We start from the raw sequence: 568930 nt of genomic DNA on the forward strand, positions 1-568930 counted from the left end.
CCCACAGCTGACAGCCCACCAAGACCCCCAACAGAACTGAGCATTCCGGTCTGCAAGCCCGGGTGCCACTGCTCCTGGGCCCATGATATAGATGGGTACACTGAGATGGGCCGAGAGGTGCGGCCGCCAGGCTGGACCACCCCCCAAGCACACACAAGCCCTCCCCGTCCGCCTCCCCAGGGCATCATGGTTAGCGTGGACCAAAAGGAGCATCCCATGCTGCTCATGGAGGCCCCAGTCAACCCCAAGGCCGAGAGGGAAAAAATGACCCAGGTCACGTATGTGACCATCCAAGCCTGTGCTGCTGCTCTATGACTCTGGCTGCACCAGTGCTCCCAGCCTCACCCCTATCCTGCTGTGACCCTGCATCCAGACCCCTCTGCCTTCTGGACCCTCAACTCTATACCCTGAGTTCCTCTCTCAGACACCAGACCCCTGACCTCTTCTCCATCCTGTAGCCCAGGACAAGTGAGTCCCCTGTCCTTTCTCATTGTTCTCGATACCCCATCTTTCAGCCAGGCCTGCACCGGACAAGCCCATCCCTGGGCCCCCACAGCCCTCCAGCCACTTTTCTTATCCCTCCTCACTCCCTGTATCCAATATTCAGGACACAGGCTGCTCTGGGAGTGAAGGCCACCTCCTCACCGCCCTCCCCCCGCCCCTGCCCAGTCCACTCCCCAGGCATCATCCTGGACTCCGGGTGTGGCGGCACTCACGATGTGCCCATCTATGAAAGCTATACTGTCCCTCACCATCCAGCGTGCGGACCTGGCCGGCTGGGACCTTGCTAGTTCATGAAGATCCTCACTGCATGAGTAGCACGGCTACTTTGTCACAACCGGTGGAAGGGGAGGAGGGGTGGATGAGGCCACCCCCCAGCCCTACTCCTTGCAACAATGTCCTCCTGTACGGGGGCAGGACCACACAGCGGTGCAGGGCCTGGGATGCCAGACCTTCTTCCATTACAGGGCCCCGGAGCTAACAGCCCGTCATGCAGCACAGCTGGAGCCAGTCCCCCAGGGCCACCACAGCCACCTCCAGTTTTGCTGACTCACCTTGGCTCATGGCTGTGTCCCTGCCCCAACCTTTTCTCCAAGATAAACAGCCCCACTCCTTCAGAAGCTCCAGGCTCTTCTCAGCCTGGTTGCTCTCCTTCAGGGCCTCATCCCTCTAACCTTGGTCTACACTAAGCACGGTGCAGTGTGGTCTGACCCCCGGCCCCAGCAGGGGCTTCCTCTGTTGGCCCACGGCAAACGTTCACCTTACTATAATTAAGATCCCACGGAAGGGACTCCCAAACCCAGGGTACAGGTTCACAGTCACCTTGTCCACTGACGCACGCGCAGCCTCCAGGAAACGTAAATCTGTGAGTGCACGTGCGTGCGGCGGGAGGGCTCGCAGAGGCCACTCTCCATCCCTGGACAGGCGACAGGAGGCAGGGGGCCCAGGTCAGAGGGGGCTGAGCGGGCCGCAGGTTCAAGGAGACCGCCTCTCCTTGAACCCATCACCCTCTCCTCCTCATCCAGTCCAGTGGGAGATCGCACAGGACATCAAGGAAAAGCTGAGGCAGGTAGGAGATGGCTGTGGCCACCTCCTCCTCCCTGGAGAAGAGCTAAAACCTGCCGAGTTGTCACTGCAGGCGACAAGCGCTTCTGCTGTCCCAACACCCTCTTGCAGGCCTCCTTTGTAGGTAAACCTCTGTCCCCGCAGGGTGGCCGGTCCTCCATCTTGGCCTTCTCAATTCCAGTCCCCATTTTTCCCAACAGCTCCCCTGCGTGGGACAGAGGTAGCCCTCAGGAGAGACTGCCCCTACAACAGGTTGGCGACAGGCCAGGCCAGCTCTTGCTTCTCTAGGTCAAGCCCTGAGAGGGAAGACACGGCCTTGAGACCAACTCCTGCCCAGGCCTGACCATGTACCTGGGCCCTGCAGCCTGGATGCAGAAAAGCACTGCCCTGGTCCCCAGCACCATGAAGACCAAGGTTGTTGAACTGACCACCTTCAAAGCCTGCCAGCAGAAATCACCTGGTGACCAAGCTGCTTGCACTGGCAAAACCTAGTCGTTTTCAAACGAGCTCAGGCTCCACCTGAAACAGAAGAGCTCTGCAGGCCTCTGCTCTTCTGCTCACCTGCAGCACTTCAGCAAGTGCCATTTGAGGGAAGAAGCTTCAGTTACAGCTGGAGGGAGGGGTGGGGACAGCTGTATGACGCAGCCGCTGGGGGACCAAACAGGGGCCCAGGCCACTCAGGAAGGTGGGAGAGGAGGTGGGCGCAGACCCCAGTCAGCGGTGACCAAGAAAGAGTCCCACACCCTTCCAACTCTGGCCATTTGCCCTGTGGTGAGGGGACAGTCATCCCAAGGAATTCCTGCCTGAAATTAAAACAGCCTGCAAGGAACAAAGAGCTTAGGGGGCAGAATTTTGTCACAGGAGAAATCCGTGGTACAATTAGCCCAGTGAAACGCTCTCCTTTTCCCAAGGATTGTGACGCCTTTCTTTGTGCCTCCCTGATACAACCAGGGCACAAACCATCCCCCAGGGGTGCCCCGCCCACAGGGCTGAGGCCACAACATAGTGACAGTCACCGAACACTATGACCTGCCTGCCCTGCCTTCCCCAGGTCACTGCCCTGCCAGCTCACAGGCGACTCCATGTGGCCTGGGGCCCCTCCTGGCCTCCTGCCACCTTCCAGCACATAGGATTCCCAGCCAGGAGCACAAGGCTGGCCCCTCCAGTGTCCACGGAAGTGTTTCTGAACACCAGCTCCTGGCCCACCTCCTACTTCTCTTCCCAGCTCACCCTGGGCCAGGGACTGAGTCCCACCTGGGAGAGAAACTGAGTAGCTCCATCTGTCACACGCCTGTCAACTCTCCTGTCCTGTCAGGCCTGACATGAGTTACCCTTCCTTTGTGCCTCTGTCTTTTATCAGCGAAGGGAAGAGGGGTTGAGCATCTTTTTAAGAGACAAAGAATATTCTGAATAACCCGATAAAGTAAAAGAGAGAAAACACACGCTCGGGGTGCCTGAGCGGCTCAGTTCATGATCTCACTCTTATTTCGGCTCAGGTCACGATCTCACGGTTCCTGAGCTCGAACCTCGAGTAGAGCCCCGCGCTAACAGTGCAGAGCCTGCTTGGGATTCTCGCTCTCCCTCTCTCTGCCCCTCCCCCGCACATTCGCGCACGTGCTCTCTCGCATGCTCTAAAACGAAATAAACGTTAAAAAAAAATAAAAAATAAGAAAAGACAATCTATTCAACTCCCACTCACGGCACCAGGGCACTATAATTTACATTTAGCCAAAGATGTCAGGTGTCAGACGTCACAAAGCGCCTGGCTCGGGACTCGGTCCCAGATACAAAGCAGGCATCCCTTGAAAGACCTCTTACCTCTAACCCGGGGCCAGTGGGAAGTGGCACGAACAGGCGGATTTGGTCTCAGTTCCCACCCCTGGCTATTGCCCCAGACACCGAGGTTTTCTCAGGCCGAGGTCTCCTTCACAGGAAGGGGTGTGCAGCCTCACACTACATGCCTGCCAGGGTTTAGGCCAACAGTGGGACACTGTGAAGGTCAGGGGTGTCCCCCGAGACCACGCTGCCCATGGCACCCCAGCATTAGGACACCATCCCAGCAGCTGAACAAAGTGTCTTTTATTTGTGACATACAAATACAACCAATGCAAAAAGAGATCACTTTTCCCTTTGATTCCAGTGATAACAAGTTGCTAAAGAAAAAAATATATATCAAGAAGGAGTTTATCTTCAGTTTCCTCTAAAAAACAAAACCAGAAAGGGTTAAAAAGAACCATAGGCATGTCATATACACATTTTTGACATCAACAAAAAGAATCTGAAATAGGGTGGATACAACTAAAAAAAAAAAAAAAAAAAAAAAGTCTTAAAAAATATTTTAACATGCCCCAAACAAACACACAAAAAAGCCGGGAACAAAAGGCCTGCCCTGTTTCTCAAAACCAAGACCCGGGGAAGTGAGAACTGAATGGGCTCAACACCAACAACAGAGAGTGGCCTACTGGCCTCAAGCAGTGCCTCTCCCGCCCCAGCCCTGACCCCCACCCCCACCCCCAGCAGCCCTGCAGGAAGTGACCGGCAGAGGCAGGAGGACCAGGGTGCGGCACCAGGCACCCCATCTGCCAGTGGGCTCAGTGACAGGTGTCCGATGAATGGAAAGAGACGACATACACTGAACTCACCTCATGAAGGATTTACAGTGGGGTTCCTTTTGATCCCCTTGAATGGGAGGTATCAGAAATCCATGATCTAAGACAATAAATATCTATCCATTCTGTGTCGAGAGATAAGGATCAGAGGAAAAAAATTCCTAAACATGCTTCTGTCATTCCATGATTCTTGGAGGGAGCCCACCAACGCCCTCCCAGCAATTCAATTCAAATTTCTCCCCCCCACCCCCGCCCATGTAAAATCCACCCCCCCTCCCCAAGCCAGAAGGCGGGGGCAGAGGGGGGCTCGTTCCAGTGTAAAGCTGCAAGGCCCTCTCCAACGGAGTGCCACGTCGGCTGCTGGCGGGGTCAAGAGCAACACGGAGCACTCAGGAGGGCCGGGTGGGTGAAGGAGGCCGTGCGACAGGCCCCTGCACAAGCAGGAAAGTAGGGGAGAGGCAAGAACAGCTCCAGGGAGACCCGCCAGCATAGACCACCTGAGTCAGGGCAGAGGGTGGGGTAGGGGCAGACGCTGAGGTCAGAACAGACCTCCGAAGAGCAACTTCACAAAGGCTAGAACCTTTAAGACACTCCCTAAAGCAGAGCTCAAGGATGTCCAAGGGGAGGCGGCAGGGGCTTTTTCCTGGATAAGAATTTGGTCATTACCTTCCCTGGGAGGGGAACAAGGCCCGGAGATCAGGGCAAGTAGAAGCTCTGACCCACAGCCTTTCTATCCCGCGGGAGAGGAGGAAGGCCTTCTCCCCCTGCTCCAGCCCGCTGCCGAAGGCGGACACTGGACAGAGAGAGGAGCAGCGGTTTGGGCCACCGAGAGGCATTCCTGCTGCAGCCGAAGCCGCCAGCCAGGGCAGTGGCGCCAGGGCCTCACTGAGGCAGCAAGGGGCAAGGCTGGGGAGCGCAGGCAGCGGGGCCTGCTGCTGGCTGGGGGCTCTCTGAAGCGGGAGGGGGGCCCCACCTTCAGAGAGCAATCAGCACCAAGATCTGAGAGGAGACAGTACTGAATACGCCAGGAACGGGGGATCCTTCTGGGGGAAGGGGAGGGGCTCCCTAACGTTATTCTCCCCTGTGAGAGTAAGAACAGGGCGAGGGGGTGAGCTGAGGGAGAACAAGTGGTGAAGGGCGACGGAGAGGCACCGGCAGGACCTCCGGCTTGTTTCTGTGAACGAAGAGCTCGAGTCACTAAGTCCAAAAGCCCAGAGACGCAACTGTCTTCTGGCCCCCCCCACCCCGCCCCCATCCACACCTTGTTCCTGGTCCTCAGAGAGAGGGATGGGGCCTTCCTTCCGACGGGCCGGTCGCCTGGAATGCCTCCCCGGCCGCCGTGAGCCCATAAAAGCACAGCTAGAAAGAGCCCCTTGCTTCCCAGCGTCGTGGCACAAAAGGCCTTCCCACGGTCTCCACCAGAGCATTCATCTATGAAATGTGAGTCTCTCTGAAGCCTATCTCTACGTCCCGATCTCATACGGAATCCATTCTTCATTGAGGGCCAGCCAGACCCTGACCCGGGGCTCCAGGACTTTTATAAAGGTGGGTATAAACACCTCATCTGTCCAAGTGTGTGTGTGGCAGGGGGGAGGGAGGGGGCTTGTCAGGAATCCATCTGCAGAGAAGGTGGGGAACCTCATGCTCAAGGGCACAAGGGCCAAGCGAGAAGGCAGCCACCATGAGAAGATACGCTTCGTGCCCGGCCTCCGCCAGCTCCTCCCTCAGCACCCTCTCCTCTCTGCTCCTTCTGGGCACTCTGCTCTTCCAGGAGAGAGGAGGAGGGGCAGCTTGGACCACTCCTCCCCAGGGTTCTGTGCTCTCAGGCTGCAGCCTGGCACGCGCAGGGCTGAGGAGGCCACAGCTCTGAGGGCACTTGGCCGGCAGCGTGAGCCCGGGGAGAAGACAGGCCTTGGAGAGAGCATTCTAGCTTGGGAGCTCAGTGGCAGCAGCCACCACAGTGCCCGCCCGCGTGGGAGTGCTGGCTGTCCCCAAACTTGGTCCTCCGGCTCAGGATCTCATAGGAGCAGTCCTCTCCACAGCACCCAGACATGCTGGGGGAAGAGTCATCGATTTCAAATCTGCAAGGCAGGCAAGAAGAAAGGTTGGACTGCAGGCAGCTGACTGCCTTCCTCCCCGGCCTGAGAACTTTTCCACCAGCCGCACTTGTGACACCCCTAGGAGTGAGGGCGCAGCCAGAGGGCATTGCCACACATCTCACTGATCCCCAGGCCACTCCCACGGACCACTGGACTGGGAGCTCAGGCTTCAGGATGAATGAGTGCGAGGGCGAGGGCCAGGACCCTGGGGCAGGCACCTCCTACTGCCCAGAGAGTCCCACACCGGGGCCCAGCTCCTTACTGCAGTGCTTCTCGGAAGAACTGGTAGGCGCCATGATTGTGTTTAAATACAGTTAACATAACTTTCTTCATCTGTGTGCTGAGAAGAAAGCAGAGAGAACACCTTCCAGATAGAGAAACAGACGTGAAATCACGCCTCCTCTTTCATGCCTCTGCCTGCTGTCTCCCATTTGCTCGTGAGGAGCGCTGCTCTGCGCCCTGACTCTACCTCCGCACTGGGCACCCACAGCGCTCAGTGCTCCCTCTGTTACGGGGCTGACGAGACCGCACGGCCGCCAGGCCCCCACCTGACCGGCTCCTTCTCCACTTCCTCTCTGCACCCCCACGACTGGGGCACAACAGGCTCTCCGAGGCAACGCTGCATCGAAACGCATGTACAAAATCTGGAGTCCCAGCAGGGCAGGGACTCTTACTGAGAGGGTTCTATCTACACGCCTTTCTTCCAAGACGTTCCTATGGGCCCTGTCCTCCACGGAGGCTCAAAGAACTGCGGATGGCTCAGAGGCAGATCCTTGCAACGGAGCGACACGCAGGGTGGCCCTTACCTATTGGCCATGAGCTGCAGGATCTGTATGAGGAACTTCCCCAGGCCTTTCCGCCGCACCTTGCTTTCCAACTGCACTTCATAGCTGGACGAAGAAAGCAGCAACGTGAGCACGGGGAGGCAGGGCCCGTCGGAGGAGCCTGGGGCCCTGGCAGTCTGCAGACCCTGACGGGGACAGTGGACTCTGCCACCCAGCTGGACGCCTGGAGCAGTGTCAGCACCTCCTCCCCACGCCCACCCCAAGCTGGGGCTCCTACCAGTACAGGACTTCGTCTCCGCACTCCACGTCAAACCGGAAGTGAGAAAAGGCAACAGGGACGGAACTGCTTTCCCAAGCAATGAGGTACCAGGCTCGGTCGTCTGTCATTTCCTCCCGTTTCTCTCGGTCCTTCCAGCCCCACTCGCTTTGCTCGTACCTGGGAAACGTGGGGGCAGTCAGGGCGGGAAACCCCAGCAGGGGAGGAGCAAGACCCGTCGGGGTGTGCTTACATGGTCTGCATGTTGGTTTTGGTCAGGTCGAAGGCCCAGGCCACGGTGGCTGGTTCCAGTCCGGACACTCGCTTACACTCAATGGAGACGTTTAATCTGCAAAGTGGAAACGGAGGCGCGTGGAGCCGGCTACAGGCCCGAGCGCTACCTGCCGCCCTGAGAGCCTGCCAGTGAAGCGGGCCTGGTCTGTTAATCTACAGAGAAAAGCCAAGTCTGTGCCCTGCCTTCCGGATTGTGACTACAGAAGATGCCTGTGAAGGATGAAGCCTTGCGGGCCGAGATTAACAACTGTCATCGCCGGCCCACCACCCTGACCACAGTCCCATTTCCTGCCCCCACGTGAGGCCCTTATCAGACTCAGCACCTTGTAAACTTCTGCCCCTCTCTGCTACCTCTTTGCTTTCTCAAGCAAAGCTTGAAATCCAGCTCTTCTGTATTTTGTTATAAACACTAGAGTCTTGACTCCTTTAGTTCCTGCCCTTAGGCATTTAATCTCTGGGCTCCCTTGGGGCCTTGAAAGTGGCTGGGTCACCTCAGACCCTTTGAGAAGTCCATGGCCCATAACCCCCGTGAGGAGTACTGCCTGCCATTTCCTTTGAGGACACAGCAGATGCTCTAGGTTGATCAAACGGGGTGGAATGGGGTCCAACTCCATGCTGTTTTCTTAAACTAACAAATATGGTGTAGATGTTAAGGTGTCTTAATCTGCGTGCTTCTAAATAAAACTTTAATAAATTACAGTTAAACTCTTTGGCCAAAGTATGAAATCCCAGTCTCTAGGTAGTGCCGGATTATGACAAGACTGAAGTCAGTGATGCTGAGTCCTTGCAGAGTTCCCATATCAGCATCTTCCAGCGGCCTTTGACACGACCCCTCAGAGGATGTCCCCGTTGGAATCGACTGTCACCTCTGCTGCCTGGCACGCCATATGACCTGCACATGTGCTCAGCCTTATAAATTCAGAACTTTTTGGCCCTGAAGAGTCTTCCTTTCCTTGAGTACTGACCGTGTAGTAGTCAGAAATGCCCAAACACAGCACTGCATCTGTTTTAGCTGTAGATTTTCCTAAGGCCAGTCTGCAGATATGAATCCTCCATTAATCTGAATTCTTGAAGTACATTCAGGCAAGATCACAGCCACACAGATCACACAAAATTCTAGGCACCAAAGGAGCCCAGAGTCAGCTGGCAGTGCCTGCTTCAGAGCTGTTCCATATTTCTGAAAGTCAGCAGGAATGCTGAATATGGAACACTAGAAGATATCGCAGTAAGGTATCCCTAAACTATGTCAAAGGACTTCCTGGATATTGAATGACAAGGCTACTGGAGGAACTGTAGCGCATCTGATCACAGACAGGAAGAACAAATGAATGTGACACTATCAAATTCAGACATAACTATGCAAAGCAGATACAGCGTCACCTACCAAGGCGTTTGCTTCCTAATTTTCCTACGTGCATTTGTCTTTCTTGTTGACTAAAATACTCAGACCAGCTGCTACTTACAGAACTGGATATAATTCTCTCGCCTCCTTAAAACAACCTTGCAAGGGGCGCCTGGGTGGTTTGGTCGGTTAAGCATCTGACTCTTGATTTCGGCTCAGGTCGTGATCTCACGGTTCATCACTTCGAGCCCCCAGTCTGGCTCTGCGCTGACAGCGTGGAGCCTGTCTAGGATTCTCCGTCTCCCTCCCTCTCTGTCCCTCCCCTGCTCATGCGCTCATGCTCTCATTCTCTCTCTCAAAACAAATAACAAACTAAAACAAAAAACAAACAAACAAAAACCTTGCAAGTTCAGCATTATCACTCCATTTAACAGATTAAGAAAAAAATGAGGCTTAAGTTGTGTGGTTTGTCTGAATATAGTTCTTAAGAGTTACAGTTTTGATTCAAACCCATAGCTATGATTCTCTAAAATCATAACCCCTGTTTTTCCCTAAGCCAACAGCGTCTCTGGTAAGACAGATTATGCTTCCTGTTTTATAAACCAAAAGGACAGAAAGGGGAAGGGGGCTTTAATCCAGATCCCACAGCAATAAATGGGATTAGCAACAATAACAGTAGGAGTAACAGTCAACACTGATCTAGCTTTTGGTAAGCTCTAGGCACTGGCACTTTACATCTAATACTTGTGACGAATCCATGAGGAAGGTACTATTATTAGACCCATTTCTGATTAGAAAATGGCATAGAGAGGTTAAGTCACTTGTTCAGGGTCACAGAGCCAGTAAGTGGCTTTAAAAAAAAATTTTTTTTTTTTCCCGCGTCAGGCTCTGCGTGGACAGGTCAGAGCCTGGAGCCTGCTTCGGATTCTGTGTCTCCTCTCTCTCAGCCCTTCCTCTCCTTGCTCTCTCTCAAAAACAAATAAACATATATATACATATATATATATATACACAATTAAAAAATTAAAAAAGTTTTTAAATTTTTATTTATTTTTGAGAGAGAGAGACAGACCAAGTGTGAGCAGGAAAGGCGCAGAGAGAGAGGGAGACACAGAATGTGAAGCAGGCTCCAGGCTCTGAGCTGTCAGCACAGAGCCCGACACAGGGCTCAAACTGATGAACCGTGAGATCATGACCTGAGCTGAAGTTGAACGCTTAACCCACTGAACCACCCAGGTGCGCCCTGAAAAATTTTTTTAACTTTTTGAGAGCATGCACCAGCGAGGGAGGGGCAGACAGACAGGGACAAAGAGAATGCCAAAGAAGCTCCCCGCTGTCAGTGCAGAGCCCAATGAGGGGCTCAATATCATGAACCGTGAGATTGTGACCTGAGCCAAAATCAAGAGTCACGCTTAACCAACTGAGCCACCCAGGTGCCCCTAGTAAGTGGCTTTTAACAATTATACCATACACTCCAGGAAAGAGCTTTAGATTGGGAACGAAAAGCCCCCTCAGCTGCCAGAGAGAAACTCTGTAGCTCAGAAATCTTATCCAGCTTCTCTGAGCCTCGGTTTCCCCCTGCGTAAAAGGAGGAAGTCAGCCTAGATTTTTCAAGTTTGTTTCAGCTCTATGATTCTTCAGCTCTATGATTCTTCACCCAGAGACAATTTCAAATCCTAAAGAAACCTCAGTCTAAGATTATGCAATCTTTGTTCATTGGGGACTCCTCTGTCACCCTGACCGGGGGATTCTATCCCCACAAGACATGAGCCATAGCTTCTTCTTTTTCATAACAAATGAGAAAATTCGGGTCTGAGGAAACATACTCTGGGAAGGTGAATCCCTTCAGACCCTCAAGGAGACAGCAGCTGGAGAGTGAAACACTTACCCATTTCGATCATATTTCTTGAACACTGGGAAAGCCTCTAAAGGGTCTCCAAGCTGTGGAGGGAAAGAAAAGAGGTGTAGCACAAACGCAGGTGTGGCCCAGTCGCAGGCTCTGCCCCGAGGTGTGACGGTGTGCAGCCCCACACTGGGAGGCTTAGCTCCGGCCCGGGAGCAGCCCTCATACAGACCCTTCACCTGCCTCAGCTCTGGAATCACAGGTAGGGAGGGTTCTAGTAAGAAGGCCCGAGACTGAAGTCAGCCTCATGTCACAAGCTAAGAAGAGACTCTACTCGCCTAACACTAATACTGGCCTCCAGGTCACCTGAGCCAAAAGAGAGAGGCCCCCTGATCCACCTACATACTTCGAAGAAGCCCCCAACCAGCCTCACCTGGTCAAAACGCAAACTGGAACAACCATGTCCCTGAACCACCTCCTTATATATGTGGACTGTTTAGTGGGTGGGCTAAAATGAGGGCAAAAATGGGATACGAAATGGGGGCAGGAAGGATGACCGCAATGTCTTCGGCTGTTTGAAAGCCAAGCCTGCTCCTGGGACCCCTGGGGTCAGGGTCAGGGTTAGCTCCACAGCTACTCCTCCCTTGCCCCCGGCCCCTGGAACCAGGCTGCTGCCCCCGGCCCCTGGTGCCGGCACAGCCTTTGGCACCTCACGCTCGGTCAATTAATGTTTGAAGGAACGAATGAGGAAACCGTATCACATTTTACCAGGGGGGTTTCCTCACCAAAATGCAAAATCCTAACAAAAACGTCTCCGGACCCTTCTTCCACTGGTACGGAAGGAGACCCACAGAGAGAGGCAGCCACTCCCATTTGAGTCCACATTTGCCCACGCGCCCTCGCCAATCTCGGGCCCCGTGGGCCGCGGCTTGGCTCATTCGGCTCATTTGCCTCGGCAGCAAGGAGGCCGCGGAGGTGTGGGCTGGAGAGTAACAGAATCCTGCCACAGGGTGGCGCCAAAAGAAGTCAAATTAAAAACCAAGTTGAAGTTCTAGGAGGAAGGGACTTGGGAAGGAGGGAGTCACCCTGTTGGCGGCGTCCACTTTGGCACAGACGGCATCCATAGCCGCTCGTTCCTCCAACCGCTTCTGCTTCTTCTCCTTTGCTTTGCTTGACTTCCTCTGCAACAGGGAAAAGCAAAGTTGGTCGGAAGGGCTGTGGCCAACCAAAGCTTCACTCTGCCTCTGAGCAACCGAGGCCTGGCCTCAGCGGCAGGACTTTCCAGTCCCGCCTGCTGCACACTTGGCGGGGTGGGAAAGACCCAAGCGTTTTCTAGTCACGAGAGCTCGGGAGCGTCACTAGACTTCTCGGCTTCCCTGTCAGAAAGACCGCTGACCCTCGGGACTGACGGGAGGCTGTGAGGACCCAGTGAGAGCACAGGACAATGGCTGCGGCGGCGGAGCCTGGGCCCCAGCAGGTGCCTAATAAATATGCACTCATCCTTTTCCCTCCTAAGGAGGCAACCACTAATTTTAGACACATTCAGGGCAGGCTTCAGGGAGGCATCTGAGGTAGCCGCTGAAAGCTGTTCCTAAGGAGAAGTTTATTCAAAGCCTTTTCAGTGTCTTCCAGCTCCAGAAGGCAAAGATTCGGTCTGGGGGAGCCCCTTTGGGAGCCAGGTCCCCTTTCTTAACCTGGGGCCAAGGCGCTCTGTTCCCCAGAAGCGCCGCGCACATTGCGCACCTAGTCTCGACAGGGGCAGAGCGAAGGGCTCACTTGGGGACAGAGGCCACGCTGACACATGTCAGCAAGGCCAGGCCGCAGGGCACCCAGGCAGCAGGGGAGGAGCAAAGAGAGACCGTCCTTGCACAGAGGCGCGAGTGGCAAACCACTCGTAACTGCGTGCAGAGCAAATCCTATTTTAAGGCTCACGCGGGGCTCTCTCAGGCCTCAATGGACCCTCTCACCCTCTTGTAAAAAGCTAATGACACAGGAAAAAGAGCCCATCTGGAGTCTGACAGGCTTTATCCAAGGTCTCTTCGGAGTGGTATTCGGAAAAGACCCAGCCCTCCTCTGCCTTTCCTTTCCTCATCCGACCAATGAGGCTCAGAAGGCGTCCTTGGAGGTGTAAGCCGGTGAGGATGAGTCTGGCCTGTTCTCAGTGAACGAGGCCCCTTGCTCTCACTCCCCGGGAAGCCCAGAGCAGCGTAGGCATCCCAAGCTGCCCACCCGCCCGGCCCAACTCCTGAAGGCACCAGAAGGCACCCAAAGGCACGGGCAGGACGGCTCTGCTTTTGCACCAACGCACTGCCTCTTCGGACCCCACCTCTCAGTGCCCCGAGCTCCCCAGAGAGAGGTTTTACTACCTCCAGCTGCACCTTAGCCCTGACACCGACTGGCCCCAGCAAAGGGTGAGTTGAAAAACCCAGCTGCTGGACAAGTTTCAGGATAAATTCTACCCTCGGCTCTCTAAGGAATGACACTGCTTAACTCTTTTTTTTTTTTTTTTTTTTTTTTTTAGCATTTATTTATTTTATTTATTTTTGAGAGACAGAGACAGAGCACAAGCCGGGGAGGGGCAGAAAGAGAGGGAGACACAGAATCCAAAGCAGGCTCCAGGCTCTGACCTGTCAGCACAGAGCCTGACGCGGGGCTCAAACCCACGAACTGCGAGATCATGACCTGAGCCGAAGTCGGAGGCTAAACGGACTGAGCCATCAGGCTCCCCAACACTGCTTAACTCTTATTTCGAGGGACCAGAAGGCAAGAGCTCGGATACAAGGAACTCACAGGAACTGCTCTTCTAGGTGTAAACTCGCCCAACGTCAGCTATTTACTATCCCCACACTGAGTACTGGGCTGGAAGCAAGGCTAGACCCCATTTCCCACCTCCCTAAAGGAAGGAACAAACAGGGGCGCCTGGGTGGCTCAGTTAAGTGTCTGACTCTTGACTTCGGCTCAGGTCATGATCTCTCAGCTTTGTGGGTTTGAGCCTCGCATCACTCGGCGCTGACAGCTCAGAGCCTGCTCGGGATTCTTTCTCGGTCCCTCTCTCTCTGCCCCTCCCCGACTTGCGCTGTCTCTCTCTCTCTCTCTCTCTCAAAACAAATAAACTTTTTTTTTTAAGTTAAAAATAAACAAATAAATAAAGGAACAAACAGAAGCAAGCAGACTGTCCTCATAATGCTAGGACTGACTGGGGACAGGACCAGCCCCTCTCTACTACACGCAGGTTTTAGAGCATCCACCTCTTCCTCTGGGAATTTGAATTTCAAAACAACATTGAGGGATACACTCAGCTCAGCTCGCAAAGTACTTTCACAAATAACTGCTTTGCTCCTCAGGGCAAAAGCCATCCTGTCCATTCACACATGAGGAAACTGAGGCTCAAGGGGATGGTGTGACTCATGTAGGGCTCCCCCAAGAGCAAGTGGCAGAGGATTCAACCGCAGGGTTTGAGCCCCAGATCCAGGGTTTGTTCCACCAGCCAGGCTGTCTCCCGACGGGAAGGCCAACATCAATGTCAAAAGACCGTCTCGGTCCTGCCAAGACAGAGGCGAGACCTCAGGTGCCCTTAAGGTAGCCACTCAGCAATTCATTCTCATCCCTTCTGGCTTGGAAATGGCTGCCCCGCTGCCACCGTGCCCACACGGTGCTGCCCCAGGCCCTACCTCTACACTGAGGTAGGGGTGAGGAACAGGCAAACCCGAGACAGCAGGTCTCCAAGAAAAGAACATGCGCTTTGGCATTGGCCAGGCCAGGCCAGTGCTCCTCCCGCCGCCCTTGCATGCCCTATGGAAGCAAGCCCATCCCCAGAAAAGTGGGGACATGAATGCTGGCCTCACAGAAGAGCTGGAAGGACAGGTCAGAAGTCAGCACGCCGTTACAGCGGAGACCAGCTCCCCTCCTCCACTCTGCATGCTAGTTCTCCCTTAACACAATACAGAGCGGAGAGATCAAAGGCGCAGGTGACTCCTGGGACCCAGAAAGCACTGAAACGTGGGTTCCCGCCACAGCATCTCATTTCTAAGCACATGAAGTAAGTAATTCCTAAGCACAAGCAGCAGGAGGGCCAACCCCAGGCCTCCGGGAGATTTATGGGCTCATTCATGCAAGGGAACAGGCAAGCCAGGCAACCCTGAGTGAGGCTTGGGGCTGCTGTGGCCCAAGACGGCAGATAATGAGAGAGACCCTTAAGTGCTTCAGTCCCTGCACACGGGGTATGCGGCAGGCTGCTGCAGCCGGGACAGGCAGGGGCTCTCCCTCAAACCTAGCACACACTAGGAAAAGTGGTCTCCTACGGTTCCAATTAGCTTTGCCCTGCCTTGTGGAGGTAAGGCTATCCTGCAGGGACACCGGAAAATTCTCCTAATTAAAATGGGAAATCGGCACAGTGAACAGTAAAGCTCATTGTGGCTAAGTGTCTTTCCCAGGGGAGCTTTATATAATAAAAAGAGTGTGGGATTTTGAGCCAAGAGACTTGGATTTGATACTCAGCTCTTCCTCTGAGTAGCTGTGTGACTTTGGGCCAGTTACTTAGTTTCTCTGAATCTCGATTTCCTCATCAGTAAAATGGGGCTAACAATGCCTATAGCTCACAGGACTGCTGCTAGGACAAAATGATACAATGTACCAGATGCCAAAGATAAGGACTTCTGTTTACAAGGATCCGCTAGTGCCACACACTGCTGACGCTTTAAGATGATTTAGCGGGGCGGGTGGGTGGCTGAGTCCGTTAAGCATCCGACTTCAGCTCAGGTCATGATCTCACTCACCGCTTGTGGGTTTGAGCCCCACATTGAGCTCTCTGCTGTCGGCACAAAGCCTGCTTGAGATCCTCTGTCTTCCTCTCTCTCTGCCCTCCTCTGCTCGCACGCTCCCTCTCTCTCTCTCTCTCTCTCTCTCAAAAATAAACAGAACAGGGACGCCTGTGTGGCTCAGTCAGTTAAGCGTCGGACGTCGGCTCAGGTCATGATCTCGCGGTTTGGGAGTTCGAGCCCCGCGTCGGGCTCTGTGCTGACAGCTCAGAGCCTGGGACCTGCTTCGGATTCTGTGTCTCCTCCTCTCTCTCTGTCCCTCCCATGCTCATGTTCTGTCTCTCAATAATAAATAAACGTTAAAAAAAAATTTTTTTAATAAATAAGTAAACAGAACATTAGAAAAAAATAAAGATGATTTATTTTGGTCTTTATAATAACTCCCCAAGTTATGTGTGCCCATTTCTGTGATGAGAAAACTGAGGCACAGAGGGGTAAGATCATTTTCAGGGTCACAGAGACAGTGAAAAGACTTCTCAAAGAGGTCTCCCTACCACCCCCTCCCCCCACTCACACCAGACTGTGCACTCCATGAGGTAGAGGCAGAGATAGAGGTCACATTGGTAAAATTAGTCAATGTATACCCAGTGCTCAGCAAACAGTAGGTACTAAGTCCATACCTGCCGAATGAATCATCCAAGATTCAAATCCAGGTCTGAACCCTAAAGTGGGAGCTTCTTCCACAACATCAACTACATTTATACAGCACTTGTTATCAAGTGTTACATATTACATAAGTGTTTTCACACGAAGCTGTGAAACTCCTCCCCTTGCTATATATATATATATATATACTTTTTTTTTTTTTTTTGAGAGAGAGAGAGAGAGAAAGAGCGTGTGAGTGAATGAAGGGCAGAGAGAAAGAGAGAGATGATCCCATGAGGGGCAGAGAGAGAATTCCGAAGGGGGGCTCGAACTCACGAACCTTGAGACCATGACCTGAGCCAAAGTTAGATGCTTAACTGACTGAGCCCCCCTCCCCTGCTATGCCTATCAAAGCAGTGTCTCCACAGGCAGTTCTAGGACTGCCAGGAGTCACATAGAGAAATTAAAAAACAAAAAGCACACAGATGGGGGCAGGAGGCACATCTCAGAAAAGAGATTTAGCACCTCTTAGCTTCACGGTGCCAATACCTTCACCCCTCAAAGTATCCAGTGTCTGGAAAAAACCCTGTTTTTTTTGGCAAAGGGAGCCAGAGCTCTAAATTCTAATTCCTAAAAGACCACACATTTGTGGCATCAAGGGTGAAAAGACCTTTGAAGCAGAGAAGGGTGCTCGGTCTGACGCCACTCTTAGCCTGAGGTCAGGCTGTCAAACGCAGCAGGACCCTCCAACAGAGGGTGATCGCTACAAACACTGGCCTTCCTGACACTGACGTGGGGAGTCCACAGTCCCCACCCATGAGGAATGAGCATAATGAGAGAGAGGGTTCCAGCTCTGTTTCAGGGAGGAAGATTCAAGTTTCTCTTCTGCAGTGAGCTTTAGGCCAGAAGAGACTAGGTAGGGGCTGTTCTGAGAAACACATCTGTGAAGTAAGAGTAATAATGTGGGGAGGCCCTACAGGAAGCAAGGGTCGCAGTATCTCTGAGTCCTGCTTTCAACGCAACCAATAAGGAAGTGTTGGCCAGAATGGCATGTTATGCCTTTCGTTTTCTGCTCAGTCTGTCGTGGCTGATGCTGGGTAGACACGTACAGAGTGGATACCAGGGGCACAGATTTTACCTCATTTCTTTCTTTTTCTTTTAATTTATTTTTGAGAGAGAGAAAGCATGAGTGGGGGCGGAGGGGTGGGGGCAGAGAGAGAGGGAAAGAGAATCCTAAGCAAGCTCTACAGTGTCAGTGCGGAGCCCCACGCGGGGCTCGAACCCACAAACCGTGAGATCACGACGTGAGCCGAAGTCGGGCACTTAACTGACTGAGCCACCCAGGCGCCCCAATTTTACCTCATTTCAGCAAGAGCTGGGGTCTGGCACCTTTCAGCAAAATCTAGGTTAAATATGCCTAAGGTTTCTAGGCTTGATTTTCTATATGGGAAGTACGCAGTACCCAAAATTCCTTGCTGAAACAAGATGAATGTGTTTTTTTGACATGGATTACATAAAGTGCTTCGACAGGGGTTAGACAACTATTTTTGTCTAACAAGTTGGTATGTTCGGTCAATAACTACTTAAACGAGAAAAATCTAGGTTAACAACAGGAGGGACAAACCCAATGGATTAAAAATAGCACAGATCTATTTTAGACAACTAAAGTAAAAGGTGAGAATACAAGCAAAAATAACAGCCACGAATCGAGAGGCACCCATGCGGCTATGGACATCCACTATCTCATTTAATCCTCTCATGGGGGGGGGGGGATATGGTATCATCATCCTCATTACATAGATGAGAAAATTCCAATTCAGGTTCAGGAAGGCCACGTCACTGGCACAGTATCGTGTTGCTGGCCAGTGATGAGAGAACTGAGGGATATCTGGCTCAAAGGCCGGGCTTGCTACAGGTGGGGAAAATTCCAGGTGAAACCTAGTACACAGGGTACCAGGCAGGGCCAGCTACAGGGGGATGACTGATGCTACTCTAAGTGGAACTTAGGAAGGTGAACTCACAGAAATATCTGAGTAACTTCTGCCCAACCCTCTCTGCCAGGGAAGGGCGCACCTCCAGGCTGCCTCAGGAAGAACAGGTGGTCACTATCCATCTGCGGCTGGAGCCATCAGTGGCCCCGCCATCGGTCCCCTGCTCACCCGCACAGCCGGCCCGTGCAAAGCCACCTGTAGTGCTTAGCCTACTAACGAGCCAAGAAATAATTAGAACCACTCCGTTGCCTCCAGGAGGCCTCGAGAACAGGCCTCTGTTGGAAGGGAAGGGGACGTTTTAGGAGCAGGAGGAAGCCGGTGGACAGGTTTGGAAAGAGTGGAGGGGCACCGACTTCCCCGAGAATCCGGGTAGCAGGAAGCGCAGCCAGTGGCGGAGGGCTGGGGAGGCCCGAGTCTGGGTCTGGCCCCTGCTCCCTGCCTGTGTGACCTTGGCTGGGTGCCTCTTCTCCGGGCCTCAGTTCCCTCCACGCCAGGGTCGGCCTGGGATGTGGGGAGCCGCGAAGCCGGTGACAGCCAGGTGATGGGTGACGCCTGGGAGCTGGGGGTACCCCAGGGACCGCGCAGAGGTCGGGGAGAGGCCAGGAAGATAACAGGTCAGCCGAGAAGGCGGGGCGGGCGCGACGCGAGGGGCGGGGGGCGGGGAGCGGGGGGGGGACACCCAAGGGGGTGGAGCCCGGAGAAGGGGGCTCCCCAAGGGATCCCCGGGCTGCGCCGAGTTGGGGGACACTTAGAATGGGGGAGCCGGGTCATGTGGGGGGTGGGGGGGTCACGTGAGGCCGGAGGTTGTCGGGGTCACGTGAGGGGGGGTTCAAGGAACAATGGGGGCGCAGGGGGCGAGGGGAGCGGGGAGCGCTCCCGGCCCTCGCGTCTCTTCTCCCTGCCTCACTCACCCCCATGGCGGCAACGGCGGCGGCGGCCCTCAGCTCCTCCTTCCCACACTTGCCGGCAGGGAGGCGGCAACGGCAGCGACGGCGGCGGCGACGACACCAGAGCGGCGGCGGGCCCCGCACCGCGCATGCGCCTCGCGGGCTCCCCTGCGCGCCCTGGCGGGCACCGCGCCGGCGCAGAGAGGGGGAGGGCGCGAGCTGGGGAAGCGCGCAGGTGGAGAGCCTGGGAGGCGGGTGGAGGGTCTCGCTCCCGAAAGAGGCGGGAGGCGCGGAGCAGCGTCGCGCTAGGAATGACGTAAGCCTGGGCCCGCCCCCCCTTCGCCAGGCTGTGTCTGTAGCTATGGCAACGGCCGCGCCTGGCCCTGAGCAGAGCGCTGCCAGGCCGCAGGGTGGGTGGCAGAGCTGCCCCAGCGCTCGGCCTCCCCGCGGCCGCTCCGGTCCGGCCCGGCCCGGGGCACCTTCGCAGAGGAGCAAACGCGTCATGACCTCGGAAACACCAGCTCCTCCTGCAACCTTCGGGCACAGGGAAACTCTTTGGAAACGTTCCCGCCTTCTAGATCTTGAACTCTTGAAGTTCCTTTTCTAACCGGAGTCCCGTTATTCATTCATCCGTCTAACTGTTCGTTCCTCATTCATTCGCTCTCTCAATAAGCATTCACCGCCACCTACGCGGTGCTGAACCCAGGGGACACAGAGACGAGCAGTCCAAAACGTCACTGTTTAGAGGGGAGACAGGCAAGCAACACTGTTTAATGGATGGTGCTGTGGAAATGAGACCTCAGGTGTCCTGAACGATAGGACTTTCAGTCCGTCCCAGCAGACCAGCGTGACCCCTTGCATCAGAATCACTTGGGAAGCTGAATGCACTGTATACACCCCTGGGTCCTACCGGGTGTCCTACCCCAGAACTCCAGGGGTGGAGTCAATCTTGCACGAGCTCCGCAGGTAGGGTCATACTCGCGAAAATTAGACGACCGCTGACCGAGACTTAAGTTTCATAGACTTGGTCAGGTTTTGCTCATTATCCCATCTTCCAGTGCTCAGTGCAGTGATGACCCCAACACAAGTGCTCAACAGTATCTATTGAGGGCCTACCATGGGCTCGGCACTGTTCCCGACAGCAAAGCAAACAGCCGTAACAGAAAAGGCCTGCCCTCACAGAACTTGTATTCTAAAAAAAAAAAAAAAAAAAAAATTTTTTTTTTTAAATTTTTTTTTAACGTTTATTTATTTTTTTGGGGGGACAGAGAGAGACAGAGCATGAACGGGGGAGGGGCAGAGAGAGAGGGAGACACAGAACCAGAAACAGGCTCCAGGCTCTGAGCCATCAGCCCAGAGCCCGACGCGGGGCTCGAACTCACGGACCGCGAGATCGTGACCTGGCTGAAGTCGGACGCTTAACCGACTGCGCCACCCAGGCGCCCCCCCAAAAAAAAAAAAAAAAATTTTAATGCTTATTTATTTTTTTGAAAGAGAGACAGAGTGTGAGCGGGCGAGGGGCAGAGAGAGAGAGAGAGAAGGAGACACAGAATCCACAGCAGGCTCCAGGCTCCAACTTGTCAGCACAGGGCCAGACTTCGAGATCATGACTGGAGCTGAAGTTGGACGTTTAACCAACTGAGCCACCCAGACGCCCCCAGCACTTGTGTTCTAAAAGGAGGCAGATAATAAACCAAATAAACTGGTAAAAATATATAATAAGGTAGATGATATCGATTCTATGGAGGAAAATAAAGCAGGGAAGGGGGATAAGGAGGGTCAGGATTTGGAGTTTTAGCTAGGATACTCAAGGAAGGTAAGCATGTGGTAACATTTGTGTCAAGATCCGAAGGAAGTAAGGAAGCATGGGTGTCCGACTTTGGCTCAGGTCATGATCTCGCTGTTCGTGGGTTCGAGCCCCGCATCGGGCTCAGAGCCTGGAGCCTGCTTTGGATTCTGTGTCTCCCTCTCTCTGCCCCTCCCCTGCTCATGCTCTGTCTCTCTCTGTGTGTCAAAAATAAATAAATGCTAAAGAAAATTGTTTTAAAAAACAAGTAGAGAGAGGATCATTCAGGGTTTGTACTCGTTGTTAAGTAAGCTTTACGCCCAACATGGGGCTTGAACTCATGACCCTGAGATCAAGAGTTACATGCTCTACCGACTGAGCCAGCCAGGTTCCCTAGGGCCTGTAGGTTTTAAAGGACTTTGGGATAGGGCGAGCTGGGACGTCACAGGAGAGTCTGCATGGAGGAGCCATGGAGTGTCTTATGTGCTCTTGGCCACGGAGTTGAGAAGACAGTGTAGGGGCAAGGTCACGGGAGGATCCATGCAGAGGCCATCGCTCCAATCAAAGGCAAGAACAATCAATGATGCTTGTACCAGCTGGACAGCAGTGGGGATGGGAATAGTAGTCGGGGTCTGTCTGGTGTGTCTTTGAGCTTGAGCTCCTGGGAAAGTGCAGCGGCTTCAACAGAGACCCGGGCAGCTTTGGAGGGAACACGACAAGGGTGGGGCTGGGGAAGATCAGGAATTCTGTTTTGACCATGTCAGGTTTGAGATGTCTCTTAGACATTCACATAGAAATGTGGGGTGATCAGAGTCTGGAACTCGGAGCAGGGGGGAGGTCCAGGCAGGAGACACAAATTGGAGCGCAGCCAGCGTGATGGTATTTCCAGCCTGAGGAGACGGTGAGAGGAATGTAGGTAGACTGGAATGAATGAATCTTCAACCTGAATCCTATTCCTCGGTCAGAAGGGGGGGCGCCTGACTGGCGCAGGCGGTGGAGACTGCGACTCTTTTTTTTTTCCCCGATGCTTATTTATTTTGAGGGCGGGGGTGGGGGGGACAAGTGGGGGAGGGCAGAGAGAGACAATCCCAAGTAGGCTCCGTACTGTCAGTGCAGAGCCGGATGCGGGGCTCGAACTTATGAACCGTGAGATCGCGACCTGAGCAGAAATCAAGAGCCGGACGCTTAATCGACTGAGCCACCCAGGTGCCCCGAGCCTGCAACTCTTGATCTCGGGGTCATGAGTTTGAGCCCCACAATGGGTGTAGAGAGTACCAAAAATAAATAAAGTTAAAAAAGAAAAGAAAAAAAGCAAAAAAAGAAAATTTGCTTGCAAGTACTCTGGGGACCAGAAGAGGGAGCTAAGGGTGGGAGGAGAGTGGCCAGGGTGGGAAGAGGGGCCCTGTGAACTTGCCCTTGAAGGAGGAGGAGGCAAGGAGATTCCAGGGGCGGGAACAGTATTTGCAGAGCCAGGGAAGCATGAAGGGGTGGGCAAGGGTGTTTACAGAGGGAGGAGGGGCAGGGTGGGAATCAGGCTCAACAGCCCCCCCCCCCCCCCCCCCCGCCACCCCGCAACCCTGAGCAGTCCCCACCCTGTTTTGGCTTTTCTTGTTTCCTTACCCACTTTGAATTTCAAGGTCAGCTGTTTGAGGGACCAGATATCTGCCTCCAAGATTACCTTATGTGCTGGCTCTTGTGACACTCCTCACTCTTGGGTCCACCTTCCCCCAGGCTGCTGGAATTTGCGGGATATCTGACAAAGCCCGGGAGGTGAGCCCAGCAGTCCCTTGGGGAGGTGACATCATCTGGGCCCCGTGAGAGGCCTGAGAAGGTCCAATGCCCTGTTCCTGCAGGATACATCAGTATCCTTCCACCCGATTGTGGACTCTTCTCTGCTCAGGGCTTCCTTGGCCTCGAGTGGTGGTGGAACAGAGTCTGCTTTGGAGTCAGACCAGCCTGGGCTTAAACTCCTTCTCTGCTACCTGGGAGCTTTGAGACTTTAGGCAAGGTGCCTCGAGACCCAGAAACTCGGTTTCCTTATTCCTACAGTGAGACTACCCGCAGAGACCGTTTTCTCACCGGCTTGATGTTCTCCAAGGCAGGTTGGGAGAATTAAATGAGATTAAAGGAGATAGGAATAAGGAAGGCACCGGGCATGGCCCAGGGCGACCAAGGAATTCCCTTCCAAGGTGCAAAAGTTCATCTCCCCACCCCTCCCCACCCCACCCACCGCTCCTTTCCTCCCCTCCCCGACAAGCCTCTGCCTCTTTCCACCAGGCTGTCTACACTGCCTCATGAGCCACACACACACACACACACACACACACACGCACGCGCGCCCCGGGGCATCTTGCTCTGCTCTCCTCTCACACCCCTCTGGATGGAGACACTCTGCCCCTCTCTCTCAGGCCCTGCACCCCTCCCACCCACTTTCTGGACCCTTCTTCCTCCAGCTCCAGCCACTCCCTCACCCTGCTTTGCTCTCCTCTTGCCCTACAGCCCTCAACTGCTCTCAACTAGTCATTCATTCATTTGTTTTGTGGAGGCCTGGAGATGGCCTGTGCTCTGTGTTATTTTCTGTACTGGGGGTGGGGGGGCACGGGCTGGGGAGACACCTCCCCAGTGGCACGCGTGTCACTGCACGGCTGGGGAGAGGCAGGCTTTAGACATTGCCCCCCCCCCCCCCCCCCCCCCCCCCCCCCCCCCCCCCCCCGTCACCTGGCAGAGGACAGTCCTGGGATGTCCCAAAAGGCATCTGAAAGTGCCCCCACCTTCTCCCTTCCGGTCCCCTGAGGAGCTGAGCCTCCTCCAGGGCCAGACCTCCCCCCGGGCTGGGCCTCATCCCCTCAGGGTCCCTCCCTTCACTCCTCCCTCCCTCCCCCGCCTTCCTCAACCCTGCTCTCTCCTGCTTTCAGGCCTCTCTCCCTCCGCAAAAAAAACTTTCGGAAAAAGTGGCCCACCCACCTTATCTCTACCTTCCTGACTCTCACGCCGCTCACCCTGCAGGTGGCTTCTATTCCTAGCACCCCGCGGAAGCCTCTGCCCGATGCTTCCGGCAGCTTCCCAATGGACGGGTCTCGGTCCCTGTCTTTCTGGACCTCCCTGCAACATCTGGCCTGCTATTCACTCCTTCCTCCTTGAAACACTCTTCTTTCTCTGGCATTTCAATGCCACACACATCCCCCTTTTTCTAAAGTGCACATCTGGTCGGGCCAGTTGAGCACTCTGAGGTCCCAGCCTCCATCAGGGGTTAGGGGCTGCATGTTTGGCCCCTTCCCACCTGGCCAGGGCCCCCTCTCCACGCCAAGACTTTGGCCCTGCTGTTTCCTTCACCAGAAACCCTCTCTTGTCTTTACCCCTGGGGTCCCGGCTTAGGTCTTCGGAGCCTTCTCTCCCTGACGGAGGCTGGGATGTCAGGGTTGCCAAATACAATACATGGGCCAAACTTAAACTCACTCTTTATCTGCAATTCAGATTACCTCGGGTGCCACTTATCTATCTATCTTTCTATCTATCTATCTATCTATTCAAAGTAGGCTCCACACTGGGCATGGTTGAACAGTCCTTAAGCTATCTGACTCTTGGGGCACCTGGGTGGCTCAGTCGGCTCAGCATCTGACTTGGGCTCAGGTCATGACCTCACGGTTTGTGGGTTCGAGCCCCACATCGGACTCTGTGCTGACAGCTCAGAGCCTGAAACCTGCTTCAGATTCTGTGTCTCTGGCTCGCTCTCTACCCCTCCCCCGCTCGCACTCTGTCTCTCTCAAAAATAAACATCAAAAAAAAAAAAAAATTAGGCGTCTGACTCTGGATCTCGGCTCAGGTGTTGATCTCAGAGTCACGAGTTCAAGCCCCGTGGCCTCCCACACCCTGCCCCATATTTTTGCACACTAAATTTGGCATCTCTCGCTGCTGTAGCCCTGGGGCCCAGCTCAGTGCCTGACGGCAAATGTTAGCTGAAGGAATAATGGTGGCAGTGATGGTGATGGACTAAGGTGCTATGGGGCACAAAGGAAAGGTAGCAAGCTCCCTAGAGGTGACAGCTGAGTCAAAGCAGGTGGAGACAGTAGGTCATGGCATCGACCATTCCCTCCCTCCACAGAGATGCTTCTTGAACAGTGTCCCCAAAAAGTGACGCTTTAAGTCCAACCCCTGGTACCTGTGCCTGTGAACTTATTTGGAAATAGGGTCTTTACAGATGTAATTAGGTTAGGGGCCTCAGAAGAAGGTCCTCCTGGATTTAGGGTTGGCTCTAAATTCAATGACTGGTGTCCTTATATGAGAAAGGGGAGAGAGGTTTGAGACACACACACACACACACACACACACACACACACACACGGAAGGTGGCCATAGGAAGACAGATGTCCGGGAGCCATCATGGAAAGGATTGTCTCTCAGAGCCTCTAAAAGGAATCAACCCCACCAATGCCTTGTTTGGGGACTTCTGGCCTCCAGAACTGTGAGAAAATGGCTATATTTTTTTTAATATTCACAAAAATTTTAACGTGTATTTATTTTTGAGAGAGAGAGCATGAGCGTGAGTGGGGGAGGAGCAGAGAAAAAAGGGAGACGGAGAATCCAAAGCAGGCTCCTTGCTTTCAGGGCAAAGCCCGACATGGGGCTCAAACCCACGAACCATGAGATCATGACCTGAGCTGAATGCTGCTCAACCAACTGAGACCCCCAGGCTTCCCTTTCCAAACTAAAAAAAAATGTTTATTTATTCGGGGCGCCTGGGGGGCTCAGTTGGTTAAGCATCTGACCTCAGCTCAGGTCATTGTCTCACGGTTCGTGGGTTCGAGCCCTGCGTGGGGCTCTGCGCTGACAACGTGGAGACTGCTTTGGATTTTCTGTCTCTCCCTCTCTCTCTGCCCTTCCATGACCTGTACTTTCTTCCCCCACCCCCTCAAAATAAATAAATAAATAAACTTAAAAAAAATAAAAAAATAAACTTAAAAAAAGTTTATTTTGAGACAGAGTGAGAGCAAGCGAGGGTGGGGCAGAGAGAGAGAGAGCGAGAGAGAGAGAGAGAGAGAGGGAGGGAGAGAGAGAATCAATCCCAAGTAGGCTCCATGCTGTCAGTACAAGAGCCCAACGTGGGGCTCGATCTCACAGACCATGAGATCGTGACCTGAGCCAAAGGGAGATGTTTAACTGACTGAGGCACCCAGGCGCCCCATAATTGCTATTGTTTTAAGCCATCCAGTTTGAGATATGTTGTTCGAACAGTCCTGGGAAACCCATACGCTCCATAGGCTCCATCTTTCCCAAGCCCCATCTATCAGACTCTTCATGAGTCTTGCTCCTAGAACCTTCTACAGTACCAGAGCTTTTGTCCAGCCTGTGGCAGCCAGCCAGCAAAATGGCCCCCGGAGCCCTTACCTCCTTGCATTCATGCCCTTATGCTGTCCCCTCCCGCATCCACTAGGGCTGACTTATGTGACAATAAAATACTGTGACGGCGTGCGATTCCCAAGACTAGGTTATGAAACTGGAGACCAAGCTTTTGCCTGAGTCTCTGGAATCGGTCTCTTGGGGAGGAAGCCAGCTGCCATGCTTCCCGGACGCACAAGCAGCACCATGAAGAAGTCCATACGGTGAGGAATTGAGGGCTTTCGCCAACAGCAGGCCACAACTTGCTAACCAAGTGAGTGAGCCACTTTGGAAGACGATTGTCCCACACGGGTCAAGACTTAAGATGACTGAAGCCCCAGCCAACATCTTGATGGCAACCCCATGGGAGATCCCAAGGCCGAATCGCTTAATGAAATCATTCCTGAGATTCTGACTCACAGAAGCTTTGGGGTTCTTCATGATCACATGGCATGCTCCTTATATGACTTTCTATGTCCAAATTTCCCCTTCTCCTGTTTTTTTTTAATAAAAATGTTTTAACGTTTTATTTATTCTTGAGAGACAGAGAGAGAGAGAGACAGACCATGAGCGAGGGAGGGGCAGAGCGAGAAAAGGACACAGAACCCGAAGCAGGCTCCGGGTTCTGAGCTGTCAGCACAGAGCCCAACCAAGGGCTCGAACTCACAAGCCATGAGATCATGACCTGAGCCGAAGTCGGACACTTAACTGACTGAGCCACCCAGGTGCTCCTCCCCTTCTTATAAGGACATCAGTCCTGTTGGAGGAGTCCTGTTGGACCCTAATGACCTCACTTTAATTTTATTGTGTCTGTAAAGACCCTATCTCCAAATGAGGTTGCATTCTGAGGTACTAGGGGTTAGGACCCGAACACAGGAATTTGGGGGGAAGGCACAATTCAGCCTCTAACACCTGACCCTGTCTTTGGGCTCAAGGTCTTTCTGCCCATAATTCACTCTGTTTCCTGGCCTCTTTCCTTCTCTTTGCCTCCCCCCCACCCATTTTGTGCTCACGGCAGACATTACTAATCCCTCTTGGCATCCTTTCTGCCGAAGCAAAGTGCAGACTCAGAATCCCCTCATCGGCAATCTCCACGCAGTCTGCCCATCTATACAGACTTCGTGGAGGAGGAGACAATGGCCAATAAACACTTGTTGAATCAATGGCTCCATACATCTAACCTACAACAAACAGTTCATGATCCACCACCTGTCTGGCTGTTCCAGGTTATCGGTCCCTGCAGACATTGGGCCCCGTGAGCCTGCTTTCCATCAGGAGCTGCAGCCTTCTTTGGTGGTCTCATCTTGAAAGGTGGGCACCTGGGGGCCATGACTTCAGGTCCAAAGTCCATGTCTGCCAAGAAGGAGACTCCCCCCACCTCCTACCCCTTCTTCTTTCTTTTGTTTGGAGTTCAGCCCAATGAGTATTTCTTTTCTTTTTTAATGTTTATCCATTTTTGAGAGAGAGAGAGAGAGAGAGAGAGAGAGACAGAGACAGAGACAGAGACAGAGACAGGTCAGGGGATGGGCCGAGAGAGGGGGTAGGGGCAGAAAGAGAGAGAAGGGGACAGAGGATCCGAACTGAGCTCTCTGCTGACAGCAGAGAGCCCGATGTGGGGCTTGAACTCACGAACCCTGAGATCATGACCTGAGCTGAACTGGGACACTCAACTGACGGAGCCACCCAGGCGCCCCAGGTAATGAGTATTTCTAAAGGCTGTAATAGAGAGGGTGCTGTATCAGGAGGGGTGGGGGGTGGAGAGTTCCTCTCCATTCAACAGCCATGCCTCCTTCTTCCTTGCTAACAGAGCCCCACCTCTGTTCAGTTGATGGGTGGAGACCCCTGGATGTCATGTCAGGTGTGTTGGGGCACAACCATGATGGCTCTGATCCAAGTATGGGAATCTTTTCCCCAAGGATTGGTTTAAGGAGCACGGGCCTGCTCAGGAATCCCTGGAAAACGTTTTTCTCCCTGATAAAGAAAGATGCCAAGGAGAAAACCCTGGCTCTGTGACCCTCCCCTCCCCACTCTGGAAATTGTCCTCCAAGGATGGGATGCTCGGAGTAAGTGTAGCCACTTAGTGATCATGAGGGGAAACCTTTTATTATTTTTTTTAAGTTCATTTATTTATTTATTTAGAGAGCAGGGGAGGGGCAGAGAGAGAGAGAGAGAGAGAGAGAGAGAGGGAGAGAGAATTCCAAGCAGGTTTCGTGCTGTCAGCTCAGAGCCTGAGCGGGGGCTCGATCCCATGAACTATGAGATCACGACCTGGGCTGAAATCAAGAGCCGGACGCTTGACTAGCCTGGCCACCCGGACACCCCCATGGGGGGGGGAACCCTTCTGATGCATGCAAGAGACAGAGCTGAGAGATGAGAGGCACCCGGGGTTGTGGCAACCCCTGAGCCCCGGCAGTGGTGACCACTGACCTCCACACCACCATCAAAAGGCTATTATTCCTCCTTATCAGGGGGAGCAGGCAAAGGCACCTTCACTGAAAGGATGTGGACACAGGGATGTGAAAACAGGCCTCTGGCATCAGCCGGCTTGAGGTCGGTCCCAGCTCTGCCACTTTCAAGCTGGTCATCTCGCGAAGCCTCAGGTCCTCACCCGTGAAATGAAGATCGTTAGGATACGTACCTCATAGGGTTACTGGGGTGTGTGGGGGGGTGTTAGGTGAGGCATTTTGCACACTGTGGGCTGGTACCCGCGAGCATTCATTTGTTTATTCATTTGCTAACATATTCAAGCCTGGTTGATTTCAGTTTTCTGTCACTTGCAACCACAGCCTCGGAAACCATACATCTCTCCACACAACCCCACTTGAACCCGATAACAATAGTTATCAAGCATCTACTAGGTGTTTGTATTGATCTAGGATCTGGGGACGCAGCTGGAAACAAATAACGGGCACTCAAATAAGTTGCTGGTATGTTATCATAAGAAGTTGGCTCTTCCTGGGCCACCTGGGGGGCTCAGGAGGTTAAGCGTGGGACTCCTCATTTCAGCTCAAGTCATGATCTCACGACTCAGGAGTTCGAGCCCCGCATCGGGCTCTGTGCTGATAGCACAGAGCTTGCTTGGGATTCTCTCTCTCTCTCTCTCTGTCCCTATTCCCCTCTGGCTTTCCCTCTCTCTTCCTCAAAATAAATAAGTAAATAAATAAATAAACAAACTTAAAAAACAGACCTTGGCCCTTCCTATCGGTTTGTTAAGTCTTTGCCTACAAGGAGCTCCCTACAGAAGAGTAAAATCAGGGGAGATTTGGCAGAAGCGATTTCCCAGGATCTGGCGGCGTAGGTACCTGTGGAGTAAGATGGGGAGGGGGCAGGTGTCTTGGCCCAGGTGATAGCTGAGCGTCGCTTGGCTCAAATGAGAATTGGTCCACCAAGAAAAGGAGCAGCAATCCAGGTACGAGGAATCACACATATAAAGACTCCAAAGGAATCGCGGGTTGTTGAGGAGAACGTGAGGAAAGCTCGGGTTCGAGTGGGGTTGTGTGGAGAGATGTATGGTTTCCGAGGCTGTGGTTGCAAGTGACAGAAAACTGAAATCAACCAGGCTCGAACAACCAAGGGAATGTCTTGGCTCATATGACAAAAAGTTCAGAGGTTCAGTGGCTTCAGCTGAGTCGGTCCAGCGGCTCAAAGGTGTCACTGAGAGGGGCGCCTGGGTGGCTCAGTCGGTTAAGCGTCCGACTCTTGGTTTCGGCTCAGCTCGTGATCTCCAGTTTCTCGAGTGCAGAGCCTGCTTGGGATTCTCTCTCTCTCTCTCTCTCTCTCTCTCTCTCTCTGCCCATCCCTCACTGGAGATGTATAAATGAATAAACTTCAAAAAAATGTTTTGAAAAAAAAAAGGACGTCACTGAGAAACGAGCTTTTTTCCCATCTCTTTGTGGTGCCCTCCACAGTGTTGGCTTTCCTTGGGGATCAAAGAGGCGGCCAACGGCCAACACTCCTGGCTCAGCTTCTTGGCCTTGGTCCCATATTTCTAACGTGCTGATTGCTCTGCTAGTCCCCTTTCTCAATCAGCCATGGTATTCAGGGTCTTGGGAAAGGCTGACATTGGGGATCGACCCCACAGCACCACGTGGACCCTTAAAAAAGAAAGGCAAAAGGGGCATGGGTGTCAGGAGGCCAGATTTTGAAGCAGAAACGTCATGCTCAGGAGCTTGAACTTAAGCCAAGGGTAACGGGAAGCAGAGACTGAGTTGATCGGACTGGATTTGAGAAAGATCACCTTGGCTGATGCATGAAGCATACAGGGGAGCAGGAGAGGAGGCTGGGAGGCCAGTTTGGAGGCTGGTTCAGTGATGGGGAGGCTGGCGTGGCCATGACGAAGGGCCATGAGGGACAGAAACTGGAGGCTAATGGATCTGGGAGTGAAGCAGAGAGGAGTTAGGGGCAACTCCCCTGTTCTCCTCCGGGTCCCCGTGTGGGAAGGGCAAGCAGGAACAGGGCAGGCAATGCAAATGTGTGGTCAGGAGGCTGAGATCTGTTTTGGGCGGGCTGAACGTGAGGTACCTAGAAGATATCTGAAGGCAGATGTCCAGAAGCCAGTTGGTGGGTTGGATATGGGGGTCCAGGGCCTGGGACGGGGGTAGATGGAGGTTGGAGAGTCCATAGCCCAGGAGTTAAGGATGTGGCCTGGGCCTGAAGCATCAGCAGGAGGCAAGCAGGAAGGGAGTCTGTGGGGAGCTCTCGTCCAGGAGGAGGATGTGCCCTCTCTGCCCAGTCCTGTGCAGAGGTGGCTGGAGACCAGGCCTGCCAAAGGTCCTTTGGGTTTCGAGATAAAAGCCGCTGGTGACCTCGGCAAGAACAGTCTGTGCCAGAATGGCAGAGGGTGAAACAGCACTGCGGTGGGTTGGGGAGTGAGTGGGAGGTGAAGACAAGGAGAAAGGGTGTGAACAACTCTTTTAAGACGCCCAGCTTTAAAAGAGAGAGAGAGAGAGAGAGAGAGAGAGAAAAGGCAGCAGTAGCTTAGCTGAAATGGTAGCTGAAGGTGAATGTGTGTGTGTGTGTTGGTGTCTGGGTGTGTGTGGGCGGGGTAGGAATGAGGGACTTAAGCAGGCTGATGTTCTGAGGGATAAGACGGTGATGAGGGAGGAGAGGTACATGAGGACCAAGGACTCAGGAGTGTGTGCGTGTGCATTAGTGGAGGGGGAGATGTGGGAGCCTGGGAGTGAGCTGGCCTTGAGGAGGGAAGGTGCAGGTACAATCGGAAGGGAGAGGCAAGGAACTGCATCTCTGGGCGTGAGGGCGGGCCTTGGCCGGGGTTCCTCCCAGATGGCCTCAATTCTTCTGGAAGTGGGAGGCAAGGTCAGGTGCTAAGGCAAGGTCTGCTGCAAGAGCAGGTGGGGTGGTGAGGGATGAGCGTGAGGGGGCAGGAAGGTGCTGGGCGGCTAGGCCAGGAGCCGTGGATGTGCCCTGTCTGGGCAGAGTTGCTTACAGGAGCCAGCTGTCTCCAGGGAGGGGCTGGGCATGGGGCATGCAAATAGGCGGGCTGGGCCAGTGTTTGCAGGGTGGTTGGGGCACCTGGGGCACCAGGTACGGCTCAGCAGATGGTGAGCAGACCTGCTTGGCTGGATCAGAAACAGGCGAGAAGGCCCTCGAGTCCTGGGCTGGGAGAGAAGTTCCAACTTTGCCTGGAAGGCAACTGGGAACCATGGAAGGTTATTGAGCAGGAGTGGGCCATGATCCAAGCAGTATTTAAGATTCTGTATCCAGAGGGACACCTGGCTGGCTCAGTGGGAAGAGCATGCGAGTCTTGACCTTGGAGTCGTGGGTTCCAGTCCCACACTGGGTGTAGAGATTACTTAAAAAAAAAAAAAAAAAAAAAAGGATCAGGGGTGCCTGGCTGGCTCAGTCGGTAGATCATATGACTCTTGATCTCAGGGTTGTAGGTTCAAGCCCCACGTTGGATGTAGACATTACTTAAAAATAAAAAAATCTTGGGGCGCCTGGGTGGCTCAGTCAATTAAGCACCTGACTTCGGCTCGGGTCATGATCTTGTGGTTCGTGAGTTCGACCCCTACATCAGGCTCTGCACTGAAAATGAAGAGCCTGCCTGGGATTCTCTGTTTCCCTCTCTCTCCGCTCCTCCCCCACTTGTGCGTGTGTGTCGTCTCTCAAAATAAATAAACCTTAAAAAAGTTTTTTTACTCTTGAAAAAAAAAAAAGAATCGGTATCCAGCTGTGTGTGTGTGATGAATTAGAGATCAGACTCAACTCAAGGCAGGAATCTGGAGTGGTTGCTGGGTAAGTCTGAAGGAGGATGTCCGGGGTCACACGCCACAGAGGAAGAGCTTTGAGCTCCAAGGTCAGACCCAGGAGCCCTGGGGGGCAATGGCCTTCAGGTGGTCCACGGAGCATGGGCTACCTCAGAGCAGAGAGGGGGTTTCCAGCCCTGCTGGGGGGTCCTCGAGAGGGAAACTAGCTTTAGAGGGAAACTGGCATTGATGGAGGCTCTAATTACAGTCCACGAGATGATGTCGGATCCTCCTAATAATCAGAGGTCAGCATTATTGTTCTCTTTGCGAGATGGATGGAGGCTCAAAGAGGCCAAATATCTCCCCTCAGGCCACACAGCAAGCGAGAAGCATGGAGCCAGCACTCACTCCCGAACTGAGCTCCCCTGAGCTCCCCGTAGCCTGCATATTGCTTCAGCACTTTCCCTGCTATTCTGGTCTCCTCTGCCATTTCTCTAGGGGTTTCTGTTCCACCTGACTTTGTTCTGGGAGGTTCTGGGTGGCTCTGGGCCAAGGAGGCTTGCTGGGGATCGGATCTAAAGCTCAGTAACTCCAAATGGCCCGGGGGGGGGGCGGATCTTGATCCCATACACTTACCCCGCCACCCCCCACCCCCCCATGGGCTCCTCTGGGTGCTAGGCTCAGCCTCCCTGGGAGGACATTGATGGCCCGGCTGAGGTGGGACCCCTTGGTCCATGCTGTCACCGCCAGAGGGCGCCGGCTGTCGCCCAGGTGAGGGCCAGGGGAGGCCCCCTTCCTGGCTTCCGGAGAAACAGAGCTGGCTGCAGGGTCTGGAAGCTGCCCCCTCAAGGATCCAGGGAGCTCCTGTCGCCTTCTCGTGTCTCTCTGAACTAAGGTCTTGCCGATTCTTCCTCCCCAGTTCCTGCTTTGCTCAGGGAGTCAGATTTCCTCGGCGTGGGTGTCAGGAAGCCTGGGGTCTCCTTGCTGACCTCCTGCCCGGTTCTGCTCTGCCCTCCCCCAGCACCACTCACAGATGCGCCTGCCTCACTCCCTATACCTCCCTCCTCGCGCGGCCACTGCGCTGAGGCAGTGACAAGCACCAGATTGTCACCTCTGTCACCTTCTCTCAGCTTCTTCACAACCCTGGGTGGGAGTGCGGACCAGTGCAGGGGATTACTAACTGGGCCCAGAGAGGGGGAGGGCAGCACCTGGGGCCACACAGCCTTCCAATGAGTCCCAGGGGGGCTTAGGGAGCCGAGGAGGAATCGAATTCCTGTCGGGGCAGGATTGAAGCGTGGGGGCCCTGGAGGGAGCTCCCCACCCTCCTTCTATGCCGTAGGCCATCTTTTCCATTTCTCCAGCTTTATCTGCCCCCAGGCCTCCAGTCCGGGGAAGCGCCTCCCCCGAGCTCCCCCAACTGTTCAGCCAGGTTTCGGCTTTGATTCTGCCAACCTCCCTCCCCCACCAGGGGGCCCCTCCCGCCTGCCTTCCTCCTTCCCCGAGCTTAGCCCCTTGGCTGTGGCCACTGAGGGCCTGGCCAGGGTCCCAGGCACCACACCACAGCGGCCAGCCTCGCAGGGCCAGAGCTCGGGACAGTCCCAGTCTGTCTGGCAGGGCTGCGGGTTCAGGATTGGCTGGAGCTGCCCCCGCCTTTGGGAGGAGGGAGATGGGAGGGGAGGCCCGGTGGCTCTCTCAAGGTCACCCTCCTTTTCTCTCCCAGCATCCCTGTTCGACCTTTGTCCCTTCTGCCTCACCTTGAGGTGGGAGGAGGCAAGATGCCCAACACGCAGAGGGCAGAGGAAGCCAGGGAAGAGGAAACTTTTTTTGGGGGGGCTCCTGGCGTTTCTTCATTCAGCAAATATTGAGTGCCTACTGGATGCCAGGTACTGAGAACACAGTGAATACAGCGGACACAATCCCTGCCTACAGCCCAGCAGGGAGACAGGAAATAAACAATCACACAAATCATGTAAACTTGTGGCCCTTAGCAGTGTGGCAAAAGCACCAAGCTGGGATTCAGTCTGGCTTCCCCAGGGATCTCAGGGGTGAGGAGTCCTCTCTGGCCTAGGAGAGGCTTAGGCAGGCTTCAGGCAGGGCTCATGGGTTTTTGGAGGCCGGTGGTGGCGGTGGCGGCGGCGGCGGCGGCGGTGGTGGGAGGGAGGGAGGGCGACGCTGAGCAAAGCCTCAGTTTCCTCAACTGGGAAATGCAGGATATAAATGTGCCCCCATCCCGGGGTTGCTGCAAGGCACTGGGCTGTGCCCTGGCCTGCAGCCCTCAAAACGAAGGTTCTGTCATCCTCCCTGAGGAAGGGTGAGTGGGAGCTCATCAGTGAAAATGGCGGGGACGTGATTCCCAGAGACCAGCGGTTCTCACAAAGCTCAGAGGTGGCCTCAGGGAGGTGAGGGACCCCAGTTCCAGTGCTGTGCTACCGAGCGTGGCCGGTCCCTCCGCCGCCTAAGGCTGGAGGAGAGGAGGGGCTGGTCCCCGGGCTGCCTCTCTGTGTCTCTCCCCTCCCACACCCCCATGTTCCTGGCCACGTGGCACCTCTGCGCCCTGGCCTAGAATGGGGTGGGGGGGGGGGAGGATGATTCCTGACCTGGAGGCTGGGGGAGCCGGGGAAAAAGTGGGTGGGATTTGGGGTTCCACTGAGATCAGGTCCTGTGGAGCCGTGGCTCCACCCCGCCCCACAGCCCCCGGGCGGCAGGGAGGGGGTGCTGTCTCTTTAAGAGCCTTCAGGCTGCTGGGAGCAGATGGCCAGGCCGGCCGGGGCCCCTTGTCCTTTGTGTGGCTTTGCACAAAAGAGGGGGCCAGCTGGGGAGGGGGCAGCGGCAGCAGGTGGGAGGGTGGGGCCTTGCCCCTCCCCCTCCTAACCCTGCACCATTGCCCCTTGGGGAGGGGGTTGCTCACTAGGAATATGCTTCCTCTCTGGATACTGTGGCCCCCACAGTTGCCCCCAAACTCCTCGGACACTCCTCCCTTGTCATGGCCCACATCCCAGACCGACGCTTCATCGCACCAGGGCCTAGAGACTGCCCCCCTGCCCCCAACTCCAAGGAATAAACCTCCCCTCCTTGCCCCTACCTCCAGAGCAGAATCCTTCTCTGGCCCCGAGCTCCAAGCTCTAGAGAGAAGTGAGAGCAGAAAGAGATTCTTACGGGAGGGGGGAGGGGAGGGGTGCCTGAGAAGGAGGGACCCCAGTGGCTGGGGGTACCTGGGGCAGCCCTAGAAGAAAGGGACCAAAATAAGCAGGATGCTGAGGCCTGGGGGTGAGGGTCTGGTCCCTCGACCGTAGGTATTAGTACAGAAAGAAGGCAAAGGTGGGGCAAAGGGGGCCTAACTGAGGCCCTGCCCAGTTGCCGGCCGGGTGTGGGCAAGATGGAAGGCTCCATCATAAGAGAGGGCTGTGCACAGGCACAGGGATTGGAGGTGCTGGGCACCGGGAGGTGGCACCTTGCCACTCAGGAGGGTCAGGCTGGGAGCCTCTTTTCATCTTGTAGCAGACCCCCTTAGGTCAGACCTGCCCTCGGTCCATTCATTCTATTCTCCTTTGTGCAGACCTCCCCACCCTGGGGCTCGGTGCCCAATCCATGATTTAAGAGGAGGAAAAAGGCTCCGTAGGTCTGGCCCGAGGTGTGGCGGGCAACGTGGCCGCCGGCTGGGTGGCCCCATGTGGCCCGACAGCGCCGCAGCCGGGCGGGGTCGTGCCTGACTTGGCCCGGCCGCCCGCAGGAGCCCCCAGGACCGGGCGGCCCCAGCCGGGTCGTGGCCCGACCGCAGGACCCCAGCCGCCTGGCCGCAGGCAGCGGGTGGGGGCGGGGATCCCCGGCCGGGCCCTGGGTTGCTTCTAAATTTAGGAATCTGATTACAGAGTGGCCGAGGAAGGGAAGGGAGAGGAGGGTGCTAGCGCAGGCTCGGCTCAGTCTGGGCACAGCGGGGTGTGCCCGGGTGGAGGTGTGTCTAGGAATCTGGGGCTCCGGATGGGAGGGGCGGCGGGCGGGGGCTTCGGCCTGTGTGCGCTGCAGCACGTGCCCTGGGCGGCAGGGACGCGCACGGGCGCAGCTCGCAGGCTCAGAGCCGCCGCCGGTGTGTGCGCTGGCTCTTTGTGTGCCTGGCAGGGTGGCTGGGTCTGGCTTTGAAAGTCTCTGCCCACCCCCTCCCCCATCTCCGTCTGTGCCGCTCTACCCGCTTCCCGGTCTGTCACTCTGCCCGCGCTTGTCCTGGGGGAGGGGGATGCTGCTCCCAGCTGGGGTGACAGTGAACCCAGTGGGGAGGAGACCCAGCTCCTCCCATTCCCTGCAGTCCAGACCTTCCCCAACACCTCCCACTCCCCAGCCCTCAGCCCCTCATGCCACTGTTTTGGGGTGCATACTGCAGCACTTAAAAGGGGATCGAGGTGACCCCTGGGGACCCACAGATGCACCAGAAGCCAGGCTTTGGCCCAGTAGCTCTAGGAGGAATTCGTTCCTCGCCTGTCCGGCCTCCCATCCGCTCTGGCCCCCAAGGGCGCAAGAGGGAGGGGGGTCCCCCTTGCGGAAGGGGGGGGCGGGGAGTTCCTTGGCAGGAAGGGAAATGGAAGGAAAAGCTGGGCTCCACCCGGGCGGGCGGGCAGGCGGCCTCAGGGCCCCCGGGGCAGGCGGCAGTAACCCGAGCCCACTGGTGTGCGGGGCCGGTGTGCGCGTGGGTGGAGCTGACCCCCGGCTACTCCTGGGGGGCAGCGGGGTCTCCCCCCCAGGGGCAAGTCAGGGAGCCCCGGGGGCCCGCAGAGGGAAGCGCTCTCCACCCTGGTCCTGACCCCACCCCCTGGAGGTCTAGCCCCGGCCCCCAGGCCCCGCCCCCCGGGCCCTCCCTCCCACCCCAGGGCCAGATGTTCAGCTGGCGGAGGCATCGGCTGGGGGAGGGGTGCTGAGGCCGCAGCCGGCACTACTTCCCTGCCAGCAGCTTCATTGTGTGCGCGAGGAGCGAGCGGCGGCGGAGAGCGGGCGAGCGAGCAGCAGCCCGAGCGCGGCGGGGAGAGCGAGCGCGCCGGGGAGGGTGCGAGGCGGCGCCCGCGGCTGCGCTCCGCCCGCCTCCCGGCAACTCTGCCCAGCGCGGCGCGCCGTGCGCGCCGTCCCGCCGCCGCCGCCGCCACCGCCACCGCCGGGGCCCCGCCGCCTGCCGTCGCGGGCAGGGGTCTGGTCGGGACGGGGGTCCCCGCCTGGGGACTGGGGCATCCCGGTGCAGCCGGGAGGCGTGCAGCCCGCGGGGGGCGCCACTTGCGCCGCAGCGCCCGCCCGCTCAACTGCGTGGGCGGGAGGGCGGTGGGGCTCGGAGGCGCCCCAGAAGCCGGGCGCCCCGACTTCTCCGAGGGAGCCCCAATCCCGTGGAGCGTACAGAGCGAGCGCGCCCCAGCCGCACCGGACCTTGCGCTCATCCCCCGCGTACCCCACTCCTGCACAAACTTTTCTGACGCCCTCGCCCGTGGGGGTCGCGGCGAGCGCTGAGCTGTCCGCAGGGCTCCCGCCCCGCCGGACCCTAGCCACGCTGACCTCCTGCCTCTCGTAGCCTCAGTGGCGACCTCTCCAGGCCGGGCCGGGCACGGCACTCGAGGCGAGCGCGGCAACCACCGCGGCTCTCCGAAGGCTCCCGCGCCCCCCGGGGGCAGCTGGGCGGGGTAATGCCCTCCGTGATGGAGAAGCCGAGCGCGGGCTCCGGGATCCTGTCCCGCAGCCGGGCCAAGACGGCGCCCAACGGCGGGCAGCCGCACTCGGAGGATGACAGCAGCGAGGAGGAGCACTCGCACGGTGAGCCCGGCGGCCTAGGGTTAAAGGTGCACCGGCACCGGGGACGCGAGTGGGGCGGGGGGAGTGTTGCTGACCACGGGCGTTTTAGACTGATGGCTCCTGCCTTCCAGGACTGGAGCCTCTGTCTTGCTTCTTCCCCCAGCCTGGGAGCTGCGGGCACTGGGAATCCGGAGGCTGGGCCCCTAGCTGCCAAGGAGGCGGTCCTGCCCACCCCCGCCCTGCCCTCAGTCTCTGAAGGACTCGGGCGGCCCTCCTCTCCACAGTTTGGGCTGCTCATACCTTGCTACCTTGTAGGGGACTGAGGTCTGGCTGGGGCAGGGGCTGGAAAGACACTTCCACACCGAGCTGTGAGGCTCATGGGGTGGGGAGGAGCTTTGGATTCCCTGCGGGGCTATGGTCCAGGTCTAGGGGCAGCACCCGCCTCCCCCCTCCCACCCCCCCAGCCAGAACAAAGGGCTCTGCTTGGCCTGAGCTCTAAACTGGCCCCTTGTCCTGGCCCCCCCCCCCATCTCTGCCGCCCCCGCCCCCCCTCCTCCCATGGGTTATGACTAGGCAGGGTCTCTCCGTCTTCCAGTTTCTTCTGTGGCTGAGGGCAACTGAGGGGGAAGATCAGGGAAAAGTGAGCCTTCTGGAAGGTGGGGGCCCTGAATGGTCAGGAAGGAGAACCCCAGGGCAGCCACCACCCCTGCCACATCCTCCTGTCCTCCCTCCCTGGAGTCCTGACTGTCTCCCCTGGCTCCGCAGACAGCATGATCCGCGTTGGAACCAATTACCAGGCCGTAATTCCGGAGTGCAAGCCTGGTGAGTGGCAGGACAGGCTGCAAAGGGAGGGGAGCGGAGGGCCCATGGCTTGGCCCTGAGCCTCACCTGGGGGAGCCCTTGGCTGGTGCCCGCTGGAAGGACAGGCCGGCGGGCGGGCGGGCGGGCGGGGGTGGGTGGCCCATGGCATGCTTGGTTTTCCTGCTCTGCCTTCCTGTCTGGGTCTCTGCCCCTCCTTCCCTTCTGGGCCTCACCTCACAGGCCCCCTTCCTCTGCCACCCTCTGGCGTGGGTCCAGGCCAGTGCCACCAGGCCGACCCTTCTTGCTCCCGTCTTTCAGAGAGCCCTGCACGCTACAGCAACAAGGAACTGAAGGGGATGCTGGTGTGGTCGCCCAACCACTGTGTGTCAGATGCCAAACGTGAGTGGGGCAGGATCCTGGTTCGTTTGCACCCCTGGGAGCCGGGGGCTTGGGTTCATGCCATTTGGTGGCCGGCTCTTCTCCCAAGTGGGCTGGAGGCTGAGGTGTGTGGGTTCAGCCCCTGCCCTGGGGCTCAGGCTCCGGGGCCTAGCCCCATCTGGGCGGGCTCGGGTCAGGAGGTGTAACCCTTTCTCCAATACCGGGCCCCTCCCACCCCCGCAGTTGACAAGTACATTGCGATGGCCAAGGAGAAGCACGGCTACAACATTGAGCAGGTGAGCCTCGGCCCCACAGGGACTTGGGCGGTGGGGACGGGACGGTGCCGGGCGCAGCTGAGCCCGAGTCGTTCCCTCCCCCGGGCCAGGCGCTGGGCATGCTCTTGTGGCATAAGCACGATGTAGAGAAGTCACTGGCCGACCTGGCCAACTTCACCCCGTTCCCTGACGAGTGGACTGTGGAGGACAAGGTGCTGTTTGAACAGGCCTTTGGCTTCCATGGCAAATGCTTCCAGCGGATCCAGCAGATGGTAAAAGCCCATTCCCCCTTGCCAGCGTTCCTCAGCCCCTCCGTTCTGACGAGCCCGCCCGGGGCCCAGGGTCCTGGGTGGGTCCCAGCCCCTGGCATTGCCCTTCCAGCTGCCTGACAAGCTGATCCCTAGTCTGGTAAAGTATTACTATTCGTGGAAGAAGACCCGCAGCCGGACCAGCGTGATGGACAGACAGGCTCGGCGGCTGGGGGGCCGAAAAGACAAAGAAGACAGGTGGGGGCCCTGGGGGCCCAGGGGCGGGGCAAGCTGAGCTCTGGGGGCCCTGGCCTCTGCCTCACTCCCTCCTTGGTCCCTGTGTCAACAGTGATGAGCTTGAAGAGGGACGAGGAGCCGTGAGTGAGGGGGAGCCAGATGCTGGAGACCCCAAGAGAGAGGTGAGCCCCCCCCCCCCCCCCCCGAGCTGGTCTGGCCCTGTCCATGCGCCCACCTCGTCCTTGGGCTCCTCATCACCCACCCCTCTCCTTTCCCTGGCAGCCTCTGCCCTCTCGGCCCCTGAATACCCGCCCAGGCCCTGGGAAGAAGGAGGCCCAGGGGTCTCAGTACCGCCACCACCCGCTGCGAACCCGGCGTCGCCCACCCAAGGGCATGTACCTGAGCCCCGAGGGCCTCACCGCTGTGTCAGGAAGCCCAGACCTTGCCAACCTCACGCTTCGAGGCCTCGACTCGCAGCTCATCTCCCTCAAGCGCCAGGTGAGGGCCTGAGGAAAGAAGGGGCCCCGCGGACCGGGCCGCGGGCAGCAGGGAAGTACGTTGCGGGGACGGCTGAGGCGGAAGGTGTGTGGTGTGCACGCGCCGAGCCTGCCTCTGCCCCACCTCTTAGACGTCTGAGTCACGGCGGCGTTCTCTTCTGGATCTTTTATAGAAACTGGTCTGCGAGCCGGGGAGAACCCGGGCGCCTCCCCTACTGAGCTGTTGTGAGGGAGGAGCGAGCTGGAAGGGGGGGGCGGCCACGAGCCATGTTGGGAAGCAGAGCCATGGTGAGGGTTGGTACCGGTGGCCTTTCTGGCAGGAGAGTTTGAGGTGTCGCCTCTTGACCTTTTCAGGTGCAAAGCATGAAGCAGACCAATAGCGGCCTCCGCCAGGCGCTGGAGGGTGGCATCGATCCACTGCGCCCCCCTGAGGTAAGGTGGCTTCGGGTGTGGGTGAGGGAGGGGCTTGCACCCCCCACCTCCCCCACCTTGCGGAGCAGAAAGGGAAGATCGCCTCGGAGGGCAGGGCCTCTGTTGCCATAATGTCCAGTCTAGAGGATATATTCCCTGCTCTCCAGGCCAACACCAAGTTCAACTCCCGCTGGACCACGGATGAGCAGCTCTTGGCCGTGCAAGGTGGGTTAGACCGGGGGGGGGAGCGCGGAGAGCGCCGGGAATCTCTCCCCATCTCCGAGGAGCCGGTGCAGCGGGGAAGGGTCAGGGAAGGAGCTCGTTCTAAGGGGCGCTCACACTCTGCTGCCCTTTTGACCCTCGCAGCCATCCGTAGGTACGGCAAAGACTTCGGGGCTATAGCCGAGGTGATCGGGAACAAGACTCTGACCCAGGTGAAGACGTTCTTCGTGAGCTACCGGCGCCGCTTCAATCTGGAGGAGGTGCTGCAGGAGTGGGAGGCCGAGCAGGACGGGGCGCCCGGAGCCCCAGTCCCCATGGAGGAGTCGAGGAGAGGGGCCCCCTTGCCAGCCCCAGCCCTAGAGGAAGACGACGAGGTGAGAGCGGGCGGAAGAAGCCCTTCCGGGAAGAGAGGAGAGGAGCCGGCTCCGTCTCTGGACGGGGACGAGGGCACGCTCGAGTCTGTTTCCCTTCTCTCCCCTCACAGGTGCAGATCACGTCTGTGTCGACATCCGTGCCCCGATCGCTACCCCCCGCGCCGCCCCCTCCTCCGCCTCCCACCTCGCTGTCCCAGCCGCCCCCGCTGCTGAGGCCACCTCTGCCTACGGCTCCCACTCTGCTCCGCCAGCCACCCCCGCTCCAGCAGGGCCGTTTCCTCCAGCCCCGGCTGGCCCCCAACCAGCCCCCACCACCTCTCATCCGCCCGGCTCTGGCTGCCTCCCGCCACAGTGCCCGCCCCGGCCCTCAGCCCCCACCCACCCTGATTGGAGCCCCGCTGGAGCCTCCAGCACCGTCACTCTGAGCCCTGCGGCCCTGCACCCGCCAGAGGCTCCAGAACCCCGTGGCTGGCCGTCCTTGGACACCTCTGGCTTCACTGAGGACAGAAGGGACTAGAGCTCTTGGCCAGGTCTTTCGAAGACCCGGAGCTGCCAGTGGGCACAGTCTGGACCTCTGGGTTCTGCACTTGTTTCTGGCAGCTGAGGCTCCACCCCCCCACCCGAGCCCGGGGGCGGGGACTCAGGGGCCTTCTGAACTGGCCTGAGGGTACTTTTCTCTTCCTGGCTGGGGCTGGAATGGCTGCCTCCTAGTCTGCTGGGGCTTGGCCTTTGGGCCTTGGCCTTCGTGTAGAGGGGGTAGTGACCTTAGCTTGGGGGATGGGGGAGTGGACAGTGTAGGGGCTGTTCTTCCTCTTTCCTTTCTTTTAGCAATAAGTCAGGGTGAGGTAGGGAGGGGGCTGTAGGGGGGAGGCGGGCAGAGGTTCCTTGGGGCCTCAGTGTGGCCGAACTGGATGGGCAGCTCTCCTGTCTTCCGGAGCCTGCTGGGAAGTGCCATGGAGCTCTGAAGGTGCCCGCTATACCCACTGCCCAAAAGCCTAGAGAAAGGAGGGCCGGGGACATATGCAGACATGGGTTTATTTTTCAATGTTTTTAAAAAATAAATAAAATCTTCCAAGTTCACTGAGTGCTCTCTCTTTTGCCCTTGAGGTCCCTGGGCTTTGCTTCCTGTCTGTGCCCCGAGGGTGGGAGGGAGCAGCCACCCAGCACTGGCCTCCCCCAGGCCTCAGACAGGAATCCATTCTGTCCTGCAAGGCTGGCGGGCTGGGCCACATCTTGCCCATGGGGACTGGGTCCCTGCCCGGGTGGGAGAAGAAACAAGGAGGCAGCTCAGATTCCAAACATTCTCTTTATTACGTGTTTGATCCAGAGGAGAAACTAAGTGCGGGTGGGGGTGGGGGGGCGGGTGGGGAGGGGCCACCTTGCCTGGGAGGCCCCCCCCACGGGCCACCACCCTCTCTGGGAGCCAAGCCATGCCCTCCAGGCCCCTCAGAAGAGCACCCGGGCTGTTCCACTGGGCAGGAGGGATGGGGAGGGAGGAAGAGAGGGAAGAAGGGAGAGAGGGGGAGCCCTTGGTCGGAGCCTGAGCCCGAGCCCACAGAGCCTGCAGTCAGGGCCTGGAGCAGGAGGGCTGAGGTTGGCTAGGCCCCTTCCTGGGACCCAAGGGCTCGCCTTGCCGCGGAGCCTGGGCTGGGAACAGGGGGGTGATGAGGAGGGGTGGAGTCATCATAAATCAAAAAAAGAAAAAAATAAAATAATAAAATAAAAAATAAAACCCATCACAAAAAAAAAAATGTACAACTCAGGTGAGGGTGGGGGCAGCCTCGGCAGGACCCCCTCCCCCAACTTCTCAGGAACAGAAACAGCAGAGAAATAAATTAAGGGATGCGGCGGCCGCCACCAGCCAAGCGCCCATGACCAGCCACTCCCACACTGGCCGAGGAGGTTAGCAAGCTGGGAGTCACTAGGCCTGTCTGTCCCCCCACCCCCTGGAGGGCAGATGCTCCCGGCCCTGCTGCCCTATCCAGCCTCCTGCCAGCGGGCCCGTGGAGGCCCTGGGCAGTGTCTCCTGAGAGGAGGGGCGACAGTGTCAGGAAGAAAAGGCAAGGCCGAGATGAGTGGTGAGGGGGGAGTCACTGCTATGGAACTAGCTGGTGCCCAGATTAATGCCAATGAAGGGGCAGGGGAGAGGAACGGCGAGGGGCTGTGCTTTCAGACAAAGGCTCTCCCCTGATGGAGAGTGCCCAGCATCCCTGTTCCGGAGACTAGCAGCCCAGGCGGCCCCCTGGGGGCCGAGGAGCCCATCTGCCCTGCAGTCCCCTCCCCTCTCCCGGCCCCGGGGTCAGCCCCGCCTTCTACCCAGGAGGGGTGGGAGAAGATGGCACAGACTTTTGAGGAGGGGAACAAAAGTCCCCACAGCAGCTTGTGGAAGGAAATGCCCGGCTCTGGGGAAGGAGGGGCAGAGGATACAGTGTGGAGGGGGCCGGGGACCCGGGCCGCGCCTGCCAGCCCGGAGCTGCCGCCGCCCCCCACCCCCCAACTTCAGGGCTGCGCAGCGCCCCGCCCCCAGCCCCCCGGTCCCCGGCCCGGCCGTCCGGGCCTCCAGCCCTGGGGCCCGAGGTCAGGGGAAGGCCACCTCTGGTGGTTTGCTTGGAGGGGAAGGAGGGAAGGAGAGGGGAGAAGCCCAAAGTGGGCCTGGCGGAGGGCCTGACGGGGAGCTCCACCACTCTTGCCTGAGAGTGTTCCAGCCCTGAGCCACCCTCCCGGGAAACCCCACAGATCCAGTCTCAACTGTCCCGATGGGGCGGGGAGGAAAGGTGGCCGCTGGGATTTTTTTTTTTTCTTTTTTCTTTTTGGTAATAAAAAATTTCTTGGTTTAGGCGAAATACTCTGTGCAACCGCAGTACCGAGGGGGAGCCCCGCCCCCCCACCCCTCCCCCCCCTTCCTTGGCCTCCTGTGGGGGAGAGGGGGGAGGGGGGGACTTTCTGGGCAGGGGCAAATGTTGGGGGGCAAGAACCGTCTCCCGTCCCCCCCCAAACATGGAAGAAGAAAAAAAAAACCAACCAAGGAGGGCGGGAGGGGAGAAGCGCCAGCAGGGGGAGACAGACCAATCCATCTCTGCAGTCTCGCCCAGGTGGGTCGGAGCCCGGCCCCAGCAGCTACGTCCAGCTGGCCCGCCTCCGTCGCCCCCCACTCCCGGCAGCCTGTTAAAGCTTGAGCTCGTTGGCTATTTTGGAGGCAATGTTTTTGAAGGCCATGGAGGTGCCCGATATCCGCTTAAATCGCACGCCGTTGAGAGACAGCCGCGGCAGTTTGCACACCTCCATCTCCCACTGCACGAAGTTCTCGTGGCCCGGCGTGCCGTGCATGCACAGCAGCATGTACTTCTCGTGCAGCTCGCTCTGGCAGCTGTTTGCGTCCAGCACCTTGCGGATCTCCCGCATCATCTCATTGGGCTCCATGGAGCTCGTGGTCTTCATACTCCAAGTGAAGCGTAGGGAGCGCGGCTTGGCCTCCCGAAACTCCTCCTTTTCTTTGTCAGTGCCTCCGCCGCCCACCACGTGAGGTCTGCGGAGAGGGCAGAGGCGGGGCGGGGGGGGGGGGGGGGGTGTCAGGCCCGGGCCGAGGCACCCCACCCACGGGAGAGCCACCCTGGCAGATGGGCCCGGAGACCAGACAGGAGAGCGGGAGGGTGGCCCGGAGGCGACAATGACAATGCTGGAAGAGGGAGCGGCAGACCTGGTGGGGGGGGGGGGAAGCAGAGGGAGGGTGAGAGGGGTGGGCGGTTTTGCCACCTGCATCTCTCTCTCTCAGGGAGGGCGGAGAAGGTGAGGAGAAGCCAGGCCCCGGCAGGGGACGGGAGGGCGCCAGTTCCATGCTTTTCTGGGAAGAGGGGAGGGTCAGGGGAAAAAAGGGGAGCACGTGCTCAACAGCCCTGAGCGGTTCGCAGACTGTGGACAGAGAGTAGCGGCTGGCCAGAAAGGTGAGCTGGGCGGTGGGGAGGAAATCTGTAGCCCCAGCCGCCCAGCCTAGGGCTCCTGCTTCCAGAATACATCAGCTGGGGTGTGGGGATTCTCTGAGGAAAGGGAGGTCCCAAGAGGGTGGGGACCGGGCAGAACCACTGGAGGAAGAGCCAGGTGGCAGAAGGAAGACAGGAGCAGGAGGCTCGTGGCAAGCCCGGTGGCCCGGGCAGGGCCGGTGCTGGCTCCGGCCCTCTCACCTGAGCGTCTCCACTCGGTCTTTGCTTTCAGGTTCATTCAGGTTCCTCAAAAAACAGAGCGAGGGAGAGTTTAGTGCTGGGACCTCTCGCTCCTTCCGCCGCCGCAGACCCAGGCGAGGGTGGGTCTGGTGAGGCGCCACTGGTGGGTGAGCGGGACCCGAGCCCGAAGGCCACTCGCCCGTCACCTGGCAGGCCAACACGGCTCTGCAGCACCTCACGCTGGCGGCTCGCCTGTCCCTTTCCGGCAGGGAGCCCGGCACATGGGGCCTGTCCCCCCCCACGCTCCCAGAGCTCTGTGCTGGGGAGAAGGAGCCTCTGCTCCAGGGAGGGAGGAAGGGGGGTGTGGATGTGCAGGCACACGCATGGAGCACAAGCCACAGCACGAGGCAGCTCCCCCACCAGCCCACAGCCAGGGCCTCACGCTGTGAACGGGTCTTCAACATCAGCATACCCAGGCCCCAGAGCCCTGGTCCTCTCCAAGGGAAGGGGCTGGGCTGGGCTGGGGGGAGGCGGGGAGGGAGGGCAGACAGAAGCCTCTCCCGGGAGGCTCAAAGGGCCCAGAGCTGGAACTGCCTGGGGATGGGTGCCTGGGGAAGAGGAGGGGGAGAAGGGCCCGAGGCAGGCCGTGGACAAGCCCGCCTCCCCCATTCTTTTATGACTCCCCTGCCTGCCAGGCTGCCAGGCCATCTGCTTGTACAGAACGGAGGAGAGAGGGCAGGGCAGGGCCAGCACCTCAGGAGGGTGGGTGGGGAAGAGGTCTGGCCCCGCTGAGCGGCTTCTCCAGCTCCTGGCGGGAACATGGGTGCCTGGAGCCGGGATACTGGGGACTGCAGAGGCGGGCAGGGATGTGAGGAGGATGAGAGAGAGCGGCAGCGGCACACGGAAAAGGAACACGAAGACACAACAGACACACGAATGCACACCAGCGCACTGCGAGCGGGGAGCCCGGGCTGTGCAGGGGAAGGAGCCTGCTGCTCTCCCCAGCCCCACCTGGTTCCTGCCCTGTGGGTGGAGGCGCCCTGTCACCGGGGCCTGTGAGTCAACAGCTAGCCATGCAGTGAAGAGCTGGGTGGGGAGCAGTGGGTGGAAAGGGGAAAGCCTAAAGACCCCGTCTTGGCATTAGTCAGTTGGGTCACCAACGTGCCTGCCGGTGTCCTAGCCCCAGCACGGGGCCTGGGCCGACAGCCTTGGGGAACCAGTGCTACCAACCCGGCCCTTGGGTCTTCAGTTGGGTATGTGGCCCACCCAGGCCTCCAGAGAGGATGAGGACAGGGCCAGAGGGTGGTGGCCCAGCCAGGATCCAGTCTAGGAAGGGAGATGTCTGAGGGAGGGGGCGGGATCTCCCACTGTTTTGCCAGGACTATGGGGTAGGTGGCTCCCGCCCCAGAACATCCCGGCCCCCGGCTCTCTGGAAGCCATTGTCCTCATGATTCGTCCAGATACGTCCTGCTGGAGGCAGGAGGTGTGCTGGGTGGTGGTGGGGTGGGGGGCTAGTTCTAACAGGAGCTGCCAGAAGGGGGTGCCGTGCCCACTCGTGAGGCAAAGGCTCCTTGGGCCTGGAAGCATCACGCTGGAGCCTTAGGACCCCGGCGTCCCTGTAGTACTTCCGAAGTCCTGCTATCCACAGGACAGGGGCAAGAGGTCACACAGCTCTGAAGTTCAGGGGACCAGAGAAGGCGAAAGACCAGGAGACCCAGAATGAGGTACCATCCCAGATGCACTTGCAACCGTCGTGGAGCTTCTTCACAGCGCATGCACAGACAAGGGGAAGGGCCAGGAAAGGAACCCAATGCTTGCGACCGAAACCCAAACCTGGGGTGGGGGTGAGGAGACAATCTTAAAGGGAGAATTCCCTGAGAAGATCCCCCTCGCCTGTGGACAGGCTCCTCATTTGCAAAGCCATCTGCCCCGAGCGGCCACCCAGTCAGAGGCGGTCTTCATCCCTTTAAGATGGCAGAGAGAGGGCCACACAGACGTGGTTAGCAGACGGAAGAGGGAGCAAGAGCCAGAAAAGGGGAGTTAATGACGGAGGCAGGACACGGGACGCAGACACACACGCACACACACACACACACACACACACACACAGCGGGCTGAACGCCTACCTTCTGGCAAACCTGAAAGACAGATTTCTAAAAAAACAAACAAAAAAAGACAAAATAAAAAAAGAAATAAAAAAAAAACCAACAAGACAGTATGTGGATAAGCAGGTGGGGAGTGGGCTTTACAGGTTCAACGGTCACCCCATTTGTGGAAGAGCCGCTCAGCGAGACGAGAGTCCTAGACACCGGGACCTGCCCCCGTCCCGCCCCGCCGCCCCACATTCCAGGGCTGGAAAGGGGCACGGTTTCTGGCTGCTCCAGCTGAGCTGACTGAAGTGCACCAGGAAGGGCAGCAAGCCTGCTCTCCCCGAGCCCGCTGCTGCTTCTGGAGCTACCCTGAGGCGGGAGGGCAAACAGAGGGATGGAGACAGATAGCGTCCTGCCGGGCAGGATTGCAGCTGTCTCTCCGGGGCAGCTGGGGACCTGGGGACCAGGTGAGAGACCTCATGGAGAGAACTACCCGCCCCCCCCCCCCCCCCCAACGCTTGCTGCTCAGGAAAGCCTCAGCACACTGGGCTGCGAGGGAGGAGGCCACCAGGCCCCCACCAGCTACTTCGCTTCTGGCCTTCTTCCTGGTGAGCCTGGGGCAGAAAGACGAGGCTGGGGCAGAGGGTGCAAACTTAACCAGCTGAGTGGGGGGAAAGGAGGTCAGAGGGGGTGAGATGAAGGACCCGGAAACACTCTCCTTGCCGGCCCAGCCTGGCTCAGGCCTCATGACTTTGCAGCTGCGTCACCAAATATAAGTTTCCATGGGAACCCAGGAGAGAAGAGGGGGGCTTTTATTTTAGCATCTGAGTTCACACTCTCCTAGAGAGGAGGCGGCATTGGCCATCTGCTCTTGGGGCCAGAGAACGAGGGGTGTGTACAGGAGTTGGGGAGAGCCTGAGAAGGATGGACGGGTCTGGGATCATGAGGTGCTGACAAAGACCCAACTTCTTAGGCTTTCTAAGGCCTCTTCTAACCCCAGGACACAAGCCTAGTGCTGAGTCCCCACCCCCACTCCCAGGCAGGTAGGAAGACCTGGCCTCATTCTCTCTGCCACCCTAAGCCCCCGACTCACCTGCGTACAAACTTGGAAGTGAATTTGCTAAAGATGCTCCCCGAGGCCCCCCGCCGGCCCTGGCTGTTGCCAGAGGGAGACGCTGGGGTCACACCGTAGGGCAAATTCTGCTGGTCCCGCACCTGCCGGAGCTGCCCAGCGTGGAAGGTGCTTCGACTGGACACGCCCCGGGGGAAATTAGTTCGGTCTGGGGCTCCACCACTGCTGCTGATGTTGTGGGCGGAGGGGGAGGCGACAGGGACACGCTGGGGGGCCGTGCTGTGGGAAGAGAGGTGGGGGTGGGGGAAATGCATCAGGGCACAAGAACGTCATCACCACCGAGCACTTGTGGCATCCTGGGGTGGGAACAGGGGTGGGGGACGCTGGGGCAGAGGCAGCCATCACGGAGGACACAGAAGGAAGGGGTGTGACCACTGAGGACACCAGAAAGGAGGACATCTGGGTGGAGGTGGGAGGAGATGGTTTGGGGGAGGGAGGGAGGCAAGGGAGGATACGTGTGTGGAGAGCAGAACAGGCCAGACAGAAGAGGCTCCTTGGGAGCTAGGCACACTGGAGCCTCAAGGGGACAATGTCGACCAACCCTCAAGGATTGAATCCCTTTGATGCTGACTGTCCCTGGGGTCCTAAGGAAGTCCAGGAAGGCTCAGAACAAAAAGGCTTCCTTCTGGAGCCTCGGGACGGCTTCTTGCATATCTGTTCTGAGAGGGAGAACTGGAGGAAAAGAGGGGCATTAAGCTATTTTTTTGTTCCCTCTACTTCCTGACTGCAGGGGACAGAGCCATTGCTTGTGGCTAAGATGCCAAGAACAGAGCAGGACCCCCGGGGAGCGGGGAGAACTTGTTGGGAGGGGTGGGGCGGGGAGGGGGGGCAGGCTGAGGGCACCAGGTGCGCCAGGTGCCCCAGCACACTTGCCTGGGCCGCGGCACCTCACAGTTACTGTCCGTGGGGGGCAGCCCAGTGGCCTTGTTGGGGTGCACGGAGGCCGACATGGATTTCTGGTGCTGGCGGGGCCGGGCCGCAGAGACTGCGGCGGAAGCAGAAGCCGTGGAGGCCCGGGACCCTGGCATGGTTAGGCTAGGAGACAAAAGCAGCGAAGAGGCCTGGGTTAGGGGTGGGTGGGGGCAGGAGGCTCAGGTTAGGAAGCAAGGGCAGGGCAGGAAGGGCCAGAGCCGGGGAGCCTCGGCAGGATGCAGGTCAGGTCTGGGGAGCAGCAATGGGACTCGAGTCAGAGACCAGGAAGGCGGGGCTGGGAAGCGGAGCACCGGGGGTGAGGAAAGCGAGGCCAAAACCCGGGGGGAGGAAACCAAAAGTGCAGAAAAGCCGACGGGATGGAACTGCCTCTGGGTTGCACTGGTCCCCTAGGAACTCTAAGAACAAGGATGTTTTGTCGACAGAAAGAGCAGGGTGTTGGGGAATTTTCATTAAGCTCGGAAGAGGAGGAGCCAAGAATGCAACACACCAAGAGATGCTGACAGTCAAGGCTAGGGGACCTCTGTTCTCACGGGCACAGCCGGGGTCACCCTCAACACATATGCCCCTCAGGTGGGACATCTCTCGGTTCTGCCCTGAGCTGGGGCCACCGAACCAAAGCCTCAGGCACTGGGGCCTAGAGGAGCGCCGTTGCTGTGCCCTGGCTGCAGTCAAGAAGCCCGAAGGTGGGGGTGCCTGGCTGGCTCAGTCGCAAGGGCGTGCACCTCTGGATCTCAGGGCCGTGAGTTCGAGCCCCACGCTGGGTGCCAACGTTGCTTAAATTAAATAAATAAATAAACAAACTAACTAAAAAAAAAAAAAGGAAAGAAAAAACCCCACCAAATCAGGCGAGAATGCAGCCAAGATGACCACGGAGTCTCACTCGGTGTGCCTGCTGCAAGGAGCAGTCACAGGAGCACAGGGGATGGGAGACTTGGGGCGGGGGGTGGAGAGCGGCAGGGAGGAGGGCTGGTGCGTGGACAAGCTGGACTGGACAGAGCCAGGACGGAACTCCAGGGAGCGGGGGGGGGGGGGGGGGTGCTGACAGACGTCACCGCCGTGAGATGGCTGTGGGGGGGCATGGTAGGCAGGGCCTGGGTCCACTCACCTGTCTTTGCCATTCTGGATGGAGGCCTGGCCAAGGCTGGCCCTCTCCAAAAGGGGGGAATTCCTGCTTCGGTTTGTGCTGGTGGAGAGGACGCTGTTCTGTGGGAAATAAAGGGCAGAGGTGTATCACAGACACCCAAGCGTTCTGTTCACAGGACTGGCTTCGGGAAAAGAAAGGATTCTGCTTTTCAAACTCTTGGGGGTAGGCTTCGTACAGCAAGCAAACATGGCCCCGGAGGCAAGGTCAGGGAGGCAGCTGGAGGGAGCTGCTTGGAGAGGGTGGGCCCCACTACAGGACGGACGCTCACCGTGGAAGGGGTGGGGGTGGTCTTCTTCCTCTCCAGGCCGGGCAAGGGGCTGGCGGGCACTTTGGCTGTGCTGCTGGCCTTCCGCCCCGACTCCCGGTCGTCCTCAGGCCGCTTATTTTCTGCATTATTACTCTGAGTCTTCTTAGAGTAGGAATTGGACGTGGGAATGGCAGGACCAGCTGCTGGGTCAGAGGGAATGGATAAGGGCGAGGGGCCAACTAAGTGCCACACACACACACACACACACACACACACACACACACACACACGGTGCTCTCCTGCAGGCCTGCCAGCAAGCTGGCAAACCCCATTTGAAGTTGAGCGAAGTTAAGTGACTTGCCCAAGGCCATGCTACTAAGACGTGGCTGAAGTGGGACTGAAACTCAGCAGTGTCATCCCAAGCCCCCGGAACCTGTGTCCTTTCAGGAGGGGGTGAGTCCGCCACCTGCAACTCCCCAAAGCACTCACCCTGGTCACTGAAGCGCCGCTGCTTGGGGTTGGCCGAGACGCTACGCTGTACCTTGTGGGAGGGGGAAGGGGCATTGCTATTGGTCAGATCAGCTGAAGGCCGGGGCTTCAAGGTGATGGTGTCACCCTCCAGCTGCAAGCAGAGAAAAAGGAGGTAGAAATCATGTGGAGATGCGCACAGGTGGACCCACTTACACACCACCTTGCCCGACACAAATCCTCCCCGGACTCCCATGGGACATACTCCTGCAGGAGCCAGGTGCATCTAAACACTCCTGGAGACACACAGGCCCGGACACAGCTCCTGACAAACAGAGCCAAAGACTCCCGGCCCCCAGCACACGGAAGACCCCCCACCCCTAGAGAGGGATACACGTGCCCATAAGAACACACATTCAGACTCCGAAACCACACCCTCCTGCTCCCAGCTAGATTGTTCCTGACCAGGCAAAGGTGAGAACCGAGAGAGGGAGTCCTACACTTCCAGGAGAAGAGCAGGGCGGGGAGGCCAGGAGTGCATGTGGGGACACGCAGATGGTGTGCAAGACCACTCTCCCACACACACCCAGGGACTCACACACAGACACGGTTACCCAGACGGGCACAAGAACAAACACGAAGCCTCCAGATGAACAGACGGGAGGACGGACATACATGCGCACAGATACAGACAGCCAGACACCAGCGACACAAAGACTCAAGACCCGTATAAGAAAGGCACAGAGACCCACACACCCAAACGCCTGGAGACAGACACTTCCAGATGCAGAGGGACACAAACACATGGAAACAGGCACGAAGATTTCTCAACAGACAAAGAACTGATCCAGCCAGACCGACCTAAACCCGGCCTAACCAACACAGACTGAGCCAGATCTACTCACCCGCCTGGAAACCCAACCCAGGCCCAGACCCCACCAGCCTTCCTATTCATTCACTGACAGAGACCAGTGAAAGCAAAGGCCAGAGAGCTTTACCCACCAGAGCTGAGGCTTAAAATTCGTCAGCAGAGAGCACACCTACTCAGAGAGGAGCTTCTGCCCTCAACGGGTGCTAGAAGCACGGGGTTGCCAGTGACAGCAAAGCTGGCCAGCAGGGAATAGAGCAGGGGGCACACACCTCAGAGCTCTTGTAGCCCAGGAGCAGATAGGTGGCCATCACCTCGTTGTACCTCTGGCCCACCAGTGAGTCCTGGATCTCTTCCCGTGTGTAACCCATGGACACCATCAATTCTGCACAGGGGGGACATACAGTTAAGGCTGGTCCTGAGTCCTAGGGAGTTCAACCTCACGGCTCAGCAGATCCTCACCTGTCCGCCGGGGGTCCTTGTAGTCAGGGAGTGGCTCCACATAAGGCTTTAATTCGTCATCTTCGTGACCCACATTCATCCATCGATCTTTCATGATTTGCTGGGGGAGCAAAGGGAAGCGTTAAGGGCAAGGAGGAAGGAGACTCAGCTTGGAGGTGTCCCAAGGAACCCAGAACTTTCCAGTCAGCTGGGCTCCTGGCTGCTCACCTCTAAAGTGCCTCTCTTGCTGGGATTGAGAATGAGAAATTTCTTAAGCAGGTTTTCACAGTCCGTGGACATGTAGAACGGAATGCGGTATTTTCCCCTCAGTACCCGCTCCCGTAGCTCCTATAGTAGGAGAGAATTTTATTATTACTATTTTTTAGTTTTTTTAATGTTTATTTATTTTTGAGAGACAGAGAGAGATAGAGATAAACAGAACACAAGCAGGGGAGGGGCAAAGAGAGATGGAGACACAGAATCCGAAGCAGGCTCCAGGCTCTGAGCTGCCAGCACAGAGCCCGACGTGGGGCTCCAACCCACCAACTGCGAGATCATGGTCTCAGCCAAAGTGGAGAGCTTAACCGACTGAGCCACAAAAGCACCCCGAGAAATTTATCATTATTATTATTATTTTTAAGTAAGCTCTATGTCCAACCTGGGGCCTAAACTCACGACCCTGAGATCAAGAGTACCCCTGGTCTACCGACGGAGCCGGCCAGGTGCCCCAGCAGGAGGGAAATTTAAATCACCCCAAGACCAAGGGAAGAAACCTAATATCCAGGCTTCTGAGAGCTTAAGACTTGACCAGGCAGATACGCATGAAACACGGTAGGAGACAGAGAGCCGGAGACAAGGCACCTCACCAGAGAGGCACTGAGGTCAAATACGCCGTGCCCGTTAGCTTGACCAGCCTGAGGCCTGCCATCCAAGTGCCTTGGAAGGGTGAATGGACACACAATCTATAATCTATCCCATCCCTAGAGGAAGGAACTGAGGCCATTCCACTGTGTGCAGAAGGCCCAGTGTCTCCTGCCATACCTTTACCCAGCCCTCCTCTGAAGCTCTGGCTTGGAAAAAGGGTAGAGGTGGCAAAGGTCAGAGGTCAGGGGTGAGACCAAAGGGGCTGAGAATGGAAAGGAGAAGCAATAAAAATGACCTAAGCCTGGGGCACGGGGCTGGCTCAGTTGGTGGAGCACGTGACTTGGTCTCGGGGTTGAGTTTGAGCCCCACGTTCAGTGTAGAGATTACTTAAAAATTAAATCTTTCTATCTATTTTTTCTTATTTTTTTATAATTTATTTATTTTTTATTTATTTAATTTAAGACCTAAGCCTGTGCTTCACTCCACCTTGAGGTTCTGTCCATCAAAAGGCAGGGACCCGCTGACCAGTGTATACAGGATAACTCCCAGGCTCCACACATCCACCTCGGGTCCGTCATACTTTTTGCCCTGGAAGAGCTCTGGGGCAGCATACGGGGGACTGCCGCAGAAGGTATCCAGCTTGTTCCCAAAGGTGAATTCGTTGCTGAAGCCGAAGTCTGCAATCTTGATGTTCATATCAGCATCCAAGAGCAGGTTTTCCGCCTGGGAGGGAAGACGGGAAGATGGAAAATGTTCGGACCGAGCGGACCACGGGAAGGCATCGAACAGGAAGGGGCTGTGGGGGACGGGAGCACAAACAGGAAGTCGTCCCCTGTCTCAGAACATTCTCCACCAACTCCAGGGCAGGCCTTCAGTCCGCGTGAAGAGGCTGGCCCGGAGGAGGGCAGCGCGGGCCACCCCTCACACGGGCGGCCACGGGAGCGCACGGGGGTCGGCGGGCTCGGAGACGCTGCGAGCTGCGCCGGGCTTCCACCACGTCGGGCTCAGGTTAATCGCGGTCACGTCTGCTAGGACTGGGGGGCCAGGCGCCTGCGAGGTAGTCCACACTCTACCGTCTCTGGGAGAGAGCGGAGTGGGTGCGCGCCTGCAAAGCAGCTGTGGGGCAGCTGCGGGACACTCAACGTCCCTCCCTCGGTCGGCGGCCGGAAGGGCCAGCACAGCCCGCGGCTCTCCTGACGCGCCCGGCAGCACTGGAAGGTGACGTGCCCAGTGAGGAGATGGCAGAGACCCTCCGTTCGTTGGCCGGCTGACCTCTAAGTCCGGTCGTAAGGCCTACAGCGGAAGCAGCCCCAAGGGCTTCCTCATCATCTCCAAAAAATTAAAGGCTAGAGTTTCCCTGAACTCTCAGGGCCTGATGGTTAGGTCACTGTTGACAGGGGGTGAACAACCCAAACCTGACTCAGGGACAGGGGACGAGGGCACGTCTTACCTTTAAGTCTCTATGAACAATAAACTTCTGGTGACAGTACTGCACAGCAGACACTATCTGGAAGGAAGGAAGAAGGGTTAGGCGAGGGGCACCCGAGGGCGGGATGGCGGACCTGCGATCCGGTGACCTAGTTCCAAGCTGCCACATAGATAAGCAAAGCCCGAAGGACCCTCCACAGCCCACTTAGAGACAGGCAGCTCCTCCTCGTATGCCAAATCCCAAAGGGCAGAGGTGGGGCCCACACTCCGCACAGGGAGCCACACCCACCTGGCGGAATTTGGCTCGAGCCTCTTTTTCTTTCATCCTGCCATGAGCCACCAGGTAATCAAACACCTCTCCTGCAAGACACAGGGGTGGGGTCTAGGTCGGAGCTTACCGGGGCCGGGGAACACGGGGGCCCGTGGGAAGAGGTGGTTCCACACCTACCTCCGCTAGCGTACTCCATGACAAGGTAGAGAGTTTTTTCAGTCTCGATCACTTCAAATAACTTAACTGCAACAGAAAGGGCCAAGCCGTGAGTCAGAGAAGTAGGAGGGGCCACACGGTGAGCCCTAACGTGAACAGGGGCATCCCGGGGATGAAAGGTCCCCCCACCCCGCCCCTGCCACAAGGGCAAGCTCCTCTCGTGGCAGCCACACTGCTAAGAAGAGCCCAGGGTGCCAGGGGCAGGGCTGGATCTTGAGCTGGGCATCCCCAGAGGCATCCTCAAAGACTCCCGACTCCAGAAAGCACTGCCTCGGGGAGGGACGCAGGCTGGGAAGTGGAGCCGTGCTGTGGAGGAGGAAGGAAGGAAGGAACGGCATCTGGTTCTCACCTATGTTGGGATGATTCAACACCTTCATTATTCTTACTTCGCGGAATAGCTGGAAAATAAAATACCAGGGGTCACGCTTGCTTCACTTGCTGCCCTCAGGTCCCCTCCACACGGAGCCACTGTTTGAATTCTTTTCCCAAGAGAGAAAACAGGCGGAGGAAAGAAATGGGGCAGCCGTCCAGGTCCCCCATGCCTGTCCCTGATGGCTGAGAAGTAGGTGAAGGGGAACGAGAGCAGAAGCGTCGGCAGGAGGAAAGCTGGGCTCTAGCGACTTGCACCCTGGGGTTCAGCATCTGGCTAAAGCGGCCAAGTGTCCTCTGTCGCAGTCTCCCCAAATCCAACCCCCAAAGAGCAGACGGGTTTGGCTGGGTGCCTCTGAAGGAGGGAGCGTGAGCCCGTGTACATGAATATTCAGAACCAGGGCTGCTGCTAAAGTTCAGTGACAAAACAGCCTCCAGCTTGGTCTGCGTGAAGGGGTGGGGGCTGGCAGGGGGGTCCCCACCGTCTTCTGGTTTATAGAAGTCAGAGGGCTCTGCACTGGTGGGCAGGCCCTTCTCTCCTGGGCCTCTGGGGTGGTGACAGAAGAAGCCGCTCCTATATATAGCTGATGCCAATTTTAATCAAGCCCACCTCCACACACTCACGCTCTCTTTGTGAAACAAAATCAGGGACTCCAAAGCATGTATTTCCATAAAGAAAGATGACAGAAACGAACTCCATCCCCTCTGCGGGGGCCAGAGAACTGGAGGTGGGATCTTGGTAACTTCCAGGCCTCACCGTTTGCACAAAGAGCAGACGTAGTTGTTTGCATTTTGTTGTTTTTTGGGGGGGTGGGGGGTGGGAAGGGGAGGAGAGGTCTCTCCAGGACCTCTGGAGATAATTCAGGATATAGGTCATGGAATAAAGTGAACACGGTTTTTTTGTTTTTTGTTTTCCCTTTAAGGAGGTCCGAGAGCTTTTGTGAGCTGAAAAGGAAGAGACGGGCTTTCCAATCTTCAGGAATCTGATTCTGAACTTGGCTCCCTTTTCATGTTAGAGCCCAGGTTTCTCTTGCTTTCTTCCCTGGTCCAGCAGTTGTCTTGGATGAGAGGCAAAAAGTCCTGGATGCCACCTCAGGGGTGGTAAGCAACACTGAAATGGGGCTGGAGGCAGCTGCCCGGGTTCTTCCCCTGAGGGCACCCACTTGGCCTGGAAGGGACATTCTCTGGGAGAACATGGAGTTTTCTGAGCTCAGCTGAGAACCCTGAGGGGGCTAGATTCTTCAGTGTTGTCCTTCCTACGGATCACTGCTGGGATCAGATTTAAACAGAGTGATTCGGCCAGAATCAGACTGGCCTTGGTAACAGAGTGTGTTGAAAGGCTTTTAAACTGGCTACGTTTGTCCGGGATTGGTGCCTTCCAGCCAGTCAGGAAGAGGCAAGGAGGAAAGAGAGGCAGGAAATAAGACGGCCAGGCTGACTCTGGCAGTTATCATATGGCAGGCTGGACCGCACCAAAGACCAAATGGCCCACACCAAGCTGGCTCTGACTCTGTAGGCTCTGAGCCAACATGTCAAGAGTAGCCCTCTTTCCCTTTCTTCGGGAAAGCCCCAGGCAGGAAAGCCCTGGTGATGACAGCAATGTTTCCTCTGAACCAAAGAACCTTGAGGGGATCCCGGGGCTTGAGTGAGCATCAACCAGGAAACACTTTGCTTTTGACTGCCAGCGTGTCAAGGCACCTCAACCTCCACACCGTAATTCTGTGAACGCCTCTCTCAATACCAGCCCCCAAGCCCTAGTCCTAAGCTTCTCGATCTCACCGTAGTTGACTGTTAGCATGAGGTTATGCCCTCTCTTAAACAACAGGGTGCTCCTGAAAAGAAAATTTCAGCTTACCTCGTGAGAGAACCAGGTGAAGCAAGATCAGAAAATCTGAGCCAGGGTCAGCTGGAGTATGGGGGCACAAGGAAATATGACTGACCTGAACAGGGGAGGCTTTTGGGGAGCCAGACGGGAGACTTCCTCTTTCCCCCAACTGCTGGAGCCCAGCATGGGAGGAGAGGGCAGAGAGTGTCCAGTTCTACGTCAACCCATCACTGGCAAGCTGTCTCATTCTGCAAATCAAAGCCTCCTTTTCGCGTTCCTACCAGCTCTTCATAGTTTCCCGACCGGGGCGGGTATGTGTTCCCACCTGGAGGACTCCCCTGATCAGCTAAGACTGACCTCAGTTTCCCACCGTAAATAAAGGAGGGAAGAAAAAGTTCAACCTCATCTAGCGAACACTACATGTGAATGACTCTGTGGCTTTTAGCCAAGAGAAGCCTAGGAGTGAGAAGGCAAACTGGGACTACCTGTCCTTTATCTGCACAAACTGTCAGGGGCTTGAAACTGGAGTCGAGCTTCTAAAAACCCAACCTTCTATACTCATCCCCTAAAAGGCTGCTGGCACAGAATCTGGTGGCAGGCTCCCTGCCCCCTCTTATCCCTGTACTTCCAGAGCCACTCCCCTGGATCGTTCTAGATCTTGGAATCACCAAACGCATGTTTCTAGAAATGGCCAGGAACGTTGTGTTTTTGCATAGGGCCACAGGCCAGCAGATGACACGATGCAGGAAGTAGGTCAGACAGGCCAAATGGCAGGGAAGGGCAGAAAGACTTCTAAAGAGCCAGTGCCCGTGGCCAGGAAGCCTACCCAGGGGGAGTCAATGCAGTGGATCCCATCAGAGCCCCACAGGTAGCAGAGCCACAGAGCACTGGGGACAGTGAAAAGACGAAGAGATTTAAAAAATGGGGATTCAAGGGGAGGCCCACACGGGATCGCTGACCCCTGATGAGAGGTTTAAAAACGAACAGAAGATGTTGTATGCTTACTTTCTGGAGGCTGGAGGAGTTCAGTTGAGTCTTGTCAATGATCTTCACAGCTACCTGCACATGAGACAAAAAGCCCAAGTTTCCCTCTCTGAACAGGAGAGACCCAGGACTCGACTCTCCCTCCTCCTCTAACCCCATCCCCGTCAACACATCTATCTGTCCAGATTTCATTTCCAGCTGACAAATAAGAGGTGGCTGTGGCAGCAGTCCCACCGCTACCTCCTGGGTGCCAACAGTTGGGGGATGCGGCCACGCCCCACGGCCCGTCCCCAGAGCTCACCTCCTTCCCGGTCAGGATGTGCCGGGCCAGCTTCACCTTGGCGAAGTTGCCCTTGCCGATGGTCTTAAGGAGCCGGTAGTTGCCGATATGGGGCTGCTCGTCAGCAGAGGCGGCTGAGTTGCGGCCCCGCAGCATGTTGGACTTACTGCTGGGCTTGGGGTCAAGGTGTCCCAAGGTGGGCTGTGGGGTGGAAACACGCACACCTTTCAGGACGCTGACTTCTCAGTTCCCCTTATCGTTGCCCTTAGCTCTCCGCAAAAAAACCTAAGAGGCTGGGGCGGAGGTGGGTGGGGAGGGGGGGACGGCAGGGGGCTGGCAGGCAGGCAGAGTCAGAAGGCAGTGGGGGGAGGAGGAGGAGATAAGGAGTGCCGGTCTTCAGTGCCAACATCCCGTGGGCGTGGGAGCCCGGGCCCCGCACCGCAGGGCGGTGCAATCGGCCCTTAACAACCCACCAGCCCTCCACGTCCTGCGGGAGAGCGCCTCCTACTGCTCGCCCAGCTGCCTCTTCACGCCGTGAGGCTGCGCAGCAGAACATCAGAATTCCTTCCCGGCACTCAGCGCCATGCCGCCCTTCACCTTCACCTTTAGCATTTGTCACTTTACACCGATTTGCCGTCCATCCCGTTGAGACAGGAGCGCATGAAGGCAAGCGTACGTCATTTACTCACTGATACATCCCAGCCCCTACACGATCTGAATTCTGGGAGATGCTCACTCAAACACCTGCGCAACGAACACGCCGAATGACAGGGTCTGAGCAAGGCAACCGTCTGCCCTCCCGGGACGGCCCGCAGCTCGGGCCAACGGTGTGAGGATGCAGAGATGACAGCAACGGCACTGAATAGCTCCGCATACGTGACACAAAAAGGGTGCAACCCAGACGAACGCACACGTGTCCACGAAGACTTGTGTGTTCCTCAGAGGGCTAAACCCGGAGTCACCGTGTGACCCGGCAGTGCCACTCCCAGGTGCAGCACATCACAGAAGTGGAAACAGACGTCCACACAAAAACTCATACACCAGTGCCTGCTGGGAACAGCCCACATTCACAACAGCCAAAAAGGGGAAACAACACAAACGTCTGTCAGTTGGCAAACGGACGGACACACTGCAGGATATCCACGTGGTGGAATATTCGTTGGCAATCGGAAGAAATGAAGCAGTGACACGCGCTACAACACGGACAGACCCTGAAAACCTTCCACTACGTGAATAAAGCTGGTCACAAAGGACCACGTATTGTATGAGCCCATGTATTTGAGATGTTGAGAACAGGCAAATCCAGAGAGACAGAAAGATCAGTCTAGGGCTGAGGAGGGTGGAGATTTAGGGGGGACAACTAAGGGGTACGAGGTTTCTTTCTGTGAGAACGAAAATCTCCTAATGAAATGTTGATTGTGGTGACGGATACACAACTCTGTGAATTTACTCAAAGCCAGTTACTTGTACACCTTCAATGGATAAATTGTGGGGCGCCTGGCTGGCTCAGTTGGTCGAGTGTCCGACTCTTGGTTTCGGCTCAGGTCACGATCCCTGGGTGGTGGGATCGGCCCCACGTTGGGCTCTGTGCTGAGCATGGAGTCCGCTTAAGGTTTTCGCTCTCGCCCCCTCTGCCCCTCTCCTTGTGCACACTCTCAAATAAAAGTAAAAGTAAAAAATAAAATAAATGGGTGGACTGTATGGCACGGGAACGGGTGAATACAAGTGCTGGGAGTCTGGTCTGATCTTGTTTGGAGCCCCACTTTTACTCTCAAAGACCACCAGATGCCCTCACTCCCACATACTGGGGCAAAATGCGGCCAGAGCCTCGTCCTAGAACCATCCAGAGCTACCTTGACAAGTCTGTGTGGAGACAGCGTGGAGGAGAGTGGGGTGACCAGAAGCGTGTGAGTCAAAGTTCTTCCTTTCATGGCCCCCTGGGGCTGTAATGAAGCCCTTCAAAACCACAGAGGAAAGAAATGACTTGCTACCACCCAAAGAACTGTCCAGGGTTTCTCGAAGAAGCTTGCTTCCCTAACCAGATGCTTTCGAGGCAGAAAAACAATAACACAAAGCAAATACCCTGCTACTGACGGTTCCCCCTTCTTCCTTGCCATCAAGGAAGGCCTTTTTTCTCTTTGCATGGTAGCTGCTGGCTGATTTGGGGTAAACTGTCTCACTCGGATCCTGAAAGCTCATGGATTTAGGCCTTCGAGGAGAAAAAAGACCCCGTGCATATGGCAGCTTTTGAAGGGAAAGGTTCCTGACATCTCAGCAGAGTCCCTTTTAACCTCTTTTGCCCTTTAGGGAGTGTTCTCTCTCCTGCAAGTCCTCACCAGTCAGGTCCTCAAAGCCTTTGCTGTCTGCCCACTCCAGCCCACCCAACTCTCTTGGCCTCTGTGCTTCAGACACCCGGTTGCTCACTTAAACCTGGTTGGTCCTCAGTGTTTGCTAGAACAGATTTTCTTTTTCTTTCTTTCTTTCTTTTTTTTTTTTTTTTTTAATGTTTATTTTTTTGAGAGAGAGTGCAAGCAGGGGAGGGGCAGAAAGAAGAGAGAGGGTGAGGGACAGAGGATCCCGAGCAGGCTCTGCGCTGACAGCAGAGAGCCCGATATGGGACTCGAACTCACAAGCCATGAGATCATGACCTGAGCCAAACTCGGGACACTCAACCGACTGAGCCACCCAGGCGCCCCTAAGACCAATAGGTTTTCAAACATCTGTTTTTTACCCTGCCAAAGCAACCGTAGGATTCACATCCCTTGGAGACAAGGACATTCCTCGGCCCTGCTGGTACTTGCCTTTGGCTCAGTCTACCAAAGGGTACCCTGAGCCCCGTCCATCAGGGTCCTGAAGGTCTGGCCTCCACGGCCTACCTCTTCTCAGTCCCATCCTCCCAGCAAGTGCTGCTAGACTGTCTGCTCTCTACCTGGCCTGCCTCAGAGGGGGTGTGACAGGAGAGACCTTCCCTCTGCCCTAGCTCTCACGAGAGGAAGATGGGTGGGAAAGTGTCCTCGGCAACCACCAATTCACCTCCTGACTTTGTCCCTCCCCTCTTTTCTGAGGATCCGAGGACTTGGCAGACTCAAAGTCCTCAAAATTTGTAACAGGAATTTAGCGTACACTTGAAGGTTTGGGCCCTCTGCCCCTCTGAAGCCAAATCTGGGAATCCCACTGTCCTTCTTGACTTCTGCTCTGCCCATCCCTCTTGGTGTCCCTGGCTCCAGGGGCTGGTCACTGCGGTACAACAGGATGGCTTTCCCCGCCAGGCTCAGCTGTGCACTGGGCCTCAAAACGTCAACTAAACACAAGAGGGGCCCTGCCATCCACCTCCCTCCTTTCAGGGGTCGAGAGGTGTGGTTATGAGTGCAAATGCCAGAGACAAATCCTAAATCTGCCAATTACTCAACACATGCTAACTTTATTATTATCAACACCACCCTTAAGAGTGAGATGAGAGTAAAAAGGTGAAGGAAACCATCCAAAAGATGACCAGTGCACGGTGATTCCACACATCTGGGTCAGGAGATGGTCTAGCGGGGGCCGAGGAGCTCTGCCCAGCAGAACTAGGTTCAAGTCCTGGCTCCCCTACTTACTGGTATTAGTTTTCTCATCTGTAAAGTGGTGATAAAATATTCCCAACTTCACTTGAGGTGAGAGAACACACATAAAATGCTTTATCCAGTACAGCATGAAGAGCGACCCGTATCGCAATTATTTTTAGTTCCCAAATACTATTGTCTTTGTCAACAAGACTTCCACCTCTTAGTGGAGCCCTCCTAGCCTGCACCAGCACCTCCAGCCTTCATGGGACGCAACTAGACAGGACAGCCGTGAAGGGCTGGTTCCAAGCCGGGCATCCGGAACAGAGGGAAGGTTCTGCTTGTCCAGGACCCAGAGAAGCAGAGAACAGGGGCTGTGCTCTTTGATCCCCTGCTCCCAAATTCACCCACTCGCCTTTCAGGACCGAATCACCCAACTCTCAGGACTCAAAAGAGCGTAGCCGTCCCTCCCTTTCGCCTCTTCTCTGAGACACAGCAGGGATGGGGGGGGGGGCAGGGTGAGGAGAGCCCAGGGGAGGAAGTGAAGAAAGGAGAAAGGGAGTGGAGAAAAGAGAAAGTCTCCAGTAGAAAACGTTTCTTGGACCGAGGCCCCACGTGAGGTGGCCGCCCTGAAGGCTAAAGTGGAGGTAAGGGCATGGAGACCGTCTGTCTCTTCCACGGTCCTGACTAGGCCCACTCAGCGCAGACCCAGATCTCACCACTGTGTGGGGGGCTGGGGACTGGCTGCCCTTCCGGGCCCCCCCATAGCCCCCAGGGTTTCGCTAAATCCACACTCTTCCCTCCACCTCTGTCCTCCTTGCTCACAGTAAGGTAGGAACACCAGACATCCCCAAAGCTCTGGCCCACAGCGTACCACAGGCAGACCCTACAAATCTGAGCACGTCTGTTGCAAGTTGACAGCATGGCTCTCAGGCAGCTTTTGGAAAGAACAGGGGGTTGCCCTGTGAGACAGTATCTGGGACCAAGGGCAGACCACACAGGTTACTCAAGCACGCTCGACTCAGAAGCAGGACTTGAACCGCTTCGGGGGCTCAACAGATGGTGGAATGTAGAACCCAGGGAGAAGAGAAAGGGCCTTCTATCCAGTGGGCCCTTCAACCTGGGATCTCCAAACTCAGCCTTAGGCGTGTTGCCAGGTTCGCCCGGAAGACAGCCTCCACCCCGGAGGCCCAGCGCTGACTCAGGTAGGCAGGGCCCCTTCCCTAATGCTGGGGGCTCCTACCAACAGTTCTCCCCGAGCACAGTGCTCCCCGAGAATGGCTCATGCTGTGGGGCTGGGCATTCAGGCCTGGCCTCAAGTGTCCTGAGACTTCCCCAGGACTCGGAAGGGTGACAAGCAGGCACTCCCTGGCCAGAGGCACAGTATGCCTGGGCCCCATGGGAGGAAGAAAAGGGTCCCCTGGGCACTGGCCCCGGGCGGCCGGCCGCCCCAGATCCCAGTCTCCCACCGGCGCACCCTCCCTGGTTCTCCTCTCACCCTGGGGGGCGCCTGCTGACTCAACCCGTGGAGACTCTTCTGGTATTTGCCCCCTCTTCCCTTCCCAGCCAGTGCCTCTTTCCATGAATTTTACTACCTGTGCTAGCGCCTGGCTCCACTTAGCAATTCTTTAAAGATCCTGTGTTTGGGTGGGAGGGAGGAGGGAGGATGGGGGCAATCCTACAGCAGAGAAGGGGAAAACATACCCGGCTGGAGAAAGGGACAAGGACTACCGGCAGCTTCCATTCAGCGGAGCCCACAGCAGAACCTGTCAGGCAGCGAGGGCAAAGTACAGAGGCCGGGAAGAGCCAGGCCCAGGGCGGGGGCTGCCGGCTCTGCCAGCCACCCTTACTCAGCCGAAGCAGGCGACACCTTCCACCACCTCCTCAGTGAAAAACAGTGAAGCAGCCGGGCCCGAGCAGCTCCTGCCTGGGAACCTGGACTGTGTCGCAACCGAAACCACCAGTAGCAGAGGGAGACCGGGCTTGGCAAGGAGAGCAACAGGGACGAAAAGCCCCACAGCTTCCCGCAGGCCAGGGCCCGGTGGCCAGAAAATGCACGCCGTCCCAGGACACTACACCGGGAGCAAGGTGGGAGGAAAGGGGCAGGAAGGGAAGGGGAAGGAAGGCAGACAGAGAGAGAGAAAGAGGCGGGTTTAGATCAACTTCCTTCTCCCTTCCCCTCCCCCTCCCCGGAAGCGGGCTGCCCCACCCTCCCCAAGGTGCTTTGCCGGGTAACAGCTGGGAGAGGGTGAGGAGCCTCACTCCAGCCAGGGCGGTCATAAAAGTCCTTATCTCACCCGCAGCAGGTGGGACCTGGGTAGGGGCTCCAATTGGCTGGGAGGCGTGTGCGTGAATCAGGCGTGCCGACCCAGAGAGCAGCAGCCTTGCTGCTGGACCGGCAAACTACCCGCGGAGAACAAGGCGGGGGTTAAGCAGAAACCAGCAATCCAACAGTGGCAGATGGACCTCCTGCTTCACAAAAAGCAGTGTTTAACTTAGAAAACGCATAATCCACTTAGACATAAAATATTCTGGACATCATTTCAGGGAGTTCTGGGACCCCGTGAAGAAGCCCCTTTAGAGGTCGATGGGTTCTAGACTAAAACCTTCGTCACTGATACAGAACGAGGCATTTAATCCTACAACTTGCCCAAAAGATGGAGAACCAACCAAATGTCCCTCTGAGTCCCTTCCAGCCCTGCTTCTGGGAGTCCATCCCTAGGCTCCTGCCTAACCTCCAGGTAGTCTCCATCACCGCCCCCCTCCCACCCCAACGATACTGTTTTAAGAACTTGGAGGGCTGGAGGCAGCAGGGATGCTGGAGCTCATGCCTTCCCCCTGCAAAGCCCTGCTGTCTGGGCACCTGCTTAACATGGGGCTCCTGGAGACCCCCCTTGTCTGAGTTCTGAGTCCTGGGCACACCTTTCTTCTGGCTTCCAGATCTACTTCGAATTCCTTCCATTTCTCAGGTTAGGATCTTTCCCACTAAGAAAACTCTTGAGAGATCTCATGCTGGTAGGCCATAAACCCCTCTATGGAAGGGCAAACGAAGGCTCCTCTGTGCAACCCCCCCGCCCCGCCCAGCACCTGAGCACAGATCCCAGGGAGACCACACTACTCAGTGTTCACCTAACACATGAGCCCTGGCCAACAGATTTGATGTTTCTGACACTACCTTCTGCTGCCACGTATTTCCTACGCTCCCCACCCTTATAGGTAGCATCCTCACGTGACATGTGAGAAACTGAAGCACAGAAGGTGTGAGACTTGCCCAAGGTCCCATGGCCTCCCAGCACAGAGCGGGACTGGAGCCCAGGGCTTCCGTGTCCACGCCACCACTTGCCTGTTCCTCACGGTCCCCTTTGTGGGCTTCTCATCAACCTTTCTTGATGCCTGATCTGTCTTATTTCCCCCCAAAGAAGGTAAGTCCCTGGCTCTGCCTCTCCATGCTAGGAGGAGGGGAGAGATGCCTAGGGCAGCAGGAAAGCCAGTGTCTGGCTCAGGCCATTGCCACAGGGCTATTGTGAGGGTGTCCCCAGGGGGGCCCGTAGCACGCCCTGCTCTCACCCCTCTGGACCCTCGGCTCGGGCTTGCCTGCGACCACTCAGAGGATCAGACAGGATCAAATGGCTTCATTTTTCTAGTCCCTAGGGTTTTGTAATGTGACAGAAGGACTGTTTCCTCAATCCTGTTTGTGGGAAGCAGTAAGGGGTTCTGTAAACTGAGGAAGTACCGAGCTAACACAGAGGCTGGGGAGAAATGGGTATGACTGAGCTGGCAAGTCACGTGGACGTGGTGAGTCGCTAGTTCTTTCACCCTTCCTCCCTCACTGCATCCAGGAGCCTTCCTTGCATCCTTTAGTCCTGAGCAACTGTCACCCTCAACTGCCAAGAGTCAATAAACCAGAGGAGCATTGTGGGTAGGAGGCATCGTATAAGGCTTCGGTAAGCACTGACCCGTAGAGAGGTGGGATGCGTCCTCCTCACCCCCAAATTACTCCCCCAGGGGGACCCCCCATGTTCCCTTAATGCCCTGGTGTGGAAGAGAGGTGGTGCCGTGTCGAAAGGTTGCTCCCTCTTTCCGGCCACGGCAGGTGCCTCCCCCCATAAAGGAGACCTGCGGGAGCCTACGGCGGAAGCACAAAGTCAAAAGCAAGGTGGTTCGCTGCCCTTTAGCTCTTTGAGCTGCAAGTCTCACCCCAAGGCAGGGAGACCAGCACTGCGGCCTGGGCCAGGAGGGGAGCGGCCTGGAGGCCTCAAAGCAGCCACGGCAGAGGTCAGCAGCATGTGCCTGCGAAGAGGTCAGCACCGACCCAGCACCTCCAGCTCGCTCCCCTTCACACACGAGAGCCACAATGCCATGAGCGTGCCTCAAATCTCCTGCCTTTGCAGCCACTTGAAATGCTGGGCTCTTCCCCAAACAGGTGGATTCTACTGAGCAACCAGAGCTTTGCAAGCGTCCAGTACCTCATCCCTGAGAATTTGCTCACTGGGGTCCTGGGCTCGATCTCAGTCCCCAGTTACCACTGCTGACTCAGCAAGCCTCTGTTGAGTGCCTACCTCTGGAGCCAGGGCCAGTTGCAAAGTTCAGAGAGAGCTGGTTCCTGCCTTCTAGGAGTTTAGAGGAGGGAACTGTCTAGTAGATTCACCACAGTATCTCTGCTTACTTAGCAAAGGAGGCGGGAGAGCACGGCAGAGCTCCAGGCGGGTCTGGGGCGGGAGCCCTGCCTTTGCTCCTTACTAGTTCACCGAGCACGACCAAGATTCCTTGACTTCTCTAGATCTCAGCTTCCTCGTTTGGGACATGTGGACACCAGCTGCACCCACTTCACAAGATCGGCATGAAGACAAAATGAAGAAACCCACGCCAGTGTGGACCACAGCACCCACTGTGCAGCGAGGTCTTGACAACGTTTCCTACAATCTCATTTTACTTTCGGGGAGGAGCCTGCTTCCCCTCTCAAGGAGTCCTCTGAGCCCTGAGAAGAGCTGTCATCTGTCATCGCTACAGACTTGACCACAAACACCACCGCAGTAAAGCAGGTATTGCTTCTGGAATAAGGAAAAGTCCAATTTCTACCACAGCTGGGTTGTCGGGCAAAAGGACCCTCTTTCCTAACATAAAACCACTCTTGCCAAGGGGAGCGGGTGAATGAGAAGGCAGCCACGCCTCCGGCCTCTAAGGAGCCCAGAAGACGAGGAAGGTGTGCCTGCTCTTCCCTTCCTCATGGGTTCCTTAACTCCTTCCTCCCAGAAAAGGTCCAAGAAACAGCCGACATACCAGTACCACATGGTGCCAAGGGCTGGGGGAAGCTCTCATTGCCAGCCTCACACTCCACTCGGCGCCGCCCGTACCAGTGGGTTCCCGTAACCATGGAGACCAACAAGTTCCTCCATATCACAGGAGAGTCAGCCTGCCAGCAGCCCAGGGCTCTGGGGGAGGCAGGAGACAGCCTGCAGCAGAAGGGTTTGGCTCACTTTACAGAGGATTGATGGAGACCAACCAGTGCAGCTGAGGTGTCCGGGCCTCCCTCTTCCTTCCTGTCCTTTGCCTAGTAGTTTCTGTTTCTGTGTGGCACGCTGTCCGGCTGGACGCGGCACGGTGGGAAGGGGAGTCACTCTGGAGTCACAGGTCCGCGGTGGGACCCCAGCCCCACCACTCTGGCTGCCGGCTGGGAACGGTTCGAACCGTGGTGTGTAAGCGCCACCCAGGCGCACGCACACCAAGGGCAAGGCTCCAGCTATCACGTAACGTCTTCTTTTGAAGGGATCCAGGGCAGTACACGCTCTCATCCCTAGGTTAGCCCAAATCCTTTTGTTCAAAGAATCAGCCCAACACCTTCCCAGCAGAGAGTGATCTCTCCCTTCTCTGGCTCTCACAGCGCCCTGTCGGTACCCATTCATCTCTTGTGACCGTGCGTCTCCACGCCTGAACCTCCCAGAGCTCTGAGAGGTCAGAGACGGCGTCTCGCTCGCTTTCGTACGCCCTCGGTGCCTAAGGGTGCCTGTGCCCGGCTGGCCCACGTTGAAATAGTTGAGGAATAAAAACGGTGCCAGTTTTTGATCCTTACAGCCACCCTCTTGGAAGCCAAGACAAAGGCAGAAGGAAGATCAGAACCTCTTGCCAAAGACCCTTTTCTCCTCTTTCAAGGCAGCTGCTGCCCTTTGAAGTTGCTGGCTACCGTCTGGCCTTCCCACCAGACAACGCTCTGAAGGGAGGGCCCTGGTGTGTTCACGGCCCACAACAATGCCTCTAGCACAGAGCAGGAGTATTCGATAGGTACTGAATGAATACGTGCGTATGAATGAATAAAGGAGGAGATGTGTGGGGGCATCTTCATGACGGTCTCTGGGACCCACACCAGTAACTCCCATCTGTGTCCTCTGCAGACAACATCCAAGCGGGCAGGAAGCCACAAGACCCCCTCTCCCAAGAATGGAGGACATCTATGGAGTGTTCTTTCCATTAACAGGCTTTCTCAGGCGGTGACGAGGCCCTCGGTGCTCCTTCCTCACCCAAAGCTGGAGGTAAAGGTGGTCACCAAGGTGAACTGGAGGCAGACTCGGAATACGGGCACAGCCAGGGATGGGACGGCCGACGCCCACACGCTCCCATCCCCGACCCCCTCAAACCAGCCCGAGCCTTCCTTTCACCACAGAGGGGGAGCCCTCTCCTCCAAACTTCGTGATGCCCAACAACCACTGGGCCCTCCCGCTTAAGACCCATTTCTCTGCCTCTTCACATTCAATCCCACCACCGCTTGGCCATCAAAACCACTGTGTCTTGCTGGGGCGGTGCGATGCAGCTCGAGCCATTCTAAGAGCTACCAATTTGGGGAGGTGACCGTGACTCGTAGGGGACACTTACTGTGTGCCACACTCAGACAGCTCTGCTTTAATATTTCCTCCTTGGACCAACGTCATGACTGTAGGGCCCTGTCAACCCCAGAATGCCAAAACGATTCACCCATACACACCTGCCTCCTGTCCTGCTGCACAAATCGGCATTCCCCCCTGCCCCCCCCCACCCCTCCCCAAGCTGCCTCCTGTTACAGAAAAGCAAAGGAACTAAAAACGGCAGCTGGGGAGCTCAGTTGACTCACCCGGCATAATCATCTCCTCCCAGAATCTCCCATCTTCTCCTGGGGTTTTTGCCAACACAAAGTAAAAAAGAAGCACGAGATCTTAAAAAAGAAAAACAAAACAAAACAAAAACAACAACAACAACAACAAGAAAAAACCTCTCTCCGCGTTTATGCAACAGCCTTTCTACCTGGGTGCAGATTTAACCCCTTGTCTCTGCCGTTTCCAACATGGTTTTCTTATAACTTTTTTTTTTTTTTTTTTTTGCTGAGGAGCAGATCCAGCCCCAGGCTGGGAAACAGGCCTTCTGGGTCCTGTCCAGTTCCAGCTCCACACTGGAAGGTGCTGAATAAGACATGTGCCTCCTTCCACTGCAGCTTCCCCTGGAAGTGGAAAAAAGACTGCCTTCCTACTCCTCCGGTTTCAAAGAGGGTGTTGGAGGAGGAGGAGGAGGAGGAGGAAGTATCAGAAAAAACACCGGGCTGACGCTTGCTGCCCCAGAAGTCACCACGGCCAGGGGTCAGAGCTCACGCAGGAGAAGAAGTAAGAGAAAGCACCTAAGGCTGTCACCGCCTCGAAACCGTTCCCACCTGGCCGGGCTGCCGTGTGGCTGTTCCACTTACAGGACCATCAAAAATCCAACCGGCCGCTCTCTGCACGAGCAAACCAAACCCCCGCCGGGCTGCGCCCGCTCACAGGCCGAGGCGTCATCTTCCTCCTCCAGCAGATTGTCAGGAACGCAAGCGGGTGAGGGCCGCCGAGCTGTTTCCGGCACCTCCTGACAATGAGTCCGATCAGCTAAAATTAAGAATTTGGACTCACTTGTCCCTTAGAGCAATCACGGGAGCGAGTGTGGCTCTCAGACCACCTTTCTGGGTGGGAAGTGGCGTCTGTGTTTTTGTCTTTGTCACTTGATATCCAGAAGGACAACTTACTTTTTCTAATAGACGGTGCGACAGCACTACAAACTGAGAGCGCTTCCACAAGGCACATGCAAACAAACCTGCTGCAGCACGTTAGCCAAGGGATCTCCAACTTACCAAAAGTTCCGTTCGTTCGGAGAAGGAACAAATGGTGGCTGTCTCAGCCGGCTTGTGAGGGCCCACCATTGTGTCTGAAGTAGTGGGTTATCCGTACGTAAGATGCGAACCATAGTCCGGAACAGGAAAATTAACTCAGTTCTACCTCGGGACCCAGGAACGTATCTTTGCTCCCCACAAGCAGCACGGGCGGCAGAAACCAAGGCTCGGTAACCTTCAAACCCTGGGTGAGGGCCTAAAACAAGAGGACCTGAGCTGGCGGAGGGGGCTTCAAAGCATCCGGCATGTTTGCGTAGGAGGGAGGGAATGCGAAATGAACCCAGGCAGAGGTGAGAAAAGAGGCTGGAGTTTCAAAAGGAATTTTGAGTGGGTACTGCCTTCTAGGAGAGAAGGGATAACTACGAAAGACCAGGTAGGAGAACTTCCAGTTCCAGTTGGAGAGAGAAGAAAAGGGAACCTGGGACCGTCCCTTGACACATCAGGGGCCAGTGTTCTTTAGAACAGTCTCTTTGTTTGGCACCTGAAGCTGGGGATGTACTTCCTGTAAAAGTCACTGGGCCCACTGCTGCCACTATGGCCTCAACCCTGGGACTGCTGGACCCTATTACTAAGTGGCCATGACCTGGGCAGGTGCCTTGGCTAGCTGGCCAGATGTTTGGAAGAGGACTCATTTGTCAGAAGTTAGGTGGACTGGGCACCAGGGTGGCTCGGTCGGTTGAGCGTCCGACGTGGGCTCAGGTCATGATCTCGAGGTGCGTGAGTTCAAGCCCCACATCGGGCTCGCTGCTGTCAGCCTGTCAGCGCAGAGCCCGCTCTGGATCCTCTGTCCCCCTCTCTCTGCCCCTCCACTGCTCGCACTCTCCCCAAAATAAAATATATATGTATATATATAAAGTTAGGTGGAGAAGGCTGGAAAGTTTCTCAGGGACGCTTGTGTACATGTCAGCTTGTAACTTTAGGCCCAGGTGTCCCCTAAAGCCAAACACTGCTCCTCCTCTGGCGGCAATGGCAGCTCTACTCAGGACATCCTACTTGGTGGGGCTGACCTAGGGAGCAGAGTGTATATATAGTAAATGAAATGACAGCCATTATCCATTACAAGTGCCTCCTTAAAAAGTACTTTTTTACACTTTAATTCATCTTTTCAAAGTCCGAGGAAAGAGTCTGAGCTTTCTGAGCTCTGACACGAACCTGGGAGGAGGGCTCTTTGGTACGGATTAGCTCAGTGCCGGTGGAAGCCCTCGGGAACTAGAACCACCCCCGATTAACAGGTGGTGCTGGAGAAGAAAGGGGTCACTGCCGGGCACAGACTGCAGACAAGAGAATGCTGGTTATTCTGAAGGAGGCAAGCAGTCAAGTCTTTAGCTCTTCACCTCCGAATTCACCTAGAGAGGGCAGGGAAGAAAGGGTGCCTACCAAGGCAAACAGACCCTCCCCAACAAATCCCGAAGGGCGGCCCTATTGCCAACAGGCACGGTGGCCTAAACAAAGATCTGAAGATTGGGAGGGAAATGCCACCCAGGATACCTCCGATCAGACGAAGCTAGCCGGGCAGCAAGAGGCCACTGCTGCTCATTCTGTTGTTCTATCTAGTCCATGCACCCACCACAGACAAAGACCCCAAAGGCATAAGGGGGTTCCTACCAAGAGAAAACAAAAGGTATGAGGTCAGAATTGTCGAAATATCAAACCCCATCCAAAATACTTAGAACAATGCCTGGCATGTAATACACGCTCACGAGATGCTAGCTATTATCACTATAATTCCACATGCTTTCTCAACTTACTCTGTAGGTTACCAGAAAAAAATATGAGTTTTGGCTTTAACTTCTTTACCCAATGTTCATCAAAAATGCTCTCTATCTCCAAAAAGAGATAGATCTTTCCAAACTGGCCCGGGAGAGCTCTTGAGATGAAGACCACGTTCTGGTCATCTGTTGGCACGGCCCGGACTTGGGTTTTTCTGGCAGAGCCAGCGAAGGCTCCAGCAGCTCAACTGTTTTATCCCTTCCATAAAAGGCCACTCTGCTCTCCCCTGGTAAGAAGCACATTCAACACACAGATCCCACCCTAGGAAGATCCAGAGTATATCCCACGATTCCCGAGGTATACGATGTCAGCAATGTTCCCAAAATTTTCCAGATACATGAACCTCTGCAAGTCAACAGTCACAAGGAGAAATGGGACAGATATTTAAGAAACAGACACAACTCACACACAGTGTGGCCAGAGTCCCTGCTATGCACTGAGTGCTGCCTCTTCAGTAGTGAGGCAAGGGAGACCTGCATGGGGTGGGTGGGGGGTGGGGGGCGGCCGCGGTGAAAATGCAGCTGCACCCCGGCTCCTGGGCGCCTCTGGCTCAGAGGCTCGGCGGCCTTCTGTGGCGGCCAGGCTCCCACCACCAGCTGTCCTTCGCACAACACAACAAAATCACTGTTTGGGAAGATGGGATTTTCGGTGCCGGGTTCTGTATCCATGAAGGAGCCTGCATCTGTCTCAGGGGCAGCTTCCTGAAACAGCTGCGTGTCCGGGGGCCCCCCGCAGCCAGGATTTGAGATACAGGAGAAAGATAAATGAGACACCAGAAGTAGGAATTCAGGAACAGTAAAAGCAAGAAGGAACGAAACTGCTTCTCACTCTTACCCCACGGGAGTGGACTCTTCCTACTGCTCCCCACTAAGGAATCACACCCCCAGCCCCACTGACAGCAGTCTCTGCTCATCCATGGGGGATATACTCCAGGACCCCCAGTAGATGCCTGGAGCCACAGACAGTACCAAACCCTACATACAGCTGAGCCTTGAACTGCGCGGGTCCATTTATACACGGATTTTTTTCCGACACAGTACAGTACTATGTATTTTTTCTTCTTTTGACTTATTTATCTTGAGAGAGACACAGTGTGTGTCCATGAAAGCACGCAGGTGCGCACCAGAGCACGCAGGTGCACACGTTGGGGGAGGGGGAGGGACAGAGGGAGAGGAAGAGAGAGAATTCCCAAGCAGGCTCCTCGCTGCAAGGAACTCCAAACTCACGAACCCACAAGATCATGACCTGAACCGAAATCAAGAGCTGGACGCTTAACCAACTGAGACATCCGGGTGCCCTTTTCTTATGACTTTCTTAGTGACATTTTCTTTTCTCCAGTTTATTGTTAAGAATACACTTGGGGCGCCTGGGTGGCTCAGTCGGTTAAGCGTCCGACTTCGGCTCAGGTCACGATCTCGCTGTCGCTGAGTTTGAGCCCCGCGTCGGGCTCTGTGCTGACAGCTCAGAGCCTGGAGCCTATTTCGGATTCTGTGTCTCCCTCTTTCTCTCTCCTCCCCCGCTCATGCTCTGTCTCTCTCTTCTCAAAAAAAAAAAATAAATAAATAAACGTTTAAAAAAAAAAAAGAATACACTATATTACATATAAAACATACAAAATATGGGTTAATCAACTGTTCATACGATCCGTAAGGTCAACAGTGGGCTGCAGGTAGTTAAGTTCTGGGAGAGTCAAAAAATTACATACAGATTTGACTCTGTGGGGGTCAGTACCCTTAACACCTACACTGTTGAAGGGTCAACCATATACTGTGAATTTTCCTATACATGCACACCTATGGTAAGTCTGATTTATAAACTAAGCACAGTAAGAGGCTGACAACAATAACTAATAATAAAAAGAAACAATTTAAACAGCATACTGTAATAGAAGTCATGTGAATGTGCTCTCTCAAAATACCTTCCTGTACTGTATTCCCCCTTCTTGTCAGGATGTGAGATGATACAATGCCTACGTGGTGAGACGAAATGAGGTGAAGGATGTAGACATTGTGACACAGGGTTAGGCTACTACTGACCTTCCAACGATAGGTCAGAAGATCATCTGCTTCTGGACCGAGGGTGACCAGGGGCTACTGAAACTGCAGAAAGCAAAACTGAGTAAGGGCGGGGGTGCGGGGGTGGGGGGGACCACCATACCTTCCCCGGCCAACCCAGGCGTCCTCCTGGCGTCTCCACCTCTTTACTGACAGCTCTGCTCCGCCACGTCAAGTGACCATGGTATCTAAAGCTGATGCTGGTTACCCCATGAGGAGATAACCAAGGTCATGTGAGCTGGCCCCACACACGTTCTGAAAACTGCACTTGTTTATAGGCAAGAGGATTAAAACGACCCGTCAGGGGAGGGAAGGGGGCAAACCCTGTACACAGGGCAAGCGAGCACTGGCAACACAGCATAGAGGCCTCCCGCCAAGAAATCTTTTGCTCAAATATAAAGCAGAAATCTCTCACCAAACGCCAAACCAGCTAACTATGCCAAATGCCACTTATGATCCAGTGACCTTGAGACAGTACTCAATTTTTCCAACGTTCTTTACATGAAAGGTTAATGTTATTGGGGGGGGGGGGCAGTGGGAGAGACTAGAGAGATGGACAACACGGGACCCCGGGAAGACCCCCATACTAAATTCATATCCAAGCAAAGCCTTTCTGGCCCGCCAAGAATTGTCTGAGGTATAGGGTTTGTGCACAGAGAGAGGTTTCGAAGGGAAATCTGGATTAAAAAAGCACTCAGTTTTCAGATGCCTAAAGCCCAATCAGAAGTCAAACCACCCAAACACAACTTCCTATGACCATTTCTTCCATTTCTTGCCCCACTCAAAGTCAGAATTTGAAGACAAATTAGGTACAGCTCCAGGGCAGAAGGGCTCAGGCAGCAGGGAGCCGGGGGACCATATTGGGATCATCCTCCGTAATCAGAGGGTCAACTTGACAATGATAGCACTGGCCGCAAGACACAGAAAGGAGGAGGGGAGAGCCGTCAGCACCTGAGCCTGTGGCTCCAGGCAGTCTAAACTCTGGACAGCTATGCTGCAGAGAAGCTCTGCGAAAGGAGATTCTCTCTCCCTTGCTCCTCTCCAAAGCCATTTGTCACAGCCCCTAAATAACCAATCCTCCCCTCTCAGCAAGCCTGGGCTACTCTGGTCTGGTCTCTGCCTCAGGCACTTGAGCCTTAGCAGCAAGAAGATGTTTCCATTTGGGAGAGCAGCTACCGTTCCTAACCTTCCGCTCACAATCGTGCCGAGGTCAGGGAAGATACACCCCTCCTACGAAAACTGAAGGTAGTTGTCCAGCTTAGGAACTAAGAAACCTGGCTCAGGGAAAAGAGGGATATTGTGCTGCAAGGGATTCCAAGAATATCCTCCCCGAACCATCCATCAAGCTCTTCTGGAGAGCTGGGGTGTTCAGAAGTGCTTTCCATTTCCCCATGTGTTAGATAAGGGGGTGGGCCTTGGGTAGACACACCCCTGGCTGGGTCACCATCTCCTCTTAAGGAGTCCTGGTCTCCCTAACCCCAGAGTGAGTCCACACCTGCCACAGAGAGCCGGCCGGAGATGGTGATGTGCTCCGGAGTTCACATACTCACACGTGCATTAATCTTTCTCCAGATAGCTGCCTTCATGTGGGGCGATGAGCCGGGCTCAGTCCCGCTTGGAGGCTGCTTGGAGCCTCTGAGGCGGTCACTCCAGTTTGGTTGGCAGTGTTGGGGGTGGGACAGGGGAGGGGGAGGAGGGGGAAGAGGAGGAAGAGGAGGGAGAGGAGGGAGAGTATGATCCTCTATTTTCAAGCCCCGCCCCTAAAACCAGGGAGGGAAGCAGCGGAGTTGCCCCCGTGGGCAGGCTCCAATCTATGGGTACTACAGAGCCAACCAGCTGCAGAAGGAACTTTGGGGAACGTGCACATCAAACACACTGGGAAAAGGAGGGGAAACCAACACGGGTAGAAGTGAATTGGTCTCCTGCCAAGAACTTTGAATGGTACTCCCATCAGAACTAGAACATAACAGGGGGTGGGCAGGTTCATGGTCCCTGGGGAAAGACAGGAAGGGAAACAGTAAAAGCCAGGTTGGCACTGGAACAAAACTCACTCCCTAGCAGGAGAGGGGACAGCCCAGCTGTCTGCAGGGCAGTGTCCATATGTGGTCAGAAGCAAAACGCTGTCCCATTACACCTTTGAGGCGGACAGCCCACCAAGCTCTAACCTTAGGTCAATTTTCACACGCTTCCCCGGCTGTGCCTTGAACCCTGCAGTCTGGAGCATGGCCATTTCTACCACTTTGTAAGTTAAGGTCTCCCACTCGAGCACTTGATGACAGGCAGAAAGGGAGTGGACTCTCTCTGGCTGTGTAGTACAAGCTAATCTGTGACCAAGGGTAGAGCAGAAGCCACAGATGACAGCCCCTCCCACAGGGAGGGAAGAGCTCCTCCTTCGCCGGAGCGGAGCACAAGGCTGCCACGGAGAGGTGCTGTTCAGCGACAGAAATATGAGGCAGGAGGGACGGCCACCAGGTACTTCCTCTTTCTCAACACTGGCCCACTGGCTGACGTAGACAGCCTCAGGAAAGCCTGCAGAACCTCGGGTGGCAGCGATGGCCCGTGAGTCATTCCCCCCAAAGAAAAGGGAAATCGGTCCTGACCCCAGGGCCTGAAGAAGCTCCAAGTGTCCTTGGCCAGGCTGCTCCGAAGTCAAAGCCAGAGTCATCCCACCAGGACTACAGCCTCAGCCTCCTCTCCACCCGCACCAGCACATAAAAACACCAGTCCAGTCTCTCCCTCTACAACATGGGGTGGGGGGAGCCAGCAGTAATCTCAGCAGGGCACCCAGCACTGGCAACAGGAAGTGACGGCTTCAATTTCAAATCGTATGTATACGTATGTATATACATACAACTGATTTTCAGACTAGACCCACACGGTTTCTGGATTTTTCCTTCGGCTGCATAATGAGCTGGCTGGCTCCCTTTCCTTACCTGCAGCTCCAGCCTGGCCCTCGTCCCTTCCTAGGGTCTCACTCTGGGCTCCAGCCAACTGTCTTCAAATGTAGAATGTTCTCTCAGACCTCCAGGCCTTTGCTACAGCCTCCCACCGCCTGGGACACTTTCCATCCATCATCCACTCCCATTCTTCTTCCTGGTCAGCCTCGGCTCACACATCACTTCCAGAGCTTTCCCTGCTCCATCCCTCTGACTTCACAAGGTCCTTGTCACAGAACTTCAAGCCTCTTGGTGCAAGGACTTCACTGCTTGGGGAAGGGCCTACTTCACAACTCTTGCCTTGTTCAGTTATGCAAGGCTGAGAGAGCGGCCTGAGGGGGAAATTCCAGGACTGGGGTCATTTCTGTGTCCTCGGTGCCTAGGCATACCCGGCACCTAACAGGCTCTCCGTAAATGCCTTCCTGATTCACGAGGAAAAGTCAGGGTCAGGGTCCTCTTGCTTTTTCCGGAGTCTCCCGACCTGATAGCTCTTAGCACACCTGGGCTCCAACCCGGGTCAGGACTATAATGCTGGTGCCCGTTGCTTTAAATCCGTTCCCTGCGGCCTTCTGGCACCTCTGTGGCCAAAGTCTCTGGCAGGATTTCAGAACTCATCTCCGCTGTGTGGAGCCGGGGCCTGCTGCCCTTCCACTTGTCCTTTCCCGGCCTCCCTTCCGCCAGGAGGTCTGCAGGTTAGCCCCTACACAGGCCTTCCATGGGAATGCCTCTGAAGCAGAAGCGACGCGGGTATACTGCCAAGGTCCCCGGGAGGGTGACCCTAGACGCGGCCCCCCGCAAACAAATGATATTACCCTGAGTGAGTCATTCATCCTCTTGGGATTTGTGTTCCCCCACTTATAAAAGGGAGGGTCTGCCCTGTGGAGGCCTGAGGGCTTTCGGTGCCTCTGTGCTCGCAGGCCTTCCAGCCCCATCCCTGAGACTGCAGCAGGAAGTGGGCATGGTCCGCACGTCCTGAAGACGACATCCTGACCTTGGCTTATATCGGCTCAAGCTACCTCAGTCTGGCTCCTTAAGTCAACCTCATCTAATATGCCTTGGACACCAGGCTCACACACTGGAGAATGTCTCCTGCCTAGGGCTGAAAACAAATTCAAGTTAACCCAGGTGACTCCCCCAGACTTAGAAACATAGTGTGCCCTAGGGAAGGACCCTCTCCCTCCCCCTAGACTTCATTTACCCACAATTTACAAGCTCCTCAACCCTCCCAGCCTCTTTGCCTACCAGGAGCGTGGCTACAAGGCACAGGGAAAGGCACCATGACACAGAGTCTATTTCCAGCAGGCCCCGGGTGTGAGCAGTGCCGAGGAGACACAATGATGGTAGGTGTGTGGCACCCCCCTCCCCCACCCTGCAGCCCGATCCCCCACTAGCCTGATTCCTCTGGGAGCTCCTGGGTGGGAGCTCCCCACCTGACTGCCAGGGCAGGCGCCCCATGAGGAGAAACTGGCTTGGCAAAGCCCCCAGGCAGCGGTTTCAGCCTCCCAGCTCAGAGTAAGGGGAGGGGGAGGGGGGCCAAGCAGACCGGTCGAGCAGGTCCAGATGCCACCACCCTGCGCGGCTAGGGCCTTGGGCAGGGGCTCCAAAACAGAAGATTCAGAAGTCAGGTGGAGATCTCACACTGAGTCACAAAGACCAGGGAATCAAGAAGAGAGGAGAAAACGGTCTTCCACCATCTCATCCTTGCCCTGCCCACATCGGTCCTGGAAAACACTGCCCGGATGTCATAGCTCTTGGTCAATTCAGAAAAGCAACTGATCTGCCCTGAGACGCTCGAAGACAAATCTGGGTTCTCATCATCACCGGGCGCTGAGGTGGTGTGAAATGAGTTCTTCCTGTGCCACGCTCCTGCGCTTTTCTCCCACTATAAATAACTCCAGCCTTCTGATACGGACCGCATGACCTGTCCAACTCTGGACAAGATCCCCAACACTCAGTGTACCTCTCTCTGTTCAACCATCCAAAAGAGGGGAGGATGAGGCCAACTGAACCAGAAGCCCCTATGTAGCCAGAGATGCTGTGTGTCAGAGGCAAGAACGGAGCTCCCCCAAAGCCAGGAGGGCCTGCTTCCTGGCTCTGGTCCCTGCTTCAGGAAGCCAGACAGGGTTTCCTCGGCAGCAGGTTCTCCCCATGCACTTTCCTCTCTGGGTTCCTAACACAACCCAGTAACAGAGTTAATTTTCTCCTCATCCCCTCGTCCTGAAAAAGCTGTTCTCTGTAGTCATTATTACACCTACTAAGACACAAATGAAGACTTGTGACTTCTGTGTCCAAAAACCAGACAGAGAGAGGTCGGATTTACAAATCAGTACGGACACACGCTCCCAAGGGTAGCTGTAAGTAAATAATGCCCATTTTATAATTTTTCTGACTTTTTATTTCACAATTGAGAGATGACCTTGCACGAAGCACTCCAAGACTCTGGGGGAAGAGGGTACACAGAAAAGGATAAAAACAGCTCAGACTTCAAAAGAGCTGATTATCTAGTAGGAGAGATAAAAAACACAAATCACAGTCCAAGGTGGGACCAAACCCAAGAACTAAAGTTAACAGTCCACCTAATCCCTCCAATTTACTAGAAGTCTGTGACTTTTTTGTTTTTTTCCTTCAGAAGAACCACGGGTGGAGAGATCTGAAGATCCCAGGTCTCACTTCTAGCGAGGCTCACGAGTTCTGCCAGTATCTATCTAAACCCTGGGGCTTCAACGAATGGGGATGCACCCCCATTGAGCCAACTGTGGGGAGTCATGCGATGCTGGCATTAAGAGGAAGCCAACCCAGCGAGACTCACTGAAAAATAAACCATTTAGCCTCCCTGGTCTCCTCCCCATCTGGAAACTAGGGGCAGGCCTAACAGACAAGCAAAGGTGATGTGGGAAGAGAACTTAAACATAAAGTCAAAAAAGCTGCTCAGGACTCAGGTCATGGAAATGAAGTGAGAATAAACCCCTAACAAAAGGACAAAAGAGGGTGCTCTTGGGGAAGACCTGGAAAGGATTCCTCAAACTCTGCATCTAGAACCCCCATGACAGTGCTGTGAACAGGGAGCACTTTAAATATTTTTCCTTTTATTTCTCAATTGTTGGTTGTCAAGCCTGATCTCCCCTCCCACTCAATCAGTGCTATAGCTCAATGCACGCTGATACTGTTTTCTTTTTAATGTTTATGTATTGATTTTGAGAGATAGAGAGCAAGTGAGCAGAGGATGGGGCGGGGGGGGGGGGGGGAGAGGGAGATAGGGAGACAGGGAGGATCTCCAGCAGGCTCTGCACTGTCAGCATAGAGCCTGACATGGGGCTCGATCCCATGAACCATGAGATCATGACCTGAACCAAAATCAGAAGTCAGATACTTAACCAACTGAGCCACCCAGGTGTCTGGATGCCAGTTTTCAAATTGTATTCTCGCCTATCAGGCTCCCAGAGGTTTCAGAGCTCTTTAGGAAGATAATAGGGAGGAACAAATACTCATTCCTGAAAGTACTTGTAAAGAAATGAAATTTCCTAAGTGATGAATCACTGAATTCTACTCCTGAAGCCAATACTGCATTGTATGTCAACTAATTAAAATTTAAATAAAAATTAAAAGGAAAAAAGAAAAGAAAGAAAATTCCCTAGACAGAGAAAATTCTTTGCCATCAAACAAACAAACCGACAAATAAACAAAAAACAGAAGTCAGTCATTTCAGGGCCTGGGGATAAAGATTAAGGCCCAAGTTCTCCTCCACTGAGGGGAAAAACAATTCTAAAGCCAGTTCTAACTTAAAAATGGGAAAAGCTGGTAAGAAGCTTGGTCCAAATCACCTCAAAAGAAAATCACTTCCTGAAATTAAAAAAAAAAAAAAAAAAAGTAGGTGAGGAGGAATGGGAATTGGTTTGTTTAAAACCTTTCCTGTATGAACATTAAAAGAATTTTTTTTTTTTAAAAAAGGGCACCTAGGGGCGCCTGGGTGGCGCAGTCGGTTAAGCGTCCGACTTCAGCCAGGTCACGATCTCGCGGTCCGTGAGTTCGAGCCCCGCGTCAGGCTCGCATCAGGTTCTGGGCTGATGGCTCGGAGCCTGGAGCCTGTTTCCGATTCTGTGTCTCCCTCTCTCTCTGCCCCTCCCCCGTTCATGCTCTGTCTCTCTCTGTCCCAAAAATAAATAAACGTTGAAAAATAAAATAAAATAAAATAAAAAATAAAAAAGGGCACCTGGGTGGCTCAGTCGGTTAAGTGTCCGACTTCGGCTCAGGTCATGATCTCAGTCCATGAGGTGGAGACCCGTGTGGGGCTCTGGGTTGACAGCTTGGAGCCCGGAGCCTGCTTCAGATTCTGTGCCTCCCTCTCTCTCTGCCCCTCCCCTGCTCATGCTCTCTGTCCCAAAAATAAATAAAAAACATTAAAAAAAATTTTTTTTAAACCTTTCCTGTATAGTAGACAGCAGATTAGCTACACAAGACTCTCCTGGAATGGTTCACCATGAAGAATATTATTATGTGGGCCTTCTGGATGTGAAACCGGGAGCTCAGCACCTACACATTTATTACTGAGCAAACCCTCACACCAGTCATGACTACGGTGCGCCCTCAGTGTCTGACATTTGTCATCAGGGTGGGTTAACAGTGCAGACTTGGCAGTTGGCCCTGTCGGCTGTTTCACAAGCAGTTTCTGTGGTTTCAAGGAAGGCAGGGTGTTTGCTTTTAGACGCTATCTTAAAAATATATTTCAGAATAGAGTTCAACCATTCCAAGACAGGAGGGAAGGACAAGCAAACCAAATAAAGGAATCTTGTTGTACCCAGCAGAAAGGAAGCACGCCGGAGACACAGGGGGAGGAAAAGACCTATTCCCCACGTGCCCCAAAATGGCAAGAAAAGCCAACTTAGTGCTTACTACCAGGTTAGACAATAGGGACATAGAAACGGCACTAAACACGCGAGATTCATAAAGGGAAATCCCTCCTCAGGACTTCATCTCTCCGAAATAAACTTACCTAGCTCAAATCTATTTGTTTATTTAAAAACAAAACGAAACCCAACCACCCTAACGGTTCCGCATCAACGCAAAGGACTGTCATCTAATCAATTAGCAGCCACACCTCTCTGCCAGTGTGATGTGGTAATTAAGGTAGAGATTTTTCTTCCTGGGAATACAAGTATAGAAAGGCCGAGCCCCTATGGACCTAACCCATTACGACAGCCTTTCTATTAGCAAGAAAACACTGCCATGCACTCTCTAAAGAATACCTACCTGTGTGTGAACAGCAGCTACCTCTGCTGAGAGATAAAAATGTGCTGGAGATGGGATGTGGGGAGGGGGAGACCACTCATAAGAAAGCTGACAGGCTTTGCTTCTTGAAGTCATTTACGTGGACCTTGGTTTTACCCCGTAACAGAAAGAAAGTAATTGAGAAATGGCACGCAACCGTGGTCTTGGAGAAGCGAATGAGGTCTGAACACAAATACACTCCTGGTCGGACTCCCTCTCTTTCTCTGCTAGGGCGGCAAGAAGGGCACAAGTGGGTAAGGACAGCGGCGGCCACTTTACTCACCCCACGCTGGCATCTTAAAATAGCCTTAAAATTTCAGCACTTTGCTAAGAAACCTCAAAACGTCTGACGGGCACTACCGTTAAAAGAAAAGGCACCGCTGTCCGGGGGAGACAGGCAAGTGAATCAAACCATAAACGCATAAACTCAAGTGAACTAAATTCCACAGAGGGGCACAGAGCAGTCGCTCTAAGAAACAGCAGAGGTCCCGGAGATCCAGAAGCAGAGCTGGGGAGAGGAGGGAGCCAGACGAAGACTGAACAAAAGCAAACAGGAAGTAGTGGCATATAAAACAAGCAGTGGGATAAAGAGGCACAGCAGGACTGCCAGAGCTCAGCTCCCAGGATTGCACTGGCACGTCCCAAATGCACACAGCAGCCTGGTACTACCAGCTACGGTGCTCAGTGCCCTTGGCAGTCAAGGCTAAAAGCAAGTGGCTCCGGGCCTCTGTGTAAGTGGCACGTAGACGGTTGTAAAGGGAGAACATTATTTTCGTGATAAAACGTACACAGTTAATACCCATGCACAACAGCTTTTTTCTTTCTGGGGGGAGCAGGGGTGTGGGAGCGCATACAAAGAGCATTCTAGGATCCCAGCATTTCACGGGTGCTACAGAGTAGGGCAGTCAAATCTAGGGATCAAAGCCGTCCCATGCTACGAGCTCAGTACTTACTTGTTAGTTACTCATTTTAGGTCTCAGAATTCTGGCTTTTCTAAAAACGGTTCTTGAAATTCCGGAAGATGAGAAGAGATAAAGAGGGCAATCAGAAGCGAGGGTTAAATAATAAAGTTTTTTAAAAAGTTTCCCATAGCTCTTGTAGGCCAGGGGAGGTGAGCCTGGCCAGCTGCGTCTGTACCCCTAGGGCCACGAAGGGCAGGAAGAAACAACTAACTCTTGAGCCGGCCCCATGCTGACTAGGAGCGAATCCTAAGGTATCTATCTGTCTCCTACTGCCCAGAACCAAAGGATTTGCCACAGTTAAGAAAGTCTTGCTCTGACACTGATGCCCTCTGGACCACTTGGGTTTGTAACAAACAAGCTATTCAACATTTCTGGGCCTCTATTTCCTCACCTCTATTTCCTCTATTTCCTCACTAAGACCCACCATCTCACACAGACTAAATGAGTTAATCAATGTAAAACAGCTAAACAAGCGTCTGGGACAAAGTAAGTGTTCAATACGTACAGGCTATTATTATGTCCACAGCTAACGACGCCAGCCTCAGAGCAGACCGTGCCCCGTGAGTGACAACGGGCAGGGGTGGTCGACCCTTCAAGTACTCAGTCCATTCCCTTTGAGAGTTCCCCAACCACTTGGAAGACTAATGTACTAGAGGGCCGTCCAAGAGGCACCGTTACTGAGTCGCTGCCTTAGCTAATAGAGTGAACAAATCTCCTTTGAAAGCAAAAGTCTATCTTCTATACAGACCAGCGGCCGAAGAGAGAGAGAAAAGCACATCAAGTTCAATTCTGGAATTGGAATGAAAGCCACATGTGAATCTGAAAAGAAATAAGCTTTGTGTAAAAAGCAGAGGATTATGGGACTGCTGAGTGATGGGGAATGGAGCTATAATCCCGCAAGTCTATCTGTAGACTCAAATTGATATAAGTTAAGCACCTGATTAAACAGTGTTTTTTAATGACCCGATGAGAAGTGATTCTGAACAAATGAGATGAATTTAAAAAGATTTGCTTAAAGCTGGTACAAGTAACTATGAGAGGAGGCCCAAAGGTCTACCACTAGCGGTCCCAAGGGAAGCCTTCCAAAGTCAGAGGTTCCATGGACATTGGAGGGTGAGTGCAAGCAAAAGAACAAGGCTGAGAATCGTAAGATACTTTAAAATTTAAAAAAAAAAAAATTTTTTTAACGTTTATTTTTGAGAGACCCAATGTGGGGATAGGGGTGGGGGAGGGGTAGAGAGAGAGAGAGAGAGGGAGACACAGAATCTGAAGCAGGCTCCAGGCTGAGCTGTCAGCACAGAGCCCGAGGTGGGGCTCAAACCCACGAACTGCAAGATCATGACCTAAGCCAACATCTGACGCTAACCGACTGAGCCACCCAGGCACCCTACAAAAAATATTTATTTATTTTGAGATAGTGTGTGCACATGTGCCGGTTGGGGGGGGGGGTGCGGAAAGGGCGTGGGGGGGAGGCGCAGAGAGGGAGGGAGAGAGAATCCCAGACTCTGCACTGACAGTGTGGAGCCTGACATGGGACTTGATCCCACAATCCCTGGGCCGAAATCAAGAGGCAGCCCATTAAGCATCTGAGCCATCCAGGCACCCCCATAGGATACCTTAGAAACTATGTATCCACTGCTATTTGACCTGTCCCTTAAAGACTCATCAAGCAAAGTTCACACTGTTACACACCAAATCTGGGGGGGGCGGGGGGGGGGTGGTGGAATTAAGCCTATCTCTGTTAAGTGTCAGATGTGGCAGCATGTTTAAGAAACAGGGCCAACAAGGAGTTAAGCACAGAAGAAACAGGAACAAAGTGTGTAGGCTCTGCAGCCACCCAGGGAACAGAATGTTGGGTGTTCTGGCCACAGTGGGTGACTGGAGCCTCCCAGCCTTCAGCTATTCCAGGCACCAAGGTTCTTCAAGGATAGAGGCTAAGCAAGCTTTGCAGTTTTCAAATTTGGAATTGACCAATAGCCAATGCATAAGCTTAAAAAAAAAATCCGTCATAATGAAATCCAAGTAAGCCAAATGATCTTTTTAATGGGGAAACAAAGGCCAATGTTCTATATTGGAAGGAGGAAAAAAGCCAACTTTGGTCAAAGTCCCTCAGGTCACTGAGAACCAGCTTCCTCAGCTAGAATGACTGCAAACCAAGGCAGCAAGTACCTTCCTGCAGCCCAGCCAGGACCCTGGGAATTGCAAAACAAAGGCTCAGTATGAGGTCATAGCAAGTAGCCAACCAATCAAGAACAGGGATGATCAAGCCCAATGCCGGTCTACAAAAGATATTCTCACACTTCTGTCTGGAAACCCTTTATACTCTGAACTACTAAGGACCTCAAATCGCTTTTCTTTATGTGGGTCTACACACTGTATTCTAACTAAAACTTAGAAAATGCTACATTGTCTATTAATTCATTTAAAATAATATCACTAAGCCAATTACAACATAATCTTAATAACTATATTTTCTAACATATCAACTCAATACATACCATCATAGGAAAACCCAAGTGAACTTTTAAAATGGAATTAAAGCTACAACGTGGATGAGCCTTGAAAACATTAAGTATAATGAGCCAGACACACAAAAAACAAATACTGTACGATTCAACTTACATGAGGTACCTAGAGTAGTCAAATCCATAGAGACAGAAAGTAAAATAAAGGTTAAAAGAGACTGGGAGAGCGGGAGATGGAGAGTTACTATTTAATTGATACAGAATTTGTTTGGGATGATGAAAAACTTCTAGAAATAGTAGATGGTTACATGACATTGTGAACGTACTTAATGCCACCCGACTTAGAAGATAAAAATGGGGGGTGGGCACCTGGGTGGCTCAGTCAGTTAAGCATCTGACTTCGGCTCAGGTCATGTTCCTGCGATTTTTTTTTAGTTCGAGCCCTGCATTGGGTTATCTGCTGTCAGCAGAGCCCGCTTCGGATCCTCTGTCCCCCTCTCTCTGTCTCAAAAATAAATATAAACTTGGGGCGCCTGGGTGGCTCAGTCGGTTGAGCGAGGTTGAGCGACCAACTTTGGCTCAGGTCATGATCTCACGGTTTGTGAGTTCGAGCCCCGCATCAGGCTCTGTGCTGACAGCTCGGGGCCTGGGGCCTGCTTCGGATTCTGTGTCTCCCTCTCTCTCTGCCCCTCCCCCACTCATGCTGTGTCTCTGTCTCAGAGACAAACATTAAAAAAAAATTAAAAATAAACTTAAATGAAAATAAAAAGAGAAGATTAAAACGCTAAATCTGATGCGTGTATTTTACCACAATGAAAACATGGGAGTTAAAGCACCAGGCCATGAGAAAATTTTAGGTTACCATAATTAGGGAACATTCTATAAACTAACCAGTACTCTTCAAAACTGTCAACGTCATAAAAGACCTGGGAAGATTAAGGAAATGGTCACAGACTTAAAAAAAAAAATTTTTTGTTTAATGTTTATTTTGAGAGACAGAGAGAGCCAGCATGAGCGGAGGAGGGGCAGAGAGAGAGAGGGAGACATAGAACATGAAGCAGGCTCCAGGCTCTGGGCTGCTAGCACAGAGCCTGACGTGGGGCTCGAACTCACGAGCCGTGAGATCATGACCTGAGCCAAAGTCGGACGCTTAACCGACTGAGCCACCCAGGTGCCCCGAAATGGTCACAGATTTGAGGAGACTACAGGACATGACAATTAAAGCCCGTACTGGGTCCTGGAAAAGAAAAAGCACATCAGTGGAAAAACTGATGAAATCTGAGCAAGTTCTGTACTGTGGTTGATAGTATTATACTGAGGTTAATTCTTAGTTCTGATACGTGTTCTGTGGTTATAGAAGATGTTAACGCAAGGGGAAGCTGAGTGAAGAACGTCCAAGCACTCTTTGGGTTAGCTGTGCAACTTTTCATTTAAAATTATCTCAAAATTTAAAAAAGATAACTGTTTAAAAAAACTTACAAGGTCAATGCTCTGTTTTTGAAGAGAAAAGGAGCCAACTTTGGTCACAGTTCCTCAGGTAGCTGAAAATCCCCTTCCTCAGCTAGAACAACAGAAAACCAAGGCAGCAAGTGCCTTTTTGAGGCACAGCCAGGACTAGGCAGGGGCTGGGAACTGCAAAATGGTTTCTTATGAAATTACCAATAAACTGGCCAACCAAAGCCAGGGAGAATTCATCCAAGTTTTGTCTACAACTAGGATTCTTCTGCTTTTTGGTTTCAGAAACTCCCTGCAACTATTAAAAATAATTGAGTCCCCAAAAAGCATTTGTTTATGTAGATTATATCTATTAATATTTACTGTATTAATAAGAGAAATAGAGAAAAGATAATAGAGAAAAGAAAATAAGAAAAAAGATTTAAAGATGTAGCCATTCATTTAAAAGAACATAATAAGGGCACCTGTGTGGCTCCGTGGCTTAAGCGTCTGACTTCAGCTCAGGTCAGAACTCACTGCTTGTGAGTTGGAGTCCCACATTAGGCTCTGTGCTGATCGCTGGGAGCCTGGGGCCTGCTTCAGAACCTGTGTCTCCCTCTCTCTCTCTGACCCTCCCCTGCTCATGCTCTATCTTTCTCTGTCTCCCGAAAATAAACATTAAAAAAAAATTAAAAATAAAAAATAAAAGAACATAATAAACCCATTACATGTAAACATGAGTTACTTATTTTTAATGAAAAAACTGTGTTTGCCAAACCACAATTTCACACATACCAAAGGAAGTCCGCCCCATGAACTGATCTCATAATCCAATCAAAACACAATGCCAGGCAAAACCCCAAAAACCCCCATGCTAAAAAACTAAAGAAAAAAATGACAAAAAGGGGGGGGGGCTTAAAAGAGAGGAATAAAGAGAAAGAAAAATGAGAGAAAGAAAAAAAATTAAGGAAAAAGGCAGAAAGGGAATAAAAGGAACCACTGATAAAACAACAACAAACCCCCATGGGGCCAATGCTATACGCATTAGAAGGAAATAAGGTAGCTTGGGTCAAAGTCTCTGAGGCCCAGACAGGGACGTATGGCAGCCTGAATGGTAAACAAGGATCCCTATGAAGTCACTGCAAGTACCCAACCCAAGACGGTCAATCGACTCAAGTTTTGTCTACAAACAAAAATTTTCTCACTTTTTGGTCTCAAGAACTCTTTACGCTCTTAAAAAAAAATTACTGAGGACCGCACAAATCTTTGGTTTACGTGGGTTATAGTTATCGACAGCTACCTTATTAGAAACTAAAATGGTGATTTAAAAAATATTTTTATTAATTCATTCAAAACAATAAACCCATTACATGTTTATACAAACAACCTATTTTTTTTTTTACAAAAAAAAAAAAAACCCCGTACTTTCAAAAACAAAATTAAATTCACGGCAAAAGCTGCACTGTTTTACACTGTTGTACATCTCTTTAATGTCTAGCTTAATGAAAGAGCACCAACTTCTTATATCTGCTTCCGCATCCGATGTGTTTCAATCTGCTGCTCCAGTTGTAAGATATGAAGAAAAATCTCACTTCATATAGACCTGTGGCTGGAAAATGGAGTGTAATAGCTTTTCAGAATTTTCTTCTTTGACACCAGACCCAAACTCAAAAGTAGTAGTTTTTAAAAGCTAGTTGCAATCTGCAATTTTATCAATGAATCTTTTCTTTTTAAGTTTACTTATTTTTTTACTTATTTGTTCTGGGGCCGGGGGGAGGGGCAGAGAGAGAGAGAGAGAGAGAGAGAGAGAGAGAGAGAAAATCCCAAGCAGGCTCCACGCTCTCAGCGCAGAGCCCAACATGGGGCTCAATCTCACGAACCGTGAGATCATGACCTGAGCCGAAATCAAGAGTCAGACACCCAACCGACTGAGCCCCCTAGGCGCTCCTATCAATGAATCTGCTGTGTACTTTTTATGTTAAAATACACCGGTCATCTTGCACTTTGAATGGCTCTTTTACCTACTGGCAATCTGGGAAATATGCCTTCATTGAATTATACAGAATTTCCAAATATTGACATTTCATACAATATCAAAAGATCACATTCCACTAATTTTACCACTGATCTCGTCAAAAACGTCTTCGACAAATCCAAGTTTTTGAAAATTCTCATTTTTGCTTGAAAGCTTGACTTTTATCCCTGGCAACGGTGACAGACTCACTTCGCTCACTTGCAAGAAAATGTCCACTAAATACTCAAGTGTGAATAACTGTAGTTGATCTTTCAAGTTAAGATGATGATCCATGCAACTGGCTCAGCTCCAACACACTAGTACGTTTTCTCAAGACCGTCACTGTACAATGGGATACGGCACCAGTGCCCCATAGATACTTGGCGTTTCATCACTCAAAATATTAAAGAGACTTTTATTAGAGGGTTGAGACTTAATAAAAATTAATAATTTTTAGGACACACTCAAGTGAAAATGCCCCTCCCCTCCTTAAACCACAAGTGTCTAGCAGGAGAGAAGTTCACGACTACGATCGCTAGCAGAGTTCGGTGCCACTGCCTCGATTTACGTTACGCCGCCAGCGATTTTCTCTGCCATTACTTCTGTGCAACAGTGCAAACGGAAACGAAGTTCTTCCAGGATGAACCATGAAAGTCAAGAGAGTTATTCAACCCGTTGCATATTTATCGCTACTCGCGTTCACTGCTGAGCGTTCACGTAAAGGAAAATTCTCTGAAGCGTAGTTGGTGCTGACACAAGTTGAGCCACGTCTGTAAATCTCGTTTGTAAGGCAAAAGTACAATTCTGTAAACAAGATGTGAACTCAGTCTTCACATTCGTACCTAAACCTTTGATTCGACGAGTCGTGGTACACACAAAGCGGCACTGCCCTGCATTTCACGGACTCTCCACCCAGCGGGCGTTCGGCAACGTCTGCCGTTCAAGACCTTCTTAGTCTCTCGGCTACCGAGTGGGCTTTTCCAGCCAAAGAACGTCCGAACTTGTCCTGTAAGAGTCAGTGACTTTTTTTTCACTTCTAGGTTGAAAAGCTGGAGCAAATTTTGGCTTTTAAAGAGCTCATGGTGTATACACCAAAAGTTCTCGATTCCTTTTTCTTTCAACTTTGAATGATCGGTCTTGACGTGATGATGCACCTGAACTGGCACTACAGCACTACCTGAACTGTGTTCGGTTGCGTAAGACGTAATAAAGTGCGTTATTAACATCTATAAAGCTGAGGAGAAGATAGCTCTCGCTACAGTGTCATCTCTTCTAATTTCTTATTTACGGTTTTGCCTAGACTCTTCAGACTCCTCCCATTCACTTGTTGATATGTCCATTTCAGTAAACAGAGGTTGCAAGTCTTCTAATCTCCCTTTTTAAAGTCAACAATCCATCCTTGAATATAAGAGAAATATGATAAATTTTCCTCTATGTTAGAATAAAGTGCTAAAGTAAGTTGTAAGTACAATTTTTAAAATTAGAAGCTTTCCCGAAAGTTTTTACGAGTACGTTTTACAAGCTGCACTTACTTCTTATTGTGTTTCCTCAAAGATGCCAGGAAAATGGTGGGATATCAAACTAATGATTTCCAGGACAATAACGAGGTTTACAGGGCTTAGAGCAGGCACAACTGAAGGAAGATAGTAAGAGTCCCGGAGAAGTACTGAAAACAAACTGAGCGCATCACTGAAAACATCTCTATTTATACCTTAAAGGACTACCTTAAAAATTCTAGAAAACACAAGAATACAAAAGCACACATTTCATTAGCCAAGAGTGATGATGTCAGCACACATCATTCAGCCTCTGGAAAACTCCACTGTATACGGACAGAGCCAGAATGGTAAAAAGCAGATACTGCGTTCATGTTCTGATGAAACTCACTTTGATTTCGTGTACCACTGAATGGACCTCAGGGAGCCCCAGGGTCCTCAAACCACACTTTGGGGACCACATTCAATATCGCACTGCCAAAATTCACAAGTGCCACCTCAGATCCCTCCCAAGACAGGATCCAGCGTTACAGCATTCCGGATAGGCCAGAGGAAACGGCCCAGAACTGGCTCAGACCCTATCACCAGGGAAACTAGGATGCCGACCCTAATAAGCTGTCAGATCGCCAGGCCTGGCTTTACTAAGGAAGGTGGCTCCAGAGACATAAAAAGAAAACGTGTGCTAAAGCTGCAAATCCCTAACTTTACAGAAATCAGAGGAACAGGAGAAAGGACTGGGTGGTACTGGGATTCTATACACGAAGGAGATCTCAGACTATCAGAACTCCTCTCCTGAGCCATGCCACAAAAGAGGCATAGAAACAGGTAAGGCAGAGGGGGACAGAGATGAAAACCCGAGATGGACAGCGGTAATGAAGGAACAGAGTTCAAAGAAACCAAACAGAAAAAAAAAAAAAAAAAAAAAAAAAGGAAGTGAGATAAGTCAGCAGAGAGGTCAAAAGAAAGAGGAAAACACAGTCAAAGAAACATTCCCTGATGAGCTGAGGCGACACTGTTACCTTTCTCCTGGGCTGCAGTTGCAGTGTGAAAAAACTAAGCAAGTTACTTGCTGTTCTGACCAGGCGCTCAGGCTCTAGGAGCCGCAAGAGAGACAAAGATAAACAAGGAACGAACCGAGACCAAAATCTCAGCCCAAGATTCAAAGTCCACAAACTCACAGGGGCAGCCGAGAAATGGCTGTGACCCTTCCAGGCCTCACAAAGGGGAGGCTTTCTTCTCACTGCAGAGAAGCCAACAGAGATAACAAGGGCTTGCCCCTGAAGGCCTCTTTGCTAGTGAAAAAGGAACCTAAAATCATTAGCTGCTAAGTTCCCATGTGGTCTTTAAGAGAAACAGGGAGCTTTCTTTCTCCTGTTGCCAAAGGGTAAATACTGCACCTGAAGAAAGGAACATGGAAAAAAATCCCATGCGATCGGCTGGATCCCAGCACTCAGAAAAAAACCCATGGTCTGCTGACTTTGGATCTGGATCCTCCCTTGATGAGGCCGCACACACACCACCACCACCACCATTACCATTCACGACACAGAAGTATGGGCAGGTAGAAGGTAGTGTTTTGGGTTGTTTCGTTTTGTTAATCAATAAAATCACCTGATATTGATATCTTGTAAATAAACGCACCCCCATTTTTTAAAATGATCTCAATAGCACATAAACCTTTCCAAAAGCATTCTATTCAGATAGCTGGCTAGCTTCAACAAATAAAGTAAAATAAACAACCACAAATTTTTTTTTAATGCTGGAAAAAGCATCTGAGGGACCCTAACGACTAAAAGAAACCAAGAATTCTTTCAATCAATTACAGAGAATTTCCAACGCATACTGACCTGGAGTTGTATGGTGTTCAGAGAAAACCCACCAAGTCGCTCAACTAAGAACGGTGATCATGAGGATTGTTACATCCTGCCAGGTGTTGTTTTAAAGTGTTTTATAATCGTTAACTTCTCTGATGCTCACAACAACTATACCTACAAGATAGGGACTATCATTACTCCTTTTTTTACAGGTGAGCTAACAGGCCTGGAACAATTAGGTAAGCCCAGGGTCACAGTAGAGGCTGACCAAGATTCCAGCACAGGGGAATCAAGCTGCAGAGCCTGCTCTAACCAGAACATACCACTTATTAGACGTCCCCAAGTGCTGGGATCTCCTTTCCACTCCGCCATAAGCTCAACTCAATTAGAATGCTATTGCTAGACCAAGCAGGCCTATGGGGCCCCACTTCCTGTGACTACAGAACCAGTCATTCAAACACTTGCGGGCCCAAACGAAGCAGCAAGTCACAAGCACATCCAACACCACATGCAAAGACACTCGGATGATGGCCATCTGGCGGGGGTGGGGGGGTGGGGGGGAGGGATAGGGGGTAAGGGAGGGCCAGCAGATCCTTGGGTCTAGAGAAGGTGCAGGAAAAGGAGCCCCCCTTTACACAGAGTATCAGTAACCAAAACCCTCAGTGAAATGGTGCTCAAGAGAAGCAATGAGTAGATCATTGTAGCAGTGACAGAAGCAACCTGCCCCCCAAGGGCAAGGGCAAGGACAAGGGCTGGAACTATGTTTGCAGGTGGTTTCACTCATTAATCACCAAACTTTCGGACACGGGAGTTTTCCGTTTACTGGGGGACTGGGAAAACAATCCTGCTGTATTAGTAGCTCTGATGGTCAGAGGAGCCTCAGAATCCTAGGTCTTTCCCCTGAGAAAGGCTTCCTGCTGCTGTTCAGGAAGTGCCAGCACGTGGTGACTGATGACTCCCACCTTTCCTACGGGTACCTGATCAGGAACACACTTAAACTGTTAACCTCCTGAGCTGCCAAAGACCAAAAACTATTCTCTCTCCTTTTTTCTTCCCCAGCAGGCCTGGACAGACAGTCCCACTGCATCAAGCCAAAAGGACTGGGGCCTCAGTGGATTTAGCAGCCAGATCACAAGAGCCAGGAGTCAGTTCCCGATCCATAAACCACAAACCCAATCGCTTTTCCCTGGCCAGGCTGGAGGGCCTTTGGCCAAGCTGTGACTTGCAAAGGGGGTCCAAGGAAAGGAGTTGTATCTTAGAGTTTCCAGTGACAGGTGCGGAGGACAAAGTTGCCTTGAACAGCACTGGGTGTAGAGAAAGCCCACTCGTGCTCAGAGGCCGGTTCAGTAATGAGGGAGAATGGGGGTGTTTACAGACCTCATCCAGACTCACACCTCAATGAGCAGAGCCCCAGAGGAGGCAGACCTTTGTATGGCCAACTTCCCAAAGAACACAGGGGAAAATAGGCCGAGGCTGCTCAAAACCAGCTTGACTGGTTCTACAGAGAAGCCTCTGGTCTGCTCCGCCTTCCTCATGTTAAAAAGAAAAAGGTGGCTGGGAGCCAGTCACTGAACACACCCCTCCCTTTCTCCTCTCTCCCCGCCCCCCTTCTTCCACCCTCCTATCTGTTGTCCCTCAGGATTCACCTAGCCATCAATATCAGTGTCCGGCTCGCCCTCGCCTACCAAACCTGAGGTTACATGGCTTTAGAAGTGGAAGGTTCACTATGTGATGAGCAAAAGGACACACATTTGTTTTTGCCCTTTTTGCCATTTTCTAATGAAAAACGTAGGGATAAATGCAAGTAGGGAGAGGGCACAGGGACTGAGAAACTTCAAACCCTCTAGCAAAGGGCAGACATACAGATGAAGGGATCTACTTCTACACCCTCAAGGAGGAGCAGGTCAAGGGGGCAAGAGAAGGAACTGGATTGCCTCCTTCTCCGAAAGACGACTGGACACCAAGACACCAGATCCTCTCGTGGTGTTCCAGAATCAGGCCATCACAGCCTAAAAGACAGCAATGACATTCAATGCCTACACCAAGAGGGCTGTAGCGGGGTGGTGGCATTCCGCTCCGATTGTGAGAGATTTCAGAGTTAACATCGGGATAGATGGCCTCTTCCCATGCCAGAAGTGGGAAACGGGTGTTTTCCTCCCCCACAAAGTTTGTAAAGGCTCCCTCTTCCCTTTGCTGAGACAGAAGGGGAAAAGGCAGAGATAACACTGCAGTGACTCACTCTCGTTTGATGAAGGCTGCGAGGAAGCCTGGAGAATCCAAGCTGTAAGTGCAAAAAGGTACGAATGCTGGAGTCTCCCATCAACAGGAGGAAACTCAGCCACCTATGTGGTTTGTCACCACTGAACTTCCGCTGAAGGAGGAAGGCCTAGGTTAAACTCCACCCACCCTTTCCACATCCTTCTCGGTTTCTGCTTTGATAGGAAAGTGCAAACCCGGCAGCACCGGAGGCTACAAGAGAATCAAGCCCTTTCTCTACCTCCTCTCATAGCAAAAGCCTAGCAGCCACAGTCCACAGCTTAACTAAGCAGACGGAGCTGGGGCTGGCCCCGGTGACTGCAGGAAAGCCTCACCAGGCAGTCTTGGGGAAGGAAGGACAACCACCCTCCTCGTCCTTCCCATCTGCGGAGGTTACTTCATCCCAATCCATTAATGGGCTTCAAAGTGCTGCTGTGGTGGGGGGGAGCCCATTTAGCAGAGCTATCATGGGGCCAAAGGTGGCGCCCAGCCCCCACCCCACTCGTCGATAATGGGCCACAGAGTCTGAGGCTTGGCTGCACTCTCGGCATAAAATATTCATTCCCGTCGACATAATACATATGTAGGAAAGTCACGGAAGCTCCTGGGAGGAGAGAAGTGCCAGCCAGGTGGCTAAGTGCGCAATGGGAAAGAGTTCATGAAGGCACGGGTTAGTCCTGGTCAAATGCCCACCGAGAGCTGGGCTGTTCTGTCCAAAGGGGAGACGGTCTGGTCTGAGAAGTTTTTGACTCCCATGAGACCTAACGATGCAAACCTCTCAGGCAAACAAATTCTCAATTTTTTCCTACCTCACAGGCATCAGTTAAGACATTGACCATGAAAAGAAATCTCAGGCCCAGTCTTTGGTCACCATCTGAAAGATGCAGTCATCCCTGTGTGAACTTGATTTTAATCTAAAGCAGACCGAGTTTCAACGACTGTCTTGAATCCATCTGTTTAGCTACTTCCCAAAGCCCACACATTAGAGAGAAATTATCACAATTTACTAAGTGGTTACCTTCACTGGGTTCAAAGATCACGGTATGGCGAGCGACTCTGTGATCTCTAGACGCCCACAGCCCTCGCTCTAACGAGGCCTCACTCTTAATTTCTAGGGCCACGCAGGAAGCGAGAATGTATGCTCTGACGTCCACCCACATCCCTGATCAGAAGGCAGCACCACTAAGGAGCCCTTGGCCAGAGTCAAAGGGCAGAAGTCAGAGTCCGTACGCAGAGCACAGCACCGCCCGGTTCACAGGCATGGAGTGAAATGAGAGCCACCCGAGCTCTCAACCAGAGGAGACACTAAAACCAAATTATTCAGCGTTGGCAACGTTCAGCCAGAATCAACCCTGGCATCCAAGGGAGATGTGTCTGGAGCGGCTCGGTTGTTCTTTACAGGATTCCGTAAGTCAGCTTTGCTCACTTCATCCAGACTTCCACACTCCTCTTCCTAGAACCACCCAAGAGAATAAACAATGCTACTCGCACCCGAGAAGAACGAGAGCAACCCCCCTCCCTTGCGCACTGCAGCAGAAGCGAGGCCGGTAGTGAAAGCCTCCGAAAGCCTCCTCTTTTCCCTCGGAAGCCCCGGAAGCCCTCTCGCTCGTGGTTCCTGGGGTGGCTCTGAAGTCACGCAGCCCCCTCCCAGGTGTTCCACGTGGTAGCGGCAGGTGAACTCTGGGAAGCTGGACCCCTCTCCGCACCTGCCTAGCCTATTGTTGCCGCCGCCGCTGGCTGGAGGACAGGCATCCTACATGCTGATTGCTGTCACCACAGCCAAGCCTCCAGGCCAGCAGAGCCATTCGGAGAACTGGGCAGAAAGCTCAGCTCACAGACTGAGAATCCCCAAAACTACCAGCCCCAGGTCACAACCCTCCTGCAAAAGAAAGAAGCATCTAGAGCTGGGAAAAAAGCACATTCGAAACCAGGTGTCACAAAAATCATCTTAAAGAGGGGGGCTTGACTTTCTTTTAGCTCCCACTTCCAGTGCTAGGAGCAGAATCGACAGCAAACAGGCAATCTTCCTGCAGTACAAGGTTTATTTTTATGCTTCAACATTTTCTGTGTGTGTGTGTGTGTGTTATGCGTGTTTAATTCAGATGTGATCAAAGAGCTCCTGGAAACAGCTTCTCATCAGCCACATGTTTTAAAGAAAGGGGGAGAGGAAGAGCTAAAAAAGAGATTGGAGCTTGAAGACAACCAGCAGAGTTTACCCATTTCCTGGGGAAACCAGCTTAAATAATTTAAACCTAAATACAGTGATAGAGAATCTTTGCGGGGAGGGGATCAGCCCAACCAAACCCCTTGCTTTTTATTTCATAACGTTAGGATTTACCGCAACGACTGAACTTCTGTGACTACTTCAACTAGAACAGCGACAGGACTGAGAGCGTCCTTGCTCTTACCTGGTGGCAACGAGCTATTCTAAAGGAGGCCAATGCTTCTGGCATCCCTGGGCTCGTGACGCGAGGGGCTGCTACGTGTCTTTTCTCTTGGTTTGAAAAATACGGGCATCTGCCGGTAGCTGGTATATCCAAGCTTTTTCAAAGGCTGCGCTGTCACCGGGACGAGACTTAATATCGAGCAAATAGTATGACTGGCTACCTTGAGGACGGGCAGCAGGAGCGATGAAGTGGCTCAGGGGAGCCTAAGTCCACAAAGAGTGCAAACAGGATGAGTAATTCATAATTTGGAACAGGACGACAAAGTATGCAGCCGTGGCTCTAGACGAAGTTAGCGAAGGGGCAGCTTCCGTTCCGACCGGCTCACCCGATCAGCTCTCACCGAATCAGCGGGTGTGCACCGACTTCCTACTATGCGCTCAGCAGTATTCGAGGCATGTAGGGAAGAGAGGAAATCAATGCACACATCACAAGAAAAAAAGAGACCACGGCGGGAATACATTTACATTTGGTAAACAGCACAAAGAAACCACATTGAGGCAGTCTGTTACTCTACTTTGCTGAACACAATGCCCCCCACAGCCTCGCGGAGAGAGTAGGCACTCCACAACCACTCCCCACATGCCTGAGGGTGCCAGTCAGTCACTTGGCCTCCTCCTACCAGCTCATAATCAACAGTCTGGGAAAGTTCTCTGGTGAGCAGGGTTTACCTGCTAACACAGAGGGTGCGACAGGAAAAGGAATGGAATGGGGAACCTCAAGAGAGCCTAGAAAAAGAGGTTCCCGGCAAGGAGAGAAAACAGCCGGCAAGTGAGGGCAAGACCCGGAGATACAGACCATGCTCTGGTTTCCAAAGACCTCAGTCCCATGCAGAGCCAGTTGCAAAACCCAGTGATGAAACAGAAATTCACCATCCCTCCCCCTCAACTCATTTCACCCCCAGAAGCAATCAATCCGTCAGTAACGAAAGGGTCAACCAGCACAGAGAAAAACTCGGGGCCACAGTTGCTCGTGGAGCTCCTGACTGCCCAGGTGACAGAGAGCAAGGTGGGGGGTGGGGGGAGGTGACACAAGAGAAAAACGTAGGACAATGAAACGAGGGAAGATTTTTCAGGGAAGGATGTGAACACGCGAGAGAACATAACGACGGTTCTATCGGGCTGCGGAGAAAGAAGGGCGCGACAGGAAAACATAAAGGGTGTAATAAGGGAAAAGGATGCAAAAAAAAAAAAAAAGCGCTGCAGCCCCAGGGGAGAAGAGCTCCTTTTTCAACTCGAGTTTTCCTGGCCTAGTAAACTTCTCCGCCAACGAGGGTGTGCCAGGCAGGGGACTCTCCACACAGCAGCCAGCAGCCAGCAGTCAGCAAGGGACGCCGGACATGGTGACAGAAAGGGGAGGGGTGGAAAGCGGACGCCTCTCAGCTCACAGGTAGGGTGACACAGAAAACGCTAAAGCTTGGGTGACAGATGATAGCAGTGATTGCCAGGACGAGGAGGGGGGAGGAGGTGGCGTATAGCTCAAGAAACTAGCATGCTGAATGCCCGGACGGCGAGTTACAAAGACTAGCCCATCGGGAGGGAAAGGACAGGGGCCTCGGTGGGGCAAACAGATACGATGTGAAGAAGGCAAGAGACTAATGAGGAGACGAAGGCAAGCCTCACAGAGGCAGGTAGAGTGAGGAAGACCGGGTGAGGGCAGAGAAACCGGAAGGTACCAAACAAGGAGGAAGAAACTATGAAAAGTGACAGAGCCAGGAGTGAAGACACAGGAAGGCATCATGGCTCGTGTTGCGGTGTGAAAAGACAGAAGGGCAAGGATGGTAATGCAGCGTGGCCGGGGAGAGGACTCAGCAACAGGTTGTCCCCATAAAGTGGGGCTGGAGGAATGTTCTCCCTCCAAAGGACAAGTCCAGGGAGCAGGCTGGTAAAGCACTCAGGGAGAAACAGGAGGCGGAGAGACTTCAGCCAAACCCCTGGGGGGTGGGAGGGGGGTGGGGGTGGGCAGAACGCGAGGGATCCAGACTCTGAAGGGAACCCTTCAGACTGGAACCCCAAAGACAACCTGTGGGAAAACTATGCGCATGACAGCAGTCTGGGAAACACGGAAGCAACAAATGCCAGCGCGAGGCACCAGGGAGCTCCTGGAGAAAAGAAGGGAAAGTGATGAGCAAAGAGTAGGCGAACCATTTGGAAAGGTGATGAGGGTGGAGCTGGTGGGTTGCAAGCATGAGGGAGAGCACAATTTGGAGAAGGAAGAGGGGGGAAAAAAAGCAAGGGGGGGGGGAAGCGGGGGAACTGGAAGAGGAGAGGGATCGAGAACACACTCCGGGGCAAGGACCCTGAGGGTGATAACCAGGGACTGGGAGAACCGGTGCGGGAGGAGCAGAAGCGAGGCTGGAGAGATGGGAGGAAGAGGGGGACAACGATCTGGGGCAAATCGCGGGGTGCTGTTCGAGGAGCAGGAGGGTGGCGGCTTTAAGCGTGGGTGGAGGAAGACCAGAAAAGGCCCCTGAGAGAAAAAGGGAAGAGAAGGGGAAGCTAGGGAGATAATACGGAAGAGCGCAGGAGGGCGGTGAGGGGAGACGGGGGTCAGCAAGTGTGCAGCTTGGAGTCGGGACGAGGTGGGTCCCAGGACGGGACTGAGAGGGGGATGTGCGAGGCCGAGAGCCAGATGACAGGGCAGCCGAGGCTTGCAGGGTGGCAGCAGGGGCACGAGGAGAGCAGAGGAGGGAGGAGGCTCTGCAAGGTGCAGGGGCCCAGCCAGAGAATTCGGGGAGCCCTCGGGGCTCCTTACCTGCTCCGTGTCCCTCTCGTTCAGCGTGGGTAGGGGGGTCCGGGCGCTGGACATGGCGCCGGTATCTCAGGGGAGGGAACCGAGAAGCTTGGAGAAAGGGAGGGAAGGGAAGGCGCGGAGCCCGGCCGGGCGGGGCTTCTCACAGCAGGGGCACCCGCCGCATGGGCTCCGGCCGGGGGTGCGGGGAGGCCGGGCAGCCGCTCACGCCAGCCCGGGGATGCGCCGCTCGGGCTAGGCCGCGCCGGCTCCGAGCGGCTCCGGACCGCACCCCCCCGACCCCCGGCTGGGCTGTGCCGCCTTTCCGCCGGGCCGCGCCGCTCCGCCTACTCTCTGCCGCCGCAGCCGGCCGCCTGCCTCGCTCCTCCCCTGCCCTCAGCGGCACTGCTCCGCGCCCGGCACACAGGCAGCCGCCGCCGGACCTGCTGCTCCCAACATGGCCGCCACCACCGCCGGCCCTCGGCTCTTTCCGCCGGCAGCAGCCGGAAACATCCGAAGCGGCGAGGTACGGGCGGGGGGCGCGCCTCCTCCTCCTGGCCTCGGACTACGGGTGAATTCCGGAAACACCCGAAGAAGATTACTCCTGGGGACGCGCGCGCCGCCTCGATTCCGAAGACGAAGCTTCGGCTCTGTTTACGGAAATCTACGAAGCCACTCGGGGAACTCCAGCCACGCCCATAGGCCTTTCCCCGCCCACTTCAAGCAGGCTCGCTGCGGTTTCCGGAAACACCCGAAGCCGCTCCGCGTGCAGTGAACCGGCCACGCCCCCGTCCCGCCCCGCAGCCGACCGCGGTCGTCGGCCATTTCCGGCAACACCCGAGACCCGGCGAGCCCCGAGTCGTTCCTGGGGTGGTACCCGGTCGGACTGTTCGTTTCTTTCCGTCAGTTTCCGGGTATTTTCAAACCTGAACGGGGAGCGTGGATCACCTGTGCATGTTTATTGTTTGACCAAATAGAAAATACGGCTGTTAGCCGTCCCAACGATTGGCATCCTTTGGTTCTAAAACAACTTCCCCGTTTGCGTGTCCGCTCATCAGTCCGCTCGTAAAATCCATCTCGTTTTTATCATCCAACCTATCAACATGTGTGTCACTTGTCAAAGGCAGCGTCTTTTACCTGTCTACTTAACATTCTTCACCTGCCATCGTCTGTCTTGGATTCTGTTTATCCATACACCCCCACATCTAATCCGCACTGTTTCTTAAGGTCCGGGGCAGGCACCCGGTCGGCCTCCTTGTCTCCCAGCTGTGGGAGGCTACAGGGGTTCCCCCTCCAGCCCTGTGTTCCAGCCGCAGCTCTGTGGAATGAAAATGCTATGTGATCTTGGAAAGATTACATAACATCTCTGAGTTTGGGCTCCTCGACGTCCTTATATTAAGAGAATTTATGCCTTTGTTTCAGTGATGACATTCTAAATAACATCTTCGAATTCCACTTACCTTTTTTTTTAATTGTTCAAAATAGCACAAAATGACATTGCACTATGGTGATACTGAGTCACGCCAGTTACCTTTTAAAATACCCCTGTAAAGCAAGGCAGGAGAGGCATTCTCCCCCCCTTTTTTAAATTTTTTTATTTTTTAATGTTTATTTATTTTTGAGAGAGAGCGCGCGTGAGCGGGGGGGGGGGGGGGGTGGGGGGGGGGCAGAGAGAGATTGGGAGACACAGAATCGGAAGCAGGCTCCAGGCTCTGAGCTGTCAGCACAGAGCCAGACTCGGGGCTCCAACTCACGGACCGCGAGATCATGACCTGAGCTGAAGTCGGATGCTTAACTGACTGAGCCGCCCAGCAGCCCCAAGAGACATTTTCGTCTTAATTCATTTTTCATTTATCCCTTCAAAGACAATAAAACTCACAGAAAAGAGAAATCCTGACAACGAGGATTCCTCAGGATGGCACAAAGAATGGGCACCTGGAGAAGGTCCCTTCTTTCCTGGACTTGAGTTTCATCAGTAAAGTGAGGTCTCTCTCATCTTTTAAGAGACTTCAACTCCAACAGGAAGCCCGCTTGCCAAACTGAGTCCACTCTTCACTTCCTCCTAGACTGTCTCACCAGGTAGAGGCTGTAGGCTAGTTTGATTTCTCTGGCTCCAAGCTGTCCCCTGGACGTGTTGGAACTTGCCCCACCTCCATCCCAGGGCTCAACAGCCCCTTAAGGTGGGCAGAAGCCAGAATCTCCTCCGGAGCCAGAGACCAGGCTCAAGCAGCAAGTCCCCAAAGGTACAGGAGCAGAGAGGTCCCAGGAATTGTGGGAAAAAGTGCTGGATGGACCTCTGACACTTGATGACTCCCACTTCCCATCTACCCCATCTTGAGCGGAGCCCATGGCCAGGTCACCCAGAGAAATAGACAGCTGGACAGACGCAATGGGAGGATGGGACGGACGGACTTCTTAAATGGCAACAGGTGCCACCTACAGTACTCCAGGACACCTCCCCGTGGCCCGCTCCAGCTCCAGTCAGGCACCCAGCCATCGAGGAAGAAGTTGATGAAGGAACACAGAAGGAGATGAGGAGGAAAGGTGAGGACAGAGGACGGTCCACTCCCCCCACCCCAAACTCATCCCGAAAATCCGCGAGAATGGTCTGCCCTCTGGTGGCCAAAGGGAGACACAAGGCTGATTTCTGTGCCCCGGAGCGTTCGGAGGCTGGGGGTGGCGGGAAGGAAGGAGTTGGAGGAGCAAAGGAAGGTGAGCTCGCAGGGGGTCTTTCCTGTCATGCTCTTGTCTAAGCAAACTCTACCGCCTCCCTGCTTCTCACTCTGGCTCTCACCCCCTGCCTTCCGCCCCTTAGCCCCCTACCTCCACCCCACCTGTCCCCTCCTCTTCCTCACAAGGCTGCCTAACTGGTCTCCCTGCCTAGACTCCCTCCAACCTATCCCACCAGATGTGCCAGAATAATCTGCCTACAGCCCAGCTCCAAATACACTTCTGCCCTGGTTGAGGGCTCTCGCCAGCTCCCTTGCGTGATAGGCAGAGCTGGCTTCCTGGGCCTGTGACCTGGGCAGTCACAAAAGGCCCTACTCTTAGAATGGCTTTGAACTTGATTTAATGCTCTGCTGTCACCCTCTTGACATGTTTGCCAAGGGGGACTTGCATTGCCATTTTGCATTGGGCCCCACAAGTTCTGCAGCCAGTCGTGGTGGTGGGAAAAGTGTTGGCGAATACAGACACCGAACATCACAGTAGGTCTTAAGTGCCATGGAAATAAAAGCCGTCAGCTAAGGGTGATCCGGATTACAGGAGTGAGTGGGCGGAATAGGAGTTGCAGTGCTAAGGTGGTCAGTGTAGGCCTCACTGAGAATGTGACCGTTGAGCAAAGACTTAAAGGAGGTGAGGGAGTCAGCTCTGTGGCTATCTGGGGGTGGAGCTTTCTGGCCAGTGCAAAGGCCCTGAGGCAGGAGAACAAGAAGGCCAATGGGACCGGAACAGAGGGAGAGGGAGCAGTAGGAGAAGGCCGAAAGGTGATGGGGAACCAGGCAGGGTGGACCACTGCTTTGGCTTTTCCTCGGAACGGGATGGGGAGCTGTGACACGAGTGGACCCGCTACTGAGTTGAGAATCGGGTAAAGGGGCAGAGCAGGAACAGAAGCCTGGAGACCAGGAAGGAGACTTTTAGGAGAATTCAAGGGAGAGGCTTGAGCCTCTCAGTGGCCCAGTGGCTTCGAGCGGGGCAGCAGCCGTGGAAGTAGCAACAGGTGGCTGGATTTGGGAGATACTGGGAAGGTAGGGCCGACAGGATTTCTCAGTGGATTGGCTTAGGGGGCGTGTGAGAGAAGAGTTAAGGGTAATTCCAGGGGCGCCTGGGTGACTCGGTCACTGACGTCGGCTCAGATCGTGATCTTGTGGTTTGTGAGTTCGAGCTCCACGTTGGGCTTTCTGCTGTCAGTGCGGAGCGTGCTTGGGATCCTTTGTCCCCCCCCCCGCACCTCCCCTGCTTGTGTGCTCTCTCTCTAAAATAAAATAAAATAAAATAAAATAAAATAAAATAAAATAGGTAATTCCAAGCTTTCTACCCTGAACAAGACAAAGCACACATAAAAAAGACATCTACCACAGGCCTCAGAGCAGGTAGAAACCAACCAAATGGACCAGCACTCCAGGGCAGTCCCAATACCCCCTAGAATGAGGGAAGGCAAGGATCGTGGGATTCCCAGCCCTGGCAGGCACAAAGGAGTTAAGGTAACTCTCTCCCCCCGTGGGTGGGCACAGAGGAAAGAAGTCAAGGGGAGGTAAGGTTGCTCAAATGGAAGGCATCCTTATTCTCTCACCTCTAAAACAATGCAACTCTTCATCTTTCTCCTTCCAAGCCATGCAGCCGGAGAGCATGCTCATCATTCAGTGCAGGCCCCTCTCCAGGGTGGGAGGCAGGGTCCAGAATTGCTCTCTGATCAAGAGTCGGATGTCTGGTGCGAAGCAAGCCGCACGTATGCCCCCTGACTGGCCACAGACCCTCCCGTCTTGCCCCGTTTTGTCCTGTGTTTCTTGATGCCTCTGAATTTCCATCGTGCGCTTTATCTCCATTGCCAGACATCATATTGAACTTAGGATATCTCCGAGATGTTGGTGCGTGAAAAATTGGCACCTTAGCACTGATGGTCTAGAACGTTTGTTATCCGTGTCGCTGCCCAACCCACCGTTCTTGTTCCCCTTTCTTGGTTTTGCTAACACGCACTGAGAGCTGGGTACTGTGCAGACATTGCCAGAGTCACAATGAGCAGAAGGCACTGTTGTTTCCCCGGCTTACTGATAAGGAAATCAAAGTGTAGAGGGGCTCAGCCCCTTGCTAGGGGAGTCGACCTCAGTCATCTTAGCCCATGAGAGGCAAATAGGGTAGTGAGTCAACACACACGCCTTGTTGCCAGGGTGCTCCTAGGGAGCTGTGTGGTCTCAGGCAAGCCTCTTAAACTTCCCTCTACCTTAATTTTCCCATCTTTTAAATGGGGATAATAAAAGCACCTGCTTCATAAGGTTGATTGGTGAGGATATGAGTTAATATACGAAACATGCTTAGACAGAGCCTGGTGGATGGCCAGCGCTTTGCGTAGGCTGCTCTTACGAGAAGGCATACGCTAGCCTCCTTTTAATTCTCTCTGCTATAACCTCTCCGCTTCCTTGGAGAACAACACTGGACCGGAAGTAAGAGAGCCCATTCTGGCAACAGCTCTGTCACTAATGGATCACATGAGCCATTAGGTAATTCCCTCCCCCCCCCACCCTCGGGTCTCAGGCTCCCTGTCCGTACAATGAGGGGAAGCCGGACTTGCCGCTCTCTACGGAGTCATCTGTAATGGTATCGTCTGAATGTCTGTGTCCCCCCAGGATTCGTATGTTGCAATCCTAACCCCCAAGGTGATGGTGATGGCCTTGGGAGGTGATTAGGTCAGGAGGGCCCTGCATGTGTAATGGGATTAATGCCTTCATAAAAGGGACCCCACAGAGCTCCCCAGTCCCTTCCATCACGTGAGGACATAGAGAGAAGCCTGCCTTCTCTGAACCAGGAAGCAGGCTCTGAATCTGCCAGGACCTTGATCTTGGACTTACAGCTTCCAGAACGGTAATAGATTTGCTGTTCATAAGCCACAAGTTGATGGTATTCTGTAATAGCAGCTCGAGGTCTAAGATGGTCTCCAAACCCAAGCCCAGCAACGATATCCCTCCCACCCTTCTTCAGTCATGGTCAGGTACCACCATGCTTGGGATGGAGGGGACAGTGTCCCTTCCGGCTTTGCTCACATGTCCTCATGGTGCAGCAGGATGACCACCCTGTTGGGGGTGGGGGGGGGCAGGGATGGGCGGGGAAGGGGCATCAGGCAGAGAAGCCACCTTTAGAGTCTGTTCTGGGAGGAGAGTCGCCTTTTGGACCACCCAACGCTCCCATAACTGCGTCACTGTCCACAGGCAGGGTTCTGTGGCCACTGACACTGAAAAGGCTGGGCATCCTGGATGCGGTGTCAGGCGGCCACATTGGCAGAGGCCCTGTGAGCAACCCAGGAGAAGCAGAAGTGGGCAGTTTTTCATGGGATTCAGAGGGAGATACCCTGAGTGGATGATCTGGGGCTTGTGGGAGCATGGGAACTGGACGGAGTAGCAAGGAAGGCGTCTTAGAGGAGGTGATGCTGAGTCTGATCCCAAGGAGAAGTAAGCGCTACGAGGAAGGACTGGCGGAAAGAAGCGAAGCCTGTGGTGGCATGAAGGAGACCGGTCCCCAAGGAGTTCCCATCTCACGAGGATGTCGGGTGGGCCAACATCCAACTTAGAGTTGGCAGAGGGGGTTGGTACCAGCTGGTGTCCTGGGCTCTCCCTGGCTTCCCGGAGGAGGTAGGGGCCAGGCCGGGCCAGGAGTCACCAGTGTGCCAAGGGGATGTCCCCGCATACCTCCCAGCTGTACAGCCACACCTAGAGCCGGCAGGCAGAATGTCTGTAGACGAAATTCCTGCTTTCCTCCCCTGCCTCCCTCCCCGGGAAGATCAGCGCTAACCCCAGGGAGAGCGGGGACACAGTGTGGTTCCTGGTAGTGTCCCTGGTGCCTCGTGCAGTGCCTGGGCTATAGCAGGCTGGCTGTGAGTCCCCGGGCAATGGGAGCCACAGAGCTTTGGCTCATCTTGTCCCCTCGGCCCGGAACTGCCTTTCCCCATTTAGCTGCAGGACTCTCTCTCTACTTAAATGTCTCCTCCCGAGGAAGCCCTCTGCAGCGCCCTCCCACCTCAAAATTGCATCCCTTCATGGGCGAACATGCCAACTGGCGTCACAGGGGTGCCATCCGCCAAATCCACAATGGAGGAAATTCCGTTTATAGAACAAGCCACCAGGTTCTTAAACAAGAAAAAAGAAAAGAAACGAGAAAAGAAGGAAAAAAAAAAAAAAGGAGAGAAAGGTTGCTGAAATGCAATGTGTGGACCTTATTTAGCTCCTGATTCAAACAAATCAGCTGTAAAAAGAGACTCATGGAGGGGTGCCTGGGTGGCCCAGTCGGTTGAGCGTCTGACTTCGGCTCAGGTCATGATCTCGCGGTTTGTGAGTTCAAGCCCCGCATCGGGCTCTGTGCTGACAGCTCAGAGCCTGGACCCTGCTTCAGATTCTGATCTCCCTCTCTCTCTGCCCCTCCTCTGCTTGTGCTCTCTCTCTCTCCCTCTCTCAAAAGTAAGTAAACATTAAAAAATAAAAAATAGGGGCGCCTGGGTGGCGCAGTCCGATCTCGCAGTCCGTGGCCAGGTCACGATCTCGCGGTCCGTGAGTTCGAGCCCCGCGTCAGGCTCTGGGCTGATGGCTCGGAGCCTGGAGCCTGTTTCCGATTCTGTGTCTCCCTCTCTCTCTGCCCCTCCCCCGTTCATGCTCTGTCTCTGTCTGTCCCATAAATAAATAAAAAAACGTTGAAAAAAAAATAAAAAATAAATAAATAAATAAAAAAGAGACTCATGGAGGGGGCCCCTGGGTGGCCCAGTCAGTTGAGCATCCGACTCTTGATTTTGGCTTAGGTCCTGATCCCAAGGTCATGGGACTGAGCCCTGGCTCTGTGCTGAGTGTGGACCTTACTTGGGATTCTCTCTTTCTCTCTCCCTCTGCCCCTCTCCCTGACTCTTCTCTCTCAAAAAAAAAAAAAAAAAAAAAAAAAAAGTGAAAAAGACTCACGGAAGAGTTCTAGAGATTGGTTGCACAACAATGTGAATGTGCTAACTACTACACTTAAACATGTGTAAAAGGGCAAATTTTATGGCATATGTATTTTGCCCACAATTAGAAAATTGAAAACAGGGGCGCCTGGGTGGCGCAGTCGGTTAAGCGTCCGACTTCAGCCAGGTCACGATCTCACAGTCCGTGAGTTCGAGCCCCGCGTCAGGCTCTGGGCTGATGGCTCAGAGCCTGGAGCCTGTTTCCGATTCTGTGTCTCCCTCTCTCTCTGCCCCTCCCCCGTTCATGCTCTGTCTCTCTCTGTCCCAAAAATAAACGTTGAAAAAAAAAGTTAAAAAAGAAAATTGAAAACAAAAAGACATTCATGGACCAATTGGGGAACATGAACACTGACTGGATATTAGATGCCATTAAAGGATTATTAAATTTTTTTAAGTAGGCTCCATGCCCAATGGTGGGACTTAAACTCATGACCCTAGATCAAGAGTCGCATGGTCTATCGACTGAGCCAGCCAGGTGTCCTAAGGGATTATTAATTTTTGAAGTGTGATATTGATGTATTTCACTGAAGACCATCTCTTAGAGATACGAACAAACCTATTTACAGATGAAATGACACCATGTCTGGGATTGGCTTTAAAATAAACCAGGAAGGGCCCGTGGGTGGCTCAGTTGATTGAATGTCTGATTTTGGCTCAGGTCATGATCTCACGGTTTGTGAGTTCAAGCCCCGCATTGGGATTTCTGCTGTCAGGGCAAAGCCTGCTTCAGATCCTCAGTCCCTCTCTCTTTCTCTCTGCCCCTCTCCTGCTTGCGCTCCCCAAAATAAATAAATCCTTCAAATAAAAGAAAATAAACCGGAAGGGAGGGAGATGTGGGGAGACAAAGATAAACCCAAACTGGGCGATATATATGTTGAAGCGGGGTCGTAGATACCTCAGGGTTCACTACTCCATTTCGTCTTTTCTTGGGCGTGTTTGAAAACATCTACCACCGAAAAAGAAATAAGACAAACAAGAAAAAATAGCGCTCCTCTATTATGCCCTGTTGTTCTTCCAGGCACTCATCCTGGCCAGACGTACGGAGAGCGTGCCGCTGTCTTGTCCCCAGCTGTGACTTCAGAAGGCTGTGGGTGAAAGTCTCAGAGGCAAACTGCTCACCCAGGAAGCTGTGGGTGCTATGGTGGCCCAGGAGGACTCGCTCCAGGTCAGGGAGGAGTGGGAGGGGAAAGGGCAGGTTCTGCGCACCGCCCCCCCCCCCCATGCGCTGCCCCCTAGAGCGGCCCAAGCTCACGTGGACATTGTACCAGTCACTGCTTCTGTAGCCACCAAATACCAAGCCCGGCCTGATTCAGCATCAGAGGTGGCCGAGTGAAGCCATGAAGCCGGGGGTGGGGGGGTGGGGGGGTGGGGGCAGCAGGCAGGGCCCACCCGGGGGGCCAGGAGGCATTTTCTGAAAAAGGAACAGGTGAGAAGCAGGACTCCCTCCACCCTCAAAGCGCTCAGCTTGGTTCCCAGACCTTGTCACCTGGGACGGGATAGCACCCTCCTGCATCTGCTGTGAGTCCCTTTAGTCGCCACTGCCAGGTACGGGGTAGGATCCCAGCAGGTGCCAGGGCCGGTGGGGGGGGACTCTGGAAACTGCCATGGAGAGGGCACTGGGCACCACCATCTAAGTGCTGGAACGAAGGAGGCGCTGAGCGCTTTCCATTGTGAATGACCTTCCCCGCTCCCACCTGACCCACCCCTGCCTCACACCCTGAACCTACCCCAGGTCCCCAGCCCTCAAGGGAAGATGCATCGGTCCCTCCCGAAGCAGAAACTGGCCACAGCGCGGGAGACAAGAGCGCTGGGGTCAGACAGCTCCAGGCTCAGCCCGGCTCTGCTCCTTCACCAGCTCTGGAATGGCAGGCTGGTCACCTCGTTCATCTCGCCGTGCCTGTCCCTCACCTGTGTAACGGGCACAACGTGGGGTGACCCACAATGGAGACGAGGCACGTGTCCTGGGTGCACTCGGCAGTTCCTAGCGTGGGACCTGCCCCTGGGGGGGGGGGGGGCTTCATTCACCTTTGTGGAGTCTGAGGCCAGCAGGACTGTCACCCTCAACCTCCTGCCTCTTTGCTGCTCCTGCTCCCTCAGGTCACCCGGATGTGGGGTCTGAGACCTGAGGCATTGACAGTGCTGTTGGGGAGACTAGAAGTCCGGCACTGCTTCCTCTGGCGGCCCAACAGCCCCGGTGGGGCGGCACAGAGAGACTGAGGTCCCATCAGAGATGCTCTCCCTCTCCAGCTCCCCATCCTTCTACACCTCGGGGGTGGTGGAAAGACTTTACAGTCTCACTTGAGCCACACAGCTACCCAGGCGTGCGGGGGAGGGCTGGGGGGGGGGGTGAGGAGCACATCTTACACGGGAACAGGAGGTTGGACCGCAGGAGCTGCGGAGGCTGGAAGCGACCAGCGATGCAGCCGGGGAGCCACACGGGGGCCCAGCCGGTGTCTTCTCTTCCCAAACACGCCCTTACACACGTCCGTGTCCCTCCGAAGAGGGAAGGGGCCGCTTCTTCCTTTGTCCGGGACCAGCTTTGACTCTATGGTTATTACTGGTATCCAGAAAGATCTCCCCTACGTGGACTCCACGAAGGTCAGGGGGAGCAGCAGGAGGTGGCCGGTTTCAGAGAGCAAGGGGGCCTAGAGGCACAGGTATATCCCCACTCCTTCACTTGATGTCGTGATTGGGCCTTGGCATCATGCCTGGAAAAAGTTGCCACCACCAGCCCCGGGCTGCTGACAGCGTGGGAGGGTTCCTTGGTGTTCTGGGCAAACATCTGCAGCAGCCCTGGGATGGCAGTTCTGGTCTGGGGTGGGGTGGGGGTGGGGGTGGGGACACACCCCAAGCACTGGGTCACTGATGTTCAGAAACTTCATGTCCTCGGCTCTGCCCTCCACCTCTCCCAGGAAGACCACAGGGTGCCCACAGGGAGCTCCCAGCCACAGACACTCATACAGTCTCTAGGGTCCCGGCCAAGGCCGGGCAGACCCCTGCCGACCAAGATGTGGGGGTAAAGTCACAAGACAACCATGCCACCCACAGTCACCATGGCCGCAACCGTGTGCAGGGAGCCATACTCCAGGGATCAGCTTGCAGTGGGAAAATGTCGCATAGGAAGACACACCAAGAGGGCACTTGACAAACATTTATTGAGCACCTACTATGTGCGAGGCCCCTAAGCAGGGCCTTGGGAAAACAAAGTCAATGCAACCTAGTCCCTGCCCGGAAGGAGCTCACAGTCTACTGGGCCGGCCATCAATCACATCAATAGCAGCAAAGGTGCATTTAACTTCAGGAGTTTACAGCGAGCTTTTATACGTTTTTTTCAGTTGTAAACACCCAGCAACACAGCCACGTGGACTTAAAAGCACACTGGCATAAATGTAAACACAGTCACGAGATTGGAAGGGTGGGAAATCACCTGCAATAATTCACATTGGTGTTTCAAAGCCCGATTTTCAACACTACCGTTACCCCCTGTGAAGTCCGACGGAAGTTTTACCGATTTGCAGAAACAGTGGTGGAGATGCAGCGCGGGATTCTGTGGCCCACCTGACCTCATGCATCGGGGAAGCCACCTGGGACACAAGACGTTCTGAACCTCTGCCCGCTGCCTTTTTTCTACAACGTGCCATGCCACACCTGTGCCTTCTAATCCCTCCCAACCGGGCATTCCTCTCCCAAACTTGTCAAAGAAAAGGACCGCATCCCAGGAAGCAGCCACGCTGTGAGATCGCTCACGCCTGGTCCACGCGTGGGGTGACACCAGCTCGGAGGAGCACACAGCATATACCCAGGTCCTTCCTGGCTGGTCTCAAAAGCTGGCTGGGTCAGTGTTATAGGGGAACAAGGCCTCTAGAGTCCTATCGATGCCCTACCTCTCCCCCAATGCACAGTATTTATCAGGAGCAGAAAAGTAGTCTCTGTACAGAGGATAGACTGTCCCGTTCCTCCATTTGCTTCTGGATTCTAAATGTGACAGTGGGGTTTGGGGTCTGAGACAGAGCTCCCCAAGCTCCTTTTCAGAGCCCATGTCACCCAAGGGGAGAAAAACACCCCACATGGATTTGGCCTGTGATGCTGGTTTAGGAGGATAAGGAATCTGGTGAAGAAGCCCCAAATGGACCATCTCTTGTCCAGGGAATGGGGAAACCAGGCAGAGGAGAGAGTTTAATTAAGTCAACGAGAGGGCAGTTTGGAGCATCATGGGGCAGGGGAGGGGAGGCATCTCTCTCCCCTGCAGGCACAACCATTTCACTTTAGAAAGGTCAGGTTATGTCTCAGCTCCTAAGGTGTAAGCGCCACTGAGCCCCTCTCCGCACCTCCATAGGCTCTCTTAGAGGCTTACCAAGTGAGTCAGAAGGTACAAAATGTTAAAGGTGTTTCTGACCCCATCTCAAGGGCGGGGGGGGGGGGGGGGAGAGGGGAGGGGCAAGGTGTCCCTCTGACTGGCACCAAGTCAGCCCCAGTCCTCCAGCCACCAAAGCCCTGGCCTGGCCCTGCTCTGCCCTCCCACCCAGGACCCTCTTTCAGCCCTCCTGCCCCTCAAGGTCGCTCCAGGAGGCTGAATACCCCCCTTCCCCCAATGACGGCCCAGACGGAACTCTCTTAATAAAAAAAAATAATTTATTGTCAACAAAGGAGATATATACAACAGGAAAACAGGTGAAAGAAGGGAGTGAACAAAAGCCCCCAGGTGGGCTGCTTGGGCCTCCTGCAGGGATGGAACGGGAAGAGGTAATGGAGGCCTCCTGGTTTAGGAGCCTGAACGGGTGGGGGAGGAGAGGCGTCCCCCGAGGTAGTGGGACTCAGTTCAAACCCCATCATGACCACCTCTTGTGTAAGGCACTGTGCCAAGGGAGAATGGTGGGGGCTGAGAGGAGGGACGGAGAGGTCTGGGTCAGCAAAAGGATTGGGGTAGGTGTTCTCCACAGGCCCAATGCCCTACCGCACGACTGCCCTCAGGCCAGCCTGCCCATCTCAGGGCCCGGCCCCATGCCTTGCCGGGAGCGTCTGCCAATGCCCCCGAGTGACAGTGGATGCTGCCCACCCCCCCCTTCCTGTCCTCCAGCCTGCCTTGGCACCCAGTTTTACTCTCTCCATCAGGTGGCCGAGCTGGGCAGCTCTGAGTGATAAGCCAAAGGGGGACCCTGCCTCTTCCCTCCCCCCCTCCCCAGGAAAGCAAGAACCTATACACCACTCCCTGCCTCTGGCTGCCCCCCGACAGCGGTGCTGGATTCCGACAGAACCGTAGGCCAGTTTGGGGTGTCACCTGCTCCCACACCCTTGGCGCCCTGGGGGTGCTTGGACCAGTCTTGCAGGAGGCTGACTGCCGGGGGCTCCTCCATCCGTACGCGGATAACCTGGAGATCCAGTGTCCCGCGAAGCCCCGGAGGGGGAGCTGGGCAGGGATGGGAGCAGAGAGCACACACAAGTCAGGGCCCTCCAGACCCCCACCACAAGGACGTCCCCTGAAGACCTCTGCAAACCGCACCTCCATTTCTGGGCCCTCATTTCCCCAGCCCAGAGCCTGGTATGAGGGGGACCCTGAGGACAGTGAGAAGCTCCACTCTTGGTTCACCCAGGGACCACGAGTGACCGGAAAACGAGGTCACGGCTCCTTTGGCATAAGCCAGTCATGCCCCGTCGTAGGCTTCCTCCCTCGTGTATCCTGGTGCCCAGAGGCGCAGTGCTGTAGGCCTCGCTCAGCTCTTACCTTCAGTCGACTATCTCATCTAAAACTTCACTGGGCACCCTAGCCTCAGTGCTTCTGCCCCGTGTGGGCAGAGGGGATGCGAGTGGGGACCCGCAAACAGAGTAAGACACAGCTCTGCCCGAGGGGCTCTTGAATGGGTACGCAGGGTAAGGGGAGAGTCCTGGATGCACAGGCCTGGCTCAGCACCCCAGCTCTGCTTTGCAACGTTCACCAGGTTCATCCCCTCCCGAGAGTCAGCACCTACCACACAGGGATCAGGAATCGGGGGATTAGCGCTGGGGAGCAACCTCATAATAAGCAAAACCAGGCCCTCACCCAGGGGAGGGCAGGCTCCCCAGAGCTTTCGAGCAGCCACACGGGCACGTGCAGAAGTTACTTTACACTGAAAAGCAAAACAGAACATGCGGACTGTTGCAACGTCTGTTTTGAGACGCATCGGTTTGTGGTGTTTTTCCTAGGCTGTTTTTAGAGACTGGATTTAAAATGTGGCCGAGAAAACAGGCACAGTTTTGCTGCACAGTTTGCGGAGGATCAAAACCGCTTAACGGCTGCCAGGCCAGCGTGTTACACAATTGAGCAAACTCCGCTCTGCATTTGCATGAGCTCCCCCGTGTCTCTGACGAACTAGAAGCTCCTTGAGAGCAGGCTCAATCCCATTCATTTGTTCCTGAATTTAACTGCAGGTTCTCGAGCACCTACGCTGTGCCCAGCACTGTTCCTGCTGCTAGAGCTCTGACAGTGCATGGAGCAGACCCAGTACCCTTCCTAGAATCGATGTTCCAGTGGCGGGGGCCAATAAATAAGATAAACAAGGGGCGCCTGGGTGGCGCAGTCGGTTAAGCGGCCGACTTCAGCCAGGTCACGATCTCGCGGTCCGTGAGTTTGAGCCCCGCGTCAGGCTCTGGGCTGATGGCTCAGAGCCTGGAGCCTGTTTCCGATTCTGTGTCTCCCTCTCTCTCTGCCCCTGCCCCGTTCATGCTCTGTCTCTCTCTGTCCCAAAAATAAATAAACGTTGAAAATAAGATAAACAAATACCAGATGCACTGTGTTATGTATGGAAAGAAACAAAGCAAAGAAAAAATACATATACATATGTATACCAGAGAAGGGGACAGGACAGCGTGGAGGGCCTTATACAGCGGGTGTTAGCAGAAACGTACAAAGAGTGAGGAGTCAGCTCTGTGGATAGCTGGGGAACGGCATTCCAGGCAGAAGGAAAAGTGAACGCAGGTGCCCTGCTGGCACATGCCTGCTGCTGTACAACAGCAGGCCAGTGCCTGTGCAGAGTGGGCCGGAGAGGGTAGGAGAGGGAAGATGCTCGCTGGGGCGAGCATCGCTGGTCACCATGAGGACCCTGACTTTTTATCTGGAGTGGGACAGGAACAGCAGCGACAACATCCAACGTGGTTTTCATTAGGGACCCTGGCTACTTGTAAGAGATCAGACCACAGCGGGCAAAGACCAGAAGCTGGGAGGCCAGTGAGGTGGCTGTCAAGGAGCCAGGCAAGAGATGGCTTGGACCACGGTAGCTGCAGTGGCGGGGGAGACAGGAAGGTGAATTCTGAACGGGTTTTGGAGGTGGGGCTGACGGGATTTGCTGACTGCTTGACGCGGAGCCTGGGAAATGGAAAAGGAGGACTCTTAAGGATTTATTTAGCCTGAGTAAAGTGCAGAATGGAGAAAGGGGAGAGAAGGCTAGGGGTGGGGGTAGAGGTGGGGCTTCAGTTCCGATATGCCAGTTTGACAGATCTTACAGACAACCATAGACATGTCACACGGGCCCCTGGATGAGAGGCTGGAACCTAGGGGGAGAGCTGGGTGGGAGCTGTGAGCACGTGAACTTAGGCCTGGATTGCTCTGGAAGTAAGGCCCTGCCCCGTGGTTCAGGCATCTAGCTCCTCACTCGCCAAACACGTAAATAGCACCTAGATCCCGTGCTGGAAAATGGGGAGATCATGGGAAATGAAACAGACACACTTCCTGACCTGAAGCAGCTCACATTCGACCAAGGGGAGGAAAGATAACCATGAGATCCATGTGCAGAAGAACAGGCAGGAGAAAGAGAACAGCGGGTGAGGCTGGAGGAAGACCCGGCCAGTTGCCCAGGACTCCAAGGGTGGAAGGCGGCTCTGGGAAGGAGTTATTAGGCAAGGTCACCATTACTGCCGCATCAGGAAAGGTAAGGACAGAGAACTGACTGCTGGATTTTTATCTTAGACAAGTCAACAGTGACCTTGCCAAGAGAGCAATTTCAGCATGAGATGGGAGAATGGAAATGGCTCCCGGAGAGACGAGAGCCAGTTAGTGTAGAAAATGCTCCCCAGCTTTGCTGAAATGGTTTGGGGACACATGGTGCAGGCGCTAGGGAGGAAAAAGAAGTCAGGAAGGGCAAAATCATAGCTTGGTATAGGCTGCTGGGTAAGATCTGGAGGAGAGGGAAAAACTGACGGTGGACAGGGAGGAGAGAGCAGCCAGCGGGGTGGGGGGGTGGGCGTAAGCAGTGGGTCCAGAGGGCTAGGCTGTTCCAGAAGCCGTTTAGTCCCAGCAGCAGAGTGAAGGCAGAGGATGCAGCTTGGATGCTGGAGGGGGATGGGCACAGGTGGAAACGCACACAGGCTGCCACTTACTAGGTGAGGGGCCCTGAGAGGGGCCTTACCTCCCCCCTGGCTGTTTCCTCTTCAAAACGGAAATCATAACACTGTACGTGGTGATTGTGGGAATTTAAAGAGATAACACACTAAGACGTTAACGAGTCTAGCACACAGTAAGAGCTCACTAACTTACGGACTTCTTAAAGCAACAGGATTAAGTACCAATTCTTTCTGGCAGCATGGAGGGCAGAGGTGAGGGTGGGTGGGGAGGGGAGCATCAGGAGAGGTGTGATGTCCTACCAGAAATCACGCATGATTCGGGCTCCAGGGCCAAGAAAGAGCAGGCCAGGAGGATTGATTTATTAGTCCCCAGGGCCAAGCCGAGTCCCTTTTGTACTCCAAGCCCAGAACTGGTCCCCTTCTCTCCTGGGAAGCCCAAACCTCTCTGCTTCCCCAGCCTTGTTCTCCCCTCCACTCCCCCCCGATTTGTGCACGTGTGCATACCTGCACACGCCTTCTCCAGAGGGTGGGCCCAAGTCCTTTTCTCTCCTTTCTCATTAAGGTTTGTTTCTGAGCAGCGACTCTGAAAAGGTCACTGCCAAATGACCAGTAAAGGCAGGCACCGTCCACTCTTCTTTTGATAAGTCTTTACTGAGGGCTTTCTTTACGCCAGGCGCGTTACTGGGTGCCGAGGATACAGCAGTGAACAAGGACCCTAACCCTTGCGAAGCTCACACACACACTTTCTCCTTGGCCCAGCCTGGAAACGTCCTGGGCCCGGCCAAGGAATCCTAAAAGCCAGGTCTCCAGGTCTTACTCACATCGAACACTAGCAAGACAAAGACGCTCTTTTTCCCACAACTTGTGAGTGGGGTCTTTAAGGCTCACCTTCTCTCTAGGCTTGCACACGTCCCCACCCTCATCCTGCAAGGCCCTTGGAAAGTTCTAGAAAGTCTTCCCTGGCTTCAGATTTGTATCTATGAGCTCAGCTGACCTCACTACAACACCCTTTCCCCAATTTCGGATCTCTGACTTGCAAACTTTTAAAAAGCGGTAGCATCTTTACTCGGAATCTTCCAAGAACTTCAATACGTAACGCAACTCAAAGTGAAGACATTCTGGCGGAGGCCTTGCAGGTTTTTGAGAAATCTGCCCAAGCTTTGGGATCCGGAAACAGTCACACCATTACTCCGGAGTCTGTGCTCTCTCTGCACAGAACTACGGAGGGCACCCCACCTTTCTTTACCTGCAGCGGCACTGCCTCCGACCTGTACCCCTGAAACAGAGAGTTAAGTTTCTTGGGTACAAAGGCTGCCTCACTCACATCATTTTTCCACAGTGCTTCCCTCAGGGCTGGGCCGCAGGAACACCTGCCGCCGCGCTGCACAGCGTCTGCTGCGGGTTCCGGCCCCCTCCAACCTCCCTAGATCTCACCACTGCCGAGAAAAACCCTCTCACAAATTACTGAGCCCCAAGGCCTCGGAGACTTTGCCCGCACACCCCATATGAACCTGAGATCTCAGGGACTCCCTTCTCAGCTACTCACCACTCCAGATGGGTGGAATTTGGGCCCAGGGTATCCCAGGACTCAAAATGAAGGCTCCCTTTCGAGAATGAAACCAGAAGACCCGTTAAACATTGGAAGCGGCCAGCCATTTAGAGCAGTGATCCACCGAAGAGAACGAGGAAGCTCGGGAAACGCTCAAGTCCAAGCAGAGCACACAGTCTCGGGGAGGCAGGACTGGAATGTGGCTCAAGCTGAAACTTGAGACAGTTAAAACCGTGATCTACGTGAAGGGGTGACGCCTGCCTCAAGATGAGAAAAAGCGGAACCCACTTTGGTAAAACATCACTAAGCGCAAGTGCACGTGTGCACGCACACGCGCGCACGCACGCGCACGCGCGCTAAGCTTTTTGTAAAAGGTCTCGAGGATACAAGCTGATTAACAGCGGTCCCCGCGGGTGAGCGAGGTGGAGCAGAAGGGACACATTTGCATTGTTTTCTTTATGCAAAAAGTACACCTCCTTTTTGAGAGCCCTGCTCTGGGGAGCCCCCGGCACCTCGTGTGCTATCGTCCCCTGAGCTCTAACTCCGAATGCACACTTCAGACAGGCTGGGACGAGGGACTGTGTACGCTGCTCAGTCACTCCTGTAAGAACCACTTCCTGAGCCTGAGATGTCTGGCTTGGAGAGACGAAGAGGAAGCAGGCTCGGCCTCTGCCCTCCTAGAATGCATTCCAGTCTAACCTGCATTCTGCCACCGCTCGGCTATGTGACCGCGGCAGGCAGAGGTTGCCCTAATCCCCAGGACCTGCGAATATGGTAAGTTATGTGGCGAGGGAGAATTAAGGCTGTAAGTGGAATAAATGTTGCTATCAGCTGACTTGCAAATAAAGGGATTGTCCTGGATGATCTGGGTGGGCTTGATGTCATCACAAGGGTCCCCATAGGGGAGAGGGAGGCAGAAGAGACAGACCAAAGATGGAATCTTCAGAAAGACTCTACTAGTTGCCACTGGCTTTGAAGATGGAAGGAGAGCATAAGCCAAGGAATGCACACAGCTTCCAAGAAGCTGGGCAGGAAAAGAAAATGGACCCCCTCCCTCCCCACAAGGAGCCTCCAGAAAGGAACATGACCCTGCCGACATCCAGATTTTAGCTCAGTGAGACCCATTCCGGGCTTCTGACCTCTGGGACTAAAGAACAGTAAATTGTGTTCTTGTAAAAGCCACGAACATCTGTGGTTAATGTGTTACAGCAGCCACAGGACACGAATACAAGGACCGAGGGAAGAAGGAACCGTCTCTCTGAGACTCAGCCTTTCTACACGAAACATACTTTTCCAAGGGCCAGATGAACCACATGCAAAACTTTCCGAAAATCGGTTGAACGTGACACAGACACGTGCGCTGATCATTAACATCGGGCAATTCGCTGACCTGCTGTCTCCACCGAGGTGCCTGCTGAGCTCACCACGGGTCCCTTCTCCTGTTCTAGTCCCACTCAGGCCCTCGCTCCACCAGGGCGAGGTGGGCACCTGAGGTTCCGGGTGGAATCAGCCTTAAGTGTGGTGATGGGTTTGGAAGCACTGGCCTAGCCCAACCTCACGACCAATTCCAGGATACTCCCCAGGAGCCAGCCGGGCAGCTCAGATTTCCGGCCAGTCTCTGTCATTCAAATCTGTCTGCCTTTGGCCCCGTCTCTCAGGAGACCTGAGTGCTAACCACCTCTTCCCTAGACTCTGCTGCAGAGCAGCCTTGACGAGGCCAGACCCCAGGGACGTGCCTGTCTGACCCTCCCTTGTGGTCCCCTCTCAGGAGCTCACCTGGAGAGGGGCTTTCCGGCTGGGGAAGGCCCCCTTCAGCAGCTCTCCCCTCTTTGGGTGAGTCCTTGCTGTCTGAGGCCCTGAGCTGGGTGTGGGAGAAGAGCTGGAGGACGAAGCCAGGGGGGAAGCTGCCGTCGGTGAAGTGCCGGACCTCAGCGGGAGCCGCAAAAGTCTCCGTGGGGGAGTCGGGTGATGGGGGGTCTGAAAGGAAGCACAAGACGGAACTGTGGGTCTGAGCGGCCTATCGCTACTAAAGCCAGAATCCAAAGACCTGGACCCCACCGCCCCCCTCACCAGCTTGGCTTTCCTCTCGGAGCACTGTGGCCACAGCCCATGCCCGCACCCGCACTGGGCCTCCCCGTCACCTGGGTCAGGGTCTGGGTCCAGGTCCAAGTTTTTGGTCAGGGGTCTGCCTCTTTTCTTTCTAACTGGCTCTTCCCCAGGAGGCTCCTTCCATCTCTGACCACGGGGCTTCTTGTTTCCTGGCTCCGAGACGGGGGCAGCTGTGGAACGAAAAGACCCCATACCTTTTAAAGGGGCTGCACTTCTCCCTCTGTTCCTTCCCTTGCCCCCCCACCAACCAAAATAAAAGAAAAGAAAAAAGAAAAGAAGGGGTCGCGCCTCTCCCTCTGTTCCTCCCCCCACCCCTGCAAAAAGAAAGAACAGAACAGAAAAGAACGGGCCGCGCCTGAGCCTCTCTCCACGCAGAACACAGGGCGCATGCTCCCCTCTCCCCAGCTCAGCCATAAGGGCTTTCCAAAGACTGACCAGGAAACTCGAGGGGGCGGAGTCCCCTGGGCCGGCTCCTTTTCGGGAGAGATGGGTTGTCCTCAGAGTCCAGGAGGACGACAATCTCTGCTGGCATTTTGGCAGGGTCTGGGTCAGAGTCTGGGTCAGCTTCGACATCCTGGCCCAAGTCTGCAGGTGGCAGGTGGCAAACACCCAGTGAGCTCCGAGTGCTCCCGGAGTCCCGACTTTTCCCTGTGTCCTCCACCCCTGACCCCCAGTTCCAACTACCTGAGGTGGGTGAAGAAGGCTGCTCAGCTCTGACGTCTTGCAAAAGGGCCACCCCCTCACTCCAGGCCTCCAGGATGTTGCTCTTCTCCGAAGGGCTCAGGTCCAGGGTGTGAGGGTGCTGCTCCAGAATGTGCATGCGCGCCGTGTCCGCGGAGGGGGACCGGATCTCGGCCCCACACACCATGCACAGTGCCCGCCCGCTGCCTCCTGGGCTGTTTCCCACCAGGAACTCCTGTTCCCAAGACACCTGCTGCCTGGGCTCCTCACAGCCGTCGCCGCCCGCCTCCAGCAGGTTGGGCCTAGGTGGTGGGGTCTTTTCCTGCTGGGCCACTGCAGGGGGAGAGGTGCCAGAGAGTGCTATCAGTAAAAGTGCCCATGGCCTGAAATACTCACAACATGACTCCCCAAACTTGGTGGAGCAGCGGGGGGTGGGGAGGGGAAGAACACTCCTCCCCAAAGTCTCTCTTTCTCCCTTCCCCTGCAGCCCGCGAGGCACTGACCGTATTAAACACAGCCCGTGTGCCTTGGCATTCTGCTATCTCACTCTGGATCTTCTCTCAATCTGGTCTCGGACCACAGATTTTTCCAACAGGCTGTGTTCCCGCATGTCCTCGGCCTTGGCACAACTGTCCAGACCATCCTGACCAGTCTGACAAATTCTTCTACTTCCTTCACGGCCCTGCTCGAAAAGCTACTCCTGGGACTGTCTCCCCACCTCCCACCCCTGGCAGCTGGTTGTATCCGACCTGACTTCCAGGCCGCTGTGCATCCTTTCTGGAGGACAAGATCAGTAAATGTCATCATCTTCTTGTCCCCACAGGGCCTGGCACAAAGGAGATGCTTGGTGAGCCTTCAGTCGGTGAAGGACAGGCATGCCCGTTTCTCTACCTGGTGAGGCACCTTCAAAAGGCCATCCTATCCCGTCACGATCCCTTTCCAGAGCACCTGCAGGTGTGATCTCATTGGTCTGCCTCCCATCCACTCTTCGTGCACATGGACCACGAGCTCTGGCAGGGCAGAAACCGTTTGCACCTCGACACACGTTAGCCTGGCAGCTCAGTGCTTCTGCGGAATCCTTGTGGTCTCTCCTGGCCGCACCTCTCTCTTACCTTCTCAGGTAAGATGGGATGGAACACAAACACAGGAAGCCCCAACACCTAGGGATGCATGTGAGCGGTGGCATTCGGTATGGGTCTGAGAACTGGCCAGGACTCAGAAGATCCAGGTCCTATGTCCCACATGACTGTGAATGGGAGCCTTGACCTCTTGGTTGCCATCGGGCTCTTTCCCACCATTCCTCCAAAACAGCCCTCATCAAGGTCATCAATGGTAAACCCAGCAGTTGGTTCTTAAGCTTCACCTTCGGACTCATCGCTTCTTCCATCTTGATTCTTGCCACTTGGCTTCCGGGCATCACCTTCTGTGGGTTCATCTCGTACTTCCCTGGGACTCTCTTCCAGTCACTTGTGCTGGTTCCTTCTCATCTTCTCAGGTGCCTGCTCGGCTCCTGCTTCTTTCAGGGCTCTGCTGAAGAACCTTCTTCTCATGAGGCCTTCTCTGCTCCCCGCAGGAAGCTGCCATCTGTCCGTCCCCCCCGCCTTCACTCCTCAGCCCCCCATCACCTGGCCTAACCCGTGTTTTACTTGTGCACTCTGTCTCCCCACTGGACTGTAGGCTCCAGAACGGCATGACTTCTGATGGGTCACACCCGTATCTCCAGCATCAAGAACAGTGCTTGGCATGCAGACTCTTGATTTCGGCTCAGATCATGATCTCACGGTTCACAGGAACGAGCCCTGGCTTGGGCTCTGTGCTGACAGCGCAGAGCCTGCTTGGGATTCTCTCCCTCTCTCGCTCTGCCCCTCCCCCGCTCTCTCTCAAAATAAATAAACGTTAAAAAACAAAAATGTGTGATGAGGGACTGACTCAGTCTCTAGCCTGGAACCACTGGAGAACTCCCCAATTTGGTTAGTTCTCGGACCCCTTCTGTCTCCCTCTTTCCCATTGCCTGCCTGCTGACGACTCTGGTATTTGTACCTCCAGAATCTAAACACACGTTTTTGATGTCTATCTGACCACACCACTCGTGTGGCATCTCTAACCGACCTCGTTGAAACTGTAACTCGCTAACTGCAGGCGCCTGCGTCCTAGCCTTCCCGTCGCGGTGCGTGGGAGGCCCTTCCTTTCAGCTGCTCTGGCCAAAAACCTTGAATCCATCCTTTCTCCCTCTTACCCCAACTCTTTCAAAAAGCTCCTGCGTTCGGATATTTACACTCAGGATTCCGTCTGCCTAAGATGCTTTCCCTCCAATTATCCGCAAGGTTCATTCCCTCTCTTCCTTTGGGCCTGTGCTCAAAATTCACTTTATTAGAGAAGCCTTTCCTGACCACTTGATATTCCAAATAAAACGCCCTCGCTCTCTTTTCTCCCCTCTTTGCTCTAGTGTTCTCTGAACCACTTATCTCCACCTGACACACGATGCATTTGTTTGTCTGTCCTTGGTCACTCATTTTATATATACGTTCCAGAAAAAACGTTTCCTCTTTCTTTGCGGCCATTTTAGCGCGCCCAGTCTAAAACCTGACTTACAGTAAGTGCCTGACAAAGACCTGTTGAATGAATTAACTTCTCCAGACTTCTTCCTCACCCCTAACAGTGGGGAATAGGGTGCTTCTTGCACGGTTGTCAGGACAACTGAGACACCCTGGCATCCAGCATTCAATAAATACTACCAAAAGCAAGGAAAGAACCTCTGTTCCATGCAAAGCTCTGAGAAGGGTAGTGATCTTTATTTCCCTGACTTGTTTTATAACTCTCCAGATTCCAAAAAGGAGAGACAGTGCAGGGAGACAGCACGCTCTGCTGAGGTTAAATGAATGGCCTTGCTCTCAATTCAATCTCTTTTGGGTACAGTCCCCGCTTTGGGAACAGGTATCTGAGGATGAAGCGATATTTGCATTTTCGTGAAAAAAAAATTTTTTTTTTTTTGCATTTTCACGAATATTAAGTTTTCCAGGAAGATGGCCCTTTGTTTTCTAATGGTTCGCAAGATTCTGCGGACTAAAGAAACTGGGAAAGGGGGAGGGGAAACCAAGTGTTCCGAGATTGTTCCTCAAAGCCCCTCCCAAGGCCATCTCCTTCCTGCGTGGCTGAGGGTACCCCTCGAAAGCACGTCTTTCCCTAAACGGAGTAGGCTGTACGCAATCTCATTCACCCCTCAAGCGCTAGAATCTGACACCTGTGGCTTACGCAAGTGGAAGGCCTGGGATGCAAGGGGGGTTGGGGGACCAGGAAAGCTTTCTGCGTAGACGGCCCTGAAAATCCTCCTCTTGGGGAGCGGCATCCTCGGGATCTCTCCGGACACCAGGCTGCCGCGCCCAGCCTCTGGCCCGGAGGCCTCGCTGCCCCTCGGCCTAGAACACAGCCTGGCCCCCGCGTCTGCCTCTCTCCCCGCGGGGCGGGAGACCGCGGCCGCCGGTGCTGGGCCCGGGCGAGGGGGCGCTCGGGCACCGGAAGATCCGGAGCGCGCCGGGTGTGGATCGAAGGCTCCAGACCCTGGACGGGGGCGGGGGAGAGGGAATTCGGGGAGGCCCCAGATTCCAACCCCTGGAGGGGGCGGAGCGAGAGCTCGCCCGGGCCCCAGGCCGGAGGGGGAGGGGGCGCCCGGGTCCCAGGCCGGAGGGGGAGGGGGCGGCGGAACCCCTGACTGAGGAGGGGGAGGGGGCGCCCGGCCCGGGCCCGGGCCGCGGAAGCGGGGTCCCCTTCCATCCTCACCTCTGAGCATCGGCTCGGGCCGCGGAATTACGGCCACCACCATGGCCTCCTCCTCGTCCTCCCCTTCCTCGCATTTGAGCGTCACCTCGAAGCAGTCGAGCGCGGCGCCCTCGGCCTTCAGGGCCATGGTGCGGCCGGGAGGGGGTGGGAATCGCGGTGACCGGACGCCGGAGGCCGGGCGCGCAGCCAGGGGCCGCCTCCCGCTCCGCGCAGCCCCCTCCCCGCCGCCCGCCGCTCACCGCCCGGCCTGCGACGGACGCGTCCGGGCCTCCCCGAGACCGAGCGCGTCGGGACCCCGGGCGGGGAGGGCTCAATCCGGGGCCCCAGGCCCCCGCCGCTCCCTTTTATGGAGGCTCATTGTCGGCGCCCGCCCGACCGGCCCGCCGCGGGTCCGCCCCCGACCCCGCGCGGCCAATCGCGCGTGGCCCCGCCCCGGGCACGCGGCTCCGCTAGCCTCCCGGGGACCCGCAGGGCTGCGGGGAGGGCCGCGGGCTCCCGGCCGCCCTCCAGCGCGGAGGCGGGGCTTGCCGGCGGGCGGGAGAGGCCCCCAGACCCCGCGGGCGGGGGGCGCCCTCCCTCGAGCTGCTGGTCGGGCACGCTTGCGGGCGTCCGGAGCGCTACCGGGTGCCCTGGGGTTGTGTTCGGGGTCGCTTTTGCCTTTCCTGGCACAAACCTTCCTCCGCCAGAAGATGCCCCGGGCGGGAAAAGAACCGGCGGGGCAGTGAGCGGGGCCTCGGCGTGGGAAGGAAAGAGGGCGGGGGTGGGGTGGGGTGGGGAGACTGAATTCCTTCGGATTTTTGCCAGCCTTGTGACCTTGGGCACCTTATCTGCTTTCTTAGACAATCTCATCCTTTCTCTCAGAGAACATTGTGGAACCTTCTGGACAAGGGGATGCAAAGAAGGAAAAGCCAAGTGGAGTGTGGGCACACGCAGACCACCCCGATGGTGTTGATTTCCATGACTTAAATGTGAGTCGAGAGATTTTGAGCCTCCCCAAGGTCACACAAATCTTTGAGAGCCCCAAGACCAGAGTCCGGTTGCCATGACACTGCAGCATCATAATCCTACTTTGGGGGAGCTTTTATGGGCATCTCCCTCTGCTGTGGGAGCTCTGGTGACATTTCAGCTGGGAAAATGCCACCGTATCAGACCAGACACTCCTCCATTTGTCCCTCCAGTTAAGGAGTGCTGGGGAGCTTCTTGTGTTTGCTAATCTCCGGGATGCCTCCCTGTCCCCTGTTGGACTTCCCAGTCCTTCCAACCCCCCTCCCCCACAGGTGTCACCAATACCCTGCATTAAGTTCCCCGAGTGATACACCCAATATTATACCAGGCACTTTGTCTTCACAAGTCTTAAGTGGTACAATGTATTGTTCCCATTTTACAGAGCAGGAAGTTGAGGCTTAAAGGGTTAAATTATTTGCCCAGGGTAATATAGCAAGAATCCTATTTCATCAAGTCTAAGGTGAGCATTTTCCCTACATTTTAACATCCTTGGAATGGGAATGCTTTCTATCATGGACATCATTGTGAAGTTTTCAGAATACGGAGAAAGTTTAAGATCGCCCTTCTGATAATCAGACTGTGATGTTACCAGCAGAATTAGAATGAGACATAAGTGAGGCCACTTTGTGACCACAAAGATGACTCAGTGATTGCTGCTGCTTTTTTTTTTTTTGGTAATATTTATTCATTTTTGAGAGAGAGAGAGAGAGAGAGCGCGCGCGTATGTGAGCTGGAGGAGGGACGGAGAGAGGGAGACACAGAATCTGAAGCAGGCTCCAGGCTCCGAGCTGTCACCACAGAGCCCGACGCGGGGCTTGAACCCGCTTGAATTGTGAGATCATGATCTGAGCTACAGTTGGGCGCCCAACCAATCTGAGCCACCGAGGCGCCCCGCTGCTTCTTTATCAGATCGGAGATAACACTAACCCTGCTTTACATCCTCCTGTTTCCTAGAGGATACTCAATCTCTAAAATGCCTCTGCTTTTTGACAGCATTCAATCCAGAACTGGTCCCCGCTTCCCTAAATCCTCCACAGAACCATGGAACACAAGCCCCAATGTAAAGAGACTCCTATGAAGACTTCCCCTAGGGTACGTTCTCCTTTACAGCAGCAAGTTAAGTAAACCTAACCTTTTTTTTTTTTTTTTTTTTTTTGATAACAGCTGTGTTCCTGGTGGTCTTTGGTCGGAGGGCCTTGCCAACCTTAGCCAATTTAATTTGCATACATTTTCATTTTTATGTATATGAAGACAAATATGATAAATGTCTCTGTCAAAGTAGCAGTAAGTCTGAAAGAGATCTTGAACTATAAGATACAATACAATATGAGAAATCGTGTCAGAATTTGGCAGAGTTTTTTTCTTTTCAATGCTTATTTATTTTGAGGGAAAGACGAGCAGGGGAGGGGCAGAGAGAGGGAGGGAGGGAGGGAGAGAGAATCCCAAGCAGGCTTTTTTTGCTGTCGGCGGCACCGAGCCTGATGGGGGACTTGAACTCCCCAACTGTGAGATCATGGCCTGACCCGACATCAAGAGTCGGATGCTTAACCGAGTGAGTCACCCAGGCGCCCCTGGCAGAATTTTTTTTTTTGTAAGGATACATAAAATAATGTCTTGTCCTGCTAGCACGATATCTTAGATTTAAGGAAACATGGTTTGTTGCAAAAGCAGGACTCAGCTCTGGCTCTGCCTGTCCTGTCCTTGCTCTTTCCATTACAGTTCTGTTCTGCTTCTCTGTGAACTTGAAGTACTGGGTTTTTGTTTTGTTTTGTTTTGTTTTAATGTTTATTTATTTTTGAGAAAGGGACAGAAGCAGAGACAAAGCGGGGGAGGGGCAGAGAGAGAGGGAGCCACAGGATCTGAAGCAGGCTCCAGGCTCCTAGCTGTCAGCACAGAGCCCGATGCGGGTCTCGAACCCATGAACCGTGAGATCATGACCCGAGCCAACGTCAGATGCTTCGCTGATTGAGCCACCCAAGCGCTCACTTATTAAATGAACAAAAGGGTAGATATTATTAGCTCCGATATATACATGAAGAAATCAAATCTGAGAGAACTCAGTCCTTTGAGGTCAAGCAGCTTGCCAGCCACAGAGCAATTCCGTCGCACTGCAAAACCAGGGCTCTTTCCCCCGTCACACCTGCTGCTGAGCCAGCCCTCTCTGCACCGAGCACTTGAGAGGGAGCTCCGGACCATCTTAGGTGGCATTCTTATCCACCGGCTGCATAGTCAGAGCCAAATGAGAGCTTGCGGAATCTCTATTGTGGAGATAGCACCACGCAGAGGAGAGCGGGTAGGCATTTCCTAGATCAGGACATCTGTAACTTGTCTTTGGACTTTGTGAATTTGGCTTTGGAATATGAGATTCCTAAAACAGGAAGGGCAGCCTGGAGATAGGAGAGTTGAGGACGAACTGCCTGTTTCCACCAATTCGCTGCTCCAGGCCACTCTCCATAATGTCTCCTGGGCCAGAGGCCCAAGCTGGGACGAAGCATTTCCTTTGGGTACAGCTTTTGCTATTGGTGGCATTTTAAGCCTCCGTGCTGAGTGGGGACAGTGAATGGGGTGCTGCAGGAAATAAAGGAGCTCTAAATGTGGAGAGGGCTGTTGACGACTAAGAAAGCGGGTGCATGTGTGGCTTTGCTCCTAACTTGGCATTTTGTAGTGGCCTTCAGCAAAAGCCGTAATAAATATCCGTCCATGCTCTTCGGCTCAGTAATCCCATTGCCAAGAGTTACCCTGAAGTCATCCAAAAGAAGAAAAATAATGACTCAAGGCAGATACAGCAGCGTTTGCCACTTGAACTACTCAATCCTTAAAACTTAGGACAGTCTTACTCCTGGGTGACATTTTACTCAGTTCTTGCAGGTAGTCAGATGTCCCCTTCCCTTGGCTCTGGACTCAGTTGGGACAGCTCTACTATGAAATGGGCATAAGGGCACAGCACACTGTGATGGTTTGTTTTCATGTCTCAGTCCCTTGTGGGCTGTGGGCTCCTGGAGGGCAGGTCCATTTTCTGTCCCTCTTTCTAGTTCCAGCATGGGCCCAGGGGCTGTGGTAGCACCAGCGTGGAGCCTGTATGTCAGGGCTCTTGTTGCAAAAATGTCAAGTCAAAGTAGCTCAAACAAAATGGATTTGTTGACTCTTGGATTTCAAGGAAGGGCTGAATACCCAATCATGGGAAGAGCAGGGACACGGGCAGGCTCTGGGGATAACTGGACCCAGGAAATGAACGCCACTAGGACATTCTTTTCACCTCTGGCCTCTGCCTCTTTCTGTGTATCAGCTTTATTTTCTCCTTATAGATAGGCTTTTCCCAAATAGCTAGGTGATATGGTCGCTATTTCCATAGACAAGCTTGTAACTCTATGTTTCAAACCTCCTTTCCCCTCCACTGGCCACATGTGCTTCTGTGCTGGCCTCTGTAGGACACACTCATATCACCAAATGACTTCTGGCCCTGTACTTTGGTGCCAGTAAATGAGCTCAATGAGCTTAGTGGGCAAGAGAATTTCTGGAAGCCATTCCTACTGAGGACAGCTATCAATAACTATACGGGGCAGTGGCTATGAACTATGTAAATCTATAGCAGTAAACCACCTCTCCCGAACTGCTGAAACATTACTGAACTCATCGGTTGGAAAATGCCAACAACTGGGCCATCTCTGCTTGATCTGAGGGGAAGAATGGGAGAAAAGAAGGCAAAAACAAAAAAACAAGCAAAACCCTCAGCCAATCAATGCAACAAGAATTTGGGGGATGAATGAATACAATAGTAAAATACTAGAAATAACCACAATGTCTAACAACAGGAACCGGCTAACAAATGATGGTGTGTTAGCACCAAAAAGAGTAGATAATCCAGATTGTAACAACCTGGAAAAGCATTTTTGAAATAACGTTAAGTGTGCAAACCAACAAACACGTGGGCTGTGATTATGTGGAAGCAAAAAATGGAATAACATCGATACAGATCAAAAGTAAACCTGAAGGGGGGTACCTGGGTGCCTCAGCTGGTTGAGCGTCCAATTCTTGATTTCAGCTCAGGTCATGATCAGGGTCGTGGGATCAAGCCCCGTGTCGGGCTCTGTACTGAGTGTGGAGCCTGCTTCAGATTCTCTCTGTCTCTCTTTGCCCCTCTTCCCCACTCGAGTTCTCTCTTTCTCACTCTAAAAAAAAATAAAATAAACATGAGAAACAGAAATAAATGTGTTGTGATAACAGAATGATTGATGAAAACGTTCATTAACACATGCAAAATGTTGTGAGTACTCTACAATTCACACAAACATTAGAATAATCTATTTTTTAGGGGCGCCTGGGTGACTCGGTTGAATGTCCGACTTTGGCTCAGGTCATGATCTCTTGGTCCGTGAGTTCGAGCCCCGCATCGGGCTCTGTGCTGACAGCTCAGAGCCTGGAGCCTGCTTCAGACTCTGTGTCTCCCTTTCTCTCTGCTCCTCCCCTGCTCTCTCTCTCTCAAAAATAAACGTTAAAAAATATTTTTCTAAGAAGAAATATGATCTATGTTTTAAAAATGTTTTATTTATTTTTGAGAGAGAGAGTGTGAGTGGGGGAGGGACAGAGAGAGAGGGAGACAGAAGATCCTAAGCAGTCTCAGTGCTAACAGCAGCGAGCCTGACGCGGGGCTCGAACTCGCGAACCGTGACACCGTGACCTGAGCTGAAGCTAGATGCTCAACCGGCTGAGCCCCCCCAGGCACCCCTGATCTATGTTTTTATATAGAAAGGTATTCATGAGATTTTAACTGGCAATAGAGATTACAAAACTATGTATATCGTGATCCTGATTATGTTAGAAAAAGCACCAGTGTGGTTACATATATGCGGGAATGAACAGGAAGCTATTAACGTTGGTTAACCCTGGATGGTGGGATTATGGCTCATTTTCACATCTTAAAGTTTGTTTTCCATCTGTAGTTTTTCGCATCTGTAGTTTTACTTGTAGAATCACGATTTTAAGGATAGTAATTCCTACTAAAGGAAAAAAGATCCCAATGCAGCAGACATTAGACAAATGTCTCATAAGGCAGGAATGACAAGTATTTGGCCCAGTAGCTGTGGTGAACTGGCTTGTTTTCAACTATTTCACTCCCCCTGTAATAAGATTACACGCCCAGCCTCATTACCTTGAGACTTTTCAGTGCCTCTTACTAGGCGGGGAATACCTTCCCATCCCACTGACTTTGGGCTTGGCAACATGACCTGCCCTGGCCAGGAGAGAGTGAGCTAGCGTGAAGGAAGCGATATCCTAGCCGAGGCTTTGTGGGTATTTGCGTGCTGTGGGTTGGCCCCTCCTGGCGTGTGCCGTCCACCATGACAAGAGCACGCTGCCCCTCCAGCCTGGGTCCTGGAATGGGAGACACCCAAGTGCGCCGGAGCCCAGCTGGCCTAGGAGAGGCGCCGTTGACCCACAGACCCGTGAGCAAGAAATAAACACTTGCTTTCGTAAATCACTGCGTTTCAGGGTTTGTTACGCAGCGTTGCCACAACAAGCTAATGCTTCCAGACCTTGTGTTCTCTCCCCAACGCCCTGGTTATTATTATTTTTTAAATGTTACAGGGCTGAGGGTGGCATGAGGGGGACAAGCCTTCTTGGTTTGCCCGGGTGACAGAGGGCTTTCCTGGCATGTGGGGCATTCAGGTTATTAAACATAGCTTTAGGAGATATAATTTACATTCCGTACAATTCACGCATCTAAAGCGTACAATTCCGTGTGCAATCTACATCACTACAGTATGATTTCAGAACATTTTCGCTCCTCTTAAAAGAAACCCCATACCCACTAGCAGTCCCTACCCATTGTCCATCGCTGCCCCCCCCACCCCCCATCTACTTACTGTCTCTATACATTTGCGTATTCTGGGCACTTCGTATAAAGGGAATCATTCAGTATTGGCCTTTTGTGATTGGCTTTTTTGTGTGTGATTGGCTTTTAATTAGCAAAATGTTTCCCAAGTTCATTCCTCTAACATGTATCAGTGCTTTTTTTTTAATGTTTATTTTATTATTTTTGAGAGAGAGCGAGAGAGAGACGGAGCGTGAGCAGGGGAGGGGCAGAGAGTGAGAGGGAGACATAGAATCTGAAACAGGCTCCAGGCTCTGAGCTGTCAGCCCAGAGCCCCCTGTGGGGCTCCAACTCGGGAACGGAGAGATCATGACCTGAGCCGAAGTCAGACGCTTCACCCACTGAGCCACCCAGGCGCCCAGTCCTTCATTTCTTTTTTTTGCTGGGCCATATTCAGTTGTAGATACATACCACATTTTGTTTGATGATAGACATTTGAGTCGTTTCGACCTTTTGGCTATGTTGCTACTGTGAACATACGTGCACAAGGTTTTATTTGGACATCTGTTTTCAGTTCTTTTGGGTATGGACCTGGGAGTGGAATTGCTGGGTCATATGCTAGTTCTACGTTGAACTTTTTGAGGAATTGCCAAAATGTGCTTCCACAGCGGCTGCGCCCCGCGTTCCCACCGGCAACGTAGGAGAGATCCGATTTCTCCACAGCCTTGCCCACACTTGTTATCGTCCTTCGCTTACAGTATAGCCATCCTGCCAGCTGTGTGGTATATCTCAGAGGTTTGATTTGCATTGTCCTAATGACTAATGATGTTAAACATTTTTTTTGTTGTTGTTAAATTTTTTTTCAACGTTTTTTTATTTATTTTTGGGACAGAGAGAGACAGAGCATGAATGGGGGAGGGGCAGAGAGAGAGGGAGACACAGAATCGGAAACAGGCTCCAGGCTTCGAGCCATCAGCCCAGAGCCCGACGCGGGGCTCGAACTCACGGACTGCGAGATCGTGACCTGGCTGAAGTCGGACGCTTAACCGACTGCGCCACCCAGGCGCCCCTGTTAAACATTTTTTAAAGGTAAATTCTACCCCCCCCCCCACATAGGACTCAAACTCATGACTCCAAGATCGAGAAGTGCAGGTTCTACTGACTGAGTCGGTCAGGCACCCCAACATCTTTGCATGATTGTATCTCTTCTTTGGGAAAATGTCTGTTCAGATCCTCGGCTCATTTTTAAATTGGGTTTATTCGTCTTTGTATTGTTGAGTTGTAAGAGTTCATTATATATTCTGGATGCTAGACCCTTATCTCTCATGTGATTCGTAAATATTTTCTATTCTGTGGCTTTTCCTTCTACTCTCTCTCTCTCTCTTTAATATTTCTTTTATTAGAAAGTGTTTATTTATTTATCTGGAGGGAGAGAGAGAGGGCGCATGCACACGTGGAAGCTGGGGAGGGGCAGAGAGAGAGAGAGAGAGAGAGAGAGAGAGAGAATCCCAAGCAGGCTCTGCTCTGGCAGCACAGAGCCCAATGTGGGGCTCCAGCTCACAAACCATGAGATCATGACCTGAGCCAAGATCAAGAGTCAGGTGCCCAACTGACTGACTCACCCAGCTGCTCCTTCTGTCTACTCTCTTAGAGGTATTGTTCGCAGCACAAATGTTTTTAATGTCGGTGTCAGCCAATTTCTCTCTTTTCCCCTTGGTCCGTTGTGCTTTTGGTGGTCTATCTACCTACCTCCTTGACCACAGTAGACGTCTCTAAGCAGTTTTGGTTTTCTTTCTCCCTGAACTTGGATGCCACCTACCCTGGACTTTCTTCCCTTGACATTGTTTTATAGGTTAAGTGGTAAAATCCCAAGCACTGGAGACAATCTGTGTGGGTTCAAATCCCCACTAGTGCGACCACTTACCGATGGTGGCCCTCAGTGACTTCAGTGTCACTTACTGAGTGGGCAGAATGCTGGGGGTAGGTGAAAGAAATCGAGAAGGGGATAAATGAGGAAGGTAATGGATGGATCTCATTCCCTGAATCCTCTTGTAGTAGACTGGACTGAATGGAGTGGGGCCGAGAATTCTGGAAGCAGACTTTCCAGGAACGGTCTTGTGCGTAACTTCAGATCTTTTCAGCCACACCTCATTTCCAAGCTACAACCAGTGCTTTAAAACAACAGCAACAACAACAACAACTTTTTTAACGTTTATTTATTTTTGAGAGACAGAGTGTGAGCAGGGGAGGGGCAGAGGGAGACACAGAATCCGAAGCAGGCTCCAGGCTCTGAGCTGTCAGCACAGAGCCCGACGCAAGGCTCGAACTCACGAACCGTGAGATCAGGCCTGAGGTGAAGTCAAATGCTCAACCGACTGAGCCACCCAGGCGCCCCCGGCTATAGCCCGTCCTAGGCAGGCTTTGTCAACTTCATGTAGGCACAACCTGATTGCCCCTTGCCCGCACCTTGTACCTTTCACTTTTTGCTCTGGGGTTCCTCTGACACCCCAGTGGGAGACATTGTGGGACCTTACTCAGCGCTAACACATGTGCATCCTAAAAGGGGGTGGCCTAGGGAACCATCAGTGACCAATAGGGATGGGAGCTGATGAACGAACAAACGTCTCTCGTTCTGTTTCCCCAAAGGGTACCAAAGACAGGGTGAAGGATACTGAGGGTGTAAGACAACAGCTGTCCACTTTTTTCTACAAAATCAGAACCTATAGAAGGATTCCAGGAAGCTACACTTGTAACAAGCCCTATGGGTGATTCCTACACATACAGAAAGTTTGCAAAACACCGAATTAGGCCATTTTCAGGAGGAATTTACATTCTAAAGGGAGCGAAGGTTACAATTCCGGCTCACGTGAACCTTCCCTTGTGTCCCACAGAGAAGTAGTATGTGACTCGAGACTTCTTCCCATCTTTGTCTTGATGGATGGTTCTCTTCTGACTGCTTTCCGGTGATCAGGTTCACCCTGCGTGTGCACATGAACTTCCTTCTCAGTCTCTGAGTAAGACAACTTCTTTCTTCCTAAGGAAGACTCCACCCCTTTCCACAGGGGGAGATTTTGCTTCTGTGTTCCTTCCTGCATCCTGTTGTCCAGAGTGGGTCCTGGGCTTCAGTGGGAAGGTCGCTGATGTTCACTTCCTGCCAGGCCGGCAAGCTCTGGGTGATGGCCTCTGGTACCCAGAGCAGAGACGAGTGTGGTGGGTTGCCCGCTGGTTCCCTTGTTAGGTTTCTTCTTAAGTAAGCACATCTTTCAACCCCCACTGTCAAAGTTTCTGGAGGCAGTAAGTATAAATCTGTATCTAAAAAGACATCCCCCTGCCCATTTGCATGGCTCTCAACTTACCTTTTCAGATGAAATTCCTTCCTGCGTCGCCTGGGTCCATTATCAATCCACGTTTGCACAGGTGGGGGTAGGGCAGAGAGAGAGGGAGAGAAAGAATCCTAAGTGGGTTCTGTGCTGTCAGCGTGGAGCCCGATGTGGGGCTCAATCTCACAAACCCCGAGTTTGTGATGCTTAACCCACTGAGCCACCCAACTGCCCCTAGCCATATCTACCTTTTTTTTTTTTTTTTATGTTTATTTTTGAGAGAGAGACAGAGTGCAAGCAGGGGAGGGACAGAGGATCGGAAGCAGGATCTGCGCTGACAGCAGCAAGCCTGATGTGGGGCCTGAACTCACGAACTGCGAGATCATGACCTGAGCCAGAGTCAGATGCTCAACCAACTGAGCCACTCAGGTGCCCCCATACCTACTTTTTTTTTTAGACTTTTTTTTTTTTAATGTTTATTTACTTTTGAGAGAGAGAGAGAGAGAGCACAAGTGGGGGGAGAGGCAGAGAGAGAGGGACACACAGAATCCAAAGCAGGCTCCTGGGCCGAAGTCTGCTGCTTAACCATCTGAGCCACCCAGGCACCCTGCCCCCATACCTACTTTTATTAGCTGCTTGGTTAATTGCCCAGGGAGTGGTACCAGCAGTCATTAAAGTCTTTCCATTTACAGTCTACCTCTGATAACGTTGACAGTGACGAGATTTGGGGATTCGAGGACCAATAGAACGTAGTGGATCTGGTTTTGGCCTCGGGCAGAAGAATGGACTCCACAATTTCTGTAAGAGGGACCATGCTTTTCCCCTGCTTGGTTCCCAGTTACTCCAGGATAAAGTCCAAACTTATTGCATACAAGTCTTTCCTGATCTGACCCCTGCTTGTTTCCTGCATCATTTAGAACTTTTCCATTGCAGACGATAGAAACCGAACGCAAACTGGGTCAAGCGAAAAAGAGAAAGCGCTGGCCCATGTATCAGAAAAACCCCGAGCTGACTTCAGGCATCGCTGGATTCAGGAGCACACGTGATATTTTCAGGAATGTCATATCTCTCCATCTCCGGGTTCGATCTTCTGCCTTGGGTTTGTTTTCAGGCAGAATCCACTATGTGGTGGCGAAGATGAACATCACAGCTGATGTGGAGAACAAAGGCAAAAGAAAAAGAAATCAAGCTTCCTTACAACTTACAGACAGGCAGAGTGACCTTCCTCAAGGAGCTCAGCTGCCTCAATGTCAATACATTGCTAGAGGCAAAAGGCAACCTTAGTTTGACATTAGCCTGACTTCCAGGATCTTGTAAAAACTCCCTTTGGAAACTTCCTTTCTGTCTCCCCCACAAAGATATATGTTAACAATCCTCCTGTAAACCTAGGGCCCTCGGATATACATCTGAGGGGTCTCACGACTGAGAGTTTACTGGGTTGTAGTAAATGACCTGTTCCTAACAACAGCTAGCCCCTCAAGATCCTGGAAACCTGGCTTCCAAATTCCTTAGAGGTTTACACTATCCCTAACCCCCTCCCAACTTGAAAGTATATAATCAGTCGCCGCTCACAATCTGGGTGCAACCCTTTCTGCCCATGGGTCCTGTCCCCGTGCTTTAATAAAACTGTCCTTTTTGTACCAAAGACATCTCAAGAATTCTCTCTTGACTGTTCACTCCCGGACCCCAACATTTCCCATCATTTCGGTGCCCAATGTGCAGCCTCAGTCTTCTCATCTGGACTCCGAGCCTTAAAACCCAACTGGGGACGATTTCCTAGGGAAGTCGGCCGTGAAGACCACGTGTGTTAGAACGTCGCTCAGACCATGATTCATTTCTGTCTTTACTGATTTCTGTCAATGTCCCCTACTAACTACTTAAATTACAAAACTGGGTAATTTTCCTTTGTAAAACTTTTCTAGTGTTCTCCATGGGTTGAAAACAGCAGGTTCTTCATGGCATGGCACAATACAGTATGTCGGTCCATTCACCAGCACCCATTTGCAGCCTAGGGTGCAACAGGGAAGTGGAGGGATGTTGGCAATCCCTCCTACCGGGCCTTTATGGCAGGCAGGATGGCGATCAGTAGTGATTTCGTTTGAGGGATGCCTTGGGTCACTTTGACACCAGGAACCTCTGACATATCCTGCACGTGGGATGCCACCCTGGAGTCAGGGGGAATTTTTTGGGTAATGGACCTTCTCTAGCCTTCTTCTTTGGTTCTCAAGGACTCTCCCTTGGGATGCCTTTTAACCTACTGGAAATAATTCATATTGTAAAAGTTAAAAAGTCTGATCTTCTGTAACACTGCATGACCTTAGTATGATTTATCAGTCAGATCTCTTCTGCAGGAAATGGGGCAAATGGACTGAGATACTCTATGTCCAGGACTTCATGGCCCTAAATCATGACCCCAATCTAAGGTCCCCTTGCAAACTGTGTTTGGCCACAAACCTCGCTGATAAACTCCCTTCTTACATACTGGATGATAATTAAATAGGCCTCCTCCTGATAGAATCCAGGTTGCTGGAGGAAACACAGGTTCTCATTTGGGGGCCAAAGGAAGGGGACGCTGACCTTCTTTCACTGTTCCTCCTCCTAATAGATGTAGCGGCTTCCTCATTAATTTCCCCGGTTAATGACTGTGATCATTGGAGCCAACTGTGGTTAGTCTACCGTGGGCCAGGGACTTTAAGGAATATTCCCAAGCAGCTGCTAAAACTCCCTTTGTTTGAGGGAAGTTCCCTGTGTTCTCTGGCCCAGCATGGATTGCCTAATTCCATTTGTTGAGGGAAAAGCAAGCAAACAAATATGGCATCTGCTCATCTGTCCGAGCTGACAAACTTTAGAACAAGGAATCCTCTTTCTCTGTCCTCTGGCACCACCTCGAATCTTCTGCCTCCTCCTCCCCCTCCTCCTGTTTCTGCACCTCTTGGGTGATACCTGCGTAACTGGCTCCTATATCATCCTTGGTGCCTCTGGCACTCTCAACTCCTGCTCCTCCTCCCCTCACTGTCAAGGAGCAAAGACCCTTGGACTTGCACCACCCACTTCAGATTTCCCCACTGGTGTCCCAGGTAAAATCTGACAATGGGGAACAAATTAATTGACTTTTAAGTGGACCTAGGTGGAACATAATTCGGTACTTAAACTAATTTAAGTTTGTTGGGTTAATTAATATGGACATGTCTTTAGAGTTACCAGCATTACATATGAAATTTTTATTCTACTCTGGCTTACTGAAGGTCAAATAAGCCCGTGTTCTCTCTGTTGCAGTTTGTCGGCAAAACGATGACTTAAGATGATGGTTGATTTTGTCTATATTAAAGTTTTCTTGGGTAACTGTTAAGACAGTTTGAAGCTTTGCTTGGATGATAAATTGGATTGAATTCATTGGACATCTAAGTCTTTCCAAAGGAGATAATATACTAAAGCATTGATTACTGAACATAAGATTTCTCTGCTTTTGACTTCTTATTGCAAAGAAACTAAGAATATCTGAATGTTGGAAAACATGCTTTGTGCTTAATTGATTCATAAATTTGCCATCCAAAGAATTCTGGTGTAACAGTTGACAGTTGGTTACTACTTAGTTTTCACTGGAGACTAAGGTTTCTAAGAGTTAAAATTCTGCTAAATGTAATTAAGACTGATGGAAACAAGGGAAGCAATTCTGTATGTAGGAAAGTAGAAAATGTGTAAGAAAGATGTAAGGAATGGGGATACATTTTTATCTGATTATTTTTTTAATTTAAATGTTAGTTAACATACAGTGCAATATTGGTTTCAGAAGTAGAATTCAGTGACTCATTACTTACATACAACACCCAGTGCTCATCACAACAGGTGCTCTCCTTAGTACCCATCATCCATCTAGCCCGTCTCCCACCCACCTCCTCTCCATCAACCCTCAGTTTGTTCTCTATTGTTAAGAGTCTCTTGCAATTTGTTTCCCTTCCTTCTTTCCCCCACCATATGTTCATCTCTTTTGTTTCTTAAATGCCACATATGAGTAAAATCATATGATATTTATCTTTCTCTGGTTGGCTTATTCCATTCAGCATGATACATTCTAGCTCCCTCCATGTCATTGCATATGGCAAGATTTCATTCTTTTTCATGGCTGACTTACACACACACCACATCTTCTTTATGTGTTCATCAGCCGATGGACACATTTGGGCTCTCTCCATAGTTTGACTATTGTTGATAATATGCTCTAAACACTGGAGTGCATGTATCCCTTCAAATCTGTATTTTTGTATCCTTTGGGTAAATACCTAACATTGCAATTGCTAGATCATAGGGTAGCTCTATTTTTAGTTTTTTTGAGGAAACTCCATACTGTTCTCCAGAGTGGCTGCACCAGTTTTCATTCCTACCAACAGTGCAAGAGGTTCCCCTTTTTCCTGTTGTTTCTTGTGTTAATTTTAGCCATTCTAACAGGTGTGAGGTGGTATCTCATCGTGGTTTTGATTTGTAGTTCTCTGATGATGAGTGATGTTGAGCATCTTTTCATGTGTTTGTTAGCCATCTGGATATCTTCTTTGGAAAAGTGTCTATTCATGTTTTCTGCCCATTTCTTAACTAGTTTGTTTTTTGGGTGTTAAGTTTGATAAGTTCTTATAGATTTTGGATACTAACCATTTATCAGATATGTCATTTGCAAATATCTTCTCCCATTCCATAGGCTGCCTTTTAGTTTAGTTGATTGTTTCCTTCTCTGTGCAGAAGTTTTTTTGTTTTGTTTTTTTAAGTTTATTTATTTATTTTGAGAGAGAGAGACAACATGAAGGGGCAGAGAGAAAGGCAGAGAAAGAATCCCAAACAGGTTCTATGCTGTCAACACAGAGCCCGATGCAGGGCTCTATCCCACAAACTGTGAGATCATGACCTGAGCCAAGATGAAGAGTCAGATGCTTAACCGACTGAGCTACCCAGGCATTCCCAGAAGCTTTTTGTCTTGATGAAGTCTCATTAGTTCATGTTTGCTTTTGTTTCCCTTGCATTCAGTGACATGTCTAGTAAGGAGTTGCTCCAGCCGAGGTCAAGGAGGTTGATGCCTGTGTTCTCCTCTAGGATTTTGATGGTTTCTTATCTCACATTTAGGTCTTTCATTCATTTTGAATTTATTTTTGTGTATGGTGTAAGAAAGTGGTCCACTTTCATTCTTCTGCATGTTGATGTCTAGGTTTCCCAACTCCATTTGTTGAAGAGACTGTCTTTTTTCCATTGGATATTCTTTTCTGCTTTGTCAAAGATTAGTTGACCATATAGTTGTGGGTCTACTTCTAGGTTTTCTATTGGGAATACATTTTTGTTGAAGGAAAAAGAAAGTAATTTTGTCCTAAAATGAGACTGGTTGTTTGGAGAGAAATGGCTTGGGGGAAAAATCTGAATGCAAAAGACAATTGTAGGAGTTTTGTGAATGGAAATCATTGGAAAGGAATTTTATGTATGGTCAGGATGAGCTAAGGTTGAAATAAATGGATTTTATTTATTTTATTTTATTGAGAGAGGGGGGAGAGAGAATGAGTGGGCAGGAGCAGAGAGAGAGGGTGAAAGAATCTTAAGCAAGCTCCACTCCCATCGTGGAGCCCGACTTGGGACTCCATCTCATGACCGTGAGATCATGACCTGAGCTGAAATCAAGAATGGAACGCTTAACCAACTGAGCCATCCAGGTGCTTCAAAATATATGGATTTAAAAAATACACTGGTTTAGGTGCACCTGGGTAGCTCAGTCGGTTGAACATCTGACTCTTGATTTTGGCTCGGGTCATGATCCCAGGGTTGTGGGATCAAGCCCTGTGTTGGGCTCTGCACTGAGCATGGAGGCTGCCTAAGATGCTCTCTCTCTCCCTCTGCCTTTCTCCCCCGCTGGTGCTCCCTGTCTCTCTCTCTCTCTCAAGATAAAAATAAAAATAAATGCACTAGTATAAGATTAAATTTCTGCTTTCTATCTATTAAAAAGACAATGTTTTCTTGGATTGTTTGTCTGCCCTTGATAAGAAAATGTAAATAAAGTTATTTTCTCTTTGCCCAGGAAAACCAGTTTCTATGTTTGTGTCACAGAAATAACTAAGTTTCCTTGTCATTTACATCATAATGAACTCTCATATCAGATTGTTAACAATGTCCATTTCCAAGGTTTTTTATTTTTATTTTTTGTCATTTATAGTTATTGTTCTGATGCTCTTGCAAAATAAGTTTCACTTTCAAGGAGAGTCATAAGAAGGGCTTTTGACAAATACAGGTTTTTTATATCTTTAAGATCATGAGACTAAAATAGGTAAGAATTTCCAGCACTAAAAAGCTGCATTCAAACTGAACAAGAATTAGTAACATGGGACTAAATAAATTGAGGAAGATGCTTATAATTTTGTGACTCTTGTTTGAAACATTGCTGGTTCTCTAATGTTTGCTCTTGCAGATTAAGGACATTTTCTCTTATCTATGACTTACATAAATATGATAAAATATTCATTTATGAATTAATTGAAGCTTTTTAACTTTCCTCTCTACCTGAACCCTCTAGTATTCAGAAAAGTCTCAGTGAGTTTTCTTTCTTCCATGGCAATCGTGGTTATTGGCATAAGTTCAATAAGAATTTGTTCTTGTTAAAGGACACCATTGGAAACATTGGTTATTTTACCAAGGCTTTGACTGGAATGTCATATTTGAGACACATGCATAGACCCAGATAGGACCAAACAGCTTTAAGGAATTAAGATTGGCCTTATGGAACCAATAAAGCCCCCTGGAATGTTGGCCTGATACCTTGCTTACAAGAGTTTGTGGCACCCTTACCGGGTGAATAAAGATTGTCACTTCCTGGCAGGTGCAGGAATCTCAGGATATTTTGGGGACCTCAAGAAGAGGAATTCACCCAAATCTGCAAATATTTGTAGGCATGTCTCATAGCAAGTACTTGGCTTAGCTTCTGGCCTAGAGGGGCTACTAAGAGTTCTACTTATGAAAAGTTCTAGCAAAGCATATTTTAACAACATCTATATGACCAGTTACTATTCTTGTTGAACTGATGTAAATAATTAGGCCAGGTTTGTTAAATTTGGACTTGTTTTGCAAATGAATTAGTCTTGATTTGGCTGTCTCTGGAAATGAGGGTGATTATAAAAAGAAAAATCTTTCTCTCTTTCTTCCTTCCTTCCTTCCTTCCTTCCTTCCTTCCTTCCTTCCTTCCTTCCTTCCTTCCCTTCCTTTCCTGCCTTCCTTCCTTCTTTATTTCTTTCTTTATTTCTTTTCTTTCTCTTCATGCCCAGTGCAGAGTCCAAGATGGGGCTTGAACTCACGAACCTGAGATCAAGATCTGAGCTGAAATAAAGAGTTGGATGCCTAACTGACTGAGCCATACAGGTGGCTGAAACAAAATTATGTTTCAATAACACACCTTTGCAAATGCTAAATTCTAGTTCTGATTGTCTTTGAATGTTTGTTGTTTGCCTAAACTAGACAACTTGAAGTCAACTTCAGAGAAATTGCCACAATGGCTCATGTATAAATAACCTTTGTGCTTGTTATTCTGTGGAATAACAGGACCCCATGGGCATATGATTATTTGAGCAGCTGGAAAATGGGATGAATTCCCCAACAACTGTAGAACTCAACTATCACCTTGACCAATTCTATGTGTCTGGGATGACAAAATCACTCCTTAAAAGCCAGAGTATAGCCCACACCATGGGGTTCCCAACTATGACTTGTGGTGATAACAGACAGCCCCACTTACCCTATAATTGGATTAGATGATACACTTAGGAATGTCCTCATCTCCTGAGACAAATCATCTCCCAACTGCCAGTGATTCCTTGTAATTAGGATATTGTTAAGGCTAAACCTCAAAGGGAGAGGGCTTCTTCTTTTTTTTTTCTTAAAGGCTTATTTATTTTTGAGAGAAAAAAAGAAAGAGAGAGAGAGAGGGAGGGTTAGAGGGGGGGCGGGTAGAAGATCTGAAGCAGCAAGCCTGATGCGGGGCTCAAACTCATGAACCACAAGATCATGACCTGAGCCGAAGTCGGCTGCTCAACTGACTGAGCCACTCATGCGCCCCAAAGAGAGAGGGCTTCTTGATGGTTTTATCCCTTAGCCATATTTGTCCTAGGAGCCATTTCTATTGATGTAAAATTGCAAATAGAGGCTTTAGCCAAGCATATAGCAGCCATCTTTATCCAGACCCAACTCATAGTCACCCACAAATTCAGAAGGTGGCCCTCCAAAACCACACGGCCCCTAATATCCTGACTGCAGCTCAAGGAGGCCCAGAATCAGATGGCTGGCTCCTAACAGGGCCCAATGGCTGTGTGACTCTAACCTGTGGCCATGACTCCCTCCAGGCTGGATAGGCCTCTCTACTCTGGGTTTTTCCTGGATGCATAGATGCATGATTAAAACCATTACCAACCCAGCCAAACTTCCAAATTTAAACAATGGTGGACACATTCTGTGTTTCATTCTATGACCACCTAACATTCCACCTTTATTTACTTTTGAGAACTGGAGGGTGTCATTTAGCACATGGAAGCTTTTAATAAGTACATGGTCAAAGCCCTAAATGACACTCAAAATAGCATTTACCTATTAAATGCTGAAGTAACACAAATGTGGAAAACAGTTTTACAAAATGGAACAGGACTAGATGTTTTAGCTGCTGCGCAAGGCAGAACTTGTGCTCTCATAAAAACAGAATGCTGTGTATACATTCCAGATTACCACAAAAGTATTTCTGGGTTTCTAACTGACATGAATACTTCAATTGGCACTTTAAATGATCCCTCTCTTTCCTTTAATGATTGGTTAAATTCCTGGACCGGAGAAGATTTTTGTTAACGATCAAAGGACTCTTATTTGAGCTTCTTTTTCTTTTTGTTATTCTAATCATGTTTTGCTGTTTACCCCCACATCTATCCACCTGATGCCAAGACTCCTTCACTGCCATAACTCCAAGTCAACAGATGATCCTTTCCACTCAGGAAGATCCATATTTCCTGCCTTTTGTAGAAGTCGCCAACTGACCAATGTTGACCCATAGGTAGGAACGTCTCTACACCCCTATTCAGCAGGAAGAAGTTACAGAAGATGAGACCTTCCACCCTCAGCAACTTAAAGATTTAAGTGTCAAAATTGTTCAGGGGGGAATGATGTGGAGAACAAAGGCAAAAGAAAAAGAAAAAGAAATTAAACTTCCTTACAACTTACAAGCCATTGCCAAGTACTTGAGACAGGCAGAGTGATCTTCCTCTGGGAGCTTAGCTGCCTCAATGTTCACCGTTTGTTAGAGGCAAAAGGCAACTCTAGCTTGACATTAGCCCAACCTCCAGGATCCTGTAAAAAATCCCTTTGGAAACTTCCTTTATCTCTACCCACCCCACTCCCCAAGATATATGTTATCGATCATCCCCCAAACATATGGCCCACTGATACACCTGAAGGGTCTCATGACTAAGAGTTTACTAGACAGTAGTAAATAACCCCTCAAGGTCTTAGAAACCTTTCTTCCAAATTCTTTAGAGACTTATACTATCCCTAACCCTCTCCCAGTCACTCCTCACGATCCCAGTGCAGCTCTTTCTGCCCACAACTTCTGTTCTCCATGCTTTAATAAAACCACCCTTTTTGCACTAAAGATGTCTCAAGAGTTCCTTCTTGACTGTTTGCTCCCAGACCCCAACATTTCACATCAATAGCCACCTCAGGTTTATAATCTGGTAGTTTAGCAAGCTCAACAGAGAGTAAATTCATCTTGTCCAGTAAATTCCAGAAAAGTGAAGAGGATGCCTCTTACTAGTGAGACGAGGCCATATGCCCATCCTTGAACCATCACTGTGACTCTTACATCCCATTTGAACTACATTTTTGAGAGTTATGTTTGGTAGTTTCCAAAGTATCTGTGGGATGATATTATCATGGAAGAAGGATATGGTATACACCACCACCTGTCTATCAAATAACTGTGTCCCTTTTTTCCCTTGCTAACAGAGTGCAAATTCTATTCAGCAGCAATGTGAAGGGAAGGACAGCCCTTTGCTCAGCCTCAGATGAACCGTAATTGGTCTAACCCAAACACCAGAATCCTATTTCTTTTGTAGTTTCTGGTTTATGGGTCTGCATGTGACGAGGCTCTAGCCAATGAGATTCTAAGGGACAGTCTGCTGGAAGGCTCTTGGGAGGGTTTTCCTCCCTAAGAAAATGGTATTGTCATGTGAGGGCGGGAAGTTCTAAAGCTATGGCAGCCATCTTGAAACAGATCCACAGAAAAACCAACCTGTCAATTTGTATTGAGAGGCTGAATTATCCTCCGATAGTGCTCCCTTTTGAGACTCCCTTTAAAAAAAAAAACAAAACACATTGTACTAAAGTGCACATAACATTAAATTCACCATTTAAACCATTTTATTATTTATTTATTTATTTATTTAAATTAAAAAAATTTCTTTACATTTATTTATTTTTGAGAAACAGAGTGAGACAAAGCGTGAGTGGGGGAGGAGCAGAGAGAGAAGGAGACATAGAATCTGAAGCAGGCTCCAGGCTCTGAGCAAGCGGTCAGCACAGAGCCCGATGCGGGGCTCAAACCCACAAACTGTGAGATCATGACCTGAGCCGAAGTCAGACGCTCAACCGACTGAGCCACCCAGGCGCCCCACCATTTAAACCATTTTAAAGCCCATAATTCAGTGGTATTTGGTACACTCACGGTGTATGAAACCATCCTTACAATCTAGTTCCAGAATATTTTCATCACCCCAAAAGGAAACCCTCGTACCTGTCGAGCATTCACTCACAATTCTGGCAATTCAGAGTTTGCCTTTGGCAACCACTGCTCTATTTTCTGTCTCTCTGCGTTTGCCTATTCTCAGTATTTCATATAAATGGAATCGTATAATATGTGGCCTTTTCTGTCTGGCTTCTTTCATTTAGCATAATGTTTTCAAGATTCATCCATGTTGTAACATATAGATTCTTCATTCTTTTTGAAGGCTGAACAATTTTTCATTGTACGGATATACCACATTTTATTTATCCGTTCATCAGAGACGGACTTTCAGGTTGTTTCCACCTTTTTGGCTATCATGAATAGGGCTTCTATGAACCATTCATATACACGCTTTTGTTTGAACGTGTTCACTTCTGAGGATATGCCTAGGAGTGGAATTTCCAGTGATATGGTACTACCATATTTAATTATTGAGGAATTGCCAAACTGGCTTCTACAGTGGCTGCACCATTTTATATTCCCACCAGCACCGTAGGAGGGTTCCAAGTTCTCCATATCCGCACCAACACTGGACTATTTTCTATTTTTATGATTACAGGCATCTTGGTGTGAAGAAGTATCTCATTATGGTTTTGATTTGTATTTACCTAAGGACATTGAGCATCATTTCATGTGTTGTTTGGCCATTTGTATATCTTCTTTGGAGAAATGTCTATTCGAGTCCTTTGTCCATTTTTTAATTGGGTATTTTCTTTTTTGCGGTTGAGTTATAAGAATTCTTTAAACATTATGAATACTAGATTCATCAGATACACGATTTGTAAATATTTTCTGCTATTCTATTGTCTGTTCGCCTTCTTGAAAATGTTTTTTTTATTTTTTAAAAAAATCGATGAAGTTTAATTTGTCTTTTCTTTTGTTGCTTGTGCCTTTGGTATCATACGTAAGAAACCATTGCCAAGTGCAAGGGCATGATGATTACCCTGTATGTTTTATTCCAAGAGTTTGATAGCTTTAGCTTTCATATTTAGGTCACCGATCCGTTTTGAGTTAATTTTTTGCATGTAATGTGAGGAAAGGTCCAAATTCATTATTTTGCATGTGGAAATCCAGTAGTCTCAGCACCATTTGTTGAAGAGACAATTCTCTCCCCACCGACTCTCCTTGGCACCCTTGTCGAAAATCCATTGACCTATAGTTATACAGGTTTCCTTCTGGACTCTCAATTTTATTTCATTGCTCTGTCTGTCTTTCCATATGCCAATACTATACTGCTTTGATTACTGTCATTTTTGTTAAGTTTTGAAATTGGAAAGTATGAATTCTATAACTCTGTTCTTGTTTTTCAGTATTGTATGGGCTCTTGGGGGGCCCCTTGAGATCCCACCTGAATTTTAGGATGGGTGTATGTATCTCTGCTTAAACCCCTGATGTTGAGGGTGACCCACTCCCCACCTTGTCTTCTGCAGGTCACAGACAGTAGGTATAACAACAGGTGTTCTAGGAGTGGTCTGCTTGTTGCAGGCCTCATCTAGAGTCAGAAGCAAACAGGAAAAGCAATAGGTCCAAGGAATTGTCCTGATAGCAACCATTTAGTGTGGAGAAATCTTGCTTAGCCAGCTGCTGTGGAATTCAGTTGATCCTATTAGAGACACAGTACTTTAAAAAAAAAAAAATTTTTTTTAAGTTTATTTATTTTTGGGACAGAGAGAGACAGAGCATGAATGGGGGAGGGTCACAGAGAGAAGGAGACACAGAATCTGAAACAGGCTCCAGGCTCCGAGCTGTCAGCACAGAACCTGACGCGGGGCTCGAACTCACGGACCGCGAGATCATGACCTGAGCTGAAGTCGGCAGCCCAACCGACTGAGCCACCCAGGCACCCCGAGACACAGTACTTTTTGCATCCAATGTTTTTTTACTCAACATTATGTGTGTAAAATTCTTCCATGTTATTGTGTAGAGCAGTATTTTGTTCTTGTTCGTTGCTTTGTAGTTTTAGAAGTAGAGCAGCAATTATTTATCCATCCCACTGTTGATGGCAATTAGCATGGTTTCTATTTTAGAACTATTCAAATAAAACTGCTATTTGCACTCACATGCACATCTCTTGGTGGACATATGCACTTATTTATTTTTATTAAAAATTTTTTTAATGTTTTTATTTATTTTCGAGACAGAGAGAGACAGAGCATGAGCTGGGGAGGGGCAGAGAGAGAGGGAGACGCAGAATCCGAAGCAGGCTCCAGGCTCTGAGCCATCAACACAGAGCCTGACGCGGGGCTCGAACTCACGGAGTGTGAGATCATGACCTGAGCCCAAACCAAGAATTGGTTGCTTAACGGACTGAGCCACCCAGGCACCCCTCCTTGTGCTTTTTTTTTTTTTTTTTCATTTCTCTGATGCAAAACCCATTTAAAAATATTTATTAGCCCACTTGAATATCTTTTTTTTTTTTTTTTCGGTGCGAAAAGGTGTTTTTATTGAAGCACAGGGACAGGACCTGTGAGCAAAAAAGAACTGCCTGAATATCTTTTTTTTTTTTTTTTAATTAACTTGTTCAAGTGTTTTGCCCATTTTTAGTGGGTTGTTGGTCTTCTCAGTGACTATTCACATGCAGCAAAGTATCTTCATGGTCAGTGTCGCTTCGTAGAGTCCATCCACCTATCTCTTCACTAGACTTCTGTGCTGCAAATTTTCCATTCATGTTTCTCTCAAGTCCTTGAAATCCATTATTAAATCTTCACAAATCAGTGTAGATCTGCACCTCTGGAGAGCTCCATTTTTGGAAGAAAATGAGCCACCAAGTGCACACTTCTCAAGGTTCTGTCTCCTGGGAGTTTTTCCTTCACCACTGTCTCTCAGGGTCAACCCTGAGTGGGGCTATAGTGCTGCAGGGTGCATATTCAGACAGTGCCAACATTATATTTTATTCTTAAAAATTTTATCTATCTATCTAACTATCTATCTATCTATCTATCTGGTGTGTGTGGGGGGGGGAGAGAGAAAGAGAGAGAGAGAGAGAGAGAGAATGCAAGCACAAGCAGGGGAGGGGCAGAGAGAGAGAGAGGGAGAGAGAGAATCCCAAGCAGGCTCTGCACTGTCAGCACAGAGCCCAACATGAGGCTTGATCTTGGGAACTGTGAGATCATGACCCGAGCCAAAATGGAGTCAGACACTTAACTAACGGAGCCACCCAGGTGGCCTGCCAACATTTTATGCCAAATAACTTGTAAACCAGGCCCAAAGATTTTCCTTCTCAGTTTGCTGCTCACAGGAATATCCTATGAGGCTGTAGGGACAATTTGAGAGAGAAGACCCAATATATGAGAGTAGGTGCTATGGGAATCTGGGAAGGCAGGCACATCCAGCTGCCAGACTTGGACCAGAAAAAATAGCCAGTACAGATATCTATGGAAGGCTACTGCCTCTGCATCTGGTGCTGGGCTGGGTGTTCCTGTTGGTCAAGAGGCCAGGGGTTGGAAAGAAGAGCTGGGCAAGCTGATCTCCACCAGCATCTTTAACCGAAACCCAGTGCCTGCTTTATCACTTCTGCCTTCCCTGATTCTCAAAATTGTCTCTTTAGGCCAACTCTAACCAGGACCACATAGGAAAGGGGATTTGGGGACGTGTCGTTCTATTTTAGCCAAACACACAGCACAAAGTTACTTACACCCATCCAATGAGTTCGTAATTTCAGAAATTATATATTTGTCTATTTGACTTTTTTTGGTAATAGATTCTGACTCTCTGGAAATTCGATTACATCTTTTCATCCATTTTCTCTTATTTTCCTGTACTTTCTTAAACATATTCATGATAAAGTCCATGTCTGCTTACTGGGATATTTGAATTATCCGTGAGTCTACTTCTCATTTCTTTTTGAATATTGGTCATATTTTCCTGCCTCCTTGCATGTCTAGTGAATGTTAACTATGTTTTGGACATTTGATATAAAAGAACAATTATCTTTTTTTAAAAATAGGCTTTACTTTTTGGAGCAATTTTAGGTTCACAGAGAAACTGAGAGGAAGTTACAGTGATTTCCCACATAATTATTGCCCCATTCCTCCGTTTCCCCATTATCAATATCACCCATCAGCGTGGCACATTTGTTACAACTGATTACCTACATTGACACATCATTATCACCCAAAGTCCATAATTTATATTAGAGTTCACTCTCGGTGTTGTACATGTTATGGGTTTAGGCAAATGTATAATAACATATATCCACCATTAAGGTATCATACTTAGTAAATACATTGGTCTAAAAATCCTCTGTCCTTGACCTATTCACTCCTCTCTCCCCTTTAACCCCTGGCAACCACTGATATTTTTATGGTCTCCAAAGCTTTTGACTTTTCCAGAATGTCATATGGTTGGAATCATACAGTATGTAACTTTTTTAGATTGCCTTCTTTCACTTAGCAATATGCATTTAAGGTTCCTCTATGTCTTTTCAAGGCTTGATGGCTCATTTCTTTTTAGGGATGAATAATATTGCATTTTCTGGATGCACCACCGTTTATTTATCTGTTCACCGACTGAAGGATATCTTGCTTGCTTCCAAGTTTTGGCAATTACGAATAAAGGTCCTATAAACATCGTTATGAAGGGTTTTTTTGTTTGTTTGAACATGCTTTCAATTCCTTTGGATAAAGACCAAGCACATAATTCCTGGATCATATGGCAAAAGTATGTTTAGATTTGCAAGAAACTGCCAAGCTATCTTCCAAAGTAGTCGTACCATTTTGCATTCCCACCAGCAATGAATGAGAGTTCCTGTTACTCCACATCCTTGTCAGCATTTGGTGTTGTCATTTTCCTGGATTTTTGCCATTTTAACAGGTGTGTGGTGGTGTCTTGTTGTTTTCATTTGCATTGCCCTGATAACACATGATGTGAAGCATCTTTTCATGTGTTTATTTGACAACTGTATATCTTCTTTGGTATCTATTAAAGTCTTTGACCCTACTATAGATTGGATGTTTGTATCCCCTCAAAATTCATATGTTGAAATCCTAATCCCCAATGTGATGGCATTAGGAGGTGGGACCTTTGGGATGTGATTAAGTCATAAGAACAGAGCCCTCATGAATGGAATTAGTGCCTTCATAAAAAGGACTCCAGATACTCCCCTCGCCCCTTCCACCACATAAGGCTACATTGAGAAGATGGCTATTGATGAACTAAGAATCAAGCCTTTACCAGAGGGGCTTGCCTGACTATGCTTACACCCTGATCTTAGCCTTCTAGCCTCCAGAACTGTTAAGAAATAAATTCTGTTGTTTATAAGTTACCCAGTCTGTTATAGCAGCCCAAATGGACTAAGATAGGCTCTTATTTTAATCAGGTTGTTTGTTTTCTTATTGTTGAGTTTTAAGAGTTCTTTGTATATGTTAGGTAACAATCCTTTGTTAAATATGTATTTTGCAAATACTTTTATTCTCAGTCTGTGGCTTGTCTTTTCATTCTCTTGACAGTTCTTTCACAGAGAAGAAATTTTTAATTAAATTTTTTTTTATTTTCTCTTTTTAAGTAATCTCTACACCCAATGAAAAAATTTAATGTTAATGATGTCCAGCTTTTTAATTCTTTCTTTCATGGATTGTGCCTTTGGTGTTAAATCTAAAAAGTCATTGCCAAAATGAAGGTCATCTAAATTTTCTCCTGTGTTATCTTTTAAGTGTTTTATAGTTTTGCATTTTACATTTAGGTCTGTGATCAATTTTGAGTTAATGTTTGTGAAGAGTGTAAAGTCTATGTCTGGATTTATTTTTTTGTATGTGAATTTCCAGTTGTTCCAGCACCGTTTATTGATAAGACTGTCTTCTATCCATTGTGTTGCCTTTGCCTCTTTGTCAAAGATGAATTGACTACATTTATGTGGTCTATCTCTGGGCTCTCTATTTTGTTCTATTGATCTAGTTGTCTACTCTTTCACCAGTACTACACTGTCTTGACTAGTGTAGCTGTCTAGTGAGTCTTGAAGTTGGATAGTGTCGATCCTCCAACTTTGTTTTCTTTCAATATTGTGTTGGCTATCATGGGTATATTGCTTCCCCATATAAATTTAGAATCAGTTTGTTGCTATGCATAAAATAACTTGCTGGGTTTTGATTGGGATTGTATTGAATCTATAGATCAAATTGGGAAAAATTTAACATCTTGATAATATTGATTCTTCATATCCATGAACATGGACTATCTCTCCATTTATTTAGTTCTTTGATGTCTTTCATCAGCTTTGTAGTTCTCCTCCTATAGATTTTTTTCCAATTATTTTATTGTGGTAAAACACAGATAACATAAAATTTATCATCTTAACTATTTTTTAAATGCTTGTTTATTTTTGGAAGAGAGAAAGAGGAGAAGGAGACAGAGAAAACACAAATGGGGTTGGGGTAGAGAGAGAGGTGGACAGAGGATCCAAAGCTGGTTCCACGCTGACAGCAGAGAGCCTGATGCAGGGCTCAACTCAGGAACTGTGAGATCATGAGCTGAACTGAAGTTAGACACTCAACTGACTGAATCACCCAGACGCCCATTATCTTAACTATTTTTAAGTATACAGTTCAGTGGTATTGAATCCATTAAATTCATAATGTTGTGCAATCATCAACACCATTCATGTCTATAACCATTTCACCTTGTAAAACTCAAACTCCATACCTATTAAGCAATTACTCCCTATTTTCCCACCCCCCTAGTCCCTGTCAACCACCATTCTACTTTCTGTCTCTATGAATTTAACTACCCTAAGTACCTAATATAAGTGGAATCATACAGTACTTGTATTTTTGTGATTGGCTTATTTTGTAGCATCTATCAGGATTTCCTTCCTTTAAACACTGAGTAGACGTTAATTAGACCTAGTGTGGTGATCATTTCTAATGCATACAAATATCAAATCATGTTGTACATATGAAATTAATATGTTATATGTTAATTATACCTCAATTAAAAACATTTTTAAATGTTTTATTTATTTTTGACAGAGAGAGAGAGAGAGAAAGTACAAGTGGGGAGGGACAGAGAGGGAAATAGAAGATCTGAAACGGGCTCTGTGCTGACAGCAACAAGCCCAATGTGGGGCTTGAACTCACAAACTGAGATCATGACCTGAGCCAAAGTTGGACGCTCAACTGACTGAGCCACCCAGACGCCCTTAAAAAACATTTTTAATAGAGTTCCTATTTTTAAAATTTTTTTTTAATGTTTATTTATTTTTGAGATAGAGCAAGAGAACACAAGCTGGGGAGGGGCAGAGAGAGAGAGTGAGAGAGAGAGAGAGAGAGAGAATCCTAAGCAGGCTCGTGCTGTTAGCAGAGAGCTCAGTGTGGGGCTTGAACTCATGTGAGATCATGACCTGAGCTGAAGTCAGACACTTAACCCACTGAGCCACCCAGGTGACCCGCCCCCCCCCCAATTTTTTTTTAATTTTTAAAAAATGTTTTTATTTATTTTTGAAGGAGAGAGAGAGACAGAGCATGAGTAGGGAAGGAACAGAGAGAGAGAAGGAGACACAGAATCTGAAGCAGGCTCCAGGCTCTAAGCTGTCAGCACAGAGCCCAATATGGGGCTCGAACCCACAAACTGTGAGATCATGACCTGAGCTGAAGTCGGATGCTTAACTGACTGCGCCACCCAGGTACCCCCAAAAAAAAACATTTTTAAAAAAGACCAAATAATATATCCCACTGTATGCATATACCACATTTTGCTTATTCATTCATCTGTCAGTGGACACTTGGATTGTTTCCACATTTTAGATATTGCAAATGATATGGCTATGAACATGGGTGTGCAAATATCTCATCAAGACCCTGCTTTCGATTCTTTTGGGTCTACACCCAGAAATGGAATTGCTGGATCATATAATAATTCTGTATTTAATTTTTTGAGGAAATGTCATACTATTTTCCACCACTGCTGCACCATTTTTATTCCCACCAACAGTTCCAATTTCTCCACATCCATGCCAACACTTGGATATGTGATAGAGTACCTTAATTTGATGTGATAGATTACATTGATTTTTGAATATTGAACCAGTCTTGCATATCTGGGATAAATCCTATTCAGTGGTGCTTTATAATTCTTTTTGCAAATTGTTCAATTTGATTTGCTAATATTTTGTTGAGAATTTTTGCATCTATATTCCCAAGAGATATTGGTCTGTAGTTTTCTTTTCCTGCAACATCTTTGGTTTTGGTATTAAAAAAATGCTGACTTCATAGAATGAGTTAGGAAATATTCCCTCTGCTTCTATCCTCTGAAAGAGATTGTAGAGAATTGGTATCATTTCTTCCTTTAGTTTGTTAGAAGTCACCAGTGAACCCATCTCAGCCTGCTACTTTCTGTTTTGGAAAGTTATTAGTTACTGATTCAATATCTTTAGTAGATAAGTCCTATTCAGATGATGTATTTCTTCTTGTGTGAGTTTTAGTGCATTGTGTCTTTCAAGGAATTGGTCCATTTCCTATAGGTTATCAAATTTGTGGCCATAGAGGTGATTATAGTTTTCCTTTATTATTCTTTTAATGTGCATGAGATCTGTAGTGATGTCTCCTCTTTCACATCTGATATTATAATTTCTGTCGTCTCTCTTTTTTTTTTTTTTTTTTTCTTAATCTGGCTGGAGGCTTATCAATTTCATTGATCTTTTTAAAGAATAAGTTTTTGGTTTCATTGGTTGATTCCTAATTTCTGTTTCCTAATTTAAATTTGGTTGATTTCTAATTTCAATTTCATTGATTTCTGCTCTAATTCTTATTGTTTATTTTCTTCTGCTTACTTTGGATTTAATTTGCCCTTGTTTACTAATTTCCTAAAACGGAAACTTAGAATACTGATTTTAGACCTTTCTTCTTTTCTAATATATGTATTCAACGTTCTAAATTTCCATCTAAGTACTATTTTTGCTGCATTCCACAAATTTTGATAAGTTGTGCTTTCATTTTCAGTTAGTTTAAAATATTTTTTAAAATTTCTGAGATATTTTCCTTGACCAATATGTTATTTAAAGTGTGTTAATTTCCATGTATTTTGCAATTGATTTTTTGTTATTAATTTCTAGTTTAATTTAATTGTGGTCTGAGACTAGACATATGATTTCTATTCTTTAAAAAAATTTTTTTAATGTTTATTTATTTTCGAGATAGAGAGAGAGATAGAGCATGAGAAGGGGAGGGGCAGAGAGAGAGAGAGAGGGAATGCAGAATCCAAAGCAGGCTCCAGGCTCTGAGCTGTCAGCACAGAATCTGACTTGGGCTTGAACCCACAGACCATGAGATCATGGTGTGAGCTGAAGTTGGACGCTCAACGGACTGAAAACCCAGGTGCCCAATTCTTTTTTTTTTTTTTTTAAGTTTATTTATTTATTTTGAGAGAGAGTGAGAGAGAGAGAAAGTTGGGGAGGGGCAGAGATAGAGGGAGAGAGAATCCCAAACAGGGTACATGCTGTCAGTGTATAGCCCTATGTGGGCTTGTAATCATGACCATGAGGTCATGACCTGAGCCTAAATCAAGAGTCGGTTGCTCAACTGACTGAGCCACCCAGGTGCCCCTGATTTCTGTTCTTTTAAATTTGTTAGGTGCATTTGATGGCTCAGAATATGGTCTATTCTGCTGAAAATTCCATGTGAGCTTGATAAGAATGTGTATTCTGCTTTTAGATGAAGTAGTCTATAGATGTCAATTATATCCAGTTGATTGATGGTGTTGTTTAGTTAATCTATGTCCTTACTGATCTTCTGCCTTCTGGATCTGTCCATTTTTTGAGAAAAATGTGTTGAAGTCTCCAGCTAAAACAGTGGATTTATCCATTTCTCTTTGCAGTTCAATTAGTTTTTGCCTTGTATATTTCGAAGCTCTGTTATTAGGTGCATACACATTAAGGACTGTTATGTCCTCTTGGAGAACTGACTCCTTTATCATTATGTAATGTCCCTCTTTATTTCTGATAAGTTTTCTTGTTTTGAAGTCTGCTCTGTCTAAAATTAATATAGCTACTACTACTTTCTTTTGATGATATATAGTATATACCATGGTATACCTTTCCTTTCCCCACCCATTCACTTCTTTTTCAACGTTTATTTATTTTTGGGACAGAGAGAGACAGAGCATGAACGGGGGAGGGGCAGAGAGAGAGGGAGACACAGAATCGGAAACAGGCTCCAGGCTCTGAGCCATCAGCCCAGAGCCTGACGCGGGGCTCGAACTCACGGACCGCGAGATCGTGACCTGGCTGAAGTCGGACGCTCAACCGACTGCGCCACCCAGGCGCCCCCCCATTCACTTCTTTTTTAAGTTTATTTATTTATTTTGAGTGAGAGAGTGAGCACAAGCAAGGGAGGGGCAGAGAGGGAGAGAGATAGAGCAGGGGCTTGAATCCTTTGTGTGTGTGTGTGTGTGTGTGTGTGTGTGTGTGTGTGTGTGTGTATTAATAGACTGTTACTATTATCATTTTGGACAAACTTATTAAGACTAAGAAAACTAGGCAGAATGCCTGGCAGTCCTGCAGATCTGTCTCTTGCTTTAACAGTGTTTTGATGGAACAGACCAAGGGATGTCCCTTCTACCAGCCTCCAACCACCCTCCAATCTTTTTTCCAGTCACAACCTTCAGAGCCATCTTCTTGGCCACCCTCTGCCTCCGGGACCAGCCAACACACTATTTTGAGCTTAGCTCCTTATTACCGATCAACCGTGAGCTCCCAGATTCATCAGAATTATTCCCCTGAGGTGGAAGCCACCTCAACTGCCTGGTCAACATGCACCTGAAGGCCTCCTGCACCTACCTCTCTCTGGGCTTCTTTGTTGACCATAACAGTGTGGCTCTGCAAGGAGTTGGTCACTTCTTCCGCAAGTTGGCTGAGGAGAAGCATGAGGGTGCTGAGCCTCTCTTGAAGATGCAAGGTGGCCATGCCCTCTTTTGAGACATGCAGAAACTGTCCCAAGATAAACCCTGGATGACATGGAAGCTGCCATGGTTCTGAGAAGAACCTGAATCAGGCCCTTTTATATCTACATGCCCTGGGTTCTTCCTGTGCAGACTCCCATCTCTGTGACTTCCTGGAGAAACACTTCCTAGATGAGGATGTGAAACTCATCAAGATGGTGACCATCTGACTCACATCTGCAGGCTGGCTGGTCCCCAGGCTGGGTTGGACCAGTATCTCTTCAAAAGGCTCACCCTAAATCATGACTAGGAGCCTCTGAAGCCCAGCATCCTTTGAGGGCCCTCTCTGGCATCCCCCTGGTGACAAGGCTTGTACCTGAGCCTCTCCCTGCAACCACTAGGCAGCTTTTTCACCACCCTGGCACCCTCTCCCAAGCCATGGACCACATGGAAACAATAAATCTTTTTGAAGAAAAGAAAGAAAGAAAGAAAGAAAGAAAGAAAGAAAGAAAGAAAGAGAAATTTTTTATTTTACTTTCACTTATTCTTTCTTTGATATTCTTCCTTGATGTAGATTCAAATGTTTGACCTATATTAGTTTCCTTCTTTCTGAAGAACTATTTTTTAACATTTCTTAAAAGAAATGGTAGGTTTGCTGGCAAAAAATTCTCTCAATTTTTGTTTGAGGAAGTTTTTATTTCTCCTTCACGTTTGAAGGATAATTTCACCGAGTGCAGAATTCTAGGTTGGTTATTTTTCTTCTGTCCATGCTTTATTTTTTTAATTTTCATTTTTATTTTTAAAAATGAAATTTATTGTCAGATTGGTTTCCATACAACACCCAGTACTCATCCCAACAGGTGCCCTCCTCAATGCCCATCACCCACCCTCCCCTCCTTCCCACCCCCCATCATCCCTCAGGTTATTCTCAGTTTGTTTGTTTTTTTTTTTTTTAATTTTTTTTTCAACGTTTATTTATTTTTGGGACAGAGAGAGACAGAGCATGAACGGGGGAGGGGCAGAGAGAGAGGGAGACACAGAATCGGAAACAGGCTCCAGGCTCTGAGCCATCAGCCCAGAGCCCGACGTGGGGCTTGAACTCCCGGACTGCGAGATAGTGACCTGGCTGAAGTCGGACGCCCAACTGACTGCGCCACCCAGGCGCCCCTATTCTCAGTTTTTAAGAATCTCTTATGGTTTGAGTCTCTCCCTCTCTAACTTTTTTTTTTCCTTCCCCTCCCCCATGGTCTTCTGTTATGTTTCTCAGGATCCACATAAGAGTGAAAACATATGGTATCTGTCTTTCTCTGTATGACTTATTTCACTTAGCATAATGCTCTCCAGTTGCATCCATGTGGCTACATCCTCAAAAAATTAAAAATAGATCTACCCTATGACCCAGCAATAGCACTGCTAGGAATTTACCCAAGGGATACAGGAGTGCTGATGCATAAGGGCACTTGTACCCCAATGTTTATAGCAGCACTTTCAACAATAGCCAAATTATGGAGAGAGCCTAAATGTCCATCAACTGATGAATGGATAAAGAAATTGTGGTTTATATACGCAATGGAATACTACTTGGCAATGAGAAAGAATGAAATATGTCCGTGCTTTAAATATCTCACTCTTCTCTCTTTTCTTGTTTGTAAGGTTTCCCAGGAGAGTTGGATGTAATTCTTATCTTTGTTCCTCTATAAATAAGGTGTTTTTCTTTCCCCTCTGGCTTATTTCAGAGTTTTTTCTTTATTTTTGATTTTCTGTAGTGTGAATGTGATATGCCTGGGTATAGGTTTTTGTTTTTGCATTTATCCTGCATAGTGTTCTCTGAACTTCATGGATTTGTGGCTTGGCATCTGTTATTAATTTGGGGGAAATTCTCAGTCATTGTTGTTTTATATATTTCTTATGTTCCTTTCTCTCTTTCTTCTCCTTCTGTTTTCCCATTATGTGTATGTTACACTTTTTATAGCTGTCCAACAGTCTTTGGATATTTTATTTTGTTATTTTCCATCTTTGTTCTCTTTGCTTTTCAGTTTTGGAGGTTTCTCTTGATGTGTCCTGAAGCCTGAGAGTCTTTCCTCAAGTGTGTCAAGTCTACTGATAAACCTACCAAAGGCATTCTTCATTTCTGTTACAGGGTTTTTGAGCTCTGGCATTTCTTTCAGTTCTTTTGTAGGATTTCCATCTATCCTTAGATTGCCCATCTGTTCTTTCATGCTGTCTGCTCTGTCCAGTAGTGGATATAATTATTGCATATTAATCACAGTTGTTTTAAATTCCTGGTCTGATAATTCCAACATCCTGATGCTTGCCTTGTCTTTTCAAACAGTGTTTTGTTTTGTTTTGCCTTTTAGTATGCCTTGTAATTTTTTCTTGATATACTGGGGATAAAGAATTGTTGTAGATCAGCCAGTAGTAATGTGGTGGTAATGTGGGGAGGAGGAAGCATGCCATATTCCCATGATTACGTCTCAGTCTTTTAGTGAGTCTTTACCTCTGGGCTATGAACTTCACATGTGTCTTCTCGGTTGTTGTGCGTGCGTGCGCGCAAGTGTGTGTTTTCTCTCCTCCCTTAGGTGGGACAGTGTGGCTACAACTATCTGGAGTTGGGTATTTTCCTTTCCCCAGGACAGTTAGGCTCTGATAAAACCCCAGCCGGTTAGGGTCTGGTTAAATAGGTTCTCTCGAAGGCAGATCTTGTTAAGAAGGACAGAATACTTGGCATATTTCAAAATGGTTACTCTTCCCCTTCCCTGGCCAGAAGCCTAAGGGAATTTTTCTCTGATGCTGTGAAAACCGGGTCGAGCTCCTGGAGATAAAACTGACAAAAGTGTCAGGGCCCCCTTATGACTGAGTCTCCCTAGAGATTTTAACTCTCAGATCTGTCCACACTGAGCCCCCAGCAATTGTCACCTACAGTTCAGGTTTCCCTACCCCAGTGCTGCTTCCCATGGAAGTTTTGGGTTGTGGGTTTCTGCTCTGGTAGGTTTGGATTCTCTGTATTCACGTGTCTGTTTCTCCAATTTGCGAGGTCACTTCTGGGGACTCACTGCACATGTCCCTGTCACTCTGAGACCCTCTATCACTTGCTGTGACCACCCTTCTCTCTTTTTTTAATTAAAAAAATTTTTAATGTTAATTTTTTAAGAGAGGGAGATAGAGACAGAGCGTGAGCAAGGGAGGGGCAAAGAGAGAGAGGCAGAGAGACACAGAATCTGAAGCAGGCTCCAGGCTCTGAACTGTGAGCACAGAGCCCAAGGTGGGGATCAAACCCACAAACCGCGAGATCATGACCTGAGCCGAAGTCGGACGCTTGATCACCTGAGCCACCCAGGCACCCTGTGACCTCCCTTCTCTTACAGACCTAAGAAGAATTGTTCATTTTTCAGGTAGTTCACCTGCTTACTGGTTATGATAGGTAACTTCCAAACTTCTTATGTACTGGGCCCAAAGTTGGGCCCATCTGACTTTTATGCAGATGATTTTTATCTCCCACCAGAGAATGTTCTATCTGTACTCTTTTAGGCTCATGCACTAAGAAACTGCTCACATCTGTCTAGTAGGGATGGAGCCAGACTGGGGATGAGACCCAGTTTTACCAAAACTCTACCTAACTTTGTTTCGTCTTCATTTCCCAGACATGTTCCTTCCTCAGTTCTGGAAGCCCTCTGTCTCAGCCTATGAGTAGTGGGAGATTTTCTGAATTTTGGAGGTTTTGAGCTTAACTCTCCTGCCTCCTACCCCACATACCTTCAAAATCTGGCAAATATCCTTTGTTCCAGGCAGGCCCTCTTTCTCGAATGGGACTCGGTTTTCTAAACATGATGAAGCTGTAGAAGATTTCACTCTGTCTTTTACTTAGGAGCTTCCAGGAGCCCGCAGCTCTTCATGGCCACCAGCAACTCCACTGGTTTCTCATTCTCCTGGTTGGGTCCCTTTGCCTGAGCTAAGCTTTTGTGGCCAGAATTGGCAATGGCCCCAAGGAAGACTATGTGAGCAGTGATCCTCAGCTCATTCAGGAAGGAGAGTCTTTTCTGTCTTTGAAATTTTTGTTCATTTCATTCATTCATAGCATTGCATTTATAGCCCTCTGCTCTCTTGAAAAAGATGGTTCTTGCAACTTCTCTGGGTTCCCCCCCCCCTTCTAATTCTTGCAGTGGGAGCAGTGACCTGCTGAAAACTCTGTATCTTGGTTGGGAGTGGAGCCTTTTGATCTTTTTAAAAATTCTAGTAAATTCATCTTTTTAAAAAAATGTCATCACTCTACGACCCAGAAATTGCACTACTAGGTATTTATCCAAGGGATATAGGTGTGTTGTTTTGAAGGGGCACACGTGGGGGTGCCCGGGTGGTTCAGTAGGTTAAGCGTCTGACTTCAGCTCAGGTCATGATCTCACGGTTTGGGGGTTCGAGTCCCGTGTCGGGCTCTGTGCTGCTAACTCAGAGCCTGGAGCCTGCTTCGGATTCTGTGTCTCCCTCTCTCTCTGCCCCTCCTCTGCTCGTGCTCTGTCTCTGTGTCTGTGTCTGTCTCTCTCTCAAAAATAAATAAAAACATCGTGCTCACTTTGGCAGCACATATACTAAAAATAAATGAAAACATTAAAAAAAAGAAGGGGCACATGCACCCCAATGTTTATAGCAGCACTATTGACAACAGCCAAAGTATGGAAAGAGCCCAGATGTCCATCGACGGATGAATGGATAAAGAAGATGTAATATATATATATATATATATATATATATATATATATATATAGTATGGAGTATTACTCGGCAATAGAGTATTACTCAGCAATAAAAAAAAATGAAATCTTGCCATTTGCAACTATGTGGATGGAACTAGAGGGTATTATGCTGAGCAAAGTTAGACAAAGAAAGACAAATATGAGATGACTTCATTCATATGTGGAATTTAAGATACAAAACAGACGAACATAAGGGAAGGGCCGCAAAAATAATATAAAAACAAGGAGCAAAACATAAGAGACTCTTAAATACAGAGAGCAAACTGAAGGTTCCTGGAGGGGTTATGGGTGGGGGGGATGGGCTAAAGGGGTGAGGGGCATTAAGGAAGACACTTGTTGGGATGAGCACTGGGTGTTATACATAGGGAATTAATCACTGGAATCTGCTGAAATCATTATTACACTATATGCTAACTAACTTGGATGTAAATAAATAAATAAATAAAATTTTAAATTAAAAAAAATGTCATCAAACATTTTCTCCAATCCATTTTTATGTTTCTCTTTTTGAAATGTTTGTGTCTGGATATTTTTACTTCTACTTCTATCCTCTGTATCTTATGTTTTTCTTTTTCTTTTTTTAAGTTTTATTTATTTAAGTAATCTCTATGCCCAGTGGAGCTCGGACTCATGACCCCGTGATCAAGAGTCACACGCTCTTTGGACCGAGCCAGCTAGGCGCCCCATGTATCTTATGTTTTTCTTTTATGTTTTCTATTTTTTTTGTTTTTTGCTTCTTCCTTCTGGAAAGTTACTCAATTTGATCACCCAGTTCACTAATGTTTTCTTTAGCTGTATTCATTCCATTTATCCCATCTACCTGGACTGGTCAGAATTTCTGGTTTTAAAGGGCTACTAACAAATAATCTGACTCTTACATTTGTTCATTCGTTCATTCATTTGTTCATTCACTCATTCATATGTTCGTTAAATCCCTACATTGTGTCATGTTGGGCTCTAGGCCTGAGGAATTTAATCACCATCTATAAAAGGGGAATTGTGATTTTAAACCTCCAGCTCAGACCCATGTGGGCAACAGCCTACTTAACATCAGAGGCATCTCAAGTTCAACATGTACAAAATTCAACCAGGGGTCTTCCCCTAATCAGGATTCTCTTGGAGGCGAGTGGTGTAAGTCTTTAAAACCCTGCATACTTGGGCCTACCTCACACCATACCTCATCCGTCTTTCTTTCTTTCTTTCTTTCTTTCTTTCTTTCTTTCTTTCTTTCTTCTTTCTTTCTTTCTTTCTTTCTTTCTTTCTTTCTTTCTTCTTGTTTTAAAGATTTTGGTTTTAAGTAATCTCTACACCCAGCGTGGTGCTCGAACTCATAAGCCCGAGATCAAGAGTCACACGCTTTTTACCAACTGAACCAACGAGGTGCCCCACCACTCCTTTGTTCTTTTTTTTTTTTTTAGTTTGTTTGTTTATTTATTTACTTAGAGAGTGCTTGCATGCACACTTGGGGGAGGGGGGAGGGGCAGAAAGAGAGGAAGAATGAGAGAATCCCAGGCAGGCTCCGCACTGTTAGTGCAAGGCTCGATGCAGGGCTCGAACCCACCAAGCATGAGATCATGACCTGAGCTGAAGTCAGATGCTTAACGAACTGAGCCACCCAGATGCCCCCTCCCCGCCCCAACTACTTCCTTCTTGAGTCTGTTCCCTTAGTACATGCTAGAATGCCAGGAGTGGTCTTCCCCAACCGCACTCACCTGATCCACGCCTGCCCTGCCTTCAGATCCCTCCAGTGCGCTGGCTTTCGCAGGTGAGCTTTTTTCTGACCACCTAGACCCACTGCTAGACTTTTTCAGAGCTTGACAAACTCCTCCTTGAGTTCAGTCCAGAGATCTTCCCATTGCTCTCAAGACCTTGGAGGTGTCCACAGGCAGCCCTTCCCTGCCTCCCTTGGAATCCTGCCAGGACTGCCTTCAACTCCTGAGATCCTTCCCTTCTGGAACAATCCCGCTACTCTGCTTCTATTAACCCAGGCTTCCAAACTCAGTGGCCTGCTGATTCTCCCACAGCAGTGAGGAAAAACAAACAAACAAAACAAACGTACACCCTCTGCCCCTGAAAAAATGTTTTATTTTTTTTATTTATTTATTTTTTTTTTTTTAAATTTTTTTTTTTTCAACGTTTATTTATTTTTGGGACAGAGAGAGACAGAGCATGAACGGGGGAGGGGCAGAGAAAGAGGAAGACACAGAATCGGAAACAGGCTCCAGGCTCTGAGCCATCAGCCCAGAGCCTGACGTGGGGCTCGAACTCACAGACCGCGAGATCGTGACCTGGCTGAAGTCGGACGCTTAACCGACTGCGCCAACCAGGCGCCCCTGAAAAAATGTTTTAAAAACCAGTTTGAGTTGGGTTTTCTGTCATTTACCACCAAAAGTCTTCCAACTCATACAAAGAGACCGGATTAATGAAACATTAAGCAACCACTGGAATGCTCCGTGTTGGATGACAGGTTACAGAAAAGGGACAGAGGAATCCCAAATGTCCAGCTTTGACACACTGGAAGAGTCTACAGCCATACACCCTGAACGCGCCCCATCTCGTCTGACACCCTGAAAGAAGGACAGGAATGCAGGCCTTGGTAGTCAATTACTCTCTGTTCCCCCTTTCTGCCTGTGGCCAAATCAAGGAGTTGGGCCATTGTGGGACTTGACCTTAGTAGGGTGGAGAAGTAGGGGGAAGCCTCACATCCTTACATGTTCATGTTCCAGATCAGGAAGAGTAGCACATTGGGACCATCTTGGAGACATCCCTACAACCAGAAGCTGGAGGCCCGGCCGCAGGCCAGCATCTGAGGCTGGTTCTGAGGACCTTCTATGCTTCTATCCCGGCAGTGCTGGGGTGGCAGGGACTCAGGTCACTTGTGCCGTGGCTCATAGAATTATCCTTCCTTTGGATAGGGGCAGGTATGTTGTCCTGTATTTCCTCATTGATCACATCGCCCTAATGAATCGTACAGCCTGGGCATTAAGAGTGCTTCATTGGACCAGGTCCTCCAGAAGCCGAACCAGAAATCCCAGGGTCTCGGCCAGGGTTTTTATCAGGGAGTCGACCTTGGTGGCAATATTTGGAACAGATAGTCAAGAAACAAGAGCGAATGAAAGAAAAACAGGAAAAAAAAAAAAAAAAAAAAGAATGTGTTTGAGAATAGACTGTGTGGCGTGGGGAGAGTGCAAGAAATTTGGAAAGTTCCAGAATTAACACCATAGAGCGATACCATTTATTTCAACCTTACGCCCGGGAAAGTCATTGATTTATGGTGTTTATGGACATAAGCAGTGAAAGTATCAGAAGCAGTTTGGGAATAAGCAGGCCATAGGAAGCGTTAGCTTGGGGAGGGTGTGAGGGGAAGGGAGGAGGAAGGCTTGTGGAGGAGATCAACCGTCTCTGATATTTTATTTCTGAGCAAACATGTCAAAATGTTTAGATTTGTAAAAGCTGAGAGGTGCGGGTATATATATGGATGAATATAATAGCTTCCCCCCGTATGTCTGAAATATTTTATAATAAAAAAAGTGTTTTAATTTTTATTTTAAATTTTGAAGAAGATTTTTTTAATTTAGTTTTGAGGGGGGGGGGGAGGGAGAGTCAGAGCATGAGTAAGGGAGGAGCAGAGACAGGGAGACACAGAATCCGAAACAGGCTCCAGGCTCCGAGCTGTCGGCACAGAGCCTGATGCCGGACTTGAACCCACAAACCATGAGATCATGACCTGAGCGGAAGTTGGATGCTTAACCGGCTGAGCCACCCAGGGGCCCCATTAAAAAAAGGGGTTTTAAGTGTCAGGGATTTAGGGACTGGCAGGTCGGGGGGTTAAGACTTCCTTACACCAATACCAGCTGTGTTTCTGGATGAGTTACTTCTTTCCCATCTGTGACTGTCCCTCTTGGGATGTCACATCCTACTCACCTGCACACTCGATTAAGTTAACACTGGGGAACAGCTTGCCGGTTTTCTCTTCTCTAAAAACAAACGGGAAAAAACCCACAAATGTTGGCTGCTTCATTTTCTTTTTTTTTTTTTTTTAAATTGCAACTTTATTTTATTAATTTTTTTTCAATGTTTATTTATTTTTGGGACAGAGAGAGACAGAGCATGAACGGGGGAGGGGCAGAGAGAGAGGGAGACACAGAATCAGAAACAGGCTCCAGGCTCTGAGCCATCCACCCAGAGCCTGACGCGGGGCTCGAACTCACGGACCGCGAGATCGTGACCTGGCTGAAGTCGGACGCTTAACCGACTGCGCCACCCAGGCGCCCCGGCTGCTTCATTTTCAAGTTGAAGTGCTGGGGTTGAACTTCCTCCCCTCCTTCCCCCCCCCCCCCCCAAAACACATACCTACAAAGTCGGAAGTTTTAGTTTATACCGGGAGATAATCTTTATGTTTATGTTTACAATTCCTTCGGGAATTTACAAGGGATGATTCATTTTTGATCTTTTTGTTGTTGTTGTTTGTTTATTTTTGAGGGGGGGGGGGAGACAGGAACTGAAGCGGGCTCTGCGCTGACAGCAGAGAGCCCAATGCAGGATTCAAACTCACTTGAACCCTTGAGATCATGGCCTGAGCTGAAGTGGGACGCTCAACCGCCTGAGCCACCCAGGCACCCCTATTTTTTTTTTTATCTTCTTTCTTTTTAAAGTTGATGTATTTAGTTATTTATTTATGAGAGAGAGAGCACGAGCAGGGGAGGGGCAGAGAGAGAGAAGGAGAGACAGAACCCCCAGCAGGCTCCACGCCCAGCACCAGCACGGAGCCCGATGAGGAGGCCGATCTCAGGAACCAAGGGATCATGACCTGAGCCTAAATCAAGAGTCAGATGCTTAACGTACTGAGCCACCCAGGCGCTCCTTATATATTTACTCATTTTTTTTTTTTCAACGTTTATTTATTTTTGGGACAGAGAGAGACAGAGCATGAACAGGGGAGGGGCAGAGAGAGAGGGAGACACAGAATCGGAAACAGGCTCCAGGCTCCGAGCCATCAGCCCAGAGCCCGACGCGGGGCTCGAACTCACAGACCGTGAGATCGTGACCTGGCTGAAGTCGGACTCTTAACCGACTGCGCCACCCAGGCGCCCCAACTCATTTTTTAAAGTAATCGCAACGCTCCACGTGGGGCTTGAACTCAGGAAACACCCTCCAGCCCCCAGCAAGTATCATTTGCCCTACAGCCAAGGCACCCCGGAGTGATTCAATTTACAAACTACATTTACACCCCTTTGACACCCACAGGCTCCTTGTTCTTTGAAAGAGTTCAGGTCTACCTTTCGGAGAATGTGGCCAGTCCAGTCCCTCCGTTCTGGTCAGCAGCCGGGCTCTTCCTTCCACGGGACCGCCCAAGGAACCACTGAGGCACGGGGGATGGAGGGCCCCCACGCGCCCTGGGTGGCCCTGGCCCTTGTAGGCTAGGACCAGCCACCCTATGGAGACACAACATGGTGGACCAAGGATCTGAGTCAGAGAACTGCAGGGGAGAGGCGAGGAGCAAACATGAGGTGTTCTGGGTTTGATACCGGCCCCAAAGTTTCCAGCTCGTCACCTGTTAATTAAGCAAGGAGGCCACTAAGCTGAGGTGGCTTTAACGGCGCAGGGCCTGCCTCAGCAAACCCAAACCCAAGCCTGTAAGTCCCTCAAAAAGCAAACCTGGGGGCGCCTGGGTGGCGCAGTTGGTTAAGCGTCCGACTTCAGCCAGGTCACGATCTCGCGGTCCGTGAGTTCGAGCCCCGCGTCGGGCTCTGGGCTGATGGCTGGAGCCTGTTTCCGATTCTGTGTCTCCCTCTCTCTCTGCCCCTCCCCCGTTCATGCTCTGTCTCACTCTGTCCCAAAAATAAATAAAAAACGTTGAAAAAAAAATTAAAAAAAAAAAAAAAAGCAAACCTGAAGGATGCCCAGTCACATTAGCCGACTAGGATTCAAGCTATAGCTAATCCGTAATCTCCCCACTTTGCTTCCTCCGTTGCCCCGTAAATCAAGTTTTTCCCAGCTCCCCTGATGGAGCGCTTCTGACCATTTGTAGCTGAGCGCTGCCCAATTCGAATGGATTTTTGCTCAAATAAATACCTAAAATTTGAATATGCCTCAGTTTGTCTTTTAAGGGTTCCGGCCAGCAGGGGGATCCGAAGGAGAACCCCAAAGGTGGGGGTGGGGGGTTTGCCCTGAAAAGAGCTCTCTGAATTTCTTTGAGCATTTTCTTTCTCCAGTCCAGGGCTGGGGTCAGCCAATGTAAAAGAAACTGGACTGAATCCAGGATCAGACTAGGTCCAACTTAGGAACTGGACTGGGTCCAAGGTCGGACTGAATCTGACTTAAGCTGGGCTGGGTCCAGTGTGAGACCTCGTGTAATAAGAGAAAAAGAAAAAAGAGAGAGAGAGAGAGAGAAATGGGTTTTTCTGAGTCTAAACAACCTGGGCTTCCTCCATCTGGAACCCCAACTAACTCTAGGAATAGAAATTAGAGGGACAGGGGGCGCCTGGGGGGCTCAGCCAGTTAAATGTCCAACTCTTGGTTTTGGCTCAGGTCATGATCTCGCGATTCATGTGTTTGAGCCCTGCATCCGGCTCTGTGCTGACGATGTGCAGCCTGCTTGGGATTCTCTGTCTCCCTCTCTCTCAGCCCCTTTCTCACTCACATGTGTGCGTGTGCTCTCCCTCCCTCTGTCTCTCAATATAAACAAATAAACTTTAAAAAAAAGGGAGGGCTCGGAACCTCTGTTCTTTGAACCAGTGGGCTAACCTTACTAAAGGTAATCTTGAAAATTCCAGTGGCCACGATAGGGAATCTCACCTAATCTTATCCATTTAGGAGATGCTCTAGAGAAAAAGGATCCCGAATTTCCCCAAACCAGTTCACTGGGGCACCTGGGTGGCTCAGTCCGTTAAGCATCTGACTTTGGCTCAGGTCATGATCTCACAGTCCGTGAGTTCAGGCCCCGCGTCGGGCTCTGTGCTGACAGCTCGGAGCCTGGAGCCTGCTTTGGATTCTGTGTCTCCTCCTCTCTTCTGCCCTCCCCCACTCATGCTCTCTCTCTCTCTCTCTCTCTCTCTCTCTCAAGAATAAACATTAAAAAAAATTTTTAAAGATTCTTTACAAAAGGCAAATGAAAAGCATATACAACAAGCCGATGCTGAATCTATAAAGAAATGCACACTGACTAACTTGTCTGAGTGCTTCTTCCCTTTACCTCCTCTCCTTAAATATTCTGAATCTACTAATCCCTTGACACTCAGAAGATGAGCCAGAATTTTATTTAATTTATTTTGCATGTAAATTCGACCCCCAACGTGGGGCTCCAACGCACAGCTCCAAGGTCAAGTGTCGCACGCTCTACCGACCGAGCCAGCCAGGTGCCCCAGGAATTTAGAATTCTTCTTCTTTTTTTAATTTTAGAGAGAGAGAGTGAGATTGCACAAGAGCGTGCAAGCGGGGGAGGGGCAGAGGGGGAGAGAGAATCTCAAGCAGGCTCCCTGCTCATCTCCGAGCCTGACGCGGGGCTTGATCTCATGACCTGGGACCACAACCTGAGCCAAAATCGAGAGTCAGAGGCTTCACTAACTGAGCCACCCAGGCGATCCCTGAAATTTAGAATTCTAATAGAGCTTACCATCCGGAGCTCCCAGACCTCTACCGATTTATTCACATGACATTAGGTCCTCGTGTCACCTGAAAATGGACAGCCAAGGTCAAATGGGAAGAGACTGAGAGAGATATTAAAGACTCACATACTACCCACTCTGCCAGAGATGGGCCAAAACGCACTAGAAACAAACGCCCAAGACCCGTTTGAGAGGATTGATGAACTATTTCCTCGAGAGACTGTCATTCAATCCTGCCAACAAAAGAAGGATGAACCAGTCTCAGACCACAAGACTGGAAACACTTTTTGTGACACACTCGAAGCTTTCTTTTACTACACGCAGGCACAGAAAGACGCCCTGACTTCCTTATTCATTATCAGGCTTGGGCCCAAACTAAGTTGCCTATTGAAGAGGCCCAAGCTGGGGCCCCTGGGTGGCTCAGTCCGTTAAGTGTCTGATTTCAGCTCAGGTCATGATCTCGCAGTTCGTGAGTTCGAGCCCCGCGTCGGGCTCTGTGCTGACAGCTCAGGGCCTGGAGCCTGCTTCGGATTCTGTGTCTCCCTCTTTCTCTGCTCCTCCCCCACTCATGCTCTGTCTCTCTCTCAAAAATAAATAAAGATTAAAAACAATCTTTTGAAGAGACCCAAGCTGGTCTGGGAACATGTTCCCCTGTTACCAAAATAATAATAAGCATTGATGGGACTCTGAGGGATCCTCATATAAATCGTTCCCAGTGATACCTCTCAACGAGCAAGGGGAACATTAATGGAGAGTCCCGTTTAACACTGGTGGATCCGAGAGCCTTATCTACCTGGAATGCTGCTTTCATAAAACAGAAACCCCTTTGGAGGAAAGAGAATATTTCTGGAGTGGGGGTTTCTAACCAAATTCTAAGGGTACCTGTATCGAAATCAGTCCCAATGACATGAGGGTCCTTTTCGGGGACCCACGCTTTCCTCCCGTGTGCCACTGGCCCAGCAGACCTGGTAGGACGAGATGTGCTTTCTAAATTCAGGAGTCTTGTAAAATTTAACTCAGAAGGAGAAATGACCTTAGAATTTCCTGAACCCTCCTGAACCCTCCTGAACCGGAACTGCTCTGTTCTCTGCCAATAGAAATTGGTGAAATTAAGACTCAAAGGTATGAAAAACAAACAAAGCAAAACAAAACAATAAAGTAAAATAGAATAAAATAAAATAAAATAAAAATAAAAATAAAGAGTCCCAATCTCTCAGAAGTGCCTGAATGCCTATGGGCTTCTTCTTCAACCGACAGAGGCAAAATTAATAGAACCAAACCCATAAAAATCCAAATAGATCATTCCTAATCCCCGCCTAAATTGGCTGAATTTCCACTAAAAGCAAAGGGCTCTCACCAATTGGGGAAGGCCAAACGAAGCGAGGACTGCTTCCTGCAACTCTTCTATCTAATCCATTAAAAAATCAAATAGATGGGGGGGGGGGGGCGCCTGGGTGGCTCAGTCAGTTGAGCGTCTGACTTCGGCTCAGGTCACGATCTCGCGGTCTGTGGGTTCGAGCCTCCGTGTCGGGCTCTGTGCTGATAACTCAGAGCCCGGAGCCTGCTTCGGATTCTGTGTCTCCCTCTCCCTCTGCCCCTCCCCTGCTCATGCTCTGTTTCTCTCTGTCTCAAAAATAAATAAAAGTTAAAAAAAAAATCAAATAGGGTGCCTGGGTAGCTCAGTCGGTTGAGCGTCCAACTTCGGCTCAGGTCGTGATCTCATGGATGGTGGGTTCAGGCCTCCCGCCGGGCTCTGTGCTGACAGCATAGAGTCTGCTTTGGATCCTCTGGCTCTCTCTCTCTTCCTGCCCCTGCCCCCCCCCCCCCGGCTCTCTCTCACTCTCTCTCAAAAATAAATAGACATTAAAAAAAAAATCAAATGGACGAGGTTGGTGTTTTGTCCAGGATCTCTGTGCCGTCAGCAAAATTGCGATACTGAGGTTCCCTGTGGTTCCAAATCTCCAACACCTTGTTGTTTAACGTCCCTGCTGACTCAGAACGGTTCACAGTGGTGATGGATCTCTGCTCCTCTGTCTTTAGTAGCCCAGTTGACAGGAAGAACCAATATTTGCCCACCTTCACTTGGAACAACCAACAATACACCTGGACTGCTGAGACACCATCCTTACTTTTCACAAAAAATAAGCAAACTTACAGTTCCCTAAGAACGCTGCAGTCACTCCATATGTAGATGACCCATTGGTATGTCCCCCTAGGAGGGAGGCCCAAGAAGTCAGATTTGATATCTCTTTTATAGCAATTAGCTTGCAAAGGCCATAAGATCTCCAAGGAAAAAGTCCAGTTCTCAAAAGACAAGGCCCACGACGTTGGGCATGGTGCGATTGCAAAAGGCAGTCTCTGTCTCACCTGAAAGAACAAAGACTCTCCCGCGTTTCCCCAGACCCACAACCAAGAGACCATTAAGGAGTCTCCTTCAGGACATTGTGGATCTTGGGTTCCCAATGCTTCTCTGATTGCAATGCCCCTGGAGGAGCTTACAAGGGCGGCAAAGCCAGAGTCTGCCCCCTGGGGAGATAAGTGCGAGCAAAGTTTTAGCCAACCAAAATTAGTCCTGCAACAAAGTCCAGCCCCAAGCCTCCTAAATGGTACTAAATCTTCCACCCTATTTGTGCAAAACACGGTAAGCAGGAATCTAGGAATTCTAACACGACCGCATGGAGGAAAACGTAGACCAGCTGTTCATAGCTATACCCAGCAGCCGAACCATATCCAAACTTCTGGAAAGCTGTAGCCACGGCAGTGCGATCGGTGGGAGCCTCAGCCCAACTGGTATTAGGTAGGACATGACTTACACTTAAAAGTACCCCATGCCATCGGGAGTCTGTTACGCTCCGATCAGACTCAACGTTTCTCAGCAGGCCGGCTCACATGAGAACCTTCTCCTTTCACCTTCTTCTTTTTTTTTTAATGTTTGTTTATTTGGGGGGGGGGGGAGGGGCAGAGAGAGAGAAGAAGAGAGAGACTCCCAAGCGGGTTCTGTGCTGTCAGCGCAGAGCCTGACGTGGGGCTTGATCCCACCCACTGTGAGATCATGACCTGAGCTGAACCCAAGAGGCAGACGCTGAACCGACTGAGCCGCGCAGGGACCCCTACTTTCACCTTCTAACCTCCATCGTCAGCGTTGCCACGTGCTCAGCCCTGCTACTCTGCTCCCCCTGCCTGACAAGGGTACAGAGCAGCATACCTGCGTGGGCGGGAGGTCTTGGCTCGCATTGACTCATGGGACACGGCGGAAAACCCAGATGCGATATTCTTCGTGGATGGGTCCCCGCGCTAAGAATTCAAAAGGGAAATATCAAGCAGGATATGCCGTAACAACTCAATATAAACTACTGGAAAGGGATATCTTCCCCAGCTGAAGTCCGAACCACGGAGCGGAACTCCATGCCCTCCCTTGGGCTTGTCAGCTCTCCAGAGGAAAATCAGTAAACATTTACACCATAGCAGATAGGCCTGTGGGATGGTCTATGACTTCGGCATGTTATGGAAACAGAGAGAGTTCCTCACTTCTAGTGGAACCCCAATTAAAAATGGGCCCCGAGTAGTAAACGAACAACTCCCTGCTACTCTATTGCCTAACCAAATTGCAACGATTAAAATTGAAGTTCATACCAGGAAAACAGAACCTGAGTGTCAGGGAAATACCCTAGCAGGCTTCTATGCTAAATCAGCCAGCACTGAAACTGTTCCAGTATGTAACTTGAATGACCGAGGATGCAAGTTTAATATTAAATGAGGACTCCCTGAGGGCCCAGGTGGGTGCTCGGTTCTTTTTCAGTCCTTAAGAATGCCATCACTAAAAGCCCTACGTTGTGCGACTCCTTGCGGCGCAGAGAAAATGACCCAAATTACGAAAGGTAACTGTTCCAATGTTGCCTGATTGGTTTACCAATTTTGGTTAACAAATTGGTTAGCCGGTTGGCTGATTTGTCACACCCATAACCCTGGAAAGACTATTAAGGTAATAAATGGAGCATTCCCACCACCTGCTGGGCCATTTGAAGACTTACAAATGGATTTCATTCAATGGCTCCCTGCAATGGGTTTATCAATACGTTCTTGTAATTGTTTGTATTGTATGTTCTTTTTTTTTTTTTTTAATTTTTTTTCAACATTTTTTATTTATTTTTGGGACAGAGAGAGACAGAGCATGAACAGGGCAGGGGCAGACACAGAATCGGAAACAGGCTCCAGGCTCCGAGCCATCAGCCCAGAGCCTGACGCGGGGCTCGAACTCATGGACCGCGAGATCGTGACCTGGCTGAAGTTGGACGCTTAACCGACTGCGCCACCCAGGCGCCCCTGTATTGTATGTTCTTTAGATGGATTGAAACCTTCCCATGCAGAACAGCTGATGCCACAACGGTGACTAAGGAACTTTTAGAAAATATATTTCCTGATGGGGTGTCCCAAGAGTGATCTCCAGGGATAGGGGAACCCACTTCCCTGGGTAGGTAAACAATGAAATAAGGCTCTGCTGACACAATGGCATTACCGCTGCCCTTACCATCCTCAGTCATCTGGTAAAGTTGAATGGACAAGTGGCAACTTAAAACCAAAGCTACCTAAATTAACAAAATCAACTGGATTGCCATGGCTAAAGGTTCTACCATTGGCTTGGATGGTGAGTAGATCAACACCTATGGGAAAGCATAAATTAATGCCTTAGAAAGGGAACAGTAACAAGTAGACCCATGACTTTGATGATAGAACCCCATGTATCTCCCATACTCATAAATTCTGATATGCCTCAGTACTGTAAAACTTTAATGGATTATGCCTGCGTGTATTTCCAGCAGGTAAAAGATGCTTCCTGTAATCCTCCTACAGGTGGCCAAACTTTCCACAACTTAGAAACTGGAGAGTGGGTCTTCTGGAAACAACCCCTAAGGAAGGTTGCCCTTGAACCTCGTTGGAAGGGATCATACCAGGTTCTCCTTACTACTCAGGTGGCGGCCAAATCTCAGGGACTTGCACCTTGGGGTCCACGTGTCCCAATTGAAAAGGGCTCCTCCGGACTCAGAACTGCATGCGAGCCAGAGACGTAAAGTTAACATAGACCGGGGAGCTTCCTCCCCCGAAGCCGTCAACATCTTGAGTTGGACAACTTTCCCAAGATCATGGGTCAAGATCTTAATCTCCAATATGAAATCGTTATTCCTTTTGTCTATTTGCTATTTGCTTTCCTCTCTATTAATGCCTGGGGAGACACCACTATAATTAGGATTTCGCAAATACTACCACTGCAGGAAACTTAGCGAATTGCTGGATATGCCACGCCATGCCAAAATCGGGATGTGCAGGGAGAGACGCCTTAGTTCACCCTATGAGTAATTTCACTGACATCCCACATGCCGTTGTATGCCTAAATTGTTCCACAGGCCCCTTTTATAAAGTTAAAATATTAAATCTTTGCCTTAAGTTAAAGATCCCTAAATCTGGGATTTGGAAATGAAGTCCATTGACTATATATATATATATATATATATATATATATACACTATATACTATATAGTATAGTATATAGTATATATATACTATATATGGTATATAGTATATAGTATAGTATATATAGTATATACAGTATATATATAGTATATAGTATATATGTAGTATATATATACTGTATATACTATAGTATATAGTATATATATAGTATATATAGTATATACTATAGTATATATATAGTATATATATAGTATATATAGTATATACTATAGTATATACAGTATATATATATAGTATATATAGTATATAGTATGTATAGTATATAGTGTATAGTATGTATATAGTATATAGTATATAGTATGTATGTATGTATATAGTATAGTATGTATATAGTATGTATATAGTATATAGTATGTATATAGTATATAGTATACTATATAGTATAGTATGTATATAGTATATAGTATATATATAGTATAGTATATAGTATATATAGTATATAATATATAGTATATTTTATATATACTATATACTATATATATATATATATGTATATAGTCCCTTCTTCCTTCACCTGGAATTATACAAACAAACATGATTAGCGACCATCGCTGAGTCTACTGCTAAGGCCATGGTAGGACGACAAAGTTCCCTAAACTCTCTTGCTAAGGCGGTTCTGGATAATAGGATTGCTTTAGATTACTTGCCGGCTGAGAAAGGAGGCGCCAGTGCCATAGCAAAAGCCGTCTGCTGCACCTGAACCAACACCTCTGGTTTTGTAAAAACTCAAATACAAGCGATGAACCCACAAGCTTCCTGGTAGCACAGGCTGATACCTCATCGGGTACATTCTTTGACTTACGTGGCACCGACTCTTTTGGTTCATGGGGAACCTGGCGAAGCGTACACTTCAGCCCCTTGGCACGATTATCCTACTCGTGTCAGCATTGTAACCCCTCCCGTGCTCTGAGGATCTTACATGGATATTTGCAGCCATCAGCACATCAGCGGGGAGAAACCAGAAACAGGATGTTTGACAAACAGCAAAAAGCAATTCTCCAGTGGACGTGACCTCGTCTTGACGAGGGGTTTCATGGTAAGGTTAAGAACAATTCAACTCTGATGGACACGGGGAGTGGTACCCGTTCCAAATTTGTGGTCAATCTCTCACGTGTGAAAGGGTGACCAAATGGGAGAAATTGTTAAGTTAGTTACACAAGGAGGCCATTAGACTGAGATGGCTCTAACGCCCTCGCACCTGTGTGAGCGAACCAAAATTTAAACCTGTAAATACCTCAAGGTCACTAAAGTGAGACCTAGGGAGAAGCAATCGCAAACAGCCAACAAGGGTTCGAGCTATAGCCAATCAATAACTTCCTTGCTTTGCTTCCGCCTTTTCTCTATGAAAGTTTTGTCCCCAGCTCCCGTCGACCGAGTGCTTCTAACCACTTCTGGTTTGGCCCTGCCCCATTTGAATCGATTTTGCTCAAATAAATTCCGAAAATTTTAATATGCCTCAGTTTATCTTTTACCAGACCTCATTCTGTCTCCGCCCTCCAGATCTGTGTTTCTTTTTATATCCCTGTCCCCCTGCTCCACATACTTGGGAGTTAGCCTGTCCTTTCTCTGATCAGGCATTTAATCCCGCCCCATGTCCTGTGGTTTCTACCCTCTTGATATGGCTCAATCTAGGACAGCGGCTAGCCTCTAAGGGGCCTTTGTTAAAAATTAGTTAAAAGGGCCCCCTTTGGGCTAGTGAATTAGGGAAAGACGACCCCTCCGAGCGGAAGCAGCTTTCAGGAACATGCTGGACTAACAAATCGCTCCTTGGTGAGAAGAGGAATCCTTTCGTCCTGGCGGACACCAGGGTGCATGACTCAGCTGGGGCACAGGTGGCATTTCACCCCAAAACTGTCCCCTTGTGTGCAGAGAAGATTGCACACACTGGGCTGTGTGGCCCTGCTTACACCAGGCTTCGAGCTGTCAGCCCAGAGCCAGACGCGGGGCTCGAACTCACGAACCACGAGATCATGACCTGAGCCGAAGTCGGACGCCCAACCGACTGAGCCACCCAGGCGCCCCTTGATGTCATTTCTATTGCAGGTGTGGACTGCTGGACAGTGTCCACAATCTCTCTTCTCTCCCTCCCTCCTGTTCTCAGGGCTGCTTCCAGAAAGCCTTGCACACAGGCTCCGGGCTGGCCTCCTGACTTCAGGACAAAGGCAGCTTCTCAGCATGGAACCCAGCATGGCGCCCAGCTCATTCCCGGTTCCTCTTCTGCCTCTCCCACCCTCACCCCTCCTTCACTCAGCACTTCCCTTCCCGGGCCTCGGTTTCTCCTGGTCTTTCAAGACTTGCCTCTAGCAATATCTTCCCTAGAAGTCTTCTCAGTTTGGGTGGCCTCTCTTTTTTGAATTTTTAAAAAAAGTTTATTTATTTTGACAGAGAGAGAGAGAGAAAGAGAGAGAGAGTGCGTGCGAGCGGGAGAGGGGCAGAGACAGAAGGACAGAGAGATCCCAAGCAGGCTCCTTGCTATCAGCACAGAGCCTGACCAGGGGCTCATGACCTGCACCAAAGTCAAGAGCCTGAGTCACCCACGCACCCTATGGATGGCCTCTCTCTTGGCTCTTATCCCCCCCCCCCCCCAATTGCAGTCAAGCCTGGCCAACCATTGGGCACCAAGGACGTAGTGCCTGGAGCCCACGATATCTATAGGGGCTCATGGAAACATTTTAATTCACTTTAAAATCAGAAGAGAAAAATGACCTTCGAGGGTCAAGAAGAGGCGTTATTTTTTTCTCACATGGGAGAAAATAAAGACATTTGCAGGGCCCATAAAAATCCATTAAATCTCTCTCTCTTTTTTTTTTAAATAGAGGAAGACACTCACGGAGGCTAAAGTAGGTAGGGCCCGTGAAAAGCCACAATGGGGTCCTGACTGCCATTGCCTCCCATCGCCTTAGTAGACCCGGTAGATGAAGATCTGCTGGGGTGGGGGGGGGGGGGAGGTGGTGGAAATGACCCCCCCTTTCCCACCCCCAACCTGGCTGTGTTAGGTAATTTTTTCAGTGACGAATGCGAAGCTTTATCTCCGTAGGGTGGCTGTGAGGATCAGTTGGTGAAAATCCTGCAGGACTACAGAGCCTGGAGCTGTTTCTGGAGCTGTGCAGGATGTGGGCAAGGAGAGAAGCATGGCTCAGTAAAAAAAAAAAAAAAAAAAAAAAAAAAAAAAAAAAAAAAAAAAAAGCTCCACCGGGGCCTTGATGTCTTTCTTTTGGTAACAAAATGATCTTACTTAGGGGCGCCTGCTGATCTGAGGTTTGGGAGTTGGAGCCCCACGATGGGCAGAGAGATTACTTAAAAATAAAATCTTAAAACAAAAATTATCCTTAGGGAGAGAACTGGAAAGGACATATACCAAAGTGTTGCAGGGAGGCCAGCCCCGATGGTGGCTTACCCTCGTACTTTTTTAACCCATACTTAGGAGCATGTGAAGGTCAGGTCTGTATCTCATTTTCCCTTTGTGGCCCTGGGCTTGGCACAAGTGTAGCACGTAATGAATGAGGGAATTCTCCCATCTCCTGGCACCGCCTGGCACTCCATCAGCACCAGGGCCCCCCAGCCCCCAGAGGCTAAAAGTCGTGCGGCTCCAACCCGAAAGCAGGGCCAGCAGTGGAGCGAACAGAGCCTTAGGGCCGAGACTCAGTTTACCCAAAGTGACGTCTCCGGCAGGTCGTCATGGGGCTAACATCTCCAGCGGTGACAGACACCTTTAGGCACTTCAGAAATTTTAGTTCTGGGCCCCTCTTCACAAACGCTTAGGGGATAGGCCTCCTGTGCTCCAGATCGCTTAATATTTCCCATGGCTCCCGAAGGGCTGGAATTGTTTCCTTGTTTTAAGCCGTTGGTGCCTGTTAAGTCGTAAACAGTATCAGTCTTGTCTGTCTTGTTCACTGCCCCGCGCCTAAAAGCGTGTTGGCACACAGTAGGTATTGGGTGGGCGAATGAGTCTGTCGAGGGTGACTTCTTCAGCGGATCGCTGGATCCCCAGGGAAAAGCATACAACCCACCTCTAGATAATAAGACCCTGCATGGCCTCCGCACCCTGTAATTTGGATCTCTAGGAATCGCCTTTGTTGTGGGCGACCAACCACACGCGAAGCAAGCACCTGCTCCTCCAGCCGGTCCTCGCGGAAGGACCCCAGGCTGCCGCGCCCCTGACCGCTTCTCGGGGGTCCCTTCTCTCCGCATCCTGGGGAGCTGGGGCCCCCGAGGCGTCCGGGGGCTTGCAGCCAGGGTCCGCCCCAGCGCTTCCCAGCCGTGGTGGCGCCCGTCCCCAGGTGCCCGACACCCCGCCCGGGGTCAGCGTTCTTCGCCTCCTCGGGCCGGCGGGGGTCCTGGGGCTGCGTCAAGGGCACCCCCAGGCCTCCGGGGGCCGGAGCCTGAGTCACGGCGGCACACGCCTTCTCCTCCCGGCTTCCAGTGTGGGGCCCCCTCCGTCCCGCAGCGTCGGGCCCCGGCACAGCTGGCTCCCCCCGTGTCCACCGCGCGCCCCCTCTTCCCGGCCTGGGTCTCTGCGGCCCCCGCCCCCGGCCGGCTCCGGGGCAGCTTCGCCCGGTCGGCGCCTCCAATGGAGGAGCCCGAACTCCCGGCGCTCCGGGGCGGCTCCCGCGGGAGGGGGCGCGGCCGCCCCCGCGGCTCCACCCTCTCGGCGGGGCCGCGGCCATCTGGGGCCCCTGCCAGTCGCGTCCGCTCTGGGGCCCGCGCCCAGCTCGCGCGGGCGGAGGCAGCCCCGGCGGGGACCCGGGCCTCCCACCGGGCGATCCCCGGCTGGCGCGGGTGCTGGGAGCCGGGCGCTGAGATGCCCCGAGGGGGCAGCGGCTGCGAGCGGAGCCCGGGTGGAAGCGCGTCGCAGCGGACGCGGGCTCCCCTCGCCACTTCGGTGACCCTTCAGGAGCCGGGACCGGAGCCTCGGAGGCGGCGGTGCGGGCCCGCGAGGGCGGCGAGGTCTGTGCTCCCAACGTCCGGGGCAGGCGCCGGCTGCGGAGCCTCGGGCCAGCTCGTCGCCTCCCGCCTCTCCCCCCCAGCCCCCCGCGAGCTGGCAGGAGGAAATAGCGCGCGGCCCCTTTAAATTTACCCAGGAGCCCTTAAAGGAGCCCCAGGGGCCCCAGACAGGAGTCCCCACCCCGGTCCAGCCCGCGCCGCCGAGCGAGCAGCCAGCCGTCCGTGCGGCCAGCCGCCCCGTGCATGCGCCCCGCGCCCCGGGGCCCCGAGCACCGAGCGCCCCGCGCGGGCCGCCGCCGGCCCCGCGGCCCCGCGCCCCGCCGCCCCGGGGCCCCGCTCCGCAGCGCAGCGCATGGAGCCCGGCGGGGACCACCGGAGCCGGAGCGGCGGCGGCGGCAGGGGCGGCCCCGGGCCAGCAGCGGCCTCGGCACGGGGCCGACGGCTGCCGCCCGCCGGATCGAGCGGCGGCGCGGAACCCGAGGAGGACGACGGCGGTAAGAGCTGGGGCCGGCGGCTCGGGCGGGGGCCCCGGCATGGGGGAGGGGAGGGCTGCGGCTCCGGGCTCCGGGCCCCTCTCCGCCGCCGAACAAAGGGGGGGACGCGGGCAGGGCGGCCGGGGGCGCCACCTGGCGGGCGCGGATCGCGGCTGCAGGGCCAGCGGGGGAGCCCCCCGCCCAGCTCCCGGGGTCCGCCCGCGGGGCTCGGGAGGATTCCCTCCCCCTTAAAGGGCCCCGCGGCCCCCGCCTCAGAGACCAGGCCGAAGGGTCCCCAAAGGGCCTGGCCAGGCGCCATGGGGCGCGCGCTGTTGGCTCTTGGACTTGCGCCCCCGCCCCTTTCTCTTTCAGACTCCCAGGTGGTCTCCCTTATCCGGCTGTCTCTTAAAAGTCTGCCCAGACTATGGGTCGCTTTCGGGGGGCTTTCCCCTAGAGGAGCTGAGCTGGGAACTCCGCTGCTTTAAGTCGCGCTGCTCCTCCCCTCCTGTGGCCTTGCTTGCAGACAGGAATCCTTTTTCTTTTTCCCCATGTTCTTTCTAGGAAAGAGCTTGGCTTGCGCCTCGGGGTGGGGGGTGGGGGGACCCACCACTACCTTACCCACCGCGGGCAGTTTCTAAAGGGATGGGCTCGCTCACAAAGGCAGATACCCCTCCCGTCCGCGCGTTATCGCCTCCCTTCTTTTCAGAAAATTTTGCCACAATTTGTCAGCTATAGTAGGACCAGCGCGTCCTCCCCGTTCTCTCCCAGAGGACACTGTTTCTTCATTCCCCTGCTGAAGGGGTCAGCGCCTTAAGACCCGTGACGGTTCTGTCCAGGCTAGGGAGACTCTGCCCTAATCTTCGAGCTCCCCTCCCAGAAACTCCCCATCCCCTTTTGTTTTTAAAGAATCTCAGCTCCTCCCCTTTTTTGGGCTCTTAAAGGGCCAATCCACCTTAGACTAGCATAGATCCAGCGCTGGAAGGATGCTTAGAGACCAGCTAGCCATCCAGTGCCTTTTCAGACAAAGAGGCTTAGGCCCAGAGAGCCACACGACCTATCAAAGATCACAGAGCAAGTTACGGGTGAAACCATACTGGAACCGAGGTCTCTGACTTTGAAGCCAGTGCTTTTCTTTCTCTGGATCTACTGAAATCAAAACAAGCCAACACCACAATGGTGACAGGAGTCCTATCTGGTCCTGTCTTTTGTTTCTCTGACCCTGAGATTCTCCAGAGGGAGCATGACCACACTTGTCCATTCAGCTTATGTGGCCAGGAAACCCTTTTCTAAATAAAATAGGGTCCAAACTGCAAGGAAGGTGGGGGACCGCTTCGGGTGTCTGCCTGTTTGGCCAAAGGCAACACCACCGGGGTAGTGTGCTGTGCTTGGGCCTCTCCAGTGCCTGCCCCTTGATTGCTGGGCAGTGGCCGGCTCTCTGCCAGAGCAAAAAATAAATCCCCAGAAAGACTTAATGGGCTCCAGTGGGTGGTGGCCACTCCCTTCCGCAGAATCTTCAGTAGCCACTTTGGTGGCCCTCCTGCGGGTCCCCTTGCAGGGTGGTAGGCTCTCCCAGACTCTAGGGAAGTCAGGGTCCTAGAAACTCCTTTCCCTGGAGGTGTTGACACCTCCCGTGGTGTCAACGGGGATCCCGTTGGATCCCTCCCGTGGGTGCCTGTATTTGGGGAACCGACGATGCTTAGGACCCCCCAAAATGGGACTCTCAGAAGGCTGCATTGGAGGCATCATTGGAAAAAGGGGGAAGATCTTTGGGTGGGGCCCTCCTGGCTGGGGCCTCAGACGGGTGGGTCCTGTGTGCAGCCCTGGATGCAGACAGATGCCCCCTTTGTTCTTCTCGCCCCACTGCCCGCTCTGCTCTGGCCGGAACCGCCCCGGCGTGCTGCTCTCCTGGCTTCGCTCTTACAGCCCTCCTCCAAACAGGGTGCCATAGAGAGCCAGCTGCCTGCTTGGCCTTCACCTCATTTAAAAAAAAAAAAAAGTCAGAGCTCGCCCCTCGCATCCCTTCGTTCTTGGCCCTCTCTTAAAGGGTCCTCACTCTTCATAAAGGGGCCAATGCTTTGACTCCCGCCTCTCCCACACCCCTCTTGTTGCTGTTGCCATCCTTTTCCTGCCCCTGAACGACCCTTCCCCCGCCTCCCTTTCTCTGCAAAATCCCAGCCTGGGATCTTTCCCTGGAAATCGGACATTGAAAAACTGTCTCCCTTTCCCCCTCCCCCCCCCCTTCAGGGCAAGATCTTCAGCTGGAAGGGGGTGCCTTGGGGTCCTGGGGGAGTGCCCCCCTGCCCTCCTCCAGGGCCAGGGGACCGGCATCTTCAGGCAGGAAATACTCAGACCACTGTGAGGCCCGGGCCTCGAGGCCCGGAAAGAGCCGCATCCCCGGCCGCGACCACCGGCGCTACTACCACGACCACTGGCGGCTGGAGTACCTGATGGACTTCAACCCCGCCCGGCACGGCATGGTGTGCATGGTGTGCGGCAGCTCCCTGGCCACCCTCAAGCTCAGCACCATCAAGCGGCACATCCGCCAAAAGCACCCCTACTCCCTGCATTGGAGCCCCCGGGAGAAGGAAGTCATCAGCAACAGCTGGGATGCCCACCTGGGGCTGGGGGCCTGTGGAGAGTCTGAGGGCCTGGGGGCCCAGGGGGCTGAGGAGGAGGAGGAAGAGGAAGAGGAAGAGGAGGAGGAGGGGGCCAGCCTGCAAGCTTGCCCGCCCAAGGGCCCAGGTAACGCAGGACTTGGAGAGGCAGGGGCCGGGGTGGCAGGTGGGGCCGGGGGCCGGGCCCGGGTGGGGCCGTCTCCCCAGCCAACGAACGGATTTTCCTGAGCCAGTCACTGCTCTTTTTTGGGTGGGGTCTGCTTACTGCCCTTACCCTACAATACTGGGGGCGGGACAGTGAGGTGAGGGGGTCTCCCGCATCCCCCCGAGAGAGATTCGGCGTTCTGCGGATGTAGAAGGTTCAAGGAGACTGGAGGTGGGGGGATGGGCGGGGGTGGGGGGGAAGGCTGGGAGGAGAGGGTGCTGGAAAGGTCCGGCCTGCCAGTGAAGTCCGGGGAAGGGGCCAGAATCTGGGTCTCCGGGAGGAGCGGGTGGGGCTTCGGGTTTGTGTGCAGGCAGGTTCGGAGGTGAAGGAGTCAAGGCATGGGGGGAGAGGGCGAGAAGCCCGAAGGTTAGGCAGAGTCCGAGCGAGGGAGAGGCTTGTGGAGGACCTGGCTGCCGCGGGGAGCTCCCTGGATCGCCAGCATCTCAGTTCCTAACCTCGCTCCGACCCTTTCAGGCAAAGCCCCAGCTGGTGAGGGCGGCCGATGCCAGCGGCGAGGGGGCCCAGTGGCACCCCGGGCTCGGCGTCGGCGCCTGTCAGCCTCCCGGAGGGCCGGGGGCAGCAGGGGGCTGGGGGCCCGGCGGCTGGAGCGGAGGCTGAAGGAGTCCCTGCAGAACTGGTTCCGGGCAGAGTGTCTCATGGACTATGACCCTCGGGGGAACCGGCTGGTGTGCATGGCCTGTGGCCGGGCACTGCCCAGCCTGCACCTGGACGACATCCGTGCCCACGTGCTGGAGGTGCACCCCAGCTCCCTGGGGCTCAGCGGCCCCCAGCGCAGCGCCCTGCTGCAAGCCTGGGGAGGCCAGCCCGAGACACTGTCTGAGCTCACTCGGTCCCCACCAGGTGCGAGGCCCATCCCTGGGCCGAGACCCCCCTCCCCCATATTAGGGCTGCAAAGCGGGGCCTGTGGCCAAAACCGGGAGGGACTCCTCTCCACACCCACGCTCACCCACCCGCAGACAGGCACACACACACCCACACCCACACCGGCTGGGGCCTCTAGACAGGGGCTGGGGTGAGGACCCCTCTGCGTGGGTAAGGGCAACCCTGCCACCAGGCTGAGCCCCTCTCCCTCACCCCTTCCCCAACAGACGACGACCTCGTCCCCCAGGACCTGACCAGAAAGAGCCGGGACCCCGCCCCCACTGCCGGAGCCCTATCCTCTCAGGATCTCAGTCCCCCAGACGTAAAAAAGGAAGAGGCTGGCGGGGTCCCTGAGAGGCCCGGGCCGGCAGAGGAGGAGGAGGAGGAGGAGAAGGAGGAGGAGGGCGAGAGGGTGGGGGTCCCGGGCCGGTCGCCGCGGGGCCGTGACCACCGCCGCCGCTACCAGGAGCGCTGGCGGCTGGAGTACCTCATGGAGTTGGACGGCGGCCGGCGCGGCCTGGTGTGCATGGTGTGCGGGGGCGCGCTGGCCTCGCTCAAGATGAGCACCATCAAGCGGCACATCCGCCAGCGCCACCCGGGCTCCACACGCCTCAGCGGGCCTGTTAAGGCCCTTATCGCCCAGGAGTGGAGCGAGCAGGCCGCTCACCTGCTGGCCCTGGGGCTGCCCTGCCCCGAGTCCCCCAGGGACCCTGCCGCCCCCGGCACAGCCGCAGCCTCCGAGGAGGGGGGAGGGGAAGAGGAGGAGGAGGAGCCGGAGGAGGAGTGGTGGGGTGAGCTGGCGCAGGGCCAGAGCAGGTGGCGCGGGAGAGTGGGGGCAGGGACCCGGGCCAGGCAGGGAGCGAAGGCTGGGAGTGCTGGGGTGGAAGGGGGTGGGGAGAGCGGAAGGCTGAAGGGGAGGCCGGGGAGGATGGGCCCGGAGGGCCGAGGCGGGCGGTCGTGGGGCCGAGACCCTGGACGCGGTCGGCTTGCCCTCCGCCGGCTCCAGTGCGGTCCTTTGTCCTTTCCCAGGCGACGTCCCGCTCTCCCCAGGGGAGCCGTCGGAACGGCCCGCGGAGGAAGAGGACGACGACGAGGACGGCCAGGAGCCCGGGGGACTCGCCTTCCCGCCGCTGCCCCCTCCGCCGCCGCCGCCGCCGCCCCCGCCCCCGCCCCGCAGCCGAGAGCAGCGGCGGAACTACCAGCCGCGCTGGCGGGGCGAGTACCTGATGGACTACGACGGCAGCCGGCGCGGCCTGGTGTGCATGGTGTGCGGGGGCGCGCTGGCCACCCTCAAGGTCAGCACCATCAAGCGGCACATCCTGCAGGTGCACCCCTTCTCCATGGACTTCACGCCCGAGGAGCGCCAGACCATCCTGGAGGCCTACGAGGAGGCGGCGCTGCGCTGCTACGGCCACGAGGGCTTCGGGCCGCCGGCTCCGGCGCCGCGCGACGGCGGCGCGGACCTCAAAGCGGGCGCCATTTGTCGCGCGTAGCGGGCTCGCGGGGCGGCTCGGCCCTGTGCTCGGCCGGCCCTCGGGCCGGGACACCCAGCTTCCCGCGGCCCTGACCGCCGCAGCTGCCCCCCCGCTGGCCGGGCCGGGCGGAGATAGGAATTGGGTGGGGTCGCCGGCTTCCGGTCGGTGCCCAGGAGCACCCCCCGGGCCGGTCGGTGCGCTGCGGGAAGCGCGCGCTCGCTTCGGATCCGGAGCCCTGGCCCTCCCCCGCGCTGGGCCCCAAGTTTCCCGAAAGGCCACCTTGGCCCTCCGAGCGTGTGCACGTTGGGTTTCCAACCCCAGCCCCGCGCCGGGCCGGGGTGGGGGTGCCGACAGTCAGTATTAGGGCCCCAAGGGTTGGGGGGAGGGCAGGAAAGCCGCGCCGGCGCCGTCCCTGGGCGGGGGCCCAGTTCCCCGCGGAGTTGCACGCGGGCAGGCACGGCCCCCGGGGTCGCGGGCGGCTGCCGCCGGGGCCTCATTGGTATTCGCGGCCGCTCGGAGGCCGGGACTGCGGACGAGGGCTTCCAGCGGGGGGCGGGGCGGCGGGGCTCGGGAGCCCCACCCCCCGGGCGGCGAGGACACCAGGGACCGCGGGCGGGCGTCCCGGAGGCGGGGGCGGAGCTGGGCTGGGGCTCCGGCAGCTGCGCCAGCCTCCCAGGCGGGCTCTGGGGACGGTGCGCCCCGCGGCCCCTCCCGCCTCCTCCGCTCCTGCCACGCCCTCCCGGGCCCCGATCTTGTAAAGGGATTAGCACTTTTCTCCTTTGCTCGTCTCCTGCTCTGAAGGCCTCCGTTTCCCCCTAAACTCAGTCAGGCGCTCCTGCTCTATCGTCCCCGACAGTCCGAGCCCGGGGCACTGGAGGTCCCGGCAGTTGGCGTTCTATTCCCGTCCCTCCCTGTCCCCCTTTGTACACGGTGGACGTGCCACCCATTCTCAGCACCCAAGGGCCCGGGGCCGGGCCTCGGCCTTCCTTTCTCTAACCCGTGGCAGCGCCAGGCCCGGTGGGGCCGGGAAGGGGCCCCGCGATCTCCCAGGCAGGTCCGAGTGGGATGTGTAGATTCATTCTCCTGTGGAGAACAGGTGGCCCCGAGATCAGGCCCTTTTTGCTCTTTGTATTTTATTTTGAAACTGTATTTAATGCTTTTATATGAAAGGGGGAGGGGCGGGGAGCGAGCTGTCCCATTCACCCTTATGTGCAAATGTCTTATTTATTATACGTGTATCAGAGATAAGCTGTGAGGTGGTGGAGGAAGGACCTACAGGAAGGAGTGAGGACAGAGGTGGGGCTGGGGGACCCCAAACATCCCACACTAATGCGTGACCCTCCTCCGGGGCCTGTCCTCAAGCCTCCAGGCCCCAGTGTCTGCTCTTCACATAGCCAGGCCGGTTCCTTTGGTCTTAAAGCCTGAGAGTGGGGAGGTGAGTGGGCGGACTTGAGGGTTGGGTCTGGAGGTGGAGGGGCCCTGGCACTTGGGGCCAGGGTCGGCCTCTGTGGGTGGGTGGGTGGGAAAGCCCAGTGCAAAGAGGAAGCCCTTCCTCATCCCAGCACCCCCAGGCCAGAGCCCAAGGTTCAAGTGCCTCAGGCCCAGTCCCCTGGACTCTTCCTGATTGGGAATTGGATTTTATACCATGGATTTTATAGCATTTTTATATAATTCAAGATTGTCAAAGCTGGAAAGACCTTGGAGATCAACCAGTACCTGCCCCCTTAACCCCTTTCCCAGATAAGGTAGTGAAGTACAGAAACTGAAATGCTCACACAGCCAGGTAGGAACAGTATAGAACTAGAATGGAAATCCCGACTCCCAATTCAGTGTTGTTTGCACTACACCACACTGCCTCCCGGTCTCTGTAAATTCGTACAATTTCTTTTCCCACTAGGCCTGCCAAAGGATGGCACATGCTGGGTGCTGCAGGCCGTTTCAGTGCAGTCGTGACCTGGGGATGGCAAAGAACTGCACGCCTCCTGGGAATGAGCAGTCTCCAGGCCACCACAGGCCTCAGCTCCGGGGTTTGGGCGGCAGTCTTCATCAGAACCCCACAAGTGGGGCTAACACCTGTCCCACGGCCTCTCCAGTAGGGCAAGGGCTCTGGTATTCTCTGGGTTTTGTTGCAGATGCCACCAGCGATTCAGGAAATCCTGCATGAGCTGTCGGTTGACTGAAAAGTGAATTCCCAGTGTGTTTGAAACTCCCAGGGTTTTTGAGACAGTATTAAAAGCTTGAGAACAGGGATTGCAGATGGCACCAGGCTGGGCACTGCCATTCTTTTATTTTCCTTCGTGCATGTTGTTTTCAGATCCAGAACGAGTATTTTACCACTTTTACTACTCTGCCTGTTCAGAAACAGTGGGGTGACCTATTCTGGTCACCCAAGCCCGCTGCCCAAGTTCAGGTCAGCCAGGACAGAGAGCTGGTTAGGAATGGCTTTTCCCCTTGATAGGCAGGGAGAGAGGCCTTAGGAAGACAGGAGTCAAAGTCTTCATTGAGAGGCAGCCCCAAGCACTCCAGGGGTTCTCAAAGTGTGGCCACGGGACCGGTAGCTTCAGCATCACTTTAGGAACCTACTAGAAATGCAAATCCTTGGGCCCCACCCTGATGAATCAGAAATGGGCGGCACCCAGCAGTCCTTTCTGATAAGCCCTCCAATGATCATGAAGCTGAAGATCTAAGCCCCAGTGACCGGAGTGCCACTGTAGTGATTCCTGCTTTGACGGCGGCCATGGCCTCTTGGGTTAGGGGTCAGGGGGGTTAGGTGGTCCTCCTCTCTAGGTGCCTCCTCCTTGCCTTGGGAAGTCTGACATGAACAGGTGAAGTTTCTTCATGAAGTTTTTGTTAATGGTATGCTTGCTATTATGGCCAATATGTAAATGTTACTCTGAATCCATATTTATATACCATGTTAGTGACATTACTCGAACATTTGTATGTGTATTTGTGAAGTTGTTTGCATCAGTTATTTTTTAAAAATTTCAGCCTAAGTTTTCTAAGAGGTATGTTGAATAAATTTTTAAAATCCAGCTTAAGGGTCATGGCAGCCTTAGTTTTGGGGGAAGAAAAAATCTGAAGTGATAACAGTTCTTTCAGCAAAGACCTAATGTATGTAGTTCCCGCTTTCCATGGTGACTCAAGCACACTGTGGCTCTGATTTATAGGCTGCTTCATGTTGCAGACGGGAAACCCTCCTAGGTTGGTGTGAGGCTGAACTGGGACAACAGACCCTCTGGCCCCTTCCACTCCTCATCTTCCTAAGGTCACCTCTAAGAGGGTCTCCGTGATCTTTCAGAAACCAAATGCACAGCTTTGCTCTACTATGGAAATTCTGCAACCTTGGGAACTATGACCAGTATCAACCAGTAGGTGCTTTTTAAAGCCTCAAAAGTGGAATGGGGATGGGGGCCGGTGGAAGCCTGGTTCTTACTTTACCCAAACTGTGTATAAAGAATAAAGTTAGCAGAACGACACCGCAGTCACTGTTTTTTTTTTCCTTTCAATTTTTTTATTAATAACACATCAATTTGCAGTTTTACAGGAACCAAGATTCAAGTTCCTTAGGTGCTACTGTATTTTTATGTTGCACGCACATACACGCACACACAGTTTCATTAGTAATATTTCACCTATGGGTTTTTCTTAAGAAAAAAAAAACAAAACAAAACTCCTGTGTGGCACAAAGGTCTGTCCAATTACCTAAATACAGCAGTAACAAAACAAAACAGCTAGGTGTGGAGGCTTCCAGTGCAGAAGAGGGTCCTTTGGAGGGGAAGCCCAAAAAGTTGATCAGTGCACTGACTTCCTGGGAGGGCATAAGATAGGATGGAGAATATGTTTCTGACTCCGACATGAAATCAGCTTAAAAGTTCAAAAGGAAAGAGGGCTAAGAAAACAGGAAAATGGAGTAAGGCAAGGGTACCTTTTACCCATGTAAATGCTGAAGTAACTTCTCCAAAACAGTAGAAAGAAAATTTCCACTACCTTCTACAGAGTTGCACTGCTTTGGGACCGTCAAACACTATAGCCCTTACTTTAAAGTCACCAGCGCACATTCCCTCATGACTAGGAGTTTACAACCTGAAGGAGCTCAGACGACTTTTCTTTCAAGGTGACCGAATTTTCATGTTGGAAGGGGACAAAGACACTGATCGGTCTCAACAGGAATCAGATTCCTGATCGCCCTCCATCTGATGTCGGTCTGGGTTGTTCTGTTAGCTTTCAATTGTGCACGGAGTCCATCAACACAAGCTGGCCCTGCCTGGTCGCCTTTACCTAACGCTTCGGGGAAAGCACTCTCAGAAGGAGCACCCTGGGCCACGGCAGAGGCGCTAAGACATTTCATGCGCCTGAAGCCGAAGGAGCCTCAAACTGTAACACACACCCGTGAGCTAGCCTCAAAGTCAAAGCTCCCTGTGAACCACAGAATGCACTTCCTTACACTAACCTGTGGCTTCTCCACCACAGACACACACAATCTCCTCTCAAGCCAGCTTGGCTTTGGTGCTTAGGGTAAGATGACGAGCACGGGGTAAGGATGTGGCATGGGAAGGAGGAAGCTGCAGAGAAAAGACAAAAGCAAAAAAGGCCTTTTGTTTCTGTATTCACCTCTTGAGAATGTTTCCCCCCCATGGACTGAGACAGGATTACAATAACTCAACACCTGAGGAGCCCACATGCAGATTATTTTTTTTCTCTAACAAGTTTACAGCAGTTACAGACATTTATTTCATAATAAGAAAAGTACAACCATATTTATTAAACTCGAGGTGAGGTGGGCAGGGAAGGAGGAGGAAAGCACATTCAGGAATGAGTTCTCAAACTAAAGCTCAGAACTGTTGCCCACAAGAAACGACACAGACACCACCCTCCCAAATGGCGGGAACTTTCCTTTCTAGGGATGAGCGGGAGAGGGAGGGCCTTCACAGTCCCACTTTCCGGTTCCAACCTTGGTTACCAGATGGCATTCTGGGAATCAGGAATGCACACTATCACCTACAAGTTATTCATAGACTTGAAAGTTCTATCATTACGTGAAGAAGAGGAATGTTAGGAGCAGCCGCTCACACTGTGGGGCAGGAAGATGGGGTCAGAGAGCTGCCAAAGACCCGTGGGAAGGAATCCCACTCTTGTCCCCGGATAATTTCCTCATAAGTTAATCATCATTTCTTAACTTAAAAATAAGGGTAAAACTGACGGGAAGCTGCGTAAGACTAGTCCTTGAACACTGGATAGCAGAATCCAAGAGCAGTGCTTTATCTTTCATTTTCTCCTTGACCTCCAACCTCTCCCCTTTCAAGCTCCAAGTAAAAGCCCCACCACCATTAAGGTACTGATTTACCCTATTAGATTCTTTCTTTATTCTTTTGGGTCCTAAGATATCAGTTCTTTTTTAAGTCCAACAATTCTTGTGCTTGATACTGAGGGTAAAGGGAAAGGAGGGGAGAAAACACCAAATTAAGAAAAAGAAGCTTGGAATGCAGGCTCGAGCTGACATTGAGCACGTTCCTTCATAGTACAAGTAATAACGTTATAACTATTAAGTGGTGTTTTAGTAACTGTTGCATTTCTGGTTTCCATGTACTTATTCTGCCTTTTTTTTTGCGATTCCTGGGAGTTTTGCTTGTATCCTATTGAAGAAAGAAAAAAAAGAAGGTGAAAAGACAGACATTGGTTCTAGGTTTTTACTTTAACAGTGATACCGGAAGACAGTCCTGAACTTGCTGGAGCACTGTGGAAACTTACCCTCCCATTCCCAACAGGCTTACTCTGGATGAAAAGAGGCAGGGGCCGAGGCCGGTCCGGGACGAGCTGAGGGGTCCACAAAGATCTATCCCCTCTCCCTGCCACCATGCCAGCTCCCTGTCCTCTTTCACCGCTTGCACCTCCTGGCTCCTTCCCTGGGGGTTCCAGAGGAGAATAAGGGGTATCTGGGCATAATGCCTCCTATGTTCTCCACACCGGCAGTGCAAGAGCCCATTTCTCTGGGAATGCGAGGTTACCCACTAGTGCCCCAAAGGAACCGAGAGTCAAGGGTCAAGGTGACATATAAAAAGACGACAGGAGCAGGCGACGGTTCCCAGCCCCTCACCAGACACCAGAGCTACCCTTTATTTTGTGCATCAAGGTTACCCATCACTAAGGTCATTCACACACCTCTCAACCAATGTCAAAGCCACTCCAGCAGGGACTAACCAAGACATCAGGTTTAAAAGCTAAGCTATGACCATCTTTCCCAATGAGGAGTGAACAGCAACCAGATACATATTTGTGCTAACTGTCCTTGCCTGGTTTTAGCTCCAATGTATACCTAAAAAAGCGAAGGAACAAGTAAAGACCCTGGCATCAAGCCCAAGTTGTGTGCAGAGTCGGCTTCCACTTATCGAAACTAGAAAAAGCACCAAAATCTGGGATATGAAAGGGACTGGAACTGGGGGTGGGGAGAGCACAAAAGAGAAACAACTGCTTTTGATGTTTTGTTTCTTAAATGTCTGAATATGGAAAAATGTTAATATTTTAATTAAAAGTATGGGTTCCTTAGTGTTTACTGTAAGTCATTTAAAAAGCTCCAAAAAACCCCAAATGGTTCCTTGATAGAGGGAGTCATAAAAATGTCTACCAGTATTTTATTACTAACTTGATTTTAATATTAAATTGGTTTAAGAAAACAGAAAACGGGGATTTGGTAGTTTTAGAAAAGAGGTAGCTTTGCACCTTGAGTCATTTCTTTAGTAAATCTCTTATTTCTGAAAAGAGAGGGAAGAGTTTGGCTTAAAATTGATACATGTGAAAATAGATGCACGTGAGCTGGCAACCACAAACATTTAAAGGCCAATTCAAAAAGGCAAAGGTTCTAATTCCATTGATTCTTTTTAGTCTAAGACACAAAGGATATTTTTTTAAGGAAGCAGATGAAATAATTTCTAATAAAATCAAACTATTAACCAACATTTTTTCTTCAGGGTGAAAATTACTTTCTCTGAGTCAGTATTTTACAGAGGAGGCTAAAATTAATTGGGGAAAAACACACATGCCATAATAAAATGTGGAACTTAAGCATACTTACTTTTCAACAATCGACTTGGTCTGATCGCGGGCGATGCCAACATAGTGATCAATCTGGGTCTTTAAGGAAGGAAAGAGACTCAGTTACGGCAACACACAGATTAACAATTTCCCTGAAGGCAACGTTCTGTTGTCCAGTTTAATAATTAAAAAAAAAAATAGTAATGCATACTCTGCGAAATGAAAATGCCCCGTTTAAAAAAATATATTTTAAAAACTTAAGGTTTCAGAATTTAAATTATGCCACAAACACCTCATACTCTGTTGGAAGTAAAAATCACTCATTTCTTTTGCTAAGGTCTTACTTGCTAGGTGTTTCCTTTAGAGACACTGGAGTAAAGCATTTTCTGAATACGAGAAACAGTCTAATCTATACTCTGTAATCACAAACGTGTTTTGGCTCCCACATAAGACTAATTCATTTAATACCAAAAGGCATAAATAAAGTCTGTTGATGGATGACAACCTACAAAAAATAACCTTCTCACATCCACCAAGGCTCTGCACACGGCATTCCACAATGCAAACATCTTTCCACACTGATGGGATTCCCATAATAGCCTTGACAGTTTAAATTTCTTTTTAGATACCAGCTTTTATTTACTTAAGCATTTCTTCCAACTTAGTTTTTTGCACAGATAATGCATCCACCTGATTAAAACTTGAAAGACACAGCGAGGCACAAAAATAAGTCTCCTTCCTACCCTTTTCTCTCCTCAACATTCAGTTTTTCTTGGTATAGGAAACCACTATTACCAATTTCATATAGGCTCCTGACTTATAAAATCAGACTGCAGAAATGGGTCAGAAAATGGTTGCTCCAAACTTTCGATGCCTAAAACGTGAACTGAAACTAGTCATAATCAACAGGCTTATCCGATTCAAAACAGATACGTGCTTACCTTGTACTTCTCATAGACAACTGGAACACTGAAAATGAGCAGTTCAGCTGTAAGAGAATCACAGGACACGGCAGGTATAAATGTGAGGCAGTCAAAAAGACCCAAGACTCAAGTAATACACACCGTTTTTCCTCAGGAAATACAGGGAAACCTGAATCTTCAATATGAGAAATCCTACCTAGAGCCCTCAATTAAGGACAGTTAGCTATAGGGGCGCCTGGGTGGCTCAGTCGGTTAAGCGGCCGACTTCGGCTCAGGTCATGATCTCACGGTCCGTGAGTTCGAGCCCTGCATCGGGCTCTGTGCTGACAGCTCAGAGCCTGGAGCCTGTTTCAGATTCTGTGTCTCCTTCTCTCTGACCCTCCCCTGTTCATGCTCTGTCTCTCCTTGTCTCAAAAATAAATAAAACGTTTAAAAAAAAAAAATTAAAAAAAAAAAAAAAAAGGACAGTTAGCTATAGGTACACAGGCTGCCTGCCTTCTTTGTATTACAAATAATTTCCAAATTATGAAAATGATTTCTTCTTAAAAAATATTTATTTTTGAGAGGGGGGAGGGGCAGAGAAAGAGAGGGAGAGAAAGAATCCCAAGTAGGCTTTGTGCTGACACGGGGCTTGATCTCATGAACCATGAGATCATGACTTGAGCCGAAATCAAGAATCAGACATTTAACCAACTGAACCAGCCAGGTGCCCCGAAAATGATTTTTATAAGATCCCCATATTTAAACCAAATGTAGACAACTCTCCTTTACTTCTGTTTTGATACTTCTTTATAGTTGGGATCTTTCAATAAACCTGTGGCCACAAACATAGGTTCTTTCAACATCCAGTTCAACGTTTATGGATGTTAAAGGCTGGGCCGTGTGCAAAGAGTAGAGACACACTGGGCATTCTCTTTGCTCCTACTTTTACCAATCACAGATGACCCCTGACACTGTGGATATTAGGGGCACTGATACCCCGTGCAGTCGAAAATCTGCAAACAACCGCTGATCCCTCACCCCCAACTTTATTAACAGCCTACTGTTGGCCAGAAGCATTACTGAGAACACAGTCAATTAACACATATTTTGTATGCTGTATGTATTCTACACTGTATTCTTACGACAAGACTAAATGTTAGAAAATCCTAAGAGAAAATACATTTATAAATAATACTGCACTGCAAAAATTCTACGTATAAGTGTTATGATCCATGCAGTTCAAACCTGTGTTGTTCAATGGCTAACTGTACTTCCAAGAGCATGGAGACATTTTCCTTGTCACCTTACCAAGAATCAGAAGGGTGATTCCATTGAAAACGGCACCAACATAGGTCATCAGCCACATGAAGACAGCCAGCTGGGAAAGCCAACATCAGAGGGTTAAGCAGGAATAATCATAATGTAAAATTTTGGTTAACTGATGCCATTCTCGTCTTGCCAATTAAGTCTGCATAAATTCAGTGATGTATACCATCAATAATTTCAAAATGAGGGTTACTTCATTTGCACCATACATTTGAAGGATGCATCAGACAATTCTGTAGTTCTCTTAAGCTCAGACTGTAACTTTATTTCTGCCCATTACATTCTCCTTGTTCTGAAGTTCTTCAGGTGCAGGAGACCCTTCCTCTTGACTCCTATCCCCATTTCACTTCTGTCCCAAATACAGGAGACAAGAAGCATACATTTATTTTTGTGTGTGAGGAAACCCTATTTACTGTTTTTCTTCTGAATTATAATTTAGTCCCTGGTTCTCCTCAGTCTCACCACCAAAAGCTGTAGAAACAACTAACCTTCAAGGAGTCAACCAAATCTTCCACCAGAAAGAGACGAATAATGAGTTTCAGGGCCCTGTTGATGTGCACCATGGCAGCGTTCACGTAATTATGGAAAGCTTCTGAGGACAGGGTAATGTCTACATCCAGGTAGGCTCTTCCAGAAGAAGAAACAACAGTCATACATTTGACAAGAAAAAGAAGATCTCTTTCTGTTAGGAGAGCAGTTCTTTAGAGCGCGATACCCCCCCAAGGGCGCATTCTGGAAATCTGTAGGGGCATTTTTTTGCTGTCACGGGGTGAGGAGAGGACACCTTTGTCCTTCAGTGGGCAGAGGCAGAGATGCCAGATGTCTGCAAAGTGTCGGATGTTCTTACACAATAAAGAGTTGTCCTACGTCCTGCATAACTTTCACTGCCTCACAGGATATTCATGAAGGCGTGAACCCATTTATAATTATCAAAAGCCCAGAACGTATAAAAACAAGGTATTTTCCCCATAGTTTTAACACATCCTGAATTTTTTAATACTGAATTTTGTTCATGCTAAACTTTACTGAGATGCTTTACTATTTTGAAAAATTACCTCTGTACTGGAGATTATACATCTAACTGCAAGTTCCTGATGTCTGTATTTATTTTGTGCGTGTAGTCATGTCCAAGCAGTTTAATATTGACTAGATACATATTATTTTATTATAAATAGCTTATCTTATTCCTTTATATTATAATTATAGTCTATTTTTGAAATTTTGTTTGTAGATACCTATGAATCTCACTTGAAAATGGTACAGGAGGCATTGTAAAGTATTTGTTAACAAAAAGGAAGGTGCAGATACTGAGTTTACTAGGGTAAACGACTAAAGAAAAAGGCAGAAAGACCTGGGTTTGTTTCCATCTATTTCCAGATGCACTACAGAACTGATACGTAACCATGTGCTCCTAACTTGTTCATTCACTCAGTACTTACTGAGTGCCTACTGAGTATCAGACCCTATGCTATGTGCTGGGCACATCAGGAAAGAGAAGGCTGCTTTTGCCTTAAAGAGCCTACAGTCTTCGAAAAATAGAAAAGGAACAGGCATGCTTACTTTTTGTATTCAGGAAAATATGTACAACCAACATAAAATAACAAAAACTGGATGTTGTAATTCATACAACTTAGCAATACACATTTAAAATCCAAGACACTGTCATGCAAAAGAGGAAAACCCTGCTAAGACAGCTGAGCTTGTGGCAAAACAGTAAAATTTATTCACTCACTGAACACCTACTGATTTATTAAAACTAACTTGCAATAACTTTTTTAATGCCACATACAATTTAAATTATCTGTTCTATTTTCACTAAGAGAAAATAAAAGGACCAGAGCTGCAGCCAGACACCTATTCTGTCACAGTCCTGAGAGGTCACAGAAGAGTTTCTTTCCTTATAAGAGAGGGGTTTTGAAAAAAACCGTTATTTGCAAATGTTAAAAATGTTCACAGACTAAGATTTTCAAAAGGAAAAGTGTGAGGAAAACATTTGTTAAAATCACAGCACAATGAGGAAAGCTAGCAAGTGGATTCTAAAAATGCATGACCTACTGATCTCATCAAAACCTGCTCCTGGTATTAAGAAAACTAAAGGAAAATTAAAAAGGAAATCAGTAACAAAACTAAGAGCAAACACATCAAATTCTGGTATCGCTTAGAGGGCAGGCTCAGCATCTAGACTTCAAAGTTGCTTTAAGATTTAGCTGCGCGGAAGCTTAAATATGTCCTCGGGACTCCATGTAACTGAGTGCTGTCCTGGAGGCCCTGCTCTCTCTACCCTGCTCAGGAATTGAGACTGTCTTCTTTGTCCTTAAAGTGTAAGTTTGTCAAAAAGTTCTTGGCCACTTTTTAAGTGACAGGTTTTTAGGTGATGGTTCATGCAAGTGATCAGCTGCATTAGGCCCTATAATTCTTGACTCTGTCAGGTTTGAATTACAGACCTGACCGGCCTCAGCAAACCCCCTCCCTAAAGTTTACAGTGTTACTTGTGATACTTCAACTCACTTGAATGGATGGCCCTCTTCTGATTTCTGTACAGCTTGGATGACAGACTTGTAGACCCTGAAGCTGATGGTGACAGAGAGAAGAGCCAGGATGAGGTAAGAAACCACACTGATGACACTGAAAGCTGCCAGGGAGAGCAGCATGATCAGTGTGGTGCCAAAGACAAACCCAGTCTTCTTCACATCTCGCCAGAAAATCAGATCGTGCACTGCCGAAAGAAAAGGAAACATAGGTTACATGTGGCCACGTGGCCAGCACCCCTCTCTGGCTGTGTCCTGCATACTTGAGAAGCATCATACTAGCATGCAATTGCAGGCACACCCCTCTTTAAGAGAACCTGATACATGAAAACCAAATTATATCAGAAGTGATGATTCACACTGCAAAAGGTTCCTGTGGTTTCTGGACAGGTTCATAAAAACTAGAAACTTATTTTTTTAGAGATGGCTACTGAAGTACAATGGGGTAAAGTGTCATTTTCTTTAAATGTTTCAGCAGAAAGGATGTACAGCAAGTGTGATAAAGTGTTGATAACTGTTGAATAAATTAAGCAAACCATGCCAATAAATTATAGTTTGGTCACTGTAAAACCAAAGCTAATGTGTAAATTGGGCCAGGCCAGAGAGAGTGATGGATAAAAACAAACCAAACTATTAGCATTAGTTACAACGAAATATACCAGTCTCTCTGTTAATCTGAAGAGAACTCAGGAAGGATTATGGGCAGGGGACTGTATTATTATCTAAACCATAATAGCTCTGAGGGCGCCTGGGTGGCTCAGTCAGTTAAGTGTCCGACTTCTGCTTAGGTCATGATCTCATGGTTTGTGGGTTCGAGCCCAGAGCCTGGTGCCTGCTCTTGATTCTGTGTCTCCCTCTCTTTCTGCCCCTCCCCCAACTCAGGCTCTGTCTCTCTCTCAAAAATAAATAAACATTAAAAAAATTGGGAAAAAACCCCAATACCTCTGCAAATGAATGGGGCCACTATTAATAACTGTTATGAAACAGGTATAAACCAAGGCTGTCTTAGGCAAGTGGCTCTTATGGCAGGGGACATGCAAATTGGAAAAATCTAAGTTCTTCTATTTACAGACACCTCAAAATATGTGTGTTAAAGTTGCTAGCAATTATCTCCTATCTAGCAATGACACTACATTTGAATTTCAATCTGTGAAGGTTAATTTCAACATTAATGGCCCTAGTGTAGGATTCTTCTGTTTATAAAGAACAGTAAGGGCTTTGGAATTGGAAACAGGAGTTTAGAGTCCTGGTAATTTTTAGTTGTATTGTCTTAACTGACCTTTCTAAACCTTTATTTTTTCTTTGGTAAAATAAAGAAAGTAGGATCTAGTTCTTAGAGTTGTTTTAAGGACTATATAAGGCTAATGCAGCAGAATACTTAGCACTGTAAATGACATACAATAAACACTCAAATTTTAACTACAAGCAAAATACGGTAGGCCTGGAAGACTGTGATTGAGGGTAAAATGAACTTGAATCTGTTCAAGTGGGCCCCCTGGTACCTAGTTCTTCCCCATCTTCAAACACAATACTCTCCTCTGAAGCCTAACCTTGCCAGAGCCAAAGGAACCTAACTTGTAACGTTCACACTAAAGATTTGCTGATTGTACAGAAGAAGTAATCACTGGTTCAGAGATTCCAGCCGAGGGATGGGACACTAGGAGAAATAAGAGGTATTATGACTCCTGATGGGAAGCTTAGAGTCCCAGGTAATGACATTGCAAAGGAAGACTTGGGAGGCAAGTCAGGCTCACTTGATTGGACAGGAAAGCTGAACAGAGTGCTACCTTCTTAGGAGAGCAAATGCTAAGCTGGATTCCTACAGTCAGCATCCAAGTACATATATGTCACAGTTCCTAAGACCACAAGTACGGTTTCAACATAGAATGCTTAGGAATGGAACAAACAGGCCATGTGCCTCGTGGTGTAATGCACGGAGGACACAACATCACTTCGACGATACTCTTGCCAAAAACACAGAACCTCAATCTAGTAAGAAAACAGCAAACTAAGATTGAGGATTTTACAACAACATGGATGGATTTACAGGATACACTAAGTGAAGTAAGTCAGACATAAAAGGGAAATACCATGTGATTTCGCTCATATGTGGAATTTAATAAACAAAAGAAATGAACAAAGAAAAAAGAGACAAACAAAAAGCAGACTCTTAAATACAGAAAACAAACTGGTGGTTGTCAGAGGGGAGGGGGTGAGGCGGATGGGTGAAACAGGTGAAGGGGATTAAGAGTACACTTATTGTGATGAGTACTGAGTAATGTACAGAACTGCTGGATCATATTGTACACCTGAAATTAATGTAACATTGTGTGCTAATTGTACTTCAATAAAAAATAACAAAAAATACAGTGAGGCGGTTTCAAAGCATAAATCCAAATGTGATCAAAGACTGAATGCTGGATAAAGGGGTAAAAATAGCTATAAAGGACACCTCTGGGACAACAGACAAAATTTGACTGCGGATTACGTAACTGATAAAAGTACAGAGGACCCTTGAACAACACATGTTTTAGCTGCATGGGTCACTTACATGTGGATTTTTTTTCCCAATACATTATAGTACTTGTAAATGTATTTTTTCTTCCTTTTGACTTTAATAACATTTTCTTTTCTCTGGCTCACTTTATTGTGAGAATACAATATATAATATACATAACATAAAAAATATGTGTTAACTATTTACGTTATTGGTAAGGCTTCCAGTCAATAGTATGCTATTAGTAGCTAAGTTTTTGGAGAGTCAAAAGTTATATGTGAATTTTTAACTACATGGAGGTCAGAGCCCGTTAACTGTGAGGTTCAAGGGTTAACTGTATTGTATCAGTGTTAAATTTCCTAAATTTGGTAAGTGTACTGCGGCTATGTATAAACAAAATTCTTGCTCAAAAAAACAAAAATAAAAACAACCAAACCCCCCCCCCCCCCCAATTCCAAAGTCAGGGTGTAAAGGGGCAGGATGTTTGCAACCAGCTCTCCTATGGAGAGAGGGGCGCAGTGATAAAGTAAAAGTAGGCAAATGTTAACAATTGGTAAACTAGAGCGCAGGTTATATGGGAGTTTTTTGTACTATACGTGCATTTCTTTAAGTTTGAAATGTTTGAGGGGTGCTTGGGTGGCTCAGACGGTTAAGGGTCCAACTTCGGCTCAGGCCATGATCTCGTGGTCCATGAGTTCGAGCCCCGCGTCGGGCTCTGTGCTGACAGCTCAGAGCCTGGAGCCTGCTTCGGTTTCTGTGTCTCCCTCTCTCTCTGACCCTCCCCTGTTCATGGTCTGTCTCTCTCTGTCTCAAAAATAAATAAACGTTAAAAAATATTTTTTTTTAAGTTTCAAATGTTTGAAAGAAAGAGAAAAAAGAAAGAAAAGCTTACAGGATAAGACTGGAGCCCAGAGAGAAAAAGACCTGGATGCATCACAGAAGGAAAGAGGGGTAATGACACTAGCCTATATGCAAACCTAGATGAACAAAAGCCACCCTGTCCTCATGAACCTTACTGCCATCTGCTGGAAAACTGGCATAAGAAACATTCAAACCTGCAATAACACATGTGAGTGGTGCCCCCTAGAGGTGTGCAGTATATAATCTGCACAATAGTATAGAAGGCCCTGGGCTGGGCCTTATAATCAATGGTAGAATTACGGTCTGGTGTGGAAAAGGGACACACTGATTAACGGCAGGGGATAACAGAGGGGAAGTTAGCATAAGCTGGTTAATACCTCAAATCTGTCTGGGATGCTCTTCCTCCACAACTTCACGTGACTTGCTCCTTCCCTTTTGGGTCCTGGTTCATGGGCTACTTCCCCCAGAATGCACACCCTACCTAACCTCCCCTTCCTTTGATCACGCTCCATCTCCTTATTCTGCTTTATTTTTCTTCAGGGCACAGATCACTTTATTTACAGCAGCTCTTCAGATCTGTTATTGAATGCTTAAAACATGGGCTAAGCTAATAACCAGTTTGCATTTGTGTCCTGATAATCTCTCTCAATCTATGAGAGGCCCAGTTCCTGCACCTAGATCCTATCAAGTACCATGGACTTGGATTCTGAGGATACAATACTAACGAAAGGAACGTGGTACATCTGGAAATGCTGCCCTCTGATCTTCGAGGAAGAGTTAGGAGGATGAAACACATGAGGACAAAGGGAAGAAATGAGGCAGCTGCCAAAAGTTTAAAATGGTGAAGCCCTCATACTGGGTTTCAGTGTTTGCTGCGCAATCAGGAAGGCACCAAGAAGCTGCAATGGTTTAGTTCCATAAAATGTTCTTTCTCCCTCCTACTTTCATGCATCTGCTCTTAATACTTCAGTATAGAACTTTAAAAAAAAAAATTTTTTTTTTAACATTTATTTATTTTTGAGACAGAGAGAGACAGAGCATGAACGGGGGAGGGTCAGAGAGAGGGAGACACAGAATCTGAAACAGGCTCCAGGCTCCGAGCCGTCAGCACAGAGCCGGACGCGGGGCCTGAACTCACTGACCGCGATATCATGACCTGAGCCGAAGTCGGCAGCCCAACCGACTGAGCCACCCAGGCACCCCTATATAGAACTTTTTAAAGCAGGAAATTCCTGGAGCGCCTGGGTGGCTCAGTTGGTTAAGCATCTGACTCTTGGTTTCGGCCCAGGTCATGATCTCATGGTTTCATGAGTTTGAGCCCCTCGTCAGGCTCTGTGCTGACAGAGCAGAGCCTGCTTGGGACTCTCTCTCTCTCCCTCTCTTGTTCTCTGCTCCTCCCCCACTTATGCTTTCTCAAATAAATAGACTTAAAAAAAGTAAAGCAGGGAATTCCTTATTTAAAAAAAAATTTTTTTAACATTTATTTATTATTGAGAGACAGAGAGAGACAGACCGTGAGCAGGGGAGGGGCACAGAGAGAGGGAGACACAGAATCCGAAGCAGGCTCCAGGCTCTGAGCTGTCAGCACACAGCCCGACGTGGGGCTTGAACTCACGAACCATGAGATCATGACCTGAGCTGAAGTCGGACACTTAACTGACTGAGCCACCCAGGCGTCCTGGGAATTCTTTATTTTTAATGTGTTCTTTTCCTTCCTTTCCCATTCCTCTCTTCTTTCAGCAAGCTTTAATTAAGTGCCCACCGTGTGCCAGGCAAGCACTAAGAACTGGGAATATAATACAGCAGTGAAGAAAGCAAACAAGAACCTTACTTAGTTTCCAGGGGGGGAAGAGAGGCATGAATAACAAACAAGGTAAGTGTCATTTGTACCAGAGACCCATAAGGATATGAATCCATTGTGCCACGATGAGAATAATGGTGTGCACACAGGCATGACTGAAGCTACTGGTCAGGAGAAGCCTCTCTGAGGACTGCCATGAAAGGTGAAAAATGAGAAGGAGCTGGCCATGCAAAAAGCCAGGGGAATGGTGTGACAAGGCTGGAGAGACTGGCAGGGGCTAGATCATGGAGCACTTTCACAGAGCAAGGTAAGCAGCATGGATTTTCACTTCAAGTGAAACAGGAGCCACTAAAGGTCAAGCAGGGGTATAACACGATATATTGTATTTTAAGAAGAGGAACGCTTTCACCATATAGAAAAGGGTGGGGCAAAAGTGCAGGCAGAGAGACTCCCTAGAAGGCTAACATGGATGTTCAAATGCAAGATGGTTGTCATTTGGATTAGGATGGGGGCAGTCAGGATGGAGGAGTGGACAGACATGAGCTACGGTTTGGAGGTAGAACAGGGAAAACCTGGTGACAGGATGTGGGAGATGACACCGGGAAGACACATGGGTGACACATAGGTTTGGGGTCTGAACAAATGGATGGCTACAGTGTTATTCACTGAGGTGAGGAAGAGCAGAGTACAGAGCATGTTAATTTGGGGGTCCATGTTTAGAGATACCATTGTTAAAGAAAGCAGTCAGATCTACCAGTGTGCAACACACAAAGTAGGTCTGAGCCAGAGACACATTTGGAAGTCACTAGCACACAAATAATACTTAAAAGTCATGAAAATGGATGCGGTTACCTCATATGGATAGGGAAGAAGGCCCAGGTCTTAATTCTATGGTACTCCAGTATTTCATAGTTGAATAAAACTAGAGGAGCTAGGGAATGGGAACAGAGGCAACAACCGGGGAGGTAGGGGAGGGTTAGGAAGAGTATGGGATTACAGAAGTGGAGAGAGGAGTACTCTGAGGAGGAGGTGTGGAAACTGGCTAATTCTGCCAAGCTCGAATAAGGAAAAAAGTAACCCTGGATTTGGCAACACGGAGACAGCTGGTGATCTGACGAAAGCTGTGTAGCGGAGTGACGGGAAGGAGCAACTGGAGGGAAGAGCAGAGGAAGCAGTGGTGAGGCGTGGAGGCAGCGTGAGAGGAAATGTCTGAGAAGTTTGGCTGCAAAGGGGAGTGGGGCATTTGGAACCAAGGGTCAGCTCTTTAAAGACGGGAAGCACTCAAGCATGTTTATACGCAGACACAAGCAGGAAGAGGTTGAAGATGGGGGGCAGAAGAAGCGAAGTTCAGAAGGGAGGGATAGCGATCCAGAACCCAGGTGAAGGGACGGACCCTTGTCAGAACCACACAGCGAAGAAGATGAGGAGAGACACAGGCTCATCCATAGACATGAAGATCGCAAGAAGAGGGATTTCTTTCTGAATGCTTCCAGTTTCTCAACAAAAAAGGTGCTGAGGACTTCAGCTGAGGTGGGGACAAGAGAAGAAGATAAATGGTTGTTTTAGAAAAGTGAGAAACTGTCTTAAAACTCTTAGAAGAAAACAGGAGTTAAATAGGTGATGGAAATTAAGGAAGGAGTGCACCTGTGATGGGCACAGGGTGTTGTATAAACTGTTGAGTCACTGTATTGTACGCCGGAAACAATATAACACTGTTATGTTAATTAACTAGAATTCAGATAAAAGCTTATTTTTTTTAATATTTATAGAACATTTACATCGACATTTAGGGGCGCCTGGGTGGCGCAGTCGGTTAAGCGTCCGACTTCAGCCAGGTCACGATCTCGCGGTCCGTGAGTTCGAGCCCCGCGTCAGGCTCTGGGCTGATGGCTCAGAGCCTGGAGCCTGTTTCCGATTCTGTGTCTCCCTCTCTCTCTGCCCCTCCCCCGTTCATGCTCTGTCTCTCTCTGTCCCAAAAATAAATAAACGTTGAAAAAAAAAAATTAAAAAAAAAAAAGAACATTTATATCGACATTTATAGAATACTCCACATAGCAACAGCAGAATACACATTCTTTTCAAGTACATGTGGAACATTCACCAAGATAAATCAAAAGATAAACAAAACAGGAGTAAATCTTTGTGATCTTGGGTTAGGCAATGATTTCTCAACCAAAAGCACAAGTGACAAAAGAAAAAAACAGATAAGCTGGGACTATATCAAAATTAAAAACCTTTGTTCTATAAACAGTACCAAGAAAGTGGCAAGAAAACTCACAAAATGAAAGAATACATTTGCAAATTATGTATCTGATAAGGTATTTGTGTCCAGAATATGGTAGGAATAAAGAATTATAACTCAATAATTAAAAAATAGCCCAACCGAAAAATAAAGGATCTGAATAGACATTACTCCAAAGATATACAAATGGCCAATAATCACATAAAAAGATGCTACACACATCAGTAGTCATTAGGGAAATACAAACCAAAACCACAATGAACCCACTAGGACAGCTATAATAAAGAATACAGTAACAAATACTGGCAAGGATGTGGAGAAATTGGAACCCTCAAACATTCCTGGTGGGAAGGAAGAATGGCACAGCCACTATGGAAAACAGTTTGGCGGTTCCTCAAAAAGTTAAACATAGAGTTATTATATGACCTGACAATTCCGCTCAAGAGAAATAAAAACATATGACAACACAAAAATTTGAGTATACCAATATTTACAGAAGCATAATTCATAATAGTCAAAAAGTGGAAACAATCCAAATGTCCATCAACTGATGAGCAGATGAATAAAATGCAGTATATACCCACACAATGTAATTATTGTTTGGCAATAAAAAGAAGTGAAGTTCTTAATGCTACCTGCTACGAACTGGCTCAAACTTGAAGACATTAGGCTAAGTGAAAGATGCCAATTACAAGAGAGCACATATTGCATGATTCCACTTATGTAACACATCCAGTATAAGCAAATCTAGAGAGACAGACAGTAGATTAGTTGTTTAGGGCTGTAGTGGTGGGAGATGGGAAATGAATGCTAATGAGTATGGGGTTTCTTTCTTGTGGGGGGGGGGACTAAAATGTTCTAAAATTGGATAGTGATAAACATATAGTTGTACACTTTTTAAAATTAAATTAAAAAAATTAATGTTTGTTTATATTTGAGAGTGAGAGAGACTGTGTGTGAGTGGGGGAGGAGCAGAAAGAGACTGAGACAGGATGTGAAGCAGGCTCCAGGCTTGGAGCTGTTAACACAGAGCCTGATGCAGGGCTCGAACCTACAAACTGTGAGATCATGACCTGAGCTGAAGTCAGATGCTTAACCAACTGAACCAGCCAGGTGGCCCTAGTCATCCTCTTTAAATGGATGGATTGTATAGTATTGGAATTATACCTCATTAAGGGTGTTAAAAAAAAAAACAAACAGAAGACAAATCCACAATTACAGTTTAGGATTTCAACGCCCCTCTCTCAATAATTGGTAGAACAAGTAGACAGAAAATCAAAAAAACCCAGAAGACTTAAACACTATTAACCAATTTGATCTTCTGGCCATTTATAGAACACTCCACACAACAGCAGAATATATATTCTTTTCTTTTTAAATTTTTTTTTTCAACGTTTTATTTATTTTTGGGACAGAGAGAGACAGAGCATGAACAGGGGAGGGGCAGAGAGAGAGGGAGACACAGAATCGGAAACAGGCTCCAGGCTCTGAGCCATCAGCCCAGAGCCTGACGCGGGGCTCGAACTCACGGACCGCGAGATCGTGACCTGGCTGAAGTCGGACGCTTAACCGACTGCGCCACCCAGGCACCCCTATATATTCTTTTCAAGTACATGTGGAACATTCACCAAGATAAATGAAACCCTGGATCATGAAACAGTCCCAATACATTTCAAAGGGTTCAAGTCACCTTTATGTTTTCTGACTACAAGGTAATTATATTAGAAATGATAACAAAAGATATTGGTAAAGAAAGATATTGGGGGAATCTCCAATACTTGTAAACAACACACTTCTAAACAATCCATGAATCAAAGAAATCAACGGGGAAATTAGAAGTATTCTGAACTGAATGAAAATCAAAACTTGTGGGATCCAACTAAAGTAATACATATATAAAAGTGCCTATATTAGAAAAGAAGAAAGATGACAAATCAGTGATCTCAGCTGCAGTCTCAAAAAACTAGAAAAAGGACAACCTGAACCAAGTAAACAGAAGAAAGGAAATAATAAAAATCAGAACAGACATCAATTAAACAGGTAACAGAAAAACAACAGAGAAAATTAATGAAAGCAAAGACTTTGAGACTATCAATAAAACAGATAAAACTTTATCTAGATTGATCAAGAAAAGGTGAAAGGGGGCGGCTGGGTGGCTCAGTCAGTTCAGTGCCTGATTCTTGATTTCGGGTCAAGTCATGATCTCAGGGTTCAAGGGATCAGGCCCTACACTGTCATGACAGCACAGAGCCTGCTGAGGATTTTTTCTGTCCCATGCATATGTTCTGTTTCTCTCAAAATAAATACACTTAAGGAAAAAAAAGGAACGGAACGGAACGGAAAGGAAAGGAAAGGAATAGAAGAGGTAAAAATGTACAAAAAGTGCCAATACCAAGAATAAGAGGTGACATCACTACAGATTCTACAGACATTAAAAGGATAATAAAGGAATATTATGAACAACAGTATGCCAATAAATTAGATAACTTAAAGTGGACAAATTCTTCCACAGACACAAACTACCAAAGTTCACTCGGAAAATAAAATGACTAGTTCTATACCTACTAAAGAAATAAAACACAAATAAATAAAATGCTTCCCACACAGAAAATTCTAGGTCCAGATGCATCACTGGGGAATTCTGCCAAACATTATCAAGAAATAATACCAATTCCACACAGAATTTTCCAGAGAAATGAGGAGAAGGTAATGTTTTCCAACACATTTTATAAGGCCAGCACTGCCTAGACTCCAAAACTATACAGAGACATTACAAGAAAACTACAGAGCAATAATATTGCTCATGAGCATAGATGCAAAAATTTCTTTACACAGTTTTAGCAAATCAAACCCAACAATATATAAAAAGAATACACTAAGACCAAGTGGGATTTATCAGGAACATGCAAGATTGGTTTAACATTCATAGTCATTCAATATAATTCACCATATTGATAAACTAAAACTAAGTAAGAATACCATATGACCATCTCAAAAGATACAGAAAAGGCAATTAAGGAAATCCAATATCCTCTCTGATAAAACCTTTCTACAAGATTTCAACAACCTTTCAAGTAGCTGCAAACTACTGTCATAGAAGGGAATTTCCTCAACTTGATAAAGGGAATCTATAAGAAACCTAGAGCTAACATATTTCATAAAAAGAGGCAAGAATGTTCTTTCTCACTTCTTCTGTGGAACACTGTATTAGAGGTTCTAGTCAGTATAGTAAGTCAAAAAAAAAAGAAGTAAAAGGCATTCAACTCGGAAAAGAATTAAAACTACCATTCACAGATGGCATATAGCCTATTTAGAAAATTTGATGCAATTTACAAAAAGCTGCTAGAATAAGTGAGTTTAGCAAATCTGCAAAATATAGAGTCAATATACAAAATCAACTATATTTCCATGTATATTTCCATGTAAATACATGTATTTCCATGTATTAACCAGAAATTGAGCTAAAAATTCTACTTTAAATAGCATGAAAATATAAAATACTTAAATATAAATCTGACAAAAGAGGTAGTCAAAATGCTCTACCACTGAGCTATATACCCCATGACAAATCTGACAAAAGATGTATTAAGATCCATACACTGAAATATTTAACATTGTTGAGAGGAACTAATGAAGACCTAAATTAATGGAAAATGATCCTGTTTTCATGGGTTAAAAAACTCAAAATTGCTAAACTCTTCATTGTCCCCAAGTTTATCTATAACTCGATAGAATTGCAATCAAAATTCTAGAAGGTATTTTTGTAGATATGGACAAAGTGATACTAAAATTCCTATGGAAAGTCAAAGGACCTAGAAAGGCCAAACTGACTATGAAAAAGAACAAAGTTGGAAGATTAACACTATCTGATTTCAAGACTCTATAAAACTATCATTATCAAGATGGTGTAGCAATGACTTTGAGACAAGAGGAATGGAATGGTATACAAAGTCCAGAAATAGACCGAGGCGTATATGAACAAATTATTTTTTGACAAAGTTGCAAAATCAATCAGTGGAGAATTTTCAACAAATAGTGTTGCACATAGATGCCCATATGCAAAAAACTCCAAACTTTGATCAGTATCTCACGATATGCAAAAATTAATAGAAAGAAATCAGACTTAAATGTAAAATCCAGTCCATATAACTACTAGAAGAAAACTTTGGTTTAGGAAAGACTTCTTATATATAACAATAAACATATGACATATAATAGAAAAAATGATAAATAGTACTTCACCAAAATTAAAAATTTCTGCTTTTTCTTTTAAAGTTTATTTTGAGAGAGAGAGAGCGAGCGAGCGAGCAAGCAAGCAGGGGAGGGCAGAAAGAAAGGGAAAGAGAATCTCAAGTAGGCTCTGTGCTGTTAGCACAAAGCCCAATGTGGGAAAATTTCACCAACTGGGAGATCATGACCTGAGCCAAAATCAAGAGGTGGACACTTAACTGAGCCACCCAGGCACCCTTTTTTAAAAAGTTTATTCTGCTATTTTTGAAAGACGTTAAAAGAATAAAAGCCACACACTAGAAAGTATTTGCAAAGTATATATTTGAGTTCTATCTAAACAACTTGCATCCAGAATATGTATATATAAATGTATATGTATATATAAATATGTATATATTGTATATATAAATTGTATATATAAATTTTCTCAAAATATGTATATATAAATTTTCTCAAAAGCAAACAATATAAACTAGTCAAAAATGTAGACAGATCTTTCATCAAAGAAGATACATGGATGGCAAGTAAACGCATGAAACAATGCCCAACACCATTAGTCATTAGGGAAATGCAAATTAAAACTACAATGAGATCCCACTAAGCACCTAGTGGAATGTCTACCCAAGACAGAGATTGAGAAATAGGACTCACTCTTCCTTCTCCCTCATTCCCTACATCCAATGCCTGACAAGGTCTACCTTCTTGAATCTATCCACAGTGGAGTAAGATCTTAATTGAGAGCCAATGGACTAACAAAGTGCTACTTTAGTCCTCTACCTTACAGAGACAGAATGAAGCTCTGGCTGGCCTTTTCCAAAAGTCCTAAAGAGTAGTGACCTAAGCCAGTTTAATAGGTACTGGAAAAATGAAAGCCAAAAGTTCTCAGAAGTGCAAAGTCACTGTTTCCTTACTTTTCAGGTTACAACTTTAATATAACATTACCTAACATTTATTTTCATTTGAAAAATTCTTAATTTTTTTCTAGTTGTCTCTACTTGAAAGTCTTGTGCTGTATGAATTATGCTTTTTATTTCAATACATAATATTTCAATACATAATACAACCTCTTTAAAAATTTCTATTTTTGGGGCGCCTGGGTGGCGCAGTCGGTTAAGCGTCCGACTTCAGCCAGGTCACGATCTCGTGGTCCGTGAGTTCGAGCCCCGCGTCAGGCTCTGGGCTGATGGCTCAGAGCCTGGAGCCTGTTTCCGATTCTGTGTCTCCCTCTCTCTCTGCCCCTCCCCCGTTCATGCTCTGTCTCTCTCTGTCCCAAAAAAAATAAATAAAAACGTTGAGAAAAAAAAAAAATTAAAAAAAAATTTTTTCTATTTTTGATCTAAAGGTTTTTTATTTTTAATGTTTATTCATTTTTGAGAGACAGAGAGAGACAGGACATGAGCAGGGAAGGGGCAGAGAGAGGGAGACACAGAATGTGAAACAGGCTCCAGGCTCTGAGCTGTCAGCACAGAGCCTGACGCGGGGCTCGAACTCACGAACTGCGAGATCCTGACCTGAGCTGAAGTCGGACACTCAACTGACTGAGCCACCCACGCACCCCTGATCTAAAGTTTTTTAAAACTAATTTATTCTTCTCTATGAGAGCGTGCATGCATGCACACGCATGAACAGGGCAGGGGCAGAAAGAGAACCCCAAGTAGGCTCACATTGTCAACACAGAACCCGACACAGGGCTCGAACTCACGAACCGTGAGATCACGACCTGAGCCAAAATCAAGAGTCAGACACTTAACCAACTGAGACACACAGGTGCCTCAATACAACCTCTTTTTATAACTGTAAATATATTAACTTCACTGCTCAGTTATCTTAATTATTTTACTAACGGCAGTTGAAGCATTTGACAAAGAATGCCTGAATTCATCAAGGATGTTTATATTTGGGTAGAATTATGAGTGAATCCTTCCTTTAACTTACCAAATATTCTGTAATGTGACCATATTATTTTACTTTAAAAACCTAAAAGAATGGGGGCTCCTGGGGCGCCTGGGTGGCGCAGTCGGTTAAGTGTCCGACTTCAGCCAGGTCACGATCTCGCGGTCCGTTGAGTTCGAGCCCCGCGTCAGGCTCTGGGCTGATGGCTCGGAGCCTGGAGCCTGTTTCCGATTCTGTGTCTCCCTCTCTCTCTGCCCCTCCCCCGTTCATGCTCTCTCTCTGTCCCAAAGATAAATAAATTAAAAAAAAAAAAAAAAAAAAAAAAAAAAAGAATGGGGCTCCTGGGTGACTCAATTAGTTGAGCGTCCAAATCGGTTCAGGTCACGATCTCACAGTTCATGAGTCAGGCCCTGCATCGGGCTCTGTGTTGAGAACTCAGCCTGGAGCTTGCTTTGGATTCTGTGTCTCCCTCTCGCTCTTCCCCCTCCCGCTTGTGCTCTCTCTCAAAAATAAATTTAAAATTTTTTTGAAAAATAAAAAAAAAATAAAACACAAAAGGATGTCTATTGCTCGCACATATTATTTAAGTATTATTTAAGGATGCCAGCTGCAGTACCCTCCTTACACCAAAAGAGGGCACTAACACACCCAATGGTTAGCTCAAGGCTAAGGAAAAAGAAACCGGTACCTGTCCATCCAAGTGAGAACAGCAAACCTTGTTGAGTCCCTACCTATTGATTTTTATCACTCAATTTGGGAAAAGCTCTTGGTTTGACTAACTTCAGCCATTCCCAAAGGTCAACTGACTTCGATCTACCCTCCAAAGTATACACCTTAGAAGAAAGGCTGTTAAAATGCTTATTCTGAAAAGGAGTAAATGGTTAAGAAATTTTAAGTTTTAGCAGTTAATCAGCTTTAACCTCATTTTGAAGAATAAACCTCCTTGGGGTGCCTGGGTGGCTCAATGGTTAAGCATCTGGATTTGGCTCAGGTCACGATCTCATGGTTCATGAGTTTGAATCCCCATGTTGGGCTCTGTCCTGATGGCTTAGAGCCTGGAGCCTGCTTTGGATTCTGTGTCTCCCTCTCTCTCTGCCCCTACCCTGCTCACACTCTCGCTCTCAAAAATAATAAATATTTAAAAAAAATAAATAAACCTCCAGCTCAAGTATCTGTACAACTCTTCCTATGTTCCATGCATTAGTTTTTCGAAATTTTAAGTATGTATCTCTAAGCAAACTGAAATGTGGCTGAAAGAAAAAAAAAAAAGCGAGGCTTTATGACCACAAGTGGGAAATTGTACATTAATAAAAGGGAAACAGGTAATTAAGCTTTTGGTATGAACAATTATTGATGTAAAGAAAAATGCAAAGATATGTTCACACTGATTATTTTATCTTACATTAATAGCTCACAACAATAAATGAAGCCACTTTTTGAGTTGCAAAAGACAGTAGATTCAAATTTTGTGACTGCTAAAATGGGTTAATAGTCTGCCCTGCTACAGATTTACCCTTAACCAAAGACATTCCCTTCCCTTCAAAATGGCACAGAAGGATCACCGAGTAACACAAAACTATTTGTCAAAGACAGACCCAAATGCTTTTGTCCACGAATCTATTTAGCTTGAACTGAAGTTCAATGTTTATTTTTCTTTTGATATAAAATTTATGCCGAAATACATAACACATTCACTGATTTTGGAGACATGCATACACCTAATTAACTCCATCAAGCTACAGAACATTATCATCACCCCAGAAAGTTTCCTCATGTTTCTTTGCAGCCAACATCCCAAGATGTAACAAGTGCTCTGATTCTTTTTCCTACATAGACCAGTTTGCTTGTTCTATAATTACACCTAAATGGAATCATGCAGTATGACTTTTTTTGCACTGTTTCTCTCACTTGGCATAATTTGGGAGATTCATCCATATTGCCACAAGTATCAAAAGATAACTAGCTGTATCACAGGTTATCTACTCCCTTGTTGATGGACCACTAGCTATTTCCAGTTTTGAGCTATGATGAATAAAATTGCTATGAACATAACAAGTTTTTGTATGAATATATTTGTATTTCTCTACAGGGGAGTTACAAGCTCATAGGGTAGCTGCACGTTTAGGGTCGCTAAGAAACTGACCAACTTTCTCCAAAGTATTTGTACATTCTTACCAATAATTTATGAGCATCTCAGTTGTTCCAAATCCTTGCCAACATTAGGTGTTGTCAGTCTTTAGTTTCAGCCACTCAGGTGAATGTGCAATGGTATCTTATTTTAATTATGTGAAGACTCCCACGTTGAACACATTTTTACTGGATTATTGGTCATTTGTACATCTTCTTTTGTGAAATGCCAGAATCTTTTCTAATCAGTTTTTTTTATAATGTTTGTCCTTTCATTGTTAAAATATAGTAGTATTTTCTAGATACTAATCCTTTATGAGACACATGTTTTTTAATACTTTCTCCCAGACAATGGTTTGCCTATTAGTGGCATCTTTTAATGTGCAAGTTTTAATTTTGAAGTTTAATTTATCGAGTTTTTATTTTATGGCTAGTGCATTGTATGGTGTAATAAACTTATACCTAAACCCCCAAGTCATGAAGATATTTTATGCTTTCTTTTAAAAGTTTTATTGTTTAAAAAAAAAAGTTTTACTGTTTTAGTTTCTATGTTCAAGTCTCTGATCCATTTTAATTTTTCATGTCATGTGAAGTAGGGATTGTGGTAGACAGAATGCTAACATGGCTCCCGAGACTCTTGCCCATTGGTGTATATGTCCTGCATATGTCCCAATGTGAGCATAACCTGTAAATATGATGGGATAGTAGTCACTCTTGTGTTTATCTTTCAGTTACATAAGATCTGGTAGTAGACTGGAGAGAAATTCTCCTGAAAACTTTGAAGGAAGTAAGCTACCATGTGATGAGAGGCCCATGAGACCAGGAACTGAGTATGGCTCCCAGCCCCCAGTCAGCAAGCAAGAAAATGGGGATCCGGCCCTACAACCGCCTGAACTCTGCCAACAATCTGTGAACAGAACTCCAAGTCTCACATAGGATCACAACCCTGTTCACACCTGGTGTTTTCAGAGCACACTTTATTTCAGCTAACCTGTGCCCACACTTGTGATCCATGAAAACTGTGAGATAATAAATTGTTGATTTAAGTTCCTAAATTTGCAGCAAATTATTTCTGAATTTTGTTTCTTAGATCTATTTTTGACTCTTTTGCAAGTACTACATCATCTTTATTACTGGAGTTTTATAATGTCTTAAAGTGAGTATTCCAAGTCTTCCAACTTTGTTCTTTTTCAAAATTGCTTTGGATTTTCTAGGTTCTGTGTATTTCCATAGACATTTTGGAACGAGTCTATTAATTTCTATAGAAAAATTCTCCTGGGATTTTGAATTGTATTGAATCCATTGATGAATCTGGGTAGGACTGATATCTAACAATACTGAGGCTTCCATGAACATAGCATGGCCTTCCTGTTAGATAGTTCTTAAGCTTTTCTTTGCAGTTTTGCAGTTTTCAATATAGAGGACTTGCAAATTTTTTTGTTAAATTTATTTCTATCTTATGCTTTTGATGCTATTGTTTTAAAATTTCATTTTCTGGAGATGCTTGGGTGGCTCAGTTGGTTAAGCATCTGATTCTTGATTTTGGCTCAGGTCACGATCTCATGGTTTCATGAGTTCAAGCCCTGCGTCGGGCACTGCACTGACAGCTGGAGCCTGCTTGGGAGTTTCTCTCTTCCTCTCTCTGTGCCTCCCCCACTTGTGCGTGCTCTCTCTCTCAAGGTAAATAAACTTTAAAAAGATTTTAAAACATATGTCGTTTTCTAGTCTCTCTTGGACCTAGCACCATCTTCTTAGAAACCTCTGTGCCATGAAAGCCAAGTTAGGAAGAAGCAAATGCATAGGCTATAGACTAAAGTGTAAAAGAAAGATGAGGCAGAGGTCCAAGTAAACCACTAGAGCTTGTGCACCCACAGAAGCTACAGGAGAAGAAAGTCAGAGGCCAGGGATACTGGTACAATTTTTTGGACTGCATGCCTACGTTCTAGAGCTTCATTCAAGGGATCTAGAACAACCATCGTCATCTGATCATATCGACCACCTTTGAGAGGCCTACCTTGCTCATATAAAAACAGTCCCTTTTGGTCCTTTGCCCTGGACTGATATACTTAATGCCAAAATATCTCAGGACTAATTCTGTTTTCATTTGTGGCTGAATGTAACACACATATACTGTCTTAACTGAGGGAAAGAAATTTAAAAAATAAAATTTCATTTCCTGATTATTTGCTGCCAGCACATAACAAATCAAACTGAGTTTTGTGCATTAACCTAATATCCTGTAACCTTGCTAAATCCACTTATTAGTCCTAGTAGTTGTTTTGCAAATTCCTTAGGATTTTCTATGTAAACAATCATGTCAACTGTAAACTAAGACAGTTTGACAACTTCTTTTCCAGTCTTCATTCATTTTATTTCTATTTCTTGTCATAATTCAATGGGTAGGATGGACCTCCAGTGTGATGCTGAATACAAAGAGAGTGAGCACTCCTGCCTTATACCCAATCTCAAGGGGAAAGCATTCACTATTTTGGCACTAAGGATGATGTCAGCTGTAGTTTTCAACAGATGTCATTTATTAGACTAAGGAGATTACCTTCTAGTCCTTGTTTGCTGAAAATTTTGATCAGGAAAAGGATGTTGAGGTTTTTCAAATGTCTTTTCTGTATTGACTGAAATAATCATAGTTTTTCTATTATGTTAATGTTCTGAGTTACACTGATTGATTCTCCAATCTTAATACAGGCTTGTATTCCTGGAACAAACTGTACTTAGTCATGGTGTATTAACCTTTTGATACACGGCTAGATTTGATTTGCTAATATTTTAAGGAATTCTCATTTTCTAAAGGATTTCTCATCTTACTATGTTCATGAGGGATATTAGTCTATAATTTTCTTTGCAATGTCTCTGTCCAGTTTTGATATTACTATATACTTGTCTAAGAGTTGGAAAGTGTTCTCTCCTTTTTCCTTAAGAGCTTGAAAAAGTCCCAGTAAAACCTCTGGCCCTGAACTTTTTTTGCATGACAGATTTTTGATAATAAATTTAATAGAAACTGTGTTAGTTTCAGTAAGTTGTATTTTTCAAAGAGTTTGTCCATTTCATCTAAGTTGATAAATTTCTTGGCCTAAAGCTATTCATAATATTCTATTATCCTTTTAATATCTGTAGGATCTGAAGTGGTGACCCCTTTTTCATGCTTGATATTGGTAATCTGGTTCTGTTCTTTTCTTGATCAGTCAAGAAATCGATTTTGTTGATCTTTTCCAGGAACTAAATTTTGGCTTTGTTAATTTTGTTTTTTATTCCACTGATTTCCGCTCTTATTTTTAATATTTTCTTTCTTTTAACTTAAAAAATATTTTTTAATGTTTATTTTTGAGAGAGAGAGAGAGAGAGAGAGAGAGAGAGAGAGAGAGAGAGAGAGACGGCGCACAAGCAGGGGAGGGGCAGAGACAGAGAGGGAGACACAGAATCTGAAGAAGGCTCCAGGCTCCTCAGCACAGGGCCCAACACTGTGCTCAAACTCATAAACCATGAGATCATGACCTGAGCTGAAGTTAGATGCTTAACTGAGACACCTAGGTGCCCCTACTTTGCTCTTTTTTCTAGCTTAAAAAAAATTTTTTTTAAAGATTTTTAAGTAATCTCTATACCCAACACGGGGCTCGAACTTACAACCCCGAGATCAAGAGCTGCGTGCTCTGAGCCAGCCAGCCAGGTGCCCCCTTTTCTAGCTTTTTGAATTGAAAGCTTAAATCACTGAATATAGATATTTTTCTTTTCTAATATCAGCATTGAGAGCTATAAATTTCTTTCTGCACTGCAGAAGTTTGATATACTGTATTTTCACTGTACTTCAGTTTAAAGCACTTAAAATTTTTTCTTGTGATTTCTTCGTTGAGCTATGGATTATGTAAATGTGTCTTGCTTAATTTCTCAATGCTTAGGAATTTTCTTAGGTATCTTATTTTCATTTAAGATTTAATTTCATTATGGTCTTAGAATATATTTTGTATGCTTTTCATCTTTTAAATTCACTGGGTTTTTTTATGGCCTAGCATATTGTCTACATTGGCAAATTTATTTCTTGTCCACTTGCAAAAGACTGTGTATCCTGCCATTGCAGGGTACGGCGTTCTATAAATATCATCTAGGTCAAAGTGGTTGACTGCAGCACTCAGGTCTGTGTGTGTGCGCATAGGTGTGTGCAGGTTGGTCTATCAATTGCTGAGAAAGAGGTATTAAATCTTCCAGGGGTGCCTGGGCGGCTCAGTCAGGTAAGCATCTGATTCTTGATTCTGGCTCAGGCCATGATCTCACGGTTCATGAGACTAAGTCTCACACTAGGCTCCATGATGACAGCAGTGCCTGCTTGAGATTCTCTCTCCCTCTCTCTCTGCCCCTCCACTGCTCACACGTGTGAGCTCTCAAAATAAACTTAAAAAAAAACAAAAAAAACCTCCAATTATGATTACAGAATTGCCTATTTCTCTTAAGTCTGAAATTTTTGCTTTAAGTATTTTGAAGCTGTTATTAGGTACATACACATTTATGACTGAAGATTTCTTGATACCTTTTATCATGACAACATGTCACTTTTCATTTCTGGTAATACCCTTTGTTGTCTTATGCTTAAATTTTGCATGGTATTCATTTATATATTTTTTGGTATATACGTTTCCATCTGTTTACTTTTTACCTACCTGTGTCTTTAATGTGCAGCTTTCATAGTCAGCACATAGATGGTCTAGCAGTTTTATGGAGTCTGCCATTCTACTGATCGTAGTGTGTAGTCCACTAAACATATTGATATGGTTGCATTAAGTCTCTCATTTTATCACCATTTCCTCTGTCTTTTTTCTTTTTTTGCCTTCTCTTTGATTATTTGAAGATTTGATCTATTGGCTTTTCAGCTATGCCTTTGTATTATCATCTTAGTGGTTGTTTCCGAGTATATAATACACAACTTTGACTTTTCAGTCTACTTAAAATTAATACTTACACTTCAAAAAGATGTAGAAATTCTTGCTATAGAAGAAGTTCATATTCTTTTGTTCTAAATTGTTATATGAATAACATTACAATCTCCACACACATTATAATTTCTGCTTTGAAGAGTCCTATATACTTAAAATTTTTTTTAAATGTTATTTATTTTTGAAGGAGAGAGACAGAGCATGAGAGGGAGAGAGGAGCAGAGAGGGAGGGAGACACAGAATTCAAAGCAGGCTCAAGGCTCTAAGCTGTCAGCACAGAGCCCGACACGGGGCTCGAACTCACAAACTGTGAGATCATGACCTGAGCTGAAGTCGGACGCCTGACTGAGCCACCCAGGCACCCCAAGTCCTATATATTTTAAATTAGAGGAAAAACTTTTTTTTTTTTAAGTAAGCTCTACGCCCAATGTGGGGCTTGAACTCACGACCCTAAGATCAAGAGTTGCATGCTCTATTGACTGAGCCAGCCAGGCACCCCGAAAAATTAAGCCTTTAGTATTTTTTCAGGTATTTAGCATTTCTAATGCTCTTTATTCCTTCCTGGAGGTCTGAGTTTCTATCTGGTTGGCATCAACTCTAATCTGAAGGATTTCCTTTAGTGTTTCTTATAGTGCAGATCTTCTAGTGACAAACTCTTAGTTTTCTTTTATCTAATAATTTAGTCTTTATTTTGCCTTCATTCTTGCAGAGTATTTTTGCTGAATAGAGAAATCTGGGTCGGCGTTTTTTTCCCTGTTTGACACTTTGGAAGATGTTATTTCAGTCTTCTAGCATTTGTGGTTTCTGGTAAGAAGCTAGCTCTAATTATAATTGCCATTCCCTTTTATATGTCATTCATTGCTCTATAGTTACTTTTAAGATATTCTCATCTTTGGCTTTAGTAATTTGACTATAATACTGTAAAAGAAAGGGTTAACTAAGTAGGCCTCAAATGCTCAAACCCTGTACATGCCAAAGAAAGGTCAGTCTTCAGGACTGGTCCTTGGCTGGCTCCTAGGAGATGAACTCTGAGCCCTTGGACTACTCTGGCTGGTGTTTTTTTGTATGCCTGAGCACTTGAGCCATGCTGTACTAGTGTGACCAGGTGAGTTTATTCTAACAATATGATGTATGGCAAACATCTGGTTTTACTCTGGGGGTCTGAGTAGCTAGGGTCAGCCATGTGGGCACTGCATGGCATTCTGGACACCAAGCACTGAGTATAGCTTCCCTTATTGGCAACACTGCACATGCTGTCATATCACTGATGGGAAAATTAAGGGCATCCCTGTGTGACTCCTCTGGCCACCAGAAAGCTTGCACCTGGTTTCTCCTGGACTTCATCCCATGTGCCTTTCTCCTTTGCCAATTCTAATCTATGTCCTTTTGCTGCAATGAACTCTTAACTGTAAGTATAACAGCTTCTCAATCCTGAGTCCTTCGAGCAAATCATTGAGCCTGAAGGTGGTCATGGGAACCCCTGACACATGTACAAAGGTATGGTTCTTTTCTTAATGTTTCCGCTAAAGCTTCTTTAATCAGTAAATGTGTGTGTGTGTTTAATGAGGCATTCTTTTGCTATTTTGTCTTCATATATATTCTCACTTCTGTCTCTCATTGTCCTTTCCTTCTGAAACTTCCAATTATATGAGTTGGATCTTTTTTTTTTTATTTTTAAAAAAAAAATTTTTTTTTCAACGTTTATTTATTTTTGGGACAGAGAGAGACAGAGCATGAACGGGGGAGGGGCAGAGAGAGAGGGAGACACAGAATCCGAAACAGGCTCCAGGCTCTGAGCCATCCGCCCAGAGCCTGACGTGGGGCTCGAACTCATGGACCGCGAGATCGTGACCTGGCTGAAGTCGGACGCTTAACCGACTGCGCCACCCAGGCGCCCCTATGAGTTGGATCTTATAGTAATTTCCCAAAGGTATCCGAAGCTCAGTAATATATTTTTCTTTCTGTTCTTCAGGTTGGATAACTTTCTGTTCATCTGTTACCAACTTCACTGACTCTTTCCCTTTGTGATCTCCATTTTGCTGTTAAGGCTACTCAGTGAATTTTGATTTCAGCAGCTGTATTTTACAGTTCTAAAACCTCCACTTGGCTCTTGTATTTCTCTATTTCATAGTAAGAGCTGCCTTAAAACTCTTGTTTCCAAATTCCAACAAATGAAGTTAGTTGTTGTTCACTGTCCTTTTCTTCAGACCGGGTCATATATTCTCAGCTTTTAAAATGTGTAGTTTTGCATTATATGTTGGACACTGTGAATATTACGTTGTACAGCCTCTGGACTCCGTTATATTCCTCTGGAGAGTGCTGATACTTGTTTCAGTATGCACCTAATTTGGTGCATCAAACTGCAAACTCTTGCCTCTTGGGCACCATCTCCAATCTTAGTTCACTTCTTTTTTCTAGAGCTGAGCTGCCTGTAGTCTTCCAAGCATGTGTGTAGTTCAAGGATTAAATGGAGGTGTATACAGAGAGTATGTACACAGAAGTTTAGGCTCTCACTCTCTGGATCTTTCCTCTCCAGGATTCTTCCTTCTCTTACTTTTCAGTGGTTGAATGGCTGTGGCTGACCCAAATTCTGTTCTCTCGTAAGTTTTCTATGAAAGCTTTATTAGCCAATCTGCTGGGTGTCAACTTCAGCCTGTCATCTGGCTAAGAGCAGTAAACATGGAGAACAGATTCCATGTTTTCTCTTCTTGGAAGTGTCAGTCCCTTTTCAGAATCTGCCTGCTTTTGTTCATTTTCCAGGGCCTTCTGATCTTTTTTTTCCTTCCAATTTTGTCCAGAATATATAGTTATATGCAGAAAGATCAGTTCCAGTAAAAGCCTACTTGGCCATACTGCAAGAAAAACCATCGTGATGTTATTTTTTAAAAATTTACTTCAGTTTCACATGTGTGGGTATACAGATTTTTAAAAATCTTTTTAAAGTTTTGTTTATTTAAGTAATTTCTACACCCAACATGGGGCTTGAACTCATTATCCTCATGAGATCAAGAGTTGCATCCTCTTCTGAGCCAGCCAGGCACCCAATATAGATTCACTTTTAATCATTATTCTGAATATCTTGTTTTCTAACTTGTGCTTTTCTACTGTAATCATTCCATCATATAACAAAAACTCTACAAAGGTATTCAATAATACAATTTTTATTAATAAATTATGAACATTTGAGGCACCTGGCTGGCTCAGTCAGTAGAGCACACAACTCTTGGTCTCAGGGTTAAGTTCAAGCCCCACAATGGGTGTAGAGATCATGTAAAAAAGTAAAATCTTTAAAAGTAAATTATGAACATTTTCACATACCAGCAGAAACTCCAGCTCTGATGGCAAACTGACAAGAACTAGAAAAATAATGCACATACCTAGAAGTTAAATTGATGAGCAGCGGCAGTCTGACCCTAGAGAAATACTTGTATATGTGTAAAACCAGACAAGTACAAAGATGTTAACTTCAGCACTGTCTTTAAGAGTAAAAAATGGAAAATAGCCCAAATACTAATCAAAAGGGAAATAACATAGATAAAAAGGATTACTACACAGCTGTCAAAATGAATAAATTATTCATTTCTTTGAAATTATATATATTTCAGTATGGAAGGAGTTAAAAAACCCTAATGTCGAATGAAACAAGTTGGATATCAAAGATGGTAATATTAATAAAAGTTTAAAAACACAAACCAATACTACATACACATACATTTAAAGTAAACTGAAAGCATTTATCAGGTCCATGATGGTGGTTGCCTCCAGAGAAGGGAAGAAGGGAGTAAGTGGGACAGGTGGTAATCAAAGGGTTCCTTGGTTTGGAGGCAATCATGACCATTAACAGTAATGTTAATTAATACAAGTTAATTCTACATATAGAAATGTGAGTGTATGTCTTTTTGTACTTTCCTATATTTTTCCATTTCTTAAAAAAAACCTGCAACAACTTCAGTGGCTGCATACTTGACTGCACAGATAGGTCTTAACATATTCTACCAATCTCTAATTGTTAAGACACTGAGATACCTGTCAATATTCTGAACAGCACTACAAAAAACATCTTTGTAATTGTTTTTGCACGTACAATTTCTTCCCCTTAGAATAAGTTCCTAGAAACATAATTGCTAGCTCAATTCTAGGTCTTTGTTACATATTGCCAAAATGTCTTCCAAAAAAGTTGTCACAACTTACACACACCTATCACCAAAATATATACCTGCCTATTTCCTTGCATTCTTGCCAATCTGGATACTAAAATCCAAAAAACGGTCTTCACTCAATTAGGTGTATGAGCAGAGATTTAAATTTTCCCCAATTAGTTATATCATAGCTCATATCACAGTTGTTAAACTATAATGTTATCATAAAGGGAATGAAATTAGGCTTCATTAGGAGTTTATACACAATGTATCATAAAACAGCAAAAGAAAAATAAAATACCGTTAATACTTTTCTTTTGCCTATTTCCCCCCACAGTTTCAGGCAGAACATAATTACAGAATTGGTTTATCTTTTTAAATTTTTTTATTTTAGAGAGAGAGAGAGAGAGCATGAGAAGGGAAGAGGGGCAGAGAGAGAGAGAGAGAGAGAGAGGGAGAATCATAAGCAGGCTCCACAATGAGACCAACGTGGGGCTTGATCCCATGACCCTGGGATCATGACTGGAGCTGAAATCAAGAGTTGGACATTCAAGTGACTGAGCCACCCAGGTGTCCCGAACTGGTTTAACTTTAAAAGGAAGGCTATTCAGATGTACTACTTAGAACTAGAGACTGATGTATTTTGCTGAAGTAGTTACATTTTAAAGATTTATTCATAAAGTAAGACAATTTAAAAAGATTTTCTGGGAGCGTCTGAGTGGCTCAGTTGGTTGAGCATCTGACTCTTCATTTCAGCTCAGGTTATGATCCCAGGGTCGTGGGATTGAGCCCCACTGCTCTGCACCACAGAACCTGCTTCAGAGTCTCTTTCTCCCTCTCTCCCCTCCCCTGCTCTCTCTTTCTCAAAATAAATTAACTTAAAAAAAAAAGAAAAGAAAAAAATAAATAAAAAGGTTTTTTGTTTTGAAGCCTGCAAAGGAAGACTTTTTAGCGTCTTGATCTAATTATATTGGTTTTTAATTAGCATCTAAATATATCTACTAATCACAGAATTTAGCCAGTGGCAAATATCCTAAACTTCCACGGCCCTTTTCACCTCTCACAATAGATTAAATAACTCAGTTAAGAATTAGTAATAATTAGTATTTACACAGTTTGTTATTTACTACAACACTATAAAGGATGGCAAAATAATTATAGCCATATTAACAAAGGAAGATGTTGAACCAGTTAGATGAGCTAAGGTCATGCTAAAGCAGGAATGTGCCAAAATTAGACACCAGAATTCTTGCAGCCTAATTCCCATATGCCTCATCACACAAAAGAACCTATAAGAATTACAACAACAACTCATGAGGAAATCTAGAGTCAGAGAATATTATTTTTATATTTTAGAGAAACAGAATCTTAAGCAGGCTCTGCACCGAGTGCAGGGCTCAATCCCACGACCCTGGGATCACGACCCGAGCTGAAATCAAGAGTCAGATGCTCAACTGATGGAGACACCCAGGAGCCCCTACAGTCAGAGAGTATTATTAAAACGATACTGAAGATAATCTTCAACATTCTCACATTATAGATAAGAAAACTAAGGCCCCAAAAGGTGATATAACTTCATTGCTCAAAGCCACACTTCTAGATGCTGTAAAGCAACAATGAGCATTCACTCCTTAATCCAAGCTCAGCAATCTTCAATCACTAGAGGATAACAGCTATCCTTAGCAGTCACTTCAAATTTTTTAGTTTGTGAAACAGTCTCAATGTTTTCACTGATACTGATCAATTCACTCACTAACAATTACCCGATACCTACCACATGCTAGGTCCTGTACTATGCGGTATTTATTATATGCTAAGCACTGCATTACCTGCATTTCCACATTTAATCCCTACAATATTAATATAAGGTAAGCACAATTATCTCTATATTAAAGATTAAAATTTAGAAAGACTAAGTAAACCACCTGTGGTCTTCAGAAAGGAAATATAAAGGAAATGGTGCCCTTCCACTTCAGCAGCCACGTCTCTGCAGACCCCATGGTCATGGGTCTCAACAAGGGCCCCAAGGTGACCAAGAACTTGAGCAAGCCAAAGCACTGCTGGCATGAGCACCCCACCAAGCACATCAAATCAGTGCAAGACAAGATCTGAGAGGTGTGTTTCACTCCTCACGAGAGGCACCCCAGCAAGAGGAGCTGAGCAGGTTCTGGCTGCCACCAGGATAGGAAAGTGGCTGCTAAGGGCTGGGCTTCCTGTCCATTCTGTGCATAACAAAACCTTTACAGAAGAAGAAGAGGATAAAAGAAAATAGTATAATCACATTTATAAGTTTATCCTAACAAAAAAATCTTTTTATTTTAAATATTGTAACTCTATGTATGATTTCATTTGAAAAAAGGGATCTACTGTCAAAGAAGTTTGGACAACCACAGGTCCCTATATAGCACCTATGAGTGACCATATAGTAAGTATAGAGCTTAGATCAGAAGTTGGGGGTACCTTTTGGAAGGCTTGGAATATCCTTTTTTTCTTACATCTTCTAAGACCCCGGAACAGATAGCATTTGAAGTAACTTAACTGAAGGCGGAATGTGAGAAAAGTAATCAAATAAACAGAGACAATGGGAAGGGCTTCTAGTACCACATAATAAATGTTGGCCTGAACAATATTAAATAAGGTCCAAAGTAGAAGAATGCATGACTTCTCTTGAGCAATACTCACAAAACAGTACTACAACATAATACTGGTTACCTACTTTCAGAACATAAAATCTCTGTAGTATAAGATCAAATTAATTAAAAGTTTCATTTGCTGTCATTCCCAGCAGGAATTCCTTTATCTTTGATTGCTAAATAGGTTTCACAAGGCCCACAGCAAAAAACCCAAGTGCTAAGCAGTGCAACTGTTATGGAGATTTAAAAATAAGCTTTGGGGGTGCCTGAGTGGCTCAGTTGGTTGAGTAACTGGCTCTTGATTTCAGTTCAGGTCATGATCACAGAGTATGGGATCAAGCCCTGCATCAGGCTCTGTGCTGAGTGTGGGGCCTCCTTGGGATATTCTCTCTCTCTCTCTCTCTCTCTCTCTCTCTCTCTCTCTCTCCCTTCCTCTGCCCCTCTCCCCTGCTTGTGCTTGTTCTCTAAAATAAAAAAGTTTTAAAAATTATTAAAAAAAAATAAACTTTGTAAATAAATATATGCCTAATGACATCCTTAAATGCAGCAACCGCCCTAGGGCCAACCTATAGGGACAGGAGAACCTTGAAACAATTGGAGCATAAAAAAAATGTTTTAAGGAAAATATTAATTTTAACAAGTGTTCTGATTTGGGAAATATTTGTAGAAGAAAACCAAATCAAGCAACCATGAAAAAAATTTACCTTTCTCCACTATACAATGTGTTTTTATTCTTGCCATAATTTTCGTGATATAAAATCAGAGACTTAGAAAAATGGCATTCTATTAAATAATCAATCACAGCAGAAGTAATCACATGCAGTATTTCTAATGTAAATGATTACCTGAGAAGTCCGTCAGAAGTCTTGCTAGGACTTGCTTGTTTACCACTTCAGTCTTACTAAGGCTCGGTATAATATCTACCCTAGTAGTTTCTGTGACAATTGTGGGCTTCTTGGAAATCCCAAGATCAGATCCAGTGTTAACTTCTGTGTGTTCTAGGACATCATATGCTCTCTGAAGCCAAGAGGATTCTGGAGCACATGTGAAAGTGTGCTCGAGTGTTTCTTCAGGAGGAGATTCTACATCACCCTGTACAGAAGCTGACTTCTCAGTCCTCCTTTCACTCAATTCTTTAAGGGCTTTGATTGTGAGCTCTTCCTGCTCTAAGTCAAGAGATGCCACTGGAGTACCTCGGGCAGGGAAAACACCCAGAATCTCACTTCCATTTGTTTCTTTGCTTTGTTCCATGTGTTCGCTTCTTCGGTCTTTAATTTCAGAACCACCTGACTCACTTTCATGCAAGACTTCCACAGCAAGACTTGTTTTAAAGTCCCTAGTCTTCTCTGATGTTGCGTCAAAGGCATTCCCTTCACCTTTACCTATGATTCCTTTCTCTCTGGTTTCTGTAAAGGCTGCTATCAGGTCCTCTGGGGAAGAATCATCTACATCTTCAACATTTTTTTCATGTAATGACTCCAAATAGGCAGAGGTTGTCACATTTAGTGAGAATTCTGTCTCATGAAGAACACCTGGAGATACAGCTGAAGGATGCTTTGGGTTCTCAGTTGCAACATGTTTTTCAGCAGCAGCTTCACTCATACTACCTGACTGCTGCACATCTTCTGACATGATCTTCAGATCACGTACTTGTGAACATGCTGCCTCACCCACTGGACTCCTTTCGGGAATATCAGGCTGAACGTGTGCTGCCTCAGGGTCACTGACTGGCCCTTCAAAGGTTTCACATGTTTTGTTTTCCCTATTGCAATTGAAAGCCTCTTCGATTTCTCTTTCATCTCTTTTTACAATAGCACTTGGAATGGAAACAGGTTTTTCAGCCTGAATTTTTTTACCTTCAAATGAAACACTGGTTGTGATGTCCTCTATTACTGTGTCATCAGACTCACCAGAACTATCAGCTTCTGTCACTTCTCCTAACACAGCGCTCTGCCAGTTCATTTCATCTTTCAGGTGGCCATCAGGTAAAACCACTTTCACGGTGGCCACTCCAGAACCCCGAGAGACACCTTTGTCAAATGGAGACCCAGGGAACTCTGCAACTGTGTTATCTTGTTTCTGCGCATGGCCTCCCACACCTTTGATATTGACTTCCTTTGTGGAATTGAGACAATCCGGTACAGGTTTGTCAATGTTAGCATTTTCTTGTGGGAGGGATTCCTGTGCCCAATCACCTGCTGATTTAGTGATGGGAGTGTTCCCATTAATAGAACGTATAGGAATTTTCTGGTGAGTGTTAGTTTTAAGATTTACAACTGGGATTTCTGATTTATATTCACTCATGTCAAGTCCTGTGGTTTTTGTGACGTAGTCAGACTTACAGCTCTCTTCTTTTGCTTGGGGAACCAAATCCCAAGTCAGTATTTCATTAGTAAAGTTATGCATATCATTCACACATCTAGACACTTCTTCCAGTGCTGCAGTTGTGTGTGAAAACTGTCTAGTGAGCAATGCAGAGGTTGGGTAACGCCCTGCCTCTTTACTTCTCAGTGGAAATACTTTGTCATTAGACTCTAAAATGTCTGCAGATGTTTCTTTATCAGTGTTCATTGCCCAGCTACCAAAATCATTTGTGCTCTCCTTATATACATCTTTAAATTCTTCGTCAAATGCTTCTTTGTCAATAATTACTTCAAATGGTGACTCAGGGGAATCCTTTTCAACACCACCTCCTGAAACTTCAGATGGGGACAAGGAATATTTACAAATGCCTTCTGCCTTAGACTGCTGGGTCAGTGGTTTCTGAGCTGTCAGCAAAGTGAACTTGTCATCAGCATCCAATTCAGTTTTACCGCCTGTACTTGGTACCTCATTTGGGTTCTTGGACTCTTGATCTTTATTTATTTGCTGTTCCAGTAGACTCATTTCCTTTGAGAGAAAAGCAGGACGATCTGGGAAATTGGCCGGAATGAAAGGACGGTTACACTGAACTCCTTCTGCCACAGAATCTGGGGAGTATGCTAGGTCTTTACTGGTCTCTTGAGGCTTTTCCATCTTTTTCACATCTAGGAGAGCCAAGGAGTCTTTTCCTTCTTTGGCTAAAATAGGCTCACTGCCTGACACTTTGCTTTTTTCTCCGTGTAGTATTGTAAGGTCATTGTTATGCATTTCAGAAGATGAAAAAGAGGAAGTCATAATTTCTGAAGGTGGCTCACCAGAGCAAAGAGAGCTCAATCCCTCTATGGTCAGAATTTGAAAGAAAAAAGTTTGTTTACCAGGCACAATTACACATTAACTACTCAGGCCAAGCAGCATGCTTTTCATTTCTCAAGTTACATATATATACACACAGGATGTATATATACATATACACATACACGCACACAACACACGTAAATATGTAACAAAACAAGGACCAACAGTAATCCTATAAAACATGCATAAGATTGCCAACAGTCAAACAGAAAAGCTGTATCATGCTACAAATTGCAAATGACAAAATTTCATGACATATTTTTCAGTCTACTTTTTCCATTGTAAACGTAAAGCATAAAGAAGTATAAAAAGATTGGAAAGTCTGGGAAGGTTCCTTCCTTTGTTTTTTTGGTAGAGCTACTCAATGTAATCCATATAAAACAACTCACTATTATGAAGCACTGATATGCTCTCATCTGTAAGCTGCATATTTCAGTACACACAGCTTCTACAAATCCACTGTTACAGTCCAACAATCTGAGATGGAAAAAAATAAGCGACTACAGTTCTTTTGATTCTCAGGAGACATAGCAGATTCCTCCCAGGTCTAAGAATCAGACTAGAATTATTGTATTCTATCCTAGGGAAGATTGGTCTCAGGTACAGATGGCTTCCTTAAAAAAAAATTTTTTTTTAATGTTTATTTACTGTTGAGAGAGAGACAGAGAGACAGAGAGAGAGAGAGGGAGAACGTGAGCAGGGGAGGGACAGAGAGAGGGAGACTACAGAATCTGAAGCAGGCTCTAGGTTCTGAGCTATCAGCACACAGCCCTATGCGGGACTCAAACTCACAAACCGTGATCGTGACCTGAGCCTAAGTTGGACAATTAACTGACTGAGCACCCAAGAGCCCCAGATGGCCTCATTCATTTTAAACTAAAGAGTATGAAAAGGATGGCTGACTTCAAAATCTCTTGCATCAACTTGCCAATTTAACCAACACTGAACTGTGTGAATCAGTGAGGTTTGTCTTTTGGTTAGGAAGAATTAATTCCAGAAATTCTTTTAAAACAGAAAATATCCTTCTGAAAGTAATACATTAAGTCTTATCAGTTCTTAATACCACAGTAGCCAGTGATTTATCACATTGTTTTCCAACTTTCCAATCTAGCAAGTTTTTACTTGAGAAAAGATCAAAACAACCCTCCCAAGGGCAGGTGCTGTCTTTCGTGCATGTTGTTACCTCTGCAGCTGGAACAAAAGTAGGTCTTAAATAAATAGTTCCAAATGAGTGAATCAAAGATTCAGTTTGGTCAGATGAGAGCTAAGCAGGTCCAGGACAGCAACACCTTGAGTGTGAATGAGTAATTGTGAAGATGTGAAAAAGAAAAACCTTTGGGATTACTTTTATTCAGCTTGTATTTTTTTTTTCATGTGAGGAGCTGAATACTTGACGAAAGCAAAATTGTAACTTTATTCAAAATATAAGATTGAAAAGAAAATTAAATATCTTACTGCAATAAATAAAATTGCACTATTATAAAAATGTTTCCAAATGCCAGATGATAAAGTTCCTCCACATCAATGCATCACTGAAATTTCATGTAATAGGATCTGACCTTTTAAAATAGTTTAACTGGAATCTGGGTATTGAGGAAAAAGTCTTTGTAAACTGAGGAATAATAAAGTTTGGTGGTACAGACTGTACTAGTGAGAGAGAAAATATTTGAAGCAAGGTGAATGCACATTTACTTCTAATGTAGTAGACAGAGATGGTTTGCATCTATCATTATATACTATGATATAATATTATAGAGTACTCAACAAGACCAAATTAAGGGAACAATATAAATGAAGCTCAGCATTATAGGTTAAAAGGTTCAAAACCTGGGACCTCTGGGTGACTCAGTTGAGCATCTGACTTTGGCTCAGGTCATGATCTCACAGTTGGTTGAGTTCAAGCCCCGTGTTGGGCTCGCTGCTGTCAGCACAGAGCCTGCTTTGGATCCTCTTCCCTCTGCCCCCCGCCCCTCCCTGATCACTCTCTCTCAAAAAATTAACATTAAAAAAAAAAAAGGTTCAAAACCCTGTAATTTAAAGAACTACATTTTTAGTAGTTAATTTATAGGCTACACTTAAATCAGAAACATTCCATGATCTGAGCTATGTATTGTTATTGAACTTACTGGTTACTGTTTCTATCAGTTCAATGCTCAATGGATTAAATCTGGATTAGGTAAAACTGTTTGGGAACCCCTCCCTTCAAACATGAGTGGAACTTTGACATGATCAAAACTGAATCCACTTTACAGGGAATGCTCAGCTTACATGATTTATAGAGACTGCACTATCAGATTACTCAGACCAACCATCTTATAGACAAAAATGGACAAAAAGAATTAGTAATAATTCCACAAATATTTACTAAGTACCTATCATGTGCCAGACACTGCTTTAACTAGACTAAGAGGCTCCTGGGTGGTTCTGTCAGTTAAGTGTCTGGCTCTTGATGTCAGCTCAGGTCATGATCTCACAGTTCCTAGGATTGAGCCCTGTGTCGTATATAGTGGCTCCGATAGCTTGGAGTCTGCTTGGGATTCTCTCTCCCTCTCCCCCGCTCATGCACGTGCTCTCTCTCAAAAGAAACAAACATTAAAGCAAAAAAGAAAGAAAGAAAGAAAGAAAGAAAGAAAGAAAGAAAGAAAGAAAGAAACTAGATTAAAAGCAGTGAACAAAACAAAAAAATCCTTGCCTTTGTGGTGCTCACAGCACAGAGTGGGAGATAGACAGTAAGCAAAATCAACAAGTAAAATGATGATGTGGTGGTAGTGGGCTTGAAGAAATGAAAAAGAAAGCAACCTACACTGATTGGTAATCAGAGAATGTGCACATTAGTGGGAAAAAGCATGTTGGAACTGTTCTAACATGCTTTGTCAGGACACACACTTGTCAGTTTTCCAAGCCTTGTTTATCTTCTTTGAACTCTTAATATTCTAAAAGTTTCAAGTTAAATATACAATAATCTGAGGTGAAGCTAGATTACGTTAGAAATCGTTCTCAGAATACCAGCAAGTCCTGCAATAAATAAACTTCCAATATTCTTTAATTAAGACTCATATGACATCACTCTTATGCACAGAAAAATAACTTTAGTTGTGTTCCTAGTAATTCTGTGACTTAATATATGGGGTGGAGAGTGCTTTCTGGGAGGTTAGCCTTGGGGGGGCAAAGAGAAAGAGCTCAATGCTGCAGTAATTGCGCAGAGGCTGTGACACAGGCGCTAGCTCTCGGCATCAGCAATCAGGCTTTCCCACACGTAGCAAAGTAAGTTAGACCCTCACCTGTGCTTTAATTATCATGTTTAGAATTTCAGCAAATGAAAAGAAGTTTTTTGGCTAGTTGAAACCCTAACAAACTTGGACACAGCTGACTTGTACCAAGACAATGGAAAAAACTGGGCTGGAAGTAAAGAGTTTATAAAGGCATGAAAAAATTAAACAGAATGAAGACCAGCATCTACTAAGCCTTTTTTTAGAACAGCTCCCATAAGCAAGGACTCTTCCAATTAGTGAGTATGGCACTTAATAGTCACTGGTGTTGTCCAAGCCTGCAAAACAGCAGGGAACGCCAGGGAGTTTGAAGTTTGTTAGTTTTTAAAATACTATATACTATAAAACTGTCGGATAGAATAACTTGGGATCCTCTTACATTTCAGGAAATGTCCACTCCCTTTCCTTTTTCAGAAGATCCAACCCTTCACGTGTATTACAAGACTTACAACATTACTCAAAACCACTGTCTGTCAAAAAAAATTTCCTCATTGTGAATATTTGCTCATTTATTTTCTATTATAGGATTTAATGTGCATATTCATTTTCAAGAGTTCTAATTAGTTAAAAATAAGGGGTTATTAACAAAGGGATTATATTATACACTTAACAGCTTTGTTAAAAAGGGAATTATGTATGTTAAGTGAAAAATATCATAAGCCCATGATGATCATGAGAATGTTCCCAAATTTATCCAGTACTGAGTTCTTTGCTTACCCATATCTTCTTAAGCTCTAAATATTTAGAGGTCTCCATTTAAGTGTATTACCTGAAAAAGACTAGGAAATTAAGTTGGCAGTCATAGTCTAAATTTCTAGACCTCTCCCAGACCACAAATTCCTATTAAAAGATGCAAAATCATTTTATCACATTTACTAATCGCATGGTCTTGGCAAGTTGCTTACTCTCATCTAAAAAAATGGGGATACTAAAGCACCTAACTTGAGAACTGCTATGAAGGTTCAATGAGTTAATATGTAAGAAGAGCTTAGAACACATCCGGCACTTAATAAACCCTCGGTAAACATCCCCTAACACCTCCACATTCTCGGAAAAAATTCTCCTGACATAGAGACTCCACATCATATGCCTTTTTGATAGGGGAGAGTATGTAACACAGAGAAAACTCAGAGTTTTAGACACTTTCCCTCCTACCATTCTCAAATAAAAGGAAGTAATTACTAAGGAGCTTTGATCTATTTCAAAAATCTGAGTGAGGCAACTTCTCAATCAGTTATTACTCAACAAATGCCTGCGGCATTCCAAGAATCATGCTAGGTTCTGTGTAGGTAAAGACATTTAAGACAGCCCAATACAGAAAAAAATTTGAAGCCAATGTTGAAAGAAAACAGAACTTTTCCCATTTTACCACCATCAAGGTCAAAGTATATTTTAGTTCAATGTGCAACTAGCTGAACAGTACAACAACCTGGCCCAAAAACACGGTTTGACACCATCTTTGGCAATCGCTTTCAAATTTTAGAACTGCTAGTACTTCATGTGTGATCTCTGACTTACTGACTCAGCATTTCCTGAGATGGATACAATCTGCATTACAAGTGTCCTAGGTAATGAACCTGGTTTGAGACCCACGGCCTGCCTGCACTTTACAACTCCCATCCTGTAAAAATCCCACAGGAGATGAGCCTGACACTTCTCTCTCACTCTTGCCCCTGGATGGTCCTCGTCCAGAAGCACAGCTTACACGTCAGTGGGGGCAAGGGTGGTCCTTTGTGCCTGCTTTAAATGCTTCTACCTACTAATTTCAAAGTATAGGAATTCGAAATTTTGGCTGAATAAGGCAAAAGCTCCATTTGACTAGAGACTTTGGTGTGGGAGTTCTGGAAGAAGTTCCTCTCTCCTATGCCTACAGTATTTTACCTCACAGAACAAGGAGGGGAGTTAAAAATGGCAGAATGAAAAATCAACTTCCAAGTAAGCACTGTGTTCACACCAAGTAAATGCACTGGAATTGAAAAAGGCCCTTCATGTGTTGTTTATCCTTCAAAACAGCTCCTCTTCACTTTTATTCCCCAAACTGCCTTTTCAAAAAAGATTTAGTATTTGTATTTAGGTGTTGGTAACTTAACTACTGAAAACCTTGTGATCTAGGAAACAAGTAAACAATAATGTCATCAGAGTTCTTCCTAAAAAAGAGTGAATAGCTTAGAATCATTATAGTTACTGTCTGGTTACTCCCCCCACCCCCTCGCCCTCACTAAGGAAATTTATTACTTTTAATTAAAAGGATAGCTGGAACATGGAAAACCATACACATCAGTGAAGAAATACTATGCATATTCATACAAAGGAGGCTTGAAATATTCAGGTATAGGTTTTCCTACACTTGAATTTTCTCATGTTCACAAAACAGGAAAAGACAAATTCTCGTGCAAAACAGTATCAGCAACTTTCAGCCACAGCATCAAAATAGGAAGTTAGCCAGCAGACACTTTGCAGCCAAGCTAGATCCTAAACAAAAAGTCTCTTTTGTACAAAGAAAAATGTTTTGGTTTTGTTAAAAAAAAGGCTGTAACTGGCAAATTTCTTCCCTCAACACTTGCCCCAAAGTTCAGTGTTTAACTTCCTATTCCAGATGCCTACTGCATTACTCAAATTGAATGCAAATGTTCATTACTGCAAATGTGCTCCCAGCTCTCCAGGGTAGGTGGTTCCTCTCTTTCCCATCTTATTTTCACCTACTTTTCTTCCATGTTTTCTAAAGAAAACCAGAGTATTTTCCAGCCTCCACTCTTATCAAAGGTTTCAAAAGTAGAAACCAAATTTCAGTTTGATTTTGTGCTGACGGAGGGAGCACATATCCCCAATGATACTAAATTATATCACTAACAGCAGTAATATGGTTCAAATAGTAATTTCTGCCTCTTCCCCTGCTCTCATGACTGTAACATCAACCTGAAAATGACACCTCTAAAAAATATCCGCAAACCCTAAACTGCGACTAATATACTTTACCATAGGCAGTGTTTATGGGCATGGACTTTGGAGTTCTCCATCTGTCACTCTGTGATCTTGAGCAAGTTATTGCACCATTTTAAACCCAGTGTTCTCATCTGGTAAAAGAGCTAGTAGTGCCTTTTCCTCCATAAAACTGGCTGTGAGGAGTAAATGAGATGGTTCTCATCAAGTATTGAACAAGGTAAAAGCTCAATAAAAATGAGCCACATCCTACGTCTATACCTCTGTTGGTATCCTTATTTTACAGTCAGGAAAACACCGTGAAAATGTATTCCCCTATTTTGAAATACTCAGGGATTAGGCTGAAATTAAATTCTGCTTGATGAGAAAAAAGGAATCAATAAGAAAAAGACTACAAAGGACGAACTCAGGAGTACAGTTTATTTAAAAAAAGGGGCGCCTGGGTGGCGCAGTCGGTTAAGCGTCCGACTTCAGCCAGGTCACGATCTTGCGGTCTGTGAGTTCGAGCCCCGCGTCGGGCTCTGGGCTGATGGCTCAGAGCCTGGAGCCTGTTTCCGATTCTGTGTCTCCCTCTCTCTCTGCCCCTCGCCCGTTCATGCTCTGTCTCTCTCTGTCCCAAAAATAAATAAACGTTGAAAAAAAAAATTAAAAAAAAAAAAAAAAAAAAGAAACGGAGGGGCGCCTAGGTGGCTCAGTCAGCTGAGCGTCTGACTCTTGGTTTCGGCTCAGGTCATGATCTCGCTGGTTTGTGAGCTCGAGCCCCACATCAGGCTTTGTGCTGACAGTGCAGAGGCTGCTTCAGATTCTATCTCTCCCTCTCTCTCTGCCCCTCCCCCCCAAGTAAATAAAGTTAAAAAAATAAATAAATAAAAAGAAATGGAGTATTCTATTGTCATCACAAATGTATTTAATAGCTGTCAAAAAGTTTACTTTGCTAATTTAAATAGCTGTATACTTCAAAGTAGTACAATTTTATAAATATTATATAATTTTATAAATATTATATAATATTATTTTCTGTCCTTCCTTTATTCAGTCCAAATTAATGGCAGTTTTTTGTAAATGGGATAGCCCTGAAGGCCAATAATGATAACTATTTTAGGACTGAAGATGTCATTCTTAAATATGAAAACGTCCTACTCAATAACTGCTACATATTGCTTAATATGGTTTAGATACATAAAAGTGAGACACAATTCTCCAAGACTAAATAAATGGTCAAGGGCTATGGAAGCCAGAGACAGATTAGTTAGTTGGGTTGATGCCAGTGATGGACTTAAGGTTCCTCTTTTTTTTTTTTAATGATTTATTTCTTTTGAGAGAGAGATAGAGAGCCATGAGCAGAGGAGGGACAGAGAGAGAGAGAGAGAGAGACAGAGACAGAGACAGACAGAGAGACAGAGAATCCAAAGCAGGCTGCAGGCTCTGAGCTGTCAGCACAGAGCCCATTGTGGAGCTCAAACTCACAAAACCATGAGATCATGACCTGAGCTGAAGTTGGACGCTTAACCGGCTGAGCCACCCAGGTGCCCCTCAAGGTTCCTGGTGGTAGCAGCAGTCACTTTGAAAGTCCTGCATTGGGCCAGACTGGTCTCAGCTATTCTCCCCAGGGTTTTTAAGCCAGTTAATCAAGGACATCAACATCCTCTTTCCTCATTTTTATTAAGGCATTCTAGAAGCTACCGTTCTTGGCTATTCTAGAATATACCTAATTACTTGCCAAGGTGTTTCCTCAAACAACAGGCTGATCTCTAGACTTGACAATGAAGTCGAGCACCAATTGGGTTACTTTTCCATTACGTGGGGTTTTTTTTTTGTTTTTTTTTTTTTGGTTTGTTTTTGCAAGAGAAAAATGTTAGTACTAATACAGGCTAGACTGTATTGATGAGAAAAAGGGAATCAATAAGAAGAAGACTAAAAAGGACCAACTCAGGAGTACAGTTTATTTAAAAAGAAATGGAGGGGCGCCTGGGTGGCTCAGTCTGCTGAGCCTCCGTTCCTGGGACCTTCAGGGGTACAGCTTTTTAAACTGTTACTCTACTGGGCACCTGGGAGGCTCAGTTGGCTAAGTGTCCGACTCTTGATTTTGTGGGATCAAGCTCTGTGTTGGGCTCTGTGCTGACAGCACAAGTCTGCTTGGGATTCTCTCTCTGCTACTCCCCACCCCCCTCAAAATAAGTAAATAAGCTTAAAAAAAAAACCCAAAACTGCCACGTTATGATACCCTTTTCAACAATAACATTATCCTAAATCTGCACTGGTCAAAATAGCTATAAGCAAGAAGGAAAAATGGCAAATCTATTTTCTTTTACAAACTCACTATGCCACTGAAGTCTACTTAAACCTTAGTTTTTAATTAACAAAATCCTTTATTTACCTCCATTCTACTTGAATGTATGTGTATTTTTCCTAACAGGACCTAAAATAATTTTTGAAGCTATGACACTTATCTTGTCAACATTCCATATGTTAGGGATGTTGTGCTTGGCTTACACTGTTACACTATTTACGATATCAGGATATCAATTATCCCCTTTTTGAAAAAAGTGACTAAAAGTTATAAGCATGAAGAATTTATTTTAAAAGATCTCAAATATTTACAACAGAGAGAATGTAATGATTTGTTCCATTTACACTATGATATTTTTACCAGTTTATCTTCCAGAGTAGAATACATGTAACACCTACCTGCCTAAATTATTAAATTTCTCATAAAGAAAAAAAATTAAAAATATCATTTGGTTGGGCTCCAGATGTTGAGTCTCTTTGTAGATTTCAGTTATTTTCTAGTATTCACAAAATATCTATCTTTTAATATAAATGCTTAATTAAAAAATTTTTGTTTAATGTTTATTTATTTTTGAAAGAAACAGAGACATAATGTGAGTGGGTTGGGGCAGAGAGAGAGAGGGAGGCACAGAATCTGAAGCAGGCTCCAGGCTCTGAGCTGTCAGCACAGAACCTGATGCGGGGCTCGAACTCACAAGCTGTGAGATCATGACCTGAGCTAAAGTCGGACGCTCAACCGACTGAGCCACCCAGGCGGCCCATATAAATGCTTAATTTTAGAGGTCATGATTTGACCCCAAGATACCCAAATTCACACAATGAGACACATTACAAAGGGGCTGGGGGGGATCTAATATTATCAGTCTGAATTAAAAGCAATAAATTATCTACCATGCTTTCTAAGAAGCAGATTAAACCCCTGAAAAAATATACTTGTTCACTTTATCCCATTATATTTTTATTCTTATAAGGTCAAAGTCTTCCTACCAAACCAGCATTCACACTTTGCATCTACAGATGGGACAATTCCAGCAGGGACAATAATCTGTTTGCACAGGGCTATCTAGTGAGTTTAATTACCTTTTTTTAAAATAAGGGTTTTCCACTGACCTATATTTTAGGTCAAGTACAACCACAGAAATGAAACTGTACTTTATTATCAGTGCAAATGTGCTCTCCCTTGCAGATTCTTGGTAGTGCTACCCCCACATACAGCTATCACACTCCAATTCCCTTCTTCACTGGCTGGGAAATTAAACAAACAAGCAACCCCACAATCCCTAGGAAAACAACCCTTGCTTTTCAAAAAGTCAACTGACTTGTTCAATGTCCCTAGGCAATTTGGTACGAGCCTAGCTCTTGGGACAAATCTCAGATAAATTCACACTAAAGTACTCTAGCCAGGTTGATGGATTAGCAGTTCAGCGGAAGCACACTTTTATACTGTCTTTCCAAATCTACTACCTCTCTAAACCAGTTACACAACTGCACATCAGTAAGTTAAATGCATCCTGCAGTGAGTTGTTTTCTGAGCCACAATTCTGTCTGCTCTAAATTCTGTGGCTGAGTTTATAACCTTTAAGAAATGCTCAAAACTATACCTAAAGCTTTTGCTCTGTTAAAAGAGTCCACCTACCTAGCCTTAATCTATTAACCTTTATAGGAAATCCAATGCAAACTGCTAAATATGAAGAATTGGTTTACAGATTTTATTTCAAGGGATTTGGGAGCAATAGAAAACTTGTGCCTCATATCCCCAGTTACAGCCTCTTTCTCAACATTTTTCTTTTATAAATGCACACAAAAAAATGACAGACTTGCCTTGTGAGGTCGAAAATAGAGATACAGGCTGAGAGGAAGAGGAAGAAACAAAGGAATCTGAAAGAAAATATACAGCGTGAGAATTTGACAACCTCACACAGGAATTTTAACTTCAACTCTCCTTTTTTTTTTTTTTTTTTTTGGCCAAGCATCATAATTTCATTGGGTTTGAGCAAGATGGGAAAACTCAAATCTCTACTTCCATTTACTGTTTTCACTCACCTGGCAGCAAAACCTTATTTCATTTTCAAGATGCATTTCTAAAAGTTAATTTAATTTTTTGGATCAAATATTCTCACCCTCAGAGAACGAAAAGAGGAACCCCTAGCATTTTAAAACAAATATAACCTCAAGAAAGATGATACTCCCCTGCAAGTCTTTTTGGGAAAGAAAAAATAAGAATCTTAGTACTAATTGATATTTCCTTTTAACTATTTTCAACTGCATTTGAAGAGTTAGTCACTAATATGAGCATTTAAAGTTATATACTTGGCAAATATGCAAAGTGGACCCCGATTACGTTAAAAAAAAAAAATCACAAATAATCCACTAGGCAAATAGGACTACATGAGAAACCTTCCACCTTCTAAAATTATACTCTAAATTTGGCAACATTTATCAGAATTTTAAATGCATGTACTATCTCCACCAACCATCAATATTCTTTTGAATTTGGCCAGTTATACTTCTAGGAATATAACATAAAATATTGTCACAGAGTATAAAAACATGTTTATAAGAATATTTATAAAAGCAGTGGTCATAAATATTAGGAATAATCAAAATGACCACCAACAGGAAACTAGTTACATCCAAACAATGGAATACTTGCTGCTATGAAAAAGAATAAAGGCACAGCTATGTATGTTGATACAGTTGATTAAAAAGCAAAGGGCAGAGATATATACATATGCCCCCGTTTGTTAACTGGCAACAAAGGGGACTAGCAAAAGGGACTTTAAGGTTTGAGGTGGGGGAGATTTGCTTCTAACTACAACCTTTGGCCCTTTAAAAAAAACCAAACAAACAAACCAAAGCATATAAGTTATCTTTCCAGTAAATACAGAAAAAAAATTAATAAAAATAGCATGGGAAAAGCAACCTCCCCCCAAATGCCCCTAAATATACTGGCCTTTACTTGTTACTTCCTTTTTTCCTTGCAATTATAAACATGTTTTTACAAACATTAGAAATATACTTAAAATGGGGGAGATTGCTTTAAAGGACTGGGCTATAACCATATTGTAAGTACTTAGTCAACAAATATGGAGAACATAACACCAAGACAGTTTAGTGGACAAGTAGCAGTAATTCAGTAACTCAAGACCAGACTTTTAAAATTCATTGCTTTTTAATCATCTTAAGATAAAGCACCACATTTGCCACTACAAATGAAAAACTGTTTTCCGTTATTTATTTTTTTTAGTAATCTCTACTCCCAACGCGGGGCTCAAACTCACAACCCTGAGATCAAGAGTTGTACACTCCTCCAACTGAGCCAGCCAGGAACCCCATCTCTCTTCTTTTTAAAGCAAGCATTTCTATAGGTTTCTTTAATGTTTCCAGATGGGTTCATCCCTATATGCATTTACCTTCAACATTAAATCTCCACCAGATGATGAGTTTAAATTTGAATAAGCAAAAACCAAATGCTGAAAAAGCCCAATGCCAAAAATGATCCTATGAATTTGCCCATCCACCTCCACCTAACACCCCCTCCTATGGAAAATTTTAACACACAAATTCTTATGCATCACATCTACTCTGATACAAAACACAGATAACCAGTAACAATTTGCCAAAAAAGATCCTGTGAACTTGCCTATCTACCTCTACCTAACATCCCCTCCTAATGGAAAATTTTAACATACAAATTCTTATATATATGAAATTCCATTCATATATATACATATATTCATACATATATGAAAAGATATACATGAAAACGTTAACTGGATGGTACTACTCACTGGTTTTTAATTTTCTTTGTATTTTTTTCTTGAATTTTGTTATAGACATACATTTTTCAAGAATTCTAAATTTCTAATTTCTAATTGCCCTCTCCTTACAAGGAACAGGTAAGCAACCTTAGAGGAGAAAAAGGACACCTCAAATGGGATCTCTAACAGGTCTTCCAATAAAATTTTAGTGAATAATCTTTTTAGTCTTCACACCACTAGATTTTTAATCCTCATAAGACTTTAATCTGCAACTGTCAAAACTACCACACACACACACACACACACACACACACACACACACACACACACACACACATCATGCCACTTTGAAAACAGGTTGTTCCATTTACTGAGTCCTGAATGCTGATAGACACTGAACTAAATACTTCTATGCATATTAAATGAAATTGTTACAAACCTCACTTATGATTTAAAAAAAAAAAAATGAAAACCTGAAGCTTATGTCAAGAATCAGTATTCAAATCCACACTTTTCCTGGAAGTCTGTGCCTTTCTTTTTATATAATTCTATCCACCAGTCAGATTACCTATCTTATATGCTAGTTACCTAAAAATTTACTAGTCAAGTTTATGTTTTAAAACTTCATCAGACCAGTAAAATAAGATCTTGTCCCTACCTTTTAACCCTTCTCTCCCTAGCAGCATACTGAGTGGGTGAGAAGTGGAAAACAGGTGCAAAGAGAGCAAAAGGGCACACTAGAGTAGGTTTTCAAATTTGTGTCAAGCCTGTGCCAGATACTGTTGGGGGCAGAGGGAATAGGAAGAGAGGTGCTTTGGACTGTACATGAGACTTCAGTTTTGATTTATTATTGAGGGAAAATAAACCAAATAAATCTCACTGTTTGAATTTTCTAACCCCCATTAAAATATTATTCCAACAAATTATTTATTTTAGTGACAGCTGTCCTTCAACACCAGCAGAATACAAACTATATTTTTACACAGAGAAACAAGGTTCGGTTATTAAGGCATCTTTCAATACATAAGGAAAAGTAGTATTTGAAACTTTATCTAAAACTCATATAAAACTCATATAGAAATCCATCAGCTCTTTCAAACATCTTTCTCTCTAACGTTAAAATTAAATATTCTTTTCATTACTTAGTTTTCCTGTTTGCCTATAAAGGTAGGCTCCTCGAAAAGGATTTCTATTCTTTCTCGTGACCACAATTCCTGATGATAACTCATATCATTTCAGTAGAAATGCTAAACTAAGCCAACTAATGCCCTCTCTCCTATCAGAATTCCAGGGATAAGCAGACCAATTTTTTCCCCAAAATTTATTCCATTTTTCCCTTATATTTTTTCTATTACTGCATCACTGAAGAGAAGTAGTGAAAGTGGGCCTCCTTGCCTCTCCCAAAGCAATTCTGATTTCATGATTAAGGGTTTCTTTAAAACAAACTTTTAGGGGCACCTGGGTGGCGCAGTCGGTTAAGCGTCCGACTTCAGCCAGGTCACGATCTTGCGGTCCGTGAGTTCGAGCCCCGCGTCAGGCTCTGGGCTGATGGCTCAGAGCCTGGAGCCTGTTTCCGATTCTGTGTCTCCCTCTCTCTCTGCCCCTCCCCCGTTCATGCTCTGTCTCTCTCTATCCCAAAAATAAATAAACGTTGAAAAAAAAAATTAAAAAAAAAAAAAACTTTTAATTTTAGAATAATTTTAGATTTACAGAAAAGGCCCAAAGGTAGTAGAGTATTGCTTTATATCCAGCGCTCACTTTCTCCCATTGTTAACAAGTTATGTTAATATGGTGGTACATTTGTTACAATTAATGAACACTGATACATTTCATTAATTTTTCCCTAAATCCCTTTTTCTGTTCCAAAATCCCATCCAGGATACCATATCACATTTTGTCATCAAGTCTCCTTAGTCTCTTTTAGACTATGACAATTTCTCAGACTTTCCTTGCTTTTGATGGTCTTGACAGTTTTGAGGGAGCATTTGTCAGATACTTTACAGAATGTCCCTCAATTTGGGTTTGTCTCGTGTTTAAATGTTCTTCTCATGGTTAGACTGGAGTTTTGGGTTTTGGGGAAGACTACAACTTAGGTGAAGGGTCCTCCTTCTAACATATCAAGGGTATATACTATCTCAATATGACTTATCACTGAAGATGTTAACCTTGATCCCTTGGTTGAGGGAGTTTGCCAGGTTTCTCCAGGTAGTACTTCTCCCCCATCCTTCCATACTGTACTCTCTGGAAGCCAAGTCACTAAGCACTTCCTACTTTAAGTCTTTTATTAGAACACTGAAAGAGTTGGGTTTCTTTGTACATTTATGGAATAAATGTATATATAATCCAAGAGAAGAACAATCAGAACTCTTGTTGCAAAAGAAACATAATTAGAAAGTCTAACAAACTAAATGGACTGTGTTAATAGGAAATTGGCTACAAATATTTTAATGACCCAATTTCTAAAACAGCACTACATTTACTTTTAGAAATGTCTTACCCTTCTCCAAATAGTATTCAAGATCAATGTAGTGAATCAAAATCTCATATTTTTTTTAGGAATGAGATGGAAATTAGACTTATTTTAACATATTTAAAAATCCTGACACATCAGACTAGCCTACCACTGAGTCCTTATTCGAAATGGAGTCTAACACACCAAAATGTGGCATTCAGGTGGTTACAAAACAGAGACTTTTCTGGATTAAAACCATTAGTGAAAAATACCTCAAGTCCAGACGTAAAGAAGCCAATCTTAAACACAAGATAGATTTATTACAGATACAGTTTTACAGGCTTACATAAAAACCCTCTTCTTAGCACCTATGTCAATGTATCAATTTCCACAGGAATAAGTTTTTTGCAAAACTCCTAATTTGATTTTCAAAAACCAAACATTCCTCATCTGTGGTTTATGAACAATTTCATAGCAGTTCATGAACTCTGTGAAAGCTTATGCACTACTTTGTTTATATGCCTGTTTTTCTGGGAATAAAATGTCTCCAACCATTCATTTCATAAATATTTATTAAACACCTATTATAAACCAAGGACTAGTTTTAGTTGCTTAACAAAAATGACTAGTTGCTCATCCAAAAATATCTGAGGGCCTGCTTTGCACCAGGTCCTGCTCAGATATTAGAAATAGAGCAGTGAATGGGGCACCTGGGTGGCTCAGTCAGTTAAGCGTCCGACTTCAGCTCAGGTCATGATCTCATGGTCCGTGAGTTCAAGCCCCGTGTCAGGCTCTGAACTAACAGCTTGGAGCCTGGAGCCCACTTCGGATTCTGTGTCTCCCTCTCTCTCTGACCCTCCCCCCATTCATGCTCTGTCTCTGTCTCAAAAATAAATAAACGTTAAAAAAAAAAAAAAAGAAATAGAGCAGTGAAGAGGCGCCTGGGTAGCTCAGTTGGTTAAGCATCTGACTCTTGATTTTGGCTCAGGTCATGATCTCATGGTTCGTGAGACTGAGCCCTGCATCAGGCACTGTGCTGACAGTGCAGAGCCTGCTTGGGATTCTCTCTCTCCCTCTGCCCCTCCCTCCTCTCTTTCTCTCAAAAAATTAAATAAATAAATAAATAAATATTAAAAAAAAGGGCAGTGAATAAAACAGCAAAAATCTCTACTCTGATGGAACTCGCATCTAGTGTGGAAGACAGACAATAAACAAAGTCAGATCATATACTATATAAATATAGTAAGATTGTGACAGATATGACAGATGGTAAGAAATATAAAGCAGTGGAGCTCTATAAGGTGTTTTTTCTTGTTCGATTTAGATAAGGTGGTCAAAGACCTAAAGAAAGTGAGGGAATGAAAAGCTTTGAAGATATATGGGGGCAGAGCATCCTAGGCAGAGTGAACAGTAAATAACACTCTGAGGTAGAGGAGTGTTCCTGGTGTGAACAGTAAGGAAGCCACTGTGGCTGCAGCTGGGTGAGCAAGGGGGAGGGTGAGACCGGCATTGACTCTTGAGTGTGATCAGAAGCTACTGGAGCATTTGCCCATGAGTGACATGATCCGACTTATGTTTTTCACAGGCTTACACCATCTGCTGTATGGAATACAGACTGAAAAGAGGCAAGGGATAAAGTATGAAGACCAGTTAGGAGGCAAATGCAATAATCCAGCGGAGCTATGATAGCAGCCTGGGCCAGGGTAACAACGGAGGTCGAGAAAAATGGTTAGACGCTGGATATGTTCTGAGCATAGAATCAATAGGATTTGCTGATGTTAAATGAAGGAAGGAGTCAAGGATGACTTCAAGCTTCTTGATTTGGGCAAAATATGGACAGAATGACTGTTTACTGAGATGCACAAGACTGTGAGAAGAACAGACTTATAAAAGATCAGGAGTTCAAGTTTAGACACAGTAAGTATGAGATGCCCATAGACATGAAGACTGAAGATAAGGATTTGGAAGTCACCAATTTATAGATGGTATTTCAAACCACAAGATGGCTCTCATAAATGAGACCAGAGCACAGAGAAAAGTTCTGAGAAGTAAGTCCTGGAACACTCTAAATTTTAGACGTTGGGGAGACAAAAAAAGAATTAGCAATATGAAATCCCAATAATAAGGAAATCCACAGAGTCAGAAAGATTAGTGGTTGCCAAGGAATGAAGGGAGGAATGGAGAGTGACTGCTACAGGTACAGGGTTTCTTTTGGGGGTGATGAAAATGTTCTGGAACTAGACAGTGGTGATAGTTGCATAACCCTGGGTATACATACATATATATATATATATATATATATATATATATACACATATATATATATATACATACATATATATATATAAACATTTTAATATGGTGCTTTCTATGTTATGTGAATTGTATCTCAAAAAAAAAAAAAAAAAGAGAGGTGAAGGAGGAGGAGAAGAACTAGCAAAAGACACAAAGGAAAAGTATTATTTCAAAGAGGAAGCAAGTGATCAATTTTACCAGAAGCTGCTCATAGAGCATTTAAGATGAGGACTAAGAAGTGGCTATTGGATTTAAAATGTGGAAAATAACTAGTGAGCACAACAGAAGTTTCTATAGAAAAGCAGAGCAATACGGCACATGGCTTAGGAAGCATGGGATCAAAAATTAAATTTTTAAAAAATTTATTTATTTAAATTTGTTAGTTTAACATACAGTCAGAAATTAAACTTAAGTTCAACCAATAATTGAAGTGAAGAGGGTGACTGAAAGATTTTTATCACAGGTTGTTTCAAATTTTAAAGAGAGCAGTATGTGTATTCAAAAGAGAACTGAATTGGACCCTCAATGATCCCTTAGTTTTATCCTACCCTCAAATTTACAGCAACAAACGTTTAGGCATGTCACTTAATCTCCCTAAGCCTGATTCCTCATCTGTAAAATGATGCTTATATCACTATCTATGTCATAGATAGACATAACACAAGTCTTTCTCTTATTGAACATAGCTTCCAGAGATGTAGATATCTGTTTTACCTGCCTATCTCCCAAAGAGCTTTACTATATGCTCAAACATTTGTTAAGTTAATGTACGGGCACAACTTACACTACAAAGCAGTACACAAAGATAAGATATAAAAATCAAATATTTCTATCTCCTATATAAAAGACACTGCATTGCTGAAATGCTTTCAGGTAACAGGACAAAAGGGCATCTGTATCAGTTTTGCTAAAACAGTTTTCCAGGATACCCTTCAATATCCTTAAGGGCAAGGTGCCAATGAGGAACATGTCAGAAAGCTCCAACTGCCTCTCCTGGTTAGGTTATGATGATATGCTTACAGGGAGAAATAAAACAGCTGATTGGAGAAAATAGGTAAGTATGTTTCTTCGAAATTAAAAAAGAAAATCATAAGAGAAGGCTACCTTCTGACACACCCTTTCCTAATAAAACAAACACCAATCTGATACAGTATTTAAAGGGATTCTCTCTGAAACTGCACTATCACAGAGTAAAAATGTCTTACATAAGTCACAAGAATGCAGTAAAAGACTTCAATGACGCAATCACAAGCAATACTGATTATAGCTAAACTTATGTGGCATATACAAGTTTTCAAAACATCTGTAGCATACTCAATGACCAAAAATAATTCTAGAATTAACAGCTGTAATAAATGAACTGAGTAAAAAGTCAAGTCAGTTTCCTGGGCAGCTTCTGAATAAGATAATTATATAAACATAATATCAACTTGATAATTTTTATCTAAAAAGCTTTACTATTAAATTAATATATTTTTCACAAGCCTATAAAGTTTTGGAGGCAGTTATAAAATTCATCATTAACAGTAAAGCTGAACATAAACTATTAAGTACATACAACAAATATGTGTAATTATTCATTTATTTGGAGCCTTTTATAATTCCACTTGGAATTACAAAAACGGTTAAGTTCTAGGATTACTGCTAAAGGGAAGTGCTTTTCTATAGAACAAACAGCCTCAAAAAAACTGGAAACCTTAACTCTCCCTAAACTTCAATGACATGTCACCAACTCCCTCACTACTAAACTTCATTTACAAGTGCTTGAAACACATACAGGATTAAAGAGGTAAGTGAGCCCCTCCCCCCCAATAAAATAAAATAAACCAGTGAGTCTTAGATCAGGATGAGTATATAATTTCCTTACCACAAAATACAATAAAAGCAATAGTATTCATCTTATTTTGTTTTTAGGCCATCTCAAATTATAAAAATTTAAAAACACTGATGTACTTACCAGCAATTTCATAAACAATCATCTAGAAATTTCAATTTAGGGTTAAGGTATGCTTGTCACACATGAGAGACTAGATTAGAGTGGTTCAACTATTTGTGAATGTGACTCTAAAAGAAAACAGTATTAAAAGAAACATTTTATTTCTGGGGAATAAAAACCATCCAAGTCAATAGGCAAATGTAAACCATACTGACATGACCATTCTTGCTGTCTCCTGTACTCTTTCTTGCTTTCACTGACAGTGTATTGTAACGCACTTATGGTCCGAATGCTGCAGAAAATACTTAAGCATATATTTTTAAGCTTTATTTAAGTAATCTCTACACTTCACGTAGGGCTCAAGAGTCACATGCTCTTCTGAATGAGCCAGCCGGGCGCCCCAATACTTAACCATACTGATGTCATGCCAAGCTATCTACAAAACACCTTGGCTGCCCCTCAGCTTCCTTTTAACAGACTGGCTGAGTGAAAGGGCTGGTAGCTTAGAAGACATTAATGTGAAGGGTCAAAAGCTGCAACACCCACTTTTATAAGAGGAAAGTGGTGTAAGATCTTCCTTCATTGTGAGGAAGATTATGATTTCTCACTTGAAATTCAACTGACATTTTTTATCTATGTGCAAACAGTTTGTAACCTGCAAATAAATGTATCAAATATTAGGTACTCTTATTCAGTGAAAGTGAGGATTTAAGGGCACAAAGCAAATTTGCCTAGGTCATATTGCTGAGGCTCAGGATATGCACAAGGTCATACAACCATTAAAAGACAGAATCAGGCTTGAAATCTATATGCCTTTGGAGCTCAAATCTGCATGTTTATCACCATGTCATACTGCCACTGATAATGTGACATGAATATAATACAGTTAATGTCAGTGTTAAACAGGTAGATTCCTTCCTAAGGGTTAAGATGGAAAATACAAATTACATACTTATATTTGATTGACATAATAGAATAAACTGTGAAAGTGATGCCATAAAAAGTACACAGGACAACTAAGCTTCACGAGTGAGAAAAGAAGGATTTAAAGCAAAAACTTTTTTTTAACTGTCCAAGCTGTTTTTGCTTTGAGTTAATTTCCATGAACAGATACAAGAAATGTAGCTTTATTCTGGCATCATGATATTCAGAGCAATAATAAAGGACAGTCTCTGTCAAGTTGTAGGATTTTAAACACTATTAAACGCTTTAAAAAGACAGTAAACCTTCAGACACGGTATCTATACTTGGTGTCTAATAAAGGCAATCCCCCTTCTGAAAAAACACTAAATATTTAAGTCTCTTTTACCTTGACCTCAAACTTCTGCCTTTGAGATCTTTGATTTTCTTCAGAGGCAGAAAATCGGGATGCCAATTCTGGCCCTTGACCACCTTCTCCCAGCATACTCTGCTGGCTGCACTAGCACCTGGGCCCTAGACCAGAGAGTGTCATCACTCATTCTCTACCTTTAGGTAGTAACTAATATTTCTAAAAGCTGTTACTAGACAGGTCAGTTGAGACAAAACTTTTTCCTGCAGGACACCAAGCGACCACCCTTTCCACATTTTGAAAGTCTCTTAAACCAAGAGGAGCTTGGTGAAAAGAATGTGAAAGCTGAAGGCTGACCTCAATCAACACTTGTAGACTTTTTAAACAATCGAGGTAGATTTTTAAATGTCCATTTTAAATAGGTTAAATTGTGGAATAACAAACTTCACCTTATTTTCGTAGTGCAGAAGCCTAGGACATTTCCTCTGAGATATGGAGAAAACATTCTACAAGGGGGAAGAGCTTCTCCAATGGAATGATTAAGCACACATTACAGTATCTTAAGCTCAACTTTTCAAGTAGTGACCCGACCAATGAGGCCCACCAAAACTGCATTAATGCTTTTTAGATAATATTAATACCCATCTACAACAAATGAGAACTTAAGTAAGACAGAGTATCTATCTATTTTGCAGGTGAATCAAGAATTCAAAATCGCGAAGAATCAAAAGGTCTATACAAAAGGGCCAACAACCAAACAGTAAGCAATGACAAGTGATTAAATCCAAAACACCAAGTTGCTAAGTTATAGGGAAGCTGTTGTTCATCTGGACCTTTGCCCAGAACACAAAAATTTGGAGGAGAAACGCTGGCCGTTTAAAGGGAACAAGGGTTCTAAATTTGCTGCCTCATTCCTTTATCTGGACAGCTAATCTTGACCTTGCAGAAGCTTCCTCTGATATTGTCTCTATCAAAATGGCCATAACCACACTGGAGAATCCAACAGGGTCCCAAAAGCTCTTATGTGGAAATCCAGTGTTCAAAAAACTAGAGAAAAGGGGCACCTGCCTGGCTCAGTTGGTGGAGCATCCAACTCTTGATCTTGGGGTCGTGAGTTCGAGCCCCACTTTGGGTGTAGAGATTAAACAAAACAGAACATCTAGAGAATATTTAAAGCCAAGATCAGAAATCCCACGTTCTTTAGAACAATCAACCCAAGATTCTGGCAATGGAGACAACGGAGTATTTTAAACCCGCTCAAAATCCTTTAAGGTAACTAAATGCAGAGCAAAATCGTCTGTACTTTCCCCGGGTTATGGCCCCCTTCCTTTGACGAAAAGGTTTTTTTTTTTTCTTTTTTCTTTTTTTCAAAGACTGAGTTCCTCTAAGAACCACCACCTGCTCATGGTGCATTTTTTTTTTGCCCTCAAGAAGGCATCTGCACTGCAGATCTCTGCACGAGGGGAGCTTGCCAGCCAGCTCCCACCAGCAGGCAAACGCGTATACAATGGAAACTAAAAGCGGCCTGCAGCTTGCCTCCTAGTCTTTCACAGAGAGACAGAAGAAGGGGTTCAACCAGCTCCTGCTTTGTCTAATTTTTCTCCCCCTCCCCCCTTTCTGCGCTAAACACTCCCCTTTGTTACACTGCGATCAATAATGGCCCATAGAGAGCATGAAATCAAAATGTGTTGATGGCTTGGCATGACTCTATTATCTTCTAGAATATAAGCAATTGATTGCTTGTCCCCACCCCCACGCCGCGCCAGTGAAGAGCGGGCTGTGTTGCAGATGCAGCCACGGATCCATCTTGGACCATCGGCTGCTCCCTCCCAAATCTTCCCGGAGCTATTCTCATCACGCCTCCTCTCACCTCGGAGCCTCAGAAAAGCGAGCATTTAGGGAGTCTAACCACAACAAAAATTACAGGCGCAGGAAAAGAGCACAGAAAACGGCTACCATGTTTCCATCAAACGTCCTGATCCTCCCCCACGGGAAACCAAAAAAATATTTCTATATTTCTGGAAGACTACCACGAATTTCCGACTATGTCAACACCTGTCTGTAAACCCGCAGTGCAACCTTTGCACCATCATCTCTTCAAAACCCTAGCCAGCTCGCTCTCCTGCAACCAACCTGCCCCAATCCTCTCAATCTCTCTAATCCTCCACTAAATCACCCCGGTTCAGCCGACGGCTCCCCCGAAATGGTGTTTCTCCCCCACCTGCTGTGCCTCGGCGTTAACGCCCACTCCCCAGAATATCTCCCCGCCCCCAACCTGTTTGCCTCACACCCCGTTATTTCCTCACCGCCTGCACCACCTTACTCTCCCCTCCCCCTTAGCCCATTTTCCAGCCGCTCGTAACCGGGGGCTGAAGCCCCTGGTAGGCGAGGGTCCTTTGCCTTCCCTGACACTCCAACGTCTCCCCCACCCCCCAAGGGCGGGGTTCCCCGGAGCGCCTCACCCGCACAGGAGGAGCCGCAGCTCTTCGCCCCCAGGGCGGGGCAGGCTCCAGGGCTCCCGCCGCCGGGCGCCGAAGGCTCGGCCCCGGAGGACGACGACGAGACGGACGGAGACTGAGTGGCCGCCGACGGCTCCGCCATGGCCGCGCGAGCAAGGGCAGGAGAGGGGTGAAGAGAGATGTGGGGCGGGAGAGAGGGAGGGGAAAGAAAATAATCGGGCAGCTGGCTCTCGGAAGTCCCTTCGCTCCTCCTGCTCCGAGGACAGACTCCGACAGACTGACTGACTCAGCCGAGCGCAGCGAGAGGGCGGGAGGGTGAGCGCGAGCGCGCAGGCGCACAAAAGGCCCCCGGGCGGGCGGCGGTCGGGTCTAGGCGCCCAGCGACGCAGGGCGCAAGCGCAAGAACTGTCCCTCCGCGCTCCTGCGGGGAAGGAGGGGCAAAACTGGCTTCACCAAGCGCGGGCGCGAGAGGCCGGGGTGGGCCGCGCCCCTCCGGGAAAGAGACGCAAGGGGCGTGGCCAAATGCCAAGCCCCGCCCACCACTGCGGCCGAAGTGGGAGGGGGCCCCGCTGGTTAGTATTTCTTCATAATTCCTTATGTGAATGTGTCAGGGTCGCCGGATTATGCGTTTTAACAATAGAAGTTTCTTTTGCTTCCATTAGCTGGAGAATGTCTTTCCCATAAATTCCAGAGCGGATGTCTTTTGTCTGATGCGTTCCTGCCTGTGACGCCAATGAAAAGTGAAAAGCGGAATGTGGATATAGGCCCACTGTGCAAGGTGCTTTATTAATTTTTCTGGATGTGTCGTAATCTCTGAGGCAGAGATGGAACGGTCTCCCATTTGGTAGGTGGAGCAAGATGCTATACAGAATGAAAAACTATTACTCATTCTAGTCACATTCCAATGCAGCCAACAGAACCTGCTTCATATTCTTACCTTGTTTCTGTTCCCAAAGAGGGGTCCACCTTGGGTCTTAAGGTTGTCCTTTCCTCCACATAGGCTATCAAGTAAAGAAGACATATTTTGAAGAAAAAATAGCTGAGCTAATGAGAAGAAGAGCCCGGAGATAACATCCTGGCTGCGGTTATGGGGGGATGGTAAAATGAGGTATTGAGAATATGCCACAAAATACATACGATTGAATTTTATCCATAGCCTAAATGGAGTCTTTAGTAGAAAATTTATTTGAAACCAGATATCTAGCTTATACTGGATTTTGTTCGTTTTTGTTTGTTTTGTTTTGGTCTCCTCTTTGGTTGGATTGTGAAATTCAAAGCCTTCTCCATACACGTGATCAAAATACTTGAAATGTGCATGATTCTTTTAAAAAGGGGAATGTAAACTGGAAATGGCAAAAAATCAAAACTGTAGGCCTTGTGATTGCTAAAGCAGCAATCGATGACCTGAAGGGCAATTGCAAGATCAGCAGATCCTGTAGAGATGCAGCCTCATGAAGGGGGAGGTGGTATGCCAGGCAGCAACAGAAAGGACGAGTGATCTGACCATTGGAAATCTTCTAGAACAGGAAGTAGACTACATCTGCCCTTGACACTTTTTAAGGTCAGGTAAAGCCCAGATAGGAAAAAAACTGGCCATTGCAATGCTCTGGAAAAAAAGGCACAGAAGATATTTCCCAAAATAATACGTGGCAAATATCTTCCTCTGACACTTACGGCATCAGTTGATAATGCAGCAATCTGTCCTTTAGATGACAAAGGGAAATAGAAACCCATCTGATAACCAAGCCAGTTATCTACCCATTCTGATAAATGCATAAACTTTAAAAATGTATGCTATTAGATGCTGGATAAGAAAATGAATGAGGCTGGTCCTTAGCCCTGACAGCGATTGCTAGGCTCTTAAGGAAAGGAAAGGAAACCTGTTTTCATGGTAACTAGAAGTAGAGAAAAGAAGCTAAAAATAAAGGTACGGATGTCTTGGTGGTCCTTTCATACTCTTAAGATTTCTTCCGTAAGAGACCTTTGTGCTAGGTCCAATTCCTGAAACTGTTTTTCTTTCCTGCTCCCTCTTGCTGTACCAGTAAACTTCCCTGAGACTGACTCTTGCGTGAGATGTTATTTGTATCTATGATTTGTTCCACAAATGTTTACTGATCACCTGCTGAGAGAATGACACCATCCTGGGGAATGTGGAGGAATCAAAAAAATATGTTTGTCCTGTCTTCAATGAGCTTACAAGCTAGTTGGGGCTCGAAAATACTCGCATAAAAATAAAAATTAAATGGCAACCAAAACAACCCCAAACAACACAGAACTGTAGTGTTCTGATGAGATGACAACTCAGTTGTATGAATTTAAAGGGAGAGGGAATCATAATGGAGCTGGTAGTGGCTTGGGAGGTTTTATGAAGAACAAAGTCAGAGTTTGGAATGGTAAGGAGGTCGTTAAAAGCAGAGAATGGAGTGAAGCAAATGAAGCGGCTGCTTTTGTGCAAGTATACAGTAAGACCTCCTTCTGGGCAGACCAATCACTGGAGAGCACTCCTTCCTCCCTGCCCAACCCATGATGCACTTCAACGCTGGCTTGTTTAGCAGAACTTGGCCTAGATTTGATCCCCTCTTGCCCCTCCCCTCCACAGGCTGCCTTAGGGCTACATGTAGACTACACGGCCATCTGTGGTGGCTAGAGGGTCAGAAGTGTGACTCTACTCTAGTAAGGTTTTTAGGGTGTGGTTAGCCCAGTTGGCTAGAGCCAAGGGCTTGAATTGAAACAAGAGGGAGGTAAAATGGGAAAGATGTGTCGGGGCCAGAGTGTGGAAAGGCAGGAATACAGCACTGAGGAACTGAGGGTTCCTCTTAAGGCTAATGGGAATATGGGGGGACCCAGTGAATTCAGTGAGGTTTTCCGACAGAGATGGGCTCAGATGGGATTATTAAAAAAATGTTTTTTCAATGCCTATTTAGTTTTGAGAGACAGAGCGCAAGCAGGGGAGGGGCAGAGAGCGAGGGAGACACAGAATCCGAAGCAGACTCCAGGCTCTTGGCACAGAGCCCGACGCGGGGCTTGAACCCGCGAACTGTGAGATGGTGACTTGAGCCGAAGTTGGACGCTTAACTGACTGAGCCACTCAGGTGCCCCTCAGTTGGGATTTTTGAAGTGTTCACTGGAGCATAGCCACTTCTCAGTTCTGTGTAGCAATTTTTTTTTTTTTTTCTGGAGTAATTTTTTGCTGCTGAGGCACTGAGTTGGGCCTCTTCTTCCTTGGCCCTGTCCTTAGAGGACTGGTGTTTACACAGCTAGTTTCCCACCTCGGCTTCTAGGCCATCTCATTATCCCATCTTTTCCCCCTGACTTAGGGGAAAACAAAAGGATATATTTTAATTAAGAAACCTCTTTGAATATATTCATATGTTATGTATATAGGAGTATATATATTCAAGAATAGGCCCACTATAAAGTTTTCTTCTATTCTTAACCCCTCTCCAGCAGTTACTAGTCTCCTCTACACACACATAGGTAAGTACTGTTAGGAGTTTTTGTGGCAAATGCAAAGGTGAAGAGAGCAAATCTTCATCCTCATTCACTCTTTTTAACATAAATGATAGCATGCTATACACAGGTTGTTGCTTCCTTTCCTTAATAGTAAATTCTAAGGGTCTTTTCTAGTATCGTTTTTTTTTTTTTTTTTTAAGTAGGCTCCATGCCCAATATGAGGCTTGAACTGACTGAGCCAGCCAGGCACCCCTCTAGTATCTTTTTGAAGAAACAGATAGCTGTGCTGTTGGCTGAAATAACAATGATGAAGCAGCTGATACGTTTTGAGATTTTACTGTGTTACCACCACGTTGAGGGCCTGATATCCGACTTTTTCTTTTTAATTTTTTTGATGTTATTTATTTTTGAAAGAGAGAGACAGAGAGACAGAGCATGAGCAGGGGAGGGGCAGAGAGAGAGAGGGAGACACAGAATCCGAAGCAGGCTCCAGGCTCTGAGCTGTCGGCACAGAGCCCGATGTGGGGCTCCAACCCACGAACCATGAGATCGTGACCTGAGCTGAAGTAGGACGCTTAACCGACTGAGCCACCCAGGCACCCCTCCAACTTTCTGACACCCTGTCAGTTGGGGTTGACTATTTTCTTTTCATAAACTATGCCACCAAGTCAATAGCTCATTTTATACACAGAGCAAAGTAAGGTAGATATTTAAATGACACCCAGAGATGCCAGTAGTCCAGTCTGTCCCTTCCAAGGCCCCAGACTGTTGCTTAAACGTGGATCTTAGGAGTAGGCGGTAGGAGGAAAGGCTGAATTGGGTCCCAGCACAGTCACAGTGAGTGATAATTATTTACTTGGCTATTTACCCCATAATACTGTGAGTCTCTGGAGGACAGGAATGTGTCTTACTCATATATCAGCAATATGGCCTAGCACTATGTCTGGCACATAACAATTCTGGAAAGCTATTTTTGGAAAGCTTTGGGACCTGAGTCACAGTGGATGTCACTGCAGAAAACAATTTTGTTACTTGTGTGCTTCATAAAACACTTGGTTATCTGGAATATTTCTGACTTTGTTTTTGCTTTTTCCCAAATGACTCCGGTTACCAATATTTGAGCACCAACTATGCATCAGTCATAATTGCCCAATACTTACATCGCATTTAACCCACAACAACTCGAATCATTTGGCAGGAGATAATGAAATAAGTTCAAAGAAGTTTAGTAACTCCCCCCAAGTTTGCACAGCTAGTAAGCAGCAGAGCCGGAATTCAAAGACAGGCTGGTCTGACCCCAAACACTGTGGCCTTAGCCATTCAAACATGTCTACATGTCACCTGCTTCTGGAAAACCACAAGGAAAACACAGACTCTGGTCATACCACATGACTCAATTCAGAGTGAGATGGCTAAAGGCAGGCTGTAATCAGTATTATCAATATTGAGCATTTTAAATGTCTACTGTTTTGATGACCCTGGTTATTGGCGAAGAAATAATGACACTAACAACAAACCATTTTTTCTCGTTTATAGGAGTTTTCTGAGTGTGACTAATCCTTAAAATCTACCTATAATTTGTACTGTTGTTCCAAATGCAACTAACACTGACTTTGGTGATATTATATTGAGACAGATGTAATGTCAGCATTTACTGGTCACTTCCTGACAGGATGGACTTCAGCAGATCTCCGTTGGGAGCCCTTAAAATAGAACAGGGTATTTTGTTCAAAAGCAGAAGTTCGGGACTTAATATTAAGGGAGCAAGAAAGTGAGTGAGCAGCGTTAGGTGTCACATATCCCTTCTTTATTTATCTGTTCAATAAATATTAGAGTTTCTACTATCTGCCTGGCATTGTTTGAAACACTGTGGATACAACAGTGAACAAAAACAGACAAAACTTCCTATTCTGATGGGAAGAGAAGTGAAAAGACTATGTTTTACTTAGGGGCAACTGGGTGGCTCAGTGGGTTAAGCATCTGACTCTTGATTTTGGCTCAGGTCATGATCTCATAGTTGTGGAATTGAACCCTGCCTCAGTCTCTTGTGTGGAGAGCGTGGATCCTGCTTGGGATTATCTCTCCCTCTCACACTCTCTCAAAATAAGTAAATATTTTAAAAGACTATGTTTTACTTAAAACATAATAAGTCATATGGCAAGAAGTCTAATGAAAATGGATGAGGAAAGGGTCTAGAGAATTCTGGGATGTATGTCCAATTTTAAATTCTTACACTGTATGTTGCAATTGTGACCAGTCATTGGCCTTTGGCCCCTCTCTCTTTCTGAGCATGCCACATAATGCCCTGTAGCTGTGACACATCCTGTAGGGCCTGCACACCTAGTGTGAAACCCCATTAGCCACTTGCCCTGATGTCCCTGTCTAGGTTTTTGCTGGCCTAAATGGACTAGATCTAGACTTTTTTTTTTTTTAACGTTTTATTTATTTTTGAGACAGAGAGAGACAGAGCATGAACGGGGGAGGGGCAGAGAGAGAGGGAGACACAGAATCGGAAGCAGGCTCCAGGCTCTGAGCCATCAGCCCAGAGCCCCACGCGGGGCTCGAACTCACGGACCACGAGATCGTGACCTGAGCTGAAGTCGGACGCTTAACGGACTGCGCCACCCAGGCGCCCCAGATCTAGACTCTTACATCTAAAGCCTCAAGGAGAGTATTCAAGTGATCTTGAGTGTTTGGGAAGAATAGGAAGGCAGGGGAAAAGAAATCTAAACATGGTCTCTCTAGTAAGATTAGGCAGAATTATCTCTATCTCTTCACCTCTGTCCTAATCACTCAGGCACTAAAAACAGCTCAAAGGCTTGGCAAGGCCTACAGGTAGCTGGAAGGAGGTTCTGGGTAGGTTATAATAGTTAAGGCAAAGGCAGAAGAAAGTATAATAATTTGTCTAATGAATGAGGGAATGGTAATACCAAGAGGTGGTGGTGGTGCTGGGATGGCTGCTTTAGCCTCCTATAAGCTCCACCAGCTACTTAGCTCCGATAACTGCCCCTACCCCAACAAATCCAAAATAACAAGATTCTTCAACTGTGGCAACTGACATTTTCTCAATCATATGTGAAGTGTGAATAAAAGCATTTTTGGAGAACCTGCTTTTGCATTGATCAGTAAGTTGTGCTTGCAAAAGTAGTTTCAAAGCAAGCTCCTGTAAATCTGACATTTACCAGACATGGCCATAGCTTAGGCTGGACAAAGCCTGTGGAAGGAGACTCATTGGAATTTCTTAGCTATCAGGGCGGTGGTGATCCTTCACCACCAGCCTTGGCCAGGCAGGGGATTATGGGGTCAAGCCGATGATGGTGGTAATGAAGTCACGACCTCCTCTCCTTGTGAAGTCAAAATCGTTAAAAAACCAGTGACGCTCACGTCATCCAGGTTTGAGGCCTCCCTTCCGTCCTTAGACACCGAAACCGTCTCAAACGCGGCGGGTAGGGGCTGAAGGCCGGTTACCCCAAATCCCTCGCCCCGGACCGTGCCTCAAGCTCAGGATCCCAGCGGGGCTCGCGGGCGGGCCCGGGCTTGAGCGGGCTCGCTCCTCCCCTCCCCGCGTGGCCTGTTGGGAGTTGTAGTTCAGTCGTCGAAGAGCCGCGCCAAGTCCTTTCTCTTCCGCTTCCTCCCCGCCCCGGATGAGTGCGCAGACTAGGGACCGCAGGCTGGGACTCAGAGCGCCGGACTACAATTCCCAACGGACAGCCGCCCCCATTGCGCAGTCCCAGGTAGCCAGCGGCGCGCGCGCTCGCGCGCACGAGCACACGCGTCGGGAGGGCGGGATTCGGTCGCTTGCGCCTCCCCCACCCCCGGCCCGCCCAAGCGCCTGCCGCGCCTCGCAGACCCGCCCCGTGTTCTTTCCCTCCAAGCTCTGCGTACCCCTCCTTCCCCCCAGTTTCTTCTGGAGCCCAGGCCCCGCCCGTTTCCCGCCTCTTGGGCCCGGTTCGTTCTCGCCTCAGCCCGCCCCTCTCCGCGCCCCTGCTGCTTGTGCTGAAGGCGGAGGCTCCATGTTGTCCCCTCAGCGAGCGGTAGCGGCTGCATCGGGAGGAGCAGGTGAGGTGCCCAATTTCCCCCGCCCCCGCCGCCCTCCTGATTATAGTTCCAAGGAGACCGCCCGTCCGCACCGCCGCCCTTTCGGTCCCGGGGCTTGTACCGCGCGCCCCTGCCCAGGGTACTCTCGGCCGCGACTTCGGGGCCGGGGGCTGGTAGCGAGGATCGGGCGCTGGCGGCGCCTTGGCTCCCAGCTGGGAGCGGCCGCCTTCGGGGGTCGGGCCCTGCGCGCCGGGGAGGCCCGCAGTGCGCGAAGGCTGGTGGGGCGGGCGGGCGGGCGGAGTCCCGCAACTGCGGCCCCGCCGGCCCCGCCCTGGCCGAGCGGCGCGCGCTCCGGGGCTGCGGCCCCCCCCTCCCTGCCCGGCACTTCGCTCGCTCTCTCGCTCGCGGCCCGGGATCCGGGGGCCCAGGGAGCGGGAAGGTAGATGGTCTAGGTTCAGCCTTTGGCAAGGCGCTGGCGGACTCCGAAGTCTTGGAGTTGGAAGCTTTATTTTCGTTCTAACGACCTCGAGGCGCTGACAAGTATTAGGAGAGTGGATTTTAACATCACCCTTCTTTCCATGAACGAGATCAAAGAATGCGGCCTGAATTGGTCTTTAGGAAGTTCTTCTAGGACGTTAGGCACCGGACGTTGTGCCGAGGCTTTCCCGAAGACCTAACAAAGAGCAAAAGTATTAACAATCAAATAGAGACCATAGGTTGAAGGATAGATACTTCATCTGTCATTTTACCCAGCTTTGTTCTTGGCTTGTGTGTAAACTGAAATCGCCTAAAGTTTTACTCGAGAAACCTAGAAGCAGAAAAAAAAAAAAAAAAAAAAAAAAAAGAACATTGTTTGGAGAATCTTAAATCCGAGCCCTCGAATCTGAGTGCGAAGTTGGGTGCAATGTTTTGTGAAAGGGAGAGAAGAACTAACGGACCCCAAAACGTCACTTCACGTTTTGGCTTGCCTTTGGAGAAGCAAAACCTACGTGGTTTTAATCTGTCAGGTGTTCAGTGTTGCAGTGACCTGAAGTTCAAATTAGTGCTTTTTTCGACTTTGTACCAAACTAGCCTTGTAGTCTAGAAATTCCTGTTTCTGCTTTTACCACCTGTATAGGAAACGGGTGGATGAAACGGATCTCTGTAAGAAAAGAAATAACACTAGTGCAGCACGTTGTTTTATTAGCTACCGTTTACTATCTCATTGGGATAATCGTGAAATTAAGGAAAATAACGATAGGGGATAAATGTGTGTACTGGCATAATTTTCTTAGCGTTCACTAAATAGGACTTGTTTCGAATGGGCTTTTTAAAATTGATTTTCTGCGTTGCAGCACTGTGTTTTTCGTATGATTTCTAAATCTTAGAAAAAAGTTTAAATGCACACTCATTATTTAAAATGAGATAATAGAGAATTGTAAGAAGCAAGAGATCAGTATAAAGTTGTCTGACCTCCCCATATCCCCAGTGCTAGGTCATTTAACAGTTTGGTTAGTATCCTTTTTTAATTTTTTTTTTTAACATTTATTTATTTTTGGGACAGAGAGAGACAGAGCATGAACGGGGGAGGGGCCGAGAGAGAGGGAGACACAGAATCAGAAGCAGGCTCCAGGCTCTGAGCCATCAGCCCAGAGCACGATGCGGGGCTCGAACTCACGAACCGCGAGATCGTGACCTGAGCTGAAGTCGGGCGCCCAACCGACTGAGCCACACAGGCGCCCATTAAGATTCCTACGAAGCACCTGGGTTGTGTGAACTTGTTTGAGAACCGGTTTAAAATTTGCCTATAATGACTAGGCATGCCTGTTAAGTTTCTCTGGCCTTGTGAACTGAGAAATTGTTTAGGTAACACAGATGCATTTTATTTAAAAAAAAAATTTTTTTTTTTCAACGTTTTTTATTTTATTTTTGGGACAGAGAGAGACAGAGCATGAACGGGGGAGGGGCAGAGAGAGAGGGAGACACAGCATCGGAAACAGGCTCCAGGCTCCGAGCCATCAGCCCAGAGCCCGACGCGGGGCTCGAACTCACGGACCGCAAGATCGTGACCTGGCTGAAGTCGGACGCTTAACCGACTGCGCCACCCAGGCGCCCCAACAGATGCGTTTTAAAGTTAATCTGTATTTGAAAACATTTCCCCAAGTTATCTGAAGTTTTAGGAATATATTGTCTAAAAAACATGGCAGGGGAAGGGGGAAGTGAGGGGAAAGCTTTTGTTTAAAAGAAAAAAAAAAAGCTTTAGTCACTGTAGAGCCGACTATCTCAGTGCTGCACATTAGAAAAACCTGTGGTGTTTAAAACCTGATGATGTGTGGGACCCACTGATTCTGATTTACTTCATCCAGGGGCCAGCCAACAGTTAACCCCAAGTAATTCTAATTTGCGTACTAATGTATACTAAAATTTCCCTGTAGGTGGTTGCTTACATTTGAATTGATTTGTTACTTTATGGGAACTATAATTTGTAATATCAATATGCGTTAAAAATTTTTTTTATGTTTATTTTTGAGAGACAGAGCTGGGGAGGGACAGAGAGAGAAGGAGACACAGAATCTGAAGCAGGCTCCAGGCTCTGAGCTGTCAGCCCAGACCCCGATGTGGGGCTTGAACTGAACCTGGCAGTCATGACCTGAAGCGAAGTCAGACACTTAACCGACTGAGCCACCCAGGTGTCCCCGTAATATCAGTATTTGTATTAAGAAGTTGATGCTCTTTGCAAATTTGTAAAAAATACTTTTTAGTAGCATGTATTTTGATAGAACTTGATATATTTCACAGCTAAAGTATATTACAAGTTAGGAAATAGACTTTACTGGTGTAGTAGGTGAAAAAACTTTTTATGTCTTGATAAGGCATCCAAGTCAAATATTGCCAATTAAAAAAGCATTATTCAGTTGGAACACAGACAAATAAAACCTTCAGGTAACCAAATTGATTTTGGTGATTTCTTATTTTTAGGGAAGAGTCAAATAGGATGAATATTGAACTCATTCTATTAAAAAAATGTTTTTTTTATATAATACAACCTGGCGTCATTTTTAGATTCAGCCTGGTCTCTGCATTTCTGAATCTTCAGTACTGTTTAGTCATAGTTATCTTTATAAGTTCATAAAGCACTACAAAACTGACCAGGAAAATACGGTTTTGTTCAGCATTCTGTGCTAAAGTACACAGATTTTTTTTTTTTATGGCAGATGAATTGAGAAAAAATTCCTCTTAAGCCCTTGAATTGATTAGAATGTAAATTTCCCCCAGTGTTCTCTTTTGTTTCGTATAAGTAGTATTTTCATTGAGACAACTTAAAAAAATATGTGTATCTACTTACTGCCTTAAGACAGAATAGAATACAGTATATAAAAGCACTCCCCAGCCATGAGCAAATGGAACCACACCCAGCAGTTGGAGTTGGCTGAGGTCTTAGTGTACTTACCCTCACATATGATGATGTGTTTTCTCTGGCCTTGTCTGAATTAGGAACTTTAAAGACTGCCAGCGAGAACAAGGCATGAAATGATATGCCTCTGTTTTTGGGTGTGTTGCTCTTGCCCTTTATTAAATGTGTTTCAAAAGGAGAGTGGAAAACTCAGGTCATAACTTTACCCTGAGTCATACACTATACTTAGTAGAAATGTTTCTGAAACTGAAGTTTATTTGCTTTTTGGAACTCTCTGAGCAGTAAAGATGAGCACCGAGGCTGGCTCTACTCTAGTGGTTCTTAACCCAGGGTGATTATGCCCCGGTGGGACATTTAGCAATTTCCGGGAACATTTTTGGGTCTTACAACCAGGGGGTAGCATTACTGGTATCTAGTGAGTAGAGGCCAGAGTTGCTGCTCGATATCCTGCGATGAATGGGATAGCTTCCCACAGTAGAGAGTTACCTGGCCCCAAATACCAGTAATGCCCAGGTTGAATAACCCTGGTCTACACTGTCGAATTGATCAACTAAATTCTGTATGAATTTTCTGAAGTAGCAGTTGCAACTGCTTCCAGTTAACTAGTTTCATTGAATTTATCCCCGTTCAGGTGTGTTTTCAAATATTTGAGGGGAATTTAAACTTTTTTTCCTACGATGCTTTTTTAAGTTTGTTTATTTTGAGAGAGAGAGAGAGCGAGCGAGCGCACAGTGGGGAGGGGCAGAGAGAGAGGGAGAGAGAGAATTCCAAGCAGGCTCTGCACGGTCAATGCACCAGCCTGACGGGCTCGATCTCACCAGCCAGATCATGACCTGAGCCGAAATCAGAAGTCAGATGCTTAACCGACTGACTGGGCCACCCAGGTGCCCCCCTATAATGCTTTTCTGATAGAATTTATTTGTTAGAAGTTATGTTTTCCATAGACCTGAAAAGCCCAGTTATGATTCAGTAGTCTCACCTATTTTTAATTTAGCCTGTGGAACTACGTTGTAAAAAGTCTTTTAAACATTCAAAGTTAGATCGTTCTAGGAAGAGTTAATGCTGTAATTTGCTAGGTCTCTACAAATGCTTCCCTGTGATAATTTGTTTCACCTGTTAAGTCTTTCAACTTTCTACTTGGATTGTCTGCCTTTGTTATTTTGGTGCAGAGCTAAGTGTATTGAATGCAGTTATCACAGAGATTATTTGAACAGGTGTATATAGACCTGTTGGTGAGTCTGGATTAAGGTGTGTTGTGCCAAAAGTAAAGGATAAATCAGTACTTTAAAAGTAATTGGAAAAAAGATTGTAGCTTCCACACAAACTGTTAAAAGACTTTAATTATCCAGATATTTTCAGCATTTCCTACATACCTGAAGTGATGGCTGTTTCAGTATTACTATGAGCTATTACAGCAATAATCAGAATTGGCAGTATGAAAGAGCATTTGTCCTACACACTTTTTTTTGAACATAGGTTTTAAGTTCCCTTATATGTATATGGATGACAGATGTGACTATGGTCAGGCCACATCTCTATATGTGTACAAAAATGTCTCTGTTATTCATATAAACACAATACAGCCTTAGCTCTTCATATAAACGAACATTAACTGTTCATATAAGTGAGCATTACTGTTGTGTCAGAGTAGATTTATAGATCTTGGGGAAGAATTGCTTCACTAAAGGGAGAAGGCATGTAAGGTTGCCACTTAAAAGTTTTTCTACTACCATTCCTGGAGGTTGGATCTTTAGACTTTAAGATTCCTGAGAAGTGGGAGTAATTTCATTGCAATTAGGGGGAATCCCAGTCCCCACCCAAGAAAAAAACCCCTCAAAACAAAACCCCAAACCTCGAAAGCTTTCGTGTGAATCCTTAGCAAGTTGCTTTAATGTTTTTATCATTATAAATTTTGATCTGTTCTTTAGCCAGTCCTGTATAATTTAAATTACGCCAAGGGACGAATGGGTTACCTAGCAAGTTTGGCCAATTTAAATATCCAGGAAATTTTCAATTGTTAAAGAGTCATTGAATTTTAGAGCTAGAAAATCACTTCACCTACCTGCCTGGTTTTGTAGAGGAAACTGAGACACAGAGAAGTAAAATGATTTACTCATGCTGTTAAGAGTCATTGCAAAACTGGGCCCCAGTTGTTGGGGAAGACCTTTCTCCTGTACATTCTGCCTCACTAGAGTAACAGCCTTTGCCAAAAGAGGAGCTTGAGTCATAGGAGGAAATGATAGGATTTGGGGATATAGTGTAAAGGAAGATAGAGTTGGGAGGTGTAGAGGTTGAGAGGTAGAGATTTCAGAGAAGTGGAATAATTGAGAGGATTCATTTTGATGACACTACAAGTAGACTTAGGAAATGTTAGTACTGGAAGGGTTTCTAGAGGTTGAATCTTGACTCATTTCACAGTTGAGACCGAAGACTAGACATGCCCAGAATGACACAGGTTGTTAGTGGTAGGACTGGAACAGGAACTCGTCTCTTGACTCCTACACCCGTATATTTCTACATATTACTTCTGAGAGTGAGGTGATGGTGGAATATCCAGGCGAATCTGTCCCTTAGGCAGTTTCACATTTGGACCTGAATGCAGGTTAGGAATTAATGAAGTTGCATCACCAAAATAGAGGGTATAGCGAAATTACAAGAATAAAGAGCTCATTGAGGGAGCGAATGAGAACCACAAGACTGAAGCAGAGTGCTGGTGTAACTCACAGGAGGCCAAAGAGAAAAAGAAGCAGCTGAAGGAGATGGTAAAGAGATTGGGTGGGAGCTAGGAATGGGCACTGTCTCTGAGTCCAAAGGTTTTCAGAAGTTCTAGAAGCAGGTGGCAGTTGTGTTGTCACACAGTTGAATGAGAATCAAGAAAGGGCCGTTGGATTTGGCAAGAGGTCATTGATAAACCTGAGAATAGTTTCAACAGGGAGATTGAGAGGAAAGTCAGATTGCAAAGTGATGAGAAGGGAATGGGTAAATGGATGAAGACATACCTTCAAGGAGTTTGGCGGTGAAAGGAGACTGCAAGAGGGAAGAGAAGAAACTGATTTTTATTAAGATACTTGACATGTACTATTGGGGTTAATGTGCACAATACTAGGAAACTTCTTCCTTTTAGATACTGGGACTGAATGTGACAGTTTCCCTACTTCCCAGAAGCTCCCAGCTGGGTAATAAGTCATGATCACAAATGCTAGTGTTATGAGTGGAATAATAGTAGGTATGAGGTTTTATTGGAAATAGGAAAGTGGGACCACTTTATTGAGTTCCTAATATGTGTTAGACTCTGCTTTGAAATGAGTATTCAATTTGTAAATAAATGGAGCTACAAGTGGTAAGAAATTTATCCATAGTCACATTGAGACTAGGTGGTGGGGTTTATACAGTTATTCCACAAGTATTTATTGGGTGTCCACTAGGTGTGGGCCTTGTTCTGGGATCTTGGGGGATCTAACATTGAACAAAAGAGACAAAAATTCCTGCCCTCATGGAGCTTACATTCTAGAGGGGAGAGAAAAAAGATTCAAGCCCTGCCCTCTGGATTCCAGAGCCTGTTTTCTTTTTAGTATATCAGGTAAAGTGATAGGCTCTGAGAGTCTGGGCTGGAAGGGATCAGGACAGAGGGAGGGTGAATGTGAGCGCCGAAGGATAATCGTTTGCCTGGAGTCAGGGGGGAGCTTGCATTTCAGGAGGTGGGAACAAATGGTTGAATAGGTTGTACATTGGAAATTTTGGAATCCAGGCAGGACAGGACCTGAATCCTAAGTTTCTTCCAGTAGAAAGACCAGTGAATGTAAATCTGCCTGGGAAGATGAGGGGAGTAAGGAATTAGAGGAACCAAGGCAGTGGGGAGAACCGTGAACAACTTTGGCTTACAGGATGGAGATTTAGCTTTGAGCCATCAGTCCATAAAGTATTTTGATAGCCCCTTGTGTAGTTGCTGTCGTGATGTGTTTTTGTGCTGTAACAAAGGTCAGCCCTAATGGATGAGGTCCTATCATTAAAGTAACCCTTGGGGACGGTGCCTAACTGGCAAGAAAGATTGGAGGTGGTATGGCCTAAGCTAGGGTTTTGATGAAGGGATCTTAAGGGATCAGAGAGCCTGAGATATGCAGATAAATCAGCAAAGGACAGTTATTTTTTTATTTAAAAAATTTATTTTTGTAGTTTTATTTAACTAATCTCTACACCCCACGTAGGGCTCAAACTCACGACTCCGAGATCATGAGTCACGTGCTCCTCCGATTGAACCAACCTGGTGCCTCTTTTTAAAAAAATTTTGGGGGGGGGGCGGTTACCTGGCTGATTCAGTCAGAGGAACATGTGATTCTACACCCACGTGGGGTGTAGAGATTACTTAAGTAAATAAAATCTTTAATTTTTTTTTTTTAAGACAAAAAGGACATTTATGTAACATCTGGAAAGGTGTGAGTAGAAATAAAGTTTTTACTTGGAAGATCAATGATACTGTCTCTTTGTCTTAAGAAGTGAGAGAGAAAGATGATGTGAAAAGAGAGCAACTCTGTTTAAATTGAATTATTGGTGGTGTGTACAGTTCAAAATGATTTTTCCCTTAAGTGGAACCAAACCAAAGGAACAAGATCTTTTTAAATCCAGTGTGCCCAGTAAACTGTTGTGAAGAGAAATGCAAGCTCACCCCGGGTCCTCCAACTAAACATAACCCGGTTCTCTTCCTTTTCATTGGGCTGTAGGCGGAAAGAGGAAGAAATGAATGACGGTCTTACCGCCTTTGTTCTCCCAACTGGCCTTCTCCGTCGTCTTCATCTTCCCTTGAAGCACAGTTCATTGTGCACAACTGCATACGTTCTGGTCATCGGTTTATTCCATCTTGTCTGTAGCCCCAGGAACCTTACCTCCTGTGCCTGGTGCTCTGACAAAACCATCTGCATCCTCGGGGTCATAGCTTTCAACCGTATTCCAGAACATACGGTTCATTGTTTTTACAGTCGTTTATTGTGGGCCTGCTGTGTGTCAGTACGTCCACATTGCTCAGCAAACTTTAATGGTGGAATAGATGAAATTGAAAGAGCCAGCATCATGAACTTAATTGTGAAGTCCCCTGGGACTGTTGTACGGGTTACTGGGTTTGGCTGTATCTGAGAGAGCCTTCAAGTAAGTTTCATTCATTCATTCATGCATTCATTCACATAACAGCGAGCCAGCATGGCGCTTCTGCCGCATGAAGCCCTAGGCCCTACCTCTCTTGTTGCTCCAGTGCTCCCGGGCGTTGCCCTCATGTGCCTGGTGCAGGATGACTCCCTCCCGCTGATGCATCCAGCTAGCAGGAAAGGGGGAAGTTGTTATATCGTTTCCAGTCAGAACTTAGGTACACGGTGATGGCCCTGCTACAGGATTGGGTTGAAAACGTTTTTCTTTCCGGCAGTGTTATGCCCAGCTAAAAATTTGTTGCCATAGCAGGAGGGGAAAATGAATGTTGGGGGAGTGACCAGCCATCTCAGGGACCTTGTTTGGAACTGCTCTGAGTATTGCACAGTACTTAACACTGTGGCTTATCCATAAGGTCCGAATAAATTGTTCTTGTTAGTTCTTTTATATGAAAGATTGAAGGTCCTTAGTTCCTGGATTCACCTGCTATTGTGGCAATAAAAAGAACTGTGAGAGAATATTCACAGAAATGTTTCCTTTTATCCAGGCAGTAAAGGGAAAGAAAAATATTCCTATACATTTATCACAATGATACCATGACAGTTATTGTGTATTTATAACTTGTTTTCCAGTAGTCTGCCAAAAATTAAAAAGTGGCAAGACCCTTTTGTTGCTGACATTTTATTTTTTTATTTTTATTTTATTTTTTAACATTTATTTATTTTTGAGACAGAGAGAGACAGAGCATGAATGGGGGGAGGGCCAGAGAGAGAGGGAGACACAGAATCTGAAGCAGGCTCCAGGCTCTGAGCTGTCAGCACAGAGCCTGATGCGGGGCTCGAACTCACGGACTGTGAGATCGTGACCTGAGCGAAGTCAGACGCTCAACCGACTGAGCCACCCAGGCGTCCCTGTTGCTGACATTTTAAATATAAAAAGTGATCAGCAATTTCTTTAGCTTAAAGGGTGCAGTATGGCAGTCATGCTGTTTGTTGACTTTGCCTGCTGTGATCATGCAACCTTCAGTCCTTCCCAGACAAAAGTAACTTGGGAACCATATTTGTGATTTTGGCCATATCTGCTTACCTGTACAATGCTTTACTTAATATTTATCTTTCAATTTACTTTATTATTTTTAAAATTTTTTAATGTTTACTTATTTTTGAAAGAGAGAGAGAGCATGAGCAAGGGAGGGGCAGAGAAGGAGACACAGAATCTGAAGCAGGCTCCAGTCTCTGAGCTGTCAGCATAGAGCCCCATGTGGGGCTCCAACCCACAAGCTGTGAAATCATGACCTGAGCGGAAGTCAGATGCTCAACTGACTGAGCCACCCAGGTGCCTCTCAATTTACTTTAAATTGATTCCCCTTTTAAACTTGCCATCCTTCTAAGCAATAGTCCGTTAAAACATGGTTTTGTTTCCTAATACACATTAAAATACATAATTATTATAATAAAAATTGTCCTTTTAACTACATGGAAACATCTCCTTTAATGCCTGTGGCACATACTCACATTTAGGGAAATAGTGCTTTGCTTCATCCTTAAGCTACGCTTGTAGCTTTTTGTAAACTTTCCATAAATCCATAGCTACTAAGTGGCTCGGAATTTCTTTCTTTTTTTAAAATTAAGTTTTTTTGTTCATTTTTGAGAGAGAAAGTGCAAGCAGGGGAGGGGCAGAGAGAGGGAGAGAGAATCCCACTCAGGCTCTGTGCTGTCAGCGCAGAGCCTGACACGGGGCTTGAACCCACGAATCGTGAGACCATGACTGGAGCCAAAGTCAGACGCTTAACCAACTGAGCCACCCAGGGGCCCTGGCTCTGAATTTCAAAGAATTAATATCTTTGTGCATTCAACTGTGTCAGGGAAACTACTAGTTAGTGCTTAATTTTGAGCTAAAGAATTAATTGCCCCTAAAATGTTGACTAGGTTATTAAGAGTGATCTGCAAGTCCTAGCCCCTAAACATCCTTTCAGGCTTTTCTCCAGAACTTGTTGGGCAAGATGTTTAGCTTTTGTAAGCTCTAGTATCCTTATATTAATTAATTAGTTAATTAATTAAATTTACATCCAAATTAGCATATAGTGCAACAGTGATTTCAGGAGTAGATTCCTTAATGCCCTTTACCCATTTAGCCCATCCCCCCTCCCACAACCCCTCCAGTAACACTCTGTTTGTTCTCCATATTTATGACTCTTATGCTTTGTCCCCCTTCCTGTTTTTATATTATTTTTGCTTCCCTTCCCTTATGCTCATCTGTTTTGTATCTTAAATTCCTCATATGAGTGAAGTCATAAGATATTTGTCTTTCTTTGACTAATTTCACTTAGCATAATACCCTCCAGTTCCATCCACGTAGTTGCAAATGTCAAGATATTCTTTTTGATTGCCGAGTAATATTCCATTGTATCTGTATACCACATCTTTATCCATTCATCCATCGATGGACATTTGGGCTCTTTCCATACCTTGGCTATTGTTGATAGTGCTGCTATAAACATTGGGGTGCATGTGCCCCTTTGAAACAGCACACCCGTATCCCTTGGATAAATACCTAGCAGTGCAATTGCTGGGTCATAGGGTAGTCCTATTTTTAGTTTTTTCAGGAACCTCCATACTGTACAGAGTGGCTGTACCAGCTTGCATTCCCACCTAGTATCCTTGTTTTTAAATACAGGGCGGTATTATTTACCTCATAGGATTGTTCTGAGGATTAAATTAAATGTATGTAAAAGGCTTAGCAGTGGCGGGCATCCTTTCTACTGTTGATGGACATTTGGGTTGTTTCTGGTTTTGGACTATTTTGAATAAAGCTGATGTGAATGAACATTCTTGTATTTCTGTCTTTTGGTAGACGTAAGCATTTATTTCTCTTACATACCTAGGAGTAGAATTGCTAGATGGTAGGTATGTCTAGTTTTAATAGATATTGCCAAGAAGATTTCCAGAGTGGTTATATTCTCATCAGAATGTGTGTGAATATTCCAGTTGTACCATATCCTCTCCCACAGTTGATATTGTCTGTCTTTTAAATTTTAGCCTTTCAGATGGACAGGTGATGGTATCTCATTATGGTTTTAATTTGTTTTCTTTGCTAAGTAATGGTATGGAACCACCTCTTTATATGATTATTGACCATTTGGATATCCTTTTTTCATGAAGTGCCTTTTGCTTATTACTATTTTAAAAATTGGAATATTTGTCCTTTTCTTATGGATTTCTGTATTCATTCTGGATGTGAGTTTTTGGATACAGGTATTGTGAATATTTTGTCCTAGCCTGTGGCTTTCATATTTACTTAATGATGTCTTTTAACAAGCAAAAATTCTTAATTTTATCATGGAGTCTAATTTGTCATTTTTTTCTTTTATGGTTAGTGCTTTTGTGTTTAAGAAGGTTTTGCTTTGAAACCATGTTCAAAAATACAAATTAAAAAAAAAGATTTGAAACTTAATATTTTTCTCTCCAACAATCTAGGTGATGCCATGGAGACTGGAAAGCCTGGTCCAGTGCAGGTTGTTTTGGTTCAGAAAGACCAGCATTCCTTTGAGCTAGAAGAGAAAGCTTTGGCCAGCATTCTCTTGCAGGACCACATCCGAGACCTTGATGTGGTGGTGGTGTCCGTGGCTGGTGCCTTCCGAAAGGGCAAATCCTTCTTTCTGGACTTTATGCTACGATACTTATATTTCCAGGTAAGTGAGAATTATTTCATCTCAGGTTAGAAAATGAGACTTTTGTGTCCAAAAGAGCAAGATAAGCTCATGGATTATCCTTGATGTGCAAAATTACTCAAAATTTAAGATTTAATGGATATTGCTTATTTCTCCTGTAGAAGGAAGGTGGCCGTTCAAATTGGTTGGGTGACTCAGAAGAACCGTTAACAGGATTTTCATGGAGAGGGGGCTCTGACCCAGAAACCACTGGGATTCAGATCTGGAGTGAAGTTTTCACCGTGGAGAAGCCAGGTGGGAAGAAGGTAAGGAAGAACAGACTTTTAAATGAACAAAAACAACAAAATGGGAACTTTAATGTGTACTCTGATAATTCTGTTAAAAATAATATGTATCCAGGGGCATCTGGGTGGCTCAGTGGGTTGAGCGTCTGACTTCAGCTCAGGTCATGGTCTCATGGTTCAGGAGTTCAAGCCCACATCAGGCTCACTGCTGTCAGCCTGTAGGCACAGAGCCCGCTTCGGATCCTCTGTCTCTCTTTCTCTCTCTCTGTTCCTACCCCACCCACGCATTCTCTCAAAAATAAACGTTAAAAAAAAAAAAAAGAATAAAAAGGTTTGTTAAATGGTACCAGAGTTGTATTTAATCTAGACCTATTTACTCCTCACCACCCAGTACTCTTCTGAGTACTCTAGAATTATGGGACTTTTCAGTCTGGCTGAGGGAACAGGCCTGTTCTTGGCTGTCTGTGAGCACGGGATACTGTTCACTCTGAACCTTTTGGATGGTTGTTTCTCGAGCCACAGGTAGTGTCCTCATGCACACGTGCTTGTACGTACTCAGCTGAACTCTTGATGTGGACCCTCTGCAGATCCCTGGGGTTTGTTGTATCTCTCTCTGCCTGGGAATTCCAGCTTTCTTGGTCTCCCTGACTCTCAGCTGTGTCTCTTCAACTCAGGGAATCTGTCGGGTTCTGCTTGGGTTTCCTTTGCCCGAGCCTTGGCCGGTAAGCTGGGACAATGGACGGGCTCACCTTACCTGTTTCCTTTCCCTTGAGGATCATTATCCTTTGTTACCTGATGTCCAGTGTCTTGAACTGCCTTTTCATGTATTTTGTTCTTTTTTCGTTTCAGGTAGGAGGGTAATTTCAGTCTCTTACTCCATTTTGGTGGGAAGTGGAAGCCCAGTCTTCCCATTTTAGAGATGCCAGAAAGAGACCCAGGGAGTTAAGGCCTGCAGTGGGTAATACAGGGGCTCTTCGGTCAGACATTACAACAAGGCCCTACAACTGTTCATTTCTGTGTTTTTCAGTATCATTGCTCTCTTTCTACATTTCTGATAATGTATGGTAGATGCTTTCATAATTTTCTTTCCAGGAATATGTAATTATTTTTGACTTCGTGATTTTGTAGAACTGGTGGATCTGATTCTTATTTTGGGGGGCAACTGGTGTGTTATTTTTTCATAATAGTTTAGGAAGTCTCTACAAAGTTAGTAGTAAGCAAGCTTTGCTTTTAGTTATCTGACATTTGTAGTGCCCTCATTTTATCTTGTTGAATTGACTTCCATAAAGCTCATTGTTTTTTGACATCATTTGGCTTCCTCACCTTTAAAAAAATTAATAGATTTTACTTATTTATTTTTTGAGATGATTATTTTATTTATTTATTTATTTAAAATTTACAACCAAGTAAATTTAAGTTAGCGTATATTAGTTATTAGCATATAGTGCAACAATGATTTCAGGAGTAGATTCCTTAATGCCCCTGACCCATTTAGCCCATCCCCCCTCCCACAAACCCTATAGTAACCCTCTGCTTGTTCTCCATATTTAAGAGAAACAAAACATACTTATGTTTTGTCCCTTCCCTTGTTTTTATATTATTTTTGCTTCCTTTCCCTTACGTTCATCTGTTTTGTCTCTTAAAGTCCTCATATGAGTGAAGTCATATGATATTTGTCTTTCTCTGACTAATATCACTTAGCATAATACTCTCTAGTTCCATCCATATAGTTGTATATGGCAAGATTTCATTTTTGATTGCTGAATAATATCCCATTGTATATATATATTTACCACATCTTCTTTATTCATTCTTCCGTTGATGGACATTTGGGCTCTTTCCATACTTTGGCTATAGTCGGCAGTGCTGCTATAAACATTGGGGTGCATGTGCCCCTTTGAAACAGCATGCCTGTATCCCTTGGATGAATACCTAGTAGTGCAATTGCTGGGTCGTAGGGTAGTTCTATTTTTAATTTTTTTCAACTTTTTTTTTTTGTTTTGTTTTGTTTTATTTATTTTTGGGACAGAGAGAGACAGAGCATGAACGGGGGAGGGGCAGAGAGAGAGGGAGACACAGAATCGGAAACAGGCTCCAGGCTCTGAGCCATCAGCCCAGAGCCTGACGCGGGGCTCGAACTCACGGACCACGAGATCGTGACCTGGCTGAAGTCAGACGCTTAACCGACTGCGCCACCCAGGCGCCCCTATTTTTAATTTTTTTGAGGAACCTCCATCCTGTTTTCCAGAGTGGCTGCACCAGTTTGCATTAATAGACTTTATTTTTTGGGACAATTTTAGATTTATGGAAAAATTGATCAGAAACTGCTGAGTTCTCATACTCCCCTTCCCATCTGCCAGTTTCCCCCTATTGTTTATATCTTGTTTTAGTGTAATGCATTTTTTATAATTAATGAACCAATATTGATATATTGCTATTAACCAAAGCCCACAGTTTACATTAGGATTCCCTCTTTGTGCTCTACATTCTGTGGGTTTTGGTAAATGTATACCGATATGCAGCTACCATTATTGTGTCAGACAGAATAGGTATACTGCCCTAAAAATCCTCTGTGCTCCACCTGTTTGTTCCTGCCTCCTCCCCCCCCCTCCTCCTCTCAGAACTGGCAACCTCTGATCTTCTGTCTCCATAGTTCTGCCTTTTCTGGAAAGTCATATAGTTGGAATCATACAGTCTGTAGCCTTTTCTGATTGGCTTCTTTCCCTTAGCAATGTACTTTTATGGTTCCTCACCTTTTTTAATGACTTGATAGCTCATTTCTTTTTATTCCTGAATAATATTCCATTATATGGATGTTCCACAGTGTATCTTCACCTACTGAAGGACATCTTGTTTGCTTCCAGGTTTTGGCAATTATGCAGTCAAATGCCCTACCCCTGAGCTATACTCCCAAGTTTTGGCAATTACGAATAAAGCTGCTGGAAGCATATGTGAGCAGGTTTTTGTGTGGATGTCAGTTTCAACTCATTTGAGTAAATACCAAGGAGTGTGATCGTTAGATTGTATGTAAGGCGATGTTTCGTTTTGTAAGAAACTGCCAAACTGTCTTCCAAAGTAGCTGTATCATTTTGTACTGTTTCGAGCCATGATGCAAGTTCCTGTTGTTCCACATACTCGTCGGCATAATGTTGTCCATCTTCTTGATTTTGGCCATCCTAATAGGTGTGTAGAGGTATCTTGGTGTTGTGTTTCCTACCTCTTTAAAAAACATTATGTTCAGACATTCAACAGGATCAGGAGTGCTTTCAGAAATCAATATAATATTGTATAAATGCCATACTAATAAGCAGTTTTTTTAGAAGTTTCCCAAATAAAAGTTTCACATGATTGTCTTTTTTTTTTTTAATTTTTTTTAAACTTTTATTTATTTTTGAGAGACAGAAAGAGAGCATGAGCAGGGGAGGGTCAGAGAGACGGGGAGACGTAGAATCCGAAACAGGCTCCAGGCTCTGAGCTGTCAGCATGGAGCCTGACATGGGGCTCAAACCCACTACTGTGAGATTATGACCTGAGCCGAAGTTGGATGCTTAATTGACTGAGCCACCCAGGCATCCCATGATTGTCTTACTTAAAAAAAAAAAAATGTTATTTATTTTTGAGAGAGGAAGAGGGAGGGAGAGGGAGGAGCAGAGAGAGAGGGAGACAGAATCTGAAGCAGGCTCTGTGCTGTGCTAACAGTGCAGGGGTTCGAACCCACGAACCGAAAGACCATTACCTGACCTGAAGTCGGATGCTTAACTGACTGAGCCATTCATGAGGCACTCCATGATTGTCTTAACTTTTTAATATACTTGGTGAGATTTTAGCTTAGCACTTACCTGGATAAAAATGTAGATAATTTACTTATACTTTTTAGTTGAAAATCTTTTAAATATGTAACTCGTGTATTCTTTTTAACTGTTATGTAGTAATTATATGAATGTCTTATTTTATCCATTTACCTACTCCATTACATTAAATTAAGCCCATTTAGATGGTCTCCTTTTTAAAAAAATTTTTTTTTAATTTTTATAATCCTTGCTACAGTGAACAATCTGATAAATCTCTCCTTGAGTAAATGTGCAAGCATGACCCCAAGCCATAGTTTTTGAACTCTGTCCATGACCCATGAAGGGTAGAGAAATCAATTTATTGGCTCATGACCAGTATTTAAAAAGAGAACTAGAACAGAGCAGAAAGTATCAGAGTGCAGTGTGCATACACATTAGTTTCAGCTTTCTGTATGTGTGTAATGTATTCAGTCATGATGTTAAATATATTTCTTTCTTTGGGTCCTGGTCCAGAACATTAGAGAGCCACGTGGCAGTGCATTTGCTAGGTCTGAGAATGCCCATTTCCCCTTTTCTAGCTGCTACTAAATTGTTCTTGACCGTGGTTGTGACAGTTCACCATTTCACTATGTGATACGAGAATACCATTTCCCCAGACATCCAGCAGTTTATCTGAGCGTACATGTGACTCCTGTTCTGCAAGAGCTTCTCTTTAGCATTTCGTTTCCCCATTTGCCTTATTTTTCTTTTTGTAAATATATGCCACGATGAGTTCTTTTTTATTGAGATATAATTCACATATCATAAAAGTCATCTTTTAAAAGTATATAATTTAGGGGTACTTGGGTGGCTCGGTTGGTTAAGCACCTGACTCTTGATTTCTGCTCAGGTCATGATCTCTGGGTTCATGGGATCGAGCCCCACGTCAGGCTCTGCACTGACAGCACAGAGTCTGCTTGGGATTCTCTCTGTCCCTCTCTTTCTGCCCCTCCCCTGCTCGCTCACTGTCTCTCTCTCAAAATAAATATTTTTTTTAAAAGTGTATAATTCAGTGGTTTTTTATCTACTCATGAGGCTGTGCAAGGATCACTATTGTCTAATTCCAGAACATTTTCATCACCCCAAAAAGAAACGCAGTACTCATTAGCAGTCACTCCCCCATTTGCCTCTTTTCACAGCACCTGGCCACTCTTGATCTACTTTCCCTCTCCACGGATCTGTTTGCCTGCTCTGAACATTTATTTCATACAAATGGAATCATACAATATGTGGTTCTTATGTCTGGCCTCTCCCCACTCCTAGCCCAGCGCCCTCAACACCCGTCTGTGGTGTAGCATCATCAATGCTTCATTTCTTTTCGTGGCTGAGTAATACTCTGTTGTATGGACGTGTCACACTTTATCTTTTCATCATTTGAAGGATATTTGGGTTATTTTTACTTTGTGGGTGTTATGAGTAATGCTACCATGAGCATTCATGTACAAGTTTTCATGTAAACATAGGTTTTCTTTGTCCTTGTTTTTACTGTAGTTAAGAGCATTTAACATGAGATCTACCTTGTTAGAATTTTAAGTGCATAATATAATGCTGTTAACTATAGGCAGTAGGCTGTGTAGCAGATTTTGAGAACTCGTCCATCTTGCGTAACTAAAACTTTATACCCATTAAAAAGCGCCCATTTAGCCTTCTCCCCAGCCAACCACCATTCTCTTCTCTGTTTCCTTGAGTTTGACTATTTTAGATGTCTCATGTCAGTGGAATCAGGCAGCATTTGTCCTTCTGTGACTGGCTTATCTCAGTATCCTCTACACTAAATTGGTAGATAGCAAAAATTCACGGACGCTAATTGAGGAGAAAGAGATGCCCGGAAGCGTACTTTGGCAATACGGCAATGACCTTGCTTGGTTCCTACTGGACCTGGGAGAGATCGAAGGTTGTCATGTATGGCAGGATTTCCTTCCTGTTTAAGGCTCAGTAGTATTCCGCTGTAGGTAGATACCACATTTTCTGTATTCCTTCATCAGTTGATGACCATGGGAGCAATGACCATAGGAGTCGAGATATCTTGAGATACTGATTTGAATTCTTTTTGGGTATATGCCCATTGGGTATATGCCCAGAAGAGGAATTGCTGGATCATAAGGTAGTTCTATTTTTAATTTTTTAAAAAGTTTTTCATGTATTTTGATAGAGATAGCATGTGCAAGTGGGGAAGGGGCAGAGAGAGAGAGAATCCCAAACAGGCTCTGCACTTGACAGCATGGAGCCTGACTTGGGGCTCGAACCCATGAACCGTGAGATTAAGAACTGAGCTGAAACCAAGAGTCGGATGTTTAACTGACTGAGCCACCCAGGCCCCCTCCCACTGGGCCACTCTGACTGGTGTGGGTGATACTTCATTGTGGTTTTGATTTTCATTTCCCTGATTATTAGTGAATGATATTGAGAATCTTTTCATGTGTCTATTGGCCATCTGTCTTCTTTGGAAAAATGTCTATTCAGATCCTCTACCTACTTTTTTTTTAATGTTTATTTGAGAGAGAGAGAGAGAGAGAGAGAGACAGAGCAGAGGGGGAGGGGCAGAGTGGGAGACACAATCCGAAGCAGGCTCCAGGTTCCGAGCTGTCAGCACAGATCCCAATGCGGGGCTCGAACTCACGAACCGTGAGATCATGACCTGAGCTGAAGTCAGACGCTTAACCGACTGAGCCACCCAGGCGCCCCTCCTCTACCTACTTTTTAATCAGATTGTTTGCTTTTTAGTGTTGAGGTATATAAGTTCTATATATATATATTTTAGATATTAATCCTTTATTGGATATATCATTTGTAGATATTTTCTCCTATCTTCTCCTATTCAGTAATGCCTTTTTGTTTTTTTGGTTGTTTCCTTTGTTGTGCAGTAGCTTTTTTTTTTTTTCCAATTTAAAAATTTTAAATTTCATTTGTTCAAAAGCTTTTTATTTTGGTTCATTGTGGCTTTGATTTACATTTGTGTTTCCATAATGACTAATTATGTTGAGAATATTTTTATGTACTTACTAGCCACTTGCATATTTTCTTGGGAGAAATACCTATTCACATCAAATTCATTTTTTAGTTGGATCATTTGTCTTCATTGTTGAATTGTTCTTTATATACTTTGAATACTAGACCCTTGTCAACATAGATAATTTGCAGTTATTTTCTTTTATTCGATAGGTTGTCTTTTAATTTTCTTAATAGTGTCTCTTGACGTGCAGAAGTTTTAGTTTTAATGAAATCTAATTTGTGTACTTTTTTTTTTTGTTTGCTTGTGCTTTATGTTCAAGCAACCTTTACTAAACCCAAGATCATGAAGATCTTGGAAACACCTCTGTTTCCTAAGGGTTTTGTGGTTTTAGTTCCTATATTTAGGTTTTTGATCCATTTTGAGTTAATTTTTGTAAGTGATGTGAGGTAGGGATCCTTTTGTGTGTGGATATTCATTTGTTTCAGCTATAATTGGTGTTGATTACTCAGTTTGACAGTATGCTCTTCAGAAAATGGATGTGTGGAAAGGATAAAGCTTTCATGTCTGTCACTAGGTTTCAGTGTATTGAGGCTAGAAACTTTATTTGCTTTGATTTATTTTTATGCATAATACTTCCTTTAAAAAAATTTTTTTTTGAACGTTTATTTATTTTTGAGAGAGACAGACAGAATGCGAGTGGGTTGGGGGAAGAGAGAGAGGGAGACACAGAATCCGAAGCAGACTCTAGGCTCTGAGCTGTCAGTACAGAGCCCAACGCGGGGCTCGAACTCACGAGCTGTGAGATCATGACCTGAGCCGAAGTCAGATGCTCAACTGACTGAGCCACTCAGGTGCCCCGATGCATAATACTTTCTTTTGCGTGGATTTATATCATATCTCTTCTACCACAGTAGTGGGTTGGGTATCTGAAAATAAACTCAAAAACATAATATGTGATTACTAGGACCTGATCTATGAATTACATAAAGTAATAATCATTTCTGTGAACAAAAATGCCTGAATGATTGACTAGGTAGGTGAGCTAATCGGTCTCAACATTGGACTTTTTTTTTTTAATTAATGTTTATTCATTTTTGAGAGACAGAGAGTGTGAGTTGGGGAGGGTCAGAGAGAGAGGGAGACACAGAGTCTGAAGCAGGCTCCAGGCTCTGGCCTGTCAGCACAGAGCCCGACTTGAACTCATGAACCAGAAGATTGAGCCAAAGTCAGATACTTAACCGACTGAGCCACCCAGGCGCCCCAACATTTGACTCTTAATTCGTGGGCATTTTCCCCTTCCATACGTATTGCTCTGTAGGCCTCTGTTTCATACCATCTCATCAGGTCAGAGCAGATAATCTTCTCCAGGAAGATTCTCTGATCAAGACAAAGCCCCTAAATAACTACTTTTCTGTGGAATTTACGAACAGGTGCCAAAGCCTCATTTACATGTCACCTGGACTTTTCAATTTCTTTTTTACATTTTTCCCTTTCTCACTCTTACTTTGCTGGTCTTTTCCTTTCTCTTAGGTTGCAGTCGTTCTGATGGATACCCAGGGGGCGTTTGACAGCCAGTCCACCGTGAAAGACTGTGCCACTATCTTCGCTCTAAGCACCATGACCAGTTCTGTGCAGGTAACACCACTTGCTTAAGATAAAAGTTTGCAGAGGAAATAAGATAAATGGAGTATATCTATATCTATTTTCAGTTATTGTTCTGTTATCAGAATCCCTAGGTGACATGTAAACGTTCTTTTTAGACTACAGATAGACGTTAAGCTCTTAGAAGCTCAAAAAGGAGCTTAAACTGTTTTTCCACTTTGGTCGTAAGTATATATAAAATACGCCAAAAAAAGTCTGGAAAGTGGAAATTGAAATCACATTAATTACATCACACAGGAACTGGAGATTTGGTAAGGACTTAGGAAAACTGTATTTTAAGCAGTAAAGGAAGAATTATGTGATTCCAACCTTATATACATCGTTTCCCAAAAGAGAGATAATATTACTGTTTGGACAGACCTTGGGTACTTCTGTGCAAACCTTTAGTTGTACAAAGCTTCTCTTCAGTGCTTTTGCTTATTTGGGGTTCCTTTCAAGTAAGCTAGAGTGGCATCAACCTGGATTTTTGTTTTCTAGATTTATAATCTGTCCCAGAACATTCAGGAAGATGATCTTCAGCAGCTACAGGTATATATTCATCATAAAAGTCTTAATGTCATAGTGTATCATTTAAAAGTTTTGAGACTAAGAAAAATTTTACAGCTGAGTAGTTATAGCAATAGATTGAATGGTGGGGGAAAGTTTTTGGCTCACAGAGGTCCGGTCCTGTTACTGCTGGGTGATCAGGCAAGGCCTTACTGAGTTGAGCACGGAACCCAAGAAAGTGGGCGAGTAAGTTCTGCAGCTACATCTTGGGGGGTGGGGAGTAGTGGTGTAGGAGACGGGGCAGCAAGACGACCTGGGGTGGAGGGTGCTTGGCAGGACTGAAGAGCAACAAGGAGGCCAGTGGCTGGGACTGGGAAGTGTGACAGGAGGAGGCTTAGCGATGATGTCAGCGAGGCATTTAGGTCCTGCTGATGCTCGGCTTTTGCAAGGGCTCGGGCTCTTCCTCTGGGGGAGGTGGGAGCCGTGTGTTGAGCAGAGTAGTGATGTTAGGTGAGCAGAGGGTCGCTCTGGCTGCTGCATTTGGGATAGATTTTTAGGGACAGGCGTGCATTCAGTGAGGCCGGTTGTGAAGCTGTTGTAGTAATCCAGGTGAGGCTTAATAAGTCCGTGTTTGTAAAATGCGTAGCTTTGTGTGCCTGGAAAAGAGTATGTGCTTAATAACTGCGAGCCATTATTTATCATTACTGTCACTACCTACGGTTAATTACTCGCGGTCTTCTATTCTCCACGCAGCGGTCCTTCTATGTTCGTCCTGTAAAATACTGTCCCGTGGCGACTCCAGAGTGGGATGCAATTCTTAGCATGTCTTTCTGATTCCACCTGTCCCATTGACGTTCAAGAAAACACGTTGGCATACAGAGGAATGAGGGTGTCATTTATTATGGGGATTACCTGGAGTTAATTCTAATTTATAGTCCTGTAAAAAGCAAAGAACATCCTTCCTCAACCTTGGCCTGTACCTGGTGACTGGTGTTTCTGCACCGGGGCCGCGACTCAGTGGTTGAGAGCTGTTGTTCTTAAACGCGTCTGTCAAAACTTGAGTTGGACACCTTTTCCCCTGAAACGGATTCCTCTCTAGACTCCTGCCTTCCGCACACGTTTCTGAATGTCTACCTCGTGTGAGGCGGTGCACCCGGTGCTGTAGACACAGTAATGCTTGAGGCAGACGTCATTGTGTGTGGATTGTGTCCATCCGGTCAGCGAGAGGTCATAAACGAGTAGGCGTGGGTGACGGGTGAGGGCTGCTGTAGCCAAGGACTGCAAACGAGGGGACTCACACAACACAAAATTATTGGGTCACGGTTCTGGAGTCCGGAAGTAGAAGTCCAGCTGTCCACAGGGCCATACCCTCTCTGAGCCTGTGGGGAAGAGTCCGTTCCTGCCTCTTCCTCGCTTCTGGCCGTCCTCGGCATTCCTTGGCTTTGTAGACTTTCGGTCTCTGCCCCTGTCTTCCCTCCGTGTGTCTCTTTGTCTTCACCTTGCATTCTTCCCCGTGTCTGTATTACTTTTTCTCATAAGGACCCCAGTCATATTGGCTTAGGGCCCACGCTAATGACCTCGTCTTAACGTGATCACCTCTGTGAAGACCCCGTTTCCAGTAACGTTTCCTGGTGGAGATGCTTTCTTCACTCTATGCCGTCTTCATAGAGGCTGAATTTAGCTCTATAAATAGTAATACATTATCTGTCACTGTAGTAGTTTCTTTATTCTTAAAAGTGAAGTGTATTCCTTATGACATTAGAAATGATGTTCTAAAAAAATGATGTTCTTGCAAAAAATTGGACACCTTGGATAGATTGAACTCCTCCTTCACCACACAGATCAGGTTTGAATGTATCCTTTCTGTTCTTTTTCTTTGTAAGCATATATATATCCCTGTAGAAAATAGGTAAGGTGACCACATGCCTTATGCAAACTCTTTGAGACTATGTGTGTTTTGGAATTTGAAATTTTTTGGACTTTAAATATATATTTTTTAACATTTATTCATTTTTGAGAGACAGAGTGGGAGAAGGGGAGGGGCAGAGAGCGGGGGAGGGGCAGGGGAGACACAGAATCTGGAGCAGGCTCTAGGCTCCGAGCTGTCAGCACAGAGCCCGATATGGGGCTTGAACCCATGAACCGCGAGATCATGACCCGAGCTAAAGTCGGATGCTCAACCGACTGAGCCACCCAGGCACTCCTAAATTTTTTGGATTTTAGATAGAGAAATATGATGCATATGAGCATGAGGTTGAAGACAGTAATAGACATTCAGGTAATACCTCCCAATAAAACATTTTACTATTTCTGCAGTGAAAGGTATGTCTGAGAGATGAAATGGGACAAATATTAAGCTTAGAAAAAGCCTCACATCAGTTCAAGGCAGGTTTTCCTCCAAATGAGTTTGCCACCTAACTTGGGTTTTCAGAACTTGTTGGATTTCAGAATTAGGTAGGAGAGATCATGGGTTTTGTACAGTTTTGTATGTGTGTTTTTGTCTTGTTTATATGTAGTATTTTATATGTTTTAGGTGCTTTCTTTTTTTAAGTATCATTTTATTGTTTTGACAAAGTAATATATATATAATGTATATGCACAAAATAATGTATATACATACACATATGTATATATACTATACACACACACACATAGTGGAAAAGTCAGTAGAATTGCAGTGTTCATAATAAAAAAGAACATTCTTTTGACCTCCTAGTTCGTTCTCCAGAGGCAACCACTTGTGCTTTGAGCTGTGTCTTCTGCTATTTGCTTCTGAATGTTTAAAGAACATGCTTATACTGTTCCTTCTGGATTATTACAATTGAAATAGTCATAGCTTCTTGTGCAGAATTAGGATTTAGCATCTTTACCACTCTCCCACCCTCACCCATTGGCTTCCTTCCCCTTGTCCTTCCAATAGGTAGGTCACAAGTTGTAGCTAAAAATGTATTTGTATTTACCTTATTGTATGGGTATTTTTCTATGTTTTCATCACTGACGTTTCTTGTGAATTATGGTTGCATTTCTTGTAATGAATTACCTGTTTTTTTGTTGTTGTCGTCATTAGTTTAGTGTTCTGTGTGCTTCTCACTAATGTATCTCAAGGGATAGACTCCTAAAACCTCTCAGTATGATCTACACACTTAGGCTCTGGTTTTGTGTTTTGTTTTGTTTTTTTCTTTTTTCCCCTTGGGAATTCCTGGTCGCAGTGTTCTCCTCCTCTCCCCTGGACTGCCTCCTTTAGGCCTGGTGCACAGCTGTCCCACTGTCAATTTCTTCCTTCCTTCCTTCCTTCCTTCCTTCCTTCCTTCCTTCCTTCCTTCCTTCCTTCCTTCCTTCCTTCCTTTCTTTCTTTCTTTCTTTCATTTTAAATTTTATTATGTTTTCCCTCATGATGAAAACATTTATGATATGTCTTTGCAGCTTTGAAATATACAATGCCATATTAGTAACTATAGCCACCATGTTGTACATTGCTTCCCTATGACATGTATTTTATAGCTGGAAGTTCATACTTTTTTTTTTTAAGATTTTATTTTTAAGTAATCTCTATTCCCAACATGGGGCTCAATCTCATAACCCTGAGATCAAGAGTCGCATGTTCTACCAACTGAGCCAGCCAGGCGCCCCTGGAAGTTTATACTTTTTAACCCCCTTCACTTTCTTTCCCCTACCCTCGCTCCACCTTTGTATCCATACGCTTGTTTTTAAATTTGTTCAGATTCCACATACAAGTGAGATCACATAGTGTTTGTCTTTGTCTTAGTAAAACAGTACAGTGCCTACAAGGCCCATCCATATTGTTGGAGACAGCAAGATTGCCTTCTTTTTTATGGCGAATAATAAATATTCCACTGAATTTTGCACCACATTTTTTGTATCCACTCAAACATGGGTGGATACTTAGGTTGCTTCCATATCTTGGCTATTGTAACTAAAGCTGCATTGACCGTGGGGGTGCATATGTTTCTTTGAATTACTGTTTTCGCTTTCTTCAGATAATTACCCAGAAGTGGAATTGCTAGATCATATAGTAGTTTCATTTTTAATTTTCAGAGGAGCCTCCATACTGTTTTTCATAATAGATGCACCAATTAAATTCTTACCAACAGTGGACAAGGGTGCCCTTTTAGCCACGTTCTTGCCAACACTTATTATTTCTTTTCTTTTTTGATAAACATTCATTCATCACACTGATGAGGTAATATATCATGGTTTTTATTTTCATTTCCCTGGTGATTATTGATGGTGAACATGAATAATTCATGTACCCATTGGCTATCAGTATATCGTCTTTGGGAAAATGTCTGTATAAATTCTCTGCCCATTTTCTAATTGGATTATGGTTTTTGTGGGCATGTGTTGTTTGTGTTTTCTTTTTTTGTTATTTTGGCTGTTGAGTTATATAAATGCTTTTTTATTTAAAAATTTTTTTAATTTATTTAATTTTTTAATTTTTAAGAAATGCTTATTTCTTTTTTAAAAAATTTGATGTTTATTTATTTTTGAGAGTGTATGCCTGTACGCTGGTGGGGGAAGGACAGAGAGAGAGGGAGACAGAGGCTCTGAGGTGGGCTCTGTGCTGACAGCAGAGAGCCCAATGCGGGGCTTGAACTCCCAAACCGTGAGATCATGACCTGAGTCAAAGTTGGATGCATAACTGACTGAGCCACCCAGGCACCCCTTAAATGTTTATTTTTATGTATTTTGAGAGAATGAGTGTGGGGGAGGGAGGGGCAGAGAGAAAGGGAGGGGAGGGAAGGAGAGAGAGAATCCCAAGCTGTTAAAAAACCCGTGAACCATGAGATCGTGACCTGAGCCTAAATTGAGAGTCAGACACTGACTGAGCCACCTGGGTGCCCTGAATTCTTTATATACTTTGGCTATTAACCGTTCATCTGATACATGATTTTAAATTATTTTCTCTCATTTAGTAGGTTGCTTTTTCATGTTGTTAGTATATTTCTAATTCCTGTGCAGCTTTTTAGTTTGGTGTGGTCCCACTTGTTTATTTTGGCTTTTGCTGCCTTTGCTTTTGTTGCCAAATCCAAAAAATTGTCGAGACTGATGTCAAGGAGCTTACCACCTGTGTTTTCTTCACAGAGTGTTAGGGTTTCAAGTTTTAAGTCTTTGATCCATTTGGAGTTAATTTTTGTGTCTGGTGTTAGATAGTGGTCCACTTTCATTCTTTTGCATGTGGCTGTCCGGTTTTTCCACCACCATTTGTTGAAGAGACTGTCTTTTCCTCATTGTATATTCTTGGCTGCTTTGTCATAAAGTTAATTGATCATCTATATGTGGTTTTATTTCTAGGAGAACAGAGAGCTGTTCTGTTCCATTGATCTGCATGTCTGGTTTTATACCAATACCATACAATGTTTATTACAAAACAGTAATATAGCTTGAAATCAGGGCCTGGGATTTTTTTTCAATTCCTTTTGCAGTTGAATCCTATTTAACCTTTTATTTGTTTATTCTCTCCTTTGTTGTTGTTGTTGTTTATTCTCTCCTTAATTCTAGACATTCTTCACTAGCTTTTCTGAGAAAGGTTAGAATGGATGTATAGCAGATCACTTTTTTGAGTTCTTGTAAGTCTGAAAATATTTTAATTTTATCCTAGGATTAATGATAGGATAGAAATAATTTTCTTTTAGAATTGAGGGCATTGCTTCATTGCCTTCCAGCTTCCAGTGTTGCTGCTGAAGTCCCACACCATCTGATTCCTGATCCTTTGTATGTGACCTTTTTCTGTCTGAAGCTTTTAAGATCTTCTTATTGTTGGCATGAATTTTCATGGTAATGTACCTTAGTGTGGGCTTTTTCTTCATTCTTTGTAAACCCGCATCCTCAGAAAGATAAGATGTTGCAGCTCGTGCAACCAAGAAAAAACTGGATGCTGTTAAGAAGCAACATTCAGAAAACAAAAGCTCCTGGAAATGAAAGCTGTGGCAGCAAAAACGGAAACTTTTGTAGAGAAGGAGTTAGACGCCAAATTGGAGAAACTCTTGCTGGTAGGTTGAATGAAAGAACAGAGTAGAAATTAGACCAGAGGGAGGGAGTGAAGCAGAGAGAGAAGGGCAGGGGGGTGGGGAGGAGAGAGGAGGGAAAAGAGGGAAGAAGAGAGGAGAGGGAGAGGTGGAGAAGAAGGAGAACAGGAGGGCACAGCAAAAAAAGGAAACGTTGAGCATCAGTTCAGGAGAGGTCGCACCTGTTATTAATGATAGGTGTTTTAGTAAAAGAGAAAATGGAGGGAAAGAAATTATAAAAGGGATAATGTAAGATGATGTTCTAGAATGAAGGACATGAGTTTTTGTCTTTCTTCTGGAAGCTTGTCTCAGAGGTCTGGTCCTTGGCCATGTGTATTTAAGATGAGTTATTGGGGCACCTGGGTGGCGCAGTCGGTTGGCGTCCGACTTCAGCCAGGTCACGATCTCGCGGTCCGTGAGTTCGAGCCCCGCGTCGGGCTCTGGGCTGATGGCTCAGAGCCTGGAGCCTGTTTCCGATTCTGTGTCTCCCTCTCTCTCTGCCCCTCCCCCGTTCATGCTCTGTCTCTCTCTGTCCCAAAAATAAATAAACGTTGAAAAAAATTAAAAAAAAAAGATGAGTTATTAAAAATCTGACTGGGACCTTTGGCGAGAGGGCGAGCCTTGTGCACTGGTTTGGACAGTGAGGTGACTGAGCAAGATTATTGGATATTTTATTGCAACCCCGAAATGTCTGTATTTGCAGACTGTTCTTCTTGGGCTATGAGTGTCCCCAGAGAAGAGTTCTGTAAACCCCTGCCCGAGTGGGTAGAAGCTTACTGTGGCTCCAGCAGGGCGACAGGCTAAGGAGACTTCACTGTTCAGTATGTCGACCTTGACTGAAGTGCCCGTTTCCGGTAAAGTAGGGGACTTACTCCTCTTGGCTGAGTTCGGTATCAAAGTCTAAATTCTTTCTAGTTTATCCCCTCCAGATAGTACACTTCCCATCTTCTGTGGGCAGATAGAGGGTCTGGAGCGCGGGGAGGAAGCGGGATCTGCGAGGTTAGGTGCTCCAAAAGGTGCTGTCTCCAAAGACTTTCAACGGTTTCTTTAGTTGTTAGTCCCGTTCCCTCACCCCCCTCCTACATGGTGACTGGTGCTTCTCATTTCTGAGCCTTTCAGGGATTCTGCTGAGAGAATCTGCTTTTTTCTTGTTGGCCCCTGCCTGTCACAGACAACTTAAGGCAGAGAGAGCCAACACTTGAGACAGTTTTCATTTGTCTGTTTTCCTTCCAGAGTATTTTTGATAACTCTTTGCTGCCATATCAGTTCTCATCTTCTTTGTCCTGTGAATTTATAACTTCTAAACTTCATTTTGCTATACTGTTTTTTTCAAGTTTATTTATTTATTTTGAGAGAGAGAGAGAATGTGAGCAGGGGAGGGGCAGAGAGAGAGAGAGAGAGAGAGAGAATCCCAAGCAGGCTCCGTGCTGTTAGCGCAGAGCCTGACGTGGGGCTCGATCTCACAAACCGTGAGATCATGACCAGAGCTGAAGTCAAGAGTTGGAGGCTTAACTGACTGAGCCACTCAGGTGCCCCCGTTTTGCTGTACTTTTAGTGCGAGGCTTCATAAGGACATAGACATAAATGGACGTGTAAACCCTGACCGTAGAGAATTTGCTCATTTGGTCATTTGCATGCCCTATATGCTCCTGGCCCCATATTCCTCCCGCTGCCTGAGAGACAGTGCCCAGAACAGGCAGACATTCCTGCCCTCCTGGAGTGTATCTGCTAGTAGTGAAGGCAGGCACTGTCCAAGTAAGTAAAGGTGTGGTGTGTAGCCTAGTGAGGTGGGTTAAGGAAAAATATTTGAAAGACACGGGGTAGGAAGAATTGTGGGGAGACTTGTAATCCTCTCAGTAGGTGGTCCGGATGTCTTCTTTGAGAAGGAGCCATTGGACTGTAAAAAGTGAGGGAACTGATTGTGCAGTTATTTGGGGGGAGAACATTGTAGGCACAAGGAGTCAGAAACAAAGTCCCTGAGGCAAGCACTGTGCCCAGCGTGCTGGAGGAAGAGCAAGGAGGGCCAGTGTAGCCAGATCTCACCGTAAGGGGCTGCCTTTTATACGATTAGGTTGGAGGGTTTTAAGCAGAGGCATCGTGTGATCTAACTAACTTCTCAAAGCACAGCCACCCAGGCTGCTGTATTGAGAATAGTCTGGGGGGCGGAGCAAGGGTGAGGCAGGGAGGCCAGTTAGGAAGCTGTGTAATATTCCAAGCCACATAGAAGCTGTGAGTGGTTGGCTTCTGGGTTTGTTAATGAATTGGGATATGGGATGTGAGATAGGAATAACAGGTTATTGTAAGGTTCCTGGCTCTCTGAGTTTTTGAAGCCGTAGAACTGTGGTCTCATATGAGTAGTATTGAGTCTGTTAAATGAGTTCTTTGCTAAAGAATACCCATAGAAATACTTTAAATAATTTGGCCTAACAAGCCATTAACTTTTCTTTTTCAAAGCTCTTCACAGAATATGGTCGTCTGGCAATGGATGAAATTTTCCAAAAACCCTTCCAGGTAGAGTGTTAACTATAATGTAATTCATGTCTTTGTTTCAGTTTGGAGATCAGCCAGCTGCAGGACACAGGCCAAATCAGGCTAGCGGCCTGTTTTTATAAGACCTGTGAGTTAGGAGTGGTTTTTATATTCTTCAATGATTGAACTCAAAAGAGGAATAATATTTCATGATGTGTAAATTAGCTGTGGACACTGGCATTTAAATTTTACATAAAGTTTTATTGGAACACAGCTACACTTATTTGTCCACAGCCTCTTCTTCTTAAATACTTAAATACTTCTAAAATACTTACTCTTAGGTCCTTTACGAAAGTTTTCCGGCCCCTGCTTTAGTTAATTGTTTCATGAGGGTGAGAATGCATAGTAGCCTCAGTGAGATTAGAGGAGCTTTAAGTATTACTTAATTTAGTTTTCTTTTCTTTTAAAAAATTTTTTTTCTAGTGTTTGTTTATTTTTGAGAGAGAGAGAGAGGCAGACTGTAAGCAGGGGAGGGACAGACAGAGAGGAAGAGACAGAATCCGAAGCAGGCCCCAGGCTCTGAGCTGTCAGCACAGAGCCCGATGCGGGGCTTGAACCCATGAACCACGAGATCATGACTTGAACCGAAGTCTGACGCTTAACCAATTGAGCCACCCAGGCGCTCCTTTTGTGTTAAAAAAAAAAAAAAAAAAAAAATTTTTTTTGATGTTTAGTTTTCCTTTCTAACATTTAAAGTAGATCTGATTTTATGATTAGCTGCTACCATGTTGTTTTCTTGTCCTTTACTCCATTCTTTATACTTGTCTTTATAGCACAGCCCCAGATTTGACATCTTCTCATCAATTTCTTCCTTCTGCTCTTATGAACCCATGGGAACAAAAACAGCAGATAGGTTATAGTGACCTCACATTTGTTTTGTTTTGTTTAAAAAAGTTTTTTTTAAATTTTTGTTCATTTTTGAGAGAGAGACAGACTGTGAGCAGGGGAAGAACAGAGAGAGGGAGACACAGAATCCGAAGCAGGCTCCAGGCCCTGAGCTGTCAGCACAGAGCCCGACATGGGGCTCGAACCCACGAACCGCGAGATCATGACCTGAGCTGAAGTCAGACACTCAACTGACTGAGCCACCCAGGAGTCCCTGTTTTGTTTTTTAATATGTTTTTTAAAATGTTTATTTATTTTGAGAAAGAGAGAATCCCAAGCAGGCTTCACACTGTCAGCACAGAGCTGACATGGGGCTCCATTTCACGAACCATGAGATCATGACCTGAGCTGAAGTCAAGAGTCGGATGCCCAACCACCTGAGCCACCCAGGCGCCCCTAGTGACCACACATTTGGCTTTTACGTGTCCTTGAGTGTTTATAAGGTTCCTAAGACTTTACGGAAGAAATACATCCTTCACATTTTGTTGCTCCCTTTGAAGAAGCTGGCATTATGCAAAGAAGTATTTCAGTTGTTATTTTGAAAATGCATTTATGCAGCCTTGTGACATGCTCTGCTCTTTTCCTAAATAGACACTGATGTTTTTGGTTCGAGACTGGAGTTTCCCCTATGAATACAGCTACGGACTACAGGGAGGAATGTCCTTTTTGGATAAGCGCCTGCAGGTAAATAGAAATGCAGTCTTCTGAGGAGTTACCTACATGTCTTGATAACGTTCTCATTTGCCTTTAGTTATTGTATTTAAAGCAGATTATAGAAAATTTAAGTGTTAAATACTTACAGATATCGGCACACTAATAGTGCTTATGTGAGAGCACAGAGCCTGGGTATGTAATGCATAGAGACTGCAGAGAAGGACTGTCCTGGCAAAGGCCCGAGCTTTGACTGTAATTTCCATTTCATGTTTTACACCAGGTTCTCCATGTGCCTTTAGAATGTCATATTCAGAACTTTTGTTCTGTTGTTCTTATTCACAGTTCTTGCTTGTTTTGGGGTGGATATAAACCGGCTTAGCCTGTTCTCCAAAATTAAAATACAGGAGTCCTCTGTCAATCGCTACTAGCTAGTTACATCCTCCTTCTGCCCACGAGCAAACCTTCCCTTGTTCTTCTCCAGTATTGTGCAATCCTCTTTTTTGTAAAAGAAAGTCTTCAGTACATGTTCTTGAGTGGCTAAAGGAGACAGGCCATGGTTAATCAAATGTATGCATTTATTGCTTCTAGTGTCCTGAGTTTCTTCATTGGACAAAACATAGGCTGCTCTGATGCATCAGAGTTGGGATATCTTCTCTCCTTTGTCCTGTACCATTGGTTCCCAGTGCAGAAACACAACTGGTCTTTTGTAAATTGTTGGTCTTCGTTGGCAGGTAAAAGAACATCAGCATGAAGAAATTCAGAATGTCCGAAATCACATTCACTCATGCTTCTCCAACGTCACTTGCTTTCTCCTGCCGCATCCAGGGCTCCAGGTGGCCACAAGCCCTGACTTTGATGGGAAATTGAAAGGTGTGTCACAAGTCACGTTATTCTAGACATGTGATGTGAGCTTTGGAATGAACCAGTGACCAGAAAATATCAGTTACGAGTCCAGAGAATGCTTAAGAGGAATAGTATGTTTTCTTAGAAAGAATGGTAGTTAGAGTCTACTTTAGTTTTTACATCTGCTGTACTGTGACCATCAGAGTTTACCTTAATTTTTCCATCTGAAATGGTGGTGGTAATATTGATGTCTTTCTAAGAGACGTGTTGTAATTACTGGCTTACAAGAGATAGCAGTACTAAAATAAAAGAGTAAACGTTGGTTAGCTAATACTTATCAAGTAAAATTAAGTTGCCAAAGGATGGTAACATGATGCATGGCTTGGCTGTTTGTTTTCATCTTCTTTGTGATTATGGCAAAACCTGATGCCGGGTCACGTGCGATTATCAGGAGGTGTTGCCTAGATGGCAGCTTGGAGAAATTAGAGTCGGGACTCTTGGATTCCATTATCTTATTTTTGTTCCTTATTCATTAAGACGTTGACTCATTTAATGGCTAGCCCTCCGTTTACACAGGTGTAAAACTAGCACTTTTGTTTATAAACGTGTCTGAGCTTCTCAGGTTCCTGGTAAAGTTGGAATGGAAATAGCTGCCATTTTTAGAGGCTCAGCCATGTTCCCCGCCATTAGTCTGTCTGGGCTGCTGTCGCAAAATGCCGTATACTGAGCGGCTGTAAACAACAGAAATTTGTTTCTCATAGCTCTGGAGGGTGGAAGTCCAAGGTCAGAGTGCCAGCACAGTCGGGTGAGGGCTGTCTTCCTGCTCTCAGGCCTCTGGTTCCTTCTTGTGGTGGAAGGACTAGCCAGCTCTGTGAGGTCTCTTGTGTAAGCACACTAGTCCCCTTCACAAGGGCTCCTCCACCCTGGTGACCTGACCGCCTCCCAAAGGCCCCACCCGCTAATACCACCGTCTTTAGAGGTTAGGATTTAAACATACCAAATTTGAGAGGGACACAGACATTCAGACCATAGAACCAGTGCTGTGGTAGTTCACTTTCACACTTACTGTTCCCGGTGGTTCCATATGCAGATATTCTCTCCTGTATCTCACAGATGAAGAAACTGGCTTAGGAGAGTTAAGTAACTTGCTCAAAGTACTCAGCTGATAAGTGATGGGGTAGAGATTCACATCTAGAATCTTTTTGCCCCAGAGTCATATTGTGCTAAAATAGAAGTTTTTCTGTTATTTTGGGGGAAATTATTTATTTTTATTAAAAAAATTTTTTCTATATGTTTTTTTTTTTTTTTTTTAAATTTTTTTTTTTCAACGTTTATTTATTTTTGGGACAGAGAGAGACAGAGCATGAACGGGGGAGGGGCAGAGAGAGAGGGAGACACAGAATCGGAAACAGGCTCCAGGCTCTGAGCCATCAGCCCAGAGCCTGACGCGGGGCTCGAACTCACGCACCGCGAGATCGTGACCTGGCTGAAGTCGGACGCTTAACCGACTGCGCCACCCAGGCGCCCCTCTATATGTTTTTGAAAGAGGCACAGAGTATGAGCCGGGGAGGGGCAGAGAGAGAGGGAGACACAGAAGCCAAAGCAGGCTCCAGGCTCTGAGCTGTCAGCACAGAGCCCGATGTGGGGCTTAAACTCATGAACTGTGAGATCATGGCCTGAGCTGAAGTCAGACGCTTAACTGACTGAGCCACCCAGGTGCCCCTATTTTTTTATTTTTAAATGTTTATTTATTTATTTATTTTGAGAGAGAGAGCACACAAGTAGGGGAGGGGCAGAGAGAGAGAGAGAGAGAGAATCAGTGTAGAGCCCTACACGGGGCTCCCATGTCATGAACCCTGAGATCATGGCCTGAGCCAAGATCAGAGAGTCAGATGCTTAATCAGCTGAGCCACCCAGGCGACCTGAGGAAATAATTTAGAGGGTATATAATGTTTAGTTACCAGGAGAACTTTTGAAGTGGAAGTTTTTCATGGCCTCATATTAAACACAAAATGCATCATTTTCAATTTATTGGACTTATTTGATCCAAGAACGTTAATATACTTGTTCACCTTAAGATTTACATTCCAGCTGGTCTTAATACTGCTAAAGGAACTGAGTTTGAGAGGCTTTATCTTCTGTTTGTCCCTGTGTGGTATTTTTATGTGGTTGGCAGCTTTCCTGAGCAGGAGACTTCAGAGCCTCTTAGATGGCAATTCAGAAATCCAAGTTTGGAGCTAGAACCTTTTACTTGAAAAGCAGTAACAGGTACTTTCTGAGTGGAGCGTGTAGAGAAAGTTGGGTGTGTAGGTGATGTGTTCCTTTTGGGTGGTGATACTCTATTATTAGACATACTTTTACCAAAGCTAAACTCTGGTTTGGTCCTCACTGGGCGAGGAGGTGCCCAGGGGATTCCTAAATGAGGAATCTGAGGAGGGAGTGGGCTTGCCTCAGGGTGGTCCCACGTTTTCGGGGATAAACATACAGAATGGCATTCCTCGGTATTTTCAAGCATTTTAACATTTTAAAACATTCTGTTTTAAAATTCATCACTTTCATTATGTTATTCTAGGAAATAGGAAAAGTTTCTTTTAACTGTTTTGTAGCCCTGAGCTTTGAAATTTTGTATCGCTGTTGGGTTTGTGTATTGTATCTTTCCTAAGACTTCTGTAACAAAGTACCACAAACTGGTGGCTTAGGACAACAGAGATTTACTGCCCTAACAGTTCAGGAGACCAGAATTCCAAAATCATAGTGTCAGCATTGATTCCTTCTGGAAGCTCTGAGGGGGAATCTGTCCCGTGCTTCTCTCCTAGCTTCTGGGGTTTGCTGGCAAGCCTGGGCACCCCGTGGCTTGTAGCTGTGTCACTCCGGGCTCTGTCATCACATGGCTGCCTTCTTTCTGTGTATCTCTGTGTGTTCTCTCTTCTGGTAAGGACACCACTGTTTGGATTTAGGTTCCACCCTAATCCAGTAGGATCTCAACTAGTTATGTATGTAATTTACAAACAAGGTCACATTCTGAGATTCCAGGAGGATATGCATTTTGGGGGGGTACTGTTCAACCCTGTATGTATTTAAAAATTATGAACAGCTTACCACTGAGTATTCAGTGTGCTAATTTTCATATATTTATAAAATAGGGAACAAATTCTGTATAAGCAACTTTTAGCCTCATGATTATTATTTGGTTCCCTCATCCACCATTGATGTTCAAAACACATTTATAAGGTTAAAATCTTCCTCTCTTACGTGAAAAGGCAAGTCCCCAAAGAAGAAATGCAAATGGTCAGTATATACTCATAAAAATATGTGTAGCAGCAAAATAATTAACAAAGTGCAAATTTATTGGTACAGATTCAGTCTTTATGTGTCGGTATCAAAATTTTAAATGTTTATGTCCTTTGATCCAGAATTTCAACTAAGCAGATGTATGGACAAGGATATATATTACTGTAGCATAACAGGGAATAATTGGAAACAAATGGGTGTTTTTGAGGAGTTAGTGAAATTATGGTACATCTGCACTTTTAAAACTATTTTTTAAAATTTATTTATTTTGAGAGATAGAGGGCGAGCAGGGGAGGGGCAGAGAGAGAGAGAGAGAGGGAGAGAGAGAATCCCAAACATTGGGCTGACAGTACAGAGCCTGATTCAGGGCTTGATCCCACGAACTGTGAGATCATGACCTGAGCCAAGATCGAGCGCTGGATGGACACTTAACTGACTGACCCACCCAGGCACCCTAGTACCTCTGCACTTTTAAAAGCTTATTTAAAAAAGTTATTAAAAGTCTTCTAAAAGGTTAAGGTAGATAGATGGATCTGTATGTATTTACATAGTTGTCTATGACATATTATTAAATGTAGAAAGATTGCACAGTAGCATATGTTGTATGATCCTATTTATTCCAAAATAGTATTTATAATTATGTTTTTAAGAAAAGATCTGAAAAATAAAAAATTCCTTTTTTGCTTTACTTCAACAATATGTTTATAATCTGCCCTTGTGTGTCTGTTTCAGGAACTATAGTCATTAGGATTGTTCCCAAAGAATTCTTACTAGCTCTGCAAAGGTCTGTGTACTTCGTAGCTTTGGAGACAGATATTTTGTAATTTTAGGAAATCTAAACGGTGTTTAAAAGAAGGGTTTTGAGTGAAGCATAAATTGGATGCTAAATTGCAAATGGTGACTCGGAGTATTTGGCAGGTGCTTGGCTGAGAACCACATACACTTTACTGTGGGGGACCTGTAAATAGAGCTGATGTACTTTTCAGAGTTAAAGAAAATGCCTAGTTGCTGTATTTTCTCAAGTATATCCTTGTGCAGTGACTTGGTTGAGATCCTGCTGCCCTATTCCATATAACCTGAGAAAGACATTAGCTTGAGAGCAGTTAGGCCTAATCCATAGGAGGATCTTTTTTTTTTTTTTTAATTTTTGTTTAATGTTTATTTTTTATTTGAGAGAGAGAGAGAGAGAGAGAGAGAGAGAGAGACAGACAGTGTGAGCAGGGGAGGGGCAGAGAGAGGGAGACAGAAACTGAAGCAGGCTCCAGGCTCTGAGCTGTCAGCACAGAGCCTGACATGAGACTTGAACTCACAGACCGTTATGACCTGAGCCAAAGTCGGCTGCTTAACCGACTGAGCCACTCAGGCGCCCCTGTTTTATTTATTTTTAAAGAATGACCATTTATTCAGAGGTGAACACTTGCCAAACACAATCTTAGTTTTGGTGTAATTACTGCTTAACTGCTGCTGCTTCCTGTTGGCTAGATTAGCTCACTTTTAAGACCCTTTTCATCAGACACAGATGACTGTGTCATCACCATAAAGAAAACTGTCATCTTTGTATTTTCTAGAGCAGAGAGACTTAATGCAGTAACCACTGAGTTTTGTTTTGTTTTTGTTTTTTAAGTTTATTTTAGAGAGCATGAGCAGGTTACAGGGGCAGAGGGAGAGAGAGAAAGAGAATCTTAAGCAGCCTCCATGCTCTGCATGGAGCCCGACTCAGGGCTTGATCCTGTGACTCTGGGATCATGAACTGAGCCGAAATCGAGGACTGAGCCACCAAGGTGCCCCACCACGGAGTTGTTTAGCTAGAAATTAATCTGAAGAGTTTGTAAAGGGCACTGTCTTTTTTGACAGCACGAGATTTTGAGATTATCAGGAGACCATTCTTGTCTATTCTGAGTCTAAAACTAGTATTTTGGTACAGCCTTCAGAGAAGCATTAATGCTTAAGGGTCTTTAAATCTGGGTAAAACTGGGTTTAGGAACAGGCTGTGGTGTCTAGATTGTGCCAGTTCCTTGAGTGAAATATTTTTGAAGCCCTTAGTCTTCCAGTATGATAAAAGTTGAAGCCATAAAAAAAAAAAAAGGTTTTTTTTTGGAATACGTGATACATTCACATGTTTAAAATCTCAAAAAGGATTAAAAAGTATTCAGTGAAAAGTCTGTCTTCCATTTTTATAGGCTTCCAGAGTTTTCTTTAGACTGTGCCAGCAGATATGAATACTGTATACACAGAATAGCATAGTATACGCACAATTTTAGGCATTTTTTGCTTCAAGTCATGAAGAATTTGTCCCATTTTTTTCTCGAAATTTTGCAGTTTCATCTTTCACATTATAACTTATGATCCAATTTAGATTCATCTTACTTCTGAACGGCGGCTCATTTGTTCCAAAAGTATTTATAGAATAGTCCAGCTTGCCCCACCAGTTGAAATGTCACCTTTATCATACATTAAGCCACTAATCAATATGTAATGTGGGGATTGATCCCTTTTTAACGTTTGCATAGGCCATACTTTGGCGCCATCCTGAGGAGAATATAGAATTAAGAGTATTTGGATGGGAGATCGGTACCAATTTACTTTTTGGTAGGACAGATTTATAAACCTAAACAATTTTTCGATGTCAAGAGATTTTCTAATTGGTCAGCTATTTAAGATGGGATGTGAGTTGGTGGAGATGAGAAGTACCTATTACTATTTACAGAGAAATGCCATGTAGATTTCAATTTATGAAGCATAAATAAATTCTAGATAGATTACAAAGTTAAATTATAAAAATTAAAGCATGGGGAAAAATTTAATTTTATTAGACCTCTGGAATTGGGGAACGACTCCTTAAAATTTGGAGGAATAAAAGAAATTGCCAAAGAAAAATGGTGTCGGTTTGAGTACGTAATAGTTTTATGCATGTTATAAAAAGACAAACAGGGATGCCTGGGTGGCTCAGTCAGGTAAGGCTCAGGTCGTGATCTCACGGTTCGTGAGTTCGAGCCCCGCGTCAGGCTCTGTGCTGATGATGTAGAGCCTGCTTGGGATTCTCTCTCTCCCTCTCTTTCTGCCCCTCCTCTGCTCGCGCGCTCTCTCTCTCTCTCTCTCTCTCTCTGTCTCTTGAAATAAATCAATACACTTAAAAAAAAAAAAGTCAAACTGGAGAATTTAGTACACATAAGGATAGCATGTTTATTTAGTTTGTGAAGAGTGACTGTATTCTAAGAAACAGGCCCCTAGTAGGGGAAAAGGAGATCAGCTGATGAACCAGTACAGAAGAAAGCTTGGCCTAACTACCAAAGAATGTAGCAGTATTACACATGTAAAAGAATACATGGAACTTATATAAATAAGGCTTAGTACATCATATAATGAACATCACAAACCTACTGCCCAACTTAATATCTAGAACCAGAATTGACAAGTTTTTTCTGTGATGGACCAGATAGTAAATACTGTAGGTTTTGTGGGCCATACAGTTATTCAGCTTTGTTGTTGTAGCAAGAAAGCAGCCATAGACAATGCATAAGTGAAGACATGGTTGTGTTGCAATAAAACTTTATTTACAATTACAGTTTGCAGGCCGTATTTGCCCCCAAGGGCTGTAGTTTGCCAATTCTTGTCTAGAACATTACCAGTACTGTTTTCCGCATTTGTGTGCTTCTTCCCTATCCCATCTCCCTGCCTCCCCACAGAATTCACCACTGTTCTAAATTTTGCTTATTCTACCCTTGAATTAAAAAAAACAACAACAACTATTGCTTGTGTTTGAATCAGTTTGTTGCCAAGTTTCTTTAATTTTGACTTATTAAAAACAGTATGCATTGCATTTCATTGAGTGTTTTATTTCTGACATTATCTGTATCATTGCATGTAGTTCTAGTTCATTCACTTTCGTTGTGCATAATTGTGCCTTCTGTGAATATAACGCAGTTTATTCTCAATAGAAATAAAAGCTCTTCCAGTTACTTGCTATTATGAACAGTGCTGCCATGCACAATCTGGTATATATGGATAAATGAGAGTTTCCAGAGGGTATGTGCTTTGGGAGCAAGACTACTGGATGTTGGAATCTGTGTATTTTCCCCTCAACTGGATAATGCCGATCGTTTCCCAAAGTGTAGTTCCAGTTTATGCTCCCTTCATCAGTGTGTACAGAAGTTCCCATTGGTCCATATCCTTGGCAGTGCCTGGTATTTTCAGACTTCTAGTTTTTGCCAAATTAGTGATATAGAATAATATGTCATTATGGTCTTAAATTGCATTTTTCTGATTGTTCATGGGATTGAATATCTTTTCATGTATTTAGTTACATTCATGTTTCCTTCATGGTTCCTTTCCTCTGCAGTTCCTTCTTATGCCTGTTGTTCAGTTTTAGATGGGGCTTGTCTTTCTATGCAACGCATAGATCCTGTATGTGTATTTTAAGATATGAAGCTTTGCTGGTTGGTTATGTGTTGCACATATATTCTCCCATCTGTGTCTTGTTTTTTTTTTTTTTTTTTTAATGGTGCCTTAGTTTTAATGTGGTTGAATTCATTCACTTTTGATTTTTTGAAGAACTTTTATTTTTATTTTTGAAGGTTTATTATGTATTTTTTTGCATTCTTTACTTTCTATAACTTATTTATTTTTTATAATTTACCTCCACGTTAGTTAGCACATGGTGCAACAATGATTTCAGGAGTAGATACCCCTGACCCGTTCAGCTCATCCCCTCTCCCACAACTCCTCCAGCAATTCTCTGTTTGTTTTCTGTATTTAAGAGTCTCTTATGTTTTGTCCCCCTCCCTGCTGTTATATTGTTTTTGCTTCTTGTGAAGTACTTTTAAAGTCGTATTTTAGAAAATCCTTTCCTGGGTGCCTGGGTGGCTCAGGCAGCTAAGCGTCCAACTCCTGATTTTGGCTCAGGCCCATGAGGTTGAGCCCCCGTTTGGGCTCAGCGTGGAGTTTCGTGTCTGCCTGGGATTCTCTCTCTCCCTGTCTCTCTGCCCCTTCCCCGCTCATTCCTTCTCCCTCTTTCTCTGTCTCTCTCAAAATAAATACAAATACACTTAAAAAAAAAAAAACCCGCAAACAATCCTGAGAAGGGAGGGAAGGAGACGGTGAAGGTACATTTAGACAGAGGTCCGACAGCAGCCTGGTCATAGGCAGAGAGTGTCAGACACAGTTGGGACCCCCTCCCTTCACTTTCAACTAACAGATGTTAAAACAGACTATGAAGATCACATTTTATGCTCAGCTTGGTTGAGTAAGTCTGCTTCGCTTATTGTCTGCTTCTTCGTGGTCTCATGAACAGATATTGCCAGTGAGTTCAAAGAGCAGTTGCAGACCCTGATTCCATTTGTGTTAAACCCGGCTAATTTAATGGAAAAGGAGATCAATGGCTCAAAAGTCACCTGTCGGGGGCTATTGGAGTATTTTAAGGTAAATATGGGTTTTAATTATCAAAATAATGTGATTTTTGGTGAAACTGATCTAGGCTGTAAACTAACTTTGAATTTCACTATTTTAAAGCTGAAGGGGGAAAGTTTCACGGGGAGATGGTGAGAGGCATTTTCAGAGCCTTCGGGGTCCTTCCAGGAGCGGGCCACTGGGTGGCAGTATCGGTCTAGGAACCAAATGAATGTTCTTTGCACTTTCTTAGAGGAGTAATTACTGTGGCTAAAGGAAGATTGTTCCTCAAGGAAGATGGTGTGGACAGGAGGTGGTTAGGAAGTTGCTGTGAGTAGGAGGAGACGGCACCTAGATGTGACACGACTACCTCAAGGCGGATGGTCACTGTGCCCACAGGCAGTGGTGAGGCCAGTGTGCATGGGGAATCTGGTGGGAATCCTAGCCTTGGTAGGCTCGTGCTGCTTGAGAGCTACTTTCAGTTAACTCAAAATACGCTAACATGCACTCAAAGGTGTGTTGTGTTTTTGCTAATTCCTGGGTGTTGATCTAGGTCTTTAGGAAAATGCAGTTGTATGGTCACTTTTAAAAAGTTAAAATGTGACTGAATGTGACAGAATGGCATTTTTCATAGTTCTTTTTACGTTTATATCCTAAGGCATATATTAAAATTTACCAAGGAGAAGATCTGCCTCATCCCAAGTCCATGCTTCAGGTGAGCACTTCTTTGACCTCTTAAGTGATCCTGTTTGGTTACTGGTGACCCATATATGAGAATGGGAGTGTGACTGCCTTCTGGGTTTTTTGTGTGTATTCTGGTGGTACAGTTAAAGCAGAACGGATCTCCCCTGGTCTTCCCACCAGACATCCCGGGGACAGCACTGTTTTTTTATTACGCCTGGTAGGCCGGGCCCACTCATCTTAGACAAATTACTTTCCTGTTATCTGTGGTCTACTAAATCCTGACATACTTCTTTAGTCAGGTTTTTTGTTTTCAGAGATTTTTATTTTCAATATTTTGGTATTTTCAAGATGTAATTTCATTAAAATATATAATTTCTGACTTTCAGGTGCATAACATAAGGTAATTTACTGCCAAATGTTTCTTCTATTTTTGTTGTTGTTTAAAATTTTTATAATGTTTGTTTATTTTTGAGAGAGACACACAGAGTGTGATCAGGGGAGGGGCAGAGAGAGAGAGGGAGACACAAAATCCGAAGCAGCCTCCAGGCTCTGAGCTGTCAGCACAGTGCCCCACGTGGGGCTCAAACCCACGAATCGCGAGATCATGACCTGAACTGAAGTCAGACGCTTAACCGACGGAGCCACCCAGGCCCCCCTCCTTTTTTTTTTTTTTTTTTAATGTTTCTTTTTGAGAGTGAGAGAGAGCATGTGTGCATAAGGAGGGGTGGGGCGGGGAACGACAGAGAATCTGAAGAGGGCTCTGTGCTGACAGCAGAGTCTGACGCGGGGCTTGAACTCACAAATTGCGAGATCATCACCTGAGCCGAAGTCGGACACTCAATTGACTAAGCCTCCCAGGCGCCCCCAAAGGTTTATTTCTTTAATAGCGAAACATTTTCACAAAGGAAGCCAGAGCTTGGGATTCATATACAGATAAATTTTTCCCTTTTTTGACTTTTATCTGTTTCTTAACATTTAAAATTGAAGCAAAGGGAATGATATTTTTAGAAGTTTACTTTACGATAAGATTCTTACATATAAGAACTTTTGGGGCAGAAAATTTGGAAGAAAAGTTATATTTTATTTTATAAATAGGGCTATATGGGAACCTAAATAATGGCAGAAGGATCATAAAAAAGTGAACGGGGATAGGGTGAGAGGAGATGGTGGAAGAATGTTAAAAGAGGAAGGATCCATAGTTTATGCTTTCCTTTCTTAAAAGGCCACTGCTGAAGCCAACAATTTAGCAGCTGCGGCGTCTGCCAAAGACATCTATTACAACAACATGGAGGAGGTATGTTGGGCATGTGTCGTCTTCTGAAAGATCTATATAACCTGGGCCTGTTGCTGCCTTCGGAAGCCCAACCTCACCCTGTTTACCGTATCTTAACGTGATGAGGCAGCAAAGCTGTGTTCAGGTCCCCTGGGTAATAGGGGTCTTCCAGTTATTACCATTTCTAACCAAGGCTTTCTTACGGTGTCGTTGCTGTCACTGATCAGTGTCACCCTGGTTATGTAAGTGCACTTTTCAGAGGAGGTGAAACCAGACTTTATTGGTCTTGGTCACCATTTTACAGTTCATTTCTAATATCTTAAAACATTCTTTTGCAGTGTTTTCACTTGTTTCGTTGGGCACCTGTTTTCGAAGTCATCTTCAACACCTATGTCTTTATTCTTGTTAGGTTTGTGGAGGAGAGAAACCTTATTTGTCTCCAGACATTCTAGAGGAGAAGCACTGTGAATTCAAACAACTTGCTCTGGACCATTTTAAGAAGACCAAGAAGATGGGTGGGAAGGATTTTAGTCTCCGCTATCAGCAGGAGCTAGAGGAGGAAATCAACGAACTGTATGAGAATTTCTGCAAACACAATGGTAGCAAGAATGTCTTCAGCACCTTCCGAACCCCCGCAGTGCTTTTCACAGGCATTGTGGCTTTGTACATCGCCTCAGGCCTCACTGGCTTTGTTGGTCTTGAGGTTGTGGCCCAGCTGTTCAACTGCATGGTTGGACTGCTGTTAATAGCCCTTCTCACGTGGGGATACATCAGGTATTCTGGTCAATATCGTGAGCTGGGCGGAGCAATTGATTCTGGTGCAGCGTACGTGTTAGAGCAGGTAAGTGGTGCCAGCTGACAAGGCTGAGGGTTGATAAGGGACGGATGCTTGTGCTTTTATTGTAAAGTATTTCCATTTGAAAGAGTTTCCTAGTGAAAGAAGGCGTGAGAAACTTCCCCTGGCTTTTTGTTTTGTTTTGGGTTTTTTTGATAGACATTATGTTGTATCATCCTTCTTGAGGATATTCATATTTAATCCTATTATTTTGTTTTCATGCCTAAAAACTCTCCTCTAATGCAAACAGAGTTTCAACTTGGACATACTGTGTTTATCATGGGAAACTTCTAACCACATGCTCTTCAGACGATTCCTGTGATTCTCCCTGATCTGAGGTTAATTTGCTTCCCTGAAAATCAAGAGCTTTGAAAATTTTCTGTTTTGAGTTCTAATGGATGGCATCTCTTTCACTTCAGATCTTTCAACAAGCAGTGGCTTTTAACATTGACGTGACCTCCAGATTTACAGATACTTGAGACCCTGATTGATTTCTTTTTCTGAGTAGAATGAACAGATCGGTTAAGTCAGAAGCTTGTGAGAAGCCAGGAGAGCTGCCCGCCCTGCTACATACAGTCACAGAGCAGGGGCTCAGTGGGCTCTCTTGGGGGTCTGCTGCTGCCACTTGCTCCCCCAACACCTGTGTTTTCATTTCCCCATTTTCTGTAACATACCCGTGCTGTAGAACGAGATGTCTGAAAGTTTGTCTCCGCGGTCTTACTCTCTCGGCGCTGTGTTGTATTTTATTAACTTACGTGTTTGAACAAATGGACTTTTGCAGGCTACATCCCATATGGGTAATTCCACTCAGGCCGCTGTGAGGGAAGCGGTTGTTGGGAGGCCACCCGCGGATAAAAAAGCTCAGTAGCATCTTCACAAGAGGATCCAACGAGAACGCAGCCAGCCCCTACCGATTTCTGGGTTTCTGCCACGGCCACAGGTCCAGGTCCAGAGGAACACAGATCTGGGAATCATCCGGGAAGAGCTGAGACTCAGCAGTAATAAATGAACAGACCTTTCCCGTGGCTTCAAATTCTTACATCATACTTCCATTTCTGTTGGAAGCGTTTCTTTTCCTTGCTGATATAGATCCAAGCCTGTGTCTATTTCCTTGTTACTCTGCTTTGTGCACTTTAAAGGGGGAGAAAGCGAAAGGAGAAAATGCAAATGTGGTTTTAAATCCTGAATGTGCCACTTCGTGCCTTTTAAGATTGAATCCAGGCTTTTGAGGACATGATAGGGAGGGGATTGAGGATAACCTCATGGAAGATGCTGTTTTGGGGTGAAACCTGTCCATTCTTTTTATACCTTACTCTTTTTAAACAGTTTACAAAACTTGCAAAAGTTTCGGAACAAAAGGCTGAAAACGATGCCATTACACTTTTAAAATCTTATGATATTAGAGAATCCTGTTTGCCATATAGTGTGGGAAGATTGTATCACGTTGAAATCCACCGTACCCTGGAATTTCCAGTCTTTTACCTGACAGGCTAACAGTTTTGGTGGGATATACTTTTATTTTATTTTTGCCTTCATTCCTATAGCTTCTTTCTAGAAAAGAAGCAAACATGCCTTGAAAAGCCAGAGTGGCTCATCATAAGAGGAGTGAGCTTGATATTTTAAGAAAAAAGCTTGAGTTTAAGTGAACCGTGTGACCTCTGATAAGTCACTTGAACTTGTGCCTTGGTCAGATTCACTGTTTGTAGGTTTGTATGCATATATGTATTCTATATAACTCACGGTTATCATTTGAGAGGCCTTGTTTTTTCAAGAGTTCTGCATAAGAACGGAACTTTATTAAGGATTAGAGGAAACACGTTACCAAACGTTACTGCCTTTAGTTGATGTCCTGTTCTTGTGGCCTAGCAGTAAATCAGGTCTTTATCTAAACCATTTGTCTTTTCCTGGGCACTAAGATTTTTAATAACGAAGCTACTAACATTGTCAGTTTTGTTTAGGGACTCATCCTTTATTTAACTTCACTTGATTAGTTGGTAGCTTTAAAATAGCTTTGGCTTAGTAGGGACCAAAGTCCTACCCAAATGTGGACAGTATCTAGAAGTATCCACGAAACCTTTATTTACCTTGTGTGGTAAAAAACACTTTATCTATTAGTTGCCTTTTCCTTTGATTTATAATGGTGAATTGTACATTTTAAAACTTCATAAAACTTGCCTGAAAGTATTTATATAAACATTCAGGTCTGAGAGCCTTAATTCTTAAGAGATTTTTTGTTTTGGGGGGAGATAGGGAAGGCTTAGGCCAAATCCAAGTGTAGGTTCTATATACGTGAAGTCTGAACGGAAGGCACAAAGAAGTCTCGTGTGGCATGTAATCTCTTTATCAAGGAAGTTTCTTTTTATTTCTTTGATCCCTCACCACTGAAGCATTTTTATAAGTCCTGAACTAGTTCCAAGCATGTTACATGTTTCCATATTTATATACCGTCTTATCCTGAAGTTCTTGCTATTTTTTTCAGTTGCCATTAAATTTTAGGAAAGTTCCAGCTTGTTCTGAAAACTGTCTACTTGCATATCAGTGATGCTTAGTTTTGACTATTAAATCGAAAGCTTCTCTTTGAAATTTTGGTGCATATCAGGTGGCCCCTCATTTTCCTGAAGGTTTGTCCTTACTAGCGAAAGGCCTTACACATGTTGAGATACTTGGCTTTTAATGCATTGTAGAAGCACATTTATAGTTTTCAGAATAATTGTCTAGAACGATGCTTTTAATGAGAAAAGGATGATGTGTCTAAAACTTATTTTAATCCTAAAGTATTAGAAATTTTAAAATAAATATATCGTGTGATTAGTGCAGTCTTACGATTAGTTAACTGTTTAAGTCACCATTTCTGTTTTGACCTTAAAGAAATAATTTGGCTTAATTACCCTGGGGAAGCCTTATTATTTTTGTTTTTATTAACTTACTGTGCCTCTGGAGCGTGTTTATAAAGTTTTTCTCAATGAGGATCCTTCATGAGTTTTCTTTGGCCTATTTTTACAGGAAGTTGATGGTTTTATATCATCTTTTTCGATACAAGATGCATTCTCATTGCTGGCTTTAAATAGTCCTGGGGAGATTTATAATCAGGTTGAAAGGAATGTCTTTTACCTCTTAACTTTCCTCAGCCTTTAGTTTGTGGGTCGGAGACGTTGTTGAGGAGGGGTAGTTCAGACTGAAAGCGTTGGCTTGGCCATGTTTCTCTGCCATCCCTGGCCAGTCTTCCCGCACAGGCGATTTTTGTGTCCTCATTTCAGATGGTTACACGGGGCCTATTCCTGTTAACGTATAAAAGGAGGTTTTCGGAATCTCGATGAAAAGTATTCATTTCAGGGAAAAATGTTTCTTCATTTTTTTTTAATACTTCCATTTAGCTTTTTATGGTAAAAATCATAGAGTCAGAATTTCAATTCTTTCACGAATAATCTCATGATCGTGTATGGTGGGAAGCATCTTTTGGAGTCCTACCGTATTTTAGCAGTATGCCAAGAAGTCTGTTCTGTGGAGGTTTGTGTATTAATGCCTGCTTTATACTTGGTAAAATTGTCTATGAATACTGTTTTGCTTTATCTGTTCTTTCTCTTTTAACGTGAAGTTAGGCAAACAAATAAACTGCCTTGTTACTGGCAGTGTGTTTCCTTAGGTCATATCCAGTGTTCTACCTGGCTCATAAACATTTTATTTTTTTTCCTAGAGTTTTTTTTTTTTTTTAATAATTTATATGGAAATCTTCATAGGACTTCTCCCCGCCCCCCCCCCCCCCCAATAGAACTATTGAAATGTAATTTAGGGTGATTTAGGATGGCTACCATGTAAGGTAGCCAGAATGGGCTACATCTTTCTGGCTTACATTTCGATCTGACAAAATTTTAGTCAAGGAATAAGGGCATAATGAAGACAAGCTTCAGTCATGAAAGTACAAACCATGTATATAAGTGATTTTTTAAAAATCACTTTAAGAAGTCCATTGTATGAGACCATTTGCTGCAATTGAATAGTGTTCTTATGTCCTGTTACAGTTACGATTTGGGTAGTGGCTCTCATCTGCCTTGGAGTGCATAAGACTTACTTGGGAGGCTTGTTTAAAAACATTCAGATTCCTAGCTTTATGTCAGGGATTGCCTCAGGGGGTCTGGGTTGTGGCCCTGGAGTCACCACTTTGATAAGACAGTATTGCAGGTGGCTCAGAGACCAGCGAGGGAGACCGCTCCATGTGATGGGGAAGTGCAATTCAGTATTGTCTGGAGGCGAGTGGACAGACAGTTTCTACCGAAGGCTCACGATAGGTGGTCTGCCGCCAGAGACCCTGGCTGAGAGTTTCCCACGTTCAGAGTAATAAGGGGGATATCTTTCATCTAGAGGATCGTCCAGGCTCCTTAAAGCTGTTGTAAATCAGGATGTCATAGTGCCTTCTCTGAAAAATGAATGTACACGTATCCTATTTACTAACAAGTGTAATTAGGATTTTGAAAAAACTATTTTGAAAGTTGTTTTTCTTTAAAAACAAAATTCAGCACTTTGACTTGAACCCCTCATCATTCCTGTACAGAAAACCTTAAGCCATAAATAATAATAATAAAAAGGAAGGAGAAAACAACTTTGAAAATTAGTGACAAAAGTGCCCCAGATCAGGAACTTCTCAAAGTTCTAGGTCTAAAATCAGAAAGTTTTCAAAAGAAATTTTTCCTCCCTGGGAAGAAATTTCATGTGCCAGAACTAAAATTTAAATGTAGTGCTCTTATGACCAAGGGAAGGTTGCATTTGATTCTCAAAGCTTTCTAATCTAGATGGCTAAATGCTGCCATGGACTTTAGCCTTAAAAGGTCAATATTAATCCTGAGCATATACAGGTTTTCTTCTCAGAGTTCTTTTTCTTTTCTTTAAAAAATGATTTGTTGAAAATACTTTCTCCTAGACCCTTGCCTTTGAATGGCTTTAAAGTTTAATATACTTTTTAAAAAGTGCAATGGGATGAGATTATGCTATTAGTTTCTTAAAAGCATGTTTTCTGTTTCTTAGTTGTAAGGTCATTTAATTGAATAAAGATCATAGCACCATGTCTGTGGGTTTTTTTTCCCCCCTTTCTCCATTCTTTAATGTGGGAAGATCTGTGAGATAGATTCGGGCTTGGCAAAGCGAATAGGAGATCTAAGGGGATGGATAACTCCATGTCAAAGTGGGCAGTAGTAATGTGGTTTGAGCTTGTCCCCTTTCTCTGTCCTGCCAAGTAGTCCTGAACAATCTTCCTAGCATAGTGCTCGAGAGGGTGTGCACTTGGTGGTGGGGCTTAAAATCGAGCACAAATTTCATTTACAACAACATGAACTTGTGAGGACCTTTGACCTTGTAGCACTTCACCTGGTCGCCCCATCTGGTTAGATGGTTCCTCTTTGGGACTGGGGTGTGGTGAAGCTCTACCGAAAGCTTTCTCTTTCAGTGGTGACCTTGAAGCCAGGGGGGAGGTTGCATTGAACTTCTCAAATACTGACTAATCGCCAGACATAGCCCATTTGGCCCTGCAGGAAGAAAGATTTCTACTATGTTTCTAGTTTGAAACAGGCTGGGTGGGGTCAGTAGCATCCATCTGTCCATCCACCTGCCTTCCCCCGCCAGTGGTGGTCATGTGTTAGGTGCCAGGCTAGCTGTCATGTTTGAGTTCCGCACAGTTTAGTTAGGGAAGGCGCAAACTCACGAACTGATAACACTACAAAGATGATGGTGAATACTTGGGTGCTACCATCAGAGTGCAGATCCCCCCATTAGCATAAGCTGGGGAGAAGGAAAGGGGGGAAAGTGGGTGTGTGTGGATGGGGATGTGGTGTGTGTGTCCAGCAAACTGGTTTGTCTTTGGTACATTGACATTCTTGCCTTTGATTTCCATGTATCAGTTCGCAAAGATGAGTTCAACTCTCACTAGCTTAATCGAAGAAAAAGCAATTGTATTTGGATGTCTCGGGGTAAAATCGATACCAAGTACCGGAAGAACCCATGTCAACAGGTCTGTTCTCTCAGGTATGTGTTGGCAAATTCAAAAGCAGATGGATTTATTCCATGCTGCAGGGGAGGAAAGTCACAGATGGTTCCAGGCTTACATCATACCACTTAAATGTCTCCAGAGGAAAGAGGCTTTTTTTTTTTTTTTTTTGACCCACTGCCTATTTTAAAATGTGTGTGTGTGTGTGTGTGTGTGTGTGTGTGTGTGTGTGTGTGTGTCCATAGCTCCATCTTGGAGAAGGCTTCTGATTGGTCTGGCTTGGGTCATATGTTCCTTCCAGGGTCAGTGGATATAGCCTGGGGGCTGGGGCCTCATAGCTGGACCTGGGTCACGGATGTCCCCAGTCAGGGTGACAGAGTACTGTGATATGGCAGATCCACCAGAACCACCCAGAGTCACCAAGTGAAAGACCGCTGGACAAAAATGAATGTCCATTACAGTTCCCAGGTCCCCGGACTGTGAGGCCATTTAACAAACAGTGGGATGAGAAAGGCTGAACATTTCAGGAATGTTCTTTCAAAGGGAAGTATGGTCGTTATGCTGCACATTTATGCAGGGGAAACTCTTCAGGGCCTCTCAATAAGGATTTGTTCTCTTCAGTAGGACTTGAGGGGTTTCAGAGATGGAGATTGAGGAGGAAGTTATACGTCACCTTTCTTTTCTTTCATAAAAACCTGATTTTTCTGGCCAGCAAATTGTCAGAACTGGCATATTCACAAAGCCTCACCAGAGTATAATGGATAAATGTTAAAAGAAATGTCCTTCAGGGGCATCTGGCTGGCTAAGGGGTTCCTGGCAGAGCACGCGATTCTTGACTTCAGGGTTTTGAGTTCAAGTCCTGCATTGGGCGGAGCCTACTGAAAAAAAAAAAAACAAAAACCTGTACTCAGTTGACTGATAGAGCTTTCCCCTGAAGAGCGTTCAGGTCTTGAGAGTTAATGTCAAGCAACAGAAACCCTCATGTTCTCAACAAAATACTCCTAATGGATTCTGTTTCCTTAAATGTGGCTTGCCTGCCCTCTCTCTCCACCCCCTGCCCCTTTCCTCCTTTCCTTCTCCTGCTCTGATCTTCCTGCTGCTTCTACCCTACCTGCTCGGAATCCCCACAAGGTGTCATGCCTTCAGCAGAAGCCTGAGCCATTTTCTCCTACTTTCTCAGCAAAACAGTGGATTCTCCTGGAGTAGCCCACCCCCTCCTTAGAAGGAGGAGAATGGGGACATTGCAAATAATTAATTAGTTAATACCACTCCTCCCCTGTCACAAGAAGAACGGGTCTCCATGGCTGTGGTTGCAGGAAAGACCAGGAGCTTTGGTGTTGATCCTGGCATGGCTTCCCACCCATACAGTGGTGATGGACTTGGGATGGGGCTTAAGGAGAGTCTTGCTGACAATGGACCGACATCATTTGGTAGCTTCTCAGCCTGCAGTCTGTCTTACAGAGCTCCTTAAAAAAATTTTTTTTTTTAATGTTTATTTATTTATTTTGAGAGAGGGGGGAGAGAGAGAAGGAATCCCAAGCAGCCTCCACACTGCCAGCACAGAGCCCAATGTGTGACTTGAACTCACGAACTGTGAGATCATGACCTGAGCCAAAACCAAGAGTTGGGGGCTTAACTCACTGAGCCCCCCAGGTGCCCCTGGAGCTCCTCTTTTGAGAGCCGTGTGGAAGGTACCAATCGCTTTCCTGACATCCTCGGTCCCCCCTACCCCCCCACCCCATATGCTTTTTGTTTTGTTCTTCCTGGCACAGCACAGTGGGAGGAGAAAGGGAAGTGACATCTGGGTAGTGACATTTCTGGTAGAAAGCGAGTAAGGAGAAGCAGAAGTCAGTCTGGTGGGCTCAAAACTGAACCTTTCCACCCTGGGTTTGGACTGTTTTACAGTCACCTGCTTCATCGGCACTACAGTTTGTAATGCCCATAAAGGTCTGGTATGTATCTGCATCGCCTCTGACTCACCTGTTGGGAAGCTAGTGAGTGACCCCTGATGTTGATGAGCACGTGCCTTTCCTCATGTTAGCGGCCAGCGTGTCCTGATGAGGATTTACCACGTGCCACACAACAGGCCCAGCACTTTACAAGCATCATTTCGTTTGTTGCTCTCCCTTTGGGGAATGCATTTTTATATGTTAACTTCCATGTTGTCCGATACCATCATCACTCCGTTTAAGAGATGAATACACTGAGGTTCAGAGAGGGAAGGGTGTCCTGGGCCCTCTAGCTAGCAGGTGACAGGGCTAGGATTGGCCCAAGCATCTTGACTGCAAGGCTCAGGGACTTGCCCGGCCCTGGCCGGAAGAGAGGTGAACAGGAGTTGGTTCTACTCTTAGGGAGTCACAGCCCAGTCAGAGCCCAGTGCCAGGAAGGGCCAGTGTCTGGTCATCCATTCCTTCCTTCCTTCCTTCATTCATTCCTTCCTTCATTCATTCATTCATTCACGGAATGCCTGCTGTGTGCCGTGTTTGGGGGCTGAGGGCTTAAGACCCAATAGTTAAAAGTGCTCTCTTTTTATTTTTTATTAAAATTTTAATGTTTATTTTTGAGAGAGAGAATGCGAGTGGGAGGGGGGAGGAGGGAGACGCAGAATCTGAAGCAGGCTCCAGGCTCTGAGCTGTCAGCACAGAACCCCCCGCCCCCCCCCCCCCCATGTGGGGCTCAAGCTCCTCGAACCACGAGATCATGACCTGAGTCAAAGTCCAAGGCTTTAACTGACTGAGCCACCCAGACGCCCCCAAAAGTGCTCTCATTCTGCTAGACCTTTGCCTTCGAATGACTTTCAAATTCAGTGTCGTTTTAAGCCGTGAGTCCACTCGAATGGAGGAGGTAAGTAAACGGATTCCACGCCCGTGGGCTGTGTATGCAGGTGGAGTGTAATACAAGACAGGCTCAAATACGGGGCGGCCGGAAGCGCGTGGGTGGAAGGGGTGAGGAGGCCGTGGTGCTGGAACCCGAGCGCCTCTGGGTGGAGGAGGGCGTGGGGAGAGGCGGCGGCGGCGGGGAGCGGGCGGCAACCTGGCCTGTCTGCCCCAGGGGCCGGGCCGGCTGTCTGGGGCGCGGGGCCGGGAGCCCTGCCGGCTCTCATTAGTCAGCCGCGCGGGGAGGAGCCGGCTGACCTTACACTGGCCCGGCCTCTGCGGCCATTAGAGCTCATCCCTCGGTGGCGGCGCTGCCTCCCAGTCCTCGAGGTGGGTGGGGCGGTCCTGCCCCGACTTAAGGAAGGGTGAGATGCTTGGGGTGGCCCTCCGGGTCCCGGACCGCTGCGTGCGAGGCGGAGAAGTTGGGTGAGGCGGAAAGAAGCAAGTTAGGGAGCAGCCCGTCGGCAGAGGCGCCCCCTGGCACCTGCGGGCCGGGCGCGCCACCCTGGGCAGGCGACAGGGATCGAGCTCCCCCGGGGCCGCGCCGCCGCCTCTCCGGTGGCGGGGGGGGGGGGGGGGGGGGGGGGGTTGGGGGGGGCGGTGAGCCTCCCCCGACCCGACCCTTCGAGGGGTTTGTCTGTTCACGGCCAAGTGCAGGGGCAAGGAGGGAGCCGGCGAGGAACTCGAAGGGAGCGAGGTGGCGGCCCTCGGAAGAGTAGGGGGAGAACCGCGCACGGTCTCCTGGCCAGACACCGCCCCCCCACCTCCGTATCCTGGGGTCCTGGGAGCGCTGTTCCCCATTAATGACATAACGAACCCCTGCTCCCCGCAGCCTCAGGCCTTTACGCAGCAGATAAACCGAACTCCAGCCTGAAATTGAGGGTCCACGGCAGGAAAAAAGATGCGAGCGTCCTTCGTAAGTGTGGGGCGGCGTGGGCTGGGGCGGGGCCTGTTTCAGAGGGGACTCATGGTCCTGGAGCCTGAGTTATTACTGATGGGAAGGATCCTGGAGGACGTGGGGCCACACCTCTAGGAGCCGCGGGCCATCAAGTGTCAGCTGTATGTAAGCCAGCACCTGATCGTCTCGTGCTTGCTTTTCTTGCACAGGCACCTGTCTGGAGCAAGTCCCAGGGAAGGCAGGACCTACGGAGGAGGGAGGCAGGGAGTGGTGACTGGCTCCACAAGTGAGACCAGAACACCTGGCCTTGGGTCTGACCTCTGGTCTCAGCTGACACACCCCGTGACCAGCCCTGCCCAATTTCCAGGCTTTCACTTTTCCTTTTTCTAATCTGATATGGTTCAGAAATCATAAAGGGGCTTACCAAATGCTTCCATTCACCAGCTTTTGAAGTAGACCCACCTGGGATTGTGTTCCCACCCAGCCCTTGGCTGTGACATACGTGTGCCAAGTGCTGTTCTGAGCACTTCCTGTTTCGAATTTACTCTGTCCCCTAAAGTGAAGATTATATGACTTAATACAAGGCTGTGCTCAGACTAGTGTTTCACACACGTATTAAGTGCTCAACTGAAATTCACTATTATTATTATCTCAATCCACAAAAAGATGCCACAGTGACCAACATCAGTATGTACCTGGCATATTTGATGCCCGGAGTGATCATTTTATTAATTCATTTATTTTTTCAGAGAAACACTATTTTCTTTTTTAAAGTAGGCTCCACACCCAGCGTGGGGCTTGAACTCACTACTCTGAGATCAAGTCCTGAGCTTGAGATCAAGAGTCAGACACTTTTTTATTTTTTAAAATTTACATCCAAATTAGTTAGCATGTAGTACAACAATGATTTCAGGAGTAGATTCCTTAGTGCCCCTGACCCATTTAGCTCATCCCCCCTCCCACAACCCCTCCAGCGACCCTCAGTTTGTTCTCCATATTTAAGAGTCTCTAATGTTTTGTTCCCCTCCCTGTTTTTATATTCTTTTTGCGTCCCTTCCCTTATGCTCATCTGTTTTGTCTCTTAAAGTCCTCATAAGAGTCAAGTCATATGATTTTTGTCTCTCTGACTAATTTCACTTAGCATAATACCCTCCAGTTCCATCCACGTGGTTGTAAATGGCAAGATTTCATTCTTTTTGACTGCTGAGTAATACTCCATTGTATCTATATACCACATCTTCTTTATCCATTCATCCATCGGTGGACATTTGGGCTCTTTCCATACTTTGGCTGTTGTTGATCGTGCTGCTATAAACATGGGGGTACACGTGTCCCTTTGAAACAGCACACCTGTATCCCTTGGATAAATGCCTAGTAGTGCCATTGCTGGGTCATAGGGTAGTTCTATTTATAGTTTTTTGAGGAACCGCCATACTGTTTTCCAGAGTGGCTGCACCAGCTTGCATTCCCAAGGAGTCAGACACTTAACCAACTAAGCCACCCAGGTGCCCCTTGGAGTGGCCACTTTAAATATCCCTCTCCTTTATCTGACAACACTATTTTCAATAATAATCAGGAAATGATTACTAATAACAGGAAATATTACTAATATTAGTAATACTATTAGCAACAATATTCAGAAAAGAAACGGTGAAAATTTTCTTTTATTGAGCTTTGCATATGAAATCATGCCAGTGAAAGAGGGAAAACATGAAAAATAAGGAAAAATGTTATGGAGAAAAATGGGGGAAAAGTAATGGATTAAGAGTTTTTAACTGCGGGGCACGTGCCTGGTTCAGTTGGTGGAGCGTGCGACTCTTGATCTTGAGGTTGTGGGTTCAAGCCTCATGTTGGATGTAGAGATTGCTTAAAAATAAAATCTTTAAAAAGAAGGGTTTTTAATTGCATTTGTGTATTTTTGAAAGAAAGCTTACTCTTACATGTAGGTTGGTCACAGTCATGAATGATAGCAATATTACAGTTTCTCTTTTGGAACTTTTACTTCTGGAAAGTTGTCCATGACTTTGTCAAAATTGATTTTCTCTGCATATTTATGTTCAGTAGTCCGTTGAGCTAGATTTGTCTTATTTTTGCTCGCAGCTGACTGAAGAGCACTTTTTATTAATTTTAATGTCAAAGGCTTCTCTCGCATGAAACCACAGATATACAAATAGGAAAAGTCTTACACATTAGGACAAGTGTGTCAGAGATTCATAAAAAGCACATTTCAGAATAAATTCAGAAATCGCGATACTGCCTCTTAAAAAAAAAAATCAATCTGCTTGATTTTAAATACCTCCGTATGTGAAACATTTTTACTACAACGTCGTCACCAGAAAATTCAGCATACGTTTTTATCTCATTTGGCAAAATTCTCCCAAGTTTTCCTTCTGGAAAAATCAGAGAACACGGTTGAATGGTAGTGAATGCTGACACTTATTTAATCCATTGCTTTAGAATAAGTCTAGTTCTCGATGAAAACGATCCATTTCTCTTTTAGTTTCTTCTGGTGCTGAGAGAGCTGTCTCTTTTGTCTTCTGTTTAAACACAGGAAAATGTAGGACCTGGACAGTTGGCACACAAACTGTGTCGAAAGTGAGCTCAGTACGGCTCTGAGCTATTTGGAACTTACTGCTAGAACAATGGTTGAGTTTGTGTGTCTGCAGACTATATATCTGGGTGTTTTCTGGTTGCATTTCCATGTAGAAGGCAAAATTTTTAATTTTATTTTTTATTAAAATTTTGTTTAATGTTTATTTATTTTTGAAAGAGAGACAGAGAGCAAGCAGGGGAGGGGCAGACAGAGAGAAGGAGACACAGAATCAGAAGCAGGCTCCAGGCTCTGGGCTGTCAGTGTAGAGCCCAACACGGGGCTCGAACCCGTGACCTGAGCCGAAGTCGGACGCTTAACCGACTGAGCCACCCAGGCACCCCTACTTTTAGTCTTTAATCAAACGTAAACATTAAGGCACTAAGGCAGCCGTGAGTTCCTTGAGGAAGGTCACACTCGGCGTGTTTCGGGGGTCTGTCAGTGTGGGCTGCAAGCTGTAAGGAAATGTAACTGAAATTACATTTTTCTTGCCTTTGTGTCTCTCATCACAAGGAATCACAGCCCCTACCTCCCTGCTCTTTGAGTGTGCCGCTGTCTGACTCTCAGGGCTTGACAAATGTCATTTGTTGTTAAAGCAGTTGCCTGGACCCGGAGGCGCAGAGAGCCGCGTGTCTGCCGTCCGGGCCAATGTGTCTCTCTCTTTAGTCCAGCCCGTGATGCCTCCTGGTCAGTGCCAGCGCTAACCCGTCCGTGTTCCAAATCCGCGAAGAATGAGCGGGCCAGGAGCTTTTCTCCAGTCATGCTGCCCTTAAATCCCTTAAATCTCTGGCTGACTGCTGGAGAAGTGAAAATCCAAAGTGAAACAGGGGCTCCATAATCTGGATACCAAACTGGGGCCTTGGACTCTTGAAACAATAGAAGTTGGTAAGAGGCTGAAAGAGAGTTCCAGGAAAGGCTTTATTGGGGCTTGTGCTCCGACACAAGGGAGGCAGCACGAAGGAGAGAGTCTGCAGGCTGACTGGGCGAGGAGAGGTCAGGGTGAGTTTTTCAAAGAAACTTAGGTGGGGGGGAGGGGACGCCTGGGTGGCTGGCTCATTCAGTTGAATGTCTGGCTCTTGACTTCAGCTCAGGTCATGATCTCACAGTTTGTGAGTTCCAGCCCCACGTCGGGCTCCACGCTGACAGTGCGAAGCCCGCTTGGGATTCTTTCTTCCTCTCTCTCTCTCCCCTTCCCTGCTCTGTCTCTCGAAAGAAACTTAAAGAAAAAAAAGAAACTTAGGCGTGGGGGGGGGGGGGAAGGGTGTGTGTGGGAGGGATTTATTAGCACCTAGGCACTTAAAGGTTATGCTTCTGTTGTGTGTAGTAGGTCTAATTAGCATGTTAAATCACCACCCCCTGGGCGTGATTTTTAGTATTCTCATGAGAGGAAAAGTCGGGGGAAGTTCAGCCCTGGGGTCCTTCTTGGGGTGCAGACTGGTTTGGTCTGGTCTAAGCCGGTCTTGGTAGTAAACATCCTCGGTTCAAGTGAACATCCTCTCTCTGAATTCCTGCAAGGTAGACTATTCAAGAGGCAAGAATTGTGGCTCCCCCCCCCCCCCCCCCCCCCATGGAGGCAGGAATATTCTATTTCAAGGTCAGGGTTGATGGGACCTGAGTCCAATCCCTGCTCTCAGTAGGAGGAAATTGATGGGCTTAACTCTGATCTCGATTCTAGACTCCCTTCTCGACAATGTTTAAGACCCTCTAAGTTTGCCTGACGTTCTGGCAGGTCTCTGCGCCAGGCCCTGCACGGATTCATCCGCACCCTGGAGGGGCCGCAACTGGGAGGGGCTTAAGGAGCGCATTCATCGAGGTCATGACCCTCTGCTGAGAGCATCGTAGGTGCCAGGCCGGCTGTCGGCTCTAGCAGGTTTGCTGGGCATCGGAACCCCATCCCTCCTTCCCGTGGGCTCAGCTCAACAATTCTAGTCCCCGGATAAACAGGGCTGTGGCCTGCGGAAGCAGCAGTTACACTGTTTGGTGGGGTAGCGGGGCAGGCACGGAGGTGGATGTGCTGAGCCCATCTGGAGGGGTGAATTGGACTGTGCCAGTGAATAGCCAAGGGTACTGCAGGCCTAGAGAACATGGAGGTAGAGGCCCAGCTCGCCGAGGGGTGGGGGTGGGGGGGGGGGTGTTATCGGAAGTCGGTACCTTCCTGTGAACTACTTGGTATACTGGGGAGAATTTGGCCCTTGGATTCAGAAAGTCCTGGCAGTGTTTCTTGGGGAGCTCTGAGACCCTGGGCAGGTTACTTCCCATCTCTGAGCCATTTCCCGATCTGTAAAATCGGGCTGCTGTTAAGAATTCCAGGTAACTTGTGTGCCGAGTGGTGCCCGGTGGGGGTGGTGGTGGTTTCCAGATGAGTTAGGAGGCAGTCCTGATTCACGTGGGGGGAGGCTGGACTCCGTCATAGTGTGGGCCTCGAGCCAGGAGATCAAGAGCCGGGGAAGGCAGATAAGTTTTGCTTCCTTTTTCTCAGACACCTTTGGGCTGCGGGGGCGGGACCTGGTGTCCCTTGGAGCCACTGGCAAGGGAGGAGGTGATGTGTCAGCCCAACCCGTCCTCCACCTTCTCTCTGGGCCTGAGGCTGGGGGGCGCAGGATCTCAACCCTCTCACCGGTACACGTGGTTTTACAGCTTTTGCCCCATGATCTCATGCATTCCTCGCACAAACTCTGCTGGATGGGCCCGTATGGCCCCATTGTACCAGAGAAGCTCAGAGAGGTTGAGTGATTCCTGAAACTCACAGAGCAGCAGAGCAGGGAGGGGCTGAGTCTTGGGTGGTGGTTTCTGCTTCTGAAAACGCAGCCTTGGACAGACAGGGTTGACGCCCAGGCCCTCGCAGGTTTCTTCTCTTCCTGAAGCCTTGGTACCAAACTCCCAACTCTTTGCTGGGAAGTCCCTTCCCAGCACCCATGCTGGACTTCAGTCATTCTTGTTATTACTAACTTCTAGGCATTTCTCCCAGAGCATCAGAAATGCAGGGGCTGAGGCTGGGATTTCCACATTCGCCGCACACAGCACGTGGTTTTGGGAACAAGGACAGCCTGTTCTCGGGCTGCGTTTCACAACCTCCACAGCCTCTCCAGCTGGTCCTGGAGCTGGGAACTTTCCAAGTCAAAAAAATAATAAGAACACACCCAGGAACAGTGGCTGTAAACCCTGCTGTTTACAGAAGGTCTTCCTTCCTGTGTGCCAGGCGGTATTTGCTGAGTGTTCTGTAGGTATTGACATATTTGATCCTCGGGACGGCCCCATGAATCAAGGGCTACAATGACGCCCAACTTACAGCTGGGGAAACTGAGGCTAGGAGAAGTTGGGTAACTTGTCCAAGGCTATCCAGTTAGTAAGTAGTGGAGCCCAAATCTGAACTGAGGCGGTCTGGCTCTGGAGCCCCGAGGCTCGGTCCCCCCACCTGCCAAATGAGGTTTGTGCCCATCTCAGCCTGACCTTCAGCGTCACTGCTCTTTCCCCTCTGGTTCTCACTCTGGGCTGCACAGTAGGGCCACCTGGAAGCTTTAAAAAAATGCCCCTGTGATGCCCTCACAGCTGTGCTTCTGCTCCAGTCTGCCCTGCACCCCTGCGTACCTGTGTCCATTGTCTCCTTGAAGGCGACTTCCTCCCCCGCCACCTTCTGTGGCTTCAGGAGGGTGTGAGGGTTGAGCGTAGGCTTCGGGTTTGAATTCTGCCCCTCTCACCTTTCAGGACCTCAACAAAAATCTCAGGTGCTGCCTTTTCTAGTTTCTTCTGCAGCTCCCCTCCCCCTCCTCGCTGACACCCATTCAGCCAGGCTTCCGCCTCCACCTCTGATAGGAGCTGTGTTCATAAAGGTCACCAGTGACCCTCTCCCTAGAGCACTCTCTTGACCTCCAGACTCGTGGGTTCAGCTGCCTCCCTGGCCTCTCCGTGTGGCTACCTGGGAGTGGTTCAACCCCCTGCCCCGAGCGGCTGGCCTGTCCAAAAGCCTCTTCATTCTGCCTCCCACTTGCTCTGGCCAGAAACCCTGGTTGTCTTTTTCTTTTTTTTCTTAATGTTTATTTATTTATTTTGAGAGAGAGAAAGAGAGTGCAAGTGGAGGAGGGGCAGAGAGAGAGAGAGAGAGGGAGAGAGAGAGAATCCCGAGCAGGCTCCATGCTGTCCGCGCAGAGCCCGACCTGGGGCTTGATCTCGTGAACTGTGAGATCGTGACCTGCGCCGAGATCGAGGGTCGGACGCTCAACCGACGGAGCCCCCCGGGCGCCCCCAAACCCCAGTTATCTTTGACTCCACTTTCCTTCACACCCGACCTCACTCCATCAGCAAATCCCGTTGGTTCAACTGTCCCAGAAATCCAGAAACCTGTTGCTTCTTTTCCCCACCGCCCCGTCTTCTCTGAGCCGTCTACACCTCTCTTCATCCTTCATTCAAAACCCTCTCCTCCTTCGCCTCCTTCTCTCCAGCCACACTGGCCTCCTGGGCTGTTCCTCAAACACGCTCCTACTTGGGACTTTTGCTCAGGCTGTGACCTCTGCCTGGACGTCCCAGATATCTGCAGGGCCTGCTGTCCGCCTTCCCTGACCCCTTCCCGTCCCCCTCCAGCCTCCAGCCCCTTTAACCCTGCTTTACTTTTTCTTTCTTTTTGTTTTTATTTGGTATTTCTTTTTTTTTTTTTTTTTTTAAATTTTATTTTCAACGTTTATTTATTTTTGGGATAGAGAGAGACAGAGCATGAACGGGGGAGGGGCAGAGAGAGAGGGAGACACAGAATCGGAAGCAGGCTCCAGGCTCCGGGCCATCAGCCCAGAGCCTGATGCGGGGCTCGAACTCACGGACCGCGAGATCGTGACCTGGCTGAAGTCGGACGCTTAACCGACTGCGCCACCCAGGCGCCCCTTTTTGGTATTTCTTCTAATATTCTAGGTGATTTACTTACTTACTAAGGTTTAAAAAAAAAAATGCTGTCTCTCCCCCACAAACAAAAGCTCGTGACGCCGGTAATCTTTGCTTCGTTCACAGACACAGCCCAGGTGCCTAGGTTGGCGCCTGGCACCTAGCACTCTGAGCATCCGTTGAGTGAAAGGAGCAAATAAATGAGTTCCTTGATCCTCCCAGGCAGAGGCGGGCATCCCCCAGGTGAAGGGATTCTCGAGGGAGGTCCTTGGCCACTGACGCCATTGCCCTAGGGTGGGAGAGGGGATCTGTTCTAAATGCAAGGTGATTCCACATGCATGCCAGCAGCCCCCTCTCCTGCAATTTGTGTGCTCGCTCGAGTCTCAGAACCACAGCTGGGGATAATGGCTGCAGGCTCAGAGTCAGGAACCCAGCGAGTTCTAGAGCACAGTTAGAGCACATCACACACGGCGATGTTGCTGTTTGCCTTGTCCGGGACTCCCTCGGCGCTTCACCTCTGCTTCTCTCAGAACACTGATCATTTAAGTTAAAAAAACTTTTTTGATATTTATTTATTTTTGAGAGGTGGGGGAAGAGAGCGAGGGAGGACAGAAGATCCGAGGCAGGCTGGGTGCCGACAGCAGACGGCCCCACGCGGGGCTCGAACTCACGAACCGTTGAGATCATGGCTTGAGCTGATGTCGGACACTCAGTCAATTGAGCCAACCACACACCTCCGTTTAAGTTTTTTAAAAAAATTTTTAAAAGTTTATTAGTTTTGAGAGAGAGAGAGAGATTGAGCGAGGGAAGGGCAGAGAGAGAGGGAGACAGATTCCGAAGCAGGCTCCAGGCTCCGAGCTGACAGCACAGAGCCTGATGGGGGGCTCGAACTCATGAGCCATGAGATCATGACCTGAACCGAAGTCAGACGCTCAACCAACCGAGCCACCCAGGCACCCCGACCTCCATTTAAGTTTAAGGGAAGAGTTTAAAGATACTCTGCATGTGGGGTGAGTAGGTGCACATAATTGTGATAAAGCAAATACAGTACCAGAATCGTAGAATCTAGGTGGTGGGAACACAGATGTTCACTCAAAAATTCTGTCAATTTTGAATGTTTGAAAATTCGGATTGTCTGTTTGAAAATTTTGCGTCGTAAAATGTTGGGAAGCATGCTATGAACTTAAAAATGAGATTTGTGGGAAAGCTAGAAAATACCAAAAAATAGAAGGAGGAGAATAATCCCAGTAACCACGCGTCGCCCCTGCACCCAGAGGGAATCTCTGAGATGTTGGTATTTATCTTTCTTGTCTATTTCCATGTGTATTTATTTTGTTACATAATAGTAATTGTATGCATTGCCCAAAGTTGAACACACTGATGTTTGTCAAGACTTGTTTTTTTTTTTTTTTTTTCTCCCTGATCCTAAAATGAATATATGTGTATTTGAACATTTTGGAAAACTAGAAGAGAATTAAAAAGAAAATTAATACCCCCAATTTCGCTGCCTAGTAATAAATACTGTTCACATTTTGGCATATTTCCAGATTTTCTCCATTGTTTTCTTTTTTAAACAAAGTTTAAAAGTATATACTATTTTGTATAAAGCTTTTCATTAACTAATATGAAAGGGCATTTCTTGTCATTAAGTATTCTTTTTAAAAAATTTTTTAATGTTTACTTATTTTTGAGAGAGAGAGACAGACAGAGCATGAGCAGGGAAGGGGCAGAGAGAGAGGGAGACACAGAATCCCAAGCAGGCTCCAGGCCCTGAGCTGTCAGCACAGAGCCTGACGTGGGGCTCGAACTCACGAACTGGGAGATCATGACCTGACCCAAAGTCAGATTCTTAACTGACTAAGCCACCCAGGCGCATTAAGTATTCTTTTAAAATAAATCTTTACAACATAACATGTAGTATCCTCGTATATAAATATGGCAAGAATTAAAGAATCTCTTTATGTAGGATTTTTACATACCCAATGTTTTGTCATTAGATGTAACTTTGGAATGGACATCTTTTGTGGATATTTCAGATGATTTGCTTAAGATCTGGTCTCTAAATAGAAACTGGGTCAAAGAGTATGAATATTTTTAAGGTTAGTGATACAAATTGCCGAATTACCCTTCAGAAAAGTTGCACTAATTTTTATTCCCATCAGCAGCGAATGAGGGTATGTGTTTACTTGTATCTTTTCTTATATTTAATATTAGTATTTTAGGGGCGCCTGGGTGGCTCAGTCGGTTGAACATCTGACTTTGGCTCAGGTCACGACATCACGGTTTGTGAGTTTAAGCCCTGCATCGGACTCTGTGCTGACAGCTCAGAGCCTGGAGCCTGCTTCAGATTCTGTGTCTCCCTCTGTTCCACCCCCACTCACACTCTGTCTCTCTCAAAAATACATAAACATTAAAAAAAATAATAAAAACATAATACCAGTATTTTAATTCCCCCAAAAGCCAGTTTTTAGTTTACATTTATTTGACTACTCATGAGATAGTGATACTAGAATGTGTTTGTGTTAATGGTAATATGTATATCTCCTTTTTAAATTCTTTATCATGCTCTTCGTCCATTTTTTCCTAGTTTGATATTCAAATCTTTTTTATTGGTTCGTAAAAACTCTTTTTTTTTTTTAATTTTTTTTAACGTTTATTTATTTTTGAGACAGAGAGAGACAGAGCATGAACGGGGGAGGGTCAGAGAGAGGGAGACACAGAATCTGAAACAGGCTTCAGGCTCTGAGCTGTCAGTACAGAGCCCGACGTGGGGCTCGAACTCACGGACCGCGAGATAGTGACCTGAGCCGAAGTCGGCTGCTCAACCGACTGAGCCACCCAGGTGCCCCAAAACTCTTTATATATTAAAGATATTTATCTGTTTTTCTGTCATTTTCTTCCAGCTGATCGTGGTCATTTGTGGTATTGTTTCAATGCATAGAATGTGCTGGTCTCGCTCTTTTGGCTAGAAGTAACAAGCAGCCCACTTACGCCAGCTTAGGTAAAGAAGTTTTTAATTTAAGGACACAGGTGGAGAGGTAGGAGGATTCTCATGAAAATCTAAGAATTTGAGCTATAATAAGGCTGGGTCTCCCAGGGAGCTGGGAGGCAGTTCAGGATCAAGGTCGTCGCAGGCACCTCGGCTGCTGGAGTTAGTATGTCCCCATGCACGTGATGCACTAGCCATTCTTGATTTGTCAAAGCATCTTCTATTTGACCAGAGTTGGCATTCTCTCCTCTCACCCTTGGTTTGGCCCATGGTCCCTGGAGTCTCTCTTGCTTCCTCTACATCATGACTTTTCAGTGTTAGCCCCCACTGCCAGAAAGCTATCCCCCTCCCCCCACCTCCATTTCTTGGTTCAGATCTTTGAGTCAGAGCAAGAGGGAGAGTGCAAGCGACAACCAGCTTCACTTATCACGGAGGATCATAGGGCGAGGAATTTTCGGGCCCGTGCCTGCTTCGGGTCCGGCTGGCTGATGTGGGAGGCAGTGGTCACATGGAATGAAATGTTTGCCTGGGCAGCTGGGGTTGTGGGCAATCATTTTCCCTTAAAAGGGAGTCTGAACATAGCAGGCAATGATAGAAACTTAAAAAAATTTTTTTTAATGTTTATTTATTTTTGAGACACACACACACACACACACACACACACACACACACACACACACACACACAGAGTGTGAGCGGGAGAGGGGCAGAGAGAGAGGGAGACACAGAATCCCAAGCAGGCTCCAGGCTCTGAGCTGTCGGCACAGAGCCCGACGCGGGGCTTGAACCCACAAACTGTTGAGATCATGACCTGAGCTGAAGTTGGATGCTCAACCGACTGAGCCACCCAGGCGCCCCTAGAAACTTTTAATAATAAGACCTTTAACATTTTTAAAACGTTTAAAAACCTTTTTATTGTTTCCTTTGTGCCTTTTTCTTTGGCTTTTATTCCTAGTGGGTCTTGATTCTAAGATGATACCTATCCCTCAATATTAGTTTAAAATTTATGTTTTTATATCTTATATTGAAGTGTTACTGATTTTTAAACATCATTAACATGGTCATATTTACAGGTTCCAGATGGGAGATGATTTCAAGGGATTTTGGTGACAGATAATAGCCACCTTTTCCAATTAAAAACTGCAAGCTCATCACCATTAGGGATTTTTCCCCCCATCTAAAAATCTTAAAAAGTTTTTATTATACAAGTAACTCAGGGGCACCTGGGTGACTCAGTTGGTTAAGCATCTGACTCTCAATTTCAGCTCAGGTCATGCTCTCCGGGTTTGTGAGATTGAGTCTTGCGTCGAGCTCTGCGCTAATGGCATGGAGGCTGCTTGGGATTCTCTCTCTCTCCCTCTCTTTGCCCCTCCCCCACTCATATTCTCCCTCCCGGCCCCCCATCTCTCTCAAAATAAGTAAAGAACATTTAAAAAATGTTGAAAGTCTCTGAAGCCCAACCCCCACTGTAAATAATACACAACAATTTGGTCTGTTTTTCCCAGATCATGCATAGTATATACAGTGCATTTTGCTTATAAATATACAAAAATGTATTTTAGGGAAAAAATGGGATAATCATGTCTTCAACATACTTTTACAATTAGTTCCACGTCAGCTCATATAAATCTACCTTGTTTTCTCCAATGGCTGTATGTGCACATGGCCAGGTGGATGCAGGATAATTTATCTAATTGGTTCTTGTTGATGATTATGTAGGTTGTTTTTCCGATAATTTCGGAGGCCAGAAATTGTTCCTCGGTTTGCTTGCTAAGGAAAATGGCTGTTATGCAGCTCTTTGTAACTCTGTTTTTGTGGGAAGGATAAAGACTTTTTGTTCTGAAATCCCATGGGCACAGAGTCTCAGCTTTGCCATTGTTTCTGCCTGCGTTGTGCAGTAGAACCCTGGTTACCGTGCGTGCTGGGAATCCCAGGAGTCCAGCCCTGGAGAGGTAGCTCTCTTGCTTTTCAAAAGAAAAAAAAATTTAAATGGTTATTTTTTGAGAGAGAGAAAGAGAGAGAGGGAGAAAGAAAGATCGTGAGTGGGGGAGGGGCAGAGAGAGAGGGAGACACAGAATCCGAAGCAGGCTCCAGGCTCCGAGCTGTTAGCACAGAGCCCGATGCGGGGCTTGAACTCAAAAACCGCGAGATCGTGACCTGAACCGAAGTCGGATGCTCAACCGACTGAACCACCCAGGCGCCCCGAGGTAGCTCTCTTCCTGATACTCCCTGTTGGCCACTTGTTCCTGGAGGAAGAACCAGCTGACAAACAGATCCCCCAGAATGTGGATCAAGCTGAGTGAGGGAGACATCACTATCGATCCTTTTTCTTTTTAAGTTTATTTATTTGTTTTGAGAGAGACAGAGACAGCACCAGTGGGGGAGGGGCAGAGAGAGAGGGAGAGGGAGAGAGAGAATCCCAAGCGGGCTCCACACCGCTAGCACAGAGCCCGATGTGGGGCTGGAGCCCACAAAGCCACGGGATCATGACCTGAGCAGAAACCAAGAGTTGGGCACTCAACTGACTGAGCCACCCAGCTACCCCACTACCCATCCTTTTATAACAGGAGTTGGCAAACTTTTTCTGTAAAGCTCAGATAGTGACGATTTTACGGTCTGCAGATCATGGGGTCTCCGTTGCAACCCCTCAACTCATCTACCGTAGAGAGAAAGCAACCCCAGACAATATGTAAATGAGTGGGTGTGGCTGTGTGCCAATAAAATTTTATGGATCCTGAAGTTTGAATTTCATGCAATTTCATGTGTCACAGAACATCATTCTTCTTTTGACTTTTCCCCCAACCACTTAAAAAAACATTCTTAGCTTGCATACAAAAATAAGCACAGGCACAAATTTGGCACTGGGATTGTCGTGCTCATACATCTGATTTTATAACACGATTCCTTGAGTTCTTAACTTGGATTCAGCTCAGTTGGCTTGTGTGTTTCATGAAGTTATTGTTTCTCTAGTTAGATTTTATGACAGAGGGTGAAGTCATTCATATTCTTAGTTCATGGCATCCTGTCCTGGCTGGTCCCTGTAAGAACCCCCCCCCCCCCCGCCCTTCTCTTGTGGGTTTTTTTGTTTTGGTTTCCTTGGGTTCCCTTATATCCTCATCCCTTTCCAACGGCTAGCATCCTGATGTATTTAATGTGTGTTCCTTAGTCCACATGATTCTGTTCTTGTTTTTGTTGGTTTTTTATTTTTTATTTTATTAAAAAAATATTTATTTATTTGTTTTGAGAGAGAGAGAGAGAACGAGCAGGGGAGGTGCAGAGTGAGAGAGAAGGAGAGAGAAAATCCCAAGCAGGCTCCGTGCTGTCAGTGCACAGCCCTATGTGGGGCTTGAACCCATGAACCGTGGGGATCATGACCTGAGCTGAAGCCAAGAGTCAGACGCTTAACCGACTGAGCCACCCAGGCACCTTCTTGTTGGTTTTTTAAAACGATCTTTGCGGGTATGGTTCTTCTAAGATGCGTATCATTGGTTTGCGTGTGTGTATCTTTAATCTATATAAGCATGTTGGGTTGCAGAGCTATTCTCATTTTTCCACTTAGCTCTGTATCTAAAAGATCATCCTTGTCGCCATGTGAACACCGAGTCTTTGCACTAGTTAGAAACTGGTGCACAGGGCTCCACAGGTGAGTCCGCCACCTTTCACTTCATTTTTAAAAAGAAGTGTCCTTGCGTGCTATTATGTATTGGCCTTGTGCATATTTGGAAATAGGTACCATCTGCTCCTACAAGGGGCAGGCAATTTGCTTGTGTATTTTAATGCTTATTTATTTATTTATTTATTTATTTATTTATTTATTTATTTTGAGAGAGAGAGAGACAGAATGCAAGTGGGGGAGGAACAAAGAGAGAGGGAGACAGAATCCGAAGCAGGCTCCAGGCTCCGAGCTGTCAGCCCGGAGCCCGACGCGAGGCTTGAACTCACGAACTGTGAGATCATGACCTGAGCCGAAGCCGGATGCTTAACCGACTGAGCTACCCAGGTGCCCCATGATTGCAGATTTTAAAAAATCAAAACTTTTTTCCTTCAAACTTTAGACATCCATTAACATTAATTTTTTTATTCATTTAAAAAATTTTGTGTTTAGGGACGCCTGGGTGGCTCAGTTGGTTAAGCTGCTGGCTCTTGATTTTGGCTCAAGTCGTGATCTCATGATTTGTGGGTTTGAGCCCTGCATCAGGCTCTGTGCTGACAGCTTGGAGCCTACTTGGGATTCTCTCTCTTCCTCTCTTGCTGCCTTCTTCCCCTCTCCTCTGCTCGTGCTTTCTCTCTCAAAAATAAATAAATAAACATTAAAAAAAATAAAATCTGTTTTAAAAATTGAGGTCTAATTGATCCTTTTTAGCAGTGCTCTCTTTTAAAATTCTTATTTATTCATTTATTTAGAGAGAGGGCACAAGTGAACGAGGGGCAGAGAGAGAGAAAGAATCTCCTAAGGGGCATAAAGACAGAGAGAGAGAGAGAGAGAGAGAAGTGGGGCTCACCCAGAGCTCATGTTTTACCTGAAGTGGGGCTTGTGTTCACCCAAAGCAGGGCTTGATGTAAGACTTGAACTCACGAACTGTGAGATCATGACCTGAGCCAAAGTCAGATTCTTTTTTTTTTTTTTATTTAGAAAGTATTTGCAATTTATTTTTTTTAATTTTATTTTTAATTTTTTAAAATTTACATCCAAATTAGCATATAGTGCAACAATGATTTCAGGAGTAGATTCCTTAATGCCCCTGACCCATTTAGTCCATCCCCCCTCCCACCACCCCTCCAATAACCCTCGGTTTGTTCTCCATATTTATGAGTCTCTTCTGTTTTGTCCTCCTCCCTGTTTTTAAATTATTTTTGCTTCCCTTCCCTTATGCTCATCTGTTTTGTATCTTAAATTCCTCATATAAGTGAAGTCATATGATATTTGTCTTTCTTTGACTAATTTCGCTTAGCGGAATACCCTCCAGTTCCATCCACATAGTTGCAAATGGCAAGATTTCATTCTTTTTGACTGCCGAGTAATACTCCATTGTATATATACACCACATCTTCTTTATCCATTCATCCACCGATGGACATTTGGGCTCTTTCCATACTTTGGCTATTGTTGATCGTGCTGCTATAAACATTGGGGTGCATGTGTCCCTTCGAAACAGCACACCTGTATCCCTTGTAGTGCAATTGCTGGGTCGTAGGGTAGTTCTATTTTTAGAAAATGATACTGTTTTCTAGAGTGACTGCACCAGCTTTTATTCGCACCAACAATGCAAAAGAGATCCTCTTCCTCCACATCCTCACCAACATCTGTTGTTGCCTGAGTTGTTAATGTTAGCCATTCTGACAGGTGTGAGGTGGTATTTCATTGTGGTTTTGATTTGTATTTCCCTGATGATGAGCGATGTGGAGCATTTTTTCATGGGTTGGTTGGCCATCTGGATGTCTTCTTTGGCACAGTGTCTATTCATGTCTGTTGCCCGTTTCTTCACTGGATTATTTGTTTTTTGGGTGTTGAGTTTGAGAAGTTCTTTGTAGATTTTGGATACTAACCCTGTATCTGATATGTCATTTGCAAGTATCTTCTCCCATTCTGTCAGTTGCCTTTTAGTTTTGCTGAGTGTTTCCTTCGCTGTACAGAAGATTTTTATTTTGATTAGGTTCCCAGTAGTTCATTTTTGCTTTTATTTCCCTTGCCTCCGGAGACGTGTTGAGTTAGAAGTTGCTGTGGCCAAGGTCAAAGAGGTTTTTGCCTGCTTTCTCCTCGAGGATTTGGATGGCTTCCTGTCTTACATTGAGGCCTTTCATCCATTTTGAGTTTATTTTTGTGTCTGGTGTTAGAAAGTGGTCCAGGTTCATTGTTCTGCATGTCGCTGTCCAGTTTTCCCAGCACCACTTGCTGAAGAGACTGTCTTTATTCCATTCTTTCCTGCTTTGTCAAAGATTAGTTGGCCATACATTTGTGGGTCCATTTCTGGGTTCTCTATTCTGTTCCATTGATCTGAGTGTCTGTTCTTGTGTCACAAAGTCAGATTCTTAACGACTGAGCCACTCAGGCGTCCCCTTTCTTTTCTTTAATAATTTTAGTTTTTTTAATACATGTTTTTTTTTTTTTTTTAATTTTTTTTTTTTTCAACGTTTATTTATTTTTGGGACAGAGAGAGACAGAGCATGAACGGGGGAGGGGCAGAGAGAGAGGGAGACACAGAATCAGAAACAGGCTCCAGGCTCTGAGCCATCAGCCCAGAGCCCGACGCGGGGCTCGAACTCACGGACCGCGAGATCGTGACCTGGCTGAAGTCGGACGCTTAACCGACTGCGCCACCCAGGCGCCCCTAATACATGTTTTTAATGTTTATTATTTTTGAGAGAGAGAGAGAAACAGAGACAGAGAGCAAGCAGGGAAGGGGCAGAGAGAGAGGGAGACACAGAATCCGAAGCAGGCTCCAGGCTCTGAGCTCTCAGCACACAGCCCGACCCGGGGCTCAAACTCACAGACTTCGAGATCATGACCTGAGCTGACGTCGGCTGCTTAACTGACTGAGCCACCCAGGCACCTCTAATAGTTCTACTTTTAAAAAAAGTTTGTTTTAGCAATCTCTCCACCCAACGTGGGGCTTGAACTCACAACCCTGAATCAAGAGCCGCTCCCTCCACAACTGAGCCGGCCGGGCGCCCCTTTAGCGTTCATTTCTATGAGTTTTCACCAACACACATGACTGCATAGCTGTCACCACCATCAGATACAGAACATTACGGAAAGTTTGTTCCTCCCTCCTGCCCCTTTGTTGTCCACTCCTCTCCCCACTCCTGGCCCCTGGCAATCACGGATCGTTTTTCTCTCCTATAGTGACGGCTTTTCTGGAACGAGACATACGTGGGCTAATACATTGCACTGCTTTTTGGGTATGGCTTCCTTTACTGAGCACCAGGCTTTTGCCGCTCTGTTACCTTTTGATGTTTACGGTTATAAGGTTTGAATTTCTTTGTAGATATTTTTGTCATTGCAATAAAAAAAATTTTTTTTCAGGCATCCTTCTATGCGTAGACCTCCTTTCACTGGTATTTGTCTGGAACACAGTGAGCTCCTCGGGTCTGCATACCCACCAACTGCTCATTGCCTGACATCTTATTACTGATGGTCAAACTGTCTCCTGTTGTAGTCGGTGGGCTTCCTGAGGGCTGGATCCCTGCCTTGTCTTCATGTCCTTGCTTATTCATGGGGACCCCCAGCTAAACTCCCTTTGGGGGATTTCTGAAGACCCCCTAATTCTCACCAAACCATACACAATACATTTTTTTCTTTTATCCCGGAAGACAAGTGGGATTCATAAATTGCAGCCATTGTCCATTGTTCTGAAGTAGGTTCCCAGTAAGGTCGGGGAGCCTTCTTTTTGGCAGACTATTTACAATCACTGCAGAAGAGAACATGATTTATCCATAACGTTTCTGTGAAAAGATTTTTTTCCTGTCATATGTAATAGTTCTTTGCAGTTTTAATGTTTGTATAGATAGAAATGAACTTGCCATTGACCTTGCTTCATAGGCCTTATGGAGTTGTGATTGGCTAGTCCCACTAACCTTTGTTTTTATCCCCAGGGAGGCCACGCAAGGGTGAGTCCTCCCCATCACATCCTTGATGAAATCTCTGTCAGGTCCGTGGAGCTTGGCGGTGGAATGTGGGCGAGCCCCCGTGGGTCTGCCCACCAAGGGCAAGCAGGCCAGAGGCTCCCCCACCCCCCCAGATCCTTCACTCGCTGAAGACTAAAGGGATTTCCCTTGCTCATTAAAGAGATTTAAGATTGGCTTGGACCAGAGAAGCTTGTCACCCCTGATTCTGGTCCAAATCGAATGCTCCCACCCCCAGCACTTAGCATAGGGTCTGTTGCTGGTCCCTCAATAATGCTAAGGCAAGTGATCTCGAACCTCTCTGAAGTTTTCTCCGGCTCTGCCCCACGCGCCCCAGCAGGGTAGGGCTCCCAGTGGCATTTCCCTGGCACACACGCACCCACTCACTCCTGCGTGCACTCCTTGTGAGGCAGTAAGAAGTATAATTTTGGGTTTTTGTCCCCAATTCCTGGCACGAGGCTTCTAAAACCCTTGTAATTTCCTGACTGACAGGAGAGAGAGGAGAATCTTTCATTATTCTTTTTTTAAATTTTTTTTTTTTCAACGTTTATTTATTTTTGGGACAGAGAGAGACAGAGCATGAAGGGGGGAGGGGCAGAGAGAGAGGAAGTCACAGAATCGGAAGCAGGCTCCAGGCTCTGAGCCATCAGCCCAGACCCTGACGCGGGGCTCGAACTCACGGACCGCGAGATCGTGACCTGGCTGAAGTCGGACGCTTAACTGACTGTGCCACCCAGGCGCCCCTCATTATTCTTAACTAGCCCCTTCCACCCACACTGGAGTTTCTGCTCATGAGGTGATGAGAGTTCAGAGCTGCAGGAACTGACCTGATTAGAGGGCTGGAAATTTCAGCCCCACCTCCGACCTCCTGGGAGGGGAGAGAGGCTGGAGGGCGAGATCATCGCTAAGCACCCATGAATGAATCAATCATGCCTGTGTAACTAACGCAGCCTCCGTGAGGACCCTAACCTAAGGGGTTCGGAGAGCTTCTGGGTTGGTGAACACAGGGAGGTGCTGGGAGAGTGGCACCCCGGACAGCTGTGTGCGTCCCACATGCCTCCCGGGTGCGGCGCGTCTCTTCCATCTGGCTGTTCTGAGTTGCATTCTTTATAACAAACCGGTGATCTAGTAAGTGAATGGTTCCTGAGTTCTGCGAGCCATTCTAGCAAATTATAGAACCTGAGGAGGGGGATATGGGAACCCCTGATTTATAGCTGGTTGGTCAGAAGCGCAGGTGACACCCAGGATTTGTGACTGGCAGCTGAAGTGGAGTTGGCGGGGGGCAGCCTTGGGGGACTGAGCCCTTAACCCGTGGGGTCGGTGTTAACTCTGGGCAGTGAGTGTCAGAATCGGGGTAAGTTGTACGACATCCAGTCCATTTCCACCGAGGATCGAATGGCTTGGTGTGGAAAAACCACATATCTGGTGTTAGAAATGTTGGTGTGAGTATAGTGTACAGGAGAAAGAAGTTTCCTTTATTCATATACTAACATTCACACACACACACACACACACACACACACACACACACACACACACACGCAGCCACTCGTCATTGGGATGAGCAGCCGGGAGGACATTACTTCCAGAGACATACCAATTCTTGGTCAGTCCCAAGGCCAGGTTGCGGAGTACCTAAGAGATACCCTCCCAATTTGACAGCCTCTGGCAAGGGACCCCAGCCTCTGCTACCTGGTTCCAAGGTCTCACTTGTGCCACCTCTAACAGCCCTGTTCTTGATTTTGCAGCCAGAGCCCAAAGTTGGAGACCTGATTGAGATTTTCCGCCCTTTCTACAGACACTGGGCCATCTACGTTGGCGATGGATACGTGGTCCACCTGGCACCCCCAAGTAAGGGCGCTGAGGGCCTCCACTGTGCTGGGGCTGGGAGGAGAGGGAGATGGGCGGCTGTGGGTAACAGGTGACCTCAGCTCCCCGCCTGGTGGCTGGTTCCTGAGTGCTGCGGGGAGGCAATCTGGTGTGAGGCAATGGTTTTCAAACTCTGCCCCTTGGGACCCTAAGGGTTCCCTATAGGGGCTGAGGTGGGCTTCCAAGGGGGTGGCTCTGCTTTTGTGTTTTGTTTTTGTTTTTGTTTTGAGAGAGAGAGAGAGAATGTGAGCAGGGGACAGGGGTAGACAGAGAGGGAGAGAGAGAGAATCCCAAACAGGCTCTGAGTTTAGTGCAGAGCCTGACATGGGGCTTGATCCCACAACCCTGGGATCATGACCTGAGCCAAAATCAAGAGTTGGATGCTCAACTGACTGAGCCATGCAGGCGCCCAAAACACATTCAACTCTTTTTTTTTTTTTTTAACGTTTATTTATTTTTGAGACAGAGAGAGACAGAGCATGAGCGGGAAAGGGGCAGAGGGAGGGAGACACAGAATCTGAAACAGGCTCCAGGCTCTGAGCTGTCAGCACGGAGCCCCACGCGGGGCTCGAACTCACGGACCGTGAGATCATGACCTGAGCCAAAGTCGGACGCTCAACCGACTGAGCCACCCAGGCGCCCCAACACTCAACTCTTTTTTTTTTTTTTTTTTTTTTTTTTCAACGTTTATTTATTTTTGGGACAGAGAGAGACAGAGCATGAACGGGGGAGGGGCAGAGAGAGAGGGAGTCACAGAATCGGAAACAGGCTCCAGGCTCTGAGCCATCAGCCCAGAGCCTGACGCGGGGCTCGAACTCCCGGACCGCGAGATCGTGACCTGGCTGAAGTCGGACGCTTAACTGACTGCGCCACCCAGGCGCCCCTCAACTCTTAAGTGTAAAGCTCCCTGAGAGAGCATGGGGTTTTGGGCAGCAGGTTCGGTGGTGAACCTAGTTTCTAGTCTTCAGTCTCGGTTTCCTTTTCTGTAAACTGAGGCTAAGAACACTTCACCGGGAGAATCGTTGTGATGGTCCCCCATCACTTTTCTTACACTTTTTTTTTTCGCTTAAACTGAGGTATAACATAAATATAGTAAAGTACAGAAACATAGTATAAAGCGTATGGTCAGTGAATTAAAAAAAAAAAGTCTCCATCCGTGTGACAGTGACCCAGATCAAGATCTGGAACATTTCCCCTACCCTAAGAGGCTCCCTCTTATCACTGCCCCACCCCTACCCCCAGGGACGATCGCTATTGTAGCTTCTCTTGCCATAAATCAGTTTTGCCTGCTCTAGACCTTCATGTCAGAAGAGCTGCATAGTCTGTGCTCCTTTGTGTCTGGCTTCTTTCCTTCAGCCCGTGAGAGTCATCGGCTTGTGAGGAGCAAGTTCTTTATCATTGCTGGGTGTTTTCTGTTATGTGAATACACCTTGGTTTGCTATCCGTTCTCCCGCTGACGGACATTGGATTGGTTCCAGTGTTCGGCTGCTGTGAACACAGTTGCTGTGGACATTCTTGGACAAGTCTTTTGCCCCCACCCTCCCCCTTCCTCTAACTAATGGCCTCACCCTGTAATTACAGAGAAACCAGAAGTAACCAGAGTATAGGTCATCTTCCCCAGCCCCGGTGAACCAAAACCCCCAATATCTGCACCCATATCATCTGCCTTTTCTTCCGCTAAAATGCAAAAAGTGCCCCTGTCCTAAGGTTTAAAAGGCCAGCCTCTGCATGGGGGTCCTAGACCCCCTCTCTTACTTTCATGAGCACTTTGCTCCTCAAATTCCTCACCTCCTGTATTATCATGGTCCCCCTCTCTACTAGGTTATTCCAACTGGCGTAGAAACCACAGCAATAGCTCTGTTGATGAAATGAACAACGCTCCCCCGCCCTCCCCATGTCTTCTCTAGATAACTCCCTGTAGAGTGAATCTTTGATTGTCTACCATGGCCATCAACGCTTCTTCACTTGCCCATCCCTCTTCGGTTCCCTCCACTGGGCTGTCTCTTTGTTTAGCCCCCTCCCGAAGTAGCCCTTCTCACAGCTACTGAAAGACCTTTCACATCTTGACAAAGCTAAAGGTCCATTTTCTCGTCAAAACTTACTAGGCTTCTCTGCAGCATTTGACGCGAGCAACCTCTCTCTGGTCTTCACCCAGCACCCGTCTTTCTTCCTCTCTCACTGGGCCCTCCTGTCATGGTCTCCTGTGTGGGTTCTTCATCCTGTCCCATATCCCTCATCCTTACTCTCCCCAGGTGACCTCCTCGGGCCCCTGGCTTCCGGCACTTTCTATTGGTGGATGTTTCCTAAGCCCATACCCGCAGCTTAGGCCTCCCCGCTCAGCTTCAGCCTTGTATATAGCCTCTTGACCACTTGGCATCTCCACTTGGGTGTCCAGTTGGCACATTGAACTTGACACGCCCTGAAAGTCTCCAGTGGATGACACTACCCAGCTTCTGGAGCCCAAAATCCAGGCGTCATCCTCAATCCTTTTCACCCCGCATCTGATCCACCAGGAAAGCTGGTTGCCTTTATCTCCAAGACAGACCCCGGGTCTGATCACTTCTCACCATCTCCACTGTCGTGCCCTGGGTAAGCTACCGTTTTCTTATCTGAAGCTTCCGGCTGGTCTCTCTGCCTCTCGCCCGCTTGTGGTCCATCCCTCCTTCCCTGGGCAGCCAGCATGATCATTCTAAAGTATAAATCTGATTATGTTACTTCTCTCCTTAAAATTCCTCCTCCCTCTCAGTTCAAGTTTAATAGAAACAACAAAAGATCAAAAGCGATGCCCCACTACCGTGCAGATCAGTTGGCCTGCCCCATAGCACAGCCTGAGCTGTGACCAGGAAGAAAGGAAGGAAGGCTGGCCCGAGGAAGAAAGGGTGGCCTCCCCAGCCCCTGCAGGAAAGGCCTGTCCTATCCCAGTACCAAATCTAAAGTCTTGTGTTTTAAGCATGACAATAGTACAAAAGAGGTTTTGTTTTCATGGCCGCCCACTGCAGCCCGGCCCGAAAATGACCCAGGGCTCGCCTCTGCTTAGAGAATTATTCTTTGCTCTTCTGGACATCGGGCTTGACTGTATCACTGTCAGGCTTTCAGCCAGCTGGGCCCACTCCCCGCATGCTTGTCAGTAAACTGGGAGGCCTGAACTAGTCTCAGAGTCTCATCCACAGAGCGGCCGACAGGGAGGTCATTCACATGATGTGCCGAAGGATTCCTTCATGATCAATGATAAAGAGGCCCCTGAACGAGATGCCTTCATCAGCCTTGAAGACTCCATTGTCCTGAGCGATGGTACCCTAGGGGTGTGATACCTGGGTCCCAGTCCTGGGTGTGTGGATCCACGACAGAAATGAGAGTCCACAGAAGCACCAATCACTTGCAATCGAGTTTCTTACATTCTCCCATCCTGTCACTGACAGCAAAGATCTCCGTGGGGGACGCGAAGGTGAAAAGACAAGAGAGTAGAAGAAGAACACAGCGTAGATTTTCCTTTGTGGTCAGAGAGGCTGATGCCTTTGAACTGGCCATCTGGCATAACGGCCGTGGCTTTGTACTTGGGGGCAGGGTGCCCAGTTTTGGCATTTCCTGAAGCCATCTTGCTATCTGCCCCTAACCACTCTCGAGCACCAGAGCTCACCTGGATGCCTCCCCCTTCATGGCACCCTAAGTTGAGTAGGGCAGGTCCCCGGGAGGGGGGGAGGATGAGGAAAAAGTGCCAACCGGGGTGTGGGAGTGCTTCTCACCAGCTCTGAGACAACGTGCCAAAGACCAGTTGGGAAAAAGATGCCCCTTAAAATTCTTTTTTTTTTTTTTTAATTTGTTTTAAGTTTATTCATTTTTGTGAGACAGAGACAGAGCATGAGCAGGGGAGGGGCAGAGAGGGGGGGTGCGGGACACAGAATCTAAAGCAGGCTCCAGGCTCTGAGCTGTCAGCACAGAGCCCGATGTGGGGCTCGAACTCACGAACTGCGAGATCATGACCTGAGCTGAAGTCAGATGCTTAACTGACTGAGCCACCCAGGTGCCCCAATCCTTTTTTTTTAATGTTTATTTTTGAGAGAGAGCAAGAGAGAGAGAGTGCGAATGAACAGGGGAGGGGCAGAGAGAGAGACAGAGGGTCCGAAGCAGGCTCTGCGCTGAGAACAGAGAGCCGGATGTGGGGCTCAAACTCACCTGAACTGAAGTCGGAGGCCTAACTGACTGAGCCACCCAGCCACCCCCAAATTCTTGATTGGCTTTTCCATGACACATAGAATAAGACTCAAAGTTTATACTGTGGCCCATGAGGTCCGGTGTGGTCTGGCCTCTGCTTGCCTCTCTGACCCTCATCTTTCTCTCCCCTCCTCCTGGGTCTCTGGATTGCAGCCACACCGGCCTCCCTGCAGCCTCTGGAGCATACCACACTCTTCCTTCTGGAGGCCCTTGCCCTTTGCCCTTTCTTTTGCGTGTGATGCTCCTTCCTGGGTCTCAGCACAGCTGCCTTGCCCCCATCATTCCAGGCTCCACTCGACGCCCGTTCCCTGGGGTGCACCTCCCCTTCCCAAGCCTCCCCTTCCTGTAATCCTCTCTAGTCATCGTCTCCTGTAATATTTCACCTAATCTAATCCAGAGCATTTTCACTACCTAGAAGTACCTGATTTTGTGTATTTGCTCCTTATCGGGCTGAGTCCTCTCACTGGAATGTGAGCCACTTGAGGGGAGGCACCCTGTCCAGTTCATGCCACTCACTCCAGCACCTTGGACAAGGCCCGACACACAGGAGGGCCTCCGTGTTGACTGATTGCACGGTGGATGTACCTGGTGGGCAGGAGACAGGGGAGGGCATGGCAGGGATCCTGGGGACAGGTGTGTGTCACGGGTCATTGGGTGGGTGATGCTCCTTTAATGGGAAAAGTTGCTTCCACATGTATCTTCTCATGAGAGCTACGCAGGAATCTTGCCAGATAGGTCAGGACTGACCTCATGCTACTAAGGAAATGGTAGAAATCAGAGTTGGAAGGAAGCATGGAGAACGACCCTAATGATAGTGACAGCTGACACTTGCTGGGCACTCCCCCTGTTCCAGGCACCAGAGAAGTCACCTTACATGGCCAGGTCTGACCATCCTTGCAGTCCCCACTGCGGTACAGTAGGGACAGAGAGGGCTGTTACCATCTCTGTTCTACAAGGAATTGGAGACTCTGAGAAGTTAAGCACCTTGCCCAAGGTCACACAGCAGATAGAGGTAGAGGTGGGAGTTGAACTCTGGCTGTCTGACTCTCCATCCTGGGCCTTTAACCATGATGTTATACTGCCCAGTCTGATATTTCCCCCAGTTCGGTCATCAAATGTGTGCCGTACGCATGTGCCCTTTCTATGATGGCTTAATTAATATTTTCTTTTTTTAAAAAAAGATTTGTTTTTAAGTTTATTTATTTTGAGAGAGAGAGAGAGAGAGAGCACGAAGAGGGAAGGGACAGAGAGAGAGAGAGAGAGAGAGGGAGAGAGAATCCCAAGCAGGCTCCCTGTTGTCAGCACAGAGCCCGACGCAGGGCTCGATCCCACACGCCATGAGATCATGACCTGAGCAGAAAAATCAAGAGTTGGATGCTCAGCTGACTGAGCCACCCAGGCATCCTACTTAATTAATATTTTCTTTAATGGCTAACTTAAAATTTTTTTTTTAATGTTTATTTATTTTTGAGAGACAGAACGCGCGAGCAGGGGAGGGACAGAGAGAGAGGGAGACGCAGAATCGGAAGCAGGCTCCAGGCTCCGAGCCGTCAGCGCACAGCCTGACGTGGGGCTCGAACTCACGAACCGTGAGATCATGACCTGAGCCGAAGTCCGATGCTTGACCGGCTGAGCCACTAGGCGCCCCTTTAATGGACTGCCTTTAAAAACAGAAATTAATCCTTTGAAAAGGACCTTTAAATTACGATGTGTGTTTGGGTGTCAGTTTTGGTATGTATCTGGAGACTCCCACTGTGTTGGCTCAGCAAAATGAAGTGACAGGTCGGGACCACTCAGCGATGGAGCCAGAATGAGTCTCATTGTCAGCCAGGGCCCTATTGTACCACCCACCAGGGTACCCACCTCTTTTATTTACTCCAATGGCTCCCTCAAACACCTCCTGCCCTATTGGTAGCCAGTCTGAACTCCCCTGGTTTTCTAAATTCTCAGGATACTACTCAGGGCAGAGGGGTTTAGTCCTCTTTGGAAAGCCCAAGCAGCGTAGGACCTGGAATCTGATCAGCCCCTCCTGGCATTGCTTGTTGCTGTCACACGGTGTCACAGTGGAAGACAGTTCCCGCCCAGCCTAACAGGGTGCGTCCCCTGCCAGGAGGAGCCTTGGAGATCCGATCCCAGCAGGGCCACAGAGGCCCTCTGAGAGAGACTGGGTCCCTCCGGGGTCCATCTCTTTGGTGTGCACCCGCTTTTTCAGCCGTCGTACGCAAAGCACGCTCGCACTGTGTAGGTTGGCCGCCTTGGGGGGAGATGGCCAGTCTCTGTGCTGACATCAGCCTCCCCTCCCCACCCTCCTGGTCCTTGTATTGACCCTAGACTGCCTTTCTTTGAGGCAGTTTTATGGTTTTAAAAATGTCTAATGTTTATTTTTGAGAGAGAGAGGGAGGGAGGGAGGGGCAGAGAGAGAGGGAGACACGGAATCTGAAGCAGGCTCCGGGCTCTGAGCTGTCGGCACAGAGCCCGACGCAGGGCCCGAACCCACAGACTGCAAGATCATGACCTGAGCCGAAGTTGGATGCTTAACCGACTGAGCCACGCAGGCGCCCCTATTTTTTTTTAATTAAAGTATAGTTGACACACGATGTTGCATTAGCTTCAGGTGTGCAGTGAAGGGACAAGTCTGTCTGTTCCGCTGTGCTCACTGCAAGTCTAGACGCCACCCGCCCCCATAAGAGGCTACTACGACATCCCTAATGACACTCCCTGTGCTGTGCCTTTTATCCCCATGACTTCCTCACCCCGTAACTGGAAGCCTGTACCTCCCACTCCCACCCCACCCCTGCTCCTTCCCCTCTGGCGACCACCGTTTCATTCTCTGTCTTATGGGTCTGTTTCTGCTTTTCGTTTATTTCTTTAGTCATTTGTTTCATTTTTTAAGTTCCACATGTAAGTGAAATTATACGGTATCCACCTTTCCCCGTCTGACTTCTTTCGCTTCGCGTTAATACCCTCAAGCTCCGCCCGTGTGGTTGCAAATAGCAAGACCTCATCCTTTTTTGTGGCTGAGTAATATTCCACAGGCAGTTTAATTTCTGGAGCTTTGGTGTCCCTTCCAGTCCCTCAGCCTCGGCCGGGGCCGTGCCAGTGCACCCAGTGGGCCTCCCTGGCACCACGTCTCGAGGAACCGCTTCCAGAAGTCTGGGAGCTACAGATCCACCTTTTCTGCAGTAATCAGCCTTGTATTTGTCCCGGGAGCGCATCCCTGCTGGACTCCCAGAAGGGTCATACTCTATTCCCCTAGGGAGATGGCTGTGCTCAGGGCCCATGTTTGCACAGCCAACAGGGCCCCTGAGGAGTCACAGGGTGTAGAAGGTCAGCTTCTCTGGGTCAAAAAAAAAAAAAAAAAAAAAAATCACAACAAATCCCAAAACTTGACCACTCCACATTTCAGATAAGGAAACCGGGGCCCAGAGACCGCAAGTACCTTCTCCAAAGCCACACAGCAGGTGTCTGGCCCTGCTCCCCGTTCCCTCCCATGTCTGCTCACGCTCTTGTGGATGGTGCCAAGGGCCTGTGGACAGGACCCCGACGGGCCTGCCCAGGACCGATCCCTCTGTCTCCTCTTGGTGAACCCTCAGGTGAAATGGCAGGAGCGGGCGCGGCCAGCATCATGTCCACCCTGACTGAGAAGGCCGTGGTGAAAAAAGAGCTGCTGGATGACGTGGTCGGGAGAGACAGGTACCAGGTCAATAACAAACACGATGACAAGTACTCGCCGCTGCCTCCCAGCAAGATCGTCCAGCGGGCGGAGCAGCTGGTGGGCCAGGAGCTGCCCTACTCGCTGCCCTGTGAGAACTGCGAGCACTTTGTGAACGAGCTGCGCTACGGAGTCGCCCGCAGCGATCAGGTGCGTCCCCAGCCTGTGTCCCCGTCCCCCGGAGCCGGGCCATTCCCTCAGCTGACTGTGGCTGGGCCTCAGGCACAAAGACGATGAAGCAGTTGAGGCAGAATCCCTGCCGTCGTCAGCCGCTGCCTTGATGGAATCCTGTGTTTTGAATAACCTTCTTCTTTTTTTTTTTTAAGTTTATTTATTTATTTTGAGAGAGGGGAGCACAAGTGGGGGGAGGGGCAGGGAGAGAGAGAGAGGGAGAAACCCAAGCAGGCTCCGCACTGTCCGCGCAGAGCCCGACACGGGGCTCGAACTCACGAACTGTGAGATCATGACCTGAGCCACCCAGGGGCCCCAACACTATTCTTCTTTTATCCACTTAGAACTTTGCTAAGAGTGAAGAAAGCGCACGGTAGAACTTTCCTGTGCCCAGGAATAATGCTGGGGCTTCGCGCGGGGGAGCCGTGTAGTCTAACCGGCTAATTTTCTGTGCTCTAACAGAATTTCAGTCTGTCCGCTTAAAAAAACAAAAAGGCAGATTTCTTTGCCTTTCTAACGCGGGACAGCTTTTTCTGTTTCATGCTGTTCTCCTTGAAGACCTGTGTGTGCTCACACCATGTGGCCCTTTTTCGTGATCAGAGCTCCCATAATTCAGCGCGGAGCCTGGGCTCACCCAGCAGCCCCGTGACTAGGAAATGCTCGGTGGTGGTCGTAGTGCTGACTCGCTCAGGCTGGTCACTACCCGCCCCCACCCCCCATCCCCCGTAAAATGTGCACTATCAGAACTAACTAGAGACCACTTTCTTGCATTTGATGATACCCTTTGATGCCTCACGGACCTCACTCGCAGTCAGGCTATTGTGGTTTTCCTTGACAAAGTACCTTTTGTCCGAAGCCGCTGCCTCAGCATTTGCCCTCACTCTGTGAGGTTCTGTAGAGAACTGGGGGCGCGTTGTGCCTCCTGCATCATCTGAAACTGTTTGTCCCACCCGGACAGATCCGTTGAGCGAGGAAAACGCTGGGGACAAGTGCTTTTGGGCAGGTTCCGTAACAGAGAAGCACAGCTGTCACAAGGCCATGCCGGATTTCCTCCAGGAGGAAGGCTAAAGGTTGGCTTGTAGGCAAATGTCAGGTCAGCAGCTTCATCCGGACTCCGTCGTCACGCCTTCTGGCTGCTGGGAACGGCGGTTCTGGGTACCACGCTGGTGACGTCAGTGATGCGGGCGTATTTCCTGACACCGCGCACAGCTATAGTGGGTCCCTTTATGGCCCACGTAAGCCTGGGCAGCGCCAAGATGTATATATTTTTCACCATCGAAGACCTCCAAGTTCTTCTCTCCAGGGGGTCATGTAGGAGTTTGGGCAGCCACAGCATCCAATCCAGGCAACCTGTGAGCTTAGGCGGCAAGGGCATCGTCGACCGTGTTGGGTAAGCGTGTTCGTTTTGGGTATCAAGTTCATAGTTTCCATCCTTTTTATTCCTGCAATTTTTGGCACGTTGTCCTCATTGGACTTCTTGGCATAAAAGCGAGGATCGAAAATCGTGGTCTTTGCTGTCCCTGGTTCTGCTTCAACACCTGACTTGGTTTGTGGGTGAGATTTCTTGATCCCTGTTCATGATGCTTTTTCCTGCCTTCGTTGGGAAAAAGCACAGTTTTGCTGATTTGGGGCATTGTGTCTTCATTGGGGACAGTGGCTGTGAGCGGAAGGGAGGGCTGGCTCTCCCTTTGCTTTGTCACGGGAGCCCATGCCCCCAGAGTTGCGCCTGGATAGTGCTGGAAATGGGAAGAGGCCGAACTTTCTCATGGTTTCTTGCTGATCTGAATTGTTTCTGCTGAGTTTTGTTACCTTCAGTGTTGCTGCTGCACCTGATAACACGTGAAGGGCGGAACGGTGGCTGTGAGGACACGGTGGCTTAGAAGCTGGGAAAGAAACTGGGGAAAGGGCCACTGGATACATTGGCTCTGCAGCCGGAGTGTACATTAGGGCAACTGTCTTCCGTGTTGGGGTGTTTTTTTTTTTTAATGTGTATTTATTTATTTTGAGAGAGAGAGAGCAGGGGAGGAGCAGAGAAAGAGGGAGAGAGAGAGAATCCCAAGCAGGCTCTGTGCTGTCACTGCAGAGCCCAATGCGGGATTCGAACCCATGAACCATGAGATCATGACCTGAGCAGGAACCGAGAGTTGGACATGCAACCGACTGAGCCACCCCGGTGCCCCTTGGGGGTGTTTTCTAAGCTTCAGAGTACATCCTCAACACTCACTAACAGAGGCTTTTTATCAACACCGAAATGAAGGTCTTAACGTCCATAGAGCTCATCTATGGCCACCATGTTTCAGCTCAGTGGCAGACTGTCGGGTTCTCGAATTATACAAGGAGAGTGCTGTGCACATCAAATGGACTTGAATGTTGAGGTGAAAAAAGAGCTGGGGACAGCAGATCTAATTCCCGAAAGCTTATTAGAGGTAGACAGAGTCCTGTCGTCTGAAACACCAATAGCAAAGCTGAGTGCACTCTTAGGCACTTGAGACAAACCAGGTTGAAGGGCAGAGGTCAGAGGTAAGGGGAAGGTTTCCAACAAAGTGAAGGATGAATCTGAGCTGTGTGTGTGTGTGTGTGTGTGTGTGTGTGTGTGTGTGTGTGTGTGCGCGCGCGCGCGCGCGCGTGCAGGCATGCAGGAGCTCTCAGTGACCCCGTCACAAAGCCAGACTATCACAACAGCAATCATTTAACCACATGCTTCTGTTTGATCAGTGTAACACATAGTTGTCTGTGTGATGCATCAGTGACGTTTTCCCGTGGCTCTTTGCTGGGATGTCACGTGTGTGTCTTCCTGAAATGCCCATAGTCTTTGCCTCACCTACGGGATGGCTTCCCCATCACCTTCCTGCCTTTCAAGTCTTGTAGACATGGCGTCAGCATTCCAAGTGGAGAAGGGTTTCGCGGCAGGTTTCTGAGCTAACTGTGGTTGCCTCTATTTTTTTGTCTTTTGTTGTTGTTGTTTCTGGAGAAGTCTTTGAAATTTAATTTTTAATCTTTCCAAGTAATGCATGCACACAATTTGTAAAGACAGCCAGGGCTCAGGGTACCCTACCCCACACCTCTCTACTCCTCCCCATCCCCCCCAGCAGTCACTCTTCTCTCTTTGAGTTTGGCATTTACCTATTTCTGAATTTCTTGTATTATATTTCTTCTTCTTATTTTAATGTTTATTTAGTTTTGAGACAGAGAGACAGAGAGAGAGAGAGAGAGAGAGAGAGAGAGAGAGAGAGAGAGAGACAGGGCATGAATGGGGGAGGGACAGAGGGAGAGGGAGACAGAATCTGAAGTAGCTCCAGGCTCCAAACTGTCAGCACAGAGCCCGACGCGGGGCTTGAGCTCACCGACCGTGACATCATGACCTGAGCTGAAGTTGGACACTTAACCAACTGAGCCACCCAGGCTCCCCATTATTTAAAAAATTTTAAAAACTAAGTTTATTTATTTATTTTGAGAGAGAGAGAGAGAGAGAGAGAGAGAGGGAGGGAGGGGCAGAGAGGGAGAGAGAGAGAGAGAGAGAGAGAGAGAGAGAGAGAGAGTGTGGGGGGAGGGGCAGAGAGAGAGGGAGAGGGAGAGAGACTTCCAAGCAGGCTCCATGTCACAGCGTGGAGCCCAACATGGGCCTTGAACTCATGAAGCATGAGATCATGACCTGAGCCGAAACCAAGAGTTGGACCCTTAACCGACGGAGCTCCCCAGGCGCCCCAGGGTTTCCTTTTTCCTCGAAGATAATTATTATCTCCTTTCATTGCTTAGTTTTCCTTGTACCTATTGTCAGTTCTTCCCACACTGTCTGATTGGCCCTCAGTACAGTTCTCCACAAGGGAAATCATGTCCAAGTAATCTATCAGTTCTAGGATGTTCTCTTTGGACACATGCATCCCCGAGATGGCCATTCTGCCGTCAGTGCTGGTTGGCTCTTGGCTGACCGCATGGTTTTACCCCAGGATTTCCCTTTGCTGTCTTCCTTGGGATTTCCTTTGCCTTTCTCTTGGATTGGATACCCTGGTTCCATGATCTCTTCATTTCTTATTTCTCGGATTTTCCCTTAATTTATGTAGACCACGTCCCTCAGAAGTTGCTTTAGGTTCGAAAGACAGTACATGAGATAACGGGGATGCTGAGGCACACCGCTCTTATCTGGTTACTGTATAAGCTTCCTCTGGCTGCCGTCACAAATTACCACAAATTTAGTAGCTTAAAACAACCCAGAGTTACTGCCTTACCGTCGTGGAGGTGAGAGGTCTAAAAATGGTTTCACTGGGCTAAAATCAAGGTGCCAGCAGGGCTGTGCTCTTTTCTGGAGATTCCGGGAGAGAATCTATTTTCTTGCTTTTTCTGGCTTCTAGAGGCTTCCTGCGCTGCTCGGCTTGAAGCCCGTCCTCCGTGTTCAAAATCAGCAATTGTTGACTGAGCCTTTCTCACATTGCATGACGCTGACTCTTCTGATGCCCTCTTCCATCTTGTAAGGAACTTCATGGTTACACTTTGGAGCCCACGTGGGTAACCCAGGGTTAGCTCCCCTTTTTAGGGTAAGTTGACTAGCAACCTATTTCTATCTGCACGCTTAGTTCTCTCTCGCCATGTAGCACAATATGCTTACAGGTCCCTGGAATTAGGACATGGACGTCTTCAGGGGGCCATATTTCTGCCTCCCGGTTACTCTCTACAGCTGGCACAAGGCTGTTGTCCCGGGGATCTCCCCTCCCCATCATTCTGGAGAAATTCTCTTCTGTCCACTTTCGTACCGGAGCGCCCCCTCTTCTGCACCTCGTGTCTTCTTTCGTGATTTACTCCCTTGTTCTGGCGGGAACTTTCTTTAGCAGCTTCTTGAAAAAGGATGTATGGAAGGTACATTTTTGAAAACCCCGTGTTTCTGAATTATTTTGTTTTACCCTTGCACCTGATTTGATAGTTTGGATACAGAATTTCTAGTTTAGAAATTGTTTTACTCTAGAATTTTGGAGGCAATATTCCATTGTCTTCTTGCTTCCGGAATTGCTTTGGAGAAATCTAAAGCGATCCCAACTCTTGATCTCTTGATCTTTCCTCTCTTTCCTGTTTTTCTTCCCTGTGCTAGCATTTGGAGTATCTTTTCTTTCCCCAATTTTCTTTATTATTATTATTATTATTTTAGTATTGAGAGAGAGAGAGCACTAGTGGGGGAGAGGGGCAGAAGGAGAGAGGGAGAGAGAATTCCAAGCAGGCTCCATGCTCAGCCCAGAGCCCAAAGCGGGGGCTCGATCCCACGACCCTGGGATCATGACCTGAGCTGAAATCAAGAGTCGGACGCTCAACCCACTGAGCCACCCAAGTGCCTCTCTTTACCCAGTTTTCTAAAATTTCACAGTCGTGTGCCTTGGGGTGGGTCTACGTTTATCCATCATGATGGGCCTCAGAACACCATTTCCATCTGAAAACCTGCCTCCCTTAGTCCATGGATTATTTCATTGTTGATTCTCCTCTGTGTTTCCTGTATTATCTCTTTCTGGAACGTCTATTATTCAGATATTGGCCTGCCTGGATTATTCCCTCTTGTTTCCTTTGGCTTCTGTTTTCTTTGTCTTCATCTTTTTGCTCTTTTTTAAAAAAAACTTTTTTTTTTCTGAGAGATTTCCTCAACTTTATCTTTCAAACTTTCTATTGAGTCTGTCATTTCCATTGTGCTTTCTAAGAATTGTTTTTATTCTCTCAATATTCTATTATTTGTTATAGCACCGTGTGTTATTTATTGGATGCAGTACGTCCTCTTATTCTCTAGCGATCATTTTTTAAAGATGTTTTCTTTCCTAGATACGGTTTCTGGGTGCCTGGGTGGCTCATTCGGCTAAGCGTCCTCTTGATTTCAGCTTGGGTCGTGATCTCACGGTTCGTGGGTTCGAGCCCCACATCAGGCTCCGTGCTGACAGTGTGGAGCCTGCTTGAGATTCTCCCTCTCCCTCTCTCTCTCTCTGCCCCTCCCCTGCTCTCTCTCTGTCTCAAAATAAATAAATAAACTTTAAAAAACTAAACCTCGTTATTAAAAAAAATAGATATGGTTTCTGGTTCCCCAGATTGTTTTTTGTTGGTTTTGCTCTCTGTCTCCTGTTTCAGAGTCTTCCTCAGATGTCTGGTATCCTGGTCGTATGCTCATGACTCAGGGTGGGTGGTTTCCTACAGAATGGAAATTCTGAGTGAACTGAGAGGGGACAGTGGCTTGCTGACTTTGAGTTTCACTTCTGGGTGACATAGGTGGACAGTCTGTTGGGGAATCTTTGTATTGGTATCTTTTGTTTCTACTTGGGCTGGTCAGATTCCCCAGGAAAGTTTTCCTGACTCGTGTGTGATGGGTCAAGTTCTGGGAGCAGAGAGGGGCAGGAGGGCCAAGGGTCTCACCTTTAGCATGTTTCTGGTCTCTCCATCCCTTGTTTTGGGCACATCCTCATGTGTGCTTCTGGATTTCCAGAAGGCCCCCAAGTCTTCTGTTTCACCGTCTGCAGAGAATAAACTTTCAGACTTCCGCTGTGGTTAAGGAGGGGTCCAGGGACCTAGTCGCAGAGCTCTCTCTCCTGTTTCCGGAGGTATTTGACATTGCCAATAGGTGATCTTTCCTGAGGATCCTGTTGTACAACTCGGCTGGATCCTCAACTTTTCCTGCTGCCGCCTTAGAATGTAGAGTTCTGTGGGTCCCTTGTGGAATTATGCCTAAAACAAGTGCCTTCCTTTTGGTTAAGTGTCAGGAGAGAGTGAAATTTGACACACGTTCACTTTTTACCCCGAAATCTACTCTGACTTTTGCGACACTCCCCCCCCCGCCAGTACAAGCAATACAAGTCAGCAATCCTAATAAAGTATAACATCACTACTGCTCGTAGTCGGGGGCTCATATAAAAACTCGTAGAGAGCATCTCTGTGCCTGGCAGAACTGGGCACGGGGGTGCAGCCAGGCACGAGGCAAGGGAGACGGGCGAGGTCCTGGCTCTCATGAAGGTCAAGGTTGGCATACTGACCATTCAACACGAGTTCCTGCCCCGCTTTGCACTCGCTTCAAGGGCTCCCCGCAGCCACCTGGGCTTCGCCGCCCTGCCCTTCGCACAACCGCGCTCTGAGGGTTTATGTGCTTTCAATACCCACAGAGTGAATCGAGTTGCCCTTAGGCCCATGTGCGTTCCTGGCCAGCTGGCTCCATCCATCTGTTCTTTCCCCATCCAGCCCTCTTCTCCCCATTTCCCTGCCAATATCCGTTGACTCCCGAGTTTGTCGAGTGGGCCAAGGGGCATGTGAGTCTCCCGGAGCGGAGCGTTCTTGTCGCAGGTACGGCCTGCACGCGGAGTCCCCGCAGAATCTGATCTCCCCTCCGCTCTCTTGCAGGTCAGAGACGCCGTGGTGGCGGCTGGCATCGCCGGCGTGGGCTTGGCCGCCGTGGGCCTCATCGGAGTCATGTTCTCCAGAAACAAGCGGCAGAAGCAATGAGTGGGAAGGGACCGTCCCAGCAGCAGTGACTTTTGTACACTCAGGGGGTCTTGTCGGGCCGGAGGTGTTGAGGTTTCGGTTTGCGGATTTCATGCTGTTTGATGATAAGGCTTATTTTCGCAGGATAAAATAAAGCCCAGTAAGGGAGGATTTTGCTGGAGGAAATACAGCAGGAGCTGCCTGGTGTGAAGTGTGTCGAGCGCACAGCCGGGCCCTGGACCCTCTGGTGGTCTTCCTTGCCTTTGTCTTTGCCGGCTGCGTTCTTCCCCTTGCAGGAAACAGGCCGACTCCTGAGCTCAAGTAATGGGCATCTCGGGTTGTGGGGAGACAGGCGAGCAGCCGGGGAGACGGACAGATGGACGTGACCGATGCGCGAGGACGGGACCCTTGGCCCGGAACTAGACCCGGGACGGCTTCTTCTGGGGCTCAGCAGCCGAGGTCTGCGGGTGGTCAGTGGAGCCAAAGCCCGAACCAAACCTCTGCCCGAAGGAAACTCGGTGTGTGCTCTCACCGATGTTGTGAAAACCCCCCTCGTCTCCCCCTGCTCCCCACACCTTTCCTCTGCCTTGTCGCCCCCAGCCCCCCGTGCCTCCTTTTCCTGGCCACTCAGGCTGGCCGTGTCCCCCCACCCCCGAGTCTCGGATCTTGCACCCCTCCTGCGGCCCCCTCTTCCCGTGGCCTGTCCGCTCCACGCCCCCCATCCACGGTGGCTCTCAGCTTTCACGCCCAGCCTGCTGCTTGGCCAGTCAGCCCTGCCCACGGGGCCGGGTCACAGGGAAGCCTCAAAACCCGGCTGCGGCTGCCCCCACGACCGGTCTCCCCTGGGGACGAGGCACCACCTTCTGTGGCTTGAGGTCTGCCGCTGCTGCTGGCCGGACTTGGCAGGTGTTCAGAGGGGCCACTTGTCTGCAGGGGGGCCTTCGTGGCTTCCTCAGAAGTACTCTGCTGGGGCCAAGAGGCCTGCCCTCCACAGGGCAAGGCTTCTCCATCTGGTTGCAGATCTGTCCTTTTGTCGGCCCTGCTTGCCCGGAGACCTTCGTCTGTCAGACTCCCGGACGGGACTTGCCCGTGGTTCCCTGCCAGCTTCCTCCTGCTTGGCCGAGATCCAGTCCAGGGTCAACTCGTGCCCACCCACACCCCAGCGTAGAGATGAGAATAGTTGTCTCCCAGTGTGGTTTTCTTTGTGTCTCAGCTCTGCTGATGTAACATCTCGTCCCAGTTCTCAAGCTCCCCAAAGCAGGGGACGTAGGCCAAATTCGAAGGGCGGGTCCTCCCGAAGGCCCCTCCTCTCACACGGCATAAGGTGAGACGATGGGGACGCATGAGGTGGAAACCTTCAGGCTAATTATCGAGAACAGGGGGCCGAGGAAAGATAAACACAAGAAAACAAAACGAAGACACCTGGTTCCATTAAAAAATAAAAATTCCATCCAAAAAAGTGGGATGCTGTAGAAATAACCAAACAAGATAGAATTGGTTCCAAATACACTGATCGTCACCATATAAACTGGCCACGTAAGAGAGACACCTTTCACTGGGTTGGAGACAGACACTGGGTTAAGACTGATGTCTTAAAAAAATGAACGCTATCGAGGAGAAACACTGAGGGGGTGTGAAATCTGTCCTCCATTGAAAGACACGCTCGGCCCAAAGCAGCTAAATGTGAAAAAACACCCGTGAAAGTAACTTGAGACAATTGGGGGAAATTCGAGTATGGCCCGGGTATTAACATTAAGGAATTATTAATTTTATTAAGTGAATTGGTTTTAGGCTTGTGTAAACACATGCCCTGATTTAAAGAAACAGACGCAGGTGCGCCTTGGGGGGGGGGGGGGCTCAGTCGGTTGGGCGTCTGACTCTTGATTTTGGCTCAGGTCATGATCTCACAGTTCATGAGTTCGAGCCCCGCTTCTGACTCCACACTGACAGTGCGGAGCCTGCTTGGGATCCTCTGTCTCCCTCTCTCTCTCTGACCCTCTCCTGCTCACGTTCTCTCTCTCTCAAGATAAATAAATAAACATTGAAAAAATAGATGCAGATCAAGCAAATATGACAAAACAGTAAATTTTTTTAATTGAGGCAGTGGGTATATAGATGGTCACTGTACTAGTCTTTCTAGTACTTTCTATATGTTAAGAATTTACATCATAAACCTTTTAAAAAATCTGAAATTTGGGGCGCCTGGGTGGCTTGGTCGGTTAAGCGTCCGACTTCGGCTCAGGTCATGATCTCGCGGTCCGTGAGTTCGAGCCCCGCGTCGGGCTCTGTGCAGACAGCTCAGAGCCTGGAGCCTGTTTCAGATTCTGTGTCTCCCTCTCTCTCTGCCCCTCCCCTGTTCATGCTCTGTCTCTCTCTGTCTTAAAAATAAATAAACGTTAAAAAAAATTAAAAAAAAAAATCTGAAATTTGAACTTGGACAGTTAAATAAGACTTTTGAACCTACTTCAATAAATATAATAATTTTTTTTTAATTTTTTTTAACGTTTTTATTTATTTTTGAGACAGAGACAGAGCATGAATGGGGGAGGGGCAGAGAGAGAAGGAGACACAGAATCGGAAGCAGGCTCCAGGCTCTGAGCCATCAGCCCAGAGCCCAACGCGGGACTCCAACTCACGGACCGTGAGATCGTGACCTGAGCTGAAGTCGGACGCTTAACCGACCGAGCCACCCAGGCGCCCCAATAATTTTTAAAAATTATAAAAGATACGTGAGGCAAATGCTAAGAACATATATTAACTAAAAGCTGGTATACTGTATCGGTATCAGAAAAGATAGGATTTAAGGCAAAAATTATTACTAGACAGAAAGGTCATTAAAAAGTGTGGCCTAAGGGGGGGCCTGGGTGGCTCAGCTGGTTAAGCGTCTGACTCTTGATTTTAGCTCAGGTCATGATCTCATGGTCTGTGAGATTGAGCCTTGCCTCAGGCTCTGTGCTGACAGCAGGAGGCTGCTTGGAATTCTCTCTCTCCCTCTCTCTCTCTGACTTTCCCTGGTTCTCTCTTTGTCTCAAAACAAGTAAAATAAACATTTTTTTTAAAAAAAGTATGGCATACAGGGCGGCTGGGCGGCTTAGTCGGTTAAGTGTCCAACTTTGGCTCAGGTCAGGATCTCACGGCTCGTGGGTTCGAGCCCCGCATCAGGCTCTGTACTGACAGCTCGAAGCCTGGAGCCTCCTTCAGATTCTGTGTGTGTGTGTGTCTCTCTCTCTGCCCCTCCCCCGCTCACACTCTGTCTTTCGCTCTCAAAAATAAACATTAAAAAAAAAAACAACAATAAATAGGGGCACCTGGATGGCTCAGTCGGTTAAGTGGCTGACTTCGGCTCGGGTCATGGTCAATTTGTGGGTTTGAGCCCTGCATCGGGCTCCGTGCTGATAGCTCAGAGCCTGGAGCCTGTTTCAAATTCTGTGTCTCCCTCTCTCTGTTCCCCCCTCGCTTATACTCTGTCTCTCTCAAAAACAAAAACAAAAACAAAAACAAAAAAAAACATAAAAAAATAATTAATTAAAATAAAAAATAAAAAGTATGGCATAATAAGAAACATATTTGGTCTTTGTCCTTGGTTCCGAGCATGAGCTCCCTTGGAATTTCCTGAGTGATAAGATTCTCTAGTATTATTCAAAATGAACCCCTTTCTATCACACCTGAGTCTGTGCTAATGACTGATGTAAGGTGGGGGCGCTCGAGAGCCTTATGATGGGGCTGGTCATCCGAAAGACCAAGTAATTAGAGGATTGGAACTTAGAGCACCACCCCTCTCCACCCCACCCTCCCCCGCCCCGCTCCCACACCGATCTCTGGGAGAGGGAGTGAGGTTGAAGACAAAGCCCCATAAAACCTCTTGAACAAGGAGACTTGATGAGTTGTTGGGTTGGTGAATGCATGAGGTGCTGGGAGAGCCACATGTCTGAGGAGGGCACGGAAGCTCCTTGCATCCCTCTGCCCCCATATCCTGCCCTGTGCATCTCTCCCGTTTGGTTGTTCCTGGGTTATACCCATTATACTAAGCTGCTAAACATAAGTAAAGTGCCTTTCTAAGTTCTGTGAGCTAGCAGATTTTTGGACCTAAGGGTGGTCATGGGAAACCCCAATTTATAACCCATGGACAGAGGCCTGGATGGGCCGGGTCTTGTGAATGACATCCGAAGGAAGGGAGGGGCGGTGCAGTCTGGTGGGATTGAGCCCTTACTGTGGGGTCTGTGCTAATTCCCAGGTGTTGCTGTCAAAACTGGAACGAATTGTTGGACGCCCAGTTGGTGTCGGAGAATCACAGGATTGGTTGCTGGTGTAGGAAAACACTCCAAAAGGTTCTGTGAAAGTCTCAACTCGCCAGGAAGATATAATTCCTGACTTGTTTGCATCTAATACGAATCTCTAAACCAGATACTGAAAATGTTGGCCTATTGCAAGGAGAAATTGACAAATTCTCCATTACAGTAGGGAATGTAAATGCACTTCTCTCAGAACTGATAAATCAAGGAGACACAAAAATCAGCAAAGACATGGAACATTTGAAAAACCAACAAGCTGACTTAATATAGATAGCACAGTGTATATGCCGTGTATGTACTACATAGTACAATTGTGGCAAACAGATTCTTTTGACCACACACAAAGGAATGTATGTACATAAAACTGGCCTCAAAGCAAGTCTTAAGCAAATTTCAAGGGACTGGTGACATAGAGATTATCTTGTCTAATCACAGTGCATTAAGTGAGAAATCAACAAGGAAGAGATAGCTAGAAAACCCCTCTACTTTCAGAAATTTTAGAGCACGTCGGTAGTTACATTATGAGACAAAGATGAAAACGTAATGGAAATTAGATAATATTCGGAACTGAATGGTAACAAAAATATTAGATATCGATCTTGGGGCCATGCAACAAAAGGGAGACTTGGAAAAATTTGTAGCACAAGTCCTTATACGAAGAAAGAGAAAAGTGCAAATTAATAAGTTAATCATCCAGTTTAAGAAGATTGAAGGCAAACAGATGGCCAACAAATGCATGAAAAAGCACTCGGCGAAGGGCACCAGGGCGGCTCAGTCAGTTGAGTGTCCAACTCTTGATTTCAGCTTGGGTCACGATCCCAGGGTTGTGAGATCAAGTCTCGCATTGGGGAACTCCACGCTCAGTGCAGAGCCTATTTGGGATTCCCTCTCTCTCTCCCTCTCTCTGCTGTATCACCCCACACCTGTCAGAATTTTGCTGGTATCAGACAGAAAAGAAATAGCAAGTGTTGGTGAGGATGCGGAGAAAAGGAAATCCTCGTGCACTGTTGGTGGGAATTTAGTTGGTGCAGCCACTACAGAAGACAATATGAAGATTCATCAAAAAATTAGAAATAGGACTACCATATCCAGCAAATCCATGTTGGGGTATTTATTCCAAGAAAGAATAATAAAACGAAGGAAATCTTGCTTATTTCCAACAACGTGGGTAGACATTGAGGGTATTACGCTAAGTGAAATAAATCAGGCAGAGAAAGAAAATTACTGTGTGATCTCATTCACACGTGGATTCTAAGACCAAACCAAACCACAAACAAACAAAACAAAACCAAAATGAAACAAAAAACCAGGCTGACGGATACAAAGAGCAAATAGTTGGTTGCCAGAGGGAGTGTGGAGCAGGCTGGATGGGTGAAGGGGGTTAAAAAGTACAGAGTTGTGGGGGCGCCTGGGTGGCTCAGTCGGTCGAGCATCCGACTTCAGCTCAGGTCATGATCTCACAGCTCATGAGTTCGAGCCCCACGTCGGGCTCTGTGCTGACAGCTCAGAGCCTGGAGCCTGCTTCGGATTCTGTGTCCCCCTCTCTCTCCGTCCCACCCCTGCTCATGCTCTGTCTCTCAGTAATAAATAAACATTAAAAAATTAAAAAAAAATAAAGAACTTACTACAGTGATAGATATCATATACTAATTTATAGAGCTAAATTCAGCCTCTATGAAGACGGCATAGAGTGAAGAAAGCATCTCCACCAGGAAACGTTACTGGAAACGGGGTCCTCACAGAGGTGATCACGTTAAGACGAGGTCATTAGCGTGGGCCCTAAGCCAATATGACTGGGGTCCTTATGAGAAAAAGTAATACAGACACGGGGAAGAATGCAAGGTGAAGACAAAGAGACACACGGAGGGAAGACAGGGGCAGAGACCGAAACTCTACAAAGCCAAGGAATGCCGAGGACGGCCAGAAGCGAGGAAGAGGCAGGAACGGACTCTTCCCCACAGGCTCAGAGAGGGCATGGCCCTGTGGACAGCTGGACTTCTACTTCCGGACTCCAGAACCGTGACCCAATAATTTTGTGTTGTGTGAGTCCCCTCGTTTGCGGTCCTTGGCTACAGCAGCCCTCACCCGTCACCCACGCCTACTCGTTTATGACCTCTCGCTGACCGGATGGACACAATCCACACACAATGACGTCTGCCTCAAGCATTACTGTGTCTACAGCACCGGGTGCACCGCCTCACACGAGGTAGACATTCAGAAACGTGTGCGGAAGGCAGGAGTCTAGAGAGGAATCCGTTTCAGGGGAAAAGGTGTCCAACTCAAGTTTTGACAGACGCGTTTAAGAACAACAGCTCTCAACCACTGAGTCGCGGCCCCGGTGCAGAAACACCAGTCACCAGGTACAGGCCAAGGTTGAGGAAGGATGTTCTTTGCTTTTTACAGGACTATAAATTAGAACTAACTCCAGGTAATCCCCATAATAAATGACACCCTCATTCCTCTGTATGCCAATGTGTTTTCTTGAACGTCAATGGGACAGGTGGAATCAGAAAGACATGCTAAGAACTGCATCCCACTCTGGAGTCGCCACAGGACAGTATTTTACAGGACGAACATAGAAGGACCGCTGCGTGGAGAATAGAAGACCGCGAGTAATTAACCGTAGGTAGTGACAGTAATGATAAATAATGGCTCGCAGTTATTAAGCACATACTCTTTTCCAGGCACACAAAGCTACACATTTTACAAACACGGACTTATTAAGCCTCACCTGGATTACTACAACAGCTTCACAACTGGCCTCACTGAATGCACGCCTGTCCCTAAAAATCTATCCCAGATGCAGCAGCCAGAGCGACCCTCTGCTCACCTAACATCACTACTCTGCTCAACACACGGCTCCCACCTCCCCCAGAGGAAGAGCCCGAGCCCTTGCAAAAGCCGAGCATCAGCAGGACCTAAATGCCTCGCTGACGTCGTCGCTAAGCCTCCTCCTGTCACACTTCCCAGTCCCAGCCACTGGCCTCCTTGCTGCTCTTCAGTCCTGCCAAGCACCCTCCACCCCAGGTCGTCTTGCTGCCCTGTCTCCTACACCACTACTCCCCACCCCCTCCCCCAGATATAGCTGCAGAACTTACTCGCCCACTTTCTTGGGTTCTGTGCTCAACTCAGTAAGGCCTTCCCTCATCACCCAGCAGTAGATATATGGAGTGCAAGACCACTGTGAACCAAAATCTTCAATCCTTTGTTAAAACTACTCAGCTGTAGGCTTGAAAAAAGAGTAGAGGACATCAGTGAGACCCTTAATAAAGAGATGAAAAAGAACCAATCAGAGATAAAGAACATAATAAATGAAACTAAAAATACAATAGATAGAATAAACAGTAGGCTAGAGGAAGCAGAAGAACAAATCAGTGACCCAGAGGACAGAGTAATGGAAAGTAATCAAGGTGGGCAGGTAAGAGAAAAAAAATTATTCACAATGAGAATGGCCTCAGGGAACTCAGTGACCCCATCAAATGTAATAGCATTCACTTTTAGGGATCTCAGAAGAAGAGAGAGAAAAGGGGGCAGAAAGCTTACTTGAAGAAATAATTGCTGAAAACTTCCTGAGTTTGGGCAAGGAAACAAATCTGCATCTAGGAGGCACAGAGATCCCCCAACAAAATCAACCCAAGGAGGTCCACACAAAGACACATAGTAATCAGGTTGCCTGGGTGGCTCAGTTGGTTAAGCGTCTGACTCTTGATTTCAGCTCTGGTCATGATCTCATGGTTTATGGGACTGAGTCCCGTGTTGGGCTCTGTGCTGACAGCGTGGAGCCTACTCAGGTCTCTCTCTCTCCCTCTCTCTCTGCTCCTCCCCCACCCATGCTCTCTCTCCTTCTCTCTCAAAATAAATAAACTTAAAAGAAAAAGCACATAGTAATTAAAATGGCAAAGTGACAAAGAATTTTGAAAGTAGCAAGAGAAAAGAAAGCAGTTACAGGGATGCCTGGGTTGCTCAGTCGGTTAAGAATGTGACTCTTCGTTTTGGCTCAGGTCATGATCTCACATTTGTGGGTTCAAGTCCTACATCGGGCTCTGTGCTGACAGTATGGATCCTACTTGGGATTCTCTCTCTCCATCCCTTTCTCTGCCCCTCCCCTGCTCATGCTGTTTCTGTCTCTCTCAAAATAAATAAACTTGAAAGAAAGAAAGAAAGAAAGAAAGAAAGAAAGAAAGAAAGAAAGAAAACAGTTACCTACAAGGCTATCTGCTTATTTTTCAGCAGAAACTTTGCAGGCTAGAGGGGAGTGCATGATATTTTCACAGTGCTGAAAGGAAAAAAATCTGCAGCCAAGAATATTCTATCCAGCAAGGCTATCATTCAGAATGGAAGAGATGAAGAGTTTCCCAGACAAACAAAAGCTAAGGGAATTCATGGCCACTAAACCAGCCCTACAAGAAATGTTAGAGGGGGCTCTTTGAGTGGGAAGGAAAGACCATAAGTAGGAGTGTAAAAGTAGGAAGAATAAAAGCAGTAAAAATAAGTATATCTGTAAAAATCAATCAAGGCACTAACAAAATAAAAGGATGTAAAGTATAGCACCATATACCTAAAATATGAGGGGGACAGGAGTAAGAATGGGTTTAAATTTAAGTGACCATCAACTTATGCTATATGCAGAAGATGTCATATACAAAGCTAAAGGTAATCACAAATCAAAAATCAGTAATAGATATGCAAAAAATAGAAAGAATCCAAGTACATTACTAAAAGAAGCTGACTAATCATGAGAGAAGAAAGCAAGGGAGAAAGGAACAGAGAAGAACTACAAATACAACCATAAAACAAATGACAAAATGGCAATAAATACATACCTCTCAGTACTTACTTCAAATGTAAATGGACTAGATTCTCCAATCAAAAGACATAGGATGATGGAACAGATAAAAAAGGAAGGCCCATTTATATGCTGCCTATAAGAGACTCATTTCAGACCTAAAAGCACCTGCAGATTGAAAGTGAGAGGCCAGAGAAACATTTATTATACAAATGGATGTGAAAAGAAAGCACTACTTATATTGGACAAAACAGACTTTATAACAAAGACTGTAACAAGAGACAAAGACACTATATAATCATAAATGATTAACAATGGATAAAATATATAATAATGGAATATATGCACCCACCACAGAAGCACCCCAAAACACAAAGCAGTTAATAAGAAACATAAGTAATCAATGGTAATACACTAATGGTAGGGGACTTTAACACCCTACTTACATCAATGGATAGATCATTCAAACAGAAAATCAGCAAGGAAACGGTGGCTTTGAATGACACATTAGACCAGATGGATTTAATAGACATATACAGAACATTCCATCCTAAAACAGCAGAAAATACTTTCTTTTCAAGTGCACATGGAACATTCTCCAGAATAGATCACATATTAGGCCACAAAACAAGTCTCAATGAATTAAAAAGACTGAAGTCATACCATGAATCTTCTGCAACCACAAAGCTACGAAACTAGAAGTCAATCACCAGAAAAAATCTAGAAAGAGCACAAACACATTGAGGTTAAATAACATGTTACTTAACAATGAATCAGTCAAGACATCAAAGAAGAAATTTAAAAATGCATGGAGACAAATAAAAATGGAAACACAACGGTCCAAAATCTTTGGGATGCAGCAAAAGCTGTTCTAAGTGGGAAGCTTATAGCAATACAGGCCCACCTCAAGAAGCAAGAAAAATCTCAGATAAACAACCTAACATTATATCTAAAGGAGCTAGAAAAAGAACAATAAACAAACCCCAAACTAGGGGAAGGAAGGAAATAATAAAAATTAAACCAGAAATAAACGAAATAGTAACTAAAAAACCCGATAGAGCAGATCAATGAAACCAAGAGCTACTTCTCTGAAAACAAAATTGGTAAACCTTTAGCAGACACATCAAAGAGACAGAGGGAGAGAGAGGGCTCAAATAAACAAAATCAGAAATGAAAGAAGTAACAACCAACACCACAGAAATACAGATTGTATTCTTTTCAAGCTATTCCAAAAAATAGAAGAGGAAGAAAAACTTCCAAATTCATTTTATGAGACCAGCATCACCCCGATACCAAAGCCAGGTAAAGACACTATGAAAAGAGAGAACTACAGGCCAATATCTGTGATGAATACAGATGCAAAAATCCTCAACGAAATATTAACAAGCCAAATACACAATACATCAAAAAAAAAAAAAAATCACTCACCATGATCAAGTGAGGTTTATTCCCGGGATTCAAGGGTGGCTCAGTATTCACAAATCAATCAATGTGATACAGCACATCAGTAAGAAAAAGGATAAAAAAAAAAACAAAACCATATCATTTCAAGAGATCCAGAAAAAGCATTTGACAAAGCATAACATCTATTCATGATAAAAACCCTCAACAAAGTAGGTCTGGAGGGAACGCAACTCAACATAATAAAAGCCACATATGAAAAACCCACAGGTAACATCATACTCAGCGGTAAAAAACTGATAGCTTTTCCCCTAAGGTCAGGAACAAGACAAGGATGTCCACTGTCACCACTTTTATTCAACATAGTCCTGGAAGTTCTAGTCACAGCAATCAGACCGCAAAAAGAAATAAAAGGTATCCAAATTGATAAGAAAGAAGTAAAACTTTTACTATTTGCAGATGACATGATACTATATACAGAAAACCCTAAAGATGCTACGGAAAAAACCTACTAAAACTGAAATGAATGCAGTAAGGTTGCAGGATACAGAATCAATGTACAGAAACCCATCGCATTTCTGTACGCTCCTAATGAAGCAGCAGAGAGAAATTGCACCAAAAATAATCAAATGCCTCGGAATAAACTTAACCAAGGAGGTGAAAGACCTGTGCTCTAAAAGCTATAAAACTTTGATGAAACAGCTTGAAAATGATACAAAGAAATGGAAAGACATTCCATGTTCGTGGGTTGGAAGCACAGATATTATTAAAATGTCCACACTCCCCAAAGCAATCTACGGATTTAATGCCATTCTTATCAAAATGCCAACAGCATTTTTCACAGAACTAGAACAAAGAGTACTAAAATTTGTACGGAACCACACACACACATACACACACACACAAACCCGAATAGCTAAAGCCATCTTGCTTGACAAAGGAAAAGCTGGAGCTACCACAAGTCCAGATTTCAAGTTATACCAAAGGTGTAGTAAGCAAAACAAAATGGTACTAGCACCAAAACAGACATATATAGAGATCAATAGAACAGGATAGAAAGCCCAGAAACAAACCCACAATCAGATGGTCAATTAATCTTTTTTTTTTTTTAAATTTTTTTTCAACGTTTATTTATTTTTGGGACAGAGAGAGACAGAGCATGAACGGGCAAGGGGCAGAGAGAGAGGGAGACACAGAATCGGAAAGAGGCTCCAGGCTCTGAGCCATCAGCCCAGAGCCCGACGCGGGGCTCGAACTCACGGACCGCGAGATCGTGACCTGGCTGAAGTCGGACGCTTAACCGACTGCGCCACCCAGGCGCCCCAATCAGATGGTCAATTAATCTTTGACAAAGGAGGCAATGCCTCGCGGAAGGCTTTTATTTAATCTTAACAACTGTGTGAAGCAGCAACTTTGCAGATGAGGGCACGGACACTCTGGCAAAGCGACTTACCCAAGAGGCAGAGAGGGCATCTGAACCTAGGAGGGTCTGACTCCAGAGGCTTTCCTTTTGTAAACAAAAACAAAAGCGAAAAAGACTAATGTCTTCAATGCCACCGAGCGCATGTGAATCCATTTCCCTTGTTAAAAGAACCCCACAAAACAAAACAAGACCCAAATCGAAACTATTAGCATTATCCCCTCCGTCGTAGGTAGTAAAGCTTGGCGTGTCCTCCCCTCCCCCTACGTATTTTTCTACGCCTTTGCCTACACAGAGATAGTCACCCTATAAGTGTCGTTTTGTGGCTTTGGGTTTTGTTATGGTTTTTAGTCTGGTCCCCCGAGGACAGTTCATTTACGAAATGCTTGAATCTTTACTGGTTTTTGGAATACAATGTTGACTTTGTTTACATCCTGCCAAGGCGACTGATGAGTTTTTAAAATGTTACAAATGCATGGCTTTTAACATACTTGATGTGTTTCAATCTCTGTGCCATGGTTATTCTTTTAAAAAAAAATTTTTTTTTAACATTTACTCATTTTTGAGAGGCAGAGAGAGACAGAGCATGAGCAGGGGAGGGGCAGAGAGAGAGGGAGACACAGAATTCAGGCTCTGAGCCGTTAGCACAGCACCCGATGCGGGGCTCGAACTCACAGAGGGTGAGATCATGACCTGAGCCGAAGTCGGACGCTCAACCGACTGAGCCACCCAGGCACCCCAGTGATTATTCTTTTTGATGCTCATGTTGTCCCATCTTGGGTCAAGTTGACTCTGTTTTCGTTTTTGCTTGTTTTGGTCAAGTTGACTCTTGACCCCTGTAGTCAGGCTTTATTCTCAACTGTGACTCCCCTCCAAGGCCTTCAGTTGGCCGGCAGCCTTGATGCTTCCAGAAGCTCAATCCCCAGATCAGGTGGTCCAGCCCCAGGCCTGGCTCAGCCGAGCGGGGCTGGGGGTGGGGAGGGTAGAGTGGAAGTGGGTGGGGCTGGTGCTATCCGATCTCAGAGAGCTCCTATGGCAACGGCATTCTGAGTGTGGCCAAGGCAACTTATTTCCTGTTCGTGCCAAGTCCAGAAGGACATTCCCCGCCATCGACTCCAAACCTACCCTGTGATCCCCAGCTGTCACTTGCCCCGGGCTTGCTTAGGACATTCTGTGAAGGCCATCAATATTAGAAACGTTTGCACCTAGGTTTCAGTCTTGGTCTCCTACCCACCAGGGAAGGGTCTTTGGCACATCGCCTAACCTTCCTGAGTCTTACGTCTCCTCTGGTAAGTGGCGTAATAATGATCGTTCTTACCCAAAGGAGTGATGGATAGATGGTCCGGTGGTGAGCACTGTGTCTGACACTCGGGACTAGAGGCGGTGATTCACAGGAATCACTCAGGCCCGGGGATGCAGCAGGCGGCCCTTTATGAGGGACTTTAGACCTCCTGGGAATCATATACTCCTTCGATGACACGACCATGCTCCGTTCACATAATGCACGCATACCCGGCTTGTGCACGGCACTCGGCCCCACTCCCGTGCTGCACCCCCACCGTGTCGTGAGCGCAGCTCTCTGCTTCACCTTTGTTTCCTCGTAAGAGCTCATTTCCGACACAGGAGCCCCGGTAGAGGGGAGGCTTTCCCAGCGGGTCGGAGGAGGGCTCCCTCCTCCCTGTTTCCTGCAGGTGACGGGCAGAGGGAATCTACAGGCTGGGCTGGGTCGTCCTGCAGGTCAGGCTCTAGAACAGTCCCAGCAAGGGCTCACCTCTGCCTGCCTCTGGATTTTCCACTGCGGGGCAAACCAAGACCACCCCTTGGAGACCTGACTGGGGTCTCTCACTTTGGCTACGAGCGCTGGGTCGTCTACGTGGGAGATGGCTATGCGGTCCATCTGGCTCCCTCCGGTAAGGATATGCTCCCTCTCCCTTTTTTTCCTTTTTTAACCTTTTAACCTTTATTTATTTTTGAGAGACACAGAGAGACAGAGCGCGAGGCGGGGAAGGGGCAGAGAGAGAGGGAGACACAGAGTCCGAAGCAGGCTCCAGGCTCCCAGCTGTCCGCACAGAGCCCGACGCGGGGCTCGAACCCACGAACCGTGAGATCGTGACCTGAGCCGAAGTCGGACGCCTCACCGACCGAGCCACCCAGGCGCCCCAGGACAGTTTCTCTGTTTAAGCACCAGGGGTGAGGTGTGAACAGTCGTGCGTGTATGGGGGTGTTCGCGAGTGTCTGGCATTAAGAGGCCCTCTGTGACAATTTGCTGCGTGTTCTTCCCTGCTCTGTACGTCGACTGTGATTCCTCCTTAGCAGGAGGTTCGTGGAGACACCGTGCACCTTTATTCCATTAGATGACAGGGTTCACTTCCACCCACCCCGTTGTATTTGAGGGACGTCACTCCCCAGGTCCAATCCCCTATGCGTCTGTGGTTCTGGAAGGACAGACAAGAGTAAAAGGCAGCTACTTCCTTCGAGTAGTTTACAACTGGCCGCAGAGTGTAATGGAAGGAGCACAGGTCTCCCAGCTACACAGAACCAGTGTGGCATCCTGGGTCCCCTGCCCACCCTGCTCACCGCAGCCTGGAGAGCCAGCAGGAAGCCCTGCCTCCTGGTGGTGGAGGAAAGTTACGAAGAGGTGCTCGGGAAGAGCCCCAGTGCGGGGCTTAGCCCGGTGCCCAACCAACCTCTCTTTCCTTCTGGACAACGTTGAGCTGAGCGAGTGTGGACACTTGCCCGGCCCCATCCCTTCAGTCTGTAAATGGTAAAGCTGGCAAAAAGAGGAGGCCCCTGCTCGAGGCCTGGTGAATGGGCCGGGCTTGCGGTCTGGGGCCCTGATTCCCAGGTCGGGCCTCTGTCTTGTTCAGCTGCTTCCTTTCTTACTATTTCAAAATGCCACGTTAGCCTGCTGGGGCCACACAGCTGCGGCTCAGGGGGGCTTGGTGACGGTCTCTAGGCCACCGGCACGTAAGGGGAGGACGGGAGGAGGACCTGAGTGTCTTCCGTCCCTTCCCTTCGCCCTGCACCCCTCTGCTTGACTCCTGCTCCACTCTTCCGGGGGCATCTGAGCTCACGTGATCCTCTAGAGGAACTCACGTCCTTTGCTTTAGAAGTGAGGAAACCAGCGCCCGGGGACTCCTGGTGAGTTCTCCAAAGTCACCCAGGCATGGGCCTGGCCTGTTTCGGAGTTCAAGGCCAGGCAGGTTGGCCCTAGTTCATCCTTACCGATGAGGCCGAGGGCAACGGGGCTGCCTGCTTGGGGCCGGCTCTGAGCCCAGGGCTGAAGTCACCGTCTCCTCTTTGTGAATCTTGGGTGAAATTGTGGGAGCTGGTGTGGCCGCACCACGTCCACCCTGACTGAGAAGGCCGTGACGGAGAAGCTGCTGCTGGAATGACGTGGTCGGGAGAGACAGGTACCACGTCAATAACAAACACGATGACAAGTACTCGCCGCTGCCTCCCAGCAAAATCGTCCAGCGGGCGGAGCAGCTGGTGGGCCAGGAGCTGCCCTATTCGCTGCTCTGTGAGAACTGCGAGCACTTTGCAAACGAGCTGCGCTACAGAGTCGCCCGCAGCGATCAGGTGCGTCCCCAGCCTGTGTTCCTGTCCAGGAGCCAGGCCATTCCCTCAGCTGACAGTGGCTGGGTGTCAGTGTGGGCCGGGCTTGGGCAGAGACAGGGGCATGAATAAGACAAAAATAACAGAGGCAGCATCCCTGGCCCCAAGGATGTTACAGTCCGGGAGGGGACCAGGGTGTGGAGACCCACAAGCCAGCCCCGCAGACTGATGGTGGGGGGCGGTGATGGCGAAGGACGTGAGTCACGGCCATGAATGTCAGCTTGTTTGTCAAGCCCTCCCTGGCCACTAGGCCCCGAGACCCTTACCACAGCCCCAGACGCGGGTGTTACCAATCCCACTTTACAGATGGGGAAACTGAGGCTTACCGCGTGTAAGTAGCTAGTCCAAACTCACTCAGCAACTAGGTACTGAGTCTCTAGTCCAGGACAGCCACTGTGCAGAGGGGGGGTTTGCACCCAGAGGTGTTCTGCTCCAAAAGCTCTGGTCAAGCCAGGCTTCGTGCGAGGTCATGCCCGAGGTGAGTCTGATTTAATTCCTTTGATTAATCTAAAACTGGAAAGTGAGTTGGAGATTGACCAGGAAGTAGAGTGATAAGGAGGACGGGCAGAGGGAATTGTGTGAGCCGCCTCCTTGGAGGTGGGTTTGAGGTTACATATTTCTTCCAAAAGTCCTGCCTGGGTAGGACAGCGCGTTAGTTAATCTTCCCTACCGGCATCCAGGAGCGTTCACACCTCAGGCTGTGCACTACAGGTGCAGGATGGGTGAGGTCTAAGCTCTTCTCTCGGAAAGGAGGGGAAGGCCTCTGGGGGAAGGATGGGCAAGGAGAAGCCTTACCTTCTGGAAATGAGGAGCCCAGGCTGTTAACTGAGGCGCTGTTGGTGGCCTTGGGGCACAGCGGGAATGCTTCAGGGTGGCCAGGAGTGACCCTGTTGATGGTCCCTTGCTCCTTTGAGCTGAGGAGGGCAGACCTGCCTCTGTCCAGGAGGGGTGGTGGCAGGGGGTGGGAGGGGAGGGATAGAGATGGGCATCTAGAAGTATCTAGAAGCACATCCAAAGGCTGTGCGGAAGCTTCAGCAATCAATCTGGGAGACCCCAACTTTTTGAGAGTGGTTGTCCCCTCTGCTGCGCTTCTGGGAGGTCAGAGCTCAAGAGGGCAGGAGCGACCCACCTCACTTACATCGTGTGTCTCTTGCTCTGGTGCCTCTTTCTGAACTCCTTCCCCTGAAGGTCGCTCATTACCTTGCCTTCCTTTCTCCCTCTCGCTCCTTTCTCCTCCACCGGTCTCACCGACACAGTGACGTGGGCAGGGGGTGGGCCCCCAGGCTCCCACCAGCTACGCTGGGTACACCGACCGTCAGGGATCATCCTCATGGCCCTGTCGCCTCATGGCGTGTTTTCGGAGGATCCGCTTCCTTTTCCAGAGCCCTTTTGCTATCAGTGCACAAGTGAGGCCATCTTATTTCATAAATGCAGAGCTTAGTGCTACTTGGGAGTCAAGACAGCTGTTCAGCAGATAAATCACGAACACCTTCTGAGTGCTTGGGGGCGGGCGGGCGGGCTCAGGTCCTGGAACACGGAGGACAATCCAGGCAAGCTCTCTGCCCTCAGAGGGTGGTTTCTCCGGTTTTATACTTGCTTCCAGGCCAGCCCTGACCTAGAACATGGCCCCTGACCTAGAACATCAGACACTGTCATTCTGTGCTTCCACAGCCACCCCTTGGGGCTTTATTATGCTGTCAATACCCACCAGGCTAACTTCTTGGTTCGCCTGCGCTTTTAACATCCCCCCTCCCTGCTGACGTTTGTTGCGTCTGTGGTTTTGTCAGTGACGATAAATGCCACAAGGGGCTTTCCTGAGATGCGGGTTCTGGGTGTGTGTTTCCGTGGTCAGGCCCCCCCGCCCCGATGTTGAGCGTGACCCCTTTTCTCTTCCGTTGCAGATCCCTGATGAGGTCAAGACCATACAAGCCGCTCTCCTGGCTGCCACGGTCTTCGTGAGGATTCTGCGGGCCAGAAGCAAGCGGAAAAAACAATGAGCTGAACGGAACTGTCCTCCGGGTATCCGGTGACTATGGAGCAAACGCTGCCTGGCCAGCAGCCGTGGCGTTTGGTTTATTGACTTCATTCTGTTTCGTGACCCTTGAGGCCTGTTTTAGCAAAGCTAAATGAAAGCACAGGACATGCAGCCTTGTGTAGCGTCTATTGAAGACACAACTGGCTCTGTTATGGGTTGCATGGTTGTATTCCCCTACAATTCACGGTGAAGGCCTAAACCCCCAATGCGATATATTTGGAAGTGGGCCTTTGGGAAGTGATCAGGATTAGATGAGGTCATGGGGGGTGGGGTCCCCCACAATGGAGTTATTGACCTTGTAAGAAGAGAGACCAGAGTTCTTTTCACACCTCCAATGTGAGGACACAGTGGGTAGGTGGCCACGGGCAAGCCAAGAAGAAGGTTTTGAGCAGGAACTGGGTCCGCCTGCACCTCAATCTTGAAATTTTCAGCATCCGGAACCATGAGATGTAAATGTCCTCTGTTGAAGCCCCCCTCCCCGCCCCGCGGCAAGGTGCGCCCTGGCCATTTACAGCTCTCGAGGCCTGAATTCTTTTTTATGCTGTGAGGACACACGAGGGGGAGGGAGGCACACCCACGATGGATAAAAACAGGAACCACGGGCCTGCCAGGGCCTGGGATCTCAGCAGCCGGAATTGAGTCCAAGACTCTCGGCCACGAATGTGACGCCAGGGAGGGAAGGCTCCCCGATCCTGCTACTCCCGGCTCCTTGCCCTTCCGGGGACCGATTTGTACCGCTCTCTGTGCTCTCCGCATCCTTCCTCTGCCTCGTGGCTTCCACGTCCCCAGGGCTCCTGCTTCCTCTCCACTTGGGCTTGTCGTGTGCAGCAACCCCCTCCCCGCCCCACACTCCTTCCGCGGCTCCTCCTCTCCCATCACCCCAGCTCCACCTCTGCCCACCTCGGCCTGCGAACCGCAACGCGTTCCCAAAAAGAAAGTGCGGGGGCGGGAGGGGGGGGGCTCTGCCTTCTCTTGGCTCAGCCTGCTGATTGGCCGCCGCTGGGTCAGGTGATCTCATTAGGCCAATCAGCTCTGCCCGCAGGGGCGGGGTCACCCAGCTCAAAGCTGACCACAGAGTGAATTGACCTGGGAGGGACCGGCCAGAGGCGGTTAGCCCCAGGGGGAGGGGGCGGAGCCAGTGCCCTGGTTGGGGGGGGGGCCCTCTGCTGGGCATCCGGGTGTTGACCCAGGGGACATTCGTTGACTGGAATGACAGGCTGGCGCTCACATCTCTCCTAAGATCTGATTCCCCAACCTCATAACTCTTTGGAAAATAAAATATTTGATTCCAACTCATTCATTCATTCATTTAAACATTTATTTATTTTGAGAGAGAAAGAGAGAGCGTGGGGGTGGGGAGGGGCAGAGAGAGAGAGAATCCGGAGCAGGCTCCAAACTGTCAGAGCAGAGCCCAAAGCCGGGCTTGAACCCACAAACCGCGAGATCATGACCTGAGCTGAAATCAAGAGTCCTCCGCTTAATGGGCTGAGCCCCCCAGGCGCCCCTTACTTACTGTGATTGTTTTTCATGTCTCATGACAGATGTCCATTTCATCGTCAGGAGCACTGAGAAAGAAGAAGAAAGGCTCTGTCCCTCCAGCCCCACCTGACCAGACCCCCTGTCTGTGCTGAGGGCCTACCACGTGAAGAGGAAGGGCGGCCGTGAGGGGCCTCCTGTGGGCCCAGAACCAGTTCTGTGAGCCAGAGCCTGGCCCCCACTATGGCAGATCAGCTGAGCTGTCGCTTTCCTGCACAGTTCTTTGGGTTTCCATTGGTGAATAATGGTAGCCAGGGAAATGTCTGACTGTTAGCCACTTCCCCAGGCCTCCCCCTCGTGTTATAACAAAAGCTGAGCACATCACACACCTCAGTATTGATTAAACACGCGTTCGCCAAGGAGGCACGGAGCCCTTCATCCAGCCTGTTCTGGAAGCACATGAACCCACCATCCTGTCACGTGCTGTGCCCACGCCTTGCATGAAAGGCTCACTCAAGGCAGGGTCCTGGTGCCCGCATGGCCAGCATCAGGCAACCAGAAATCCCCCCCGGAGGCGGGGCACGGGAGAGTTTACGAGTCAAGCTTCAGATGCCATCCCTCAAGAGACAGGCTCCGGGCTTCTCTCTCGCACTGTGCTCCCGCCAGGGGCGAGGCGGGTGAAGTATTTTAGCCAGTTCGCATCCCACGAATAGCACTCACTTCACCAATGAGACATCATCGCCAGGCCCTGTTGGGCTGATTACCACGTCCTTAATTTTTCCAAGGAAAAACCATTTCCAGGATTCAGTGTGCTAGTTCGGAAAACATCGGGTCCTCAGACATGAAGACAGTTCATGTGTCCATCTCATTCAGCCAGAATGCTAGCCTGGTGCTCCTGGGCTTCGGTTTCCTCATTAATAACTCTTGGGGAGGGGCGCCTGGGTGGCGCAGTCGGTTAAGTGTCCGACTTCAGCCAGGTCACGATCTCACGGTCCGTGAGTTCGAGCCCCACGTCAGGCTCTGGGCTGATGGCTCAGAGCCTGGAGCCTGTTTCCGATTCTGTGTCTCCCTCTCTCTCTGCCTCTCCCCCGTTCATGCTCTGTCTCTCTCTGTCCCAAAAATAAATAAACGTTGAAAAAAAAAAAAAATAACTCTTGGGGAGCTCTTGTTGGGCAGCCCAAGAGGAGGAGGGGAAACTAGCTTCTTTCTCTTTTGTTTTTCAGGCAGCTGGAGAATGTGCATCAGGGCTGAGCATGGCCTTTTCCTGGAAAAGTCTCAAGGAAGAGCTGCGCAGAGAGCAAAGTAAACAGCGAGGGTGTAGATTGCAGTCTGAGGATGCCAGCATTTGCCCTGAGGGTCTGGCTGAGCGGAAGGGCCGAGGGGAAACCCACAACCCTGGCCTCCTGTCTCCTTTCCCCACCAGCCTCTCCCGGAGGGCGGCCACCGAGCCTTCTGACTCCCGTGTGCCTTCCAGAAGCCCCCAGAGCAGGACTGACCCTCCTGCCCTGTAGCGTGCAAGGTGTTCCCTGGGAAACTGGGAAGCTTTCAAGTCTCCCCCCTCCCTCTTCAGCATCCCTCTTTCCTGACTCCCTACTGCCTCCCCACCCTGTTTGTTCCTTTAAAAAACAATTTTTTTAATCTTTATTTATTTTTGAGAGAGAGACAGCCTGTGAGCAGGGGAGGAGCAGAGAGAGAGGGAGACACAGAATACGAAGAGGTGAGATCACGAACGGTGAGATCACGACCCGAGTGGAATTGGGACACTCAACCGACTGAGCCACCCAGGCGTGCCGTTGTCTTGTTTACTTTTAAAGAACACTCTTCTCCCCCTATAACAGCCCCGGTTCCTGGCTACACACCCTCACACACACTCTCACACCAAGACTTACCCGCCCTAAGTCCCGATTCTTCCAGGTCCTTCCAGAGAGCTGAAGGCCGCCACAGGACCACTTTTTACTAAGATACCAACGGCTTCAAAAGAGATTGGATGCAAATGCTGTCTGGGAAGGCAAATGCTAAAACCTGAATTCACTGTGGCAAATTCCAGGTACCAGGATCGGCAGAGAGAAACAGACTGGGGTTAGGGGGACTGCCCCCAAACCTGCAGAGAGACGATGGGAGACAGCTCTCCAGGTGACCAGCCACGAGATGGGACAATGGCCCTTCCCCACAGCAGAGGGACTGCCAAGGGTCACTAGGTGCTCTTGGTGCTGCTGTCACTCTGGCAAGTATCTCCCCTGAGCCCCTGTCCCCTCACCCCAGGCAGCGCAGGGTCATTCCCCTGGAGGGAATGTACCACATTCCCCTGTGGTACATCCAGCCGGCTGGCGGTCCTGAGAGTTCCCTTGTCCTCCTATGTCTCCGTCATCCCGGATCCCAACCGCCTTTAGAAAATTCTGGTGATTCTAGTGGAGGCACACAGAGGAAAACACCCAGACATCCACGAGGCCAGAGGGGAAGCAGTGGGGACTTTCATCTGTCCTGCCAGCCTTTCCCCAGCTGTGGGGGGTGACGACGGAGACGCTGGCTTGCAAAAGTGACAGAATGACGTTCAAGGAGAATCCGAGTCATGCCCTGCAGGCTCCAGAATCCTTGTTTCTTCAGCACCCATTCCTCAGTTTTGTTAAACTTTTCTTGGGCTGACACACAGTCGGTGAATATATGCATAGTCTCTAAAGCGAGTTATAGTCCTTAACAGCAGTTCTGCTGAGAACAAGGACTGTCCAGAGCAAGTGCAACCATTTTGTCAGCTTATCATATGAAAATAAAGTGTGCTTTTATTAATTATATATATATTTTACATTTTATTGGAATCCGGTTTATGGAAGTCAGTCTAGAGGGCAGGAGCCTGGTCCAGTATATTTTATTTTTTTTTTTAATTTTTTGAGACAGAGTGTGTGCCAGCAGGGGAAAGGGGCAGATGGAGAGGGAAGGGGAGACAGAGAGAGAGAGAGAGAGAGAGAGAGAGAATCCCAAGCAGGCTCCACTCTTAGCATGGACACAGGGCTCTATCCCATGACCCCAGGATCATGACCTGAGCCAAAATCAAGAGTCGGACCCTCAACCGACTGAGCCACCCGGGAGCTCCTGGTCCATTATATTTAAAAAATTTTTTTCAATGTTTATTTATTTTTGAGAGACAGAGCACAAGTGGGAGAGGGGCAGAGAGAGAAGGAGACACAGAATCCGAAGCAGGCTCCAGGCTCTGAGCTGTCCGCACAGAGCCCGACGCGGGGCTCGAACCCACGAACTGTGAGATCAGAGTTGGAGGAGCCGAAGTGGGATGCCGAAGTTGAATGCTTAACTGACTGAGCCACCCAGGTGCCCCAACGGTCCGTTACATTTTATTTATTTATTTTTTTAATTTTTTTTTTCAACGTTTATTTATTTTTGGCACAGAGAGAGACAGAGCATGAACGGGGGAGGGGCAGAGAGAGAGGGAGACACAGAATCAGAAACAGGCTCCAGGCTCTGAGCCATCAGCCCAGAGTCTGACGCAGGGCTTGAACTCACGGACCGCAAGATCGTGACCTGGCTGAAGTCGGACGCTTAACCGGCTGCGCCACCCAGGCGCCCCGGTCCGTTGCATTTTAAAACTTGATGGCAACACGCTTTTTTTTGCTTTGGCTGCAACTCTTTTTCATATCAGTTTTTCTCTCGACTGCAGAGAATAATAATTGTATTTTCCCATGTAGTAGTGAACTTATGAAGTAAACAACTTTTTATTGAGCCCCGGCAGTACACCAGGCATTGTGATGGATGCTGGGGTCCCACTGTAACGAGCTCACACAGTCCTACCTCTTGGGGGTCCTTGCAGTTCTGATAGACGGAGGGATATTAGTAAAGGGACCACATGGATCAGTGTTCAATCCCCACGGTGACAATTGCCGTAAAGGGCAGATACGTGGACACCAGAGACCACTAACGGGAATATGACTTGGTCACGCAGGCCAAGCCCACCCTGGAAGGGCCTGGAAACTTCCACTGTCCATTTTGGTGCAACAATTGGTCCTGACAGGAAACAAGGTCCAGGGAGGCGAGTCTTAGACAACAAGGAGTAAGGAAGCCTCTGCCCCTCTCTCTGGGCCTCCCATTTGGGCCCAGACTCTGTACAGGGCAGTGGGGCCCTCTGACCAGAGTGTGGCAGGCATGGACCCTTCTGGAACCCTCAGATGGGGGCGGATAGTCCAGCCTGGCAGTCTGAGCGGGGCCCCCTTTGATAGTAGCAACTGCGAGTTACTCTCTGTTCTTGAACCTTCAACCTTCTGAGAGCCCTGCGTTTTATAGGGGGGGGTCTTGTGATTAGCGCCAGCCTGGTCTCTGCAGCACGGGGGGATTAAGGAACCCACCAGCTTTCACATCCTTGAAGGGTACAGCCCAGGGGAGGGTGACATCCTTAGTGCTCAAGCCAGAGGGGGAGTGGCTGCGGTGACCACCATGGAGTGGCCATTCATCAGGGTCACCGGCGGCAGAGGCTGGCTGAGGAAGCGAGAGACCATGGAGCTTCTGAGACCGCACCGAGGGCTTGCTGGGAAGTAATGGAGGGATACTCAGAGGAGGCTAATTTTTTTTTTTAGAGAGAGTTTATTTTTTAGAGACTTTTTAGATTCACGGCAAGATTGAGAGGAAGGTAGAGATTTCCCATACACCCTTGTTCTCCCCCAGGCACAGCCTCTCCCACCATCAACATCCCTCCCCAGAGGACCCGTGTGGGTTACAACGGACGAACGGCATTGACACACTGCAATCCCTCCAAATCCACACTTTACCTTTGGGTTCACCCTTGGTGTTGTGCATTCTGTGGGTTTGGACGAACGTGTAATGATATGTACCCGTCGCTATGGTCTCGTTCAGAGTTTCACTGCCCTAAAGACTGAGGTGGCGAATTTTCACCATTCAACCCACGGGCAGCTTGAGCCATGGCAACGTCGGCATGGAAAGTTAACATACTTCCGTCTGGCAGTCCCAGGTGGGTGAAGACTAGGCCCTGGAGTTGAAAAGGAAAACTGAAAGGAAGGCTGGATGAAGAAGGTACTCGGAAAGGTGTTGGGAAATGTTTACGCACCAGGTGGTGTGGCTGTGCCAGGACACAACTGAGTTGTTGGGGCACTTTTGCACCCCGACGGTAAAATGAACGATGTCTCGTGACAACAATGGTGAGTCTACATGGAGCGATGTAGACCACCCGTTGAATATCTGCTGGTTACCAGACATCGGGAGTCTTCTCCACATCACCTTGCCTTATGTAATCCTTATCCCCGTCCCAGAGAAGGGGGACTGAAGCTCTGGGAGTCCAGAGATTTTCTCAAGGTCACTCAGCTAGAAATTGTGGGGAGAACCCAACAGGTGTCAAAGTAATGTTCCTTCCTTCCTTCCTGGTTCAGAAGATATATTTACTTCTTGAAGATATATTTACTTCATTCGTTGGTCTTGGCACAATTCATTGGTCTTCAGCCAGTGAGAGAGGGAGAGGGAGAGACAGAACGACAGGTTGCTGGAGGTTGAGGGTCCGGTAGACAGAGGAGCCATGGGGTGTCTCCACTGGTCTCTGCAGCTGAAGGATTTGGGGCTCCTTCGGGCTGTCATTGCTTTTGGGATCATGTCTTCACAAGCGAGTAGCCAACCATGCCTAGGGACACCCCTCCTCCAATCAGGGTATGTTCCACCTGAAAGTGAATAGCCCATGTTCAACATCCATCGCAAATGCAGGCCAGTTCTCCCTCCCTTCCAAGGGCCTGGAGTCTCCTCATCCTCCTGCCCTCTGAGCTGGCCAGCCCAGGAAGATGCTGGATGAGTCAGAGGGGCCCCGGGAGATGGGGTTATGAACACTTCTTATTGGTGAGCTTGTCAGGGTTTGTCCTGACACCTGGCAGGATGGGCGGATGGGGTCCTTTCGTGTGAGCGTGCTGGGTGAGGACATTTGTTCCTAAGTCTGAGTGGGGAGGGAGGAGGCTTTGTGCCTGGTTTCCCAGAGCCCGGGCTCTGGGGCTGAGCCTGGGAACGGCTCTGCAGTCGGGGCTACACCCCTGCGGAGGGAGGGCTGTGCCAAAAGCCGAGGAGAGACTTCAGGAGACTAGGGCCACGGGCAGCGTACTTCGGGTTCACTGTGCATGGTTGCCAAGTGCAGCCTGGAAACTTCTATGCCCAACCCCACCTCGGCCCTGAACGCCAGGCTCCTAGGTCCACCTGTGACTCAACATCTCCACCTGGAGGTCTAACTGGCCACCCACCACCACATCCAAATTCTGGATTTCCCTTCTCAAACCTGCTCCTCCTGTCCTTATCCTCGTCTCATCCAGGGGCCCCCGTCCACCCAATCAACTGGGCCTGGAGCCCCGGAGGTGCCTCTGTACGATGGAAGGGAGCAGAGACTCCAGAGAAGGACTGCTGGGGTTCGAATCCCACCTCTGCCACTTATCAGCTGTGTGTTTTGAGACAACAAACGCGGAAGACTGAAGGGGTGGGGGTAGACGCTGTGCCCCAGGTCTTACATAGACAAATGCTTGAGCCATTACATAGGCCCGTGGACCTTGAGCACACCCCCTGCCTGTGTGCTCTTTTTCGGAGACGAGTCACGATGCTGGGTTGGCCCAGACTCTTCCTGACGACCTGTGGGGGCATCACGATCTACCTTTAGAGGCAAAGGATCCAAGAAGTTCAGACTGGCAGGCCTCCAGAGGTCCTCCATCCAACTCCTCCTACACATGGGGAAACTGAGGACCAGAGAGACAGCGACCTGTCCAAAGACCCTCAGCGGATCAGAAGCGGATCCGAGATTTGAGCTCGGACGGCCCGACTCCCAGCCAGTGGGTCATGGTGAGTCTCCCCTCTGGCCACACAGCCTGGTCACCCCCAGCCCCGCAGCAGACCTCCAAGGGGAGAGGGCTGGCCCCAAAGAGGGTCTTACCTGCCTGCTGTGGGGCACACCGTATCTCAGATCGGTGACAAAATGCTCACAGTTCTTGCCCAGAAGCCTGTACTCCATCTCCTCACCAATCTTCTTCTTCGCAGAACAGATGATCACGTTCACAGGCCGTGGTTTGTACTTGTGGTCCAAGTGGTTGTTGACCCTATAGCGGCAGCGCCCCACCACGTCCCGCAGGACCTCTCGTCTCACCACCGCCTTGCTGCTCAGAACGGAGCAGATGATGGAGAAGCTGGCCCCCAGGAGGTCACCTGGAGTCAGAGACACGTCACGGGGAGCCGCTGGGGAAGCCAAGACCGAGACAGAGAAGGGGCGGGGCGAGGAAGAAGGCCGAGGGGAGCACCCCATCGAGGTGTTGGTGTTTGTCTTTTCACAGATGGGACTGGAGGGGCCACAGATTTTGTTCTTTTTACTTCACAAGCTGTGGGTATTTTTTTCAAGACACTGAATGTCACGGCTATTTGTGTCAGTGTCGTCGTGTCCCATTACACGGATATATATCGGCTATCTGACCAAGCCCTGGTTGCCGAGCATTTAGGTTGTTCAAAGATTTCGCCATTGGGGCGCCTGGGTGGCTCAGTCGGTTGAGCATCCGACTTCAGCTCAGGTCACGATCTCGCGGTCTGTGAGTTCGAGCCCCGCGTCGGGCTCTGGGCTGATGGCTCGGAGCCTGGAGCCTGCTTCCGATTCTGTGTCTCCCTCTCTCTCTGCCCCTCCCCCGTTCATGCTCTGTCTCTCTCTGTCTCAAAAATAAGTAAAAACATAAAAAAAAAATTAAAAAAAAAATTTCACCATTATAGGCAATGATAGTCAAACGTTTATAATTCATCTTTTTGCCCTTGTACATTTCTGAAAGAGATCAAGTGTATCTTAGCACCCACTGCGAGGCACACACTGTGTGACTTTTCAGATATTACTACTCTCCTTTTTAACTTTTAAGGTGATGATCTCCATTTGACAACCAATATTGGTGTCGGGCAAGGTCATCCAGAGGATATGACCACTGCTGACCCGTGACCTGGACGGCAATGGTCAGAGGCTCCCCACTCCCTCCCTGTCCTTGGAACGTGCATTCTGCTTGCCTTCCCTGCTCCCAGACCCATGGGACCCTGCTCGATTACTCAAACAGGACGGGCATGTTCAAGGGCTGCTCAGGAAGAAACCAACTCAGGTTTCCCCGGTTAAGCCCTTTTCTCAGTTCCTCTCGTTATGTTTTTTTGGGGTTTTTTTTCTTGGAATTTTAAAAAATCTTTGTTTATTTTTGTGAGGTGGGGGGAGGGGCAGAGAGAGAGAGAGAGAGAGAGAGAGAAGGAGACACAGAATCCGAAGCAGGCTCCAGGCTCTGAGTGGTCAGCGTAGAGCCCGACGCGGGGCTCGAACCCACGAACCGCGAGACCGTGACCTGAGCCACAACCGACTGAGCCACTCGGCCGCCCCTGGTTGCTCTCATTATGTTAACAAATATTTTGGAAATTATATTTCCAGAGACCCCTAGCTTGGCCTGAGGATCCCCCCACTCCCTTGCTGATACTTATCACCAGGTCAGAGCCTGGAATGGGAAGGAAGTCCTAGCCCTCGTGGGGGCCTCAGCCTTCTGTCTCTTTTAGAGGTTTCTCCACAACTGGGGGCTGGAAGCTTGGAAAAAAGGACCCCGTGGAATGGGAGAGTGGAGATTTATTCAGCGCGTGTGTATTATTTCTTATGTACGTGTGTGCCCGCATCGCACGGGGGTGCATGGGCACACGTGTGTGTGTGCACATGTCATATGCACGTGTGTTGCATGTTCTGTGTATATGCACATCTCTGTGTGTGTTGTATGTGTTGGGTTTGTAGATTTCGTGTTGGGTATGCTCGTGTGCACACCGAGGGCGTGAACGCCCATGTGCAGGGGAATTGTGCGCGCGCTCCTGAGAGTGTGGATGTCACAAACTGCGTGTAAAACCCCTTCACTGGGGTGTAAAACCCCCTCACACCCGGGTGGCTAAGTGGGTGGAGTGTCGACTCTTGATTTCGGCTCAGGTCATGATCCCAGGGTCGTGGGATCGAGCCCCACGTCAGGTTCCATGTTGAGCACAGAGCCTGCTTGGGATTCTCTCCCTTTCTCTCTCTTTCTCCCCTGCTCCTGTCTGAGCTCTCTCTCTCTCTCTCTCTCTCTCAAAAGAAACAAAAGAGAAGAAACATTAAGAAATCGCTAAAACAAACAAAAAACCAAACAAAACCCCTTCACTGAGGCTGGGAGCCCCACACCCTCCCCAGCCAAGTCGGGCAGGTGAGTCACCAGCTTCTCAGACTGGCCCTCAAGTCCTTGTCACACCTCTTGGCTCTGATAGTCCATGGCCACACCAGGCATCTGCCTTCCTCCCCTTCCTCGCCTCTTTCCTGCCCCTCAGCGTCCCACCCCCCCGGGTGCCACAGCTTCTGAGTTGAGAATTTTTCAGTTGGTCTCCCTTTCTGTGCCTTGATCTTAGCAAACGACAGCCCCCTATCTCTCATTCCAGGTCATCCGATCGGAGCCCCGGGGTCAGTTTACCTTCACCATCTTTTTCTTGCCAATATCCAACAACCAACGCTGACCCTGGAAGTTTCTCCCAAATTCGCTTCCTCATCCATCTCCTACCCTCCGACTTGGTTCAGGGCAGCCGCTATCCCTGCCTCTGAGATTCTCACAGCCTCCTTTTTTCCTTTGTCTTTTTAAATTTTATTTATTTTAAGTAATCTCTCTTTTTTTAAATGTTTATTTATTTTTGAGAGAGAGACAGTGCAAGCAGGAGAGGGGCAGGGGGAGAGGGAGACACAGAACCCGAAGCAGGCTCCGGGCTCCGAGCCATCAGCACAGAGCCCGACGCGGGGCTCGAACTCACGCACCGTGAGATCATGACCTGAGCCGAAGTTGGACGCTCAACCCACTGAGTCACTCAGGCGCCCCTATTTTAAGTAATCTCTACACACAACATGGGGCTCAAACTCACGACCCCGAGATCAAGAGTCACGTGCTCCTCCGAAGGAACCAGCCAGGCCCCCCCCGAACCTCGCAGCCTCTTGACTGCCCCCGTCCCTGCTACCCCACATCCAGTCTCCCCAAGACCCACTGTGGCCTTCCCAAAGGGCACATGTGGCCTCAGGGCACAGGGCATGCCCTTTGGGCAGCGGCTCCCAGGCCCTCCTGAGCAGCCCTTCCTTGCCCTCTGCCCCCCCAGGATGACTGAATGGCTGTGTCTGCCTCCCATCACCCCCCCCTCCCCTCCTCCCCTTCGCCCCCACACCAGACACCCCTCTCCGAGAAGCTGCCCCCCAGGGCCCCAGCCTGGCTCGGCTGCCACTCCCTGGGGTCCCCAGGCCCCTAGGACGTCCCCCTCCCTCTGCATGGATCATGTCTCGCTGGCATCCTCTGTGCCTGTCTGCACCTCCCCCGGGGCAGGATCCTGTATGCTGCCCCTCCCCCCTTCACCTCCAGGATCCGGTGAAGGGCCTGGCTTGGCATGGGGGCAAAGGAAATCTCCGTGGGAGAGGGGCTGGAGCATCAGCGGGGCCAGGACCCCCTCCCCGCTCCTCTCCTCTCTCAGCCAGGGCGGGGCAGGGCCAGGGATGGTCACCGTGTTGGAATCAGAAGGGGATTTTTCACTCCGAGATTAAATATCTAAATAAGGTAGGGCCCGGAAACTGTCCACGGTAGCTGGTGGCAGATCAAATGTGACCTGGGGCCCTGCCCGAATAAGGAGACAGTTGCCCAGGCAATAGAGCCAGGATTTTGTGTTGGCAGGGCTGACAGGACGGGAGATCCAGAGCCAGGAAACCTGACATTCAGGACACATGCCCGGGAGAGAGGGAAGGACAGAGCTGAGCAGGTACCGAGCTCGGAGGCTGGCGGGGTGGGGATCCACTCCCTTCCCAAGTCCTGGGTCCCCCTCTGCCTATGCACCCCACCCGGCGGCAAAGCCCCCAGCCACCCACCCACGGCTCTTCCACGGGAGGCCCCTGGGCTCCACGCTGTGCCAGACGGGAGCCTCAGCCCCAAGCCCTCGCCGCCGTCCTGCAGGGCAAGGGACTTTTTCAACAACAAAGGGTTTTCCATAAATGCCTTCTAGAGCCTTTCTGAGGTCTGGGGTTAACTGTGCCCAAGGCCAGACTGAGGCCTTTATCGGAGGGGGCCCCCTCCTGCTGTAGAGCCACCAACAGAAAGTTCCAGGGAGCTTACCTGAGCCATGGCTGTGTCTGGTGGTGTTTGCCACTGGTGAGCCGGCTGTTGCACCAAAGTTGAGTTTTGCTTTCGCTTTCCTTTTGACATCACTTAGAAAACTGCTCAATGCTAAACTTTTTTTTTTTTTTTAAGAGAGACTAAATATTTCCTCTAAAGGGAAAGCCGGGAATCACTTACCCCAAAACCATGGAATCACTGTGGCTCATTATTGAACCCAGGTCTGATCTGCTCGCTGCACGAGAGAGACAAGAGTGTTGGGACAAGGAAAGTGATTTTATTCGAGAGAGTCAGCTAACCCAGAACATGGCCTTCTGACGTCCCAATAAACCACCCTCCTGTGTCGGTGCAGGCAGGGGTTTTACAGGAGAGACGTGAAGAGAGAAACCAGCTCATACAAGCGCTTGAGCAGTCAGATGTCTTCAATTAATGGGGGCCAGGCTCAGGTTCCCTAAGAAACTTCAAACAGAATTGATTACTAAAAGCTTCTCATGGGTTTCGGGAGTGACAGGCAAGAATGTGCTGATTATTTTGTGCAATGTGTTTTGTCTTAATGCAGTCATCCCAGTAAAATCTGATGGTCAGGGGCGCCTGGGTGGCTCAAGTTGGTTAAACTTCTGACTTCCGCTCAGGTCACGATCTCCCCGTGGGTGAGTTCGAGGCCCACGTCGGGCCCTGTGCCGACAGCTCAGAGCCTGGGTCCTGTCTTGGAATCTGTGTCTCACTCTCTCTCTGCCCCTCCCCCACTCACACTCTGTGTGTGTCTCTCTCTCTCCCAAAAATAAACATTAGAAAATTTTTTTTGGTTAAATAAAACAAAAATTCAAAGGTCAGCTAGTTTCCCTTCAGGCTTACGGTACAGTGTGCAGGCAGGTGTAATGCGGCATAACAAGGGAGGGAGAAGGGTCCAAGGCAAAATGAATTCAAGATGGAGTTAGTCTTGCTGTAGCTTCAAAGCCCCCTGGAGGCCGTCGGTCAGCTGCCAGCAGCCCCGAGGGGCGCATTTTCACCTGGCAATGTCCAAAAGTGGCAAAGGAAGATGGTTCTCATCACTGGTCTCTTTTTTCTCCTGGGAGTCAAAGCTTTCCCACGATCCCCTGCCTGTCTCGCTCCCACGCCTTCACTCCCCAACACTGGGTCCTAAACCAGTTGTGGGCTTCCTTGGATCCGAGGCAGGGCTCTTGTTGCCCAGTGAACCGCAGGGCCCTGTGAGCCTGGGGGAAGGCCAGGGGCAGTGTGTGTGTGTGTGGGGGTGGGGTGGGATGGGGAGATGGCCACTGGCGAGGCCACCGATACAGAAGAAGCCCTCACTCACCTCCTTCCCATCCGCTGTCACAACAGCTTTGTTATAAGGCCACACAGAGGCTGGAGACCGTTTGCAAACAACCAGACTGGTTCCCTATAGGATCTGCCAGGAAAAGCGGGGGGCAGTTGACTCAGTGACCGGCAGAGAATGTCACAGACTTGCCGACCTGATGCGGACAGAGCCCCCATCGGAAGGAGCTTATGCCTGAGGGGCTCAGGGAGGGCACTGCCTCTGCCAACATGACCCCCTGCCCCCTGGTTCTCTTGACTAGACCTTCTGACGGTCCAAGGTCTATTGGCTCCTTTGGCCTTGGCCCCAGAACGGCACCACCCATCCTGTTTCCAAGTGAACTTCATTTGTAAAAGCAGCCTAAGAGACTGGAGGGGCCAAGGGCAGGCTGCCCCACGACGGGCCACCTTGGCTTGAAGGTTATTTTTCAGTTAAAGGCAATCAGATCTGGCAACAGATTCAGGAAAAGCATTTGTCCTCTCGCACAAATGCCGAAAGGAATTTAGATGGGAGGCTTCTCTCTGGGAAGAGAGTTGTCACCACAGATAACTACATTATGCCACGAACCGGGTATAATAAACAGGGAGGAACCAGCAAGGGCTGTTTGATTAAAGTCCTCTGTGTCTCACCGTCTCTGGGTGGCCTGGCAATTATTTGCTGACCAAATAGTTGTGGATTCCCTGTAGGTACGAAACTAAAGTTGATTTTCTCTTGTTAATCTGTCTCATCTCCATTTAATTTTCAGTCCAGCTCAAAGGATCTTGAAAGGGCAGGGGAAAGCCTTCCCCCCTGATAAGTCATGACCATTCACGTCCCTGCACTGAGGTCACCTTCAAATTGAAAAAAGAAGAAGAAGGAAAACAACCCCCACAAAAACCAAAGTAAGTCGCAAGCAAGGTCTTGTCTCTTTCAAGCGGTGTCACTTTGGGCAGTCGCCTCTCTCTCCCGGTCTCAGTTACCTCCTCTTTAAGATGGAGGGCTTCGTCTTGGTCAGGCTAGAGGCTGTGAGTCTGCGGATCTGGAGCCTCTGGAGGGATGGTGACTCTGGTCATTGCTGACCCAGCTGGAGCCACCTCTGTCCCTGGACTTCAGTTGCTGAGGCCTGTCTCCAGGTTCAAAGTTGGTGGGTGGTTTCGGCAGGTGGTCTGTTAGGTGGTCTGTGCCTCTGCCCCCAGAGGCTCTTCCCATGCTTACCCATCAGGGGGACTTGCCGCCGGCCACATCCCTCCTGCTTTTCTTCCTCAAGGGCTCTGCTATCAGGTCTGATCAGGACCCGAGCAGTTCTTGGCACTGACGTGGCCTGACAAATGTTCAGCGAGGCCTGGGAGGTATTCCGCGTGTTTGCTGCCCAGCCCGGATATTTCTAGGGTCTTTCTTCGTTCTAGCCAGTAAGAGATCAGAGCATGAACCTCCCACGAGAACCCGCGGGGCAGGGGGGGCAAGGCAGCGGGGGCAAGAGGGAGGCCGTGCTGGCTGTCCAGGTTGGGGAGCAAAGGCCAAGGATTATCTCAGCGTCGAACTCGGAGATGACTAAAGTGCGCGGTGCCCGGCACACGGTGTAACCTCGCCTTGCACCTTTATTCAGCAGGGACCCACTGAGCTCCTCCTGTGTGCCAAGCACCGCTGTAGGCACGCGCCCGTGATCAAAATCAGGCGATAACGAATCTGTGCCACCGTGGCTCTGACTTTGTCATTGGAGAGACTGGACGAAAGTGTAGTAAGGGAGGTATTATGTTAGATGGCCACACGCTGAGCAAAATGAAGAAGAGGATGGGGCTGGGGCTGAGGGGGAGGTGCAATCTTAGGTAGTGTGGGGGGGACAGCCTCCCTGAGTCATGAACTCAAGGAGGCAGGAAGCGAGCCCTTCGTGTGTATGTACACGCAGAGTGTCCCGGGCAGTGCAGCAGCTATTGCAAAGGCCCTGTGGCCACACGTGTCTGCCAGGGTATCCGGAGCCAGGGAGCGGGTCACAGGAGAGGACAGCCAAGAGGTAAGGTGAGCCCTGTTTACATGGGGGCGGCGCTGCCTCCCTAAGGGCGTTGAGTCTTACTCTGAATGAGATGGGATCCGCTGGAGGGTCGCGGCACGGCAGGGATGCGACCTGATTCGGGTAGTTTTTAGAGACTCCCTCTGAATCCTGTGTTGGGAATAGCCCGCGGGGTCCCGGGTAGAAGCAGCGAGAGCAGCCCTTAGTATTCCGGGCAATTGACCAGCGAGAAGTGATTGGATTCTTCATGTATGTCGAAGGTGCAGTTTGCTAGGGCTGCCGTAGCAAATACCACAGACGAGGTGGCTTCAATGAGAGAATTTTTATCTTCTCAGGATTCCGGAGGCTGGAAGTTCAAGATCAAGGTGTCCACGGGGTTGGTTTCTTCTGAAGCCGCGTGGCTTGAAGATGGATGCTTTCTACCTGGATCTTCACACGGTCTCCCTTCTGTGCATTTTTATGTCCTCATCTCTTGTCTCGTAAGGACGCCAGTCGGCTTAGGACGCACACATAGGCCCTCATTTTAACTTAATTACCCCCTTAAATACCCCATCTCTGAATACCTTGTGAAGTGTTGAAGGTTAGGATTTCAACACATGAATTTGGGGGGGAGAAACCTGAATATTCAACCTATGACATTTACCTTCTGGCAAAGCAATGTAATCCAGGCTTGGCTTCCACTTTCCCTGTCCCTCCCCTGGAATCCGCTATTTTTCCAGGCAGCCTGGTGCCTTTTAATGGATAATGGTATGTAGAAGGCAAAATTGGATCATTGAAGTAGTTTGGATTTAATTCCTGTACCTTTTTTCTTAAATTATTTTTACTGTTTATTCATTAACATTTTTTTTAAATGTTTGAGTGAGAGAAAGAGAGAGAGAGAGAGCCAGAGACAGAGTGTGAGCAGGGGAGGGGCAGAGAGAGAGGAAGACACAGAATCCAAAGCGGGCTCCAGGCTCTGAGCTGTCAGCACAGAGCCCGGCACGGGGCTCGAACTCACGAACCGCAAGCTTATAACCTGAGCCGAAGTCAGATGCTTAACCGACTGAGCCACCCGAGGGCCCCTGGTTTTCATTTTTTTTTTTTTTAATTTTTTTTTTCAACGTTTTTTATTTATTTTTGGGACAGAGAGAGACAGAGCATGAATGGGGGAGGGGCAGAGAGAGAGGGAGACACAGAATCGGAAACAGGCTCCAGGCTCCGAGCCATCAGCCCAGAGCCTGACGCGGGGCTGGAACTCACGGACCGTGAGATCGTGACCTGGTTGAAGTCGGACGCTTAACCGACTGCGCCACCCAGGCGCCCCTCATTTTTTTTGAGAGAGAGACAGAGTGTGAGTGGGGGAGGGCCAGAGAGCAAGGGAGACACAGATCTGAGCCAAAGTCGGATGCTCAACCGAGTCACCCAGCGCCCCCGATGTTGCCTTTCTTAACCAGACAAAGGTACAGTTATTCATAACATCATTTTAATAATAATCAAAACTTGGAAACAACCTGAATGCTCAATATGTTATTTTTATTTTTTTCAGTAGGCTTTACACCCAGCATGGAGTCCAACACGGGGCTTAACTCATGACCTGAGATCAAGACCTGAGCTGAGACCGAGAGTCTTGGGGCCCCTGGCTGGCTCAGCCAGTTAAGTGTCAGGGCTGCTTGGGATTCTCTCTCCCTCTCCCTTGGCCCCTTCCCTGCTTGTGCTCTTTCTCTCTCAAAAGGAATACATAAACATTAAAAACAAACAGAGTCAGATGCTAGGGGTGCCTGGGTGGCTCAGTCAGTTGAGCATCCGACTCTTGATTTGGGCTCAGGTCATGATCCCAGGATCAAGGGATCAAGCCCTGCACTGACAGGGACAGCGGGGAAGGGGTCTCATCTGTGAGGAGGGCTTCTCTTTCCTGTCTACTGGGCTATCGATTGTCTGCTCAGATCGACCTCTCTCCATTTCTCCGGTAACTGACATCCTAACAGAGCCAGATTCCAGAGATCTGCTTGAAATGGCGTATTCTGACAAAGAGCACTGGGCCATCCGTGTGGGTAATGAAAATGTGGCCTCTGTTCCATAATCATGAGCCAGAATCTGCTCCAGCTTTTGCTGCCCACTCACGAAAACCTTTGGTATTTGAGACGGTGGAATTGACGACATGGATGGGTTATGCAGGCACTAGAAGCTGGGAGGGGGATGATGAAGTAAACTTTTGTGATCGTAAAACATCCTGGATTGCTATTATTGATGCTTTTGGCCTTGATTAGTATTTATCTGATAGCCAACAACCAAAACCTAAGCTAGATTCTTTCTGAGAGACCAGACAAAGTCACTGTAAATTTTATATGGAAAAATAGAGGTTTATGAATACCTAAGTCAAGGTAAAAATGATGGCTAGGAAGAGGAAATATACAAGCCAAACCACAAAATATTAGAGATGATGTTGGCTCAAAGCTAGAATGAATCAAAATAGAGCGTTCAGAGATAAACCTGCGGACGGGTCGGAACATTCCGTACAAAGGTCGATTTTAAAAAGATGGAAATTTGAAAAATAAGACTTGCAAGTTAACGGAAAAAAAAACAAAACAAAACTGAGGAACCCCGTCCATAAAACAACCATGTTCCCTTCCATGGCGGCACAGTTTTGTATACCACAAAAAATAGACATTTTACCCCACGAAGACTCAGTATCATTAAAATTCAGTTTGAATGATCTCGGATATTGAGTATGTTTTTTACTGTGAATAAACAACCCAATGACAGATATTTCAAGTTACCCAACACCTCTTCATATATGTGCATGCTCCCTAAACACACACACACACACACACACACACATCTCTGACACTATGTTCATTATCATAGAGGAGTCATTCTCATAACAAGCTTTCTCACCCCCTGCATTTGGTTCCACTGATGGCTTATTTCCTGCTGAGTTGACGAGTAATATAACCCATGCAGTGTCTGGCAGAGAGACATCAAATCAGTCCATTTACCTTGAACGACAGATATTATGAATTAATTTAGTACCTGTTTCAATCAGGGGTTATTATAAAGGCTAAGAATGGTTACCCTTCATTTCCTGGACTCCCTTGCGGTTAAGATTCCATTCAAGGCTAGGCTGACTGCCCAGATTTGGGTGGCAAAGGAGCCCGTGGGTTGGAGGATCCGTTTTGTGAGCTCGGATTGGCTGGCAAGAATTTGGCGAAAGCATGCAATTCTTTTCTGGGATCCAGTTCATTTCACCTTCTCCGTTCACCATTGGTAATATTACATGCGTTTTTGGTTGATGGTCAAGTCTGGGAAAACCTGTATCTAGCTCCCTTCGTATATGAGCTCTAAGATTTGGAAGGATCTTCTGTAGAACAGCCTCTGACTCTGCTCATCTCTCACCTTATTTTTTCTCTGCTATTCTTACGCTTCCATAAGACCGTTGTATCTCATTTTAACTTCTGGCCGTGCACCTTTGGTGTTAGAACACTGGGTGAGTCGGCACGGTGGGCAGTAGGAGTGGGTATTCAGGAAGCCTCTACACTGGGACAGCTAGCTAGATGGAGGTGTTCAAGCCCCGCATCAGGCTCTGTGCTGACAGTATGGAGCCTGCTTGGGATTCTCTCTCTCCCTCTGTCTTTTTAAATTTTTTTTTTCAACGTTTTTTTATTTATTTTTGGGACAGAGAGAGACAGAGCATGAACGGGGGAGGGGCAGAGAGAGAGGGAGACACAGAATCGGAAACAGGCTCCAGGCTCTGAGCCATCAGCCCAGAGCCCGACGCGGGGCTCGAACTCCCGGACCGCGAGATCGTGACCTGGTTGAAGTCGGACGCTCAACCGACTGCGCCACCCAGGCGCCCCACCCTCTGTCTTTTTAAATTTATTTATTTTGAGAGAGAGAGAGAGAGAGCAAGTGGAGGAGGGGCAGAGAGGGAAGGAGAGGATTCCAAGCAGGCTCCTCAGTGTGGAGCCCAACGCGGGGCTCGAACCCACATACCGTGAGCTCACGATCTGAGCCAAAACCAAGAGCTGGATGCTTAACCGACTGAGCCACCAGGCGCCCCAACACCCAACTCATTCGTACTTGAGTTGCACAGCTGAGAAAACCTTAGGTCTGATGTTCAGAGGCCTGATGAGTGCTTAACAGCTTTTTACCCAACAACCAGACCTGAGTCAGATCACAGACCCAGATCTCCTTGAGTAAAGGAGACCTACATTGAAGAAAAGCCCTATGAAAATATCACAAGTATGTTCTGTCGATTATCATCCCGATTTCCCCCTGGAGGATCTGTGGCAGGTAGCAGGAAACCGATTCCTGAGAGGAAAACATCTAGAATTTTCAGAGATGTAAAAAAATATTGGCCTAAAGCTAATGAGATGCCTGGATTATCAGATCTAGCAGACAACCACGTTTACAAATGGGATGTTCCAGCTTGCAATGCATTCGGTGGGGCTGCAAACCCATCCTGCGTGTCCTATGTTTGTTTATTTCACTTATTCCCCAAAGCATAGTTGGGACGGATGTATCGAACACTTGGCGGAATCCCTGTATTGCCTTTGATCCTAATTTGGGCTCTTACACAGAGAGATCCAGATGAAAGCAACCTGAATTTCCTGAGTAAAAATGGAAGCCAAACACAATCTTGCATCAGCGAAACTAGTTCTGCACACTTCTCGTGTTTCCTCGGTATAACTCACGACCAGACCGAGACCCATGTGGGTGCGTGTGACAACAGAACCCGGGTCACTGTTTGCACCCAGGGAAAAATGTCACGTTTTAGACTCTACGTTGGAAAGCAGGATCCGCGAGGCTGGAACTATCAAAGCGTAAAACGTACACCCAAGAGGATTGCAGGGAGTACCTGCTTCGAGTAGCTCTTTGTTACGAGTAGCTATGCAACTTGGCAAAACGCCCGGAATGACTGTTTCCAGACACTGGACTTTGGAAATCGGAGAAAAGAGCTCTGAATAAAATGAGCGCTTCAAGCAGCCCAGCTTTCTGCCTGCCGGCCCTTTCCAGACCCCACCTTGGGGCAGGGGGAAGAAAACAGTGTGGCAATCTCGTTAAGCTGAAAAGACAGAGATTGGAGATTGGGGATAGTGGGGTGGCTGGAATTTTCAAGGGAGAAAATAAGCTGCGAGGAGAAGGAGCTAGAAAAATCCGCACTGGGGTCCTCTGGGGTCTTTGAATAACAAAACCCTAAACTGTGCTTGCAAGACTTCAGAAGAACCAGCAAAGAACAAGTCCAAGGACAGAACGGCCCTTTGGGAGCAGCCAGTGAACAGCTCTCCCAGCACACAGGGCTGGGCCATATTCAAACTTGCTTGGCCTGAATTCTGGAAGGAGGTAGTCTGATGGGTTTAAATGCCATTCTTGCCTGTGGATACTCTCGAATCCTTTTTTTTTTTTTTTTTTAAATCAAGAGCCATGGAAGACACTGTTGTTTTCTTAAATAGCCATCTACTTACACTTCCCAACCAACATGGGCCCCTCCCTCAAATAGTGATGATCTCTGTGAATAGCCAGGCTGCCTGCAAGCTTTCTGGGAAGGATTTTGCTCCCTGATAAAAAGAGAGACTCATGATAAACAAGTCTGTTCTGCCTTTGGATGCTGTCATGTGAGAATGTGACATACTGAGCTGCTGCAGCCGCTTTGCCTCCATGAGGGCTGATACCGTAGCTCTTGAGAAGGACCTGATGACAGGAGCCGGGAGCTTGATGGCATCATAGACCATCTGACAAATCCTGGGACTGCCATCTCTTGACTTCTTGAACAGCAAGTGGGAGTTGAGTATTACATCTTCACTGTCTAATGCACTGTAGTTTGTTACTTTCTGCCAAAGATGTTCCAGGGAACGTAGTGCACATTTTGTGCCCGAAAGCACCTAATCTAGATCCCATCTGCTGTGCTTTTGCTGTAGATGCAGTGCCTCCCACTTGTCACTCTCCAGTCCCTTCTGACCAAATACTTCCTGAGAGCTCAGTTCCTGAACGGTTGTGGAAAGAGTGTCCCTGCTGTGGATTGGATTCTTTCGCTCCCCACTACCCTCCCTCACAGTAATAGATTACACATCCTTGCCATTATCATGTGACTGGAACATTACCATGTTCCTCATTGACCTTGGGCTGGGGGGCTGGGTCATGTGGTCTGCTTTGACCAATGGGAGCAAAGGAGCACACGTTTCCCACATCTGAGCAGTTTTATAGGAACGTGCATGGTTAGGCTCGGCTTCTTTAAAATTTTTTTTAATGTTTTTATTTATTTTTGAGACAGAGAGAGAGAGAGAGAGACAGAGCATGAGCAGGGGAGGGGCAGAGAGCTACAGGGAGACACAGAATCCGAAGCAGGCTCCAGGCTCTGAGCTGTCAGCACAGAGCCTGACGCGGGGCTCAAACTCACGAACCGCGAGATCATGACCTGAGCCGAAGTCCGACGCTTTACCGACTGAGCCACCCAGGTGCCCCGGTTAGGCTCAGCTTCTTTAGCTCCTGTGCTCTTTGTCCCAAGGAAGACGCGTCCCGGCTCGAGGCTGCCCCTTCAGCCGGGGTACCAGAATGAACCCCTGGTGGTGGAAGGCCTGAACTCGATGAGCCAAACTCAGCTAAGCCCAGAAGAATCGTCACTGATCCACAGCCCTCAGGTTACATGAAGGAGAAGAGCTAAGCGTTTGCTGATACGGGGGATGGGGAGGGGTTTGTTTGTTACCCCAGCAAAGTTGATGAAATATTCAGGTGGGAGTCGGGATGTAGCCCTCCCTCGGGTCAGGGATGCTTCCCAGGGCCAGTATCTCTCTCCTGCTTCCGCGTGTGAGGGGTCCCTGTGTGACTGTACATCACGGTCACCTCTCAGGCTTCCGAGTTGGGTTCAATGCCCGGTGAGTGAGCGAGGGGCTCTGAGCAGGGCAGAATGGAACCAAGAGTGAGATTCTCGGGGTTCGTATGGAAGGCGGGGCGGGCGATCAGCAGGTGCCAGGCTTACTCAGCCTCCGCTTGGTGATGTCTGCGCGGAGGTCCTCTTGATGTATAAGGGCACTTCTGCTGGGGGTTGGCTCCCTCGGTCTGCTTTGCGGGGCTTGGGAAGAGTGGGCACCAGCTGCTAGTTTGAAAACTTGTGGAAACATGCCGTTATTATATAAAAGCCTATTTTTCCCTGGAGGCGGTGGCGGGGGGACGGACTATGAGGTCTTTTCCGAGTGGATAGCTCCTGTCTGTGTCCCCAGGGCTTGACTGCATGCCTGGCCTGTAGGGAGGGGAAGGCACAGCGAGTGAAACACGAAGGGAGCCAGATTCTTGTTCTAGAAGCTGTGTCTGTCTGGGCCTTAGGGGCCCCCCTTGCCCCCACGCAGCCCACAGAGGAGCCTTGATGCTGTGTCTGTGGGGGGGGGGGAACACCTTCAGTCTCTGGGAGGTGAACTGATCCCCATCGTGTGGCCTCTGCTCCGGCCAAAGGTTCTTACCCCCCCCTCCCCCCCACGGCACCTCTGTCCCTCTCCTTCCTTCTGCAGTCTTTTCCTCTCCGTTCCAGACCGTTCTTGCCTAGGCCGTGAACTATCAGGTTCCAGTAGCCCCGCCTTTCTGTGTCTTTGAAGTTGCAGGTGAAGTTGCACTCAGTGGCGTGCAGCTGAAAAGGAACAAGCCGGGGGGTTCGTGCATTGATTCCCGGGAATGGAACATTCCTGAAAAGCATGTCTTACTTATCAGCTGGAAAAGCGAAGGCTGTCTGGCCTCGCTCTGGAAGGGAGCTGTCCTGTCCCCAGTGTCCCTCTGTTTCCTCATCCAGGGAGGGAACAAGCTCAGATTTGGGATCCTGTTGACAGCGCCCCAGCTGAGGGCTTAGGCATTTAGGGATGAGGTGAGTAGCCCCTTCGTGTTCACCATCCCTGGGCCCCCATGCCAAGCCAGGCCCTTCACCGGATCCTGGAGGTGAAGGGGGGAGGAGCAGCATACAGGATCCCGCCCAGGGGGAGGTGCAGACAGGCACAGGGAATGCCAGCGAGACATGATCCATGCAGAGGGAGGGGGACGTCCTAGGGGCCTGGGGACCCCAGGGAGTGGCAGCCGAGCCAGGCTGGGGCCCTGGGGGGCAGCTTCTCGGAGAGGGGTGTCTGGTGTGGGGGGCGAGGGGGAGGAAGGGAGGAGGGGAGGTGATGGGAAGCAGAGACAGCCAGATGTGCAGGGGAGCGGAGGCAGGAGCCAGCTCCGTGGTGAGGAGGAGGGCATGCCATTCAGTCATCCTGGGTGGGGCAGAGGGGGAGGAGGGCTGAGGAAGGGCCGCTCAGGAGGGCCTGGGAGCCGCTGCCCAAAGGGCGTGCCCTGTGCCCTGAGTCCACATGTACCCTTTGGGAAGGCCACAGTGGGTCTTGGGGAGACGGGATGTGGGGTAGCAGGGGGTGGTCAGGAGGCTGTGGGGGTCACAGAGGCCGGGCCAGGGCTGCCCCGAGCCAATTCAGGGGGTGGGAGATGGACGAGGAGGTGAATTCAGGAGAAACTTCTAGAGTTAGCATTGACTGGACTTTGGGACTGGACACAGGTGGTGGGGGTGGACGTGGAGGGTGGGTGGAGGGAAGGGGTGTGTGAGGGGAATGGAAGACTTAGGATGGCCCTCTTTGGGGACTGGAAAGCCTGGAATAAAGGGTTAGAGTGCCGATGTCATTCCCGGGATCAGGAACATAGAAGGAAGAGGAAGCGGGAAAGTGTCGATTCTTGCAGCTGGGGTGTCCTGGGTGGAACACTGACGGCAAGGACTGGGGTGTGGAAGGCAGGGCCACGGGGGGCAGCCGGTGGGAGACGTGGGCAGAGGAGAGACCCAGCTCAGCCTTTTCACACAAGTGACCTTGAGCCAGTCATCACCGTCCGGGAGCCCCGGTTCCTGCACCTGAACAAGGGGCGATAATGCTTCCTGCTCAGGTTGTGTGGATGGGAGGACGGGCTGGCAGACGTCCGCCCCACTGCCTTCAGCTGTGTGACCCCCCCCACCCCCACCCCGAGATCCTGCTCCCTGCCCGAGCTGCCGGTCAGGACACCAGCCAAGAGAGAATGGCATCCCAAGGCCAGGAGGGGAATCTAAGGAGGAGCCTCACCGTGGCCATGGACACCACGAGTTGGGGGGTGCTGGGCTCGAGGGTCAGCCTCCGAGGAGGGAAGGGACTCCACGGGGACTTCTGGGAGTGGTGCTTGGACACGTCGGAAAGATGCTGGGACACATGGCGTCATGACGACACAGGTGCGGAAACGCAACCACACAGGTACGTGAACACACACCTAATGAACGTGTGCTCAGCAGACACATGTGTAGTCCTGGGACCCTCCCTCCTTCTCCACGACTTGGGGGGTGGGAGCGCGGGTCATTTTTCCCAGACTCTAGCATCTGGGCCCCGCGCTGAGGGGACCCCGTGAGAGGCGCAGCAGGGCCGGACATCCCTTACGCGGCCCGCGTTCTCACCTCCCTGGCTTCCCAGGAGGTGCGCCAAGCGCCATGCCTGGAGACCTGGTTGAGAATGTCCTTGAGTGGCCGGGAGCACGGGGCCATCCGCCTGGTTCTGCTCATGCCGGGGGAGGGGGTTGGGGGGGAGGGGGCGACATTTGATTATTCACATGTCCGGCAAGCGCCACTGTTTATTGAGTTCCAAGTCAGTACGCAGCATTTTAAGCAATTTTGACTCCTCACTTCACAACCATCCCGCTGGGTTGATGTAACCGTTCGTACCTTGCCACGCGGATGCGCTGAATTTGCCCAAAGCCATGACCTCTAAGCTCGTAGAGACAGCAGGACTTGAACTCGGGCTGTATGCCTTGGGAACCACGTTCAAGAGGATAATCAGTGGAGAGCTCCTGACCAGGAGACAGGAAGAGCTGGTTCCTGAATCGAGGACCCCGAGACCCGCTCTGTGACCTTCTGACAAATTACTCGGCCGGTCGGCCCTGTGTCATCCTTATCCTGTTACAGCACAGGGTTTTTACAGGAATGAAATGTGTTGGAAAGTGCTGGAAAGCTGAGAGGGCTGCTCCCACGTGAGCCCCACAGCCCTGTGGGGCGATCAGAGCAATGACTTATCCTCATTCTACAGGGAAGGAACTGAAGACCAGAGAGGTCACGGGGTCTACTTGAGGCTCATCAGCATAGATCTTGTCCCTTTGAGTCTGGCACATTCTCTACTCTCCCTCCCGTTCTTGGTATGCCTGAGGGGCTTGGCTCCCTAATTTGGGGTGTCCCCCTCTTCTCTGGCATTGCTACTTCATCTTACCCTCGATCCCCACCCTGCTGGGGTCCCATCTCTCAAGCCCTGCTCTCAGCGGGCTGGTCACTAGGCCTTTTTCTTTCCTGGAGCAATTTGATATGTAAAGGTACAGAAATGTCCAGAGTCTTCGGGGCCTGAAACAGTCATTTCCAATCCTAGCTGCATGTCAGAATCTCCTGGGAGCTCCTAAAATATTCCGAGGCACAGGCCCCACACCCAGACATTCTGATTTCGTCCCTCTGGGGTGGGCACCAGGAACTGGCATGTTTTAAGGACTCCCAGGATGTCTGGAATGTGCAGTCAGAGAGCGGCTGTGGGAGGGAGTCGCCGATCTCCCTCGGAAAATATCCGTGCCTTGGTCCGGGAGATGGCTTTGGAATGTAGTTCAGCGTAAACTTCCCTTTTAACAGAGGGTTGTTAATATGTAAGTAATGAAAACAAGGTGCTCTCTCTAATCATTTCATAAAATAATTGAACGAGCCCTGATTGTCACGTTCTTACTTTCCACGAACTAGTCTTTTTTTTTTTTTTAAGTATTTATTTATTTATTTATTTAAGTAATCTCTACACCCAACTCAAACTCACGACCCCAAGATCAAGAGTCGCATGCTCTTCCAACTGAGCCAGCCGGGCGCCCCTCCAGACTAGTCTTTTTATTTAAGTTGGGTTTATTGAGGTTGCTCAAAAAGAAGACAGCAGGCCCCAAATGGCATCGCTTAGATTACATTCCCAAACTGAGGCTCAATCCCCGATCTGATTGGAGTTTCAACCTCCCCCAGAAATGTGGCCTCAACCAGTCAGGAAATTTTTCTTTCCATCAGCATCAGTGAGCACCTGGGTCCCCTCCACCCCCCAAAGAAAGATGAGGTCATGATAAGACCCCTTGCCTTTTCCCCTAGAAAGCAGGCCTGCCTGGACCAATCTTTTCTTGCTAATAAGAACCTTCCATTTTGTTTAACTCCTTGGAGCGCCTCTCTGCTTGCCACATGGGGAGCCCGCCCTACATGAATGGTTTCACAAAGCCTGTTAGATCTCTGGGTTTAGTTGGTTCAATTTCATTACTTATCAAAAGTATACAGCTTTCAGAGGGAAACAAAGGAGAAATTCTCACTAGACGAAGAGTTTGTAGCTATGATACCAAAAGGATAATCCATGAAAGAAAAAATTGTTGAACTGGACTTCACCAAAACCCAACTGATACTCGGTGGAAGAAACCAAATGAAAAGACAAGCTAAGATGGGGAGAAATTCTTTACAAGTAGCATATTTGACAAAGGACTTCTATCCAGCTTGTATAAAGAACCCTTCAAAGTCAAGGGTAAAAAGGCCAACAACTCAGTTAAAACATGGAGAAAAGAGGGGCGCCTGGGTGGCTCAGTCGGTTGAGCATCCGCCTTTGGCTCAGGTCATGATCTCACGGTTCGTGAGTTCGAGCCCCGCATCGGGCTCTGTGTTGCCACACCTACTGGAACCTACTTTGGATTCTGTGCCTCCCTCTCTCTCTGCCTCTTCCCCGCTCCCGCTCTGTGTGTGTCTCTCTCTCTCTCAAAAATAAATAAACATTAAAAAAATTAAAAAACAAAAACCAAACCCAAACAAAAAAAAAAAAAACCCACTGACAATCACAAGTACGAGGATGCAGAACCACTAGAAGTTTCCCACGTTGCTGGTGGGAATGCAAAATGGCACAGCCACTCTGAAATAACTCTGGAAAATTGTTGGGCAGTGTCTGATAAAGTCAAAGGTGCCTTTATCGTATGATCCAGAAATCGCACTACCTGGTACCTACCCTAGAGAAATTACAGCTCATGTTCATCAAAGACTTGTACCTCTACTCATGACTGCCCAAACCTGGAACCACCCAAGTGTTCTTCGATGGGTCAGTAGGTAAATGAACTGTGGCACAATGGAATACTATTGAGTAATAAAGAGAACTGGTCCCTGATGCCGACAGCTACTTAGAAGGATCTAAAACGATGATGCACAATGAAAGGAACCAGATTCAACAGGTCAGATACTGTAGGATTCCATTGATACGGCATTTCCAAAAAAGGCCACGCGTAGGAGTGGAAAACAGATCCTCGGTTGCTGGGGTTAGGGGAGGCATGAAGGAGGTATGATTACAAAGCAGTGACACAAGAGAGGGTTTTGGAGTGATGGGGTCTTCACATGTCCTGATTGTGGCGGTCGTGGTTACACAAACCTCCGTACGTGTTAAAACTCAGAATTTTACCCATTCCCCAAGTCAATCTTACTACTACTAAAATAATAAAAAATGGGGCACCTGCGTGGCTCAGTTGGCTGAGCGTCTGGCTCTTGATTTCAGGTGAGGTCATGATCTCACGGTTTGTGAGTTCGAGCTCCGTGTCGGGCTGTGGCCTGATACAGTGTAGAGGCCTGCCTGGGATTCTCTCTCTCTCTCTCTCTGCCCCTCCCCCACTTGCTTTCTCTCTCTCTCTCTCTCTCTCTCTCTCTCTCTCTGTCTCTCAAAATAAATAAATAAACAGTAAAGAAAAAGAAAAAGTAAGGAAAACCACTAGAAGTGTAAATGCAGTTACAACTTCCAACCCAGTAGAAGACAAGAAAGGTAGGGAGGGTGATAAAGATTTCATCAACCCGACAGCAAGCAGGCAAGCTGAAAATACAAGGAAAAATAGCACCGGAAGTGGAGGCCACAGAATCAGATGGTATAAACAGACATACCAGGAACGCCCCAGATATACCAGGAATCACAGCAGTAGCACCGTGGCCGGGCACACGGCCATCCCGCTGGAGAGTCATTTTTAGCCTTCCTTGCACACAGCGTGGCCCCGGGACCGAGTGCTTGTGGATGAGATGCGAGTGCACGCAGGGGGTGCCAATCCCAGGCTGGGGCCTCCGAAAGCAGGGGGGTGACAGGTGCACAGCGTATCGAAGGGAGGAGAGCGGAGCCGCTTAAAGCGGTGCCGAGCGTGGGCGGGTCCTTCTCTTCCCTGGCGAGGCCCCTGGCTCACTCCTCAGCAGTGGACACAGTGGAGCTGGACACTGCCACTGATCCGGAGCTCCCGCAGCTGCTCCAGGACCTGCCGGTGCACGCCGGTGGCCCCCAGGCCCTGCCCGTTGAGCGCCAGCTTCAGCCCTCCCTCCTGGCACAGGAGCAGCACCTGGAAAAGGACAAGAGGGCCCTGCAGGCTCCCAGACGGACAGACAGACAGACAGGCGGTGCACTGCCTGCCCGATGCCCCACCCAGCAAGCCCTCCGCTCAGAGCTCACAAAGACGGGAACCGTAGGGCGCCCGGTGGTGGGAAAGGGCAGGACTGGGTGCCCCGCTTGTCACCAGATCACTGTGACCTTTCCACAAGGATCGTCTCAGCCCTGGGCCTCAGTTTCACCCTCTGTGCCGGCTGCGTGCCCTCGAGCAATGGGCTCAACCCTGGCTGCACTTTGGAGTCATTAGGGGGGCTTTTTCTTTTTTTAAGTAACACCAATGAGGGGCGCCTGGGTGGCTTGGTCGGTTAAGCGTCCGACTTCGGCTCAGGTCATGATCTCACGGTCCGTGAGTTTGAGCCCCGTGTTGGGCTCTGTGCTGACCGCTCAGAGCCTGGAGCCTGTTTCGGATTCTGTGTCTCCCTCTCTCTCTGCCCCTCCCCTGTTCATTCTCTGTCTCTCTCTGTCTCAAAAATAAATAAACGTTAAAAAAAAAAAAATTAAAAAAAAAATAACACCAATGAGGGTGATGGGCATGGAGGAGGGCGCCTGTCGCGATGAGCACTGGGGGTCGTATGGAAACCAGTTTGACAATAAATTTCATCTAAAAAAAAAAAATAACACTAATGCCAGGGGCAGCCCCGATTAATTAAATCCGCGTCTGGGGAGTAGGGGGTTGAGAGCCGTGGCACAGATGTTTTCTCTGGCAGGCTCTGGCCCCAGCCCCGCATCCTCCACCCCTCCCCAGGACGCACCCCTGGCTCCCCACGGGAATGCAGCTTTCGGCTCCCGCCAGACGGGATGAGGCTGCGGCTCGGACTGACCTCAAAAAATCGCCGGGGGTAGAACAGGAAGGGGGCCGAGATCAGCTTCTTGCACCCCCAGGGCGCGATCCAGGCCAGAGTTCTGTCTGCGAAGGAAGCCCTGAGCGTCACAGGAACGTGAGCCGCCTCGTCCCGCAGGCTCAGCGTGAGGCTGCAAGAGGGGGTCGGAGAAGGGGCCGCCCCTGAGCTGTGGCTGCGGGATCCTGAGGGGAGGGGCGGATGTGGGAGAGCAGCTGGAAGGTTCGGCGGCTCGGAGGGGTGGGGACACCTGAGCACAGCTGCAGCCACGGGGCCGGGCGGGGACCACGGCGGAGCACGTGACCTTGTCGGAGCCTCATTTCCCCTTCGGCAAGATGGGGATCGTTGTATCAGTAGTCGCCAGTATTTACCAGTATTTACCATACGGCAGGTGTTGCCTTAAGTGTTTTGAAAATAGCTATAGGGGTTAGAGCCAGGCTACCCGGCTTCAGCTCTGCTCTGGTACTTTCTAGTCCTGCGAGCTTGGGCAAGGCACTGTCTCTGTGCCTCAGTCTCCTCATCTGTCAAGTGGGGAGAAGAGTACCGTACCTGCCTCATGAGTTGTGAGAACTGAGTTAACATAGGTAAAGTGTGAGAACGGGACCTGGCACGTAATAAGCACGCGAATCACATCTAGTGTTTAGAAAATACTACTATGGGGGCGCCCGGGGGGGCTCAGTCGGTTGAGTGTCTGACTTCAGCTCAGGTCATGACCTCACAGTCCGTGGGTTCGAGCCCCGCGTCCGTCGGGCACCGTGCTGACAGAGCCTGGAGCCTGCTTCGGATTCTGGGTCTCCCTCTGTCTCTCTGCCCCTCCCCTAGTCCCGTTCTGTCTCTCTCTCTCAAAAATAAATAAGCATTACAAAAATAAGAATAAAAATAAAATGAAAAATACTGCTATGTAATACAATACCTATCTCATAGGGCCACTGATAGGAACAAAGGAGATAACGGACGGGAGATCTAGCAAGTACCTGGCACACAGGAGGTGTCTTACCGCCTACTGTTAGCTTCTCCGGAGTCCTCTCAGAAATCCTATGCCTGGAGGCTCATCGGCCCATATAACCGACGGGGACGAGAAGTTCCCAGACTGACTCTGGTACTAGTAAGAGCTGTGGGGCTTTGCGCTGCGATGCGAACAATGTAGGACGCCAGATCTGGGGGGCTTCCTGCTGCCTGGCGTCTGCCCCTCACAGGGCAGCCAGATTCTGTCTCATGTCTTGGGAGCTTCCAAAGTCGCCTTTGAAACAAAACCCCCGAAGCTGCTGGTGACTGACCCCTTAGCAGGAGGCGGTTGACAGTTGGGAGGCCAGGATGCCCGTGGGAGGGCAACGTGTGGAAAAGGGATCCTGCTGGACCTGGGCCAGGAGGACGCCCCGTACATTTCCAGCCTTGGGTGGGGGCCGGCAAGGGCTCGCCACTGGGAAGAAGCTTGGAAGGCAGGGACCCTGCCTCCAGCCCCAAACCCTTGCCCCCGTGCTTCCCCGGAAAAGTCTTTGCCTTCCCATTGGCCTAAGAATTCAGCGTTCCCACCCCAGCTTGGCCCTATCCAGCACAGCCCCAGGCCGGGCAACAGGCTCCGCCCCCACAGACACCTAGAGAAGTTCTGTGGAACCTCTTAGCAGCTGTAGCCACACCCCCACAGCCTCAGTGATTGGGGGGAGGGCTGGAGAGGAAAGGACAGATGTTTAATGCAGGCGAGTTCCATGCCCTCTAACTCCTACTCTCTCTGTCCAATTCAAGCCACGGTCGCTTCCAGAAAACAACAGTGACAGCCAACATCTGTTGCAGGCTTGCTAAATGCCAGGCACCGTGCTACGTCTTGATGTGGGCGGCCCACGGCTGAAGTGGCCTGGAGAAATGTCCAGGCTGTTCCATCGTGTTCTTCGACTTCTACTGTGGGCAAAAGCTGAGAAGGTTTGTACAAAAGTGGCGTCCAGCTTCTCTTTTAAGATGATCAGAAGATCTGGCATGAGCGGGTCTATGGAAATGTTCTTTCCACTTTGCCTTCCCAGCCCAGCGCGTCGCTATTTCTGTGACCTGTCAGGCCTCTGAGGGCATGTGAATTCGATGTCCTTGAGGAAGAGCAGTTAAATGACTTGCCGTGTCACTAATAATAACCATTTGACTTTTCATTGGTTGCATTTCTCTACACCAATAATGAAGCGGCAGAAAGAGAAATCAAGGAATCGATCCCATTCACAATTATAGTAAAAACCAGAAAACACCCAGGAATAAACCCAACCAAAGCGGTGGAAAATCTGTAAAACTGAAAACTATAGAACTATAGAAAGCTTGTGAAAGAAATTGAAGACGATACAAAGAAATGGAAAAACATTCCATGCTTATGGATTGAAAGAACAAATATTGTTAAAATACCGATACTACCCAAAGCAATCTACATATTCAATGCAATTCCTACCAAAATAGCATGAGCATTCATCACAGAGCTAGAACAAACAATCCTAAAATTTGGATGGAACCAGAAAAACCCCGAATAGCCAAAGCAATCCTGAAAAAGAAAACCAAAGCTGGAGACATCACAATCCCGGACTTTAAGCTGTATTACAAAGCTGTAATCATCAAGACAGTATGGCACTGGCACAAAAACACTCAGACCCACGGAACAGAATAGAGAACCCAGAAATGGACCCACAAAAGTATGGCCAACTAATCTTTGACAAAGCAGGAAAGAATATCCAGTGGAAAAAAGACAGTCTCTTCAGCAAATGGTGTTGGGAGAACTGGACAGCGACAAGCAGAGAAATGAACCTGGACCCCTTTCTTACACCAGACACAAAAATAAACTCAAAATGGATGAAAGACCTAAACATAAGACAGGAAGCCATCAAAATCCTAGACAAGAAAACAGGCAACAACTTCTTTGACCTCGGCTGCAGAAACTTCTCGACATGTCTCCAGAGGCAAGGGAAACAAAAGCAAAAATGAACTATTGGGACCACATCAAGATAAAAAGCTTCTGCACAGCAAAGGAAATAGTCAACAAAACTAAAAGGCAACCAACAGAACGGGAGAAGATATTTGCAAATGACATGCAGATAAAGGGTTAGTATCCAAAATCTATAAAGAACTTCTCAAACTCAACACCCCAAAACCAAATGATCTAGTGAAGAAAGGGGCCAAAGACGTGAATAGACACTTCTCCAAAGAAGACATCCAGATGGCCAACCGACATGAAAAAATGCTCCACATCACGCATCATCAGGGAAACACAAATCAAAACCACAATGAGATACCACCTCACACCTGTCGGAGTGGCTAACGTTAACAGCTCAGGCAAGGACAGATGTTGGCGAGGAGGCGGAGACAGAGGATCTCTTTTGCACTGCTGGTGGGAATGCAAACTGGTGCAGCCACTCTGCAAAACAATATGGAGGTTCCTCAAAAAGTTAAAAATAGAACTACTCTACGATCCACCAATTGCATTGCTAGGCATTTATCCAAAGGATACAGGTGTGCTGTTTCGACGGGGAACATGCACCCCAATGTTTATAGCAGCACTATCAACAATAACCGAAGCATGGGACGTGCCCAAGTGTCCATCAACTGATGAATGGATAAAGAAGATGTGGTATATACATTCAATGGAATATTACTCGACAATGAAAAAGAATGAAATCTTGCCATTCGCAACGACGTGGATGGAACTCAAGTGCATTATGCGAAGTGAAATAAGTCAGTCAGAGAAAGGCAAATATCATATGATTTCATTCATATGTGGAATCTAAGATACAAAACAGATGAACGTAAGGGAAGCGAAGCAAAAATAATATAAAACCAGAGAGGGAGACAAACCACAAGAGACTCCTAAATACAGAATAAACTGAGGGTTGCTGGTGGGGCGTTGGGTAGGGGGATGGGCTAAGGGGGCGAGGGGGTGAGGGGCATTAGGGAGGGCCCTGGTTGGGATGATCTCTGGGTGTTATATGTAAGGGAGATGTAAGTGATGAATCACTAAATTCTACTCCTGAAAAAAATATATATTTGGATTCAAAAAAGATAAAAAATTAACATAGATCATTAAATCTCAAAAAAAAAATATAAATGACCATTCGACTTTGAGCTAGGATGTAAAGCTGGTGTCATGTCTCCAAGTTTTGTTGGGGAGGGTGTTCCTCCTATCGCTGGGATCTCTTTCATTTTCCCTTTATGACGGAGACGATCTTTCTTTTACTTCTGATGGGGAAACTCGGGAGTCCAGCCTCAGAGAGGTGTAGTGACTTCCCCAAGAGCACATAGTTTATAGGAGGCAAAACCAGGATTCCAACCCAGTTGTGCCAGGCTGTGGAGGTCGGTGCCCTCCAGGGCTGTGTTGCCAGCCTGTCCCAGAGCTCGCAGGCCTGATCAAGAGCGTGCAGGGCAACAGTCTAGTGAGGTCAGTGCTTTAAAAACCAAAACCAAGGGACGCCTGGGTGGCGCAGTCGGTTAAGCGTCCGACTTCAGCCAGGTCACGATCTCGCGGTCCGGGAGTTCGAGCCCCGCGTCGGGCTCTGGGCTGATGGCTCAGAGCCTGGAGCCTGTTTCCGATTCTGTGTTTCCCTCTCTCTCTGCCCCTCCCCCCTTCATGCTCTGTCTCTCTCTGTCCCAAAAATAAATAAACGTTGAAAAAAATTAAAAAAAATAAAAAAATAAAAAAACCCAAAACAGAAAGGGAGAATACGGGGCACGCTCCTTCCTCTCCTGCCCCTCCACGGAGACAATTGTGCCCCTACCACATTTGTGGAGCCCTTACTATGTGCTTGGCACAATTCTAAGCCTGCACCCACCCCTGAAGCTGGAAGTATTATGACCACTTTTTACAGACAAGGAAATTGAAGCCCAGAAGGGAAAAGAAACTGCCTTGAGGGTGCACAGGGAGGTAGTGTCCTCAGCAGAAGTCAAACCCGGGGGATCTGGCCCGGAAAAGTCATGAAATCCAGCGTGATTCCAGCAAGAAGGAAAGGAGACAGGAAAGGAGGAAAGAAGGGGAGAAAGGAAGAAAAGACTAGTCTGGCTTGGAGCCCTGGGTTTAGGGAATGGAGCAGGAGCGCCCCCTGTGGGAGAGGTCAGGCAGCGCCCGCGTAGTTCGTGTGTCGTTCCAAGCTCCCAATGCCTCCTCTCTGGGGCGCCCTGGGAGGTGGAGTTTGCCCTCTGGGTCTCAGCCTGAGCCTTTAAAGGACCTTTCCCGAAGTCCCAGCTGGGACCTGCGACGAGAGGCTGGTTGGCCCGCCCAGATGTACCGGCGGGGAAGATACTCCCAGCACTGGGGCTGTCGGGGCCATGGAGGCAGCCTGAGCACCTGTCCCAACCACAGACTCAGCGATTGAGCGGTAGTGTTGGAGACGAAAGAGGAAATTCTTGCAAAGCTCGTGCGTGGCTCAGAGCTGCTTCTCTCTCCCTCCCATCTGCATACTTACTCCTTTGGCTCTGGCAAGACCAGCCCCCGCAGTACGATCACCTGTCCCGGCCAGAGACCCTTGGGAAGGGCCCGAGAGCAGGGCACCTCCTGTAGGGGGACGGAGATAAGTGAGAAGGGACACATAGAGGGGCTTGGGGAGGGCTGGCGCCCCCCAGGGGCCGTGGAGCCCTGGAGGGGGGGGAAGTCTGACGTCAGGCCTGCAGCCGGGAGAAGACTCAGCTTTGCTCATTTATTAAACACCTATTGCATGCGTGGTCTCCTGCGCTCGACTCTCCCTGGCCCTTCAGGGTAGAGCTCTGTGGCCACCCCCCTCTCCCGGGGTCCGAGCACCAGGTATGTCCCCCAGCGCTGCACCCTGAATTGTGATGGCCTGTTCACTGCTCTGTCTCCCCCACCAGCCTGCGATCCATTGGAGGGCTGAGACTGGCTAGTCCCTCTATCCTAGAGCCTGGCACCGGGCCTGGCACAGAAGAGTATCAAATAATTGTGTGCAGAATCAATGGAGAAAAGACAAGAAGCGGAAGCTTCAGCGGGAAACAGCCTGGCCCACCCGCAGCCCACAGGTTTCTTCTATAAAGGAAGGGGAGACTTTGGTGCTGAGGCCATTTCCCACCGGGGGGGGGGGGTGCCCTCCCAGGACGACACCTCCACCAGACCCAGGCGGGAGGTCACTCACCAGGCTGGGGCTCTTCAGCAGGAAGGGCTGTCAAGGGAAGAGAGGGGGCATGGAGATCATGTGGTGTTTGCTCCGTGGGAGAGAGCCTCTTAATATTGTTATTAAGAATTGAGGGCATTTGGGGTTTATCTCTCTAAAGACAATGCAGGTGAATGATCGGAGCCCCAGGGGGGGCCCTCTTGGATTCACACATCAGTTCTGGGAAAATGGGGAGGAACCGGAGAGAGGGTCTGTCATTCACTTATTGTGTGGCCTTGGGCCTCATCTCCCCTTCTGTCCTGCAGGCCAACCCCAGCTTCCTCCCCGGGTTGGGAACAGAAAGCACCCCCCCCCCCCCCCCCGCCGCCGCCCCCCAGAGGGATCTTCTGATGGCCATACTGGGCAGCCAGCCTACCCCACCCATCTTCCCAAGCCACCCCAGCTTGGGCTGGGAGAGGAAAGGCCAGGCCGGCTTGGGATTGGAGTGGGGCCAGCGGTATCCATGGCAACCGTGCAGGGACAGAAGGGGCAGCTGGCTCTTATCAACCAGGTCAGGCCAGGGGGGAGGAGGGAGCTCAGTGGCTCAGCGAGTGTGGCTGGAACCGCAAGGGCCGACCTTGCTCCCCAGAGACTCACATATCCGACCGGATACTCAATGCCGCCCTCTGCAAATGGCTGTCAGGAAAGAGAAAAAGCAACACACGGGATTTTAATTTATTTTGTTAATGTTTACTTATGTTTTTAGAGAGAAGGACGGAGCGCGGGCAGGGGAGGGGCAGCGAGAGAGGGAGACACAGAACGGGAAGCGGGCTCCGGGCTCCGAGCTGTGAGCACAGAGCCCGACCCGGGGCTCGAACTCACAAACTGCGAGATTGTGACCTGAGCCGGCGTCGGACGTTTAACCGACCGAACCGCCCAGGTGCCCCTCGGAATCTGCATTTTTAACAAGCTCCTCGGGTGCGAATGGCATAGCTAGCTGCCGTTTGGGCCCCATGGTGCCAAGTGTCCGAGTGATTCATTTCCTGGCCATTGCTCTTGGGTCCCCTTCTGTGGTCGCCTTCTCATCCCGCTCGCATCCCACACCTTGATGGCCCCCTTCCACCTTGGTTCTAACTGGTGTGACAGGGCCTGTCTGGGGTGGCAGGGGCACCTGGGCCTGTCTACGCATCCACTTGGACGTACGTTGGCCCCAAGGGAACTCACGCTGATGTTCAGGAACCCAACGGCCTCCACCAAGATGTCACCAAATATGCCCAGGGTGTCCACACGGGACAGCGGGAGCCGGTAGCGGTAGTGGAGAAAGTGCTGTCCGTTCACGCTCACCTGGAGGGACGGACAGACAGCGCAGCAGCCCTGGATGCACGCTGAATTGATACGTGCCAGGCCGCGGTGGGCACCCTCACCTGGAATGTCCCTCATTTAACTTGACATCAGCTCTAAGAGACAGGCACGATTTACAGACGAGGTGCCCAAGGGTTTGGGGAGCTTATGCGACCTTCCCGAGGTTGCACAGCTGGCGGACGGCAGACCTGGCCTTGGAACCAAAGCACCTCTCACTGTCCCTCTGTGTCCCTCTGCCTGGGACGCAGCACTTTCCCCACGCTGTTCCTCATTTGCCCTAGCGGCCCCAGCAGCCCCATCCACAGGTGAGGAAGTAGAGGTCCAGGAGGCCGCGTGACCCCTACACCCCAGGGCCCTCCGTCCGCTGCTGGCTCCCCCCAGCTCCCCTTTCCCCCGGGGAGGTCAAGGTCCTGGCATCTTTCTGGCAGGAGTTCACATCAGCGGTGAAAGCCTCGAGGTGGAGCTCTCTCTCCCTGCCCCCTGCCCGCTCTGCCCCTGCTCCGCTCCCCTCCCTGGTGGGGACCCACCTCATCAGAGACGGGGTGAGGATTCAGTGAGCTGATATTGAAGGGCTGGAGCAGAGTCCTGCACAGCGCAGGCTCTCTCCAGGTACTTGCTATGACCGTGGCGATAGCGCCCCCTGAGGGTCAGGCACGACAGGGCCTTCTTGCTGCCCCGGGTACCAGGCCGTGTGGGCCCAGGGGCAGCTTGGAACTGGGCTTGGCGGCCGCTTGGGCCTCTTGGTTCTCAAGCCCTCCCAGCAATGCCCCTCAACGCAGTGACCCGGGGCATCCAGCTGAAGGAAGGAGGAGGAGCGGAAGGGCATCTCCTGTTTAGCAGGTTCAAGGCCCCAAGGCCCACCCCCTCCCCCCTCACCTTCATTTCCTCATTTCCGAAGAGAAAGAGGATGAGGAAGCTGGCTCCTCTCTGCAGACCCAGGCGGGGCCACCGGGCCTCGGCCTGCCAGCGCTCGAGGTACAGGGTGTTGCAGATGACGTGGGGCTTGGTGGTGTGGAAGCGAGGGTTGAAGTGGATGGCGATGTCCGGCCGGGGATGCACGCTGCAGCCGCACTGGAAGTCTACCTGGAACCTGGTGGGCACCCGTGGTCAGAGACCCCCAGGGACCCCGAAGGCAGAGAGGGGCCGCCAGCTCCCCACGGAGCACGCCCTTACCTGCGTGCGTCGAGAGGGACCACTCCCTGGAGCGTGACCATCTTGCCTGCACGCAGGCCACCGAAAATTGTCGTCACGTAAGGGACCACCTGAACAAGGGGGAGAGACCTATCCGTACGGGGTTGGAGAGGGGGCTTTACTAGGACCAGGTGGGTGGGGGGAGAAGAGGAACGAGACGACTCGACTCTCCAGCCCCAAACAGAAACCGCCCTCGTGGGGAAAAATCAGTTTTCTCTGAAAGGTCTGTTCTCTTCCACCTTCTCCCCTTTCCTGGACCTTCACATGTCAAAGCCACGTTGCCCTGGGGAGGCCGAGTTCAGTTCCATCGCCCCCTTGGAGCACCAGCCCTGCCCCTCTCCCCAGCTCCTTGGGCACAAGCCCAAGCGAGGCTTGCCATCTGGATGCCTTGTCCATTGGATGCCATCTTGGCCTCTAGAAGCTTGGTATTGAGGTTTCTCGAGGACCGTTTACTGGCCAGAGCCCAGAAAATGGGGGTGGTTGGGCGGGCAGAGGGATGGACAAGTTGGGACCTTGTTATAGACGCCTGGAGAGATACCCAATGATGGCCCAGCCTTGGAAGCTTGGTATTGGCTTGGTATTGGCAATGGACAATGGCCTTGTCCATTGGATGCCATCGTGGCCTCTAGAAGCCTGGTATTGAGGTTTCTCGAGGACCGTTTACTGGCCAGAGCCCAGAAAATGGGGGTGGTTGGGCGGGCAGAGGGATGGACAAGTTGGGACCTTGTTATAGACGCCTGGAGAGATACCCAATGGTGGCCCAGCCTTCCTTCCCAGGCTCACCTTTCCCCACACAGAAGTTGTGCGGAATTCCTAAAACATACCACACACGTTTACCGGTCCCTACCTTTTTGGGGCTGCTTCCTGTGCTCTCCCTCCACGCTGTGAAATCCAACTTGACTTTCAAGGTTCTCCGACACCTTCTCCAAGCATTGTCCACTATGGCGCCCAAGTTTTCCCTTCCCTTCCCTGCTGTTCCCAGCACACTTCACTCGCATGGCTGGCTTGGTGGTTGGCTGGCTTAAAGGGAGACCAGGGGCCCGGGAGGCCCAGGCCGCTCAAAACTGAAGCCCTGTCTTCCCCTTCTGTGCTCAGCGCCTGGCGGGGCACAGCATGGGCTCTGAATAGGTGTCTGCAGAACGAATGTGAACATGTAGCAGCTACGCGTGGGCATACGTGTGTTCTCCAGCTCGCAGGAGCCTTTAGAAGCCCGAACCATCTAGAAGGAGCTGAGCCCCAACAGTGCTGCCCTCCAGGCAGGAGCTGGCAGCATGCAAAGAGAGGAGTGGTCGTGACCTGGGCAGCGGCTGCACCCCGTTACTCAGGCAACTGGGGAGATGCTGGAGCCCCACAGGCTCCAGAGGGCCCACAGCTGACCGGGCTCAGCACCTCAGTCCCTCCCACTTCCCAGGCTCTGGGCCTGGCCTATAACTAGGGACCTGATGCAGCTCTCCTGGGGGGAGAGGGCCAAGTAAAGAGAAAGTGATAATTAGTGTTCAGTGAGGGGAGGGCGGAGTGTGCTGTGCGGTCAGCCTTCCGTAAAGCAGGGCCAGACTTCAGAAAATCTGCATGGGGGCGCCTGGGTGGCTCAGCTGGTTAAGCGCCCCACTCTTGGTTTCCACTTGCGTCACAATCTCACGGTTCGTGAGATGGAGCCCTGTGTTGGGTTCCGTGCTAACAGCATGGAGCCTGCTTGGGATTCTCTCTCTCCCTCGGTCTCTGCCCCTCCCCACCTCAAAATAAGCAAACATTTAAAAGGAAAACAAACAATAGAAAATCTGTGAGGGCACTGAGCAAGAGGACGAAGTGAGGGGACCCCCACGGCCATCCCTGAGTTGGATAACCTGACTCTCTTCCGGGCTGGAGAGGAGAGTACCCTAGGTACTCAGTGGCTCCCCCCAGGGGTACTACCCCGGAGCCCAGAGCCTCCCAGCCCCGTGTCTTGCAGCAGGAGCCCAGCACTGACTCCCGGCAGGCTCTACTGCTTTTAAAATGTGAGGACCCTGTAAGCTCAACGATCGATCGTTCCCACCCAAATGGGAATTAGCTGGTCAGCTACTTTGCTAAGCTCAGGAGGGCCTTCCAGAGTCCGTGGGCAGGTGCAGGGGGAGAAGGGCCCAAGATTAAAGGCCTCTCCACCCACCGCCGGGGAGTCTGGGCCCCGCTGGGGTGGGGGGAGCCCCGAAACCTGGAGATTCCAGACCACAGTGGCTGCTCACCGGGTGGGAAACTGGTGGCTGCAGGATGAAGTTGTCGGGAAGTGGGTCCAGTTTTTCTCCGGGTGACATGGGGGTGGAGGGCCTCCAGCTCGACCTGCTGATCCGGATTCCAGGAGCCCTGCCCCCACTGACTCGCCTGCCCCCGGGCAGGATCCTTGGTGCCAGGACAGCTCTTCCAGCTGTTAGCCTCACCTGGCCCAGCCGGGCCCCAGTGCCTCCTGGAGCCGGCCTGGGAGGGCAGGTCCGGGCAGCGGTCTAGCCCTGGTCCACACCCCAGCTCCAGTCCCACCGGCTGGCTGGCTTGGGGCTGGCAGCAGAAATCGGAGTCCAGGAGCAGGAAGCTTGAACGAACTAAGCAGCTGGCCGACCAGCTCCCCGCCCCCACCGTGTACACCCGGGTCTTGAGCACAGAGCTGTCGCAGAGGGAGGGCAGAGGCAGGCTCTTCTAAGGCCTCGGAGGGTTTGTGGTTTCTGGGGCTCCCATGGGAGCTCTCCGCAGTCAAAGGCAGGGGTGATGGTGCACGTGGGCAGGTCCCCGGAGAAGCCCCGCCCCCGCGTCTTGGCCACCATTCCGTGGCTTCCCATTCCCTACTCCCTTCCTGCCATGAGGTTTTCATCTCTTCCCCTCGTTTCCCTGCCCCTTCCTCCACTTTTCTCCCTTTTGCAAGATTACAGTCCCTTGAGGCTCCATTTCGGCTTCGGCTAAAAATGCCAGGGCCCAGCTGCGGTCACCAGAAAGGAGGCAGGGGATGGGGAGAAAGGGGCAGAAAGAGAGGGGCACCCCTTGAAGCTCAGAAAAAGCAGCGAGGTGCAGAGGGCGGGACCCACCCGGTGCTGAAGGGAGCCTGGGTTCTCACCCAGCCGCTGCTGTAATGTGCTGTGTGCCCTAGGACAAGTCACTTGCCCTCTCTGTGACACCCTTTGCTCATCTGTATATTGAGCGACTCCAGAAGAGTGTTTCCACGGGAGGTCTGTGTCTGGGGGGCGCGTGGGGGGGGGGGGTAGGATCTTTATCAAGATCCCCCAGGAATCTTTGGACTAGAGTCGCTCCAGTTCTGGTTCAAATTCCCATAAAGCCTTCCCTCTACAAGGCAGCACAATCTCTCAACTTAATCTTGAGTTGGGAGGTCCCAGGATCCGACCACGCCGGCAGCAGGGAATTCTCTGCGGGACCAGGCTGGGCCCGAGGCTCCGGGGCGCCTTAGCGGAGGGAGGAGTCAGCCGCTGCTCTAATCGAGGGGCAAGTGCAGGGGCGCCTCTGGGGAAAGGCATCTCGGTCAGAGCCTCTCAAGGGCGGCAGCAGTGTGGCTTGTTAGCAGGCTTGGTAGCAATGCAAACTTTCAGGCCCCACCCCAGACCTACTGGAGAAGACTCTGGGGGCAGGGCTAGGGCGCAGGAATCTGCATTTGCACATACTCTCCAGGTGACGTTGATGCGTGAGAGGCACTCACTGTCTTAGGGCTTAACTGGCGGGGCTTGGGGTGCAGAGCCAGGAGCCTTGTTCAGATCTTGCCGGGTAGGAGGTAGGAGGAGCTGGGCTGCTAAAGGCGCTTTGCCTTGGGAAATTCGATCAGAGGGTCACCCTCCCCCCTCCCCCCTGTGGAGGAGAAGCCGAGGTGGAGAATCCTGTGGGGCAGGGGCAGGGGGGCCCATCCCAGCCTCCCAGCCTGCGCAGACCTTTGGGCCAGGGGCAAATGTGTCCTCCCCCACTCCCGAACCCAGCCTCAGTCCCCCGTCCTCGTCCGAATGCAGAAGGAGGGTGTCTGAATGCACAAGTCGGCCTGTTGTGCCTGCTTGCACAACAGATGTTTATTTTCTCACAGTTCTGGAGGCTAGAGGCCCAAGATCAAGGTGTCGGAAAGGATTTTTTTTTTTTCCTGAGACCCCTCTCCTTGGCTTGCAGAGGGGTCGCTCCTTGATCTGTGTGTTTGTGACCTAATCTCTTCTTGTAAGTGGTCCAGTCATCTTGGATGCTACTCATAGGAACTCACTTTACCCTAATGACCCTTTTAAAGGCCTTTTGTCCAAATATAGTCTCATTCTACAGTTACCGGGGTTAGGACTTCAACATAATGATTTTTGGGAGCGGGCCACAATTCAGCCTGGAATTCCTATAACCGGTGTCACCCTGGACCCCCAAGACTGAATATGAGACCCTGTTGGTCTGTCCAGGGGTGGGAGAGGGAAAATCCCTCTTCCTGAGCCAGAGTGAGGGGAGCTTGTGGGGGAGGGGGAAAGGGCTGCTGCTGACCCTGACATTGAACCCAGAGGGGCTTCCCCTGCCCCAGGCTGGTGGCCCCCCACCCCCACCCCAGCTCCCTACCCCTGGACTTTTCCCTCAGAGCACTTACCATACTCATCACTCTATATTGAAGAATTGTTTAATGTTTGTCTCTCCCTCTCCCTCCTTCCTGACTATACGTTCCATGAGGGCAAATTTATTCTTACACCCTCAGTACCAAGCAATGCCCGGCACCGAGCAAGTGCTCAAAATGCATTTAAAGAATGAATGACTGTAACAAGCTGTGGTTTTATGGCTCCTGTCCAGCAGCCACCTCCTTCTCTGTCGCTTCCCCAGCAGTCCTGGCCCAAGCAGACACTAGGCACATTTTCTTCTAACTGGCTGCGGATTGTAACCGAGGCAAGTTTACCTAATTATCTATGAATAACCAATTCGTAGCCTGGGAAACTTAATCCACGGTCAGGGACCTCAGGGTTCCTCACTCTCCCCTGTTCTCTGATCCAGCAGCTTCTTTCCCAATCCCTGCCGCTGAATGGGTGTAACTCTGGGCCTAGGGAGGGACCAGTGCCCAGATGAACCTATTTTGCTCTACATCTTAGCCCTTTCTTCTATCTGATTCCCTTTCTAGGTCACTGGACACTCTCATGGATCCTGTTTCTCTCGGGACCAGCGTGGACCCATCCTGGAACGGAATGGGGAGATAATGAGCAGAAATCTGGGAGGAAGAATCCACAGAATGAGACAGGTGGCTGGATAAGGAAGATGAGGAGAAGGAGCTGGAAAACAAACGCACAAACAGACAGAAGACTCCAGCCTCTTGAACCAATGGATTGGGAAGAGTCTGGTGCATTAATGGAAAAACAGGGAAGCTGTGGGTAATCTGGGGTGGGGGGGGGGGTGTGTGAGCTGGCTGGTTCCAGTGGAGACCAGTTTGGAGGACGTGGGGGGTGCAAGAATTGGCCTGGATAGAGCCTGGGCAGGGCCTCTATCAATGTTCGATCAGCATTTATTGAAGGAATAAAGATGCTGTTGTCTGGAAGCATGTTAATACACTCTGGAGAAAACAGTTGCCATTTATTCTGATTCTCTTTTGCCCCGTGCGTTTTCATGGTCGCGGCCATTTTGCATGACCAGGTGCGGTGGCTGTTAAAGGGAGCAGCAATCACTCTGGCTCTCAGGGAGCTTCCAGTCTAATTGGAGAGACAACACACCCTTGGAGGGGAGAGCCAATAGGACAGAGCCTACTTCTTTTTCTCCCAAAGAGATCAAACCATCTGGACAGAAATACTGTAAAACGGAGGGAAAGAGCAAGCATCACCGGTAACCTCCGTAGGCTAACACGACACTTCTCATTTCTTTGACGTATAGCCTACGACCCTTCTTCCCTCCCCCATGGAACATAAGTTTGTTGCAGAATCTCAACCTAAAAACTTGATGTAGCTTGATTTTTATTCCCAACCATGGCTCTGGACCACGTATGTTGACTCCCTCTTTCCCGCGGGGTTGCAGACCTCATCATATCCCAGACAGTTCCTGTCGCTCACCAGTCACTTTTGGCTACTGGAACTCAAAATAGTTTAGCACTGGTCGTCAACGGTTGGTGACATCACAGAAAGATACAGAAGCAGACATATTTACTTCCTGATGGAAGAACACATGGACGCTAGTGGAATCCTCTGGAAGAAAAAGTCACCGAAGCTGAATTTGATTGAGTCTCTATACTTAGTTACCAGTGTCTAGGAATATAGGGCATGAATGATGAATGATTGTATTGTACAAGATAAATAACTCTGGTTCTCTGGGGTTTGTTTTTTTTCCCTCTAAATATGGAACGCTTCACAAATGTGTGTGTCATCCTGGCACAGAGGCCATGGTCATCATCTCAGTATTGTTCCAATTTTAGCATGTAGGGTGCCCACACCAGCATCCCCGTTACTTCAATGAGAAAGTTTCAAGGAAGAAAAGAGGTGGAGGAGAAGCCGGTAAGATTGGAGGTTGGCAAACGTTTTCTGTAAAGGGCCAGCGAGTAAATATTTACACTTTGAAGGCCATAAAGTCTCAGATGCCACAGCAACTACACATCCCTGCCCTTGTCGTGCGAGAGCTGCCAAACACGGTCTGAAAATAAAGGGTTTTTAAAGGTGAAATAAAGGGGACTTAAAGGTGATGTTTAAATCAAACATGGATGGGGCGCCTGGGTGGCGCAGTCGGTTAAGCGTCCGACTTCAGCCAGGTCACGATCTCACGGTCCGGGAGTTTGAGCTCAGCGTCGGGCTATGGGCTGATGGCTCAGAGCCTGGAGCCTGTTTCCGATTCTGTGTCTCCCTCTCTCTCTACCCCTCCCCTGTTCATGCTCTGTCTCTCTCTGTCCCAAAAATAAATACATGTTGAAAAAAAAATTTTTTAAAAAATAAAAAAATAAATCAAACATGGATGCTGAAAGTTGGATTTCATATAATTCTCGCATGACACAAATGCTCTTATTTTCTAAGTGGTTTAACAATAAGGGCGCCTGGGTGGCTCAGTCGGTTAAGTATCTGACTCTTGATTTCAGCTCAGGTCATGATCTCTTGGTTCATGGGATCGAGCCCCACGTCAGGCTCTGTGCTGACAGTGCAGAGCCTGCTGGGGATTCTCTCTCTCCCTGTCTCTCTCTCTCAAAATAAATAAATAAACTTTACAAAAATCTATAAATGATATTTTTGTGTTTAAAAAAATTTTTTTTTTAATGTTTACTTATTTTTGACAGACAGAGAGAGACAGAGCACACACAAGTGGGGCAGGGACAGAGAGAGACACACACACAGAATCCCAAAGCAGGCTCCAGACTCTGAGCTGTCAGCACAGAGCCCCATGTGGGGCTCGAACCCATGATCCATGAGATCATGACCTGAGCCAAAGTCGGACAGAAATCGACTGAGCCGACCAGACATCCCTATAAACGATTCAACAGTATATAAAGCCAGTTTTAGCTCTGAGGCCATACAAAAACAGGCAATGGCTGGATGGCAGAGGGTAGTTGCTGACTCCCACTTTCACAAAAGGAAATTAAGAGGCACATCCCCTGGTTGTAATTTATGGATCCACGTGGCTTTGGGCTCAAACAAAAACCACGTAAAAAAACATATAAGCAAAATCAGGGAGAGGGAGACTTTGGCTATTTGATGACATTACAGAACTGCTAACATGTCTTTAAATGTGCTAACGGTGCCGTGGTCATCTTCATTTTTAAAAGATTCCTTATGTTTTAGACATATGTACTGAAATACTTATAGATGAAATGATACGGCATCTGGCATGGGCTCCAAAAAAATCTGGTTGTTGAGAGGAAGTTGGCGGGGGTGGGGGGGGGGGTATAGATGAAGCAAGACTGGCCATGCACTGTAAGCTGGAGAGGCTGGGTGAAAGGTTAGTGGAGATCCATTATTCGGTTTCCTCTGACTTTTATTTTTATGTGCACGTTTCCATAATAAAAAGTAACAAAAGCAAGCAAAGCCCTAAAATAAATAAAGAAAACACCCGACCAAGAAAATCAACCAAACCAAAAACCACAGCTCAGTGTACAGATTTGATCGCGTGTCCTAATTCACCTGGGGTGAGGTGCATGGCCTGAGGGCCTGGGAGCAGAGGAGAGTGTAGACATCACCGCATGTGGGGACAAGGAGGAAGGTCAGAGTTGACAGGCCCCGGGAAGCCGGGGGTGGTCCGTGGACTGTCCCCAGCTCTGTGCCATTTCAGTCCTAGTGCTAAGGCCTCTGCTTATGTGGTCTCAGTAGACAGACTGCAGGCAAAGTTCCTTTACTCCAATACTCTGTCATCTCTGAGGACCTCTTCAGAGAGGCACCCGGGTCTCCCTTGGGACACTTCTAAATTTTTTTTTAATGTTTTTATTTTATTTTTTCAACGTTTATTTATTTTTGGGACAGAGAGAGACAGAGCATGAACGGGGGAGGGGCAGAGAGAGAGGGAGACACAGAATCCGAAACAGGCTCCTGGCTCTGAGCCATCAGCCCAGAGCCTGACGTGGGGCTCGAACTCACGGACCGCGAGATCGTGACCTGGCTGAAGTCGGCCGCTTAACTGACTGCGCCACCCAGGCGCCCCATGTTTTTATTTTTATTTTTGAGAGAGAGACAGAGTGCAAGCAGGGGAGGGGCAGAGAGAGAGGGAGATGGAATCCGAAGCAGGCTCCAGGGTCCGAGCCATCAGCACAGAGCCCGATGCAGGGTTTGAACTCATGGACTGCAAGATCATGACCTGAGCCGAAGTCAGACGCCCAACCGACTGAGCCACCCAGGCACCCCTGGACCCTTCTAGAAGTAGGAGTCCTTCCTCTCCCAGCTGTCCAGTCCAGTTCTTGCCCCTCCACCCTTGCATTGTTTCAGAGGGGTGCTTAAGATATTACTTTTAGACTTGGAGCATGCATGTTAAAATTTCAAGGGCAATAAATAAAAGAGTAGAGTGTAAACTTCCAAATGACTAGAGGGAAACATGTAATATACCTAAGATCAAATCTTTACGAAGAGTAATATAAAGTTTGTTTCTTTATTTTGAGAGAGAGAGAGAGAGGGAGATGGAGACTCCCACGCTGACAGCACAGATGAAACTCATGAACCATGAGATCATGACCTGAGCAGAAATCAAGAGTCGAATACTTTCCCGACGGAGCCACCCAGGCACCCCCTACAAAGAACAATATGAAACTTCATCGAAAGAGGTTAAAGGAGACCTAACAGATAGAGATCATATGTAATCGTCTGGAAAACTCAATTTTGTAAAGATGTCAAAATCGCCAAGCTGATTTATTGACTCAATGTGATTTCTTTCTTTTTTCTTTTTCTTTTTTTTTTTTTAATGTTTATTTTTGAGAGAGACAGAGTGTGAGCAGGGGTGGGCAGAGAGAAAGGGAGACAGAATCCGGAACAGGCTCTAGGCTCTGACATGTCAGCACAGAGCCCGACATGGGGCTCGAACTCACAAACTGTGAGATCATGACCTGAGCCGAATTCGGACGTCTAACTGACTGAGCCACCCAGTCAATGTAATTTCAGTCAAGATGTCGACAGAGTATTTTGAGCAATTTAACAAGCTAATATTTATGGAAGAGCGAAAGCCCAAGAAGAGTCAAGAAGCTTCTATGGAAGGATAAGGGGGGGAGGGAAGGATCTCAAGATAACCACGTATCTAGATTTATCATAGGGGTGCCTGGGTGGCTCAGTCCGTTGAGCGTCCGACTTCAGCTCAGGTCACGATCTCATGGCTTGTGAGGTCGAGCCCCGCGTCGGGCTCTGTGCTGATGGCTCAGACCCTGGAGCCTGCTTCAGATTCTGTCTCCCTCTCTCTCTGCCCCTCCCCCATGCACGCTGTCTCTCAAAAAAATAGACATTAAATAAAATTCTTTTTTAATTTAAGATTTATCATAAAGATATAATGGTTAAAATCCCTTGATAGTAGCACAAAGAGAGACACATCGACCAGTGGAATAGAATACAGTCAACAATATTCTTGCTCATTCACCAAAGCCTGAGGTGTGACAGAGGTGGTCTTGCTCGTTACTGGGGGAAGAAGAAACTATCAGTAAGTCAGGCTGAGGTAAATCATATGGGGATTATTCACATGGGGAAAATCAGTTCCAGACAGATTAAGTGAAAAGGACAAAATTTTGCAACTTTCACAAGAAAATATAGAATAGTTTTCAGACCTCAGGGCGAGGAAGGATTTCCTGGAAAGACCCAGAGTGCTAACCACAAAAGAAAGGACTGATACAGTCTACTTCATTAAAGTTAATAATATCTCCTTATCAGGAGACTTCAGAAAGAAAGTGGAAAGATAGGCCATTAACTGGAAGAAAATATGAAAAAAAAAAAAAAAAAACAAATACAACTCACAAAGATGAGCATCAAAGACACAAAAACGGCTTCTACATATTAATAAGAAGTCAACTCCAAAGAAAACTGGGCAAAAGACACAAACAGGCACTTTTTAAGAGCAGAAATCTAAATGGTTATACCTATATATAAAGGTTTCAATCTTAGTGATCAGTGAAATGTAAATTAAAACTTCTAGTTTAAAAAAAAGGTATTTTTTATAGGAATAGAATCAAGCCTCTCCTTTTTTTATTTAAAAAAAATTTTTTTTATCATTTATTTTTGAGAGACAGAGAGAGACAGAGCATGAGCGGGGAAGGGGCAGAGAGGGAGAGGGAGACACAGAATCAGAAGCAGGCTCCAGGCTCTGAGCTGTCAGCACAGAGCACGACAAGGGGCTCGAACTCATGGACCATGAGATCATGACCTGAGCCGAAGCCGGATGCTTAACCGACTAAACCCACCCAGGTGCCCCAACTCTCTTTTTTAAAAATTAATTTTTAAATATTTACTTTTTTTTTTTTTTTTTTTTTTTGAGAGAGAGAGAGCGTGCAAGCAGGGGAGGGGCACAGAGAGGGAGACAGAGGATCTGAAGCAGGCTTTGTGCTGACAGCAGAGAGCCTGATGCGGGGCTCGAACTCACGAGCCATGAGATCATGACCTGAGCCGAAGTCAGATACTTAACTGTCTGAGCCACTCAGGCACCCCCACCCCCCCAAACACAACTTCTAGTAAAACTCCTTCGTAAAATACTATTTTACAGCCACTCACCTGGAAAAAGTAAGTATGACAGCACTAAGTGTTGGTGAAGATGTAAACCCACAAGAATTCTTACACACACTGGTAGAAGTGAAATTGGTACACTCAGTGGGGAACACGTTTTAGTATTCTGTTGTAAATTTGAATATGTGCATACCTTCCCAGGTGCTACGTTCTGTAGAATCTCTTGCGTGTGCACACCAGGGCATAGTTTGGGCTCTTTTCCATAGTTTCGAATTCCAAATGAGAAAAAAGGACCAAGTGGTGTTATCACTGGGTCAGTAAACTGTGGTGTATTCACAGAATGGAATGTTTTTCCGCAGGGAAAATGAATTACAGATCTGCACGGTAATAGGTATGTATTGTAGAAACAGCTTTGAAAGAAGCAAGTTGCAGAAGAAGAAGCTTGTTAACACAGCTGACCATTTTTATAAGGCTTCAAGTATGCCAAACCAAACAATGTATTAGGGATGCAAAGAAAGGATTTTAAAAAGTTGTTTTTTAGAGGCTTATTTTACTTATTTATTTTTAAAAGTTTATTAAGAGGGGGGAGGGGGAGGGCCAGAGAGAGAGGGAGAGAGAGAATCCCAAGCAGGTTAGGCAGAGTCAGCCCCCCAGCAGGGCTCAGTCTCACCAACGGGGAGATCATGACCTGAGCCAAAGTCAAGAGTCCAAGGCTTAACCGACTCAGCCACCCAGGTGCCCCTAAAAAGCCATTTTAAAAAGCAAGGGTATAGGGGCACCCGGGTGGCTCAGTCGGTGAAGTGTGCGACTTCGGCTCAGGTCATGATCTCACGGCTTGTGGGTTCAAGCCCGGAGTCGGGCTCTGTGCTGACAGCTCAGAGCCTGGAGCCTGCTTCCGATTCTGTGTTTCCCTCTCTCTCTGCCTCTCCCTCGCTCGCGCTCTCTCTCTCGGAAAAAAAAAAAAGAAAGAAAGAAAGAAAAAAAGCAAGGGCATGATAGACACAAGAGTGAGCAGAGGATACCTCTGGCGGAGGGCGGCAGGGAGATGGGATAAGGGAGGAACACACAGGACCTAGCCTCTCGGTGCTAGGCGTGTTCCCCTTCTTAAGTAGGCAGGTGTATTCACGGGGAGTGATTTTATTATCACGTTTTCACAATTACGTGCATTCCATACGTTTTGTGTATATTACATATTATATGCAATTAATTACAAAATATATAATTTAAGTCATGCAAATAATTTAAAAACCTTGGCTCCCTCAAGATGTTAACTCCTGAGCGTGCCTCCCCCAGGCCCTCCTAATCTGGCCTCAATGCATTTGTCGCTCCTTAACGTCTGGCTTCTGCAGCGAGGTCGGATGGCACACCCCCGCCTCCGTGCCTACTGGCCCGCGTGGCCTTCCGCCCCACGGATGACCTCCGCCGCCGCCCTCCCCCGCCTTTCCCGGGCCTCCAAGCGCCCCCGTTCGCGCCCTCTCTGTTCCCTCGGCGGTGCGCGCGGCGCGCCGCGCGCCCCCGCCGTTGGCCGCGCGCCCCGCGTTCCGGGATTCGCGCCCCTCCGTCCGCGGCTCCGCCGACCTGGGGCAGAGCCGCCTGGGCCGCGCCGGCGCCGAGCCGCAGCCGCGGGATGGGCCTGAGCCCGGCCGCCCCCGGGAAGAGCAGGCTCCGCCTCTCCCGCTCCCCCGGGCCCCGCCCCAAACCCGCGTCCGGAGCCGCAAGTACGCGGCCCAGCCGTGACCCCGTCGGCCCGGGCGCCGCCGCTGCAAACGGGCGCCTCCCCACCGAGCCGCCGCGCCCGGGCCTGGAGGCCCTACTGGGAGGTTCTCGGACCCCCGCGCCGAGAAGTCACCAGAGTTGTCTTCCAGGCCCCTTCTCGTAGCTACGTGTTGATGGCGCAAAATGCCGGTTAACCGGAACGAGTGCACGCTCGGGAGGGAGCGTTTGATGTTCATTTCATCAGCGCGAGCCCTGCGACTCTGTTTGGGGGCGGAAGGGCTAGCGGGGTGGCAGTCCCGGGCAGGCGGAGTTGAGAACGGCTCTAGGCTTCTAGCTCCTCAGAAGCTTCTGCTGCCGGGTTTAGTCCCGGGATTTCTGGGCTCTCCCTCCACCTTCTTCCCCATTCTATCCCGGAGACTTCCAAAGTCTTTCCCAACCGGAGGAGCCGAGACCTCTCCAGCACCTAGTCCCACAGCCCCCTTCGTTTACCCCCCAAATTGACTGAGGGCTGACCAGGCCAGGCTGGAGCTCGGAGCCACCTTCACAGAGATGTCCTAGGCGCTGCCTCCAACTCTCCCTTCACAGATTTCAAGGTCTGTAGGAGGCAGTTGTGGTTTAAATAGCATCTTCCCTCCCCTCTCCCCCTTAGAAATAGCCTCTCAAGCGTTGGTCCAGCTCTCTCCCAAGCACCTGCAGCAGGGAACCTCAGAACTGGACAGAAGCGTCCAGGAGGGGTAAGAGTCAGCCTACGGAGGGACTGGCTTTTAGGGTGGGGGGAGCCTTTTGAAGAACCGACTTTGACGGCAGCTCTTATAATTCCGGAGGTGGTTTTCAGAGGCACCAGCCTACCACTAACCAGTAACCGGAAGGCTCGTGTGCGCCTGATAATAACCAGATTGTGACCAGGGCTTGGGGCCACTGACAGGACCTGCCTTGCGGCAGCTCTAGTCACAATGTCTTGCCCAGAGCCCTGAGGACAGAATCGCTTTAGAAGAATGCTTACAATGTGGCCAGTTGGTCTCACTAATGAATGATGAGATCTTCTTGCAAATTTCCTTAATTCACTTTAATTGAAAACACGGTTTGCTTCTTTTGAAGATTTTAAGGGTCTAAAAGTTCCCCAAAGAGCTATGTTGAAAAGGAGGGGTTCTGTCCACTCCCATACACTATACTTTGGAGAAGGGGTGAAGCATAGGGAAAGGTCAAGAAAATGCCATTTTTTTGGTTGGTGATGTACCAGACGTGTACATATGGTCTCTCATTTAACTCTCTTGGGAATTCTGAGAAAAGTACTTTCTTCTCTGTTTTATAGATAATCAAACTGATGTTCAGACAGATTTATTTACTAGCTCAAGGTTGGACAGCAAATATCAGAGCCAGGATTCAAACCCAGGTCTTTTTTTTTTTTTTTTAAGATTTTATTTTTTGGGGGGGCACCTGGGTGGTTCAGTTGGTTGAGTGTCCCAACTTTGGCTCAGGTCATGATCTCACTGTTCGTGAGTTCGAGCTCCCTATCAGGCTTTGTGCTGACAGCTCAGAGCCTGCTTCAGATTCTGTCTCCTTCTCTCTCTGCCCCTCCCCCACTCACACTCTGTCTCCAAAATAAACACTAAAAATTTTTTGTAAAGATTTTATTTTATTTTTATTTAAAAAATATTTTAAGTTTATTTATTTATTTATTTTTTTGACAGAGACAGAGACAGCGTGAGTGGGGGAGGAGCGGGGGGGGGGGGAGTGCGGAGAGAGAATCCCAAACAGGCTTCATACTGTCAGCACATAGCCAGATGCAGGGCTTGAACTCACGAGATCATGAGATCATGACCTGAGCTGAAACCGAGAGTTGGATGCTCAACTGACTGAGCCATCCAGGCTCCTCAAATATATATATACTTTTTTTTGAAGTAATCTCCAAACCCAATGTAGGGATTGAACTCACAACCCTGAGATTAGGAGTCACGTGCTCCTAAGGCTCTATCGACTGAGCCAGCCACGTGTCTTTTTGACCCCAATATATTTCACCACACTATCCCAAAGCCTATTCCTGCCTTTGGTTTCAGCCCTCTCCTGCAACATTTTGTTTAAGGGACAAAATCTACTGATTTCTTTCATGACACTTGCAGTTACACTGTTGTGGCCTAATGAGATTTCTCAGAAATATGGAGCAAGTTGTTGGAAGAAACAGCTCAAGAGTTCAAGGGGCTTGCCTCTCACAGCTGGACCAGAAGAGAGAAGGGAGGGAGCAGAGTTCTACTGCATTTCATTAGAAGCCATTATGTACTATTACCAGTTTTTTAAAGCTATGTGCAAGTGTCCCTTTGATAAGTAAGAAAGATTATCAGCAATTTATTTTTATTTTTTTTAAATGTTTTTTTTTTAATTATTTCTGAGACAGAGCGTGAGTGGGGAAGGGGCAGAGAGAGAGAGGGAGACACAGAATCGGAAACAGGCTCCAGGCTCTGAGCCATCAGCCCAGAGCCTGACGCGGGGCTCGAACTCACGGACCGCGAGATCGTGACCTGGCTGAAGTCGGACGCCTAACCGACTGCGCCACCCAGGCGCCCCTATCATTAGCATTTTAAACAATCGTCTGAAAAGCATTAAATGGCAGTGATTTCGTACGACAGCTAAATGCGCGATCGCAGAAACAAGCCTTGGGGAAAATGTTTCCTAGAATCTGAAAATTGAAAGGTATCTTAAAATCCCACATCTGAAGTGATGCAGAATTTCCAGTATTTGTGAAATAGTGTGATTTGTTAACTACGTGATCCCAACATTCATTTAGGGAGGAGCCCGGAGTTAACTTGGAGACCACACCCAGCCAGAAAAGAGCAGAGTCACATTCAACCCCGAAGCCTGAGAGCGCAAGCAAGTTAGCAAAGCAAGCCGCCAAGGTGGGCCTCACAAGAATTTTTAGCGCGTATCTTTAACGTGCCTGTGGCTTCTCTGCAGACTGTGTTTTACTTTATTTAGACTGTGTGGCAGGTTGAACTGCCTAGCGACTTGGGATGTTGGATATGCCTTCAAAAATTCTTTAAACACAGCTTTGTTGAACTCTTCATTGAACTTTATTGAGGTGTAAATGACATGCAATAAATTGCACATATTTAGAATATATAGAGTTGGATGTGTTGTGACATATGGGTGCACCCATGAGACCATCACCGTAATCAAGATAATGAACATCTCCATAACTTACGAAACTTTGTTTCCCTTTGTAAATCCCCCCCCCTTCTTACCTGCATCCCCAGGAATCACCTGATCTGCTTTATGTCACTATATATTAATTTGCATTTTCTAGACATTTATGTAAAGGAAATCATATCGTACATGCCCTTTTTGTCCATCTCCTTTCACATGATTTCATGTAATTATTAAAGTTTAAAGATCCAGGGGCGTCTGGGTGGCTCAGTCAGTTAAGTGTCTGACTTTGGCTCACGTCATGATCTCGTGGCTCGTGAGTTCGAGCCCCGCGTCGGGCATTGTGCCGACAACTCTTCGGATTCTGTCTCCGTCTCTCTCTGCCCCTTCCCCCGCTCACTCACTCTCTCTCTCTCAAATTTAAATAGACATTAAAAACAATTAAGTTGTATCCATATTGTTGGGTGTTATTAATAGTTGATTCCTTTTTACTACTGAGTAGTATTCCATTTTTTTTCATTCACCTCTTGATGGGCATTTGAGCTGTTCCCAGTCTCTGGCTCTTACAAATAAAGCTTCTATGGACATTTGTGCACAAGTCATTGTACAGACATATGCTGTCTTTTCTCTTGGGTGAATATGTAGGAATGAAATGGCTAGATCATACGGTAGATGTATGTTTAACCCACTGTTTTCCAAACTGATTGTGCCATTTTACATTCCCACCAGAAGTGTGTGAACGATCGAGTTTCTCCGTGTCCTCATCAGCATTTGGTATAGTTAGTGTCTAATGTTAGTTATCCTAATAAGTATGTAGGGATCTCATTGTGGTTTTAATTTGTATTTCCCTAATGACTAATGATATTGCACATCTTTTCATGTGTTTATTTGCCATTCACATATATCCTATTTGGTGAAGTGTCCAAATCTTTTGCCCATTGTTTGCCTTGGGTTTGTGTGTTTGGGAGTTCTTCAGACATTCTTTGTGCAAGCCCTTCATCAGATACGTGCTTTGCAGTATTCTCTCTCGAGCAGGGGAGTGGGGCAGAGGGAGAAAGAGAGAATATCAGGGCCTGATCCCACCACTCCAGGATCACAACCTGAGCTGAAATCAAGAGTTGGACACTTAGCCGACTGAGCTACTCAGCTACCCCTAGATATTTTAAAGTTTTAGTTTGTTTTTTTTTTTTTTTTTACATTTACATTTACATCTTTGATACATATTGAGCTATATGGTGTGAGGTACAGATTGAAGTTTTGTTTTGTTTTGTTTTCCTTATGAATATCCCGTTGTGCTGGCACAATGGTTGAAAAGACCATTCTTTCTCCATTGAGTTGTCTTTGTACCTGCGTAAAACCCAGTTATCTATGTACCGTAAGTCTCTCCCGGAGCTCTCTATTTTGTTCTGTTGATCCTACTTGTCTATTGTGGGGCTAGTACCGTACTATCTTGATTACTATAGCTTTATAATAACTCCTGAGATCAAGTAATGTTAGTCCTCCAACTACAGAGGACTCTACAGAAAGCCTTCTGGGATTTTAAATTTTTTTTTTTTTCAACGTTTATTTATTTTTGGGACAGAGAGAGACAGAGCATGAACGGGGGAGGGGCAGAGAGAGAGGGAGACACAGAATCGGAAACAGGCTCCAGACTCCGAGCCATCAGCCCAGAGCCTGACGCGGGGCTCGAACTCACGGACCGCGAGATCGTGACCTGGCTGAAGTCGGACGCTTAACCGACTGTGCCACCCAGGCGCCCGCCTTCCGGGATTTTGATGGGAATCACATCAAATCTTTAAGAGAATTGATGTCTTAGATGTGCTGTCTATTTCTGTGATTTCCCTCAGCAGTGGTTTATAAATTTCAGCATACAGATCTAGCACCTCTTTTGAAAGATTTTCAGATCTTCGGTCAGTATTTAATATTTTTTGGTGCCCCTGAAATAGCTTAAAATTTTTTTTCAGACTTCAATTTTGAAAACTTAAACTGAAAAAAATGTTAATGTCTGACCGTTTGTTGCTAGTGATCGGAAATACTTTTTAAGTTTATTTATTCATTTTGAGACTGCACGCGTGTGAGACAGGGCATGAGCAGGGGAGGGGCAGAGAGAGAGGGAGAGAGAGAATCCCCAGCAGGCTCCATGCTGTCAGCATGGAGCCCAGGATGGGGCTTGATCCTATGAGCCATGAGATCATGACCTGAGCGGAAATCAAGAGTCAGACGCTTACCCAACCGAGCCCACTACAATTGACTTTTGTAGATTTACCTTCAACCTTACTTACTTGCTTTAGTACCCTTTGGGGGGTAGATTCCAATAGACCTTTTACATAGGTGATCACATCATCAGCAAATAAAGATGGTTTGGCATTTTCTTTTCTAATCTGGATGCCTTTATTTATTTTTTGTCTTCAATTGCACTAGCTGGGAATTTCAGTACAATGCTTAATAGCAGGGTGGCAGCAGATGTTTGTCTCATTCTTCAACTTAAAGGGAAAACATCCAGTCTTTACCATTTAACATGATGTAAGCTTTAGGTTTTTCATAGAGCCATTTTATCAGATTTTTTATCCCTTTTTAAATTTGTTGAGAGCTTTTTTTTTTTTTTTTAAATCAGGAATAGACATTGAACTTTAACAAGTGCTTTTTCTGTACCTATTGAGATCACAGTTTTCCTTTTTTAGTTTGAATTACACTGAGTGGTGCTCAAATGTTCTAACAACCCTGAAATACTGGGTTGGGGGGGGGAACCCGCACATGGCCATGATGTATCCTTTTTATACATTGTTTGATTCGATTTATAGAATTTGGCTTAGAATTTTTTTTATTTATATTCATAAAGGATATTGATCTGTGATTTTATTTTCTTGTAATTGTCTGGTTCTATATTAGGGTAGTGCTCGCCTTATGGATTGAGTTTGGAAGTATTCTCACTTCACAATATTCTGTGTAGAATTCATATCATTTCTTCCTTCATGGTTGGTAGAATTTACCAGTGAAGTCATTTGGGCTTAGAGTTTTCTTTGTGGGAAGAATTTTAATTACAAGGCTACAAGAATTTTAACTACAAACCCTTGGTAGATATGGGGTGGTCACTTGATCTGTTTCTTCATGAGTGAGCTTTAATGGCTTGTGTCTTCAAAGAATCTCTGCCGTTCTTATAATTTGTCAAATTTATGGGCATAAAGTTGTTTGTAATATTCCCTTACTGCCCATTTACTATCTGCAGAATGTGTAATAATGTCATCTCTCTCATCCCTGATATTGGTAACTTTTGTCTTCTCTTTATTTTTCTAATCAGTTTGGTTAGAGTTTTATCAATTTTATTGGTTTTCTCGAAGACCTCGCTTATGATTTCGTTGATTTTCTTTTATTGTTTTCTATTTTCTGTATCTCTGCTGCTGCCCCATTTGTTATCATTTCCTTTCTTCTCCTTACTTTGGTGTTATTTCACAATTCTTATTTATTTATTTGTTTATTTTTTTTGAGACAGAGAGAGAGAGAGAGAGAGAGAGAGAGAGAGAGAGAGTGTGTGTGTGTGTGTGTGTGTGTGTGTGTGTGTGTGAGAGAGAGAGAGAGTAGGGGAGCGGTAGAGGGAGAGAGAGAGAATCTTAAGCCGATTCCACGCCCAGTGCAGAGCCTGACATGGGGTTCAAACTCTCGACCATGAGGTCATGACCTGGGTTGAAATCAGGAGTCGGTGGCTTAACTAACTGAGCCACCCAGGCACCCCTCACATTTCTTTGTTAATGTCTTAAGGTGGAAGTGGAGGTCATTGATTTCAGACCTTTCTTCCTTTCTATTATAGGCATTTATGACTATAAACTTCCCCGTTTAACACACTTCATATGGTTTGAATCCATTTGAAATTTATTGAGACTTGCTTTATGGCCCGAAATATGGTCCATCTTGGTAAATGTTCTGTTAGCTCTTGAGAAGACTGTGTATTTTGCTATTATTGGTTGGGGTATGCTATAAATATCAGTTAGGTCAAGTTGGTTCATAGTGTTATTCAGGTCTTATGTTGATATTTTTCTATTAATTACATACAGGAGTATGAAATTTCTGAATATGATTATGGATCTGTTTCTTTCTCCTTGCAGTTTTATCAGTTCATTCTTGATGAATCATGGGGCCTGTCATTAGACATGTAGACAGTTAGGGTTATTATTTATTCTTGATAAACTGATTCCCTTACTATGAAATTACTTTCTTTATCACTAGTAATATTCTTTGCTTTGAAATCTACTTTGTCTGATAGTATAGCCACTCTAGCTTCCTTTCTTTTTTTTATTTATGTTTATTTTTTATTTTTTATTTATTTTTTATGTTTTTATTTATTTCTGAGAGAGAGAGACTGAGCACGAGTGGGGGAGGAGCAGAGAGAGAGGGAGACACAGAATTCGAAGCAGGCTCCAGGCTCTGAGCTGACAGCAGAGAGCCCGATGCAGGGCTCGAACCCACGAACCATGAGATCATGACCTGAGCCAAAGTCGGACTCCCAACCAACTGAGCCACCCAGGCGCCCCAGTATAACTTCCTTTCAGTTAGTGCTAGCATGGCATAAAATTTTCTTGCTTTTGCTTGTAACCTATTTATGCATTTATATTTCAAATAAGTTTCTTGTACGCAGCATGGAGTTGGGTTTTGCTTTTTAATCCAATCTAACAGTCTCTACCTTTTTTTTTTTTTTTTGATGTTTATTTATTTTTGAGAGAGAGAACACGAGCAGGGGAGGGGCAGAGAGAGAGGCGGACAGAGGATCTGAAGCAGGCTCTGCACTGACAGCAAAGAGCCCGATGTGGGGCTAGAACTCACAAACCCTGAGATTATGACCTGAGCCAAAGTCAGACACTTAACTGACTGAGCCACCCAGGTGCCCCAAACTTTACCCCTTTAAAGTGTATAATTATAATGCACGGGTTTTTAGTACATTCAGAGTTGTGCAGCCATTGTCACTAAAAAATCTTGGAACTTTCTCAATATTCTCAAAAACCTCTCTACCCGTTATCAGTCACTTCCCGGTTTCCCTCTGTCCTAGTACCTGGGAACCCTACTTTTTGTCTCTATGGATTGACCTATTCTGGACATTTCATGTTAATGAAATTCAGTATGTGTTTTTTTGTGTCTGGCTTCTTTGACTTAACATAATGTTTATGAGGTTTGTCCATGTTGTAACATGTAGCGGCCCTTCATTCATGTTTATTGGTGAATAATATTCCATTGTTTGTATAGACCACGTTTTGTTTAGCCATCCATCAGTTGATGGACATTTAGGTTGTTTCCATCTTTTGGCCATTGTGAATATCGCTGCTACGAACATTCATGTACAAGTGTGGACATAGGTTTTCAGTTCTCTTGGATGTAAGTTACCTTTTATTTTAAATTACAGTTTTTTTTTAACGTTTATTTATTTTTGAAGGAGAGAGAGAGAGAGAGACAGAGTGCAAGGCGGGGAGGGGCATAGAGAGAGGGTGACACAGACTCAGAAACAGGCTCCAGGCTCTGAGCTGTCAGCACAGAGTCCGATGGGGGGCTCAAACCCACAAACTGTGAGATCATGACCTGAGTCAAGGTCGGATGCTCAACCGACTGAGCCACCCGGGCGCCCCCAGTCAGTTGCCTTTGAAAAGAACTGAAGTTATAAGAAAAAAATGAAGAGATTGGACCCAGTGTTTTTGAAGGTATCTTCTAGAGGTGGTTTTAGTGTGATATGATTCTAGGTGCTGAGAGTTGGCTGCAGAAGTTGACTATCCCAGTTACTGTGGGTTCATTAAGACCCTGTGCATTGTACTCGCTTAAAGGAGGTGAGGCTTTTGACCTCTTTAGTCAAATAATGATCCTGACAGTCAAAGGTTTTTATTTCTCATTATGTGATAGAAGAGGATAGGGCCAATTGATTCTATGAAAGAAGAGGAAAGTGCCAATCGAGTTGGTCTTAGTTATATTGTTCAGGAATGTAGCATTGTCGATGATTAGAACATTATTACCAGGCCAATGGATGATCAAGTCCAGCCACCAATAAGAATTTCCGTTTCTGGGGCGCCTGGGTGGCTCCAGAATGTTTCAAGACCATTTTGTTCAAATGGTACTCTAAGGACTGACTTAGCTTAACAGAGAGCAGAGCAAGTGGGTAGCAGTCATAAATGTTCATGAAGCCCCCATATTGCACAATATATAACAAGGTTGATATTTTTGTAAGTGTTTTCAGTTTAATACTTTACCAAGTCAGACTCTTTAGCAAGCTTAATGATGCGGGAAGTTGCTGTTGCCCTTCTAGCTGCGGGGAGGACATCACCTTCGACATTTTAGAAGATTGTTTTTATTTTTATTATTTATTTATGTATTTATTTAATTTTTTATTTTTTAAAAATGTTTTTATTTATTTTTGAGACAGAGAGAGACAGAGCATGAGCAGGGGAGGGGCAGAGAGAGAGAGAGGGAGACACAGAATCGGAAGCAGGCTCCAGGCTCTGAGCTGTCAGCACGGAGACCGACGCGGGGCTTGAACTCATGAACTGTGAGATCATGACCTGAGCCGAAGCCAGACGCCCAACCGACTGAGCCACCCAGGCGCCCCTAGAAGATTGCTTTTAAACAATCTTGCAGTTTTAAGGGTAGGCTCTGGAATCTCATTTGATAACACTATAAGCAAAAAGCAGGTCTGTAGGACTCAATGTTACTGGCAAAAATGTAGTAAGAGATGAATAGGATTTTACTTAATAGCATTGAAATAAGGACTATCGAAGTTTCCTTGGCTACATTTAAAAAAAACTTTTTTTTTAACATTTATTTATTTTTGAGACAGAGAGAGCATGAACAGGGGAGGGTCAGAGAGAGAGGGAGACACAGAATCTGAAACAGGCTCCAGGCTCTGAGCTGTCAGCAGAGAGCCCGATGCGGGGCTTTGAACCCTCGAACCATGAGATCATGACCTGAGCCGAAGCCGGAGGCTTAACCGACTGAGCCACCCAGGCGCCCCAGAGTCTTATTTTTTAAAAGTTCCCCAGGTCATTTTCATGTGCAACTAAGGTGGAGACCCAAAGCTCAATAAAATCAATTTAGTGATTTCTTAGAGAAAATCTAGCAAGGGGGTGGTAATTCTTGTTGACTATTGAGTCTGTTGTGAATCACATTCAAGTTTTTACCTTACTACCCCGATCCAGTGGTAATACTGCAGGTGAAGAGTGTTAAGGAACAAAAGAAAACTCCTGAAAATTCTAAAATCCCCTCCTCTTCCCCAAAGAAAAGAACATCTCTTGTGAATATAGATGTCAAAATCCTCAACAGAATACCAGCAGACTGAATTCGTCAACACAGAAAGAGGATATACACCGTAACTGAGATTTATCCCAGGTGTGCAAGTTGGGTATAATACCCTCAAATAAATTAATGTCATACACCATATTAATGAAGGACAGAAATAATGTGATCTTATCCTTGTACCCAGTAAAGGCAGTTAGCAAAATCGAGGTGAATGACGGGCTGATGGACCCAGGGTTGCCTGGGGCTGGGGTTAGGAGATGGGAAGGTCGACACAGGCACGAGAAATCTCTTCGGATGTTTAGGACAATCCACGTTCTCACTTGGATGGTGGTGATGGTTAAGCAAACTTTGTGAATTTGTAACTTGGAAAAGAAACAGGTGAACCCCCTCCCACCCCCCTTTTACTTCCAGGAGGTTTGGCCCAGGCGAATGGCTGTCCTTCGCCAGGGAAATAGAGCTGGGAACGGGGAGGTGAGCTATAGCCTTGAGGAAGTTAGGCTATGTGGGCAAATTGTTGCAAAGTTGGCGTAAGTGACAAGCCACTGTAAAGTTGACGGCTCGGTGGGGTGGTTTGATTGTCTAAACTGGCTCTGACCTTCCTTTCTGGGGGAGGAATCAGGGAACAGACCTTCTTCCCAGGACGAACAGGGATAGTTTAGGAGGGACGCACATTACAGAAGGAGGGATATGGGATAGGAAGGATATGAGAGTTTCTTTCTTTTTCTTTCTTTCTCTTTCTTTCTTTCTTTCTTTCTTTCTTTCTTTCTTTCTTTCTCTTTCTTTCTTTCTTTCTTTCTTTCTTTCTTTGTTTCTTTCTTTCTTTCTTTCTTCTCTTTTTCTGCGTCCAGTCAAGAGATGGAAACACACAGTACGTTAAACAGGGGGAGATTTACTATAAAGAATTATTAAACTACGTAAGAGTAACTACAGGATATGAAGAAACTTGGGGCGCCTGGGTGGCTCAGTCGGTTAAGCATCTGACTTCGGCTCAGGTCACGATCTCATGGTTGGTGAGTCAGAGCCCTCCATCAGGCTCTCTGCTATCAACATGGAGCCTGCTTTGGATCCCCCCCGCCCCTCCCCCACTCGTTCTCTCTCTTTCTTTCTCTCTCAAAAATAAATAGACATTTAAAAAAAAAAGATATAGGGGCGCCTGGGTGGCGCAGTCGGTTAAGCGTCCGACTTCAGCCAGGTCACGATCTCGCGGTCCGTGAGTTCGAGCCCCGCGTCAGGCTCTGGGCTGATGGCTCAGAGCCTGGAGCCTGTTTCCGATTCTGTGTCTCCCTCTCTCTCTGCCCCTCCCCCGTTCATGCTCTGTCTCTCTCTGTCCCAAAAATAAATAAACGTTGAAAAAAAAAAATTAAAAAAAAAAAAAAAGATATAAAGAAACTCAGTATGGTCTCCCAGGGCTGAGGGAGAAAACTCAAGGAAGGACAGGCTTGGAAGGGATTGAGACTCGGTTAGAGAGGTGAGCAGAGAAGTTTGGTTTGGCCAGGCTGGGACGGCACCGTGACTGCTGGGCAAATGCAACCCTTTGGAGTGTGTGTGGGGAGCTGGCATGCAGAGGAGGGGAGGACCCTTTGGACCACAGGTGGTCCACGTGGTGACCTGTAGAGGAAATCGGGACATCAGCAGGTGCAGGAAGTGTCTGGGCACTGATGTCTCCATCAAAAGGGCCCCAGAAGGGTTATTGCCAGGCCAAGGCTGCAAGGTGATGGGGTCGGAGGGATCCGGCTCAGGCAGAGCTCCACTAGAAGTCCTCACACCCACACTACTGACCATCACCCTCCTCACCACCACCCCCACCCCCGCCCCTGCAGGAGAACCCCTTCCACAGTGCTCATTTTCAGGGAGAAAAGCTGAAAAGAGTTCCAGCACATATCGCAGAACTTATCTGGAGAGTGCACTTGGAACCAAGGGGCAATACATTGATAGCTGGCACAGTTAGCCTCTGTGGCTTTCATAACGAGGGTGACAGCAGGAGGGGGGGTGGGTCCTTTGGTCCCATGTGTGGAGAGAGCTTCTTGCCGCCGGGATTTCTGTAAAGCGATGGAATCCGGTGGCTTTAGGCTGAGCGGTAGCTGCTCTCCAAACCGGGTCCTTGGGCACGTGCAGTTTCTTTCTTCGATCTTATTTCTTCCGTCACAGAGCAAACCAAGACCCAGACCTGGAGACCTGATTGAGATTTTTCGCATCGGCTATGAGCACTGGGCCATCTACGTGGAAGACGACTGTGTGGTCCATCTGGCTCCCCCGAGTAAGAGTGGATACTCTATTGAAATGTTGATATTGATATTGAAGTTAGCAGAGTGAAAAGAAATACAGTTAGTTATCATGTTCCTCAGCTGCTGCCTTTCATTAGCCGTAGAATTCTCGAAGCATTACCGGGCCTTAATTGAACTGGGTGATGGAGCCTGATCTCTTGTCTACCAAAACCCACTGAGTGTCCAGCCCTAAGGGAGATGGAAAGTCAGAAAGTGTCCCCCTGTTCCCTGAACCTCAGTCCCCCTTCCTCATATTTCTGAGGGTTCCCCGGGAGGAGTGCAGATGCTTACAGGTTCCGATCGTCCCCAAATGCTGCTTCCGGCTCCCTGATCGCTTGGGCCCCTCTGCCCGCCCTTGTCTCCCTGCGCTTTCCACCTGTCCGGGGCTGCTGGGCCTCATTGTGGACCCAGCTGTTCTTTCATTTGTCAGCATTGCCTCCCACAAAGGCTGAGATGAAACTGGCAGCTGATTAAAACTTGAGTGGAGACCTGATGGGAGGAAGCGGGGAAACTGACAGAACAGAACAGGAAACTGACTCAGTTAGCTGGTCGCCTGGGGCAAAGGGCCCTGGAGGAGCTGGAGAATATGCATATTCTTTGATGCCTTTGGAATTTTGCATCCTGTGCAAGGACTGCCCAGTTCAGGATGGAATTACAGAAGGGCACTGGGTCGGCTCACGGCTCTCACTGCCTGGGGCTCCGTCCTCCTCCTTGGGCCGAGCCTCTCACCTGCTGGGACCTTCCAGCAGGGCAGAGCCCCTCTCCCATGCCCCGCCTACACCCGGACAAGGTGAAAACTGCTCCCCCGTTACAGTTTCCTCCACCTCTCCTTCCCAGACTGAGTCCGGGAGCCTCCAGTCTTGTATAACCAGAGAGGTCGCTAACAGTCAGGTCCCCACCCTCCCCGTCAGATCTTCCTCTGAAAATGAATTCTGCTCCTCAGAGCTGAATTCCCTGCTGCCAGCTCTTGTAAAATCAACAGAGAGTCTTCTAATACGGAAGGACAGAACAAGGGACACTTCCTGTTCTCAGACAGCTTTCAGAGGAAGAGGGTACCCACCTTGGCGTATCCATATGGGCTCGGCAGAAACACAGTCTTGGTTTTGGATTGCGACCGTCCTGGTTCTGGGCAGGTGCTTGACCCTCTCTGAGCATCTGTGTGTTCTAAGGACTGAATATGATAACATAACCCCTTTCAAATGTTTCTCTTTTCGAATCCGTGGAATGCTGTTTCCAAATCCCAGTGTTTGAGTGGAGAGAAAGGCATCGTGGTTCTGGCTGGAAGCTGAGTGGGGTAGCAGTGAGAGGCCTGTCTGCTTGGGCTCCCCTGTGCCCAGCGGTGGCTGCGGAGGGAGGCAGGTCACGGAGCCCCACACCCGGGAGCTGACACTTACCTGTAAGGGTGCTTAGCGCACGTTTGCAAAGATGCTGAAGTCTGGTTAGGAAAGCCAGACTCAAAACTCTTAGGACTCTGTCAGGTCAGTGCAACACAGGATGGAGTCCGGGGCTGTGACATAAGGTTCTTCTGGAGTTTTATAAGAGAGAGAGATTGCTGCGGGGGTTGACCGTGGGGAGTGCGGTGCAGGGTAAAAGTCTTCATGGGCAAGTTGGTCCTGGGCATCTCCTTTCATCTGACTCCCATCCTCTTCCGTGCCTTTTGATTTTTGTTTAAGCGTATTTCTTTATTTTGAGAGACAGAACATGAGCGAGGGAGGGGCAGAAAGAGAGAGAGAGAGAGAGAGAATCCCAAGCAGGCTCTGCACGGATCGGTACAGAGCCCCAGGCGGGGCTCGAACTCACAAACTGTAAGATCCAAGAGTCGGATGCTTAACCGACTGAGCCACCCAGGCGCCCCCTGCCATGCTTTTTATAGATGGTGAAGCCGAGGCCTCGGAGGGAAGCAGCTTGACCAACATCCTGGCCGGAGCCAGTGCTCTGCACGCCCCCGCCCCCGCCCCCGCCCCCCCCCCCCGCCCAGCTGTCCCTTGCAGGTTTCCAGCTTGTGTTCATCTGGGTCTCTAGGTGAGGAATTTGAGGCCGGCAGTATCAGTTCCATCTTCAGCAACCAGGCCGTGGTGAAATACAGTCGCCTGGAGGACGTGCTGCACGGCTGCTCTTGGAAGATCAACAACAAGCTGGATGGGACGTACCTGCCCCTGCCCGTGGACAAGATCGTCCGGCGCACGAAGAAGATGATCAACAAGATGGTGCAGTACAGCCTGATTGATGGGAACTGTGAGCACTTCGTCAACAACCTCAGATACGGTGTGCCCAGGAGCCAGCAGGTAGGGTGCCTTTGGCTCCGCCGGTGGCTCCTTGCCCGGCTCTCCTGGGGCCTTGTCGTCCCAGTCACTGGTCGGAACGGTGCGCGTGGTTTCGTATTCTTTGTTGCACTACTGGGTTTCTGCTTTTTTTTTTTTTTTTTTTTTTTTTTTTTAATTTTTTTCAACGTTTATTTATTTTTGGGACAGAGAGAGACAGAGCATGAGTGGGGGAGGGGCAGAGAGAGAGGGAGACACAGAATTGGAAACAGGCTCCAGGCTTTGAGCTATCAGCCCAGAGCCTGACGCGGGGCTCGAACTCACAGACCGCGAGATCGTGACCTGGCTGAAGTCGGATGCTTAACCGACTGCGCCACCCAGGCGCCCCATGGGCTTCTGCTTCTACGGGGCTTTACGGTTCAGGAGGTATTTTCGCCGCTAGGAACCCACGGAGGACTGTAGAGCAAGGGCCCTGGGCCGAGTCCCAGCTTGGCCGTGTGTCTCCTTGGTCAAACCATTTTTATTTCTGAGACCGTTTGTTCTTTTACAGGATGGGGATGAACCGAGGTCCATACTTTATTGTTAAAGCTGCAAACTAGCGGCGACATGTGGCCCGCAGACGTGTTTTGCCTGGATGAGTAGTAGTTTCTTTTTTTTAATTTGAATGACTTGCCAGCATTTTTTTTTAATGTTTATTTATTTTTGAGAGAGAGAGAGAGAGTGTGTGTGTGTGTGTGTGTGTGTGTGTGTGAGCAGGGGAGGGGCAGAGAGAGAGAAGCAGGCTCCAGGCTCCGTGCTGTCAGCACAGAACCTGATGCGGGGCTCGAACTCACAAACTGTGAGATCATGACCTGAGTCGAAGTCGGATGCGTAACTGACTGAGCCCCTCAGGTGCCCCAAACAGCATTTAACCACGTAGAGATTTTATATAAAAGGATCTGGACTCACAGCCTCCCTAGAACAACTAATTGATCAGGCCGTCAGGTGCGTATCCCTGCTTGCCGACACGCTGTGGGGCCAAGCGTGTCTGCCTCTTTAGACGGGGTGTGTGTGGCGGGGGTCAGGTATGCCACCTTCCAGTTTCACCCGCTTAACCTGCCTGGCCAGCCGGGGCTGTGTCTGGGTTTATGACTTCCCACCACACAGAGCGGAAGTAAATCCAACCAGGCACAGCCCACGTGTTCAAGAGCTTTGAAAACCTAAATATCTGTGACAACTTGAGCGGCCCTTGTTTATATCCGGTCCTTACTAAAACCCCCTGAGATGAGTGGAGGACGTATTTGTCATCCCCTTTTTCATAGATTAAGAAGTCAGGACTTAAAAACTAAATAAGTAAAAATAAAGATTAATTGTAAGAAGGAAAAAAAAGTACCAAGAATGAAAGGTAGGACGTAATGTTTCTGCTTTTTTTCCTATGTCTTTTTATGTTCTCTCTGGCTGCGGAGCTCAAATCCCAGTCTGTCTACTACTGCTGAGTGTGAGCGGGTCACCCAGCCCCCACCCCTGCCCCCTCTACTTTGTGCACCTTCCCCCTTTGTACTCTGTCCACTCGTGGCCCGTACACCGTTCTTGGGAGGCCTCACTGCAGGGCCGAGGGCTTGGGGATTCCGGTGTGAAGGATCGCCTGTCCCCTGAGCGTTTGTACATGAAAAGAAGACCCCCAAGGATCAGATGGATTATAGGGGGCCTTCTCTGGAGTGTGGGCCAAGCTTAGACACTAATTCACTTCGTGACTTTGTCCCAGTGAGTTTTGTCCAAGTGAGTCCCCCTCCGTGGCTCTCAGATTCCCTGTATGTGGAATGAGGGCCCCTGTGGCTGTGCCGCTCTGAGATCCTTTGCCTCTGAGCCCTACACTGGAGGCAGACCCTGAGCCGAATGGACTCCGAGGGAAGAAGGGGGCCAGGAGCCGTGGATGCCCGTGGGGGAAAGGGAGAGCATCTGCCTCGGCTGTCCATCCCGGGCCATCCTGACTTCTCTCGAATCTTTGGAAATATAGGCCAGCCAGGTCGCTTCCTCCTCTAGAAAAAGACTCCAGGCAGGCCGGTTCCTGAAGGGGAGGGGTGAGGCGTAGGGGTAGGACGGGGCACAAGCCTCTGAGTGTGAACCCCTCTGCTCTGCAGGTGGAACACGCCCTGATGCAAGGCGCGAAAGCTGCCGGTGTGGTTATTTCAGCTGTGGTGGACAGCATAAGGCCCAAGCCTGGCCCCGTCTGAAGATGCTGGAAATTCCAGGCAGAGGAAGAACGGCTGCCACCAGCAAGGACAATCACAGCCCCTTTCCTCCCCTTGCCTTCTCTCGCCAGAGCTCCTTCCGAGAAAATCGGGAGCTTCTGGAGGAATCTCGAGTGTATCCAATTACCCCTCCAGAAATACATCCAATATATGTGATCATAGATCCATGGACTCTCGGGGTGAGAAGAACCGAATATTTATTATGCCTCCCCTAGGCGCCAGGCACCGTGCTAGGCATCATTTCATATACTTGTTTCATTTTATTCTCTGTGGGAAGGGTCTTGCTTGTTTCCGAGGCCGACTCTGGTCTGCGATGCCTGAGTACCATCTGACACATCCCGGAAACCTCGGCTCGAACATTCCCAGAAACGAAGAGCTCTTCAGAAGTTCTTTTTCTTGAGCTAAACGCCTCCGGATTTTGCATTCATGCGAATGCTGCTCTTTCTGACCCACAGAGCTGTGCAGGGGGAGGAGGATTTTAAGGGAGCTCGTGACTTGCGATTCAGGGTCCTCGGTGCCTTAATCCGAGAAAATCTTTCTTGGATTAAAAAAAAATCATACATCAGCCTTATTCTTCATTGTTTAACCACCCCCCCCCACTTAATTTTCTTCTTTTTAAAGTTTTTATTTTTATTTTTGAGAGAGATTGCGCGTGAAAGCGGGGTAGGAGCAGAGAGAGGGGGAGAGAGGCAGAGAACCTGATGCGGGGCTTGAACTTAGAAACCGCGAGATCATGACCTGGGCTGAAGGCAGATGCTTAACCGACAGAAACACCCAGGCACACCCCACCCCCCACACTTTCAAGTATAATCCACATCACCATTTACTTTGCTTTTTTTTCTACCTTACAATCACCAGGAAATATGAAATTGTTATTTTCACCGATTTCAGATGAATATTTCAAATGATTTACACAGTGGACTTCTGTGTGAACGAGGGAGGGGAAGGAGTGATTTTTTGTGTGTTGACCGTTGTTGGTGTGATAGATCTAAAATTATGACCAGGGGGACTGCTGGGTGGCTCAGTCGGTTGGGCGTCTGACTTCGGCTCAGGTCATGATCTCGTGGTTTGTGAGTTCGAGCCCCACGTCGGGCCCTGTGCTGACAGCTCGGAGCCTGGAGGCTGCTTCAAGTTCTGTGTCTTCCTCTCTCTCTCTCTACCCCTCACCCACTTGTGCTCTGTCTCTGTCTCAAAAATAAATAAATGTAAAAAATAAATAAGTAAGTAAATAAATAAATAAAATAAAATAAAATAAAATAAAATAAAATAAAATAAAATTATGACCAGGGATGGTTGGTGCCCTTTGAGAGCTGAAGCCATCCAGGAGAGCTAGAAAAGGGCTCCTGGAAAGGCTGGGAGAGCAGGACGGAACCCCCAAAGCATTTCACATAAGATCTGTCAGGATCTCCCATGAGCCTTTCTCCTGTTTGGAGAAAGCAGACCCTCAGTGAAACTCTTCCATTTTTCCCCCCTTCCATTCTTTTCTTGGCGATCCAAACTTGACCGTACCCTCCTGTTTCTTCGATGCTTGAGTCTGCGTGTGCGTCTCTGTCTTCCACCCGCCCTGCCCGATGACCTCCCTCTTTGCTTTGCGTGGCATTTCCAGGCGTCGGTAGAGAGAGCCTGTGCCCTCATTTCTGTGAATCGGGGATGAGCATAAAGCCATTACCTCTTATCGCTCCCATCATCTCCCCCGTACCCCCTCTCCAAAATCTGCTGAGCCCCCGATACCTCTCCCTTCGGTCTCCTTCCTCATTATGGTCTGGGTTGACACGTTGAAGCAGAACGCAGCCGCCAGGAATTTATATTTTCTGGAGTCTATTCCTTTTAGTCTTAAATGAATTCAGTCGTGTATTAGTGACCCTTTTGATTCTGAGGATGAGACTTTGAACTCCCCGCCCCTTTTAATCCTTACTCGAATAAACGGGATGTTGTTTGATCATCAAACAAACAACTCCCCCACACCAGGGAGTGTTTTGGTGACTCCTAAACTAAGGGCTTATCCATCGCTTATGCTGGGGACAGAAAGATGCTTCCCTGGTTTCTTTTCTGGTTTGCACCCGGTGGGGCAGAGGGCCTCTGCCTGAACCCGTGAGCAGCGGTGGGGGGAACGGCAGGGAGAAGTTGAGTCGGTTGGAAGAGACCACCTGCCGGCTGGCCAGCCTCTGCTTCCCAGCTGCCTGTAAAGCCGAGGGGTCTGGAATGCCCACCCCACACCTTGCAGACGTGGGGGCAGAGTTTCTTGAAGCGCCGTTTAAAACTCCGGGGCGGTGTCTGCGGGGTTCTCGGGTAAAAACTGAAATCTCTGCTTTGAACCCTGGGTGAGGGTTTTTACTCTCTCAGGTAGAAGGCCCATCCCCCCCCTGTTCTGGGAAATCCGAAGGGAAAGCAGTGGAAATGGAAGTGTTTCTGAGATGTCAGACCCGGATCTCTCGTTTGGGTGCTTATTTTTTAGTGTGTATTCCTTTTCACTTTTGGGGGCTGGGCCGGGGCGGGGGGGTGCGGTCAGTGGTGGTCTTGGTTCACTGGGCGTGTCACAGGGAAAGTCGGAGAACTTGAACGCGCTGCGTTCCCTCATGGCGGGGAGGGGGGCCCTGTGGCCGTGACACATGAGCCGACAGGTGCTTCACGCGGTCCAGGTGCGTGGCTTACTGCTTGAGAGGCTGAATTCAGGAAAAAAAAAATTCAGAAATAAGTTCTGCCGAGGTTAAGTGGAGAGGGATTGGTTAAGGGATCTGGTTTCGCAGACTGGGAGCGGGACGTAGGGAGTAGAAAACGTCAGTCCAGTTGGGGATGCCAGCTGCATAAAAGAGAATGCAGCCCTCCACTGGGGCAGCAGGCCGGAGGCTAAGGGGGGAAATGGACAGAGGGGAGTCCTGGGACGCCAGGGGTAGCGATAAGCTGCTCCCCAGGTCCTGGTTTGAAGTTTTTTTGTCTACTGTGTATAATCACCTTTTGTTATTCTCAAGCCTTGTCTTCGGAAGGGGAGTGGAGAGCCAGTGCACAAGCCGCGGTCCCCAGGAGAGCTGCGAGGGAAGAGGCTCGGGGAGCACTGGAAGGAGTCCGTCAGAAGCCAGCAGCCCAGGGAGTCTCCCTGTCCATGTCCTCTGGAAAACCCTGGGAGAGAACTGGATGTCCTGTAGTCATGCAGGGGCGGGGCTTGGTCAAAAAAGTGGCATTTTGGGGGTGCCTGGGTGGCTCAGTCCATTGAGCATCTGACTCTTGATTTTAGCTCAGGTCACGATCCTAAGATCATGAGATTGAGCCCCGCATTGGGCTCCGTGCCGGGTATAGAGCCTGCTTGATTCTCTCTCTCTCTGTCAAAAAAAGTAACGTATCTTTTTAAAATTTATTTATTTTTTTAATTTTTAATGTTTCTTTATTTTTTTTTTAATTTTTTTTTTCAACGTTTATTTATTTTTGGGACAGAGAGAGACAGAGCATGAACGGGGGAGGGGCAGAGAGAGAGGGAGACACAGAATCGGAAACAGGCTCCAGGCTCCGAGCCGTCAGCTCAGAGCCCGACGCGGGGCTCGAACCCACGGACCGCGAGATCGTGACCTGGCTGAAGTCGGACGCTCAACCGACTGCGCCACCCAGGCGCCCCGATGTTTCTTTATTTTTGAGACAGAGACAGAGAGTCAGAGTGCAAACAGGGAGGGGCAGAGGGAGAGAGGGAGACACAGAATCCGAAGCAGGCTCCAGGCTCCGACCCGTCAGCCCAGAGTCTGGCGCGGGGCTTGAACCCACCAACCGTGAGATCGTGACCTGAGCCGAAGTCGGATGCTCAACTGACTGAGCCACCCAGGCGCCCCTAAAAAAAGTAAGATTTTAAAGGGAAGGATGGCGTCTGAATCTGTAGGACTTGGATGCTTATAATCACACAGCGTCCAGCACAACATAAGGGCAGTGGGAATTGAACACTGCATTCTGATGATGATAAAGCATTTTGACCCCCACACTGTTCCTACCGAAACTTCTTTTGTCACGTTAGCAGAACAATAAATGGTTATGCAAACTCTGAGAAGGCTATTTGGGCCACCTAAGGCTCTGTTCTCTCAAAGTTTCCGTTCCCAGGGCTATCGAAGCCAATTGTTGGCCAAGCAGACTCTCTGAAGAGAAGGCAACTATTTATGAACCTTGTGGTTTGGGCTTTTTTTTTTTTTTTTTGCTTGATTAGTGTTTTTGTTTTTGTTTTTTTTTTTTTTTTTTTTTTTTTAAATTTTTTTTTTCAACGTTTATTTATTTTTGGGACAGAGAGAGACAGAGCATGAATGGGGGAGGGACAGAGAGAGAGGGAGACACAGAATCGGAAACAGGCTCCAGGCTCTGAGCCATCAGCCCAGAGCCCGACGCGGGGCTCGAACTCACGGACCGTGAGATCGTGACCTGGCTGAAGTCGGACGCTCAACCGACTGCGCCACCCAGGCGCCCCTTTGTTTTTTTTTAAGAAATATTTTGGTGACCCAAATTGTTCAGTTTGCCAGGTTAAAACCAAAAGATCAGTTTTGATATTTGTTTTCAGACAGATTGCTTAAAGTTCAGCTCCAGAGGTAAAGCATAGTGGAGTTTATAGCAGTGTGGGTGATGCTTTGTCAAGGAATCATTTGGGGTACTTCTGCCCCAGAAGGAGGGCTTTTGAAAAACTCAGCTGAGCCCACAGCTCCCGCCGTGTCTTTTCCTCTTGACGAAAGGTGGCTTCCTTCACCTTTGCCTGAACCCACGAGCAGTGACCAGGGTGGCAGCGAGAAGTTCTGAGTCAGAAAGACGAGGCCACTGTGGCCTCAGCTGATTTTCCAGAAGAGTGGCTTTCAGGTGATGTTAGCAGCAGAGCCCTCTCCTCAAGCGTGATGTCATCGAGCTGCCTGATGGCGTAAAAGGGATAAAAATGGAGTTAGTTCTGGGGCTCCTGGGTGGCCCAGTCGGTTAAGCGTCCGACTTTGGTTCAGGTCACGAACTCACGGTTCGTGAGTTCAAGCCCCGCGTCGGGCTCTGTGCTGACGGCTCAGAGCCTGGAGCCTGCTTCTGATTCTGTGTCTCCCTCTCTCTCTGCCCCTCCCCTGCTCCCGCTCTCTCTCTCTCTCTAAAATAAACGTTAAAAAAAAAAAAAGACATTTCTGGGGGAGATTGAAACTGCAGTTAAGTCTCATTTAAGAAAAAAAAAGTCTGACATCATCTACAGCTGGACTCATCTACTCCGGGATGTGACAGTCACTTAAACAAGTAAATTCCTCACTCTGCTTATTGTTGAGTTTTCCAGCCCTTGCAACTGAGAGAGTCCTAAGACAGGTCTATTTGCGGCTCTGGAAATATCTAGAGAAAGAGACTTCGAGAAGCTTCTAAAGGGTTATTTCCCCATCTTTGGAGGATGACAGATCAGTCACGATATACACGCATCTTTCCACGCTTCTCTTTATATATCTGCCAGGGTCCTCGGGCTTGGAGTGTCATGGGTATATGTTCTTGATGGACACGGCTGGTGAGTCTCCCCCACGCCCCCTTCCCGAGCCCAGCCTTGCAGAGCAGTAGTCCTGAGTGTGAGCCCCCTTGCATCAACGCCCTATAAGCAGTTTTCCTATTGCCCGGTGAAGTCCCACGGCTCCGGGGGAGGTGCCTCGGGGCTGCCCTGGGAGACGTGGAAGACCTCCGCTTCCGCAGGGGAGCTCGACATCCTGACACTTCTCTGTCCCCCTTGAGCCGAGAGGGTGGCGAAAGCGCCCCCGGCTGGGCTCCCGCAGCTGCCCTCTCCTCCCGGGGCGTCAGTGTCTGGGCCAGCTCGGGGGCACCCACGACTTGCTGGTCTCTGCCATGTCGATCCCGCAAGGCTGATTCGTGCCAAAGAAATTCTGATGCTCTGTGGCTCCCCGGACTGCATTTTCCCCCATCTCCCGGGAAGAGAACACAACTTGTTGCTTCTGCTCTGTGAGTAGATACCGCGTGCGGGCAAATACACCTCTCAGCATCTGGAGGCTGCAGAGCACCTTGCATCCCAAACGTGGCACAGATCGGCTGCAAAAGCTTATCCTACCCACTAGCATCTACTGCTACTCACCTCCTACATGCCCCCCCCCCCCTTAGGGTCACATGCAGACTCTGCCTCTGCCTGTGATCCCCGTGGTGGCTGATGCTGTCTTTGGTCCCTGCCCACCTTGTCATGGTTATGCCTCTCTTTGGCCCTGAAGTACTCTCTTCCCCTAGTTACCTCTGGGTTCATCATAAAGCAGCTCTTGGTCTCAATTTCCTTATTTCGCCAAGTGGGGACATTGCTGCTATAAACATTTACCCACGTAAGGCACTGGGTAAAGCAGGTTGAGTGGGGCAGCTGCCTAAGGGGCCGCAGAGCCTGCAACGAAGGTGATATGGAACATGGTGGGGGGGGGGGGGGATGAAGGTCCTAACCCGTTTAAAACAGTGCCTAGAACAGCATGAGCACTCCGTGAATGTCACTATTATTTTTCATTTTTTATAATGTGTATTTATTTTTGAGAGAGAGAGAGACAGCGTGAGCTGTGGAGGGGCAGAGAGAGAGAGGGAGACGCAGAGTCCGAAGCGGGCTCCAGGCTCTGAGCTGTCAGCACGGAGCCTGACCTGGGGCTCGAACTCATGAACGCAAGATCAGGACCCGAGCCGAAGTCAGACCCCTAACCGACTGAGCCACCCAGGCGCCCCGACGACGGCTTTAAAATAACATGACAGGCCGGTTCTCCAGAACCGTATGATTATTGTGGATCAGGAGGTGAAGGAGTCGGGCAGACAAAAGAGCACATGACTGCAGGACACCTCACCATCTTGGATCCTTGCTCGTTTTCCAGTAGGTCCCAGAACATGCTCTACTGTTGCAGATCAGGCTCCCTGGGATGCAGACTCTGAGACAGAGGTTTTCGGGCAGGAAGTTCCCTGGGGGAGGATGAGGAAGCAGAACTTGGCAGAGAGAATTGAGCCGCGATGCTGTCACGGCAAAGGCCTGAGCCAGCCTCCGGGGAGCTGGGGAGCTGCAATAGCCCTTATGGGGTTGTCCCGCAGTGAGGACGGAAGGCCAGTCCTTTACTAGAGGGCCTCTGTGTTTATTGGCTGGTGGCTGCAGGCTGCCAAGGACAAGGGGTGACCCTCCCAGGGAGGGTCTCAGTTGGGAGCTGTCAGCCGTCAACACTCCTAGCAGGTGGAAAATGCATCCTTCAGTCCTGAAGACAGTGGGGAGCGGGCAGCACATCACGCGTGTAGGCAATCCACAGCAGTGCACACGGTGATCACGTTTCCAGGCGCCACGATAGTTTCTGGAGAGTCAACAATAGAAAGAGTCCTTGAGAAGTTCAGCCTCTGGAGGGGATGCCCACAGCACAGAAAACCAAAGTGTCATCTGCCCTCCACAGACGCTGTCCATGCGATTCTGTTGGCAGATAGCAAAATGATTCCCGTTTGGGGGTGCGGGTGGGGTAGGGATGGTGTTTGGATTTTTAAAAATTTTTTTTTTAACGTTTATTCATCTTTGAGAGACAGAGACAGAGCACGAGCAGGGGAGGGGCAGAGAGAGAGCGAGACACAGAATCGGAAGCAACTGAGCCACCCAGGCACCCCTGGATTTTACTCAACACCAATGCAAGAGTTGCAGACGAGCTTTCCCTCAAAGCCAAGTAACTAGGCTCTGCGAAAATACAACTTCGAAAAAATACAACTTTCCGTCTGTTTAGAGTCCCAGGTCTGCCTGACAGCATCGGTACTCAGTTATTTCAGGTTTAAGGCGAGTCATTTCCGAGTATTTTCTTCTCTTTCTTTTGCTCCTGGATGATAGATACCTTGAATGACACGGAAGAGGGTGGAGTCGTACCTATTTCCTCTCCTCTGTTGCTTAACATCCGCCTCAGGTGAAGTCCCTGTGCATGCACCTTGTGGAGGAAAAAGGTGCAGTTCACACCACTTTCCACCGGGGGGCACCCTCCTCAAGACTCTGAAACTCCTTCCAGCCATCCGTTCTTAGCTCTAGCTGTTCTCTTGGCCTGTTCGCCGCCTGGGGAGGGGAGGCTTGGGTCTGCATTCACACCCTTCCCGTAGTTTAGCCATCCGTACTTTGCCGCTTCCCTACCTTTGTGGCAGGGGAACATCGAGAGTGTTGTCCGGTGACAAAAGTTCCTGTTGGGAGTCTTGCACAAATTCGTTCCATCCTCAGTTCCCCAATTTTAGGGGGGGGGGGGGGGGCAGAACCCAGCATATATGTTGTCACCCGGAATAGGACATATTTTAAGCTCTTCATCCTCTATATGGCAAAATTATTGTCAGTAATAATCATGAAATAAGCAAATAATAATCATAGCTAGCATTCATAGGGACAAAATATTTTTTTTTTTAATTTTTTTTTTTCAACGTTTATTTATTTTTGGGACAGAGAGAGACAGAGCATGAACGGGGGAGAGGCAGAGAGAGAGGGAGACACAGAATCAGAAACAGGCTCCAGGCTCTGAGCCATCAGCCCAGAGCCCGACGCGGGGCTCGAACTCACGGACTGTGAGATCGTGACCTGGCTGAAGTCGGACACTTAACCGACTGCGCCACCCAGGCGCCCCAGGGACAAAATATTTTTAATTGAATTTTGAATACATAAAACAACTAATACATGGGGTGTGGGCGCCTGGATGGCTCAGTCGGTTAAATGTCCCACTCTTGATTTCAGCTCAGGTCATGATCTCACAGTCGTGGGATAGAGCCCCATGTGCGGCTCTGTGCAAGGTGTGGAGTCTGCTTGGAATTCTCCCTCTCCCTCTCTCTGTCCCTCTCCGATTTGTGCCCTCTCTTTCTCTCAAAAATAAATAAACTCAAAAAAATTTTAAAACAGAAAAAACAACTAATACAAAGTGCCACTATTTGCTCAATAGATTTTATCCTGCCTTGCCGTTTGAACTTTGATCCTTTGCTTACAGCCTGAAGTGGTATTTTATGTAAATAATTGTCCAGTGAGAAAAAAAAAAAAAAAAAAAAAAAAAAGCAAAAACAAAAACAAAAAACCAAAAAAACCCGGACACAACAAAATGGAAACATCAGCAAAAGGTTCAACAGAAGCAACCCCTCTTCTACCGCTGACATAACATTTTGTGTTTCTTAATTTATTCATTGGTTTTAAAACAGGTAAGGGCTTAAAAATGTAAGTTCCAGTTGGAAAATATTATTCAAGTTCAGTAAAATATTTCATTACACAAAATTAAATGTTCACTTGCCAGATAAAGGTGTTACATCTCACAGTTGGCATTGTTTTATTGTTTTAAATTTTAAACACAGATAAGACGCCAGGTGGCCACATAAAATGACATCATTTAAGTAATTCAAGTTCAAGTTCTTTATCTTACCAATCACTATGCTTTCATCATTTGTTTGAACCCACTATGGAAAGGCAGGAATATGTCGTGCCACAGGGATGGAAGGCACGATAGTGCCCAAGGGGAGCTGGTAGGATTCTAAATCTTCATGAACTTCTTCTTGGAAGAAATGAGTGTATCTGGCTCCACGGATCCCTGGGACCACTGATACGGCAGGCAGTCCTCCAAATCAATGTCCATGTACATACAATATTTATTTAAAAATTTTTTTAATGTTTTTATTTTATTTTTGAGAGAGACAGAGTGTGAGTGGGGGGGAGGGGCAGAGAGAGAGGGAGACACAGAATCCGAAGCAGGCTCCAGGCTCTGAGCTGTCGGCACAGAGCCTGATCTGGGGCTCGAACCCACGGACCGTGAGATCATGACCTGAGCCGAAGTCAGACCTTAACCGACTGAGCCACCCAGGTGCCCCTGGATACAATATCTATTAAGTGACAAGTAACAAAACTGTGCTAACTTAAGGCCTACAGATACATTATCAAAACTTAACAATAATCACATCTATTGTCTAGAACTCGGACCGACAAAGTATTTTTTTGTTTGTTTGTTTTTTTTTTGGTTGGGTAGGAAGAGTTTATCACTTACATTATTTTAAATTGCTGATGTCTGGTGATAAGAAAACAGAGGCTGACTTAGTAAGTTGTATTATTGTTTTCAGATTCTCTACCTGAATGTACCTCTTTAAGCCTTTGACTTCCTGCTAAGTGGGAGACTTTATTCTCTCCATTTTGGATGGTGCATCATGGACCTGCTGGCCAGTTCTTGATGAGCTCCTAGTCTCCTGCTGCTTCCTCTCAGACGCTCCTTCCCCAGCTCAGAAGATCTTTAGCTGGTCTTTGGGTTGAGGGAATGGCATGAGGACAGGACTGCTAAATAAGCTGTCTTCCTAATTCTTTCTGATACTGGATTTGTGAACCCACGCTAAAAATTGTGCTGGTTTATCTTACAGGTTTCCTCCCATGTCGTGATAACTCATGCCTAGTTCATTGACTTATTTCCAGCTGCTTGACCTGAAAAGAAAGGCCTTAGGCAGGATGATCATAAAAGCAAAACTGAAGCACTTTTGGTAGTAAGGGGGGACTGAATAACTGTGCCAGGATAACAGGGGGCACCTGAGTGGCTCAGTTGGTTGAGTGTCCAACTCTTGATTTTGGCTCAGGTCATGATCCCAGGGTCGTGGGATTGAGCCCCATGTTGGGTTCTGTGATGAGCATGGAACCTGCTTGGGATTCTCTCTCTCTCTACCCCACTCCCCAGCTCACACTCTGTCTCTCTCTTTCTCAAAAATAGATAAACATTAAAACAATTTTTTAAATAAAAAAATAAAATGTTTTTAAACATGTTTGTATGCCTCAGGCACTGTGCCTGCCATGCTTAATGATTAAGTTGGCTTTGCCACAGATACTAAAGGGCTATCAAAAGGTTTTAAAAAGAGGAGTGCCATAGTTTCCTGTGTTTTATAAAAAAAATTACCGACAGGTGAGTGGAAAAGGAAAGAAGAAGTCAAGGAGAGTCAAGGACAAGGAGACCTAGTTGGAAAGATACTGCAACAGTCTGTGTGAGATATGAAGAAGGTCTTAAAGTTGTGTCATTGTGGGTGGATGTAAAGAAATGATTTTGAGACATATCTTATGGCGGTATTATATGGTGATATATTTTTATTGCCAGATTTTTGTGTATCATTGAATATTGAATTTAGGAATAGGAAATCAGATTGAGTCCTAATTTTCTTTCTTGTGCATCTGAGTGGGCATTCTCTAAAATCAGAATATAAGAGGAGAAAATTTATGCTTTCTTTCCATTATTTTTTGGGGATATCTAAGGAGGGTTTTCCAGTTGGTATTTGAAATATATGTCTACATTAAATACAGGGTCTGGGCTGGAGACATTGCAGGTATAGGTGCACATTAAGTCCCTATTAATGTCAAGAACGTCAAAGATGGTTATGTCAAAGGAGAAGAGAAGAGGGCTAAGGGTGAACTCTTTTGACTCTGATTTTATTTTATTCTATATATTTTAAAGCTTATTTATTTATTTATTTTGAAAGAGAGAGAGAGAATGAATACAGGAGTTGGAGAGAGGCAGACAGAGAGGGAGGGAGAGAGAGAATCCCAAGCAGGCTCTGTGCTGTTAGCATGGAGCCCGACATGGGGCTTGATCTCATGAACCATTTGACTCTGATCTTAGAGAGGGCTTTGAGAAGTTGTATCCAGCAGAGCAGACATTAGGAATGGTTAGCAAAACCACAAGAGAAGAGAAATGTATCCGTCCTGCCATCTCCTTCAAACACTGGTCCTCTTACTATCACTTCCTCCTCTCGTCTGTCTCCGTAAATGATACTCTCACCCACCCAGTTACCCGAGTGAAAGCCTTTACAATACCCATTCACTCCCCCTTTACCCTCACTCAAAGCTCAGTCAGTTCCAAATCCAGTCATTTATACCTATTAAATCTCTTTCCATCATCATGACGAGTCCAGAGAGAAAACTGTAGCTTTCTCTGACTTATTATGGTTCCAGCCAAAACCAAAGAAACAAAATTCATGCTAACCTTGCGCTGTTTTCCTGCAGACCCATGAACACTTTCGTATTTGCCTTGCGTCGGTGTCCTGGGAAGGAAGATTTTATTTCTTTATTTTGCAAAGAGTCTCATCACAGCTTCCCCTCGGGACTTTATTTCTTTTTTAAGATTATTTATTTTGAGGGGCGCCTGGGTGGCGCAGTCGGTTAAGCGTCCGGCTTCGGCTCAGGTCACGATCTCGCGGTCCGTGAGTTCGAGCCCCGCGTCGGGCTCTGGGCTGATGGCTCAGAGCCTGGAGCCTGCTTCTGATTCTGTGTCTCCCTCTGTCTCTGCCCCTCCCCCGTTCATGCTCTGTCTCTCTCTGTCTCAAAAATAAATAAAACGTTAAAAAAAATTAAAAAAAAAGATTATTTATTTTGAGAGAGAGTGAGAGCACACACAAGCCGGGGAAGGGCAGAGAGAGAGAGAGAGAGAGAGAGAGAATCCCAAGCACAGAGCCTGACATGGGACTTGAACGCATGAACTGTGAGACCATGACCTGAGCTGAAGTCAAGAGTCAGACACTTAACCAACAGAGTTACCCAGGCGTTCCTTCCTTTTGGGACTTGAGATGGTCTGTTGTATTCCTTCACCTGTAATTTCTGCCTTCTATACATCTATAGTCCCTCCAGCTTTTATAGCCATTGCCCACCACTTTCAGTCTCTTTACTCAGCCCGCGATGAATTATGCTCTTTTCCTGCCTTGAGCTCCTGGTTAGTTGAAACAGAGACCACTACTCCAGGCAGCCTCCAGACAGGTAAGAACATTCCAAATAAGGTTTTCTCTTCTCCTTCCAGTTCTACAGAAGGCTTTGAAAGCTGGGCTTTCCTCCAGGTCATTACTGTGCAGATTATGGAAAGGGTGGGGGTAAGGTAAGGAAAAATTTCCTACCTTTTTGAATGTGCTGTTATCCTCGATTGGTTTTCATTTGGTCGCTGTAGTCTTTTGATTGTTTTCCAGAGCTCCCATGAAGTTATTTTCTGAAGTCTGTAGTGTTTAAAAATTTGTTAATGTTCCCACGGGGGGAATCAGTGCCTTCTATTTCCTAGCTGGCAGTCTTTCTTACTTCATGCATTTGGAGGGTCTGTCTTTAGGTGTGTAAATGTTTATGATTGTTAGATATTTTTGTTGTATTGAAACTTTTATTAATATATAATGTTCTCTTTAGCCTCTTGTAAACGTTTGGATTTCAAGTCTTTTTCTGATACTCACGTAGCCAACCCAGATTCCTTTTGATTACTATTTACATGGAATATCTTTTTCCATCTTTTCACTTTTAACTATTGTGAGTACACAGCATATAGTTGGAACTTTGAATTACTGTCTAGCGTACTTTTATTTCAACCTGAAAACTACCTTTAGTATTTTTTTGCAGGGCAGATCTAGTGATAATGAACTCCCTAGGCTTTAAGTTTATGTAGGCATATTTTAATTTAACCTTCATTTTTGAAGGACAGTTTTGTTGGCTATAAAATTCTCAGTTGATAATTTTTTCTTTTTTCTTTTTCTTTCTTTTTAAAATTATTTTAGAGAGAGAGAGAGAAAGAGCATGAGTGGGGGAGAGAGAGATAGAGATAGAGAGAGAGAGAGAGAGAGAGAGAGAGAGAGAGAGTCTTAAGCAGGCTCCAGGTTCAGCACGGAGCCTGACCTAGGGCTCGATCCCATGACCCTGGGATCATGACCTGAGTCGAAATCAAGAGTCCGATGATGCTCACCTGACTGTCTGAAGGACAAAGTCCCTTTTTGCCCATGCTGGCCCCCATAGCTTGTTCCAAGGAATGTGGACATAGCTACCTACCCCAAGGATGGTTGTTTATGGATAGTAGCCAATACTGTGCTAGTGGCTGAAACTGACTAAAATGAAAAATATAAGCCAAGACTTCATCTGGAAGCTCCAAGCTTTGAATAGGCTCTATATTTTTTAAATCGTTAACCAGATAGCTTCTACCAGTGCTTTTGTCATCCAGATGAAAAGATGGACTCCTGGTGCTTCTACTTGGCCATCTTCCATGATGTCACTCCCTACCTAATTCTTTTTAAATCTTTGCACCACCGATCGTCTTGTGAAGTCCAACTGCTGGTTTGCAACATAAAATGCCCATGAAGAACCGTGGGGCATTCTCTCCAGAAACCTCAGAATCTGGAGTGGCCACAATTCTTCAAAGAGAACAACAATAGGTTCTCCATATTTCTTCTCATGATAGGGCCTCAAACATTTCTTAGGAAGAGGGATATGGCTGGCCAATACTATTATGGATGATTTCTTTGAAATTTCCCTTGTGTCTTTCCCACATTCCTAAGGTTTATCATATCTGTAGGGGTGTTTTGTTTTGTGTTGTTTGTCTCTTCAAAGGCATTTTGCTGATGAAAAACAGAAGGAGCTTGTAATACTGCTTGACTTTTCAAAACCTAAGGTCCATAGGGAACACTAGAAGTTCTCTGGAAGAGATAATGAGAGAAGAGGAAAGAAGTTGAGTGTGTGGGAGGGGTAAAAAATGGGGGAGGGTCTGTGCGTTGCAGGCCACAAGGATTCAGTCCTGACATCTGGTAGAACCCCAGGGAACAGCAGGCCCATAGCAGAGTGGCTGCTTAGGGAGCTAATCAGTGAGACTGGAAGCCCCCAATGCCAATGCCTCATGTGGTGGTAAATGGCAAGGTTGTAGCAGCCAAGGGCACAGGGTCAGCATTCATTTGGTAGTCTTTTGAACATATAACTGATAATCTGTAGGTTTTTCTCACCCCATCACTGTAGTATTGCACATGTCTGTGAGATATAGATAGTTCTGGTAGGGAAGGATTATAAAAATAATCCACAAAACTAACCAATTTGTGATTTACTGCCCACTTGGAGGAAATTGGGACTTAATTTTTTTTTTAAATATTTATTTAGTTTTGAGAGAGAGAGAGAAAGAGAGCACGAGCAGGGGAGGGGCAGAGAGAGAGAGAGAGAGAGAGAGAGAGAGAACCTGAAGCAGGCTCCAGGCTCTGAGCTGTCAGCACAGAACCTGACGTGGGCTTGAACCCACAAACAGATATCATGACCTGAGCTGAAGTCGGACACTTAACCAACGAGCTACCCAGGCACCCCAGAAATTGGGACTTAAATTAAAATTATGTTGACTTATAGAAAATAAAAATATGAGCCTACACCTGCACTGTGCACTAAGATATATACCATTACCTCTGTTTATGCCTATGTTTTCATTTCATCTCTGAATGTGGCGTGCTTTTTGTATGCATGGTAGTTACTACATGCCCAACACTACATGCTCAATAAATGGCATCTGAATTAGTGAAGACTTATTTCAAATCTCTTGATAATGATGCCAAATTGTGTTTTTAGCAGCCTTCTAGCATGAACTATTTTATAATTCTGCTCTTGAATAATGAATTTCTATTTAACTACACTCTCACCGACTTTGACAATGAGCACACTTTAATTTTTGATCTTTTGAAAATAAAAGTTGACATTCCATTTTAGTTTGTATGTCTTTAATTTCTAGTGGGTTTTATATGGTTGTCCATAAATTTATTAGCCATGTGGCTTTTTTCTTTTGAAAACTTAATGTTCTGCCTTTTACCCATTTTCTATTGAATTATTTGTTATCTTTTTTAGTAGATACTAAAAGTGTATTTTTTTGAAAATTGTTCATTTTGTCATTTACTCTTTTTTAATTAAAATTTTAAAACATTTATTTATTTATTTTTGAGAGCAAGAGAGAGCAGGGGAGGGCAGAGAGAGAGGGAGACAGAACCCCAAGCAGGCTCCAGGCCATCAGCACAGAGCCTGATGCGGGGCTCAAACTCACCAACTGTGAGATCATGACCTGAGCCAAAACCAAGAATCAGACATTTAACTGACTGAGCCACCAAGGTGCCCCTGCTTTTTTATTTTTGACACGATATTTTGAAATTTTATGTACTTTTTGTTGAAACTTTGAATACTTTGAAAATCACACACTAGAAAGTGACAATCAAAAGTCCACCAATAAAAGTTAATCGTTTTTTATCATTTTGCTGAATATTTTTCTGTTTTTTTTTTCTCTGATAAGTTGTTAAAGTTTGGCCCAACAGTGGTTTTAAATGAACATTATTCAAATTGACCTCTCTCTAAATTTCTGGCATTTGCTTTACTATTCAAAACATTTTTTATTCCAGGATTTTGTAGCCAAGTTTTCTATCGAACGTATGATTTATTTATTCCATTTAAATTTTTATTAATTAGAATATTTTTTGGTTTAGGCTATAACATCACATTAGTCACTTATTTAAAAATAGTTATGGGGGCGCCTGGGTGGCTCAGTTGGTTGAGTGTCTGACTTCGGCTCAGGTCATGATCTCGCAGTCTGTGAGTTCAAGCCCTGCGTCGGGCTCTATGCTGACAGCTCAGAGCCTGGAGCCTGCTTTGGATTCTGTGTCTCCCTCTCTCTCTGCCATTCCCACACTCACACTCTGCCCCTCTCTCTCTCTCTCTCAAAAAGATGCCAAAGGGATTTGGAAAAGGCAAGGACAGCATCCAAAAATTTAAAAATCCTTTCCAATTCTTGATCATTTAAAAACACCTAAAATTACTCCTCCTTTCCTTCTTTTCTCAAAAGTTTCATTCCCAGCAAAACCAGTTGGTCTGAATCTCGCAGACTGCACAACAGGACTTGTCCCCTGAGATGCATTGTCATCTGTGGGAGGGGCTCTGGTCTCAGATTCTTCAGAGGTCAGGGCAGTCCTCAGGCCTGGTGGTGGCTGACTTTATATGTCAACCTGGCTAAGCTGTGGTGTTCAGATGTTTGGTCAAACATCAATCTAGATGTTTCTGTGAAGGTAGTTTTTAGATATAATTAATGTATAAATCAGTAGACTTTGGGTAAAGCACATTTCCCTCCATAATGTGGTGGGGGGGGGCAGGGATGAGAGGGGGAGCTCATCCAATGAGTTGAAGGCCTTAAAGAAAAAGGTCCCCCAGGGGCGCCTGGGTGGCGCAGTCGGTTAAGCGTCCGACTTCAGCCAGGTCACGATCTCGCGGTCCGTGAGTTCGAGCCCCGCGTCAGGCTCTGGGCTGATGGCTCAGAGCCTGGAGACTGTTTCCGGTTCTGTGTCTCCCTCTCTCTCTGCCCCTTCCCCGTTCATGCTCTGTCTCTCTCTGTCCCAAAAAAAATAAATAAACGTTGAAAAAAAAAAATTAAAAAAAAAAAAAAAAGAAAAAAAAAGAAAAAGATCCCCCAGATGAGGGAGGAAGTCTGCCTCCAGCTCGCCTTCAGACCGGGGAACTTGTCTCTTCTTTCAACTCTTCCCTGGGTCCCCAGATTTTGAATGTGCCAGCCTCCACAATCTTGTGAGCCAATTCCTTAAAATAAATCTCTCTCTGTATACGTGCACATCCTAGTGGTTCTGTTTCTCTGGAGAGTCGGGTTAATTCAGGCCTACAGGGATCAGCAGTCCCGGAGAGCTGACTGCAGTCCCTGGGGCTGGGGGCTGTCAGGGTCTGAGGGATGAGAGCCTGGTGTTAGAATCTGTGTGTGTTTGTGCAATACCTTAGGGCGTGTTTGCCACACTAAGGCACCAAATTTTGGCCTCGTCGCCACTACACCTACCATTGCAGGCTGAGAAGAGCTAGTCTGTGTGATCTAGGGAGCTGTGGGAGGGGTCTGAAGCCTAGGGAGTCTGGAAAACATAAGACGTAGCTAACCCAAAGGCACGGGCCACATGGAATAGTCTAGGTCTAAGGCTGAGGGACAGTGGGCTCAACTCATGTTTTGCCTTCCTCACTGTAGACGTAGAGCACACAGCTCCCCTAAGGGACAGCCAGGGGTTTACTCACTCCTTTTCCACATCCTGGATGGAGTCAGGCAGAGGCTGATTCCTGGTTTCAGGAAGGGGTGGGACAATAAGACCAGCGAGGATGGAGAAGATTCCATACATGATCCAGGGCAGGTGGGGAGAAGACACAGTTAGGATCATCAAGAGGGGAGACAGGGCAGCCCCAATATAAGCAGCAATCCCCAGGATTCCTGTAACTATTGCCCTTGGGGTGCAAACAACAATACAAAAAGTATAGTGAATATCCACGCATGTAATTTGTGATTTATCATTTTGTTTTGGTTACGGGAGACAGCACATCAGCGTGTTTAGGCACCAGGGAGGTTGACGAGACCCTCTTGCTTTGGAAATTTTCTCTCTTATTTGCTAACGATTTTTTTTTCAAGCTTAATCGTGCAGTAAGACACAATTTGATCATTAAAAAAAATACTGTTAACCATGGCATCTACCTTTTGTGTGATTCAGAAGATCACATGAGCTATTACATTAAACGACTTCATCCAGTGCCTGACAAAAGCTTAGCTTTCAATAAAATTTATTGAAATTAATAAACATTAAATTAATTAAAATTAATCAAAATTAATTTAATTAAATTAATAAATTGAATAAAATAAAATTAATTAAAATTGATTAATTAAAATTAATTAAAAATAATAATAATTATTAAAATCGATGCTTTTGATAACCAACTAATTTTGGTTCTCCTCTCCCAATAAGTGTCAATTCACTGGGAAATGTCTATTTTGATCCTGAAAGAGCATCATGAGATTTATACCTGCCTGTGGTGGGGACTAGTTCACTTTCATGAGTGGAAGAAGTCGGGACGGTGGGAGAAGAGACTCCTCCTTCCAAAGCTGCCAAAACCACTTGCAGAGTGCCCGTTTCTGGAGAGAGGAAGGCCAAGGGTAATGAAAACATCTGAGCTGAGGCATGCCTGGGTGGCTCAGTCAGTTAGGCATCTGACTCCTGATTTCAGCTCAGGTCACGATGTCACGATTCGGGGGATCGAGCCCTGCGTCAGGCTATGTGCCAACAGCACGGAGCCTGCTTGGGATTCTCTCTCTCCCTCTCTGCCCCTCCCCTGCTCACACTGTCTCAAAATAAATAAACATTAAAAAAATCTGAGCTGTAAGAATCAGAATCCATTCAATGATAAGTGAAAAAGACACTTTTGGAGATGTTTTTGCCTTTGTAAAATACATCGTATGGACGTTGCACAGAGACGGGATGGGTGCAGTGGCTAATCTGCTAACTTACCTACATAAGTAGGTAATCTGTGACTTACCTACGTCGTTAGGCTTACGGTGAATAAAAGGTTTGAAAAGGTATTTCATCAACTCTTCTTGTGTCTCTGAGACTTGGCAGAAAAGGAGAGAGGAAGGTGAAGCCAGCAGGGGCTGCTTTAATTTATTCTGTCTGGTGTCTCCTCTGCCCATCATGTAGAATGTAGGACTGTCACGTGAGCAGTTACTGAGGGTGTAAGACTCCTCCATGTATTCCAGAGTTTAAAACCTGGGAGCTTACACCGTGTTGACATGGGACTAGTATTGCGGAAGAGAATGATAAAATAACAGCACCTTTCGTAACGGATCGCTGGAGAGTAGCTGGATCTAGAAGCCCGTTTCAGTGATCGAGTCTAAGGACCTCTACTAGGAACACGTGTGACTTCGAAAGTCACAGAAGGCAAGTTTCAGGGAGTCAGTTTGATACCTCCTTCCCGCCCTCCCCTTCCAATGTTTTATTAAGAGTGTTACAACATTGGAGCGGGCTCTGTCCTAAGACAGCAAACTCGCGTCATTGCGGACATTGAGTGTGAGACGCGGAGCCGCCGATCTGGAATCCTGTAAAATACACAACAGTGCTGGGAGTTAGGGGAAGCGTGGGGACCACCTTGGTTGCCCCATTCATCGCATATAATCATTCCGTTTAATAAAATGGATCTAAGAGAGTCTCGTAACTGCTTAATGCCTTGTTCCTGCCGTGTCCTCCTTTCCTTGAAGGCGAGGAATTTTTGTTTTCTTCAGGTCAGGATGACCTCCCTAAAGTCTGCGGTGAACAAAAGAGGAGAGACAGATGGCATAAGGTTTAGATTCTCTGTCCTAAAAATGGTAATTTGAGCGAGGAAGCCAGGGGTTGGTGATAAAATACAAAGGCATAGTCTGATTTGTGGAATATTTGTGTTGAGGGCATTTTCTTATTTTCTGTATTTTTGACACTCTGGCATTTGGGGCCTCGATCCCAGAGATACTGGCTCTCCCAGGGTTAGCTAATTCATAGGGATAGCAAGTGACTCTCCTGTAAGTGCACCTTTGGTATACAAACCACCAGCCCAGAGCCCACAGCCCAGCCACCTTTGTCAAACTCACGCACCATGCCAATACTCCCCCTCCCCTAAATCACCCCAGGGCAAGATACTGGACAACCAGGGGCCACCACTATCACCCAGAGCACACCAGAATTATTCGAACCATCCAATCCTAACCCTACTCGGGGGCCTACCATCTTCTGTTTCTACCCAAACTGCAATAAAGGTGCTAGGCCATGCTCTCACCTCTCTGCCTCCGGGATGACCCTGGTGCCTCTCCACATGGCCCTGTTGATGCGTCCTGCCTTCTCTTTCCAGGGATCTGTGAGTATAAACTTCCTTCATGACAATCGTTTCCAAGTCTGCATGTCTTACCATACCTGACTAAAACGAATCTCTGGGTACCACTTAAACACACCTTCATTGCAAGGCAATGATTTACAAGTTACCATAAAGGGGCACCTGAGTGGCTCAGTCTGTTGAGTGTCCAACTTTGGCTCAGGTCATGATCTCGCAGTTCATGAGTTCGGGCCCTGCGTCGGGCTCTCTGCTGTCAGCGTGGTGCCTGCTTTGGATCTTCTGTTCCCCCCTCTCTGTCCCTCCCCTGCTCCTGCTCTCTCTCTCAAAAATAAATTAAAAGACATTAAAAAAATTTTTTTAAGTTGTAAAACAATGATACGGTAATGGAGGTTATAACTGTTAAGTTTTTGGGGGAGGGGAGTGGGGAGTTTTGTGGTGGAGTATACATAATGGGGCCTCCTAGAGTTTTAGAGTTTTGCCCTATATCTTCATCTAGGTGATGGTTATATGTTCACATAGGGAAACATTGAGTTGCATCTATGTTAGCCCCTTCTTGTTTACGATTTTACCTCAATTAAAATGAAAACAAACACGTGAAGGAACTTAAAGCAGAGTCTGTCCACGATTGAAGATCTCAGCATCCTCTCCAGTGATGAGCCTGGTGGGACCATGAGATAAAACTCCTCACTGTACAATTTGTTTTGTGTTGGTCTCTGCATGACCCGTGTGCTACTCCCAAAAGGCAATTATCTTTGTGGCTTCCTTATGTTTTATTTCAAATCTGTCTCTAGAGCATGTGTCCTCTGAAATAACCAACAGAATCGTGTCTCCATTATGTCAGCATTCCTCATGTACTATGTATGCAGAGCCCATCTCACACAGGACAGGGCCCAGTTCTTTGATGCAGAACAAGTGTGGAACAAGTCAACCATAGAAGGCTTTTCGGTGCTGCCTCCAGCTCCCCCTGCGTGCTGGGTCTCCCAACTTTCAATAACAACCGCAAGAAATTGCTCACGGTCCCAAAATGTAGGCATTGTGAGGTCCATAATGGACGACAAGACAGATGGCTTATTTTTCTATGTGCGGGAAGATACAGCCATGAAAGCTGCATTGATAGGTGTAAAAGTGTTATGAAAGGTGAACTGGGGAGTTTAAGGGGACTGAGAGAAATCATACAGTGACAATGACTTTTTTTTAAAAAAATAAATGTTTATTTTTGAGAGAGAGAGTGCACGAGCAGGGGAGGGGAAGAGAGAGAGAGGGGACAGAGGATTCCAAGCGGGCTCCATGCTGACAGCAGAGAGCGTGATGTGGGGCTAGAACTCACGAACATTGAGATCATAACCTGAGCTCAAGACCTGAGCCAAAGTCAGATGCTTAAATGACAGAGTCGCCCAGGCGCTCTGGGAATGACATTTTTTTTTTAATTTTTTTTTCAACGTTTTTTATTTATTTTGGGGACAGAGAGAGACAGAGCATGAACGGGGAAGGGGCAGAGAGAGAGGGAGACACAGAATCGGAAACAGGCTCTAGGCTCCGAGCCATCAGCCCAGAGCCTGACGCGGGGCTCGAACTCACGGACCGCGAGATCATGACCTGGCTGAAGTCGGACGCTTAACCGACTGCGCCACCCAGGCGCCCCTGGGAATGACATTTTAACGCGAGACTCAATTGGGCTTCAGGGCCTCAGACGAGGTGTGTAGGTGAGAGATTTAGATCAGGATGGGGACTAAATGAGAAGTTACTAGGATTATGGTCCTAAACTTCATTTATCCCAGAGGGGCATGAGAGTTCTGGCAACTGAACTTGGTTCTCAGTTGGCCACTCTTAGTAAAAAAAAAAACAAAAACCAAACAGTTTATTTCAGGAAAGAGGATAATTTCTGAGAACCTAGATTTTGGTTCTTGGGTTTACCTCTTTCAGAGAAATCCTGGCATGCTGTGCTCCATGAGTGAGATGCCTAGAATTCAATATGAGAATGAGATCAGGGAGGATCTTCGTGTAGTATAATTTACACCCAGATTTTATAACCTGGCATTATATGATGGCCCTGCAACATGCTATGTATATGCCTTGAGGAAAGTAACATGAAATCTCTAAGCCTCAATTTCCTTGTCATAAAAAACATGAATAAGAAGGGATGCAAGGATGATTTCGTAACCGCAAATCAATCAGTGTGATGCATCACAATAACTAAGTGAAGGATAAAAACCATATGATCATCTCAGTAGATGCAGAAAAGGCATTTGACAAAATTCAACACTCATTCACGATAAAAACTCTCAGCAAACAAATCCACAGCTAACATCTGTTGCATTTCAGTACACTAATAATGAAGTACCGGGAAGAGATATTTAAAAAACAATCCATTTACAATTGCACCAAAAAGAATAAAATACCTTGGAATAAGGGTAACAAAGGGAGTGGAAAACCTATACTCTGACATCTATAGGACATTGATGAAAGAAATTAAAGAAAACACAAGTGGAAAGATGTATTATCCTCATGGACTGGAAGGACTAATATTATTAAAATGTTCACAGTACCCAAAGCAATTTACAGATTTCAATGCAATCCCTATCAAAATACAGTATTTCTCACAGAACTAGAACAAATAATCTTAAAATTTGTATGGAACCACAAAAGACCCAAAATAGCCAAAGCAATCTTGAGAAAGAAGCACAAAGCTGGGGATATCACAATCTCAGATTTCAAGCTATATTACAAAGATATAGTAGTCCAAACTGTATGGCCACAAAATAGACACATAGATCAATAGGAAAGAATAGAGAGCTGTAAATAAACCCATGCTTGTGTGGTGAACTAATCTATGACAGATAAGGCGAAAACATACAGTGGAGAAAAGGCAGTCTTTTCAATAAATGGTGTTGGGAAAATATATAAAGAACTTATACAACTCAACATCAACCCAAATAATCCAGTTAAAAATGGGCAGAAGACATGAACAGACATTTCTCCAAAGAAGACGTCCAGATGGCCAGCAGAGACACGAAAAGATGCTCAACATCGCTCATCAACAGGGAAATGCAAATGAAAACCACAATGAGATACCACCTCACACCTGTCAGAATGGCTAAAATAAAAAATAAAAAAATAAAAAAATAAACCAAGAAACAGTAAGTGTTGGTGAGGATGTGGAGAAAAAAGAACCCTGGTGCCCTGTTGGTGGGAATGCAAACTGGTGGTGCAGCTACAGTGAAAAACAGTGAGGAAGTTCCTCAAAAACTTAAAAATAGAATTACCGTATTATCCAATAGTTCCACTACTGGGTATTTACCCAAAGAAAATGGAAGCACTAGTTTGAAAAGATGTATGTGCTCCTATGCTCATTGATGCATTATTTACAACAGGTAAGACATGGAAGCAACCTCAGTGCCCTTCAACAGATGAATGGATAAAGAAGATGTGGTATATATGTATAATAGAATGTTAAAAATTTCCAGAGATAGAACAAAGCCTGCCACAGGCAGAAACTCACTACATATACCATAAACCGAAGTGTGTGCGCGAATTAACAAACAGGAAACTCTCCTTTCGCTCTGTTCTGCGTGGTCACGAATGCTTCCTTCCACCGGCCTTACTGACCTGAAAAATGGCTGCCATCACATTAGTTGGAAAGGCACAGATGAGTCTGTATTATTTTTTCTCACGGAGAGTGGGACCAGTACAATTTTTAGAATTGCGAACACTCCGTGCTTTCTGCCTCATCGAGCAAAAAGTGTTCAATACTTTCAGCAACCGTATATTGCTTTCTGATGCTAACCCAAACAATGCCGACACCCATGGAGAGCCAAGGCAGTGAGGTCAGAAGAGCCACAACCATACCTGTGATCTTACCTTCCATTCCTCTTACGGATACTAATAGAGGTGTGAGGTTATGGCTTTCCCATATCCCAAATCCAGCTCCCTTCCTACTCATGGCCCTGGCTAGTGTGTCTCCAGCATTCTTTCTTCCATTCCTAAGTGCAGCTATTCTAAGTGCCGTTAAGCCCTCCTCGGGTTTGTTGGTGATAACCAGCCACCGAGCAGACTCTGTCACCTACCTGATCGAAGAAGACAGAGTTGCAGTCAATTCTCATGTGCGCGTTTTCCGCATAGTCTTTGTCCTGAGATGGGGAAGGACTCGGAACATACCACCCCAAATCTGCTGCTTTGGCCTTTTGATTCTTTAGAGCTGAAAGCACTTGGGAAACAGCTGACACAGGAAGAGCTCTTACCTCCCTCTTTCTACCGAAACATAAGTCATAAAATTTCCCATGACAAAAATGTTCCTCCTGTGCCAGAAAAAGGAGAATATTCTTATCGATAGAGACTGGGAGTTGATACCGAAACGGACCTGTACAAACTTAATGAAGTAACTACAAACTTAATAAAATAACTTGTAGCCCAGAGAATTTTTTCCCTTAGTTTCCCCATATACGTCTTACCCCCTGTCTCACAAATTACTGCCCTCAGTCCCAGCCCCTTCATTGTGTCTCATTCCCACAATTTACTGTGTATGTGTGTGTGCGGTAAAAAGCTATATAAACTTTTAGGGCTAATGGCTTCTTTGACTCCTCATTTTCTTTCTGAAGACTCTCATGTGCCTGTAAAAATATTAAATAAATTTGTGTGTATTTCTCCTGCTAATCTGTCTTATGTCAGTTTGATTCTTTTTTAAAAAATTGTTTTCAATTTATTTTTGAGAGACAGAGCGAGCGAGAGCTAGCACAAGCGAGGGGGGAGGGGGGCAGAGAGACAGCGGGGACACAGAATCCAAAGCAGGCTCCAGGCTCTGAGCTGTCAGCACAGAGCCCAACGCGGGGCTCGAACTCACGAACCATGAGATCATGACCTGAGCCGAAATCCCACGCTTAACCGACTGAGCCACCCAAGTGCCCCATGTCAGTTTAATTCTCAGGCCATCCACAGAACCCAACAGGGCAGAGGGAAGTTTTCTCCCCCTGAAGATACATGCCCTTCCCCTCCCATCTAGTACCCACTCCTGTTCAGTTATACCAGAAAATATTTAATCTACTTCCTCTTGTTCCATAACTAGGAAAATTCCATGCAATGTACCTTCACTGCTTGGAATACAGACTTGGAATCATATTGGCTCCCCTTTTTTTGGGGGGAAGTACCAAATTTAGCAAATGTAAGTACAGGGTATTTGTATTTGTATTTAAAAAAATTTTTTTTAAACGTTTTTTCATTTTTGAGAGACAAAGGCAGAGCGAGAGGGGGTGGGGCAAAGAGAGAGAGGGAGACACAGAATCTGAAGCAGGCTCCAGGCTCCGAGATATCGGCACAGAGCCCGACATGGGGCTTGAACCCACGAACCGTGAGATCATAACCTGAGCCGAAGTCAGATGCTCAACCGACTGAGCCACCCAGGCGCCCTGTATTTGTATTCAAATAAACGGGGAATAACTTTAGTATAACTATGGTCTATGCCATATTTTGGACATACTTATCCTAAAATATTATTTTTCATGTATCAGAAATTTGAACTTAATGGGACATCCTGTATTTTTTTCCAGGTTGCACATAAAAATACAAACCCTCAAGTAAGTAGAAATGTCACACAAACAAATAATTTTCAAACTAACTATGTGCCATGCCACATTTGGGATATTATTATACAAAAATACTTGCTGTTTATCTGAAATTCAACATTAATTTAGCGTCCAAGATATTATCTGGCAACCCTATTTGTTCAGCTTCTGGAATCACCCAGAGTAGGGGAGCACGTGCCCAAGGGTTGACCAAGGACCACACAGAATTCATGTATCCCGGTTCCATGCCTCTTGCACCCCAGGATCCTCTAAGAGTAAGCGAGAGCTTATATCTTAAAGACAGAAAGATGACAAAACAATGCACAGAAACCACCAGCTGGAGATGATGCCACCCTTGAATGGCCAAAAACAGGCCTCCTAAGATGAAATGTCTGGAACTCCTGACATGGGTGGCCAGAGTCGTTCCCATGGCGCTGTCCACTCTGAAAAAATACACAGACGGGATTTGGAGTTCAAACAAAGGTGGGATGTCAATGTCAGAGTCAAGGCTTGGAAAAGGTACAAGGCCAGAAGTGTTGACTTACTGAGCATACAACTATTTGCAAAGGTGGTCAGGATAGAAAGTCCAGTCAAGAACCCAGAGAGCAGGAAATGAGATGCCGCACAGGTGTCAGTCACGGCGAGCTGGCAGAAACCCCATCTGAGAAATAACTTCCTCCCAAACCTGAAGAATAAGTATATAGGTTCGATGACGGGAATGACAGCAGTTTATGGTAAAAATAAGTGTGAAAAGAAAGGCATGGCCATTTGGGTGATGTGTTATCAAATGAAACTTGAGGCTTGAAACAAAGAATCAACAGAGGGGCGCCTGGGTGTCTCAGTCGGTTAAGCATCTGACTTTGGCTCAGGTCATGATCTCACGGTTTGTGAGTTCGCGACCCCCCCCCCCCCCCCCCCCCCCCCGTCTGCCTCTGCACTGACAGTTTGCAGCTGGGAGCCTGCTTCGGATTCCACGGCTCCCTCTCTCTCTTCCCTTCCACTGCTCACACTGTGTCTCCCTCCCTCTCTCTCAAAAATAAATAAACGTTACAAAAAATTTTAATAAAGAAAATAATCAACAGAGATCATCGGCAACAGATCTTTCCAGAAGCAACCCGCCTGTTTGCAAAGAGGTACCGAGTGTCACTGTTTCTTCCCCCATCTGTTACCAGTAGATCTTTGACACCAGTTGAAACTCAAACAAGGCACGTTGCAATATTGGGACTGTTAGCACATCATAAATATTCCTTGTATGAAGAGATGCCTTTGGCGCAGGAGAGAGTCTGTATGGTGGCCAGAACTCAGTGGATCCATATCTGTTCTGGGGTCTCAGGGGCCCTGAAAGCTAAGGCTAAGCTGATGCAGAGGTTTCCTTCGTTATGGATCTCCAGTTTCACGCCATAGTGGCCAGAAAAGATACATGATAGGATTTCGATCTTCTAAAATTTTCTAATACTTGTTTTGTACCCTAACATGAAGTCCAATATTTCCTTATTGATTTTCTATCTGGATGACCTATCCATTGTTGAAAACGAGGTATTTAAGCTTTTTAATTAATTAATTTAATTTCTTTCTTCCTTTCTTTCTTTCTTTCTTTCTTTCTTTCTTTCTTTCTTTTTTTAGAGAGAGAGAGTGCACAGACGAGACAAAAGGGGTAGAAGGAAAGAGAGAGAGAATTTGAAGCAGGCTCCACGCTCAGCACAGAGCCCAACATGGGGCTCGATCCCACGACCTCGAGATCATGACCTGAGCTGAAATCGGGAGTTGGTCGCTCAACCGACTAAGCCACCCATGCGCCCGAAAGCGGGTGTTTAAATCCCCTACTATTGTTGTTGTCTTCTTCTCCCTTTATATCTGTTAGTATGTGCTTAATATTTTGTATCAGTTTAAGGCATAGAGCATAAAGACTTGAGTTACATATATTATGAAATGATTACCATGATAAAGTTAGTTAACAGTAATCGTTTCATAAGGACACAAAAAGAAAAAGAAAAAAAATTTTTCTTCTGATGAGAACTTCTAGAATCTACTTTCTTAGCAACTTTCACATATATCATACAGCAGTGTTAACTATAGTCAGCATGTTATACTTTTTTTATCCCCAGTACTTATTTATCTAATAACTGGAAATTGTTCCTTTTGACCACCTTCATCCAATCCCTCCCACTGCCTCGCATCTGGTAATCACAAATCTGATCTCTTTTTCTACGATTTTTTTCGCAGTCCACATTAAGTGAGATGTTATATAGTATTTGTCTTACCCTGTCTGACGTATTTCACTTTAAAAAATGCCCTCAGGGTCCATTTATGATGTTGCAAATGTCGGATTTCCTTCCTTTTTATGGTTGAGTGATATTCCATTCAACTTCTTTATGCATTCACCCATCAATAGACACTTAGGTTGTTTCCATGTCTCGGCTATTGTAAATAATGCTGTAATGAACGTAGGAGTATAGATACCTCTTCAACACAGTGTTTTTGCTTCCTTCAGATATGTACCCAGAAGTAGAATGTTTGGATCATACGGTGGTTTTATTTTATTTTTTTTTTTTAAAGATTTTTTATTTATTTTTGAGACAGAGAGAGACAGAGCATGAACGGGGGAGGGGCCGAGAGAGAGGGAGACACAGAATCGGAAGCAGGCTCCAGGCTCCGAGCCATCAGCCCAGAGCCCAACGCGGGGCTCGAACTCACGGACCGCGAGATCGTGACCTGAGCTGAAGTCGGACGCGCAACTGACTGAGCCACCCAGGCGCCCCACGGTGGTTTTATTTTTAATTTTTGGAGGAACCTCCATACTGTTTTCCACTTACATTCCCACTAATAGTGTATGAAAGTTCCCTTTCTTCTATATCATCACCAGCATTTGTTATTTCTTGGGTTTTTGGTTTTTTTGTGTGTGTTTTTTTTTATGATGGCCACTCTAAATAGGCATGAGGTAATCTTGATTTACGTTTCTCTAATGATTAGTGAGGTTGAGCACCTTTTCATGTACCTGTTGGCCATACTTAGTTCTGTAGGAAACCATGCAGTTTTCTAAGTCTTTCATGGTAGCTAAACCATTTTGCATCTCCTCCAACAATGAAACAGAATTTTTGTTGTTCTATGTCCTCACCAGGGTTTGGTGTTGATAATGTCTTGGATTTTGGCTTTTCTAACACATAGGTAGTGATATCTCATTGTTGTTTTAGTTTGCATTTCCATGATGACCCACGATGTGGAACATCTTTTGCTGATTAGCCATCTGTATATCTTTGGTGATGTGTCTGTTAAGGTCTTTGGCCTATTTTGAAATCAGGTTATTTGGGTTTTTTTCATTGCTGAGTTTTAAGATTTCTTTGTCTATTTTTAGGTAATAATCTTTTAGCAGATGTGGGTTTTTTTTCTTCCAAATGTTTTCTCCCAGTTCTGTCGTCTGTCCTTTCATTCTCCTGCCAGTGTATTTCGCAGAGCAGAAATTGTGAATTTTAATAAAATTCACTCTTCGTTTCTTTCTTTCATGGAGCACACCTTTTGTGCCGTATTTAAAAACTTATAATCAAACCCAAGTTTGTTTAGATTTTCTCCTATGTTATCTTCCTGTAGTTTGATAGGGTTGTGTTTTGCATTTCAGCCTGTGATCCTGGGTTTTTTTTTATGTTTTAAGAAAAATTTTCATGTTTATTCATTTTTGAGACAGAGAGACAGAGTGCGAATGGGAGAGGGTCAGAGAGAGAGGGAGACACAGAATCTGAAGCAGGCTCCAGGCTCCGAGCTGCCAGCACAGAGCCCGATGTAGGGCTTAGACTCATGAACCGTGAGATCATGACCTGAGCTGAAGTCAGACACTCATATCTTTGTTTCAGCATGCTCCTTTGTCAGAGATCAATTGCTTGTATTTATACGGGTCTATTTCTGGGCTCTCTATACTATTCCATTTATCAATTTGTCTATTTTTTCACCAGTACTATGCTGTCTTGAGTACTGCAACTTTATTGTAAGCCTTGAAGTCAGGTACAGTCCCCCAACTTTATTCTCTTGTAATCTGAAATTGTGATAGCTCCGGCTTTGTTCTTTGTCAAAATTCCTTTGGCTCTTTGAGGTCTTCTGTGGTTCTATACAAATTTTAGGATTATTTTTTCTAGTTCCATCCATCAATGGATGAATGGTTAAAGACGTGGTATTTATACACAATGGACTATTACTCAGCCATAAAAAAGAGCAAAATATTTCCATTTGTGACAATACGGAGGACCTCGGGGGTATTATGCTATGTGAAATAAGTCGGATGGAGAAAGACAAATATCATGTTGATTTCACTTATTTTTTTAAAATTTTGTAAATGTTTATTTATTTTTGAGAGAGAGAGAGAGACAGACAGAGCATGAGCAGGGGAGGGGCAGAGAGAGAAGGAAACACAGATCTGAAACTGGCTCCAGGCTCTGAGCTGTCAGCACAGAGCCCGATGCAGGGCTCACACCCACGAGCTATGAGATTGTGACCTGAGCCAAAGTCCAACCCACTCAACCAACTGAGCCACCCACGCGCCCCATCGTGGGATTTCGCTTATGTGTGAAATTAAAACAAGACAAAACAAACGAACAAACAGCCAAAACAAGCAGACTCTTAAACACAGAGAACAAATTGGTGGTTGCCACAGGGGAGATCAGTGGGCGAAAGAGAAAAAGGGGATAAAAAGGTACAAAGTTCCAGTTGTAAAATAAATGAGTCATGGAGATGGAAAGTACAACGTAGGAAATAATAGTCAATGACATTATTTTAATGTTGCACGGTGGCAGATGGTGACGACCCTTACTGGTTGAGCACTGAGTAATGTATGGAGTTGTTGAATCCCTATGTCTATGCCTGAAAGTGACATTTTATATCAAGTATGCTTCAATTAAAACAAGGCAAAGGGTGGCAGTAGAGTGGTGGGGGGAGGTGTGGAGGTGGCACTTGGGTCTTCCGGTGTGCCCACCGCCAGACAAGGGCTCCTCCAACTGGGGGGAGTCCCAGGGGTCCATGGGTGGTCCTCTTGACTCCTGGGGCAGACAGCAGGAGATGCTTTCCTGTAGTTCTCCTGGCCTACTTCCCCTTTATTTCCCTCCTCACCCTCGTCACTGCTGTCCTTCTCCAGAGCAAACAACGGTTCTTCTAGCTACCGCCAGACCCCCACGGCTGCAGTCACCATCCTCCTGCAGTTGCCAGGAGGGTCACGCTGGATTGCTGCCAGACCAGTCACCACCTTCTCTGCTGTCACCGGGTCTGCTGCTGCCAGCTCCATTACCACTTCTCTCGTTCCGTCATCTCCTGGGCAGTCCAGTCCACCCACCTTGAGGTGCTCAGACGGATGGGTCTCACGGGTGTCCTGGTATGCTGTGCAGAGGCACTCTTTATTTTATTTTTTTAAAAAAACCATTTACTTATTTTTGAGAGAGAGAGAGATAGAGGAGAGAGAGAGAGAGAGAGAGCACAAGCAGGGGAGGGGCAGAGAGAGAGGGAGACACAGAATCTGAAGCAGGCTCCAGGCTCCGAGCTGTCAGCACAGAGCCCGATGCCGGGCTTGAACTCACGAACTGTGAGATCATGACCTCAGCCAAAGTCCAACACTTAACTGAGCCACCCAGGCGCCCCCCCCCCCGCCTCCAAAGCACTCTTTAGAAAGGGTATGGTTGTCTGATTAGTTGCAAATCAAAAGGGAGAGGAAAAAGGAATGATGCTGATGGTCCACTACTTAATATTTGTCACAGCGAGGATACCGTTCAAAATCTCCTGATTGGTGAAGGACCATAGAAAATGGAGCCCTTTACCAAGGATGTGGACATCTTTCAAGTCTTCTCAGATGAGACAAACTTTGGAGTTAACCAGTAAGTGTTTTAAAGTGGTAGCATAAGTATATCCTCAAAGACGGAAAACAAAAAGTGCTTTAATGCCGTATGAAGATCGCAGCTGAGGGGCGCCTGGGTGGCTCAGTCGGTTAAGCGGCCGACTTCGGCTCGGGTCACGATCTCGCGGTCCGTGAGTTCGAGCCCCGCGTCGGGCTCTGTGCTGACCGCTCAGAGCCTGGAGCCTGTTTCCGATTCTGTGTCTCCCTCTCTCTGACCCTCCCCCGTTCATGCTCTGTCTCTCTCTGTCTCAAAAATAAATAAACGTTAAAAAAAAAAAATTAAAAAAAAAAGAAAAAGAAAATCGCAGCTGAGAAACCGGCACTCGTGGGGGAGAAACTGACACACACAGACCAAAATAATTGAAATTCTAGAACTGAAAAAGTATAGTTACTTTTCAGTAGGAAAAAAACTACCGTATAGACTTAGCCATGGGGACACAAGGGAGAACACAGAGCAATAGAAGTTATAGAAAATGATGAACAAAAACATGCTTTTAAGAAAAATCAACACAGAGGGGCGCCTGGGTGGCGCAGTCGGTTAAGCGTCCGACTTCAGCCAGGTCAGGATCTCGCGGTCCGTGAGTTCGAGCCCCGCGTCGGGCTCTGTGCTGACCGCTCAGAGCCTGGAGCCTGTTTCCGATTCTGTGTCTCCCTCTCCCTGACCCTCCCCCGTTCATGCTCTGTCTCAAAAATAAATAAACGTTAAAAAAAAAAAATTAAAAAAAAAAAGAAAAAGAAAATCGCAGCTGAGAAACCGGCACTCGTGGGGGAGAAACTGACACACACAGACCAAAATAATTGAAATTCTAGAACTGAAAAAGTATAGTTACTTTTCAGTAGGAAAAAAACTACCGTATAGACTTAGCCATGGGGACACAAGGGAGAACACAGAGCAATAGAAGTTATAGAAAATGATGAACAAAAACATGCTTTTAAGAAAAATCAACACAGAGGGGCGCCTGGGTGGCGCAGTCGGTTAAGCGTCCGACTTCAGCCAGGTCAGGATCTCGCGGTCCGTGAGTTCGAGCCCCGCGTCGGGCTCTGGGCTGACAGCTCAGAGCCTGGAGCCTGTTTCGGATTCTGTGTCTCCCTCTCTCTCTGCCCCTCCCTCGTTCATGCTCTGTCTCTCTCGGTCTCAAAAATAAATAAAACGTTTAAAAAAAAAATTAAAAAAAAAAAAAAAAAAAAGAAAAATCAACACAGAGCCCCAGAGTGCTGTACCCCAAGAGCCAGCAAATACTTCCTTCAAAGGACCGGATAATTCTTATTTGATGTTTTGTCAGCTACATACCATATTTATCAATGTTCTTACTTGTTCTCTCTTTTTTCTTTTAATATTAATTTTTGTGTCTCTTTTTTACTATAGGAAAATATCCATAAAATAAAATTTGCCACTTTTTTTTTTTAATTTTTTTTCAACGTTTATTTATTTTTTGGGGTGGGGACAGAGAGAGACAGAGCATGAACGGGGGAGGGGCAGAGAGAGAGGGAGACACAGAATCAGAAACAGGCTCCAGGCTCCGAGCCATCAGCCCAGAGCCTGACGCGGGGCTCGAACTCACGGACCGCGAGATCGTGACCTGGCTGAAGTCGGACGCTTAACCGACTGCGCCACCCAGGTGCCCCTAAAATTTGCCATTTTAATCACGTTTAAATGTGCAAACCAGTGATATTAATTACATTCTCAGTGCTGTGCAACCACCATGATTATTTACTTCTAAAACTTCTGTCACTCCCAACAAAAATTCTGTGCTCATGAAGTAGTTCTCCCTGGTTGTTGGTTGCCTCTAATCTATTCTTTTTCTCTACGAATTTGCCTCTTTTGTATATTTCATATAAGTGGCATTATATTTGTCCTCTCGTGTTCGTCTTATTTCACTTGAGATTTGTTTGTAATCTAAATGTGAATATTCACATGGCATATCTTTTCCCCTCCTTTCTCTTTCTATTTATTTGGGTCTTTAGAACCCAAATGTATCAATCTCTCAGGGCGCCTGGATGGCTCAGTCAGTTAAGCGTCCAACTCTTGATCTTGGCTCAGGTCACGATCTCACGGTTCATGAGATCAAGCGCCGCATGGGGCTCCGCACTGAGCGTGGAACCTGCTTGGGATTCTCTCTCTCCTTCTCTCTCTGCCCCTCCCCCGCTCACATCTTTTTCTCTCTCTCAAAATAAATAAACAAACATTAAAAACACACAAAAAGACCAAAATATGTCTCTTGCAGACAGTATATGTAGTTTTCAGCATTCAAGTCTTACACGCCTTTTATTAAAATTAAACATATATTCTTTCTGATGTGATCGCAAATGTTACGATTTATTCTGTTTCACTTTGGGTCCATCTATTGCTAGTATATAGAAACATCATGATTTTTTTGTATTTGGCACCCTGCAACATTGAAGAATTCATTATTTGTTCTTATAAATTTTAGTGGATTCTTATTGTGTGGGTCTCAGCCAGGTAATGGTAATGGTATTATCTTGGAACGCCAGGGCACTTGCCTGGTCCCATATTACTCGTGGCAAGCCGCCCTCCCCGGACATTTCTTTGACAAGGGCCAATGTTCTGGACAGACTGGACCTTATGACTGTTACTATGATTGCAAGGTGCACATAGGGCTTCTCTAGGAACCAACACCATTCTTTTTTTTTAAATTTTTTTTTTCAACGTTTATTTATTTTGGGGACAGAGAGAGACAGAGCATGAACGGGGGAGGGGCAGAGAGAGAGGGAGACACAGAATCGGAAACAGGCTCCAGGCTCCGAGCCATCAGCCCAGAGCCCAACGTGGGGCTCGAACTCACGGACCGCGAGATCGTGACCTGGCTGAAGTCGGACGCTTAACCGACTGCGCCACCCAGGCGCCCCCAACACCATTCTTATCAGAAGAAAAATTTTAAAAAGGAAAAGTTATTTGAAGACTAGTCTTATGAAAAAGCATTACAATCTCCCCCACAGGGGCGCCTGGGTGGCTCAGTTGAGCATCCAACTTCGGCTCAGGTCATGATCTCACAGTTTGTGGGTTCAAGCCCTGCACCGGGCTCTCTGCTGACCGCTTGCTCAGAGCCTGCAGCCTGCTTCGGATTCTGCGTCTCCTTCTCTCTCTCTGCCCCTCCCCGCTCATGCTCTGTCTCTCTCTGTCTCTCAAAAATAAATAAATGTTAAAAAAAAATTAAAAAAAAAATCTTCCTCACAAATATTAGTGAAAAGTTTAAGCCATCCGGGCAGGTGACCTTAACTTATTCCATCAGCCAGAAACATGATTTGGATCCAACGTGTCTTTTATAAACTAGTGGGTTTTGCATTATCATACCTGGACCATGGCTCAAACTTTAAAATGAAAGCCGTAAGATCTCTCTGCATCTGGGGGTGTGTGTATGGATGTCTATGTATGTGTGTTATAAATGTGGGATTTTTTTTTTCTATTTCCAGATCTATTGGCAAAATTAATTTTTGATTGAAGGACAGACAAGCACTTACATGAATCAAGTATATTCTTTTTTTTTTTCTTTTCCATATTTGGTTTGTTTTTTTGGTTTTTATTTATTTTTTTATTTTTTTTCAATATATGAAATTTATTGTCAAATTGGTTTCCATTCAAGTATATTCTTAGATATGCAGAAACTAACCTAAGTGTTTTTCAAATTCACATGATCTAGAATAATCTTCAGTAAATAGCAGGTAGTTTACATGTGTAGGTTTAATTAAAACAGGTCTTTCTTTAGCATTATTAGCATTAAGCACGACGCAGATGAAAAATTCTTATTCCACCTAGGTTTTACTAAAGGTCACATAAGCTCCTGTTATCTGTTACAGGATTTGTTAGCAAGAAAATAACTTAAGACCACAGCTGTTTAATGTCTCGTGAAATCTTCATGAGTGATCTAAACATAATTGTGGAAACAAATAGCGAATTCAATAGGTGTGAGATAAAAGCTTATAAATGACCTTTGCAACAATAATTATGCATTATGGTATGTTTACTTAAAAATAGTTTCCAAATTTCTTTTTTTGTAACTTGAAATCTTGAAGATATATGGAGACAAGTTAAATGATGGTGATTCACTGAATATCTAAATCATTTCCAAATAATATAAAATACAGAAACATTACCGGACATTGGTTTATCCTTTTTTTTTTTTTTTTTTTTGGCTTCCTTTTACAGAAGAGCTAAAGATATTGGGGTCTATTATTAAACGTGCTTTGTGCCACATTGGAAATTTTCCTGCGAGGAAAAGTAAACTGCTAGAAATTAGGAAATGTATTTATAAATCTGCCAACCCACAGAATACCAGTGTAATAGGCATTCCACAATTGCCTACTTATTTTCACTAGGAATTAAAGATTATAGGTGTGCTCGGCCAAAGAGCCAGAGGTTGGGCCACAGTGACGTTGGGACCCCTGTGTCTGAGGGCGGGGCGGGGGCGGGGGTTGCTGCTTTTTACTCAGGCGCTCCCCCTGGTGTTTATTTTTGGTATTGTGGCCTAGCTGGTGCTGTAGTAAATCACCACCCTTGGTCTCCATCTAGTGTCTATCTGTGGTACTGCATATTCTGGTGACTTCTCAGAAACCCCCTAAAATTGGGCATACAATTTTCTGATTTTCCTCCCCAGAAAGAATGCGGGAATTAGTGGTTTCCTAGCCCATGCACCCCAGTGTTAAGTGTGGGGAGGGACCCTGACCAGCCAGAGTGGAGACCGTGAGGAATGCCCTACTGGTTGATGCAGTTGGCCTCATGGTCATGTGGGGTGCAGGAATCTTCTAGCTGGCTTTTGAATTCTCATGGGAGGAATTTTGTCATTTGGTCGCTGTTAACTCTGTGAGGAAGGCAGGTCTAGGGCTCCTTATTCTGTCATCTAGTTGATGTCACTCCCAGAATTCATAGAATTTTCACTTTGACTTGGTTGCTAGCGAGCTCCTAAAGAAAAGCGAGAAAAATCTTATTGGAAACTGGAAGAACAAGGCTTCTTATTATCTAGGGCAGAAAGCTTAGCAACACTGTCCCTACTGACACATGGAAAGCAGACAATGGGCTTCATGAGCTGGGTGACATAGCTAAGATCATTTTCAAGCGAAACATGGAAGAAGCCATTTGATTTCTTCTTGCCGATTTTAGGAAAAAGTGAAGGGAGAGAAACAAATTGAATCAAGAACTACTAAAGTAAGAAGATCCAGGACATGACAGTTTTCTAGGCAGCAAGTGAGCTACAATTTAGGATTGGGTTCTAAAGAAATACCAAATCCAGGATACTACCGGAAAAACATCTTTATACACCAAGTGGGGATGTAAGTATGAAACCATCTGAAAAGACCTCGGAAGGATCCAGGTGTGGCCACAGAATAGGATTCAGCCACACAAAGTCCCTTTAAAGAGACTGAATTGTGCCTGACAGATCCTCTTGATAAAAATAAAATGATTTTATGAAGCTTCTTCATGTTGAACTCGGCTGATGATGCGAACATGGAGAAAGAGCACGTACACAGCAACTGAGGATTGTTTCGGTGGTCTTTAAATCTATAATAAAACGCTTCCCTTCCTGGGATGAATTTATGTCACCTGCTAAGCAGCTAGGGATAGAAATATGGGGAGCTATCACTTCTATTAAGGGCCTTGTACCTTGCGCCTGGATTTATCATTGAAATAAGATAATGAGACACTCACCCAGGTTCAGATGGACCAGTTTGTGCAATCTGCAGAACCAGGCTACTGGGGACAATTATATTTTTCTCCTGCTCCCCAGACAGTTACATATGCTCTTGTGTTTCTGGAAAGTGATTCCGTTCCTGGGCAACAAAACTCACAGAAGCATAGACACAAGCTAAGGTAAAGGCTCTTTAGGTTATGGGACTGTTAAACAGGCCAATGAAAGATCCACTCCATAGGACCATATGTATCTGATCATTCCATCAGGGGTTACCCACAGGAGCGATTGAGAGTTTACTCATCAGGGATATTCTCTCTGGGTTTCAGTCCAGGGGATGGCAGTACAGTTTTAAGAGCCAGACTGAAGATTATCAGTGACCTCTCACATTTACAGCACACAGTCTAGCTCCCGTCGGTAAGGTCAATGCCGTATTGATCCAAAGGCTTTGATATGACGTCTCTGGTCAAACTTTATTCCCTTCAGCAACAAACAGAACTGGGGCAAAGTCCAAAATCCAGCAGCTTCTGAGGAGCACCGGAGACATTACACACTGATCAAGGTGTATTGGGAGAATTTACGGCAACCAAGGAATTTTGTTCATATTTTGGGGATATTGAGGAACAATCCGCTGTGCTACCAGGGGGTATTGCATCGGAAACTGACTTTGATGGGATTTGGAAATAACTTGCAGATTGCACAATGGACCGATGCAATTTTGTAGGTGGGACTTTGGGGACCAATACACATTCAAGCAGTGGTGATTAATACTGCTGAGTGTATTGTGAGAATAGATGTGTTCTCTATGGGTGGTACTTCTTGCGATTGCCGGGGACGTGCCCAGTGGGAAAATGTCATAATTCGAAGTGTGTTAGTAAGATGAGTGTACTCCAGGAACCACCTGTCTTCCCCAGGATTGTCCTGTAGTCCCTTCGTATTAGTAGAGGATACCATGGTAGAGGGAAGCAGGTGACTGCAGTGATCGTGGAGATAGTGGAGAAAGAGAAGTTTTGTAAAAAAATCCCATTATCACAAAAGCTTGGTGTGGTAAATCAAAAAGTCCGTTGAGGGGCACCTGGGTGGCTCAAGCGGTTGAGCGTCCCACTTTGGCTCAGATCGTGATCTCATGGTTCATGAGTTCGAGCCCCACATGGGGCTCGCTGCTGTCAGCACGGAGCCTGCTTTGGATCCCCTGTCCCCCTCTCTCTCTGCCCCTCCCCCGCTTGTGCTCTCTCTCTCTCAAAAATAAATAAAACATTAAAAAGATTTATTTTGGGGTGCCTGGGTGGCTCAGTTAAGCAGCCGACTTCAGCTCGGGTCATGATCTCGAGGTCCATGAGTTCTAGCCCCGCATCGGGCTCTGTGCTGACAGCTCGGAGCCTGGAGCCTGTTTCGGATTCTGTGTCTCCCTCTCTCTCTGACCCTCCCCTGTTCATGCTCTGTCTCTCCCTGTCTCAAAAATAAATAAACGTTAAAAAAAAAAAAGATTTACTTTAAAAAACTTTTTAAAATGTTTTTATTTTATTTTTGAGAGAGAGAGAGACAGAGTGTGAGTGGGGAGGGATAGAGGGAGAGGGAGACACAGAATCCGAAGTAGGCTCCAGGCTCTGAGCTGTCAGTGCAGAGCCTCACGTGGGGCCTGAACTCAGAGACTGCGAGACCATGACCTGAGCGGAAGGGACGCCCAACCAACTGAGCCACCAAGGCACCCCCCCCCAAAAATGTTTTTCAGTCCAATGATACTTGGTGCCCCACTGTGGACTGCTAAAATTTCCAACTGTGGTTGTGGATATTATAAAGTCATGGAGTCCATTGTGCAGACTGAAGACACGTGGTAAGTGAGGATGACATTGCAGGAGTGCCTGGGTGGCTCAGTAGGCTGAGGGTCTGACTTCGGCTCCAGTCATGATCTCGAGGAGGATCATGGGTTTGAGTCCCCCCCTGGGGCTCTGTGCTGACAGCTCAGAGCCTGGAGCCTGCTTGGGATCCTCTGTCCCCCTTGCTCTCTCTGCCCCTCCCCTGCTTGCGCTCTCTCTCTTTCTCTCTCTCTCTCCCTCTCTCAAAAATGAAAAAAAAACATTAAAATTTTTTTTTAAAAAGTGGTGATGACATTGCTAATGCCTGTTATAAGACAGTTTCTCATTGCCTTTGGGGTTCTGGTGAGGTCTGAGCCTTCCTGGCCCACCTCCCTGGGAATAGAGCTGCGGACTATAGACCACATCTTGCTGGTTGTCATTCCTGTGCCTCTTGATCTCCTGGAAGGCATTTGGCAGGAGAAAGGCAAAAAAATCCAAACCTGATTGACTTTGTTTCAAGTTCTGAGGCCCACGGGATACCTAGAGGCCTTGCAGGACAGCTAGTAAGAGAAGAGCTTGTGGAGTTGAGGGTCTAGGAAGCCTAAAGACGGAGGCTAGATAGCTCCGATGTGGAGGATTTGGGAAAATAACGAACGGATTTGCGATTTTCCACCAGCCCGGAGGGACTGAGCGCGGTACCATTTCGTTGCGGGTAGAAGATAAAAGCGTGATGTCGCAGGTGCACACGTGGACTGAGAACCGCTACATCGGCTTTTACGTTTTTCTTTTTCTCATTTCCTCTTTGTATCCCGGGTTCCCAGCATATTGCTGGGGAGCTGTTATATGCTGCATAAATGATTACTGAATCAATTAAAGACTTTTAAAGCTCTTCATAATGACACCATCCTGTGTGTTGAACGTTCAATAGCATGTGTTATTTTATAACTCTGCCATCGGTTGACAGATCTCTATTTACAAATCTTTGGTCTTTTGGAAAGACCAAAGGATGCTACTTTAGTTTGACTGTCTTTAAATTCCAGTGGCTTTGTAGACTTTTTCATAGCTTTATGATTAGGAGACTTTTTTTTCTTTTGAAAAGTATATGCTCCTGGCTGTTAACTACCTAATACTAAATTATGTATTTTTTATGCATATTTTTTAGATCTACATATTAATATATAGTCATTTTGAAAAAATTTCATTTCTCTTGCAATTTACTTTTGATGATACGTTAGAATATTTTTAAATGTTGCATTATCCTTTTTAAACTTAGAATACAAACAATTTAAATCTCATAAAAGTACAGCACTAAAAGTGAATAGCTTTTATCACTTTTATGAATATTATTTTAGATTTTGCCTATTTCTCTAGGACTTGTCAATGGAGGTTTTAAATGAGTTTTCAGTCCAATTTACCTCTGCTTACATTCCTGGCGTTTGCTTGACTATTCAGAACATTTTTTTCAATCCCAAGAGCTCGTAGGCAGGTTTTGTACTGAATAACATGGCTTAATTGTTCCACTTATTTTTTTATTTATTTACTTATTTTTAATAAAAATTATTATTTTTATTTTTAATTTTTATTTAAAATCTTTATTTTTAATTTTTTTAATGTTTATTTATTTTTGAGAGAGAGAGAGAGAGAGACAGAGCATGAGCAGGGGAGGAGCAGCGAGAGAGGGAAACACAGGATCCGAGGTAGGGTCCAGGCTCCGAGCTGTCAGCACAGAGCCCAGTGCGGGGCTTGAACTCACAAACTGTGAGATCATGACCTGAGCCGAAGTCAGAGGCTTAACTGACTGAGCCACCCAGGCTCCCCCTCCACTTATCTTTTTAATTGCATGGAATATATTTTTTTGGCTTAGAGAATAAAATGAAATTATTAAGCATTTATTTATAAAGTGAGTTAATGGCACTTATGTAATCATTGATTTCTACTAGTGATTTACGATGCCCAAATCATCAAGTTTTAAGTATTATACATGCTACCATATCGTTCTGGACTTCTTTTCATTTTTCTTTTTAAAGTTTATTTTTTATTTTTGAGAGAGAGAGCGAGTGCAGGAGGGACAGAGAGAGAGCGGGACAGAGGATCTGAAGCAGGCTCTGTGCTGACACCACAAGAGCCCAATGCGGGGCCTCAAACTCAAGAACTGTGAGGTCATGGCCTGAACTGAGTAAGGGGCTGAGCCACCCAGGCACCCCGTGGTCTTCTTTTGATTTGCAAATGCATCTGCTGTTGGTGTTTAGACACTCACATCTCATTCTGGCAAACGCTGCCCCCCAAACCTGCCCCACCCTCCCTCTATGAGCCTCATTTTCCTGAATCAGCTTGTCTAGTATTAATTTGCAGTTACCCTTGGAACTCTTTCCTGAGCTGTTCCAAAAGAATGGAGTTTTCCATGGTAATTACTCCATCAACTACTCTACCATTAATTGAAGCAGAAGCAATGTCTTTTTTTTTTTTTTTTTTTTTAATTTACCTCCAAGTTAGTTAGCATGTTGTGCGATAATGATTTCAGGAGTAGAATCCCATGATTCATCCCCTACATATAACACCCAGTGCTTGTCCCAAGTGTCTTCCTCAGTGCTTCTTGCCCATTTAGCCCATCCCCCCAGCCACAACCCCTCCATCAATGCTCATTTGTTCTCTATATTTAAGAGTCTCTTAGGGTCTGTCCCCCTCCCTGTTTTTATATCATATTTGCTTCTCTTCCCTTATGTCCATCTGTTTGGTACCTTAAATTCCACATATGAGTGAAGTCATATGATATTTGCCTTTCTCTGACTGACTAATTTGGTTTAGCATAATAGCCTCTAGTTCCATCCACATTGTTGCCAATGGTGAGATTTCATTCTTTTTGATCGCCCAGTAATACTCCATTGTATGTGTATGCCACATCTTCTTTATCCATTCTTCCGTCGATGGACATTTGGGCTCTTTCCATACTTTGGCTATTGTCGATTGTGCTGCTATAAACATGGGGGTGCGTGTGCCTCTTCGAAACAGCACACCTGCATCCCTTGGATAAATACCTAGCAGTACAATTGCTGGGTCGTAGGGTAGTTCTATTTTTCATTTTCTGAGGAAGCTCCATACTGTTTTCCAGAGTGGCCGCACCAGTTTGCATTCCCATCAGCAGTGCAAAAGGGTTTCTCTTTCTCCTCATCTTTGCCAACATCTGTTGTTGCCTGCGTTGTTCCTGTTAGCCATTCTGACAGGTGTGAGCTGGTATCTCATTGTGCTTTTGATTTGTATTTCCCTGATGTTGAGTGACGTTGGGTATTTTTTCACGTGTCTGTTAACCATCTGGATGTCTTCTTTGAAGAAGTGTCAATTCATGTCTTTTGCCCATTTCTTCACTGGATTATGTGTTTTTTGGGTGTTGAGTTTGAGAAGTTCTTTATAGACTTTGGATACGAACCCTTTAACTGATATGTCATTTGCAAATATCTTCTCCCATTCTGATGGTTACCTTTTAGTTTTGCTGAATGTTTCCTTCACTGTGCAGAAGCTTTTTATTTTGATGAGGTTCCCAATAGTTCATTTTTGCGTTTGTTTCCCTTGCCTCCGGAGACGCGTTGAGTAAGAAGTTGCTGCGGCCAGGGTCAAAGAGGTTTTTGCCTGCTTTCTCCTCGAGGATTTTGATGGTTTCCTGTCTTATGTTTAGGTTTTTCAACCATTTTGAGTTTATTTTTGTGTCTGGTGTAGGAAAGGGGTCCAGATTCATTCTTCTGCGTGCCGCTGTCCAGTTTTCCCGACACCACTGGCTGAAGAGACTGTCTTTTTTCCATGGGATAGTCTTTCCTGCTTTGTCAAAGACTGAGTCCTTGATTTCTCTTTCTGTTGCTTCATTATTGGTGTCTAGGATTGCAACCAATTTCTGTGTATTGATTTTATTTCCTACGACTTTGCTGAATTCATGGATCAGTTCTAGCAGTCTTTGGTGGATTTTTTTGGGTTTTTCATAGAGTATCACGTCATCCGCGAGGAACGAAAGTTTGACTTCCTCCCGGCCGATTTGGATGCCTTTTACTTCTTTGTGTTGTCTGATTGCTGAGGCTAGGACTTCCAACACTATGTTGAATAACAGTGCCAAGAGAGGGCATCCCTGTCATGTTCCTGACTTTAGGGAGAAAGCTCTCAGTTTTTCCCCATTGAGGATAATACTAGCGGTGGGTCTCTCGTATATGGTTTTTATGATCTTGAGGTATGATCCTTCTACCCCTACTTTCTTGAGGGTTTTCATCAAGACAGGATGCTGTATTTTGTCAAATGCTTTCCCTGCATCTATTGAGAGGACCACGTGGTTCTTGTCCTTTCTTTTATTGATGTGATGTATCACATTGATTCACTTGTGGATATTGAACTAGCCCTGCATCCCAGGTATAAATCCCACTTAATCGTGGTGAATAATTCTTTTAATGTATTATTGGATCCGGCTGGCTAGTATCTTGTTGAGAATTTTTGCATCCATGTTCATCAGGGATCTTGGTCTGTCGTTCTCCTTTTTAGTGGGGTCTTTGTCTGGTTTTGGATCAAGAATCAGTGTCTTTAATACTATCCCATCTTTCTATCCAGAAACATGCTGGAGGTCTACAATTTTACATATATTTTACTGTGATTCCTTTAAAAATATTATGACTTTTAATATACAGAATTGTATCACTATGTGGTGTACCTGAAATTAATATAACATTGTATGTCAACTAGACTTGGATAATAAAATCTTTTTTCAAAAGTATTACAACTTTTCTCAAACTTCTTATTTTGATGGATTGTAGATATTTTATCCATAGTTACTTAGTCCTGCAATCGTAGATGGGATCTGTTATTCCATTCTATCTTTTTATTTTATTTTACAAACTTTTCCAATTTCTGGGAACGGTCCTGATTTTCCTTCTTCTATCTTACTCTTTGAGTGGCAGTTATTTCCTGGAATTCCTTAAAACTGTGTCACTTTCATGAAGGGATCTTCCTGCTTTACTTTTCTTGAGGCTTTTCTCCTGGTAAAAACACAATGAGACCAACAAACAAGCACAAAAGTGAGAAGACCTCAAGTCAGCGTACATGTCCTGCATTCTCCAGAGCAAGCTGATTCTTGACCCACCAGTTTTGATAAAATCCGTGACCCCTGCCCCAAGGGTTTGAAAAATTTTCTGAAGACCAAGTTTCCGGGGCAGGATCTGGGAAGGCAGCTTTGGTAGTTTCGATTCTCACTTTTGGATGACAGAGGATCCGGATGCCAAAGGGATTTGGAAAAGGCAAGGGCAGTATGCAAAGTTTTAAAATCCTCTCCAATTCTTGATCACTTAAAAATACCTAGGTTTACTACTTTCCTTCTTTTCTTAACAGGTTCATTCCTAGTGGACCCAGATGGTCTGAATGTCACAGACCACATAACAGGACTTCTCTGAGATGTATTGTCATCTGTGGGAGGGGCTCAGGTCCTCTCCCTGATCTCGCTCAGGTTTCTTCAGTGGCCAGGACAGTCCTCAGGCCTACAGGAACCGGCAGCCCCGGGTTGCTGACTGCACTCCCCGGGCTGGGGGCTGCCAGGGTCTGAGGGATGAGAGTCTGGTGTTTGGATGTGTGCATGCTTGTGAAATGCCTTCAGGTGTGTGTATGTCACACAAGGTCACCTAATGTTGGCCCCTGCAACCACTAAACCTACTGATCTAGGGAGCCATGGGGGAGTCTGAGGTTAGTGGCAGGAATGATGAGGCTATAGCTAAACCAGAGGCACTGGCCACATGGAACAGTCCAGGTCTAAATCTTTCCCTGGGAGGGGCAGCTGGCTGGCTCAGTCAGTATGAGCAGGCAACTCTCGATCTTGGGCATTTGGCTTACTTAAGTCCCACATTGGGCATTTGGCTTACTTAAAAAAGAAATGTTCATAAATCTTTCCCTGGGGACAGTGACCCTGAATGATGGCTTGCCTTCCTCACTACAGACCTAGAGCACACAGCTCCCCTCAGGGACAGCCAGGGGGTTTACTCACTCCTTTTCCACATCCTGGATGGAGTCAGGCAGAGGTTGATTCCTGGTTTCAGGAAGGAGTGAGACAGTAAGACCAGCGAGGATGGAGAAGATTCCATACGTGATCCAGGGCAGGTGGGGGGAATACACAGTTAGGATCATCAAGAGGGGAGACAGCGCTGCCCCAATATAAGCAGAAATCCCCAGGATTCCTGTAACAGTTGCCCTTGGGGTGCAAACAATACAAAAATAATTTGGTATAAATCCACACATGTAATTGGTGATTTATTATTTTGCTTTGATTATGGGAGATACCACAACAGTGCTTAGATACATGAAGGTTGACAATATACTCTTACATTTCAAATATGCTCTGTCATTTGCTGGCAACTTTTTTCAAGTGCCATTAGGACAGATTTTCATTATTTAAAAACTACTCTTGGGGTGCCTGGGTGGCGCAGTCGGTTAAGCGTCCGACTTCAGCCAGGTCACGATCTCGCGGTCCGTGAGTTCGAGCCCCGCGTCAGGCTCTGGGCTGATGGCTCAGAGCCTGGAGCCTGTTTCCGATTCTGTGTCTCCCTCTCTCTCTGCCCCTCCCCCGTTCATGCTCTGTCTCTCTCTGTCCCAAAAATAAATAAACGTTGAAAAAAAAAAAATTAAAAAAAAAATAAAAACTACTCTTATCCGTAGTTCAGTGGATTTCGTGGTTCAATAGATTAGGTGAGGGGATACGTTAAAAAACTCAACACGGTGCCTAGCCAAAGCAGATTTTAATAATTTCCGGCTGCAATTTTTGTTACTGCCAATGCTATTATAACTGATGCTTTGGATAATGACTCAGTTTTCTTCCTGCTATAAATGTTCACTAGCTGGGAATGGTCTGTGTTGCCCCTATGGGACCTTCCATGAGATTTGTACCTGATTATGGTAGGGATTAGTTCGTTTCCATGGGTAGAAGAACTCACAACAGCTGCTGCAGAAACTCCGACTCCCAGGGATGACAAAGAAAGACGCAGGGTCTGCATTTCTGGAGAGGAAGACCAGTGAGACTCGGGAAGAAAATTAGAGCCAAAGGAACCACCATCCACCAAATGATAAATGAAAAAGACACAATTAGAATATTCGCATGTGTTAGACGCATCGCAGGGAAAGCGCACAGGGCAGAGAATGTCTAGTGACGAGTAGCTGAGAAATGTGACCAATCTGTATGTTACAACTTCAACAGAGATGAAAAAACCTGAGTTATTTTCATTACCTCTCTCTTACATGGCAGAGATTTGCCAAAGATAGAGAGGGGAACGTGAGTTTGCTTTCATTAATTCTGCCCAGTGTCTCCCTCTGCCTTGCATGTACAAAGTAGGACTGTGATATGAATAATTACTGAAGGATGTGAAACTTATCCACATCCTTGAGAAGTTTAAGCCCTGGGTACGCAATATTGACGTAGGGCTAGTACTGCAGTAGAATAATAAAGGAACAGGAGTTTCAGGACACCTGGGTGGCTCAGTCGGTTAAGCGTCTGACTTCGGCTCAGGTCATGATCTCATGGTTCGTGGGTTCGCGCCCCGTGTCAAGCTCTGTACAGACAGCTCAAGAGCCTGGAACCTCCTTTGGATTCTGTGTCTCCCTCTCCCACTGCCCTCCCCCTCTCACTCACTCTCTTTCTGTCTCTCTCTCAAAAACAAATAAACATTAAAAAAAAAAAAAAGAACAGGAGTTTTATGGTATGGATAAGCTGGAGTGGAACTCGATCTAGAGTGCTATGTGTTAAAATCTTTTTTAATGTGTATTTATTTGTGAGAGTGAGAGACAGAGCATAAGCAGGGGAGGGGAAGAGAGAGAGGGTGACACAGAATCTGAAGCAGGCACCAGGCTCTGAGCTGTCAGCACAGAGCCTGACGCAGGGCTCGAACTCACCAACCGTGAGATCATGACCTGAGCCGAAGTCGGACAGTTAACCGACTGAGCCACCCAGGCATCCTGATCTAGAGTAATATTTGAAGATTTAAGAATAAAGATCCGTATTAGGGAAAAAATAGTTGGACTTTGGAGACCTCTGGAAGAAAATTGCAGGGTTCAGTTTTGTATTCGATAATTTTAAAAAATTTCATGAAACCGTTATATAACATTGGAGTAAGCTGTGTAGTCCAGCAGCAAACATGTATCATTGCTGACATCCAGGATCAGGGCACAGCTGTCCATTTGGGATCCTGTAAAGTGCACAACTTTGCTGGGAGTTGAAGCGTGGAGACCACCTGGGTTCCCCTATTCATTACATATGATCATTTCATTTAGCGAAATTGATTCTAAGAGAGGCTTTAACTCCTTAACTGCTTATTCCTATGGTATACTTCTCCATCTGAAGGCAAGATACTTTGATTTCCTTGAAGTCAAAAAGTTCCCAACACCAAGATGGCAGTGATGGTGACCTAATACAAGACTAGACATCAGGGAGTAAATTGTCACTGAAGCTGTAGTAACCAGAAAGCAACCAGGCAGAGGAAGTGATGGTAAATTGTGTCCTCATATGGGACACAATTATATATAATGGACACAATACCATCATTTAGAATTACAAGCGTGATTGGTCATAGCCAAAGGGCAAGTGGTCCACTGCTCTCCTAGAGAAACTTTTAGGAAGAAATGGTACCAATTACCAGATACTTCTCACATGTGATGAGGATAGCCATATGTCCGAGCCAACGTGTACTGACCTTTGACTCTTTCCCAGCCACCACGTTAATGGTAGAATCTGTCCTAAATCCTCAGATTGGTTTTAGGGGATCATTAGAAATATATTCTCCCTTTCCTTGTGTGAGCACAGTCCCTGAGTCCCTGAGCTATTTCCTTTCTTCAACCTGTGCTCTTTTCTCACCTTTGGGCAGAAATGTGGTGATCAGAATGGAGATTCCAAGGAAGGAAAAGAAAATCATCTGGCATATTCGACGGCCTATATGATTCAGTGCCAAAACCGCAATATAACTGGATGGGATGTTGACTAGGCCAAAGAGAACCTGGGACAGGAAAACATTGCTTCCAATGTGCTGGATGTGGAGAATCAGGCCATAAAAAGACATGTAGACTGAAAACCTGTGGAACCAAAGAAAAAGATAGACATCATGAAGTTTAGACCTTATTCTACAAATGACAATCGCAAATATTGTCAGACAGGCAACCAGTGGTTGGTGGTAAAAAGGCACGGTCTGTTTTATAGAATATTCTACATGGTAATGATTTAAAGACTGTCATAAAATACTGCATGATGATGGAGGTCATAATTGTTACCCTTTTTTGGTGGGTGAGGGTACAGTTATTAAGAATACATAATGAGGCTTTCTAGGGTTTTAGATTTCTTTTTCTATATCCTCATTTGGGCGATTGTTGCATGTACGCATATGTAAATATTCATCGAACAGTATACGTTTGTGCACTTTACTGTTTATAGTTTTAGCTCAATTAAAATGGGAAAGAACAAGTGAAGAAACATCAAGCCAAAGTCTTTACTGTGATTGAAGTTCACAGCCTCAGTTTCCAGCTGATGAGCCTTGCAGGTGATGTAATAAATAAAACTCATTGTACAATTAGCTCTGGGTCAGTCTTTCCTTAACCAAAAGATGCAATTATCTTTTTTTTAAATGTTTATTTATTTGAGAGAGAGAGAGAGAGAGAGAAGAGGGAAGGGCAGAGAGAGAGGGAGGAAGAATCCCAAGCAGGCTCCACGTCGTCATTGCAGAGCCCGACATGGGGCTCGATCCCACTACTATGAGACCATGACCCCGGCCGAAACCAAGAATCAGATGCTTAACCAACTGGGCCACCCAGGTGCCCCTAAAAATGCAGTTCTCTTTATAGCATCCCCATGTTTTATCTCAAAATCTGTCCCCGCAGCGGGTTGTACCCTTTGACGGGAATAGATTCACGTCTCCACCATTGAATATTCTTCATGCACAATGCGAAACCCACCTCACGAAGGACATCAAACAGATCCTTCTGCGCAGTGTAGGCGTGCGGAATATATCACGCAGAGAAATTTTTTTCTGTGCTGCCTCTAGCTCCTCTTGCATGCTGGATCTCAAAACCTTTAAGAACGATGGCAACACGAAACTGTTCAGTTGTCACAAAACGTAGGCACCAGGAGGCCCCTCACGGAGGATAAGCTAGGCCATTTGCTATTATATTTAGTAGGAGATAGAGACACCAAAGATGTCCTTGCATGTGAAAGGTGAATTCAGGAGTGAAAGGAGCTTTAGGATAATTATGTAGCAACAAGGACTTTTTTTTTTTTTTTTTAATTTTTTTTTCAACGTTTTTATTTATTTTTGGGACAGAGAGAGACAGAGCATGAACGGGGGAGGGGCAGAGAGAGAGGGAGACACAGAATCGGAAACAGGCTCCAGGCTCCGAGCCATCAGCCCAGAGCCTGATGCGGGGCTCGAACTCACGGACCGCGAGATCGTGACCTGGCTGAAGCCGGACGCTTAACCGACTGCGCCACCCAGGCGCCCCAACAAGGACTTTTTAAAAAAAAATTTGTTTTAAACGTTTATTTTTTTTTGAGACACAAGAGAGACAGAGCATGAGGAGGGGGAGGGGCAGAGAGAGAGGGAGACAGAGAATCTGAAGAAGGCTCCAGGCGCTGAGCCATCAGCACAGAGCCCGACGTGGTGCTTGAAGCCATGAACCATGAAATCATGACCTGAGCTGAAGTCAGTTGCTTAACCGAGGGGGCCACCCAGGTGCCCCACAACAAGGACTTTTTAAACACTAGATCTGAGTGGGCTGCAGGGCATGAAAATGGATGAGTATGTTAGATATTCAGACCAGAAAGGGAATCAAATGCAAGTCACTTGGATTAAGGTCCAAAGCTCCATTTATGCTAAATGGGCACGAAAGACTTGGGAGCTAAGCTGGATTCCCGGCTGTCCTTGCAGAGAAACTGTTTATCTCAGGAACAATGACATTTCCTGAGAATCTTTATTCTGGTTCTTCAAGTCTTTTTGAGTGGCCCCTGGGTGGCTCAGTCTGTTGAGTTCCAACCTCAGCTCAGGTCACGATCTCACAGTTCATGGGTTCGAGCCCCGCGTCGGGCTCTGTGCGGACAGCTCAGAGCCTGGAGCCTGCTTCGGATTCTGTGTCTTCTCTCTTTGACCCTCCCCCACCCACACTCTGTCTCTGTCTCTCAAAAATCAATAAACATTGAAAAAAAATTTTTTTAAGTCTTTTTGAGGGAAATCCTGGAATATTGTGTCTCCATGAATGAGATGCCTAGAATTAAACTTGAGGATGAAACCAGGGTGGGGTCTTGGTGTAGAATAATTTATACCTGAGCTGGTGATAATTTGGAGTTATTTAATGGTCCTGCAACATGCTGGGTATATACCGTGCCCAAGGTGATTAAATATTTCTAAACCTCAATGTCCCTGTCATCAGGAAAATGAAGGAGGAGGAGGAGAACGAGAAGAATGAGAAGCATAAGAAGAACAAGAAGAAATAGGTGAAGAAAGATAATAGCACGCTTTTCATGAGGATTTTCTTTTCTTTAAAAAAATTTTTTTTTAATGTTTATTTATTTTTGAGACAGAGACAGAGTGTGAGCAGGGGAGGGGCACAGAGGGAGAGGGAGACACAGAATCCGGAACAGGCTCCAGGCTCTGCGCTGTCAGCACAGCGCCCAACACGGGGCTCAAACCCACAAACCGTGAGATCATGACCTGAGCTGAAGTCAGACGCTCAACTGACTGAGCCACCCAGGCGCCCCTCATGAGGATTTTCTAGCCATATGTGAGGTTGCAAACATGCATATGGAATTCTACCCAACACACCTCGGATACTTAATTATTTCTTAAATAGTCAGATACTATCAACTTAATTCTCATCTCACTTTTACACATGAAACAATACTGGGGCACCTAGGTGGCTCCGTCGGTTGAGTGACCGAACCTTGATTTTGGCTCAGGTCATGATCTCATGGGTTCGTGAGTTCAAGCCTGGCATTGGGCTTTGCACTGACAGCTCGGAACCTGCTTGGGATTCTCTCTCTCTGCCCCTTCCCCGTTTGCTCATTCTCTCTCTCTCTCTCTCTCTCTCAAAATAAACTTTAAAAAAATGAAGCAATACCATGAAGTCCACTGGAAGAATTCCATGAGGAAGGGACTTGGGAGAAATACCCCCCCTCCCTCCCCATCAAATGAAGACCAACCAGATCAAGAATGTCTTCGAATTGCAGAGCTCGCTCAAGCAGCAAAATGCTGGACTTACCCTCTTGGAAGAGAAGAGTCATGATAGCATCTCCTTCCTGCATCTAACACTCAGAAACCCAGGACCACCGGCCACTATCACAGGGGCATTCTAGGAATGGGCTCCAAGGACACCTTAAACTTGGGCCAGATGAGGCCTGTTGTACCTGTAAGGCTGGCCTCAAATCACATCACAGCCGATATCGGAGTAAAAGTTTGGGAGACACTGACGTTACTTCACCAAGGCCATTCATTTTCAGTGAGAAAGCAGAGATGTTTCCAGAAGAATTGAGGGAGGCAATGCGAGGTCATTTGTGGGCACTAAAGGAGCTACTCCTACCTGGTAAAAAATTCTTATTCAAGGAAGAGGAAGGCTCTATTCAAACGGAGAGCCCGCTGGATCTTTGTTTTTTTTTTTTTTTTTTTTTTTTTTTTCAACGTTTATTTATTTTTGGGACAGAGAGAGACAGAGCATGAACGGGGAGGGGCAGAGAGAGAGGGAGACACAGAATCGGAAACAGGCTCCAGGCTCTGAGCCATCAGCCCAGAGCCTGACGCGGGGCTCGAACTCACGGACCGCGAGATCGTGACCTGGCTGAAGTCGGACGCTTAACCGACTGCGCCACCCAGGCGCCCCTGGATCTTTGTTTTTTAAACGCATCTGTTTCTCTGATTTTCCTTTGCTACTAAATAAAAAAAAAAAACTGTGCCAATCATAACACCATGCTGGGCATGCAGTAGCCTCCTGTCTGAAGTCTTGCCCATTGGTGTCCTGGAATCAGTGGGTACAAATTCACAAAAGCCCCTTGTTAAATTTTTAGATAGTTTGTGAAGCAGTTGCCATGATGCTCATGGCTTTGACTGACAGTGGTGGTGGTGTTCCTACTATAGAAGTTGACAATCACCAGAAATTTGAGATCTATGGATTTTTTTATTCCTCCTATAATGTTAGGTGCTAAACATTTACCAGCACACCTCTGGCTCGGCCCCTCTGCAGTCATCTGGACTCCTCTAAATTGCAAAATTTTTTATAATATTTATTTATTTTTGAGAGAGAGGGAGGGAGGGGCAGAGAGTGAGGGAGACACAGAATCTGAAGCAGGCTCCAGGCTCCGAGCAGTCAGCACAGAGCCTGATGCAGGGCTTTGAACTCACAGACTGCGAGAGATCATGACCTGAGCCGAAGTCGGCTGCTTAACCGACTGAGCCACCCAGGTGCCCCTATCCCTGCCTGGTTTAAACCTGGCTAGTTCCACCTTAACCTGTAAGACCCATTTCAAATGTAACTACCTTCGAGTAGCATTAAGTTCCTACACATATGTGATCCAGGTTATGTCTCCCTCTTCGGTATTCACATACCACCCTTGCTTTATTTCAAAGAGGCTTTATCAAGCTCATAACCTTACCTATCTATTCATGAACCTAGCAGTGGACCCACCTGCAGATGCTGGCAAATGGTCCACACATCCATGGACCCAGACAGCAGGCTCGCTGATGAACCCTGCTCACTAGTCTCCCCAGAATCCCACCCATGGTGACTGGTGGAGGGTCTATGTTTCCTGCCAAAGCCAGACTGTAAAGACTGGAGGAGGTGACTCCTTCTTCAAACGCACAAACACGAATTAGGGGGGAAAGAAAACAAAATAAAAATATCGATAAGAGAGTTGATTCTTTTAAAAAAAAAAGATGAACAGGGGCGCCTGGGTGGCGCAGTCGGTTAAGCGTCCGACTTCAGCCAGGTCGCGATCTCGCGGTCCGTGAGTTCGAGCCCCGCGTCGGGCTCTGGGCTGATGGCTCAGAGCCTGGAGCCTGTTTCCGATTCTGTGTCTCCCTCTCTCTCTGCCCCTCCCCCGTTCATGCTCTGTCTCTCTCTGTCCCAAAAATAAATAAACGTTGAAAAAAAAAAAAAGTTTAAAAAAAAGATGAACAAAATTGACACACTTTTAGCTAGACTGACCATAAAAAAAGAGAGAAGACTCAAACAAATAAAATCAGAAATGAAAGAGGAGACATCACAACTGATGCCACAGAAATTTAAAAAAAGATCATAAGGGACTATAATAAAAAATTACATGCCAAAACGTGGATGACCTAGAAGAAATGAATAAATTCCTGGAAGTATACAAGCTACCAAAATGGAATCAAGAAGAATAGAAAACCTGAAGAAACCAATAACTAATAAGGAGATTGAAACAGTAATAAAAAGTATCCTAGAAATAAAAGCCTAACACCAGATAGCTTCACAGGTGAATTCTAACAAACATGTAAATTATCAACACCGATCCCTCTCAAACTTTTCCAAAAATAGAATAAGAGGAAACACTAACAAATTTGTTTCATGAGGGCAGTATGACTCTGATACCAAAGTCAGACAAAGTCACCAGAAGAAAAGAAAACTACAGGCCAATATCCCTGATGAACAAAGGTAAAAAAAATTATCAGCAACATATTAGTAAACCAACTTCAACAGCACACTGCATACCATGACGCCGTGGAATTTATTCCTGGGATGCAAGGATAATTCAACATAAGCAAATTTTAAAAATGTGATACACCACATTAGCAGAATGAAGGTTAAAAATCACATGATCATTTCGGGACGCCATGGTGGCTCAGTCAGTTAAGCATCTGACTTCAGCTCAGGTCATGATATTATAAATCGTGGGTTTGGGCTCTGCATCGGGCTCTCTGCTGTCAGCACAGAGACTGCTTCAGATCCTCTGTCTCTCTCTCAAAAATAAATAAACATTTAAAAAAAAAATCATACGGTCACCCCAATAGATGTAAAAAAGCATTTGACAAAATTCAACACACATCCACGATAAAAAAAAAAAAAACAACAACTCTCAAGAAACAAGGTATTGAAGGAACTTACCTTAAAGGCCATCTATGAGAAGCCCACAGCTCATATTATACTCAATGGTGAAAAACTGAAAGCTTTTCCTAGACAAGAATGCCGCTTTAAATCAACATAGGGTTGGGAGGTCCTAGCCAGAGCAATTAGGTAAGAAAAAGAAACATGAGGCGCCCAAATCAGAAAGGAAGAAGTAATTATCTCCACTGGTGGATGACATCGTCTTATATGTAGAAAACCCTAAAGACACCTCCAAAATACTGTTAGAACTAATAAATGAATTCAGTAAAGTTTCAGGATACAAAGTCAAAATATAAAAACCAGTTGCATTTCTATACACCAGCAACAAACTATCTGAAAATGAAATTAAGAAAACATCTGTTTACAATAGCTTCAAAAATAATAAAGTCCTGGGGTGCCTGGGTGGCTCACTAGGTTAAGTGTTTGATTTTGGCTCAGGTCATGATCTCATGACTCGTGAGTTCAAGCCTCGCGTCCGGTTCTGTGCTGACAGCTCAGAGCCTGGAGTTTGCTTTGGATTCTGTGTCTCCCTCTCTCTCTGTCCCTCCCCCACTCATGCACTCTCTCTCTCTCTCCCTCAAAAATAAATAAAACATTAAAAAAAAAAAGTCCTTAGGAATAAACTTAGCCAGGGAACAAAAGACTTGTATACTGAAAATTATAGGCACTGAAGAAAGAAATTAAAGCAGACATAGGAAAAAAGGGAATACATCCCATGCTCATGGATTGAAAAAGTTCATATTATTTTTTTTTTAATTTTTTTTAACGTTTATTTATTTTTGAGACAGAGAGAGACAGAGCATGAACGGGGGAGGGTCAGAGAGAGAGGGAGACACAGAATCTGAAACAGGCTCCAGGCTCTGAGCAGTCAGCACAGAGCCCGACGCGGGGCTCGAACTCACATACCGCGAGATCGTGACCTGAGCCGAAGTCTGACGCTTAACCCACTGAGCCACCCAGGCGCCCCGAAAAAGTTCATATTATTAAAACACCCAGGGGTGCTTGGCTGGGTCAGTCAAGTAAGCATCTGACTCTTGGTTGTGGTTCAGGTCACGATCTCTCAGGTCATGATCTCGCAGTTTCATGAGTTCAAGCCCTGTGTTGGGCTCTGTGCTGGCAGTATGGCACCTGCCTCTGATTCTCTGTCTCCCTGTCTCTCTGTCCATCTCCCATTCACACTGTTTCTCTCTCAAAATAAATAAGTAAACTGAAAAAAAAAAAAAAAAACCACCCATCGTACCCAAAGTAACCTACAGATTTAATACAATCCCTATCAAAATCTTAATGGCATCCCTTACAGAAATAGAGAAAACAATCCTGAATTGATGGAAAGGCTTCCAAATAGGTAGGATTTGGGAATCTACAAAGTGCTAGGGAGCAGGAAGTCCAGGAAGAGTCTTGTAGTAAGAATGGCCAGGTCTGGGTGCTTGCCCCTTGGATGTCAACTTTCACCAACGTTCACATTCTTGGACCATCAATTGGCCTTGCCCTTAAGACATGCTTGCAAAAAAAAAAAAAAAATTCTTGCCCCATGCCTAGAAAAAAACATGGCACCTGACTGACGGTTCCACCAGACGGTGTCCAACGGGAAAGGGATGATTCCCTAAAAGAAAACCAGGTTGCAATTTGGAAGTACAAATGGATATTGGGCAGCTCAAAATCAACAACGGCCAATGGAGGTTGTCAGCACCAGACCACAAAAAGCTTAGTGGGCCATATTTAAGGACATGACTTTTTTTTTTTTTTTTTTTTGTGTTGCATTGACCATTTTAATTTTGTTTTATTACATTTAAATAATTTTTCAAATAACTTACAGAATTAAGAACAAAGTATAGTGAAAAACAAGTGTATTAGAAATTTTGGTAAGAAGTTAAACATGGCAAACTGAAAATATTATTCTAGATTTTCCTGGTTTGGAAATATATTTATAAAGACAAATATGCCCTGAAGAAGCAAGGTTTTTACTTTTTTTTTTTTTTACTCTTTTTTTTTTTTTATTTATATATGAAATTTATTGTCAAATTGGTTTCCATACAACACCCAGTGCTCATCCCAAAACGTGCCCTCCTCAGTACCCATCACCCACCCTCTCCTCCCTCCCACCCCCCTTCAACCCTTAGTTTGTTCTCAGTTCTCAACAGTCTCTTATGCTTTGGCTCTCTCCCACTCTAACCTCTTTTTTTTTTTTTTTTGTTCCCCTCCCCCATGGGTTTCTCTTAAGTTTCTCAGGATCCACATAAGAGTGAAACCATATGGTATCTGTCTTTCTCTGTATGGCTTATTTCACTTAGCATCACACTCTCCAGTTCCATCCACGTTGCTACAAAAGGCCATATTTCATTTTTTCTCATTGCCACGTAGTACTCCATTGTGTATATAAACCACAATTTCTTTATCCATTCATCAGTTGATGGACATTTAGGCTCTTTCCATAATTTGGCTATTGTTGAGAGTGCTGCTATGAACATTGGGGTACAAGTGCCCCTTAAGGACATGACTTTAATCCTACATGCAAGAGGGAGTCTGTAGAGGCCGTTAAGCAGGAGCGAGGTGGTTAACAGGATCAGGCTTACATTTCTGTAGGATCCTCTGGCTTCTTTCTAAACAATGGATGAGAATGGGGCAACAATGGAGGTGGGAGAGAAGCTAGCCAGAGGGAAGAAGGATTTGGAGTGCAGTAATAAAAATGGAGTTGAGAAATTGTTGGACAGATTCAGAATATATTAGAGAATATACATATTTTTTTGTCTATGTGTTAGTGTTATTCTTTCTACAATCTTAATGTTTTTTTAATTTTGATTTCTATTTCCCTCACAAATGATTCACATATGTGAATGTTGTAAATTGCATCAAATCCTTTGCATGATGAAGTGTCAAATTTTTAAAAAAATTTTAATGTTTGTGTATGTATGTATTTGTTTGTTTATCTTTGAGAGAGAGAGTGGGAGGCAGAGAGAGAGAGAGGGACAGAGGATCCGAAGCAGGCTCTGCACTGACAGCAGAGAGTCTGATGTGGGGCGTGAACCCACCAGCCGCAAGATCATGACCCCAGCTGAAGCCGGTTGCTTAACCGACCAAGCCACCCAGGTAGCCCTCAAATAAATGTTTTTAAAAGAAGAAGGAGGAGGGGCGCCTGGGTGGCGCAGTCGGTTAAGCGTCCGACTTCAGCCAGGTCACGATCTCGCGGTCCGTGAGTTCGAGCCCCGCGTCAGGCTCTGGGCTGATGGCTCAGAGCCTGGAGCCTGTTTCCGATTCTGTGTCTCCCTCTCTCTCTGCCCCTCCCCCGTTCATGCTCTGTCTCTCTCTGTCCCAAAAATAAATAAACGTTGAAAAAAAAAAAAATTAAAAAAAAAAATAAAAAAAAAAGAAGAAGGAGGAGGGGAGGGGAAGAAGGAAGAAAACAATCCTGAGTTCCAGTCCAAGGTGGCAACACAGGAAGAACCTGAACTCACTTTCCTCCACAGGGCACACTAATCTATACCTATTTTTAGAGAAATTGATCCTGAAGAAGAACTGAGGGTTGACTGAACAGCTTCTGCACAACAAATGACAGAAAGACCACACGGAGAATGGCAAGACAGATGGAGACACGGTAGCTAAGGGAACCCCCATCTCGGTCACACTGCAAACTGGAGCGAGGAGGGATAGTGCTGAAGGACTATGAACAGACTTGTCTGCCCTAGGGCTCAGGGGGAAAAAAAAGGCCAAAGTTGAAAAGAGCACCTAAAATAAAGTATAAAAGATTAAGATTATGTTTATTAAAAATAAAAGATTAAGCCCTACATCTCTGCCAAATGGCAGGGTTGCTGTTAGAACACTCTCCAGGTCAGAGGTGCTGGTGAACGCCAGGGTTTACATTTCCCCTCCACCTTGATAGCATAGATGGGAGCAGGGTCCAGGCGCCTCAGCCAGCTTACTGCCTCAGTGAGCCCTGGGCCCCTAGCCCATACCAGCTCCAGTGATCCCACCAAGGTGGCCCCAGTGTGCTGCACACCAGGACACCCCTGGCCAATGCTCACTACAGCTCTGGCTGTCTCTCCTACATGACACAGGTGTAAAGCACCTTGGAACACTCCAGGCCTGCACCACTTTGGCTCCAGATGACTTTCAAGGGTGCTTCCTGTGTGGAGTACCCTTGGACCCTCCCTGGACTGCACCCACCTCAGCTCCAACCACCTGCTGCGGTGTCCCCTGTACAGAGAGCCCCAGCATACCCTAGCTTGCACTCACTTCAATTTCAGCTGTCCTTCCAAGGACCAAGGTGGGACCACCCTGGCCCATGCCCACTTCAGCTCCAGGCATCCCACCAGGACAGCCCTAGCACGGAGTGCCCCAGGATCCCCAGCCACAGCTCCAGCCAGCCATCCAGCAAAAGGCACCAGGTACACAGAGTCTACACAGGGGCTGACCATACACAAGATGATTCTTTCAAGTTTCAGAGAAATGGCTGTTACAGCTAATTCATAAAAACAAACACAAAAAGTCAAGCAAAGTTAGAAGACAGGGAAACATGCTCCAAATGAAAGGCCAAGACAAAACCTCAGACAAAGAACTAAAGGAAAGGACATAAGCAATCTATCTGATGAGTTCAAAGTAATGGTCATAAGAATGCTCATCAGACTGAAAAGAAGAGTGGATGAACTCACTAAGAACTTCAACGAGGAGACAGAAAATATAAGAAAGAACCAATCAGAGAAAAAAAATACAATAACTGAAATGGAAAAAGACACTAGAGGGAATCAACAGCAGTATAGAGGATGCAGAAGAACATATCAGTGATCTGGAAGACAGGGTAATGGAAAACACTCAAGCTGAAGAGCAAAAATAAAAAAGCATTTTAAAAGATGAGGATAGGTTATGGGAGCTCTTAGATAACATCAAGGGAACAGACATTCACATTATAGAGATCCTAGAAGAAGAGAGAAAGAGAAAGGGGTAGAAAACTTATTTGGAGAAACAATAGATGAAAAATTGCCTATCCTGGGCAGAGAAAAACACACCTAAATTTAGGAAGCAGAGAGAGCCCCCAAAAAAGATGAACCCAAGGAGTTCCACTTCACAACACATGACAATTAAAATGCCAAAGATTAAAGATAAAGAGAGAATTTTAAAAAGCAGCAAGAGAGAAGCCACTAGTTAGAGGCCAGGGAAACTCCATAAGACTATCAGCTGATTTTTCAGCAGCAACTTTGCATGCCAGAAGGGAGTGACATATTCAAAGTGCTGAGAGGGAAAAAAAAAAAAAAACCTATAACCAAGAATACTCTACCCCGCAAGATTATCATTCACAATTGAAGGAGAGATCAAGAGTTTCCCAGACAAACAAAAGTTTAAAAAGTTCATCACCGCTAAACTGGCCCTATGAGAAATGCTAAAGAGACTTCTTTAAGTGGCAAAGAAAAGACCATAATTAGAAGTGAGAAAACTCTAAAAGGAAAACATTTTCATAAATAAAAGCAAATTTACAGGAAAGGTAGTAGAGCAATCACTTAGAAAGCTGGTATGAAGGTTAAAAGACAAAACTAGTAAAATCAATTACATGTAAAGAATTAGTTTCGGGAACTCACAAAATAATGATGTAAAATATGACAATATATACATAAAATGTGGAGAAGGGGATAAAGAGGAAGTTCTTTTAGAATGTGTTCAAACTTAAGTAATCATCAACTTAATATAGACTACTGTATACTTGAGATGCTATATATGAACCTCATGAAAATAAAGATAAGAAAACCTATAATAGACAAAAAATAAAGAGAAAGAAAGCCAAGAACAACATTAAAGAGAGTCATCAATTACAAGGAAAGAGGACAAAAGAAGAAGAAAGGAACAAAGAAGGGCTACAAAACAACCAGAAGACAATTAACAAAATGGCAATAAGTACATATATATCAATAATTACTTTAAATGTAAATGGTCTAAATGCTCCAATCAAAAGACATAGGGTGGCAGAATGGATTAAAAAAAACAAAAACAAAAAACCAGACCCATCCATATGCTGCTGACAAGAGACTCACTTCAGACCTAAAGACGCGGACACACTGAAAGTGAAGGGATGGGGAAAAAAATATTCCATGCAAATGGAAGCGAAAACAAAATTTGGGGTAACAATACTTATATCAGATAAACTAGACTTTAAAACAAAGACAGTAATGGGGCGCCTGGGTGGCGCAGTCGGTTAAGCGTCCGACTTCAGCCAGGTCACGATCTCGCGGTCCGTGAGTTCGAGCCCCGCGTCAGGCTCTGGGCTGATGGCTCGGAGCCTGGAGCCTGTTTCCGATTCTGTGTCTCCCTCTCTCTGTGCCCCTCCCCCGTTCATGCTCTGTCTCTCTCTGTCCCAAAAATAAATAAACATTGAAAAAAAAATTAAAAAAAAAAAAAACAAAAAAACAAAGACAGTAACAAGAGACAAAGAGGGACATTGCCTGATGGTAAAGGGAACAATCCAATAAGAGGATACAACACCGTTGGTGGGAATGTAAATTGGTGTGGCCACTGCCAAAATCAGCATGGAGGTTCCTCAAAAATTAAAAATAGAAATGCCATATGATCCAGTAATTCTACTACTGGGTATTTACTCAAAGAAAACAAAAACACTAATTCAAAATGGCATATGCACCCCTATATTTCTTACAACATTATTTACGATAGCCAAGATATGGAAACAACACAAATGCCCATTGGTAGATGAATGGATAAAGAAGATGTGGTATGTGTATAATATATATGTATGTATATAATGTATGTATATGTATATAGATACATATACATAAATATGTATACATACACATATATGCACATACAGCCATAAAAAAGAATGAGATCTTACCATTTGTGGCAACATCAATGGACCTAGAGGATATTATGCTAAGTGAAATAAATCAGACAAAGACAAATACCACAAGTTTTCACTTATCTGTGGGATCAACAAAACAAAACAAACTAAAAAAAAAAAACAGAAACAGATTAGTAAATATAGAGAACAGACTGATGGCTGCCAGAGGGGTGGGAGGTGAGCAAATTGGATGACGAGGAGTGGGAGGTATAGGTTTCCAGTTGCGGAATGAATAAGTCATGTGGTAGAAAAGTACAGCATGGGGAGTATAGTTAATGGTGTAATAGTGTTGTATGGTGACAGATAGTAGCTACATTTGTGTTGAGCATAGCATAATATATAAGGTTGTTGATTCACTGTGTTGTACCCCTGAAACTAACGTAACATTGTGTGTCAACTGTTCTTCAATAAAGAAAGAAAAAAATCCAGAAATTCATACAGAAGGCCCTTAATAATCAAAAGAAGTTTTAAATGGAAAACAAAGCTGGAGGTGTCACATGTTCCGATTTCAAAATATATTACAAAACCACCGTATCCAAGACTACGGTACTGGTATAAAAACAGACCTACAGCCCAATGGAGCGGAATAGCAATAAACTCAGCATATGCGGTCACGTGATCTTAGACAGTGGTGTCGAGAATTCACAGTGGGGACAGGATAGTGTCATCAATAAATGGTGTTGTGGAAAACTGGATGTTCACATATAAAAGGATGAAACTGGAAACTTATTTTACACTGTACACAAAAATCAATTCACAAAAGGTTAGAGACTAAGATGTAAGACTGGAAATAAAGAAGCAGAGAACAGAATGGTGTTTGCCAGCTGCTGGGGGATTTGGGAAATGGGGACATATTTGTCAAAGAGTACAAAGTTCCAGTTACGCAAGGTGAATCAGTCCTAACGATCCACTGTACGGCTGTCTATAGTTATAATACTATACTACATATTGAAAATTTGCTATTAGTAGGTGTATTATTGAGTGTTATCACAAAAAGTAATGAATAAAAAGGACAGGAGAAAGTTTTAGGAGGTGATGGATATGTTGATTGCATAGGTGGTGGTAATGATGTTTGGATGTGTGCTTATCAGATTCACCAAGTTGTATAAATTAAATATGTACAGCTTTTTGTATGTTAATCATACCTCGATAAAGTTGTTTTAAGCAAAATCCTTCGGGGCACCTAGGTGGCTCAGTCGATTAAGTGTCTGACTCTCGATTTCAGCTCCAGTCATGATCTCACAGCCATGAGATCAAGCCCCATGTTGGGCCCCGCACTAAGCATATAAGCCTGCTTGGGATTCTTTCTCTCCTCTGTCTCCCTCTCCTCCCCCTCTCAAAATAAATAAATAAACATTAAAAAAAGAAAAAGAAAAAGAAAAATCTTTCAGATGTGCATTGAACATGTTTCCAGCAATGTTTTATTGCTCCTCTTTGACTGTCTAAACCCTAAGCCTTCCCTTTTTCAATTAAACAAGGGTAGATGATTTTTTCCTTGTCTCTATTAGCTTTCTCTCCATTCTCTTATCATTGCCAACAGGAAATTTAACAATATAAATACCATATGATCTGGCAACACCACTTCCGGTTATGTATCCCAAAGAATTATAAACAGAGAAGAGATATTTGCATCCACATGTTCATTGCAACAGCAGCCAAACCATGGAAGCAAGCTAAATGACCATCAGTGGATGAATGGACAAAGAAAATGTGGTGTATACATACAACAGAATATTATTCATCCATAAAAAAAGGAAATCCTGCTATACACTACTACCATAGATGAGTCTTGAGGACTTTTTGTTAAATAAGGCAGTCACAGAAGGACAAACACTGCATGATTCCACCTATATGAAGTATATAAAATACTAAAATAATAAGACAATAAATGGAATGGTTGACCAGGGACTAGGGACAAAGGATATGGGAAATTGCATTTCAATGGGTAGAGAGTTTCAGTCACGCAAGATGAAAAAGTTTTAGAGATCATTGTACTTAGAGTTAACAATACTGTATTGTACAGTTAAAAATTTAAGAAGAGATAATCCATGTTAATTTAAAAATGAATATGAATTTTTCTCTTATTAATACTAAAGTTCCTTAAAACATGGAATTCTGAACCACACTGCTGGTCAAGATCCAGCACCGCGCCTAGCACATTATGATTTTTTGATAAATAAGTTATACGTTCGTGACATGATGAATGGTTTACTTTATGACCCACATCAATATCTGCCTTCCAAGCCCAGGGTGAAAAAAAAAAAAAAGGCTTCTCTGAGGCATTTCCACTGAGTCATGCTCTTGGAACTTGTAATAAGTAGAATGTAAACTCCAAAAAGCAGATTTGGATTGTTGTGGCCAATGCCATATTTCCTGGAGAGAACAGAAGTGGCCCAGGGAGGCATTCAGTAATACACCATTAATGAAAGAGTGTATGACCTAATTAACAAATAAGTGATCCTCCTTATGCTCTATTCTGCATGGTCCCTAAGCCTCCCTTCTACTGATCTTAACTATCTTGAACAAAGGCCGTCAGAATATTAGTGGAAAGAAATGGATTAGTCTTTGTTACTTTTTCTCTAACATAGAGACAAATACACAATTTTACAACCAGAAACACTAAGAGCTATCTGGTCCTATTGAGTAAAACATACATGTCTTGTTCTCAGCAACAGGATACTCTCTCTTTATATTAACTCAAACAATGTTGACAGCCATTGAGAACCAGGACAATGAGGAGAGAAGACCCCAAGCCGGACTTGTGTTCCCGCCCTTTTTTCACCTCACGGACACCACCTAGTGCATATGTCAGGTTGTGTCTCCCCTACACCCCATAACCAACTCTCTTTCCTATTCACCTCCATGGTTAGGGTGTCTCCAGCATTCTTCCTTCCGTTCCAGAGTGCAGCTTTTCTAAGTGCCTTTAAGGCCTCCTCGGGTTTGTTGGTCATAATCAGCCACCGAGCAGACTCCATCAGCCACCTGATCAAAGAAGACAGACCGGTGCAGCCAATTCTCATGTGCCCATATTTCACACATTCTTTGGCCTGAAACGCCTCTACCCTCCCATCTGATACCTACCTCTTGTTTTGTTGTGCCAGCCAATAGAAAAGCAGCTGATTCTGTAACTAGGAAACTGTAAGGATAACCTCTCCAAGCAGTACACTTTCACTAATGGCAACATTGAGTAGGAGTCATATTGCCCCCCCCCATCTTATTCAGGGGGATGTTACCAGGTTTGGCAAATCAAAATAACGTGCCTTGTTAAATCCGAATTTAGATAAACAGTGAATATGAGTAACTCTTGAGTATCACTATGTCCCATGCAATATTTTGGACACACTTACACTGAAAAGTATTTGTTGACTTGAAATTTTACTTTAACGAGATGCCCTGTATTTTATCAGGTTAGTAAATAAAAGCACAGAAATCTCAAATAAACAGGAATTTCATATAAACAATGGATAATTTTTAGTGTAGCTATGCTTCCTGCAGTATTTGGAATGTTACACACACACACAAATGTATTATCTATCTGAATTTCAAATTTAACGGAGTGTCCTTGATATTATCTGACAACCCTACGTGTTGAGCTTCTTGACCTGTACACTGGAGACTGATCAGGAGAGCATGTGCTCAAGTGTTAACTAAGAATCAAACAGAATTCTTATGTCCTCATTCCATGTATCTTGCATCCAGTATCCTCTAAGACAAAGGGAGAAAGAAAGCTTATACCTTGAGGAAAGAAAAAGGACAAATAATGGTACAGAAGTCACCAGCTGAAGGGTATGCCAGTCTCGAATGGCAAAAGCCAGTCCTCCCAGGATCATCTGTCCTACGCAAGCACCACAGGTGATCATTGCTATTCCCGTGGCTTGGAATTGGGGCACTGTCCATTCTACAACTGAACAACGACAACAAAAAAACAAACAAGCAGGATTTTGACTTCAAAGTTGGGATTTCAAAGTCAAAGTTAAGTCTTGGAGAATGTCAATATCCGAAGTTTTTACTTACTGAGCATCACAGAGTTTGTCAGGATGGTCATGGTAGAAAAGCCAGCCAAGAAGCGTAGGGTGCAATAAATGAAGAAGGTGGGCGCGAAGGCTGCACAGGTGTCAGTAACGGCGAGCTGGAGGAAACACCACCTGAGAATTAACTTCCTCCCAAACCTGAGGAGTGGGAACAGGTTAGCTACAGGAAGTATAACAACCTGATGGAAAAATTAACAAAAAGAAGGCACGCTTTGAAGTTTAGGGGGTGTTTTAATAAGTGAAACTTTGTCCTTGAGACTTGAAAGAATCAACAGGTAATCAGCCTTCCTGTTTGTAAATAGATCCTTCTTCCCGGAAGCAACCTTCCTGTTTGTAAATAGACCCTGAGTATAACCAAGCTTCTTCCCCAGTCTTCTACCAGATCTTTGAGGCCGATTGAAGCCGTATAAGACAGGTTGCAATGCTGGAGATTTTAACACATCACAAATGTCCCTTGTACTATCACATGCAGTTAACATAATAGAGAGTCAGTGCAGTGTCTACAACGCAAGGAAAGGATCTGGGGTGCCTGGGTGGCTCAGTCAGTTAAGCGTCCAACTCTTGGTTTTGGCTCGGGTCACGATCACGTGGTTTGTGAGACCGAGCCCCGCATCGGGCTCTGTGCTGACAGCAGGGGGCCTGCCTGGGATTCTCTCTCTCTCTCTCTCTCTCTCTGCCCCTCCCCTGTTCATGCGCTCTTTCCCTCTCTCTCAAAATAAATAAATTTTAAAAAATGGACCGAGTTGTGTCCCCCTCTCCAAAATCATATATTGAAGCTCTAATCCCCAGTGAAATGGTATTTGGAGATGGGCTTTGGGGGAGGTAATCAGGTTTAGATGAGATCATGAGATTGGGGTCCTTAGGATGGGATTAGTCCCCTTATAAGAAGAGGTATCAGAAAGATTGCTCTCCTCTTTCTGCCATTTGAGGCTGTAGCAAGAAGACAGCTGTCTTTAAGCCAGGAAGGGAGCTCTCACCAGGAACCAAATCTCTCTGCACCTAAATCTTGGGTTCTCAGTCTCGGAAACATGAGAAAATAAATTTCTGATGTTTATGCCTCCTAGTCTACGGTATTTTTTTGTGGTAGCCTAAGGTGACTAAGACAGGATCTAAATCTGTACTTGGGACTCTGGGACCATGCAGGTCATGGCTAAATTATGTAAAAGGAACATCCATGGAACAATACATCAAAATTGCTGATGGGTTGCCTAAGAGCCTCTCTCTGCCAAGTCTGGGTCTTGAACATTTTTTCCCTAAAATAAGATGGATGGGAGCCACAACCCAGACACAGAACTTAGAGCAAGTTCTCGAAGGAAAGGATTGGGTAAGATGAACATCAAGAAACAGAGAAGGAGAAGGTATTTTTAAAAAGGAAAGAGAATTCTGTGCTTCACAGTTTTCTGGGAGAAAGGGCCTTTTTCTAGACAACTTGGATAAGATGCCTGTGCTGGTTCTGTATGACCAGTAATACTTATAAACAGACAAACAAGGGGATCGGACAAGGGCTCTGAAATCCTTCTACCCTTGCAGAATATTTAAATTATGATGCGTTGTTAAATCTTTTATATTCTGAGTACTTATATCACATGCATTTGTCTCTCCATTTAAAATGGAATAAAATCTATGTAAATAAATGCTATAATTAATGAAATGATGTCATGACAATCATTGGAAAGTCTGGTCCATCAAAACAAAAAGCAGCCGTATTAAAGAGAATGACAAATACATGATTTCACTCATACGTGGAATTTAAGAAACACAACAGATGAACGAACATAGGAGAAGGGAAGGAAAAATGAGATAAAAACAGAGATGGAGACAAACCATAAGAGACTCTTAAATACAGAGAACAAATTGGGGGTTGCTGGAGGGGAGGACGGTGGGGGGATGGGCTAAATGGGTGATGGGCATTAAAGAGGGCTTGTTGGGATGCGCACTGGGTGTTATATGTAAGCGATGAATCACTGGGTTCTACTGAAATCAATATGACACTGTATTTTAACTAACTTGAATTTAAATAAATTAATTAAAAATAATAAAATAAAATAAAGATTATATCATGTAGGAGCACCTGAATGTCTCAGTCAGTTGGGCGTCCAACTGTTGATTTTGGCTCCTGTCATGATCCCAGGATCGTGGGATCGAGCCCCATGATGGGTTCCTCACTGAGCATACAGCCTGCTTAAGATTCTCTCTCTTCTTCTGCCCCTCTCCCCTGCTTGGGCTTTCTCTGTCTCTTTAAAATAAAAAAATAATTAAAAAAAAATTTTTTAAAAGATAGATCATGTGCATTCTCACAGGGAAAAATCACATATAAAACTTATTAAATGTAGCGCATTTAAAGTGGCAGGCATTTGGCAATAATCTGGTTGTCCATCACCAAAAAATGGATTAGAGCATCATAATGGATCTCCACTGTGGAGCATCATGCAGCAACCAGAAGAATGAACTAGAAGTATCTGTAGAAATGTGCATGTCCCTCAAAGCCATAGCGGTGTTTGCACAAAAGAAAAAGAAAGCGATAATCACACATTTAAATGAATATGTGAATTAAAATATATGTAAACCAAACAAGGTCGTGTATTTTGTAAAAACCCATATGAATGTAAAGACACAGAGTTAATGCATTATCATGAACCCTATATTGGGAAGAAGGAAACGGGACTGGGGCATAAGGAAAAAATGAAACAGATACATACACCCATGAAAGGAATTCATGGCTAGACTAATGAGGACACTGTCTCACGAAATGAGCAGTACGATCATTCAGCCATCGATGGTTGATATTCAAAAGAAGAGAAATTTGTGCTGTGTAAAATATAAAGCTATTGTCTCATTAATTATTTTTTTGAATGAAATTTATTGTCAAATTGGTTTCCATACAACACCTAGTGCTCATCCCAACAGGTGCCCTCCTCAACGCCCATCACCCACCCTCCTCTCCCTCCCACCCCCCATCAACCCTCAGTCTATTCTCAGTTTTTAAGAGCCTCTTATGGTTTGCCTCCCTCACTCTCTGTAACTTTTTTTCCCCCTACCTCTTCCCCCTGGTCTTCTGTTAAGTTTCTCAGGATCCACATATGAGTGAGAACATATGGTATCTGTTTTTCTCTGCCTGACTTATTTCACTTAGCATAACTTTCTCCAGTTCCATCCATGTTGCTACAAAAGGCCATATTTCATTCTTTCTCATTGCCAAGTAGTATTCCATTGTGTATATAAACCACAACTTCTTTGTCCATTCACCAGTTGATGGACATTTAGGCTCTTTCCATAATCTGGCTATTGTTGAGCGTGCTGCTATAAACATCGGGGTACAAGTGCCCCTATGCATCAGCACTCCTGTATCCCTTGGGTCAATTCCTAGCAGTGCTATTGCTGGGTCATAGGGTAGTTCTATTTTTAATTTTTTGAGGAACCTCCACACTGTTTTCCAGAGCGGCTGCACCAGTTTGCATTCCCACCAACAGGGCAAGAGGGTTCCTGTTTCTCCACATCCTCTCCAGCATCTTTGGTCTCCTGATTTGTTCATTTTAGCCACTCTGACCGGCGTGAGGTGATATCTCAGTGTGGTTTTGATTTATATTTCCCTGATGAGGAGTGATGTTGAGCATCTTTTCACGTGCCTGTTGGCCATCTGGATGTCTTCTTTAGAGAAGTGTCTATTCATGTTTTCTGCCCATTTCTTCACTGGATTATTTTTCAGGTGAGGAGTTTGGTGAGTTCTTTATAGATTTTGGATACTAGCTCTTTGTCTGATACGTCATTTGCAAATATCTTTCCCCATTCCATCGGTTGCCTTTTAGTTTTGTGTTTAATTGTGTAATTTGTGTTTAATTTTGTGTTTAATTGTGTAATTTGGCTGTATGTTCACCATGACTCCGCCCACCAGCATGCAGAGGAAGATTACTCTTCCCAGTCTTATGTTTTTTTATTTTAAATTGTTATTAATTTTTTTAGAGGGAGAGATAGAGTGCAAGCAGGGGAGAGGGGCAGCAGTAGGAGAGAGAGAGAGAGAGAGAGAGAATCTGACGCAGGCTCAACACTCAGCACAGAGCCTCGTGTGGGGCTCTATCCCCTGGGATCACGACCTGAGCCAACATCAAGTCAGAAGCTCAACCAACTGAGACACCCAGGCGCCACCCCCCCTAGTCTTATATTTGTTACAGTCTTACATCTGCATTCTGGCCAAGGACTGTGGACAAAAGGGACCTAAGCCATTCCCAGGCCTGTCCATATAACGTCTGCTCGGGTCCTGCTCATTCCTTCTGACAACATGGCTGGAAACAAAAAATGTGCTGATGAAAAAGTCACACAATGGAAGGTGCTGGTTCCTTGAGCCACTGCCTAGAAGATGGGGGCCACATGACTCACACCAAACTATGATAACAGCGAGAAACACGATTTTATTAAAATAACCAATTCTTGGGTTCTTACTGTAACTAGCTATCTTGGCTAACACAGTAATGTTTTAATAATTGTGTTTGACGAGGGGCACCTGGGTGGCTCAGTCGGTTGAGCGTCCGACTTCGGCCCAGGTTATGATCTCACAGTTCGCAGGTTCGAGCCCCACGTTGGTCTCTGTGCTGACAGCTTAGAGCCTGGAGCCTGCTTCGTATTCTGTGTCTCCCCCTCTCTCTGCTCTTCCCCAGCTCATGCTCGCACTCTGTCTCTGTCAAAAATAAATAAACTTAAAAAAAAAATTTTTTTTAATAATAATTGTGTTTGATGCAGGTAATTAGAGAAGCTTTGTGTGTGTTTCTTTTTTTGGCTATATGTTCATTCCCTAATTATTTGAAAAAAAATATTTTATTTGAAAAGAAAATGTGATGTAGATCTGTAAATATAAGTGTAAAAAGAAGTTACAGGGGTGCCTGGGTGGCTCAGTCAGTTAAGCATCCAACTTTCGGCTCAGGTCACGATCTCGCAGTTCACAAGTTCGAACCCTGCGTTGGATTCAGTGCTGACAGCTCAGAGCCAGAAGCCTGCTTCAGATTCTGTGTCTCACTCTCTCTCTGCCTCTCTCCTGCTCGTGCTCTGTCTCTCTCCCCCTCTCAAAAATAAATAAAAATATTTTTAAAAATTAAAAAGAGGTTACAAAATTACATACTCACTTTTACCAAATTTACTTAAAACATATATTTGTGATGTCTGTAAATATGATAAATTGAATGTTGGCTCCCACTTGAGCAGATTTGTTCTTAGCTTCTTATTTCGAAAATTTTTAAATATGGAAGTTTAAATGAATACTATAATTAACACTGGTATAATTCCCAAACAGATTCACCACTAGATAGCATTTTGCTATATTTGCTTTATTTCTTTGCATGTGTGAACACACACACACACCCCACTCACAGACTCTTTTTGTTGAACCATTTCAATGGCAGTTACAGACTCCTAATTTTTTTTAGCATGCGTGTATTAAGAATACAAGCAGTTTCGAGAGGCGCCTGGGTGGCTCAGTCAGTTAAGCATCCGACTTCAGCTTAGGTCATGATCTCATGGTTCGTGAGTTCAAGCCCTGCGTTGGGCTCTGTGTTGACAGCTCAGAGCCTGGAGCCTGCTACAGATTCTGTATCTCCCTTGCTCTCTGCCCCTCCCCTGCTCGCACTCTGTCTCTCTCTCTCTCTCAAAAATAAATAAACAGGGCCGCCTGCGTGGCGCAGTCGGTTAAGCGTCCGACTTCAGCCAGGTCACGATCTTGTGGTCCGTGAGTTCGAGCCCCGCGTCAGGCTCTGGGCTGATGGCTCGGAGCCTGGAGCCTGTTTCCGGTTCTGTGTCTCCCTCTCTCTCTGCCCCTCCCCCGTTCATGCTCTCTCTCTGTCCCAAAATAAATAAAAAAACGTTGAAAAAAAAATTAAAAATAAAAAATAAATAAACAATAAAAAAAAAGAATACAAGCAGTTTCTTATATCATTACAACTCTGACATCACACCTAAAGAAAACTAACAATAATTCCACCGCCAGCTATCAGACAATATTCAAGTTGCCCAAAAGCTCCTCCAAATGATTTTTCGTTGTTATTTTTCTTTTTTTCCGTCTATGCTCCAGTATTTACACATTGTATATGATTGTTATGTTTTTGTGAATCTTTTAAAATCTAGAATGATCACTCCACTCACTTTTCTCGGGACATTACCTTTTTGAAGAGTTTAGGTCGGTTGTCTTGTAGAATGGGAATTATGAACAATTTAAGGTTTTTTAATTAAAAAAAAATTTTAAATGTCTATTCTTGAGAAAGAGGGAGACAGAGCACAAGCAGGGGTGGTCAGAGACAAGGAGACACAGAATCTGAAGCAGGCTCCAGGCTCTGAGCTTCAGCACAGAACCCCAGGCAGGGCTCGAACTCTCGAAGTCTCCAACTGTAAGACCATGACCTGAGCGGAAGTTGGACGCTCAACCGACTGAGCCACCCAGGCGCCCCTTTTTCTAAGTTGTTTTAATGTTTATTCATTTTTGAGAGACAGAGAGAGAGCATGAGGGGAGAAGAGGCAGAGAGAGAGGGAGACACAGAACTTGAAGCAGGCTCTAGGCTCCAGGCTCTGAGCTGTCAGCACAGCACCAGAGTCAGGGCTCAAACCCACGAACCGTGAGATCATAATCTGAGCCAAAGTCAGACACCTAACCAACTGAGCCACTCAGGTGCCCCTAAAAAAAAAAAAAAAAAAAATATATATATATATATATATATATATATATATAATATATTATAATATATATTTATATATATTTATATATTTATATGTTTATATATATATTTATATATTTATATATTTATATGTTTATATATGTTTATATATATTTATATGTTTTATATATATTTATATATATTTATATGTTTTATATATATTTATATATATTTATATATTTTATCTACATTCTAATTTTTTACCATGAGCACATGTTTTTTGGTCTGAAAATAACAAAAGTTTAAAAAAAAGTAAAGTACGTGTTTGCATCTTATTTGCTGGCGGCTCGGAGAGTCCTTTCAATGTGAGGTGAGAATAGGGAAGGAATATTGTTGCTGATGGTCAGTAAAGAACAAGTAGACAGTTTCAACTCTATCAATTTCTCCTCTTCAGCCCAACTTCTTAATGTTCCTGTGACCCAGAAAGAAGGTAGGCAGAAAATAACCTCATGACATTCTGTATATTCTCAAAGTCGGTATGATGGATCAAGGGGTTACAATAAAGTCTTTCTTCACCATCAAAGTGCTTGAATGTGCCAGCAATGATCACTTTTCTCCAAACCCTGAGAGGCAGGGGTCCCACTCCCATCTCTTACAGTCTGGAATAAGTAAGTAGGGTGAACATAAAATGTTCAGCTTCAGTGGGGGTACTTTTGAAACCAAGAAGGAGTGTTATTACTCATTAAGCTGAGAATGTACCAGCAAATGGGATGATGGGTCTCTAAAAAATAAATAAATAATAGAAAATGGGCGATGACATTGGATATTTCAAGGGAAGGGGTTCTAGGAACCAATGCTGAGTAAATCTATCTAAGCTCAGACAAGTGTTCCTTGAGCACAAGGAGGCTATGATCACGTTGCTAAGGTAGTTATCTGGATTTCAATAGCCCATGTCTATAGCCTTGGCTACCCTCACCAGGGGTTTAGACCATTGGCTTCTCCTGGGGTACACCAACAATGTACTTCTGAATTGGAACTAAGGAGAGAAGTTCAAGTTGTGTGAGAAGTTCAAACCAGTAAGTTTTCACTTGCTTTCCATCTGAACATGTAAAATATCTATTCAACACAGGAAAGGAGGAAGATCCCCAGACAAAAATATGGAACTGATCATTTTAAGTTGTAGATGAAAGTAGTATTCGAATGGGTAGGAGGGATATTCACATCATAATGGATGCTGGCCTTGACACTGAAGCAGCCATTTAGAATCTCCTTGCTTGGCCGTATATTGTTCCCCCTGTCCCCCTTTAATGGGAGGGTCATGGGAAGATGGCTACTTGGGTATTTATTGAGTACAGCCTTGGCTAAGGGTTATATTTGGGACAGATTGCTTTCAAGCAGGTCCATATTCTTAGTATCGTTTTGCTCTACCTGGTGTCTCCTGCTGAGTGACTAATAGGCACTGCCAATACATTATGCCCAAAACAGAAATCTTGACTTTCTCCTCCCCATGGGCTGCTTTCTCTGTTTTCCTCATATCACTAAACAGTGTCAGCATTTATCCATTTTCTCAGGCTGAAGTTATAGATACCATTTTTTGACCTTCTATTTGCCACACCAAAGCCTCCTCCTTAAGAATCCAAAACCATCAGGAAACTCTGTTGCCTTTACCTACAAAATACGTTCCAAATACAGCTACTTGTTACCATTTCCAAGACACCTTCTTAATCAATTAATTAATTAATTTTTTAAATTATTGCTACCAAAGAAGGCCTTTCTTCTTCTTCTTCTTTTGTAAACATGTATTTATTTTTTGAGACAGAGTAAGCCAGGGAGGGACATAGAGTCACAAAATCCAAAGCAGGCTCCAGGCCCTGAGCTGTCAGCACAGATCCCGCCAGGGGGCTCGAACTCACGAACTGCGAGATCATGACCTGAGCCGAAGTCGGACACTTAACCCACCAATGCAGCCAGGCGCCCCTACACCTTCCTAATTTAAATGCCCACCATCTTTCCTAAGGATTATTTTGAGAGCCTCTTAAACGGTTTCCCTACCACCACTCTGGCTCTCCCAGTGAATTATCAAAGGAGCATCAAGCATCAAGAATAAGATTTAAAAGGGGCGCCTGGGTGGCTCAGTTGGTTAAGTGTCCAGCTTCGGCTCAGGTCATGATCTCGCGGTTTGTGGTTTCGAGCCCTGCATCGGGCTCTGTGCTGACAGCTTGGAGCCTGGAGCCTGTTTCAGATCCTGTGTCTCCCTTTCTCTCTGCCCCTCCCCTGCTCACGCTCAGTCCCTCTCTGTCTCTCAATAATAAATAAGCGTCAAAAAAAAAAAAAAATAAGATTTAAAAGATCCTGTCATAATAATCCTCTTAAAAGCCTCTGATGGATACATTTCAGGTTCCAGGAATAAAAGCCTTAAATTCTACTGCTTGCCTTCCACTCCGCCAGAAAAGACACATGAACAGAACACAAAAAGGAACTACCTGAGCTTACTAGAGAGTGAACAGAAGCAGGTGGACTGTGGGGAGGAGTGTTTGCTCTCTCCAAGGAGGGCAGATGGAGAACGATACAGGGAGGGCCCTATTTCCATGGCTATTAGACTGGAGTAAGGTGCAATCCACACAGTAAGCAAAGTGAACGCCATGCATCTTGTGGTCTGGGGAACAAGGCCACCGATGGTGGGGTACTAGAAACAATGAAGAGAGTGAGAGTTCCAGCAAGGGAAAGTGGCAAAGAGGGAATCCTTAAATCATGTCTACCACGCATCCCCTAAATAGCCACTAAAGCATGCATGTAAAGAATAAGCTCAAAGAAGGTCAACTCTAGACAAATTTCTGAACTGAGGTTGGAGCTGTTGTGTAAGAAACAGTCTTGAGTTCAAAATCTGAGGCTTGAAAGTTATTTGCTGAAATAAAGGAATCGGGGGCACCTGGGTGGCTCAGTCGGTTAAGCTTCCGACTTCGGCTCAGGTCACACTCTCGTGGTTCATGAGTTTGAGCCCCACGTCGGGCTCTGTGCCGACTGCTCAGAGCCTAGAGCCTGCTTTGGATTCTGTGTCTCCCTGTCTCTCTGCCTCTCTCCCCGCCCCGCTCATACTCTGTCTCTGTCTCAAAAATAAACACTAAAAAAAAATTTAAATTAATAAATAAATGGAATCAGTGTTACTGGTGAGTAACAATGGCAAATAGAATCTTCAAGCTTAATATTATCATATTCAAGATATAATTCATAGTATCCTGGCATGGGAAGAACCAAGAAAATGGAAATCCATTCCCAATAGAGTGGAAATCTGGCGGACCTTCTGCTAAGAGGAGACAAAGTTTGGAACTAACCCACAAGGATTTTAAAGTGGTGACATAACTATCCTCTAAGACAGAAATAAAATATGATTTTAACATATGAAAATCACAGCTCAGAAATCAGCATTCTCAGAGAGACGGCAACAGATAAGCCAAAAATAATTGAAATTCGAGAGCTGAAAAAGTAGCTTCTGATATAAAAATTCGCTAGATGGGCTTAACGATTATATTGACACAAGAGAGACTCTTTGAAGACAGATCAGTAGAGGCTGTAGAAGGTCAAGGGCAGAGAGAAATGATTTAAGAACGCGAACAAAAAGCCTCAGAGTGCTATTACAGCACGAAGCAGCAAATAGTTCCTGTAGAGAGCCAGATAACTATTATTTTAGGCTTTATGAACCACATGTTCCTATTTTTTTCTTTGTTCTATTAAACTACTTTGTGTGTGTGTGTTTTAAAATAGACTCTATTTTTTAGACCAGTTTTAAGTTGACTGCAATACTGAGCAGAAAGTACAGAGATTTCCCATACGTCCTGCCCCCACTCATGCACAATGTCCCCACCTATCAATATCCTGCACCAAGTGAAACAGTTGATACAATTGAACCTACAACAATACATCATTATCCCCCAAAGTCCCCCGTTTACATTGGGGTCCACTCTTCGTGTTGTACATTCTGTGGTTTTTGACACATGTGTATTGACAGGTACCCACCATTACAGCAGCCTGCAGAGTAGTTTCACTGCCCTAAAGCCTCTGTGATGTGCTTATTAATTTCTCTCTCTCTCCTTCCAACCCCTCATCTTTTTACTATCTCCATGGTTTTTTCACTTTTAGCACTGAATAATATTCCATCGTCCAGATGTACAACAGCGTGTATGCATTCACCTACTGAAAGAAACGTTGGTTGCTTCCAAGGTTTGGAAATTACAGAGAAAGCTGCTATAATCGTAGGTAGACTTTTGTGTGGACAGAAGTTTCCAATTCCTTTGGGTAAATACCAAGGAGCACGACTGCTGAATTGTGTGACAAGAGTATGCTTAATTTTTTCCCCTTCCCTTATGAGAGCGAGAGAGAGAGAGAGAGAGAGAGAGAGAGAGAGAGAGAATATCTCAAGCAGGCTCCATGCTTAGCCCAGAGCCCAACGTGGGGCTTGATCCCAAGACTGTGAGATCATGACCTGAGCCCAAATCAAGAGTTGGATGCTCGGGGCGCCTGGGTGGCTCAGTCAGTTAAGGATCTGACTTCAAGTCAGGTCATGATCTCACAGTCAGTGAGTTCGAGTCCCGCATTGGGCTTTGTGCTGACAGCTCAGAGCATGGAGCCTGCTTCAGATTCTGTGTCTCCCTCTCTCTCTCTGCTCCTCCCCCAATCATGCTCTGTCTGTCTCTCTCTGCCTCTCAAAGATGAATAAATGTTTAAAAAATTTGAAAAAATAAAATAAAATGCATTTAAAAAAAAAGAGTTGGATGCTCAACCGACTAAGCCACCCAGGCTCCCCTGGCTTACATTTTTTTAAATATCATGATGTCAAGCATCTTTTCATGTGTTTATGTACCATTTGTACATCTTTCTTAAAGAAATGTATATTCAAGTCCTTTATTCATTGAAAAAAATTTTTTTGGTTTATTTTTTTGTTGTTGAGTTGTGGGAGTTCTTCATGTATTCTGAATATTAAACCCATTCCATTGGTCTATTTGCCTATTTTTATGGCTTATATATAATTGACAAATATTTTCTCCCATTACATAGGTTATCATTTCACTTTCTTGATAATGTGCTTTGATGTACATAAGTTTTTAATTTTTAACAAAAATTTTAATGTTTATTTTTGAGAGAAAGAGAAAGAGAGAGAGCAAAGAGGGGCGGGGCAGAGAGAGAGAGAGGGAGACACAGAATATGAAGCAGGCATGAGGTTCCGAGATGTCAGCAGAGAGCCTGATGCAGGGCTCGAACCCACGAACCGGAGATCATGACCTGAGCCGAAGTCATACCCTTAGCCGACTGAGCCACCCAGGTACCCCCAGAAGGTTTTTAATTCTTGATGAAGTCTGATCTATCTGTCTAGTTTTTGGCCACTCAGGTTTTTGGTGACATACGAAAGAATCCATTGCCAAACCCAAAGTCATGTAGATTTACCCTAATGTCTTCTTTTAAGAGTTTTATGGTTTTAGCTCTTATCTTTAAGTCACTAATCCATTTTGTGTTAACATTTGTTATGGCTTTAGGTAAGGATCACACTTTATTATTTTGCATGTGGGTATCCAGTCATTGCAGCCCCTTTTGTTGAAGGGGCTATATTTCACCAACTGCATGATCTTGGCACCCTTTTCAAAAAGTGAATCAGCCACAGATATGTGGTTTTATTTTTATTCCTGTACGTGGGTGGCTCTGCGTTACAGAACTGTTAGACATGGGCCCGCTGACTCTGAACACTTTTATAAGCTACATTTACTGTCATACATTCAGAGTTCCCAGTTTTGAGCTGCCCTAACAGATAACATTATGCTGGTAGGTGGTAAAGGGAAACTTAATTCCCCATAATCCTCAGAGGAGAGGTGCTCAGTGCTGGCAATGTTTGGCTGTGTAATTCAGGAGATGTACCGTCAGGCATAGGATACACCCACGCAAATGGTAATGGCAGTTGTCATTAGATTAATTACATGGTTGATTTTTTTAATGTTGATTTATTTTTGAGAGAGAGAAAGAGAGAGAGAGAGAATGAGTAGGAGGGCAGAGAGAGAGGGAGACACAGAATCCGGAGCAGGCTCCAGGCTCCGAGCTGTCAACACAGAGCCCGATGTGGGGCTCGAACTCATGAACCATGAGATCACAACCTGAGCCAAAGTCAGACATGGTTGAAAACTTACCTTTACATGGTTGAAAACTTACCTTTAAAGTGCTTTATTTTTGGCAACAAAAATATCAATCGAGGTTACTGGAAAAGGTTTTTTCTATACACCATCAAAACACATTGCTGTGGACACCCCAAGTTTAATGGGAATGCCTGCCCATCACACTTGGGAAACAGGGACATGATGACCATGCTCTGGAAGCCCATAAGCGCTCAGTTCACAGGGTCCAGGAGGGACTGAATATGGCCTCCCAGGCCAAAATCTGCAACACTGTTTTACATATGTGTGCCTTCAGACAGGCTGGATCTTATGTCCTTCCTCTGTTCCCACGGCTAACTTTTTCTCACCTTCCTAAACCACATGTTGTGTCACCTCCTTCCTAAACCCTGTCCTAAAATGTCCCCATGTCTGCTGGAGCTGCTGTTTCTGTGTCCTGTACACTGAGCTCACAGCTGACAAAATAGCATTTGCTATACTGACTGTGATTCCCCATGTATTTCTAGACCCCTCAGGACTAAGGAAACCCCAGGACAGTGTAAGTAACAACAAGTGTTGCTTAATGGAAGAATGGTATGTTCGTTCATGAAAATACCCCCGAGAAAATATCCCAGTGATCCAGAGACACTCACCTGTCTGATAAATGGCCAAATATGATGTTTCCCACCAACATGCCAGCCAAGAATAAGAATTTGGTCACTGATTTCAGTGACTGAGATTCACACACCAGGTCCCACTGGAAGAGAAGGAAACCAGCAAAGGAGCACTCGATAGCAGCCTATAACCCCTCATGGAAACCTGATTGAAACAGCTAAGATATAGGGTGCCTGGGTGGCTCAGTCGGTTGAGCGTCTAACTTTGGCTCAGGTCACGATCTCACGGTTTGTGAGTTCGAGCCCCACATCGGGCTCTGTGCTGACAGCTCGGGGCCTGGAGCCTGCTTCAGATTCTGTGTCTCCCTCTCTCTGCTCCTCCCCTGCTCACACTCTGTCTCTCTCTCAAAAATAAATAAAGATTTAAAAAAAAATTTTTTTAAAGAAACAACTGAGATGATTTACAAGCTTCTGTATATCAGCCCCCCTTCTTCCAATTTCCATTTGTTTTTTGCATTAGCTGACCGTTATCATTCAGGTATCAGCTTAAATACAACTTCCTGTAGGAAGAGTCATCTAAACCTGTTGGCTATATTCATGCCTTGTTTTATTTCATATGAAGCGGTTCTCAGCCTGGGCCACAGAATGCAATCCTTTGAAGAGCTTTAAACGTTTACCGATGGCAGAGTTTCACTACCAATCTCCTAAGGCTGGCCGGAGACACAGTCAGTGCTTTGGGAAGTTTTGATCAATATCCCCAGATGTGTCTCATTTGCAAACAACACCTTTAACACATTACACAAACTATGTGTTTAACCTTTGGTCTTCCTAAGAATAAAAGCCGTAGAATCTCAAGGTCACGTCTACTTTTTAGCTCATGAGACTCCTAAAATATGCAGATTGGTGGTATCTAAGAAAGACGTAACTACTATTTGCTGAAATAATAAAGAACGAGCACCCAAACAGTGATTCAAGAACTTGGAGCATGTTCGTTATTTGTGCCATTACCTCTAAACACCCGGACCTCGTACTCGCAAGAGGAAAATGGGGCCTCTTACCTCCGTCACGATGGTGGAGGGAAAGGAGCTCTGGTCATACACCCAGCCGTCCACACAGGGTTCTGTGTCCAGCTCATTTGTGTTAGGGAAGGTCCCATTCAGGTGAAGGAGCCCCCATTGCAGGTGGAGGAAGCGATGACACTTGTCTGGCCTCAGGTTTGAGTCCAGTGGAATGGAGATTCTCAGGAGGGCATCTTGGTTGAGGATCCCAGTGCTGTTAGCAGAGACTGTGTCATTGTCGAGGATGTGGACCCAGCAGCGGTGACCAGGGACGATTGCAGTGAAGCTCTCCAATAAAATGTGAGGGTACACTATGAGGTTGAAGATGCTGTAGAAAACCATCTGAAAGATGTGGAATCTCCCCCGGCCTCCAACTTGATCCAGGAGGTCCTGAAAGGCCATCGTGGCCGAACAAGCGATCTCCAACGTGAGCAAAATGACTTTATTACGCAAAGTTCAAAGGGAGAAAGTTCTCCATTCAGTACGTCACAGTAAGCGTGTGTTGATCCTGATCCCACTTTTTCCTCAATGGGCCCCAGAAGCTGTTTCTCCAGGCTCTTTGGGGGGAGCAGGTGGGTAACCGCTGTCTTTAAAGTCACCAAGCGGTATTTTGCTGAGATACTTCCAACAGCTGACAGCCAACACTGTTTAAAGGTGTACTTTGCGAAAATTCTTTTCGTCAGCAGTGCCCTGAAGTGGCATTGAACTTTGATCCCCACGTCTGTAAATAAAATAAACCTACTGCATGGGTTGCAATGCCTGTCAGGACGTGTCGCTTGTGAGACCTCACAGCGAACGGCTTGGGATTGTCCTGTGAAAAGTACTGAAGGTCAGCGCGCGGCTTGTGTAGTCCTGAATTTTGATTAAAAGAGTTAATGAAAGTCACTGTGAGTTAAACTCAAGCAAGTGCAATGTGGTGCAATCCTTCCATTTTGGAAAGTAACATTCTGCTTCACTTCAGATGCAACCATGGGTTCACAGGGAAAAGAAATTACTCGAAATGTGGGCAGGGTGGGTAGCGTTGGAGGGCGGGGGCTAAGTCAGTGGTAAGCTCAGAAAGGCATTTACTTTTACAGGCTTATTGATTCCTTCGGGTAATGTTTGTGAAGACCTGTTCTGTGCCAGGAAGACAGCAGGGGTTAAGACAAGGTCTTTAAGGGTCTCCTGCTGTGGTGGGTGAGGGAGGGGCACATAAATACACTCTGCTATTATGTTATATTATATATTTTTTAAGTGTTTATTCATTTTTGAGAGAGAGAGACAGACGGAGACAGAGCACAAGTGGGGGAAGGGCAGAGAGAGGAAGACACAGAATCCGAAGCAGGCTCCAGGCTCTGAGCTGTCAGCACAGAGCCCAACGTGGGGCTCGAACTCACGAACCATGAGATCATGACCTGAGCCGAAGTCGGACACTTAACCGATTGAGCCACCCAGGCGCCCCCACCTGCTATTATAAAACACATACATAGCAAATGCACAATATGCCAGAGAGGAATTGAAGAGAAAACATGGGGACCCTCATGCTTCTTGGTATTTACCCAAATGAGTTGAAAACTTATGTGCACACAGATGTTCATAACAGTTTCTTCATCATTGCCCAAATATCCGTCAGTGGGTGCATGGATAAATAAAGAGTCCATTGTCTGGATGGACCATTACCTTAAAAAAGAAGAAAAAAAAAAAAAACGAGCTATCAAGAGAGGACAGACATGGTTGAGCCATAAATGTAAATTATTACATAAAAGAAGCCAGTCTGAAAAGGCTACATTCTGCACATCAAAGGTGTTATGCTGTCTTGGAGAATTCAGTAGTGTTTTTTCTTCCTGCCCTTTGGGCGTCATAATCTCTATGGCCCTATCTTCACGTTCGAGAATTCTTTTTTGCTGCCATTTCAAATCAACTGTGGAGACACTTGGGTGGATTCAGCGCATCAGCAACTGTACTTTCCAAGTCACAAATTCTCTTTGCTGATATCTTCTATTTGACAAGCCGTCGTTCTCATGCCTTTCGTTCTCAAATAAGAACGTAACATCTTTTTAATACGTAAAAACGTAACGCTTTAAAATATGTAGGGTGTAAAAATGTAAATATGTTTTTGAACGTATTTAATAGCTGCTTTGAAGTATTTTTCTGCTAAGTCTAGTATCTGGGAAAACTTTGAAACTGTAATGATCACCTAGTTTTAGAACATTTTCATCACTCCCAAGAAGAAACCATTCCATTAACTATCAACGTGCAATCCCGATGACCTCCATCCAAACTCTGGCAACCAACGATACAATTTCTGCCTGGGTGCATTTGCCTTGTCTTGAAAGAAATCAGTCCCCTTAGGGCCTTTCCACTGATTTTTGATCTGTCCATAATTTGGGAAGATGCTCAGGCATTGTTATTCTCAATTTTCCTCTTGCCCTCTGGCATTCCCAATTGCAGGGATATCACACTGCTTGCTGCTGTCTCACGGTTAAAATTCTGTTTTTTGTTTTGCATTTAAGTTTGGAAGGTTTCTGCTAACCAGCCTTCAAGCTTATGGATTCTTCACTTGGCCGTGTCCAGACTGCTGTCGAGCCCATCAAAGGCATTCATCATTTCCATTACAGAGTTTCTGCTTTCCAGCATTTCCATGCATTCCTTCCTAGAGTTTCCAACTGTCTGCCTTATATTATCTGTCTGTTCTAGCGTATAGCCCGCTTTTTCCATTAGAGCCCTTAGGATATTAATCTCATTTCTTTATTTCTTTTTCTTTGTGGTGGGTAAGAGTCCCTGTGCTGTGATCTTCAGATGAGTTTCATTTTTTTGTTTTTGTTTTTGTTTTTGTTTTTTCTCTCCGGATATATGAGATAGAAAGGCTAGAGGGTTTGAAGCTGACTGCCTTTCTCTAGGCCAGATAAGGCTTTGGTGACATCGTTTCTCTTAAGGACCCTCCTTCCTTACAGAAAGTAGAGCCAAGAACAGCTCCCCGGGCTCTGAGTATATTTCAAAATGTTTACTTTGTTTCTCAGCCTCTTGGAAGGAAAAGGCATTTTATTCTTTTTTTTTTTTTTCTCTGCATAGGGAGAACTTGGTGGGGCTCCATGAATGTGTGGGAGCCCCACAGCCTCAGAGCTTTTAAATCCCAAACTGGTCTACTGCTGAGACTTTGACAAAATTCTTTTTTTTTTTTTTAATTTTTTTTTTTCCAACGTTTATTTATTTTTGGGACAGAGAGAGACGGAGCATGAACGGGGGAGGGGCAGAGAGAGAGGGAGACACAGAATCGGAAACAGGCTCCAGGCTCTGAGCCATCAGCCCAGAGCCCGACGCGGGGCTCGAACTCAGACCGCGAGATCGTGACCTGGCTGAAGTCGGACGCTTAACCGACTGCGCCACCCAGGCGCCCCGACAAAATTCTTTAATTAAGGTGTCAGTCTTCCTGCCAGTTCCAGCAGGGCGCCTCTGCTCCCGGGAAGCTGTGATTCTATGTAGCTTTCTGTCTCTTCAGTTTGGCAAGTGGTGGGTGCCCTGGGACCTAAGTTCTCTGCTGGATCTAAGAATAGTTTTCAGTTTATGTAGTTTCTTTTCTTCTTTCTGTGAGGACAGGAATGACATCTTTCATGCCCTTTACAAGTCAGAGCAGAAACCTGAAGTCTTTTCCTCTAACTTTCCTAGACTGAGTTCCAGAAGCCTGGTAAAACCAGCCCATGTGAAATTCAGAGTTGACAACTGTAATGTATTTTGCTTGGCCATACGAATAGTAGATTTGGTAAATTTTCTGTTTATTTAAAGCAAACGCAATTGTTTGCTCAGCAGCATTGGAATAAATCTGACCCTGGGGCGCCTGGGCGGCTCAGTCGGTTGTGTCCGACTTTGGCTCAGGTCATGATCCCGAGGTACCTGAGTTCAAGCCTCGTGCTGGACTCTGTGCTGACAGCTCAGAGTCTGGAGCCTGCTTCAGATTCTGTGTCTCCCTCTCTCTGTGTCTCCCTTGCTTGTGCTCTGCCTGTCTTTCTCTCAAAAATAAATAAACATTAAAACAAATTTTTTTAGGGGCGCCTGGGTGGCTCAGTCGGTTAGGCGTCCAACTTCGGCTCAGGACATGATCTCGCGGTTTATGGGTTCGAGCCCTGCATCGGCTCTGTGCTGACAGCTCGGAGCCTGGGGCCTGCTTCGGATTCTGTGTCTCCCTCTCTCTCTCTGCTCCTCCCATGCTCATGCTCTGTCTCTCAATAATAAATAAACGTTAAAAAAAATTTTTTTTTAAAGAAAGAAATCTGACCCTAACGGCCCTACTTAGACCAGATATTTCTACTAAAATATATATATGTATAATAGATACACACACACACACACACACACACACACATCTATGTATATGTAGAAATCAGCTTTTTAGAAATGATTAACATCAGGGATATATGAATTTAAGAAGTCAGATAAATAGTTCATAATATTAGATTATTTATTATTACCTCCAACAATACCTCCTACAGCATAAACTCCCAAACGCCCGTAATGGCATTCATGTGAAAGTGGTCTTCTAAACAGAAACAATCCAGTTTCTCTGCCGTTTAAGTACATAAAGTTTGTAAACAAAGTCATCCTAATCAATGATGGGAAAAAATCTTAGTGCATTAGAAATGGCTATACAACATAAGTCTGTAAGAATTAAATGCTTGCTTTTAAAAATAGCTGGAGGGGCGCCTGGGTGGCTCAGTCGGTTGAGCGTCCGACTTCGCTCGGGTCACGATCTCACGGTCCGTGAGTTCGAGCCCCGCATCAGGCTCTGTGCTGACAGCTCAGAGCCTGGAGCCTGTTTCAGATTCTGTGTCTCCCTCTCTCTCTGGCCCTCCCCCCGTTCATGCTCTGTCTCTCTCTGTCTCAAAAATAAATAAATGTTAAAAAAAAAAATTAAAAAAAAATTTTTTTTAAATTAGCTGGAATACATAAAACTCTGTGCAAAGAAAACTAGAAAAATTTTGGATGGTCATAATATAAACCACACCACTAGCTGAGAATGAAACTGTGTTATTTATTCAAAGTTATTTTCTACTTTATTCATTCCTTTGACAACACAAATTTGTGAACCAAAGATTAGATTCTGTTCGGCCGCATTTATGAAGTGAACAAGATTTCACTTTCGAAACAATGTTATGAATTTTGCTTAATGGTAACAGCTGTCAAGTTTTAGCAACAATTATACTTTTGAAAGGGTAATAATTTGTCGAGAAAATATTTTAGTTGTAGTTATTGCTTCCTTACTCACCATACACCAGTTATATTTACAAAATGGTTATATTACAGCTGGAGGTTTAGTTTATTTATTTGTTGCTTATTTATTTTATAGCTAGAAGTTTTCGCTTTTTAACGCAAGCTTGATTCTTCACAAATGTCTGTAATTGAGGCACAGAACAACACATTGCATCCCCCATTGACCTGTTAGTGGATACAGGCAGTGCCCCTGGGATACAACATTGCAGGGTATACCTTCCTTTCACCAAGGGTAATTCCAAGAGATAGATACTGTTATGAGCCACTATCTATTAAAACTCCTAACAGCCTGGGGTATCTAGGTGGTGTCCCACAACCCACATAGCCCATCTCTTGTGCTGGATCAATGCATATGATGTGTGTAATAAGTTCGATCACCACCATGGAAATGCTCCTTCAGGGAGAACTTACCAAAGGAAATAAGTCTGATGAACTATAGATCCCATCGTTGCTCCTAATCTCAGTTCTGTGAGTGTGATTCCTTCTCTCTCTGCTATAACACCTCCTAGGTACCACTGACAGTCCTGGTGTAAGAGCCATAACCAGGAGGCATAACCAGGATTGGCCTAATCTTTGAGAGGTCAGACTTCCTACATTCCATACTTTGCCATGTCCCTTTACCATCAAAGTGGGGCAAGGAGGTACCAAGAGATACCCCAGTGGAACAACTCTGGAGGAAAAGAATGTGTAGGCATACTGGAAGGATCGGCTTTGCGTCTTGCTGATGCTGAGGCTTTATTAATCCAGTCAGGTCGGTGACTCTTTTCCTTGACTTCTGGCCTCTTAGCCCAGGAAACTGATATGATGGTGGAGTCAGCAGAATCTGACATATGATGCTCTTCCCGTGTTTCCTGGTGGAAATGTTCCCATTCTGGATACCAAGACCCCCATGTTATATACATAGTCTGATTTGTAGGGATGAAGGGAACAAAATCCCCAGGTAGGGTACTAGGAGTTCGGTACATGGGGCTATTTCAATTTGTACCATTTTGTTCCCGGAACTATTTACTCTACCTATGGGGAATAAAGAACCGTAGTGGGGTCATTGATTTAGAGTATGTAATTCAATTTGGAAATAGTTGTCTGTCTTTGCAGAGTATCATCTCCTAACTGGCTCTCGGTGCACTGTAAATTTAACAAAGCTATCCCATTGCTCTATGATAGTGACAGCTTCTGTGTGGTAGAGTGCGAATTTGAACCAGGGGGTTTGGTGGTCATGATCCCCCTGCCATACCTTTTTTCACGCTCCATGCATGTCTTCTTTGGCTCAATGAACTGTTACGAATAAGTTTGTGTGGGTGAATCATGTGCTTCTCTGTGCCTTGGAACGGTTATTCTAGCGGAGTCATGAAGGCGAGAAATACTTAGCCAGAATATGGGTTGATCCGGGTCAAGATGAATCACTGCCCTTTGGTCTTGAAAGTGATCTAATGTGACCAATTCGGCATCCATATTCTAGTTGGTCTCTTTGAGAAAGGGCCTCACATTGTTGATCCAACATTGGCATATTATTGACCCAGCACATTGACATTCAGCCGTGATGGTAGCTAATTCAGACTTACTCAGTGGGAGTAATGTTGTTGGGTTTATGCATAGCTTCTATCCCTACTGTTCTTTGTACCAGATAGTGGTGCAGATTTTGGCACTGGGATATGGAGTTCTACTTCCTGGTAACAAATACCTAAAAATATAGAAGCAAGTGGCCTTAGAAGTTGGTAATGGGTAGAGGCTGGAAAGGTTTTGAAGTGCATGCTAGAAAATGCTTCAATTGCCCAGAAGAGACTGTTAGTAGATAAATGTATGTCAAAGGCAATTCTTTTGAGGGCTCAGGAGGAAAAAAGGAGAGGGCTTTAGAGAAAGTTTTTTTTATCATCTTAGATGATACATACACCATCCTGAATAGAGTATTGGTAGACATGTGACTGTTAAAGATGCTTCTGGTGAGGTTTCAGATGGACAGAACATGTCATTGGAAATTGGAAGAGAAAAAAGATCCTTCTTATAACGTACCAATGAATTTGGTTGAATTGTGTTCTAGTGTTTTGGGAAAAGTAGAACTAATAAGTTATGAACTTGAATATTTAACTAAGGAGGTTGCTAAGCAAAGCGTTGAAGGTACCACCTGGTTTCTCTTTGCCCCTGACATGAAGTTGGAAGAGGGGAGAGAGACATCAAAGAGGGAAGTCGTAAGCAAACAGTAACCATAACTTGAATATTTGGAACATTCTTAGCTTACACATGTTGCAAAAACAATGAGAAAGAATGTCCTGGAGATAACATCAGAGGTGCGGCTGGGCCACCACTTGCTAAAGTGTTTTCGGAGGTGGCTCATAAAATCGAGCAGCGTCACTGCAGAAGTCAGGGTTGCGATGTCATTAACAAGGAAAGATCTGAGTAGGACCTGCTTGTCTAATGGCTTAGGCGCCTCCGGGTTGCATGGGAGGCCAACTCATGTTTAGAGAATTTGTTGTTAGCAGACCCACGGCCAGCCTGGACTGAAGATAAGAGAAAGAGGGAGAAAGGAAGCAAGGCAGACTGTTGGGATTCTACGGGATGGGCCAAGAAAACTCCCTGGCTGTGAACGTGCTTTAGCCTTAAAGGTAAAGGGAAGAAGACCCCGAATACAGTTCAGAGCTTGGTGGTGGATGTGTCTTCTACCTGCTAATGCCCACAGAGGGTGAATTCCCCCAGCAGGGAATCCACTTTGGGTATGTCTCACAACTCTCAGCACAGACCCACTGCCAACTGGTAGGTAAATGAACTATGATTTTCTCAAGGTCCTGTTGAATGAGTTCATGGCTGGGGCATGTGAGTTGCAACCTCCATCCAAATGTGGGCTGCTGGATAAAGGGGCCAGCAGCGCCCTTAGAAGGAGAAGGGGCAAACCCCTCTTCTCTGACTGCTGTCTTGGTGGGCTCCACCAGAACCCTAAGTCCTAACCAGCGCAATAGGGACACCCCAGCTGGGGAAGGCGTGGCTCCTTGCAAAGGCACGTGCAGCCCAGATTTGCAGTTCTCTGTTGCTGCATACCGTGCTGCTGTGGTACTTCCATCCCCCACCCCAGCCCTATGGAATATCATGGGTCCCCCCACCCCGGGCATGGTGGCACAAGATCGAATGGCCTGAACTATAAATGGCCTGAGCACTTGGTGCTGGTACCACCTAAAACACCCAAGGAAGTTCGCATGCTACCCATTAAACGTAAACCACCCTCTCAAAGCCAGTGGAAGACACTAGATGAGGCCCGACTCCTTCTCCCTGAGATTGGTATAGTCCAATGAGTTTCTCATTTATTTTTTTAAGTTAATTTATTTATTTTGAGGGGGGCGCACTTGGGAGGGGAAGAGAGAGAGGGAAAGAGAGAGAGAGAATCCCGAGCAGGCTCCCCACTGTCAGTGCGGAGCCTGACGTGAGGCTTGAACTCACGAACCGGGAGCTCACGACCTGAACCGACATCATGACCTGAGCCGAAATCAGGAGTTGGACCTTTAACTGACTGACCCACCCAGACACCCCTCTCATTTTCTTTAAATGTAGCAACCCAAATGATCTGGATTTTATATCTAATTCCAAAGAGGCCCCAAATCGACCCCAAATCCAGAGAATTCTCCTTGTAGGGACGCCCCACCCCAATGACAAGTCTGGACTCCTTTACTTCATGGGGCCTCCTATACAATTCAGGAAGCCCTGGAGGGAATACACATGGTGGTCAGCTATGAAGGAGATATTCACACAGACTCCCAGGTGTGGGCCTAGACAGCCCACAACCCCAATGCCAGCCCTTGGGTGCCAGGCCCTGCAACGCTTCTTGCAGAACACCCTTCCCACCTCCTGGTCCCTGAGCCCCATGCTAAGCCTATTGGGAAGCGACCCTTAAAATGATTCTTAACAGCACAGTGCCCTATACTGGCAGTTCTGCCAATTGGGTCTCTGATGACCTTGACCCACAGTAGCCCTGGTGCAAATTCCTCTCCCTAAAACAAGCAATGATCTCACTAACAGAGGCCAACTTCAATGGCCCAAGATCTCAAGGCCCCCTCTGCTCCCAAACAACTTCCCCAACTGCAGCCATCAGTTCCCCAGGGCATTACCCTAGGGTCCTGGTGGCTCCCTGGAGCTTGCCCCGCCTCCTAAGGACAGTCACCCATTTATATATCGACTGGTCCTATTAGACATAGGAGCTCAAGTCAGGACAATTCCAGGTAACCCTTCTCAGTTCCCCCAGCGACCCTACAGTCTACAAGGCATGGCAGCTGAAACTCTAAAGGGAGTGAATATTAATCTAGATGTGTCTATTGGCACCGTATTTCTAGAACAGTTGCCAATGGTGGTGGCCCCCTAGCTCTCTTGTTTCTTCCTATCAGAAGTACCAACGCCCTCGCTCAGTGACACGCCTGGTTATAAACCCAAATTCCTGGCCTTTCTCTGGAGAGCTGCCCAACGAGAACCCGTCCAATCGCCTCCTGTAGTGAAAATGTTAAATACACCAACATATTGGCTGAAGCAAAGTACAGAAGGACTTTGGCCCTTTCGTTAGAGACATGCTTGACCCTGGGGTCATTAGCCCTACCATCTCACCCTTTAAGAGCCGTGGACAGTGTTAAAACTGACCACCAATGAATAGAGACTAACAAGTGACTATCAAAATTTAAATGCACCAGCTCCTGCCATCAAGGCTTCCCCTTCCCAATACTGTAGAGATAATAGGTGGTCTGCAAGGGCTCAGAGCCTCTCTCTGCTGTCCTAGCTGTAGCCAACATGTTTTATTGGGTTCCAATGACTGAAGACTGAAGACAACTTCAATTTTCTTTCACTTCCAGGGGCATCCGATATACCTTTCCTTGGCTGTCCATGGAGGAGCTGAATAGCCCCCATCAGATATAGCCTCTAGCCTCCACAGACAAGATCCAGATCCACTCAAACTAACCCACTGCCGCCTCTGACATCATATAGATGACATTCTACTATGGGGGCCCTCTGAGAATGCCACACAGGAAGACTCTTATCTAGTGACACAACGTTCACAGCACAGAGGACTGCCGTTGCCCCGTGTAAGGTCCAAGGACTGGCCACTTCTGTCAAGTTTCTTGGCAGAGTGCAGTCCGCTGAGGGCTGCGGAGTCGATCTCTCTGGAAAATACCAACCGCTCACCGTCAAGCCTCCTGCTACGCTTCGGCAGGCACAGCACATGCGAGGCCTTTTCACCTTTGGGGGGCAACACATTCCACGCCTCTCCAGTCTCCTGAGGCCCATTTATGCCGCTGCAAGCAAATCAGCCTCTTTCCACTGGGGAGAAGCTTAATCAACTGCCTTACAGCAGGCCCTGCCATTAGTTCCTCCGGGCCCAGAACTTTGAGTTGAATTACTGGCAATACCTGATTATGCCTCGTGGAGTCACTGGACTAAACGTGGCTCTGCCTTGTTGCTTGTGGGTTCCGGACCGACCGTCTGCTCCAGATAGCAGCCTTGTACTCACCATACATATATGAGCATGGAATCTCGGCAGCTTACTGGGCCCTTTAAGAGAAAGAGGCATTAATGTTCTCACAGTTCAAACTGCTTTACACACAAGCCCTACCCTGCTTTGGGTCAGAGATTCGACTCAGCAGAGGCTTGGCCTGGCCACGGAGGCCTCACTGAAAAAAAGGAAACGATACCTTCAAGAAAGGGCTACATTTCGTGTTAAGGGCCTTTCCAAATTATGAGGGGATGCGGCTTCCTCCACACTCAGCCCCTTGTCCATTGACACTGAGGTGCAGTGGGGGCGCGTGGGTGGCTTAGCCGGTTAGACATCCGGCTCTTGGTTTCCGCTCAGGTCATGATCTCACGGTTCGTGGGTTCGAGCCCCGCGTCAGGCTCCGCGCGCTGGCAGGGTGGAGCCTGCTTGGGATTCCCTCTTTCTCCCTCTCTCTCTGCCCCTCCCCTACTCATGCCCTGTCTCTAAACAAACAAACAAACAAACAAACAAACAAACAAATAAAAAGTGGAAAGGGAATTGGTGTTTTTCACTGACCGCAGCAAAGTCCCTGTACACAACGCAGCTGCCTGGAAGGCTTCAGTTTATCATCCTGCCAGCGGCACATTCCTAGTCGGGAGGGCCCTCCTGGCCTGGTCCAACTAGCAGAATCAGTAGCGGTGTGCCTGGCTCTACACAGGCTGCAAAAGCGAGACTCCCAAGGACGCTCATTTTTACTGACTTCTGGACAGTAGCCAATGATCTCGTTGTCTGTCCTAGAAAATGGCAAAGGGGTCATTTCATGATTCAGGGAAGGCCTATCTGGGGTGCCTCCATTCGGAGAGAAACAGCCCACTCTCACATGCTGATTCTGGTCATTCTGTGTCTGCACGAACCCACCCACACACCGGCAGACAACAGAAACAGATTATAACCGCACTGCAGATCCTTATCCAGAAGGCTTGCCTGTTTCAAGACCCCACATGAACCAGAATACCCAACATTGCCCCAGACACAACTATTCCTCCAGAGGTGGCATACCCACTAGTGGAGTGGGACCATATTACATCAGGCCATCGGGGAGGGACAGTCCTCACTGTCTGGGAATACAAGCATGGCCTGTTTCGGGCCCTCACCCTGGCTCTAGCCAAAGTGGGGGTAGTCAATTACCTCCTTTGCTCCCAAACAAAATCCTGAAAGCCTCCCAGGTGGGGCTTGGGCAGCAGGGGGACAGACCCTGAGGGATGGCAAATATGTTTTCTTGGGCCACCGTTGCCCTCTGCTGGAGCTATTGGGTATGTGCCCATCATCGCTGATCCCTTACCTGGTGACTTGTGCTGACAGCTCTCTCCAGGCATGCTGCTTCCTGTCACATGATCTCCTCCTTAACCAGACATATGTTCACTCCCTTTGACCCACCAGACATTATGGATTCAAATCAAGGTGCCCATTTCACCTCCCAAGTGTTCAATCACGGGTTCTGGAACATAGGATCTCATGGAGTTACCACTTAGCCAACAGGCCCCCTTGGCCAGACATAAAGACGCACAATGACCTACTCAAAGACATGCTCCTCAAGCTTTTAAACAAGTGGTCCCCCAGATGGACAGAAATTTTACTCCAGTCTCTAATACTGCCTATTTCCCGGCCCTAAGATCTCTAAATACCTTACACCAACCACCAGTCTCCTCCAAAGATTCCGTGTTAGTACTCACTCCCAGGGAAGCCCCACGCTTTTGACCTCAGAAAAGACATTATTCACATGTGCTCACCAAATGGATGTTTCCCTTACCATTTTGATTTTCGCTCATCTTGCCATCTTCCACACTGATAGAGGGCAGATTGTGCAATATGAGTCTTATAATGGAGAGCCCTAGGGGACAAACCCCTGCCAAATTGCTTAGAGATTATGATCATACATATATTATTAGCCTAGATGAGGTTAAGGCAAACAGCTTTGCCTTACTATTTGGTTTATAAAGTCTCGTTAATTAAAACAAACTCACCAAAAAGTTTGCAGGAGATGAAAATTATAGCTCCGGGCCCCACTAGAGGAATTGTGTGGGCCTCAGGGAGAGGAAAATGCCCCCCCCCCCCCCCACTTAGTGGATGGCTAGTCACACTAGAAAATGAAATCCAGGGGCACCTGGGTGGCTCAGTCGGTTAAGCGTCCAGCTTCGGCTCAGGTCATGATCTCGAGGTTCGTGAGTTCGAGCCCCACATCAGGATCTGTGCTGACAGCTGAGAGCCTGGAGACTGCTTGGGATTCTGCATCTCCTCTCTCTCTGCCCCTCCCCTACTCGTGCTCTGTCTCTCTCGCGCATGCACTTTCTCGCTCAAAAATAAATGAACATTAAAAATTTTTAAAAAGAAAATGAAATCCAAAACAGATTTCTGGGATCTAGTGGCCTCTTCAGCAGGGCTCTGTGCTGCCCTGTCACCCATCTTGGTTGCCTGCAGAGGCCTTGAACTGACACTAGCCCCTCGTGCAAGTGCATGCCTCACTGGCAGCCCCAGAGTCCAGGCAAATCCAAGTTCCTGCCCTGACTTTCCCAACAGCCCTTGTCATCAACGGTCTTCCCTGCCTCCCAGCACCTTGCATGCCTCATGCGCCCCTTCAATAAGACCCCCGTGGGGCTTTACCGAAACCCCACCTTTTTGGGTTGATATTCACCAATGCGGCCCTAGAGGGGGACCCCAAAGCACTCTACCCACATTCCCTAATAAAGCATGGGCCCCAAGTTTTGTTGCTCTTTCTGGCTGCCCCCTGCCTTCGCCTCCCCATGGTGCCCTTCGAGGCATGCTGGGTACTGCCTCCAGGGTCTGCGAGTAATAAACTTTTCTATTTCATTTTCTCTTGTGGTCTTTTACTGAACCACAACTCACCACCTGGCACCCCGTGCCCCACTTAACAAATGTTAACTTAGCAAAATCAGAACAGGGCTAAAGACGACTGAGGGCCATGTTAATGGAAATTGGGTGACAGGGAACCTTGATATGTAATGTTAGGCAAGAGTTAATGAACTACAGCAGCTGTGCTTAAGGACCTACACCTGATGAGCCACATCTGTACCTGGATCTTACTGAGATGATAAGATCGGGTACCTTGAGCTGGTGCTATAATAAGGACGAGAATTTGGGGAATCTTGAAAGAATTGAGAATGTAGCTCAGAAAGAGATGGTTAACAGAACCTTCCTTAAGAGGCGATCTGTGCCCATGTCCAGGAAGAAGCTCTAATCCCCCAATTAGAAGACAGAATTTGCCATAATTTCTAGCATTTCTCCCCTGTTTTCTTTCTTTTTTTTTTTTTTAATTTTTTTTTTCAACGTTTATTTATTTTTGGGACAGAGAGAGACAGAGCATGAACGGGGGAGGGGCAGAGAGAGAGGGAGACACAGAATCGGAAACAGGCTCCAGGCTCTGAGCCATCAGCCCAGAGCCCGACGCGGGGCTCGAACTCACGGACCGCGAGATCGTGACCTGGCTGAAGTCGGACGCTTAACCGACTGCGCCACCCAGGCGCCCCTCTCCCCTGTTTTCTGATGTCACCATTGATTCTCCAACTTGTTTTTCTCTCTATAAGAATCCCTTCGAGAATTACTACCAAAGGGGCGCCTGGGTGGCTCAGTCGGCTAAGGGTCCAACTTCAGCTCAGGTTATGATCTCACGGTTCATGAGGTCGAGCCCCGCATCAGGCTCTCTGATGTCACCACAGAGCCCACTTTGGATCCTCTCTCTCCCTCTCTCTCTCTCTGACCCCCTCCCGCTCACTCTCTCTCTTTCTTTCCCTAAAAAGCAATCAATAAAAAAAGAATTACTGCAAAACACAAAGTAAACGAAATATGTTCCCTGGTAACCCTTTGCAAAGGGATGACCATTTGAAAACATGACTGTCTAGAGGGCATCTGCTGCCTTTTGTCACACTGGAAGGAAACTGGCCCAGCCCTCTGAGCACAGCATTTTTAGACGTGTGCTCACTATACTTCCCGACCTAAAATATGCCTCGTCCTGTTTGCCCTGCACCACGGAACATCACAGCCGATGGGTCACAGCCGATGGAAGATCTACGGGACTTTCTTTAAAAAAAAAAAAAAATTTTTTTTAACGTTTATTTTTAACAGAGAGAGACACAGAGCATGAGAGGGGGAGGGGCAGAGAGAGAGAGAGAGACGGAGACACAGAATCTGAAACAGGCTCCAGGATCTGAGCTGTCAGCACAGAGCCCGACACGGGGCTCGAACTCACACCGAGAGATCATGACCTCAACTCACAGACCGGGAGATCTTGACCTGAGCCGAAGTCGGACGCTTAACCGACTGAGCCCTCCAGGCGCCCCATGATCTACGGGACTTTCTTTGACAGGAAATATCAGATTTTATGAATCGGCCACCTACCCTCCTAAGTGATTTACGATGAACCAACCAACACAAAAGGAAAAGGCATGGAATAAACACAGATGTTCTGCATTCAGTAAAACAAGCGATCCTTTCCCCACTGGCTTCGGTATAAACCATGACCCTTTCCCTGAGGGGCTGAGTAAATCTTCCGAAATAAATGACTAGCCTCCCAGGGCAGGATCTGAGAAGGCAGTCGCCAGAGTTTCAACTCTCACCCTTGGCATTGGCTAAAGGGATTTGGAAAAGGCGGGGGAAACACAGCAAGGTTTGGAATCCCTTCTCATGTGTTATCACTTCAGAATCCCAATACTTACCACCCTTTTCCGCAGCGGTTTAATTCCCAGTGAAACCAGACGATCTGAATGTCACACAACAGGGCTCGTCCCCTGAGATGTACTGTCATCTGTGGGAGGGGCTCAGGTCCTCTCCCTGATCTCGCTCAGGTTTCTTCAGTGTCCAGGACAGTCCTCAGGCCTACAGGAACCGGCAGCCCCAGGGAGCTGACTGCCCTCCCGGGGCTGGGGGCTGCCAGGGTCTGAGGGATGAGAGTCTGGTGTTTGGATGTGTGCATGCTTGTGAAATGCCTTCAGGCGTGTGTATGTCACACAAGGTCACCTAATGTTGGCCCCTGCAACCACTAAACCTACTGATCTAGGGAGCCATGGGGGAGTCTGAGGTTGGTGGCAGCAATGATGAGGCTATAGCTAAACCAGAGGCACTGGCCACATGGAACAGTCCAGGTCTAAATCTTTCCCTGGGAGGGGCAGCTGGCTGGCTCAGTCAGTATGAGCAGGCAACTCTCGATCTTGGGCATTTGGCTTACTTAAGTCCCACATTGGGCATTTGGCTTACTTAAAAAAGAAATGTTCACAAATCTTTCCCTGGGGACAGTGACCCTGAATGATGGCTTGCCTTCCTCACTACAGACCTAGAGCACACAGCTCCCCTCAGGGACAGCCAGGGGGTTTACTCACTCTTTTTCCACATCCAAGAAACCTGAATCAGGAAAACCCTGCTACCCAAGTGCTCAAGGTGGAGAGTCCAGGAGACTTGAAAATCTGTGCCCAACAGAGATAAAAGACACTTATGTAAGTTTTGAGTTTACATCTTATAAAGGACAATAATAAATAGAGGCCCAGGGAACCAATGACTGGTTTTAAGTATAAAGACCTAGTATGTTTTGTGGAATATTTCCTTGCCGGGTGACGATTTTTAAACTAGAAAATAATTGTAGGGGCGCCTGGGTGGCTCAGTTGGTTGAGCATCTGACTTTGGCTCAGGTCACGATCTCACGGTTCATGGGTTCAAACCCCACGTTGGGCTCTGGGCTGACAGCTCAGAGCCTGGAGCCTGCTTCGGATTCTGTGGCTCCTCTCTCTCTGCCCCTCTCTGCCCACATTCTCTCTCTCTTTCTCTCTCTCAAAAATAAATAAACTTAAAAAATTTTTAAATAATTGTATAATTTGAGCTGCTAATTGTTGTTAAGTGGGGGGGGGGAAGGGCTTAGAGTGTTCTTGTGGAGGATACATGATGGAGCCTTCTAGGGTGTTAGAGTTTTTTTCTGTATCTTCATCTGGTTGCATATTTACACATGGAACTATTCATTGAACTGTACGTGTTTGTTCACTTTACTGTTTGTAGTTTTGCCTCAATTAAAATAACAACAAACAAGTGAAGGAAGTTAAAGCCAAAATCTGAACTGTGACTGAAGTTCCCAGCTTCAGTTTCCGGCTGATGAGTCTGGTAGGGTGACAGGTAGACGAGATTCCTCGCTGTACGATTAGTTCTGGGTCCGTCCAAACACAGCAATTATCTTTATGGCTTCCTCATGTTTTATCTACCCACCTGTCACCACACACATTGCATTCTTTGGTAAGGAACAGATTCAGGTCTCCACTATTTCAACGTTCCTCAGGCATGGTGGGAAACCTCCCTCACAAAGGCCAGTAAACAGACCTCCTTCCTCAACTTGGGCGTTGGAACAAGTCACACGCAGGTGTTTTCTGTGCTGTCTCCAGCTCTTCCTGAATGCTAGATCTCACAACCTTCAACAACAACGCAACAAGAAATGGCTCAATTGTCACAAAATGGAGGACATTGTGAGGAGCAATGGGCCCCCAATAGAAAACCGGATAGATGACTTCTCTTTCTGTCTAGTGGAAAACATACCCACTGAAGATGCATCGACAGGTGTAAAAGTTTATGATTTCCATAAATCCTCCACACCAGGACTGTCAAGACTCCAGGGGTGTGCATGCTGCCAACATGATGAGGTGGGAAAAAATAGGTGCCACCACTGGTCATTGGTTCCTTGTTCAAAGAGATTAGCAGAGGCATTGTAAGTGTATCTGATGAGTGGCCTGGAGCCCTGGTCTGGAAGCCGTCCCGTTCATCTTTTAGCTGCTCCTTTTCCATTTTTCTCTTGGGTTTCTCATCACCATGGACAGGGCCACCATGCCCAGGAAGAGGGCGGCCTCGCGGCCTCAACACTGTAGCAGCAGCAGCACCAGCACTGGAAACCCAGGGTTTCCACGTGGATCCCTCAGCTCCTCTTACAGCTGCTCTGTGAGGGGTCTGCCCTTCCCTGGGATGCTGCCAGGGCTCATGACTGGGTCCTTAGCCCCCTGGTATCCACAGACCCTCCCCTACCTCTACCCCTTCCCAAACATCCCTTCCCAATTGTCTATATGAACACTTTTCTCTCACTGCCTCTTTCAAAGACCTTCTGTGGAATTTAGCTTTGGAAATAAAAGTCCACAGGCTTCTTCTCCTTTCATCTGCAAAATGTCTTCCAAGAGATCAAGAAGCATAGAATGGATAATCTGAGGGAATGTGGGGAAGAGACAGGAGAAATTTCAGGAAAACCATCTATTATGAATACCATCGGTTTATCAAAGTCATTCTTCCTCCTAATGAAGTATTTGTTGCTTCGTGAAGAGAAAGACTGATACCTATTTTGTTCATCTCCCCGGGGGCTGGTGGCCAAGCCACAGAGCCTGATGTGCATTGGGAGAATGTCCCACAAATCCTCATGAGCTTTTCCTGTTGCAGATTGACAACCGTATCGTGCTTAGTGGTTTGGGAAATTAAAAAAAAAAAAAAAAGAGCTACCACTTCACATCCTCTAGGACTGCTGTAACAATAACAGCCACGACAGAACTAGAAAATAAATATCGATGATGATGTGGAGACACTGGAACCCTTGCATGCTGCAGGTGGGAATGTAAAATGGTGCCGCCATTTTGGAAGAGTTTGGAGTTCCTCAAAATGTTAAACATAGAATACCCATCCCAGCAATTTCACACCTAGATATATACTCAAAATAATTGAAAACGTGAACTCAAACAGAATATTGAACATGATAGTACATAACGGCATTCTTCACAATAGCCAAGAGTCTGACCCTTAACCGACTGAGCCACCCAGGTGCCCCAAAAAGGAATGAAATTCTGATAATGCTACAACCCTTAATAACCCTGAAAAAATTATGCTAAGTGAAAAAGACACAAAAGGACAAACACTGCATTATTCCACTTATATCTAGAGTAACTAGAGAAACATGTAGAGTAGGCAAGTTCACAGAGATGAAGAGTAACTAGTAGTTACCCAGGGATTGGAGGAAGGGGGAAAGAAGGGTTTTTGTTTAATGGATCCAGAGTTTCTGTTTGGGGAACTGAAAGAGTTTTGGAAATCGATAGTGCTAAATGGTAGCACCACTTTGTGAATGCAATTAGTGCCACTAATCATTTCTAAAAATGATTAGAATTGCAAATCTATGTTATATGTTTTTTACACCCCCCCCCCCCAAAAAAAGGAGTGAGGATTTTTGGTAAGAAAGAACAGTGATAAGAAGTATAGAAAGTCTATTTCCCTGAGAATGGTTAATGGTGGCCCTGCTGTCATTCAGTTTTCCAGGAAGCACCAGATGCATTTTTCAAGTACTTGGTTAGTATTTTGTCTGGTTATCATTTTGCAGCCAGATTATCAGTGATTTATTTTTCATTCACTGGTAGTTTACAATATTTTTCAAATAGTTTTTTTTTAAAGTTTATTTATTTTGAGAGAGAAAGAGAGTGAAAGTGAGGGAGGGACAGGGAGAAAGAGAGAGAAAGAATCCCAAGCAGGCTCCACACTGTCAGCACGGAGCCCAGCTCAGGGCTCAATCCCATGAACCATGAGATCATGACCTGAGCCAAAACCAAGAGTTGGATGCTTAACCATCTGAGCCACCCAGGTGCCCCCTAATAGATTTTTATAAAAGGAAAAATATAAGCCTGAGGACTGAAGGTGACATTTCAAATGGAAGAGGAAATCTTAGAAATTATGGCAAATTCTTTATCCTAATTGTTGTATTAGAGCTTTTTCCTGCACAGAGCCCCTTGAAAGGAAGTCCTGTCAACAATCTGAGCTCAGTGGCTATACATTTTTAAAGTCACAGCATTTAAAGCATGATTCTATTAATTACCTAAAAAGAATCCCTGGGGGGCCCCTAGTGGCTCAGTTGGTCAAGCAATGGACTCTCTATTTTGGCTCAGGTCATGATCTCCCAGTTGTGAGATTGGGCCCTGTGTCTGGCTCCACATTGGGTATGAAGTCTGCTTAAGATTCTCTCTCTCTCTCCCTCCCTCCCTCTGTCTCTCCCCTGCTCACACAAGTGCTCTCTCACTCTCGCTCTCGCTCTCTCTCTTCAAAAAAAAATAAAAAGAATTCCCTGGAATCTAGCCACAGGTTCCTAGATCAAAGTGTCACCTAAAAGAAGCACAGCTAATTCATAAGCCAAAAGATGACTTTACAGGATGGCATGGAAATCTCTCCTGAAAGAGGTGCTCAGTACTATGATCTCAGAAAGAGACAGGGAGAGAAACTGTCCAAGACAATAGCCACAGTCTTTGTAAATCCTAATCCAAGAACTGATATCCCATCACTTGTGTCTTTTTTCTGTTTATTAGAAGTTAGTAAGTCCAGACAGCACATGCTAAGAGGGAAGGGATTTCATAAGAGTGTAAATATCAGGAGGTGGAGGTCATGGAAATTATTTTGGGGCCTGCCCACTATAACATCCAAGTGGAGAATTTGATTAGGTAGTCAGACAAACAAATCTGGAATTCAGTGTGTTAATTCAGCCTGGAGATTTAGGTTTATCATCAATCCCTGAAAACACATATTGAGTGTGGAACTGGATGAGATCCTCGAGGAAGTAAGTATAGACAGAGAAGAAGAGAGGTCCAACTACTGAGCTCTGGGGCCCTCTTATTTTTTTTAACTTTATTCATTCATTCTGAGAGAGAGAGAGAGAGAGAGAGGGCACATGAGCAGGGGAGAGACAGAGAGAGAGTAAGAGAGAATCCCAAGATGACAGCGTGGAGCCCCATACAGGACTCAAGATCATGACCTGAGCTGAAATCAAGAGTCAAACAGTCAACAGACTGAGCCACCCTGGCGCCCCCATTTCCTCCTTTCTTTTTCCCTTGTTGCCTCTTCAACTCTTCCATAGCACCTCAAGCCTTTCTCCATGTACGTATCTTATAATATTGCCATGTATCTGTCTTTTTCTCACTGATCACAAGTGATCACAGTTTTACACATTGCTGTATCCCTAGCGCTAGCACAGTAGAGATTCTCAAAAAATGTTATATAAATGATCAATACTCTGAGGAAATAAACTCCGATGCCAGTTTACCACTCCTTTTGTCTTTGTCATTCACTCCTGTCCCCCAATTCGAGGACTGAAATGTCTGTAAGTTCCTGGTGTGATTTCACCCGACAGAAGGTCAGTTAGCAAAAGTTAATGTTTACACTGAACAATCCACTTTGTTTTAATTTAATCTAGGGTTGTTTTCATCAACTCTCCCCACCCCCTCTCTCTCTTGCTGTCTCTCTCCTTTTTTTGAAGATCAAAATCTAACCTCCTTGGGTGCCTGGATGGCTCATTCAGTTAAGCATCCAACTCCTGGTTTCTGCTCAGGTCGTGGTCTCACTGTATGTGAGTTCCAGCCCCACACTGGGCTCTGCACTGACAGTGTGGCACCTGCTTGGGATTCTCTCTCTCCTTCTCTTTTTATGCACCCCCCACTCGTGCTCTCTCTCTCTCTCTCTCAAAAGAAATAAAAATAAACTTAAAACAATCTAACCTCCTTAAATCACTTCATCACTTTTTTCAAGATGAATAATTTTAGATTTACAAAAAAAAGTCCCCAGATAGTACAGTCTCAACAGATCACACATCCAATTTCCCTTTTTGTTAACACCCTACCCGAGTCTGTTGTATTTCTTAAGATTAATAAACCATTACTCCTCTCTCTTTACCCCTCCACCACTTGTGAGCTCTGTCTGTCTCTCTCAAAATAAATGAAAAACTTAAAAAAAAAAAAAAAGGTCGCGGGAGGCCCCTGGGTGGCTCAGTCAGTTAAGCGTCTGACTCTTGATTTCAGCTCAGGTCATGATCTCACAGTTCTTGGGGCCCAGACCCACATCAGGCTCTGCCCTGACAGTGCAGAGCCTGCTTGGGATTCTCTCACTCCCTCTCTCTCTCTCTGCCCCTCCCCTGCTTGGGTGCTCTGTCTCTCTCAAAATAAATGAATAAACTTTCAAAAAAAATTAATAAACCATTATTACTATATTGTGGTTACAGTCCATATTTTATTCACGTTTCTTTTGCATTCACCTTTTTCTATCGCTAGATCCAATCCATGAGACCACACTCTATTCAGTGGTTATGCCTCTTTAGGATCCTCTCAGCTGTGACACTTTCTCAGGCATTTCTTGTGTTTGATGACCTTACCAGTTTTTAGGAGTACTGATGGAGAATTTTGTAGAATAGTGGAATTCATCTGGCATTCTTCTCATGAGAGTACTGGAGATAGGTTTTTTTTTTAAAGAGTAAGAAAACAGATAAAGCATCATTTTGGGGCACCTGGGTGGCTCAGTTGGTTGAGCATCAGACTCTTGATCTTGGCTGAATTCATGATCTCATGGTTTGTGAGTTCCAGCCCTGAGTTGGGCTTTGCACTGACAGTGCAGAGCCTGCTTGGAATTCTCTCTCCCTCTCCCCCACTCATGCTCTCTCTTTCTCAAAATAAATAAACTTAAAAAAAATTTTTTAAGTACCACTTTCATTACATCTTAGCAACAGCACAGACTATCGGTATGACCACTGCATTTGCATGTTCTCTATCAGTCTAACTAAAAGGGTGTTGAGGAAGATGGTGGCATAGGAGGACGCTGGGCTCACCGCATCCTGTTGGTCACTTAGATTCCACCCACACCTGCCTAAATAACCCAGAAAACCACCAGAAGACTAGCAGAATGGATTCTCTGGAGCCAAGCATAGACGAGAGGCCCAAGGAAGAGGGTAGGAAGGGTGGAGAGGTGGTGCGCGCTACACGGACTGGCGGGAGGGAGACTGGGCAGAGGGGCAGCCTGCCAGCCGAGCAGAACCCCCGAGTCTGGCTGGCAAAAGCAGACGGGCCAGATGGAGTGTGTTTGGACAGCAAGCGGGACTTAACGTCTGGAAGGTTATAAGTTAACAGCTCTGCTCGAGAGCGGGAGGCCTGGAGGACAACGGGAGGGAGAGTTGTTGAGCCCCGGATGACAGAGCTCAGCTTGGCGGGGAACAAAGGCGCTGGGAAGCGCCATCTCCCTTGCCCATCCCCTAGCCAAAATCCCAAAAGGAGCCAGTTCCTATCAGGGAACTTGCTTGCACCGCGCAAACACCCAACTCTGTGCTTCTGCGGATCCATCCCTCTGGCGGCGGGTCTGACTTCCTCCCGGTGCTGCAGGGCCCCTCCCGAAGTGGATATGTGAAGGAAAAGCGAGCTGAGCCTGCCCCTCCCTCCCCTGTGCACCTTGCCGATCCACCCCAGATAATACGCCAGATCCCCAGCACCACAAGCCTGGCAGTGTGCAAGTAGCCCAGATAGGCCACGCCACCCTACAGTGAATCCCGCCCCTAGGAGAGGGGAAGAGAAGGTGCACACCAGTCTGACTGTGGCCCCAGCAGTGGGCTGGGAGCAGACCATGGGTCTGACTGCGTCCCGCCCACCAACGCAAGTTATTCAAGACAGCACAGGGGAAGTGCCCTGCAGTTCCGCACCACTCCAGGGACTATCCAAAATGATGAAACGGAAGAATTCCCCTCAAAAGAATCTCCAGGAAATAGCGACAGCTAATGAACTGATCAAAACCGATTTAAACAATATAACAGAAAGTGAATTTAGAATAATAGTCATAAAATTAATCGTTGGGTTGAAAACAGTATAGAGGACAGCAGAGAATCTATTGCTACAGAGATCAAGGGACTAAGGAACAGCCAGGAGGAGCTAAAAAATGCTATTAATGAGCTGCAAAATAAAATGGAGATGACCACAGCTCGGATTGAAGAGGCAGAGGAGAGAATAGGTGAACTGGGAGATAAAATTATGGAAAAAGAAGCTGAGAAAAAGAGAGAAAAAAAAAATCCAGGAGTATGAAGGGAAAATTAGACAACTAAGTGATGCACTAAAGAGAAATAATCTACACATAATTGGTATTCCAGAGAAGGAAGAGAGAGGGAAAGGTGCTGAAGGTATACTTGAAGAAATAATAGCTGAGAACTTCCCTAATCTGGGGAAGGAAAAAGGCATTGAAATCCAAGAGGCACAGAGAACTCCCTCCAGATGTAACTTGAATCGATCTTCTGCACGACATATCATAGTGAAACTGGCAAAATACAAGGATAAAGATTAAATTCTGAAAGCAGCTAGGGATAAACATGCTCTAACATACAAAGGGAGACCTATAAGACTCGTGACCGATCTCTCTACTGAAACTTGGCAGGCCAGAAAGGAATGGCAGGAGATCTTCAATGTGATGAACAGAAAAAATATGTAGCCAAGAATCCTTTATCCAGCAAATCTGTCATTTAGAATAGAAGGAGAGATAAAGGTCTTCCCAAACAAGCAAAAACTGAAGGAATTCATCACCACTAAACCAGCCCTACAAGAGATCCTAAGGGGGATCCTGTGAAACAAAGTACCAGAGACATTGCTACAAGCATGAAACCTACAGACATCACAATGACTCTAAACCCATATCTTTCTATAATAACACTGAACATAAATGGACTAAATGCACCAACCAAAAGACATAGGGTATCAGAATGGATAAAAAAACAAGACCCATCTATTTGCTGTCTACAAGAGACTCATTTTAGACCTGAGGACACCTTCAGATTGAAAGTGAGGGGATGGAGAACTGTTTATCATGCTACTGGAAGTCAAAAGAAAACTGGAGTGGCCATACTTATATCAGACAAACTAGACTTTAAATTAAAGGCTGTAACAAGAGATGAAGAAGGGCATTATATAATTATTACAGTGTCTATCCATCAGGAAGAGCTAACAATTATAAATGTCTATGCGCCGAATATGGGAGCACCCAAATATATAAAACAATTACTCACAAACTTAAGCAACCTTATTGATAAGAATGTGGTAGGGCGCCTGGGTGGCGCAGTCGGTTAAGCGTCCGACTTCAGCCAGGTCACGATCTCACGGTCCGTGAGTTCGAGCCCCGCGTCAGGCTCTGGGCTGATGGCTCAGAGCCTGGAGCCTGTTTCCGATTCTGTGTCTCCCTCTCTCTCTGCCCCTCCCCCGTTCATGCTCTGTCTCTCTCTGTCCCAAAAATAAATAAAAACGTTGAAAAAAAAAAAAAAAAAAAAAAAGAATGTGGTAATTGCAAGGGACTTTAATACCCCACTTACAACAATGGATAGATCATCTAGACACACGGTCAATAAAGAAACAAGGGCCCTGAATGATACATTGGATCAGATGGACTTGACAGATGTATTTAGAACTCTACATCCCAAAACAACAGAATATACTTTCTTCTCGAGTGCCCATGGAACATTCTCCAAGATAGATCACATACTGGGTCACAAAACAGCCCTTCATAAGTATACAAGAATTGAAATCATACCATGCATACTTTCAGATGACATTGCTATGAAACTTGAAATCAACCACAGGAAAAAGTCTGGAAAACCTCCAAAAGCATGGAGGTTAAAGAACACCCTACTAAAGAATGAATGGGTCAACCAGGCCATTAGAGAAGAAATTAAAAAATATATGGAAACAAATGAGAATGAAAATACAACAATCCAAATGCTTTGGAATGCAGCGAAGGCAGTCCTGAGAGGAAAATACATTGCAATCCAGGCCTATCTCAAGAAACAAGAAAAACCCCAAATACAAAATTTAACAGCACACCTAAAGGAAATAGAAGCAGAACAGCAAAGACAGCCTAAATCCAGCAGAAGAAGAGAAATAATAAAGATCAGAGCAGAAATAAACAATATAGAATCTAAAAAAACTGTAGAGCAGATCAATGAAACCAAGAGTTGGTTTTTTGAAAAAATAAACAAAATTGATAAACCTCTAGCCAGGCTTCTCAAATAGAAAAGGGAGATGACCCAAATAGATAAAATCATGAATGAAAATGGAATTATTACAACCAATCCCTCAGAGATACAAGAAATTATCAGGGAATACTATGAAAAATTATATGCCAACTAACTAGACAACCTGGAAGAAATGGACAAATTCCTAAACACCCACACACTTCCAAAACTCAATCAGGAGGAAATAGAAAGCTTGAACAGACCCATAACCAGCGAAGAAATTGAATCAGTTATCAAAAATCTCCCAACAAATAAGAGTCCAGGACCAGATTGCTTCCCAGGGGAGTTCTACCAGACGTTTAAAGCAGAGATAATACCTATCCTTCTCAAGCTATTCCAAAAAATAGAAAGGGAAGGAAAACTTTCAGACTCATTCTATGAAGCCAGTATTACTTTGATTCCTAAACCAGACAGAGACCCAGTAAAAAAAGAGAACTACAGGCCAATATCCCTGATGAATATGGATGCAAAAATTCTCAATAAGATACTAGCAAATCAAATTCAACGGCATATAAAAAGAATTATTCACCATGATCAAGTGGGATTCATTCCTGGGATGCAGGGCTGGCTCAACATTCGCAAATCAATCAACGTGATATATCACATTAATAAAAGGAAAGATAAGAACCATATGATCCTGGGGGCGCCTGGGTGGCGCAGTCGGTTAAGCGTCCGACTTCAGCCAGGTCACGATCTCGCGGTCCGTGAGTTCGAGCCCCGCGTCGGGCTCTGGGCTGATGGCTCAGAGCCTGGAGCCTGTTTCCGATTCTGTGTCTCCCTCTCTCTCTGCCCCTCCCCCGTTCATGCTCTGTCTCTCTCTGTCCCAAAAAATAAATAAATGTTGAAAAAAAAAAATTTAAAAAAATAAAAAAGAACCATATGATCCTGTCAATCGATGCAGAAAAAGCATTTGACAAAATTCAGTAACCTTAATAAAAACCCTCGAGAAAGTCGGGATAGAAGGAACATACTTAAACATCATAAAAGCCATTTATGAAAAGCCCACAGCTAACATCATCCTCAATGGAGAAAAACTGAGAGCTTTTTCCCTGAGACCAGGAACATGACAGGGATGTCCACTCTCACCGCTGTTGTTTAACATAGTGTTGGAAGTTCTAGCATCAGCAATCAGACAACAAAAGGAAATCAAAGGCATCAAAATTGGCAAAGATGAAGTTAAGCTTTCATTTTTCGCACATGACATGATATTATACATGGAAAATCCAATAGACTCCACCAGAAGTCTACTAGAACTGATACATGAATTTAGCAAAGTTGCAGGATACAAAATCAATGTATAGAAATCAGTTGCATTCTTATACACTAATAATGAAGCAACCGAAAGACAAATAAAGAAACTGATCCCATTCACAAATGTACCAAGAAGCATAAAATACCTAGGGATAAATCTAACCAAAGATGTAAAAGATCTGTATGCTGAAAACTATAGAAAGCTTATGAAGGAAATTGAATAAGATATAAAGAAATGGAAAAACATTCCATGTTCATGGGTTGGAAGAATAAATATTGTCAAAATGTCAATACTACCCAAAGCTATCTACACATTCAATGCAATCCCAATCAAAATTGCACCAGCATTCTTCTCAAAGCTAGAACAAGCAATCCTAAAATTCATATGGAACCACAAAAGGCCCCGAATAGCCAAAGTAATTTTGAAGAAGACCAAAGCAGGAGGCATCACAATCCCAGACTTTAGCCTCTACTAAAAAGCTGTAACCATCAAGACAGCATGGTATTGGCACAGAAACAGACACATAGACCAATGGAATAGAATAGAAACCCCAGAACTAGACCCACAAACGTATGGCCAACTAATCTTTGACAAAGCAGGAAAGAATATCCAATGGAAAAAAGATGGTCTCTTTAACAAATGGTGCTGGGAGAACTGGACAGCAACATACAGAAGGTTGAAACTAGACCACTTTCTCACACCAGTCACAAAAATAAACTCAAAATGGATAAAGGCCCTGAATGTGAGACAGGAACACATCAAAACCCTACAGAAGAAAGCAGGAAAAGACCTCTCTGACCTCAGCCGTAGCAATTTCTTACTTGACACATCCCCAAAGGCAAGGGAATTAAAAGCAAAAATGAACTACTGGGACCTCATGAAGATAAAAAGCTTCTGCACAGCAAAGGAAACAATCAACAAAACTAAAAGGCAACCAACAGAATGGGAAAAGATATTTGTAAATGATATATCGGACAAAGGGCTAGTATCCAAAATCTATAAAGAGCTCACCAAACGCCACACCCGAAAAACAAATAACCCAGTGAAGAAATGGGCAGAAAACATGAATAGACACTTCTCTAAAGAAGACATCTGGATGGCCAACAGGCACATGAAAAGATGCTCAACGTCGCTCCTCATCAGGGAAATACAAATCAAAACCACACTCAGATATCACCTCACGCCAGTCAGAGTGGCCAAAATGAACAAATCAGGAGACTATAGATGCTGGAGAGGATGTGGAGAAATGGGAACCCTCTTGCCCTGTTGGCGGGAATGCAAACTAGTGCAGCCACTCTGGAAAACAGTGTGGAGGTTCCTCAAAAAATTAAAAACAGACCTACTCTATGACCCAGCAGTAGCACTGCTAAGAATTTACCCAAGGGATACAGGAGTACTGATGCATAGGGGCACTTGTACCCCAATGTTTATAGCAGCACACTCAACAATAGCCAAATTATGGAAAGAGCCTAAATGTCCATCAACTGATGAATGGATAAAGAAATTGTGGTTTATATACACAATGGAGTACTACGTGGCAATGAGAAAGAATGAACTATGGCCTTCTGTAGCAACATGGATGGAACTGGAGAGCGTTATGCTAAGTGAAATAAGCCATAGAGAGAAAGACAGATATCATATGTTTTCACTCTTATGTGGATCCTGAGAAACTTAACAGAAACCCATGGGGGAGGGGAAGGAAAAAAAAAAGAGGTTAGAGTGGGAGAGAGCCAAAGCATAAGAGACTCTTAAAAACTGAGAACAAACTGAGGGTTGATGAGGTGTGGGAGGGTGGGGAGGGTGGGTGATGGGTATTGAAGAGGGCATCTTTTGGGATGAGCACTAGGTGTTGTATGGAAACCAATTTGACAATAAATTACATATATTGAAAAAATAAAAAATAAAAACATAAAATAGTAATTATATGCTGTCTACAAGAATTGCATTTAAAATACTATAGGTTGAAAGTAGTGACAGAAAAAGATACACACTTCAAATAGTAATAAGAAGAACACTGGAGTCTTTATATTAATATCAAATAAAATAAATTTCAAAACAAAATACGTTTCCAGAAATAATGCTCAAAATTTCAAATGTATATAAACTCAAGAAAATTGCAAAGCACATGAAACAAACTTGACAGAATTAGACACACAATTCACAATAATAGTTGAATATATTTTTTGTGGTAAGATATATGCAATACAAAATGTGTCATTTTGATCATTTGTAGACATACGATTCAGTGGTTAATTACATTCATCATGTTTTGTGATCATCACCACTATCTGTTTCCAAAACATTTTCATCACCCCAGACAAAAACTCTATAACCAGTAGCAATAACTCCTCATTTTCCCTCTCTCTTATCCTTCTAATAATCTCTAATCTAGCTGCTGTCTCCATTAATTTGCCTCTTCTGGATATTTCATAGAAGATAATGCATACAAAATTTGCCTTCTGTGCCTCTTTTGTTTCATTTAGCATAATTGTTTTGAGGTTTATTTGTGTTGTACCATGTGCCATTCTTTTTTCTGGACGAATAATATTCCATTGTGTGTGTGTGTGTGTGTGTGTGTGTGTGTGTGTGTGTGTGTGTGTACATATATATATATGTATATATATACCTTGTGTATGTATATATATACCTTATTTTGTTTATCATCTGATCTGTTGATGGATACTTGAATTGTTTCACTTGGCTATTGTAAATAATGCTGTAATGAACATCAATGTACAACTACTTACTCAAGTCCCTGTTTTCAAATTTTTAAAGCATATACCTAGGAATGGAATTGCTAGATTAAATTTATTTCTAAGTATTTTATTCTTTTAGAAGATGTTGCAAGGGTAACAATTTGTTTAACTTACTTTTCAGATGGTTCACTGCAGGTATATAAGACAACAACTAATTGTTGTGTCTTTATCTTGTACCCTGTAATTTATCTGAGCTCATTTTTTAGCTCTAGTAGCTTCCTTGTGGATTCCTTGGAATTTTTTTTTTTAATTTTTGTTTTTTAACGTTTATTTATTTTTGAGACAGAGAGAGACAGAATGTGAACGGGGGAGGGGCAGAGAGAGGGAGACACAGAATCTGAAAGAGGCTCCAGGCTCTGAGCAGTCAGCACAGAGCCTGACACGGGGCTCGAACTCACGGACCGCGAGATCATGACCTGAGCCGAAGTCGGCCGCCCAACCGACTGAGCCACCCAGGCGCCCCTCCTTGGAATTTTCTATACAGGATCATGTCATCTACAAATAGAAGCAGATTTAATTCTTTCTTCCTGATTTTTACTTCTCTTTCTTGCCTAATTGCTCTAACTAGATTCTCCAGTACAATGTTGAATAGTAGTAGTAAAATCAGATATCCTTGTCTTGCTCCTACTTAGTGTGAAAAGTTTTGATTCTTCCACCATTAAGTATAATGTTAGCTGTGGAATTTTTCTTAAATAAACTTTAATATGTTGAGTAAGCTCCCTTCTATTCCTAATAATCATATTGTTTTTATCATAAACAGTGTTAGATTTTATAAAATCCCTCTTCTGTATCATTTGACATTATGGTTGTGTATTTGGACATATTTTGTCACTCATTCTACTTATTATTTTTATTTAATGATTTATTTATTATTCAATTTATTTTTTAAATTTCCATCCAAGTTAGTATATAGTGCAACAATGATTTCAGGAGTAGATTCCTTAATGCCCATTACCCATTTAACCCCTCCACCCTCTCACAACCCCTCCAGCAACCCTCTGTTTGTTCTCCATATTTAAGAGTCTCTTCTGTTTTGTCCCCCTCCCTGTTTTTATATTATTTTTGCTTCCCTTCCCTTATGTTCATCTGTTTTGTATCTTAAAGTCTTCATATGAGTGAAGTCATATGATATTTGTCTTTCTCTGATTAATTTCGCTTAGCATAATATCCTCTAGTTCCACCTTTCTAGTTGCAAATGGCAGGATTTCATTCTTTCTGATTGCCGAGCAATAGTCCATTGTATATATATACCACATCTTCTTTATCCATTCATCTGTCGATGGACATGTGGGCTCTTTCCATACTTTGGCTGTTGTTGATAGTGCTGCTATAAACATTGGGGTGCATGTGCCCCTTTGAAACAGAACACCTGTATCCCTTGGATAAATACCTAGTAGTGCAATTGCTGGGTCATAGGGTAGTTCTATTTTTGATTTTTTGAGGAAGCTCCATACTGTTTTCCAGAGTGGCTGCACCAGTTTGCATTCCCACCAGCAGTGCCAAAGAGATCCTCCTTCACTGCATCCTCACCAACATCTGTTGTTGCCTGAGTTGTTAATGTTAGCCATTCTGACAGGTGTAAGGTGGTACCTCATTGTGCTTTTGATTTGTATTTCCCTGATGATAAGTGATGAGCATTTTTTCCTGTGTCGGTTGGCCACCTGGATGTCTTCTTTGGAGCAGTGTCTATTCATGTCTTTGGCCCATTTCTTCACTGGATTATTTGTTTTTTGAGTGTTGAGTTTGAGAAGTTCTTTATAGACTTTGGATATGAACCCTTTATCTGATATGTCATTTGCAAATATCTTCTCCCATTCCATTGGTTGCCTTTTAGTTTTGCTGATTGTTTCCTTTGCTGTGCAGAAGCTTTTTATTTTGATGAGGTCTCAATGGTTCATTTTTGCTTTTGTTTCCCTTGCCTCTGGAGACGTGGCCAAGATCAAAGAGGTTTTTGCCTGCTTTCTCCTCGAGGATTTTGATGGCTTCCTGTCTTACATTGAGGTCTTTCATCCATTTTATTTTTGTGTATAGTGTAAGAAAGTGGTCCAGGTTCATTTTTCTGCATGTTGCTGTCCAGTTTTCCCAGCACCACTTGCTGAAGAGACTGTCTTTATTCCATTGGATATGCTTTCCTGCTTCATCAAAGATTAGCTGGCCACACGTTTGTGGGTCCATTTCTGGGTTCTCTATTCTGTTCCATGGATCTAAGTGTCTGTTTTTGTGCCAGTACCATACTGTCTTGATGATTACAGCTTTGTAATACGTCTGGAAGTCCGGGATTGTGATGCCTCATGCTTTAGTTTTCTTTTTCAAGATAGCTTTGGCAATTCGGGGTCTTTCCTGGTTCCATACAAATTTTAGGATTGTTTGTTCTAGCTCTGTTAAGAATGCTGGTGTTACTTTGATACAGATTGCATTGAATATATAGATTGCTTTGGGTAGTTTTGACATTTTAACAATATTTGTTCTTCATATCCAGGAGCATGGAATCTTTTTCCACTTCTTTGTGTCTTCTTCAATTTCTTTCATAAGCTTTCTATAGTTTGCAGTGTATAGATTTTTTCACCTCTTTGGTTAGATTTATTCCTAGGCACTTTATGGTTTTTGATGCAATTGTAAATGGGATCAATGCCTTGATTTCCCCCTTTCTGTCGCTTTATTATTGGTGTCTAGGAATGCAACCGATTTCTGTGCATTGATTTTATATCCTGCAACTTTGCAAAATTCATGGATCAGTTCTAGCAGTTTTTTGGTGGAATCTTTTGGGTTCTCCATATAGAGTATCATGTCATCTGTGAAGAGTGAAAGTTTGACCTCCTCCTGGCCAGTTTGGATGCCTTTTATTTCTTTGTGTTGTCTGATTGCAGAGGCTAAGACTTCCAATACTATGTGGAATAACAGTGGTGAGAGTGGACATCCCTGTCTTGTTCCTGACCTTAGGGGGAAAGCTCTCAGTTTTCCCCATTAAGGATGATATTAGCATTGGGTCGTTCATATATGGCTTTTATGATCTCGAGGTAAGATCCTTCTATCCTACTTTCTTGAGGGTTTTTATCAAGAAAGGATGTTGTACTTTGTCAAATGCTTTCTCTGCATCTATTGAGAGGATCATGTGGTTCTTGTCCTTTCCTTTAATGATGTGATGAATCACATTGATTGTTTTGTGGGTATTGAACCAGCCCTGCATCCCAGGTATAAATCCCACTTGGTCATGGTGAATAATTTTTTTAATGTATTGTTGGATCCGATTGGCTAGTATCTTGTTGAGGAATTTTGCATCCATGTTCATCAGGGAAATAGGTCTATAGTTCTCATTTTTAGTGGGATCTCTGGTTTTGGAATCAAGGTAATGCTGGCTTCATAGAAAGAGTTTGGAAGTTTTCTTCCATTTCCATTTTTTGGAATAGCTTCAAGAGAATAGGTGTGAACTCATCTTTACATATTTCATAGAATTCCCCTGGAAAGCCATCTGGCCCTGGACTGTTTTGGGGGAGATTTTTGATTACTAATTTGATTTCTTTACTGGCTATGGGTCTGTTCAAATTTTCTATTTCTTCCCGTTTCAGTTTTGGTAGTGTATGTTTCTAGAAATTTGTCCATTTCTTCCAGATTGCCCATTTTATTGGCATATAATTGCTTGTAACATTCTCTTATTATTGTTTGTATTTCTGCTATGTTGGTTGTGATCTCTCCCTTTTCATTCTTGATTTTATTTATTTGGGTCCTTTCCTTTTTCTTTTTGATCAGACTGGCTAGGGGTTTACCAGTTTTGTTAATTCTTTCAAAGAATCAGCTTCTGGTTTCATTGATCTGTCCTACTGTTTTGTTGTTGTTTGTTTGTTTTGTTTCAATAGCATTGATTTCTGCTCTAATCTTTATTATTTCCTGTCTTCTGCTGTTTTTGGGTTTTATTTGCTGTTCTTTTTCCAGTTCTTTAAAGTGTAAGGTTAGGTTGTGTATCTGAGAACTTTCTTCCTTCTTTAGAAAGGCCTGGATTGCTATATACTTCCTTCTTATGACCACCTTTGCTGTGTCCAGAGGTTTGGGGCTGTGGTATTATCATTTTCATTGGCTTCCATGTACTTTTTAATTTACTCTTTAACTTCTTGGTTAGCCCATTCATTCTTTAGTAGGATGGTCTTTAGTCTCCAAGTATTTGTTATCTTTCCACATTTTTTCTTATGGTTGATTTTGAGTTGCATAGCATTGTGGTCTGAAAATATGCACGGTATGATCTCGATCTTTTTGTACTTGTTGAAGGTTGATTTGTGTCTCAGTACGTGAAATATTCTGGAGAACGTCCCATGTGCACTGGAGAGGAATGTATATTCTGCTGCTTTAGGATGAAATGTTCTGAATATATCTGTTAAGTCCATCTGGTCCAGTGTGTCATTCAAAGCCATTGTTTCCTTGTTGATTTTCAGATTAGATAAGCTGTCCATTGCTTTAAGTGGGGTGTTGAAGTCCCCTACCATTACGGTATTATTATCAGTGAGTTTCTTTATGTTTGTAATTAATTGATTTATATATTTGGGTGCTCTCACATTTGGAGCATAAATATTTACAATTGTTAGGTCCTCTTGGTGGATAGACCCCTTAATTATGATATAATGCCTTCCTTCATCTCTTGTTACAGTCTTTATTTTGAAGTCTAGATTGTCTGATATAAGGATGGTCAGTTTTGTTGAATCTAATTGGAGTCCTATGTGCTTCCTGGATTTTGATATCTGTGTCTTTCCCCAGGTTAGGAAAGTTTTCTGCTAGCGTTTGCTCACATAACACTTCTACCCCTTTTTCTCTCTCTTCATCAGCTGGGACCCCTATGATTCTGATGTTGTTCCTTTTTAATGAGTCACTGATTTCTCTAATTCTTAAATTGTGCTCTTTTGCTTTAGTCTCCCTCTTTTTTTATGCTTCATTATTCTCAATAAGTTTGTTCTCTGTATCGCTGATTCACTGCACTGCCTCATCCATCCTTGCTGCCGTGGCATCTGTTGGAGATTGCAGCTCAGTTATAGCATTTTTTATTTCATCCTGAGTAGCATTTACTTCTTTCATCTCTGCAGAAAGGGATTCTAATCTATTTTTGACCCCAACTAGTATTCTTATTATTATGATTCTAAATTTGGTTCAGACATCTTGCTTGGATCTATGTTGATTAAGTCCCTGGCTGTCGTTTCTTCCTGTTCTTTCTTTTGGGGTGAATTCCTTAATTTCATCATTTTGAAGGAAGAAAAGGAATTAATAAGGTAAAAAAATTAAATTAAAAAATTAAAAACAATACACACACACAAAGAAATCAAATAAATAATACTAGATGCTAGGTGTGTTTTCATCTGGGTGTTGATAGATTAGAGAAAAAAACGAGGGAAAAAAGAAAAAGAAAAAAATAAAATAAAAGGAAAACTTTTGAAAATTAAAAAAATGAATACAATGAAATGGAATAAAATGAAATGATGGAAGTAAAATCAAATTTGAAAAATTTACAAGAAAGTAAAAAATATTGTAGAAAAGAAAGAAAAATATTTTTAATAAAAATTGAAAATAAAAATAATTTTTTTCTCTTTCTGTATTCAAGAAAAAGAAAATAAATGAAAAAGAACAAAAAGAAAAGAAAACTGAATAGATGGACCAGAGGACAGACTGAAGTATGATTGAAATTACATCAGTTTCCCCTAGAAGTCAAACTATGAAGTGCTTTATAGTCCTTAAACTAAGCAGGCAGAGAGACTTGTGTTCCTGAAGAGTCAGGTTGGCCCAGTTGGGCAGCGCTTAATGTAATGGCTCTGTTCTCCACTAGACAGTGCTGCTTAGCTTACTGGGGTGGATTGTTATGGTGCTTGTAGGTGTATATGCACATGCGCTGGAGGGGTGAAAATGGCATCACCCAGCTACCCAGTCTCTAGTATCTGAACTCTGTTCTCCCCAATCAGCAATCGCGCACCCATATTTGCCTCTGGCTTCCATCTACTCCCTGCTTTTACACTGTCCATGACCAAGCCATTAGCTTGCCTGGCGAGTTTTATCTCAGATGCAGCTGTGCTTCCTGACCCCTCACTTCAGAGGGACTGCATCTTTGACCCGTTCTGACCCTCTGTGGGAGGGTCTCACCCAGCAATGGCCAGGTGCCAGCTGCACCCAGAAATATTCGGGGGACTGTGCTGCTGCCAATGCCCAGAGACAGCAGCTGGGTGCCAACCTGCCCCAGAGAAAGTTCACGCAATCATGCAGCAGCAGCATTTCAGGTATTATGGCAAATCACAACTCACATCTGGCACCGGGCTTCACCCTTAATGTCCTCACTCCAACACCAGTGGATTTGGCCATTTTCCGGGGTCTGCTGGGAACTTTGCGGGTAGGAGGCCACACTGCCTCTACCAAATGTCCTCCCAGCAGGAGAGCCGCCTTTCCCCGTGTGGCCCAAGGGCCCCCCCCCCCCCAGACTTCATTCCGCTCCTGGGGACTCACCCTTTCCACCAAAACACCTCCAGATATCTAGCTAAGGAGTTTCAGACTCTGAGCTCCCACTGTTTATAGAGTCTTAGTGGAATTTAAACCTTCTCTTTTCTCCTTTATCCCTTTTTAGTTCAGTCCCTGTGGCTGTTTCCACTTTTCCACTTTCTCTCCATGTGCTTTTGGAGGAGGTGCTTTTCCCATACTCTCCCCCACCCCCATCTCTGCCCTCTCTCCACCCGCAAAACCAGCTCCCTGCCCTCTGCAGCTTCTCTCTCCCCCAGTTCACCTCTCTGCACCGTGTTCCTGCTGAGTTGTGTGGTTCAGGTTGTGCAGATAGTTGTGTCATCCTCAAATCAGTTTTCTAGGTGTGCAGGATGGGTTAATGTTGATCTGGCTGTATTTCAATGATTACAAGACGCAAAAAAAAATTCCATGTTGTTCTGCCATCTTGGCTCCTCCCTCCCTCATTCTATTTAAAGTGGTATATTACATTGATCAACTTTTTATGATGAGCCATCTTTGGGTTCTTTGGGTAAATCCCACTTGTTTAATATGCAGTTGGATTTAGTTTCCTAGGATTTTACTGAAGATTTTTGGATATACATTCATAAGGAATATTGCTCTGTTATTTTATTTTCTTGTGGTGTCATTACCTGGTGTTGGTGTCAAAATAACACTGGCTTCATAGAACGAGTTAGGAAAATTTCCGCCTCCTTTGTTTTATGGAAGACTTCAAGAGGGATTGGTGTTAATATGAAATATTAGATGGAATTAACCAGTGCAACTATCTGGTTCTGGATTTTTCTTTGTTGAGATTTTTTTTTATTACTAATTCAATCTCTACTTGTTTTAGCTCTGCTAAGGTTGTTTATTGCTAAGATTGTCTATTTTTTAGTGATTCGTTTTAGATAACTTGAGTGTGTCTAAGAATTAGTTTACTCTTGTTCTAGTTTTATAAGTTGGAAGATGATGTTATTGACTTGAGATCTTTTTTTCTGTTTTAACATAGTCATTTATATCTATAAACTTTTCTTTAAATTCTTATTTTAGCTATGCCCCATAATTTTTTTTATTTTTAATGAGAGTAGGTAATAAGTAAGTGGAGGGAAAAAGTGACCTAAGAACATCAAGACTTCTTATAAAGATGATGTAATTAAGACTGTGTAGGACTGGCTTCAAGAGAGACAAATAGACAATAAAATAAAATAGAGAGAGCAGAAGTAGGAGTATATATTAGGCCAATTTTTTGATGATGTTCATAAAGAAAATTCAAATAAGTCTTATTACATACTTCACACTATACGGCAAATTCAATTTAACGTCAGGGAGAAGAGAAAGTGGGTGATGGGCATTGAGGAGGGCACTTTTTGGGACGAACACTGGGTGTTGGATGGAAGCCAATTCGACAATAAATTATATTACATAAATAAATAAATAAATAAATAAATAAATAAGTCTATATGGAAAATACAAAGCAATAACTTTCTAGAATATAATACAGAAGTATATGCTCTTGATCCTGGCTTAGAGAAAGGTTATTTAAGGAGAAGACATAAAAAGATTTTCCCATGAAGAAAAAGATAGGTAAGTTGAAGTACATTTATTTAAGAATTTAGGATTATCAAAGAGAACAAATCAAAAGCCAAAAAGCCAAAACAAACAAACAAAAAACCTATAGAGCATAAAATGTATCTGACATATGTGTGTATCTTACCATAATTAGGGGGCAGAACTATTAGTATAACAAGTTAGGGCCTTGAACAAATGAAAATATTCAAATGATCGATATGCTCATAAAAAGCAGGTCAACCTCATTAGCAGTCAGAAAACCACAAATTAAAGTGCATTACTAGAACCCTCATTTGGTAATGGCTGAAATTAGATAGTTTGACAATCTCAGAGAGTACTGATGATATGGGTAACTCTCATAGATAAGAGTTGAAAGTCTAAACTGGTGTAATCCACTTCAGTCTACTGTTGGGATAGGAGCTACTGAAGCTGAGCACGCTTGCACTTACTTAGATTTACTAAAGGTGAGTATACACATACCATATGGCATAGAAAATAAATATATATGTCATATATATGTGTGTGTATGTATATGTGTATACATATAAATATATATCAGAAAATGGAAGTCGGACGCTCAACCGACTGAGCCACCCAGGTGCCCCTCCCCACTTTAATCTGATTTTAGTTATTTGTGTTATTTCTTTCTGTGTTTGTTTTTAGGTTCTCTGGGTAGAGATATCAGTTTTGCTGATCATTTTTTTAAGTTTATGTATTTTTTTTAAATTTTTTTAACGTTTATTTCTTTTTGAGACAGAGAGAGACAGAGCATGAACAGGGGAGGGGCAGAGAGAGAGGGAGACACAGAATATGAAACAGGCTCCAGGCTCTGAGCTGTCAGCACAGAGCCCTACACGGGGCTCGAACCCACGGACCGTGAGATCATGACCTGAGCAGAAGTTGGACGGTTAACCGACCAAGCCACCCAGGCGCCCCAGTTTATGTATTTTTGAGAGAGATTGAGAGAGAGAATCAGCAGGGGAGGAACAGAGACAGAAGGAGACAGAGGATCCGAAGTGGGCTCTGTGCTGACAGCAGCGAGCCCGATGCAGGGCTGGAACTCACGAACTGCGAGATCATGATCTGAGCCACCCACATGCCCCTAGTTTTGCTGATCTTTTCAAAGAACCAGTTATTTATTTCATTGAATTTATTCTTTCTTTGTTTTCTATTTATCTTCCTTCTAATTTTTATTACCTCTTTTCTCCTAGCTTTGGATTTAGATTTCTTTTTCTACTGCCTTAAGGTGTAAATTATTAACTTTTTATCTTTCTTCTTTTTTATGTCTTTTAAAATTTCTTTAGCTTTATTCAGGTATAATTGATAAGGAAAAACTATATATATTTAAGGTGTATAATTTGATGTTGGATAGTTGTATGCTGTGAAATGATCGCCACAACCCAACTAATTAACATATCTGTCATCTCACAGAGCTACGATTTTTGTACGTGGTGAGAACACTAAAGATCTACTCTCTTAGCAAGTTCGGAGAAGACAAAACCGTACTGTTAACTACATTCACTATGCCATACATTACATCTCCAGGACTTTCTCATCCTCCAAAACTGGAACTTTTTACCCTTTCGGCAATATCTCCTCCTTTCTGCTACCCCAGAATCTTGGCAACCACCACCCTACATTATGCTTCTCTGATTCAACTATTTCAGATTCCACATATAAGTAAAGTCACGCCGTATTTGTCGTGCGTGTGGCTCGCTTCACTTAGCATCACCAACTTCCCCTTCATTCATGCTGCTGCAGATGACAATATGTCCTCCCATTTTTTAAATTATTATTATTATTATTATTATTATTATTATTTTGAGAGAGAGAGTGCAAGCAGGGGAGAAGGGCAGACGCAGAGAGTGAGAGAAAAAGAGAATCTTAAGCAGGATCCACACTCAGCACAGAGCCCCATGTGGGGCTCAGTCCCAAAACCCTGGGATCATGACCTGAGCCAAAATCAAGAGTTAGTCAGTCATTCTGGGGCTTTAAATTACATTTAAAGTAATTATTGATAGGTATGTACTTATTGTCACTCTGTTATTTGTTTTCTGGTTGTTTCTGTAGTTCTCTCTTCCTTTCTTCTTCTGTTGTTCTTTTTGCTTTGTGACTGATGAGTTTCTGTAGTGTTATGTTTGACCTTCTTTTACTTTATCTTTTGTGTATCTATTATAGGTTTTGAGTTTGTGTTTACCATGAGGTTCACATATTGTTGTATGTGGTGTTTCCTAAGTAAATAGCAGTCTATATTAATTTGATGGTCATTCCAATTCAAACACATTCTTTATTAAAAAAAAAAAAAGTCTTTCTTTTTCTTTCTTCCTTTCTTTTTCTCTTTGTTTTCCTTTTCTATTTCTTTTATTTTATCTTCTCCACATTTTATATATACCCTGTCATATTTTACATCTTTTTATTCATAGTTTCCTTATGTCTAATTATAGCCATTTCTTTTCCACTTAAAAAAATCCACACACACACACACACACACACACACACACACACACACCCTTACCATTTCTTGTAAGACTCTTTTGGTAGTGATAAACATCTTTATTTTTTGTTTGTCTGGGAAACTCTCTATCTCTCCTTCAAATCTGAATGATAACCTTGCCAGATAGAGTATTCTTGGCTGTAGATTTTTTTTTCCTTTCAGCACTTTAAATATATCATGCCACTCCCTTCTGGCTTGCTGACAAATCAGCTGACAGCCTTATATGTTTTCCCTTGTAGGTAACTTTTTGTTTCTCTCTTGCTGCTTTTAAGATTCTCTCTTTATCTTTAACTTTTGTCATTTTAATTTATGTGTCCTGGTGTGGACCTCGTTGAGTTCATCTTGTTTGTAACTTTCTGTGCTTCTTGGACTTAGATGTCTATTTCCTTCCCCAGGTTAGGAAAGTTTTCAGTTGTTAGTCAAATAAGTTTTCTGCACCTTTCTTTCTTTTTTTCTTCTGGGACCCCTATAATGTGAATGTTTGTTTGCTTAGTGTTGTCCAAGAAATCACTTGACCAATCCTATCACTTTTTTTTTTTAATTTAAATTCAAGTTTACATACAGTGTAGTGTCGGCTTCAGGAGTAGAACCCAGTGATTCATCTCTTACATATGACACCCAGTGCCCATCCCGAAAAGTGCCCTCCTTAATGTCCATCACCCATTTAACCCAACCCCTCCACACTCCCCTCTCCAGTAACCCTCAGTTTGTTCTCTGTATTTAAGACTCTCTTATGGTTGGCCTCCCTCTCTGTTTTTATCTTATTTTTCCTTCCCTTCCCCTACGTTCATCTGCTGAGTTTCTCAAATTAAATGTACAAGTGAAATCATATGATATCTGTCTTTCTCTGACCTATCCTCATTTTTTAAAAATCCTTTCACCTGTTTTGCTGTTCAGTTTGGATGCTTCCCATTACCTTGTCTTCTAGATTACTGATATGTTCTTCTGCATCCTCTAACCTACTGTTGATTCCCTCTAGTATATTTTTTATCTCAATTATTGTATTCTTCAACTCTGACTGGTTCTTTTTAATGTTTTCTCTCTCTCTATTGAAGGTATCCGTGAGTTCTTCCATTCTCCCCAGTCTGGTGAGTATCTTTATCATTATTGCTTTAAATTCTTTAACAGACATAGTGCTTATTTCCATTTAATTTAGTTCTTTTCTGAGGTTTTTTTTCTCTCTTGTTTTTTTCCTTTAGAGAATGTTCCTCTGCCTCCTCATTTTGCTTGACTTCCTGTGTTTGTTTTCATGGATATGGCAGAACAGCTACTTCTCCTAAACTTGAAGGAATAGTCTTGTGTATGGGTGTCCCCAGTGTAGACTGTGTGTGCCTGGTGGCTTTTGCCAGCTGCCTGGACCTGTGGCTGGTGTGGGCTGGGTGTCCTGGAGCTTTCCACATAGCAGGCACCCTGTCAAAACAGCTAAAGCTGACGTGGATGCAGGCTGGGGTATCCCAGGGTTCTCTGTGTTGAGGGCACCCTAGCAGGACAGCTGAAGCTGAAATGGGTGCAAAACAAGTGTGTCCCAGGCATGCTGTGCAGGGGGTACCTTGGCAGGGTGACTAGAGCTGATGTAGTATGCGGGCTAGGAGGTCCCTGAGCTCTCTATGCAGAGGGTCCCCTGGCAGGATAGCTGAAGCTAAAGTGAGTGCAAGCTGGGGGAGGGGGAGAGCCGAGGCTCTACCCACAGAGGTCACCTTGGCAGAATCGCTGCAGCTGAAACGTATGTAAACTGGAATGTTCCAGGACTTTTTGCACAGCGGGCACACAGAAGAAGTAGCTGGAGCTGAGGCAGTTACTGGGGCACCGTGCACAAGGGGGATCTTGAAAGGACAGCTAAAGCTAAAATGGACATAACTCGGGGCGGTCCCTGGGCTCTTCGCGCAAAACGTGCCCTGGCAGGATACCTGGAGGTGAAGTAGCTGCCAGCTGGGCTATGCGGGGGCTGTCCACCCTGAGGGAAACCTGGCAGGACAGCTGAAGCTGAACTGGGTGCAAGCCAGGGTGTCTCAAGGTGTTCAGTGCGGGGGGATGCCCTGGCCAGGTGACGCCAGTCACCTGAGACCAGTGTGAGCGCAAGTGTTCTGGGGCACTCCAGACAGGGGGCGCCCTGGCAGGGTGGCTGAAACTGATGCAAGCATGGGCCTGGGGTTCCCAGGGCACTCGATGCTGGGAGCACCCTGGACAGCAGCTGGATCTGAAGTGGACATCAGATGAGAGGTTCCAGAGTACTCTGGACCATCCTGCACCGGGGATGTCCTAGCAAGCCTACTGGAGCCAAAGTGCTCTGTGGCCCTCTGTCCCTGTGTTCCCTTAGAACAAAGGTTGGGGGCTGTAGTGATCAAACAAACTAATTAGACCGGAATTTAAAAAAAAAAAATGATAAACACATAAATAAAATAAAAACAAATAAAACCAGTGCACACTGCCCTGCAGCCACCCCGGTAGGATGCCTGGGGCTGGTGTGGGCTAGAGGCCCAGGTCTCACCGAGGTGACGCGGTAACGGTGCCCAGACTCTGCTCCCGTTTGTGCTCTTTCAAGGTGGAAAGGGAGTGTGGACCGTTTCCATTAGCCCCACCCTCCTGGAGAGCATCCTCGCGGCTCCTTTCCACCCTGTTTGGCAAAGGTCTAGGGCTGGCTCTTGGATATGCTAGTTTCTTTTTTAAGCCATGGCCTTTTAAGGAAAAAAGAAGGGGAAAATGAAAGAAAAAAAAAACCTACGGCTTATTTTCTGTGCCCCAGCTCAACCAGGGCTGGTGGGGGCCTGTGGATCCAGGGCTTTCCGAGGCAGCAAGCCGGTTATGGCGTCCAGACCCTGCCCTCCTCTGGGCTTTTAAGGGGGAAGGGGAGCACGAACCCTGTAATTCTCCAACCCCCCTGGCCTGGAGAGTATTCGCACAGCTTCACCTCTTTGGCTGGTGTAATCTTAGTACTGTCTCATATGCTAGCTGCTCTGCTTTGTTACTTTTTTTTTAATGATTTTTTTTCTTTTTCAAGGTTTTACTTAAATTCCGGTTAGTTATTATACAGTGTAATATTAGTTCCCTTTTTTCCCCTCTGTGCCCAAGGACAGGGGAATCGTTCCTAGTCCTTCAGCACTGTCTGTCCCCACTGCCATTCACAGTGTCGGGGGAAGGCGTTCCCGTTGTCACCACCGTCTCCAGTCTCCCCTGCTGTTTTCTGGGCCTTTTTGTCTGTCTTCTGTTGTGCAGAAGCTGTTCGGTTGGCCCTCAGTTCTTCTTCAGGGGAAACTGTTCTATATATATAGGGGTACTTTGGTGTGTTCCATGGAAGGGGGACTTCAGGGTCTTCCTCTGTCACCATCTTGGACCAGAAACTCCCTCACCCTGCTATAAACTTTCTTGCTGTTTGTTTAGTGCTCTTTTGTTCCAACTTGAAGAAATTCCTTCAGCACATCTTGTAAGGCGGGTCTCATAGTAACACATTCCCTCAGGGTTTTTTTTTTTAAGTTTATTTATTTATTTTGAGGGAGAGAGAGAAAGAGAGAGAACAGAGAAGGGGCACGAGAACCAAAGCGGGGCAGAGAGAAGGAGAATCCAAAGCAGGCTCCACACTGTTCCAGAGCCTGACATGGGGCTTAAACTCATGAACCGTGAGATCATGACCTGAGCTGAAATGAAGAGTCGGACGCTTAACTGACTGAACCACCCAGACACCCTCACATTCACTCAGTTTTTGTCTAGGAAAGTCTTTCTTTCTCTTTCATTCTTTTTTTTTTTTTTTCAGGTTTTATTTGTTTTTATCTTATTTGTTTATAGTTTTTTAATTAATTTTTTAATGTTTATTTTTGAGAGAGAGAGACAGAGCATGAGTGGGGGAGGGGCAGAGAGAGAGGGAGACACAGAATCCGAAGCGGGTTCCAGACTCTGAGCTGTCTGCACAGAGCCTGATGCAGGGCTCGAACTCATGAGCTGTGTGATCATGACCTGAGCTGAAGTCAGAAACTCAACCGATGGAGCCACCCAGGCGCCCCTTTGTTTATAGTTTTTAAAATTCCAGTATAATTAATTTGTTTTAATTATACAGTGTTTGTTAGTTTCAGGTGTACAATATAGTGATTCACCAATTCTATACGTTACTCAGTGTTCTTCATGGTACGTGTGCTCTTAATCTCCTTCACCCATTCCACCCTGCCCTCTGGCAACCACCCATTTGTTCTCTATAGTTAAGAGTCTTTTTTGTTTGTCTCTCTTCCTTTGTTCATTTGGTTTTTTTCCCCAAATTTCACATGTGAGTGAAATCATATGGTATGAAAAGACAGTTTTGCTAGATAAAGTGTTCTTGGTTGGCAGGTTTTTTTCTTTCAATATTTTAAATACATCATCTCACCCTCTCCTGGCCTGCAGGGTTTCTAAGAAACCTACCAATGGTCTTCTGGGAGCCTCCTTGTATGTGACAAATTGCTTTTTTCTTGCTGCTTTCAAAATTCTCTCTTTATCTTTAAATTTTCAGAATTTAGATCCACGGGACTTGGCATTGACCCCTTTGGGTTCTACCTATTTGAGAACTTTGGGGCTTCATGAATCAAGATGTCCATTTCCCTCCCTAGATTTGGGTAGATCTCAGTCATTCTTTCTTTAAGTAAGCTTTCCGCCCCTTTCTGTCTCTCCCCTCCTTCTATGACACCAATGATGCATACATTATCTCATTGTCCCCCATACATTATGTGATTTTGCCCCATACATCTCATATGCTTTTTGAACTATTGTTCAATTTTTTTTTCTTTCTCTTCCTCTAGCTGGGTAATTTCAAAAGACCTCTCCTGAAGTTCACTTATTTTTTTCTTCTGCATTATCAAGTCTGCTGTTGAAGCTCTCTATTGAATTTTTCAGGTCAGTCATTGGATTCTTCAGTTCCAGGATTTTATTTGGTTCTTTTGTTTGTTTGTTTGTTTGTTCTCTGTTGCTTTATTACACTTCTCATTTTGTCCATGTACTGTTTTCCTGATTTCATGTAGTTGTTTATCTGTCTTTCTTATATTTCTTGAACTTCTTTAAGATAATTACAGTAAAACCTTGGTTTGTGAGCATAATTCGTTCTGGAAACATACTTGTAACTCAAAACACTTATATATCAAAGCGAATTTCCCCATGAGAAATAATGGAAACTCAGATGATTTGTTCCACAACCCCAAAATATTCATATAAAAATGATTACAATATAATATCAAATAACAAAGAAAACACAAAATGTAAAAAAAAAATAAACAAATTAACCTCCACTTACCTTTGAAAACCTTCATGGCTGGTGTGAGGGAGATAAGAGAGAGGAGGGTTATAGTGTAGGACAACTGTCACTATCACTAACAGAATCACTGGTATCTGTTGGCTCAGTGGAATCTTTTTCTTTTTATGCAGCTTTAACAAGGAACCTACCCAATGACACTGGCTTTTGCCTCCTTTTGAGGATTTCACATAAATGTGACATTGCATTGTCACTGAACATCACTCTCACTGCTACAGTCTTATTTGGGTGGTGCTTTTCTACAAAATTTTTCACTGTTTCCCACATTTTACTCATCTCTGTAATGTCATATGAAGAGAGGGATTCCTCCGCCTCTTTCTTCTCTTCCTCTGCAGATGAGATGCAGAGGTAGACTTCTTATAAAATCTTGCAATTTCAGCCATCGCATACCTCATTCATACTTCTCAGTCATTTCCTTCTTAATTTCCACCATAGTCATCTGTTTCTTACCATCTTTCTTTTCAACCTTTTTCCGCATAGGGGCCATTGAATACACTTACATGGATGTTGACTACAATACAGTATTAATAAACTTTTGTCATATACCGTATTTAATGTAACTGGCAATAAGGCAGCAGAGGAAAGGGTCTACATCTGCAGGAAGCCTGACAAAGAATGAAGCAAAGCATTACTCAGCTTACTCTCATATAGAAAAGCAAAGGACTGTCTATAGGTGCTTTGAAGTGACAAAAAAATACCCTAGGGCCAGTTGTGGGCACCTTCCAACATTCTGAAAAAGCACTGATTTTTGCCAAACACTGTGGCCTGAGATCAAGCATCTGAGCATGGGAGATAATCATCCACAATCCCACAGTGAGAAAGAGAGAAGAACCATTGGTTCAGTTGTGATCATGTGACATTTGGTATCACATACTACTCATACTGCAAGACATCACTCGTTTACCAAGTTCAAATTTGTTAGAAAGGTTTGCTTGCCTTGTGGAACACTCACAGAACAAGTTACTCAGAATCCAAGGTTTTACTGTATTTTGAATTTTCAAGAAGTTGATGGGAAAATTTTTAAAAATGGGGCACCTGGGTGGCTCAGTCAGTTAAGTGTCTGACTTTGGCTCAGGTCATGATCTCATGGTCTGTGGGTTTGAGCCCCGTGTCGGGCTCTGTGCTGACAGCTTGGAGCCTGGAGCCTGCTTCGGATTCTCTGTCTCCCTCTCTCTCTCTGACCCTCCCCCCACTCATGTTCTGTCTCTCTGTCTCTCTCTCTCTCTCTCTCAGAAATAAATAACATCAAAAAATATTTTTAAGAAAATTTTAAAAAATAATAATTTAAAAAAAGGGGAACTCCTGGGTCAGTCGGTTGAGCATCCAACTCGATTTCGGCCTCAGCTCATGATCCCAGGGTTGTGGGATGGAGCCCCGCATTGGGCTCCATGCCGAACGTGAAGGCTGCTTAACATTCTTTCTTCCTCTCTCTCTCTCTCTCAATAATAATTAAAAAAATAAGTTGATGACTCTCCATTTCTTTAGGGGCAGTTACTGGGGCTTTATTAGTGTCTTTTGGTGGTGTCTCATTTGCCTGATTCTTCATGATCACATAGCCTTACATTTAAAGGAGCAGACACAGGGCGCCTGGGTGGCGCAGTCAGTTAAGCGTCCGACTTCAGCCAGGTCACGATCTCGCGGTCCGTGAGGTCGAGCCCGCGTCGGGCTCTGGGCTGATGGCTCAGAGCCTGGAGCCTGTTTCCGATTCTGTGTCTCCCTCTCTCTCTGCCCCTCCCCCGTTCATGCTCTGTCTCTCTCTGTCCCAAAAATAAATAAACGTTGAAAAAAAAAATTTAAAAAAATAAATAAATAAAGGAGCAGACACGTCCTGACTTCATAGACTGGTTTTGTCAGATAAAGACCTTCTCCTGAGTCCCCCAGACTGATAGGACTGCCTCCGAGATCGTGGTTGGGTGAAGCTGAAGCTGGGTCGTGCGGCTGCTGTGGGGTCCACAGTCAGGCCAGGTTAGTGGGCTTTTTACTGGTGATATGGGTTGGTGTGGTTCCTGCCAGGCCCTTGGTCTGGCAAGACTGCCCTGGACCCTGGAGAGCAGAGCCACAGGGCTGCTTCAAGGTCTGTGGTAAGGTCTGAGATCAGTGGGTCTGTTATCAAGGTCACCAATGAACAGGGCACTTCCTGGGTCCCTTGGTGGATGAGGCCTGTGGCAGGATCACAGAAAAGTGGGTCTGGAACTGGGTCTATAGGGGGCAGGCTCCTTTCAGGTCCCTAGCCAAGACCATGATCAGTAGGCCTGCTGCTAGAGTGTAGGCCTGCCTTCTCAAGGCTGTTCTTCTCAGTCTTGGCCTCTACTGAGCTTTTGAAACCTCTGACCTGAATTCCATGGTTCCCACAAAGGCATTTTGTCTGTGGATGACCATTAAATCCTTGTTTCTATGTGGAGATAAGGCTGAGGACCCCCTCTTCTTCCCTCTTGTGGACGTGGTGTTTTCTCTTTTTTCTCTTTCAATGTAGGTATTTATAGCTATCAATTTCCCACGGAGCATTGCCTTCACTACATCCCATAAGTTTTGGCACGTTGAATTTTTTATCTAACTCATCGCTGAGTATTTTCTAATTTCCTTGGTGCTTTCTTCCTTGACCCACTGGTTTTTTGTAAGCATGCTGGTTGATTTCCATGAATTTGTAAATTTTCCAGTTTTGCTTCTGCTGCTGATTTGTAGTTTCACTCTGTTGGAATCAGAGGCAATACTTTGTATAATTTTGACCCTTTGAACTCTACTGATTCCTGGTTTTGAGCCTTAAATGCAGTCTAGCTCCACATACACTTGGAAAGTATGTTTAATCTGCTGTTGTCAGGTAGAGAGTTCTGCACATGTCTGTCAGCCTTGCTGAAGTCTATGCTGAAGATCTCTATCTCCTTACTGTGCCTTATCTCTGTCTTCAAACAGGCTGAACCCCCGTCTTGGAGTACCTTTCCCTCCCTGCCCATAGTTTACTCCTTCTCATCTTTCTAAATGGAAAGTATTATGGTACCTCCCTATAAATACTGCTCTGAAATGCCCCCAGGTCTGTCTCATGGAGATATCATTTCTGTGTCCTGTACAGAGATATCTGTGCAGCAAAATGGCACTTATCACACACTCTAATTCTCCACCTCCATCTCTAGCTCCGTGGGAACCAAGGCAACCCACAACGGTATAAACTGTATATTGGAACTCAGTAAAGACTTCTTTATGAAAGAGTTCATTATAAGCTGATGAAAACACCATAGAATAAGGGCAGCAGTGAGCTGGAGACACTCACCTGTCCGAGAGATGGCCGTATATGAAGCCTCCCACCAACATTCCAGCCATGAATAGGAATTGAACAACTGATCTCTGTGACTGATAATTACATACGAGGTCCCACTGGAAGAGAAGGAAACCAGCACAGGGGAGTTTCACAGCAGCTCACAGTCCCTCAGTGTTCACTTGCTGCCACAACCATCAGTGGACATGCTCTCCAGCCTCCCTCTCCTACATTTACTTACCCATATCATCCAAGTCTCAATTTAAGCATGACTTTCTCTGGAAATCCTCAACTAAATCTTCTAGGTTATATTAGGGACAATCTTTATATTCACTTAGCATTCCATACCTCATGGGTTCTCAATCTTGGTCACACACTGAAAACATTGAGGAGATTTTCTAGAATACTGATGCCTGCATTTCTCACCTAGAGTGAAATACACTGATTTGCTTGTTTGTGAAGTATCCAGGGCATGGAGACTTTTTTTTTTTAATTAATACAGGTGTTTGCAATTTGCGACTAGGCTGAGAATAAGTGACCAAAAAATAATACATTATATCAAGTATTTACTTGTCTAATCATTACTATTCACCTTATATTTAAAGACCTCTGATATGGAATTCACGTCTAGTTGGTTGATTTCACTGGCCTCAAATTCAATGTAAGTGCTTGGCAATTAAGAAGATAATAATCACAGGGCACCTGGGTGGCTCAGTTAAACATCCGACTTTGGCTCAGGTCATGATCTCATAGTTCGTGGGTTCAAGCCCCGTGTCGGGCTCTGTGCTGACAGCTCAGAGCCTGGAGCCTGCTTTGGATTCTGTGTCTCCCTCTCTCTCTCTCTCTCTCTGCCCCTAACCCACTCACATTCTGTCTCTGTCTCTCTCAAAGATAAATAAACATTAAAAAAATGTTTTAAAAAAGAAGATAAGCAATCACTATTTGCTAAAAGAATGAAAGAGAGCTGACTGCAATACCTACACAATAACTGAACACTTGAATCATGCTTATTCTGTCATTCTAAATACCCAGACTTAGTACTCACAAGAGGTAAAAGGGGCCTCTTACCTCAGACACAATGGTAGAGAGGAAGGAGCTTTGGTCATAAACCCAGCCATCCAGACAGGCCTCTGTGTCTGGCTCAGTCATGTTGGTGAAGGTTCCATTCAGATGAAGAAGCTGCCACTGGGGATGGATCAAGCGCTGACATTTCTCTGGCCTCGATTCTGAGTTCAATGCGATGGAGATTCTGAGGAGGGCCTCAGGGCTGAGGATCCCAGTATCATTATCAGCGACTATGTCATTGTCAAGGATGTTCACCCAGCAGCGATGACCAGGAACGGCTGCAGCGAAGTTCTCCAAAATCATATGGCATAATAGCATCTGCATGAAGGGAAGAACTAAAATTATCTGAAGGATATGGGATTTCCCCAGGCCACCAACCTGATCCAACCTGATCCTGAAAGGCCATTGAGTATGAACAGGTGATCCTCCAGAGGAGACACAATGACTTTATGGAGATAAATTCAAAGGGACAAAAAGGCTTCCTTTTATTAACTCACACTACGTCAGTGTGACCTCACACCAGCTTCTTATCAATGGACCTCACTCACATCACTCCTGCAGCAGAGCAGTGGAAACAGGACACCCAGATCTTTTGGAACCAGGAGGCGTTGATTTTTTAGCAGAGCCATAGAGAAAATTATATACCAGGGACACTTCTGTTGACAAAAAAATCTGTTTAAAATTTTAATCTCTGAATGTGCTTCCCCTTAGTGACCTTTCACAGCAGCTTCTGAAATTAGCATTGGACTTTGTCATATATTTAACCCCCCAAGTAAACTAAAATAAGCCTGCTGTGCAGTCTTCAATCATTTCCAGAAAATGAAACCTGAGCGACAAAAAAAGAATGGTTGTGTGATTTTTCTGTGGAAAGAAAAATCAAATACTTTTCTTGTTTAGCGCTGAATTTAGATTAAGGTAATAAATAAGATCCTTTGTTGTTAATCAAAACAAAGTGAAATGTGGTGCAATTACTACATTTTGGTAACTGATACTACAGTTTCAATCACCTTAGGAATCTTAGATTTCCTTGCAATGTAGATACAGAAGGAAGGCAGTGGTAAGTTCACGTAAGGGTTTATTTTCTCAAGCTTTTTTTTTAATTTACGTAATATATTTGAAGATCTTTTCGGTGCTAGTGTTTAGAGTCCTGATTCATTGGCGATTTCATCATTATGAATGAGGCTTCTTTATCTCTGATAGTGTTCCTTGACTTTAAGCATGTGTTTTGTCATACTTATATAGCCATTCCAAGCTTCTTGTACTTATGGTTTGCATATAAACTTCTAATCCCTTAGGTATTTTTTATTTTTATTTATTTATTTATTTTAATGTTTATTTATTTTTGAGAGAAAAAGAGAGACAGAGCATGAGCAGGAGAGAGGCAGAGAGGGATCAAGACACAAAATCTGAAGCAGGCTCTAGGCTCTGAGCTGTCAGCATAGAGCCAGATGTGGGGCTCGAACCCAGGAACCACATGATCATAACCTGAGCCAAAGTCGAATGCTTAATAATGACTAAGCCACCCAAGCGTCACTAGTTAATATTTGATTGAAATGTTTGTTGAGGGGTGTCTGGGTGGTTCAGTGGTTTGAATGTCCAACTCTTGATCTCAGTTCAGGTCTTGATCTCAGGGTCGTGAGTTTGAGCCCTGTGTTGGGGTCCACACTGGGGTGAAGCCTACCAGAGAGAAAGAAAGAAAGAAAGAAAGAAAGAAAGAAAGGGAAGAAAGATTTATTAGATTATTGTAGAATCACATGTAGTTGTAAGAAATATGAGAAACTGTGTGCAGTTCCCCTAGCTTCCCCCAATAGTAATATTTTGCAAAACTATAGTATAATATCACAACTGGGATATTGGTACTGATACAAACCCACTGATCTTATTCAGATTTCCTCAGTATTACCTGTACTTGTGTGTGTGTGTGTGTGTGTGTGTGTGTGTGTGTGTGTTTACTACTATATGGTTTTTATCACATGTGCAACTTAGTGTTCCCACCACCTCAATCAAAGTAACAAACAGTTCTATCTCCACTCGTATCCCTCATGTACTGTTATAAGTAATACCTCTTTCCTGCTTCTGTCATTCCCTTTTCTACCTTTGGCCACTACTAAACTATTTCCCATTTTTTTAAGCTTCTGCTAATTAAAAATTATTTTATATACAAAAAATAATATGGGAGAGTGACGTCATCAAAATGGTAACATAAGCTGTTCCCAACTTCAGTCCCCCACAAAAGAAGATCAACTGGCAACTGTCCATAGAAAGACACCATTGTGAAAATCCCAGAACCCAGAAGTGAGGCTGAAGCAACACTGGAACCACAGGATCACATTAGAAGAGCAAGAGGAGTGGCTACACTCTGACCATATTGCCCCACCTCCATGCCAGCACGACACCACACTGAGAAACTCCATCCTGAGCCTACGGTTTCTCCAGTGAGAAAAAGAGAACTCAAGGTAGACATCAGTTCCCTCAACATTGGGAGCTGCTTCCCAGAAAGTCCAGCCAGGTATCACCTCATGGGGATTACTGCGGAAAACTGCAGGGCTCCGCCACTGGGATTCAGATAGGGATGAAGAAGGGACAAAGCTTGCATTAACCAGTGCTTAGATCTTGACAGACCATATTCCTGTTTGCAGTGGCATCGAGAAGAGAACCCAGCCAGTTTTTCTGCCCATCTGCAGAGCTGAGCTGGAGGCCCCATCTTGACAGAGAGCTCAGTTGGTAGCTCTGCCTGATTTGGGTCCCCAGCCAACAAACTATACCAGCTGTGGAGCTGGTTATGCGGCCCTGCCCGGGAAGGAAAGCATATTCACAGTCCTGCCCAACTGCTGGGTGTAGTCTCCATTCCCATTAAGCCAGGAAGTCTAGCAAGGGAATCCAGGTATCCATAGAGCCCATCCAGTGGTCTCACTTGGATAGGCATCCAAGACCAAGTCTTTCTCAACTGTTAAGAATGGCCTCTGGCCAGGACAAACTTATGGAGAATAACGAAGCAGAAAAAAAAAAAAAAAAAAAAGAGGGAAACTAAGGGAAAGAGCAAGATTTAAGAATTGGAGAAATCAGTGATCATTAAAAAGGAACAACATCAGAATCATAGGGATCCCAGCCGATGAAGAGAGAGAAAGATGGGTAGAAGGGTTACATGAGCAAATCATAGCAGAAAACTTTCCTAACCTGGGGAAAGACACAGACATTAAAATCCAGAAAGCACAGAAGACTCACATAAGATTCAACAAAAACTGACCATCAACAAGGCATATCATAGTCAAATTCACAAAATACTCAGGCAAGGAAAGAATCATGAAAGCACCAAGGGAAAAAAGTCCTTAACCTACAAAGGGAAGACGTTTCAGGTTTGCAGCAGACCTATCCCCAGAAACTTGGCATACCAGAAAGAAGTGGCAGGATATATTCAATGCGCTGAATTGGAAAACTATGCAGCCAAGAATTCTTTATCCAGCAAGGCTGTCATTCAAAATAGAAGGAGAGATAAAAAAATTTCCCAGACAGGGGCGCCTGGGTGGCGCAGTCGGTTAAGCGTCCGACTTCAGCCAGGTCACGATCTCGCGGTCTGTGAGTTCGAGCCCCGTGTCGGGCTCTGGGCTGATGGCCCAGAGCCTGGAGCCTGTTTCCGATTCTGTGTCTCCCTCTCTCTCTGCCCCTCCCCCGTTCGTGCTCTGTCTCTCTCTGTCCCAAAAATAAATAAACGTTGAAAAAAAAAATTAAAAAAAAAAAATTTCCCAGACAAACAAAATTAAAGGAGTTTGTGGCCACTAAACCAGCCCTGCAAGAAATGTTAAGGGGGACTTTCTGAGGGGAGAAAAGATGTATATATATACCCAAAGCAACAAAAGATTAGAAAGGACCAGAGAACATGACCAGAAACTCCAACTCTACAAGCGTCATAATGGCAATAAATTCATATCTTTCAGTACTCACTCTAAATGTCAATGGACTAAATACTCCAATCAAAAGACATAGGGTAACAGAATGGATAAGAAAACAAGATCCATCTATGTGCTGTTGACAAGAGACCCACTTTAGACCTAAAGACACCTTCAGATTGAAAGTAAGGGGATGGAGAACCATCTATCATGCTAACGGTCAACAAAAGAAAGCCAAAGTAGCCATACTTATATCAGATAATCTAGACTTCAAAATAGGGACTGTAACAAGAGATGAAGAAAGGCATTATATGATAATTAAGGGGTCTATCCACCAAGAAGACCTAACAATTGTTTTTTGGGTTTTTTTCAATATATGAAATTTATTGTCAAATTTGTTTCCATACAACACCCAGTGCTCATCCCAAAAGGTGCCCTCCTCAATACCATCACCCACCCTCCCCTCCCTCCCACCCCCCATCAACCCTCAGCTTGTTCTCAGTTTTTAAGAGTCTCTTATGCTTTGGCTCTCTCCCACTCTAACCTCTTTTTTTTTTTTTTTTCCTTCCCCTCCCCCATGGATTTCTGTTAAGTTTCTCAGGATCCACATAAGAGTGAAAACATATGGTACCTGTCTTTCTCTGTATGGCTTATTTCACTTAGCATAACACTCTCCAGTTCCATCCACGTTGCTACAAAGGGCCATATTTCATTCTTTCTCACTGCCACGTAGTACTCCATTGTGTATATAAACCACAATTTCTTTATCCATTCATCAGTTGATGGACATTTAGGCTCTTTCCATAATTTGGCTATTGTTGGGAGTGCTGCTATAAACATTGGGGTACAAGTGCCCCTATGCATCAGTACTCCTGTATCCCTTGAGTAAATTCCTAGCAGTGCTATTGCTGATCACAGGGTAGTTCTATTTTTAATTTTTTGAGGAACCTCCACACTGTTTTCCAGAGTGGCTGCACCAACTTGCATCCCCACCAACAGGGCAAGAGGGTTCCTGTTTCTCCACATCCTCTCCAGCATCTATAGTCTCCTGATTTGTTCATTGTGGCCACTCTGGTGTGAGGTGATATCTGAGTGTGGTTTTGATTTGTATTTCCCTGATGGGGAGCGACGTTGAGCATCTTTTCATGTGTCTGTTGGAAGACCTAACAATTGTAAACATTCATGCTCCAAATGTGAGAGCACCCAAATATATAAATTGATTAATCATAAACATAAACAAACTCATTGATAATAATACCATAATAGTAGGGGACTTCAACACTCCACTTACAGCAATGGGCAGATAATCTAAACAGAAAATCAACAAGGAAACAGTGACTTTGAAAGACACACTGGACCAGATGGACTTAACAGATATATTCAGAACATTTCATCCTAAAGCAGTAGAATACACATTGCTTTCCAGTGCGCATGGAACATTCTCCAGAATATTTCACATACTGGGACACAAATCAACGCTCACCGAGTACAAAAAGATCGAGATCATACCATGCATATTTTCAGACCACAATGCTATGCAACTCAAAATCAACCACAAGAAAAATTGTGGAAACATAACAAATACTTGGAAACTAAAGACCATCCTACTAAAGAATGAATGGGCTAACCAAGAAGTTAAAGAGTAAATTAAAAAGTACATGGGGGTGCCTGGGCAGTTCAGTCAGTTAAGCATCTAACTTTGGCTCAGGTCATGATCTCACGGTTTGTGAGCTTGAGCCCTGCGTTGGACTCTGTGCTGACAGCTCAGAGCCTGGAGCCTGCTTCAGATTCTGTGTCTCCCTCTCTCTCTCTGCCCTTTCCCCACTCACACTCTGTCTCTCTCTCCTTCAAAAATAAATAAACATTAAAAAAAAATTTTTTTAAGTACATGGAAGCCAATGAAAATGATAACATCACAGCCCAAATGCTCTGGGATGCAGCAAAGGCAGTCATAGGAGGGAAGGATACAGCAATCCAGGCCTTTCTAAAGAAGGAAGAAAGTTCTCAGATACACAACCTAACCTTACACCTTAAAGAACTGGAAAAAGAACAGCAAATAAAACCCAAAAACAGCAGAAGACAGGAAATAATAAAGATTAAAGCAGAAATCAATGTTATTGAAACAAAACAAAACAAACAACAACAACAACAATACAGTAGAACAGATCAATGAAACCAGAAGCTGATTCTTTGAAAGAATTAACAAAATTGATAAACCCCTAGTCAGTTTGATCAAGAAGAAAAAGGAAAGGACCCAAATAAACAAAATCAAGAATGAAAGAGGAGCTATTACAACCAACACAGCAGAAATGCAAACAATAATAAGAGAATATTACAAGCAATTATATGCCAATAAAATGGGCAATCTGGAAGAAATGGACAAATTCCTAGAAACATATACACTACCAAAACTGAAACAGGAAGAAATAGAAAATTTGAACAGACCCATAACCAGTAAAGATATCAAATTAGTAATCAAAAGTCTCCCAAAAAACAGTCCAGGGCCAGATGGCTTTCCAGAGGAATTCTATGAAACATTTAAAGACGAGTTAACACCTATTCTCTTGAAGCTGTTCCAAAAAATGGAAATGGAAGAAAACTTCCAAACTCTTCCTATGAAGCCAGCATTACCTTGATTCCAAAACCAGAAAAAGACCCCAGTAAAAAGTGGAACTATAGACCAATTTCCCTGATGAACATGGATGCAAAATTCCACAAGATATTAGCCAAGCGGATCCAACAATACAATAAAAAAATTATTCACCATGACCAAGTGGGACTTATACCTGGGATGCAGGGCTGGATCAATATCCACAAAACAATCAATGTGATTCATCACATCATTAAAGGAAAGGACAAGAACCACATGATCTTCTCAATAGATGCAGAGAAAGCTTTTGACAAAATACAGCATTGTTTCTTGATAAAAACCCTCAAGAAAGTAG

The 568930-nt window shown here is 46.9% G+C and overlaps 13 protein-coding genes, 8 long non-coding RNA genes, 1 other non-coding gene and 1 pseudogene across 47 annotated transcripts; 12 read left to right on the top strand and 11 right to left on the bottom strand.

Annotated features, from left to right (window-relative positions):
• Positions 1 to 3625: 3625 nt before the first annotated feature.
• On the bottom strand, positions 3626 to 19304 carry NAA40 (N-alpha-acetyltransferase 40, NatD catalytic subunit). The gene is made up of 8 exons (XM_086677095.1): positions 19099 to 19304; positions 11880 to 11975; positions 10840 to 10892; positions 7569 to 7664; positions 7337 to 7495; positions 7081 to 7164; positions 6537 to 6614; positions 3626 to 6256 (listed from the first exon to the last, which is right to left on the bottom strand). Exons 1-8 carry the CDS (start codon positions 19102 to 19104, stop codon positions 6115 to 6117), a joined length of 714 nt encoding a protein of 237 aa, XP_086533221.1. The 5' UTR covers positions 19105 to 19304; the 3' UTR covers positions 3626 to 6114.
• On the top strand, positions 19017 to 26765 carry LOC147576398 (uncharacterized). The gene is made up of 2 exons (XR_015240745.1): positions 19017 to 20040; positions 26292 to 26765. It is a non-coding gene; the product is annotated as an uncharacterized LOC147576398 (long non-coding RNA).
• A 10621-nt stretch (positions 26766 to 37386) lies between these two features.
• RCOR2 (REST corepressor 2) lies at positions 37387 to 42725 on the top strand. Of its 2 annotated transcripts, XM_086677106.1 has the most exons (12): positions 37395 to 38223; positions 38968 to 39024; positions 39322 to 39402; positions 39625 to 39677; positions 39767 to 39928; positions 40038 to 40162; positions 40254 to 40323; positions 40424 to 40639; positions 40993 to 41070; positions 41217 to 41274; positions 41416 to 41645; positions 41756 to 42725. In XM_086677106.1, exons 1-12 carry the CDS (start codon positions 38097 to 38099, stop codon positions 42068 to 42070), a joined length of 1572 nt encoding a protein of 523 aa, XP_086533232.1. In that variant the 5' UTR covers positions 37395 to 38096; the 3' UTR covers positions 42071 to 42725. The 2 variants fall into 2 exon arrangements, with proteins under 2 accessions (XP_086533233.1, XP_086533232.1); XM_086677107.1 differs by lacking the exon at positions 41416 to 41645 and having other exon boundaries at positions 37387 to 38223.
• A 207-nt stretch (positions 42726 to 42932) lies between these two features.
• Positions 42933 to 101330, bottom strand: MARK2 (microtubule affinity regulating kinase 2). 9 transcript variants are annotated; one of them, XM_086677097.1, is made up of 19 exons: positions 100730 to 101330; positions 59384 to 59563; positions 59104 to 59157; positions 56254 to 56302; positions 55866 to 55931; positions 55707 to 55777; positions 55440 to 55496; positions 54476 to 54712; positions 53354 to 53473; positions 53147 to 53246; positions 52957 to 53069; positions 51838 to 51970; positions 51370 to 51548; positions 51063 to 51160; positions 49898 to 50059; positions 48986 to 49243; positions 47929 to 47955; positions 45824 to 45868; positions 42933 to 45171 (listed from the first exon to the last, which is right to left on the bottom strand). In XM_086677097.1, exons 1-19 carry the CDS (start codon positions 100781 to 100783, stop codon positions 44811 to 44813), a joined length of 2364 nt encoding a protein of 787 aa, XP_086533223.1. In that variant the 5' UTR covers positions 100784 to 101330; the 3' UTR covers positions 42933 to 44810. The 9 variants fall into 9 exon arrangements, with proteins under 9 accessions (XP_086533223.1, XP_086533222.1, XP_086533226.1 ...); XM_086677096.1 differs by lacking the exon at positions 100730 to 101330 and adding an exon at positions 95515 to 97127; XM_086677100.1 differs by lacking the exon at positions 100730 to 101330 and adding an exon at positions 76440 to 76464.
• Positions 101331 to 113008: 11678 nt separating this feature from the next.
• Positions 113009 to 125191, bottom strand: SPINDOC (spindlin interactor and repressor of chromatin binding). 3 transcript variants are annotated; one of them, XR_015240747.1, is made up of 7 exons: positions 124828 to 125190; positions 121054 to 121383; positions 120805 to 120954; positions 120402 to 120539; positions 120037 to 120237; positions 118258 to 118469; positions 113668 to 113805 (listed from the first exon to the last, which is right to left on the bottom strand). XR_015240747.1 is itself a non-coding variant. In XM_086677108.1 (6 exons), exons 1-6 carry the CDS (start codon positions 124952 to 124954, stop codon positions 113594 to 113596), a joined length of 1158 nt encoding a protein of 385 aa, XP_086533234.1. In that variant the 5' UTR covers positions 124955 to 125191; the 3' UTR covers positions 113009 to 113593. The 3 variants fall into 3 exon arrangements, 1 of the variants encoding a protein (XP_086533234.1); XR_015240746.1 differs by having other exon boundaries at positions 118258 to 118475; XM_086677108.1 differs by lacking the exon at positions 118258 to 118469 and having other exon boundaries at positions 113009 to 113805; positions 124828 to 125191.
• A 112-nt stretch (positions 125192 to 125303) lies between these two features.
• Positions 125304 to 174140, top strand: LOC147576400 (uncharacterized). Of its 2 annotated transcripts, XR_015240749.1 has the most exons (4): positions 125304 to 125548; positions 125689 to 125795; positions 126826 to 126924; positions 173300 to 174140. It is a non-coding gene; the product is annotated as an uncharacterized LOC147576400 (long non-coding RNA). The 2 variants fall into 2 exon arrangements; XR_015240748.1 differs by lacking the exon at positions 125304 to 125548 and having other exon boundaries at positions 125607 to 125795.
• A 5568-nt stretch (positions 174141 to 179708) lies between these two features.
• Positions 179709 to 188114, top strand: ZFTA (zinc finger translocation associated). Its single transcript, XM_086677111.1, has 5 exons — positions 179709 to 179923; positions 182147 to 182644; positions 183197 to 183583; positions 183832 to 184395; positions 184634 to 188114. The coding sequence occupies exons 1-5, from the start codon at positions 179782 to 179784 to the stop codon at positions 185095 to 185097; spliced, it is 2055 nt and encodes a 684-aa protein (XP_086533237.1). The 5' UTR covers positions 179709 to 179781; the 3' UTR covers positions 185098 to 188114.
• A 1557-nt stretch (positions 188115 to 189671) lies between these two features.
• RTN3 (reticulon 3) lies at positions 189672 to 250480 on the bottom strand. 2 transcript variants are annotated; one of them, XM_086677109.1, is made up of 9 exons: positions 250124 to 250480; positions 237769 to 237825; positions 225079 to 227433; positions 196851 to 197058; positions 194831 to 194969; positions 194325 to 194394; positions 193053 to 193099; positions 192152 to 192210; positions 189672 to 190715 (listed from the first exon to the last, which is right to left on the bottom strand). In XM_086677109.1, exons 1-9 carry the CDS (start codon positions 250260 to 250262, stop codon positions 190670 to 190672), a joined length of 3120 nt encoding a protein of 1039 aa, XP_086533235.1. In that variant the 5' UTR covers positions 250263 to 250480; the 3' UTR covers positions 189672 to 190669. The 2 variants fall into 2 exon arrangements, with proteins under 2 accessions (XP_086533235.1, XP_086533236.1); XM_086677110.1 differs by lacking the exons at positions 237769 to 237825; positions 250124 to 250480 and adding an exon at positions 231436 to 231454.
• A 95-nt stretch (positions 250481 to 250575) lies between these two features.
• On the top strand, positions 250576 to 252181 carry LOC147576402 (uncharacterized). Of its 2 annotated transcripts, none has more exons than XR_015240751.1 (3): positions 250576 to 250692; positions 250783 to 250964; positions 251121 to 252181. It is a non-coding gene; the product is annotated as an uncharacterized LOC147576402 (long non-coding RNA). The 2 variants fall into 2 exon arrangements; XR_015240753.1 differs by having other exon boundaries at positions 250783 to 250898.
• Positions 252182 to 257043: 4862 nt separating this feature from the next.
• ATL3 (atlastin GTPase 3) lies at positions 257044 to 306485 on the top strand. 2 transcript variants are annotated; one of them, XM_086677113.1, is made up of 13 exons: positions 257044 to 257307; positions 269615 to 269829; positions 269970 to 270113; positions 278406 to 278510; positions 279015 to 279065; positions 287504 to 287560; positions 289055 to 289147; positions 289849 to 289987; positions 298542 to 298669; positions 299295 to 299351; positions 300543 to 300614; positions 301003 to 301434; positions 302210 to 306485. In XM_086677113.1, exons 2-13 carry the CDS (start codon positions 269623 to 269625, stop codon positions 302294 to 302296), a joined length of 1572 nt encoding a protein of 523 aa, XP_086533239.1. In that variant the 5' UTR covers positions 257044 to 257307; positions 269615 to 269622; the 3' UTR covers positions 302297 to 306485. The 2 variants fall into 2 exon arrangements, with proteins under 2 accessions (XP_086533239.1, XP_086533238.1); XM_086677112.1 differs by lacking the exon at positions 257044 to 257307 and adding an exon at positions 257403 to 257632.
• LOC147576403 (uncharacterized) lies at positions 258100 to 261151 on the bottom strand. Its single transcript, XR_015240755.1, has 2 exons — positions 261042 to 261151; positions 258100 to 258284 (listed from the first exon to the last, which is right to left on the bottom strand). It is a non-coding gene; the product is annotated as an uncharacterized LOC147576403 (long non-coding RNA).
• Positions 270586 to 273050, top strand: LOC147576404 (uncharacterized). Its single transcript, XR_015240754.1, has 2 exons — positions 270586 to 272051; positions 272293 to 273050. It is a non-coding gene; the product is annotated as an uncharacterized LOC147576404 (long non-coding RNA).
• LOC147576405 (uncharacterized) lies at positions 279072 to 285401 on the top strand. Its single transcript, XR_015240756.1, has 2 exons — positions 279072 to 284611; positions 284708 to 285401. It is a non-coding gene; the product is annotated as an uncharacterized LOC147576405 (long non-coding RNA).
• A 3607-nt stretch (positions 306486 to 310092) lies between the features above and the next one.
• LOC112851896 (phospholipase A and acyltransferase 3-like) lies at positions 310093 to 346832 on the top strand. Of its 4 annotated transcripts, none has more exons than XM_086677117.1 (5): positions 310093 to 310246; positions 311111 to 311194; positions 330996 to 331098; positions 338922 to 339190; positions 346562 to 346832. In XM_086677117.1, exons 2-5 carry the CDS (start codon positions 311180 to 311182, stop codon positions 346661 to 346663), a joined length of 489 nt encoding a protein of 162 aa, XP_086533243.1. In that variant the 5' UTR covers positions 310093 to 310246; positions 311111 to 311179; the 3' UTR covers positions 346664 to 346832. The 4 variants fall into 4 exon arrangements, with proteins under 4 accessions (XP_086533243.1, XP_086533240.1, XP_086533241.1 ...); XM_086677114.1 differs by lacking the exon at positions 310093 to 310246 and adding an exon at positions 310452 to 310608; XM_086677115.1 differs by lacking the exon at positions 310093 to 310246 and adding an exon at positions 310453 to 310704.
• LOC147576406 (uncharacterized) lies at positions 327270 to 328651 on the top strand. Its single transcript, XR_015240757.1, has 2 exons — positions 327270 to 327704; positions 327948 to 328651. It is a non-coding gene; the product is annotated as an uncharacterized LOC147576406 (long non-coding RNA).
• Positions 334062 to 334740, bottom strand: LOC112852124 (peroxiredoxin-1 pseudogene; annotated as a pseudogene).
• Positions 346833 to 370234: 23402 nt separating the features above from the next.
• Positions 370235 to 373327, bottom strand: LOC112851895 (phospholipase A and acyltransferase 4-like). 3 transcript variants are annotated; one of them, XM_086677119.1, is made up of 3 exons: positions 372578 to 373327; positions 372302 to 372406; positions 370235 to 371336 (listed from the first exon to the last, which is right to left on the bottom strand). In XM_086677119.1, exons 1-3 carry the CDS (start codon positions 372941 to 372943, stop codon positions 371268 to 371270), a joined length of 540 nt encoding a protein of 179 aa, XP_086533245.1. In that variant the 5' UTR covers positions 372944 to 373327; the 3' UTR covers positions 370235 to 371267. The 3 variants fall into 3 exon arrangements, with proteins under 3 accessions (XP_086533245.1, XP_086533244.1, XP_086533246.1); XM_086677118.1 differs by having other exon boundaries at positions 370235 to 372406; XM_086677120.1 differs by lacking the exon at positions 372302 to 372406 and having other exon boundaries at positions 372578 to 373317.
• Positions 373328 to 375891: 2564 nt separating this feature from the next.
• LOC147576407 (uncharacterized) lies at positions 375892 to 379025 on the top strand. The gene is made up of 3 exons (XR_015240759.1): positions 375892 to 376241; positions 376356 to 376440; positions 378851 to 379025. It is a non-coding gene; the product is annotated as an uncharacterized LOC147576407 (long non-coding RNA).
• Positions 379026 to 392312: 13287 nt separating this feature from the next.
• Positions 392313 to 405594, bottom strand: LGALS12 (galectin 12). Of its 4 annotated transcripts, XM_086677123.1 has the most exons (10): positions 405157 to 405589; positions 403785 to 404069; positions 402920 to 403008; positions 402623 to 402836; positions 401609 to 401728; positions 401042 to 401080; positions 400427 to 400453; positions 399749 to 399837; positions 394314 to 394464; positions 392313 to 393445 (listed from the first exon to the last, which is right to left on the bottom strand). In XM_086677123.1, exons 3-10 carry the CDS (start codon positions 402958 to 402960, stop codon positions 393299 to 393301), a joined length of 828 nt encoding a protein of 275 aa, XP_086533249.1. In that variant the 5' UTR covers positions 402961 to 403008; positions 403785 to 404069; positions 405157 to 405589; the 3' UTR covers positions 392313 to 393298. The 4 variants fall into 4 exon arrangements, with proteins under 4 accessions (XP_086533249.1, XP_086533247.1, XP_086533250.1 ...); XM_086677121.1 differs by lacking the exon at positions 403785 to 404069 and having other exon boundaries at positions 405157 to 405594; XM_086677124.1 differs by lacking the exon at positions 403785 to 404069 and having other exon boundaries at positions 405349 to 405589.
• Positions 405595 to 409218: 3624 nt separating this feature from the next.
• Positions 409219 to 409325, bottom strand: LOC112852207 (U6 spliceosomal RNA). Its single transcript, XR_003222842.2, has one exon. It is a non-coding gene; the product is annotated as a U6 spliceosomal RNA (small nuclear RNA).
• A 6230-nt stretch (positions 409326 to 415555) lies between these two features.
• Positions 415556 to 433022, top strand: PLAAT5 (phospholipase A and acyltransferase 5). Its single transcript, XM_086677125.1, has 6 exons — positions 415556 to 415706; positions 416354 to 416438; positions 418487 to 418595; positions 428254 to 428362; positions 430392 to 430654; positions 432751 to 433022. The coding sequence occupies exons 1-6, from the start codon at positions 415616 to 415618 to the stop codon at positions 432841 to 432843; spliced, it is 750 nt and encodes a 249-aa protein (XP_086533251.1). The 5' UTR covers positions 415556 to 415615; the 3' UTR covers positions 432844 to 433022.
• Positions 433023 to 473696: 40674 nt separating this feature from the next.
• Positions 473697 to 512986, bottom strand: LOC112852125 (organic anion transporter 7-like). 3 transcript variants are annotated; one of them, XM_086677128.1, is made up of 10 exons: positions 512456 to 512986; positions 511437 to 511540; positions 498004 to 498158; positions 497725 to 497893; positions 496848 to 496971; positions 482007 to 482122; positions 480919 to 481133; positions 478962 to 479070; positions 478066 to 478107; positions 473697 to 477070 (listed from the first exon to the last, which is right to left on the bottom strand). In XM_086677128.1, the coding sequence occupies exons 1-10, from the start codon at positions 512855 to 512857 to the stop codon at positions 477010 to 477012; spliced, it is 1497 nt and encodes a 498-aa protein (XP_086533254.1). In that variant the 5' UTR covers positions 512858 to 512986; the 3' UTR covers positions 473697 to 477009. The 3 variants fall into 3 exon arrangements, with proteins under 3 accessions (XP_086533254.1, XP_025771402.1, XP_086533253.1); XM_025915617.2 differs by having other exon boundaries at positions 478066 to 478269; XM_086677127.1 differs by lacking the exon at positions 511437 to 511540 and having other exon boundaries at positions 478066 to 478269; positions 498004 to 498118.
• Positions 512987 to 560969: 47983 nt separating this feature from the next.
• Positions 560970 to 564802, bottom strand: LOC112852194 (solute carrier family 22 member 10-like). The gene is made up of 3 exons (XM_025915701.2): positions 564615 to 564802; positions 562102 to 562492; positions 560970 to 561152 (listed from the first exon to the last, which is right to left on the bottom strand). The coding sequence occupies exons 1-3, from the start codon at positions 564800 to 564802 to the stop codon at positions 561045 to 561047; spliced, it is 687 nt and encodes a 228-aa protein (XP_025771486.2). The 3' UTR covers positions 560970 to 561044.
• Positions 564803 to 568930: the final 4128 nt, after the last annotated feature.

The sequence above is a fragment of the Puma concolor genome, chromosome D1 (genome assembly GCF_028749965.1).
Source record: "Puma concolor isolate L17-30 chromosome D1, mPumCon1.1.hap2, whole genome shotgun sequence".
Taxonomy (NCBI): domain Eukaryota; kingdom Metazoa; phylum Chordata; class Mammalia; order Carnivora; family Felidae; genus Puma; species Puma concolor.

What these genes read in the sequence shown, in the direction of transcription:
- SPINDOC (XM_086677108.1), bottom strand. Translation starts at nt 124,954, where the DNA reads ATGGCCCTGAAGGCCGAGGGCGCCGCGCTCGACTGCTTCGAGGTGACG. An exon ending in CCGCCCCCTCGAGTTTCCTG is followed by an intron (nt 120,540 to 120,804) that starts GTCAGTCTTTGG and finishes TTCGTTCCACAG; the next exon opens with CTGCCCCCGTCTCGGAGCCA. An exon ending in GCCGGAAAGCCCCTCTCCAG is followed by an intron (nt 113,806 to 120,036) that starts GTGAGCTCCTGA and finishes ATCCCTGCCCAG; the next exon opens with CTCCCCCTCCGGGGCTTCGC.
- PLAAT5 (XM_086677125.1), top strand. Translation starts at nt 415,616, where the DNA reads ATGGGCCTGAGCCCGGCCGCCCCCGGGAAGAGCAGGCTCCGCCTCTCC. An exon ending in TAGCAAAGCAAGCCGCCAAG is followed by an intron (nt 418,596 to 428,253) that starts GTGGGCCTCACA and finishes CTTCCGTCACAG; the next exon opens with AGCAAACCAAGACCCAGACC. An exon ending in GGTCCATCTGGCTCCCCCGA is followed by an intron (nt 428,363 to 430,391) that starts GTAAGAGTGGAT and finishes CTGGGTCTCTAG; the next exon opens with GTGAGGAATTTGAGGCCGGC.
- LGALS12 (XM_086677121.1), bottom strand. Translation starts at nt 405,225, where the DNA reads ATGTCACCCGGAGAAAAACTGGACCCACTTCCCGACAACTTCATCCTG. An exon ending in AGCCACCAGTTTCCCACCCG is followed by an intron (nt 403,009 to 405,156) that starts GTGAGCAGCCAC and finishes CCCCTTGTTCAG; the next exon opens with GTGGTCCCTTACGTGACGAC. An exon ending in TGCTGAAGAGCCCCAGCCTG is followed by an intron (nt 399,838 to 400,426) that starts GTGAGTGACCTC and finishes GTCCCCCTACAG; the next exon opens with GAGGTGCCCTGCTCTCGGGC.
- LOC112852194 (XM_025915701.2), bottom strand. Translation starts at nt 564,802, where the DNA reads ATGGGGCCTCCAGCTCAGCTCTGCAGATGGGCAGAAAAACTGGCTGGG. An exon ending in TCCGCAGTAATCCCCATGAG is followed by an intron (nt 562,493 to 564,614) that starts GTGATACCTGGC and finishes ATGGCCTTTCAG; the next exon opens with GATCAGGTTGGATCAGGTTG. An exon ending in TCTCTACCATTGTGTCTGAG is followed by an intron (nt 561,153 to 562,101) that starts GTAAGAGGCCCC and finishes CTTCTCTTCCAG; the next exon opens with TGGGACCTCGTATGTAATTA.
- NAA40 (XM_086677095.1), bottom strand. An exon ending in GGAGACGAAGTCCTGTACTG is followed by an intron (nt 7,165 to 7,336) that starts GTAGGAGCCCCA and finishes TTCTTCGTCCAG; the next exon opens with CTATGAAGTGCAGTTGGAAA. An exon ending in CTGCAGCTCATGGCCAATAG is followed by an intron (nt 6,615 to 7,080) that starts GTAAGGGCCACC and finishes CTTTCTTCTCAG; the next exon opens with CACACAGATGAAGAAAGTTA.
- RTN3 (XM_086677109.1), bottom strand. Translation starts at nt 250,262, where the DNA reads ATGGCGGAGCCGTCGGCGGCCACTCAGTCTCCGTCCGTCTCGTCGTCG. An exon ending in ACTTCTGACGGACTTCTCAG is followed by an intron (nt 197,059 to 225,078) that starts GTAATCATTTAC and finishes TTCTTTCGGCAG; the next exon opens with TGCACGATCTGATTTTCTGG. An exon ending in ACCAAGTCGATTGTTGAAAA is followed by an intron (nt 190,716 to 192,151) that starts GTAAGTATGCTT and finishes TTTCTTCAATAG; the next exon opens with GATACAAGCAAAACTCCCAG.
- MARK2 (XM_086677096.1), bottom strand. Translation starts at nt 95,595, where the DNA reads ATGGGAGACTCCAGCATTCGTACCTTTTTGCACTTACAGCTTGGATTC. An exon ending in CATGGAGTACGCTAGCGGAG is followed by an intron (nt 55,778 to 55,865) that starts GTAGGTGTGGAA and finishes TGTGTCTTGCAG; the next exon opens with GAGAGGTGTTTGATTACCTG. An exon ending in CTCGAGCCAAATTCCGCCAG is followed by an intron (nt 55,497 to 55,706) that starts GTGGGTGTGGCT and finishes CCTTCCTTCCAG; the next exon opens with ATAGTGTCTGCTGTGCAGTA.
- ATL3 (XM_086677112.1), top strand. Translation starts at nt 257,587, where the DNA reads ATGTTGTCCCCTCAGCGAGCGGTAGCGGCTGCATCGGGAGGAGCAG. An exon ending in ATGATCTTCAGCAGCTACAG is followed by an intron (nt 279,066 to 287,503) that starts GTATATATTCAT and finishes TCTTTTTCAAAG; the next exon opens with CTCTTCACAGAATATGGTCG. An exon ending in TTTTGGATAAGCGCCTGCAG is followed by an intron (nt 289,148 to 289,848) that starts GTAAATAGAAAT and finishes CTTCGTTGGCAG; the next exon opens with GTAAAAGAACATCAGCATGA.
- RCOR2 (XM_086677106.1), top strand. Translation starts at nt 38,097, where the DNA reads ATGCCCTCCGTGATGGAGAAGCCGAGCGCGGGCTCCGGGATCCTGTCC. An exon ending in CGAGGAGGAGCACTCGCACG is followed by an intron (nt 38,224 to 38,967) that starts GTGAGCCCGGCG and finishes CTGGCTCCGCAG; the next exon opens with ACAGCATGATCCGCGTTGGA. An exon ending in CGAAAAGACAAAGAAGACAG is followed by an intron (nt 40,163 to 40,253) that starts GTGGGGGCCCTG and finishes CTGTGTCAACAG; the next exon opens with TGATGAGCTTGAAGAGGGAC.
- ZFTA (XM_086677111.1), top strand. Translation starts at nt 179,782, where the DNA reads ATGGAGCCCGGCGGGGACCACCGGAGCCGGAGCGGCGGCGGCGGCAGG. An exon ending in ACCCGAGGAGGACGACGGCG is followed by an intron (nt 179,924 to 182,146) that starts GTAAGAGCTGGG and finishes CCCCCCCTTCAG; the next exon opens with GGCAAGATCTTCAGCTGGAA. An exon ending in TTGCCCGCCCAAGGGCCCAG is followed by an intron (nt 182,645 to 183,196) that starts GTAACGCAGGAC and finishes CGACCCTTTCAG; the next exon opens with GCAAAGCCCCAGCTGGTGAG.
- LOC112852125 (XM_025915617.2), bottom strand. Translation starts at nt 512,857, where the DNA reads ATGGCCTTTCAGGACCTCCTGGATCAAGTTGGAGGCCGGGGGAGATTC. An exon ending in CCTCCACCATCGTGACGGAG is followed by an intron (nt 511,541 to 512,455) that starts GTAAGAGGCCCC and finishes CTTCTCTTCCAG; the next exon opens with TGGGACCTGGTGTGTGAATC. An exon ending in CACCACATTTCTGCCCAAAG is followed by an intron (nt 479,071 to 480,918) that starts GTGAGAAAAGAG and finishes CTTCCTCTCCAG; the next exon opens with AAATGCAGACCCTGCGTCTT.
- LOC112851895 (XM_086677118.1), bottom strand. Translation starts at nt 372,943, where the DNA reads ATGGGGTGCTCCCCTCGGCCTTCTTCCTCGCCCCGCCCCTTCTCTGTC. An exon ending in GTGTGCCCCACAGCAGGCAG is followed by an intron (nt 372,407 to 372,577) that starts GTAAGACCCTCT and finishes GTCTTTGGACAG; the next exon opens with GTCGCTGTCTCTCTGGTCCT.
- LOC112851896 (XM_086677117.1), top strand. An exon ending in GGTCCACCTGGCACCCCCAA is followed by an intron (nt 331,099 to 338,921) that starts GTAAGGGCGCTG and finishes GTGAACCCTCAG; the next exon opens with GTGAAATGGCAGGAGCGGGC. An exon ending in GAGTCGCCCGCAGCGATCAG is followed by an intron (nt 339,191 to 346,561) that starts GTGCGTCCCCAG and finishes GCTCTCTTGCAG; the next exon opens with GTCAGAGACGCCGTGGTGGC.